The 524,296-nt window shown below is 42.2% G+C and overlaps 8 protein-coding genes and 1 long non-coding RNA gene across 25 annotated transcripts; 6 read left to right on the top strand and 3 right to left on the bottom strand.

The window, feature by feature from the left end:
- Window positions 1-963: 963 nt before the first annotated feature.
- On the bottom strand, window positions 964-56,347 carry GALNT11 (polypeptide N-acetylgalactosaminyltransferase 11). 4 transcript variants are annotated; one of them, XM_032098843.1, is made up of 12 exons: window positions 56,264-56,347; window positions 40,198-40,530; window positions 36,364-36,487; window positions 34,840-35,006; window positions 30,563-30,688; window positions 29,016-29,265; window positions 26,668-26,785; window positions 24,889-25,041; window positions 22,121-22,339; window positions 18,841-18,945; window positions 4,321-4,458; window positions 964-1,758 (listed from the first exon to the last, which is right to left on the bottom strand). In XM_032098843.1, exons 2-12 carry the CDS (start codon window positions 40,490-40,492, stop codon window positions 1,627-1,629), a joined length of 1,827 nt encoding a protein of 608 aa, XP_031954734.1. In that variant the 5' UTR covers window positions 40,493-40,530; window positions 56,264-56,347; the 3' UTR covers window positions 964-1,626. The 4 variants fall into 4 exon arrangements, with proteins under 4 accessions (XP_031954734.1, XP_031954750.1, XP_031954741.1 ...); XM_032098859.1 differs by having other exon boundaries at window positions 56,184-56,264; XM_032098850.1 differs by lacking the exon at window positions 56,264-56,347 and adding an exon at window positions 49,269-49,372.
- Window positions 56,348-79,442: 23,095 nt separating this feature from the next.
- LOC116439344 lies at window positions 79,443-82,709 on the top strand. The gene is made up of 3 exons (XR_004238131.1): window positions 79,443-79,597; window positions 80,666-81,293; window positions 81,544-82,709. It is a non-coding gene; the product is annotated as an uncharacterized LOC116439344 (long non-coding RNA).
- A 4,980-nt stretch (window positions 82,710-87,689) lies between these two features.
- PRKAG2 (protein kinase AMP-activated non-catalytic subunit gamma 2) lies at window positions 87,690-301,056 on the top strand. Of its 7 annotated transcripts, XM_032098710.1 has the most exons (18): window positions 88,329-88,348; window positions 139,578-139,724; window positions 140,661-141,185; window positions 154,323-154,394; window positions 165,349-165,628; window positions 232,961-233,175; window positions 253,642-253,723; window positions 272,250-272,359; window positions 284,935-285,016; window positions 286,549-286,607; window positions 288,021-288,066; window positions 288,756-288,810; window positions 290,685-290,811; window positions 291,493-291,658; window positions 291,988-292,025; window positions 295,220-295,366; window positions 297,415-297,508; window positions 299,939-301,056. In XM_032098710.1, exons 3-18 carry the CDS (start codon window positions 141,105-141,107, stop codon window positions 299,968-299,970), a joined length of 1,686 nt encoding a protein of 561 aa, XP_031954601.1. In that variant the 5' UTR covers window positions 88,329-88,348; window positions 139,578-139,724; window positions 140,661-141,104; the 3' UTR covers window positions 299,971-301,056. The 7 variants fall into 7 exon arrangements, with proteins under 7 accessions (XP_031954592.1, XP_031954601.1, XP_031954609.1 ...); XM_032098692.1 differs by lacking the exons at window positions 88,329-88,348; window positions 139,578-139,724 and adding an exon at window positions 141,295-141,351 and having other exon boundaries at window positions 140,651-141,185; XM_032098701.1 differs by lacking the exons at window positions 139,578-139,724; window positions 140,661-141,185 and having other exon boundaries at window positions 87,690-88,348.
- A 6,442-nt stretch (window positions 301,057-307,498) lies between these two features.
- RHEB (Ras homolog, mTORC1 binding) lies at window positions 307,499-346,640 on the top strand. Of its 2 annotated transcripts, XM_032098670.1 has the most exons (8): window positions 307,499-307,737; window positions 325,753-325,824; window positions 332,181-332,248; window positions 335,355-335,437; window positions 339,612-339,668; window positions 339,769-339,816; window positions 340,341-340,422; window positions 345,633-346,640. In XM_032098670.1, exons 1-8 carry the CDS (start codon window positions 307,686-307,688, stop codon window positions 345,723-345,725), a joined length of 555 nt encoding a protein of 184 aa, XP_031954561.1. In that variant the 5' UTR covers window positions 307,499-307,685; the 3' UTR covers window positions 345,726-346,640. The 2 variants fall into 2 exon arrangements, with proteins under 2 accessions (XP_031954561.1, XP_031954570.1); XM_032098679.1 differs by lacking the exon at window positions 339,612-339,668 and having other exon boundaries at window positions 307,605-307,737.
- Window positions 346,641-353,745: 7,105 nt separating this feature from the next.
- CRYGN (crystallin gamma N) lies at window positions 353,746-362,007 on the top strand. Of its 2 annotated transcripts, XM_032098656.1 has the most exons (4): window positions 353,746-353,832; window positions 354,292-354,540; window positions 356,281-356,426; window positions 361,780-362,007. In XM_032098656.1, the coding sequence occupies exons 1-4, from the start codon at window positions 353,812-353,814 to the stop codon at window positions 361,913-361,915; spliced, it is 552 nt and encodes a 183-aa protein (XP_031954547.1). In that variant the 5' UTR covers window positions 353,746-353,811; the 3' UTR covers window positions 361,916-362,007. The 2 variants fall into 2 exon arrangements, with proteins under 2 accessions (XP_031954547.1, XP_031954537.1); XM_032098646.1 differs by lacking the exon at window positions 353,746-353,832 and having other exon boundaries at window positions 353,883-354,540.
- Window positions 362,008-377,917: 15,910 nt separating this feature from the next.
- WDR86 (WD repeat domain 86) lies at window positions 377,918-402,482 on the top strand. Of its 4 annotated transcripts, XM_032098626.1 has the most exons (8): window positions 378,089-378,229; window positions 378,630-378,914; window positions 381,627-381,768; window positions 383,219-383,458; window positions 383,543-383,651; window positions 393,290-393,425; window positions 399,330-399,433; window positions 401,324-402,482. In XM_032098626.1, exons 2-8 carry the CDS (start codon window positions 378,752-378,754, stop codon window positions 401,540-401,542), a joined length of 1,113 nt encoding a protein of 370 aa, XP_031954517.1. In that variant the 5' UTR covers window positions 378,089-378,229; window positions 378,630-378,751; the 3' UTR covers window positions 401,543-402,482. The 4 variants fall into 4 exon arrangements, with proteins under 4 accessions (XP_031954507.1, XP_031954523.1, XP_031954517.1 ...); XM_032098616.1 differs by lacking the exon at window positions 378,089-378,229 and adding an exon at window positions 377,918-378,006 and having other exon boundaries at window positions 383,219-383,651; XM_032098606.1 differs by having other exon boundaries at window positions 378,090-378,229; window positions 383,219-383,651.
- A 2,089-nt stretch (window positions 402,483-404,571) lies between these two features.
- NUB1 (negative regulator of ubiquitin like proteins 1) lies at window positions 404,572-418,763 on the bottom strand. Its single transcript, XM_032098597.1, has 15 exons — window positions 418,605-418,763; window positions 416,283-416,400; window positions 416,035-416,196; window positions 414,733-414,791; window positions 414,099-414,169; window positions 413,180-413,362; window positions 411,577-411,665; window positions 410,066-410,172; window positions 409,013-409,199; window positions 408,540-408,647; window positions 408,227-408,379; window positions 407,192-407,338; window positions 406,818-406,913; window positions 405,868-406,060; window positions 404,572-405,244 (listed from the first exon to the last, which is right to left on the bottom strand). The coding sequence occupies exons 2-15, from the start codon at window positions 416,397-416,399 to the stop codon at window positions 405,081-405,083; spliced, it is 1,836 nt and encodes a 611-aa protein (XP_031954488.1). The 5' UTR covers window position 416,400; window positions 418,605-418,763; the 3' UTR covers window positions 404,572-405,080.
- Window positions 418,764-422,083: 3,320 nt separating this feature from the next.
- Window positions 422,084-427,913, bottom strand: C1H9orf152 (chromosome 1 C9orf152 homolog). The gene is made up of 2 exons (XM_032116088.1): window positions 427,526-427,913; window positions 422,084-422,892 (listed from the first exon to the last, which is right to left on the bottom strand). The coding sequence occupies exons 1-2, from the start codon at window positions 427,752-427,754 to the stop codon at window positions 422,321-422,323; spliced, it is 801 nt and encodes a 266-aa protein (XP_031971979.1). The 5' UTR covers window positions 427,755-427,913; the 3' UTR covers window positions 422,084-422,320.
- Window positions 427,914-440,960: 13,047 nt separating this feature from the next.
- On the top strand, window positions 440,961-523,500 carry XYLB (xylulokinase). 3 transcript variants are annotated; one of them, XM_032098584.1, is made up of 20 exons: window positions 440,961-441,119; window positions 443,371-443,453; window positions 444,289-444,358; window positions 445,773-445,853; window positions 447,108-447,194; window positions 448,299-448,427; window positions 449,688-449,753; window positions 453,524-453,596; window positions 458,981-459,099; window positions 460,249-460,330; window positions 461,363-461,403; window positions 461,813-461,928; window positions 463,982-464,097; window positions 466,332-466,405; window positions 467,796-467,892; window positions 509,178-509,236; window positions 513,042-513,129; window positions 515,369-515,463; window position 515,976; window positions 522,997-523,141. In XM_032098584.1, exons 1-20 carry the CDS (start codon window positions 441,075-441,077, stop codon window positions 523,065-523,067), a joined length of 1,593 nt encoding a protein of 530 aa, XP_031954475.1. In that variant the 5' UTR covers window positions 440,961-441,074; the 3' UTR covers window positions 523,068-523,141. The 3 variants fall into 3 exon arrangements, with proteins under 3 accessions (XP_031954475.1, XP_031954456.1, XP_031954466.1); XM_032098565.1 differs by lacking the exons at window position 515,976; window positions 522,997-523,141 and adding an exon at window positions 523,207-523,500 and having other exon boundaries at window positions 440,964-441,119; XM_032098575.1 differs by lacking the exons at window positions 440,961-441,119; window position 515,976; window positions 522,997-523,141 and adding exons at window positions 441,398-441,761; window positions 523,207-523,500.
- The last annotated feature ends 796 nt before the right edge of the window (window positions 523,501-524,296 follow it).

The following is a 524,296-nucleotide window of genomic DNA, read 5'->3' as shown; positions in this document are numbered from 1 at the left end:
GTGCCCCTGTTCCCCTGGAAGGGTCCACCTGAGCTGACACTGTGTTCTAGCCCTACCCTGTAAGCCCTGCCTGACTGCAAGAGTCATCTGGGAACTGATGTCAAGACTCCGGGTGGCCCTGAGCAAGGCACAGCACAGGCTCAGTTGATCAAAGGCCTGGGGTTGGTTTTAGAGGGTTTTCATGGTAGGAAGGAGCTTGGCTGGTGTCTTAATTACTCCCATTGTAATGCTTTATCTGGAAGAACTTCCACTTCAGCCAGTTGTTCTGGTTTTCAGTTAAACCTGGTACCTGGTTCTCCCTGCCAGGGGGTCACCCCCTCCAGGACGAGGGGAGAAGGCAAAGCAGCTGCCCTGTGGCCAGGCCACTCTTACCTGCTCCTTTGCATCCTCCTGCTTTTCTCCTCCCAGGTGCTGGCCCTGGCAGGCGGCTGAAGGACCAAACAGAGTCTGGCTCTGGCACAAGTGAATCTCCTCTCTGCAGAAAGATGTGGGTTTGTAATTACTCCAAGATTATCATCATTATTTGCCTCACACTGCCCAAAGTGTCAGTAACTGGATGCTGGAGTATTTGCGCAGTTGGAGAATGTTTCTGCTGCCCAAGTGGAAGGGCAAGGCTGTCCTGGCACGTCCAAGGTCCGAGCTGCACGCTCCCAGGGAAGGCGGTCGTGGTGGAGTGGGAAACAAGTCCAGTGGTGCTAAGAAAAGATACACTGGGTAAGAGCAGCTTTTCTCACACTGAAGAAGCTGAGGCAGGAAGTCAAAGACAGGTGAACAGTAAAATAAATGAAAACAGAGAAGTGGAGGGAAAAAAACAGAAATTACCTGTCAAGCCTTCCAAGATGTGAGGAAGGGAGAAAGGGAGTGAAAACAAGGGAAGGCCCAAATTGTGTGAACAGTAGTTTGCATCAGTGTCTAAGTTGGTGATTTCTGGTCCAACAGCTACAAAGAGTAAGGCCATACAAATTAATAAAAAAATGATACTTTATTTTAAATGCCACTACTGTCATGAGTCATCAAAATAGACTTTGCAATAGTTATTTTGTTTTAAATATGAGGTGATGCATGACAGCAAAGAACTTAAACTACATGAAATGTCCTAAAATTAAAAGAACTAAATTTAAATATTACAAATGACAATTTTCAGAAGATGAAAGGGAATAAAAATATTTTCCAGAAAAAGTAAAATAATTTTGGCCAGTAAACCCATACTAGAAATGTAAATTATTGAGATACTGCAGGTGAAATACTCAAGGAGGACTCCTTTCTCTCATTGTCATTTAGAACATCCACAAAGCTGAAATCTCACCATTTAAATTACATTGCTCTAAAGATTTCTCTTACGTAAAACCAGTCCAATAATCCAGGATCATCCAAGGAACTGATGATAAATTTCACTTCTTCGTGCAGCGGGGCTGCTGCTCTCAGTGTGTGACCAGGGACCAGTGACCACTTGGACCTTCCCACACTCAGCTCCTCAGGGCAGGGCATTTCCAGCAGCTCCTTGCGATGGTTGTGCCGGACATAGCAGCCAAGGGCTCCACACAAAACCCTCCAGAACGACTTCAGATCATGGCTGAAGGGGAACCAGGGCTCAGCTGAACTCTCCTCAGCCACCTCCTCGCTGTCTCAGCTCTCGAAGTTCCACTGCTGAGGAAGGGAGCCATCGCAGATGGCCATGGTCACGTAGCCCTTGTGGCTCAGCGGATCCACCACCTTCAGGCACTGCCCCACGGAGACCTGGTACAGGCGGTTGTTTTTCTAGAGCAGACAAAAAGACAGATGGAATTTATTTACTAAAACTTCTGTTCTCCATTGTCAAACTGGAGCTGAAAGCGATGCCCAAGGGGATGGGATGCTCCTTCCTGACAGATGAGCCTTTCAGCAGCCTCCCTGACACACCAGACCCACAGCAGCAGCAGAGTACAGCACACCCCATAACCACATCCAGACTTTGAAACAAAGGCTCTCACGTCCTCACAGGCCCCTAGTAGGGATTTTGTTTATACCACAGTGTTTTAATGAGGTGTAAGGATGATCAAACCCATTTCCCAGCACTGAGCAAAGAGAGAGCCCACAAGGCTGTAGGGGGGCACATTCTAGGTCATAGAATCCTAGAATGGTTTGGGTTGGGAGGGACCTTAAAGATCATTTAGGTCCAATTCTCCTGCCATGGGCAGGGACACCTTCCACTAGACCAGGTTGCTCAAAGGCCCATACAACTTTGCCACGAACATTTCTAGGGATGGGGCATCCACAGCTTCTCTGAGCAAACCTGCTCCAGCATCACACCACACTCACAGCAAAGAATTTCTTCTAATATCTAATCTAAACTTGTCCTCTGACAGTTTAAAGCCATTCCCCCTTGTCCCTCCATGCTCTTGTAAAAAGTCCCTCTCCAACTCTCCTGTAGCCCCCTTAGGCACTGGAAGGATGCTTTAAGGTCTCCCTGAAGCCTTCTCTTCTCCAGGCTGAACAGAGGTCCCTGCTGTGCATCTGACCACGCCTTAGCAGTGCCACTACCCTCAGCAGCCACATGCTGGGGAGTTGCCACATGTCGTGACAGGATTCATGCATGGTGGGTGTCCATAGCCAGGGCAAGGCCAAACCCCAGCCAAGAGTGAGAAGGAAACAGATCCTATTCTTTCATTACCCTCAGAGGACTATGCCATCTCCTATACCAACAGCCTGTTGCAGCTGTCTGGAAAGGGCTCTCTGCACAGCCCCAGCAGCTCCCATGGGCAGCCACCTCCTGCTCTCCTGCACAGAGGGAGCACATACACGGGAACAGCCGTGCCAGGCTCTGTCACTGCTTATGGCCATAACCAGATGTCCAGTGAAGCAGGAGGACATGGTAAGAAAACACAACACTCCTCCAAAATATCCCCTCAATCCAAGTCTTGTACCACAACTGACAGTGCACTGTTAGTATTTCCCTGTATCGATGACTCACTCAATGGATTTCCCCTTGTTCCAAAAGACTTGATATCTAAAGGGTCCCAGCCAGCTCTCATACACCTGATGGGAAAGGTGCCCCACACCTTCCATTTGCCTTTGCATGCCCCTCTGAGCCTTCTTCAACCCTAATTTAGCCTGAGAGGAGGTGACCAGCACATGCAGTACAAGCAAACTGCAATGGTGTGCTGACATTTTCCTGCTTCAGCTCCTATTCCCTTCCTAATCAATCCTAGCACTTGATTCACTTTCTTTTCTTGTGGATCACTGATGAGCACCAGTGTGACCCTGTTACAGATCCACCTCCCACAGCCACAGTGGCAATGGCCAGCTCAAAGCCCCCATGTCACACATGAAGCCCTGATTCCCCACCACCACCACCACAGGCATCACCAGCAGCCACATGCACCCAGTGTCAGTGGCCATTCTCTCAGTCCTGTGAAATCCCTGCCTGCCAACACAAGCTGCAGAACCCTCAATAACCTCTCATAGCAGAATTGTTCAGCTCACTGCTCTCACTGCCCCTGGCAGCTGTGGCACTGCTGGTGCAAGCGTCAGACACACACAACCCTGGGCTCACACAGTATCTGCCTCTGTATCTCCACGCCATCCTGGACTTACGGGACACCTCTTGGGAACTCAAGCTGCCAATGAGCAGCATGGTATGAACCCGAGACAGACTGTGCAGAGCTGTGCTGGAAGCACAACTGGCAGTGCTGGCAGGGCCCTCCCTCCCCTTTGTTCAACCATGTTTGTGCTACAGACTCTCTGCTAGGCTGAGGGCATGTTAGGGGCAGCCTCTGAGTGAGCACCCAGGAGACAGATTCCATGTGTGAGCAGCACTGGCTCAGTTTTGTGGAATTGGCCACTCCAGGCTTTAACAATTAAACTAACAAGATCAATTACAGGGCAGAAGCAACTGCTCTGCCCTGTGCTTCCTGAAGCACTAAGCATGAATTACCACATAGATGACTCCTGTCTCCCAGGCCTGCAAACACAACACAACAAAGCTATTGGATGGATTTTGTTCTCCCTGGCATATCCCAGATGAGCCACAGTGCTGTGGGTGGCTGTGACTGGCAGAAGAAAGGCTCAGTGGAGCTGCAGAAACCTTTCTATGTTGCAAAGGGCCTGCGTATCCCAGAGCTCAGCAAAAATCTTATTAAGACTGAAATGCAGCCATCAAAGCCTGTGCAACTTCTGTACAGGCTGCTTGAACCACGGGCTGGGCCTGGTACTGTGCAATTACCTTGGTACATCTGAGGTTTAGTCACAATTAAACTCAACCCTGATGTCCTGTTAGGGCTACTGTCACTGACTGAGACATTGACTACAAGTAATGAGCCATATGGCAGCCTCTCCACTTACCCCAAATGTCCACTGCTGTGAGCCACCAGAGCCGTGGCATTTCATGAGACGAGGGGGATCGGATGAGCGAGTTTCCGAAACATCCAAGCAAAGCAGATTATTTAAAATCAGCTCATGATCCTCATTGTAAATCCAGACCTGAAAGAGAAGACAGAAAGACATTTATTGCAATGTTTCAGGGCAGTTTCCTTGAATCTTCTGTTCACCTACAGAGGTGGTGCTTCAGCATCTGGATGTCAGAGATGGGCCTTGCAGTAAGTGGTGAGAACTGAATGCAGCCCCCTTCCCTGGGGCCCACCTGCATGAAGCAGGAATGCACTGAAAGCAAACTCCTCACAGAAGATTTTCTCTGTGATCACACTGAAAACCACTGTCAGCTCCAACAAGCAGCAAGGACACACTCAAGCTGTCAGTCTGTCCTCTCCCACATGCTGCTTGAGCAGAGCAGGTATTTTTACTCTTGGCACAGAAAAGTGTCAGGCACCTTCAGTTGCTGCCATTCATGCCCACACCCTGCTGGTTCTGTGGGCTGCTCTGAGCAAGGCACATCTGGCACAGCAGGACATTCAGGGAAGCAGGAACAGCAGCCTGGTCCAACTGCAGGAGCTGCTGGTCCTCCCTCCCTTGTTCAGCTCCTTCAGGCCAGCAAAGACCTAGGCCAATGTCTCGGTTTTGAAAGACAGGTGTCTGCTAAGGAAGGCAGAGGCCCCCCTTGAAGTGGCAGATATAACCCCTTTTCCCTCCAAGTTATTATATTTTGAAATCAAGAGCCTTTAGGCGAAGATGTGGGAAATAGGAATAACAGTTCTTTACTATATATATATATATGTATATAACCAGTCAAACAAAACAACAACAACTATGGCAGTAACAGCAATCACAAACCCAGTGCCAGCCTTCTCGGCTGTCAGGCTATTTCCCCTCGGGTGCAGTTCCGCTCGCAGCCGGCAGGGGCGCTGGCGGCTCCCGGTGAGCAGGGCAGGTGCGATGGTTCCCCCGCGGCTGCAGGGGGCGCTCCGGAGCGAGCTCGGGACACACGCGGCACCGGTGCCCTGGGATCCCGGGAAGGGATGGAACAAAGGCTTCACAAACCGCTGGGCAGTTGATCCCGGGCTCTCAGGAACAGCAGGCTGGAATGGCAGGGACGAACGCAAATCCCGGGTGGCAGACGAGATGTATCCAGATGGGAAAAACCCACGGAGGCCCAGGCAGGCAGGGCGAGCAGGGCTACAGCGTAGCGAAAGCTCGAAGCAGCAGCGGAGCAGGGCAGCCACAGCTCGGTCTCCAGCAGGGCAGGGAAAGCGGCTTTTGGGGTCCCGGCGTTGTTTCCAGCAGGAAGAAAGAACGGCCAAAAAGAAAGAAGCAGCAGCTCCTTTCTCTGCAGCTTCTCTCTCCGGACGTTCAGAGCGAACTGAACTCACACCCAGGTGTAGACAAAGGAGTAGCCAGGTCCGCCCCACTCCCCTTTTGTCTTTCTTAAGTACAGCTATTTGTCCCCTAGCAACATGCATATGGGAGAAAATTCCTTTAACAGAGAAAAAAACAGACTAAACTAAAACCCCAACATTATCCACCCCGAATTTTTTCCCATACTAACATGTTACATGAAACTTAACTTTTTTAACCATATAAATCTATGCATTACCCAAATTATATACAAATATACATGCTGATACTGATACAAGTACAGAGCCATGGGTAGTTCACCCTAAAACAAGGTCCCCTTGAGGTAAGCATCGGGTCTCTCCATCCTTTTGCATCACCCACCAGGTGCAACCTGGTCCCTGAGCAAAAACAACCCCACGGATGGGTTTGTCTTTGCTCAAGGCAGACTTTACCCAAACAGTTTTTCCAAGCATACCTCTCATGTGCACCACTGGAACCTTATCCCCGTCTGTTGTTTGTAGGGGTTCAGATTGGGCAGGGCCTGCTCGGCTGGTGGAACCTCGAGTGTTAACTAACCAGGTGGCTCTTGCTAAATGCATCTCCCAGTTTTTGAAAGTCCCCCCACCCAGTGCCTTCAAGGTGGTTTTAAGCAGTCCATTACACCGCTCAACCTTCCCAGCTGCTGGTGCATGGTAAGGGATGTGGTACACCCACTCTATGCCATGTTCTCTAGCCCAGGTGTTTATAAGGCTGTTCTTGAAATGAGTCCCATTGTCAGACTCGATTCTCTCAGGGGTGCCATGCCTCCAAAGGACTTGCTTTTCCAGGCCCAGGATGGTGTTCCGGGCAGTAGCGTGAGGCACAGGGTAGGTCTCCAGCCACCCAGTGGTGGCTTCTACCATTGTGAGCACATAGCGCTTGCCTTGGCGGGTTTGAGGCAGTGTGATGTAATCAATCTGCCAGGCCTCCCCATACTTGTATTTGGACCATCGCCCACCATACCACAGAGGCTTCACCCGCTTGGCCTGCTTGATCGCAGCGCATGTCTCACAATCATGGATAACCTGGGAGATACTGTCCATGGTTAGATCCACCCCTCGGTCTCGTGCCCACTTATAGGTGGCATCTCTGCCCTGATGACCTGAGGCATCATGGGCCCATCGAGCTAGGAACAGTTCTCCTTTATGTTGCCAATCCAAGTCTATCTGCGACACCTCTATTTTCGCAGCCTGATCTACCTGTTTGTTGTTACGATGTTCTTCATTAGCCCGGCTCTTGGGGATGTGAGCATCTACATGACGGACCTTCACGGATAGCTTCTCTACCCGAGTGGCAATGTCTTTCCACTCTTCAGCAGCCCAGATTGGTTTTCCTCTGCGCTGCCAGTTTGCCTTATTCCACCTTTCCAGCCAACCCCACAGAGCATTGGCTACCATCCATGAATCAGTGTAGAGGTAGAGCTTTGGCCACTTCTCTCTTTCAGCTATGTCCAGAGCTAATTGGACAGCTTTGAGCTCAGCAAATTGGCTCGATCCACCTTCTCCTTCAGTAGCCTGTGCAACTTGTCGTGTGGGGCTCCATACAGCGGCTTTCCATTTCCGGCTAGCGCCTACAATTCGGCAGGAACCATCAGTGAAGAGGGCGTATTGTCTTTCACTCTCTGGTAGCTCGTTATATGGTGGGGCTTCTTCGGCACGTGTCACCTGCTCCTCTTCTTCTTCAGAAGATAACCCAAAAGTCTCACCTTCCGGCCAGTTCGTAATTATTTCCAAGATCCCAGGGCGACTTGGGTTTCCAATTCGGGCGCGCTGCGTGATGAGGGCAATCCATTTGCTCCAAGTAGCGTCGGTGGCGTGATGCGTGGAGGGAATCTTTCCTTTGAACATCCACCCCAGCACCGGTAGTCGAGGTGCCAGGAGGAGTTGTGCCTCTGTGCCGATTACTTCTGAGGCAGCCTGGACTCCTTCATAAGCTGCCAGGATTTCCTTCTCTGTGGGAGTGTAGTTGGCTTCAGATCCTCTGTAGCTTCGGCTCCAGAATCCCAGTGGTCGGCCCCGAGTCTCACCAGGCACCTTCTGCCAGAGGCTCCAGGACAGACCCTTGTTCCCGGCTGCAGAGTAGAGCACGTTCTTCACCTCTGGTCCTGTCCTGACTGGGCCAAGGGCTACGGCGTGAGCAATTTCCTGTTTGATCTGGGCGAAGGCCTGCTGCTGTTCAGGGCCCCAGTGGAAATCATTCTTCTTGCGGGTAACCAGGTAGAGAGGACTCACGATCTGGCTGTACTCGGGAATGTGCATCCTCCAGAAACCTATAGCACCTAGGAAAGCTTGTGTTTCCTTCTTGTTGGTCGGCGGAGACATTGCTGTGATCTTATTGATGACCTCAATGGGAATCTGACGTCGTCCATCTTGCCACTTTACTCCCAGGAACTGGATCTCTCGGGCAGGTCCCTTGACCTTGCTCTTCTTGATGGCAAAACCAGCTTGCAGGAGAATTTGAATTATTCTCTCTCCTTTCTCAAACACTTCGGTTGCGGTGTTCCCCCACACAATGATGTCATCAATGTACTGCAGATGTTCTGGAGCCTCACCCTTTTCTAGTGCAGTCTGGATCAGTCCATGACAGATGGTGGGACTGTGCTTCCACCCCTGGGGCAGTCGGTTCCAGGTGTACTGCACGCCCCTCCAGGTGAAGGCAAACTGAGGCCTGCACTCTGCTGCCAGAGGAATGGAGAAAAATGCATTGGCAATGTCAATAGTGGCGTACCACTTCGCTGCTTTGGACTCCAGCTCGTACTGGAGCTCCAACATGTCTGGCACGGCAGCGCTCAACGGTGGAGTCACTTCATTCAGGGCACGGTAGTCCACAGTCAATCTCCATTCCCCGTCAGACTTGCGCACAGGCCAGATGGGGCTGTTGAAGGGTGAGTGGGTCTTGCTGACCACCCCTTGACTCTCCAGCTCGCGGATCATCTTGTGGATGGGGATCACAGCATCTCGATTTGTCCGATACTGCCGGCGGTGCACTGTCGAGGTGGCAATTGGCACTCGTTGCTCTTCCACTTTCAGGAGCCCAACTGCAGAAGGATTCTCAGATAGTCCAGGCAGGGTGTTCAATTGCCTAATGCCCTCTGCCTCCACAGCAGCAATCCCAAATGCCCACCTGAGTCCTTTTGGGTCTTTGTAGTAGCCATTCCGGAGGAAGTCTATGCCCAGAATACACGGGGCCTCTGGGCCGGTCACAATCGGATGCTTTTGCCACTCCTTCCCAGTCAGGCTCACCTCAGCTTCCAAAAGGGTCAACTGCTGTGATCCCCCGGTCACCCCAGCGATGGATACAGGTTCTGCCCCCACATGTCCCGATGGCATTAAAGTACACTGTGCTCCAGTATCAACCAATGCATCATATTTTTGTGGCTCTGATGTGCCAGGCCATCGGATCCACACCGTCCAGAAAACTCGGTTCTCCCGTGCCTCTTCCTGGCTAGAGGCAGGGCCCCTCTAGCCCTGGTTATCATTCTTTCCCTGGGCGTACATGCTCGAGGTACCTTCAAGGGGATCCGACATATCATCCTCCCTTCTGTAATGCCTGGCAGCTCGGTCACGGGAGGCTGAGGCTACCTTCACCTTAGCGGAACCCCCTCGGTTAGTGCCTCCCTCCTTGAGTTCACGCACCCGCGCTGCCAGGGCAGAGGTGGGTTTCCCATCCCACCTTCTCATGTCTTCCCCATGCTCACACAGGAAAAACCACAGCTCAGCTCGTGGGGTGTACCCTCTCTCTCTCGCAGGGGGACGACGGGCTCTGACTTGGGGGCCTGTGACTCGCACTGGTGCCACGCTGACCCTCCTCATCTCCTCCCTCATCTCCTCCCTCATCTCCTCCCTCATCTCCTTCATCTCCTCTTTGAGGTCCTGGACCACAGCAGAGACATGAGCTTTTAGCGGGCCATTGATCATGCTGTCATAATGCCTGAGCCTGTTGGCAACAGAGCCCACTGTTTCTCGGGTATTGTCAGCATCAATCGTTGCAATGAAGGTGGTGTATTGTGATGGCCCTAGCCTTGCCAGGTTCCACATCATCTGTCCTGTGCACCTGACCTTATCGGGGTCATTATCATGCTGTCCATCCTTCCCAAAGAGTACCTCTAATATTGCCACCTCTCTTAGCTGTTGGATCCCTTGCTCGAGTGTCTTCCACTGCATTCTATGATGATACTCCTGCATTCTTTCTTTGTGAATGAACCTTTCTCTCACACTCATTAAGAGCCGCTCCCAAAGAGAGAGAGGCCCTGGCTCCCTCACAAATATCTGGTCCACACCTGGGTCCTGGGTCAACGATCCCAGATACCTTGCCTCACCACTATCCAGTTGCACACTTGTGCCCATAAGGTCCCAAACCCGAAGCAGCCAGGTGGTATAAGGCTCACGCCCCCTTCGCACAATGTCGTTTCGCATAGCACGGAGACTGTCGTGCGACAGGGACTCAGTGATGACTTCTGGCTCTGGCTCTCCTGCTGGTTGTGAGGGCCCTGGTTGCCCATCATCATTGACTGGTCGTACTGATTTGGTCTTATACTTCCTCCTTTGCACAGGGGCGACTGCTGCTGGCTGTGGTTGTCCTTGTGGTTCAGCTGAAGCCTGGATGGTTGTAACATCCGTGGGTTCCACTGCTGCACCATCGGACTCACCCTCTTTGGGGCAGGGAGAGGGTTTTTCACTAGCTGAGGAGGTGTATTCCCTTAGCAATTGGCATATCTCCTGGCGCACCTGGCCCATCTCCTGGCACATCTCCTTGCGCACCTGGCCCATCTCCTGGCACATCTCCTTGCGCACCTGGCCCATCTCCTGGCATATCTCCTGGCGCACCTGACCCATCTCCTGGCATATCCCCTGGCGCACCTGACCCATCTCTTGGCACATCTCCTGCATCCCTTTTGCCAGTACCCCCACCCAGTTTGGGTAGTCCATTTCTGAGGTGGACTGTTGGGCAGTATCAGTCTGTGGGGCGGGATCTCTAGTGTCTGGGGCTGTGGCAGGCTCTGGCTCTGGGGTAGGATCTCTAGTGTCTGGGGCCGTGTCAGGCTCTGGGGCAGGATCAGGCTCTGGGGTAGGAACTCTACTCTCTGGGGCCATGTCAGGTTCTGGGGCAGGATCAGGCTCTGGGGTAGGATCTCTAGTCTCTGGGGCTGGTGTCCGGGTAGATATCCAAGCCAATCTCAACTTATCCTTGAATGCTAAATAGAGTAGGCCTATCAGCAGCAGATGGTTAGTATTCAGAGGGAATTTAAACCCTTCGAAAATTGATGGGGTGGGCCCAAAGAACTGGTTGAGGGGTTGGGGGAAAACTTCCCCTGGTGTCATTTCCTCACAGAAGGTACCATTGTTAACATAACCCCAAAAACATGTGCTCAGTGTGTGATAGCTGTTTATCCATGTGCCCACATTCCGGAGGAAGTTAAAAACCCATGAATTCCTCACCTTCTCGACCCATAACGCAAGCTGGATAACAGCAATGGTAGCCTTAGCCAGAGGACCCATATTCAAGTAAGGAGCTGCAAAGGGGAAGAATATAGCCACGGCCACATGCCACCCGAACCAGGGTAAACTAGACCACATAGTGCTGCCTAACAAGGTTCCAATATCCAGCACACAAAATAAAGTTATCCAGGAACTGTTATTCCTTTTTCACCTCTATCTCTTAATGCCCTTATGCCCCACGTTGGGCGCCAAGATCTGTCTCGGTTTTGAAAGACAGGTGTCTGCTAAGGAAGGCAGAGGCCCCCCTTGAAGTGGCAGATATAACCCCTTTTCCCTCCAAGTTATTATATTTTGAAATCAAGAGCCTTTAGGCGAAGATGTGGGAAATAGGAATAACAGTTCTTTACTATATATATATATATGTATATAACCAGTCAAACAAAACAACAACAACTATGGCAGTAACAGCAATCACAAACCCAGTGCCAGCCTTCTCGGCTGTCAGGCTATTTCCCCTCGGGTGCAGTTCCGCTCGCAGCCGGCAGGGGCGCTGGCGGCTCCCGGTGAGCAGGGCAGGTGCGATGGTTCCCCCGCGGCTGCAGGGGGCGCTCCGGAGCGAGCTCGGGACACACGCGGCACCGGTGCCCTGGGATCCCGGGAAGGGATGGAACAAAGGCTTCACAAACCGCTGGGCAGTTGATCCCGGGCTCTCAGGAACAGCAGGCTGGAATGGCAGGGACGAACGCAAATCCCGGGTGGCAGACGAGATGTATCCAGATGGGAAAAACCCACGGAGGCCCAGGCAGGCAGGGCGAGCAGGGCTACAGCGTAGCGAAAGCTCGAAGCAGCAGCGGAGCAGGGCAGCCACAGCTCGGTCTCCAGCAGGGCAGGGAAAGCGGCTTTTGGGGTCCCGGCGTTGTTTCCAGCAGGAAGAAAGAACGGCCAAAAAGAAAGAAGCAGCAGCTCCTTTCTCTGCAGCTTCTCTCTCCGGACGTTCAGAGCGAACTGAACTCACACCCAGGTGTAGACAAAGGAGTAGCCAGGTCCGCCCCACTCCCCTTTTGTCTTTCTTAAGTACAGCTATTTGTCCCCTAGCAACATGCATATGGGAGAAAATTCCTTTAACAGAGAAAAAAACAGACTAAACTAAAACCCCAACAGCCAAGATCAGTGCTGTGGAGGACCCGGAGCTCTCATAACCAACAGGAGACCAAAAAGCAAAGAAATGAAGGAACCTGGGGGAGCGCACCTCAAAATATCGTGGGTTACAGAGGAGTAGAGAAAAGAGAAGAAAGTAAATGGAAACTTGTAGCCCTGCAGTGCAGGGAAGATCCTGGGACCATCTGGCTCAACACCCAATGACAGCTATTCCAAATGCACAGTGGAGCCCTGGCATTCACAGGGCACCTGGACAGCACTTCCCAACCTCTGGGGATGTTGAGCAAGGCAACTCTCTTCCCTTCCCCCTGACTTCTGAGCCTGTGAACAAGAAGAGCTGAGCCCCTCATACCCATCCCTGAAGTACTTACAGACACACTAAGTTCCTCTGGTGTGCTCCTGTTCCAGCCCTGTTCCCATTTCTCAAGCTCAGTGCTGCACTTGCCATGCCCGCTGTGTGAGTAATTTTTTTTCTTTCCATTAAGTCTGCATGAGTTTCACAGTCAGAGTATGGAATATCAAACTCCAGGCAGAATATCACGCACATAAATTTTGATTTGTCTCTTTTTTTGTCTTATGAGACTAAAACCAGCCTTCTGAAGGGCGCTGGGCTTTGGGATTCGCCACGTGTCGAAGAACTGGTGGAGGTTCTTCAAGGCATATGCTGGACCATTATCTGTCTTGATTTCTGCTGGCACTCCCAGGGTGGCAAATGCCAACAGAAAGTGTTTGATGACATCTTTTGCCTTCTCCCCACAATGGGAAGAGGCAAAAACTGCTCCTGAGAAGGTGTCTACGGAGACGTGGACATACTTAGACCTCCCGAATTCGGGGACGTGCGTCACATCAGTCTGCCACAGCTGGCAGCTATTGAGACGGCGTTGGACACACACTGGACCCTAGGGATGGAATTTGATATTTCTGACAGTCAGGGCAAGTGGCCACAATGCCCTCAGCTCGGCTGCGTGAGAGAGGGAACATGAGGACCAAAGCCGGGACATTTCGATGGTAGAATCGATGGCTCAACTTAGCTTGTTGGAACGTTCCCGGTAGCAATGCCAATTGCACCGGGGCTGCCAAGGCGTCGGCACTCCGGTTCCCTGCTGCAATAGGACCTGGGAGGTCGGTGTGCCACCTCACGTGCATTACAGAATAGGGCTGCTCCCAGTGGGACAGCAGAAAGACAAGCTGCGAGAGCAAGTTATGTAATTTAGGATTTGAAACCTCTTTGAGCATTGAGTGCTCTGCTCTCTCTGGCTCTCCTCGTGGGCTCTCACCCTGGAATAAACTCTCTTCTCCCACGAGAAGCCCTCTGCTTTTTCCTACCTCCTTCGCACGCATCAGCCATCGGGGTGCGAGGCGAACCCGAGCTGGGGATTCACCCGCCCGCGATCGGGCTCCGTCTGTCCCGCTCGGAGCAAGTGGCAGTTTGCACGGTACCAGGACAAGCACTAGCCATGGGATGGTACTGCTGCAGGACACAGCCTCAGCTGGACAGCATGACTGGAAAGCACACAGCTCATTATCACAGTGACTATTATAACACAAGGAAGGCCTCCTTGGAAGAAGTGCAGGGATCACATTAAAATTTGCCCTAACCTCAGGCATTCTGTGCCTTCTAAAATACTCTTTTGTGTTTAAACCCTGTCATGGCAAGATTAAAGAGGAAGGAGAGAATGGAGAAATGGCAGGACTTGCCAGAGAGAATCACTATTAAAAGAATAATGATGGAGCCAAATCCAAACAAGAGATGAACTGGTAAGAATGGAGAGAGAAGACTTCAGTGACACACGGACAGACCTTCAATCTAAAGCTGAGTAATGGCAAAGAACACAAGACAGTGGTTAAATCCAGTGTGATACTTCTCCAGAAAGGCTTACACAAGACAGCCAAAATTAATTTCAAACTAATTATGTGCTTAGTGTAGAAAACAAAGGAAAGAGGAAAAATAGCCCCAAATTTGGTTCCAAATCCAGATTAGAGTATCACTATGAACTTGCAGATTATTAACAGATTCGAGCACCAGGAAAGCAAAGCCACCCCATGAGGTTTCTTTGTTACACAATTTCAAGCCTTAGCATACTCCAAAAATTATTAACTAATTTTCTGCTGAAGACTAAAAGGATTATGTTCAGCTCTTGTTAAAGGCCATTAACAGCCCCATATAGGAAAGAAACTTCTGTCAGGCAGCACAGTATCAAAAGACTATAAGCAGAAAGGTGCCTTCCCAGGTTTTATGCCTCGTTTCTGAGAGATCTCTTGTTTTATCCTCCTATGTATTTTCTAAAAAAAAAAAAAAAAAAAACCACCCACAAACCAAACCATTAAAAAATCTAATCTATTAAAAAAAAGGAGGTAACGGAGGTGCAGGATATTTTCAACCTGCATGCACTTCCTAACCAGCAGAATTAGGAGAGCATCACTGTGAAGACTTTGGTTTCTAAAACTGGGATTGTGTCCAGTATCCACACATAGGAAAGCAGCACCCTTAGTTGCTGTCCCCCAGAGACACATGGCAACCATCTGCTTCAAAGGTCTAAGGAAAGTCACTGGTGTCAAACAAAATCAATGAGATGCTATTAGAATCATACAATGAATCATTTCTGTTTTCAAATAAAACCTAAATTGCAGATGTTATGGAAAAATCATCTCTCCATAATGAAATTGATCATGTTTGTGGTTAAATAAAATACTTAATTTGGTGAATGCTGTAGGACTGGCCTCTTTCAAGCAGCTTTTTTCCCCTATCTCTCAATACAGCCAACAGGATAAAATGAAAGGTGCATGGATCTCTTCAGGCAGGTGTATAGCATGTGCTACAGTAGATCTTGTGGACAAAATAAATGGGAAGAGGTCCAAAGTATGAGCTCTGTTAGTCTAAGCTACTTTTACACAGGTGCAGCTTTAGGAAGAACTGGATGTTTAATTCAGACCTCTCAAAATGTATTTTAAGTTCTTCACAGATTTAAGACTGGGCTTCCTAGGACTTCAGTACCTTCAGGACTTTACTTCATCCATGTAACTCAGACAAATCCCACAGCCTTCTCCTGAATTTCAAAATGCTATGAATAAGCCAGGAAGCATCTGCCTACCCTTTGGCTTTCAGAGATCAGTGAAGTGCAGCAAAAGGCATGGCTGGCCAACTGGCAAAGCTTTGTGGATACACATTTTTATCTGATCTGCAAATTGCATTAGCACTAGAGAAATACACTGAAAATTTTCAGTAAATACAAGACAGTAACTACTGCAGAAACAGCCCTTTGTTTGAAAGAAAATCCCTGCCACCACCCATGTAGTACTCCAGTACTTCCAACAGTTACAATCTCTTGCTTAGCTTGGCACTGCTATATTATTCCGTCAGACAGTTTGTAAAAGATAAAAATTCAGCTTAAGAGCACATAAGAGCTGCCTCAGCCCTGAGGAGGAGATGTGCCCAGCAATTTGCACCATCACAGCGGTTTGCAGATACTTCACTCCTGTTATTATGGATACCAATGACATCACAGCACCGAACGGCCTGTGGCAATCACCACAAACAGCCAAGTTTGGTGGTCTGTAATCATTGTTTGAAGCCATTGCTACTCTGAAAATCCAACATCCTCCTGAGGGTCATTCCTAAGCAGGTATGAGCCTTCTGCTCCACAGTTCAGTGTGCCACTGATAATCCACAACAGTCATTAGAGGGACCAAAGAACTGTTCCTTCAATAGTTTGTGGAAAAGCAGCAAGACTGAATTTGCACTTCTTCACACTCGCTCTGACACGTGCTGTGTCAGAAAAGCAAACTAATAACCATGATCTAGAGAGTTAGGGAGATAGATCTTACAGAAGAATTGCACATGGGAGCAAAACCTTGTAGTCTCTGAGTCTTGAACAGCTTGTAAAGGACATATTCTTACATTCAGTAAATGCTACAGGAGTGTTAACAGACCTTTTCTCAAGTCCTGTGCTTGAGTACACTATTTTTTCAAGGTCCAGAGCACAGATGCCTCTTCTGTCACTTCAAACCTCTGTTCTGTAAGATGCCATCACCTCTTCCACTGGTGCTATTTTTAACAAGATTTTCTTACTTATTCCTAAATTTCTGTTCAAGTCCCCAGAATTATCCCAGACTATTTCTGTTACAGTTAATGGAGCATCCTAGTTTTCATAATAGTTTTTAATATATTTTTTAGATAAGAGAACCACTTCCGTTATTATTTCTTTCTATAGCAAAAATATGAACCGAATGTCAGTCAAGCCTGAGAAAACAGGAGAGTGTGATGCACTTTACTGATTTTCAACTCCACCTAATGATGACCATCTAAGTCAACTACAATGAAAAGGAACACCCATAATGTTGATACAATTGAAAGCTACATAATACCTGTTATTTCTTTTAAATCCAAGTTAAGTGAGAATTTGAAATTCCTTAGCAGCCATGAAGGGTAGAGAAAACAAAGCAAGCATAAACTAAAGGCAAAACGAAATTGCTTTTAAGGCCAGTCCCATGACTTTAGCGAGGCTGGTCAGCTCTCGCATGCATTCACCAGACCAAACACAGGCTTTTGTCTTAGGACAAAGGCATAAAACAGATAATTCTAGAGCAAAACCAGCTGAAAATGCCAATGAGTTGAATGAAATAAGTTAAAAGCCTCCAACAGTGAGGATGTTTCTTGCTATTTTTATAAGCAGAAGCTGCTAAATAAGTGTCATGTTTCTCTACATTGTTCTCACATAGCTATAGTAAGATTGTTCAAGAGGTTATGACAGCAAGTTGGCTGAATGCACTCTTGGGATTTATTAGGAGAACAAAATAAGTCTAATAGCAGAAAAACATAGTGTTGGTTGACATACTTGGTTGGAGAACAAAATCATTGTGAAAGAAGGTAGCACAGCCAGTTTTTTTATGAGAACTAATGGCTAAATTTACCACTAGTAAACCAGATTCATGAGAAAAGAAGCCAAAGATCAACACTCAGAGCACGGCTTTGTCTTTCTCAGCACCAAAGGGCTAAATGAAGTTTGCTCTCCTAGATAAAAAGAAGTCAGAAAAAGGTTTTGATATGGAAAACCAACAGACTTTCTCCTTCAGGCATGTGGCACTTCATTATGAGAAATATTGCAGCAAGGAGAAGGGAAGCACAACTGTGTGGACATCATGCCCAGGCAGTCATTTTTGCTTTCTCAGCCAAAGACACAATGGCTCAGAAAGCAGCACTGTAGCTTTGGCACTGCAAATGTACAATCACTTGGTGATGATGGTGCCTGTCAGTTACTATTACACTAACACAGTCTTCATATTTGCAAGACTTGCTGACCATCTTAAAGCTAATGGAATAGATCAAATAGGAAAACCTTCATTCCCACTCCAACTTTAATTAATCCACCTTTCACACAGGGACTCACAATTTGGTCATAGTAATGATTTCTCAGTGTTCCAGAGGTGAAGCACAAAGATGCATTCCTGGTTCTTGTCTGACAACTGGGCCTGGAGGCCATGTGTCAAGAGCCAGCCACACATCCAGTGAACTGCAAACACCCCTCACAATTCCTCCGTCTTCCTCTGTCACACTCAGCTGGTGAGGCCACAAGTAGGAGGCAGAAAGTCCCATCAGGTGACAAAGTACACAGCATTTTGTTGGGACTATCACAAATCACTCTGCTTCCACTGCTGCAGTTTCCATTCCCTGAAAACTGTTGCCTGTGTCATAGAGTATCAAGTTAGACCAGCACAACCCACCTTTACTAAAGCTATGCTGCTTTACGTCCCATGCTCCATTTACTCTGTGTCTTTGATTACTTTTCTCTTTAGATCCAACCTAGCTTTTAGAATCATATCCCATGGGCTCCTAAATCATAATGTTCTCAGTGTAATTCTTAGCTAGGTAAGCCTTTATGGCATTAGCTGAAGATCTCTCTACCCTGGAGACTTTTTATCCAAGTCCTGAATTTCTGTCACCTGAAAGAAGTGAAACAGCAAAGGCTTCATGTAGTAATACAAAAATTCTCATTAGGCTTTCACACCCATCCCTAATTAATCCCCAGATCAGCAATTCACCTGGAGCCAAAGAATCTTCTGAATTCCTTCTATTTAACAACAAATCATTCATTTACCCCAAAATACAGCCACTCCAGCAGCAGAGGACTGACTGTACAGTACACAAACACCAGCAGGGCAGGAAAAGGCTGCTTTAAATTCCAGTATGAGGACCCGACTGAAAGAGCTGCTACAAATTCTGAAGTGCCAATCAGTGGATTATGAACCTGTCAGGAGCCACTTTAGGGCAGCCTTCAGCCAAACACAGAGATTCATGCCATAAAGACAGGAAATTATAATATCCAACACTCAGCATTAGTAGGAGCTCCAGTGTCCTTGGCCAGCCCCGTGGTTTGAATGACCCTTGGTAAGCAGCCTGTCTGCTGATGAGATGTCACACCAGGGCACTTTGCCAGCAGGAAAACATACTGGTCATTTTAAAGACATGAATCACTACTTAATATAGTTGGGAATCTCATACCTGGTTCTGATCATTGTAGTCACATTCCCGAACCACCACCAGGCCTCCTTTCTGACTTGGGTGGCCCTGGGCAACCAGGCATTTGTTGGTTTGGAGGTGATACAGCTATGAAAGGAAAACAGTTTGATAGTCAGAGAAAACAACAGTCTTAGATCTGAAAGTGTGCTCAAAGCCCTAGATCCCTAGTGTGCTCAAAACAACTCAGCCAATACTTCCAGTAATAAAAAAAATCTTCCCTTTTAAAATACCATTCTGTTTCTCAGATAATTTGGAGAAAAAACTGCATTAAACAGTTCCAATTTGCTTTCTAATTACATCAAGATTTCTCCCTCTGGTACAAGTGCAATACACACATCCTGGCTCTGCACACACTCATCATATTCTGTGAAGGTTCTTTGCTCTCTTCACTCTCAATGGAAGTCTGAGGCCCCACAAATTCTGCTCAGGAATATTGACTGTACTGTATAAACTGCATTTTTCTATAGTTTAGCTTAAACGTAAGTCTCCTCCTACAGCCTCTCTTCATGGAACAGGACAGCCTCCCTGAGAAAGGAGAATGAATTACTGAAATAAAAACAACTTCAGATATTTATGTTGTTTGCAAATTGATTTTCAAGAGCATTTACACAACTGAAAAGCCACTGTTATCTGCTATGGTATTTTACTGATGGATCAGGGAAGAAAACATTTTACGAACACGCAAATGCTATCTTTGCTCAAATGCCCTGCCTAGTCAGGATTTAGGGGAATGTTGTATCAGAAGACTGAATTCAGATTAGAAGCCTGTCCTGTCATGCAGAACTGTAAGCATCTACCATCAAAGCAAACAAGGAGGCTCTCAGCAAGTTGGCAATCTCTCCTGATTTGAACAATGATGCCCACCCTAAGAGACATCCAAGACATTTTCTGCTGTACGAAGTTTAGGTTGTTCTATTTCAAGAATCAAAAAATCATGAAGATCTTGAGGTATCCCCACAGAGGTACTCAGAGAAACAAAACATCTCTAATTCTGACATTAAATTACACACATGCCCTGAACTAACTGCTGGCCAGCAGAACTTTTCAGCCTGAATATCCTTCTTCCCCTAATGTGGTAGGGATCAGGCTCTTCAGACAGCAAACACTGCCTGCACACCATAAGCTGAGAGATGGCAGGGCCTCAGATCTGACACCCACATTAAAAATACTTATTTCCAATCTGGAGCTGGATGTAGAGGAAAAAAGAATTTACTGTTCTGAACTCCAGGCCAGGCTGATTAACTAGCCAGCTGAATTTTATTATGAAGACATCCATAGCTGTCTTGGCATTTCTATTGACTCTACAAATTTTTAGAAACCAAAATACACTTCCAGTAATAAAAGGAACAAACTGCTCAGTCGCATGATAGGACCAATTAGTGTAAATACCAAATAACATTTTTCACTAAACACCATTTCTGGAAACAGCTGTCCCAAGGCACATCAACAATCGCCTCGAGTGCACCATGTTTCTTTCTCCTGTTCCCTACACACATCTAAAACAAATTACACAAAACATTCTCACTAATATTTCCTCACACCCCAGATCTAGAAGGGATCTCATTTTCATCATTCCTCACTCAACAGAAGGCTTTTAAAGCATAGAGTACGTGAGTTTTGTATGATTTTTGTCCTTGTTTTTATTGGCCATGATGGCCAGCATTTGGTAACACTGGTAACAACTGCCACCATTTGTGATCATTACATTTCTTCCCAGCTGTCAAACCACCACTTATCTGTGGCCCAATTAGTTTTTGAGAATAAATTGAGATTTGGAGCGATTCCTCCCAAATCCTAAAGAGTCTGGCACGCAGTGGTGACATTGGCTGATCGTTCTGTTCCTTGCAGGCATCTGGAAATAGTTTATACAATCATCAGAGCCAAAGCTGACTCTCTCATACAATGCTGGGTATAATTCTTGAACCCCAGAGAAGCAAGCCAAGAAACTGCATTTTTCTGCTTCTTCTCCCCATTTCTTAAGGGGTGCACAGAGTTTTTCTCAAAATTAAACCATAGTAAATAACTGCTGGGAAGATTAAGTGTTGCTGAGATATTCAGATCCCTCAAGTAGCTCTCTCCAACATCAACAAGTCCTCAGTTAACTTTCTGCCTGAATGAAAGGAGAAAGCTATTAAATATTGAAAAAAGGAGAAAAAAGGAGAAATAAAGGTCTGACTAGGGGAGTAACAGCATCCAACAACTAGGGGAATCAGCCCATTGTATCAGTTTTATTCAGGGAAACCACATAACTAACTTCACAGCTTGGCTGGGATATTGCTATAAAAATACTGCACAAATGATGGATTACTAGACAGCTGCTTCCAAGCAAGAAATCTAATGGTGTCAATAGGTCCTGCATGAACACAGGTCCTCCTGACTCACTTCTTGCAGAACCAGCAATTGTCAGCAGCTACTGCAGCCTGTGTCCCCTGTGGGGACATCACTACTAAATGCTTCCAACTATTGAGCTAGAAAGGAACCTGCTAACCATAATCTGTGCGCACATGAAACAGTTTATTCCAGAGTATTCTCTTTCACAGAGAAGACATTGAGAAAGTTGTCTTGGGTTTGAAATTATCCATTATTTCTGGGAAGCATAAAAAGCACACATCAAGTGAATTCGACACTGGAAAGAGCAGATGCAACTGTCTGGTAGCTTTGACTGCATACAAACCCATAAGCAAAGGTGTCAGAGCTAAGGCATGAATTTAATCATGATTTCCTTCATGAATACACATTAAAAAATTCTCTCTTCACTTCTACTTTGAAGAAAAAAAATAAAAGAGAGGAGAAAAACTAATTTTTTGTTAATTAGGTAATAGTCAAGACTAGAAAAGCCATCATCAGTCTCAGATGCAAACATTTACCTTTGCAGAAAATTACCCAGTAAAAGCAGAGTTTGGAAACTAATCACACTGTACTCTTATCATAAACCAACAGAGCGTGAATATTTGAGGCTAAATTTCTCTCTATCCAAATTCATCTTCAGAATCAACAGCCATGAATGCACATTCTAAAGACAAAAAAATTCCCAACTCAGAGCTTTGAGGTAAGAAACCTCATGGAACAGTATCTAGTCTGAGGATGACCTGAAATAGAGATCAGATTGAAAGTTGTTTGACAAAAATCCTGTTATTTTCAAGACAGCTTCTTGCAAAACTTACGGAAACAGACTATTTTTGTTGTATTTGAGCAAATCTTTCATAAAAAAGTCTCATAATAATTAACACACCAGAATTCTATATATTTAAGTTTTTCTTACCCTTCCACGCTGGATTATTTTTGGTCGTTTCTGCGCTCTGTTAATAAAAACTGGCTGTGGAGCTTTGGCATTGGGCCCAGATATTTGCATCTCAGGATAGATGTTATCTAAATACCACTTAAATGACTTGCAGTTCAATCTCTTCCTCAGCTCTACACGGTCGGTGATATTTCCATAGCTCCTCATCCTCAGCTCAGGTCTCAAAGCAAAATACTGCTCCTGTATTTAAGGGAAACAGGTTGTGGAAAAGGGGAGAAGAATTTCAGATTACTGATTCCCAATTTTTTGCTGTTTCCAGAACTCCCAAAAGTTCATTTCATTTTGCTAGTGTTTTCAACCAGTAACTTTGAAACTGGAGTAGGAAATTGCAATGCTTGGATTACCATAGGAAGTGAGATTTAATCTTGCCTAACTCTGAGCTAATCTTTCAAACTGAGGGGTTTTTTTGATGAAGACACTTCTCGGTACAAATTTGCTGATCTTTTTTAGATGCCAGCTTGAGGAAGAAACGAATCAGCCCCTGACTTTACTGCCATTGGCAATACAGGCATCCTAAAGTCATTAACTAAAAAACAGATGCATGTATCATCAGCCTCATCTAACAAAGGTTTCTTGAAATTATTTTGATTGTTCAATGAATTGTTTTCATTGTCATGGGATTCAAATGTGCTTTGTCTTGTGTTTCCAGCTTTCCAAACAATCAGGATAAAACCATTCCAGAACAGACCTATAAATGGGACAAATATCATGAAGTTCAGTAGGACCACATCTTATTCATGTGAATAATCAGAACCATCACCTGGGCTTTCTGGGAAGCCCAGTTCTTTCCATTCATCTGCATCATCACCAAAAAGGCTCCCACAGTGTTATTTTTTCACATTCTGTTTTATGATAATACTCAGAATCTTACAGGCTAGGCAAAGACAGATGAAGATTCCAACCCAATCTCATATGATGTTTGACTCCAATGAAGAGACAATGGGGACAAACAGGAACTCGTGAATGTACAGCGTGGTACAAATACTATAGCTAAAACTAGAAAAAAAAAAATCCCCTTTCAGCATTTAATTCCAGATAGATTTACAAAGCCCATAGAAAAAACATTGTATTTGCACAATTATTTGTTTACTAGGTACCATTTAGAATTCAGTTTTCAGGGCACTGATCTATGTTATTTTGTTGGCTTAATCTCTAGGAGACATCTGGAATTCACCCACCATGATGTGGTTCTGACAGTTTTCAATTACCTCCTGCTATCTGATACTCAGATGACAGACACCTCTGGATAAGTTACACATCTCTCCTCATCAAGATCTTTGAGCATTTGGATGTGCTCGATGTATCACTGCTATTTTAATAGCAGAGGAAGGGGAAGTGTGTACTTGGTGTACATTGGACTGATGGCCAGCTCTGAGAAGTCTGGAGACAGACTGGACATCACAATCAGAAACTGGTCTGCTTCAAAAAGTAGCTCTGCTATTCCAACTGCCTCTTTCCTGGCTGAAGTTCAAATGTTGGTATCCTACCTTTCACATGTTATTTATTACCACTGTATACATGAACTTATACTTCTGCATTTTGCTTTTGACAGTTATGAAAATTTTGCTGAATCATTTCCCTTATGCCATTTCATTTATTAAATACTGATATTTACTCCTTTAAGTCTTATCTTTGTACTGTGCATCATTAGATTGCTTTGGTAAATTATACTGGCCCTAAATATTTGCATTATTCTTATAAAAACAAATATATTTCCAAGCTTGTCTTCCATACATTCTCTGGCAGCTATCAGAGAATCAGACTAGAAACAGCTGGAAAAGTTCTGGACACAAATCTGTGATAAGAGACTGCTGGAATCAGCAGTTCAAGTGCTTGCTAAACAAAACAGTATCAGCTGGAAATTATAACAAAGAATCAAGTCCAAGCTTCAGAGAAAGCCATAATTAATCACAAAACAACTGTGCCCAGACATCAGTAAAAGTGATAGATCAGAACTACCAAAGCATTACAGAGATGGAGAATGGAGATAAAAATTAATGGCCTCTAATGGATTCCTCGAATTGAACATCAAGCTAAAGGATGGGGTTTGAAACATAAACCTCCAAAGAACATAAAATTAATAAAATATATCTCATATAGAAATTGTAGGCACCACAGAAGCTGAGCACACAGCAAATCCTATGGTCCCAGAGGGAAAAATGTTGTTTAGTATTTCAGAGATGAGGGATTCACAAACACCTGATCTATGCTCAAAAGCATCAGTATCAAGATCTGAAGACAAGGAAGGAATACACTTGCCTTTGAATCCAGAAGTCAATCCTGATCGCTCTTCCAGGGCAAGACAGACTAAGAAGCAGATTGCTAATTAAAACAGAAAGCAAACAAGCAGCCAAAAACAATCCCTGTCTCACCAACATGGAAATTACCTGAAGGTACAGTACATGGCTGCCACGTAATACTGTTTTGGACACAAAGCAATGCAGAGCTTACAAAAGCTCATCCATCATCTTTTGCTTTTCTAAAAAGGCATAGAACTCAATCTCCTGCAGGCAGTAAAGTAACAAGGAGGAGACTTGAGCACTCAAAAGCCAAATGACAATTCTACAGAATTTAGGAATTCCTGTCAAAACTAACATTAGGAGTTCAGACTACAGAAGGAAAACCCCATCAGAGGTGTAACAGATCCCACTGTGACACAATCCTTTGACAAACAAGCCAGTTAATAATCATTTAATAACCTTATTTCATGACCTAGAATTGTCTCTTACCTTGTATTCATCCATCCACACATGTGCCAGCCTCAGTGAGTTATGAGCCATAGTGTCCTGTCCCCCAGGTGAGCCATAGGGACGCCTCTTACGGAAAATGTGTCCCACCCTGGAGCAGGGGATGATCAGGAGTCTGCCACCACACATCCAGATCTGTCCATACAAAAGCAGAACATGGCTCATTGTTCAGATTGTTCACTATCTCATCCCCTTCTTCAAGGTAGGGTTATACATCATGCAGGATGAGGTGTCAGCAATGTTGGCCTACCATGTCAGGTTTTCTGACAAATTAAATTTTGAGATCTCCATGTTACAAAAGACTATTTTTCTCACATGACCACACTTTCCACAAAACACATCATGGCTTTCAAGAGACAAACAGAAAATTTTCTAAAATGTTATGCTCTAATGACCTATCAGAAAAGACTGAAATATATGTGCTAGGACTCATCCTGCAGATTAAGTTCCCTAAATTGATTTACCTGCATGAAGATTGTTCACAGTTCTGTGACATATAACAAAGACCAGTCTTTGGCATCCAGGGAGCCTGGAGAGCTTTTCAACGAAGTAAGTTAAGTTTTCAACTAAACTTACTGGGCAGAGCTATTTGTTTCTGTTAAGATATGGGACCTCAGAAACACTGTTCCCATTCAGATGCTACATTTAGGAGTCTTTGTTTGCGGCACCACAGATCTACATTTTATGTACACTCCACTTCCATTTCTTCTTTTAAAATTTCTTTTTTAACTTTATCTTCCAGAAAAGTACCAATATTAGCCCTTTCCTGGACTACTGTGTTCTCCAGTTCCAGAAAATCTTCTCACATTAGCAGTTTATAATCAAGTCACTTTTAAAACTCCTTCTAGACAAGATAAAGACTCAACTTCTTTCCAACTCTCCCCCAGGAAGCTGGGGACTTCCAGAAACTCTAAGTTCTCTGAATATACTCCAATTTTTCAATGCCCTTTTTATTGAAACTGTGTATTACAAGGTAACAACAATGATCTCCTCACACTCCACACACTTTTACTCAGATATCTAATAATTACATTTATACTGAAAATCGAAAGATTTTATTTATTCACAACACACTCCTTTAAAGTCACTCAAATGTAAGAAAGCCCAGTTCTTATTTTTGAACTCTAATCTTGATTTCTCTAATTGACAGATTTCTCTAAAGTTTTGGGGGTTGTGTGTCTGGTTTTAGGTTTGTTTTTTTTATACTAACTTCACTTTTTAATCCCCTTTTCATATCTGTCATGACAGCATATCATTTACAGGCAGACTCTTGTCCAACCTGTTGATGAATCCATTTTACGAAAGTAAAGAGATAAGCATGACATTGAGCACAAAAAGCTGGTTTTCTTTCAGTGGAGTGACAGGGAAGATGAGATAAAATACAGGAAGCCCCATGCAGCATCGTTTTCAAATCTTACTATGATTTTCTCATTATTTCTCCAACCCAGCTCACTCCTCTACTCCTCTCAATTTAATTCCAGAAACCTTTACATTTCCAGGTCCTCAGAAAGGAGACTGAAGTGTCTAAAAAACTCCATAGGTGTCTAAGGAAACATACTAAGCTTATATATTAGCAATACTGCTGTGAGCCACACATCCCTAATCCACTTGTGAAATTCCTTAGACATTGCTCATAAACTAATTTCAAAAACTTGCATGACTATTCCTTTCCTATGCTTCTTTACAGGTATTATGAAATACTCCACCACCAAACAAAAAGCCACAAACATTTAATTGCAGAGTTGAAAATTCTCTGATTACCCGAAAAGATATTTCCAGGTTTTCTCCTCCCCAGATGTCCATGCCACTGTCGTACTGCCCAAGCTCATTGAAGTACTCACGATCCATGGCAAACAGCCCTCCAGCCATGGTAGGTGACCTAAAAAGGTTCATGGAAAGAAGTTCATTTTGTTTTAGAGAGAGGAAAAAACTCCACAACAGTAATTTTTGTTGAATCTGCTAGTCCCAAAGTCCAAACTTACAAACCTACATAACACAATTTAAATCCTCCAGTCACTAGGCATCAGTTCTAGTCTCAAAACATTTTCAAAAGCAGATCTGTAAGTGATATTTGTGATCTTCCATTGTTCCAGTACCTATAAATCATAATTCTTTACCTGGTAAACTTGAGGAAAAGGGATAGGACAGAGAAAGAGGAACAACAAACGCCAGAGGCAGCTTTGTTTCATCACTGACTCAATTATCAGTTTACTGGCAAGTTATTTACAGTTTGTGTATTTATACAGATGGTCCCTCTGGCATTTCCCAGTTTTTCACCTTGCCTGTGTGTTACTAGAATGTAATAATCTGCAGATGATCCACACTGTTCAGTCTCTAGATTGAATTGCTACTGTATCACAACACTGGCATATGTGGATGACCTACAAGAGTATAAAAGAGTAAAAACACTACATAAAAACATGATATGGTAGTTGGAACATCCAATGGGCTGGAAAAAAACTTTTTACCATCCTTGCAAATTAAACTCTGTGATGAAACCAAACCTAGGTCAAGATTTCATTTCTTGTTTTCACACAAATTTCTACTACAGTTTCTGTCACCTTAATACCTTGGTTGAAAGGTTGCTCTCAATTTTTCCACTCTGACACCAAAATATTTCATTGTGAAGGTCTCTAAAATGCAATACTTTCTGTTGGATGGAAATCCATTTTCAAAGGTTAAATAGCAATCTAGCTCCTTTTACAAAGGAGGCAGAGACCTTTAGGTAGGAAAAATCACTTTCATACTCAGAAAAGGTCATCTTTTCAGATTATTACATTTGCTTTAACTACAAAGTTCTCTGTCTTTTTAGCATAGGACTTTTTCATAAAAGTGAGTTGAAAGAATGCCACAACAGTGTTGAACACAGCAACAGTTAACCTTCAGCCACCAACCAAATTAAATGTGAGAATAGCTCTTAACAGAATAAGGATTTTAACACTTGATGCTGATTCCCCACTCAGATGATTTCAGTCTGTCTTTCCCTGCCAGGCTCAGAAACTGCCACAGTGGCACTCTCCAAACAAGCCAGTCAAACTGTTAAATAACCTAGTAAGTTTCCTGGCTTCTCAGGCAAAATTTTGGGATGGGGAGTCATGGGAAGGCCAACTGCAGAACTGTCAGATGATAGCAGAGAACCTTGAGCTGGAACTGTTTGTGCCAGCCTGAAATGCTCTTCATTTATAGTCGAAGGAAAACACACCCAATTCCTGATTCAGTTGGCAAATTTTATCCACAAGGAGTCAGTTTGTAAAAAAGGTGAAGTTCCTCCACCTGACAAACCTGAATTAGGTATTGAGATTGATACCTGCAACTAGGAAAAGAACAATGAGCTTTCTTGCCTTTGCTGTAGCAGGCCTGGTTCTTTTTATGAAGGGATTCACTTGGAACAGTTCTAGTCTTGTGTCTGTACCATACATGTTTGCTCCTAAAAAAATGGTGCCTGCTGACACCACTTTACCTCAGCCACACATCCACTAGAGCCAGATATTGCCAGTTCTGTACAGGTCACACAGCCATCAGTGGTTAAAAGATAAGGAAGGTAACTTTCAAATCCCAGTTTTGAGCTTTACTGAGACTTTTGTTTTAAAACAACTCTCAGAAGACCGCAAAAACAAATTGCTATTACCACAAACACAGATTTTCCCAATCTAGCAGTTCTTTAGCATTTCATCACAGAAATTATATAGCTCGTATTAATGGGATATGCAGGCTATTCCTGCCACAAAGGCAGCATCCAAATTGTCATTAAGCCAAGCACATCAGCAGACTGGAAACAAACATCAATGCATAGCTCAAAAGTGAAATTATTGGACAGGTTTAATACAGACTATCATAAGCTCCCTCAGAATTTTGTCTTCAGCAAAAGCTGCTATTGTATAAGCATTTTCCAAAAGTATGACCTAATAAAACCGATATATCTAATTTATGATTAAATGCAAGAAATTAAAGTGAAATAGTTGTGGGTGAAATAAACAAGTCAGATGTTTGACAGGTTAGCCATCTGCTCCTAAACCCGCACAGCCAGAGAACACTCCCTACTGCTTAGAAAGTGCTTCTGCTCATGCCTGTATTACACGAAGCTTCTCACCACAGAGGAGGAACCTTACTTGATTGGAGCAGTGGCTCCCTCGGGTCCTTCCAGTTCTGACAAAGGAACAAGATCCCATTTGAAGTGCAGGCCCCAGTTAAAGCCCCCCCGCACAACAGGGGAGGAGCTGTAAGTGAGGGTATCAGCACTGATGATGTCGATCACAGGGCACACCACAGTCCTGCGATCCTCTCTGATGGGAGTCAGCAGAGGCTGCAACCACATCTCGTTCACCTCGCAGTGACTGTCCAGGAACACCAGCACTTTCCCTGCAGAGCACACAAAACAAAAATCCATGGTGCCATGGAACACAAACGTGCAATTAAGTGCAAACACACGTGCATTCAACAAAGCAATACTCGTCAATTTACGTGGAGATTGCCTGCCACAGTCAGTAGGAACAGTTTGATCTATGACACATCCTCCTGCTCAGTTGGTCTAAAAAGGCATCAGCATCTTTATGACACAACATAAAATTTATTTAACACTACAATAACGTGGAAGAGATGGGAAACAGCTTTAAAGAAAACAACTCCAGAACATGCAAATATAACAAGTCACCCCACAGACAGTATTGACTGGGCATGGGGATGGAACTCTAGCAGTTCAAAAGAGCAGTCAAATTATTTTAAATTGCACTGACTGAAATGAATTTTAGCACAGCTTGGAAAATGCAAGCAGAATCTTCTCCCTGGATTATACCATTACAACGCTAATGAGTAAACACCAATTAAGAGACTCATCTGCCACTCAAAATTATTTAAGAAAGTAGCACACACTTTCTCAGATGCCAAAGAATTTAACTGAAAGCACATTCTGGTAAAGGTTGTTTATAAAGCACCAAATACTGGTTTTCCCAACTAACACTCACTGCAACAGAAGAGCTTATGCAAGAAAAATTGCTATTAGATTTGAGAACTGGAAACCAGATTAGCGTACCTTAAAAGGGAGCAGATTTCATTTTAGACCAAAAGTTTGCACAAAAAACATGCAAAAAATATTCTGTAACTGCAATATCTTGACCACATGGAGATGCTCCTGAGACAACATTCTTTGAGGGCAAGAATAGGGAAAATTCTACATTGTCTCACTAACACTTCAGTCATTGTTTGAGATAGTGCAGGGGAAGATCTGGGATGATGATAAGTTGTGTTAGTAACTTTCAATAAAACAAGTTACTTTTTTAGAGCACGATACTGATTTTGTTTCACAATTTCACTTACCCAGTCTAAAAAAGTACCTCATTTTATTGAAAGCAAATGTCTCCAGGGAAAAAAAGAAAATAATGAACAGCTGAGACACTCAAAGTGTCTCAAGGTTTAAAAACCACTCAAATTTGAACCCAAATTTGCAGTTATCATTTGAGATAGTGCAGGGGAAAAAAGACATGGGACAATGCTAAGTTGTGTAGCTTAAAGTGTGGCATGACAAGCAGAGCCCCTGCAGGGGGCTAAAGTAACCACAGGTCAAACATTCAACATCTGAAAAGCTGCACTACAAAAAGAGAAGTCACCCAACGAACTTACTGCCAAAGTATGCAAGGAAAAGAGAAATAAGCAAGGGTACCTGTGGCATGAGAGGCTCCAATCATCCTTCCTCTAATCAAGCCTTCCCTCTTCTCATTTCTTACCAATTTTGTGGTTTTGGGAAGCTGAGTTTTAACATATTCACTCAAGTCTTTTTTCAAGTCAGCTGAGAAAAGGAAAACAGAAGTTCAACAACAGGCCAGAAATTCTGAAAGCTTTGTTTAAAGTCCCAAGACATTTAAATCAAAAATGGCCAAAATCTTGATCAAAAAGTTACCCTGACAAAGCACAGCTTCAAACCAGGAGTATCATAAGGACAGTCAGTCATCCCACATCCTACACTTCCCCTCCAATGCCTTTAGCACATTACTCATGTTAACTGGAACTACTAGACTCAAAAAACAGTGCTGTTCAAAGAAACACATTTCCAAATCCTTCTCCTGTCAACTGGCATTTGCAACAGATGCAACAATAAACGTTTCACACAGGCAAATGACTTCAATTACTGCATTCCATACAGGAAAACAAATGCTGACACCTTTCAGAAGAAGCATGAAGACACCTTATATTATCTGTACCTGCTTAACTGACAGAACAACAGATACAAAGTACAACTCACTCACAGCTGGTGGCTTTACGAAAACCCAAAGGGATCAAAGATTCTGCCGGCAAGCCTGTGCTTTTGAAGGAGTACAGAGTTCACTGAAGTCTATAGGCACTACTGTAGCACTACTGTAACTTAGCTAACATCAATGGCAATTTTAAGAGTAACAATACTTCTTTCACCCAAGGTCAGTGGTTTCTAACATTAGAGCGGGACTACTGAAGAGAAGATAGACACATAAAGACTGAAGTAATGGAAAAGCATAAGTTAATAAGCTTATGAAGATATAAAGAGGAATATAAAATGAGAAAGAAAAACAAAAACCAACTGAGACTTCATAGAGAACCTTGGTATAGAGAGGCAGACAGACTTTCATCAGAGAATATGCCAAAATAAACATCATTCTGATGAATGTCAGCTCAAACATTAAAGTTGTTGTTAACAAGATTAAATGCCAATGGAATATATGTGGAAGTCAGAGCTATAACCTTAAGGAGGAATAAGAACTTTCAGGCAGGAGCAGTCTCCTAGAAAATTGATGAAATAGTCTCTAAGGTGCTACCCAAATGAGATATCCAAGCAAGCATGACAGACACATTTGCAAATGTAAAATAAAATAGTGTTTGAGTCATTCTTCACCTGATTCATTTTAGCAAGAGAAGAACAGCATACACCTGCAGAAACAATGGGCCAGCACAAAGCAGAAAAGCTCAGTTATCAAACTCAGCTCTTACAGCAGACGAGGCAAATAAACAAGGAAAGAGTTTTGCAACTGCAAACTTCTAAAAACAAAACAAAAAATTTTAAATATAAATAAATAAAAAGGGGAAAAGATGTCACATCCATATCAGGAGCTAAACCAGGTCCACAACACGAGCTTGAGCAGCAGAACGTAAGAGCCAGTAGAGTTTTGATCCACACAAAATGGCATTCTGCTAGCAACTGTGCCCGTATCACAGATCATCCTCAACAGGCAGATTTGTCTCACTATGAAGTTTTGGGAATTTTGTTGTTGATGGGTTTTTGCGTGCTGCCCTCATGTCCACTGGGAACACCGATTACTTCTGATATAACCCAAAAAATTGCTTCAATATAGCCTGTCTGAGAAATTTTGCTCCAAGGAGAAAATTGCTCCCCTTTAGCCAGTCTTCAAAAATTACTTTAGGCATTACCTTCCTCCACATCTACGCAACAAAGGCAAAATGGGACCTGGGATGGGAATCTGGAGTGTTATTATTTTAAACTATTTTTAAGTACTGAGTTGCAGACAATTGGCTCCTTTTCTGTTCTTCAATCTCTCCTACAGAGAAGAATGCCTCCAGTAACAGCCTTCAAAACACATCCTCAGGCTTTTCCATAACAGGTTAAGGCTAAATCAGGGAGAAAGAGGCTATATCAGAAAAAGAAATCCTGCCTTTCAGGGAATGGAAAAAAAATACAACAGTGGGCTCAGCTGAGCCACGGCAATTCCTGCTCAGCTAGTAAGACTGTTGATGATTGAGTCTAAGAAGCTTTCTGCGGCAAAATTAGGTGCAATGGTCCAAGGTTTGCACAACAGCACAGATGTGTAGCACAGTTCCCATATTTACAAGTGAAGAATTAGAGAGAATTTGACCCAAAACACCACTTCAGAAAGCAGGCAATGGAAGGAAAATTAATTAAAAAACAAAACAAAGGGGCATAAAGATCAAGCAATCTGCCCAAGCTCATGAGATCTATAGCACAGCCAAAGTTTTTATCCGTTTCCTCAGACCCCAAACCATCTTTGCCGTTCTTCTGCTATAAGAATCCATCCCTTAAAACTAAGCAGCAGTAAAAATATAGGATCCTTAGCATCAAGAGCAATAATTCTGTGTGTAAACAATACCTCCTTCTGCCTTTGGCTTCAGAACAAGTTCATTTGAAGTCAGAAAGACAAAAATAACTACTTGAATGTTTTGAACTTAATTTGGTTCAAATTAGCAACTTTGCTAATTGCTTCAATTTAACAACAGACCAGAAGAGTGATGGTATTACTGCCTCAACACAGGCATCAATCAAATGTATCCTCACATTCAAAAGACTGAGTTTTGAAGTAAGGCAAGTTCTGAATACAAAACAAATTGCACAAGACACTTCATAGAAAGGCATATGTTCCCAAAACACAAAACAAAACAAGCTTTTAAATATTACACATTCTTTTCTTAGCAAGGAAGAGTGTTTGATCTTTGCTATCTCTTGTATCTCGACATTTGATCTGACCTCAGAGAAATCAACTTCCAGCATAACAAGAGAATACCATTCTACAGCAGACATACCTAACCAGTCTCTTAGAGCCAGTGAGACCTTAAACCAGAAGCCAAACAATGAGACCAAGGGAGCTAAAATTACATATATTAAATAAAAATACAATCTAAAAGTCATTTTTAAAATGCAAAAAATTGTGGACTTGTATAGATGTGAGTAGGGAACTTGCAGAGTCCTGCTGGCAAGAACTGCTATACTAACACATTCCTCACCAGGCATTTGAAGGGCCAAAATGAAGAGCTTTTGGAGGGCCACGCTTGAATTGTGTGTCTGTCTTTACCTTGTCTGTCGATCGAGAGAAAAAGCAGCAATCCTTCAACAGGAGCAAAGCAACTCTGCAGGGTCTACCCTTCCAGGGCCCCTGCGTGCCTGCGGGAGCAGAGGCTGCTCCCAGAGGCAGGACAGCCGCTGCCGGGGTGGCCACAAGAGGCTGTTCGAGAGCCACGCAGAGCCCTCCCGGCCACGCTGAGCTCCGGCCCCAGCACGCTGCTGGTCCGAGACGCTGAGCAAGTACAAAACACGGCACTGTTTCCATAGTGGCACAGCAACCCATCCACAAGCCTGCAGCCGGGTGTGTCTGTGTGCCTCCAGCACCTTTCAGATGCATTCACCGCGAGTAGTGGCCTCTCTGTCATCTGCTCTGAGCACCTGAGCAGCCCAAGCAAGGAACTGCTAAGAAAACCCAAACGATAAACAACTGCTTCATGACCTCCACTCATCACTGTGTGCAAGACCGGGCATAAGAGGAGCGGAGCACCTCCCTTGTGAAAGCAGGGGAAAGTTGGGGCTGTTCAGCCTGGAGAAGAGAAGGTTTTGTGGAGACTTCATTGCAACCTTCCTATATCTGAAGGAACCCTACAGGGAAGCTGGGGAGGGACTCATCATCAGCAACTGGAGTGACAGCAAAAGGAGTAATTGGTACAAAGTGAAAGAAAGGAAATTTAGGTTAGATACTCTACAGTTAGAAATTCTATTCTGTGAGGGTTGTGAGACACTAGAACAGGTTGCTCAGGGAGGTTGTGGATGTCCCATCCCTGGAAGCATTCAAGGCCAGGTTGAATAGGGCCTTGAGCAATCTGGTCTAGCAGGAGGTGCCCCTGCCCATGGCAGCAGGGGTTGGAACTGGATGATCTTTAAGGTCCCTTCCAGCCCCCTAACATTCTTTGAGTCTGTGATTAGTAGCTTCAAAACCTGATTTTGAATGTTGAAGCCGGTATGATACAAAGCTCATCAGTAAAATGGCACCAGTGGCAAAGAGGATGCCACCTTGGGCATCTCAGGACACCACACATCCCTACTGGCTGGCACTTTCTGGAGATGGGCTGCAGTACAAATTGGTTTTGCATCACAACTTCCACTATTTATTTTGATCAGTCAATAAAGCACAGGAAGGCCCAGAAGTTAACATTCCTGAAAGGGTCTCTCACCCAATTCACTGTTGTCATCCACCAGAATGATTTCGTGCAGGAGGTGAGCAGGGGTGCGGTCCAGGACGCTGTGCACTGTGCGGAGCAGGGCTGAGAGTGCCTCATTGTAGAAACAGATCACGACACTGGCAGAGGGCAGATCAGCAGGGTAGGACTTCGCTCTGCATCTACAAACAGGAATAAAGTCATCATCACTATTTACAGAGGGGTTTCCACAGAGCTGGGTCATTGCTGAAACTTCATAAATAACAAGCAAACATTAAATGTGTAGGAGGAACCCCTAACGTGAACATAACGAGCCCAGACATGTAACAGCTACAGCGGGCTCAGCATAGTAAGTTACTCTCCACATAATACAGACTCAAAGTTAACACTGCTGCTTGTGTTACAGAGGATATCATGGACTGAGGTGGGAAGAACCAGAGATCCTCAAGACAGAGAACAGAAGATAGTGAGGGCTTGTTTCAGCTGTCACAACACTGTCTAGTACCATGAGGTAGCTCAGACATGTACAAGAAGCACAAATATGACACGAGGCCCACAAAAATACCGTAGCTTTATTGGCCAGCTGCTGGACACAAGTTGGATACCCAGAAAACTTCCACTGGTGCTAAAAACCTATTTACACAACCAAGGTTGGGATTCAGAGGGCAGATTAAGACACTTAAGCCTAGTCACTGCTGTCAGTGCAGTCTAAATGGTGTTCAGCTCACCCTAAGGCTGTCAAGTGTGTTTTGTCAGCTGAAGAGCTCTGCATGCTTCATTAACTGCACTGACTGGATCTCTGCTAATTATAATAAAAGCAGAAACAACTGACTAACAAGCAGTTATCTAAGCATCTTAATCTGCAAGCTGAATCCCACTCAAAGCAAAAGATCATTATTTCTTCTTATTTTCAAAGCCTGTCCTTACTTCTAATAGGGCACAGCATCACCAATTAATGCCATATGAAGGTGCCAGGCTGGGGGATCCAATAAACATAAGAAAATATAAATGAAAACCTGAAAGTATAGAAGAAAAGCTTTCATTTATTCTGAATGAGCTCAGTTCTGGGAGAGACATATCAGCAAGTACAATTCATTACATTTACCCAGACCAGAGAAACCAGTAGAAAAATAGACGCAGGTTTATTTATTTTTCAGTGTTGGGACTTATTGTTGCTACAGAGGTGAGTTGTTCCCCTCACTACATGCACCAGATAGATTATAGAAAAATATCTGCTCTTTAATAGAAAATATTCAGAGCAGTGCACAATCTATCATGTACCTTTAGCAGTTGATAAAAAAAAAAATCAGATCTCCAGAAACAATATTCAGTCAAAAAAGACAGAAAAGACCAAAGAATAAAAACTCTAGCCTCAAGCACTCCTGTTAAATAGTTGAAAAATCTGCCTTCAGCAACACATGAAGATGAAACAGTGTATGACAGAAATGTTATACCAAAAATATTAAATACTACATCAGGTGTAACAAGCCATTGAGCACATGAAACTATACCACATTCTCTCCAAAATTCAGCACCTACTTTGCATCTCTTGTATCAGGCACCTCCCTGTGGTATCCCAGTCGATTGCTGATAAGCATATTGAAAGCATGCTTCTGATAGCCCAAGTCTCTCACTTCCTGATCTTCTTCATTAAAAATCATTCCTGCAAAAGTAACACGCCTAGATCAGCTAACAGTCTCAAAAACACCATTTGAAAGAAATCAAGGATTGAAACTTATACTTTAACCTCTTCTGAAGTCCATTATATTCTTAAAAACCCCTCTGGTTTTGCAAAGTGTGTATTTGTGCAACTATTTCTGCTCCCTCCCACAAACAGGCAGCACTTAGCAGCTGTTAATAAAGTTAAATCCTTCTCCAAAGACTGCTGGCTCCACCGTGTTTATTGCCTCCCTTCACTCACATGGCCTCTAATTCACAGCACCAGCTAAAACCAACATCAAACAAGCAACAGAGGATAGAGTTTGGCATACAATGAATCAGCATCTATCCCTACAGGTGACAGGTCTGTAATGGGATTTTTGAGAGAGGAAATACATTTAGAATGGTAGAAAAACCTCACAATAGCAGCTCAAATTTCATGCAGTTCTGAAGTCTGTGGCAATAAAAATAGCTACGCAAGAACTGTAAACTTTTTTTTATCTCACCTGGGACTTTGACAGCAAGTAAAACACCACCAGAGCTGCTGTTCATTGATTATTTTAACAGAAGTGGCAACTGTTACTACGCATGGCAGAAGAAGTTGGTATCAGGAAATGTACTGCTATAAGCCAAGATGAAATTTTCAATGCCATCCTGCCTGCCTTGACTTGGTGCCACAGGCTTCTCTCACTGAGCCACGTACTTACCAGTGTGAATAGAACCAAACCAGTGTGGTGCTTCACACAACTCTATGAGGGAAAGACAGCTGGTGTCTGCTACCACCTGTGCCTCCAGCCACTTCTACAACAATATAGGCAGGAGAGTGATTATTTTTTATTGTCTCTATTCAGCTGGCTGCACAGAATGAGATGCTTTCTCTTCAGTTATTTTCAGGCTACACAGGCAATTTCACTGAAATCTCAGTACAAGAAATGAGCAAGGGTCATGTCAGTTATCTCTTTCCACCCTACCCATCATCTCCATATCATTCAAAATCTGCAGAAAACAAGAGGGTTCCTCATTAATGCTACCATATATCCAGGAAAATGTTCCATGCCTTCTCAGAATAATTCAGATTGAAACGGACACCTGGTCTAATCTCCTTCCCAAAAGCAGATCCAGCTAGATCAGGTTGCTCAGGACCAGTGCAGTTGAGTTTTGAAAGCCTTCAGTATCTCTAAAGATGGAGATTCTACAAGCTCTTATTTCCCTGTTCAAGCATTTGACCACCATCACACTGAAAATGTTCTTCCTCTTCCATAACTGAAATCCCCTCGCTCCAATTTCTTATCAGAATCCCATGCACTATGGAAGGAGTCTGCCTCCATCTTCCTACAGCCTCCCACTCAGCTGCTGCTGACAGCAATAAAATCTCACCCCTCAGCATTCTCTCTGAGGCAGAATAAACTCAATCCTCTCAGCCTGTCTCCACACCTCGTGTTCTCCAGTTTTCATCAGCTATGCAAAAGCCAGCTGATCTTGAGCCTGGAGAAAATTAGTTGGGTTAAACACAAAAGAGAATTAATTTTTAAAGTTTGAAATGGAAAAAAGCTTCAAAACAAGTAATTCATCTGGGCCTTCAGAGCACAGCTGTGTCTCAATTACAAAGTCTACCTACAGGTATCAGGTGACCTTCTGGAGGGAATTCCATGCATCCACATTCCCACCATTTACATTTACCACCCTGTGGCTCTCAGTCCTGAGCTCAGCAATGGCAATGCAGCTGCACTATCAAACAGCTCAAGAGTAAATGCCCTGACATTTGTGCAGGACCAAGTGGGAAGCGCTGGGCTGTGATACCTGTGAGATACACGGGACACACCCACAGAGTGTCTCGTGACTGGCTGTCCTGCTGATGGGTGAGTGCTCCCGCTGCGGATGAGCTGCATCGTGGGGGTAGGAATGAGGTCTCTTTACAGAGGCAGTGTCACTCCCCCAGCACCAGCAGCCTAAAGGGGTCAGTCAGTCCTCCTATGAACCACATCCATTCCCAAAGGAAGGTCTTCAGCTGGTCAGTTCAGACACCCAGCTCCGTCATTCTGGCATAATCAGTGGCACAGTGTGCTGTGGTCACCTTAAAATGTTTTCTTCATACTAAGCATGCACTTAAAACACACCCCAAATGTTTCATTCTACAATCCATCCATAGTCAACCACTAACTACATTTTTCTGATCTTATTAATATATCTAAGGAGCTCTAATATTTTTAAAACCTTCTCATGAAGAACAGTATCAAATGCATGCAAAAGGCCTGAAAAATTTCAGTTCAAAGAGCAGACAGAAACCCTTGGAAAACAAGGGGTTTGCAATCAAAACCTCAGTTTAGGCTTTACTTCAGCAGTGTTACATGGTTCTCACAGATTAATGAAAAAAAAAAAAAAGATAGACTGACCTACCAGATGACAGTTTGATTTTGACTATCATACACCAACTTTAATTTTTTTTTTTTTTTTTGCTTTGCATGTTTATCACTGTCCTAACCTAGACAGACAGGAAGCCCTTTCCTACAACACCTCATCTTAAGAGCTGCCTCCTGATGATTGACACAGGATTTATCCTGGCACTTGGCTTTCACCAACCAAACCAGTCATTTGATTTGAAGATCAAAGGACTCCTCAGTTAAAAAGCTCCATTTCTTTCCTGGCCCGTACTGAAGAGTTGAAAAGAAATGGCCACCTCTGGACTGGCCTTCACCTCACTTGGTGCTCAGGCTTTTTGCAGTGAACTGATAAACACTTACAATGCCACAGGGCAACATGAACTGCCATTTTTCTAACATATCCACACAAGTCTAATGACCAACTCAGAAAGTGAAGTTTGGTTAAGTTCTATAAACTCACGAAGCTCATGATTCACCATTCATCCACACTCGTGACAGTGGACTTCACTGAGATCTGAGCATTAAACTCTGGCTATGAAGGTTTCTGTGCTGTATTTCCCAAAGCAGCAGCAGAAACCAACAACCCAACACTCTGCCATAACACCCAGCTTCTGCCTCCAGACTCAAATCAAGTTTTAAGCCAGTACACAATATGCCTGTTTGCACATCTAAAAACAGCAGTGAATATGCTGTAAGCACTTGAATACAAAAAGCATTTTAATTTGGAACACAGAACTAAATCACCTCACTGATGAAACATACTCTAGTGAAACATACAGACCTTTTCTGGTACAAAGTAAGTAGGATTTGGCTCTAACCATTGTCATCTCAACCTCGCATTTTAAGTTTGTCCTACATGCATTTCTTATAGATTAAGTCATACTCCAAGCACATTCTCCAAATCAATGGGTCCTCTTTATTGTTTATTGATATCAAACTATTTTTAATTACTGCATGTAAGTAGTTTTTCTGTAGCTAATTAAAGCTTATGTATTTGAGTCCAATTAATACAGGAGTAAGATATGAAACAAGCACACACTGAACCTTCCAAAAGCAAGATTTAGTTCATCAAGGGCAGACTTGTGCTATAACCCAGTCCTCATCAGCACTGACCCAGCATAGATGCAAATGCTAGAAAGAGTGTATTTTGGATTAAGCACTGTAGAATAAATTTTAAGTAATTCCTAATGAAAAGAGCCACGAGTGCCACCTGTATTTTAACTAACAAAATTTCTTCATTATACACTTTCCCTTGTGATTTTTTTTTACAGAACACTATCTCATTTCTTCTGTTGTTTTACTAAGTTTGTCACCAACACTGAAAACTACTTACCCATTTCAGGAGAGAATTCTATCTCCCCCTTAACTGGGTCCTGGATATGATTTCCAAAAGAGTTTCCTATCTTATTCTCTTTCTGTTGCAATTCAGGTATATTAACTGGCCCCCGTGTAAAACGGGGGTAGAATTTTTTTGGAAATGGCCTCTGAGGTTCCAGCCCCTTGATGGGCACATTCTTGAAGGATTGATTCTCTTCACTGAAGTTGAAATAAACAAAGAGCAGAAGTGTCCAGGTCACAGATGTGAAGAGGCACCCGTAGCAGAAATAGCGAAGTGTGACACTTCCCATTGTAGACTCAGCATCGTTGAGGGCCCATTCTCAATTACCTGAAAAAGAGTGAAAACACATTTTGAGAGTGCTGCCTGTTACCTTAGGAAATACATTCTATAGGTTAGTTAAGAGATTTTTAGAACTTAAACTTTAAGCACAGACCTTAAGAAGTAAATCCCTTTTCACTCTCCCATTCAAAAAGTAAACATGACCAGTTTTCACATTTAATGTGGATACCACTGCTTCAAAACATGGAGCAAACAATCACTAAGAGCCCAGTGACAGACCAAAATTAAAGGTAAAAATTATTAATTTTCCTCAGAATAGTTATATACTTATCTCTGTTCAACAACAGTATATTTCTAGTATGCCTGCCTTGAATTAAACCTATAACTATATAATTAAATATACTATACACAGGGAATTGATTCTTCACTGAATTGTTTTGGCTGGAAGGGACATCTGGAGGTCACCTTGTCCAACCCCCTTGCTGACGCAGGGCCACTCGGAGCCAGTTGCCCAAGAGTAGGTCCACATGTATCCATTTTTGTAGTTCAGATCCTATCCTAAAGCATGGAATGAGAGAATACAGATTCAAAAAAGCCACATAGTTCAGTTCTTCTTGCCCCAAATTTAAGAACAGCCATCATGAGTGTCCCAGGAGTTCCAGAAAACATGGGGTACAATTGAACAGCACACAGCACCAAGATAGTCACATTTACAGATAATCTTCTCCACAGAAAGAAAACAGGGGATAGGGAAAGAAGAAAAAGCTCTAAGGTAATTTACTGGGTTCCTCCAGGCCTCTGCAGACTCCAGAAAAGCTTTCATATTCCCTGGAGAAGATGCTCATCTAGAGCTGGAAGGAAACCACCCAGACTAGAGTTTTACTTTAGACATCCACAATTTTCCCAAGCTATATTGGAAATTACTGTCATAAGCAAAACTGTGAAGTAAAGCAAATGAAGCTGGTGAAAATATTTTATTTATGGGCCCGGAGAACTGGGTAGACTTTCTGGAGTTCCCCAAATCTAAAAAAAGCTCAACACCCTCCCCCCACCCTGCAAAAGAAACCCAACAAAACCAACCAAACAAAAACCCCAAACAACACACAAAAAACCCCCACACTAACAAAAAAATCCCCCCAAGCCTTAAAAGCTATACAGATCAGTTCCCCAAACTCAGGGGGAAACAAAAACACTGACTCAAAGAATTTGATTTTCTTTCATCACTGTGTAACCACAACAAGTAACACAGTACTGGTTGAACAGTAACAAAAAGTCAGGAAATAATTTAATCACCTTTAATTAGCAAAAATTTTGTTCTAAGAAAACAAATATTGGGGTGAGAGTCAATCATTTATCCTGATGCATTTTTCAAACTACTCAAAAAGTCAAAAACCACCAGAAGTCTTCAGGTCAGGGTGGCAAAGAACAAACCAGAACTTTTATGAGTACAAACAAATTATTCTTTCTCAATATGGGAAACTACTAAATAAAGGTAGAAGCTGCTAATGATCCCAAAGAACATTATAAAGACACCATGTACTTTGGTAATGTAATTCTGAGTCCTTAGTGACTCGCATCCAAAAAGAATATATGTCAAAATTCAAGCTTACATTTCCCAGACGCCAGCAGGTCATCATCTCCCAAGAATAAAATATCCACAGTGTAAAGCAAAAAACCAAAACGCACCCTCGTCAAAAATAATTTACCCATTGTTCTTACCATGTCAAACTCCCTCACTCCTGCAAGGCAACAATCTATGCAGCAGTTGAGCCCAGGGAGCTTAAAAAGGTCTTACGCAGGGTTTAAATCTCAGGCTGACCCTGTGCATACAGATGAATTGCACTCTCTGTGAAACTGGCTCTCTGTCACACAGAAATCTCACTGCTGAACTGCAAAGCCATGAAATTAGTCAGGCACCGAATGCTCTGGAGCAGAAACGATTTAAGAAAATCCTTGTTTTAGCTAGCAGAATAGGTTTACCAGTTAGAGAAGTATAGATGACCAATCCCCAGCACCTCACGCCCTGTGCTAACACAATCATACCAAGGTGAAGCTTGGCTCAGAAAAAGCACATGAGGCTGCAGAGGAGCAAGAGCAGATAAACAATTATATCCTCTCATTATAATACTTCTTGTTGCTTGGCGGTCTGCAGACAATTAATGCTTCTCCATAAAAGAGGATCTGGGTGCTTGCCAGGTTCTTTTTGCATGGCTACCAGAAGGTCATCTGCTGTAAGATTTGTCCAAGCCTAACATACTGCTCCTCAAAAACTGCTGGAGGTGTTTTTCCATTCACTATGGTAACACAGATGGACAATCCTAACATGCACTGACACTTCGGAACAGAACTGTCCTAGTAAGATAAAGATTACTATAACAGAGAAGGAACCATTTCACGTCAGAGTTGTTTAAGGATGCATCTACACTGCAGCTTGCACAGAGAAACACCAAACATAATTTATTCTATCTCTGGTAACAGTCAGAAGACAGGCACACAGAGCAGAATTCCTCACGGATTAAGTATTTCCCTAGTTCCTTGCATCTCTTTCATAGCTCAGAGCTACACCTGCTGCTGTGGCACTTCCACCCACAGTAAGGTTAAAGTCTGCTGTGACTGACATCAGGCACACTCAGATTAAAGAGGAAGGAATAAATTACTAATCACCAGAGTGAGGACATTGCTGTACATCCCTTCTATCTCCAGAGAGCTCTCTGAACAGGCTAAAAGCTCATGCTTGGCTACTGCTACAAAAGTAATAAATGCAAACCATAGCTAAACAAACCAGATATTTCCACCTGATCCTTGCTAGATCTGCTTCACCTTTTTTTCCTCTCCTTCACTATTTTGGCATTTTGTAAAATGATAAAGATGTTGAAATACTGCATTTAAATCAAATTACAGAACCTCCACAATGAACAGTTCAGCACCTTGCTATTCAACCAAGACACTTGGTAATTTATTTGGCAGGAAAATACAGACTCACTAGTTAGACAATTCTGAAGGAAGAATGGAAAAAAAAATAACTCTGTGTATGAAAAGCACATTGAGGCTTATTAGTTTACCTTATTCACCAACATATACGTATTTAAAGAAACACTGTCCTTTAGATTTCAACAACTTCTACCATTTGAGCAGAGTCATGATCTGTGTCAGAGCTGCACGCTCCAGTTTTAGACAGTTTTCAATTGACTGACTTCTTACAGATGTGGTTTAGGCCAGAGGAGGTTTCCAAGTCTTCAGCCGTGTCAGTCCTGCTTGGGATCTGCCCTGAGGAACCTTTCCAGCCCTACACTTGTATGCATACAAAGCACAGTCACATTAATGTATCTCTGCCTCTCCTCACCATACCAACAAACAAGAATCCCTCCACTCATTTCCGTGTGCAACAAAAGAATAACCACTTTGGTAAGTGCCAGAGGGAGAAGGAGAGGAGACTGCAGCTGGTCACAAGGACACAGGAGGAAACACTCAGTTCATGGAGCCTGACACTCAACCCTTGATTCTTACCTCATCCATCTCCCTATCCATGACCTCCTTCCATGTAGACACAGTGAATAAAAGTCTTACTTTGTCCTGATTCCTTTGCTCTCCAGTGTTGTGAAGTCTTCTAGGAAATACGTTTTGCCAATTTACCCAATGACTACCTCAGCCTACGGAAGGTGATAATACCTTGATGAGTGTCTTAAACATCCATCCTCTCCCAGTTGGTTTCTCCAAGCAGGATTTTGAAACTTAAGTAAAGCCAAATCCTTCTTTAGTTGTTCTCACTGTTTTTTTCTTAAATAGAGAAAACCTGTTCCTGAATACAGGAGATGCAGAGGACATGCCTTTCAAATCCAAAGTATTAAGATCTTTCTCAGCCCTGATACACACTGCATGAGAAAAACAGATTACATGTATTTTTAACTCAACAGCCTAAAGCTCTGCTAATGCAAGCACAGCTGGCAGGTTTGAACAGTTAGATAGAAACAACTGAAATCAAAAAAAGCAGAATTGTATTATTCAGATAACCTTGTCAGTGGGCTCATAAGAATAATTTTCATATATGCAATACTGTAACAATGAATCTAGTCACCAATAAATTGCTATTTGGACAGTACAGTTAAAACCCTTTTCTATTTATTTATTCAAGTGCAAACAAAACCACTAAATGCCACAGAAGAATAATCCATGATTTAAACATAGCAAGAAGACTTGTTTCATAGTACAGTTCATCACAAATTTTACTGGAAAGAGACTAGGTTTGAAGGGTCTATCATGCATCTCCCCTTCGTTTCTGAAAAGTAATACAGCTGCCAAAAGTAAAAAACACCTCAAACAATTCTCCTTTCCAAAAACTCGAGTAGTAGACAACTAAACAGAAGGCATTGCTTTTCCCTTGGCAAGAAAGGAGCTTCCAGAGCAAGTAAAAAATGATAACACCTTTAAGTATTTTACAGGCAGTCATTCCCATGCCCTAGAGATGGATGGAGTTCACGGCTGTTCACTCTGGCGTGCCCAGGAATCCAGGGACACTTCAACATGACAAACATAAATCATCCAAGGTGGCAGTATCTCCTACATCAGGAAATTACAATCCAGTTTGGAAGCAAGAAAGAAAAAAAACATATTTTAGAAGCTGCCTCCATCAGCATCAGCTTAGAAGAGACCGAGACTGAAAGGCACAGTATTCTGAGAATTCCTAACCAAACATTCAGCCTTTCAGTGTCTCTCTTGTTGCTCTGTTTTGACTGTCATATATTTATTGCCTGACAGTTTTCCTTTGGCAAAGCCTTGGAACTGAGTTTGCAGACCTACATGCCAGAAATGCCAGGAGTAAAATACTGCCCTCTGATTTCCATGAATTCCAGTACGTAAGTCTCAGTTCCTTGCACAAGTAGTAAATAATTGATTTTTTTTTAAGAGAACTATAAAGGTTAAATATTAGTAACTCAGTAAATGTCTCTCAAATTCAATCAATCCCAAAGCTGAAAAACTCTCCGGGAGCCCACCTGCCAGACCTGAGCTGCAGAACTCACTGTGCAAGAGGCATTTCATCTCACAGTAGCTTCTTTTAGCAGCCTTACACCACCACCATGACATTCATTTCATACATCAAACCCGGGAACATTTACATTCATTTAATAACTGGCCCAACAAGGATACAACTGTATTCCCCCCAACAGTCCAGCAGGATTTGTTGTTAGCAACCTGTGCAGCTCTCAGTAACACTGGCCCAATGTGTTGGCCTTGGATATTTTTAAAGGAAGCAAAAACGTCAACCACACTCCACAATATTTTGGCTTAATGAGCAATATTTGCTACAGACTCTATGACCTGCCACTGCTTAAGCACTGACATCTGCTTGGATTAACCTCAACAGTTTAGTAAACACACCATATGAGTAGATATTTCATAACTGTGCCAGAACTCATGTTTGTCAGAGGTCAAACAGAGGATCAGACTAACCTCAAGATTTTTGAAATAGGAGTAAAAGTTATTTGAGAAAACCTTAAAGTCTACTTGTAATTTTTCCAAGAACAGCTTTTCCTCTAAAAAAAAAAAAAAAAAAAAAGGAAAAGACAGACACACAACTCATACCACCCAGGTCCCCTGCAAGAATACCTGTGTATTTTGGAACTATACTGAGGCAAGGAACAGATGTGTACAATCTTTATTTTTAAAAAGCATTCCAGTAAAAAAAACCCAAACCATTGAACTACTTTATCTTGCTACAGAGTATTAGGATAATTTGCTGCATGATCTTCTATAGATGCTTCTAATTTTTACTTTCTTATTTTTTGAAGAGAGCAGAACACACAAATATAAAATAACACTACTCACAAATGCAACTTTGGTTTTTTAACAGCCTTAACTCTTTCTACATTTCTTGGCCTCCAACATGTTATAGCTACCCATGAATAGGCTTTCCAATACTGGTTGAATCTCTATCAAACAACAGCATTAACAGTGCAATGAACAGAAGCCAGGTTAGGAAGAAGTAGAACTGCAATAATACACAGACATGTCATTCACACACCTTCTGCTCTTTCACAAGAATTATTTTTTTCCAGGCAATCTTTCCATTACAATCTCTCTCTTCTGGGAAAGTCACAGTTAATAGACCAGCAAGATTAAAAAGGGACACTTCGGGCAGCTTTTGTTTCAGATCCAACACACATCACTAGGAGCGACATCCACACAGCCAGAACAAAAGTAGTAGACACTTCAAAATAAAGTGTTTTGTGTGCTCCAGAATCTAAGCACAAGCCAATTTAACTCCTTCTTAAAAAAAGTCCAACAGGATTGTTTTATTACTAAATTGAATCTACCTGCCAGTTTGTTTTTAATTAAAAACAACCATTAATTTTTGACCTTACAGAGGGATGGGTGATTGCGCTTTATGAATTAAGTGGCTCTTTTTGACAGAATACAGGCAGGTAACTACTCATGCAAAGACAGGTTGGGCCTATAGGAATCTAAATCATGACATTCAGCAAGGACAGATGCCAAGTCCTGCACCTGGGACAGACCACTTCCGTGGCTGCTGGCACAGCCTGAGGAACAGCTCTGCAGAGAAGGACCAGCCAAGGTCTGGCTAAGCACAACCCTGCAGCAAGGAGAGCTGAGCGATGAACCCACAGGAGCACAGCCAGCTGATGCAGGGGTGCAATTCCACTGCTCCCTGAGACCACAGGCAGAGGACAGCACCTAAGGAGGGATTTGCCAGTGCAAGACAGACATCAGAAAACTGGAGTGAGTTCAGTGAAGGGCCACCTAGATTGGTCACAGGCTGGAACACTTGCCCTCTGAGAACTGAGCATGCTGGGCTCCTTCAGCCTGCAGAAGAGATGGCTTTGGGATGAGAATTAAATAGCAGCCTGTTGCTACCTACAGAGATGTTACCAAGAAAACAGACCCAGGCTATTTAGTGAGGTGCAAGGTAGGAGAAAGAAAGAACTAAAAAAGACTAATGTTAAATCATGTTAATGTTAACGTTCAGTCACACCAACTCTCATTCACAGAAATATCCTGTGGACCACAGGTCCTCTTGCATAAGACCACTGTTCCCATTCATTTTAATGAGATGGATGACACATTAAGATCTATTTTTAATTAGCCTCTGCAAGTCCCTTCTAAATTCAACTTTCAAAGCTTTGAGAGCCAACAGTTTAGTCATTTCAGCATAGATACACAAATCCCTGTCATGCCACCTAAAATAAATCCTCCTGGAATGAATACAAAATCTTGAGCAACAGTTTACAGATAATCTTAAAATACCAATAATATTCATTATATTTTAAAGATAAAGAAAGGCACGTAGATTAGTTGCATGAATCGTTCAAGACCTATGAAACTATACTCTGACTATATGAAGTCTGAAAAGCTTTAAGTGTTTTAGGACAAATTTAATAATTCATCTTCTTAGGTCTTTAGGTTCTGAGTCCTTACTATTTTTCCTGTGTCAAATGACTCACTCATATACTGATTTGTATTTCAGTTTTTGGGCTTTAACAAGAGATATCTAAATATTGCACAGTATCATTTTCAAATCTGTGAACTATACATTAAAACGCCTCCTCTAGTAACATAACTTTGCTTACCAAGCTTTTTGGAATTTCTCAACTCCAGTAAAAAAAATCTTTACTTAAGTAGGCTGCCATACCAGAGTGTATGCAAACACTTTGGCTTTTTTATAATAAAAATGTGAAATTCCTCCTTTATCCACTTGCATTTCAAAAGCTCCCTTAAAGAAATGCTCAAGTATCTTCTGCCCTAACACCTTCCACCTTTTTGTCAACAATAAAACATACTGGGTTTTTTCCTTACTGATAAAGGGTACCTTTCTCCCCACGTATTACTCCACTCCATGAAGAGAGAATATTTAATGAGGACTCTAATTTAAGGACACAATTTTAGTGGAAAAAGCAGTTACAAGTTTTGGAAAGAAAAACTTGTTTAAGCCAGGATCTCATGTTAACCAACAGCTGAAAAGAATACCCGGTTTAGTTACAACCAGTGGTACAATGCTGCATCAAGAAAAGTAACATAATAGTCCAGCCTGCTTGGAGAAAACAAGTACTCTTGGATTAGAAATGTGATCTTACCAAAATCCTAGTGCCCAATTCTGGGTAAATAAGTGCAATACAGTAGACAGTTTCATGCTGCTGCAGTATCCTCATTCCCCTCCACAAAAATCCTTCTTATTTCCCAAAGCACAATTATAAGAAAGAAATTCTTACCTATCCCCCTGACAAACGCTCTGTAGGCTGCTCAGCTGCATGTTCCTTTAAGCCATCTGGCACACAAATACATGTCATGCCATTCCCGGAGTCCTAAAAATACCTTCTGCCTTTTTTGTTGCTAATAAATACTTTCTACTAATTCAAACAGCGAGATTTTCTTTTCATCAGTAAAACCAGCTCTGAAAGAAGCCAGAATGTCTCCAAAGAAATGCATTTTGCAATATAGCCCTTCCTTCTTCACAGAGCTTAGCAAACAGCAAGGTTAAACACCCCACAAGTTGTTCTTCAATGCATCCCTCACATTAAAGATTCATGCATCTAAATATTAGTTTAACAACCCTTCAGCACTATATACAAACGCAGAATGTAAGAGAGCTTACAAGGTCAACTACACACAAATAAGCTGCTTAATACCTTTTCTAAATGTTTAAAATCTGCTTAGCTGTTCCTCACATTTTATGCCTGCAAAGCTCACCGAAATAACAACAAAAACGCAGATTCATGCAAAATAATTAGATTAGCGACACTTCTACAGGAACAGCTGAACTGTAGAACCCTCACCTTTCTCCAGAGGAGTCGGCACTAAAGCAGTGCAAGGTTACACAGGAGAGCACATTGACTGCAGATCCAGTCGGTGTCTTCATTCCCAGTGAACAATGAACCGCTGAGCCAGAAACTTAACACTTTGTTGCTTGCAAGTCCTGACTGGGAATAGGGTAACAGGCACAGATTTCGCTAGGAAAACAGCCCAGTTTGGATGGGTCTGAGGACACCAATGCTGCATGCACTCTTTTGCCTGCATATACTGCCCCAAAAGCATCAATATATTTTTGTTTGCAATTATTTTTCACATCTCTTTTATTATGTTTTTTCAGCTGATGCATGATCCATATCAATCCATCGATTTGGCAATATACTCATGGTCATTTTCCTGCCACTCACATAATCAATCAGTGGCATTCTTCATCATGACTGGACAATAATAATGCTAGAGAAAATAATCATTAAGTTGTACAAAAATTCCTTTACTCGCCATTTTCCAAATCACTAGTAACTTCATGATATTTCCATATTTTGACAGAAATTTTCTAGGTACGCATTCTATTCATCTTCAGAAATTTTCAACAGAAGTGCTTTGGGCTTTTTTCCAGTCTTTTACAACAAATGCAAAAGCACATTTTCTAATTCTTAAAAAAATGAGGGGGAAAAAAAAAAAAAATCAGACTTCACTTGTGCAACCCTCCTGACAAAAAAAGCTGGCAGCAGGTCTGTCAACAAAACAGACCTCACTAAAGTACTTTTGAGTAGGACAGTGGTAAAAAGTGAGGTTGACCAGTTTGTTTTAAACCTGTGACTACTAACCATGGAAACTGCACTTGGCACAAGTTCTGCAGTAGCTCCCAGAAGATATCTACCATCCACTTGTGCAGAACTCAGTACTGAAATCAACAGCTGGATACAAAAAAAGACATAAAAGGCATCTGCCGACTCACACTAGAAACTTCCAAAGACTCTACCGGAACATATATAAAATGCAAATCCACTGCAATTATGTTACTATTTGTACTACAGAATTGGAAACTACTTAATGAGAATGGTTACATTGCATCTTATGCTGCAGCATCAGATTACAGAATTCCTAAATCTCCGCGCCTACTCCCCACAAATCATACAAATCTACTTCATTTCTCCTTCTGCAGGGTTTTCCTTTTCAATAGGCAGAAATTTACATAGAAATACTTTTTTCAGTCAGAACAGGATCAAACATCTTTATAGAGCCTGAGTAACTGATATAAGCATAAGGCTTTATTTGTTTAAAAAAAACCCCAAACAACAAAAACCAAACAAACAAAATTATAAACAATAGATGAAATGTAGCCCCAGAATTAGGAGTGAGGTTAAAACAAGTTACAGTTTAAATCCCTAGATTGCCTCTAACAGGAAAATATTTAACTCATTCTAAACTGCTCAGAGTTCTTAACCCTGTTATATTTCTCCATGCTATTAAGAGATGGCACCTTCTTAGAGATTTCCTCAATATACCATGCCCTGTGTTTTTCCATGTGGATGGCCATTTTTAAAAAAAAAGTAGAAGGGAAAAAATACCAAAAGCATGAGTTGAATTCAATGTCCATCTGCATTTCTCATGTCTAGAAACAAACATCACTTGGAGTTTTTCACTCCAAGCTTTAGCACAAAGTCTGCAGTATCCACGCCATTTGGAACTTTCATTTTTTCCCCAGTAAGAAATTCTGAGATAAACCAAAACCCTGCAATCTTCTTGCTTTGGATTCATTTTCTCATCAGAAGTTTAAAGTATTTTCTGCACACAGGTTTTTCTCTATGTCTTTTATCCTCTCACAAATGTCTCCAGACATTAATAAAAGAGAGTAATCCTAAGAATATAAACATACTTTGTGTTCTCTCTCCAACTCCCTGACTGCACCAGGACAAGTACCAGATCGAGCCAAGGGACACACTGGTTGAAGTACTTGTTTTGCTGCAGATTTTGATGAGATTCTCATCAACTCAATGTCTCTGCTCTCTCCTGATGCATTAAGGCAAATAGTTTAATTGTTGGATTAAAAGAAGTCAATAGCAGAAATAGATCGTACACTGCCTGTAAGGAGAGCAAACTTCTACGTTCTAAGTTACGCCAAAAATTAATTTTCTTAGTCTTTCATTCCTTCTCCGTGATCTTACAGACTCAATCTTTCCTTCTCCCAAGAAATCCCTTTGAGGAAAGAGCTGTGTACCACTCCTTTTCCATCCCCTCTTGGTCACTTTTCTTCTACTTATCTATTGCCAGTGTTTCTGATGGGAAACTGGATTTTGATGTTGAAATCACGGATGTTGCAACAAAATGAATAGCAGACCAAAAATACATTTTCCCACTTCAGTAGGAGCCATGCCTCCCAACACTCTGCTTGCACAGAAGGTTAATGTGCAATCCAAAACTTGGCCGCCTCTTGGTTCATGGGTGATGAGTCTCGACATCTGCTGACACCAGAGATAAGAGATACATGCTAACTGACAAAATTAAGGTATTCCAGGAAATGGAAAACTAAAGGAAACACTTCTAGAAAACATACTCAATAACAAATATGAGAAGTATTAGAGACAGTGGCATCCTTTGTTCTTGATGTTATGCTTCAGGAATTCGCAAAATAGTCAAAATACATACAAAGATTGATTCATGAGAGGTTTTGAATCAAAACAGGATAGTTTGTGCTTCCTGGAAAAGTATCTGTGTTTTAATTAAGGCCACCTCCAAGGTTTAAAGCACCCAATTTAATCCTTGTCTGCACAAGAAAATGTGTCATTTAGCCAAGCAACATTTGGATGGTTTTACACAAACTAAGAAGACCTCCACGAACATGCTTCTATTATTCATTAAGTATTTGCTTAAATCAGTTTGGCACATAGCAACCCTTCACTGAGGTACCTTCCTTTCAGCATGCCTCTGCAAGTTTATTAGCTTAGCCTGTCAATTTAAAATCTGACTTCTTAAATGGTGCAGTGTCTCCATAGTTGAAGTCTTAGGAGTGACAAAAAGTTATTGCAGGTGGGCAGTTACCCCCCAAACAGCCACTCTGCAGCATTTCTTCGTGCACATATTCCTTCCCTCTTGAGCAGCAAGAGTTACTTTTGTCCTGTTCCATGGCAAGAGAGGCTGGAGCACGAATGTGAACAGTCTCTGTAGCAGAGCTGATAAGGTAAAACTTGTCAGTCAGAGCAAACTTCAGGCTCAGAAATGCAGAACTTGCAACGGCACTACTGCCATGAGACAGAAAACCACAACAGCTCACCTGCTCCCAACTGAACTTGGAGCCACAAAGACATCAAAGGCCCACGAGCACTATGGGATATTGGATATTGGCTCTGGACTCCTCCCTGGCCTGCACAATTTCTTCTTGCTCACACTCTAAAGCACAGAGCAGGCAGCACCAAATCCTGAGGGTCCTGCATCAGGGGTCTCTAATCAGCGTCAGCAGTGGAAAAGCTGATTCACCCCTGAGCACTGTGTTCCAGTTTCAAACATGCGAAGGATCAGGCTGCCAAGCCAGACTGCACAAGAAAAGGCTGAGATACAAAACATGCAACACACTTTTACAGGCACTTCACTTCGTACTCTACATTTCAGTAACACCATCAATTATTCAATCTACAGACTTAGCATATTTTCACATCTCAGTGAATAAGTTCAGAAGTTCCTACAACAAAATATCAGAAATTTAGTATACTTGAAGTCAATTCTGGAATGAAACAGTACAATCAGCTTCCTATTTTTCCGCCTTTTTTGCTGCAATGTATTTCTAGTTTTTACAGAGTTTTCAAACAGGGAATTTACACTAATTCTTACACAATGCTGACTCACATGAGAAACATGCTAGAACGTGGCTGAAGGATGTGGTGCATACTATTGACTTACACAAAGAGAGCTAAACAAATGCTTTTTACTCATGCTGCAAAACCCTGGTTGAACAGCTGAGGCCTTACCACTGACAGTACTTTATACATTAACACAGTAGCTGCAACAGCAGATGCTTTCATCTCCATAAACCACCATATGTTTTGAAAGGAAACTTTAGATAAGAAGACAGTTCATCTGCCTCCCACACTCTAACAGGGATTGAATCAGAGTTCACCTCTGTAATACTTTTTGAGAAAGAAAAAACAAATTCATTTCTGCACTTGAAATACGAGAACTCACTTTTGCTCTGCAACAGCAAGCAACATCTCTCCAGAACGAATGGTACTAAAGGAAATTGCTTGATTTTGGGGATACCTGTAGCTGTAGTATCACCTAGCCAGGCAGATGGAACTGTTTAGGAAGTTGACAAACAACAGTCACAAAAAAGAATTAATGTAATCTTAGAAGTTTTGCTTTTTCCCTTCAGTGGACATCTCCCTTTACTTCTCTCCTTCAGGTTATCAACACACAGCTGCCACGCTGTCAAACTCAGCTTGCTGGCTGCTCAGACTGCAACTGTTCTACAGGACCTTCAAGGAATGTAACCAAAGAACCATCCTGCCTCTGTTCTTTTCACCCCCACAGTACCCTGTTCTTTCTCACTGGAAGATCCAAAATCCCCACTTTTACTTTCTGCTCAGACAATTCTAACCTCATCCATGTGACCCCACACTACACACATGCCCTATACCCACCATTAAATAACTTGGGGTTTCCATCACTTACTGTGAAGAAGCCTACTTTGTGTAGATAAGTTTTCAAAATACCAATAATTTATCTTTATTTCCCTTGCCCTGCTGCTTCTGGGCTTTCTGCCTCCTAAAATGCTTCAATCACACCTACTGTTATTTTACATCACTATGAAAATGATGATCAGATTCACCCCTTCTCATAAACTACTGTCATACAGAAGCTTTTCAGAAACCCTATCCAACGTTACTCCCATGCATAATGCAGTATTGATTTCCAGCCTCTGAGAATGTGATTAGATAGTAGAAGCCAGGCCACAGGCCCTGAAATCTGCAGTCAGACTCTCTTACAGCAGAACAAATGCCACTTTGCCTGCTGGCATCCTCATCTGAGGCTGGGAGACGAAGGCTCATTAGAGCTGCACTGTTATTTCTTTCCTTCCCTGCTGCAGAAGAGCTCCTAAAACTCTGCAGGAGCTTATCTTACCCAGAGACGAGGAAAAGCTTATGCAGAAGGCATGCAGTTCTTCAGAGGGTTCTACCGGGGGAGGCCAATTGCTTGTTAATCAAAAGCCTCTTATCTGGAACCACCTGGCCATTTATGCTGGTCTAAAATGAGGCCTAGGAATCCCAGCTGGACTATTTCACATATTTAGGGGTCCTCTACAGGGTAGCATGGCAGAAACACACTGTCAGGAAGAGGTTGGTACCATCCTTTCCTGGGCACAGCCTGCACTTGGATCAGCTTAAGCTAATCAGAAATACCTGGGTATAGTTTCCTATTAAGATAACATCCATAGGAAAGAAAAAAAAAAGCTAGCTCATAAAGCATGCAAGAATACTTAATATCACTTACAGACTACCAGAGTACTCTTTCTACAGAGAGAAGGCATTTGATCTTATGTTGAAATGCATTTTCCAGGGAAAAACAAAGCATGTTAGCAGTGTTAACAACCCTGCCCACCTGCACAATCACTGTGCTGGAACTGAGAGATTTCACCCTTCCTTTAAATATAAAGCAATGCTCCAAATACTCTGGACCAAATGGAGAAAACACTGATGGTTTACAGAACAGCGACAAAGTCAGGTCATGAGATTTTATTTTTTTCTTTGGAACAGCAGGGACTGCACTTTAATTATGTAATAAAGTTCGGCAAGGTCTACTGCAGCTGCCCTGCAACTGATATTAAAAACACCTCAGGATACAGCTTGGCAGACATGCTGTAATGGAGAGCTTCAGTGCTCTAGTAACTTTCAACAGCGGTTTTAAGGCTGACACCTGTGAGGAAGTGAACAAAGGTGAAGCAGCTGTCTGGAAAGGTGGATTCTAAACACAATGTTTGCTTCCAGTACCACATCACAGCACAGAATTCTGACCTGCTAAGCTCCCCACTGCCAGTAGCACAGAGCTTTTGGTGGCTTATTCAGATTTGTCTGTTTTCTTGCAAGCAAGGGACCAGAGAAACTTTATTCTGCCTTGCAAGTAACTTTGAGACAGTCCATTTGCTTCAGGATGTTCTGCTACAGCTTTCCTTATAAGCTTTAACACACACATACAAAAAAGAAAAATACCACATGGTAATAATGAACTGACTAGAAGGGCTGGAGACCAGCCACAAAGAATAACACATACTTGCTAAAAGGAAGAGAGAAGCCTCAATGTTGCATACAAGTATAAACTGAAGAACAAGGGGGGAGCAGAGGGGGGAAGAAACGGTTTTAAAATAAATTTCCCTTTCATAAAAATAATAAAGCTTTAATACACCACGGGGTCACACAGCGCTCCAAAAAGCAATGTCTGATCTCGCCCTACAAACGAATCAATGAACGGAGCAGCGCCAGCAACACCAACACGTACCGATCCTCACATTTCGGGTCAGATTTGCAGAGTTTCAGTCTACCTGCAGGCGTGCTGCTGCTGCCCCTTCACGTGCACTTAAAGACTACAAAAAACAGTAATTACGTTATCTCCCATCCTGTGTAGCACAACCCGCTGCAGCTCCTCGGTCTCCCCCCGGGGTCAGGTTAAACCAGGAGCCCCCAGCAGGGGACCGGGTCAGGCGGGGACCCGGCCGGGGCAGCCTCCCGCTGTCATCTCACCCGAGACCCGAACCGGGGCAGTCTTGGAGCGGACCCGCCGCTGGGGCTCAGGAACCGCAGCCTCAGGGCAGGCGGGAAAACAGAATCGCACAATCAATTAGGTTGGAAAAGACCTCTGAGATCATCGAATCCAATCTACGACCAAACGCCACCGTGTACAGAGAGTCCAATACCGCCGCTGGCCCCGTTCCTCACCCCCGGGCTGCCCCTCACCCCGGCGCCGGTTCCCCCGCCGGGGCCGCCTCCCCTCACGCCGCCGCCACGGCCCGTGTCCCGCACAGCCCCGCACTCACCGCGGCGGCGGCATCGCCCCTTCGCCCGCCCCGCGCCCGCTGTGGCGGCGCTCGCGCCATGTGACCGCTGCCTCCTCCTCCTTCTCCTCCCCATTCTCCTCCTCTTCCTCCTCCTCCGCAGCCGCCATGACAGGCGGAGCAGGGGCGGCCGGAGAACATGGCGAGCCCTGAGGGGCAGAGCCGAGGGGCTGTGAGGATGTGTCCTGCGTCCCTTTTGCCGAGCTGTGAGGGCAGTCAGGAGTGCAGGGCTGTGGATGTGCGGGTTTCGCTCCCCTCGTCCCCTCAGATTTGCTGTGTATGTCTGCTCGTCCCTGCGGGCTTACACGGTGTCTGGCAGCTCTCTGTGCCGATTAAAACCTTTTCCAGCCCCTTAAGGTATTTGTTTCGGGCTTTTCGGCCTTAAGTGGCCCCTGGAAGTACAGAGTCACAGAATTGTTTGGATTGGATGTCTGGAGATCCCATCCAGCCCAACCCCCCTGCCAAGGCAGGGTCACCTGGAGCCGGGGACAGAAGAGTGTGTCCAGGTGGGTTTGGAATGTCTCCAGAGAGGGGAGACTCCATGACCTCCCTGGGCAGCTCTTCCAGTGCTCTGCCACCCTCATTGTAAAGAAGGTCGTTCTCACGTTGAAGTGAAACTTCTTGTGTTTCAGTTTATGGCCATAGCTCCTTGTCCTGTTGCTGGGCACCAAAGAGTTGCTGGCAAAAAGAGTCCAGCACCATCCTCTTGGCACCCGTGTCTGAGATATTTTTATGTATTAATGAGATCCCTTCTCAGTCTTTAGACTGAACAGGCCCAGCTCCCACAGTCTCCCCTCATAAATGAGATGCTCCAGACCCTGTACTTGTCCAGGGGCTTTGAAGGGGAAAAAAAGGATTGTAGGTCAGGCTGATGGAGGATGTCTAGGCTGACCAGCCATGGATCCCTGACCCTATAGTCTGAGTTGTTGTGTGGAATGTGAGGGGATGGTTTCTTCAGCTGGAAGAGGGAGATAGCAGAGAGAAATCTACCACAGCTACACTGAAATAACCTGAGATTGGCTGTTAATGTGCTTCCATAGTGACAAGATTTACATCCTCACAGGTGGAGAGTCATGCTGAAACCTCAGATCTTTGATACTCAGAGTAAAGGGTCGAGCCACTGGCTTGCTAAACCCACCACACCACAGATCCATCTTTGTGCAGGACCGACTTGGCAGGTGTCCTTTCTCCAGGAAAAGTGGTGAAACTGGAAGGCATGTTGGATTTATAAACCTTGGTGAGGTTTAGGAACAAACTCATTGTCAGACCAGGAGCTTATTTTGTAAATACCGAGATTACAGAACTTGAGCTCCTGAGTGACACCTGGAAGATGGCAGATTTTATTTTATTGAAGTGGAAATTAAACTGGGCTGACACATCCAAGCCCATTCTGGGGTGGATGTTGCCCCTAATATCCAGAGATTATGGCAAGGTGCTTTATAATAACAAAAGTAGAGCAGAACCCAGAACCCGTCAAAGAGCTGTAGCTGCAGCGTTAGAGTACAGAGGGCAAAAGGCAATCCATAATCAGAAGCTGCAGTGAGAGAAAAAGGAGTTACAGCCTGTTGAGGGGTTAGTAGGTGGATGGCAAGGAGGTAGCAGGGATCAAGATGAAAGTAAGGTACAGTTAAATGGGATAGCCACACAGTCAGCCCCCCATCAGACAGCTTTTCAGAATTCCTGCTTCATAATGGCTAACATCAGCTTTGATCTCTCTCTTACAATAATTTAGCCCAAGGACTGCAAGTTTGTGTTAAACTCTTTTAGGTAAAAGCAACCTCAGCACATATGCTATCTGTTTTCTGCAGAACCATTATCCTGGAAATCCTTCTAATTTGGCCAGTTGTTGCCCACTTTGTAATTCCAGCTATTTAATCTCTTTTAATTCTTATCTATAAGAGTTTCCCTGGTACTTGGATTATCATTTTATTAATGGAATTAATAAACCTCTACTTTTTAGAGTAATTTACTGTAAGGTCTTTGAGACGTGTTTCACTTCTCAAAATTCCTGATAATGATAATCTGTCCAGCCCAATTGCTTAATAAGATCTGTGATAACTCCAAAGTGTTAACTAGTTGACCCACTTCCTATGTGCTCACAGCAAGAGACAAGAACTCATATAAAAGTCCTGGCAAGTAGCCATAACCCAAAATAATCCTGTCAGTGTGGGTTGAGGTCAAAATTTGGGTTCCCTATGTACTCAAGCACTGAAATTTCATGTCTTCTTCATTGTTGACATGTCTTGGACACAGAAATTATACAAGAGAAAAGGACAGTCAGCCACCAAAGATATTCTTTAAATCCTGCCTCATTTCTTAGATTGACCCATCTACCTCGTGAAAAAGGAGGCAAATGTCCTCAAAACCAAACAGAATTAACATGTATTATTTTTCCAAATCCAAATTGTTCAGAATAAATTTGCCCAGCTGATGTGTAGTGCTTGTTGACCAGGTGTGATAGAGAAGACTGGAGGAAACTCCAAGTGTTCTTTCAATAACTGAGAGGACTTGCATTTGTTTCACTGGTTTCCTGTTAGAACTGTGTGCCTATGGGCTGTCTATGACTGAAGTCAGTCTGCACACCCCCTACTAGAGTTTCTAAGTGGTTTTGGTTTTGTGTGGCATAAAAAAGCCCTTGTAAGTGCTGGAGAGTTTATTTGGAGTGTTTGAGGAAACAGGACATTTATCTGGGTGCTCTCAAACCTCTTCCTTCCTATTGTTACTTTTGCTGCAGACCACTTGACATGTTTTTTTGCCTGCTTTCCCAAGGAAATAAGGTTAAATGACAACTCAGAATATGTATATGGGCTTATCTGTTCTGCTGTCTCTTCTCAAGTACTTCTGAAATCTTGGGCCATATATCTCAAATTTGACAGTGGGTGGAGATGTCAAAGGGATTATATGCTAAATAGCTTTGCAAAAACAGATGTCTGAACAGGATAGATTGTTATCCACCACCAAGGAAAAGCCTGTAGGACAAGGTCACCCCACATACCCTTAAATCTATTAGGAGCACTCAGGAAAGAATCTTGTGGTTCATCTATTGAAGGCATCAATTCTGTGCTTTGGAGCAGGTGAAAAAGCAAAAAGGATGTTCAGTACGTTAAGACAGGAATAAAGAACAAGATGGGAAGATTTATAAAATCAAAAATGCTTGCCCATCTTGAATATTGTGTGGAATTCTCCCTAAAGCACCACAAAAGGTACAGAGAAAAGCAATGAACTGATTGGAGATCTGGAATGGCTTCCTTAAAAAAAAAAAAAGTGTTTGAATACACTTGAATGGTTTAATTTGGAAAAAGACTGTGAATGAACATGAATGTGATAATGGTCAAAAAAATCTATTGTAATAGAGAAAGTGAATTCTATGTTTCTTACAGCATTAAGATTTAGTTGTCCTGAGTGAAATTTCCAGGCAATAAATTTAAAAGAAACAAAAGAAAGTATGTTTTCTCTAGAGTTACAGTTGTAAATTGCTGCAAGTGTATTGGAGAGGCCAAAAGTATAAATGTTCTCATGAGTGGATTAGAAATGGAAATGAGAAAAATGTCAGTTGAAGCCTCTTAAGCATAATGCTAATGCAGCTGCCAGCTGAAGAAATCTCCAAGTAAAGGGGTGGATTCAGCCAGCAGATTAAGGCACCTAAATTTGGTTTTCAGTGTGTAGGTGTCTCCATGTGAACCAGATGTCTAAGCTCCCTTTATACTCAGCAGAGAATTGATGTGGGATTTAGTTACATAAATGCAGGCATCGAGTACCAGTTTAAGCACTGTGGAGTTTTCTACCTGGCCTCCTGCTCCAAGAAGCAGCAGGTATCCTAAAAAGCCTGTTCTGTCTGAAATCTCATGTGGAAGTCGTTGGTATCTCAGTCCACCACAGTTGTCTCTGAGCACAGATGGTTGGCAAGCTGAACCCTGCTCATGGTTGCACAGCAAGCTGTTCAGCCCACCTCAAGGCAGATATGTACAATCAGTGGATTCTGAACAGCTGAATAGCTCTTAGCTTCATCACTGTATTGAGTAGTTCTGTATCGACTATAGGAGGAATTTGTATGCAGATGAAGACATCGGCATGGGGACACTTCAGTCTAGGTGTCAGAATCTGTAGGCTTTGCCAGGCTGTACAGAGGGAATATTGCTTAGTTTTTAATGCTGTTTCCTGAAGTTTCCTTAGCTAGTCAGACCAGTGAGTTGATTCAGCAAGTATTGATTTAGGGGAAGAATCCAAGAGATTATGTATGAAAAAGCCATCCTAAAATACTCAGATCTGTTGGTAATGAGGCTTGTGTGAAGGATTAGTGACAGTGTGGTATATCATGGTACACGGCTATGGAGTGACACGTGGAACACGGCTGCATGACGCCCTAAGCCTGGAAGATACCCAATGGCCGAGAGTTCTGGGGCAACCACAGATACTGCTGCTGACACCCAGAATGGCCAGTTCTTAAGCCATTAGATCCTGTAGCTGAAAGGGATTTTTATTTTTTCACAAAGGTAAATCAAAACCAATCTGGATGATGACAGGCTTTGCACCCTGTCATCTGTGAATCTGACCAGTTAGATCTTGTTAGAGTAGCAGAACTTGCCTAAGAAGAATTTAGGCTAAGATTCAGGGCAAAGAAATCAAAAAGAAGGATAACTAGAAAAGCCAGATGATAATTAAATGAGTTTTGGAATGTTGAATAAGTTTTTTCCTCAGTCTCTCATGCTTCAAATTATTTACATTTTCTTGTTGGAACTAAAAAACTTTTAGCACTAATGCTGTCCTCTTGGGCTGATGAAAATTCTAACAAAACAAGTCAGGAAGCTCAAGAGTTTCTTTTTTGGATGTCCTACAACAAGCTATGAAGGAGTGTTTGTGCTTTTCAAACTGCATTGGGCACCAGCTGTGCTCCTGCACATTTGCTGTTTATTGACAGAATGCCTTGATAGTGCAATAAATGATAAAAATAAAGACTCCCTTTTAGTATTGCTGGTGTCAGCAGAGCATCTGCACCTCTCAAATGTTGTGCTCAGAAAGAGACGAGAGTAAACCTAATATGTTACAATAAACAGGTTCTCTCCCTTTTCCCATACACAAGACACAGATAAGATCTACAAACCGTCTAAATATATGAACCCATGCTAATGAAGCAGGAAACAAGTAGTGAGCTGGAATGATGAGTATGTGTGATGTGTCCCTTACATCCACAGGAATATGAGGAAGGAGCCAGTTGCATGAGATGCAGTGCCTGGGAGAATTCATAGATCTGAGGATCTTGCTAAGAGTTGTTTTGCCTTAGCAAGGAATTGCAGCACTGAGCATACAGAGTAGTATTGTCATGCTCTCTTCAATTCCCTTCACATTTTTTTCCTTCATTTTTCAGCCCAGGCTGTGTTATTTTTCTGTACTTCTTAACACTTCTTAACTTCTCCTGTGGAGTCTCTCCAGAACTGTGGAAGAGTTGTGTTTTATCTTCGAGGTGTTGCTGACTAAATTCCATCTGGTTTTCATGTTCAGAAGTTCTCACTCTTAAGATCTGGGAGTGAGATGCTACATTTTCTAGAATTTTTTTTTACTGAAATAAAACTTTCCTTGGAATCTGTGGAGGGAGGTAATTGGCTAAACATTCTGTCCAGTGTTGCTCAACAGTGCTCAGATCACTTCACAGGCTCTGGAGTCTGGGCCAGCCTGGGCTGATTTCTTTTCCACTTTGGACTGTTTTGCAAAGTTTGAGAATGAAAACAATCCCATAAACCTAAGAAATCTCCTAATTCAATTGGCTTTTTACCAACGAACTATATTAGAACTCTACCAAGAGTTTCCTTCCATCGTTGTTTCAACTCCCTGATAAGAGAAGGAAAAAGGTTTATTTGCAGAGGAGCTGAGTCTCATTATCTTCTTTTTACAGATGTGGAAGTTAAAGCACAGCAAGATGAAGTTGTTTGTTCCAGGTCATCCAACAAAGCAGTGACAGACAAAAAAATAGAACTGAGTCCTTCAGTGCTTATTCTGTTGCATCACTCTGTCTTCCTGTTTTGATGAAAACTTCTAAAATGTCATTTTCCTAGGTAAGAATGTGAGAAATATTCAGACTTCCTGAAAAGTCTGACAAAACCTTTAGTTATGTCACATAAACAGAGGTTAGATAGAGTTCAAACTGAGACTAAGGCTCAAACCCTGAATTGTGGCATTTCTGTTATACAGGTATTTTTTTTTCTTTGTAATTTTTTCTTACAGCAGGTGTAATCTTTCATAAAAAGATACCTCAGCCTCTAGCCCTAAAGCTGTTGTACAACAGGATGCTGAGCCCTTTTGGTTTTTTTCACTCTACAGGGTTTTTTTCTGCATTCTCAGGGATGGGCTTTCACTTTTCTAGAACTGAGAAACGCGTAAAAAAAGGATGTATGTGTAACAAGCAAAGGATGACTATCCAGTAATAGTCATAGTTCCACTTGAGATCTATTTTTCCCACTGGTTTTATAAAATTATGCTGCTTTGTACTAACTAGGGGTAGTTCCTGCTTCTCTGTAGCAGTTTTGATCACAGAGTGGTACCCTTCTTCTTTTTCTTCTACCTCCCCCCCCCCCATCCAATTTGTCTTTCTTGTCTGTTTCTATAACACATCCTAAAAAAATTTCACAGCTTGACAATTTTCATGAACAATCAGACAGTGATTTAGAAACTTGTACTTTAAATAGTTCTTCTTTTTCAGGGGCCTGACATATGTTTGCAGTAAACCTCATCTCTGTATTGTTTTTTCAAGGAAGATGTGAAATTCAGTAGTAGTTACGTTTCCTACCTTATGCACATGTGAGAAACTGCAGAGGAAATTATATTCCTATAGCTAAGAGGACAAGAATTAGGAGAAATGACTTTCCCTCAAGGCACTCTTGCCATAAATCTGGATTTACTGCTTGATGTCTTCATTTGTTATGTACAGTATGTTGATAAAATTCTTTCTCCCATACAGTATATTGATAAAATACTTGCCTGTGCCTACTTTATCTGTTTAGATTAGAACCACTTGCAGCCAAACGCAGTTTCTTGTTAGACAATTAAATATCACTACAAGCAGGGATGCCTGACCTCTCTCAGAATTCCCAGGCAAATCAAAAGCAAAACAAGGAAAAAGAATCCCCATCAGCAACGTACTCTTTGTTGCATCACTAACTTGTGGTTTACCAGAGAAATATGTTAAAGTAGGCTGTAAAAAACAGTATTTCTAAAATGCAAGTTTTAGAAGTGTCATAAACTTGATTTCAATAAATGATGAAAATGAAAATAAGTATTCTAATTGGTCCATACAGAACCCAAGAGCTGTGCAGTTACGTATAAATTTACTCCTTATTTTAGCATGAAAAAGATCTGTATGATTAAAATGCTTAAGGTAATTTGGGGGCCTATTAAATTAAATTAATGACTGGAGGGAACCATTATTTCCCTATCTGAAAATTTCAAGCTCTGAAAGAAGTGAACTGCCTAAGGAAAATGGTGAAATTGGAAGATCAATACCACAGAAATCTATCCTGAATAGACATTGTGCTGTTTTAGGGAACAGCATGTTAATAGCAAGCGAATTCTGTGCGAGCTGTGAGATGCCCCCTGGTGTATTTCTGCTGAGACATTGTACATGGTCAGAGCAGGACAAAACACCAGGACAGAACACCTGAAGCACTGACAGAGGATAAGAATGTGTAAAAGGTACAGGAAGCTATGTAAGGACACAAAGCTGCAGAAGAGGGATTGGTAGCAATGTCATTTAGCATCTAACGGCCATTTGCAATAAGCAGAATTAACTGTAAGCTACTCAGGTTTAGGTAACATTTTCAGTAGTATTAGAATTAGCTGAATTAGCTGTAAGCTACTCAGGTTTAGGTAACATTTTCAGTAGTACGGGTTAGAGGATGCTGTATGGTGATGGGGATCCAGCTGGGGAACTGCTCAGCAGCATTTTATAGATGCTATAGATGGAAGGGAGGTTGGAGAGGCTTTGGAGAGCCACAGAGAAAGGAGTTCCATTTTTCACCCTGATGTCTCTGATAGAGAGCATTGTGAGGGTTAAGGGACCCCCAAATCTGCCTGTGCAGCCCTGTTGGAATTCCTGTCACCACAGGTCACATCTGTCTTCTTCCTACTGAAAATTCTACTTGTTTGGGGCTGCTAAGAAGAGGAAGAAGCAGGGAGGGGACAGGAGAAAAGGAACTATTTCAGCAGAGGGGAAGGGAGGAATGGAAGGCACTGAGCCAAAGAGGAAGGCCTTAGAGGGCAAGGATTTCTGTTCCTATTACTGGGGTCAAAAACCACTGCTCCAAAGCACCAGTGCCCTGACAGTAATACCTGCTCCCTTTACCTTCAGGGACAGCAGTGGCTGGGCAGGTAGAAATCAAGTATGGCCTTTGTGCCTTGATGCTTGTGTGTAATCCAGAATCCTGAGCAGAGTCCCTGTGTCCCAAGTAGCAGTGCAGTGACTGCTGGGACATGCTCTTACAGCAGCCCTGGATTTCAGGTAGAACTTTAAGTAAAGTATCATTTGTTAGAGAAATGCTAGCAAGTAGCAATAGTATCTTGAAAAGGATAGAAGAGAGAGAAGTGGAAATATTTCAAGGTCTGAGATTATGCTGGTTGGCACAAGGAGGATTTAGAAAAGTTGAGATTTTCTTGGAATAGTCTTGGCAAGGAAGAGAGAAGAAAACTGTGATTGGGGTAAGATAAATTAGAATCCTGTTGCCTCTAAACTGGTATGGATGGTTCTTCTCCAAACTTAAGTGGCAGTTCTAGATGCTAGAAAGTTGTCCTGTGGTGTTGATTATCCAGGACTTTCCAATGAATAAAGTCACACAAACCATGTATGACCTTAATATGTGTAGACAAGAGCAGAATCAAAAGCAGGTGATTTGAAGAGTTTGGCGGGGAGCTCCTGCACTATAAATTACCTGTTTAAACTGGATATTTAGTATTTGCAACTCTCTTTTAGAGGATGACTGAACAAAATGTGCTTGTTGCTTCATTCAAGCAGAAAAAGAGTATTATAAACTATTTTCATAAGTAAATTAATACCAAAACTCAGTCCTTTTTGTATGCCCTTGTGATGGAAAAAAAAAAAAAAAAGAGTATATAATTTTTTATCATTAAGAGAAAATACCAGTGGTTGAGCCAAGTATCTGATTCTAATGTATACATATTTTGGCGATCTTTTACTAATGAAAGTTTTGGTTCTCTTGTGGATTAAATAAGTGAGAACAGGGAAATGAGGAAATGAGGGCAAAATCCCTTTGAAGAGATCAATATTGGCTGTAACAAAATTTCATTTCAGCACTTCATTGCATAAAAATCTGTTGTAAACCAAACAATCCTGGTGGTGTTCTTACAACCTTTGTTGCCAAAAGAAAGAAGATAAAAATTTCAGCTTTCATTGTAATGAAAACCTCCAGTCCTTGTGATCGCAGGAATAAAGCCTTAAAGATTTGACAAATACATAAAATGATGGCTCATCCTACAGAGTCAAATTAAAAATAAAAATAAATGAAGAGACAAAGGGAAATGTCTTCTAGTATTTTTTAACAAACCCATTATTTTGTTTTTACAAAGACCAACTCCAGGTTTTGTTAGTGCTCAGGCTGGTAATGCTGAGCAGAAGTCCCAAATGTCGTCTGGCAGTGCACCAGTTTGAGTTAAACCAAAATGTATTAATCCATTCTCCTAAATGCAAGCTTCTGCTGTACCAGATTTTGAAACCAAGTTGTCTGAGAGTTACAAAGCAATACCAGATGGTGACTGTAGGTTGGCTGGAATTTGCGGTCTCTCTCGTCTTGCCACGTTTCACCACTTGGAATATTCTAAATTATATTGTTCAGTTATTTGTCTCCTTGGCTCAGTTTTTCCTTTCTTTCATGTCCTGGACTGGTGCAATTCTTCATGGTTTCACTAGGTGGGTCCCCACAACAGTGCACTGGGGAAGCAAATTATTGAGTAGCCTGAACACACCCAGGTAACTTTATCTCCCAGTCAGCTTTATTTCCACTTTCTTTGGCAGAAGTTCAATGCACCACGTGTTTTGATGTACAATCTGGTGATCAGAGTGTTGGGAAGTTGTCATAAAGGGGCTGGTTCTTCCTAGGACTATTGCATTTCTAACTTACCTATTTCAAATGGAATTTAAAACCAATGTGGGGTTTTTTACAGCCAGTTAGGTTCAGTCCTATCAATTTTTACAATTATTTTACCTTTCAAAGGTTGATCAGCAGTGTTACATACACCCTTCCTTTCCAAAATCAAGTAATCTTTAATGTTTTGATACTTTCTATACTAGTCAAAAACAAACAAAAAAATTCCTTTTCTGTGTGTGTGAAGTATTAACTCGATGCCTTAAAGATCTAGGCATAAAAGAACACACTTTCAAGACAATAGTAGTATAGGAGGTAATATAAAGTCTGGTCTTTATTGGAGGCCTCCAAGGGGCAGATATGGAAAATGCCCACCCCTGCATGGGGTGAATACAGTTTTATAAGTTTAGCAAATTAGCATAATTTACATGAATCACCAATTAGAAGCATAAGTGATGAAGCAATTCCCCCTTTTTGGTTCCGCATCTTCTGTAGCCCCCCTTTAGATAGGAGCTGAACTTTGTTTATGAAAATGTGTATTGAAGAGCTGGTTTCTACCTTGGCTCCAGAGAGCCAAGATAGGATAGGGACCTTGGACCCCTGGGGTTTGGAGTCTCTGGAATGTGTTTTGTCTTTCTGCCTATCAGGGTAGGGAAGAGTTAGGGAAAAGTACTGGAGCTAGCTACGAATACACTAATAGCTACAAATATGTGTGTAAAGAATATAGAGAATATATAAAAGAAAAAAGGCAAAAATCAATTCGGCATCAATTGACTACTGTTAAAAAGAAAGACGTTTTAGCTAAAATCTCCAAAAATTTTCTTTCCAAGTGTTTTGTATGTGTGTATTTAACACAGAAAAGTATTTACCCCCTAGACCTGACCAAAACTCAACACAAAGCTTCAGATCTCTGTATCCCATAATGTCACATAAAGAAGAGAAAGGAAAAAGAAATCATATATTACCAATATTTTTAATGTCCATGGTGCTCTGACTGAGGAGGCAAGTGTCTTCTTTACTGTTTCAGGTTGTCTTCATCCGGCAAAGAAAGAGGATCCTTTAACCTGCAGAGAGCTCTGTACTGTCATGTCCAGGCTGTTTCTGTCATTCAGACTTGTACACCAAAACCCCTGTCCCTTTATAGTGTAGTCTGTCTTAACTGACTTAACTTAGAATAGTTAACTCTTACTCTGGGAGACTTATCTAATGATAATTTCAGTGCCCACTTCTCATATCTTGGCACTTACAGAATGAAATCAAAACAGACAATTTACATTATTGTGAGGTTTGGGATTACTTTTTCTTCCTCCTTTGTTGCCTGCTTATCCAGACTCACTAAGTGAATCTATTTCATCTGCTTATTTGACATGATTAGACAATGCATGTGGAAGCCTATCAAGAAGCACAAATTTTGATTGAACTGAAGGTTTTATTCCCTGTGATTTATGTTGAAAGGGCAAAAAAAGGTATAGAAAATTCTTACATTATGTATTACAGAGATAAACTGAAAATTAAAATTGATTGTTTTCTTGGTCAGTAACCAAATCACATTAAATAAAACTCATAATCATTATTGATTATATTTAAAGTCAGAAAATCTTGGTTTGTCAAATGGAAGATGAGAAAGGCTTTCATAGTACAAACAGACATGGTAGTACTTTATGTCAGAGATCTGGCTCAAAATTCATCCTCAGGAGTGACTATAACATCTGATTTCTTGTTTTTAGCAAGTAGGTAGGTAGAAGCTTCTGTGTTTTACCCAAACCAGTTTTAATGGTCTGCTTGTCCTCATTTTGATGGCAAGACCCAACTTGGAAAAAAAATAGCTTCTGTACTGTTTTAGTTGACTTATGTCTCTGAATGGTGGTTGTGAGCTCCAGTAGTTCTCTCTCCATTATCAAGCTTGCATCAGTTACAATCCCCCTTCTTCAACTGCAGTCCAGATCTCCATTTTAGGCTGAGTGCAAAAGCTCTAGGAATCCCAGGCAATGAAGAGTGGTGAGAATTCCAATAAAACCCTGACTGATATTTGGAAAGTGCTTTTGTGTCTGAATCTGAAGGCTCGATGTGGGTAGGGGGATCTCATGCTCTCCTGGAGTAGAGTCACCCTTCTGTGTCCCTGGGCAATGACCGCAGTGTGGTGGGAGTGCTCATCATTTCAGCTTGCAGAGTTACAAACCACACAGCCAGACACACTATATGAGGTTGGTCTGCTCACACTTGTCTGGCACCATCATTTCCTCTGGGAAAATGGCAAAGGCAAATAGCAACTTGTCTCTTTGCATGTAGGCGTGAGCCTCCTGAGAACGCAGAATTTGGCACCGTGTGCAAGCGAAGTTCAAACGTCCTCAAGCTATGAGTTGTTGACAACTTCTCTCAGAATAGACATAAACTACTTAAAGCAGTTTTGATGCTGCCTTATCTCAATATTACCTTCAAAACTTATCATGATTCCCAAGTCACTAAGTCACCCTGACCGGGAAAATGTGCCTGTGGCAAAGGGTGTTAACATTTGCATCGTCCCACTTGTCTGCAGGCAAAGGGAAACAGCACTTACAGCCTCATCGGGATCCTGGGAGAAGCAAGGCACACTCCATTAAATGCTTATGTCTTGCTGCCCCACAGTGGCTGTGTTTACAAAAGGAATAGTCCCCACAACAAAGGCAAATGGTGAACATTTCAAACAGCAGCAGTTTCTCACTGAGATTATCAGCTCTGCAAAACAGGCATTGCATTTGCAGAGTTCCATGTTTGCTACACTGAATTTGAATGCAATTAAGCATGGCTGGTGTTGTCACACCTGAGCTACCAGTGAGGGACCTGTCCCTCCTTTAGAGGAGGTAGTATAGAAGTGCCAAGTATCACTCTTGGAATGAAATCAGGGGAGGGTAAAGACACCATATAAATATTCCAAGGCCTCTTGAGGCTGAGAGTCAGCAAGCAAACCTTGGCTACAACACTGAAATTCTGAGAGTTGTTAACGGAGGATTAAAGTGGCAGGCATCCTCTGGGCTACAGCAGGATTTAACAAATACCTGTGAATGAAACGTTCAAAAAGGACTCCAAGGCAAAGCTCGACTGCAACTTGGAGTGTGCACAGAGGGAAAAGAGAAAGCAGTCCAGGATCATGTTACTCATCTGATTGCAAAGGGCTCTGTTTTCAGCACTGCCCCCAGGGCTTTACCTGATCTATCCAAATAAGTCTGCCCTTCCCACCCTGCAATCATTCATACATAAACAACTCTAAATACTTTTCTGACTGTTCTGCCAGCTTCAGCTCTTCTTGCTTATTCAGTGCCTGCTCTCCTGCCAAAACAACAAACTGAGCTCATGTGGGTTGTGGTTGGGGGCAGAGGCAGGCAACAGTGGTCTGCTCATTTCCTTTGTTTTTCATGTTTCTCTTTGGCCTTTCCTTGGGTAGAATCCAAGGGATGGATCATTGCTGGTTCCATCATGATACAGAAGGAACAGACATCACTTTTCAAACAATGACAGCTTTATGAAGCTTAACAATCTCAGCCAAAGTCTTGATGCTATCATCAGTCATGTCTTTCTTCCCAGTCCCTGCAGGTGACTGCAGCTGGCAGGAGATCTTTTGACAGTCAGATTCTCTATGTTATCTCTTTTGGACCAAGCCTTTTAATAATTTGACAGGAAGATCTGGGAGAGATATGCTGTTTCAAGGCATAAATAACATTGTGCTGAGCACTACAGAAAGCTTTTATTTAATGTAGTTTGATTTGGTTCAAACGTGGTCATCTAGTTTGGGTTGCAACCATGGTTTCTGTAGATTTATGCTCAGTTTCTTCTTAGACTACTGACTGTCATACACAAATCATTTCACTGTGCCTCCTATTCCTCAGCTCTTCAGTGGGAATAAGAAGATGTTCTTGACTTACAGGACATGGAGATAAAGAGTGATGGGACAAGGAGTTTGTGAAATTTTCTGATTTTCTAGTAATAGAGATCCATATACACGGGGCTGAAATGCCAAGAGTCTTTGCTACTAACAACAAAGAAATGTGGAGAGTATTACTGGTACCCTGCCATCAAATCATGTGTTCCACCCCTATGGAGAAAGCCAGACCATGCAAAGTTGAAACTATTTAAGCTCTCAGAGATTGAGTGAACTTAAGTTTTGGGTACTGTGTCTGACAAAGTCACTGTGATGATGACTAGTTATAAGGAAGAAATGTTTTACAATGAGGGTGGTGAGGCACTGACACAGGTTGCCTGGAGAGGTGGTGGATGCCCCATCCCTGAAAACATTCAAGGTCAGTCTGGACAGGGCTCTGAGCAACCTGGCCTGATTGAAGATGTCCCTGCTTTTTTCTGGGGCTAGATAGGCTTTAAAGGTTCCTTCCAACCCAAACCATTCTATGACTCCGTGGTTTAAAGAAATTTAATTTTTCAATTTCCTTTTTGCCAATTGTGATGATTACTCAGACCTTCATTTTAGGTCACAAAGTACTTTTGATAGTGATCAACTTCACCTTTTAATCTGCAGGTATTAGCCCAAGGCTGTTTTTTTGCTTCCAACACACCAAAAGTATTTACCTAAATGAAAAAAAAAAAAAAAAAGATCCTCGAGATCCTCGACCAAGGACACAAACACATTCATGTTTGCCTTTTTTTATTCTGCCACCCTTTTTCACAAAGGGGCAATTGCAATGGCCTTTTCTGGAATGTAATCTGGGAGGTGATTTCATTTTTGCTGTGGTAAGAGGAACAGCACAGTCCTAGCAGCAACAGCATCCTGCCAGCTAGTGCTGCCACCAGAATATCAGCAGGAACCCTCAGCCTGACCATGAACAGTTCCCCAACAGCTACGGATCAGGGGCAGCATTAAAGAAGCATTAGATGGTTTGACCTATGGCATTTTATGATATTTACTTGCTTCCCAGAAGTCTGGGAGGCTCTGGATTCCTTGGCGTCCAGCTGAAGCAGGAAGATAGATTAACTGAAGGACTGTTACTGTTTTGTCTTGGGTGAGGCCTTGTGGGCAGCCAGCTGTTTTATTTTGTGTATTGCACAAAAGGTTCCTTTAAATCTGTGTATTCTAGGGATGAAAGCTTGGAAGTGAGAGGGTAAACTGGGATTTTTTTGTCTTTACACAGCAGGCTTCACTAGCCAACACTGTTGGCAAAAGCATACAGAAGAGAGAAATTCCCTCAGAGCAATGCCCATGCACACTGCCCTGTCATGTAAAGTTTAAACCAGAAGGGTCAGTCCAATATGGTGCTAAGGGCCTGGTTATAAAATTCTCTTGCTGCCTGTCCCTAGCTGTTACAGGTCACTGTTTGAGCCCTGTAACATGCTGAACATATTAAAGTTCTGAAAGTCAGGATCCAAAAGTCTAATGCTGTAGCTGGACTAAAATCACCATCCTTATGTGTACACGGGGGACTCTGCTGACTTCAGTGGGTTTCTCCATAGACAAAAGTGTTCACCTAGAATTAAATGCTTATCTGTTTGCAGATATTAGATGATGGGTGTCCTCCTATCAGGAGACAGCCTGAACAAAACCAGGAGACACTGTGGGGTCAGAGATATTTGTATAAATGACACAGAGTGAGCTTTCCTAGATCATCCTTTTATAGTGCAATGTTCTTGTTACACAGTTCTTACTTTCTTTCACATTTTAGAACAGAAAAATTATTGTGTGCTCTCTGTACTACAGCTCTTTCTGCCAAAGCTGCCTCAGAACAGAAGGAAAAGACAGCTTTGCTTTTCCAGCTATGGCTTTGTAAAACATTTTTGTCTGATTCAGTTAGGCTCCCAGAGAATGTTCCATGGATATGTAGCATATTATGTTATTGCTGCAGTCTATCTGTGCTAAACCCTTTATCATTCCACAGCCCTTTGAAATAGGAAAGGCTTGTAAGTCCTGGTTTACAAATGAGAAAACAGTAGCACAGCACTTAACCCCTGTAAGATTTCTCTTGGGCAAAATTCCCACATGGGAAGAGCCTGTTGCCTTCTTTGTTCTTGCCTCAGACCACTAATGTCAGTGATGTGAATGAACCATGCGGGATTGTGTCCCTGCTGGAGACAGGGAGAAAGAAGATATAACCAGACCAGCTCCCACATATTTCAATAAAAATTCTGAGCACACAGTACTCTGGAAAGGTGGGTCTTAAGTGATTTGGAGTAGGCACCCTCTAACTGCCTGTAAGAAAACAGCCAGGGATTCTGCTATTTGTGTGTAAGTCTCGACCTGTCTTTGTTTTCTTACACAGTAATGAACAAAATTTAAAATTGATAAGCATATTAATAAGTTAATGATTAACTTACTTAACAATGTTGGCCTTCAGATTGCCATTAGGAAGCATTTAAGCTAATAGAGAGGTCTCAGAATTCTTATTCTATCTTCTTGGCACACCTGTCTGTCTGTACTGATCAAATCTTTGAGGTTTTCCTCACAGCTGTTAAGAGATAGAAACTTTAATAGAATGTGTACATATGTTGTATGGGCAGGTTAAAGTCCATACAGCTAAAAGAAACTCAGGTCTCAGGTTTCCAGGTTTATATATAGATATTTTTCTGATGCAACAAAATGAAAAACAAACCCATAGAGCATGTGGACCCATACCAAGCTGTGGGCGAACACACTTTAAACCCCAACACAATGTAAAGAGGAAAGTGCTTGCTGCGTTCAGGCTTCTGTCCTAGATTCACCCAGACAGTTCCAAACTGTTTCGGTTTTCCTGTCAAGTTTCTGGATATATAACTTACATAACTGACATCTCACTAATATATTAAATGAGATATATACATAATATTAGAGGATCTCACCAGTATAAGTTGAGATGTAATTTATATTGTCAGTGTAAAAACTGGCATTGTAGTTGTGACTCTCTGTCTCCAACCCCTCCATTACTTCACTGCTCACCACTGCATGGACTAAAACTTGCTGAACAAGTGTAGCTTTTCACTCCAGGAATTTTTGCTGTCTGCCAATGGCTTGGGCCTTGCAACTCAGTCACAGATTTCCCTTGTGACTTGAGCGAGTCCCACAGTTGGTGTGCAATAAGTATTCCAGGAGTTTCCCATTTATCCCCTCAAGGAACAGATCCGTAATGCTGAAAGGAGCGCTGTATTCATAGGCCACCTATGTAGAATCTGTTTTACCACTAGAGAAGATTTGGGGATAAAACAATACTTAAACCCACAAGATTTTCAATAATGGAAAAATTACAAAAATATACAAGATGGGTCACTAGGATTATGTTTGTCAATAAAGTGCTTTCATAGTTGTTCCAACATCTCATCCAGTAAAAGGCTGACACACTGATTAGTTTCTGCTGTCTACATCAGTTGGCTCCCCTAGAAAACTTGAGAGCTGCCTTTTTCATGTCCTTGTGATAAAGAGGTTACTCAGAGTCTAGAATAGCCGCTCCAACCTGAAGCAGAATATCTCGTCACCAAACCCTGAGAACACTTTCCCTTATCTCTTACAATAGGGCACTCAGATTAATGAAGGAGATAAGGTTATTACTGTACTCTGTAAAATGCCTTTTTTTTCTGTTGTACGATTAGAACACATTCTTGGTTTCAGTTTTGAATTAGTTTTGGTTTTGTTTGGGGTTTTTTTTCTTCTACAGGTCCTTTCAGACAGGGTGATAATTTTTGCAAATCATAGCTTATAAATATGTGCAATTCATAAATAATAAATTACTATTATAATTCCACTTGAAAATGCAGCTGAAATTTGCTCATTTTTAGGAATTTAATGCAATTAAATTTTTAACAATTTAATGAAGATAAATGGATGGCAAAAATGGGAATTGAAGTTTTTGGAAAGATAGTTTCTAGGAACTCTTAATTTCAAAGGCCTTTTTCCTTCTTAGCCCCTCAAAACCCTGCTTAGCAGGGAGATGGGAGAGTTTAGCCACCAGATATATTGAACACAACACTCAAGTGTTCTTTGTTTCAGTGTGCAGGGTTATGTATGGGAGTGTAGAGCCCTCATCCCTCTACACCTCTGGTGCAACCTTTCTCAGGTGTTTTTACTTTGATGTGACTTTGAACTTGGTACAGAATAAATACGGTCTCAGCACGGTGTGAAGAGCAGTAACACAGCCCTCCTTGCATTAATATTGCCTGTACCAGACACAACAGTACAAAGTTCAGGCAGCTTGTTGAAGGCTGAGCTGGACTGTTCCGATACGATTTTCTTTATCTTATCAAAAGTCCCCCAATGAGCTGGTGAGTCCAGGCTGTTTCTCGGTCTCTGGTTCCTTGGCTCACTCTCTGTCTTCAGGCTACATGAGTCAGTTTGCTGTTCTCTGGCTACTGTTTTCTAACTATCTGCCTATTTTTTCTCTGGTAATTTTTATCTGTAACTATATGTTAGGAATATTTTGGTTCACAAAACTCTGACTTGCCTTAATCCATCTCAGAATAAAACATTTCTCTCTCACATTTTCCTAGTTCTGTCTCCAAATGTAGCCACAAAAATTTTGATTGCTATGTGTACTTAGCCAGGGCATTTGGAGTTCCCTGCCACCTCATTTTCTATGCACAAAATCATATTTAACTTGTTTGCTGCTTCCCGACTTACAAATTCTACATCCTCAAAATGATGATTGGATATTAATTAGCAATTTCATTTTCACAGGGACAGTCAGAGCTGTGGTCAGCACCAGTCGCCTGAAGCCGTGGGTTGTAAACTTGGCCCATGACACTTATTACATCTCTCTAATCTGAGAAACGTTGAAATCACAGTTTAAGACCATTACAGACAGTTTGTCCAGACTGAAGTGAGGCTGGTGGGTGCATGTCAAATGCCAGCCTGGGACTACTACAAAATAAAAATCATTTTTCATATGTTTAGTTCCAGTTTTATTTCTCATGATGTGTGGCTAGTGGCTCATTTCTTCTGAAAGGCCTGTCTTTGGCCACTTTTCAACTGACCTTATAAGACTGCACTATGTGTCTGAAAAATCAATTTAAAAAGAACTGAAATACACTTCTATTATATATTAACACGTGTCCTTGTAAATAAAGGCCATGATCTGAGTATGCAAAAGCTAATAATTGACCAACTTGTGGTGCCATACTATTTGTTCTATTTATTTTCTTTGCAGAAAGCATGCAAACTCTTTGCAGGGACACTAAAAAAAATCTGTGGAATACCCACACCAAGTTTAAACAGGCACAATTTAAATGTTGAGCAATGATTATCAGTGTTTGTCACCAAGGCTGCAAAACTCTTCTACAAAAGAGAAAATTTAGATTTTATAGGTTAATAGTAGTGCATGAAAAATAGGTTTACTTTGGCTCATTTTAAGACTTTAAAAGAAACCCAACTGAAGATCTAATGTGACAAAGGCACATGAAACGACAGGTTTGTGGCTTTGTGTTACAAGAAACAAGTTCAGCATTTGACTTCAGGAAGTTTCTGAGGGCACTACGAGGTGTCCAGCATTTACTCAACTGTGTCTGCAAACCACTCGAACACTGAAGCTCAACAGTGACGTTTGACTCAGAGCAGAAAGTCCTTGTGGTCACCTGGGGGGGGCAAAGAGGACAATGCATTCCTGTGTCAATTGTAGTGGCAGAGGGGACATGGTCTGGAACTATCATGTCCAGTGGCAGCTGAGAACTGATTTGGCCTCCACCCTTGTTTGCCTTCTTTGACTTATCTGCAGTCCTTTGTAATCCTTTTCCTCCAATGAGAACTGTCCTGTGCCCTGGAAATATTTCACTTCCACAGATTTCATACCACAGGACTATTTCTTCCCTAAACTACTTTTACCACAATAATCTTTCATAGAATCATCAGCATAGAATAATAAAATAGCCAGGGTTGGAGGGGACCTTAAAAATCACCCAGTTCCAACGTCTCTGCCATATGCAAGACACTTTCCACTAAACCAGGTTGCTCAGAGCTCCATCCAACCTGGCCTTAAACACTTCTAGGGATCCACAGCTTCTCTAGGCAACCTGTTCCAGTGCCTCACCACCCTCACACTAAAGAATTTTTTTCAGTTTGAGGCCATTCCCTCTTGTCCTATCAGTACATGCTCTTGTAAATAGTCTCTCTCCATGTTTCTCGTGGGCTCCCTTCAGGTACTGGAAGGCTGCAATTAGGTCACCTCAAAGTCTTCTATTTTCCAGTCTAATTGGTGTAATTTTGAGAATAATTTTGGGTTTCCACGCTCATAGTGGTACCACACCTTCTTTGGCTTCACGGTACTTCCACGTGATGCCAGAACCTCTGGAAAAGTCTCATAATGTTCAGAACTATCTCACAGTCTGTAGGACTTAGGTTAAAATTAGTCACTCTTGCCTTTTCTCAGTAATTTTTGGGAGAACTCACCTTTCTTTCTGGGCAAGGATGTACATTCTGGGAAAACATCAGAGGACTTGGAACATTTGTATAGTAAAATTCTATCCACATTGTTGTAAGGGAATAAGGGTCTTTCACCCAAATGAGTACATTCTTTAATTCAGTTTATAACTCACAATGACCATGAGAGATGAGCTAATCTGTGGTGCTTCCAATTCCAGCTTTGTAGCTTGAGAGCACCAAGACTGAAGGGTTACATTTTATTTCTCTTACTTAGAGTTAAGCTGGGAGCCGTATTTGAACAATGTAAGGACAGGGCAGACCCAGCCCTGGTATCCAGCTGAGAATTGGACACTAATCTTTTGGCAGTCATACCTTATTTGGCCTAATTCTGAGATTAACATTTACATTCTGGGTGGGAACATATTCCAGTCACCTGTTATTACCCTGTTATCGTGCTGAATATAATTATTTTCATTAATATGTTGCCATTATCTTTTTTGCCCGTTTCTCATTGAAAATCTATTCCTTAACTTACTTGCTCTTATACTTAAGAAATTCTTCCAGTTCTAAATGTTTTCATGCCAGGTTTTTTTACATTTTTTCGTGCAGCAACTTTAGATTTCAGCTTAATTGATTTGACTGAGAACACTCTGAGTCAGGCTGATGCTTTTTGAACAGTTTATAAATCTGTAATTCCAGTGCTCTCCAGTTTTCTTCAAGGAGAAAGTACGTGTTTCCTCCTGCCCAGCAATCCTTTGATACCAAGAGCTACTTACTTGCTTAGAGCAATTCTTCAGTTTTGGGAGTTTGTTTTAATTTTGCTTTTGCAGCTTGAAATATGTGGCCTCTCATAGTAGATATTAAAGAGAAAACCAGCACATACTACCCAGGATCAACTTTGCTACTAATTGCTTACTCAGAGGATAAATAATGAAGCAGCTTTGCTGTGAAGAGAATTAATGAGGGGCATTATTTTTTTATGGATAAGAAAACTGCATCATTCACTCAACTTTACCATTGAAGCTGTAATTTTTTGTGTGATTCAGTGATAAATATTAGTGTGACCTTTGATGCGTTCTTGTTTGGGTATTGGGATTCCCTCAGCTTCTCCTTTAGTGCTAATGAGCAGAATGCACTAAAAATATTTTTCCTGAACTTGCCCATGAACTTTCATGGGACATCAGTGCTCTATTGGGACTAAGCCTTTTGCTAAGGGATTACTGTCAGGTTCTGCAGACATAAATGGCAAAAGTTGTTCTCTCTTCTCCAAAAAGACTAAAATAAATTGAGTTTCCACTTGCAGGAATGGAAGTCTTGCTGATGAGTTGAATGACAACAAACCTCACGGATTTGAATATGAACGGCATAAATGTTTGTCCAAATACTAAAAAGTAAATTCTGAGTATTAACTGACTAAGAGTGGCATTTGACTATTCCATTAAATCAAACACATTGTACCAAGTACTTTGTATTTTATTTTGCCAGTGGGATAATATTTGTTTAATATGGATCCTCAAGTCCTGATAAAAACAAAACTTCCATTACGGTAAGATTGCAGGATTAGCCTCAGCTTTAGTAATTAATGGCCTGCTTCCAGCAAATTTCATATGGAATGCTTCAGACTGGTTTGAGAGAAATGTGCCACAAATGTTTATGTTTGCATATCAGCAATTCTGTATCTTTAAGATAGTATAAAATTAGACCTGTTTATGGTGGGTTTTTACATAGGAGTGGTTCTTCTATATTCTTAATTAGTTATACATTATTTAATTACTCTTGTAGTGTATGCAATCAAAATACAAATGTATTACAGTTCTGATTTGAAGTTGCCAGACATAAAATGCTTGTCATGATAATCTTCTAGATATTAAATATCAGTTCAGATATTCATAATTCTGATAATTCTGAATAACTGATAATTTTATTCATTCACACAGTAGAATAATGTTCAGTAGAGCTTACTACTGTACAGTAAAAATATCTTCCACATGATCAGCCTTGTGCCAACAGGAGTAGTGTGGATGGGCATGAGGAAATTTGACAGGAGGATGACTGCTCTCTCTCTCCTTTCACCCAAAGCAGCTTATCAAGACACACTGGACTGCAGTGTGTACTGCAATACTGCAGCACTGAGACTCTTGGGACCACTCACCTCATGGTCAGCTCCCAGTGGACCTGGGTCTTGTGTAGACCACAGTAATGCTGGGCATAATGAACGTATTTCACTCAGCTTAGAGAGCCTCCCACATTTCCACCCACATTTTTATGTGTACCAGAAAATAAAAGAAAATAATTTTTTATTTCACTAGACAACCATAAGGTCAAGATTATACACTTTCTGTTGTCTCTGAAGCTTGCAGAGATGCTTGCAGAAATCATTTGCATCTCACCTGATCCAAGACTTCACAATTTTTCCAGTCATGCCCCTGCTCTTCACTCTCCTCCAGTATGTAAATCCTGTGCCATCCCTACATGGGATTCCTGACTTTCTTGCCCTGTCATCCAGCAGTAGCACTTTTTCACACTTTGTGGCAGACTTTCTTGGTCTGTAGAAGTGGATATAATCTTGACATCTGCTCTTTCCAAGCAGATGTTTGTATCCCATGTCTCATGATTCCAGCAGGCAATTGCACTGTATTGATGCTCCCTTTCCCAGCACTTTGCGTGAGCTTCTGACTGTGTTCTCATGCACTAAAACAAGAGAGATTCCTGCTGGTTGCTTCTGTTTGTTTGGCTCTCTAAGCTGACTGTTGAAGAAGGAGTAAAGAACACAAATAGGGAAGTCAAATTGTCTTCAAATAACCTAAATTCAAACTGTTGTTCTCTGTGCTCTCCCTGCAGAGTTGAGTACCCAGAGAGCTGAGAGGACTGGCTGCTTTCTGCTGGAAGTTAAGTTGGCCCAAAATGGGGACCTATCAGTTACTATCTACAAAGGTAAGAACTACTTTCATTTTATGGAGGATATTCAGCAGAAAATACTCTGATTGCATGGCCAGCATAACTCTGAGGATTCATGTTAGTTACCTTGTACCCTTCATATGTAAATTCATGCCTATCTAGGAATATTACAACTATAACCTTTTCATCAGTAACAGAACACAATCAATTAATAATTTTGTTTGTTCGTTTTGCCATCTGTCCTCAACATCTGGAAGTTCTCCTTGAGCCATTCCTTTTCTTTAACTCACTTTTTACCTTCAATGTATCTACTGAGCTTGCATGTCTCTCTAATGTTAACTTGCAATTTTTCATTTAAAGACTCTGAAGTCCACGTACTTTGCATAATAAGACAATCAAAATTTTAATCAAGAATAAAATAATAATCTTAATGAAGCTACACTGAATTATATTAACTATTTTTTGGATTCACTGTGGGGACCACTTTTATGTTCTAGGGCCATTTCTAGATAGCTGTTGCTTCTAAAGATCTTCTGATAAGATTTTAGACCCTCTTCTTAAGAAAAACAATAAAAATAAAATGATTTTGAGGTATTTTGTATTTATAAACAAAAATTCTTCCTGACATGAAATTATGTTATTATAAACCTTTCCTTACTGTCATTTTCTCCATTTTCTAACACTGTTAGTCAGATCCAAAGCTATTCTCCTGGCTTTAGAATCTGACTGCATGAAATTTGTTAAATCTGCACTTGCTATGTTATAAATATATACTTATTTTGTAATTACATCAGTGCTATGGTTATGTACAATCTGCAGTCTTTAACTGGACATATCCATCACCATTCATGTGTCAGAATGTTTTGCTAATAATCAAGACCCTTGGTACCTTCATCATTGTACATCTGAGGATTCCTCCTTGTATGGCTCATTTTCTGCCAAAACCAGGAGTAGTATAGTGGGAAGGAACTGTGTTGGTCTCTTCCTATGGAAGTGGTCTCCTGACAGGCATTGAAAAGGCTGAAGAATAACTTCAGTTTAGTTTGCAGAGAGCCCAGGCATGCAGGAAAGCCAGGAGCTAACATTTCCATCCTTTTGGAACAGGTCTGAGCTGCAGATCTCGGATGGTACAGCAAGGCTTTTAGGAAAACTCTTACCTCTCAGACAGAGCAGCCATGACCAAGCTTCCTACTGGCAATGACCCCTGACTGGTGTTAATTCCTGAACCATGCCTTGGCAGTGTCTTGGAGAGCTGCAGCAGGCAGCCTGAGCCAAAGCTCTGCAGGGACTGTGAATAATTTAACAATCAGGACAGTTCCAGGACAGTGCTCAGGCCTGTGCCCTGGTGCTCTGATTTGCTGGTGGAAATGACAGTTCTGAACCACCTTTCCAACCTGTCACCTTTTGTCCTGGGGAGATGGCATCTTGGATCTGCATGGATGCACACTAAACACCTGCTCATCATGATTGCCTGTGCCCATCACATCACACATGGAAAAGCATAAAAACAAATCCTGCAGCACCTCAACTACACGGAATAGGTACCTGGGATTAAAGAAAGTGTTGGCGTTGTTGCAAACAAGCCTACTTTGGAAAGACTGTGCTCTTAATACAAGAGAAATACGATTTATTTATGAAAACAAGGAGGAGTTGCCATTCACCTTTCATGCTTTTTAGATGTTTGGTTTTTGTTGCACACATGTTGTGATACCCATAGGTCCTGGATACCAAGGTGAGTAGCCAAGCAAAGTTTTGGTGCATTCTGATCCTCTGGAAGCCATTGTGCAGAAGAGGTTTCATATCACTCTGCTCTTTCTTCCTGTTTTTATTCAGTCCTCTGTCTCATCCATAAACTATCACCTCCTCATTGATCCTTCACACATAAGATGGTTCCTGGGGCTCTCCTGTTATGAGTTAATACCATGTGAGATAACATGTTTGGATTGTCTTACAGCTGTTGCAATTTTGCTTTCCCTAAACAGAGTCTTGCCACAGGTCACAGGTCTTAGCTGGAGGTCAAGTGGAGGAACACTGTTACAGGTGTGTTCTGGGACACTGTGCAACCAGTACCTTGCAGCATAACAAATTTGAAGTTGAACATGCAAAAATTATTTTCTTCGAGATCTTACAGACCATCCTGGAGTCGACTGCTTATGATTGCTTTGGAAACCTCACCTCTTTTTTCATCTGCACCATCAGGCAGTAACAGCTGATGTTTTGGGACAGTCTCACCCTTTTCACTCCAGAAGGAAAGTGGTGTTCCTGCCCACTGTCCTGTCTGAGGCCCAGCACACTCCATGCCAAGGGATAAATTCTGGTATTATCACACAGAGAAGGCTCACAGAAAGTGTGTTTGTAATTCTTCAGCTCTCTGAATTCTTCCCAGTTCACTGGGAAGAACATGGAAGTACTTTCAGATTCGCGCTGCTGAAAACACTTTTTGTTCTTATGTCCACACATATCTGGTAGAACCACGTCTCTGCCTCCTTTAAATGTTCTTTTAGCTAATGTACTGCATTATGCATATTGTTGGAAAAGAAAATGAAAAGCAGACTCCTCTTGAATTCTATCTGTAATTCTCTGTGTTAATTTGCACAACTGACAAAAATCACTCAATATGGGAAATGAATCTTCTTCCACTGGTTTTGCATATAATCTGTTATATTAAATTTTGATTGAGGTTATCTGTCTAACTTGTAGGCCTATATATGCAAATCAAAAGCTCAAAGTATTGTGTTTGGCTAACAGCCAGAAATTCTGACTCACAATCAGTATAAAATACAAAAGAAATTTTTCTGTATCAGTAAGGAGGAAATTAGATACTTTAAAAAGGCTTTGTCATTTCTTCTATGACTCTTAAGCACTTAGAAAACTTCAGGCTGAACAGCATCATTCCAGTTAATGGAAATTTTTTTATATATAGAAACCAATATAAAAAAATAATGTCTCATAAGGTACTTCAATTATTGGAAGGTTCTCCTGGCTCTCAGAACCAACAGAGGTTGTGTGAACTTTGAAAAATCAGCCTCAAGGTCTTTTATCAAGCTGTTGTGGTTCAAACAAGAAATGTGTTTTTCATATTTGTACCTAGCCAGGTCTCCCAGACACTTTCTAGCAGAGATGACAGAGAGTATTATTCTTATTTTACTCTTACAGTGTAGAGATAAAAATGAGAAACAGAACTTACCTGTCAACATAGTTTACAGAACAGTGCTGGCACTAATGCAACCACACAACGGGGTTCAGGTCACAGCACCATGCACCCATCTCATTTCCTGCACCTGCATCTGTTCCTGTGGGGTCAGTGCTCTTCAGCATGAGGGAAACCTCGTGGGGATTGTGGCTCTGGAGCCATGAAGATGGGACACAGTAAGGCAAGCACTGCAGCTTCCAAACAGGGAGCCTCCTGCTAATCCTTGCACCGGTGCCTGTGCCACAGCCTTCTGTGTACCAAATAAACCCATTCCATGAACCTACTCATTTTCAATGAAACTTTTTGATACCCAGGATCAGTTGTCAAGATAGAGAAGATCTGCAAGTGAAAAAGGAAGTTAACTCAAAAAACTGCCCCTTTCTTTGGCTGTTTGAGAGAAATTAACAGTCAGATTAAACTAGAGAAACAGCCTAGAAAGTTCCTATGAAACTGCTTCTCTCTCACTTCCTCTCCTCTGCGTTGTGGTCCGGATGAGAAGACATCACAGTGACTCAGTGGATGAAGCAGTGCAACAGCTCCGGAGGGAGTGACCAGCACCCAGCAGAAATGGTGTGACAGGAAGGAGGGAGCTGTAGGGGAGACTGTGCTGCTGAGCTTCAGGTGACAAGAGAATTCATTGCAGTAACCACTCACGTACCAGAAGGTGTCTGACAGCCTGGAGAGGAAGCACAGCCATCCCTCCACACAACCTTATCTTTCAGCATAAACATTTGTCACTCTTTGCTGCTGTTATGTTCCTGGGGACCTTCTGGGGACAAGAAGCTCCTCTCATTAACCTCATTATCTCACCTTGCTTCAGCCACTCAGGCTTTCCTGGCAGACTTGCAATTTCTCTTGCAAATTTCCCCATGGAAGGCAATTTTAATTGCAGTTTTGCTGAAAACAATGCAATTTAGCTGTCTACAGGAATTTCCTCACGTTGAATCTATATTCTATTTGGCTTGAAATCTGTGCCCTGCACTGTGCTAAGTGTCAGCAGGTAGCAGGTGAGTGTGGGCAGACAGATGTTGGGGCTGTGTCCTCTCTGGCCTCTACAGAAGGCTTGTGCAGGGACTACTGCATCCCAATACTGCATCAGGTTAATTAGATTTTTCTGGGAATTAAGTTAAGGAGCCCTATGCAGCAGGGTCGAATTCAATCTAATAAATGTGTTGAACAGAAACTGAGCAATTGACTTCAAGTGCGCTCAAGGAACTGAGTGGCAAATTGGAGAACAGAGAAAGATGGAGAACAAAATCAGAAGGATGAGAACAAGAGATGAAATGTGAAAAGAAAGGGACAGGCAGAGGAGGAAGTGCAGAGACCAAGATGACCAAATATTAACATAAGAAGAGAATAAAGAGAAAAACTGCTGCAATGAAGCACAGGTAGGTGCTGGGATATTGGATACCAGTAACAGCCAGACAAGGTCTTGGGCATCCAGATTTCAAAATATCTTGATTTTTACAGATTTGTCTCTAAATCCTGAAAGCATTTTAGAAAGGTTTGAAAGTCCCAAATAAGAATACATATATACATATCATTAAGAAATAATGTGGTTGATCTGAGAAATCATAATATTTATCCTGGTATGGAATATGCACATGGTAGGAAATTTAGTTCCCCAAAATGGGACTTCTGCAGGGTTTTGTGCCTAAAATATACCTACAGATTGCATGTGTGAACAATCTACATTAAATGCTCACAGTAAGATTAATATGTCATCTGCAGAGGAAAAATACTAGTTTTTTTCACAGATAGCTTTTTTTTCTCTAATACAATGATATTACTAACAACAAACTTTAAAGCATTACCAAAAAATGCTTGTTTTAATAAAGATTTAAAACCCACCAGCAACTCACATAGCTCTCTCCATTCACCACTTTTTTTAGACACACTTTTTCATTTAACCATAAAGTCTTTAAAAAATCTCGACATATTGCATGTGAAATCTCAGCACAAAAGTTTGCTGGTGACATATTATTTTCCTTACAGCAACTATAATCGATATAACCAAGGCTCAAAGCAAAGTTTTATGGCTATTTTATAAACTTAGGAATGTACTCAGGGAAATTTATTATGGAAAAATTGACTCAACCTGTATTTAAGGATTAACTATGGCAAGTCCTGTGGCAGGGTGTAGCCCAAAATGTGCTGCTTCTGCTGAGTTACAGGTAGGGCTGAGTTACAGTAATGGGGAGCATTCAGGTGGTGTAGGGGAGAGGCAAAGTGTGGCTGGTGTGTTTGAAATGCTGTTCTGCTTTGCCCCCCTGAGAGGTCATGAAACCTGTAGGTATTTGGGTGGTAAGTGTGGCTGCCCCATCCCTGGAAGTGTTCAAGGCCAGGCTGGGTGGAGCTCTGAGCAACCTGGTCTAGTGGAAGGTGTTCCTGCCCATGGCAGGGGGGCTAGAACCAGATAATCTTTAAAGGTCTCTTCCAATCCAAACCACTCTGTGATTCTATGATATTCTCCAAAGTGTTTTAGTACCCATTTGTCTCTGAAATTAGTAATTCAGATGCTTACATGCATCTGAAAACATGGTTGTTGGTAGTCAAATTGATCAAAATAACTTTAAATCTCATTAAAAGATTACAGTGTTGTTTGTTCATATACTGCCTACATTTATCCATGAAAGACAAAAAGCAAAGAAAGATAAGAACATGGTGCCTTAATCTCTGAAATAATTGGTGATTATTTTATAGCAGGGTCTTATTAACACTTGATTTTACAAGGAGTCAAGGTCCTGAAGTCTAGCAGCTGTAGGAGGATTTTGGCTTTGTTTTGTTGTTTGTTGTATTTTTTGTGGTTTGTTGTTTTTTGGTTGTGTTTTGTTGTTTTTTTTTTTTTTTAATGTGTCTCTAATCCTCAGAGCTGCAATGAAAAGTTTAAAAATATGACTGAAGGATCAAAGGTCATATTTGAGATCTTAGAGGGTCAAAGGAAAAAACATAAGAATAATCCCTTATTGTGGTATTCTGAAAGTTATAAACATGCTTAAGGCAATATGCTGATGGAGAGAGGTTGATTTGTGGGTTTTTTAGGTTTGGGAGTTTGGTAATACTGTCTTTACATCACTTTCTGAAGCTTCTTTTACAATAACCACAATTATTCATATAAACAATCTAAAAGAAGAAAAAAATAATTTAAAAAAATTTTAAAATTTAAAACACTAAATGTAGAAAATAAATTATAATATTGTGGGAAACAATTTTGCATAAACAAGGGAAAGGACTATTTATATGGTGGATTCTATTCCACCTTGAATGTTTGCTAATTTAATGAAGAATGGCCAGGAGATCTGCTTGCTTGCGATAACCAATGCTAAAATCCTTCTAAAGAAATTCTACCCTTTTCTTCCCTAATTTCTTAACTTTCAAGACCACAGTAGCTAGAAAAATATTTTGACAGTTTTTTTCATAGGCACGCTTATTAGTAATTTTTTCATTTGTTTATTCCAGTCATTCCCATATCCCTTGGCAACAGCACTTTGTTGGCAGAGTTCATATAAATGCTGGGAGAAAGCAGGTTTTATAGACCCATTCACATCCCTTCCTGACCTGGTGTCAATGTTGTTAACCCCTCTCTCATTTCCAGGTCTGTTTCCTTCCATGATATCCTGTAGGAACCTATAGGACAGTTGTCTATTACATTAAGAAAAGGGGTCACATTTTTATTTAATTCTGTATGGTTTTAGAGAAGTGGCTACAGACTTTACACCTGACCGAGCTTTGCACCTGTTAAATACAGAGACTTCCATAAGGAGGGAAATAAATCTTAGTTCTTGTATTTCTTGATGATAACCACTGCAACCCTGTATTTTTTCAGAAGATTTTTGAGGAAAACTCTTCCCCCTTCTCTCCTCAATCGTTGTTTTATAGAATCCTCTGTGATTTGTTGGGAGCGATTACAGTGCAGGCTTTGTGAATACATACACGCACGGCTTTGAACCCAGGGAAAATCTCAGTTTAAGTGCTGTGATCAAAGGTCTGTGGCTGTAACGGGCTTGGTCTTATCCTCAAATTCAGTCCGTGTAAAAAGGTGCAGAGATCGTCAAGGAAAGAGCCACTTCTAAAACAAACTCTCATATTTTGATGCAGAATGTATGCTTGTTTCTATGCGTATAGAAACCACCTGCTGTTCTAAAGAAAAGACACCTCTCTCTCTGCTGTCCCAGACTCTCAGCCCTAGTGGCAGCCTGGCACCAAGGGTGGCACTGCCCTGGGTCTGCCCTGAGGCAGCAGAGCAGCCACAGGTGAAGCTTTTCCTTCTCTGAGACTCTGTGACGCCAAATCCATTCGCCCGCGGGGGCCGAGCTGCCTCTTTCGCTCGGCTGAATTTGCAAGCGCGTTGAAGGCTTTTTGGAGGGAGGGAGCGGAAAAATCTACGATCAGGAGTGGACTGCGGCCCTCCTGGGCTTGGCACACGTTTCCTCTCAGCCCGGGGGGGGGAAGGGCAGCGGGGGCTTTGCCCAGCGGGAATGAGCCTGGCGGGGCCCCCCTCCTTGCCAAGCGCCATCCCGGGGCCGCTGCAGCGGGCGGGCTGGGCTGCGGGGAGCGCGGCTGGGAAGCGGCTGCCTCGGGGGAAAGAAATAACCCTCCCTGAGGGCACAGCCGGGAGAAATCCTGCGGGGCGGGAGGCGAGGAGACAGCCTGGGAGGTCGGGAGGGAGAGGAACCGCGCCGCCTTTGGGCGTTTTTGGCAAGGTGAAACCCAGCCTTTTCGCCCACCTCCGTGCTCCGGCAGCCCGGGGAATGCAGGCACAGCTCCAGCTCCTCTCCCCCCGCCAAGGGGCCGCCAGGGCGGCCCGGGGCGAGCGGCAACCGCGGAGAGCGGTCCGACTGCGGGAAAGTTGCGTGGTGCTCGTTTTGCAGCTCCTGGGGACCCTGCCGGGCTCTCGGAGCGCCCGGGCACCTCCTCCCATCCTCCTGCCTTCCTTCCCTCCCTCCCCCGCCCCCCCCGGCTCGGGCTCCCCGCGGGAGTCCCCGCTCTGCCAGAAGCGTCGCCCGCGCGTCTTCCCCTTTTCGGGGTTTTGGGGGTTTTTGGGTTTTTTTCTCTCTCTCTCTTTCGGTGAGAGTGCGACCGGGCTGGACGAGGGGAAGGAAACTTTCTCCCCCCCTCCTCCAGGATGCTCCGGATATTTTTGAAAGGGCGGAAGAGTGAGAAAGGGAGCAGCGTCTGTGAGGGCATCTCATGCTCCTGCGAAGGTCCCCCCTGACACCTCGCTGCTGGGATTAAAGACCGGAGCTGGAGAAACTCCTCCCCCTCCCTGGCTTTTCTCATCTTCCCCCCTCCGCTTGCCTCCCCCCCTTCCCGCTTCCCCAAATTTCCTAAGGCCATTAGGAAGGGGGAAAAAAAAAAAAAAAGAGAGAGAGAGGAAAGAAAAAAGAAAATAAGGAGCCTGGACTAACTGCGGCCCGTGGGACGGTGGGGAGAGGTGGAAGAGGAGCCTCCCTCTCCAGATCCATCGCTCAGCACCGCGCTTGGGTGAAGGCATGGGAAGCACTGCCATGGACAAGAAGAAGGATGCCTCCAGCAGCAGCAGCAGCAGGAAAAGCTCCAGCCACAAGAAACTCATGTTGCGACTGCACATCCCCGTAAGTGGCTCCTTGCTCTTCCTCCCTTTCGGCAGCTGGCGTGGCTTGGGCATGTTTTTCTCTGACATGGTGCGCAGCGAAAGGCAGGGAGAGGTGTTTCCTGCGCCGAGCTCTGGAGTTGGGGCATGCTGGGCTGGGGGTGCACTCCCGCAACAGGCGAGTCCTCCACATCTGGCGTGGGCTGAAGAGTGGGGTCTTGGCCCCCCGTGCAGTGCTGGGAGCTCAGGATGCAGTGTCCGTGGCACGGAGGAGTATCTTCACTATCCTAGTTTCAGAAGTGACTCTTACTCCCTGCTGTACAAGTGCTCATGTGCCTTGGGCTGTGGGTTTGGCTCAGTTGATCTCACCCAGTTCCCTCTCACACTCGCAGCACCGTTTAGCAAAAGGTCTGTTCACCCCCAAACTCTGGTTTTAACATTTCCAGGTTCGGCTCCGGGAACTGTCCCTGCCTGTGGCTGAACCCGGGTTTAATCTGACTCTTCCCTCTCTCTCAAAAGTAATCCACTTCTGAATTTCCCAGGGCTGGGCAACCCAGAGCTCGCTCAGATTTGGATCCAAGCAGTCTGGTCATTGCCGAAAGAGCAGGGCAGTTGTATTCACAGTGGAGCAGACTAGTGAGCCATGCAGTCTGTTCACCAGCTCTGTTTTGTTTTGTATATTCCACTATAAAGTAACACACAAGAAATTAGAGTATATAGATACGGAATAACCACAGATCAAAAGTTTCTATTTCTAGTGAGTACTAAAAGGCTGACTGGCTGCATCTTCAGAATTACATGCCTCTCAAAACTTAGGTTATTAGTTTTTTACTATTAGATTATTTTACTATTAGGTTGTTCTTGTGATCTATGTAGCTATTAGTTTTCTATTCTCAGTCCTGATGTACTTTTGGTTTCAGTGCTTCTGGCAAGAAATGACAAAGTCCTTCTATCTTTCCTGTGCACTCTGTGTTTTATTGATTGTTGGTGTTTATGGTTTTTTTGTTTATTAGTTTGTTTTAAATCTCATTATCTCAAAGTGGGAAACAGTTCTACCCGTGTCTCTGCCAGGCCACCAAGGAGCAAAAAGATATTTCTGGTTGTAAGTTTTTCCTTTGTTTTAGGAAAGAATAAGAAGTCAAAGCAAATTTATTAGGTGTCTTGAGTGTGTGGAATAAAATGGAGGAAAAATACATGACTCTTCTGCAGATTTTATTTTTCTCTGGGGAGGAATGCAAGCCCAAGAGCACAAGCCAAACTTCTGGAGCTCTGAGTGCATTCAGTACTAGAAGAAAAGGGTCTGTTTCTGCTAACATGGGTGTTGCCTATGTATTTGTGACAGAAGATTTTAGGCAATAAACTTTACCATGTTGCCAGTAGTACTTCACAATAGGGATGTAAAATACCAGCAAATAAAATGTACCACACCAAAGCACCACTCACCCTGTGCTCATTATTCCTTCCCACCCTGCCTGCAATATTGTCTCTGCCATCTCTTTCCACTGCCCCCCCCCCCACCTCTGACTCAGTCTAGCCAGAAACTCTTGTGGCAGCTGCATCCCCACTGCTGCTCCCAGGAGCTGCATTTTCTGCCTGCTCAGGAGCCATAGGTAGTTTTGGAGTGTCCTGTGATTGTTGCAGGATTTTACACCATCCAACTGGTGTTTTTGAAATCCCTGCTCACCACCAGATATCTGTGACCACACCAGAACTTAGAACAATTTTCCTCCTTTTATGGTGTGAAGCTAACATGAAAAAAGTACCTAAGGAACTCCTTTGCACTAAATCATTATTGATAGAGGAATGCTAACGTTTTTGCCTAATTTTCTCCCTAATCCGTGGACAACCTTTCTTTATGAGTGTTGCCTTAGTTCTGTCTTGGATAGAGCATTTTTAGTAGTGGGTCATAATTTTTCGTGTTCATCCATCTCTTGGCTTTTTGCTCTGCAGTTTGTCACCTGGGTAATGGCAGTGATTCAGATACAAGCCTGCAAATGCCTGATGTTGCACTGAAGTCAACATAAGTTTTGTTGTTCACCCAGTTGGAAGTGATTCAAGATTTAGTAATGAGATAACACCTTCAATCCTTCCTCTCCATCCCCAAGATATGATCCTTCTCTTCCATTCTACATCGTTCTAACATTCCTTAAATGGACTTTGGGCTGGCCAGGGTCTTTCAGGTTGTACGCACATTTTTAGTGGTTTTCTGTAATCTGGCAGAGTTTGAACATGGCTGTGCTGTAAGAAAGAACATTTTTCTCATTCTCCTTACTTGACAGTGGAATCTGCATTTGAAAAGATCTGTTTAGACTGTTTTTTTTTCTCTTTCATAACGTTGTCTTGGCTGTTGTTTTGAAGCATCATTCCTATTATTTCAGTGGCGCCTGTCAGTGTAGCTGTAGTTGTCAAGGGAGCTTTCACCAGACAGTAATTTTTATTTTGTTCATCCTCTTCTTTGTGTTTCTGAGATCATGTTTATTGCTGAGGCATGTAATTCATGCTCATTTGGATCTTCAAATTAGCTACAAGAGAAGAGCTAACAAGGTCTGAGTAGGAGAGGAGAGAGGAGTCAATTCTGAAAGAGAAAGCGATAGGACAGAGAGGTACTGTTGTGATGCAGGCTGGCCTAAAACATATTTATTGGTCACGTAGAAACGCTGACTGAAAAAGTAATATATATTGTGAAAAGAAAAAAAAAGGTGACGGATGCAAAATACACTATAATTAGGTTAATTAGAGGATTGTGGAATAATAGGGATTTCTGAAAAGAAGGTTGTACACATTACTTCTGTCTCCCACATAGTTTGTTTTGGGTCTGTCTTTGACAGTGGGAAAAAATGGATCCGTTAAAGAAAGCTGGTTTGTGGTTGCAACACTCCAGGTTTTCTCAGGTACATCTTTCTCAAGGAAGAACAAGACATGATACAAAAAACCTGGGAACACTCTATTTTCACCTTCTTTCTGTGCCCAGTCTCCTTCAGCACAGGTGGGTGGTGCCTTGCCTGTCCTTCTGGGGGTGGTGGAGGATCACTAAGTTCCTGCAGGTTGGCTTTCCTCACTGCTCTCATCTTCTGTTCAGTAGCCAAGAATAAAGAAGGGGCCACTGTATTCTGTAGTGTGGCAGGGAAGTGTTTGCTGAATGGCTGGAATGATGGAACATCTTCTTGGTTGGTTGTTGTTTTATTTGTAAATACACAACTGACTTAAACTAGTAATTTAGATGGACAATAATATAATTGCAGGAGCCTTTGTAAAGGTCCTGTCAACCTCTGTCTGTCCCAGCAGCACATTCAGAAGTCTTGAAATTAGAGATGCCTAAATGGAAATTTCTGGTCTGAATATCTTTGAAAGCTGCTACAGTTTTAAATAGAAACCTTTGCTCTCTAAATGCATCATATCTGTAATATGAAGGCATTAGCATTATAAAATTCCTTTTTAAGCCATTACAAGATAATGCTTGCACATTGCTTTGAACATTTTAAAAACTCTATTCTGAGATGGGATGCAATTGTCTGCTGAGTAGGAGCTCACAGCAGTGAGATCAGAATGTTCTTTTGTCATTTTGCAAAATCAATCTGTTCTAATGTTAACATTGCCATTGTAGGCCCTGGTGCTGAAAAAAAAAAAAAAAAAAAAAAAAAAAAAAAAAAAAAAAAGAGATATTCTGCTCTTGTTTACTTTGAATTTCATCTGGGATGGTTCAGTCAGTACCAGCAAAGTTGTTGTATTTACATGAGCGCAACTGACAGCAGAACCTGTCTCAAGAGCTTCACTATGCCAGGTGCCAAGCACCCACTGCTCTTCAGCAGGTGGGAATTGCAGGAGCTTGGCACTTCTTGGATTTTTCTCAAATACATTGCAAGGTGACTTTTTATTCAAAAGAACAAAGAAATTTTGTCACAATAAGCACAAAAGTAACATCTGTGGATGAATATCAAAACATCTTCAGTTCAGTGAGGTCGCTCTTGCCTCTGGTATTTCAGCCCTGACAGCAGAGTTGATGCCCTGGAAGGATGTGGTGGGAGATCAGGATTCTTTGTTTTCAATGCCACACAAAGAAACATCTCTGGATACTTTCTCCCATTTCTTTGTCAGCCTCTGTGATTTTGAAGAGACTCCTCAATGTCAAAATTTATTGCTGTTTCCAGGCTGGGTGTTATGTTGGGATGCCAGGCTGAACATCAGATGGCTTAAATAGTTCTAACCTGATAGATGACAGTGATGTTCTGACAGCTACTGTTGGCTGAGGCTCTGCCCCTCCATCTTGCTTTCCACACTTGCAAAGTCATTAATGGCTGCATGCCTAATAAATCACTGTGAAATGATTTTGTTCTGTCACAGTTTTTGCAGGGTGCTTCTTGTCTCCCGGTAATTGCAGGGTGGGCTGATGAGAACAGCACTTCAGTCTAGGAATCGCTTTAGGAAGCTGCAGATGGGGAATAATCTAGTGAATTCTTTCAAAGGTGAAAAGAAATCAGCTTCCAGTGTGATCTAGGAATGAAAGAAATGTTTGTTTTCTTGGTAAAAGGCGGTGAAGGGAGAGAGACAGGGGAGAGAGAAATGTTTCTCGAAAATTAAATCTGCAACTGTTCTCGCTCTCACAGGGCGGGCTGTGAGTTGTCCTGAGCCTCTGTGGCCTTGAAGTTTAAATTTGGATTCCTTCCTCAAGGGCTGATATATTTAAAGACAGGAAGGGGCGAGAGGTATTTGCTCAGGAGTGTTAAGATGGCACTTTGAATTTATCTCAAGGATAAAAGAAAGGATTCATGTTTACAATCATAACAGCTAGCAATGCAATTAAGGGAGCTCTGAGTCTTTTTTGTTCTAAAGCATAACACAAACAGACCATCAGCTTATAGAAAAGTGTGGTGTCTTATAAAACATCACTTTTTGTAGTAGGAGATTATCCTAAATGGTCTCACCCAACCTCTTAGACCGTATTTGTTTATTTGTGAGCCTGTGAGGACTTTGAGCTCAGAGGAATGCGAATTTCCTTGGAGAAATCAGTCATGAATGTGGAAGGAACCTCACAGAAATGTGGATGGTGAGACTTTTGGCCTCAGGGAAGTTTACACCATGCTTGTATTGGGAATTAGTGGAACAGAAGAAGAGTCATGCTCCAGAGGGATCAGGAGTGAAGTTGAGGGTAGTGATCTCTACCTAGGAGGTTCCAGCACCTGTTCACAGACCCACAGGGTTCAGCTTTTGCTCAGCTTCACCTGGGCACCACATTGCATTCAAGGGAGCTACACAGATATGACTGAAACCAGAATTCAAACCTCATTTTGTTGATGGTATACGGACAGTCATGGAAGTAGGTTGGTGTGCCCAGGTGCTGGCTTGGCAGGGCTAATGGGAGCAGAAAGGAGCCAAAAACTGAGTCAGCATTGGTTGCCCAATCTGTGGACATTCATGTTGAGTGAAGTAACACAGGTGGTTCCCATCCCTTTGAAGAAAAGCTGAATTTCTGTCAAAAGGCATCCCATGCACAGGGAATAATGAAAGAGCAGAGTTGGTTACAAGAGAAATGCAGTATCCAGGAAGACATCAACAGCAGACAAGAGATGTCACAATGTGGGCTGTTTTACCCTAGACCGATCACCAGGCTTTGGGAATTGGCTCCAGGCCTTGATCTGGTTGCAGGGGGCTGCTGTCTCAATTTTCTACTGTTGCTTGCACTGTAGGCACCCTTGAGAAAGTGTTACAGTCTCTCAAACAGGGAGACTTGTGCATGTCTTCAAAGGCTAAAAGTAAAAGATTTCAATCTTGAATGGAGTGTGGGTTTTCTACTGAAAAGGAAAACATATGTACACACATACATAAGGAATATAAGATGCCATCAATAAATATAAACTATTATTGGTTGTTTGGTGACACAGTTCTGTACTGCTACTGAACTATTTCTCATACTAGCAGTGAGCTAAAACACTGATGTATGTGACAATTTCTGCTGCAGAATGATTTTTGTGTTTATTCTTTAGGTAGTTGTAGAAACTGGAGTGTAATGCTTCAGTTTAGTGTTTGCTTCTGTATTACTGTCTCTCTTAAGTTGCTTGCATATAAATACATATGAAATCTTTAAAGCATGAAAGCATTATTTACACAGTAGAGAGCCGAAACTTAACACAGTATTTCAGTTTTTGACACTGAGGATTCATAGAATGCTTTATAACATCCTTCAAATTTTCATAAGATTTAGCTTGACAGTAAATTACATTATGTAAGCGTGACCCAGTGGGATGCAGAGCAAATGCATTGCAGTGTGTGTTTCATGGCTGTCATTTATTTCACACACCGTGACTCTTCGGACCTTATGGTCATTATTGCAAAGGGTGCCTGTGACGTTCTGCTCCAAAAACAGAACCTGTGTCATAAGATGAAGACTTAATCTATTTTTGTGACCAGGGTGAGAGAGCTATATGCCTTTTTTTAAGCTGCTGGAGAACACATTCATACAACTGGCGATTCATTAGGTGGAAGTGAGTGCATTGTCTGCCATGTTCTGAAGCCCTTATCGTCATTTATTTACAACAGGCGTTGTGCGCTTTTCAGTCAACTTTTCATGTCAGTAATGCTGCTGGAACAATGAAAATAAGAAAATACTCTGTTTCTGCAAGCTGAAGAAAGCAAGCCTCTCTGAGTGCTGCCTGACAACTCTACAAAACACAGGACTTCCAGTTACAGACTTACCAAGGGTCATTTATGAATGACTGAAGTTTGGGTCTCGTTTGTAGAAGCTACATGTCTGTTGTTTCCTTTAGAAGAGGTTGGAAACGTGTTTTCCATGGAATTGTAGAAATCAGTACCTGGTGAGCTAGATTGGGGTAAAATCTGAGTCCAAGCATGAAGTAACTTTTCAGTGAAGACAAGTTCTCCATAGAAATGGGATGGCTTTAGGAATGTGGTGGACTAAACAGGTGCCATAAGCAGTGCCTGTTGCCTGGCTAGTGGAAGAAATGGATTGTTACCTGCTTGCTATTTATTTTGAATGGACTGTACAAGGAAATCTGCAAAGAGGAATTATGTAGAGATTGCTCAAGTGTGTCACTCTATTTTTGCTACCTAGCCTTAATCCTTGGCAAATTTCCACTGGTACAGGACTGTTCTATGCCTTTAAATAGGTGTGCATTTAATGTGTTTGCTAAGCCTGTGTTGCCTTGCTTTTGGCCATGTGGATTTTAGCAGGTATAAGTGCAAACAAGTGTTTTTACAGAACCTTGGAATTGTTGAGTTTGGAAGAGAGAGAGATCTGGAGGTTGTCTAGTCCAGATGTTACTGCTGACCCAGTGGTCAGCTAGAGCACGTTGCTCAGGACTGTGCCCCATCAGATTTTGAATTTCCCCAAGGGTGGAAACTCCCTGGTTTCACTGCTCTGACAAAACACACTCAGGCAAGTGAAAGTTCCTGGAGACAGACTATTGTTCAGCCACTACACAGGCACATGGAATTGAACTCCACAGTTGGTTGGATCTTGTTCCAAAGGCATAGAGTCAATCTGAGGAGTGAAATTGGATTTGACTAGTAGGAGTGTAGTGTAGAGACTTCTGGGAAAAGGATTCTCTGAGATGGATGTCGAAACTGGAGGCACAATAGTCCCAACAAGACTTGAGAAAGAAAGGAAGAGTAAGGACGAGGTAAAAAAAGGTGCTTAGTCAGTATTCTTATGCTGTGTATGAGTTTGCCAGCTTCTCAGTAGATCATTGCATGTTCTGGAATGTGGTTTTCATCATGTGTTGTCATTCCTTTTGCATAAATTCATTAGAGGGGGATTTGCTGTTACTATTAATCATGGCTTCCGTGTTGGAAGTGTGATCTAAACCAAGAAGCATGAGGAAAGACAGTTCCGGGCTAAGAGCACTAAATCATCAGCAATCTGAGTCTCTATCTGCTGTATGGCCTGAGGGCAGAGGAGGCGTAAACTGTGCACTGATGAATGGCTGAGGCTTGAGGTCCACAAAGAATGAACTTTTAAAGTGTTAGTGTGCCACACTGAAACACCAAAATGTCTTGTGGGATCTTCTTTCCACCCATGACTGAATGCTGTTAGGTGTCTGTACATATGTTGGTGAAGACAGACTCTCTGAAGAATTTTAAGCCTTGACAAATTGTATTGGCTGGAGGAGGTGCGAAGAAACAACTTCATCCCTGCAGTGCTGATATTCAAGGAAACGACTGGAGTTTAAGCAACTTTTCCCATGTTGTATAGCAATGTGACAGTTGGATTCCTGAAGTCTTCAGACCCAGTTCCCTTACCTTAATCATAAGCGAAACCTTCTTCCTATGGTATTTGTTTCAGAAGGATCCATGTATAAGCTCAACCCAAGTCAAACCCATGTATAACGTTAACCTGAGTCAGCAGTCATGGGAAGTATTTTTCCTTTTGCTTTTTGAAAATATGTGTGAAGTGAAAGCATTCCAGTCTAATGTCTACAGACAGTCCTGCCATGTCTTAAAATAACACTCTTAGGCCTCTTGGCAGCCTGATCAGGAAGCCCAAGGATTGAGGATATTAGATAAATTAGAGGAGACTATTTTAATTTCCAGCATCAAAAGTGGTACCAATGAGTGTGCCTAATTATCACACACTCCATGTGGTTTATGTGGTTGTTGAAAGCTGTGAAATGTTAGTCTTTTTATTTTTTCTGTATGACTGGTGGCACATCAGTTGTAGAATCCTTAAAAAAAGGCATCTACAGCCATTTCACATGTAGTCATCTACATAGTCAAGAAAATGGGGTTTGGGTACACCTGAAATGGCCCTTTACCAGCCATGTTCAATCTACAGCAATCTCCAAAGAGTTTGCAGGCATTCTGTCTCCCTTCCTGCATTCCACTGACTTGTCCTTCCAGTTGCTGGAGCTGGGCATTCTCGAGTGCTGCTGTCAGCTAGAGCAGGAGAGACAATACCAGCATGGTCTCAACACTATTATTAGATGCTCCTTCCACTAATTCTGGATGAACTCTACATTTTTATGGGGAAATGGGGAGATTCTGCCCTTTGAAAAGTTAAGCCAACACTATACATAAACATAAAATTTATAGCCTGAAAAGAACGGGAGGTAGATGTTATTCAGCTGTTCTCTTTGCTCTTTATTTAGTGAGTTGGTGTTAAGGGTAAATACTAATTTAAGAGGCTTCTTTTAGTTGAGTGGTGATTAATTATACATTTTACTTATATTTTTAATGTGGTTTAGAATGACTCTATGTGCTTTAAGCTGCGCAGAGGCAGGAGAGTACATGCCAGCATTTTTCTTTATAAAGTAAATCCAGTAATTCAAAAAGTGCAATTACTTGAATTCCTTTTTTTTCTGTATTGTACTAAGAGTTCTGGCTCTTTTCACTGCTGCAGACCTGTGGACACGTCATCAGTTGGCATCCAAAAGTTGCTGTTAAAGGACCTCTTCTCATTTCCAGCTGTAAAACACGAGTCAGTAAAAGAGGAAATGTCTTACTTAACCATGTACGGGGTGGGCTCATCTCCATTACTTAGTCAGACAAAACTGTTTTTCACCAGTATTCCTCTGCTGTCCTGGTGGACCTCGACCAGTAGTTACCAAGGCAAGGGAAGCTGCTGTTCCCCAGCTGGATTTCCCAACAGACTGTGTGCATCCTCCCGTCCCCCTGCAGTGCTGAACAAAGGATGTTGCCTTACAATGCCTTCCCACTTAGCCAGTATGTTTTATTTTCATTGTCAGAGAAAATGCGTGGTAACTTGGTAAGCCTTGGTAACTCATTCGCTTTTGATGCCCATCTGTCTGTAGTCTCAGATCCAAAAATCTGCAAACAGCAGATGACTCAATTTACTTGAAATGCCATTCACAAGATTAAGCCTGGAGAAAAGAAAATAGGTGCTAAGAAGGCTAGTAGCTCAAAGAGATGAGATTTTCAAAGGAATTTAGGCATCTTAGGTTCCTTTACAGCGTTTGAAGATCCTGCCAGTCCATTTGCATCAGGATATCCTTAATTACATTTGAAAATTAAGCTTTACATCTTTCAAACTTTCAAGATGCTATTCTTCCCTCTTTGCTATTTATACCTGCATTACAAACAGAAGCTGCTTTCCTATTTTTCCACTTCCAGTAACATTCTCTTGTGCCTGATAGCTAAAATGGAAAAAACAAACAAACAAAAAAACTACAAAAAAAAAACCCCAAGTCGTAAATTGTTTTTTTCAATGGAACAGAGATTGAAAGTAATACTAGGAAGCAATTTGGGAAGAGATAAATAGCAGCTGCTCTCTTGATGATAAAGACTGAAACTAATACTGATACTTGGTGCATTGCAATCTGTTGTGACACACAATAAAGTCCGTGTTTGTTTGTCTTACATTTGACTGAAGGGACCAAGTATTACATGTGACAAAGACTTCAGAAAGAAATTTCTTTTCAATGTAACTTGAGAAAAGTCTGCAATCATTTAAAATTGTGAGAGGATTTTTTATTTATATATTTTTTTACCCGGGTAAACTTTAAAACTTTTATGAGCATTTAATGTGTTTGAACTCTCTGTGGGTAATTATTTGAAATTTACTTTCAAATATAAATGTTTTAAAATGAAAAAAATTATATTTCATTGCCATAATCTGCATATACTGTTTTGTCAGCAAGTTTATGAAACAGAAGTATTTGGGTTGAAGTAATCAAGGAAGAGGCACACATGTAAAAGAAAAGGCTGTAAGATCAATGGCATTTTAATGGGTGAGAGTTGTGACACACAAGCTGAAATCTGGAAACTTACATCTGGGGATCAATCATCTTCTCTTGGAGGAATGATAAAATCGAATTTCTTGACTTCAGCAACAAAGTGAGAGAAGATACTAACTACTCACTCTATATATTTCTAAAAGTTTGTTTTCAGAGGGCAATAGGTTCCTTTGTTTGTGTTTTATGGTCTTGAATGTTCTGTGCACCTGACTAGGTTAATTTAAAAAACAGGTAAGGACACAAGACCATATGAAGTTCAACAAGGGGCTGGGGGTCCTGGTCAATGGCAAGCTGAATGTGAATCAGCAGTGCCCTGGAGTCACGAGGGCCAGCAGTCATGGGGGGCATCAGGCACAGCATCGCCAGCTGGGCAAGGGAGGGGATTGTCCCGCTCTGATCTGCACTGGGGCATCCTCATCTCGAGTGCTGGGAGCAGTTTTGGGAGCCACACAACAAGAAAGACTTTAAACTATTAGAGACCATCCAAAGGAGGACAACGAAGAGGATGAAGGGCCTTGATGAGAAGCCGTGTGAGGAGCAGCTGAGGACACTTGGTCTGTTCAGCTGGAGAAGAGGAGACTGAGGGGAGACCTCACTGCAGTTACAACTTCGTGAGGGGCCAAGGAGGGGCAGGCACCGATCTCTTCTCTGTGGTGACCAGTGACAGGATCTGAGGGAACGGCCTGAAGCTGTGTCAGGGGAGGTTTAGGTTGGATGTTAGAAAAAGATTTTTCACCCAGAGGGTGGTTGGGCACTGAACAGGCTCCCCAGGACAGCGGTCACAGCACCAACCCTGACAGAGTTCAAGCGTTTGGACAACGCTCTTGGTAACATGGTGGAATTCTTGGGGATGGTCCTGTACAGGGCCAGGAGCTGGACTTGATGTTCCTTGTGGGTCCCTTCCAACTCATCTTATTCTGTGATTCTGTGAAGTTCAGAGCCTGTGTGTATGGAGGAAAGCTGCCCTGTGTGCAGCTGTTTGCTCTAAACTGAATACATCCCGTGTGTATAGACAAGCTGGCAAATTGCTCATGTTGCAGAGAAATGAGCCGTGATGGAAAATACAATAGATATTTAATTATTTCAGGGGAAAACCCCATGTTATGAATATCCTGTGTTTTCATGTCACAAAACAAACAGAGCAATGAGCCAATGAGCTTGACCTTTAGGCTGTTTTTATTTCTGGTGGTTTTTGGTTTACAAGACTTAAGTAATTTAAAGTTCAGTCACCTGGGCTCTTGTGATAAGGGATTAACACATCTTGACTTGAGTTCTACTGTTCCAGATGTAACCAGGACTAACTTCTTCCTTGCCTCTGTCTGCTTCCCTGCATACAGCCATTGCTGTAGAAGGCCTCCAAGTCATGTCATGTCAAATAATGCATGGTCTTCAGAACTCACTGAGGGAGAGAAAAGTCTGGGAACAATGTGAACAGGCACAGCCAGGCACTTCCACTAATTGTTGATGTGGACGATGGAACACAAAAGCAGAAGAAGGGAGAGGGAAATGGAAATGTGTCTTGGTGTGGAAACGACTGTGTAAAAACAAATATGTCTGGACTTGCTTATTGGGAATGTAAATGTAGCACAGGAGAACTCCCACGACAAGAATCCTCTGCTTTAGTCTGCCCCTGCCAGATAATTTTAGAAGGTTTCTTTTTTTATTTATTTGCCGTAGAGACTTTTTGGGCTATTAGGGGTTGTGGACTTCAGCAACCTTGAATTGTAACAGGTAGTTGTATTTTACTGCTGAGCTAGCTTGAAAATGTCTGTGAATTTTTAGTTCTAGTTATTTCATATTGCCTAAGTATTGGAAATGAGAAACTTCAATGACTTAATAATGTAACATGCTAGTTGCATTTCAAAGTATATCATGCTGGAGTTAAATACATAAGTAACTCTCTTCCATATTGTGTACTCTAACCCAAAGCAGGGTGGAGTGATTTGCAGATCAACTGTATAAAATAAATGAGGTAAAACTGTATATTTGGACGTGTGGGGAGGATTATTCATAATGGAAAACCTCAATTTCCTCTTGAGAACTGTTGTGCTGAAATACCTATACTGTATTTTCTTTAAACTCAGAAACAAATCAGGTAAGGCAGTGATGAAGAGAGTTGATAGGATGAGCCTGAAAATGGAACATTTATCCTATAGAATGGGAGCTATATGGAATTATGAGCAACTGAAAATGAAATCAGTAAATTTAGTGAGATTAATAAAGTAAAATGAGTAGATTTATATTTTGCTACATGGTGGAAATTTTTGTACACAGGTAAGCTACCAGCCCACGCTGAGATTCTTCATTCCCTGGAGATGTAAAGATTTTTTTACATCAAGAAGGCAGAAAACACAGGTGATGGACAGGGCACTTGCATGTTCAGGCACATGCCTGAAGGATGATCCTACCTATGCTGAAAAGTAGATATTTCTGCAGTGAAATGCAACAGCTGCAATCAGCACAATGCAACACAACTGGTAAAAATCCAAATGCTTACTTTGTCCATTTACTAAATGAATTGCAAATGTCTGAGTGAACTGAGAGCTATTATGGAGGCAAGAGGAAAGGGAATAGCCAGCAGAAACACCAATTTGTTGATTATATAATGGATCTGTCATTAGTAACTTGATCATGCCAATGCAATTGCTTTTTCTCCAAGACAGATACTTGTTCTTACCAGGACTGATTGAAAAGCACTCTGATTATGCCAAAGTGTGTTTTAAATGGAAAGAGGGAGATGGAAAACTATTTAACAGTAAAAATATGATTGCTGATAGCATTGCAGAAAAGTGACAATGCAGAAAGATAGCATGATTTTATCCAAGCAGTTAGATTGATTCCTTTTTAGTTAGAAATACGTAAATGCAATGCTGTGAAAATTATCACAAGGACAGCTGTGAAGACCGATCGTGGGTCAGAGTGAAAGTGAGTTCATCCTGTGAAATTCATCACAGCAGTCCATTGTGGCACTTCTATTTCGACAGGCAGGATTGGCCTCCTAGCAATTACCATTGAAAATATTTATCATTGTAGTGTGGAAATCTGACTTCCTGGCATTGGGCTGGGAACTTCATTTCATGGTAATCTCCTGAACATCTTTGCTGACTAAGGCTGATTCTGAACATGTTGCCAAAAGATCTGTTTCTCCACCTTTTTCCCAGACTTCCAGTTTTCACATCAGATGTCTCTTTATTATGTGCTCCTATTTTTGTAATCCTGTGATTTCCAAAGGCCACTGTAACCTCCACACAAGTAATATTCTTTATTTAAACTTCTTTATTGTGTGGGTGACCACACACTGGGACAGATTATCCAAAGAGAGTGTGGAGTCTCCCTCCATGGAGATATTCCAGAACCGTCTGGACATAGTTCTGTGCCATATGCTCTGGGACAACCCTGCTTGAGCAGGGAGGTTGGACCAGATGTCGCTCTGTGGTACCCTCCAACCTGACCTGTTCTGTGATTCTGTGAATATTCCCTTAGCAGTTTTCCCTGAGTCAAAGGCACTAGTGCTCTCTCTAGAGTTTCCAAAACCCACCACAATCACAAAATACAAAGAAAAAAAATCAGGCTCACAGAAATATATAGGATCTTTATGGAAGGGATTTTTAGATTTGTTTACATCCATGAGACATGGGCAAACTTTAGGGGTGAATATCTTGTTTTTCAGAATTTTGGTGACTTTGTCTGCTCACAGGTGGAGTACTTAAACGCTAATGTGTGCCACAAGGTTCCTGCTGTTTCATGGGGGATACCCACAATTATCATTTTAGGGGATTTAAAAATTACTTTGAATGGCTTAGGTAACCTGTTCAGCACAGAGCACGGAGGAAGATCTCCAGCTTCCTGAGCTGCTCACCACTACTATGCTGAGTGCCATTCTGGTGTTATTTGCTTTAGCAGGAATATTTTCCCTGTCATCACTGGAGTTGCTATGGACAGTGGGGTTGGAACTAGAGACACTATTTCTGCATGGGATGGAAGTGTTAGGATTTCATTATGGCTCTGTGCAGGTTAGAGGGAGGGGAGAAATAACCACCTAAAGCTTGTGAGTGTATAAAGTATAAGTGAGCAATATATGGTGTACCAGAAATATCATGGATACCAAAATATCAGTATTTTTGGTTTTGATTTTGCAGTAATTCCATTTGACAAACAACCGATTTTCTTCTAGTTGTTCTGCTGAGAGCTTTCTCTCCTTGCACACAAATTTTACAGCTCTGCTTACCACAAGTTTTACCACATGTGACAGGATTGTGCAAAGTGTTTGATATAAGAGAGCTGTGATGGAGATGGGGGAGTGAAACCAGGGAACAGTGGTAATATTTATGGCTAATGCTATGATGCACCCTCTCTGCTATTCTGATTGCGTTACAGCTGTAATTCTGTAGCTGTGGTCCAAACGGGGAGACAGGTAAGAGGTTGAACCCACTGTGAGCCAGGAAACCTACAATATCTCTTTTACTTTTGGCCAGATGCCCAGACCAGAATAAATACATTCAGTCTTTCTCTTTCACATCCCTGTTGTAGAGACAAAATACAAAAATGGCCAAACAAAAATCTGACAGACCATATTTTGTTTATACAGAGGCTTGGTAACTATAAGAGATGAAGAGACAGTTACAAAGCTAAGCCCTGTACTTTAAATGGATTTATAACAGTCATTTAAATAAAGTATGCCTTTGTGCTCAGGCTGAGAATTTGTAAATTCAAACTGGTTTATGCATGTTTGCATAATATATGAGGAGGTTTTATGTGTAGTACATATACTTGGCTAGATGTTTTTGTTGTTGGAATGATCATGGTGATTTAGTTAATGTTGTTTTCTTTTCTAAGCATCATCTCAGAATTTATCATTATTTCATTAATAGAAAAAACCCTTCTTTTATCTGTCCTGATTTGTACACAAGGCCAGTTTGAGGGAAAGCGTGACTTTTCTGAGAAGCTTTCAGGAGTTCCAAGAAGGGTTTATTTCCATCTGCAAATTAATTAAAAATAGTCCTTAAAAAGTTCATATTTTCTTTTCTAGGATATTCTGTTACTCAGGCCTTCCAGCACTGCTGTCCATGAGTCTGATGGTGCGTCACTTTACAGAACTGCTCAGAAAAAGATCTGTGACACCAGTGGAGGGACAGGACTTTCCTCTGATGGCTGGAGCTCGAGTTCTTGTTCTGGCACTTTGGTTGGGCTTCACAGGAGGTTTATAGCTTTGGGAAGGAAACTTAATTATATGTTTTGGCAGTAGCCTTAACATTTTCTTGCTCTTTTTATTGTTGGGAAATTACATGTAAAGCGACTGCAACGGGTGCAACGTATTTCTGTATTTTATGTATAGCTTCAAAGAAGAGTGAGCACAAATGTTTATCTCAGCTAAGTGTTTTCCAAGTACATGTATTCATTAAGCTGACTGTAGAAATTCAGTCAAACATAAGCTCAGCTCTTGCTGGTAATTCATTAAGGGATTCATCTAAAACTTTGTCCAAAGCTTTAGTTTCTGAATCAGGTCATGAGCATCTCATTTCCTCACCAGTCCAAAAATACACAGTCAATTTGGTGGTTAAAGCCAAGTTTAACCAGACTGAGCAACAGTGTAACCTCCTAACCGCAAGCTTGCTTTATCTTGGATCCATGTGTCAGGGCTGAGGAGGAAGAGGATATCCTTGGAGTGTGAAACATGGCAGTTTTGACCCTGACACCCTGATGGCTTTATTCTCCACCTTGAAGGGAGTGTGTAGCCCAAACCAAGCGCTCGCTCCACTGACCTTTGGGTGGTTCATTACTTGGCTGGGAGCAGAGTGTGTAGAGTAAACTCTGGAGCTGATACAGACTTTTGCATATGAGAAGCCCTGAAGTGCTTTAGGAGTTATGGTTTGTCATACATGACTGACATATAGATAGCTATCATAGATATCTGGGACAGAGATCACGAGGTGCTTTGCTGGTGTTTAGCAGTGCTAGGAACATTTATGCAGGAATTCAAGGAAGTTATTTCATCTGGAATACATGATAGGGAGGACTTTGCCAAAATCTGCCAAGTGTGGAACAGAGTTTGGAGTAAAAATGCATTTTCTGAAGGAAAGTGTTGTGAGATCCTGAATTAACACAAGAAGTTTGCTTCTCTGTGTCTGGAGAAGAACATGTTTTTGTTCATTCGATGTAAACTCAAGTTCCTCTGTAGCACTTTGCCTGTCTGCACTGGCCCTGGTTTGGAGATCTTCCTATGAACCCAGTAACATCAGTGCCCTGATCAGGAATCAGGATCAGGAATGTAAAGTATCACCAATCATTGAACTGTCAGTTCTTGGATACATGCACGATCCTGGTTTTTCCCCAGTCTCATCTTGTTATCCACGTGCTATTCAGTTTATCCTCTGTAGATTGTAGCTCTTGTCAGACAAGTGTGCCTTCTAATATCAACCTCCTGTGCACTCAAGCTTTCACTTACACCTCAAACACTGGGAGACCTGATTTATTTGCTCTTGCCAAAGAAGTGGACCCTTGGATGATATCCAGGTTATTACTGATGGGGTATTTGATCCAAGCATTTCTTTTAAAACTCTCCTCAAAAGAAAGCCTGGGGAAGAGCCAACATAATAACCCTAATGCACTGCCCCCCTCTGTGTCTTTCCTTCTGCAAATTTTTAAATGTTCAGGAGAAATGCTTGAGTTAATGTTGTCCTAGAAATATCATTATTTCTGATGTGAAGCTTGGAAAGCAAAAATTTAAGAAGTAATTTGCCCAAGACCATAGCATGCTGGAAAGTCGAGCTCAATGGCTCCCTAGTCTTGTAACTAAGCTAAAACTCATCATGGTTAAAGCCAGACCATTGTAGGTGATTCAGCACTGCAGATGTCTTGGCCCACTCTACTCCTGATTCTGCACTGGCTGTGTATGGAGCTTTCCCTATATAAGATCATCCATAACATGGCTCCCATTGGCCTCAGGGGTTTACCTGTGATGAGGTCTGTTGCCAGGCTCCTGTGTCAATACATTTACTGCCTTCAGTTGTGGACAAAGTCAATTTGACTCACTTGAAGCAAAATCAAAGAGCACCGTGAGCTTATGGCTCCCCATAAAACATCCCTTCCCTACCATTCACCGTTGTTACGGCTGATGGAAATAAGCCAGTGTTAAATAAGGGGTGGGAAAGCATTGCCCTGCCTGAAACTGAGTACAGCTGCACTTTTGTTACTCAAGTTATATGCAAGGGCAAGCAGTGTTTTGGCATGCTCTGGGCTCCTAAAAGCACTGCTGGGGCAGCAACGGAAGTTACTCCCACTATTTTAAAAGGCAGGTCACCAGTCTCCCAAAGTTTCAGCAGCTGAAGCCTCTGGAGAGCTGCCTGTTCCCTAAGCCCTTGGGAGAGCTGAGGAAGAGCCTGTGCTGTGTAGTTCCACCGTGGGAACTGTGGTTTGAACCTGCAAGGTTCAAAGCAGTTCAGAAATCCCCCAATGAGGGTCTTTTATTGTGGGTTTTTTATTGTGATAAAAGTAGTCTGCCTGTTGGCTGAGACAGGTGAAAGTTGGGATTGTGATGGTGGCTGGTCAAATGCTGGAAATACCAATGCTGTGTATTTCTAGGTGGCCTTTCCCATCCATTTTCAGGAAGTTGGGGTTTTTTTCTTTTCTTTCTCTGTCCTTGTTTACTTGTAATTTCATTTTAAAAGCTCTTCCTTCCTCTTTCTGGGCTTGTCTTTCAAATCTGTTAGAAAGAAATTTCTTTCAGATTCACAGAAACAGTGTTTGCTTGCTTGTATGTTTTCCCAGGCTGTTCAGTAGGTTAGAAAGATAATTTCTTCTTGGTTAGTTTACATAGGTAGGATTCTCTTGATTCCCTTCTGGAGTCATTATACAACCCTTCATCAAAACTTGGGACATTTGAAACTCTTAAATAAGCAGATGATACATTTTTATGAGCAGTATCCCATGTTTGTCATGTATATGTGTTTGTGGTTGTGCCTGCACACACCCATATTTCCATGTGTATTTTTTGTATGTAGTCCTTGGGGCACATCTCATCTGAGGCTTTTGAGAATGACCGGAACTGTGGCATTAGGGAGCCAGGATTTCTTATGACAAGTCTGGTATGTTTTGATACAGGTGTAGCCAAAGAAAATGGGTATCACAGCCTGAATGTGGAAAAGGCCACAGGTTGTGTACCAGGCTCTTTCCAGACTTGGAAAACAGGTCAGAATTAGCCTTTCTGAATCATTGTATATTTTTATGTCAACCTTCACATTATACATAGAATAACTCCTTTCCTTTGTCCGCAGCCCTTCCTCATCTTTCAGTCATTAGACATCAGAGCTGTTTTTCTTCTGGAGATTAGTCAGTTATTGGGTCTCAACAGAAGGATCAGAATTTCTTGAGCCTAGAAAAAAAATCCTAGAAATAATAATTATTTATTTCCTTTCTTGCTCTAGAGGATGCATAAAGCAAGAAGGAGCCTTTAACCTGCCATTTATTTCCTGCTCCTGTAGGAAAACCCTTTAGGCAGTACCATCATATCTTCCCTGCAATAAACTTCATCAGTCTGAAAAGTGTTGATGTTGCTCTCATTAGAGCTTTCCTCCAGAATGTCACTCTTTTTCCTCTTCCTAATTTCCAACCTCAATTTGTGCAAAATAATTTTCCATTTTCTAATTGCACCCACAAAGTGCCCTTTATCTCTTGTCCCTTGTTGATGTTTATGCACCTTATGTAACTGTGGAGAAGGATCACTTACACTATCAGCTGTCAATTGCAGAACCAAGTAAGCCCCTTTAGTCACGTCCCACGAGAGAGACTCTCTGTTCTTCTCATCATCAAAACAGCCTTGTGGTGCACCTGTTGCCAGCTGAATTAATCTGTCCTGAGCAGATGACCAGAACTGTACACGTTATTCCAGATGAGCTTTCACAGTGCTTATATACATCAGTATGGGATTAACGCTTTTTATCTGTTCTGGAGGCCTCATGATGCCTGTTCTGTGCTTTATCCATAGCAACATTACCATGATAGCTCCCAGTTAACCTTTTGAGACAGGTACACTTCAGTTTGTCTCTATCCAGCTGTTGAATGCTCAAGTTTTAGACAAAACTATAGCCCTTGAATACATAATTGAGGGATTAAGGATTAAACTAAAAAAAATAAATTAAATTGATTAAATTAAACTTATTTCTGTTCCTCCACTTGTTCATATTATCCAGTCCTTCCCATGAGAGATCCTCATGTTTTTGTTAGGGAGTGAGCCCAGTACCTTGGTATCATCACCAAGGTGCCTATCTTAGCTTAAACACACTGTTACTCTTGCTGTTTACCCAGGTTTCAGGAAATTGTTTCATGGAAAGATTATTGCTTTTCTTTGCACTTGGGACTTGAAATTCCTTGTTGTCCTCCAAGCTGCCCAGGATGTCAGCAAGAGAGAGCACAAGGGACTTCCCCTTTTCTCAGCAAGGTTAGCTGGCACTTGAGTGGCAAAGAAAAACAGCAAGAGGATGTAAAGTGGGTCACAAGGGTTTTCTGGGTGCAAACTAAATCTTGGCAGAATTATTAAGAAATTGAGGTGTCTCCCACAGCTGTCTGGTTTATTGCTAGGCCAGAGCTGGGCAGAGTCTCACAGAGATGGCACAAGACATCTACCAGATTTCGTGGTCATAGTGACAGTGACAGATCTTTGTGATTCAATATTACATTTTTTATTTGACAAATAATGTATTTTCCTAAATTTTCCTTTTTAATCTTAATTTTAGCTAAAACTTAGCTTAAAAAAATTATAAGGGAACATCTGTCAAAGTTTGTTGAATTAACAGCCCACTAAGACGGGAGATGTTTTCTAAGTTATTTGTGTAGCCATAGGTTGTATAGCCTGTAGACCTCTTGTTGCAGAACTGTGAGTGAAAACAGATCAGTTTTGTGCAGGAAGGCAAAATAATTATCTGACCAAGTTATTAGCACAGTTTACATGTTTACATGTTTAGTTAGGACTACATCTGTCTTCCTTGCAGCAGTAAAGGATGATCTAAAAATCTAAAGCTGTCTAGAGCTTTAGATTTAGAGACAGTGACTAGAGCCAAGTGGATGGACTAGATGTTGGGTGGTTTGACTAAAACAACGTGACCTTTGGAGCTAAACCTGCTTACATTTTGTCTCCCTCTGTTTAGGGTAACCTGCTTTCCACACTTTTGTTATTGATCAGGTGTATATTTCTTGAGAGAAACTGAGCTCATGTAAAGTAGAAGTTGCTGAGATTCTTTTTCAGGGTCTTCTTCAGCTGGCTTGAGAGGTGCTTGGAATAATTTTTGAAGTTTTGTTTCCTTTGTTTTTTATGCTACACTTTATAAACTTTCCTTATTCCCTGTTTCCCTGACCTATCTCCTTATTTATTTTTTAATTTTATTTTTGCTGTTTTCTCTGGTCTCTTTGAAGGGCATGAGCTGTCCTTTTTCAGTGGTGATACTCAAGGGAAATAAAAGGTTAATACAAGATCTGGGCAAATAATGATTCATTTCCAACAGTGCTACCAGCAGAATTGGCTTTCAGCTGTGTTGTGTGCTGAAAACTGATGACTTACAATTGGCTAAAGCTGACGGTGGGGCTGGAACAGCTGTGGTACAGCAGGGCAGCAGAAACTTGCAGAAACAACCAGTTTTGTTAAAGCTGCAAAAGAATGTCGTTTTCGTCCCCTCTTGTGTAAGCAGGTGCTCCAAAGGTTTTCTTGTGCTCTTAAATACCTACTGAGAAACAGCAAGATTTCAAGAACAAAGCTGTTTGCATGTATGTAAACTTACATAGTGAAATGTTTAGGTAATTGATTTGGTAATGCTTAAGCTTTAGTAAAGTGTGGGATTTTTTCTTTTCCTCTGGACTTAGTGCTTGTGGTAAAATTACTGGATGAGCAGCCCTGTAGTAGTCCATTTATCCGGGGAGCAGGTACTGCCCAGCCCCTGGCCTGGCATTTCCTTTGGCTCACCTCTCAAGATTCCCTGGAGAAGGAATCTGTCTGTCCACCCCACCACCATCTTGTGGAGGTCGGAGAAGTTAAGCTTTGCTGAAAGCTGTGATAGTTTTTTGTTGCAGACTTTGGACCATGCAAAATTCAACCAAGTACAAATTCATCTCGTGGCAGTGAAGCTGATTTACGAGGGCACTGTCAGGGAAGGCAAACCAGCTGCTGCTCCTGCCTGTTATTCCTACCAGCTCCTCTTTCTGCTCTGTTTCTATTAGGACCAATGTTCTAGCAGAGAGATAGAACTCTTCTTCTGGGAAAAAAATATTTTCTTCTGGGAAAATGCATTGGTTTGGTTTGGTTTTGTTTTTAGCACTACCTAGAGTCTTTTCATCTGTGCTGGTGATGTTACTGCTGCTTCCTCTGCGGCTGCAGCGTGCACCCTGAAATGCGTCAGTGTGTTGCCATAAATGCTGAGCGCTTCGTTGTTTCCTTAATCCGTGCTGACTCCATCGTTTCTGGGTATTATCGGGAAAGTGCTCACCTCGGTAGCAATTACACATGGTCCACTGGACTTCATGTTCTTGCCTGCGTCACCACATGAAGTGGTGTTAGAACTGGTGAGATCTTCCCTCCAAAGAGAGAAGAAAACAGAGGGGAAGGAAGAGCGTAAGTGGCTCTTATCAGCAAAAAAAGAGGATTTGTTTTCGAAGGCTAAGCTGCTAATGCTGAATGACATAAAGAAAGAGATAAGAGAGCTGCTAAGTCTTTGAGGAGGGTGGTGGAGACAACGTGCTCCTTCTAAGGAGGATACAAAAGACAAAACAAAGCAAAACTGATACAGTTATGGAAAGAAAAAGTAAGCCCCTCCAAGAGGAAGCTTAGCAGAGAAGATGGGCAGCAATCAGGAAAGTTGTGATGTCCACATCAAGGAAGCCAGGGCCAATAGAGGCTGGTGAAGATCGTCCTCCATGTAACAGAGGTAAGATCCATAAGCAGCAGGAGAAAAATTTAAAAGGTAAGGGCCCTAATTTTCCTCACCTTCCTCCAAGCTATTTTACTATAGCTGCACTGTCTGGAAGAATTACTGCATCAGGATGGGTTGTTTCCATATAAACTCCCCTGGCTTCCAGTGGTTGATAACAAATAAGCTTTCATGACCAAAGGTAAAAAATGTCTTCTACTGATGTAATTTTTTCCAGAAACAGAAAGAAGTATATGAAATAGCAGAGAATGATATCCAAGACTGCATGTCTTTCTCAAGGAAAGGTACTGAAGAACCAATAAATGGATTTGAGTATTTAGCTGGGATGCCTAAATTACCTTCAGAAAACATTAGAAGTAAGAAAAAAATTTTGCAGTGTGATGAGATCAGATGAACAGCCTGAAGCAGAGGTGGCAGAGTATCTGACCTTTGTTCTTGGATAAGTAGCTGCCAGATTACCTGTGGAATGAGAAGCTTCCAGTAAACGCTGTGGTGAGATACCTTTTCGTTCCTGACAAACCTGAGAACTTTTTTTAAGAGTCAACCAGGATGTCTTGAGTAATGTCCTGATCTTTGATGTAGTTATGAGTGGGACTTGGTGAAAAGAACTGGTGGAAAAAGCAAGACCAGCTGGCTTTAGGAATTCACCAGGCTCTTTGGAGTTGGTGATGTCTGTTACTGAGCCATTTTACCTCATTTCCTAACAATCCTAGTAATAGTGGAAATGGAGATCTGACACAACACAGCCATACACAGCCTTGTGTATTTTGGTGTTTCCCCCAGATTAAGTTTATTTTAGCAGTCTGAAATTTTGACACGGGCATGGTCTATCCTTACTTTTTGCCATGGATTTTGCTGTATTTGCCATCTGAGCTTCTAGTGTGCTGGACAACACAAAGCATGGCTGCTTCAAAACATAATAGTCGACTTGTTATTAGTAGATTGTTTGTTTGTCCTCAGGCCTATTTATAAAAACAGCCCCAGGCAGGGAATTCTGCCAGCAGCCCAACCACTAAACAATTACAGATCTTTTCTCAGAGCTGTGTTTTCCAACCTATGCAATAATTCAGCAGCAAACCATAGTCACTGCTCACAAGTGTATGAAAGTAGCCATTTTTCTGTGTGGCACTGTTTTTGTTGGTTTTGAAAAAATAAAAATAGAGTCTCAAAAGGTATCCCTGATCATGCTAAAAAAATACAGAATTTAGCTTACAGGTATTGCTGCCAGTTTAGTAAAACCAGGCCCAGCATGAGATGCAGAACTCAAAAATAAGTCAAAGTGGTCAAATAGATATTAATCTAAATAGATATTAATCTAAAACTACACATAGGCTGCAAACTCAGACAAGGCATTCAAGGGACTGGTACTCATAAAGAACCAGGCTTTCCAGCTCCCTCCTATTAGGTTTGAGAAAAACAAAACAAAAAACCTAACAAAAAAACCCCACCACTACCACCAAAGCCCAAAAACAACTCTGAGGAAGAAGATCCAGGTAATTTTGAAAGGACAGTGTAATATCTGGTTTTACTGGTGCTATGCTATTTCATAGATTTCAATTCACAAGTGTGACAGGTGGTTGATTGGGTTTGCATGGTTAGTGGTGTAATGCGGATGAGATGCACCCTTTAATTAGTGGATATGAAACTATAGGGAGCAAATTATAGTCCCTTGGTGGCCAAAATGGGATAGAAGGAGGCCTAAACATTTGGTGTTGTTCAGACTGCTGTAACAGCATAGCAAGAGTATTTTGTGAAAATAGCCTGATAAACAAGTCAGTAGATGAGTCTGGTAAGTCTTTTGAAGGGTGGGAATGGTCAAATGAGGCTTTGGGGGGAAGTCCTCTCCAATGGAGATAACTTTGCATGAGGCTGGATCACTTCTCTGTACAAAGTTCAGAAGTCATGAACCAGAACATCTCTGCTCAGAGAATGTGGGTTTGTTAACCAGATTGGTTGTGTTTCAAGGGTTTGAAATGTTCTTTCTGCACTTGAAATACGTGTCTGTGTTTGCTAGATATGACGCAAGGTTTTGGCAGTTTTGTACTTGATTTGTAATTTAAGCCTTAAGGAAGACCTCGAATTTGGGATTTAACCCCAAATCACCATGAATCTTGTTAGGTTTTTAGATATTGGGTTTTTAAAAACTGTTATTTTATTATTATTTTACTTTATTCTTCCTTGGAGGGAAAAAGAAAGCTAATCTGCCTGGCCGCTGCCATGGAGAGGTGTGGCAGGGACAATTTGTCCTGTAGATAACTTAGGCCTGGCTTATATGAATACACCCTTGAAACGTTCAGTCTCTCTGCTGATGTCTCAAGATTGAGGCAAATCCTGAAGTAGCTTAAGATTCAACTCCTCTGCAGAGGACAAGGGTTGGAAATGCAGAAACCCTGTGTTTTCCTGTGTGCCTGTGAAAACATGATCTGTTAAAGCTATGACAGAAGCAGAGCCACTGCATCTCCAGCACATACAGCAAACTGTAGGGATATGGAGCATGGATGGTGGAAGCTCAGCGTTGTCTGCTGCTTGTCCCACACACCAGCCTGGGAATGTGGTTGAGAAAGGTTGTATTTTAGGAGGCAAACTCTGTCCACTCCTCAGGTTAACGAAAAAGACCAAATATGTCATGTTTTGGATGTCATGGCTCAAAATCTAGTCAACCAGTACTGAAAAGTGTCTATGAAGTGTCTTGAACTAGGAGATGGGGGAGAGGGAGAAATCCTGTAGCATTTGTAGAGGCTTTTCTCCTATGACTGGTTTACTTTCTCAAATGAAAACTAGTATATAGTATTGTATTAAGGAGCAGAGGCAGACCTTTAACAATAAAGTTTTAAATTATGCAAAGTTAGCAGCCTTTTTTTTTTTTTTTTTCTCCTTCCCATCCCATTCCCCCTGCCTTTTGCCTTGTCTTCTTTAGAGTTTAAAAACGGGGAGCAGCAGAATTGTAGCTTTCGGTCTCAGTTCCTCCTTTTTGCACAAAGCCCTTGTTGGATTGCCCTGATCTCCCTCCCTACAGAGTATTCAGCCACTCTTCTTATAAAAGGTTAAGATCTGATGGTGTTGAAACCTCTTGTTTACAATCATTGCAGAACTGTAGTATGGAAATTTCCATCCGCAGCAAGATTTAAAAAAAAAAAAAAAAAAATCTCCGCTGCTTTTGTGAACATTTGGATCCAAATAAAGAAATAGTGCCTGAATCAAGCATGTTAATTCTGATTAGCACATACGGTCTGTTCAGCCAAAGAGGTCTAAGGTAATATTCCCCATCCTCTGAAGAAATTACCTTGCTCTGCTCCTCCAGGAACCACTTGCAGAGGTACCTAAACTGCTCTGATAATCATTGTATGAGGTCCTCTAAAGTGCAGTGCTGCCTTCCTTAGGGAGATAAGATCAAGGTAAAAAATTACTGATTTTGTTGCCAGCAGTGGGTTAATTTTTCTTGTTATTTAGCTCTTTCACCTGTTTGGGCAATGACATGTGCAAGGATATCAGTGCTTTTGGAGAGTAGTGTTCATAGTGCAAGATGCCTGTGACAGATTTAAGTCTATGATTTGATTGTTTTGGGAAGGAAAAAAAATGTGGATCCTACAGGCCTTTTGGAGAAATCAGACAGTTAACTTCTCTAAAAACAACACCAGTGCTGCTTGTGTTTCACAGACTGTGTTCTATACATTTCCAGTATTACAAGGGGTGTAATTTCACGTAGGACTTGGATTTTCCGTATCAGTTCTGAGCACACACAAATAAAGCACCCATTGCCCTTGCAGCCACAGCTGCCTCTCCTGCTTCCTCCACAGCCCAGCAGGGCAGCAGTTGTGTAGTGTTTACATTGGGCACAGAAGGGTACACTGTTTGCATTTAACACTTGCTTTGAAGACTTTGATATTTTCTCTTAACGCAGCAACAGTTATTTAAATTCTGGGGTTAAGTTCCTGACAGAAGCAGATGACGAAAAGCAGACTTTATGACAAAATGCAGGGTTGTGGTTTTGGGAAGAGGTTCTTTCCTAAGCTGATGCTTTTCAGTTGTGTGCATGTTAAGGTTTGTCACTGGGCCAGTCTGAGAAGGAGCATTGGATACGTTTGTGAAACTCTTCTGCTGGTGCATGTGCTGCTGAGAGGCAGGAACTGACTGATCTCTTTCTTGTGGGCTGAGTGCTCAGTGCTCACTTGAGCACCCTTGGCCACTGCCTAATGAGCTCAGTGATCTCAGCATCTTCAGGCTGCTCTAAGTGACCGTGTTTTTTGCGTGAGAGCAAAATTGAGGGTGTTCCACTTCCTCCTATTTTGCTTTTGGGACAAGTTATAATTAATCTTCCCTTGCCTTTGTGAGCCCTAACCCAAAGCACTGCACAAGCAATAATAATCAAGGTTAATAATTCAACACTATAGTGATTTATATTTTCAGAGGCCTCTACCAGCATTACTCAGTTAACTGTCGCAATACTTTTATGTGTTTATTTTTTATGTGGGGAAACATTTTGCTGAAGTGCAGGGCTGTGTTGAAAGCATGAGGGAAACAAATGGTGGTATAGGGATGGATTCCAATAAGGCCTTTTGCCAGAATAAGGCAGGATGCCTTGGGTTTACCTGGCAAGGGAGAATATATGATAATGCATAACCTCTATACCTGCTGGGAAGAGCAGGCATCTCCCGACAGCATCCAAGGGGGCTGTGCTGTGCATGTTTTCAGCTGTGCACTGACAGCTGCAGGTGATTTCCTGTCAGATAACGTGGAAGGTGCCTGGCTGGCTCTCTGCTGCTGTGTTGATCACTTGCAGAGGTGTTCCCCTTGTGCTCATTAACTTGCTGGTGCAGGGCACGCTGGAACAGTCAGGCGGAATTTGTCTGGGGGAAAGAGGAAACGCTGTAAAAATCAGGATCAGAATTTACTTTTAATCTGACTGCCTTTGGGCTGCCAATCTCCATGTGAAACAGTATCTGTGGCACAAGGAACACTTCAGTGACTGCTTTTAGGCTGGTTGGTTTTGTTTATTTTCAGTCATAGAGTCGTTCCCCTGGCAGCATCCCTGTGGTAAAGGCAGGTGGACATTAAAAAGGAGAATGTGGATATACAGATGAAATGCCAGTGTGAACAGTATTCCCACCTTATAGCTTGGGTTCTGGATCTCTGGATCAGGTCTGTCCTGTCTCAGGGTGCTTTTCTAAAGGATGCTCTGCAAGCTCCTGTGTGTCAGGATACCACCCTTGTGCCACTATTGAGGTTGGACCAGGGTCACGCCAGCTTCACCAGTAGTGGGAAAGGCAGTGAAGTGGGAGGAAGGTTTCTGTATTCCTTGCTATTCCTAAAGCCATGGCTTCAAAAACAACAGAAAAATCCATTTCACAGGGTTTTTTTCCCAGGCTGTTCCATTGTTTTTGTTTGCATTCACAATCTTCCTAGTTTGTACAGAAAGAAAAATCTACAGTGGAAGAGAGAATATCTTAAAAATGAGAAAAACCCACACACAGCTCTGCGGGAGATCACAAAAAGTTTTCCAAGTTTAATTGTTGCAGAGAGATGCACTTGTAAGGTCCACCTGCATCTGCATGGGTGGCTTTGCCTGGTAAAACAGGGGCACGTTAGAGGCGGAATCCTGGCAGTGGTCAAGCCAGTGGGATTTTTGCCAGTGATTTTAATCAGAGCCAGAATTTCACCCTAGGTCTATAATCTTATGTAATCTCCCTTTGAAGTCACATGGATTTTTAACCAATGTCTTATATAACACCAAAGCAATTCACTGTCCACTCAACAATGTCTGTTTTCCTGCATAACCAAAACGAAATGTTCCAAATGTGTCTTCCAAAACCTGAGATGAGATTGAATTTAAAACCGTTTGTTTCCCCCTTGTTTTTTTAAATATTTGGTGTTTGTAGAGTCACTTTAGTGTTGTGGGCGGAGTCTTCTTTTAAACCCTTGGTCTGACCTCACAGCTAAATTTTAAACTTGAGGTTTGTGATAAAGATGTATGTAGTTCCCTTCCAACCTGAAGTATTCTCTGTTCTCACAATCCTGCTTTGGATTTTAGAGAACTGCCTTTCAGGCTCATTTGCTGGTTAAGAAACTGATAGGCCGCTGAAAACACAGTTTGTCCCATTAAAATGAATATAATTATTAACCCTAATAAGTCCATGTAAGAATTTGAGTTTGGGGGTTTTTCTCTGCATATTTGGGGTCCTGTAGCCACTGTCTGGCTCTGCTGAAACCTGAGGAAATTCCATTTCCAGTTTACATGGTCCCAGAATTTCACTCTATCATCAATGAAACATCTGAGACTTTTAAGACTGCAGATTTGTCTTGAGCCTGCTGGAGTAAAAAAGAGAAGGTGAGATGAAAATACGTTCAGTACAGTAGTAAAATGCTTCCATGCCAAAGACAATTAGAGGAGTATCACATAAACCACTATTTTGAGGCAAGAACTCCTGTGTTATTTTGAAATGAGTAGTTTCTTTCAGATCTTAAAGATTATGAATATCTGGAGTTTTTCAAGACAAGGCTGGCTAAAGCGCTGTGCACCCTGGTTGAAATTCCCTGTTGACCCTACTTTCAGTAGGAGCTGGGTCTAAAGACTTAGAAATTCCTTCCCCTTTGAATTGTTTTATGATCTTGAATCATGCACAGATCTCCTTAAATAAGCACTAGTAAATCCTTGTCAAACACAGACTATAAAGCATCAGGTGATAGTACACAGTTTGTCTTTCCAGTGCAGATTGTTTTTAAATTCTGTATTTACGCAGGACTGAAAGCTGGATTTTTGCTTTGCTTTAATAAAAGTCAGAAGGTATATCAGTGACAGAGACAACTCTTTAATTCCTGACCTGATGGCCTGATAATAGTCTTCAAGGACTGAGGAGTTGTAACCTACATCTGGGAAGATTTTATACTCCCCAACAACAGCATCTTAATTCACAAGTAAAATTGCTGTTGACCTGGTTTATATACACATATTTTAATTTAAAAACAGTTAAGGAAATCTTTCCAGCTGTATTAATCTATTTTTATTGTCAGTTTAATGAGTTACCTTTTTTACCTTACAGCAATACCTTGGTGGTTTGGGTTTGTTAAAAATAACCGGCTGACAGTTCCTGTACTTTGTGGCTTCTTAATTTATGTGATTTTTACCTTAGTAATTTTTTTAACTGTTCATTTCCTTTCAGTTCTTTTCTTAAAAGAAAAACCTCTGCAGATCAGTCAGGTTTGAATGAACTTGCAAGTATCTGACTCAACCTAAATTTGCTGTAAAGCACATCTTTGTAAAGCCATTAGTTTTCTTTGTTGAGGGTTAACTTTATATTACTTTGATTTAAATGCTTCAACCTGGGAATTGTTTCAAGTGGCGGATTAAGAGGTTTGTCTAAAGTACTTAGGAATGCAGGATTTACAGTAGCAGGTGAAATAATTTGTCAGTTAAGTCTGGTAACCTGCCTCCAGCAGTTGTCAGTCTCTGTAGCCTTGGTGAAAATTGGTTCTCTTTTTCTCAGCATCCCTTGTATAATTGGGCTGGTTACTTGTGTAATGCAGTATAGGATAACTGTGGGGAAACACATCGTGTTTTTAAAGAATAATTAAGCTATTTACACTGCAAATTTGACCCATATTTTAAAATTTTGAATTTGGTACAGAAAGTTTAAGACTGTAAACCTGGTTTTTGTTCCCCTTCCCCCAAAAATGGACAGAAGGCTTTAGTCAGTTTTCTAACTTTTCTGAAGTAATGTATTTTTTCTATAGAAGTCAATATAGTTCAGAACAAAAGAGTGCATTAGGCTTAGTGATGTACCCAAGAACTACTTTAAGACAATAATTGGTAATCAATAGATGACCAGAATTAGAAATCAGTGAATCAAAATTTGTTTGGTTGAAATAAGGCTGCATTTCTAAATGAGAAGATGACCATGGACTCAGTACCACTTTTTGGGATCCATCATTAGTAACCTGAGAGTTAAAATCTGCATCTGATATTTGGGATTTGGAGGCCAAAGGAAGCATGTCCTGCTCGCGTGACTGCCAGCCCTGACCTGTCACCACAGTGGCCTTTCCTTTTTGTCATCCTGAGGCATGTTTTCATCAGCCTGCGACAGAAAAATGGACATGTAACATTATAATCTCTCTGTCTAGCTCCCAAATGACAGCCAAACAGGAAGGTTTGGGGATTTTTTTCCCCATTTCTCTTTTGTCTGTTCAGAGAGTGCAGGCTGTAATCAGTTACGTGGCTTTTCTTTTGCATCATGAATGTCAGCACCTGAAGGAAAATCTTAAATTGGCAAGCTCTGCTATAAGTTGGACAGGTTGTACCATGCCTGTGTTTCTCCAGCTAAAACAAAAGGAGTAAAGAATTGTGTTGAAATGAAAGCTTTACATTTTTGGCTGCTCACTTCTACGTTTGTAATAAAACACTTTTGAAGACAGTATTTACTGCTTTGATACTAATCAGGGCAATGTTTCTGTATCTTGAAACTCCAAAACTTGCTTAATTATTAAATGTCATACTATGCCAGGGTCATATTTCACCCTTGCACTCTCAGCAACTCTTTATTATATATATGTTTTCACAGCAAGCCCACTGTGGTGGAACAGGGCTTTCCTCAGTGTTACCCAGACAGCGTGTGAAGGAAAATCCGTAAGCAGCAGAGCAGACAAGAACAGTGCTGGGATTTGGTGTTACAGTACAGTGACAGCCAGTTCACATCTTCCAGCTCCAGTCTTCAGCCAGTTCCATAACCCATGAGAAGATGAAGAAGGGTGTGTTGGCTGAGGAACATCAATGAGTCAGGCAGCTTTTTACTCTTGAGCCTGTGATTGACTTTATGGGCACTCTGTGCTGTGTTCTTACTAAATGAAATGGAAAGTGTTTTTGCGTTTTGCAAGAAATGCTTATAGGTAGCTGAAGTGTTTGATGAGCAGCCTGGGTGGGATCTTAGCCTGCTTGGAGCATTTTGCAGTGTAAACATAGCATAAAAAATAGATCTGATCAGAAAGTCTACTTGACCTGTTTGTGAGTTGAACTTCGCACTTTTTCTGGAGCTCTCTTTCCTTCAGGTTATCCCCGAGTCTTGCTGAAGGGAAGGTACAGTTTCTGATTAAATTATGCCATGTTTCTGGTGCCAAACAAGAGGACTTGAGATGCAAAGGTTGGCACCTGCAGGACCTTACCCATTCACTGTGGGAGCAGAGGATGGCCTAACCCTAACTTCTGTCCAGCAGTCTCGCCTGAAGTTCTGAGTGCATAGGGAAGGTGGATTCGATGTGGTTGAAGGAACATGAATGGCTCTCAGTATGTTTGTGTCTGCTCGTGTGTTTCAGGGATTGTTTTCTTTGTTAATTATGTTATTTATTGGAAACTATAGACTTTGCATGGAGTCCTGTTTGTGGAACGTATGTATTCTATACCAGGAATAATTCAAATAGCTAAACATTGAATAAAAGGCAAGAAAAATTATTACAAGTTTTGTGTTTGTATTAATATATTGAAGACTGTAGCATGTGAGAGAGCTATTGGGACACTTAAAACCAGGACTATTCAAATATATATTTTTCTTTGCATTTGTTATATGGGGTGAAGGGAACCAGATCTGATGTTACAAAAATTATATTTCATTCCTGCTGTGAATCATCAGTTCATGATTGTCTGTTGTGAGAGAAAGCAGTTGAAACTAGAGTGGATTCAGCCTCAATGAAATCAAAGCCAAGGTCTTAAGCCCCATTGGTGTGACACACCCTCTGGAAGCATTGGCTTCCCATTCTGGACCTTAGGAGGTCACTCAGTCCAGACTCCTGCATTAAAGCAGGGTAGGTGGAGCGGGACTGGACTGAGGCCATGGATGGCAGATAGGTCACAAAAATCCAACAGGATCAATGAAAAGAGGGAATGCCTGCTAAAGCAGCACATGGTACTTCGACAACCAAGCCTCCCATCCTGGCCCTGCACACACATAGATGTTCAGGTTGAAGCTCTGCCTCTGCTGAATCCAGATGGGAGGAGGAGATAATGCTGCAAATTCCCTTATCCAAGACCACCTTTTCTGTGAAAGTGGGGTGTGTGGGATGCCACAAAACTCAGATGCAGCCTCCAAAGCTACCAGACCATCTCTAGATAAGCTCTTTTTGATAGAAGCTCTTTCTAGTAAGATCTACCACCTTCCAAAGCAGCAGGTTCTTCAGCATCCCTTGACTGTCTCTTAAACTTTGTGACGGGTTTGTGACAGAAAATTATCCCTGCTGTCCAACCTAAATCTTCCTTCCTGTTAATTAAGTTGATTTACCTTTGTTCTTGGGTTAGTGACCATGGAGAGTATTTGACCACTGGCGTGTTTATTTCTTGTCTTCTCTTTCCTAGTCTGGAAACCCCAGTTCTATCAGCACATAGACCATATGTGATTGTCCTCCTCTGGTTCTCTGGACTGTTCCATTTTGGAGCACTGTGTTTTGAAGAAGCTGTGGACAAACAAGATCTAAAGTTAGACTCACAAAAGTCTTATGAAGTGGGAAAATTGCCTGTAATGCTGTCTGACAGCTCTCCTAGTAGTGTACCTATTTGGATACATTTGGGGTTTTTTTGCAGTTTCATGTCACTGACTCATTCTCAAGTAGTTTTCCCTTTTAGCAGCCTGGCTAATAGCCAGCTGTTCCCTGCTTCATATTTAGGTGTTGCCTCCCTTTTTTCTCTAACCTGTTGTAGTTTATAGTATTTCATTTCATGGATGAGGGTCTTTTCTTGGTTTGCAAGATCACACTGGTTACTCTTGCTGTCCTTAAAAAAGCTCAGAAACCTCATGCAGTCTAAATAAAATTATTTAATAATTATTGTGAACTGTCTTCTCAAAGCAGTCATCCAGGTGATAAATAAAGCACTGCCTACAACCAGGCCAACAGTGATGCTATGCAGGAGACTTCCAGCCTTAGTGGCAAGTTACTAATCCCCCTGTTGAGGGCTTTTTGAGGGGACACTTTCACAGTGATTTCTATCTGTAGCTTATTTCTCTAATTTGGTTATGAGAGTTTCCTGTGTGGGAACGTAAGAAGTTTTACAGCATTCAAGGCATATCACATCTATTCTTCCTTCTGGATTCACAGACTGCTGCTTCAGATTACATTAGATGAGTCTGTGATTTACTCATAACCTACCTAGGTAAGATATTTCTCTTACTGTCATATGGCAACAATTCACTGGTCCCTCCAAATAATCCTAAATTACAGAATAGTTTTGTGCCTCCTACTCTGTAATTCCATCATTTGGATAATCAAAAGTACCAGTCTGAGAGAAGAAAACTTCAGAGCAGCCATTTATTTTATTTTTTTTAATACATATTTTTGGAAGTTTTTGTTTACTGCCTGTATATAAATTGAGAAAAAAGAGTTAAAGATTTTCTCTGCAGACCTCAGTGGTCACACAGGTGACAGTATGGCTGTTACCTGAGTGGGCAGAAAGTGCTTCTCATACGGGTGGAGAGCAGAGCATTATTTTCTTTGGAGACAGGAGTGTTTGAGAAGCTTCTGTACACTTTGTTTTTTCTCTTTATGTGCTTAAGAATGACCAAGTTTCGTATTATTTATTATTATTTTGTATTATTGTTGCCAATCTAAGACTGTTCTGTCATGTAACACGTCTCTAGAAATATTCTCTGCTCTGACACCTTACAGCATTTGTGTATAGATAATGTTTTCTTGAGTAGCTTTATTTTTTAAGGGTTGAGTACAAATGTGTGTTGAGTACAAATACAAATGTGCCATTTTTAAGTTTTCACTGGGTCCAGGTAAACACAGTAAGGGTCTTGAAAAGACCCTGTTGATTTGTGGCCTGGGGGATCTGGAATGTGCGAAAAAATCTAGAAAGGGGCTCTGGTGAGCAAAGGAGAGGAGAGCAGTCCTGTGCTAAGCAGGTAGGAAAAGTGGGGTTTGCGGAGCCAAAAGGTAGCTGTGGAGTCCTTCCTTGGATTGATTTGAGCATTTTTGGTTACAAAAAACCCGAAATAAGCACAATGCTTGGCTGTTACTGTGAACAATAGTTTGAAAACTGCTTCTGTGTGTGACATATGAACTGCAGAGCTATTCTGGCTGTGAAAGAAGTGTATTGCTAATCAAGAATATTCCCAAAAAGCCATTTCCCACAATCTGCTGGTGCATTTTTGTTGTGTTGAACAAAGAAATAAGGAGCATGTGTACATATTCATCCCTCTGGACAGTTTCTCAGCCTTCACAGAAGTATGAGCTTTTAGTTTGGTTTTTTTTTTTTTTGAAGTCCATAATTCTGTAACAGTCCCTAATCCTCACCTTCCCAGTTATCCAGGTGTGACCATTTTTACTGATAGAGACAGCCCTGTTAGCAGCAACGCTGAACACATAATATTTAAATTTCTCAAAAAAAAAACATTGCCACAGAAAGAAAAATGTAAGTACAATTAAACTTCCTTGGGAAAGCAGCATCAGTGTGGGCAGTAAAGGAGTTGTTGAAGTAGTACAATGTGGCAAACGCGACGTTGATTTGATTTAAGGCTCTAATCACTTTCCCTTGCACATGAGTCTCATATCTGTTGTTAACTTTAATGAGACTTACGTGCCAAGCCTGCAAGGAGAATTGGTCCTTAATTCTCCTCACTGCCGCACTGTTTCATTAGGGAGCGTTTCCATGTCTTCCTGCTGAAGTTTCAGTCAGCGGCACTGACACAGACACAGTCCTGGCGATGAGGAATTCTCCTCAGATCTGGGAGCTGTGGTGAGAGAAGGGCTTGGGTAGATCCAAGGCTTGTGCCAACAAGTGCATGACTAAACATCCAAAGCTCTTTACCTCCTGCTCTCTCCTGCAGTGACTCTGGGTGAATGACTTTCTTTGCCTTTTCTTTCCTTAGTTTCCAAAAAGGAGCAGGATTTGTCCTTATCTCCTTGATGAAGCTATTGGGAGGATGAATCAGGACGTGTTTGCAGAATTCTGGGCATGAAAACTTTTATTTCAATGGTACTTCTTATTAACCCCACCAGCATTTCTCTGAACTTTGATGTTAAGCTTTGGCCTACAAATATTGTCTGTGATTGCATAAAAACGAATACCAGGTGAGCAGCTTCACCACATTTTGCAGTGGCTTAATGAGTATGTTTATAGTAATGATTTTATTAATCCAGAGTAATTGAACAACAAGCCACAAATCAGTCGCAGCCTGGAAAATCCTAATTTGGGACCATTTTCTGCCTCCATCTGCATAACATTTTTAATATGTTGCTCTTCATTTTCATGCTAATTTGCCCTGTGTGTTTCAAAGACTACTTCAGCCTGTTGGCAGCTCAGGAATGGAAGCAGGCCTGCTGCTCCTTGGCAGCAGGTGAATACCTTGGCCCTTGAAGAGCCTTCCATAGTCACATTTCCCCAGCAGCTGGCAGTTCAGCCAGGCCTCTTTGCTGCAGAGCTTTTCTGGGGGAAATTCCTGACTTATTTACAAACTTCTGAATAGCGTTTTGGCTTCAGAATTTCCTTCTTCTCCCAGCACCCTGAGGTTTTGTCTGCTGGGCTGCCTTGGCTCCAGAATTCAGATCTTTTTGGCTTGAAGGTAGCATTATTTAGGAATTACTCAAAAACCTTTCAACCATGTAGGACAAACAAAGAGAACCAAATTACCATTTTAAGGTGTTGAGGTACTGCAGGAAGGTAGGTTGTTTTTCCTGGAGTTGTTCTTTGTTGCTATAGTTGATGCAAATATTCCTTTAGTTTTATGTAATACTATTTGTGGTCAAAAATATTCATGGATATCAGTAGGGAAACATGACCTGTGTGGGGCTTGCTGTTGTTGGCAATGTAATGCAGCCTCTGGGTTGCTATTGATATTAATAAATGATATTGTTAGCAAACAGTATTTGAGGGTTGTCAGTCACTGGGAGGTCTGCTGTGGGTCATTTTGGGCTTTCTTGGCTCTTTCACTGGCAAAGCTCAATGTCATTTGGGATAACATTAAACTGAATTCTCTAAACTAACCCTGCACTTTTTCAAACTGAAACTGCAATTCCTGTGAGTTGAGCTGGTGACAAGTCTTCAGCAAAAACATGTATTCTGTTTTTCACTAATTACAAAGCTCTAAGATCTCCTAAGTGAAACATATTGAGTTATATATGGGCTGTCAATCATGTTTTCCTTTGCTCATGCTGCATTCCTACATAGAAAAATAAGCTAAATTATAGATTGTCACTTCCTTTAGTAGCTCTTACAAGAAATGTGCACACCTCAGTTGCTCAGCCTCTGGTCAGTAATGATGCCTCTAAAGCTTTACATGGCTGTCCGGCATGTTTTTCTCACCTTGTTTTTGTGGATATGGATGGTAACTTTGGGATTTTGCCTTGTTTTTCTCATACACAACTTTACTGGGGTGTTTGGCTTACAAAGCCATCAAGAGGCAGGGAAATTCTGAGAGCATTTCTGTAACAGCTACTGGCGAGTACATATTGCAAATAATAAATGTGGGCATTTCAGAATGGTTTTGCTCTGTTGGTTTAGATCAGCGTAAACAGGGGATGGGGATGTGTCTTTGTGAGGACCAGTTCATGCGGTTGTGCTTGTTTTTCATCAGGATACAGAAGGAACCCCTAGAGTCACTGAGAGATACCTCTGTAGCATTCACTGGAATCCCCAATAAGACTCCAAAGGCAGGAGAACCTGGGATGCCGCTGGCAAGGCCTGCAGGAGTAATTCATGGGGTTCTGTTGTGCTGCTGTCAGGCTCAAACAGGAGTCAAGCTTAAGTAGCTCATGACTCCCTGACGTTTTTTGATCCAGTTGGGTGTGCAGACCTCCCGTGGTTGATGGGGTTCTCCCCACACAGCCCTCTGGAAGAAGGTGTGTGAGCTTGAGGTTTTAGGTGGTGATAAGAAGGACTGAGATTTAACAGGATAATCCTGCCTTTCAGCCCCTGAAGGACACAATTTACTTCATAGGCTTGACCTACATGGCAACAACGCTCACGCTGAGAAGAGATGTAATCATGCTGGAATATGTGCATTTTAGGATGTGTTTGGGGTAAATTGTATCGTATATGTGAAACTAGAGTGTGAGCCCAAGAGACAGGGAACAGATACCTAATGAGGATGAAGGTTAAAGACTGAGTTTTATATGTGTGTTAGTTGGCCAAGCAAAATTATGAAAGGGCAGAAATAAGAGGAAGCAAAAGAAGTGGCAATTAGAAATGCAGGTAAATGTGTTATTGCCAAAAATCAGCCAGCTGAATTGATTGCAGTGTATCAATAGTTTAGCTAAATAAAATGAAGTACTCCCTAAAGTTACACAGTTTAGTAAACTGCAGTGCATTGTAACCAGATGAAGCCAGTTTTTACATACCCGCTACTGGTTAAGGCAAGAATGGTATTGCTGAGATAACTTTCTTTCATATCTGAAAAAATTCCTGTATGATGCTGCTTGGAGACATCTGCTTTTGCACTGGGGGAAAAAATAGGTGTTTGCGAATGGAGTAATATAGAAGAGAAGACATGTTCCCAAAGTAACAATACAATTTCTTAAATAATTGAGAAATACTAAAAGAAAAAAAAAAAAAAATTGAAAAATTAAAAATTCTTTTACAAGTTTGTAAGAACTGTGGTAGATTCATAAGACAATTGAAATATGGGAGGAAAAAAAAAGGAGAGAAAAGAAAATGAAAGCAAATTTATTCCTGTTTTATCTTGGGATCCCATACTTCTCTCTTCTGTTGCCTGTTTTTTTATCTCAGCTTGTTCCTTCAGTGAAAGCAACAAATCAAAAAGTTTTGATTAGAAGAAATAGCAACAGAATATCAAAATCAGTTGAAATACATTAGATGTTAGTACAGTTTTGGGATGACACGCTGGCATTATCCTAGGGATATTGTGGATTTTTTCCCTCAAGGGCATCTGCTCATTCCCACTTAGGGGATCTGGTGTGGAGCTGTGAACTTCTTACTGAAATGTTGTACAGCTACAAAACTGGGCCTAAAAAGCTGAGTTTGCTGAGATGGCTTTGATTTAACCTTTCTGTGTGTCTGGTAGAAATCATGATCCCCTGAGTGTGGAGAAGGTCATTCAGTGCTCACTGTGAGAGCGTGGGATGTGTCTGACACGTGAGCACCCAGGCAGTGCTGCTCAGTGTGATGGGCTGAGGCAGAGGGACTGGGGCAGGCTGCCCTTTAGTGCCTCTGTGAAGATCCATACAGCCCATCCCTGCTGAAAAAAATACTGTGTCCCCTTGAAGGGGGAAATTTCAGCTTCCATTCCCTTTCACAGTTAGTCTCCTAGGCTCATGGTGGCTGGGATTTTTTCTGAGGTAAAATGGTAAGCGAGAAATCATCTGCATATTTTTTTCTTTTTTTTTCTTTTCTTTTTTTTTTTAAGCTAGCTGACAGCTGATTTCCTTCCTCTTTCTCTTTGAAGATCTGAACTCTTCTTTTGTAGTTGTTTGTTGAACTGCTGGCTGAAGGTCTGGTACAGTTCTCAAACCTTTGCAGCTCTGTGGTTACAGAACTTATTCTAAGATCTCAGGAACTGCGAACTCACGCCAGAAAGTAAACAGCTCTAACAGCAGTACAAAGAGCAGGGTTTTCTTTATTCTTTTGCACACAGATTGGTGATTGCCAAATATCCGCATCAGGTTTGGGGCCTGAATTGCTTGAGCTTGTGTTTGAGATTTCAAACAGAAACTGCTCATGATTAACATAGTGCAAAGCATGTATCTGTTTCCAGTTGTTGTCTTCACTAACCTTTTCACAGTGCTTTGAGCTTCCTCTTTGGTCTTCATGAGTTACACAAGGACTTCTCCGTTTGAATTCCTCATGGAGAGATAAACAGGAGGCAGAGAAATCAAACTAGACTGGCCTTGCTCTCAGTGCCTTGCTATTGGATTTCATAAACCATTTGTTTAAGCATGTTTGTCTTTAGTGGTTACCATCTCTGGGGTTGCTTTAGTTGGCAGAGGTACCTATCTGTAGAGAACATGCTGTGCATTACGTATGCCTAGTGCTGTTTTATGGACTATCACAAATCAAAGAGGATTTGTTTGAATTTCATTAGATGCTTCTGGCTACCCCAGTCCAAATTCATGTATAAGGCCTTTATTTAAAAATATTCAGGAAGTGTTGAAAGAATATTGGTAAGGTTACAAAGTCAGTGCCTCAAAAGCTGGGAAATGTTTGGACACAAGTAGCTTGTCCAACTTAATTCCTTTCTTTTCTGCAGATCCATTAGGGTGCCCATTTCTAAGCCTGTAAGCTACCACTGGAGCTGTGCTAAGGTACCCTGCCAGACCTTCAGCTTTCCTCATTGACACTGGGATACTGCTGGTATCTTCTCTCAGGGCAGAGGAGAGGATATGTCAGTCACAAACAGTAACATCTTTTCTGCCAAAGGACTCCAGGCAAATGGGTGAAGTGTTCTCCCGTAGAGTGCAGGCCACATGTGGATGCTGTGGCAGATGTCAGTCTTGTGCCCTCACCTGTGCCATCTCAGATGGCAATAAGGACCTCTGTTTCAGCCACTGAATGCCACCCTTTGTATCTGTTTACTATCCTGGGAATTTAAACACGTGGTCATATGTAGGCACTTGCGGTGAGACACCTGAGCTTAGGTGTCTCAGTCTTAGTTGACTCCTGCCCATGATGTCAGTTTACCCAGTCCTGTTGCTTTCTTCAGGAGGAATTGATTCTGTTTAATCTGTTGGAGGTGGGCAGGAAGTGAAGTCTCTTTTGCCCATTCCCCATAAAGCTGTCTCACTCACATCCTATCCACTGTCTCTACCTCATGTCTGCTTCTTAATCCCACTTTCCATTCTGTGGGTGTCTGAACTCAATTTCAGTCTCCTTGTCCAGCAAGTATTAGATTCTATCCTCTTCTTCAGTCCCTTTCTCCTTTTGAGATATTCCCAGGCACCATGGCTGCTTACTAGTTAGACTGGCCACATTATCTCCCACATTTCCTCTTGTCTTATTTCAAGGAGGCCAGTTTTTCAGTCCCACTGCTGCCAGTGCTTGTCCAGTGTAAGCATGAAAGTCCCTGTGCAAAGTAGTTGAATTTAGGTCCATTTTTCTATAGAGAACAGAAACATTTGCTTTATGCAGTCTGTTCTGCCAAGTCATAACTCTTAGACCCAAACCAAGGAGGAGCTAGAAATCTCCCTCTAAAATTCACCTGAAAATTGTTTCTTATACAGAAATATTCTCTGCAACATTTTTTTGAATGCTTAAATATTTTGGCTGAAGTTTTCTCAGATAGTTCCTCTTTGGGCAGACGCAGCTTTGGAAAATTTCTGCTCTTTCTCATTATAGTTTGGCAAGGCTTGAAGGCAACTTAAACCAGGTTGTTAAAATTGCAATTGCAAAACACTAGATTCAGATGCAATCCTTGTTTCGAGCATGTGTCCATAGCTGTAGCCATACATCAAACTTATGACTTTACAACTAGTTTTGTAACATGTTAGAGGCACTGACTTGCTCTGCAGCTTTCTGAGTAGCTGGCACAGAAACTGCCTCTTAGTGATTTTCATAAACTGAAGAAATTTAGTAGTGGAGTAAGATCAATATGGACTGCTCTGCATTGTCCTGTTACCTCATTTCCTCAATGAAAAAAAAATAAAAGCCATGAAATTGGCCAGAGAGCTTAGCTTAAACTGCTGAATGTTTGTGGTTACATCTGGAGGAACAAGCTGATCTGCTGGTTGCTTAGGACAAGTTGAATGTCTCAGAAAATCTGTGTGCAGTGGCACTGGTTGCCATGAGCTGCAGGTGTGTGCGGGGATGTTTGTGAGAGACAGAAACTTGGAGCTGCATCCCTGAAGTGCTGTGTTTGCTTTTTGTTCCATGTGGATGACGCCAGTTCTTTCCAGGAGGTTCTTCTCTGTCAGCATTGGTAGTTGCCATCTCCAAAGGTTTCGTGCTACAAGGATCTACAGAACATTTATTACACCCTATATGCAGGGACCCACTACAGTCCAGAGCACATCACAGCCTCCAGCAGAGTGTCACTGAAACCAAAAGCCACCACCATAATGTACTGCAGGAAAGGGGCTGGAGTAATCAAGACTGCCAGCAGCTTTTTATTCTGAAATTTACTTTCCCAGCAGAAAGACTTTGTTAGATAATTTTCCGAGGTGGCCCTGGAAACAGGACCACACAGAAAAAGATGAAAAACTACCAAACAAAGCACTTTCACATCGGGGCAGGAAGGAAGGAAGAAGAGGAAATCCTTTCTGTCCCAAACAGCTCCATTTGTTTTAACCTTGAGCATGTGAATCACCTTTTCTTCTCCCAGTGATCCAATAATCAGTTCATGCAAGAACATTATGCTTGTCCCTTCAGTACATGAAGCTCAAACTCTAGCACTAAGTTAGACTAACCTCTTTGTTTTTGTAAACTTGAAGTGAGGAATGGATTCAGAAAGGTTAGCCATGTCAGAAACTAGTGGATGTTGTTGTTGCTCAGTTTTCTCTGGATGGTCCTGAAGCACTTGTCTGGGCAAGCTCTGGCTTGGAAGACCACAGCTAAAAATATCACAGGCAGGTTAAGGCTAAGACATTTTGAGGGATACTGGCTGCACTGGCTTTCAGCTGGGATGTAATCTAGAGTCTGACATGACATCTGGATCATTTCTGACTGGAGTAAATGTTGGACTTGGACCCGGGGAAGGAAACTCCATCCTGGAAATGCACTGCTAATATCTCTTTGGTGGTAGGAAAAAATCAGCGTTCCTGTAGGCAGCCATATAGCCCCCTGCTGTGCTCCTGACAATGTTAGGATTTGCCCAGGCTCACTCTTTGGACAGGATGCCTGTTAGGAATACGTTTGTACAGAAGAAAGGGGAATAGTTATTATTCTTGCCTAAAAATAAGCACAGTATTGAGCTTCATAGTGCATTTAAATATAGTCCAGTCAGTGGTCACTTCCTTCTGTGCCCTTGAAATCTAGCATTTGAAATGGTGTTTTCCAGGCAGTTGTGGGGGTTTAAGTTTCTTCTTCCAGATGCTTTCTGCTTCCCTTCTTCCTGCCCTGGAGGAAATAAAACAAATTAGCTCCGTATCTACTGATGCTCGAGATGTTGTCAGTGTATTACACAAAAATCTGACTTCACAGAGTAGATTCCAAAGGCAATGCAAGGCTGCACTGCAAAGTTCAAGTTAGATATATTTCTTTTATTCCTTTCCCAAAAACAGTGCTTGCTGATAAACTTTCAGTGAAAATCTGTACTGATGCTCTGAAGAGAGGTAATCAGACTCTTAAAACTAAGGAATGAGTTCTGTATGGAAAAACCTTTAGTAAAAAAGCTTTAGCTGAGGTGGAAGCCAGTTTATTACACGTCTGTGTGCTGTCAGAGTTTCAGCAGGAGGTCCCTGAGGCCCTCCTGCAACTTGTTAAACGGGCATATTTCAGAAGCATTAGAGTGGAAAGGTGAGGGACTGAGAAATCTGCTTTCAAAAGCTGCTTTGCAATCAAGAGAGGCAGTGGTCCTGGAGAAACAAATATCTTGAGCTGTACATGGATGGAAATGTTTATTCTATTTTGGGACAGTATAACTGGTATTTTATGCCACCCTCATAATCATTCATTTCAAGTGCTAGGAGGGGGTAAACCCAGGGGTATTTTTTAGCTGCAATTCCTCCCTTTTTTTCTTCCAAAATAGCTGACAACTTATGCATTCTTAAGAAATTGCTGCTAATAGCACACAGAAATAGTAATTAACATATCCTAAAATAAATCAAAATTTTTTTTCAGAATATATTACTGGACTGTAGGGGAAAATTATCTTTGGCAAGAGCACTACAGAGGTATCCGACAACAAGGGCAAGGTTGAAAGCCTTTCTGGAGTTGTTTGCAGAGCCCTCAACCACTGGTTGTCTGTTGATCAAGATCCAAAGCTGCTGTTTGTCATACTTACTGGTGGTGGTGTGGCCAAATGATCTCTCAGGTTTCTTGGTGCTTCCTTATTTAATGCCATATCATTATCTTTATATCATAATTTCAGTAAACAATAATTGTTACTGTATGATGTTCTGTTAAAAGGTGGTACCTCTGAAGAGAGTGTAGTCTAAAAAAACAACAAAGAATAGCCAGGAGGGGAGAAATGAAAACAGAAGAGATTTTCGGACAACCATTAATGATTTTTCCTTTTCATGATAAATAAAGAAGAGTTGTGGTTGTACCTGCTTGCTCTAAACTGATAATCCTGCATTTTGCAAATATGGCTGCACAGCCTGGTGTGGAAGAGTGATTCTTGCTTATAAATCAATGGAAGTATTATTAGATCTTGTATTAAGTCTATGAGATCTCATTAGACCTGCCACAGCAAAGCACATTTTTGCCCAGGACCATGTGGGGAGTCAGCTCAGAGATTGGGACTGGGACCCATGTCCACCACGCTGGTTCCCACTGGAAAATGTGTATAGGTTCAAAAGTACTAGGAAAAGAAGAAAAAGACATTTCATGGAACATGTAAAAATGTGCTTTGAATTACTGAATGTTGCCAAGAAACAAGATTTCAGTCTTCATCCTTCAAAACAGATGATCCTGCTGTTTATGGGACATGTTCCTGTTCAGAAGCTGCTCTGGTGCTGACAGCTGGAGGGAAGTGGTTGGGCACTCGCAGGGGGATTTCTGTCAGCTCAAAAGCTTTTGGGCTTATGTTACCCAATGCAGCACTGTAACATAGTGATTAAAACAAACACTGTATAAATGTGGTATTTTGAGGTATGGAACTGGTCTTTCCAGGAGATTTTCAAGATGTGACTGGACAGGGTGCTAGATAATCTCATCCAGGCTCCTTTTCCATGAAAGGTTGGTAGGGATGATCTTTTGAGGTCCTTTCGAACTTGGGCTATTCTATGACTTGGGGAAGGTTGGGTCAAATTGGTTGATCTTTTAAACTGATATGACATAATTACTGTTCTGATTGCAATCTGCAGTATTTTTGCAGCATAATTCGTAGAATCTCCCCAAAGCAGGTTTGGGATTTGTGGTGCTGCCCCCAGTGGAGTCTGGGGCGTTTGGGGCAGGTTTGGAAGCCCAAGTGTCTGTGGAGGACAACTTCAGTGTGAGGAGTCACACAAGTGATGCTTTGTGTGTAGGTTGTAGTTGTTGCTGCTATTTTATTTGTGGGTTTAGGTCAATATTGTGTCAAATGTACAAAGTTTAAAAAAAACACCATCGCTTTTTCTTCCAGTTCTACAAAATGCTGAAAGTATGTTAAAAAAAAAACCAACTCTTCCTAGGTAAACCTAGTCAAGGTTTGATTGAGAGAAATGACCCATCAGCCTTCAGGGCTTGCTGGAATTTATCTACTGGGAATAGAATGTGGATACTCTGCCAACCTCAACCTCAAAGTCATCCTTCATCATTTAAAATATAGACTAACAGGGAGGCCACAGAAGGTGGGAAGAACTAAAAATATTCACCTGCAACCGTAGTTTTTATGTGTGTTTATATATATGTGTGTGTGTAATTTTTCAGATAGATGTACATATATTCACACACATTATCCTCCTATTAATCAGGATCAGGGTATGAGTAAAATTAATTGACTGACAGTTTACACCCTTTTTTTGTAAGGTGTAAAGGTTACAGCCTTTAAAAGAATTCCCCTTTAAAATTATTTCATTAACCTCTTAAGTGAAAAAAGCCTGTTTTATATACATGCCTGTTTGGGGTTAGTGATTGTTTTGTGTGCAATGTTGTCTTACCTTTAAAAAACCCAACGCAGACAAACAAAAAAACAAATGAAAACCAGAGTGCTGAAGAAATGGACATAAGTGTTTCTTCTGACATGATCATTTGTACTTGTATTTGATTTCTTAAAAGTTTTTTGGTTCTTTATTAGCTGGTTTCTTTACAATCAAATTGCATTCACTTTTCTTTAGGCAAATTTTGTGTCCAGGATGTATTTAAAGTGCTGTTGTCTGTGGTGAGAGACTTTGAGAGCACACTTCTGTTTCCGGTGTGGGTAGATTATTTTAAATTATTATTTACATGACCAAATTGGGAAGTAAAACCTAAACTTGTGTATTGTGTATGCTCTTACTTGGGGTTTGGTGGTTTTGGTTTTTTTTTTTTTTTTTTGGTTGGTTGGTTTTTTGGAGTTATTTTGCAAGTAAGTCCCTGTGGTGGTAATCAAATATTTGATCTTAAAATAACTGCACTCTCACTGGGTGCATCCTATATGCAGAGTTGCCTCTGGGGGTTACATAAACACTGAACTTTTCTCATAGATGGCATCTATTTCAGAGCTCATCACCACAGGGCTTCCACTGTGCTTGTGGATGCCACAATGGAACAGTGGGGCTTTGCCTCCGAGCACTTTGCATCTTTTTGGGGAGGGGGCGTGGCTCTGCTGGGAGGGTCCCTGAGCTGCACCGCAGCAGAGGGGAGCCGGTGCCACCAGCCCCGTGTGACACATCTGCTCTGACACCAGCCTTGTGGAGCATCTTCCTGAGAGCTGGGCAACCACCAGTGCTGTGGGAGCAAATGAAACAGCTCTCAGGGCAATGGTCCATCTGTATTCCAGAAATCCCTGTGATCATCTCTAGCTACAGTCTGAAAGTCTGACTGCTCACTCTGATAGGAACCAGTGTAATTCTGTGGATGTAACTATTCCTAGGGCGTTCATGCCAGTCTGCAAATGTTCATGTGGCTCATACCCATTAGATTCAGCCCCAACTGCTGCATGTGTCTAAATTAAATTGAGTGGATAAACTCATTTACATCTTTTTTTGATTAAGCTCACAAATTCTTTCTGGTGAATTTGTAACTCCGAGTCAGGTTTCTGCATCACAATGTATTTAAAAGTATTTCTTTCCTGGCAGTGCTGACCTACTTTAAATGCTGCAAGGTGCTCTTACCTCCTTTTTTTTTTTTTTAACAGCCAGCTGATACCAGCAGAGATCTTTGTACTTGAGCTGCTAAACCTTTGATGACATTTTAACTGTTCATTCCTATATGTAGGCAGCCACTTCATCCTTTTCTAGGTGGGCCTTTGCTTCAATTCAGAGTTAATGGTTACTATTTATTGCACACCTACAAAAGGTAAAACCTACATACAGCAAAGTTGCTACGTGCACAGAGTGCCTTAGAAAGCCCAGAATGCCTGACCTGAAGAACATACCATCCCTAGCCAGGCTGTGCAGAGATGTGAGGACGTGGGTAATTCGCCTGGGCCCTGCAGGCAGGGGGACAACTTCAATGAAATAACTCAACATCCAGCACAACAGTCGAACCTAAGTCATGAGGTTCAAAGAAAATAAAACATGCTGTGAGCGTGCAAGAGCATCTTAATTCCAGGATGGGTGTGCTGTGATGTTATTGTAGCGGGATGTTTTCTTTTGGGTAAATAATTAGTGCTCTCCTGAGAGCTGCAGATGTGCTGTAGCATTGTATGTTCTCCACCACAATCTCAGAGCCAGTCTTAAAATGTTACAGGCTGCTCAGGTGTGGCTGGGTTTATGTGCAACTAATTATCATCTCCTTTTTCTCCTTCCTGCCTAAATTTTCCACCCTATTCCCCTGGCTTTTTTGGTACTGACTCCCCCATCCCTGTTGCTGGCACAGCCCTCAGGAGCAGTGTGTGTTGCCAAGGGAGGGAGCACAGAGCAGCCCAAAGGCAGAGAGACGGAGGAGGCAGCAGAGCTGAGGCATCTCCATTCAGCCATGTTGGCACTGCTGTGTCTTCATGGAAGTGCTGGTCCTTAGAGATCCCACTCTGGGACCAGTGAAGCTGAAAGTCATATTGGAGAATTCACATTTTCATAGATCCCAATACCCTTTGCATGCAGATATAAAAGGATTTTATGCTGAAGCCTGTGGTCAGAGTTCTTACCCATAACCCACCAGATCCTACTTTCCTGTGGTTTTCTCCCACTTCTAGATGCTGCAGTATCATTCTTCTGTTGTCTTGTGGGACTGTTTCTGGCCCACAAAGGGTGTTTCTCATCCAAGCTCTTAAGGGATACACTAGAAGCAAGGTAAGACCCATCCTGTGTCTTTCAAAACTTCTAAAAATCAGTGTCTTTGTAGAGAAGGTAAGCAATGGGGGCTCTGAGCTGGTCCACAGTGCTTAAATCTGGTCATCCTGAATCACCAATTGCTACTGATTCAAAACCTCCCAGAGCATCACTGATACCAGTGTGGCAGCCCCTCTGAATGCCTCAAGCAAAGCTGAATGAGGCACCACCGAGTCACCACCAAGTCCCTGACATAAATTTTGCTCTCTGGTTTATTCATCCTCAGAGACCAGGACATCTCTGAGGAGTTTCACCCACACCACAGAGGATTATAGTCCGAAGTGTTGGTCCTTCACTCCCTAAATTATCGAACATCATGTCCTAGCTCAGACTTAGTAATTTTCCCCAGGCACCCAGAGACCTCCACTGACCCCAGACACAACAGAGCTCTGCACTGGCACCTCTCCAGAAGTGTCTTCATCCACCTCCTCCCCACCATGATACAGGAAAGAGGCTCCATCCCTCCATCTGTGAGCTCTAGACTGGTGGGAAGGGCAGTGGGGTCCATGTGGAGCAGGGCACAAGGCTGCTGTTGTGCAGCCTCCAGTACTGCCTTTGTATGAACAGCTCATCATTTCAATGTCATTTGCATTTGGGTATATTTGCAAATGCAGAGGAAAAACCCCTCTGTGTGAGTCCTGCTGAAGAACTAGATTTGAAAATGCAGTTCTCCTGCTTTTGGTAACCAAACTGGCTGAGGCATCCCTGGTGCAGTGTGATCCATCTTCATTGCAGAGGCTGGCAGGGTACTCCCTCCCCCGAGAGAGATGGGTGATTGCTCACTGGGGTTTGATGTTTCTCACATGGATGTTCTCCTTCTGGCTTGTCAGCAGTGAGTCAGGAATCCCAGCTACTTGGTTCATTGCTTGATAGATCATGCCGAAAAATTGCACGGAAAAAACTGTGGCTGTTTTGAGATTAAAAAAGGAGTAAACTGGATTTTGTTTGTCATGGGGTATTTTTCTCTGCTCCTCTCTTTCCATTTTGTACCATCTCGATCACTCTTCTTTGCAGTTTTGCCTGATTTGGGGGAGTGGACTCCACAGTTCATCCCTACCTCTTACTCTTGGGGCTAAATGTTTTGGTTTTTTTCTTGTACTCCCTTTTGCAACTCTTGCAGGTCACAGCTGTCCTTTGCCAGACATCAACTCTTGAGGGACTACTTTGGGTGTTCTACTAAGAGCTGATGTAGTTTATAGTGCAGTTTAGGACTTTTTTTCTCCCTGTTTCGTCTTCCCCTTGGGCTCTGCTGGTCTCCCAGCTGCTGCTGTGGCTTTCCCTGCCCTTCAAGGAGTTGCTGCTCTCATCTGAGCATTCCCCAGGTGCTTTGGCTTCTTTGCTGAAGGCTGCACATCTGTATTGCGTGTTGCTTTTGGTTGCTGCTCCTCATGCGCAGTAGGAGTGGGGATAGGGCAACCATGAATGTGATGGGAGTGTTGGCTGTAAAAATGTAAAACATATTTCTTAATTACACACTGGACAAAAGCCCTGCCCTGCCATGCAGAGCTCTGGCTCACCATGCACTTCAATAATTGCTGTATCTGCTGTGTTCTGAAGTGATATCTTCACAGACAGAAGCTCCATTGATTTCAAGGGACTGTTTGCCTTGTAAGAAAAAGAAAACTATAATGGAAGCTGGCTCCATGAACTCGTTTAATTTATGTAGTACTTACAAAACCACCAGATCTTTGTGGAAAATTATGGAATATAAATAACAACAACCAATAGCCAGACATTTTCAGTCTCTTCTGGGAAATTGTGGAAGGTTGCTGTACTGCCAGTTAGAAATTTATGATACTTTAGGCTTGTACTTGGACCAAAAAGACGAAATAGAGTTGGTGTTTTGGAACAGTTCAAGGAAATTGTGCAGGAATTATGTGCAGTCAAATCTGAAGTTGATTGAGAGGTCTGGCTCTGAATTTTTGAAAACCAGAATCATTAAACTCTTCAAATGGAAAAATAAACCAGTACAACAATGCCTGTTTCAGTTGGGCAAGCAATTCTGTAGCTTTATGCTGGTGAAAATGTGACAGTCATAAATCTGCTTTCCTCAGAGTTTGGTCTTTGGGCCATAAGTGAGTGTGTGATTCACAGACCAAGGCACAAGCAGGTTTTGGTGATTTGTTTACCCTCCAGCATTACTGCCTGGTAAAGTGTGAGAATCCTACAATCAGTCCAAATATATGAGGGATCTAGAGGTGCTCTAAAAGGAACTTTTTTAGAAAGACATAGATTTATATGAGTAATGACTGCTGAGCTTGAGACACAAGGACTTAAGAATTGGGGGGGGGAATGGAAAGCATCTGAAAAATCTATTGTCATGGAAAGTTGAATATATAAAGCATTTTCTGGAACATCCTGAATTGCCCTTAATATATAAGGAAATGAAATCATGGAATTTTCGATCCCTGTTCATAGAGACTCATAGTACTTGTGGATAAAGTATGGTTGAAACTTTGTGTGATTTCCCATATTGCACCATCTTGTGCTAGATGATGGGCACTAACTCACTGCTGCTTTTAGTCACAGAGCCTTAGCATCTCTCAGAGAGCACAGGCACGTGAAATCCCAATGTGAAACAAGGTATTTATTCAGAAATTAGTTGGTTTATCTCAGATCTTCACCACTTGCTTACACAGCCACATATGAGCCCAGGTATTCAGGATGGAAATATTTAATAAAGAATATATAAATATTTACATAAATGTGATTTGGACACCTCAGGGCTGTAGATTCAAAAATGACTTGGACTGCTTCGGCAGGACGCATCAACATAAATGCAAGTAGTCATTAAATAATGGTAAGAAATTATAGCAATAAAACCTTCTTGCCTATTTTTCATCCCAGAAGGATGAGAGAAAATGGCAAATTATTCAATGTTTTTAATGGTTGTCAGAAACTGGACAGAATCCAAAACCTAGTTCAGCAAATATTTATGAAATGGTATCTAAACCATTAACTGTTCTGCTTATCTGAGATGTAGTTGTGCAATCTGTTTCATATTCCTTATCCAGAGGTGGGGAGGAAAAGGCATGTTTTTGAGGTAGAATTTGTGCCAATCAGACTTTGAGACCAGAAGCAGTTTTAAGATTAATTTTTTTAAAAAACACTTTAATAGGTCTGGATGATTCTTGAAATTGGCTACATCAAACTGAACCCTGTGAGTGATTTGAAAGGGATGATTTAGAAATATGAGACATTTCCCTGGCTGTTAATGCCCCTTTTTATTTGATCTGATCACTAATCAGAATAATCCTTAGAAGTTAACTGTACGGAGAAGCATTTGACCTGAACTGTGCTTTGCAGGAGAACCTTTTTTATTCCAATATGAATCCAGTCCTCCCTTTTACCCTCTCTAGGTCAGCCACAGTTTCCTTCCTTTCTACTACAGCTCAAGGAGGAAAGACAAAATGGTTTTGCTTGCTCCAGCTGGTTGACTGGTTTCTTTTGTACCCCTTAGACAGAATTTAAGAGGAAGCTTGTTTATTTTCCTGAACTATTTGTACATGCTGCATGCGTAAAATATTCATTTAGCTGGGGAAAAACCTTCTAAACACTAAGTATTTGTTCATTTTGATGTTAAAAAGGGCTGCCAGTGATCTTGTCTTAAAATGATTCAAGTAATAGCTGCCATTTGTGAGTGAACACTATGTACCATTTTCAGCTTTTTTGCTCCCAAGGGCCTTGTGTTATCAGAGGCACTTAGCACACCAAAGGAAAGGAAAGCAGTGGATGGTTCCTAGGATGTGCTGTCTGCCTGGTGCACAAGGGATGTCAGCTGGACCTCATCTCTTTTGCTGCTCAAGAAAAGGTACTGCCTAGCCTCAGTGATATTTATTATTTGATGTAGACAGAATTAAGGGCAGTGTTGGCTGCACCCAGTTGCAAAAGGGTGAAGCATCATCCAATAAATGGGATTAATAGACTGAGTGATGTGTAAGCCAAGTCCACTTCACTGATTTAGTGACCTGGAGTCATCAATTAAAGCAAGCCCTCCATCTTAGAGAGTATTTCGGTAGATCATCACAAATGGTATTTTGAGATGACCAAGAAAGGATTGGCAATGCTCTGTGGCTCAGGATCTGGCCACCTGTTTCTCCAGAGAGGTGCCAGTTCATTGCATGGTATTTTGATACCTCTGTTCAAGTATTGGAAGCTGCAGGGATGACCTTTCCGCCTTTTGCTTTCTTTTGCTTTGTTCTAGCAGAGGTGTCTTCATCTGAGCCAGCCTTTGATAGCATCTTGGCCAAAGATATGTCCCCATGGTCTGGGGAGTGTTTGCATTGCCAGTAAAGGACACTGTGAGACTGGTTGGTGAAGTAATCAAAGCTGAATGTGGTTATAAAAGAGGGATTTATCTTGATGAAGAAAAAAACTCAGATCCCCACCATCCCTCAGCTCCTACAGGGAGAGTTTGCATTGCTCTGCTAAGCACTTGCTCATGTGGTGTCCTTTCAGAATAGCTATTATCTTTTTTTTTTTTTTTTTTTTTTTTTTTGGATGGTGATACTTTTGATGATTATACTTTGTGCTCAGGCACTTTATTTTCCCAATGAGGTCTTTATAATAAATTAAAAAGTCAACCCTGTTTGTGCTGCAGATGGGAAAACTTAAGCCCAGAGAAATAATGTGACTTTTCTGCAGCTACAAAGTGGAGCTGTGGTTAAGTGGGGAATAGGGCTGTTACGGAGCAGCAGAGACTCCAGCCTTGAAAATGCATTTGCTGCTCTGTGCTTCCTTCCCCCAGGTATTCGATACTGATGCAGACGCAGCCTCAGTCATCTGAAACTTCTGCTATTGAAAACGGGATCTTTTTCTTCCCCCTTCAGATCGCATTAAAAACGCCTGCGGTTATTTGAACCCTCCGACTTGCCCTGTGCCCCCTGAACATTTCGCTAATGCACCCAAAGCGGTGCTTAATGACCTGCCCGCGCTGTCCGAGCGCTCCTGCCCCCGCCCGAGTTCGTGTGGCAGGTTCTGCAGCCGGGGGGGAATCGAGCCCTGCGGCGATGCCCGAAGCGCTCCTGGCAGGGAGCCCGCAGCCGGGAGAATCCCGCCCGCCTGCCTTCTCCTGCGGTACCCACGGCTCTGCCATCCCCGCGCCGTGCCGCGATGGGAGGCAGGAACACACCCAGCCCTGGTCCCCATCTGTTGCAGCATCGGCTCCAGTAGCAGAGCTCGAGATGTTTAAATGCGCTTGCCTTTAGGGAAAAGCTTTCAATGCAGTTCTTCGATGGACGTTTCCAGCCAGACTGCAGGATTTTTCAGAGCTGTAAGTCAGAGCGGGGGCTCGATTGTCGCTGGGTTTCTCTGGATTTGATTATCTTTATTGTTAAATTTATTTATCTTAGCACGGGAAAATAGGTTTTGCATTCATTTAGGTGGATGCCCGAGTGCACTGCAGGAGTCTGCCGAGAGGCAGGAATTCTTCAGGCTGTGTAAGAAATGCATGGTTCTTGGGTATTTTGGTTTTTTCATCGTGTTTTGTCTCTTTTTTATGCATGACTGGCACGGAGCTGTTGTACTGTTTTTAGAGCATTTAATTACAATAGATACTCCAAGGCTGAACAAAATGTTCTTTTATCTAGTTAAAGAATGTAGCTTGGGTTTGGGGTTGTTATTTTTTTTTCCCTTGCATAACTTTTCGTTAATGTTTTGGAAAGAGAGATTATCATTTGGGGGGTGTTCATTTATTTTCAGCCTAAAACCATCTGGTCTCTGCATCCTGCAATGCTTGGTTTCTCCTACTGCTCATCTCAGAGCCTCCTGAACTGCTGAGCAACTAACTGCCATGGCTAGCCACTGCAACCCCAAATCACAGGTTTTCAGGAACTGCTGTTTTGCTTAATGATTTTAATTTGGTATTTAATGAGGTTTGTTGGGATAAAGAGATATATTACAGGCTTCATGTGTTCCTCCTTGCATTTTTTCCTTTTGATTACCAGAATTAATGCTGAACACATGCAATTTGCACTGCAATTAATGGATCTGTGAGATAATGAATGTCCAAAAGGGATGAGGTGGCTCTGTCCTGGGATCAGAGCCTGGAAGGTTTAAAGATCCTCCTTTAGTGGGGTGATGGAGAATAGCAAATGAAATTTAATTCAGTATAAGATGCAGGGTATTTTGCCAGCATCTTGTGTGTTTTGCTTGTTCTTCCCTGTGTTATGGGCCACAGGAGAGATGAGGGTGTCAGCCTTTGGGGAAGAGATTTCACCCTCAGCTCTGTCCCCTGTCATGAGTCCAGGAGGGGCTGGAGAGCAGAGGTGGTGCTGACTTGGAGCAGCCCTGGGAGGTGTGAGGAAACTGGAGTTGCTGCAGTTGGGAGCCTGGGGGGCAGGATTATCTGATGGAAGAGGGAATGATGGGCAGCAGGATGAAATGGATCCTGCTGACAAGGGGCCAGCCCTCAACTCAAAGGGAAGAAACCCAGCAAAAGAAGACTTGGTTGTACTTCAATTTAGTACATTTTTATTACTGGGAGTGCAATACAAATGTATTTATTTTTTAAAAATTCCCCGGTTTGAAATAAACAAAAAAACTCACCTACCCTCCCAAATCCACCCCATCAGTCTGTACAAGCATGTCTGACATTCATCAAGAAGAAACTAAGAGAATTAAATGCAATATTGTTGCAAATCTTTAAAGGCAAAACACAGTGTAGATGGAAATCACCTGTAACCAGAGTTTGCTTCAGGCAGCCAAGAGCCCTCGGGTTTCCATCAGGAGAAACAAATGCTCCTGTCATTTCAGCCTGTTTTGCCACCCAAGTAGGGGCAGTGACAAGCTGATTTGAAGACAAGAAATATTTAATCATCTTACATTTAAAATAAATGGCAGTTAAAAAACTGTAAGAGCTTGTTACCGTGTCTGTATGCACATATGATTATATATGTTTCCCATATGCATTGCCCTATATGAGAGCATGTTTTAGATATGTGTAAAAATACTGATGCCTTACAAGTTGAACTCTGTCACATCTACATCTGGGAGGACACAGTCACCAGAGGAGTTTGTTTCTGCATCTCAGTTTAGGTGTCAGTGCCTTTGCTTTTAGAACTGATGTGTATTTTGATGAAGTTACCCTTTTTGTGCTGATGCAAGAGACACTTTCCTAATAGGCATTTAATGATTTCTAGTGCCTGATTGTGGTTCTAAGTCCAATTTCCATTTCTAATAGATCTCAAAATAAGTGTTAATAAAACTTGGATGTAAATATATACTAATAGTTCTACAGCTGTTCAGTACATATAGATAGAAATTAATGTTCCTGATGAGAAAAAAATACCCAGTATTTTAGGGCCATATTACTGGCATGAACTTAATTTTTGGTAGTAATGAAAAATAAAATTGTTATTCTGAATCAAAATTTCCTGCTTGTGGATTTAATTTGTCTTGAGGGGAAAATAAAAGCTTGGCTGTGTTTTGCTTAGTTTTGTTTCCTTCTTGGGTGCTCATTAATTTCATGGGAGGTTTTCAGTGATGCTCCTTGGCAGGGTGGGTGTCTGTGCCAGGCTGAGCTGCAGGCAGGGGCTCTCCCTGAGCCTTGGTTTGGTAATTCCACTGTGAGCTTTATTTTTTTGTGACAAACGGGTTTGGTCTGTCTGCCACATGGCTTGGAGCAACAGCCAGTTCTAAAATGGCCTCTCCCATGCCAGGCTCGTACTCTGCCCATCTGTCACCGTGTCCGGGGTGTCCTGCTAAGTTGGAAATGTTTCCCACACTCTCCAAGCAGGATCAAATGCTTCTCGACACATTTTGATGCACAAACTGTCAGCCAAATCAAATGCAGATTTGCCTGTTTCAGCTCACCAGTGCCCGCTGGGTTTCCAAGCCATTGCAGAGGGCAGAAATTACTTTTGGCATATGTGGATAACAAGCTTAAGTTTTCAGTTGGGTTTCTCTGAGCGTGTGTTTGCTTGTCCTTTCTCCACAGCATGTTCAGATTGGTCCATTGTAACTGTGGTGCTTAAATAACCTCATGAAGAATAGTAAGATGGCTAAAATCAGAAGACCCCTGCTAAAGGAGTCAGAATATGATATGGCTCATTTCTAAGGTTTTCTTCCCCACACTGAATCTAACCTAGGAATAATTTCTTGAAAAAAAAAAATTTAATGAAGTCATAGTCTTTGAAAGAAGCCTGAAGTTTACTTGGGGAAATATCTTTCTCAAAATTTTAGTACTGCATATACAATGCTTAGAAAAAAACCCTGGGTATGTGTCATTTCTTCCCTTTCCATCTGAGGATTATTTCCAAACCAGACCCACTGCAAAAATTTATTTTCAGTGGTGGCTATTTCTAGTGTGAGTGAGTAATCCTTTGTTGTGTTCTTCTGTTTGTCTCATTGTTCACAAGATTTTCCAGATGGGCAAGTATTTTATCCATATTTCTTCCAGAGATGGTCACTGGTGTCTTCTAATACCTTCTTCCAAGCAGAACTGCGGTGCTTTTTGAAGCACATCCCTTGAGACAGACTTTAACAAGTGACCAGGGCTTGGTGTGGGTAGGCCTGGAAGTGTGGTATTTACTATCCCTTGGACATTGCCAATTCTCTTAACAAACATGCTTTTTCTCAGAAGTTGTATAGCTGGCCTGTTTTCTTAAAATTTAAATTTTGTGGTTTTTTAGTTGGACATGGTGGTTCCTTCATCCCACTCCACTGGACACTCACACCATCAGAGAGTTAACCCTGTTTTCTGCACAGCAGCCAAAGCTGTGCAAAGAGAATGTCATCTTAGTAACACTTGGAAGTGCCCACAGAGCTCGGGGCCTCATTATGCTCCCACTGCAGGGATGCCTGGAGCATGTCTCGACAGCGAGCAAATCCGTGACTGAAACTGGGCTGAAATGATCCCAGCCAGCCCAACACCGGAGCTCGGAGCGAGCTCTGCTGCCGGAGTGTTTGCTCAGCCTCCTGCGGGGATGGAGCAGCCTCCCCAGCCCGAGTGTTGTCATGGCTACGCTGGTACCGGTGTGTGGAGCCGGGGAAGGAGCCGGAGTAAAGCACGCTCGGCACTGCCGCGTACACCCTAGTAAGAGGCAGCCCCTTGTTTGGACAGCTTGCTTTCTAAATAAAGGGGGGGAAAAAACCCGAACAAAAACAATAAAAACCAACCAACCAGCCAACCAAAAAACCAAAACAACAACAAAAAACAAACAAGCCCCCCCCCACCAAAAAACAATTAAAAACCAAACAAACCCACAGCTTGATTCCCACTTTATAGGCAGTAAAGATGGAGAGGTGAGATGCACAGTTCACTTATCCTATGTTGAATCCTTCAGAGTATAAGCAAGTTGTCTGGCTTCTCCCATACCAGGGAAACAGGAGCAAATTGCCCATTGGAGATGCTGGCTTTCACCTTCTCTCTAGGCTGGACAGAAAGTGTGGAGTAGATGACAAGTGACAGATACCCTTAATGCCTTCCCAGATGTAATCCAGAAAGCCAGAGCAGGCAATGAAAGCCTCATCACTGAAGTGCACTGATGAAGCTGTTCTGGATTGGATATGCAGTTTGTAAAGTGCTCTGGATTCCCACAGCATGAGTGATGTATTGTAATTTATCAGTGTGCATGGCACTGTTAACTGAAAACTTAGGAATGGCACAAAATCTCAGTATCTCTTAGCTCAGTCAGGGGTGGGACCGAAAGGACATGAAGGCTGGGTTTGGGCAGAATGCTGTACTATGAATGTGATAAAGTTTTCTGGGTTGTCCCTGAGAATTTGAGCTTTCTTCTGTCCTTGGGGGCATTTTATGTTGCCAGCTTCAGCAAAGTGCACCTTTAAATAAAGAGTTCAGAGGGTAATGAATGAAGACATCCATTCTTTTGGGAAAAGAAAAACTAGTTCAGCTTACAAAATAAAGCATATTGTATTTATTGGTTTCTTTTTACATGTGGTGCTAAATCTGTAAAAAAAGCTGTAGCAAAGTGACTGTAAACTTTATAGATGTGAAGTTGTTCTCTGTAGCTGCAGAATGATATAGGAAAATGTGTCAGGAAAGCACCAAGAGGGGAATCTTTCCTCACCATGGACTCCATGTGCTGTCTCCCTTTGACCTCCCCCTCAGGTCTTCAGCACACAAAGCACAGAATCATCTTGTTCTTCCTTTCCTTCCCTAATTTCCTCTTTGCTTCTGCTTTTTTTCCCTTTCTTTTTTTTTTTTAGTTGAGGGACTACTAGATCAGAGCAGGTCCCTCACTTGCCTGGCTTTCCAGCTGTAAGCTTTCTTCTAATTGTCAAGATTATTCACGGTTATTGACTGACAAGAATGGAAAGAGGAGACAACAGGCAGCTGTCTTCCTAAATGCAGTGAACTGGAAAAAATATTTTCAGTTTGAGTATTTATGGCAGAGATATTTTGCCTGGTGTGAATGTCACCTTTTTTAGTCATGTATATGCAAGGGAGAACCCTGCAAGTCCTTCTCAGATAAGGCCATCAGTTGGAGGTTTTCAGTTTTGATTCTGTTCTGTTTTACTCTTCCTTGAGGAAATGGTTTTTGAAGAGATTTGGCCAATAGAGAGTGGGGAAAAACATAAAAAATGCAAAGCACAGTGACTTTTAAAGTAGCTGAAGTGTGGAGATGACTTAGTAAGCCTCAGGATGATCCTTGTATTGAATCCCCTTCAGATTGTTTGCTCCTGTGCTGCAGTGGCTCAAGTGTTTTCATTACATTATGGCAAAATCGTCTTTTGTTTCCTGCAGTTCTGCTATTTCACTGTGGCTGAAGTTGTGTTTTGTAACAAATGCTGGCTTTTCTCTGCAAATACATTGGGATCGTGTGTCTCATTTATGTAAGACAAACTCATAAGTATTGGAAAGCAAGTACGAGTATGTGCCATCCGAAGGGCAACATTTCCAGTCTCCTGCAGTCCTTCCTTAGAGTCTTAATTCCCTCATCACTCACCTAACCACATTTTCCAGGACTGAGGTGTGTCATCTTTTGCTTTTACCTTCTGTTTCTAAACTTTGGGTGCTTCTTGAATGAAATGTCTCGCCAGAGAAAGGTTGTCTTTGGCTGAGCACCCAGAAATAGCACTTAATAATGGGTTTGTATGTGCATCCTGCTGATGTCACAGGGACTATTGAGAATTTTGGTTTCCTCCCTGGCATGCTTTCTCTGCTGTTCTCTCACTTTCTCTCTCCCTCTCCTTTTTTTTAAGTGGCATTTCATTATTTGCCCGTTCGCTAGGTTGTCCATCTGCTGTTGTAATAAACACGCTGCCAGTCACTGCTGTGTGGTTCGTGGTGTGAAGGAGCTGACAAACCAGGCTGTTGTGTGCTTGGGGATCATAGTCAGGCTTTGTCAGAGTGCCTCTATGCTGCTCTGTCACTTACTGATGAGATGGAGAGCAGCACCCTCCACCACAGCATTGCCATACAGCCCTGAGCTCTCTGCACATTATAAACATGGTGGGGCTCCAGGCAGGAGGGATTCCATCCCATCCCAGGCTGTCTGTGCTCAGCTCATCTGCAAAGGCTGAATCACCAATGAGATATGGTGGGGTTTCCTGGCAGGAGAGCACAAGGCTTGAAAGAAAACTTCATTTTTTTCTGTAAACAGCATAGGAATGTGTTCTAGTGATTTAAGTCTGAGATTGGGAACAACACAAAAAAAAAGTCCATGCTCTCTTGAAAGTTTTTCTGATGTATCTTGTCTACAGCCTCAGAAACAAAAACAGTGAATTTGCTGTAGATTGCTGGAGATTAATGCCTGTCAGGATCAGTGAAGAGTTTCAGAAATTAAGAAGGTTGTGCTGGATGCTGCCAGTATCCCATGATCAGGATAACTCAGGAAGAACAGCTTGGAAGACAGCTGTTTTCAGGGAAATATCAAAGAATTACTGGTTTCATGACTCTCTTTAACCCCTTCCCTTTGAGATTCTTAGTTTTAGCAGCTTTTTCTGCCCAAGTGGGGGCAATCCAAGCTGAAGGACCTGTAGTGAGAACAGGGGAGAAGTGGCTTCAGTAGCTCTTTAGGACCATGTCCATTTCTTTTTGCAGCTGAAAGAAATGCCTTTAAATTGCACATAGGCTGGTTTTCTTATGCCAAGTTTTCATATGCGAGATTTTTTACACAGAACATTGAATAATCACCTGATGGATGGGGATTTTCACATATTGAAATCTGGATTAGATTTCAGTCAGCCATTACTCCATAACCTTTTAGATAACACCTCTTTGAGACTGAATAGTTCCCATTTGTTCCAGGCATATCATTTAGGGTGGCTTACCCTCTGTTATTTTAAATCTGATGCTGTATCCACCTTGAAGTGCACACAGCTGGTCCTGCACAGTCACCCAGTAACCCCTGGACTGTGCTGCCTCTGGAATCTTCATGCTCTGGACAAAATCATAGGATCATTAAGGTTGGAAAAGGCCTCTAATATCATTGAGTTCACTGCTGACCTGCCATCTCCACCATTTCTTCTTGTCCTCTCACTTGTTTTGGGAGAAGAGACCTACCCTCACCTGGCTACAACCTCCTTTTAAGGAGTTGTGGAGAGTGATAAGGTCTCCCCTGAGCCTTTTTTCCTCCAGGCTAAACTTCCCGAGCTGCCTCAGCTTCTCCTCATAGGACTTGTGCTCCAGACCCTTCCCCATGTCCCTTGCCCTTTTCTAGACACTCTCCAGCACCTCAGTGTCTTTCTTGTAGTGAGGGGCCCAAAACTCAGCACAGGATTCAAGGTACAGCCTCACCAATCAAGTCTATATATCTTATTTCTACCATCTCAAACTCTCCAGACCTACACTTTTGGGTTTTGGGTTTTTTTTTTCAATACAAATAGCCTTAAAAGTAATAGCAAACACATAAATTGGAATAGCTTTGTGCAGTACAAAGCTGGCTTGCACAAATCCAACCAGCTTTGTACATCTGTTCCTGCCCACTCCCATTGAGTCATACCGAGACTTAGTCACCGTCATCCTCAGTCTCACAGTACAACTTATATATTTCTCTCCAAAACACATGCTACAGTCTAGATGGCATGGGGGAGTGAGAAAAGCAAAGCAATGAGCAACCTACTCCTAAGGGAATAAAGGAATGTAACAAGTCTTATTATACTTTACTAGAACTGGTATATCAAAACAACAATAACAAAAGGACAGAAGTTTCTGTGTATGTCAGTTTTGAATCTTTCCTTGTGCAATAATGGAGTGATTTGTTATAAATCCCCAAAGGCTTCTAGATAGGATTGTTCTCAGAAAAAGACAATTTTCTATTCAAGCACAGCTACCAAGCTATGCCCTCTATTCCATGGAGATCAGACTGTGGATTCTGCTCACAGGCTATTAGCATATGTAGCATAGGCTTGTAATAGGTACGAATTCAAAGTTGATCTAAAAAAAATCTGCTGGTGTGCAGAGTGCAATGAAACAAACTGTTCACAGCTGATGTTAATAAAAATCCCGACCTTCTTTGTCCTTGGTAGGATACTTGAAGTGCTCATAGCTCAGTAATATCAGCAGAGGAGAAGACTTCGTTAAGGTGTGATGCTGAAGAGTGCAGCTTTTAGCAATTTTTTGTGAGATCAGAGCTCTTGTCAGCACTCAGCTTAATTCTTCTGTATGTTGTTTTCTTTGTTTATTTTATTAAAGGAGCTGTCTCCCCATATTGAAAAGCTGCCTTAGTAAAGTGTCACCTTCTGCTTGAGTTATGTTGTAAAAAGAAACTGTAATGTCTGGCAGGCATTTCACATCCTTAAATTTGGTGCAATCCTAGCACATATATAGAACTTAGTGAGGCAGAAAAATAATGCCTCAAAGGTGACACCATCCTAGTCAGGACTGTGTGATGCTACCCACACTAGGACTCTGAAGTTGTTTATAGCTGAGGAACCCAGACTTTCAGCTGAGGTTGGTTATGGGACTACCACAAAGCTCTTCTGACCTGAGTCACCTCTGAAACGTGGCCAAAGAGTTGACCATGTTCGTGGGGACCCACCACCGTGGGCACAGATTTCACATCCCCATGTTCACAGTCATTCCTCATGGTTGAATAGACAGTTGCAAAAGATGCCAGCAGGGAGCTGTTTGTGAAATATTCTTTTGATACCCAGCCCTGAAGTTTTGGACCACTGTCGAGTGGGGCCATAAAAAGGTTCTTCTTCCACCCAAAACATGTTGGAAATTGGTCTCTGGCCTGTCAGTCACAGCATGCCCCAGCCCTCGCTGGCTCTTTGGCTTCAGCCCTTGCAGAGAGGCTTTATCGGCCTGGCTGCCAAAGTAGCCTTGAAGTGAAGCAATAACACAACAAGAATCCTGTTTATTCTGTGTTGCTTACTGGATTCAAGGCTTTAGTGGTCTGTTATTTAAGTGGGCAGCCTCTGCAACAGAATTGCTGGAAACCCTCTTCTGACACCAAGGTCTCCAACTGCAGCAACCTCCAGACCAGCGTGTCTGGGCAAGCCTTTTTGGCAGGAATTCTCCCCAGTAAGGAAAGAAACAGTGAAACTGTCTGGAAAAGGTGAAAAATGGTTTGTCTAACCAGATCTTGCTCTTGCTATTGACTGTGCTATATATATGCTTTCTGCATCCTCAAATGTGGTTTTCCTTCCTATTCTCCAAAATAGTTCTGAGAAAAGCTTCTTTGTTTTCCCAGGATATCAAAGAACAAAAATTTTATTCTTACTTCTTTTCACATAATCCCAAATATTCTGATATAATAGATGCCAAAGGAAAAGGAGCTGGAATTAAGAAGAGTCATCCTCTAGACGTAGGGGTAACCCAGACCAGAATCATGCTAGAGTTAGTCTCACCTTTTGAGGAGAAATTTGTGTGAAGAATCTGTAACCTTCCAGATATCTGTTGTTTCCCCAGAGGAAATAGAGAAAGAAGTGGTAGAGAGGATAAGTGCAAATACAGACAGAATAATCCTGACTTGCACTGGAAAATCACCTGTTGAGTACGTGTTGTGGGAGATTTCCCTCCCCAAGAGGGAGCCTGACTGGTGACAGGAGCACTGAGCCGTGGTTCTGCTGTGTCACAGCTCTGCTGTCCTCCAGGAAAAGCTTTGCTGTCCCTAGGGCTTTGTTCTTCAGTGAATATAACAGGAGCTGCCATGACAACCTCTTGTAAATAAGAGTGGATTGAAAACAAAATAAATCTGAGGTGGCTTTGTGGCTGTAAAGTAAATCTAAAGTGCTTGAGAGGTCATTTTTTCTAACGGGATGGCAGGAGTGATGTCTGGCTGTCAGATGGTGCAGAACGTTGGAAGGACTGACTAAGGAGCACAAGCATGACAGGAAAGCCAATGAAACTACCAAAACAGCCTTTTCATACTCTTAATTCCAGGTTAGCAGCACTTTACAGGGGTGATCACAGACTGTGGTCTCCGCAGAAGTTGTCTGTCCAAGGTTACAATGCAGGACTGATGGATACAGGGCATGATGCTGTTAGTTTCTCAGCCAGGGCTCTGCAGACTGAAGAACTCTTCCTCCTACCAGGATGTCACTGTGTGCCTTTGATGGAAGTTTTAAATGTCTCTGCAGAACCATGTGGTTGTCCAGGGCAGTTATTCCAAGTGGAGTAAAGCAGAGCTGGAGAGCTGGAAAGCTGTCTAAGAACAGCTTCAGTCCCTGGTTACTGGCAGAGAAGCCTTCAGTGTGTATCTGTTGGCATCAGATCAGAGCAGTCAAATCTGTGACAAGGGCAAGGGTTGCACCATTGGTCTGTCAAGAGTTCTGTGGTGTTTTGCAACACTTTTGGAGCAGGTTTTGTTTGTTTGTTTGTTTGTTTGTTTTTTTAAGAGTTAATGTATCATCAACTGCATCATCACGTGTTTCTGGATGAAGAGGAACACAAGAAAGAAATTGATATATCTATCTTTATTTTGCAGAAATACTCATAAAGGGAAAAAAGACACCTAGTATTTCCTTGCTTAACCAACAGATTGGAACTGAGAGAGCAGTATTTGTAGCCTGGTATTTGATATATGTATTTTGTTCCTTCTGTGAATGGATGCCTTCATGTATAGAATCCCATGAGAGATGAAGAAATTGTTAGGTAGCAGTTACAATTATAGACTTTTTCACAGGACTAGAAGTACAATTATTACCCACTTTGAAATGTTCAGCAGTGCTGTATTAACAAAGAAAGGTCTCATGCTGCCCAGAAAGCTCCAGCTCCAGTTATTTTGGCTTCCAAGTGGAGACTTGTTCTGGATGTAAAGGCAGATGAAGTCAATACCTCCATGATAGCTGAGAGTTACAAATCAAAATAGAGTTGTCATCTGGGTTTCCTGATACTTTTAGACTTCAGACTTTAATATATATATGGCTTTAAACTTAGAATTGTAACTGAGAAGTGAAATTTAGCTCCTAGAAAAATAGTTGTATCTACCTACCCCTCCTGGTTTTGAAGGTTTCTGCTCAAATAAGACATTTTGGTTTCATTCGTGGCAGTTCTAGATTTTCTGAACAGCTTTTTCAACCCTGTTTAGTAGATACATGTCCCCTTCAACCCAGTTTCTTCTATCCAGTCCCCAGCGTTCCTAAACGTGTGGTTTTCTCCCTGGAAGTTACACCAGGGAGTAATACAGGGGTGCTAATATGTAGAGCTCAAAAGAGGTTATTTTCTTGATTTATTCCATGAAAAATGACTTAGCTCACATCAGATTCCAGGTTCTGCACTACTGAAGATGGGTAGAGGAAAATGTTGGTAAATCCTTTGGCTAAATTAAAGTAAACCCAAGGGGATATGCTGTTGTGTAACTTTCCATTAGGGTCTTAAACATCTTCACAGAGATTCTTCTCTTCAGTCCTGCAGTAGCATATGAAGTCATAATAATAATAATGATGATAATCTGTTTATTGATGCCATTTATGGCTGAGTAATTTTTATATGGAGTAATTTTAATCTTAACTGCAGTGCCTGGTCCAGCATCAGTCAAATCTTGGTAAGAGTGAAAACCTAAACCGAACAAGTTGCCTCTTCCTTTGGTTTTGAGATGTTTCCTTATGTTTTTATTTGCAAACAAAGGTGATGTGAAACACAGATGCCTGGGCAAGAGGGAGCTGCATAGTTGAGCCTTTGTAGATAGTTCCCATTGAATGTGTATAGACAGGGCTGGGAGCAGACAAATTTGTCAGGAATACATTTGTTTGGGGCCTAATGATTTGGGGCCAGCTTGGCCAAGCCTGGCTGCTGCTTTTTTTTTTTCCTTTTCAACTTGGCATGAATTACTCCCATGTGTTTCAGTTCCAGTAATTCAATATTTTGTTCCTTATTTTTGTTGTTCATTATGTAACCAGAATATTTTCAAACACTTGTAAGAATTATGCCCGAGTTATACACAATTTTTGAGCATATTTTGAATTTAGTATGATTACACAAAGCAATGTGATTAGACCTGTGGCTGTTCTGAATTCTGAAGACAATCAAGCCCTGCAGACTTCATGGATGGTGCTAATTTGTAATTAAGCTCTGTTTGATCACAAATTAGGTTTACGTGAAATTGCTATTTATTTATATTTTGAACTCTTTTAAATGGGTGCAGATGTGGTGGTTGAGAAGCACTGAATCATTGCATGGAAAGGGTGATGCCTCGCATCTGGGAGGTTTTGTGTTGGGGAGGTATTCCTGACATTTAGGACCCAAGACAGTTCTTCAGCACACAGCATTAGGCAACCTCATGCTTCTGGTCACAGAATTGCTCATTATGTACTTTTCTGATCAAACAGATGCTAAACTTGACACTAACATAATTTCCTTATGCATGTGGAAAGGAGTTCTAAAAACCCTGTGGCTGGAACATGAAGTATCATAAACAGAACAGACGGCAGGAGGTGGAATATAATTGCAGTTTGTTTTTGTTAGTTAAAAATGAACGTGTGCTTTTCTTATGGTTTTACTGTCTTTCATCCTGCAGAATTGGGTGCTCCTCTCTCATTTGTGCAAGTGAATTGATTATTTCCTCCCTGAGCACCATGTCAGTTTTCTCTGTCTTTTTTTCAGAAGTTACATATTTCTCAGAATGTTGACATACTTTCATTCTGGCTGTGTTTATTGCCATAAATACTCTTTAAGATCATACATCCCACTAAAGGCAAGATAAGCATTTGCTGAGCAAGTGGATGTGTTTATAATTTCCTACCAATTTTTCTGTGGGCTTTCGGTACCTCCCCTTGAAAGTTTTAACACAGGACTTTTGACTTTGGCTGTGCAGGTTGTTTTTGATGGTGATGTGGTGCAAGTGCTGCTGAGGGCTCCCTGTTCACTTGTAACTTACATCTGACATTGTTTCATAGCCAAGGAGAATGATCAGAGTCCGTGTTAATGCTTCCAGCAATTGCCATGGGTAAAGCAATGGGCACTCTGGAAATAGATCTGTGGGCTTCAGTCATGGGATGCTCTGAGGGAAGGAAAAAGGCATTAATAAAAGACATCAATTTTTCTTCTCTGTCCTTGCAGGATCTCAGCTCTTTTGCCATGCCATTCTTGGACGGTGATGTGGAGAGCACGGACAAAAATGCTTCTCGCAAGGTAGGATATATCCAAAGCTTCCCCTTCTTTGCAGTGCTTGAATCCCTTGGTGGTAAACGCAGTTTGTTAGGCTTAAAAAAGCCTGGGTTTTCATCTTCCCTACCATACCATTAACCTGTTGAGAGTGGTGCACTAAGGTGAATCCAGTGGCTTTTGCAGACCTTACCGTGACGGTGCTTGTGCACTATAACCTGCAAAGGATGCAAGCTGCTGCTGGTACTGTTGTAAATGCAGATGTTGTGTGTAACACAGCTGTAAAAGAATGAGCTGATGTTGCATAGCAGTATTCTCAAGAATATTGTTAGCTTACAAGATCTGTGGTGGTGCTGCAGAAATAGTCACTGCCCAAAGGAGTACCTGTGGCTGTTGGTAGGTTTTCCTGGAATTGCCTCCTGATGGTTGCTCTCTGTCTGTGGAGGCTTTAACTGTTCACTGTCCTTGATCTCTCTGTCCTTGGCACTGGAAAAACGAACTGCCTTCATTTGCTGAAGCCATAGTGATAGAGTCTTCCCGTGAACAAAGTAGAAAGTTTCCTCCTTGATGTGAGATTAACTCAAGGTTATCCTTGGAGGCATTGATTTGTTCTTCTGATGCTATTAAATTAAGCCAATGTAGTCACAGAGTTGGCTTGCTTTAAAAAGGATTAGGGGAGCACATTCAATGGAAAACATTAGAGATGGTTATACCAATCTTCAAAGCAATAAAAATGGTGGGTGGGATCTGTCATCTTCAGGTCCTGGCCTCCTCATTTTCACAAAGCATTGAAGTGCAAGCTGGTCTGCTAAATGTAAGCCTCCTACCAGCCACGTTCTGAGCTTGGCAAAGAGGGATTCTCCTCCAACCCATAGACAACCCCGAAAGCTACCAGTTTGACTTGTCACAGTATTTACAAAGCTGTGGACCTCCATGATCATTAAACCTGCTGCAATCCATTTGGCAGAGAGTCTGCAGATTTAGTTAAAGGCAGGAAAAGCAATAAATATCTCTTCACTGAAGCTGATCTGCATCTACAACAATAATACCTTAGCTCTGTTGACAGCATGAGTTTCTATTCCTTTGCACCTCACAACTAAGGACAGATGTTTTAAGAATTTCTGCAATCCATCAGCAATTGAATATGTTTATAGCATTGGCCTTGTTCTTTTCTGTATTGGATGTTTTAGACTGAGGTAGGAGTTGCTGATGCTGGAGAACCTTTGTAGATGCCAGGGAAGCTCAAACATACAGTGCTACCAAAAGGTGCTTGTTTGGAGGGTTTGAATAAAGTGAACAATGTGATGGTTTTGGAAAGGATAGTCATGCTGGAAGAAGGCAGGGGTTTCTGGCTAAAACTTGATTTTTTTATTTACCTGCTTGCCACAAAGAAAGGTGAGAAGAATGCATGAATCTCAGTCACAAGGAAATAATGTGCCAAGGCTAATTGCACTGATGTGCAGAATTACGTGGTATCATTTAATGACTTCCACTCTACCATTCCTGAATCCTGCTGTTTTCTTCTAACTGGTCTCAGGACTCTCTTTTCACAAAAGCACAGAACCATTTAGGTTGGAAAAGACCTCTGAGATTATTGAGTCCAACCTTTGACTCATCACCACCTGGCTTTTGAGGAGTTCATGTCTGAAGAGGAACTGGAAGAGCGTTTCAATAGTTGCTTCTTTTTTCGTAGCACTGGTAAATTCTGGGGCAAGTTCCGCTTATGGAAGTGCAACTGACTTTGGAATAACCATGGAACTGGGGCTTAAAATCTGCATTTTTAACTGACCTTCTTGACTGTGTAAGAGCCTGAGGTTTTTTCTACCATTATCCTTGGAGCTCTGTTCAACACATGCAACAAAATAGTAAGAAGGGAGCTGGCAGTGCCCCACTTCTGATAAAAAACCAGATCATCTTCTAAAACTCATTGCCACACATACCATCCTATATATTGTTTTCCTCAGTGTGAAGTATGGGATTTTTGCTGGTAGTGAATGATGGGTAGCAGCAGACTGCAGCAATTATTTAATTCTAACTAAAAGTTTGCCAGTCCCCCCTGCTGATACATAAAAAAGTCCCCAAGCTACCCTTCCTTTTCAAGGAGGAGGGCTTTTCTTAGTTCCAGTTTGAAATCACCATATGATGTGTAAATTTTGTCTATTAAAAGTCAGTATTTCTCAGTAGTTTGGCTTTTTCCATTCACTTGTCATGTTGGAGACAGGCAATTTCATCAGGGATGTCTCTCTTCCTGCACTTAACTCTTCTGTCGCCTGGGCTATAGATCAAGAGTAGTTCACAACCCATCTTTCCTATCTGCCTTTAATTTAATTCTCCTGTTCTTTTTGAAAGGCTTTTAGAAACTGTATTAACATTTTTCACAGAAACTCTCAGCAGTTTACCATGCAAGTGTCTCTCAATCATTATCCTGTGACAACAATCCTCATTACACAGCTAGGAAATTCAAGTCTCGAATTATTTGTTCAGGTTCACGTAGGAATTTTTTGGCAGCGGTGGTAAAGTGACACACATTTCCTGAATTTCAGCCTTAATCACTTCTCATTAATATGTCTACTATTATAAATGATGTATTCTTCTCTCCTTAATGACTCATGGCAGGAAGAGGATAGGGATAGTTTTCACCCTCCTCCTTTGAAGATAGAGAATATAATACTGTGAAGGGTCTTGTGTAGAAGTGTTTGGCATGGTGTGATGGAGAAAGGTGCCTGTGACAGATATTTTTGCCCTTCTTATTGCCAGACAAATTGTCTTAACACTCACGTGGGCGGCTTTGTCTAAAGCAACTGATATTGCTGACTGCCCCATGCTCAAAGGTGGAACTCTCCAGAAATGGCTTAAATTCTTCCTGCAGAGAGAACTTACAGGGTCATTAAAGAGAGAAATAAAAACAAGGACAACTGGGAGCTGAAAAGCAATCAGATTTACTGCATTTCCTCAGCCTGGGAAAAGACAGTGGAAGAGGGGCAGTTTGGAGACCTGGAAAATCACAAGTGATTTGGAGCATCATTCAGAAAATAATTCTGGTACAACAGGGCAGCAGTCAGGGATGAGTGGCCCTCTGCACCCAAATGCCTCTATCAATTTTAGAGGTCTTAACACCTTGAATGTTTATAGATCTTTCATCTAAAATGTAGGTTAAAGGATAAGGTGCGGAAATTACAGGAAACAGATAGCCATTGGTTTCAAATGAAAGCCCAGGGTTGTGAATGATCAAAAAGAAAAAAAAAAATGACACAGGAAACTTGTCCATGGGGAACCAGCTAGCAAATTATAGATGGAGGAGGGAGGAGGTGGGAGAAAAGACCTTTGAAGAATAATATTGATTAATTTATTTATGGAAGTAACGGAATTGTCATAAAAATGTAGACAAAAGCTTGAAAAAGAAGTATGCATTAAAAATTCTTTTCTCTCTGTGGGAAAAAGCTGGTGAGATGTTTATATTAGATGACAAAAGTGGATCTGTCCTATTAATAGCCTAAGTGTCTTTAAAGCACAAGCTGTTAAAGTAAAATATTTTAAAATTAAATCCAAACAACTCTGATAAAACACTCTTGAATGAAGTGGCAGAGCTTTCTCTGCCAAGTGTTGATTGGGAATAAATCATGGAGCAGAGATGAAGATTCACAAGACTGCTAAAAAGGCAATTAGTGTGTTAATACATGATGTTTGCAATTAGGATAATGTACAGGTTTGTCAAACATTAGTCCTGCGCAAAACAATGAAATAGCTGATGTTGGCTAGTTAATGATGCTGTTACAATAGACTCATTTGGATTGAAATTAATTGTAAATGGTTCTTTTTGAATAAATGTGGGGGTTTAAATGAGTTATAAATTTGGTTGAGAAATGTCATAGTGTGGGTGTCATATATATAGAGAAGTAGCACAAGTCATTTTGATTTAAGAAATTGGAATGAGACTGAACAAACATGGAGCCTAGTAAATGAATAAAAACCTGGCTGCTAAAATAAATGGAGACTACCAGTGGAAAACTTTGTTTATAGGCAGACAAAACATTCTGTTGCTATACTATATCATACCTTATCAGTGGTTTGAAAGATAGACAGACTCATTACTGGTACAGTTTTTGGTTCATACAAAAATGAGAGGGGAGAGAGTAGTAAATTCTGAGCAAGAGACTGATGAAGAATGACATGACTCACTTAAAACACGTTTTGCAAACAAACAGCCCATCTCAATTTTGCCAACTGGTGATCAGTTGCCCCTAGGACCATCTAATGCAGACTTCTTGGGAAGTTTTTCACGAAGCCTGGGTTAGATTTTGAGAATAGGTATAGGTAATCAGCTGTTTGTGGATTCTGGATGTGACTCAGGTGAAAGGATTAGTTTGGGTTCTGGAGGTATAAATGAAGGAATAGAGTGAAAGTAGAGGTTTTGTTATGACTGCATTTGGCACTAACTCACTGTTCTGCTATCAGCAATGCAGGGAACTGTTGGTAAACTAGAATCAGACTGTTGGAGAAGTAACTTCAATATTGAAGGATTCCAAGGAGTGCTTTGTCCTGCTTCTGGCCCCAAAATAGTTTTCGTTTTGTCCAGTGACTCATGGGAATGGCACGAGCAACCCCAGAACAGGGAGGAGAAGAAAAAAACCACCACATTTTCAGCCCCTCCTTCACTGGAAAATAAATCTCCTTTGGATTTATTTTTTTCAGAGTCTTTCAGTTGTCCATTTTTTATGAGCAGTGAAGATGGGGAGCAAGTCCTGGGTAGTGCCACATAGGGCACATATTGGCATAGGGCACCTGCAGTGGATGCAGGGAGCCTCAGGGCAAGGGCGTGTCGGACAACCACTGCACTGTGATGTGCACGGCTTCTCCTCATCCACTGCTTAAAAATAGATGTAGTTAGGGATTAGGAATTGGACAGGGAGCCAGCCCTGCTCTCCCCTTTCCTAATGCCTGCTTCTGTCGTTGAGCAGCCCTGCTCACTGCTGGAAACCTTCCCCTGACCACGTGTGCAGCAGTGCCGAGTTCTCAGAGCCTGCCAGAGCAGCCAGCATCATCCTGTTGTATTTTAATCTGGGAAAGTGTCATTGTACTTTAGTTTTGGGAAGTGACATCTCTGACCCTGTAAAATACGATGTCATCTCAATTGGTACAGCTCATGCAGAACAAAAGGGACCTGTGGTTGTGAATGTGAACACTGGAAGAGCAAGTCCTTCATTACCTTTCAGTCTAATGAAGTCAGCTCTTGTGTCTCTGTGAGCTCTTTTATTCCAGCAGAATGAGAGAATCATCCAATTAACTTTATCAAAGGACTTTTTTGTTGGGATTCAGTGGAAGGGCAGGAAACAAGTGCAGACATCTATCTGGTGTATTGTCTCTAATTGTGTTTACTGTCCCTGTCGAGGATGGTGGGAGGTAATTCCTTTTCTGTTACTTGCCTTTCAAAAAATTTTTAAGTGAAGAGGCAAAATAAAGGTCAAATAACTCACTGTTGTTAAAGCAAACAGAACTCCATAGTGCTCCATAAATGTTCTCACTATTCAGAGTTGGAGAAAAAGGGAACAGAGCTCAGGAGCATTTTATAACTTTCACTTAAATTCAGAAGTATTTTGAAAGGCTATTTAGATTCAGCCCATTTGTATTTGACAGATTATTTTTTCAGCCTGTTCTGAGAAATGAAACTGAATTTACCACAAACTGAACCTAAGCCAGAGATTTTTCAGAGAGAGCATCCTCTGGGGAAGGCTGTGTGCTCAATCAAGGATCTGTTGCTGGAGCACCCTTGGCAGGAGAGCAGAGGGGATGGCTGTGAAGAGGTGCTGCAGCAGGGGCACAGGCAGTGCCTGGATTTCCAAAACAGTCTCTACCTGTCCGTGGTCAGGGTCTTCTCAGCAGAGCTTGTTCATTTTTCTGGGCATGTAGCTTTGGCAGGACACTTCTCTTCCCTGCAGTTCAGTGCTCCTTAAGTTCTAGGTTGAGACCAGAAATTTCTTCTTAGAGAGGACTTTATCTGGCAAAAAAAGAGGGATCAGATTTCCAGTATAAAACAAAGGAACAAAAATAACAATGTTGGGAAAATTTCTGCCTGTGGCAGGGCTGAAATGGTGGTGTGAGGATGATGAGAGACCAGTTTGTGGGGAAATATGAATAGTTTGGTATCTTAGCCCATTGCACTGGGGATTATCATATGGTAGTGATTAAGTGTTGTGCACTTCAATATTTCTTGTGAAATAATGAAGAATTGCAAGCCAGGTAAGAAAACAGATAAAGGAAAAGATTGGTATTGAAAGGATGAGTGCTGGATGGAGGGACAGAACTGGTGGGGTTTCCCCAACAGTCCTGGGTCTTTGCCAGTAAAGCTGAGACAAAAAATAGAAGCACAGTAACCAAAGTTGTTGAAGGTGCAAAGAAAGGTGTTTTTTTAATCATAGGGAAGGATCTTATACAGGAAGACCCGGATGACCTTCAGGATGGATAATTCTTACCAGCACGAGATAAAAGGTTGTTCACTTGATGTATGTTAACCAGAGCAACAAATAAAAGAGGTCAGGGAGTGTTCTCTTCACCTGAAGATGAAGGGTTTGGGCACAATCCTGTTGAAGAGCCAAACTCTAGGCTAGGAGAAAGGAAGAAGAGATTAGGAAGAGAGAAAGATTCCATCATCCAGGTGAAATGACAGGGGCAGCTTTCATAATCTTATTCCTTTTAGTAAAATCTTCCAGAGCTGCTTGACTTGGGGCAAGTGCCCCACTATCACTTTATATTTCACTCAAAAAATTGAATGCTAAGTTTACTAAATGCCAAGCACTGTGAGACGTGTCTCATTCTGTTGCTTTGTTTTCAGCAGTGGATCGTTCTGGATGTATTTTAGAAACATGCCTATGATTACTTAGTGTGTACAACAGGGCAAAGTCTCTCCATGGTCCCCAGCCAGGGATCCTTTTTTGTGCTCCAAAGCACGAAAGCTGATAGCAACTTAGAGCATTTTAGGAGATACTTACTCAGTGCTGTGCAAGGTGGCCAGTTCAGCCTTGAACAAGTGCAGTCAGTCACTACAACCAGTGCATCTGATGTAGCACAGGCTCTGCTCTGTTGCTTCACCTCCCTGGGGAGCAGATTGCTCTAGGCTGAGAGTAGGGTCACCAAGCTGCTAATTTAGCCCAAAGCCAGCTCCACTGTTCGCTGCAGGCATAAGGTCAGGGGCTGACATTTCTCTCCAACATAAGCAGTTTTAAGGTCTAAGGAGTCCAGGGTTGGGCAGAGAGCTCAAAGATCCCATATATGCTCTGCACAAAGCCAACACAGGAAGTGTTTTGTTGTTGGTTGGTTGGATTTTTTTAATTAGGTGAACAATCCTAGAGGAAGTTTTCAATTTGCTTGATTAGATTTTATTTGTGCATTTATTAGTATTGTACTTGTATTGTGAGTTTGGATTCCTTATCTCCAAGAGGCCAATTATCTGTTTGGGATAAAATGAGCCATATCACTGTGAGCGTTTTTGGTTTTTTTAGGTGTGTTTTATATTTCTGCCCGTTCTCACTTTACAGCTTCTCCTGGACGAAAACAAACTGATTAACAGTGGTTACTAATGTGAGAAACCAGGGTGTAATACTTTTATTTTGCTACTACAGCTCAGCTGGGGGAATAGTTATTTTTCCAAGGCACATGTGGGAGTTTTCAGCCCACCTGCCTATCATAGCTTCAGGAAATGAGTCCAAAAAGCATGAAGAACAAGCTGATGAATGATCTAGCTGTGTAACCTGCCTCTAGCATCACTGCCAGAGTTGTCACACCGAGTCTGCATGGGATGATGGGGTTTATTCCACAGCAAAGATTCTTCTTCATTCCCAGCTGAAGCATGAAAATGAACATTGTCTTACGACTTTTGGATATGCTGTGATAACTTGCTGCTGATTTTACTTGCAGAAGCACCTAATAGTCTCTTTAAACTTGCAATACATTAGCCACAAATGATATTCTAAGCAAGCAATGCTGTTGTAATTCCCCAAGCAAAATCACAAGTGTTTACCCACCGTGATGGTGGGTGTAACCTGTGTGTAATTAACAGGCTGAGGAAGAATTCAATGTAGTAATTTCCTTTAATTTGGTAGTGTGCACATGTGTATTTAGCAGTGTGCCCCTGGTGCTCTGACAATTAATTAATTCATCTGCCTGGCACAATGGAGTGAAGGCAACTGGTTGTGATTGCAATAAATAAAAACACCCCACTGCTTCTGCTCAGAATTTGAGAACGATTTGCTTTTGTGCCTGACTTGCATGTACAAGGGAATGCTGACCTTTTTGACAAATTGTTGTTTGACACTTCACATCTCTAAAATTGCTTTAGTGTGTAAGGACACCATAGTCCTTTTGAAGTTACTCCTATCAGTGTGTCATTTTAACCAAACAAGCATGCAAAAAAGATAACGTGAAGCATTAAGGACAGTGCCAGAATGAGCTCCTTGGCTTTACAAATGTCATGGCTTGTCATTTTAGGAAAAATTATAATGAACTTATCATCCTGGAAACACACCTAAACTACAGTAGCAGCAGCAGATTTGTACTATTATTAAAATAAACTAGAAAATGTTCTTATTCCTCACTTTCAGGCAGTAGATTTGGCAGCAGACCTGTTAAAATTGCAATGCAGAAGGAGGTGCCATTGTGCTACTTGGTTGTTTCTTAAACTGTGTAGTTGTGAAGAGAACAAGGCATAAGTAGTCTCAGGTGATTTACAGATGATATTTTAGTAAAGTTAATGAGCTTTTATGAGAAAGCTATCACTTTGGAACTGTTTTACCCATGACAAAAGTGCCATTTGTTTATTAGTTTCCTGTAGTGTAGTTATTATTCCAGCTCTCCATTGAGGCACTGTGCCCTATTATTCTTGATAAATACTCACTTGGAGACAGTCTGAGTGCTGGAGGACTTAGAGTGGGAATAAAGGAGGTACAGTCCTCATGGCAGAATAGATGTGTAATTCGGATTTTCAAGACTGCACACAGCATCCATGACAGAGCTGGGAGGCAAACCTGAGCCTCAGGCAACTGCATTAAGCATGAAACACTGCTTTTTTCTCCTCTTGTGGAGACTGTCCAGAGTCTGTTGTTGCTTCTGGTAGTTGCTGTTGCTTCAGTTAGAACTCACTTATCTTTTTCAAAAACTTCCCCTTGAGGGCAACTGCTCCCCTAACTTATCTGTAAAAGGACACGTGTATGTTTGAGACATTTTTGCCCACACTGTCAAAAACAGGAATTCAGGTATAAAAAGTTGTTCTGTCTCTTGTCAGACATCTCTGTGCTGTGCAGAGGAACACAGAGCAGAATTCATCATCTATCTAACCAGGGCTGTGCTGGCACAGGTCTGTGCCCCTCCTAGTGACCCACGCTATTTGTGTCCATCTCCCAGACCAGGTGCCACTTGCCCTTTAGGTTAGAAACCTTCCCAAAAGGGAGACTGTAATCTCTGCAGGCCTTTCTGCAATTCCACACATCAGGACATGCTCCAGGTCTGTCCCACCCCAAGTGGAAAGAGGAGCTGGTCCAAAGTGCATTGCAGAAGACAGAAAGAACTACAAGAAGTGGGACCCTGGGTTATGGAGGGAGCAGCTGTTTGGCCATTATGCTGCTTGTACATATTTCTACAAGTGTTTTGGAGCTGTGAATAAACATTATTTTGAAAAGAGAGTTATTTGCATGGATTTTAAACTCAGCTGACCATTTTTAGCTGGGTTCATACACACAAGCCCTTCACCAACCCAAAGGAGAGCATGTGTGCCCATGAGGTTTCCTTTCATCTAAATAATCCTAATGCAAGATGCTGTTTCTCCCTAAAATGACTCCCGTGGCAGCAATGCCCTTACCTAACTGGACTGACACACATCAGGAGGCATCTTCACAGGCAAGAGCTGCTGCCTGCTCTATCCCTCCTGGTTTGTGTTGAGTAATTGGGCAGAGAGGAGCAGGCATGCAGAGGGCTGTGGGCACATCCACCTTGGCCTTGGCTCAAGCATTCCCCAGTGACCTGAACCCCACTGCTGCCTTCTGCCAGGAACAGAGCCCTTCATTCATGAGAAATGCCCCCAGCTAAAACAGCAGCCTTATACCCACAGAAGTACTTTGTGCATCCAGAAGGAAATAAACTTAATGTATAGCCCAGGCACGTGCAAATCCCACAGACATTTTGGGTCAGCTTCTGTTAATTGTATGGGGGAAGAATTTGATCTCTGCTCCTTTTTTTTGTTTGTTTTTCTGTGTTCTTTTCTCTCCCTCACTGGGTGAGCCCGCACAGTGCAGAGCTGTGCTGTGCTGTGCACAGATATTTACACTGCTGGAAAGCCAGCAGAGGTCCCAAAAGGGATACAACTGTTAGAAAGGTCATATCCCAGCTCAGGTAATTAGCAGGAGCGTCGCCACACTAAAATGGTTCCTCTATTTTTGGGATAGGAGGTGCAATCCCACAGTTGTGGCTGTGGCTGGCATCATGGAGACCTGTCAGGCACTTGGGGACTTGTGTGCTGTGCTGAGTCACATCATGGGATGGAGGTTTAAGTACTGTGGGTGGGTGCTTAAATTCACGAGGAAGACTTTGGGGCAGCGTGTTTCCTTAACCACGCCCATTCACCGCCTTAAATAAACTCATTGCCAGTCATCTTTCATTTGTCCAAGGAAGGAAGAGGTATGTGTAACAAATAAGAGCAGTAGAAAAATTCCTGCATTATATGTGTGATAATAAAATGTGTGCACACATGGAAATGGTTTTGTGCAATTCAGGGTGTCTTTAAGAGCAAGGGGGAGCATGAGGCCAGAGAGGTGACACACACACACACCTGCATGTCAGTGGAGGCAGGTGCTGGGGAAGGTGAGCTCTGGCTAATCCACCAACCCAACAAACAGGAGTTGCGTCTGTTGGGACAAGTTCAGAGATCCTCAGAGGCCTGAATTGAACTGAATTAATGGTGATTTTTCTTTTTTCTTCCTTCTTCTCTCCTCCTCAGGTGGATGAAAGCTACTCAGCTGGCAGTCCTTCAAAAGGCATTTTCTCAAAAGGTCTCCAGAACCGACCTTCCAGCCCCGTTTCTGCCCCTGTGAGATCCAAACACAGTCCTGGCTCACCCAAAACAGTGTTCCCCTTCCCCTACCAGGAGTCTCCCCCACGCTCCCCACGCCGAATGAGCTTCAGTGGGATCTTCAGGTCCTCCTCCAAAGAGTCTTCCCCCAATTCTAACCCGTCTACCTCTCCTGGGGGCATCAAGTTTTTCTCCAGATCAAGAAAAAGTAAGAAATTGCTCATGTTATTTCAGGAAGATACACGGTACCCCTGGGCTTGGCCCATTCTTTACCTGCGGTAGTGAAGTAAGTGCAGATGAGGCATGTGCTAACTGTTCGTTATCTCTTTCACTGACCATGTGTTGTGGGTTTCTGACTTGCTGGCTATTAGGTGTGACTTCTGCAGGGCTATGGACACCTCAGGGGCACCTACCAGGGCTGAGGATGGAAATCACACTCCTAAGCTTTGCTTAGAAATCCTTTGTCCATGTTAGTGGGAGTTTTCTGGGTGGTTTCTCCAAGGTTGGTTGGACATCAGTGCCAGGACATGAGAACAGCTGGAGACATTCTCGGGATGTGTGGTGGAGGTGGGCACTGACATGAGGTCACTCAGGAGTTACAGGTTCTGTAGACCCCAAAGGGAATTTCAGCTGTGTTTTTAAATTGGTATTTCTTTGTCCTGTTGTAGGAAGGGAAAGCATCCTTTACTGGACAGAAGTAAATTATATATGTTTCCAGTCAAATGAGCATTAAGGGGATATTTGAGCTCCTCTGCAAGAATATGAAAGGCATAGCAAACCTTCATGTTTCAGAGCAGTTACTTTGTACAGCTTTATACTGGGCACAGATTTTAGCTTTTCAGCAGCCTGTGCGCTATTAACCACTGCTAGAACTCAGAAATGATCAGGATTGAGAACGTGCTTCAATTTTAAAGCTTTCTTACTGAACAGAGGTTCCCAGTGCTGGTCAACAAACCAGACCTGCTCTTCACAAGGGGTTAGTGACTGTGGGAAGGAAGCAGAGTTACAGGGGAAAGAAAGGAATAATATCTTACCACAGAGGGTGCTGGATTGTCAGACCAGAGTGAGTTTTCAGTCTGTGAACAGAAGAGATAATGTTAAATTGTTGGCAAATCTTCTGTGACGATGTAGGTACAGAATTGGTCATGCATATACTTGTGTTGGGCTGTGTGTTTCCTGCAATGTATTGATAGTTTTCAGTGATTTTAAATAGTAGAGAGGGACCTTCTTATTTTTCTTCATGAGAATTTCTCTTAAAAACCTTGGCTTTGATCAGAACAAGTCATTTCATAGTGACTTGTGCACAAGAACACACCAATACAAACCAATATAGGATTTTTCTTTACCAGAAGTGCTGCTGAAGGTTAATTGAAATGGTATCTTTTCCACTCCTTGCTTCTCTCTAAAGCACCATCAGGAGATTGAAAGTAGGAGTCTGTGCTTCTGAAGGACTTAGAGAAGGCTCTAAACATCTGTTCAAGGACATTTGTTCATCCCTGCTTGAAGTTCAAGTGTGCTTTTTACGCTCCCCTCTTGTTCAAACTTGACAATAATTAAAATCCATTTAAGCTCTTCTTGCTAGTCCACATAGATTTAAATATTGCCCCTAAATATTGGCAGTGTTCTGCTGATGGAGTACACAGAGAGGGGCTCTCTGCTGCATGAATAGCAGCAATTTAGACTGCAGAGCAAAGCCATCCTGGGACTTTGTAATCAACTTATCTAACCAGCCAGCACTATTTAAGTCCTAGCTAGGTACAACAGAATATTAAATAAAGGAATCTTCCAGGAGTCAGCAAAATCCTTTTGATAAGGTCACATCACTGCCTCAGGACCAGGCTTGGAATGGAGCCATGCTATATTTGAGCTAACAGAAAATACCCATGACCCTGCTGCTCCGAGAGCCTTGCAGGAATTGCCCTGGGCTTGGGTGCTTGTGGTCTTTTGTTCCTAAGGCAGGCAAGACAGCCTCTTGGAAAGAATGTGCTGATTTTAATTGGTGTTTAAATTGATAACTCTTCTCTTTCCACAGCTTTTGGCAAAATAGAACATTTCTTACCATGCTTTCACAGCATTTAGCTCTCTTACAGAGGGTCTAATCTGTAAGGTATCCTAATCTGAAGGTATCCTTCACTACCATGTTAAAGTAGGTTTTATTCAGAACATGCTAAACGGGGCAGTAATGAACTGCACTCTTAGAGTCTACTATATTTTATTAACTTTTATAGGATTTTATTTAGCAAAACCCTTTCAAGACTTCTGGAAAAGTATGGGTTAGCATTTCTGCTGTATTGTTATTTTTTTACAAGCAATACTTCTGCATTCTGCTACTTTGCAAATAGAGTAACCCTATGTACTACAGAACAGTAAGTTAATTGGTTGTGTGCCACTGAAAGCAAAGTCTCTGTGGCTTGAACAGCATTTCCTGAGAGACAAGACTTCTTAGATGCTCCTTAGACCAGATACCTCAGACTTTTGCAGAGATGCTGTGCTGAAGAGCTCTGAGAAGAGCTAAGCCAGCACATGGCTCCACATTTCTAAAGGTGCTTAAATGCTTCACTGCTCAAAATTGTCACAATTTATGTGATTAAAATTCCATTTTCTCAAACAGCTTGGGATACCTGTGTAAAAGTGAATGGAACTCAGGTTGCTTTACCAGTTCTGAAACTGTGAGTGCATTGAGATCAGCTGGACTTGCTGCGTTTGCCTGCCTTTACATCCCTGCTGGTGCTGGGTTAATTGCATTAAAATGAAAATTAACTCTGTGCTGGACTGCACTAGGAGGATCACCAGCAGGTCAAGGGAAGTCATCCTCCCCCTCTGCTTGGTACCAATGAGACACATCAGCAGTGCTGGGTCCAGTTGTGGGCTCCCCAGTACGAGAGAGGTGGGGACATACTGGTCCAGCAAAGGGCTATTGCACTGCGGTTGCTGCACGTGGTGTAGAGGGAGGAAGAAAAAGGAAGAGAAGCCTTTGTGGTGTCTTCCTAATGGGGTTATGACAAGACAGTGCCAGGCCCTTCAGGGATGGCCAGGGAAAGTGCAAGGGTCAGTGAGCGAAACGCCAGGAATGTGTAGGAAAAATGTCCTTGGAGGGGCTGGTATGGCAGCAGGGGTCCAGAGGGGCTGTGAAATTGCTGCCCTTGCAGATTTTAATAAATTGACTGGACTAGGCTCTGAGCACCACAGTTTAAAGTTGCTCTGAGCAGGGATCAGACCAGAGATCTGCAGATGTCCCTCCCAGCTGTGGCTCTTCTGGGAAACTCTGCACTTGAGTCTTCCCTTTGGGTTTATAACAAATCTGTATTTTATCCAGGCAATCAGCAATTAAAAAATAAAAAGCATCAAATAAAAGTTCACAGGGACCTGGAGTTTGTTTTTGTCCCCACTTTATCTGAAAGGAGTCTGTGCTGCACTCCTTTCCTGTCATCATGAGCAGTATGTGGGGGAAAGTAGATGCAGTCTTTGTTTTAAATAACATACCCCGTCTTCCCTCCACTTCCTACTCCCACACATTGTTCAAAACATAGACTAACCTGTTACTCTGCATATTCCCTGTTTTTCTTGGAAGCAACTTCTTCCTTGCTTGTTTTCATTTTAAAGACTATGTGTGGTATTCGCAGCTCTTGCTTTCCCATGTAGTTGCTCTTTTCCCAGCTATGTTATTTTGCCTTTTGAATATACACAGTTTAGGAAGGGCTGGGGTAGGACAGTGTTAAACCAGAAAGTGATTTGCAGATGTGAAACTTAAAATATTTTCCACTGCAGGCTGGGAGTTTAAAGGTTTTGCTCATCTTCAGTATTTTATCACTGGTTTCGACAATATCCAAGAGCTCATCTTTGTACCTTTTCTCTTTGGTTACCCCAGTTCAGTATCTGGTCATAACCCCACAGGTGTGATCTGACAAAAGATTTGCCTTGGAAGGCAAAAATACCTTCCCACAATATGTACTTGGCTGCCAGCCACTTCAGGTAGTTCTTAAGTACAGCTTTGAAGCAGTAAATGGCTGGTTGGGGCTTCACATTCAGCATCCCACCTTTGTAGCAAATCCACCTCAGCCCCCTCTGGAAGAGGCTCTGGAGTGACCTTTTTGGGCGAGGTGTGTGCTTGGCCACTGGTGCAGCCCCTTCAGTCTGAGAAGTTCCCTGCAGAAAAATCCAAGACAGCTCTTTGCATGCTGGGTTTCTGCACAAATGCTCTGAAATTTAATTATCAGATTTATTTAATTTTTCATTTATTTTTTGTCTGAGAATTTCTTTGCAACAGCACTGTTAGACTGACAGCTGAAAACTGAATATGGGTTGAGGGTGAATTAAGCCTGGCTTTGAGGTAGTGCAGAGGGCTTCTTAGTGCTGTTCCCCTGCACTGTGATGCTTGGTAGATGCATCCCCCCAGTGCTGCCCACCTTCAACCTCCCAGAGCCAGGTGCCTTCTGCAGGTGGAGATTGGCTCCAGCACCTGGAACCAGAGCTGGCTTCAGCCTGCAACAGTCCAACACTGTGTGTGTATATCAAAGGACAGGAAAGGTGATTGTGATTAATTGGGATGAACTGGAAAATATTGGACCTGAGCATGACATCACAGCATAGAATAAGAGATGGATACTGTCCTGGTTTTGGCTGGGATAGAGTTAATTTTCCTCTAGTGGCTGCTACAGTGCTGTGTTTTGGATTCAGTATGAGAATAACGTTGGTAACTGCACTGGATTTGTGTGGCCAGGTTTTGGTGGGGGGGGGGGACTACAGGAGTGGCTTCTGGGAGAAGCTGCTGGAAGCTTCCCCCATGTCCAACAGAGCCAAAGCCAGATGGCTCCGAGAAGGACCCACTGCTGGGCAAAGCTGAGCCCATCAGCAACAGTGGTAGCACCTCTGGAATAACATCTTTAAGAAGGGGAAAGAAATCCTGCACAATTGAGGATGTACAGTTCAGTGCCACCACCAGCAGCATGGGCATGCGAGCAGCCATGGAACATTAAAATAATTACATTTTAATTGGATATGAAAAAATAAGTGAATTAATATGACCTGTAGCTTGCAGTAGGCTTCCACAAAGCTGACACTGATTCCACAGGTTTTCTTCAGGGACAACAGGAGGAAAGGGTGAGTGAAGAGGTGCAAGTTGAAGTTTGAGGTGCTGTGAAAAGTGATTTCAAAATTGGCATTGTGGAACTGCTTCCCAGTTTGCTTTAGGTTGGCTCAAAACTGCATGAGCTGCTCTCATGAGGCACAGCTTGGGACCTGCTGCTCCAAGACACTGTTGAGTCCTGGCTGCAGTGGGAGGGCATTTCCCATGTGTATCACTTTTGTGAGAGGTGTAATGCTGGGAGAAAGCAGTGACACATCTCAGTAAAGCAAATGGAGGTGATCCAAAGTAAACACTGGAGGATGACCTGCACTGGGAAGAAACACAATGCAGATGACACTTTTCTTGTGTGAGCTCTCCCTTCACAGCCAATACAGGTACTAATAAATGAGAACAGCTTTATTTCACCAAGTGGAAATTAGGGAGCTACCCCTGCAGATAGGCTAAAACCAAGTACCCTGAACACTTTATTAAAAATAGATGGTAGTATGAAATTTCAGTCATTAAAATGTAGCTTTTCTGATGGGTCTGGGTGACCCATTTGAAGGACATCAGTGCTGCTTCCCCTTCTGAAACAATCAGTTCAAGTAACAGCAGTACTCATGACACATTAATGATGCTGTCAGTTTTACCAGCAACAGGAAATCAGTTAAAAGGTTTCCATTGACCTGAAGCCTTGGGTTGTGGTGCATGGGAGCAAAAGATAAATTTAGCTCAGAATTAAAGGTTGCTTATGGAACTTTGAATTGAAGATTACACAGCTTTCAAACACCTTGATGCTGGTGGTCAGATTTGAATCATGGTGAATTTGCACTGTACTTGAGGAAGGAAATGTTTTTCAATATAAGGTTTTAATGTTCTGCTTCCTCTTAATAATTTTTCTCCTCCTGAAATTCAACCCTATTAACTGTGGTGCCTAAAGTAATCAATAAGGAAGACTCCTGGTGCCCCCATAAAAAGGTCCAGATGGTATTTTTTTCCAAAAGACTGTGAGAAGAAAGGCAGAATGGTTGTCATATACCTTATTCATTCGAATAATTTATTTTCTTGGAGAACATCTTGTGGTTAGACAATGCCCTCTGAGAAAAGCCTGTGACTACTAATTTTTACCCATAGATGGAGCAAGTAGCTCTCATTTGCAGTAACCCAGGAAAGAAATTGGGAAAACCCTGCCACACTGTTGCCAGTTTGTGCTATGATGCCTTGAAGACCTTTGGATTGTGGCTGATCTCTGCTAAAATTTTTCTTCAAGCATTAGACTGAAGTTCATCCTTTCCCAAGATTTTACTCCATATTTGTGGTATTTAGGTAACATCTTGGAGTGAAGTGACTTTAGTCCAGGACAGGCTGCTGTGGATGGATGGCTGCTGGGCACAGACATTTCATGTTCCCTTTGGTCGAGCTATTTCCCACCATCACTCTTCAGGAATGCTTCCCTGCAGAATGGCACCATGCAATGGGGTGTCCTTCCTCGTGCCGGCTGCTGCAATCTACATTTGGATTTTTCTTTGCTAAACCAACACATTCCTCCCATAGTCTGGGAGCCGCCCAGCCTTCGGAGCACAGCTGCAGAGACCCGTCAATTCCAGCCCGCACCAGGACTCTGAACAGCTGAGGCCACTCCATTTCCAGTTCTTTTCTCTTGTTCACAGTCTCCCAGCTTTCTGAATGGGCAGGCGGGGGGGATGCCAGGGGGAAAGGGCAGCTGTGATTTCTGGCTGTGACTACTATGCAGGACAAGGGTACCAAGCTGGGGAAGGACAGGTCCACCTTGGGAGGGGGATGTAGACTCTTCCACAGTCATCCCATAAAACCTGGGAAAGGAGAAAAGCTGTTTGTCTTGCTTTATTTTTCAGTACTGGTATGCAAGGACATCTAATCATCCTTTCTGAAGCTTGCTTTGCCCTCAGAGGCAGACAAGAGGACCAACACTGTTCATTTTGGTCTCATCTACACTAGAAAAATGACTTTTTGTGGACAAAATGTGTCAGCACTGCTGCAGCTGAGCTGGTGCTGCACACATGGCCAAAGACCAGCCACGTTCAGCACCATTTCTCCTGCCAGTTACTGACATCTGCTGTCAGCAGCAGATGATTTGTCTGCTTAGAATGCACCTATGGTGATTGTTCTTAGTTTATTTGGAGATATCTTTCAATGTGCTTCCCTTTTCACCTTAGTTTTCCATGGTCAGTGTTGTCTGCATGGGGGGAGTACATCCAGTATGCTTTTATATTCCTGCCCTCTCTGTCTAGGCAAGAAGGATTTTTCAGATTGTCTTCAAATTCCTAATGATTTATATGCAATCATTAAAAAAAAAAAAAGGAATTTTTTCAGTCTCTAACTTTCATTTGGGGGGTATGGGACAGACCTGCGACCAGATTCATTTCCATTTTCTATATCTTTCCTGGGGTTTCAGCTGTGGAACATACTACAAATAATCAAACTTTTAAATAACAACCAAAGTAGTATTTCTTGTGATGTATGGACAAGACCTTAGTTTAGTATTTGATCTTTTAGAGACTGCTGCTGGCATGAAGGGGAAATAGAAACTGCAGTTTGAGCATCTCCAAAGGCTGAGGAACTGCTGCTCTTCTTTGTGTCTTTTGATAAAAGATGCCTGGAGGGCATTGCTGATTGCAGGTGACTTTTCCCCACAGGCAAGAATGTAAGCAATACTAAAGCTAAAGAGAGTTTTTTGCCGTCTTAAGCTGTCTAATCACAGGAAATCATTTGGAAATAAATTATTGGGGAAGTTTTTGAGGTTGTGGGCTGTTTATATTTAACTATCTGTATTTTACAAATCCAAGAATACATGTAGGAGCAGACTTTCAATTGTATGTCCATTTTCCATTTTGATCAATCATTTCAGAATTTGGTCCCTAAGCAAGTATTTGTTTATAAGTGCTGGAGAAATCCTATTTATTTTAGTAGGTTTGTTCACACATTTAAAAGTACACTTCTTTTTCTTATTCTAAGTGAATGTTTGTCATAACTCCACTGAAAAATCATTGTGCATCCAAGCTTTTTTGCTATGTGGTTGGAGTCTGGAGGAGTAATAATGACCTAAGATATGAGATCCAAGCTTTACAGATATCATGGGTTTTCAGCTTCTTAGATAAAGTGCCTGGAGAATGCCTCAAAAATGGGCTGAATAAAAATGATAAATGTTGACTCAATCGGTTTTCTGATCTGGAAAAATATGTAATGAAAGAACCTGATCACAAGGCAGGAAAATGCATGGATTGAGGAATAGTGTGTGTAGTAGAGTGGGTAAAATACTGTTAAATCCCAGGCTGAGGCCAGCTCTTAAGTAGCCCTTCTTGGGTCAGTGTGAGTGATGACTGAGCTTGGTCTGATTTTAAGAATAAAATAAGCCCCATAAAAATGATGGTAAATTGCTGTGCACTGTGAGAGTCAATAGGGCAAGGAGCTGATCACTATCATGTCTCAATTAATGGGCTTTGTGGAAATGAGCCTTTGCTTTTTGCAGCCTTTGGGGCTGTGAAAACATCTTGGAGGAGAGCCCTCCTGGTAACCAGTGGTTTGACTGAGAGGGTTTTATAGACTTCACGCAGACTCTGCTACCTGCCCACGTGGTTTTCTGGATTTGTTCCCTGCTTTCACATGTACATTTTCCCATGGACCATAAAGCCAACTGAAGGTAACATTCCCTTTTGTATGGCAAGTAACCACGGGCAGGCACTGCAGTGTCACAGCTGAGCTGATGAACCTTCACATGAGCTTCCAGCAGCTGCTTTAGCAACTCCTCACTTCCAGCAGTCACTGGCAGAATCCTGAACTGGGCAAGGAGAACCTGGATCATCTATTTGGATTCACTCAGGGGCTGGAACACTTTCTATTTGTATAGTGATCATCTGACAGTGGAGTTGTCATTAGCCCATTTGATCTGTACAGCAAATTTAGAAGCAGGTTGGTTGGTACTGGGAGGAAGAAATGTGGAAAAGCAAAGAGTAAAAAGTATAAAGCTCTGCATGGTGCCAGGTTTAGGATTTTTTCCCCCATGGCCATACCAAGTCAAATAAATGTCAGTCTGAATTAGGAGATCTAGGAGGAAGCCTTTTGTAATTGCAGTTTGACAGAGGTAAAACTTTTGTGTAATTCCAGCCTGTGTCACTGATCTAATTCCTGTTCTCTCGAATCTGTGTACTGCAGCTGAATCTTTCCATGCTGCTTTCTCTTTGACCAAAGTGAGCTCATGTTTCCTTTGTCAAAGCCAAAGAGAACAGAGATGCCACTTTTTAAAATTCATTAGTTTAGGATTTTCTAGCCCAGTGAGTTAATTGATTTGAGGTTTATTGTGAGTAGAATAATAAACACATCAGCTGGAGGAGGCTAGAAGTTCTTAGTTTAAAATGACAGGCAAGGTCTTTTACTCATGTCAGAAAACAGGTCTTGGGTCTAATTTTTGGACACTGATCTATGAACAGTTCCCATCCATCAGAACCTTTCAATAAATTTGTTTGATAATCCATCAAAACTTCTGACAAGCTTACCTGGCACAGTGTGGGATTTACTGAATGAAGGACTGTGCAAAGGACCCAATTCAGGTTTATAAAAGCCTTTTATTACTCACAGGCACTCACATGCATGTTAGCCAGAGGTCCAGGCTCCCCAAATTTTGCACCATTTTGTGATTTGCCCTCTCTCTGCTGCATCAGTGTTGTATGAAATGGTTTGTGCTGCTAAGTGGGGGTGTGTGGATGCTCCACAAAAAAGGTGCAAAGGATGGGGCAGGGAGATGAGAATTTGTGGGGGTACAGTGTGAAGCTGGAGTAAGCAAAAATGTTGTCGTGAATGTGATTTTGAGAGTAAAGCCCTGAATAGAAAACTTTCTGAAGGGAAGATTTTGGTCTGTGGAGTCATCTCTGATTATACATCTCTGGCAATAATCTGTAACTGGTCTTCTCACACAGTGCTTCCCCTTTGGTCTGCTTGGGTATTAGAATTTGTTATCCAGCTGAACAACTAAACCAGTGTATCTACAGAGCATTGCTGAAAGATCCAAATGTCAGAAATTAACTATTTATGACAATCCTAAACCATTTACCAGTGGTGACTGCTAAATGACAAACCTAAAGCCAGCAGAGACCTTACAAAGGTCCCTATGCCTGGGATCTCTAAGATGGATCAATAGACTCAACCATCCTCCCACCAGGGAAAGCTGGTTCTAGAAAGGGCACCAAGTGTTAAATGAAATCTAAATTTTCCTATTTTAGTTTTAAAACAAAACAAACAAACAAAAAAAGGGTTGTGGATTTTTTGGTTTTGATTCGTTGTTGTTTTGGATTTTTTCTATACAAACTTTCTGCTATGCCCTTTCCTTCTGCAGTTCACACAGTATTTGAAGATTCTTCTCTATCTTAAAATAATTCTTGCCTTAGATGATGAAAATATTAATGTGTGTAGTTGATATGTGAAACAAGTACTCAGAGCCTTTGATCATCAACCATCAAAACACCTCAGTTCTTTAGTTAGATTATTTGGAAGCTTGCCTTGGGTTTCCTGTAAGCACACCTTATTGGTTGGCAGCTGTGGTGGGTTCCTTTGTAGTTTGTTTCTTGCAGCATCTGCTGCTGCTTACGTCTCTCTGAGCCCCAGATGGGAGCGAGTGCAGGGCTGGGAGCCCTGTGTGGGCGTGTGACACGGCGCTGCGGTGACAAGGGCGTGGGAGCAGCTGCTCCAGACAGTGCCACACTGTGCCAGCCCAGACTGCACCTCCCTGGCAGCTCCTACAGGATTGTGAAACATAGGTGCCCTCCTGTGGGCATCCCACTGCTTCTCCTTCTTGGGTGGAGAGGCTGGGATTGCCTTGTCTGCCTGGAGGTGCTTTGGCTTAGGTTTTGAGCAGAATGCTAAGAATCTTTGACTATGCTTGCTGTTGTTTTGTTTTGTTTTGCTTTTTTTTTTCACTTCTAAACCAATTAAAACATCAGGGTCTAAAAGCATCCTGCCCTCCAAACTGTAATTTCAGCATTTGTTCAGGAAATCAACTTCTCCTCCCCTCATCCCAGGAGAGTTTGACGTTGCCCTCAGGTCAGGATATGGCCCTCCATATCAAGGTAGACATTTAATTGTGTTGGTAAATGCATGGGCCATAATACAATTAATTTTTGGCTGGGGAGCACATGTGAAGGTAAGCCATTAATCAAATATTCTTCAACAAACACTGTTTGTTGTTTGGGAGTACAGAGCATTTCATTTCAGGGTCACTGTGAATGTAGCTGCTTCATTGCCTGCCTGAGCTGGGCAGAAGGTCTCATGTCAGATTTGTTTGCTTAACCTCAGTATAAGGTTTCCATAGCTCTTCAGGTTTACAATCTTTCCATGAAGCTGTTCAATGGCAGAGAACTGCACTTGGCAACCTGAGCTGTAGCTCCAGCAGGATGATGCTGTTTGCAGTAAAGCCTTTGCTCCAGTTCCTCTCTCACACTGATGTGGCCTGCAACACTGAGCATCCAGAGGCCAAAACTGGCTTTAATCCATGTGAAATAGAGGTGCACATCCAAACTCTGCAAAGGTCAAGACTTTCTGGAGAGAAGGTGAAAGAATTTCACATGAGCTAATGCTTAATACAGGAGCAAGAGTGGCAAACAGTGCCCATGTGATTTATTCTGTCTTTAGCATCTGTATTAGTGCTGCCTCCTTTGTGTGTGGTAGAGAAGGGGTGAGTTTGGCCATGTTCAGTGCACCTTGAAGGATTTCTGAAAGACAAGCACCAATGGCAGCTGAAACATGTATCCAGGTGATAGAAATGGGCTTTTGGCAAAGGAGTCCTTGGCGAGGCAGCACCAGCCTAAACTCGTTCAGGAGAGTGAACCTCAAAAATAAATGAGTGGTTAGCTGAGTTTTTTCATCTTTTAGAAGGAAGTATTGCCTCTTTCAGCAAAGCTAGTTAAAATGTGCTTCTACCCCTGTGAAGATCAAATTCTGCTCTGTTACGTGTGTTTAAATACATTGGATTTACTATGTCTGACTTTTTCAGAGTGGCACAGGGGAAGATTTGATCATTGGGCGCTGAACACAGTGAAACAATTTCCAGACTTGGGTGCCTGAAATTAATAGTATATATCCTTGCTGAGCCATTTAAGCCAGTTGATCTGAAGAAAAAAGCAAAGACCTTAAAAAAAAAAAGAGAGAAGAAAACCAGAAATATTTTGGCTAATTTCAGCAATATTTGCTCATCACCCCAATAAAGGTGGTGAACAATAAGCAGTAGTTTCCTACATAGGGAGTCTAAGCTTTGCAGTATTGGGTTTTGTCCTTAAAAGCCAGAGGAAAACTCTTACCTCTAAAGCAATCAAAGGGATAAATAGTAAGTAGTGAGGAGTATTGCTGATCTGACATCTTGTATATTTGCTGGTGTTCACAGAAATCTTTCAAACAAATGATGGGGATTAGTGCAAACCCATTTGCACAGCTGTCTAGATTTTGTTGGATCAGAAGCCCAGTCTGCAGAAAAATAGGTGGATTATCAGCAAATTCTTCCTAATGGCAAGGGAAGACAGGTAGGGAGAGATGTTCTAAATTTAGAGAAATGGTCAAATCCATGGCTGTGGAGTGACAGATTTGGGCTTTGTTGCAGATGTTAAGAACATTTTTCTTTTTCCCTTTTTGTTGTTGTAGAAACAAAGACTAAAAAAGAAGCCAAGATTTAGCATTTGTCTTAATTTCAGTAATGTATTTAATGAATAGCCATGCCTTTGGGATTCCTTTGTGATAGGCCAACTTTAACTTGATATTTGTTTAAACAAAGTGGACTTACACTCTGGTATTATCCAGGCCACTGGAGTGAAGAATGTGTAAAAAATACTAGATTATGAAAATACAGAGAAGAAGATTATCATGTCTTATTTCTGCGTGTTATATGGAACAGCTGCATGTAGCAATAGTCACACATATCCATGCTGTCAGATAAATCCTGAAAGATAAGGCTCTCCTGATTTTTGGGTGGTGTGGGGGGTGTGTGGAGCTTCTGTTCAAGGGAGATATCATCAGGGGGTTTCTGCCCCATGCTGATGTGTCGCTTTTTCATTTGACCACAGAGTTTAGGCATGATGGAGAGAGTTGAAATCTCAGACTTTTCTTTAAGGGAGAAAGCCCCACTGGACACCCAAGGATGGTGGCTACCTTGGAGTTGTCCCCAGCCTCAGAGAATGGTGCTGGAGGAGCACGTGGCTATTCCAGAGGTGAAATTTGGGGTAAGGCTCCTCATTCTCTATGGCTGTGCTGAGGGGCTGGAGAAGCTGTGGGTGGCTGCAGTCCCCTCAGTGACCCCAGAGAGGTTGTGCAGCACCCAGGAGGCCACAAGTTAGAGAAGAGAGGATTGAAAACCCTTTGGAAACTGGCCTTAGGTCAGCTCTTGTTCCAACTGCAGTTTCTTGGCATGGGTTTTGTTATTAAAGACATGTCACTGCAATTAAGTGGCATTAAAGTCAACCGAGCTGCTGCTGAGGGCTGAACAGAAGTCATGCTGCTGTTAAAGTCACCCATCATTTTGGGAGGAGCTTTGAGGCAGAGTGTTTGGAGCTTTGTTTGGAGAAGCTGGAAGCCACAGTGGCTATCACAGGAAGCTCCTATAGCCCCTCGGTTTGGAAAACCAGGATATGGGGACAATGAACATTGTCAGTGGAGGAGCTTACAAAGCAGAACATGTGAAAGATCTGTGCTGCAGAATGGGAAACTTACATCCAGTGCATGCAGCTGCTTCCCTGGAGAGCCCAGGCAAACTCAGGAAGGGGGAATGCCAATGGAGCATGGACCTACAGCAATGATGCTGGGGCTTTAGCCATATTTGTCTCTAGGCAAGAGAGCCTAGAGGGGATCCAGCTGCCCTGGGCTGGGCGAGGGCTCTCACCTGTGCTTGGAAAGGAGAATTGGAGAGTATGATTCCCAGTATTCACACCATCATTTTCACCCCTTTATTACATTTTGTATTTAAGAAGATGTGTGCAGCTGGGCACTTGTGCACAAGTGTGTTTTCAGCAGGAGCATCCTGGCACTGCCTCCATGCACTGACTTTTGCATCTTCAAACACATCCAAGTGCTCTGATGGTTCCAGCAACATCAGACTTGGGGAAGGCAACAGCAAAAGGCATCACCACAAAATTAGCCTGTTGAGTCATCTCCAGCCTTTCTTTCCTCTGCCTATCACTTTGTCCATTCCAGTTTTAATGGTGAAAAGGAGAGACATTTTTAAGAGCTGGTTTCTGCTTCAAGGTTTCCATCTATTTTTTGTCAGGGTGAAGTTTTTCCATGTAAAATTTTTTGACAGTGCTTAAATTTTAGGATTTGGAGTGCTACAACAGGAAAGTGTCTTCTGCTCCCCACAGAGCTGTTGAAGCCAAGAGTGTCCAAAATCTCACATCTGCTACCACAGTAATGAGAGGGAAAACAGGATTATGTTGAATAGATGAACCTCACATGTTCACACTTCGTTGTGCTTGGGATCAGTTGGGAAGAGTTATGAGATTGTGGTTCATGTTCTTGTTGCATTCAAGCTTTATTTATCCTTCTGAGATGATACAGTCATGATGTTTAGTGTTAGAATATATGGATTTGTTAGGTTTTTTTTTAATGAAGAACTGGAAGAGGAAGGAGAGTATGCCCTTTGCTTCAGCATGGCTAAACCGAGTCATTCCCTGCTGCAGAGGGGCTCTGCAGGAATGGGGCACTGATGTTTGGGATGGCATTGTTGAAAGACCTGCTTGCATATTCAAATCCTGTGACATTATTAAATAAATAAATCAAGTGACATTAAAGGAAGTATCTGAACAGCACATCCTTTCCTTTGGAAAATAACCCTGCAGGGTGCTGAAATCTGCTGCTGTGGGGCACCAGGATAACTGTGCATCATTCCTCACTTGGGAACCATGTCAGGGACCAGACTGGAAAAATTGTCTGCAGTGGATGTTTTTTACTTCTCTGTCATCTAGCTGCCAGGAAGAGGAGTTTAGTGCTGTATTTTGTATATGCACTGTTTCTGTTTCTGCATGAAGCTCTCTTAAGTCTTTCCAAATTCTTTACCATAAAAGATAATAAAACACTACAGTACTTCATTAAATGGCATCCAGAACTCTTCCAACACTAAGGCACAAATCAGATTGGGAGCAGGACAGCAATAACAGGAAAGACTGTGGAAAATTCACTTCCCTTTGGAGTATCTGGATTTTTGCCATCAGAGAAAACCTGGAATCCATCCACTGTAACAAAAAATTAGCAGGTACTTAATAATGTACTTTTTTCCCAAGACTCCATGGATACCCACCAGTAATGATTTACTGTAAGCACTCCATGAAAAGCAATGTTAAATCCTGCTGCCTTCTGCTTTGGAGGTCACAGAGAGACAGCTGAGCAAATCTCAGCAGTGGCAAATACAAGGCATGAAATACTGTCACTGGGAAAGAAGGAGCCAAGTCTTAATCACATAAGCAGATTCTCATATACTTTTGCCATGATATTTTATAAAGTGTTTATATAACTGAAAAGATTAACCTGGAGGAAAAAAAAAAAGCTAGAAAAAATATTTTTACGGCTTCTTATTTATGGCTTTACTATGGTTGAGGAATTAGTTTGCGTTTTACAAAGCCAAAAAGTGGGGGAGGAGAGAGAAGGAGGGATCTGAGTAAGGAGAGATATTTGCACGGCTCTCAAAATATTAAAGAAAACCTAAAATCCCAAGGAGTTACTTCTGTCAAATGCAGACACGCCGGCAAATCCGAGGCTGGAGCAGGACTCAGTATCCAGGCAACGTCAACATTTTTTGTTAAGCTACTGCCAGTGCCACTGACAGCTTTTGCCATTTTATGGTCACATTAAAAAAAGAAAATGCCTGACATCACTGAAATTCTTAGAAATTACTTTCTTATCCATCCAGCAGATGTGAGGCTCGGCGACACACGGCACATGCACAACTTGCAAAAATTCCGAGGGAGAAATCCTGTGATGAGTTCATGGCTGGGAGCTTGTGTTTCTCTCTAGACCTGGCACTTCGTTTCCCCAAAATTTCTTATCCTCTCCCTTGGACACAGATACTTGCTGTGGATTAGGGAAGGAATCGTGTTCAATTAAGCCCTTTATAAACAACTTCTGCCACTTCACTGAAGGCTGCAGGATTAGAGGAGCCCTTTGCTGTGCTAAAGAAGCCTCCATCTCTTCTTTCCTTGTTCGTTTTGCGTGGTGCAAAAGCCAAGGAGGTAAATGAGGTCAGGAACTTAATGAATATGCTAATAATGTCAATATATGAGGAGAAGAAGCCCTTGCTTTTGCAGCCTTAAAGGGGTAAGGTGGGACTGGTGGGCACAGAGCAGTGCAGCCTGGTGGGCTCAGTGCTGTAAAGAAAGGACACTGGTTTGCCGTGTCCTCGGAGAACTACAAGTGGTTTTGTACTGAAGTTGTTAACACAGTGAAGCCAAAACTTTTCTTGGAGCTGAGCAGTTAAAACTGTTGAAGAGCCAGCTTCATTCTTCACTGTGGACCAACTCAGGGAGCACTGAGTGCTCTCCAGGCATGGCTGCGTGTTTTGTGCCCTTGGAGCAGAAAGTAAAACCATCTGTTACTTTGGGAAGTGCCTGGTGACAGCAACCAAGGCAAGGTTGTGAAGACACATGGAGCTTTGCAATCATGGAGGGGCGTAACACAAAAACCCAGTAAAAACTTGCTGCTGACGTGAAGATGTTGAGCTCGCTGCTGGCTAAGTAGCTAAGCACATTAGGAGGAGATGCACAGGGAGCTGCTGAGCTGCAGAAAGTCCTTTGGGCTCTGCTGGTGCCCCACACGTTCCCTCCCACGCCGGATTTGTGCAGGCTCGATGTGGCAGGTTTGTGCAGGCAGGGGGGGTAAAGACTGGGACAGGAGCATCCCCTTCTGCTCCCACTTTCCCCAGAGCTCCGTCCATGACCCTGAGTGGATCTTCTCCATGTTTTGGTGAAGTTTCATTAATTCATGTAGTTCAAGAGTGTGAATTTTGTAGTAGGTGACTGTGAATAGGGAGGACTGAAGGGTGGAGGGGGAATTTGAAGGACTGACTTAGGCTGCTGGTGTTGAGGGCTCTGATTCAAAGATCAGCAGGACCTTCCTAGTCAGTGCTGTGCTTGGCACAGGAGCTAGTGTCATATCTTTTAACATGTGCAGGAAAAAACCCACTTGGAAATTAATTTAAAGACATCTTGACAAGCTCAGTTTTGCTGGCAATGAGCCTGGGTTTTGCTACTGAGACCAGTGGAAGTTTGGTCTCTTGGGTTGAGGGTTGGTGCTTTCCACCCTGCACTTATCCCACTCTGAGCAATTCCTGAAGACACAGGAATTTTGCTGTTTGCCTTTGAACACATAGGCTTGTAATGGAAATAGGCAGAAAATAAACATGAAGGAATGCCAGAAACCTGTGATCACTGTAAAAAACTACTTCATCTGCTGTGGGTCTTTATTTTCTTTAAGATTTTTTATTAACTTTCTGGTTAATAGGAGTAGAGAAGGGATTAGTCTAAGCATGAGACTCTTGCAGTGCAGTAACATCTGAAAGCAGATTTTCATCTGAAGCTCTCACAGAGGTGATGTGAGTTTTCCCTGGTTGTGCAGTTGCCTGATAGCAGAGTTTAGAATAAAACCAAAGTCTATTAATGCACTCAGTCACATTTCAGTGCTTCTTCCTTCCCTCCTCTGCCCTGTCAGTATTTTATTATGACTAGAAACAACCTACTTGATTTAAAGGAATATGTGGCTTGGAGAAGTAATTTCTGTTTGTGTCTGTTAGCACAGAGGTTTTAATATTTTTTTGCTCCAGTGACGTGCTTGCAAATGAGCTGAGGGTCAGATTTGCCAGGCTTTATTGCCAGCTGCCAGGTGATGATGGAGTGGGGTTTTTCCACAAATATGTAATAATAACAAAAGTGTTCACTCTGAAACATGGGTAGGTTTTTACAGGCTGTTTTAGGCAACTTTGACTCTGAGAGCCGGAATTGCACCAGGTGGGATTATGGAAAGCTCATAAGCCTGGGTTAGAAATGCGCCCATGAGAACAGAGGCACCTGAGTGAGGGACTAAGGATGCAGGAGGCTTTTGGGGCAGACCAAGAAATTCAAGAGTCTCTGCTGCTGGATATATGCAGAGCTCTGTGACCATAACACCGAGTTTCTGCTTTGTTTCTTGATGTGGAATTTAAGGATTAGTAACATGAGAGCTACTTGGTAGAGTGCTTTCTACTTTAAGCACTGAAGCCACTGCATGACCCTTGACAAGATTTGGAGACCTGATGGCTCTCTATAACGAATTCAGGTCATCTGTGGTACTATTTTAGATCATTTTAAAACTACTTGACAAGGTACAAATAGTATTGTGATTAACCCAATGTATTGCTAAGCTAAGTCACCACTGAAAGAGATGCCATGATTCCAGAAGCCTCTCCATTTGAGGCTCAATGTGTTTTGATGAAGTGAACAGGGAAAGATGCTGGCTGCAAATTACGTGTCAGCTGGGATATGCCTGAGCACTGGTCATGATTCATAAGGGGATCCTAAAACATAAATGACCAAGGAAGCATTGTGCAAGGAGTGACAGTGGTGTTGCCTCTTCCCCGCTGTGTCTCTGGCTTTCAAGCAGATCTCCAAGGACGTGGCTGACAGCCTTTTCAGTCTCTATTATTAGCTGTTGTGAAAAGTTTCAAACTATTTTTTCTCCTGTCAGGTATTTTGTGTTGCAGACTGGCAGAGTTGGCTTTTCCAGGAATATTCTCTTGCTGCCTTGTAGCTCCCAGGTTTCCAGTCCTTCTGTCATCTTGAGGCATAAAGACTCAAAGCTTTCTCTAGTTCATGTCTGTGTTGGTCCCAGCCAACCCACTGAGATTTTTCACACAATCCTAAAAATAGCAACTCTGAACTTTACAGCACTTGGTATTTTCACTCATACAATGAATGAACAGAGAACTTTTCACCACCCAAGCTGTTCCACACTATCCTTTGATTCACTGTTATAATAGGATTGTGGCTCCCACAGTCACAGCAGCTTTTTAGCTGGATGCTGTGGATCCTTCTTTCCAAGTTATCTGTCTGCCTGTTACACGAATTGGTAGAATCACCAAGAAATGGGAAATACTTGGGTGGTTTCTACATCACTGTAGAGAGCAAAACAATCCAGTTTTCCCTTCCATGTCCACTGTCTCTTTCTTTATCCCTTCTGTACCTTTGGAGATTGTTAAGGTGCTTCTGTACCACCTCAAAAAGCTTCAGGGTCTGTCTTTCTCACTGTGCTTTCACCTCTTCTAAAAAAGTCAGTGAAGTTCCTTTTGCTATCAAAATTGCTCAGTTTGATCTGGGTGCAAAGAATCTAAAAAAAGCCCCATTAAAACAAACAATAACAAAAAAACCTGGAAAAAGAAAGCAGAAATATTTTCTCTTCCAGACCTCATGTGTGAGATAATATCTGTTTTTTTTTCCTCTGTATTCCTCTCTCTCCTGGCATATTTGGAAAACTAATTCTGGTAAACTCTTAATGAAATGACCACCTCATAAACAGAGTGGTTTAACACAGCATGAAAAATATGTCCTTGCATAGAAGGACCAGAGCCATTGAGTCCAACAGACCCCTGTCTTGTTCTGTTCCTGGCCAGCCTCATGCCAGAGGAGGTCTGCTCCCTGCTGCTCAGGGACTTCTGGAAAGTCACTTCTCCCTGTGCAAAGAAGCTTCAATCCATGGCACTTAGCTCCCTTCTGCTGAAGGTGAAGAGGTGCTGTATGAGATGGAGCTGGTGGTGGTTCCTGAGATGTTTATCTTGAGAAGTTAACAGAGCTGGTTTGCCAGTTGTTCAGTTATTATGGCATTAAAGCATGCAAAGCACTTGGCTTTATTCCTTTGCTTACAACTAATGATGCTTCTGAATCATTAATTTGTAGCAAAAGGAAAGGTAGAAAATAAGGACAGATTTTGCGGGTTTTTTGTGGACTTTTTTTTTTTCCATTTAGGTTTTTTTGGTGCAAATTTGGGGGTTTTTAAATCTTTTATTTTTTTTAAAGGCCTGATGAAGGTCTACTGTATTTTGCTAAGGATGGCTTGAACAAACAGACGAAGGGAGCTGCTGCAATGCAAAAAGACTGTCCAGGGGGGTGGATTTCAGTGCAGCCCCTGTCTGCATACAGAGGATTCCTCTCTTTCTATTATATTCCCCTTGCTGGAGCAATCCCACTTGTATTAAGAATGTGGTGTTGGGTGATCTTGTAGGAATTTTCCCTCTTGGCATTATTCCTGTCTTTAGCCCACCAGGACGGAGTCCTGTGTGATGTCCTTGGCCATTGATGTAACCAGATTGGCAGTGGCTGTATAATTAGTTGATGTCCTTCCCATGGATACCCAGGCTAGTCCTTGGGATTTCGTGAGCTTTGAGCTTGAGTTCAATGAGGAGTTCAGCTCACTGCTACAAGACCCTGCTTTCACTGCCAAAAAAAAAATTGTGGCAAGACCTATAGGTGACTTCATCATAGGTTTCAGGTTCTTCTGCACCATCACAGCATCAAAGAGCAGGAGAGCCACACGTATACTCCTTGGCCCTGGAGATTCATAGGGAATGTTTCATTCCTCTAGAAGTTGCTGATCTCTTGCAGCTGAACTATGAGGTCCATTTTTAATCAGTGAAGAACAGGAGAGTCATCAGTGAAACTGCTGGAGCCAGGAATGGGAAAGGCTTTTCAAGCCTTATTGAAGCATTTAGCTTTTCAAGGTGTGGTTCAATTTTCTCTTCAGTCAGCATTTCTGTGTTGTCTCACATCCCTAACAGGATGCTGCTGACCACTGTGTCTGACTTTATGTTAGTAGTACATATATAACATACATGTCTTTATTTCACCCACTGTGGCATAGGAATGGGTCACTTTGGGGTGACTGCCACCCCAATGTTGCAGTAATCATAATTTTGTATTGTAAGAGAACACTTAAGATTATTTTCAACCAAAAATAGCAGATAATACTATTACCAAGCCAGGACAAGAGTCTTTTATTGTCTTATTTTGTATGTCAGCAGATTTCTGGCTTTTGCTGTCAGATTAGTCTGCTTCTTGCAGGGAGCAGAGGGATACAGGACTTGAAATAGCTGAGAAATCTCATAATCCCATCTAGATTTTAGGATGAGGGTGTCGTTTCCAGTGTGCACTCTTGTCACTAAAGTTGCATTTTGGGATAACTGTGCCAGTCTGAACGTTAAAGCTGCAGTAAATGGGTGTGAAGCTGTGTCACTCCTAATGCTCCTGCCACCTTGGGAATTGCAAAGGCATGGCTGTGCCATGAGGAATGCTCACTGGGTTTGTGTAGGGATGACATCCAAGGACAGCTGAGCACTGGCGCAAACTGTTGCTAATTCAGTGAGTTTTTCTCTTCTCTCCAAATAAATCTCCAAAAGCAGAATCAGTGGAGGTCCATATTTCTGTAGAGTTATGATGCTCTGATTTTTTAGTCTCTTATGTTTCATGGCAGCTCAGTATGGGATAGTTGCAGGAATTTCACTTTTCGGGTCATTTCACTGGCCATCCCAAACATATCACTTTTTTGGAGCAATTTCTGTCTTTATTCATTAGCTGACATTCCCTTTACAATCCGTTCAGTGCTGGTTGTAAGATTTTAATTTAAACTGAAGGGGTTATTTTGTTCAGCCCTACAATGCCCATTTTAACTTTAACATCATTTAATCTGTTCCAATTCTGCATGGGAAGTGAAGAAGCAGGAAAGAAAGAAGGACAAGAAGAGAACAAAAAGGAGATTTGTGATGTTCCAGTGAATCCTATCTCCTTCTCAAGGTTTTGTGGATCAATATAGTTGAAAGGCTTGACAGAAGCAAGAAGAAAGAGAAGCAAGAAGAGATGAGAAAAACACAAGTGGAAAATGCTTCTAAGGAACTTACTATCTCTGCTGGGTTTTTTTTCATAAAAGTTACTGCTGAGATGTTTTTCTTTAGCTGAGAACTTACTAAATTTTAGAAGTGGTGTTGTCACCAGACATCTTGTACTTCTTGGATCAAATACTGTTTTGGTGTTTTGAGCACAGCCAGATTGTGATGCATTTAAAAACAGCTCAGCTTTTCACAATAAGATCTGAAATTGCCGAAGAAGTGAGTGCTGGAAACATATGCACCAAGTTTATTAGAAGGATGCGGAGAAATGATAAAATTGTCATTTGGATGGTATCATAGTCATCAGTCCCAGCTTATTGCTCTTCTGGGATAGATGCTCTGAGTCTGAAATAATGTTTTTCTTACTAGATATCACCAATATGCCAACGCTACCATCACTGTTCCTCCTATTCCTGCTGGTTTGTGTTACAAGCTCTGGAAAGGTAGGATAGGAAAACATCACAAAGACGCCAGGATGTAATTTAAAAGTAATTTACCAGGAATTCTGGGGAATATAGTGTGCACCTTAGGGGACTGCTAAAAAGAAGTGAAATTAGCTTTTAGATTTTTCTGACAGATTTTTCAGAGATTTAAATCTTTCTTAATGTACAGTGAAAGCAGCATGAAGTAGTATTAGAAAAGGAGGACGAAAACTTGTTACAGGGAAACACTTGGTTATGATTATGGGAAGTAATTGAGCCCAGCTTGGAGTCATAAACTTGCAATTCTTTTATGGGGTGTGAGCTGGGCTTGGACCAGATGGAGAAAGTGGTAGTTTGTGTTTCTCTTTGAAAACATGGGCTGCATGCTCTGTTCAACCAGCCTGCAAATGGTGTTTGGACTAAACAGGCTTTTTGTTATGGTGCATTGCATCACCTGGACTCTTTTTTTTAGAGCAAAAATCTCCTTTACATATTTATTTGAATGGTTTTTTGAAATATTTTCCACATTTTCTATTTATATGAAATATGGTTGCAGTTAAAATCAGTCTGGTGTTGTAAGACATGTAAGCATATGCCAGCACCACTGACAGCATTCGAAAATGTTCAGTTTTGCCAACATCATTATGTAGAGCTTAAAAATAGAAAATTAGAAAAAAATCCAATTTAGGGAAAACTTTAAGGACAACATGGCAGAGAAACATGATTCATGTAGAAGTGCAAGCATGATTCATGCTTTACCTTTCTGAGCGTGGATCTGAACTTTATTTCTCTTAGCAATGACAAAAACAGAGGGCATTTTGAACGAGGAAATTCTCAGCAACAGGGAAAGGGAAATACTTGGTTTTGCTGATTTGCAGTCAGCAGCCCGTTCAAACAGTAATTGTCACCAAGGGGATACATTTTCCTCTTAGCCTTCCTGTTTTGAGCTAAATGAGCTCTTAAATTTCGAGGAAGAAAACATTGTTTTTTCCATTTTCACATCAGAATAAATTAAATAGGACTAACTGGTCCCCATTGCCTGCCCTGTGTTCTGCTGCTGCATTTTTATGTCAGGCTCAAGCTCCTGTTAAAAAGGCAGCTGAGGAAATGGTTTGAAATATCAGTATTAAAGTATTTTCACCATGGCACAGAATTTACACCTCCATGAGATGGATGAATCAGTTTGTGTTTCAAAGCTCTGATGGCTGCACTTGTTTGGTACGATGGCATCTTCCATATTGTCTATCTGGTGACCAAATCTGAACACTCACCCTCAATTCTACCTTCTAGAACAAATCTTCGTGTCACATCCAGAGGATAAAAGATTTTTGTTATGTTTGTGCCTGAAGAGTCCTGGTGAATTACTGGGGGCAGGTTCTTTTATCCTAAGAGATGGAGAACTTAAAAGCAAGGAGCATCAAAAAGGGGGAGCCCAGCCACTGATGGGGCTTTTTTTGGCTCAGGTCTGGTGAGCTCTGCAGATACAGTGGGACTAGAGAACTGCTTCACACACATACACCAGTGTTTGTTTGCTCCCTCCCTGAAAATAATTTTGTTAAGCTGCCCACTGCTTGGTACCTCTCAGAGTGAGTTTGTGTAGGATTTTTGGAAGGGCCCAGTGTTATCCTTACGCAGCTAAAGAACCATAATACAGGATAACTAATTGGGGAGACTTCAATGTAGCTTGACAAGAGTCCATTTCATGGTTGTTTGGAAGGGATGGAACGGATTTGTGTTTTCAACCTCCAGAACATAGATGGCCCCAAAGGAACTCTTTGAAGCATAGCTTTTTATTATTAGTTTTACAAGATCCTTGCATTGGAATAATTAAGATGTAGTACCTGGTGTAAATGTGCAAGTATCTGCTAGACCATTAGCTGTGGGAGACAGACTGATTATACTCAAAACACTTAGTGCTTTTTTAACAAATTACTGTGAAAGTCAGTTGTTAAACAGTGTTGTTTCATTTTCTAGTAGCTCTGTGTAGAAACATTAGAGTCTTGCTGCTTCCCTTAATAAGGGGAAATGAGCTCTCCTGGTGCAATGGCCCTGCTTGAAAAGGTCATCAGCGACTATTTATCCTTGGTTGCTATCAGAAAGGGGGCTGTTTCCATGCTGAAGCAATAGCAATTTGTTTCATTCTCATTAAAAAGGGATTTAAATTTTTTGCTTTCTGATGACATTAAGTCATTCTTAGCAATCCTTTGGCCACCGAAGAATGAGGAATGCTTTTATAAAAGAGAGGCAGCTTGAGGTTCAGACTGCATTGGTGGTGTAGGCAGCACTTCTTGTGTCTTTGGCCAAGTGAAAACTGGAAAGGGAACTAAATAACTGTTGTCAAATATGCCAGGGGTGACTCCGGATCAGAAAGGAACACTTTGTTCTCAGTGTGCATGTCCCTCTGTGTGCATGGTGAGTAAGAGAAGAATGACTAGGCTTAGTAGGCAGCAAGGAGAATCCAGGTTTGGTTTTGGGGTGCTGGTTTTCAAATGGGAAGTACTTATGGAAGTAGGTTGAGAATCAGCACATGAAATGTGCTTGTGGGGAGAACCAGAGCTTGTCCCACTGCAGCTGCTGTCTCAGTTGCGGTGCCATGATCGTGGCAGAATGCAGGGAGGGGACAATGCAGATGAAGTTGCAGAGGTAAATGTGGTGGTCACACAAAGCCAGACGGGGTGTGCAGAGCTTAAGAGTTCTTACAGCTACATTAAACCAAATACTGAAGCTAACACAGACACTTTCCCATGCTAATTCCTCAACTCGTTGCTCCATTTGCTTCTCCTCTGTGCTGGGTGAACAGTGAGCCTCAAGGGAGAAGCTGGGGAAGGAGCTTTGTAAACACACTCTGCTGACAGGAGATTTTATGCCAAGGATTGTTATTTGGTGGAAAGCATCAGGATTTTCACTTGCAGAACTGAAACAGGGGCACAAAGATGAGGGTAAAAGAAAGTAGGAGGACTAGTCAGGAGGGATGAGTCTGGGAACAGCTCCATGTTAATTATCATTGTGCCTCACTTGGAGATCAGTTCAGAGCCTTGTCTGGAAGGTAATGAAGTGTCTTGGTAATAATTTGATTGTTTCGGTTGCTAGGTGGAAGAACAGTGGTGTCCTCTGTACTGTCCTCTTCCACGTTCTCCATAGGGTAGACTTGGGGAAGCATCTGGTAGCTGAAGATGGCAGAGGAACCTCCTGTCACCTCTGCACATACTCTTGGAGTCCCCTAAGTCCCAAGACATCCTTGCATTAATGCATCTTTTGGAAAAAACAGAGCTTGCAGGGAATCTGTGTTGATAGAGGCCTTTTCTGCAGTAGTCATGGCTGGGTTTTGTTTTCCTTCCTAATGATACTAAGTCCCAGAAGCAATCATGGGCACAAGGAAAAAGGCGTGTTTCTTTGTAGAGGAAAAAGGTGATATAACCTTTAATTCCACCTAAGAATTAAAAAGATAAGACTCTCATTACTCATACAGGGTTCGATTTTTGAAAGAGCTGAGCCTCACAGTCTAGTGGTGTCCGGAGGAAAGGCTGATGCTCTGTGATTTTAAAAAAAGCTTTTGATTTAACAGAGCATTTACTATAATCTTAGGAAGGTTGGCTGTGATGCTTTGACCATGCCTTGGATCATGCTTGCACCCCTTTCCAGATGCTCAAGATCCAGCCCACGATAATCAAGCCTTTCCTAAAATAAACAGCTCTTATGTACAGACTCAGAGCCGAACATCATCATACAGCCTGACTGATTGGGATGAGCAACAGCCTCGTGCATGTTTGTCTCATTGAAAAGACCACGAGGTGGATTTAGCCGTGTTACAAACAGCTGTGCTGGTGCCTTTTGCTTTGCAGACAGCAAATTTGAACAGAGCAATCTACACTGAGCACGGGGCTGGATATGTGCAGCACGGGGAGGGCATGTCACAGAGAAACTCCAGTCCATCACTCCAGCTATGGTTTCCAGAAAGTATCAGCCTTCTTTTTATGAATTGGCAGGAGCTCGATCCCATGAATCCATTAGTCATTAGCTGTGGAGGGCCGGGCATTCCAGAGCTCATGGACAGTCAGCTGGGCTCTCCTGTCACTCCCAAGACCCAGCACACATGAATCAAAATAGTTGGGTGATGTCACGTCACGGTGCCAGCGTGCCCGGGACGCTGCTGCCAGGAATTGTCTGTCCAGGGGTGGTTTCCTTTTACAGCCTGTTGAAAGAGTCATCATGCCGAGCTGCACATGACAGTTCCCTTCAAGAGGGCTGGTGGCTCCTTCGCACAGTCAGTATTTTTTAAACAAGGGAGCTTATCAGGTGGCTCCTGACCTTTTCCACATGAGCTGATCCACTGGGAAATGTTGTTTTGGTTTCCGAGGCTTCTGACAGCTGATGTATAAGACCTCTGTGGCTGCAAGCTGGGCAGACTTTGAACTTCTCCCTGTGTCCACACAGACGTGCAGGACAGTTACTGTATGCCAGAACTAAGGCTGGAAGTGCCTGGCAAGCAAGGGTCGGCAGCCTGCTGCAGGACAGCTCTCCACAAAGACACAGCCAGGCACCTCAGAGCTGAGCTGCTGGCCAGCTGGACTTCTTTTGCAGCCACACTGTCTTTCTGGAGCTTTATTTTCTCACAACTGGGCTTTTGGTGTAAGCCACACCTCTCCTTGCCCCTTGCGCTGCTCTTTTTTCTCCAACCCCGGGCATGAGCGACAGCTGCTGCCACGCAAGTGCATGTTGCAGCTCATGAAACGTTTTGGCAGCTTCAGAGGGAGCAAGAAGAGAAAGGAGCGATGCAAAGTCTTGGAGAGGCGCCACTCCGACCCCCATGGCCTGTCCGGTAAGGACCCTCTGCATCCAGAAAGGAGGGACTTTGCTCTTCGGGAGAGGGTGGTAGTGAATAATTGAGCAACAATGTTGTGCTCCCAATTTCACTGACTGAACCGTGCAGTTGTTGTGTGGAGGTTATTTTGGTGTTGGTTCGCACCAGAGATGAAAATCTGAGCTGACACCTGTAACACACATCAGCCATAACCTTTAGGAAAAGAGTGATGGTACAGGAAGCTTTACAGTGAATCCTATGGCAGTCAGAAGGGGCTGTTGCCTGATGTCACTTTAATTGAACAATAATAACTAAGTTCTGTTTTATCTATTGAAATATGAATTTTAAATAGAAAACTTTTCTTATCAGTCCCATAACAAATGCATTTAAAAACAGCTTTCTGATACTGCAGTTGTCGATATAATTGCGTTTGAGTTGCAATTAGGGACCATTCTCTCTTAATCAAAAGCTTTTCCTGGTCACGGAGTATTAGCTCCAGTGCAGGTGCTGAGTTGTGTGTGTCAGAGAGTATCTGTGTGTCACACAGGGATCAGCTGGTCAGGAGAGAAGGGATTTTTCAACAGGATCTGGCTGTTTTCTTAGTAATGGAGAAATACCAGTTTTAATGCATTTCCTATATAGACTAATGGTAGCTGGTTCTCTGAAGACCACGAGTGTTACTGAGCAATTCTGTTCTGTGACTAAGAGGGTTAAAACTGATGTTACACTGAATCAGCTGAATAAGGCTCAGTTTAGAGAGGCTGATGTGTACAAAGGGTAGGCAAGGCTCTTTTGCTCTCTATTGATCAGGAGTCACTGTGTCAAATCCAGCAGAATGATGAAGGTAGGAGTAGTGTTGGACCAAATGGATGGTGTGCAGACATATGCGTACATTTAGTGATGAGGAGTTACAACTGTTGGATGGGTGGCTGCCCAGGGAGCTTATTTTTCTACTATTTAATGTTTTGCAGTTTATTTAGTGATGGGTTGTGTCATTTTTAAGTTGTAATCCTTGCAAACACTTCTCCTTTTGTTCCTGTTGTGTACAGTTAAGTGGTTTTAAATCTAAACCTGTGTACTGTGTCTTGTTTTGCATTTCCCAAAACCTACCTGAGGGTTTCTGTGAGAGTGGTAGGAAGGTCAAGGCAATGTGAATGAGAAATGACCCAGGTCTTTGTAGTTTCACAGTGTCAGCAACATGCACAAAGACAGATCACAGAGTTTATGCAACAAGAACAGGAATATTTAGCTTAAAGATTGCCCAGACATAAAATGCCTTCCCAAATTTCTAATTAAACACCCTAAATTCTCATGTAGATAGAAACATACATGCAATTTGTTGATTGAATGTTGAATGGCACTTTGGACCACTGTCTTATTGTGGTTTCATCAACAGAGGGAATAGCCAATATCTGCAAAAAGATTCACTGCCGGAAGCACTAAACATGGTGTTGCATGTCTGCTTCCCCTGAGTCTAACTCTAAGCCCTGTCCTCAACTCCCTTCATGGAGAAAATAATTTGTTCTGCACCAAAAAACCTGACTATACGAACTGTACCATTTGTGGCAGAGTTATATAAAAAAAATTGGAAGTGTAATACCAGCAGTGCCAAAACATGTGCTCCTTATTTTCCTCATTCCCATTATTCCAGATTTGTAGCCCACTCCAGTGGTACACAGCGAGCACCAGGCAGAGTTTTCTGTACAGTTTTTACTCTACAGGCTTTGCAGATGCCATTCTTGTAAGAGTGTGACCAGGTCAGCTCCCTGTGCTGCCATCATCAACAGAGAACTACTGAGTCACAAGAGTGGGAAAAAGCAAAGGGGATGTGTCCAGGTTACTTCCTTCCTTGGATGCTCTGCTGCGGGGATCGCCTTTGCCATCCCAGCAGAGTCTGAGTTCCTTTCAAGAAATGGATTAACACACTTAGAAATGCCTTCCCCTCATGCCCCCCACCCCAGTGGCCTTAATTAATTGCAGGGAAATGTCAGAACAAAAGCTTTGCATTATTTGCTACATTTAATCTGTATCCTGTAGCTATTAGGCCTCAATAAACACTTTCTGAGCAGATTTCAAGGGAACTGCTGGCATTCAGCAGGTGTTATGATCAGTATTAGTGTGTGCAGGAGCACTGGTAGCAGCCAGGCTTGGTGGCTCCTCGGGGTTGGTCACAGATCAGCACATCCCATTTGGTTGTCATCTACCACCAGGGGTGAGAAATGAATGACAGCAGCCTCCCTGTTGCTCAATGAGCTTGGATTGTATTCAGAAAAGGGGTGGAAAAGAAAACAAGAGGAAAATATCCCCTGATGCCCCAAAAGGGGTAATCTGACACCTGGACTGGTTGAATTTGAAATTTTTGATTTTTCTTGTCCCCTTCTGTAAAGTGTTTTAAGGAAGAATCCTCCAGTCCTTGTAAATAGGATTGGGCCAGTGCAGCTTCTTGGCTTCCCAGGGGTAGATGCCATCAGGCATCTAAGATCTCAGCTAAGATTATCAGCTAGTACCATTCTTCTGTGTATCCATTGAGCTAAACCCCATCCCTCCGCTGCACCAGTGCAGAGGTTGCATCCTGGTGGAGAAATGAAGAGTGGCATTGCCAAGGATGGTCATCTCTGTATTTCCCTGGGTTTGGAGCCTTACAGTCCTTTCATTCCAAGTGAACAGTGAGGGGAGACCTGAGTATGGCCAAACAGAAGCAGAGAACACACAGAGAGGGAAAGGAGGAAAACATGAATGAGCACCAGGAGCAAACGAGAGCAGAAGTGAAGGCAGAGATCCCACAGTTTGCTCCAGGAGAGGAGCAGCCAACAGGGAGACCTCGAAGCTTGAGCTGTCCACCAAACAGCAGGGAAGCTGATTTATGCAATAGGATTTTGGCAGGGCTGAGGATGGGGATTACCCAAAATTTCTCCAGTGTCTAGATCACCACTGCATAGTTTCCTCCTTCCTCTTGCAGTTGCGGTGCAGGGTTCTGGCGGTTTCTCCTCCTGGCAGCTCTCACCACAGCTTGATGTGTTGTACATAGATAGGCTCTGTGGCATTTCTGAAGGGGAAAAATTTTTGACCCCAGAGAGGTTAATTGCTCTACCCTTTAAAGGACACCATGTATTCCACAAAGGACTGTGTGACATATGCAAAAGGAGTAATGTTTAAAGTATTTTTTCCCTACCCAAGCCATGAGTGCCCAGCAAAGGAACCCTTCTGCAGCACATGTGGCTGCTGTGAGCCTGCACCTGGGCTGCCTTGTGCTGGGCATTTAGCCTCAAAAAACTCCTTTAGGAGTCGTTTAGCTGCATGGAAATGCCCAGGAACTTCTCCTTGCCCATGCTGCTCCTCTTGGGGTTTGTTACTTTTCTCAGGTGGCTTTTAATCATCAGGTGCCAAAGCTGAGCCCCAACAAGCCAGGTCCAAGGAGCTCTAAGCGACCCTCAGTGCTGCCTGTCAGCACCTGTTGTGTCCCACCTCAACAGCACTCTTGAGGATAATTTCCCTGCCAGTTGTTATAATTAGGTGCATATTAGGACTAAATTAGGAGTGAGCCTGCTGGATGTCTCAGACCCCAATAAACACATGTGCAAAGATGCTTCAGCCCCGCCATGTGCATGAATCAGGCGGTCCTGGAGTCGCTCCATAACTTGCTTGATGCACGTTTTATCTCATGTCTCTGAGAACCACCGTGGAATGGAATCACAGAATGACAGAATCACCAGGCTGGAAGAGATCTTCAAGATCACTGAGTCCAACCCATGCCCTAACACCACCTCAACTAAACCATGGCACTGAATGCCACATGCAATCTTTCTTTAAACACATCCAGGGATGGTGACTCCCCCACCTCCCAGGGCAGACGATTCCAGTACTTTACCACTCTTCCAGTAAAAAACTTTTTCCTAACATCCAGCCTAAATTTCCCTTGGTGCAGCTTAGGACTGTGTCCTCTCGTTCTGTCAGTTGCTGCCTGGAGAAAGAGACCAACCCCAACCTGACACCTTTTAGGATGTTGTAGAGAGTGATAAGGTCACCTCTGAGTCTTCTTTTCTCCAGCCTAAACAACCCCAGCTTCCTCAATCATTCCTCAGAGGGCTTGTGTTCCAAGCCCTTCATCAGCCTTGTCACCCTCCTTTGGACACTCTCAAGCGCCTCAACGTCCTTCCTGAACTGAGGGGCCCAGAACTGGACACAGCACTCGAGGTGCAGCCTCACCACTGCCAAGTACAGGAGAAGAATGACTTTCCTGGTCCTGCTGGCCACACTATTCCTGATACAAGGGGAGGGGCTGCTCAGGCTCTAGAGTGCATCTGGGAGGTGCTGTGGGGTATCTTTAAATACTCAACCTAAAGGGAAATGTCTTCCCCTTTCAGTCAAAAACTCAAGGGGTTTCTTCCATCTCTTGTCATGGTCCTTCCCAGACCCCTGGGGTTGGGTGTGAATGTGGATTGTGTGTTGAGCAGAGAAATTATGCTCTTCCTTCTCAACAATGGAGATGTGGTGACTGCCTCCATGACATCCACATGCAGGTAATGTGCCGTGGTATGTGACCAGCTTGCACAGCTGTCCATGGGCGGGACTGACACCAAACCAAAGAGCTGGTGCTTCACAGCCTCTCCAAGTGGAATGAATACCCAGGGGATAATTCAGCTTGGCTCTCATCACAAGCCTGAGAACAGGGAGTGAAAACATGGGAGAAGTGCCGGGTGAAAACGTGAAGCACAGAAAACATGATGGAGAAGCAATTGCAAAAATGAAATGGGGCTTGATCTCCTTCTCTTCCAGTCTGGAGAGCTGCAGCTCACCCAGTGCTTCACCCCAAAGTGGGTGGTGCTGCACGTGGGAGGATCAGAGATATTTATTTTTCTCATTCTAGTGGGATGTTTTTGTTATGAGGCAGTGGGGGAGAAATCATAGTGAAAAAAATTCTGAAGAAATAAATGAGAGTGAAGGAATTGCTGCATGTTCCAGCACTGCCATAAATGACCTGAAAGAGCAAAATCCTGTTGCTCCAGTAAAGTAGCTTAAAACCACCATCATCAGAGACTGGGCATGAGAAACTGAGACAGCTTTGGTTTGTTAATGATTTTCTCTACTGGTTTTCATGCTCTGTTGAGCTGACAGTGATTTTAGAAGATATGCAGCCCCAGCTGATCAGTAGTCATTAATCTTGTACTACAGAGAGCACCGAGACCTGGAAGCTGTGAAATTTCTATAGTTGGTTGTCGGGAAGGAGAAAAGCAGTGACAAGTCTGATTAAATATCTGAGACTTTTTAATTTGCCACTTTCTGCTTCCTTATAGTCACTGTCCTGGTGCTTTCTGGCACCTCCTGGCTTTGTGCACAGCTTTGAGGCATTCTGAATGGGGGGAAAAGGACTGTGGCCGTGAAGCAGTAGAAACAGCAAGGTATTTTCAAGCAGGTACCTGTACATTCAGATAGTAATAAACCTTATAAGAATACACTGATTTGGTGGAAACTGAAATGGAGGTAGATTGAGCAGAGTGCAGCATCCTGCCTCTGCAACCCTTTGCAGGCTTGAAGAAGATGTAGACTCTGCCCTCACGATGAGTTGTCCAAGAATGCAAATTCTCTGAGTAATTTATTTTCAAAGAAGTTATTTTTGCCTGAAGGGCAGGTTAGACATGTAAAAATACAGTATGTTCTCAAGGCACAAATTTCCAGATCAGTGCTGCAAATGAATCTGCCCACGGACTCTTCTTCCCAGTCCTGCTCCAGGCAGCTCTGTGTGTCTCATCACAAAGTTTGGTCAAAAATATCTGTATTACTATAAATGACTGAATTACTCAGCACTGACGTGCTGTTGTCAACAACGTGGTGGGTGAGAGCAGCCGTGCCAAGCCTCCCTTTTGATGGGCTGCTTTACAAACCGTGCAGGTTTTTGGGCAGGGAGATCTCCAGTCTGGGAGTAGTCCATGTGGTTCTGGTCCTTGTTGCTGCTTGTGGGTGCAGTTGTTTGTCCCCCAGACACAGCAACAGCAGAAAGACTAAATTTTTTACTGTCTGAAGGACACTTTCCTGTAATTCTGCAACTATTCAAATAGTGTTATTTGAAAAGCAGGATAAATGTTATTCCTGAAAGAAAGAAATTAAATACAAATCTTGGGATTGAATCTGAGCAAAGATGTGAAATGCAAGTATGGGGAGGAGTTCATTGAAGTGGAAAAGGACAAACTGAGATAGAAGGAAGCTGGATACTGACTGTGAGTGAAAGAGGGTGCAGATCCTGCCTGTTTCTGACATCATATGATATTTATGTATTTATCAGAATTTCCTTTTTCCACCCTCTCCTTCTGTTATTTTCAGGTAACAAGTCATTTCTGATATGTATGTAATGCTGGAATACTATCTCTGTTACTTCTGATATAAATAAATATCTGATTCATTTTTGAGGCTGAAATAATGTAGATAAGACTTTTATATGTGACACCTCAGTTTAACGAACACAGCCTGGAGTGCCTTCATGATGGATGCTGGAGGGTCACAGCCTACATGCTAAAAATCACTGGAATTACTCATTTCCATGCATCCTCTCTCATCCTTATTACACCAGCTGGGGGTAGCATAGAGATAATTTTTTCTCTGTTTTCGCTGTACTTTCCAAGGGTTCTCACTTCAAAAGAATATCTGCATGAGAAGCTGTTATCCTAGACTGACTTTCTACTTATTTGAATGTGCTAAGCTAGACCACAATTTATTTATACTCCCATGCATCCATATTACAAATCCTGTTGCCAGATTTTAAAAGCAAATTTCAAGCCCAGGTCTGTTTTCACGGCCTAAAATTGCACTTGACAGTAGCATTTAGGTAGGTGGGTACTTTTGTTTAATTAGAAATCAATGTTTTGGACTATTGACTCCTTGCTCAAAGTTTCAGTGAATTGCCCAAGAGTGCAATTTCAAAGATGTTGTTAAGGCAGTTTGTTTGTCAGGTTTAGTGGATCAGCAAATCCCAGGAATTACCAAGATTCAGCTGTTTTCAACTTTCACCTCTATTCTTGTCCAACCTAAAAGCAGTTCAAGGACTTAAAAGTGCTCTTAATGCTGAGATTGAATGCCTTGAAATTGTTTCAGCCATTTGATTGTCATTCCAGAGTCACACTGACACGTGAAGGCTTCGCTCTTGGGAGATGAAGGGCTCCTCTGTGAGATATCGTGGTGCAGCTGGCAGGCTTGGCTCAGGGGCCTGAACTCTCCCTGCTGGAAAGGTCACACAGCCTTACTTGGTTTAAGGACAGACCCCAGTGCTTGCACCAGAGAGTTCCCATCCTGTCCTTTTTCTGCTCCTCCTTTGATAAAGTTGGGGTCATTTAGCTGGAGGAGGAGTGATGGGATTAGCTGACATTAATTAACAGCATCCTGTTGTTTCTTCGGAGTTTTTTCCAGGCATTGGAAAACAGCTGCTTCCCAGTGCTCTGTTCCCTGTGGGGCAACAAGGACCCTTTTGACACACTCGGGGCTACAGTCACCGGATGTTTAACAGATCCTGCCCATCTGGCCCCATGGTTTTATTTCAGTCAGAGCAAGAATGATGAGAGTGAAACCAGGATCCCTGTGACAATCCTGCCTCCCCTGGAGGGCGATGCTCCTGGAGAGGAACAGATGATTTGTGACATTCTCACTGCTTGCACAGAGTACAGTTAGAGATGATAAACAAGAGCAGGGCAATAAATCAATTTAAGAAATAAAGATGAGGCAGAAATGAGATAGCGAGTCAAACTGAGACATGAAGGAGATGGAAAGCTTGCAATGGCAGGGTTCTTGCTGCAGCAGTCACAACAAAAGTTGGGTGGGTGTTCAGAGGTGAGGGTTGCATCAGTCTCAGTGAGAGAAGGACTGAGTTGAAAGGATGAGAAGCTGGAATAAGGCATATAATTGCATTACTGAATTTAGGGATAGTTAACACCCAGGGATCAGTATGGGGACTGCTAATGTTCGTCAGGGACCTGGGTGGTGAGGTGAGCCTGCAGCAGGACATGCTGGGTCCTGACTCCCAGTGAGTCAGTCACCCTAGGACTTGGGGTTGTGGTGGATATAATCTGGAAAATGATCCAGAAATGTGCTGGAGCTATCAGTAGGTGAAGCACATACTGGGCTACATCAGGAGGAGTGAAGCAATCCAGTCTAGGAAGTTTTTATCCCACTCCACCTTGGCCTTGTGGGGCTGCACCTGGAACAAGGTGTCCAATTTCTGGTTCCCCCCCACCTGAAGGACAGCAGAATGCAGGGAAACTGGAGAGGGTTTTCCTGGAGGACTGTCAAAATGTCTTTTGTGACCCACAGCAGATGTTTTGGGTTCTGTGAGGATAGACTGAGAAAACTGGGGGGGATTTTTTGTCCAGCAGAGAGAAGACTAAGGTGCAATTTAATAGCAGCTTGAAACTGAAGGGCAGTTTCAAAGGTGATAGAGCCAACTTAGTAGTTGCAGATGGTAAAAGAAGGTGGAAAAGGCAAGAGTTTATGGCTGAAGAGGATCAGATTCAGGCAGCAAAAACTCCCTCAAGAAGCTGGTGTGGTACTGGCACAGGTACCTAGAGAGGCTGTGGCCTCTGTCCTAAGAGATTTTCAAGACTCTTCTAATCAAAGCCATGGTTGACCTGGTCTTGGTTGATCCAGACCTGTTTTGAGTGGGACATAGAAGAAGAAGCCTCCAGACATCCTTTCCAATAACATTTCTATGATGCTCAATTGTTCCGTTACAAGGAAAGCTGAAGTTGCAAATATTGTGGCTGTACATTCTTTCCCACCCAATTCTCAATGCAGGCACAAAATTGTTCTTGTTTTGATGAATATTCATGGCCAGGATGACTTCTTGGTAAATACCAAGCTGGTACAAGCTGGGCGTGCTTGTACAGCTGATTTGGAGAATGGGACCACTGTGAAGCCCAAGACCAACACCAATACATTTATTGGGCCAACAAAGGCAGCAAGATGTGTGTGTTTCCTATGACAGGCACCCAGGCTGCCTTCTGGCTGTTTCATATGCATTAAGCATCACCCTGAGAGTCCAGGGCAGTTTTTAATGTCCCCTGAGCTGAGCAGTGTCTGGGCACCCCCAGCTACTGCCCCACTTCAGGGAATGTTAATTTGTGCCTGAGGAGTTGCAGTGGGACTCAGTTTGTATCAGCTATGTGTCACTATAGCAACTCCTCACTTAACCAGTCCCTGCACTAAAAATAGATCACCTTGATCTCAAGGAAAGAAAACCAAAGGAAATCAAAAGGAGCAATGATAGCAAGAGCTGTAGAGTCAGGTATTGACTGAAGTCTGGAGCATTTGAAACCTCTTAGGAATAATCTGTCACATAAAACAAATATTTCAGGGGAATCTGTTTTTCCAGAAACTCCTCTGTGCCACTGGGTTTGAAGCTTTCGCAAAGGACATGCATGACTTTTTATCAGAGGGATGTGTTTGCAGCTATCACCCAGCACATGGGATGTGAAACCCTGTGGGATGTTGTTTAGCTGGTTAAACCACATAAGGGGACTTATCTTCCCAATAAGCAGATCTGCAGCTCTGTTACTAGAGCTGATAGCCTCCTGTGCTCCTGTATATGAGTTATCAAAATCCCTACTTGTTTATGAAATTGTTGCTGGTGTCTGCAGAAATCTGTGAGGGACCCAAACCTGAAAAAAGATGAATGCTGTTGGCGAAGTCACCACTATCTCACATTGCAGTTAAGGGGAGTTGAGTGTTTTGGCACCTGATAGCGACAGGGCCCTCTGTAAGGGACGTGCAAATGATACTTGATCTTATTTTTCCTCCAAACCCAGCTAGTGCTTGCATCTTATCCTGGTGAAGATAGGGCAGTAGGTGTGAAGGTAAAATAGCAACAAGATTAAAAGCTTGTCAAAGAACTACAGAATTAACTGAAAATGCTTTTGATGGGAGGAGAACAGAATTTGCATAAAGACAGCTCATAAATCACAGGCAGTACATATGATGCTCAGGAAAGGGTTAATTTAGCTTCTAGAGATGACTGGAATTAGTATCATGTATTCAGCATTGTCAGTCAGCAAGAGTTTTCTTTGATAAAGGGTCAGATTATTTTAATGACCTTTTAGGGCTGAGAATTTGCAGACATAGCTGATACTGAAATGTGTAGGTGCTTAACTGCCCCTGCCCTGTATATACTGATTCTTGTTTCATTTAGTACTATAAATTGTATCTTTTACATTTAGTTAATCTTCCAAGAACTAAGATAAGCAGCTTTCAATGCTGGCATGCACCTCTGCAGCAGGGGAGGGTGAGAGGTGGCACCAATCCCCATTCCCTCCATCCTTGTCAAGTTTACAGCATATTATTGGAAAGCAAAAATGTAGCTTTAGTTCTTACTACATTTTTTGACCTCACTTGAGATCCACTGCTTTTACACAATCTGGGGATCAGACCCATATTCCTCACCTCTCTCTTCACCAGATGATCTTTTTAATCAGCTTTGGAGCTGTGAAGGAATTGCATTGCAAAGTTATTGGATATCCTAAGTGTATTCCCAAACAGCAGACATGGAGGTGTGAAAATAGAAATGTAGGTTTTGCAAACAGAAGAAAATCATTCATTGAAAAGGTCCTGCGATGCTAAGGCCATAAGCCCACCCCAAGAATGACTCCAGCCCTCTGTCACTGCATTTTGGGGAGCAAAAGCTTCATCAACGTTTGGATGAGTATCTCTAACACACAGATGTTAATGAGGAAGAGATGAGAACAAATGAACTGTACATATCATTCAAAGACTTGCACAGGCATAGTCAACAAGTCTTCTGGAGATGCTGGTTGCCATCACTCGAGGTGACAGTGCTGTATTTGCCAAAAGGCAGTAGTTCCCCCAAACTGCAGAGTTAGTGCCATTAAATGCCCTGTCTAGTGCTTTTAGTCCCAGCTCCAGCCTGGCAGCAGATTTGGCACAGTTACAAAATTTGCTATAGGAAAGAGCAGGGTACCCACTACCAGTATTCTCCTTCATGACAGTAAACTAGTTTTTACCTCTCTTAGCTGGCAAGATGATTCTGCCTCTAAAGAGGCTGCTGCTTCCACTGAGATGCAGAAAAGCTCCCCTTCATACCCCAGAGCAGGTGACAACTTTCTCCTGCTGTCAAGATTTGGGTTTATTTTCTTCCTTTCTAATAGGATACAAGAGTTTTCCTTTCTATCAGCCAGGTCCTTGTTTAAAACTTTATGGAGATCCTTCCTGGCAGCGGTAATAGGAAAACTAGAGACTATGTGAAGTCTGTTTGAAATTAAAACTAAGGGCTGTAAAACAAAGGTCTTATTGTAAATCATTATAATTTTTTCTCAAAATAAACACCAGTCTAATACAGAGCACAAAGCGAAGCAGCAAGATACCCATACAAGAAATCCCAGCAGCATAAACTAACCTTGAGATGTAGGACACTAATACAGAAAAACCGTAAAATACTCTGATTGACAAAACTAATCCTCACTGAGGAGACTTGTAGAGAAATTATGATATTATGGAAGTGAAGTGCCAGCTGAAATGAAAGCCTGAAAAACAATGAATGAGCAGCACTCTTCAATATTTAATTACAAAACTCTCTGGGAGATCAAGAGATGCTGCTTCTCTGTTGTGGGGAGCTGGTGAGTGGTCAGGACCTGAAATGATACACCTGGTGCTTGCTCTCAACCAAAAATTAGATCTGTGAGGCTCATACATGAAGGGAAAAGTCAGCCTAAACTAGAAAATAATTAGACTGAAGAAATCATACTAGTGGAGGTTTCTTCCTCCGTGTGGCGATGTGGCCTCAGTCTCACTGCAGCTGCCAAGGTGGGTTTGTGTCCCTGCCTCATCCCTGGATGACCACAAAGACCTGATTGTGCCTCTGCTGCAGTCCTGCTATGCAAAATGACTCCACAGAAGCCAACTTTAAGTTATCTAATTGCCAATTTAAAGGAGAGTAGCAGCTTCCTAACTGCCCAGTAATGGAGTTCATAATTCACCTCGCTTCCCAGGCAAGCCCTGCAGCTGTGCTGACACGGCGTGTCCGAGTGCTGTGTTTAAAGGTGACTTGGATCCATCCTCTCTGCATTGCAGGCAGGACAATTCCAGCTTGCTTTTTCCTCCCCAACTTCTTTCCTAATAGGATTCAGGAATCCACCAGGTCTGATCCTCTCACTGCTGTTGCAATATCTTGTAACCATAAACAGGCCACGTAAGCTTGGACTTGACTCCTCACACTTCTGAAAACAGCAGCCTGAGCCCCTCATCCTAGATTCCAAAATAAGCACAAAAAGGAGGATTTGACCTCAAAAGGCACTAAATACTCTGCAACAGTTGCTGTTTCTGAAAATCAGATTTAATGCCTAATGTCTTTTTACGCCTTCTTTTAAGACCTTGTCACAGACTCTTGACTAATTGGAGCAGCACATATCGACACACTTAGGTGGCTGAAAGGTTTTGGCTAATAACATGAGCAACTCCTTGTCATTGTGTTATTTGTTCAGCTGTAGATCATGGAGTATCTCTAAAAGATGGGCACCCTTAGTATCATTTCACAAAAGGTAGAGTTTAGGCTGTAGAAAATAAGGTGTTTTATCATAACCATCGTGTGGATGGCACTAGGATAAAGGCATGTCCTGCTTGGGTGTGAGGTTACATTACTATTTTTACTGCTTTGAAACTTACTTTCAGTTAGAGCACAAGAACAAGTGTACCAGGTCAGGCCAGTTATCCATCCAGTTCAGTCTCTTTTTTGCCAATTGCCACTGACATAGGTAGTGTAAGAACAGGACAGGAACATAAAGGACATGTTTCCTATTGTACTCTCCCAGCCTCCAGCACTTTGTGGCTCACATCCTAAGCTAAAGCTGATGTTTAGAAGGCTTTAAATAGTTTCTTTCTAGGATCTTGTCCAATTTCATTTCAAAATCTTAACTTCTGTCACCAACAGTGACACCTGTTCTGCTGTTTAAGAAGTATTTATTTGTATTTGCTTAGAGCTTCCCACCAGATAATTTCATCTGATGCTCCTTCCCTGTTTGCTGTCTCAAACCCATGCCAAATTTTACAGGCTTCTGTCATATTCTTTCCTTGCAGTCATATTTTCCTAAACTGAAGAGTCACTCTGTACCTTTGATCAGCCTTATCAGCCTTTTCTACATCTTCTCTGGTTTTACTGAGTCCTCTTTGAGGTTTCTCAGTAGAAACCCAAAGTTATCTCTTGCAGCATATAACTGCAGCTCACTCTGCACCTCTGTATCATGAAGCTGCCTTTGAGCACAGCCCAGAAGTGACCAGATAGACAGGAGAAGGTCACCACTGATGGCACCCTGGGGCCTGACCTGTAGAGCTTGACACAAAAGAAGGTTATTTTTTATTCTGCAGCCCATCCATTTACCTCTGTAGATTGTCCACTCTGGTATGCAACCCTTGGCCACCCGAGTCACTGCTTACCTGAAAAGAAGTGGGCTTGACCTTCGTGGTACATTTTTCTCCTATATTGATGAACAAGGAATGGGTACATTTGAGAGGTGGGACACATAAGGGGAAAGCATTTCTTGGTTCACTGATAGGATTAGGAAAGTAGCTTGGTAAGACCTGTAATAAGGATAGTCAAAAATAGTTCCCTGTCTAGCTAGCAGATGGGAAAATGATAAACCTGAAAAGTGTTATTATGTGATTTATCTATCTGGAAGATTTAACTCAAATAGCTGGAAAGCTTTTTGCAAAGAAAAGGCAGAGATCAGACTGCCTTGAAGACAAATTCAACTGTGCACACAACTGTGCCTATAGTAAAATAATTCTCTGAAAAGTGGAGTTGTATATTTATTATTTCCTTGGCTTGTGTCTGACTATCTAATCAGTCTTTGTACATGTCAGCAGCACATCCATAATAAGAAAGGGCTGTGTGGATTGTGTGAACTGGAATTAGAAATGTGATAATCAGCCAAACCGTTGGAGGCAATGTAAAGGCTGCCTGGCATTTGCATTCCTCTAGCTGAGGAGAAAAACCTTATATGTGCAAATGAGTTCTTGGGGTTTTTTTCCTTCCTGGTATGTTATAACCAAATTTCTCCTGGAGCAGCACTTCCCTGACAGCGGGCCAGCTCACACTGGAGTGCCTCCATGCCTGGTTAGACCTGTTCCAGCCTGGTGGTGACAGCTGTGCTATTACTCATATGGGAGGTGATGTGGCAGATAGAGGCACAGAGATGTATATATGCCATGGAAAAATTGCTGATATATAGGTGGGCCCACGGTTTCATCATAGGGAGACCACAATTAGGATCAGAAAATCTATTTTCCCATCTGTAAAATTCTGATAATATTAATCCATCCCATCAAGATGTTCAAAAATAACTAAGAATTACAAAAGAAGCCTCACTTTGTGATCCTCATGGTGCCTCAATATCCTAAATTGTTATCGATCCTGAAGCAAGCAATATGCCAGTTACCTGGTTATTCTTCAGCCTCAGGATTTTCTGTCTAAATTCTCCTTGGCTCCTCTCTTCCCATATTTGGATTCACATCACTGCTACAAGGTTATCAAGGTATAAGGAGACTGTAAGCAAAAGTCTGATGTTGCAGAGGGAAGGTGTGAAGTGCTGAGCTGGTAAAAGCAAGGTTAGAAGTGATGAGTAGGACAAGTTCAGCAAAGTCTGATCCAAAATTCAATAGCAGCTCTGTATGGCTACCACACCTTTCCTGGGTACAGGAGGGGAAGTGTGGGTGGGCCACTGGTGTGTTGCTGCTCAGTCCCTGTGTTCAGCCCTGCCCATACCCAGTGTCCCTGCTTGTCATGGTGAGAAAATGAGACAGAAATAGGTGAGACTTGAAATGTAGAGCTTTTTCACTTTAAAGGTTTTTGTGACAAGAGCTGTCCTGACATACACCCCAGGGCAGACATCACTTATCAAACTATTCTTTAATGTATATACTTTTAAGCCATTCCTGGAAAGTATTTATCTATATTTATAAAATGTCAAATTTGACATTGCTCTATACATAAAGAACATCCTGCTCCCAAAAGCTGCTAATCAGCTAAATGGAAATGAGAGAGGTTTTGCATGTTTTAATGGTTTGGATAACTAAAAGATAGATGAGGTGTTAGCTCACCCTGCAGCAGGGCAGACTTCTGTCCCTTGTTGGGTTACATGACCCAACACAATCACCCTCATGCCACGAAGAGCTGGATATTTAAGTTCTCAAGGGTACAGCTTGAGAGAGGGAGGCAGAACAAACCCCCTTTATGCAGTTCTAAAGGCATAATAGGACAGGGCTGTATCCGTTTTCTGGTTTCTGAAATTCAGGCTCATTATCCCAGCCCAAACCTACTCCCTGCTCACATTGATGTTGTGTTTAGCGGCAGGTGCCAGAGCTCATCCCGGCTCCACTGGCATCTGGAAGAACAGGAAATACAAAGGGAACTTTAAGCCTGCAATCTAGGAGACAGTCTGAAGAGCTCATAGCTAAGACACTGTTCACTGATGATGGGAAACAGGAACTCACATGGGGTTCTTGGATTTATTCCATTGTTTAGTGGCAAAAGGAACATTTCAGGACAGAGGAAGCTGATTATGTTCTTTGCAATAATATTCTTCATCGAAGACAATGAGGTGTCCTTCTGGTTAAACAGAAATATGAGCTGACAAATGTAGTTATACACTTGAAAAGTAGCAAATCTGAGCTCTGTGTTGCTTACTCAGGCATTGTGAAGGATGTGAGAACAAAATAGCTGAGTTGTATTCAAATGCCATATTTTGCAGGAAAGCGATACGATGATGCAGATCGATTCCCCCCTTGCACCCAGTCTCCTACAGCTCTTTTCAGCCTTGAGAAAAGGCTTGACAGAAGAAATCTGACCCATTCAATTTTCAAGTCCCTTAGGTGAGGTTGTTCAGGAAAATGTGTTGTCATAAGAAGAGGAATTAATGTACCAGATGAAAATTAGAGTTGTGTTCACTGCACTGGTAGCTTGAGTTTCACCCCAGCTGACTCCTACTCACATGCAGGAGGTTCTAACTTCGATTAAAGCTGAGCTGCTTTGCTCAGGGGGGACTGTGCTGCTGACACTCAAACTGGAGCAGGGAGCGGGCAGCTGAATTGCAGAGGGGCTGCTCTTGCTGCTGACACTGCTCAAGTCAGTAGGACTTTTTTTTTTTTCTCTCTCATTCACAGGGAAGAAATCAAATATAGTAAATCCTGGCTAACAGTGGCAGACAGCTCCTACAGGAGAGGGCAAGGAGCACAAACAGGATAAGAGGGTAACAAGGGGATGTGAGGGACAGTAGCAGAATGGTGTCAATAACTGGAGGATTTGATAAAGACTAATTGTGTATACATGCAACGTTTTTAGCGTTACTTACCCAAAACACATTTTGCCTAAATATCTCTTTTCAGGAGTGTTATTGTAGCAGTTCCAAAGAGTCTTTATGATCTATTTTCTCTCTGCCATAATGTATCATGGTCTGGGGTAGTAATAGAGGTTTCAGTCTTGATTCCCTGGTTTTTACAGAAGATGATAAGCCTCAGCCACAAAAAGATGAAGGAAGTCCACCAGGATAGATTCAGTATCAAAACCAGAACTGAAATTTAAAGTTTTTTTATTTCAAATTGCACTTCTCTACTCACACGAAGGGGACCTTTCTGCTGGCTAGCTCACCTAGTTTGTGTGTAACAGGTGCTTCTATTTAAATTAGCATTCCTGAATTCCCATTTTTCTTGGGCTTGTATAAATCACATCACTCATTTAGTCCTGCTTGTTGCTTGTGAAGAATTTGGAGAGTAGACTAGACAAACTACATCTCCTCCTTGGGTTACAAAGCAGGTAACTCAGGGCCTGGTTTGCTCAGGATGCCTTCAGCTGTATCAGTGCCTGTTTTCCACTTGCATATCCAAAGACAGTGTTTTGTGCTCAGTTATCTCATCCATGTAACTATCCTCAGGTCTCTCATAAGTGTTTCCCATGGGCAGGTGCATTTGCAGAGATCTTTGTTAATTTTTCCAACAGAAATAGTTTTATGAATGGTAGGAGGACAAACACTGACTTTCTGCTGAACGGTGATTTAGTTATTAGCGAGTAAGAGCAAGCAGACAAATTCAGGTAGAATGGGATTTTTGTTGGTACTATGTCCCTTTAAATGTGGGATTATATTTCGAGATTTGGGAAAGCCAAATGGACACAGAGAATAATCCTTAATTTTGCAATTATGACAGACACTGCTGAGCACACAGAGAGGAAACCAGCATATTTTAATGCACTTTGTTGGCTCACTTGGAGGAAATCTGAAGGCCCATATGAGTGTGTCTGCCTCTGACACGCTGTGATGACACACAGCCACCTTACAGGTGTACTGAGTAGGCTTTAATTTAGTTAAATCAGGTAACCCTGTGGCAGGGAACTCTCTGCATAAATAGCCCAAGGTGTTGGCAGGCCTCGTGAGTGCATTTTCACATCTCTTGGTTGTGGTGCAGACACGCTCTTTGTTGCAGTCAGTACATTGTTTGCCCAGATTTTTTTGTATTGTGAAGCTTAAAAGGATGCTCAAGAAAATATTCTGCTGAGTTTCAGATGACTGGGATTGCCATTTCAGATTGGGGTGTTGATTGGGCATAGACTGCTTAGACCAAAGAGAGGGGAAATGAAAGGTTTCGATTTTGCTGATCAGAGCTTGCTGAGTGATTTTGGTAAAATCAGATAAAAATTTTCCCATTCAGGTGCTGGCAGTTCATTTCCTAAAGCCCTGTGGAAAAATGCCAGAACGGTTTTCAGTAGTACAGTGGAATCTCTGAATCCAGTGAGTGCCCTTTGCCTTAGCTAAGGCACTTGGGCAATTATTTGAATAATTTCGATGGATTTGGGTGTCAGATCAAGTTTGCAATTCTTGCCTTAAGCTCTCTGTTTACCCAGCTGGCAAAAAACGTGGAAGAGTGAGCTCCCTCCTGTGAGGCTACATTTCGTAATAGTGCTGAATGTGGAGGGAGAGCCTCATTTGGCAACAAGCTCACTATATTCACCATTATCACCAATCTCCCCTAATTTAATTTAGCTGAATGATCACCATCTGATGCACATTAATATAGGATGGAGAGTTGAAGATTCATTGATCTGAGACAAATATGAAATGATGGTTGATGCATTGTAAGGCTTTTGGAAAAGGAGATGGTATTTGCTGTCCCTTTGTTGCATCCCCCGTAAGTTTTGAATCATCCTGCAGTTCTGGGAAGGAGTCTGCAATTGCAGTATCCTCTGCTGTGGGTATTTCTGTAGGGAGAGGCAGCTGTGCTAGAGCTCATGGTCTTTATTTTACCAGTGCAGTCAGTGAGGGAGAAGTAGGACACGCAGCCAAGAGTCTAAAAGTCAAAGGCGTGCTGATGCTTCCAGAAAGGAGGTGTTGGTAGCACAAGTAGTAATGCAGTGTGTCACCAAACAGCAAAAAAAAACAGGAACAGGTTTTCTTCCCCAGAAAACAAGTTTCTGAGAGCTTTCTGAAAAGGAGGTGGAAGTGTCAAACTCCCAGAACAGGAAAGAAAGGAGCAGAAACTGCGAAAGTTGTTTGGCTTTTTGCTTTCTAACTCCCTGTGTTTCATTCTAATGATTTAATGGGCTGTTGAAGGTACGTGGGTGAGTTCTTGGAATCTAATCCACCTATAAAAATCTCAACTGGTCCTGTCGGTGCTCATTAGCTGACATAGAACTTCCTTCATTTCAGCCTTTCATCTCATGATAGAAGAGGTTTGCAGGTGGGGCCTCTGGGTAGGTTTGCTGTCCTGCCTTCTTGGGCACATGCTGAGCATGACTCTTCCAAAAGCAGACTCAGTGTGAATCAAGCTCATGTGATGCTTGAACCTGAAATACATGAGCTATGGATCACAAACTTCTAGGGTTTTGAACTCCTGTGATTTTATTTTAAATATAAAATATATGTGACTAGGCGTTCCTGTTGTCATATGGTTTCAACACAAATATTACCCACGTTAGGCACAGAATTTTAGTTGTGTACAGGGAATGGTAATGCACAAGAGTCTAAAGCAGTGTGGCTGTACACAGTAACTGGTGACAGACCAGGGACATACCATCTAATGATACGACCCATTGTACTTTTCAGTGAGTTATTCTGTGTCCATATGGTTTTTAATGCCATAAGTAAATGCAGGTTTTTATGGCATTAAAAATCACAGCAGAATTTCTGAGCTTAGCTTTTCAACACTGTAAAAGCTTCCTTATGTGAATAACTCACGGAGGGACTATTCATAGCAATAACTGCTTCTTCCAGCCCTAAGGATTTCTATTTTATTTTGCATAAACCTTGCCATACAGACAGGACAGGGAGCATCTGTCCTGATAACATTATGGAATTCAACTTTTTATAGAAGATAATATTGAAACATAGGCATGGGGGCGGATGAGTCAGAGCTGGCAATCAGCAGAGGGGCTTCGGGGCAGAAATGTATGGCTATTTCTTACTCCAGGATCATATTTGCCTGGGATTGGTGTTACAATTATTTTCTTCTCAGAAGATGGATTAGGCGCTGAATTTAACTTCCTGTTTAAAAAGCATCAAACTGTAGTGTTCCTTCTACATAACCAGCAGAGTTACTTTAGACTGTTTTTCAACCCTTGTTAAAAACACAGGGTTTAGCAGTCAGGCAGGCTGGGTTTCAGGATTTTCTATGACTAAATTCCTGGTACTGTTTGGAGTATTGGAGCCTGACAGTTATCTGTAGCTGTCTGACAAACACTTGCTTGTCTTCAACTGTTCTCACAGGCAGCTTTGCTTGATTTCCATGAGGGTTTTTTTGGCAGCCACTTAGATCTAAGAATACATTATCAGTCTCCATCCAGATCCCCATAACTTGTAAACCAGGCTGCACCCAGGCTATCTGGAAGGAGCAAAGGGGAGAATCTCCTCTATAGGCTGTGGAGCAGCAGAGATGATCCGGGGCTGTGGCAAGTCTTTTGATGGCTGTGGTTGTCTCTGGCCCTTTGTGAGTGCATCCTTAGCCCTTCATCAGCTGGGACCCAGCACCGCCATAAAGTTGGTAGAAGGCAAAAAATGACTTGCCAAGACAAAGCTGCTCTCTGTGCTAAGAAGATGAACACAAAGACCTTGCTGGGGAAGGTTTGAACTCATCCCTCTGCCCTCAGCCATGCTTTGGCTGGTTTGGCCCATCTCTGCCCCATCCTTGCTGCTGCAGAGGCCAGCGATGTCTCTCGCAGAGCCTCTCCATTTCCTGCCCTTCCCAAACTGCATTTGCCCGGTTTTATGGACACCTTCCACCTCTGCATCCAACAGGTTTTGCCATGACAAGAAACTATGTGCTAAGTTCTCAGCACAGAGCAAGAAGTGTAAAAACGGGAGGTTTAACCTCGGGGTGTTTCACCCAGGCATGTCCCAAGCCCAGGTGTCTCTCTGTAGTGAGTGGTATAATATTTATCCCACTGCAGCGAGGCTGCCAAGCCACGTGGCTTGGCAATCGGACATGGAGGCGGATTATTCTTTGACATGTTTAGAGAGGCACACCTACCAGGCAGCATGTCTGCCCACATTTGAAAGAATCTTGGTTTAAACAAGAGGGATTACAACATTCAGTGTTCAGTCTCAGGCTGCAGCAGTGATTTCAATTAATTAAATGGCATTGGGACAAGTTTGGGAGTTGTGTAAGAACGTAAAATCGAATATAAAGGAGTCATGGAAAGGCATCTCAGCACAGCTGTGAAATGAGTGAGGCACCTTCACTGCCCCGTTCTGTTGTGCATTTGGGGCTAAGGATTTAGAGAATCACCATTTTATGTAGTGGCAATCAATTAGACAAATATTGCATTGATTTAAAAGTATTTCCACTGGTTTTGAGATTCCTCTTGCTGACTTCTGATGGAGCTGAATTCATAGTCCTTCCACTGACACAGAAAATACCCTTCATACTGGCTGGTAGGATTGTAATTGTTTTCTCATTCTCCGCATTACTGGTGTATAAATGCTTCTATTTTGACTAGTGAGGGAGTCAATTTTTTTTTAATATCATAGATATTTCCATTTCAGTTTCGTTACCACACCCTATGGGACATCAGAAAGAACAGCTTGTTATTCTTCTTTTTTCTTAGACATGCTTTATACTAAAGTCCCCAAAATTTGCTTCTCTAGTATAGTTTTATGCATAGAAAATCTGAGATATGTCCAGTCTGCGTTTTTACATGGAATGGTTGCTCTAAAAACCCAAGTTATGATTTTTTTCAATTTCCTTATTTACATGTGTACACATGTACAGATACAAGTACAGGCAGCTGGAAGTTGGTAACCTGTAAATCTGGTAACAAATCAAATGTCACAGCCAAATCAAAACACAGTCCCTGACCATGACTGAAGTTGTCACACAGATTTCTGTAGGAACTAACGCATGCATGGAAAAGACCAATTATACGTAAAGTGGGGCAAACCCCACCCCCCATCCTGAATACAGTAGTTCAAGTTCTTTTGAATTTTAAATTCAATTGGAGAATAAAAGTGGCAGAGACTGTGCAATTCAGATATGAGCAACCTGCTCTAGAAGTTACTCTGAGGCAGGAAGTGCATGAGTAGATATGCAGAGTGAGTTGTTAACTCTCTTGGAGTCCAGGTAATGTTTACTGGAAGTCTCTCTATTGATTTTTATTGGGATTTAGATCAAGACTTTGTCTTGAGAGTGAAATGAGAGAAGGAATCAATCACAAACCATTTCCCCTTTTCCAAAATACAGCTTCAATAAATAACAACAACAATTAAACAAGTCAGCTTATTGTGGCTTGTTCCATCAGTTTTGAAGATGTGGAGCACACATTTCAGTGTTGCTAAGACGGTGTCATATTCTATTTTACATTTTCCCAATATTGTTTGTATAAAATTCAAAAGGCTTCTTAGATATTATAGCATGATATAGCAAGTCATAAATCATCACTGTGTGGTAGGTAAGAAATGTCCCCAGGATTCACAGAAAGGGAAGCAGAATCAGAGGAAAATAAGATTGTGGAGCTGGAATGCTGTTTAATTTCTCTTGTTTTTATATCGTATGCCATTATTTCAGTTGAACATTTACAATTTTTTGTGATCATAACTCATAAATTGTTGGGTTTATGATCATATTATGTACAATGAAAGTCTGATTCTTGCTTCATAAATAGGTACAAATCAGGAGTAAGTTGAGATATTTCTTTTTCATATGTGTATATAAATGAGAAAAGAAATCAAAAGTAATTTATGAAGCAGAATTACCAGTCTAAATTTATTGCAGCTTATTGAATCCGTAGTCTCTAATGTCCCTGGCTTCTGGAATCATGTTACTTTATAAAAGCTTTAATTTTCTTTCCTTAAAAAAAAGGAAACAAAAATAAAATCTTATTTTTTTATTTTTCTTCTTGGAATTTATAGCCCCTCAGAGTGGAGAGAAATATTGGAAAGACTTAATGTCTCAAAAGAAGAAAATGCACATAGGAATCCTGGCATTTATAGGTTTAAATACCATGACACTTTGAGGGTTGAGCTGGTGATTTTTTGTGGCATTTGAAACCAGTCTTAGTGATGAACACAGTATGTGCACACAAATGTTGTGTTCATCACGGTAGGACCACATGCATTAAAATGTCTGCATAGTCCCAGTGGACTTTTGTTTGTTGAATCCTGGGACATGGCAGTGGAAAACCAGGCAGCTAAACCAGAGGTTGGTTTCATCATCAGAGCTGCATTACACAGGCTCCACATGCACAGCTTTTGGTACAGTTCTTTGAAAATTTTGGCTCTTGGTCTGGGTTGTGCAATGCTCAAGCAAAGGTGGCTGAGCTGCCTGTGATGCCAGTCAATGAATGAGTTAAAATTGGATCAGCTTGTGAAACATCTGTGTCTAATCCGGTGTTTTGGTAGCTCTGCTGTGGCCATATCAAGTCCACTTATAACAACATGGCTATTGAAATGCTGGGTTATATTTACATTTGAGAGGGGAATGGTTTGTTGGTGTTGCTGTACCTAACTTAGAGTGTGAGATCCGGCGTTTGTGCCAGGGGATCTGAAACACCCTGAGCAAAACAAGGTGTTTGGGAGCATGTTCAGCCTGGCCACGCTCTGGGGTTATGGCCAGCAGAAGCCACAGCTCTCAGAAGTGACAGTCTTCCCTTATGCATGGAGTAGATAGATAAACACAGCCTAAGAATCCAACCCTATATTAGTTACATTGAGTTATTAATGTATAAATAGCCCCCTGTGAATCCCAGAGGGAATTTTTTTTAAGAACTGTTCAACAAAGGCAGCAGCTCAGTTTGGAAATCGCAGAAAAACCCACCCTCAACTTCAGCAGAATGGCTGGGGAGGGTTTTAGGCCTGTTCACAGGGATGGGGGTGGAGCCAGCATCCTCAGCCAGAAAGCATAAGGGCCACATTAGAGGCAAAGCATAAAGATCCCCTGGGAGTAGGACTGGAGCAGGGGGAAATTAAAATAGCATATGTACTCTATTATTGAAATGTGTATGTATTACAGATGCTCATGTAAGAAAGGTTTCATGGCATTTCAGTGAAGTTCACTTGTTTCTGTCTGCAGCACAGACCTGTGCATTGCAGGCTTGTTCTCACAGGGAGATCTGGGAAGCCCCGGCGCCACTTGAAGTAAGGAGTGGTCAAATGAGAATCAGTTTAATTATCCAAGTGGAATGAAATGTATAGAAGATGGAAAGCAGATCAGATCTGAAAGCTGCCTAAAGCAAGACAGCTTGTCTTTAGGAAAAACAAATAAATTCATGATTAGCCTTGATTAGCCACATTTCAGACTGGAGTCACCCCGTGTGTTACCATGATGATAAGCATGTGCTTTTCCCATGAATTTCTGTGGCACGTTCCGTTTTACACGTTATCTGCAAGCTGGCCTCTCACGAAGCCAAATATTTGAGCAGGAGTCATCTCCATGGCATTGGAGGGATCCGATTAGCAACCCAAGTGCAAGCGGGGGCAGCTGAGTCAATGGCAGAGGCTGACCCCAGCAGCCTGCCAGGAACGGGCAGCTCCGCATTCCAGCTCGGCGCGGTGGGAACGCGGCCAGCCCCAGCTGCCCAGGAAAAGTCATAATTAATGCATGTCTCTGCCGAGGAACAGGGATGTGCCGGGGCCTCTCGGGAAGGAAGGGAATGCACTGGTTTGTGCTTCTGCCCTCCATTCAAAGAGCAACTTTTAACCATGGGGAGCATGGGTTTGTAAACCGAGATGTGTAGGTTGTTATTTTGGTCTACATCTCGTTGTGGATAATGCTCTACATATTTGACGTAAATGATACAATGGGTCTGACTCCAAAAGAAGTGTGTAGCTCAAGGGATAAATTGCATCTCTGTTCTCAGGGGAGTAAGAGATGCTGCTCTGGTTAAGTCTAATGCAAGCTAATTTCTGCAGAGCCCAGTATATTCTACTGCTGCTGTCTTGCCTTTGTTGGGTTTTGTTTCACATGATTAATTAACCATACTGCTGCTTCCAAGCACCTGAGACTCCTTTGAAGTTGCAGTTTGATCAATTGATATGTGTTGTGCTACAGGTATAAACAACCTTAGTGCATTAAACTGACACTTTAAGTAGTTCTGCAGCGATAAACTTTCCTAGGAAGAAGTTCTTCCTGCTGAATCATGACTCTATCTTCTCGCAAAATCTCCACCACCAAATGTTGGCTTTGGTCTTTAAAAATGCCAGTTGTTCTAAGCAAATGTATTATCACTTTTAAGAGACAAAATATGCATTGCCACATGTTTAAGGCAGTTGTATTGGCAAATACAGCTCTCCAGAGAGAAGAGAACAGAAGCCTGGAAGGGATCTATACAGTGAATAATCTGCTGTAGAAGAGCTTACTGTGAGGACTATTTGGTTACTTCTTCTCTGCAAAGTGCTCGGTATTTGGGGTGGTGTAGCTCTTCCGTGACAACATTGCAGAGCTGAGTGAACATGTTTGTATTTGATGCCATTTCTCCTAGGATTTGCAGAAATCTGGCTCTGTGCTTGGAGCCATCTGACCTTCCCCTCCTTTGGGAAGGCCTGCTCGCACTTGGGTGATGCCACCAGGGAGAGTGATGGTGTGAGCACATTGTGCTCCTGGTTGCTCTTCCTCAGCAAACCATGGGGGCAGGAACACCATGACTGCCAGGATGCAGGAGGGAAGGAAGAGATTTGTTAATAGAGTCTGGTAATCCCCACAGGAATATAGAAGGACATAACAACGTCGCATTTTCAGCAGGAATCGTCCCTGTAACCTTCATGAGGGAATGAAATCCTGCAAGGACAGCACCTGGCTCCAGCAAGGTCCCCATCTCCGCTAGTGATGTCATCAAAGACACACATCTTCCACCTGTGCAATTGCATGATTATTTCCGGCCTTAGTCCTGAATCTGAATCCTGTTCACCAGGTGCTTTAGACCTTGGCTAAAGGTTTTAGGCCTGCCTGAAAGGGAGAGCCCAGAGCTAAGTGAAGGAAGGATGAAGTGGCTGTGGATGACTGTGAATATCAAGGCATTTCCTGCACCCTTCACTTCGTATATACTGGTGGCAGACAGCTTCCCTGTGTTCAGCACACATTTCTCCTTTCTTGCTTAATTTAATTGAGATAAATCCCCTGTGCCAGACAAACCAAAGGGCTCCAAGTGTGACAGAGGAAAACCAGCTCCACAGGGAAGGGGAGGAGGAGAGGAAGGCAGTTGAGGGAAAGGACTGAGCCAGTTTTCCTTGATCACATTGTGGCACGTGGCCGGGAATCACAGGGTCCCTAGCTGCGTGTCCTCCCATCTACAGCAGCCGTCCACATGTCTGTCACACTCTGACACTGGATCTGCAGCAACTGTTGCTTCAGCAGCTGCTGGCACGTACTTATCATCAGGGGTGTTGAAAACAGAGCCTGAGCAAAATGTCATTAAAACTCCAGCTCTGGGCACCAACAAGAGAAAAATGGAGAACTATCAATACGGGATATATTTTTAAGTGCAGGGTTTGGGATATTTTCTTTTGGATTTTGATTGGTTTCAGGTAACAACCAAAGGAATAAACCAAAATATAGTTAGTAATGCATTCTGTTGTTCCTGTATGGATTTATTTCTACCTATTTCTTGCACTCTGCTGTAGTACAAAGCAGTGACTGGGAGCTCTGTAACTGCTGGTGGGACACAGGGCATGGGGAGCAAGGTCACCGATTGGTGCCGTTGTGTCTCAGCAATGACAGAGTTACATAATTATGTCTGTTGAGAATCCTTTTTTCCTTTTGCATATTGCTCAGGGACTCTCACAGATTGGGCCTTGTTTACCTTGGCCATTTCAGTGGTGGGGCCCGCTCTGGTTGATACCCGTTTGTTTCTGCAGCTCTCGCCTCCTCCCGTGGCCAGCTGTGCCCCCTGCCCAGCTCTGATTATTTTCCTTCACACAAAATAGTTTTGATTCACTGTCAGAGCCCTTTATTTTCACTGTGCCTTTGTTTACTGAGATGAAGCAATGCACTCAGAGCCCAGAGTAACACAAATAATTGCAATTTTGGGGAAACTGGTCCCCCAGTTCCTGAGGTCTCAACCTTCCTGCTCCGCCTGCTTGGTACCAGTGGTACCAGCACACCCAGCTCCCACCTCATCTTGGTTTTAACCTACAGCCGGTTTTGCTGCTACTGCACTTGAATGGAAGTCAGTGCTTTCTCCAAAAACTGTTTGCTGGTTGCAAAGTTTCAGGTTTGTGGTACGAAGTTGTTTACCTCCAAACTCCAGGACTTTGTGGGGTGGCAGAACCTGGCACAATCTGTGCTTGGAATAGGGCTGAGCACTCTTTTGGCATCACTGACGTGGACAGGGCTGAGGCAAATGCTATCACAAATCCCACACTTGGCTCCACATAGTGTGAATACCTTGGACATAAACTCTGCAAGACCAGTGGCCAGCCACGTGATGGTCCAGAGATCTCAGCTGGCCTGGGCTGGTGTTCAGCTTGTACCAACCACTGATACAGCTGAGTTGTTCCAAGCTGGATCCCATTCAAGTTCTACAGAACTTCACTGAGATGCTTCATATTCAATCTCATTTCAAGAAAAAACATCAGTGCCAGCTGCCTTCCCCAAAACAGTGACTGAATTGCTTTTACAGTGGTGAAACTTCAGCAGACTACATCTGTTTAATCAATGCAATAGCGGGGATTTTTTTAAAAAAAGAGAAAAAAAGGCTTCTTTTGGCCATAGCTTTACAGTGTAATGGAACAAGTGGTGCAAATGAACTGCTGAAGCCCCTTGGTGTTCCAAGAGCCCATAAGGATAAATATTAGGGTAACTTATGGAGAGCCACGAGCATTATTCTGTACCATCCTGTCCTCTTTTGAGAAGAGAACATTGCAGAACTTCGTGGCGTTCTTTGCAGTCAATCTGGAAGCTCATGGTTGATAGGAGTTAAGGAGCTCATACTGCCTCTGCAGTATCATCTATTTTTCTGGAGGTATTGGGAACATAATCAACTGTCAGAAAAAAACAGAGGCTCGGGAAAGCAAAGAATGTGGTTTTCTTGGCAAGTGCAGTCTCCTAATCTTATGTCCTCGGAATCTGGACTGGAAAGACTAGACACCAGTCCCCTTTTCTGACTAGTTTTTGCAAGACCTGGCTCAGCTCATGTGCTGTCAGCCATGAACCCTTGTCTGGGTGGCTCTTTAAAGCCAGCTGGTCTTTTACCACCTGACTGATTCATTTGTGTTGAGAAGCAGCAGCAAACTCCCAGCATCAAATACATTTTTGCCAGTGTTCCGTAAACTGGGGTAATATATAGAGGTTTACTACTTGCAGAAGTGCCTGAATACTTGTCACAATGTTTGTGGAGGCAGATTCAATCTGAATGGCTTCCTGAGCAGGAGCCCTGGGTATCTTGGGGATATGCAGACATTGAGATAGCGATGCACTTGTCCCAGAGCTGCCAGTGCTTCGAGGAGCAGGTTGCAGCCTTTACTTGCTTTAACACCTGAAAACAACCAGTTTCCCACTGTAATAGTTACTTGTTACAAAGACAAAACAGCTCATAATTTATTTTCATGAATGAGGTCAAAACAGTGCAGCTTGGGAGGGGAATGACTGGTGCAGTGGGTTGGTGATGAGATAAAAAGCTAAAAAGCCTTTCCCTGCTAGGCTAAATCCAGCTTTGGTCAGCAGTGACTGAAATCTTTTATCATTTGGCAGTTGTTCCCCGTGGCCTTTGCGGTGCTGGCTTTGCTCCCTGACATCTGAGTCAGTCCTTGCATAACCAGCCCCCTCCTCGGGCCTGCACAGGGGCTGGGGAGGTTGGCAGGGAAGCATCCGCTGCCCTTGCTGGGATCACACGTGTCCTGTGAAGAGACCTTCTGCTCTTCAGAAGGGTTCAGGTTGAATGTACTTTCTTCCAGGTTTGAAGCCCTGACCCCTGCCTGTTTCCAGCTGTCCCACTGGGCAGGGTGGTGAGGTGGAGCTTGTAGTAATCATCTGCTCCAAGCTGAAGAGCAGCATTTCAGTGGCTCTGCCGGGGCTGTCGCAGCAGCCTCACCAATTGCTCCATCTGGAGTCATCCCTTCCCCAGGAGATCTGGCCCTGCCCTCAGGTCCCTTCCTCACAGCTTCCTCCGAAGCCCCTCTCCTGTATACACAGATTCTCACGGGATTAAAGCCTTAACTAGAAGAGTTTACAAGTCTTCTGTGCATTTCCTTTCCTTGACCATTGCAGAGTTAACAGAAGACAACAGGGCAGGCAGTCAGACCTCTGCCCACAGGCTGCCCCCTATTGCAGAGCTTCTTGAGTAATCGATGTGGCTTTCTTACTGACCCTTCTTGGGTGGGAAATACTGGGAGCAGATGTTTAAGAGCTGTCCATGCTTCTTTTCTCTGGCACGTTAGCAGGTCAGAATTGCTCCTGCAACTGCTCCCCTTTCAGTATATAAACACTTACGTTGTAGACTTTGTCTGCATCTCTCATGCCCATGATTTTGGATACTGTGTTGTCCTAGTCAAAGAGGCAGCAAGCTTCAAGGAAGAGCCTCTGCAAATGTACGTGCTTGGAGATGCACCGAGTTTTATGCAAAGGAAACACCAGTCTGTTCACCTTTTGATTTTTATGGCTGCTGGCTTTGCCTGGCTTCTGCAGCTTCCAGCATGCCACTCCTCTGGGTTTGCACCTGGCTGTCTGTGAGCAGGAATCGCTCAGCCTTCCCGAGTCCAAGGACTGAAGTGATGCTGTAAAATCCTACCCCACTTTGGAATATTAACATGAGTGGGAAGTGAGGCTGGGTTGGCGTGTCAGTGTGAACTGCCTGTCCACAGCTGATGCTGGTGTGCAGGAATGGGACCAAAGTCTCTGGGGACATAGGGAGACACCTGCAAAAGATGAGAACAGGGGTGATGGAGAGGAGCAGAATGAAAGGGCAGAAGTAGATCTGCTTAAATAGATCACATTTCCCACTGAGCTGGGGGAATCTCTGGCATGGAGATGTCCTCTGTTCCAACAAGCCTGCTGTTGAGGTACTCACTCTCAACATGCCGAATCCTTTTGGCTCCTATGTTTTCATTTGCTTTATAGTAGGATGAAAGCTCTGGGGAGTAGAACAAGCCAGGAATGACTGTGTCATGCGCTGGAGGCACGCTGTAATAGTGACCTGGGATGGGCCGTGGGGTGAAGCTGGGGTTGGATGACAGGGGAGGGGAAGGATTTCCTAGAGATGCAAACTGCCTGGCCAGCCCTTGGAAAAATGTGCTCTGCTAAAGGACCCGCATGCTCTTTGCTGCCAGAGACTTGCAGCACCACAGGGCTGCGTGTTGAGAGATGTATCAACTGTGACCTGTTGGGCAGCCAAGCAAAGAAAGCCACCCTGTGCGTGCTTTTGGGGGCTGGTCTTGCAGGTACTCTGGTGACTTGGCAAGTGGAGGAGATAGGTCTAAATCAGCCTGCAAGTGGAAGATGAAATTGCAAGAAAAAAGAAAATGTGTGAGGAATTCCTCTAACTTATTCTCGTAGCATCAGTCTGTACTGGTCCTGAAATGGAGAGTTAGATATAACATTTTAGCAGGAAGCATGGAGGGGAGAGGAGGTGGTTGGTCTGAAGAAGAGGGAGGCAGATCAGAAGTGAAGAAAGCCTATGTGGCTGGGAAGGCACAGGCCAACCTTGTGCCATGTAGTTGGTGCAGAAGTGTCAGAAATGTTGTGGTCAGTAGAAACACTTGGCAACAGAAACATGAAATCGCACCAGGTGTTGGTTGATCCAATGCAATGGACATCACTGAAATGTTGTCCCCTCCCATGAGTTTGAATTTCACTCATGGGCAGGTAAGAGGAATAAGATGATGCAGTTTAACTAGATAGAATCATCAAACATCCCAAGGGGAGTTTTTGTTCATTCCATGTAACTGATATTTATCCAGGCAGGAGTTTGAAGTTCCCTTTAGACTTATATTAGCAAAGTAGGGATTCATTTCTGGCTGAACTCCTTAAGTAGGATGGGCCCAAGTGTTCATGGCTTTCTTGGGCAGGTAGCATGCTTGCTAAGCCTGTTTGACTTCACAGCTGTGGCAACACCAGCATCTAAAACTCTGTAGCTGTATCTTGTGGTAACCCTTGGATAGCCTCTTGGGGTACTTCCTGACTCCATCCTGAAGTTTTAATGTACAGATGTCATATTGCTGCTCTTCAACCTCATTTCATTACTGAGTATCGTAACAGTACTTTATGGGTAAGAGTGTGGAGAGTCACAGCAAGAGGACAGGGCTTAATTTGATTTTAATCTTACCCATTTTCTGTGCTGGGAGAAGAAAATAAGATGGTAACTGATTCCTCATGTGTGGACAGCGTGGACTTGCCAGTGGTTGATGAGTACATCACAGTTCAGGGCGTTGATACAGTTGTGGGTGCATGGCTGTGCAGCTGTCTTCTCTCCTTTTTCCTCCCTTGTGCCCTCAGCCAGATCCTAGATGGACAACTCTGTCCCACAGGAGAACTTGGGTTGTAGTTTCCTGTACACTTCCAGGGGTATAAACCAGCAATGCCACTGTACAAAGTGATTCTGCTTTGCTCCTGGCCCCTTTCCCACTGCTGCCTGCCTGTGCCAAGAGGAGTGTTTGTACTGCACTGGAAAACCAGTCCAGTTTAGAACTAACCAGAAGGACGGAGGTCTGAGGTTCTTTGTCATCCACATCACCTTGAGATCTAATTGTGAAAGGCAGAAGAAAGCTGGTGCTGCATGGATCATTTCAAGGGAAGAGGAGGGGAAGTTCTGTGCTGGCTAGTGTCTAGAGAAAGCAGCCATTTACTGCACTAACGTTCTGCTAAAAGCACCATCCAGTACCATCTAAGGCAATGGAAATTATGCTACCAAGTGGCATAAGGAGCAGGAGCAGTCCCACAGCAATTTATTTTCAATCAAACAAGAGCCATGAAGTCATTAGTTATTTCTTGAGAAGGCTTTGGTAGGTGTGCTAGAGAGCACTGTGTTGTCTCTGCCATGCCATATGTGCACAAAAAGATTAATTCCCGGGTTAGCAAGACAGGAATGATGATGAGGCACCAATCTGACTCAGACACAGTAGGAAGAGGCAAATGCCACAGGCTGAAGCAGTGCTTGGACTCTTGCTGAATTTTGAAAAGAGCTAGAATGAGAGATTTTTTTTTTCTTTTGATGAAAGAAGACTAGAAGGTTTTAAAAAATTAGTATCAGAAGCAAAGAAATGTCAAATTGTGGCTTCTTTCTTCAGCTACAGCTTTCCGGAGGATGTGGAGTACTTTGCAAATATTTAATTACTCACACCTCAGTGCCCTTGCAAACATTGCAGAGAATAAACAAAATTAAACTGTGCTGTGAGACTGGTAATCCAGCTGTAACTCTGGTGCTATTACTGGCACCTCTGGAGCTATCCTACTCATTGCAAAGTAGGAACCCGAGGCTAACATAAACCGATAAACTAAACAGAGAACAGGTCCCAGGGCCTGAGTCCTGAAGTCTCTCTGATAGCCTTATATCCTGCTATTCCCAACCTCGGGAAGTGTCACAGTGTACACACAGCCTTTAGCTGTATGCACAGTACAGTGCACATTCTCCTGGCACCAGCCCTGGAGCTGTCATGCCTACCCTGCAAATAGATACCCTACTGGTCTTTATGTGCATTAATATTCTGTCTCTCGGTTACACAGCGAGTGGATGTCCTGTGCAGATGAAATCACCCACAGGGATTTCAGTGGGGTTCTTATTTAGACTGTTCATTTTGTTGACTTGCACCTCTAATGACATATTTGTAAAATGTTTGGAGCTTTTTTTTTTTCAGTTTCCACGGGGTATTCCTCTGCTTTAGTGTGTTACAGAAATAAGGTTCATGGTTAAGGCACTGTTTTATTGCAAGCAAATCTTTGCCTCAATTACCTAATTTTTTAAAAATTTACACTGGATGAACGTATTGTAAATCATAGGTGAAGCAACAACCTACCCTGTTCTGGAACCCCTCAAGCAGCTGCTTTCGAAAAGCTGACATTTAGTGCAGTAATTAAATATGAAATCCCTAAATGTGAAACTAAGCATCAGAGCAAGTAGGTAATTACCTCCAAACTTGTCTTTATATATTGTGCATGCAGCATTCCTCCTCCCACCTTACCCCCCTAATTTTCCTCCTCTTTGCCTGCCAAAATGCAAACCCTTCAGGCCGGGGCCTCTGTTTCCCTGTCTGTCTGTGAAGAACTTTGGACGCAGAGGATGGCACCAGAAGCAGAACGTGAGCCGTGATGATTGTGGCTGTGCTTTGGGAGCTCTGCTGTGCAAAGGCAGGGAGAGTGGCAGAAAGCAGTTCTAGCAGCCTCTGGCAGAGGGCAGGGTGATGGAGGGACAGAGAGTGTTGGCCACCAAAGTGTCTCCAAAGACGGGCAACTTGCAACTTTCTGTAATGGCAGGGGAGCATTTAGCTCAGCTTGGCTCAAAACAGAAGAAAGCCTGGGTAGGACAATGGAGGTTAATGTGGAAAGCGCTGTTAAATGCCCGCCTGAGCAGCCAGCCTCTTTGCTAAAATAGAAAACAAAAGTTATTTCATTAAGGGCTCTGAACACAAAGTACTCAGTGAAAGTTTAAATGCCAGGTGGTGTATTAAGTAAATAAAGGCGTCCTGCTGTAGGCATTGTTTCTCCCAGCAGCCGGCTATAACCAGCAGCGGTACCAGCGACCATGTGAATCCCTGCCGTGTGATGCGGGGCTGTGCCCGGCCGAGGCGCTGACACGGCGCTGGGAAGGCAGCGGGGACTTTCTTTCAGCAGCTCCCAGCACATTGATTGATAAGGGCCAACTGCGGCACGTGGCTCGTTTGCCTGGATTGGCTTTCGCTCATTACTCATCTGGTGTGGATCAGAAACGCGGGGCTTGCACAGATGCCATGCGTCTCTCCAGCGCAGTTTGAATGAAGAGGAGTGATTGATTTTCGTTTTAGTGACGTTTTAGATGGGTATCACAGCACTGCACGGTCAGGTTTTGTTCTAGCCCAGCGGTCGTCCCCCGGCAGCGGCTGCAGGATGTCACATCCCGTTAGCGGCAGCCCCGGGTCTGTGTGCAGCAGGAGCCCTTTGAGAGGTGGCCCTCCTAAACTGCTCCTGCTCTGCGGTCAGTGGCAGGACAGGGGAGTTGCCTGGTGAAAGTGAAAAGCTGGTATTTGCAAACTTCCTGACCCCGTGCTCTGTGGGTGATGGATGCACAGGAGGGTGAAGCATTCTTTGTTCATGTGTGCCCGACCCTCCTTCTCCTGCTTCTCCTCGTTCTACAGGATGTTTGTTCTCCCACCAGGCTGTTACCTGCTGAGGATCTCTGTTCATACTTTTCTCCTCTCAGTGGCACTTTTGCTGGCAAGGTACATGTTGTTGGCTGTGTTTCTGACACTGTCTTGGCCATAGCCATCTGGTGTCTGATGAAGTCTTGGTACTGAGTCTCTCAGTATAATTACCATGCCGAGTTAATTGTTCGTGCCAGCCCAGGCACTTATTCAGTGACTACCTCAACCATTACCAGGACCTCTTCATTCATCACCTGTCAGGCTGTCGAACAGCAATGGAATGTGCATTTGGCTGTCTCAAAAAAAAGCCATTCTTTGCCATCAAGCTTGTGAGTGATCCCCCTTTCTTTGCTCTGAATTATTTGGCCGTGGTCTTTTCTCCAGTATTTGCAAGACAAAGGAGAAGCATTGGCAGAAAATTAGTAGTTAGAAGCCAGGCTGGAACCTTGCTGCCAATGAGAACTAGAAAAAGCCCATTGGGAAGGATGCTCTCCACCAGGATTTCTGGTCTCTGCTTGCTGTGTTTGGATCTCATGTGTTTATTGCTTTTTGAGCTGATATAATGTGTCAAGTCTCTTCAGATTTGGCGAGTACATTTAAAAAATGCGAGATAATCAATGTGAGGTTCTCGGCAAGGTGGAAGATCCTCTGTCTAATCATCATTGCAGGAGAGATCTGCAGTAAACCCCTTAAAGGATACAGCATCATCTCTTTTAAGGGATACAGGCAAGAGTTTCTGCTGATCAGCCTTTCCTCATAAACGGGCCTTGAGATCTTCACAAAGCAGCACAATTCTCAAAACCTGCTAATTAAGCTCTTCAGCTCCTGATTTTCTCAGTTTTACGAGGAAAAGGTGTTACATTGCAGATTCCACAGATACAAGTGTGGTTTCAGCACATAAATAGACCACAAGTAACAGGCTAAATTCTGGTAACCAGTGGGGCTTTGTCTTTGGTTTTACAAAATGAAATAACGTCTGAAGCAAAAGCTGGAGCTTTCAGGGTCAGGTATTTCTGTGGCTTAGACCATTTAAGAAGTGGTTTCCTTTACTGTGTTAGAACTACTATAAATAAATTTGATTTTTTAAGATTTTTTTCTAAGTGGCAGAAATCTACATTTTCCTGTGAAATTTTCAGGCAGCATATGATATTTTAATTATTTAAAAGGTGTATTTTTCTCTCCCTCTGATTATTGAAAAAATCAGAGTTGTGTTTTTGGAAAGAAGTAAGCTTCCCATTGCATGGTGTACCCACTACATGGAAAAAAGCCATGGAGTTGTTCCAGTAAGACTGAAACAAATGTGTTTGCTAATGCAGCTGGGATAGATGCTGCTCAGCTGGAACCGGGGAGCTTGGAAGGACTGGAAGGCCTGACCATTACATGGGTGATTCACTGTCAATCACAGATAAAAGCTATAGGGTTCAAGAGTAGGAGCTGTAATTCTTACATGGTGGGAAGCACCTGAATTGGTGTGTAAGTGACAATGTTAGATAAAACAGGAAATTTCCTGGGCAGTATCCATGCTCGGTTTTGGTACAATAACTCTTCAGATTTACTCTTCAGGCTTATTTTATTATTTTTTAAACTAACGGGTATTCTACAACATTTAGTGCCAATGTCACCAGGACTGTTTGGATGGAAACAGGCAGTAGCCATTTACCTGCTGATGGGTTCAGAGCTTTACTGCCATTAAGTGGCATTAAACCTCATTTCATATAATTTGCATTGATTTGCTTATGTGTCAGAATTAACATAGTATTGTGTCTGAAGAGTGAATCAACTTAATGAACCAGCAGCTCAACTCAGATTCACTTGTGCTGCAGGGTACTTAAAATTCAGCAGCCACAGCCTGCCACCTTCTCTGTTTCACTGCCAGCTGAGAATGCAAATGAAAGGACAGTGTTGTCCTGGGAAGGAGTCAAGACAAAAAGTTTCACATGGAGACACTGCAAATGAAAATTCCTTTTGGTTTTTTGTTTTGGGTTTGTTGTTTGGTTTTTTCCCTGAGAAGTTTGACTCTAAATGGTAAATGAATATATCCCTTTATATAAACTTGGAAAACTCTTTTAGCCACAGTTTTATGTATTAGCAGTGTTGCTATTTGCTTGATTAGGTACAGGGTGAGAGAATATTGACGTGTGATTCCTAGGGAAAGTGCAAAAGGTGATTTCATTTTCATGGCCAGTAACTCTCACCAGTTGCAGCAATTTCATCTTATGCACACAAATGCAAAAGTAAAAGTTTGAGAGCAAGCTGCTGGCTCCATCCTTTGGGCCCTCAATGGGGAGTGTGACCCTATTACTGTCCCCCTGAAGCCAACCTCTGTACAGCAGTGTTAGCACATCCCTGAAATGCCTACCAGCATCCTTTGGGGGCAGGTGGCTCCAAAGGTTCATGGGGGCAGCAGCTGTTTTTCTTTCTGGAAAAGGATTGATGAAAAGGGAGGCGTTGGCAGGAATCACTGGGCTGTGAGAGTCCTTCCTCCCAGAAACCACCAGATGCATCCTGCCAGGTCAGGCATGAAATGTAGGTGACAGAACTCATTGTGGGTGTCACCCTGGGAATGTAGGAAATGTAGGAGGCATCCACCCTTCTTCCCTTGGGAGTACACGGATGACAACGCAACACTTCATCCTTTCCTGTTAAGGATCAGTGGAGGGCTGGTTTGGATCAGAATGCCCAAGTATGTCAGTGAAAAACTTAATCTGTGCAAAATAGGGGCTTTATTTAAAAGAAATTGTTGTAAATACCCAGAGAAACAAGTGAAGGAAGCAACACTGATTTTATATGTCTGTGCCCAGCTCCATACCAGCCAGTGCTGGGTGTGACTTGAGCCAAAGGTGTGGGCACTGCCATTCCAGCAGCGCTTCCTCGGGCTTTTGCATCCAGCCCATGATGTGTGGCTCAATCCCAGCTGAAGTTGCTCAAATAGAAGCACAGAACTGTGTTGGGCCATCCCTGTGTGCTATCACAGTCACGGGGAAAGCAGCTGGAGGCAGCCCCATTCTGCTCAAAGTCTAGGCTATCCAGTTCTGTTAGGATCTCACATACACATTCAGTGTAAAGTTGTGATATGAAAGTTGTTTTGCACCATGTATTCATGTGAATTTTATGAATGTTCTTATTCATATACATATTCAGTTATGCAAATATTAGTACTTACGATTCATCAATATGGAGACTACAAAGTTATCCTCTTTATTTGCTCTTGTTTTGTCCTGAGAAAGGTAATGTGAGAATGAGTCAGAACAAAGCAAAACTCTCAGATTGTTTCAAAACTGGATAGGGTTAATCAATAGGAAATATAGAATCATTGAATCATTTAATGTTTTGGGTTGGAAGAGACCTTAAAGATCATCCCGTTCCAACCCCAAAGGACAACCTTAAAGATCATCCAGTTCCAACCCCTTTTGTTAGCCAGACACACAGCAACCAATCTGCTAGACCTTTTTCTCTCTTTTTGATTTTTTTTCTAAAATTCTTTTGTGCTCTGAAGAAAAGAAACAGCTATTCAGTTTCATAACATGAAAACACCACATTTTGTTCATATTGTTACCAGAACTAGTAGGGTTTGTAGCCAATGTCAAAGTTTGTTTCTTCCTCAAAATCCTACAGACATACTGAATTGTTTCAGCTTCATTATAGAAGAATCCAGAATTGTTGCCTGGTTTTCACTGCTTAATTGTTTTAAGTACATTCTCCCAAATAAACTGGTTTTAGCCATGGGATAGAGTTGTATCTTGTTTCTTCACTGGATTCCTTCTGCTGTAGTAGAGCAGGGCACCTACTGCATGTACAGATAATGATATATTTACACCAATGCTGCTGTTCAGTTGGCAGTCCAATAGGACTAAAGTTAATACAAAGTCCTGTTACTCCTGACCTGATTATGGTCTGGAGATATATTACAGATTTTCATTCTTTGATGTGGAAGGCTTTTACAAAAAACTTCATAGGGTTTAGGGTGTTAAGCTGTATCACAGCAGTCAAAAGTATTTCGTTTTAATAATCACAAAATATTTAATATTTCCTATGTGATTATGACTTTAATCTCAGTATTGTGCAAATGTAAATAACATAGATAACACAATAATGCTATGAGGTAGGCTTCTAAAAGACTGAAAAGCTTAATTACATTATTTTATCAAGTACCCTGCAAAATAATTATATTTTTTCCTCCAACTCTGTGCAGAAACTGAGTCACAGACAAATTGAACCTCAGATGTATTAAGGTGTGCCTCACAGCGGTACTTTATGTTTGAAGTGCCTCGTTGAAACAAACAGTTCTAAGGCTCAGTGTTCTGGAGTCACAGATGCTCTTAATCCATAAAATACTCATGCCAAGTATCCAAGGCTGACATGCAAAAGGAGATTCACCACCAGTGAATGTTCTTGTAAGATGGAAACCACGCTGTCTGTCCTGCCTGGGCTGTTACACGTCTGTGATGAGGTGACAACAATTTTCACAGGATGTAAGAGATGTTACTTCCATGGTCCCCTTTGATCCCCCTGTGTCCTGCGGATGTCCTCTACACTTGGCAGGCCAGACTTGCTCAGCTGCTGAGTGTGTGGTTTCTGTATGTCTGGTAAAAGCTTTTCTGGCAGAGCCTCTCAGCACTGGAAATGGTTCTTGTGGACTTTCTGAATACATTAGCACACGATGAACACATCCCAGCAGCAAGACTTTAAGATCTAATGGTGTTTTTCTCCCTTTTAGTGGTTTTCCATTTGCATCGATTACAGCTACCTCAGTCTCCAATCGCAGCACTCAGGGAACATTTGTACATCCATAAAAACACAGAGGAGCATCTTCCCCAGAACAGCTTATTTAAATTTGTCTGTAAGCAAAAACTGAACAAGCAAGTTAGGTGTCCTTTCAGTCCTTGAGGAAGTGGAACACACTCTCCAGTCCCCCTGAAATGAGCAGGGGTTGAAGTCATTCAAAATGCCAGGGTGGTTACTCTCGCCTCACTCCACGGCATGGCACATCAGCCAACATCTGTACCTGCATTCAACCCCAGTCTCCTCTGGGCCTGTGGCTGCTTGTCTGGCAGAGCTGCAGGGCTCCTTAGGAAATTAAATGGAAGTCCAGCTGCAATTTTGGAACAGGACCAAAGATAGGAACTGAGTAGGGGGACCTTTTTGATTCCAGAAAAGCTAAATTTATCAGTGAGAATTAGGATTTTCTTTGAAGGAAATAAATACAGTACTCTATACCACTAAACCCATAAACTAGTAAAACATATTAGAGCCTAATTATTTTGCAGGTTTCATGTTGAGTGACTATTATTAGAAAGTTGTCTCTTATTATGTAAAAGCCATCAAGAAAGTTTGTTTTCAGAGAAGAATAATAGCTAAAGAACAGTTACCCATATTACATGTTAATTCCTTTAAACACAGAAGATGCTAACTCTTCCCCAGATATGTCAGGAGTAATAGTTTCTTCAAGTAATAGATCCCACCCTGAGTTGTTGATGTCCAGTGTTCCAAGTCTGCCATCTTAGGAAAAAACCTCTGGTGCAGTAATCTCTGGTGGAGCCCTGAAAGCTCACACTGAGGACCCAGACTGACCATGAAGATGCATCCTTGTGTTCTCAAACTCTCCTTTGAGTGGCTTGGGATTTTATGCTCATTAATCTGCTCCCTTTTGATGGGCTTGAGTCCCCTCTGGACTAACCGATCATCTACACAAATCTATGGAAGCACAAGAAGTGAACCAAATTCAGAGGTCTTACAGCCCACTTAAAAATACATATCCCAGTTCAGCCTCATAGTTTTTATGCGTCTAAGTCTGTCCTGATTTATGCTGGCATCAGAGAACCACCCTTGGTTTGCTGATGTACGTATAACCAGAAACACAGATGTTGGAACCTGAATTTTCTAACTGGTGGTGGATGTCTGCTGGTTCTTAAATGGGTAATAAACACAGTTTAAATCTGTCTGTTCACAATTCAGACCTGCCCTAGGAACATGACCAAAAATACAGCTGGGGTAGATACACATGTCAAATAAAAACCAGGGTGCTTACAAGAGAAATTATCTGCTGCTGACACTGATTTTTGGCAGAAGATAAGATCAATCTTTCTCCTCAAAGGCTGCTGAAAACAATTCTAGTTTGTACAAAGGCTGTACAAGAGCTTTACAGAAAGCAAACTGAGGCTCAGAAGAAATATGCCCTGTTCCTTTTTGTCTCTGCTCCTGATTGTATTTTAACTGCTGGCTGAGATACTGTTAAAATAACGAAAAAGAAGAAAAAGCAACCATTAAAGCTTTTAAGCCATGTGCCATGAGATAAAGGTAATCCTGAGACTCACAGGAGTATTAAAATGACAACAATAAAGTAATACCCATGCTGAGTGTCATTTTAGAAATAAGCAGTCAGACAGGAGGTTAATACAACACAAACCTCCAGCCCTCCCATCCTGCCACTGTGCCCCCCTATAGTGGATCAGACAGTTCAACCAGCTTAAGAGTTTTAGTGGCAAGGCAGAGATTCCCTTTCATAAACAAGGAGGTGAAATCCATACTTTTAGTTTGGGGAAGTGTGATGAAAAAGTACAGGATTTCTGTAAAGCTGAGATCTCCATCTGCTTTTCACCTGAACTGATCTTCGGTCATTATTGTTCACAGCCTCTGGCCTCTCCTCTTCTCCATCTACCCCAACACAAGTGACCAAGCAGCCCACGTTTCCTCTTGAATCCTATAAGCATGAGCCTGAGAGACTAGAAACACGGATTCATTGTTCCTCGCCTCCGGACACAGGGCAGAGATTTTCTCTGCCTCCATCTCAAAGCGCAGCCAAGCCTCCCATCATGACACCAGCTCCCAGTGCTACCTCAAAACCAGTAAGTAAAGCTTGTGTCCGGTTTTCCACTGGGAAATGTACAGGGTTGTGTGTGGACTGTGTCTTGTGGTACAACTGATGGGCTGCAGTGTGTGTCCATACTGTGGGACAGAATGAGAACAAAGCCTTTTACTTCAATTTCCTTCAGAATTTGGCTGGGAGGGTATTGGGAATCCAGAGGTGGTGGCTCTCTTCTGATTTACCTAACTAGTAACTAATCTTTGCACTACCTTCAAAGTGAGTTTTGCAATGGCTACAGATCTCGGCATACACTGCTGAGATGCCACCCCAGAGATGGATAAAATTTTATTTAGGATCGTCTTTTATCTCCTTTTAAGAAGAGCTGATGAGAGAGTTAGCAGCCAAAGAGAGCACATAAAAAAGAAATTCAAAGTCTAAGCTGCCGGGGTTCTGAGTTCCTGCTGCCTCTGGAGTCTGAGATGACTGGAACAGCTGGTGACTAATAGCACAAGTCGCTATCACACCTCCTGCCCCAGCTCAGAGAGTAGAAAAAGAAGGGCAGCTCTACCAGGGCATTTATCCAGCCTCCCACATAGCACAGGTGTCTTCATAAGAGTGGTTTCTTCAGTTCCTGGTAATGCATGAACTCAGCAGTTCCTGGGAATACATGAATTCCAGCCTCTGATATTCTGCAGTACTGCATGGCTCTGTGCCTCCTCCCCTCTCCCTTGGCCAGCCTGAGCTGCAGAGGCATCACTCTCCTTTTCTTTCTCCTCTGCCATTTTGCCCATTTTCCCTTTTGTGTTAATTCCTTCACATTGACTGTATCTTTCCATTCCTCTGACTCATGGAACCAGCAGACCATGACATGTCACCAGAGTAAACTACCCTGCATCTGCCTTGCCCAGCTTTTTCTCTTTTTTTCCCTCTGAAATACAAAATCTTCAACATTTTCTGTATCTAGACATCTAGAACTGCAAAGGGCATACAGGTTCACAAGGTCAGTTGCTACAAATTCTGTTTTGTTCCAGTTCTCAGTAATTTATTTAAAAGCAGGAAGTTTCCTCCCACTCACCCATGGGAAAGTTGTTCCAGGATCTGAACACGGTAACACAGCAATCCCAAAGCCTTTTTGCTTTTGTGTGAGGTACCTCCAGTAGCAGCAGCTGATGTGATGCTGAAAGCATTTGGGTCCTGGATCAGAGTTCATGTGCCATGTCAAAGTAGTTCACACACATCCCATAAAACACCTGCCCTGTTTTAGGAAGTCTCTGGTTTTCAATCTCATTTTTTCATGGACAGGTTATAACTATCTGCTCTTATAATTAATGGCCGTTTTCATTCATTGTTTGCTACATCCTGTTTTACCAGTAGCCAACCTTTGTTTTTTTAGATCAAGCAAGCCAAACTCTCCCTACAAATTACAGACTTTCTGTTCTTCTGCTGTGCAAAAGTCAATCATTTAAGTATTAAAATAAGTCCTACATTTGTAGTTAGGGAACCCCAGCAGTAGTTTTTCTCCAGCCAGCTCACTGCCTTTCCATGTCAATATATTCTTGGGAATATACTGACCAAACCCAAAGGTTTGTAGGATAGAAAAATGTTTTGGGTAGGTTTTAGTCAATCAGTTATATTATTTGCATATGAATGTGTTTATCTGTGTTATGCAGCTACAGAAGAGTCTTTTGTACCTGTTAGAATAGAAGTGAGGAAACAGCATAATCTTAGCACATTCCGCTGACTGAAAGACTGCAAAGTTTGTTTTGGTTTTGATTATCTGCTGATTCAGAAAACATGAAGCTGAGTACAAGATGCCAGAATAAAGAAACAAAATTCTCAGCAGGTTTTTATGAACAGTTGTGGTTGTATATGTGTACAAGAGAGAGTCTGGGGGGGTAACTCAGAATGCTGGACTCAATTCTCTCCTCTTCAGAAGATACAGAAATACATGGGATGTGTAGCACCTGATTGTCTGGTACCCTCTGTACTCATTTATGTCTGAGAGCAGTGAGTGTGCAGAGCTGCCAGTGAATCATTAGGGTTTTGGTTTACTTGGCAATAAATGTCAGCAGCCACAGATCAGTGAGGAACAAAGCTCTGGATATTTAATTTTCAACAGAGACGGGAGAGAGAGATTAGATTTGCCATTCTCTTCTAGAAGGAGACACTGTTAGAGAGAAAGGCTGAGTTCCCGCAGGAGGACATGAATCTGAAGCTGATGAGTGTTCCCTCAGGACTGCTGTCTTTCAATCCCTGCAAATTATTGACCCAACATTCCTTTGCAAATACAATAGCAGTAGACAAACATTCTTGACTTGAGTACTGTATTTCAAGCATTTCATTTATTCTGAGCTGTGTGTTCGTAAATACATCATTTCACAATCATGTGCCATAAACAAATCTGTAAGAGGCAAACTCAATTTCTTCTTTACTTACATCACCATTTGCTGGCAGAACAATTTCAGTTATTTTAAAAATACGTTATAAATTACATGATAAACGGTTTCATAGTGGCCATGCTGTTAGGTGATCAGTTTAATGATATGAAAGCTTCTGTGTTGACATCTGAAATGAGAAGTTGACTCTTGTCTACAGGGCTCTGTCAACTTAAATCTCATTTACTTATTACATTGCTTAACTGGTAATGATAATGTGTGAGACCCCAGAACTATTACAAATGATTCATGATTGCCATATATATTGCAGTAGGAAAGAGGAACCCTTGGACCCAGACACGGAAATATATTATTTTAAAAAAACCCAAACAAATCAGAAGAACAGATGACTATAGGAAGATGCAGTATCAGGACTTGGAATTGGTCTTAGACCATTTTTATAATTGATGGCATTTAAAGCTGGTTCTGAAATTGTTTTTTACCTGTCTGAGACTCAGGTGCAGAATGGTTAAATCTGTTCAGTAAGAGAGAAGACATGGAGGGAAGAATAAAAATACTTATTTCCCAGCAGATATAACCAAAACCTTTCATGTTGTAGTAGCACTTCCAACAGTGGGTATTTTGATGTGATTTTTAAGCCTTTGATTCGGGGGGGGGGGGAGGGGCGGGGATAAATAGCAGGAGGCAGTTCCTCAGAGAGGGAGATCCTCCTTCAGTGAGTATGATCTCAACACAGTACACAAAGCTAAGCAATTAACCTCATGCTAAATGGGTGTCTGTGGTAATCACCAAGGTCTGGATTTATCCCGCCTAAGTTTAGAAACCTATCTGAGCTGCTTAAGCTGGGAGTTCGGTAGCTCCACTTGTCTCTGTATCCCCCAGAGAGGCACTTGCAGAGGATGAATCAGATCCCCAGGGGGCTGAGGAGCCTCCGGTGCTGACTGTGAAGGGATTGACTGACCGAGGCACGCTTTAGATGCCCAAAGCTGGAAGTGCTGGGGCTGTCACACACCACTGCAGCAGCTCTGTCAGGCTCTCCCCTGCTTGTGTGGGTGTTCCTAGTGGCTGAGTTAGAAGGTTATAAAGAGAAATTCAGCTGATAAGAGATCAAAGCTGTACCTAGAGATTACTATGCGCTGCATTAAACGGTAAAGGAGCAACTTGATTTTTCATAATGCAGTTCAGGACTCTGTACTTTGGCCTTGTGTTGTTTGGATGGTGTAACCTTCAGGCAGTAAGTGGTAAATGATAACTCTTCTCTAGTGTGACATTACGAACCATGAAAGGAATGCAGAGAGGTTGCAAATTCAGTAACGAACGTGTTTGCGCCGTTTCCACCTTGTCCATATTTTGAAGTGGAGTGTGGTACATTGGGCATTATGTGGCTGGATCCTTTTCTTTCATCCTTTCTTCTTCCCCTGATGCATAAGACACTGTGAAAATACCACTATTCCCTGCAAACACAAGCATTTCTGTGGTACCTCATTTCCTGGCCCTTACAGGTTTCCCCTTTCCCAACATGAGAGGAGCCCAGGCCAGAAGGTGCTGGCTCCAGATTGGAGTGTTGTCCTTGAGGTCTCTTTTGGTGGAAGACAAGGCTGGGGCTTCCTCTGCTTGCAAGAAGTGACAACGGCAGAACATGCCTACAAGGGGTCCTTTCCATATGATTGTGTAGTGAGCCACTGTCCTCCAAATAACTTTCAAGCCAAGTAATGTCCCAGAGTGTTCTTAACAAGAGGAAAAGTCAGCCAGAAGGTAGTCAGAGACTTATCTTGTGTGACTGAGTCCTGTTAAAACTGCAGACAGAGCACACAGAAGGGAGTCTGGTCTGTATTCATTTTGCACAGTCCTTGCTGGTCCAGCATATGGGAGAGGAGAGATGTAATGTACAGCTGGGACTCTCTTCCAGTCCTGGATAAAAGGGAGAAACCAGATTGTTCCTGCAGCTACTCGCTTGTTAAACAGTAGCGCTTCCCTGCAAAGCTATTCATGCTGTTTCTTAGCCAAAATGTAGTAAACTCCTAAACAGGGCTGTTAACTTGTTCAGCGTGAGAGGCTGTTACATCACACCCTGTGCTGGCAAGGAGCCTGGGAGCCAGGATGTGTGCAGCAGGTCCTTTGGTTTGGCTCTCTCCAAAAAGCCACCTATCAGAGCTCCATAATCTGCTGGGTGAGTAAAGAGATTGAAATTTGATGAAGAGAACAGAAAAGTGTTCTTTGATTCTGAGGTTGTCTTAAAAAAAACCCAAAACAGTACAGGCAGGGGATAAAGGAATCCAGTTTTCCAGCGTACCAAAACTCCTTATTTCAGCATTTGTGTGGTTTAAGGCAGTGTATGAGAGTGCCAAGACATTACTGAGATTCAGCTGTGATTCACACCACAGTGAACTGATCACCAAAATTAGAGCCCAAAAGGCTCTCATTTAGCAGTGACAAAGCTCTGGCAGTGCTGGTGTGTCCAGGCTTCTTTTAAGTGCCTTAATAGCAGCACTCGGGTAGGTGCTTGTGTTCCCTAAGAGATCCCAGGGGCTCTAACAAGCTATCCTTGCTTAATCCTTTCTCCCTATGGGAACTGTTGCTATCCATGTGAAAATGTGTTTAAATTTAAAATATTTCTCCAATAGTGAGCACATTACTAATTAGTTGCAAACCCAGTAAAGGAATCACTCTGCGATGAGCTCTACAACAATTATGAAAATACTCCTGGGAAAATGTTTGGACCCACCTGATTTTGATTTCAGTCTCCTTTGACAGAGCATCATGCTGGCTCCACTGAATCGAATATAAATTCATAGGAGAATTATTTAATATGGTTGGAAAGTCCGTAGTGAGATTTAGTGCAACATAAAGAATAAGTGAACCAGCTCATTTGAATCTGAACTTTACAAAAATAGAAAGCTTCAGCTGTATCACACTTTTTAATTACAGCTCCCATTTTTTTAATGTTCTGTTTCCCCACTTCACTTTCTCCCTATTAGCCATATCTTTTGTATCCCATTTGGTGGTTTTCTCCCATTTTAGTATTTAGAATATGCAAAAAGCATCTTGTTTTCCCTTTTATACTGATTTGTTGGGGTTTTTTTTTAAAGCTACTTACTTGTTTTAAAAGAAAAAATGTTCAACCACAACCTCCTGAAACACTGGTGTCCTCATATATTTGTATTCTGGTTGCAGTGTCCAGATTCATGCAATCAGTCTTACAATGCAGAGAAATTTTATTGCATAAAGATGATTTTTTCTGCCCTAAGGAAATGTGCATCTGTGTCAACTTTAGGCTTTTTCTGCAGCTACAGAAATAATTTAATTTACTATCTATGGGTTCACTCAGTGGAGAATTTATTTTAATGACATGAAGTCCTACCATTCCTGTTCCTCCTAGTCCTAGATCAAAAGGAGGAAGGTGAGGTGGAAAGGATGAATATCCAGCATGCTGAGTCCAATCAATTCCCAGCTGCTTCGACAGCTCTCATGAGGCTATAAGTAGCTAAGGCAATTAAAAGTAGAGCATCTCTGGGGCTTTTTAAAGCTCCTCATTGGTACTGCAAAATCATGACCCCAGCACCCTGAAGACAGAGTCAGTAGCTTAAACCTAAATTACTTTTATCACCGTAAATCCTGCACTATGCATGGTATAAAAAGGCTAAACCTAAGGATCTGGCCTCGTGTGTCTATATAAATAGATACCTTTTGGTTAAGTACCATGATGTAAGAGGGTGCTGGAGGGACAGCCTCATGTTACCCATTGAACTGATTTCTCATGGCACTTTTTTTTTCTGAATTTTAGACTTGTTAATTTAATAAGCATCCTGTTATTCTGCTTAGAAGATCAGAACTTCTGGTAAGAGTGACCTCCATCAGTGATTAGAAGCCGGGTGTCTACTCTGTGATTTAATATAAAGCTGCAGTTTCATGCAGGGTCAGTGACAGTTTCTTACCAGCTGTATCTGGGCAATTTTGGAACACTGAAATTATCCACCATCAGGGTTGTTAATTCATAAAGCAGTAGGGATTATAGACCAAAGTTTTTCCATGAGAATGGAAGAGAGATACACAGCTTTGAACCTGTTTGGTTGTACCTTTCCTGCTTCTGGATCAGACTAGAGGGAAAGTGACCTAAGAATAAGGAAAAAATTCTTATGGAAGGGAACTCCTAGAATTCCTAATCGTCTTCATCTCCCTTAACTCAGTTTTGTCTGTATTTTATTTTTAGATGCACTGTCTTTAATGGCCAACAGATCTTTAAAGAATGTAAAAGGCTGGTTGATACCAGAAGGAAATTTTCTGTGTAAAGCAGTCGTATTCCTTTCTCACTTCCTCACAACATTCCCCAATGCCTTCCTCTGACTGGATGAAATAAACTGGTGAAGTTAGGAGAAATAAAGGAGACAACCCAAAAAGGGCTCACTCCTGTTTGCCTTCTTTCTCTCAGCTTTCACATTTTATAGTGTCACTACCTGCTTGTGCAAGAGGAGAGCAAAACAGCTCTTTAAAAATGCAGCTGGTTTGTTTTTTGGTTTGTTTTTTTTCTTTTAAGATTACAATCAAGCAAGTTTGGCCATTTGAAAGTCAGCTGCATGGGCTGCTGACTCAGAGAAGGACTAGATACCATCTTGGCAGCAGCTTGGAAAAATGTTTCCATTGTGCTGGTGAAATGAATGCAAAATATTTATTCTTTGAGCTTGTTCACAACAGCAGCTCAGTTCTCAGCTGGAACTGAGGGTGGGGCCATGTGGAAAGCATTTGTAGGAAGACAATAATGATTTGTACAGGGCCCAAGGTGTGCATAATCTTATTTTATGATTAACAAAGGAGAAGTCTCCTACCGTATGGGGTTTATAAGGTGAAGCGTAAACCAGTGAAGTAATCAACAGAGAATAAAAGAGATAAAGTAATGGAGGGAGAAGGTCAGCAAAACAAAGGAAGGGAGCAGAATTCAAGAGGGGAGGGATTACTTTAGTCTTTTTGCATGTTTAGGGTTACAGTAAACTGCCAGTGCTAAGGTTAGTACCTTAGACTTTTGAAATTTTGATTTATCATACTTTGTCACTTGCAACTGCACAAGCCAGGGCATCTGTGGTATGTAGAGAATCTTCTTCCTTGTACCTCTGAACAGAAAGTTATTAACTGCTATTTTGTGGTATATGAGCACATATGATTCAAGCAGAAAAATAAACATGCTTTTTGCCCTGGGGACCTCGTTGTCCAAGAGCCTGATCTAGCAAAACAGGCCAGGCAAATTCTAAAACTGTAAGAAAGCATTGGCTTAAGCAGGGTTGTTCCTAAACACTACCTCCAGTGCATGCCTGCAGAAGAGATTTTAAGTGTAGCCATAACAGAGTTAGCAATGACAGAAGGCACTGAGGAAAGGTAACCTGAAGGTTACAGCACTGGGTTTGGTTGGGGTTGCTATGTATTTATGTTGCTGAATCTCAGGTGCTGTTTTGTTCTGGCTGATGTCAATGTGGTGATGGCCTTGATCCAGGAAAACACTTAAATATGTGGTTGGATTTAAGCACAGTGGTAGCTCTGTTGGAGTCAACAGAGTACTGGAGCACTTAAAGCTAAGTGTGTGTCAAGTCACTTTGCTGGATCAGGGTCTTTGTGCAATTTTTATGGTCTATTAAAACATTTAAAAATGACAACAGCAGGTACTGAAGATGAGAAAGGAAGCTGAAGGACAGAGGATGAGAAAAGAGGAAAATATTAAAGGTTCAGAAAAGAGAGGAGAGGAAGGAGAGGAGAGGAGAGGAGAGGAGAGGAGAGAGGAGAGGAGAGGAGAGGAGAGGAGAGGAGAGGAGAGGAGAGGAGAGGATGAGGAGAGGAGAGAGGAGAGGAGAGGAGAGGAGAGGAGAGAGAGGAGAGGAGAGGAGAGGAGAGGAGAGGAGAGGAGAGGAGAGGAGAGGAGAGGAGAGGAGAGGAGAGGAGAGGAGAGGAGAGGAGAGGAGAGGAGAGGAGAGGAGAGGAGAGGAGAGGAGGAGAGGAGAGAGAGAGGGAGGAGAGGGAGGAGGGGAGAGGAGAGGAGAGGAGAGGAGAGGAGAGGAGAGAGGAGAGGAGAGGAGAGGAGAGGAGAGGAGAGGAGAGGAGAGGAGAGGAGAGGAGAGGAGAGGAGAGGAGAGGAGAGGAGAGGAGAGGAGAGGAGAGGAGAGGAGAGGAGAGGAGAGGAGAGGAGAGGAGAGGAGAGGAGAGGAGAGGAGAGGAGAGGAGAGGAGAGGAGAGGAGAGGAGAGGAGAGGAGAGGAGAGGAGAGGAGAGGAGAGGAGAGGAGAGCTCTTGGTGACAAATGCTGCTGACTGAGTGGCAGGGAGGGTGGCAGCTGGAAGATGGCTATCTGCCTGCTGTTGTGTGTCTGGCATTTCTTTGGGTGTCAGGATTGTATTTACTTGGAAACATTCATGGTGTGTCCTACCTCAGGACCGAGCTCCTTGTGTAAATGGGAACAGCTACAGATGGAGACACAACTTATGAGAGAAGACACCTGACCCCTTTCCTATCCCTTTCCCTTGAGGCTGCCAGAAACAACTGCACAAAAGTACATCCCAACAGACATCCTGCACACAGGAACAGGACACTGCCAAAGCTGATCTCTTAGGAAGCACTGTGAGGAATACAGAATCACAGAATCATTCAGGCTGGAAAAGACCTCTAAGATTATTGAGTCCAACCTTTGACTGGTCACTGAGTGCCACATCCAGTCATTTCTTGAACACCTCCAGGGATGGTGACTCCGGCACCTCCTCGGGCCTCTTTTCCAATGTTTAACAACCCTTTCCATGAAGAAATTCCTCCTGATGTCCAAACTGAACCTCCCCTCATGCACCTTGAGGCTATGGCCTCTTGTCTTGTCACTGGTTGCCTGGGAGCAGAGCCCAACCCCACCTGGCTGCGCCCCCCTGTCAGGGAGCTGTAGAGAGTGATAAGGTCTCCCCTGGAGCCTCCTTGTCTCCAGGCAAAACCCCCCAGCTCCCTCAGCTGCTGCTAACAGAACTCACTCTCTAGACCTTTCTCCAGCTCCACTGCCCTTCTCTGGACACACTCCATCCCCTCAATGTTTTTCTTGTGAGGAGCTCAGAACTGGACACAGCACTTGAGGTGTGACCTCACCTGTGCTGACTACAGAGGGACAATCATTTCCCCAGTCCTGCTGGCCGCACGAGTCTTGATACAAAATAGTTGCCACAGAAAGTGCACAACTGTCTTTCCTGGAGTATGCCATGAGGGCATGGCTATGGTACAATATAAACAGGTTACTAAGTAGTTTCTTCCATCATCAAAGATTTTATAGGTACAGAGGTTACACTCTGAAGATATGGATGTGTTCTTCAACCTTCTTTTTCTCATGACCTCGAGCATTTGGTTGTTGCTGTTTCAGGGAAGAAATCTTGGAATTCACTGAGTGTTTCAGTTGCAGAGTCATTCAGGAAAGCAAGAGTTTAAAGAGGAGAAAAATAATGCCAACAGCTGATCAAGGAGACCTGGCTGCAACCATCTGCACCATCAGAGATTACTTGTGCAGCCCCAAGTCACTTGGTCTCTCAGTGCCTCAGTTTCCCATTTATTAAAAAATGGGGCTACAGTGCTCTAAGTCAGAAATGTTCTAGTGATTAATACATTAAAACATTATACTTAACTCAGATATTTTTTTGAACAGGAGCTGCAAGTGGCTTAAGATAAGCTAAGCATAGAATCTGTTGTGTTGAAAGTTTGTAGCAACAAGCTTTTACACTCCAGGTTGTAACTGTGGCCAGGAAGCCCTCATGTTTTCAGAGCACATCAAGATTTACACAAAAGATCACTGTGAAGTCAGCTGCTCTTCTGAGCCCCAGGGAGGCATGTCAAGAAATAATTTCAGCTCTTCGCCGACATTTAACTACAGACTCAATCTGCATCTAAGGTTACATGCTGTGAACCCAGCATTTGACATATCCACACTGAAAGCATCCACTGCCCATGACTAAACTTTTGTATCTGCATCTCTACCAGCTCTGCAGGAACATGAGCATGGTGGCTGGCTTGCTGGAGGTGTATCCCTGCTCCTTAGTGTGGAACTCATTTCACTTTTTTCAGTTCTACTTCCTGGAATACAGGGAAAAGCCTTACCACTATTTGCATGTCCCTTTATGATCTTGTTTGTAGTCATGAAACATTGAGCTCAGGTGCTTGATACGCTTCTTGCTCAGCACAACCCTTGTTTCAGCCCTTCCAGAGCGTGTCAAAACCACAGAACCAGCACTGAACACAATCTGGTTTCACTGGCAGTGTACCTGGAATGATGGAAGGATGTAGTTAAGAGGCTGTTAAAAGGGAAAGCATGTGTGGCAGAAGGAAGATATCCATTGCATGTTGCTGTCATGGCAGATTATTTTGTGCATAACAATTAAAAAAAAGAGGCAGCACACAAAAATGAGGCCTGGAGTGATCAGCAGTAATCTGGAATGAATTCAGGAAGGTTAGGTTCCTCCAGCTATGCACATTCAGTGCCATCTGAAAAACAGCTTTTAGTGAAAAATTAATTTACTTGGAGATTACAGGTCAACCATAGTCTGTATGTTGAAGGAAGTTTATTAATATGTTGGGGGTTTTGTGCATAATAGCAGCTACTGTGACATAACAGGCCTCACAAGCTGTAGTGGGGCCCCTGATAGCATTCATGCCTCAGAGTTTGTCAGCTGCAGGGTGGGCTTGAAATCTAATGCAGACACACAAGCCCTGAGTGCTACAAGGAAGTTCTCCTCGGTGTTCAAAGTCTTCCTAGAACTTCACTGAAAAAATACATCATTATATTTGCCTGCCTCTTTGAGAGAGCTTCCAAAAGCTCCTTCTGTAGCTCTCCTGGGATTCTCAGTTGTGGTGAGCCCTGCAGAAAGTGCAGAAAGTTTTCCTATTTAGCTGGAGTTACCTGCACCTTGAGGCACAGCAGCTCGTGCCACAGAGGGGGTTATTTGTTCAGTCCAGGTCCATGCAAATTTCTTGAAGTTTTATTGAGGTTCTGGGTGACTCAGCTCTGAGCTGAAGGTTGTCTGTATTTCTCAGAAAGCCACCCTTGTAACTCTGCCCTACATCTGATGTCCAGGTTCAGTAGATTCTGATTCCAGCCTTTCAGAACTGCTGATGGTCATAAAAATGACAGGCTGGGAGAGCTGGGGCTGCTTGGAATGGAAAGAACTTCAGGGAGACCTTAGAGCACCTTCCAGTGCTGTAGGGGGCTACAAGAGAGCTGGAGAGAGACTCTTCACAAGGGCATGTAGTGACTGGACAGGGGGAAATGGTCTTAAGCTGAAGGAGGGAAGGTTTAGAATAGATTTTAAGAAGAAATTATTTACTGTAAGGCTGGTGAAGCACTGGCCTTGAGGTTGTGGCTGCCCCATCTCTGAAAATGTTCAAGGCCAGGTTGGATGGGGCGCTGAGCCAACCTGGTCTAGTGGAAGGTGTCCCTGACCAGAGCAGGGGGTTGGAACAAGATGATCTTTAGGATCCCTTCCAACCCAAACCATTTTGTGATTCTAAAATTACATTTTGATGATGTACTACAAGTAGTTTACTAGAATTTTGCGTAGTTTACTCAAGCCTCAAGTGTGGTATCAATTAACTTCAGGCTTTTATGGGGGAAAGTGTTTCATTTTAAGTTTAAAAAATATCACTGAAAGCTGGTGTAATAAGTGTTCACACAGTGAAGTCACTACTCATGAGTGAGCTTTGAAATATAACCCTAAGATGAAGAAAGCAAAATGGTAGATAGTAAATGTGTTTATTTGAATCAGATTTGGCTCTGAGTATTTTTTTTTTCATTTGTTATTCTCAGTGGCCTCGGTTCTGCAGATTACTCATCAGTACTCTGGCCTCAATCCAGCTAAAGTACTTAAGTAAGTGCATAACCTTTAACTAACCACGAATAATCCTGTACTCAATGCCAGCAAATGAAGACACACATCAATATGGGCTCACTTTCTTCTTTTCCATTCACTTCAACTTAGTAGATGCTTACCTGTTTTTACCATTAGTAGCATCTTAATCTGTTCTGTTTGTTTAAATGTACATTTCTCACAAGAAAATATCTACTATATTCAGGCTTAGCACCTGATTGCTGCAGCTCTCTCCCGCAATAATTTCCCCTTGCTCTTAACTGAGCCCCTGAGTGTGATGAGAGGTTGGTCCTATTTCAAAGAGCCTAAGGAGCACTCAAGCATATGTGTAAAAGCAGCTGAAGTCTTTTTGAGCATATACAGTAACAAATATTTACTACAAGAACACTTAAAAACTCTGGAAGAGATAAAAACCAAGTGGCATCCCTGTGTTTGCAGTCAGGTAGAACACTTGTGACATCTGTATTCGTAACAAACTCAGGTTGGTTCCTCACAAGTGCTTGACTTCTTTGACAGTTGTGTTCAAAAGGACAGGATTTAAATTGTTGGGCTGTTTGATTAATAACATGTCACATTGATAATTTTGATTTGGACTCCACCTATACTCAACATGAGTAATCTGAGGAAGGAATGCTGGCCACAAGGGCTTGTCTAGAGAATGCCTCTGATATTCTTGACTCAAAACTCCACCTTAGCTGAGTCGCAGAGTGATACAGGATCAGACACACAGCTACAGATTAGAGGTTATGTAAACAAATCCTGACTCTTCTCCACTCCTGCCTTGACTTCTCTCTAAGAATTTCGCTTGGGATCTAGTCTATTCCTTCATATTTTCCTTTCTTTGAAGTTTATTTTTCAGAAGTGCTTAACTCTTCTCTCACTGGGACCATTTTTTTTGCCTTAAACTGAGGTGCTGGAGGACACTGTTTGTGTGTAAAATAGGTTGTTTCTGGTGTTAGATCAAAGGAAGTTTTGTAAATCTTTTCTGTTCTCAATTAAGTCAGGAACAAAACTCACTGGGATTAAAATGCAAGTTCATTTCCATACAGAAATATTTAGGCAGGGCTCACCACTAAAAATGTGAAATCTCTCTGCACGTTCATTTCACGTATCTCCAGGGTAAGGAGATTTCAATACTCAGTATTGCAGTGGGGAATCAGTAGAAAAGAATATTGTCCATTTCATCATCTTTCCTTGTGCAGAATGCACTCCAAATTTCCTTTTTTTTTTTTTTATTATTAATGATTTGGCTAAAATTTATTGTTGTTCCATTTATGTTACCCATTTGACCTGCTAAAGATCCTTAACTGCTTATCACTAACAATTAACTCTGTAAAGTAATTAATATCATAGCTACTGTTATGTGGGAGGATACCTGTAGCAGGAGGCTCATTATAAAATGTAAAAGCAATATACAGTTCTTCTGTATTCCATGCCAAAAGGCTCCTGCTTTGGATCACTGTGTGAGTCATATTCTGATGATATTGGGATGAAGTAAAAAAATCCTTTCAGGGTAGAGTTCTTATCCAATGGTAGACTCTGTCTGAGCTGTTTCGAAATGAAATCATTAGAGCTTTTTCAGCCCCACTGTAAATACTAGAAATACATTTAGACTAGATACTCTTGCTCCCTCACTTTCATATCTGCTGCAGGACAGGTGTGCCCCTAATTCGTCGAGGGCCTCTCAGATTAGGGACAGAGCACCCAGCTGAATCCAGTAAGGATCCAGTGGGGAACATTGTCAGTGACAGGCTTTTTAATGGGGCTTGGTTACCCTGTTCTAAACAAATTGTAAAATCTGAGCCACCTTCATTACACACAGTATGCACTGACGTGAGTAGAGCATTTAATATTTCAAAAGCCTTTTAAGACCAAAGCAATTTTTATTGCATTCCTTCTGGATATGGGAAATAAAAACCCGAATCCAGTATTTTGTATGAAGCATCCCCTTCCTTACTGGTTTGTTTGGTGCTGGAGCAGACTTTCTTTAGAATAAAAGGTAGAAACTACAGTTCCTGCTCAGCTGCTTTGTTCACTCTGAGCTTTTTGAGATGAAGAGGACTCCGTGTCAGACCAGACCCGGAGCTCTGTGCTGGGACCGTATCCTCAAACACCCCACAGACTCAGGGACTGCCACTCCAGTCAGCATTTGTACCACACAGGTGGCATTTTCAAATACAGAAGGGATCCAAGCTGGGATCCTGACCTCAGCCTCACTGATTAAAGTGTTCTCAGCTGTCATAAACCCACCGGTATCAGTTACCACACTATAGCAAAAAACAAGTAGGAGTTTAATTTACAGTTTAACCAGCAGATGAAAACTTTTTCTCTCCAATAACTTGTCCTTTTCCACTTCACAAACCAGGCTAAAGTAAACCAAAAATAAGCAGGAAGTGTTCTAAATTAATTTTGCACAGATTGCAAGAGAATAAACATATTTATGACATACATTTGGGAAAAATGGTAAGTTGTTCTTTGACAGTTCATCAGGAGAGGAGTTGTTAACTACTTCAGTTGTGTAGAACTGTAATTGTAGTACGGAGCAGTAGCAAATGGTGGGAAAATTACCATTCGTAGTTTACTCTTGCATTCAAAATGGCTTTGCCTTGATTTGCATTTAGATGGGAATTCCTTCTGTTGCTCTTCAATCCATTAGGTTTTATAAGGTAAGTAGCTTTTTTTTTTCTGAAGTGCTGGGAAGGGCATTCAGTTTTACTGCTGAGCTGTGCAGGTGGCACCCCAGCATATCCATATTCAGCCATCAGGAAAGAGAAAGGCAGCCTTGAATTTACCTGGAAATGCCTATTTCTAAATAAAGCACAGGTAACACTTTTGTTGCAATGCCTGAGTAAGTCTGTTCCACACAGAGTTGTGACTTGCAGCAGCATTTCTTTTTTTAGGTTATTCATTCTATTCCTACCTAGTCACCAAAGACCAATATGTAATCTTTATTAGTACTCAGACAACATTTGCTTTAGAATTTTTCTCTTTCAGGATTAAGGCTACTTTTTTGAAGGGAGGGAGAAAAAGAAAATTTACATTTGTATTAGATGCTTAGTAAACTGGTTTTTGTACATAACGTACATATAAAGAATTCTCATTGAATTATCATACTAAGACTATAAATATTTTTCTAAAGATTGGACAAATATAGAAAATAAAAAAAAAAAACCAAGTCTGGAAGGGACATTAAAAATTCATTTTCCCCCATCAACACAATCAACTATATGGAAATAATAATGAAAAAATGAGATTTTTTTTAGCCTATTAATCCTCCTGTGATGAAGATTTTAGAGTTTTTTTCAGCAAAACATGCTGGTGCTTCACTTCTGTTGCATTCAGAAAGTTCTCCCAAAGTCCAACCTAAGAATTCTTTGCTAAAGGCTAAGTAGATAACTTCTCATCCCATAACCAGTGGACGCAGAAGATAATTAATCATTTTTCTTCTTGCAAAAACACATCATGTTTGGAGACTGTTGAGGTATTTTCCTTCCGTCTTCTTTTTTTTCTTTTTTTTTTTTTTTTTTTTTTTTTTGCCTTTGTAGATGAAGAAACTGGGATGTTTTCAAGTTCTTCTTTACAGGTCATGTTTTCTGAACACCTAGGTCATTGCTGTTCCTTTTTTTAGACTTAGTTCATTCTTCAGTTTAATCCCTAAAACTGAATGCAGTATCCCAGCTGGCATCTAACCAGGGAATGTGTAGAACAGATGCTCCATGTCTTACCTTTAACACATTTGTAAATAGTGTGATTTTTTTTTTTTAATTTCCAAGAAACTGACATTGTAGTCTCACATTTAGTTTCACTCCCAGGTCTTTTCCTTGCATGACTTCTGAAAGTCAGTCCTTTCCCATTTTATTTTTATTCCCACACACAACTTACCCATATTAAAGTGCATCCTGTTTTTCAAAGCACTGCAGCAATTTTCAAGATTATTTCAAGTTCTAGGGCTGTCCCTAAAAGAGCAGCTTCTTTTACCACTGAGTCACTGTGAGTCATTTGAAAATGTGGTCAGATTATTCATTATTTCTTCATCGAGCCATCGGTGGAAACACTGAATGATATTAGACAGAACACAGACCTCTGTGGAACCCTCTCTTAAACCCTTCCAGTTAGATAAAGAAATCTTAGTACCTTCCTTGAGAATATTGTTGTGACCTTTAGCAGTTGTTTCACCCAGACAATCTGGTTTGCTTGTGTGTGTGTCAGGCAAGTGTCAAAAGTCCAGTGAACTCACACTGCATCTGCTCCCCTCAGCACTTCCAGCCTGTCATTAGAGAGACTGAGAGTGCCTTGGCTTTGGGTGCACACCTTGGCTGTTAATGATGATCCTTCTTCCCTTTATCTGCTTGAAATGGGGGTAGTTGTTCTCTTACACATCCTGGAATCAAAGTTACACCAAAGAGTGTAGGGCAAGATGACAGGAAACTATATAAAAAATGATGATCTGCTGATGTTAATCAGGGTTCACGTCCCTGAACCATGGCTTAAATACTTAGCATGTTCTTATGATAAAGAATGATGTTCCTTCAGTAGGACACAGGACTGAAAGGACTCCTAGATTATCAGAAAAAAGAAACAGAGATTATCAGATAAGCTTTAATGTATTCATTATAAGTGCATCTATAATTTACAGGACTGATTTTACTTCCACAGAGTATTAGTCACTCCTCACTCCCTTTACCCTAGGAAGCTAAAGAAAACAGCCAAAGTAAGCAGTTACCAATTAAAATTTACATTCCAGCCTTCCCAGAAATCTTAAAATCTCTTTTGTTTACATCTACCTTTTATGACTTTTGCTGTTGTATCAACCATGAATTGTTTTACTTTGTCTCTACAAAGATTGATGCCACTGCTGTATTAAGGTTGTGTTGTAGGTCTGTGGGGGTTTTTTGGCATAAATAGCATTCCTGTAAAAATGTGGCAAACAAAAAATGTATTCAGGCAGTTTTGGGTTTGCACATATTTCTCTTCTTAACTTTTCTCTCTAGCATTTATGTTGCCTGGCAGTATTTAGGATACAAGTGTGTACCGTCCTGTTGCAGTGGGTATCTCAAACAGTTAAAATGGGTTACCTGATACACTCTGATATCAAATTTTTGAAGTATAATTTGGATAAATCCCTTGGTTATAGTTAAGGGAAACCTTCTGTGGCAGTAGAACAAATAGGCACAGAAAACCCAGGTAGGAAATGTTGCAATATATAATATCACCCTACTGGAAATTACAGGTCCTTTTAAGGAAACATTTTTTCTTTATCTTTACCCAGTAATCCTTGTGTAAAATTACAGAAGGAGTTTGTATAGAGACAATACTGTTGAAAAGATCTTCTAATTTGTCTAATCCTGTCCACAACGAACAGGACAGTGTGTTGACCATGATTTAGGCTGACTTAAGAGTGGGTTGTTCCCAGAAGGTGTGGTCCCACTGTCACTCCTGCCCTAGACAATTTGTGTGCCAGTGCTGATACAACTAAACAGTGAGTTGGATCAGGAGCTGATCTGGATAAAACCCAATCTTTTCTTTTAGTCCCTTTGGTTTTCAGCTGCATCAGTTTCCTGTTCTGAGTCACTGTGTTGCCTACAAGCCAAAAGGAGCCAGAAAGCAAAGCGAGGAGCAAGAGGAACGCCATGATCAGCAGCTTGTGCCAAAATTGGTTTAAACAAATCGTGAGACTGCAGGCACATTGAAGGATGGGGTTTCAGCCTTTAGTTCTCCATTTCCTTTGGGTTTCTTTTTTGAGCAGTGTGGATGGTACAACATGTTTCCATTACAAATCTCTGTTGTATATTAAATTACTGTATTTTTATTATGCTGAGTTTCTCATAGTACTCTTGGTCTGGATGTAGATTCTGCCACTGTAAAACCCCAATCTTGCAGTGAGCTCTGAGGTTCACAGCACAGTGTAGGCTTAACTGACTTCTTATGAACATATCATGTTCTGTAGCAGGTGAAATTCAATGCACACCTTTCAAGTCTCAGTGTCACTTCCAGCTACATTTCCTCATGGCTAGTGCTTACTAGATAATTATGGGGAGTAAATAAAAAAAAAATAAATAAACAAAATCAAGGCAGTTATTTCCAATCAGATAGGTCATCTTCTTCTCTTCCTTTGGTTAGGAAATGATGTTAAAAATTCTTATCACTATCAAGGTACACGATAAGGAAGATAATTAATTTAGAGCTGTTACAGCTAGCTCACAGAGATAATTAAAAGCTTCCAAAGCATTTTGATTAGTAGGCTGAAAATATTATAAATTAATATGAACTGCTCTGGTATCTTGTGTGAGTGGTCAGTTAGAACATTTACTGAAATCCTATAAGTGTCTTAAAAATACACCTATGAATGAAATACTCCAGAATTTTATTTTCAAAGGATCTTTACAGTAAAGAAGAACTGGCTGTTGTTAACTTCCTCATATATCCTTAGAAGTGTCCTTAGAAAGAGGCAGCTTGGGAAAAGAAAAAAGCTGTCACCAACAGTTAGTTTTCTTGCTTGAAGCTTCACTGGACTTGAGAAATTACAAGACGGCTTTCTGTTTTCCCATAAATTTTGGCACTCGCTCCCCATCATAGTTTTATTTTCATTATCTTTCATATTTCCCTGCGTTTTATGCACATTACTGTGCTGTCCTAGGTCTAATCAACCTTCCCTCCTTGAAGGGCTTGCTGAACTTTTGAAATGTGAGCTTCCCCTTGGGACGAGTAGGTTTAAAATGTTCCCTGATGGCTCCTGTGACTCCTTTGGAGTACCATCCATGTGTGTCTGCCCACAAGATCTGCTGCTATTGCCAAAGAAATAATCTGTTTATCCCCTTCTACAGCATCTGTGCCTGAACTGGTCGTGCTGAGCTTCCTAAGAAGCCAGTGGGGACCTGCTCATTACAGTTAAGGAAGCCCAGCTAAAGCTTACCACACCTCACCGTCAAAATAAATGTAAATGACGAATCTATTTCGAATATTTTCTTATTTCCCTTGCTTCTGCCGTAGCCTGGCTTAGGGGCTCTGATGCAGATTTGGGGGCAGTAAATCCCATCCCTCGTAAACGGAAGCGTCCCGTGGTGTGAACCTCGTCCTTCAGTCTCTGCTGCCAGGGCGGCTTTGGGAGGGCAGAGCCGCGCCGCCTACCCGGGAGACGCCGACATTCGGGCTAATCTTGAATTGTAACTTAATCTGGAATTGTTTTAAATGGGAACGAGCGCGCCCGTGCCCAGAGCGGGTACCCCGGGATAGAGCGGGTACCCTGGGACAGAGGGCACCTCGGGACAGAGCGCGTATCCCGAGATAGGGAACACCCCGGGATAGAGGGTACCCCGGGATGGCGGGTATCCCGGGATAGAGGGGTATCCCGACATAGAGCGGGTGTCCCGACAAAGAGGACACCCCGGGATAGAGGGGGTATCCCGGGATAGAGCGGGGACCCCGGGATGGCGGTACCCCGGGACAGACCGGGTATCCCGGGATAAAGGGCACCCCAGGAGCGGGATAGCGGCTCGGCGCACTTGCGGGAGCTCCCGTCACACACAGGGGAAACCCGCTCAACACCCCTACACCCCCCGGGGGGCAGTGGAACCGTCCGCTTCCCCGCCGCTGCCTCGCAGGTGAACGCGCGGGAGCGTACCAATCCCCACTAGCGGGGGGAGAGAAGGGTTTCCCCCGCTTCACCTTCTCTCGCACTCCTCTAGTCCAGAGCAGCCCGGAGAACAACCGAGCCTGAGGAACGGGATGTGAGAGACAGCGGCCTCGGCAGAGCTCTCAGGGCACTAAACCTCCCCCTCCTCGCCCTCCTTTTTCCACGCGGAAGTGGTAGCTCCTTCCCCCTCCCGCCGCTGACCAACGGGCTTGACTGCAGCAAAACGGAACGTACCAACCGCTCCGCCGGGGGGAGGGGGGAGCAGCGAGGCGTGGCGGGAAGCGCCGTCCTGCGAACGGGCGCCTGGGGAGCCGCTCCCGCCGAGCGGGGAAGAGGCGGCGCCCGCAGGAGGCACGGCCGGGGAGCCCGGGGGGAGCCCGGGGCTTCACCCGGGGGTTCATGGGCTGGGGGAGGGCGAGCCTCGGTTCCTCCCCCCGGTTCCTCCCCCCGCGGTGTGTGCGAGCGGCAGCGTGTGCGGAGGCCGAGGGGCAGCAGCCGCCGTCCCGCCTTCCCTCCCCTCCGCCCGCTCCGCGCTACCACTCCCCGCCCGATGCCGCCGCGGGGCCGGTGAGTCCGCGCCTGGATGCTCATCTCCTTCTCCTCTCTTCCCTCCCGCAGGCGGCGGCAGCGGCTCCGGCTCCCTCGCAGCTCCCGGCCGCCTCCGAAGGGATGCTGGAGAAACTAGAGCTCGAAGATGAAGGTAAAAATCCACGGCAGCAGCGGGGGGCCGGGGGCGGGCTGGGGACACCCACGCGCCCGGCAGGGTCCGGGCGGGGACACGGGAGCGGGGGATCCCCGGCGAGGAGCGGGGGATGCGCCGTGCCCAGGCCGTGTCCTTGCGGGGCGGGTCGCAGCCTCGCCGGCCGCGGAGACAGCCCGATGCCGCTGCGGTGCTTTTGTGCCCGTGTCGTTCCCGTTGCGGCGCTTTTGTGCCAGTGCCGCCGCCGGGCCGTGCCCGATCCGCGGCTGCCGCCGGCTGGGTCCCGCTCCGGGGGAACGCAGCCTTCATGGCACCCACACCTCCTCCTCCCCGTAAAACACCCGTTCTCCTCGAATACGTCTGCGATACCAAATATAGACTTTGAGAGCAGTGATGGAAAGCTCTTTCAACTAAAGCTTCCACTCCGTATGGCAGCACATACATCTGTTCAAAGCGGCAGCTGTACACTGAATTTTCCTTATGTGGCTGCGCTCTGTGGCTGTTCTTTGCTGTGCTCTGAAGAGCTGCAGTTCTGACAGAGTGTGCTGTGCTTCACAGGGCAACTCCTGGCAAGTTTTTCCTTCTTGCAAGCACCAAACCGTGCTGTGGGAAAGCGTGGATGTTTTTTTTCCTCCAACTTGCACCAAGCAGCCACTTTACCTCTGAAAGATCTGTGTTGAATATCTCGAGCTTTCATTTTCAGAAAGGATTAGCTTAGTGGATGCAAATGTGGATGCATGGCTTAATCTCTATGCTCAGCATTGTGAGGTGGCTAAGACTTCATGGGATGTGTTTTTCTGTAGTTGGTAACTCCTATTGTAAAATGTAGGACAAATATTTAAGGAAAACTTTGGAAATAGCAGGCTGAGTCATTCTGTGAGAAGATATATCTAAGCTTGTATGCTAATAAGGCAGCTTCTTGGTTACTAGCATGCTGCCTGCAGTTGTGGGACTGGTCTGGAAAAGTAACACCTTTTATTTTAATCTTTCTGTGTGAGAGAAAAGGAAGCTCTTAACAATTGCATTCTTTGAGCTGCCTTTTTTTTTTTTTTTTTTTTTTTTGGAGTCCAGGCAGAGTTTGAATTGCAATGAAATGCTTGTGCCTTTGTGCATCTTGAACATGCTTAAGTATGAGTATTTGGTGGGGGGGATCTGGTACTAACTTGTAGGGGTTTTTTTCCTCACACTGTTTAACTATTTTTGGTTAGGCATTCATGTTATGCTTATGGAGAGGTACAAAGTTACCGATTTATCTATTTATTTTTACATAAAGCCTGCTACTGTGAGATACAAGTTCCTAAAACCTGCTGAATCATTAATAGTTAAGCCATTTTAAAATCTATTTTAAACATCTTACAAATGTAAGTATCTGGAAAGGATCTCTAGGTTAAAAAAAAATCTGAAACTACAAACCTTCAGTTTTGAAACACTTTTGCACTTTTAAAAGTATAACATAGGGTTATGTGGAGACACTTGATAAGAGTAAAGATCTACATGTCTTCTAAAACCCTGCAATAAAATAATCTGAATTCTTTAGAAAGTTTAGTAGTTTCAGATTTTTTTTTTCTGACTTTCAAGCTTCTGTTTTGCTTTGTCTCCTAATTCGTTTAGCTCTAAAGTGCAGGCTTTGCGGATGCTCATGCTGGGTGGGTGAGAGCAGTTCAGGGGCCTGTCAAAAGATCATGTCTAATAGCAAACCTCTGGCCAGTTTAAAGTAGGGTGTGAGTTTTGAAAGGAAGCAGTCACCTTATTAGCCTTTCACACTAAATGAGAACCTGGCTTTAGGCCTGATTTTAAAGCCAAGTGTAAAGGATGTAGAGTGCTGTATTCAGAACCTAGGATGTGACTAAAAGTGAGAGTGTGAATGTCAGACCAAACCCTGCTGCCCAGAGTGCTTCTGTGTGAGAGGGCCCAGAGAAAGAGACTCATAGAAAATCGAGATGCAGCTGGAAATGCGGCAGCTTAGTTGCAGTACCTGTTTTATGACCTAAATTTTTGCACTGGTTGCTGTCGTTGTATTTGTGCTAATATTGGGGGTGGGAGAGTAAAATGACATCTGAGATGTTCACTTTGTTGTTGGATGGCAAGTGGTAAGTGCTCAGAAGTTGAGAAACACCTTAGAAATCTTGATAAGGTTTCATTAAGTGGCTGTAGCCAAACTGTAACTGATGGATCTTTTGTCAAACTGAAAGTTTCTCTTCTGACACTTAAAATTGTGAGTTGAATGAGAAATTTGAGACTTGTTTTGGAGCTGCTTTCCTGGCTTTGGAGTACTTGCTCTTGTGAGCTTTCCAGTTCTGTATCCATCAACAGTTGCTAACTATTTTGTGTATCAAATTATGCTGCAGTTTTGTTGAAACAGGGAGCTTAATAAAAAGAGCTGAAAAATGAGGCTCAGTGTGTGCACTGAATGCCATCCGGTATGTGAAATGGATTTGTTTGTCCCTGTCCTGAAAGGTTACACAAATGAGAATGTGAAAGGACAGAAGGCATTCATTTAATTTGGATTCTAATTAAGAGAGTGAAATTGAAAAAAATGGTGCTAGAAAGATTTATGATCTATGTAGTACTGTAATGAAATATGCTGAGTCTGGCCTGATGATGTGACTTCTAAATAAAACAGTGCTGTCAATTGAAGAGCTGTTTTAATTTTGTTTATATAAAAAGAATGCATATAAACTGGTTGGTACCTAATTAGCATGGACAGTATTAGATAGGATGTTATTGTTGCAGAGAGAAGTGCTGGTCATGTGTTTTGCTTAAAACATATTCATATATTTGGCTGAACTCTCTAAGATCAGCATAACTTCCTACTGGGCGGGTCACTGGTTCTGTCTAGGGCTGGCTTCATAATGTTGCTTGGGTGATGTGTGAGTCTGTATCTGAGTGAGATGATGTTAAACAGCTCCAATGCACCACGGCTGAAACAGGCTGCACGCTCAGTATGTGCACAGAGGAGAAGGACTGGATAGGCCAGGGATATTTATTTTATTTAGGGCTCCCTAAAGAACCTTTCTGCAAGCAGCAGTCAGAGCAGGAAAGGAAAAACTCCCATGTAAGAAGTCCAGAGTCTCTTTTTAACTGAAGGGTGCTCAGCTTAAACAGAAAACTTTGAGTAAAATAGTCTGAACTCATCCTGCTCATCGTTCCTTGGATGGGAATGACCTACCTACATTTCTTCAAAAAGTGTGAGAGCTACCTGTTGATGGGTGTGGAGTTTTTCATTGTAGCCTGAAATACAGTGCTGAGACCTCTCATGAAGGTAATAAATTATCAAAAACTGGTTATCTTCATACATATAATGGGTTTTCTTCTTAAGCTCCAGTGTTTGTGCAGTAATGTTTCTATAGTAAGATTATTTCTGCTTCTGATAAGTGTCAGGAGTGGTTCTGGGTTTTCTTTTATGGATGATATGATGAGCTTGGAAAAGGACAACGAGAAATTATTCCAAAGATCTCATATGAAAAAGGACTTTAGTTAATGATTTACACTTACAAGCTTTAATTTGTTAAGCTGGAATTCCATAAATGGTTGTGTTCCAACATCTACCTGTGCTGTGAGAGGAGAAACTAGGGTAGAGTAGCAAATGGATGCCTGTCAGGTGTATTGATTCAGTGGGTATAGTTTTAGCATGTTATTTTGGAAACCAGTTTTGTTGCAATGTTGTCTCTTACCCATTTTAAGCTCTTCCTTCTGCTCACGTTGAGTAATTAAGTAGTAGCTGCTGAAAGCAGAGTTAACTACTTTTCTGTAGCATCTGCAAACCCTTTTTGGAGGTGTTTTCTGCAGACTGAGTTAATTTAATTGCAGGGTTACGCTGTGTCTGTGCTCAGTTCCTAGTCTGGAAAAAGGGAATTCTGCAGAGTGTGTGCAGCAGTTGTAGCATCAGCGTCATGGGACCGATGTGCTCCTTCTTGAACGCTCTACTTGTTTGGATTGTTGCACAAGCAGCATTTAGACATTGGATAAACAGTTGGCATTAGAGTGGAATCTCTCCTAGGAATGCTCTGGCCTTCATCTCACTCTCCCTGAATCATGCATCTCTCCTGTTACCTGCTCCTTTCTGGCTGTCCTTTGAAATAGACTTTCACCAGTAATTGCATCTTCTCTTCACTGCTGTTGTGTCTGGGGTCATTCCTTCCCTGCTCTGTGGGTTTTCTTACTGTGTCTTATTAAAAGTAGTTTCTTGAGCTCTTCCTGCCTGCCGGCCTCCCGCTGTCGAGTGAATATCTGAATCAAGGTATGAAAATAGATGTCACTCTGGGGCCAAAAATAATTAAAAGAAGCTTGTAATAAAATGCATGTTAATAGGCAGGTTGGGTTTTGTTTCCTTCTTAAGACTGAAGGATCAAGTGCTTGGGTTAGGAGGTGGTAAAGTTAAGCCATTGTTTTGCAACTGTAATTAATTTCCAATAAACATTCATTATGTGATTGTTACAGCTGATGCTCTCTGGCACATAGAAACAGCATTTTACCCACAAGATGTGCTTTGAGATACCAGGGGACACGGTGATAGTGATAAGGGGATGTTTTGTATTAAGTTTTCCGTAGTTTAGAATCCTGAGTGAATAGTAAGAAATTGTTAAGCAGAGATGATAATTGGTATTAGTAGATTCATAAAATCTTTCCTATGATCTACTTTCCAAAGTAGTTAAAGAACAACATATGTGGAGTATTCAGATGTTCAGCTTTATTCGTTTATGCAAGAAATCATGGTCAAGTGCTCCACCGTCCTAGGCAACCTTGTCCTTTGCCTTCCAGTTGGCTATATAGTAACATCATACTTTTTTTTTTTTTCCCTCCAGGAGATTTCCATCCTCAAAGTTTAAAGGTGAAAATTATGTATAAAGTGATACATAATTAAAAGTATAAAACTTTATTGAGCAGTGCAAGAGAAGCTATTGAAAGTTTGTTGTCTTCAGTGAAGGCTGTTCTGTGATCCACACAAGAGTCTTTATCTTGTGCAAGTATTGCAGGGGGTTCATGTGAGCCCAGTGCACACTGTCTCCAAACAGTCCTGTTTTCCTACTCCTACAGAAGATACAACTGTCTTATTCTTAACATGGTATTTAGCCTTACAGTGAGGAAAGCCCTACTCTGTCTTGACTAGGAAATCCATTTAGCAGCTAAAGTTTGCAGTCTTCCTCAGGAAGCAAAAATTTTTAAGCCTTACCCATCTAGGAAGTGATGTTTTAGTTCAGCAAAAGATACATAGGACATGCTTCAAATCTCTGCTTTGGGTCTTGAGGGTTGCAGGAGCTTCTTGATGAGAAAGCTTTCATAAAATTTTAATGTGGTCAAAACATGTATTTTCCCTAACTTTTTTGTGGAAACAGTGAAGCCATTCTGGCTGAGACTTCCTAGAAAATGCTTACCATGGCAGAGATTCCATGTAATTGCTTTGGCAAAGCTGCAGGGAACTGAGAACAGTTTTACAGGAAGTCTTGGGGCTGATTGTGTCTAGCCAGTGTTGCACCTGCATGATTTGCAAACATTATCTTCTGAGTGAAAGCCATTGTTGGCCAGCAGCTATCCCTGAGAAATATTGGGACAACAAGGTGTTCTCTTCTACTTGGATGATATTGCTGCTTCAGGCTATGCATATGTGTTAGTGTCTGATGGACAAGTACTGATTTACAGTCACCTTTACCAGCCACTCCTGCTGGTGTTGTCACTTCTGTGTGCACCAGATGAGGGCCAGCATCAACTCTGGCAAGAGCTTTGCTGGTCCAGAAGCTGCTAGGTTTGATAGTGGGGCTGTCACAGCTGGTAAGCAACTGCTTGATAGGAGGTTGAAGTCTTTGGCCAATATCATCTCAATTTCCTGGTTGGGAGGTATTGAGTTCACAGTGTCTTGGGCTTGAGCAAGGATAGACCTGGAAGATGTGATGTGACAGTGTCAGTGTGGCCTTGTAGGTGACTCCAGAATGCTGTTTGTTACTTGTCTCTGACTGCTTTGCTGAGCACTACCAGGATGGAGAACGGTGACTACAGAGCCCTTCCCTTAAGAAACTTCCTAGGGGGTGGTTTCCAATGTTGTATCCAGTAGACTTCTTTAATGCCCTGCATGTATGTGGGCAGGGCAGTACAGATGAAACAGGTAACTGTCTTGGTGGTTTGATACCCTGTGCTGTTAAATTTGGCTAACCTGATCAAGTCAGTGCTCTTGGAAAACCTACTGCCTTGGGGCATGGCTGAGTTCTGAATGGAGGTGACTTGGTTCAAACTGTAATAATGCCAGTGTGACAGGAATGACAGCAGAATATTTGCATCAGTTGGCTCAATCTAACTGTTGCTAAACAAGCATAAGAAATGTTTCTGCTTATTAATCATCTGCAGCAGATGTGGGTGTTCTGTAAGATAGGACTTTTTTTGTAATGTGCACTGTGGTTTTGATAACTGAAGGGTGCATGATCACAGCATTTGGAGCCTGAAGTCATGACACTGATGCCATTTCTGCTTTTTGTTAGGAGCTTGATCTTTGGGTAGCAACAATCTGTCTGCAGGTACTTCGTTGATTTGAGTATTTTTAGCTTCCAGAATGTACAACTGTATTAGCATTGGATGGGTTTGGGGAAGTAGATAAGTTTGAAATGCAGCATTTCCAGAGTAAGTACAGGAGCTGATGGCACTGTTTTTCTGAACAGTTCTTTTATCTTGAAGCAAAATGTTCCTCTCCATACTGGGACTGTTTGCCTTGGATGCCTGTTGTGGTAGGCTTTACTCTGGCTCTTCTATGAGTAAAGAAGACTGACAAATGGAAAACCTGGCAATTCAGGGGGAAATCCTTCTGTGGAAGGGTTGCACTAATGGCTGGGATTAACATAAAGCCCAAGCAGTTTAATACAAGCCCAGCTATGTTAGAGCAAAGTCAAATTTGTCTTTTAGGCATCCAGCTTGGCATCTGGATGGAGCTTTGGAAAGCTTAAATAACCTTGTCTTAAGAGTGGACCACACCTAAAAGGTTTTTGAGTATGATGTGGATATCTTCAAGGTAGCTTCTGAATACTATTTGAGTAAAACTAACTTGGTTTTAGGTTCTTTCCTCCTCTGCTGAATTTTTTATGGATTTTACAGTTTCAGTGAACCAATTGGGTGATTTTACCAATTTTGACTGTGGCAGAAGTTAATGGCGCTCCTACATTTTGTCTAAAAAGCAATTTGCCTGTGCTATAGACCAGTGGTTTTACTTGTGATGTGATTTTTCTTTTGCCTTTTTTTAGGGTGTTTCTTAAGTTGTATTGGGGTTTGTTTTGTTGGGTTTTTTTAGTATATTTTATTTTTACGATATTATTTTTATTTTCTCTTTTTATTGTGATGGAATGTTTCATTCTGACACTGGGCATTTTAAGAAACAGAATCAGAAAGGATTTCTTTTGTACCGTTCCCTCACACTGTGGTATCCTTTTTTGCTGCTTATTTTGAATATCTGATCATTTAAAGACAGAGAGAAAAAAGATGTCTGAGATGCTGGACAAGGGAGCAAACAGAAAAAGGCCATTTATGAGGAAAACATGAGGCTTTGCTCACTTAGCTCAGTAGAAGGAAAGCCAAGAAGGGATGTGGTAACACTGTGTGTATGAAAACATCTTGTAAGGGATGGGAAGGGGGTGAACACCAGGGAGGGAAATTAGATGAAGAACAGCATCGGCACAAGAATAAATGGATATAAACTCTTCCTATAAGAGCTTTGAAACAGTATTCTGACTTCCAGCATAGTTACTGTAGGATGGGTTGTAGGACAGACTTTAATGCTTCGACCCGGTTCAGGATGGAGCGGGATCACTCGGGGAAAGGGATTGTGTGGCTGCCTTTGACAGAAGTCTGTGAATGCCGGAGTGCAGAAGGTGAATGCTCTGCTCTACACAAGCAGTTGCATGGATCTCTCCTGCCATAGTCTTGCTTGAATTTCTCTAGTATAATTTTGAGTCAGTTCCTGAAAAAAAAATAAAGCAAAAAGAACCCCTCAAAAACTCCAGTGCTGTTCTGTATGGATGTCGTGTCAGCTCAGAGGAAGGTCAACTTTGGGGAGAGCTGCAGTTTAGCTATGGTATTTAGGAGGGATCAATAAAAGCTGTAAAATGGGTTCCAGAAAACTGTTTCCAAATCTGTTGTGTTGAATGTCTGTTGGAAGTCACCTGCTTGAGTTAGGGAGCTGTTGGTTCTTTCTCTGTGTAGCTTCAAGCTACACTTGCTGTAGGTAAATCTCCTAAGGGGTGTATTGGAACAGAACACTTGATAGTCTATTAAAGCGTGCATACAGAGTCAAATTTTTATAAGAAATGCCAACAATAGCTATTTAGAGGGTGTTGGCATGCATGGGGGGGGAAGAAGAAGAAGTGTGCACGGGCAGACTAGAGAGAAATGAAAATGTAAATATGGAATTATTAAAGGCTTCAAGTTAAGATATTGTAAGGATCATTCAGGGTTTGAGATCAACATTTTATTAGACCTCGCAAAACTGTTTCTTCAGCAAACATAGTCCAAAGCCCTTATGGCTGAAGTCTTAAAAAGTATTTCTTCCTTAAAGTGTTGATACTTTGAGTTCAGTCTTCAGTGGAAGATTGCTTCTAGATTAAGTATTTGCCCTGTTCTGTAGGGATATGGCTGCAGCTTGTGAAGATGCTGTGTGCTCATTTTGAAAATGCTTGTCGTGTGATTAATGCTTTGGTTAAGCTGTGTGTTTAGGTTTGACTAATTCCTAGAAGACTTAAATGACTATTTCTTTTCTAAAAGTGTGTGCAAATTGTGTATCTAGTAGGGCTTGGGCTTGTTTTCAAGATACAGCAAAAGTTCAAATTGTTTACTAATCTTCCAGCAGAGATACAGGCTGGTTTATTCTCTCATTAATCACATACCTTAAACTTTCCTTGAATCCAACTCTGCACAAAGTGGTTGCTGATATTAATATTCAGAAGTTTAATACCATTTTTAGTTTCTTGCGTTTCGTGTCTCGCAATCTTGAAGAGCAGGCCCACATTCCAGACAGGCGACATCTTAATTTAGATCTTTGCTTGGGATGCTTAGGGAAAAATTGTAGTGCCTGTTGTCAAGGGAAGATCTTGAACATGTTTTAGAAAATTCTTCAGGTCATCTTATTCTTTGTTGTGGTGAAAATCTTAGAAGCGTTAAGGTTGCAGGCTGAAGTTGCTGCCTTTATTCACAAAACCACAGGGATGCTTTTCTCAAAGTACAAACCTTTGACCAAAAGTTGATTTAAGAGATACAGCACTGTTTCAAAAGTATTCAGTTGGACTTTTGATACTGTTTACCAGTTAGTTCCTAAACAAGGCAGCTCTTGCTTGTACACAAATAAGTTTCTCTGCCTGCCTGGACAAGGAACTTCAGAGTTACTATGATTAGCTCTGGAATGTGGAGTTTCTTAAGCTGCCCATCACTTTTTTTGTCTGTCTCAAATCTCAGTCATCATTTGCTTATCCACACTTCCAGTGGAGAGCTGGAGTAAAACAGAAGCGTTAACTTCTCAGCCCAGTTACCAGGACTTACTAACGCCAATAATGAGGAACAAAATTCAGTGCAGGATTTTGAAGCGTGCTGCAACTGTAAGACTGCAACACAGTCCGAATCTTTCATTGTTTCAAAAAAGCTATTTGTATCAGTTTTCTCTTACAAGTCTTAGGTACTGCAGGAATTTGAAGACATGTGGGTATCTAAACCTCAAAACCAGAAAAGTGGATCTTTTGAAGTATTGTCAAGAGCTAGTAACTCCTTTGTTCTAAGCAGGATGTGCTTCTGTAGACACTTGTCTCATTCCACATTTAGGACCTTTCAGGAAGGATGTTGTACAGTGTCCTAAGGTTGCTTTGTTCTGTTTAACCAGCTTTTGGAATGCAGTAATAGCTCTCTGACACCTGTGCTGGTTTTTTTGTTCGCCTATTTGTTTAAGCAAACTGCCTTTTCTTCCCTACTTCTGCCATAGCAAATTAAGTTAATAACGAGGTACATCTCTCTCAATAGTTGTGATATTTAGTCACTCCATAATTTGCACTCTTCCAGTTGAGTGTTTCTTTCAGATTTTGATGTTTTCTGAATATTTGTATTATCTCCAAGTCACTTATAAATTCAATTTGAAGACATTGTGAGGTTTTAAGTCTTGAAACCATTTCTAACTCTTACTGCAAGCTCTTCGAAGCATGGTCTGTTCCTGTTTTGAAGATCACTAAAGAGAATAAAATGAATAAAATGAAGTCCTGATCCTCTGATACTCTTTTGGACTGGGAAGTATCAAACTACTGGTAAAAGCACTTCCAGATTGACTGGTAGAAATGTAAAGTCCTGCAGTATGACCTTGTGTGCCTTTCTGCCTGATTTGCATAAGGTGGGCCTTGCAAATATTCCAGCTTGGGGAAGAGTTTGAACTGGAGTCCATCCATGTCTTGTTAAAAACACACCGTTGTCATCCAGTCTTGCAAACCCACTGAAAAAAAAGAAATATTACTAGTTTTGCTGCAGCTGGGATTGCTTGTTAGGCAGCTACCATGGGGTGATTCTATCTGTCTTTTCCTCGTGCAGTAATATCCGTGCTTGCTTTGAAATCAGGGTCTCAACCATACTGTGATTTTTTATTATTATTTTTATTTTGTATCTACTTTCTTTTTCATCCAGTTGATCGTTTTATTCTGGGTAAAAACTGATTAGTCTGAACTGTTCCTGACACAGCCATGTTGACTTTCTTCATGGCTTTTGATGAGCTGCCTTTGTAGGTGCTTACAAATACACTGTTTTTAATAATGTGCTTCAATACACTCCTAGGAATTCTGACTGCATTTGAATTTGTTTGGCTTTCCTTTAGACTGGTACTATATCTTCTCCTTCATGAACGTTCAGAGTTGAGGAATGGTTGCTTTTAGCTAGGGTGACCCCTGCTCATATACGTAATAACCTGTGGTCTGTGTATGAAGCAACTCCTTGTGACAAGGGGAGAAAACATCTCAATTACCTTGGTGACCTAAAGTGGCTGAGCAGTTGCACCGACTCTAGAATTCAGAGAACACACTAAAATGTGTGCAAAAAGAAAAAAAGTAGGTGCACACAGGACTGAAGGTTGTGTTTGAAAGTGTCTTAAGCAAATCTGAATGTAGTTCTTAAACATGTGTTCTGGTTTCTTTTAGCTTTTACTGTTATTAGAAGGATTAACCTTCTTCTGAAGACCTGAGCAACAAGACAGTGCATTTGCTTCTCTATTCACTGTTATTTATCTGTTCATGTACCTGTTCTCCCCTCTTACTTTGTGTGCCTCTGGACCCTCTTCCTATTTGCAGGATGAGGTGCAGTTAGCAAGAGAGAGCTCACTTACTCTGTTGTTGTTCCTGTGTTCACACGTCTTTTTTAAGTCCTTTTCCTTTGTCACATCATATATCCATGCTGTAATATGCAATTGAATTAATCTTGGAACACTGAAGAAGCTCCTGATACTGATCTCTAGCTACATTTCCTATCACTTCTTTGTATCAGAGTTTTTTATGTCTGTTAACTTGTTGTAATCTTTATCTGCCAGCTCATGCATTCCTTTAGATTGGAGTGGGAAATGTTCAATCTGCAACATCCATATTGAATAGCCCGTGGCTGCATGAATAATGCTACTGTGTAACTTCAATGTGTGGTCTTCCAGGATATTTTAAAGCGCTTTGCAGTTCTCAGAAAGAAAAATAAAGTCTTGTTTCTGTCTCTACATTCTCTCTTCCTGTTCTTTGCATTCGAAAGCCTTTCAGCTTGTGATGGAGTTATCAACTCCTATCGCTGTCATCCTATTATTTCCTATATATTGGACTGTATACCTGGTTTTTTGTTTCCTCTGTGTAATTGGAAGTAGTCCATTGCTAGTCTTGGCTGCCATCTCTGCAACAGTTGTGTCAAGCCTGTTCTAAAACTTCTGGGGTTGTCCTGTGTAGAGTCAGGAGCTGGACTCTGATCCTTGTGAGTCCCTTCCAACTCAGGATATTCTGTGGTTCTGTAATTTATCTCCTGCCATATAGAGTGGGTATCCTGGTGACCATCCTGCTTTTTCTGTCTTTTTTTACAACTTAGTCTTACCCTGTGGCTGATTACATGGGAGGTTGTTTTGGTGGTGGTTTTTTTCTTTTTCTGAGATAAGTTTCCTCATGAATAAACAGAAATCAAATGATACAGTACAACACTGCTTCTTTTCTCTTGTGCTTGTTCTTCTTAAACTATGTTAGTATTCCCTTCCTTCCAAGTCTGATGTTGATTCAGCTTCTGGTGTCTGGTTTCTCATCCACTGTTTGCAGTGTTCCTGGCTCTTTAGCAGACAGCTCAGCAAACTCAGCAGCCATGCTGCCTTACTGCATTGCTCTGTGACAAATTGCATTTTCTTGTTCTCTGACAGCCCTTTGGTTCCCAGGTTTTTTACTGGGTATACCATGTACATTTTAATTTGTATATCATTCAAACCTAGCTAAAAATCTGCCAAATGAGCCGTATTTGTCTTCTAGAAGGTAGGTTGAAGTAAAGCTCTTGTTCATGATCACAGCAACATCCTGTACACAGTGAGTACTGCATCCCTCTGCAGAATCTCTGTCCCTTTGCTGAGGAATGCTGATAAAATCCTGCCTGGACATTCCCAGAACATTATTCTTGAAACCCTGCTTCATCCAGATGCCTCCACTTCCCTTAAAAGCTGTGTTTCAGGGCCTGTTGGTGACGAATAGTTTATGGTTCCTTCTGAGTAGTGTCACTGTTGCTCTTGGAGTGGATGAACTGTATCCACTGTGGATGTTTTTTCCAGATCTGTATTATGTTAGTGACTTATACTAGAACTCCTACAATCTCCAGTACTGTGAAAGCTGTGTAGGAGGTTTTCAAGGATATTAAGGAACTCCTTCAGTAAATTCAGAGCAGGAATTATCAGAAACTTTAAAGCCATTTTTGGTGACAGCTTTCAAATAAAACCGCAGTCAGAAGAACAATTTACAGGGTTGATGATGTCTTTTACCTGTTGTATTCTCTGCCAAGGGTTATCTCTAAAAGGAGGGAGAGAGGGTAACTTGTCCTGGCTTATTGAAGTGATTGCTCACCCTGGTGTCTTCTGGCAGCATTTGGCACACCTAAGCTGATCTTAGATGTGGATGCTGTCCTTGTCCTGTGTAGCTTCTAGTGTAAGAAAAGGGCAGGAGATAAATAAATAGATATATAAAAAAAAATATATATAAGTCTGTATATATATATATATATATGTATACATGAGAGAATACTATAGAATACTTTGGTATAACACCTTTCAATAAAGTTTATCAGTATAATTACACCAATAAATTTGACTTAATGTACTGCAGTTGGATCAGTTCCATAGTAAACGTTGTGGTCTCTAATATTTTAATTCTCTGGCATCTGAAATGTGATATTCAGCATATCACATGACTTCTAAAGTAGAAGTATGGCTTGGAGTACCCTGAAGTGCAGATATGTATGTGTGCAGTAAGAGAAAATGAAGTGTGTTTTCCACTAACTAGGTTATTTAGTACAAGTGAGAACATTGCAAAACTACATTTCTACTTCCCCATTTCCTTTTGTCCATTGGATCTGGCTGAGGGGAGATGATTATGCCAATAGTAGTCAAGGTGAAAAGTAGTGCTAGGAGCTGGGAGTGCTTAGCTCAGCTCCTGCTGCTGTAAGAAAATCCTAAGCTTTTTAAGTTGCACAGTTTCTATGCTGATTGTTCTTAAAAAATCAGAGGGAGTGGTGTAATTACTGCGTACATTTGTGGTTTCTGTCTTCCTCCAAGCTGTTTACCAGGCCGGGCAGTTATCTGAGTGTATTTTTTTACATACTGCTATCTGCTGGTTTTTCCCTACTTTTTAAAAGGCCTTTAAAAGTTGGCAGTTGATTTCATATGAAGCTTGGAGAAGTCAATTATACAAACAGTTGTTTAGGTTAATAAGAAGGTTTAGGTTCAGAAGTTTGAGTTCTTCCAGTGACTGAGGGTTGCCAGAGGTCCCAGCACTCAATCTAGCCATGAGGACACGGATGCTGTGGGGAGCTGCTGTGGCATGGTTGTGGTGGAATTAATGCTTTAAAGAAGGTGAGAGAACCCACCCAGCCTCTGTGAAACCTCTGTCTTCCTTTCAAATGCTCCTGAAACCAATGACTGAACTTGAAATATGACTGGATACCAGGAGCATAATATAGCTGTAACATAAAATATAATAGAAAAGGTAATGATGTTGTATTGTTGAAATCAGGAAGCACATGTGGTCCAGGATCTTGTTGTTGGGCCAGCCCAGTAAGAACACAGCCCAGAAATGCAGGCTGTGGCTTGCAGTAGACGCTTCTGAGGAAGTTTCTATAGTTCTTTTATGTTGCAGTATTTGGAAGCTTTTCCATAAGTGTTGACATTATATTCCTATTCTCGATCTGCAGGCACTTCTTCCTTTGTTTGTTTTTCCCTCTCCTCTTTTCTTCTTTTGAAGGCCTTGAGATTCTGAGGGGAAAGCTACAGTAGGAAAGTGCCGTGCGTGGTGGCAAAGGTATGAGTGGAACTGAAGGCATCTGTTCAGTAGATCTCTGAGGAGATGGCTTCAGCAATGCTGCAGAAGTTTCTGTGTCATTCATGAGTATTCAGATGGTAGTTCTACCTTGGAGCTCTCTGAACAGACAATTATTCTTAGTATGGAGTCCCACTGCAATCTCTGAGTCAGTATTGTTGAATAATTAATCTGTCAAAAAAAAAGCTATGATGCTCTTGTAAATAATATTTACTGGCTGAAATAAAAAACAATAAAAACCAAAAGCATCTGTCATGTTATAGGGAAGGCTGGGAGAAAGGAAGGAAGTAAAAATCATTTTATTGAATAAGATTTGGGACAGAAATACAAATAGATTGATCTTCTACTCTTCAAAGGATCTCTAACAGTAGGAACAAATAAAATGACAGTGCAGAGAATTTACTCTGTAAAAGCCTCTGTGACAAGGTGCTCAACTTCAGGTGTCAAACAGGGTTTATTTGTAACCTTCGGATGGCGGTCTCTTTCTGCTCTATTAAAAATCACAAGAACAGCAGTGGGAATTTGAATATTTTTCCCTTCACCTATGGCTTGGGGAAAGGGGGTGCACATGGGCAATGTCCACTTGCAAAATAACTTTCAGATGAATCTTCAAAAGGGAAGCTTTCCTGAACAAGCATCCCCATGGAAATAAATACACATTCAACTACTTACTAGTGGATTCTTCTCCTGCCCGATCCTGCTCTAGATTCAGATGCCTCCTGCTGGGAATCTGCTCTGTGAGCCAGCTGATTTCCAGAGCATGAGCTGTAGCGAGCTGAGGTTTGGCTGGAGGCAGTTCTGTGTTCATACCTCCTGCATGTTGGGCAGATGATCTCAGGTGCAGATCAGAGATGACGTGCGGAGACCGAGGGAGGTTGTAAGTCAAGCCAGAAGGGATCTGTCCATGTCTGTCTGAAGGAAGTGCTGCTTTGCAGGTGCTGGGTAAAACTGCAGAAGCTTCAGAAAGAATGGGCATTTATTGGGAAAACAAATAAGACTGGAACAAGAAACTAAGCAGGTAATAAAGTAGAAATATCCTCATGGAGACGAGGGTGTTCTTACTTGATTATTTATGTTTGCAGCACAGTGGTGGTTGGATACAACCCAAAGCAGCAAGTTTTTCCTCAGGAAGGGGAGAGAAACTGTAAAGAAGATTATGCCCTGTGCAATTGTGCTATGCAGGACAGATGGGTGTGAGTGCATTCCTGAGATGTGCTGAGCCTTTGGTTCGGGAGACCCTTTTTCTCCATTGAACAGCTGTGTATATAACATAATACACAATACCTGTACAAAGATTTGGGCTGTGGCAGCTGTTTGGTATCCCCAAGGTAGCTGAAGGTGTTAGAAGGTCTTAAATATCCTTTCCAGCAGGCACTTGATGGAGTGGGTGTAGGACATGAGAGTTAAGTCAGTGGTTGCTGATGTTTTGCATGTTTAGTTAATAACTAATAAGAGGTGCATTGTACTTATTTATAGTATAAGGATGTTCTGTAGCAATAAAACCTCAGTTCCAGCTGGACAATTGGATCCTTGTCCAGATCCTGCTAGAGTTTCCTAGCTGTTTACGGGGGTGTTAACAGGGCTCACAGATGGTTGTCTCATGCTTCTTTTAATTGTAACTTTCCAGTTAAAATTAAAGGGAAGCAGTTGCTTTGTGGTGTCTCCCCTGAACTGGAAGACAGCAGAGGGTGAGATAACACTTCACCAGTCCTGTGCATCTGGGTGGGGATTGTTGAGGTCCAGTTGAAGTTGTGTTTGGAGGGTGGGAATGTTTGGTAAGTGAGAGGAGGGTTTATGGGCACACCTTCACTGTGCTGATCAGCATTCCTGGCTGTGGCTGCTGTGAACAGCCTCCCCTGATTGAATTGTTTGGGCTCACAGTTACTGTGCTTGTTATCCTGATGCATTTGAAATTTGTTGGTGAGTTGGCAAGACTCCGTGGAGCCATGACGTGCTCTGAGTGTTCATTTTTTTCAGCTGGTTGTTCTGTGGTTTATAGAGTCGTTGAATCACGTAGGTTGGAAAAAACCCCTTGAGACCATCAAGTGCAACTATTAACACCAGTCTCATGTCCCTAAGTGCCACATCCACACCTTTTTTGAACATGTCCAGGGATGGTGATTCCGCTATTCTGGTGGACTTTGAGGTGTTCTATGTGTGTTTCTACCTATAATATCTTAGTTGTTTATGACTTGAGATTGAAGTAAGTAAGGACTCTGATACTGCACAGAGGGACCTGCACTTAGGGTTGTAGAAGCAAACATAACTTTCTAAAGACCCAGACTTACTGGTCTGTCATTTCAATATTCATGTAATATTGTTTCTATTTCTTAGTATCTCGTCCCCTCTCTGCTTCTAATTTGTGTGTCTAAAAAAATAACTAAACAAAAACTTGACACAACAAAAATCTCTGACAGCCCATTGCAGACAGTAATTAATTTCCTGCAGACAGTAGCCATTTATGGTACTGCAGAAGTTAGAGGGATGATAAGTGGTAGTATATTATAGACTTTACAAACTTACAAACTACTTTTTTTAGCTCTCCTATACATGCCCTTGATGAGTCAGTACCCATTCCTCTTTGGGATCACCCCAAGAAGGTGGCTTCCTACCAACATTGTCCAAGTCTGTCTGCCTAATCCTTTCCCTCTCAGTTACCTCACATGGTTTCCTAATTTCTTACCAATTTTTCCGAGTTCCTTCTATTTCCACTTCTGGTCCTGACTTCTGTAGGAACATAAATCCAACAAATATTTTTTTCTTCTTCCACTTCCTCCATTTTGGACACTGTCTTCTCTATTCCTATGGATACTTCTATTCCATGTTGTTTGTGTTTCAGTGGGGAAATAGGCTTTGTTTGTTTGTTTGTTTGTTTGTTTGTTTTAAGAGTAATGGGAGTAGGAGATGAAGGACTTGCTTAGTACATAGAAGAGGCTGGATCCTGGAGCAGCCACTTGTAGGGGAGATCCAGCTTTGCTTCTCTAAATTTGGACTGAAAGCCTGTGCTGAGCCATTGGTGGAAATGACAAATAGTTTATCCAGAGCAAGATAACTGATTTTGAGCAAATCTAGCAAATGAGAATTCTGAGTTTTTAATGCCCTAATATGAAGTTCTTTAATGATCAGTAGGTATTTCAAGGGGTTTTTTACTTATTGTCTTTTTTATTCTGTTCTTCCAAAGTTTAATATATGATCAAGTTTCTGTGGATTATTACAGGGTCTAAAGGGTACTTCTCTGATGGAGGGATTATCCTTGACCAAGTTCTAGGTACCTGCTGGAAAGAATGGAGGGCCAAAGTGCTTAAAAAAGAAAAAAGTTAATGTACCTGAGCATATCTGGGGGTTGTATGCATATGCATCTGAACTCTGGCAAATGCAAAGGAGATTTAAAGTAATATGGACTGGATTGCATGTCTGTGCTATAGACATGCCATGCTACAGCTATTCCAGCCACGTGTCCTGTTTTTGTAAATAAAGTGTTGGATTTGTGATGCTCTGTTTAGCCTGAAGAAAATGAAGCTGATTACAGAACCTGCCTGCTGCTTCTTTAGAAAATAGAAAATTACTATGTGGCAGTGGAACAGGCAGAGGTAAGATTCAAGAAATACTAATTTAAGGAGCTTGAGTTAGTCAAGCCCGACACTACTTAAGTTTCCAGCTATCTTCTCTGTACTTAACTAGAGTTCAGCTGCATATTCCAGTAGGTTGCTGTTGGGAAAAAAAAAAAAAGGATATTTTAAAAAATGTAACTCCTCAGTACAGAAGTCCTTTCTCGTCAAAGAAGAACAATGCATTTTGTCTTTGTTCTGTTTAATCTGAAAGGAAAGATGAGTCTGAAATGCGAAGTGCAAACCTGTGACTGTCTGTCCAGATCTGAAAGTGTGAATTTGACTTTTGCCTTAGGGTTGTCCTTCTGCGGTGGTGTTCAGTTGATTTGCCATGCTTTTTATTGCTCTTTTTTTAAAGGTTACTTAAATAAAACAACATAATGTTTTTACTTGCAGCACTTGAAGAATCGGAAAGTGACATTTATGTGCGATTCATGAGGTCACACAAGTGTTATGACATTGTTCCAACAAGCTCTAAGCTTGTTGTTTTCGACACTACGCTACAAGTGAGTATACTCCTTTCAGTCTGCCTTTGCTTGCAGTTCATTTTTTTTTAATGTTTCCTGACTGTTAAATGAAAGCTGATCTCTTGAAGAGAAGCACTGCCATAGTGCTGTGCTTTGACTGTACAAAACTGTATTGTTTCAACTGTATCTTTCATGTTATGCTAGAGGAGGAGTTGGGGGAAAGACTTCCTAGCAGAACAGAAAGAGAGGAATTGTAATTTGTTCTGCAGTTGGAATCTCTATCAAAATAAAAATTTCAAATGAGCCCAACTTATATTGGCCTCTTCATGGCTACCTGAATCTACATAAAGACATTTGATGTAAGATCCTTGTGCAACAGCTAAAGAGTACCCAGGTGCTATGAGTCTGTTCCTGCTATACTGATAAGACAATTTAGGACTCAAATGGATGGCTTAATTATGCAAATTATTACATTCTCTAGAAAATTTTTGTTTTCAGCTTCTCATTTTGCATTTAATCAGTAAATCATCTGCTAGACTCTTGGCTCTGTCTGAAGAGTTTGTTTGCCAAAAGAAGGCATTAGCTGCCTGCTATAGAAGCAGATTAATCTGTTCTGCAGTGTGGTGGAAAGCTGTGGCTTTCTTTGTTTCCTGTATTTTGCAATTGGTATTTTTTTTGCTTGCTTTGGTTTTTGCTGTTTCAGTGTGTTTTTCCTTGTAAAGATGCTCCAATTCTGACTTAACTAAGCCCATTAAGTAATTTTGGTCTGGAATGTACTACTCAGACCTCAGCTTTCCACAGTCAGAGGCAGCCATGTAACAGATACTCGTTCCCAAAACATTCACAGAACTGTCTTGTGTATCAGATAATTGTATATAATGTTGGATTGAGTGCTGTGATCTGAAAGGTGGAAAATCTGCATTGACTTTTTCACCATCTTAGAGGGGGGAAAAGTTCTTCAATGTTTCCTTTCTTCTGCCTGAAAGAGAGGATGACTGTCAGCTCTTGAGTAAAAAATTCAGACCTCTTTGATCTGAAAAATCAGATTTAGGATGGTGGGGTTCGCTGTACTCTTTCAGCTCTTCTCAAAGACTGTTGGCCTCCTTTTCATTCCAGGGGGTATTTTTTCCTCACACCATGATGATGGCGTGCTGGGAGTTGGTGCCTACAATGGCATCACCCATGGCCTGCTTTGTCAGTGCTCACCTGGGTCAAAGGCTTGAGGCCTCGTCACTGTTTGCAGGTGGAGAGATGATGTTCTTTATTCCATTAACCAGTTAATCTTGAGGCCCTTGGGGCAGGCCACTGATTCCCTTTTGGAGTCTCCAGATTTCTTGATGAATTAGATCATGCCAGATACCGGTTTTCATTGCTAGAGCTGTGTTGAGATAATGCTATTAAAGAAGTGAGAGTTCCTCCCCAGCTCGTGAGCCAGTGGGAGGTAACACCTGGGGAGACAGAGTGTGAGTGAGTGAGTGAGCCTCGTGAGTTTTCACCATAAAGGAGAGCAGGTGACTTAATGGTGATGGAAAAACTTCCACCAGCACTTCACCAAAGTCCCTGTCTTAATTGGCATCTCCAGTGATGGTCATGGATTACAGCTAGAGGAGAACAAGGTATGCCTTGGTCTGTGATCATGGAGTCGTATTCTCAGTCTGCTTCTCCAGGTGTTTGAAAGCAGGGAAGGGAAGTCTGGAGTTGCTCATTCAGATGCTAGTATACAATAAATACAGACCAAATCTTGAGTTTGTATTGCTGGTGAGGAGCTTTTTTCCCCCCTCTAAACTGCTTTTTTTTTTTTACTTTGCACTATTACATTTAATCCATTTTGCATTACTTTTAATTTTATAAGTCATAATACTGTAAAGCAGGAGTCCTCTTCCAGCATGGGCACTGTCCTCCAACTTAGCAGATTTTGTGAAACTGTTTAAGAAAACACTAAAAAGGTAGATCTGAATGATTACCTGGCCTACACTGCTAGGAGGTCTTTTAAGTATTTCCCTTTGGTTCTTTACCTGGCCCCCTGTGTTCATGTGCCACCATCAGTGTCTTCAAACCACATTATGGTCATTCAGTGTGATTGGTGTGGCTGGTGCAGGAACGTGTATGGAATGCAAAAATAGAATAGCTTCTTTTGTTTGTCTAAAACAGCAAGAATAAAGTACATGGTGGAGAATTAACCCAATAAGGGTGGGCAAAATAAAACTTCTAAACTGTTCTTTGCATTTTAATTTTTAATGTAGAAAGTATTTATTGTACAGTACTTCAGGACTGTGTATCAGTTCATATTTTGAAAACACAGCTCTGAAAACATTCAGTGTCCATGAATCCTCTCATATGGATATTTGTCTTTGCTGGGTCTGTTTCATTCCTACCCACATCGTGTTTCTCCTAATTTAAAAAAAAACCAACCAAACAAAAAACATCCACCAAAAAAAAAAAAGATACCGGTGCCTTGAAATAGTCTCCAGAGATTTGAATTCTGGTTTTGAATAATGTTAGAGCTAAAACACACAACATAAGGGCTCACTTTCTGCCTCCTTTAATAAAAGCTGGTAATAATCAATGGAGGAAGAATTAAAAATGGAGCTGGGTTGAGTTCTCATGGCATCCTTTGAAAGATTCTGGATTTTGGATTTTTGTTTGGCTGCAGTATCCCGTCTCCCTCTGCTGGTCAGCGATCACAGCACACATGACGTGTTTCTACCCTGGAAAATTATTCATGAGATACTGTGGAAAGTATTCTAAACCTATTGTTAGCTGTGGGAAAAGTGGAGATATTATCCTTATATAATATCCTTATATCCTTATATATCCCTATATAATTATATATCCTTATATAATGTGGCACCAGGTCATACCACTGAAGCAACATTGATTCATAAAAGTAAATGTTTAGTCTCAGTATCTGTGAGGGAATTAGTGTAAAGTTTCATAAGGAACCTTGTTTTAGCCCTAAGAGAGGGGATGGTGAGATGCCCTTACACTGGAAATAAAAAGAAGGCTTTAAATAGCAGAAATAGCAGCTAATAAAGAGCAGGATGGGCTGAGTCTCTTCAGCCCTGCTTATGTGTCAGTCAGAAGGCATGGGGGGCTTGATTCCAGCAGCTGCCAACAGCTCCCAGTGCTGGCACAGCACGCTGGGCTGGAGTGTCCAGAGCACACGTGTGTGTTTTACCTGGCACCTGCACGTGGCTGGGACAGCTGTGCTGTGGCTCTTGCACCTCTGCTGGGCATCAGCTCCTGTGGTGCAGGAGAGCTGTGCTTCAGCAAGACAGTGTGCCCCTTGGCACACAGCTTCCACACTAAATGAATACAGTGTGCTGAGCCCTGCTCTGTTGGCCTGCCTGAGGCCAACTAGCACAGCCCAGTTTGCCTCAGTGAGGTTTCATTTAGGGCTGCCCCAAAGCAGGATCTGCATCCAGTCTACCTGCCTGGAGTGGTGCCTATTCCGTGTTGAACCCTGGAAGTGGCAGATGTTGCCTGGGAAAGTGCTGGCTGGCACAGTTTCTTTGATTTAGACTGACAGTGGACTGTTCTTTCACCCTTTCAGTTTATTAATACTTATTTGCTCCTCATAATATTTATAGAATCATATTGAACTTCATGACTGTGGCTTTCCCCTGCCTGTGACCCACAACTGCTCCTTGTTTGTGACAGGCTGCAGCCTTTGGCTTTTCCCAGGGAAGATGCTATCTTTGCTTGGCACACATTAAAGAAACTTCATAAAGTCTGATCTGACCAGGAAGGGAGTCAGGAGACAATTAGATGTTATGAGCTTTCCTGTGAAGTATGGAAATTTGACTGTGGATGGTGGGGAAATGGAGCAAGTTGCAACAGTGTGCAGCTCACAGTGGATAAACTTTCTCGTCTTTTGCACACATCTCCTGAGATGCAACCAGGAGAATAAACCCTTCACAGCCCCTAGCAGGGATGAGGAGGTTGTCCTTTGAAGGGCTACTCTAAGCATTCACTTACTGCTCTTCTTCATTCTAATTATGCTAAATATAAATATGGATCTGGATTGTCTTTATAATAGACCTCAGGAAGTCAGTGAGCTGAATGAAAATTTACTGCTCACCAGCTTGTGTCTTCACACAGCATTTGAGTGTTGTGCAAGTGTTCATGCATTTAGTGTGCAGATGATCTGGAGGAAGGAGGAGACACCCAGGTCTGCCTTTTCTTTCTTTTTGTTGGTTTTAACCTGTATCAAGTACATACAGTGACACAGCCATTGGATCTTTTCCTTTGATGGAAAACAATTCCTGTATTAAATTCAAAGATGAATGAAATACAACACTTAGTTCACATTCTATCTGTCAGGTTACTTTGTCTAACGTAATTTAATGTGATTTCAATTTTTCCTTGTTGCTGCATGCATCTGGTTGTTTTAGAGACCAATGCATTTCCCCCCCACCCTGAACTGTATTAGAATTTTTTAAGGAAATGCCTCTTACCTAGCTTATAGCAATCTCTGAAGCTTAACTCCAGAAGCTTTCTTAAGGCCAGATTTTTGTCTGACCTTGAAAGAAATGTATTAATTTGTTGTGGCTTTGCCCAGACTACATAAAGATGAGAAGGATTAGCTTGTTTTCTAGTGCAGAGCAATTAACCCTTGAAGAGGAGCGTAGAAGGTGAATGTAAGACAGGGACTTCCCTGCTTTGTATCAAGCAGCAATCTGCAGTCCAAGAGTGATCTGTTAGCAAATGTAGTGGCTGTGTCATGTGGAGTTTGCATAAGCTCTCTTTGGGTCAAAAGCTCTATCTAATCTTTGACTAAATGATATTCGTGCCTGTTACGAGTCAATTTGGGTTTTAATAATAAAGCATATGTGGCTTTTGCTTACCGTGACCTTGAAAGTGTTTTCAAAGCATTTGTCCAGCACTTCTTCATAAACTAATAAAAATCATGTTTATGTGTAAACAGTCATCAGAATAAGCTTTCAGAATCCTGAAGACTCTTTCCTTTTATTTCCTTCTATATGCTGAAGAAATCTTTGTGTGGCTTGGTTAAATTATTTAACCTGTTTGTTTAATGAAATTACGTAAGTTGTTAATGGACCAGGTGCTGTTGTCACCAATGCAGGATTTTGTCAGAACCTGTCACGCTAGTAAGAGCTTAAATAATTTTCTACCACATAACTAAAAAAAAAAAAATTTAAACAATGTTCTGGAAACTTCTTTAGTGATTTGACAAGCTGGCAGTAAATATACCTGGTAACTTCTGCAGCACATACAATGGATTCAGCATTAGAATGGAAGAGGATTTGTATTTCTCTCCCTTGTGCTGACTCTATTCAGTAAATGGATTTATTATTCTGGTTCCCTCCAGGTCATTCTTGACTGGGGTGTTGCCTCTCGCCACGGTAATGAGATAAATCAGGCTTCCAGGAATAATGCTCCAGAATGATTTGCTCCCAGAACCGCACAGCAGACTCTGGGTCTGCTGTCACACAGCTTTACAAAAGGATTGACTGTCTGTTCCTTAGTTGGCTTTGAGGTTTTTCCCTGATGAAGCTGCTGCTGTCTGCATTTCTGAGGAGTGTGAATAGCCCTCCTTGCTTACACTGCCCACAGAACTGTAGGAGAATCATCTAATTTAGCTTTTAATCAGCATGTGGGCTGAGGCAGTTGAGCAGCCACATAAAAGCTCCCTTCATTGAGATCAGGCTGGAATCAGTAGCATAATATGGCAAGACTGTTGGGTTTTTTCAGAGCTTCTCCTGTTGCTGGTATACAAGCATAGGAGTTTAATTCCTGCAGCTCTCAAAACCAATAGGAAGTGTTCATTTGTGGATCTCGGAGGAATGATAAGTGCCACTTAAGCAGAAATTTCTACACAGGGTGTGGGTAAGGTGTTTGTGCTTGCCTGAGTGAAAGTCGTGTACCATTCTTCTTGCCTTCTCTGCCCCATCACCACTTTTTGGATAAGATCTTAATCTGGGACAGAATTTCTGTGCCCTTCCCCATGCACTTGTTGCCACTGGCTCTTCCCATCAGATTCACCTGATGTTCCCTCTTAGCCCATTGTGGTGTGCAATCTGACAGCAGAAATCTACAGTTTGGACACATTGACACAGAGTATCAGTGCTGGTCTTGGTTAGGTGTCTTTGCTGGACTGGAACCTTTTCATGGGAATGTGGTGTGGGGAAGAATTCTGCATGTGGACATGGCACCTGCTCCTTGGGGAAAAATCTGGAACAAGTACATAGTTTTAACTTGAGAATAAGACTCCAGCTGTGACTTCTGGGGTTTGGCTTGAGCCTGAAGGGTGGTATTAAACCATCACATCTTAAATTTTACTAAGCTATGGCCAGTAGAAGTGCATTTTCTACCAGGAGTGTTCCCTTTGCACCACCTGTGAAAGAGAAATGAATTTTATCTGGTTTCATATAAGCTTTCCAAAATTCAGCTGGAGCTAGAGGACGAATGTTTTTGGGTGAGGTTTTTCAGATGTTGAAGCAAATGTAGCCACCCTGTTAATAAGAGATCTGTCCAATGTTTCTCCAATCTACTTGGTAAGGTAAAGGAGGAAATTCTACTTGATATGGTCCAAGACCTGGTTGTCCCTCGCCCTGGGCAAAAGTCTTTATTGTCTTTAAGTAGTCTCTTCATTTAGTCCTTTCAGAAGGAAATGCTTCTAACAAATTCATAGACCAAACAAGAGAATAATTGGAAAATGAATTTGAATGCAGCAGTCATCATGCTGAGATGGTTGGTTGTGTTTAGTCTCCCCAGACAAATCAGTTTGTAAAAACACTGAATTACGTAAATGCACTACAAGAGAGATTTTTAACTTTTCAAAATAGCTCCTTTACAGGAGTGTAGTTCTCTGTAACTTAAAAAGAAGTCTGGATTGGGCATCACAACTTTATTTGAAGGAAAAAAAAAAGGAATTGCAAGTTAAATACAGTTCCCAATGTGAATTGCTTCAAAGTGAAAGTGCGTGGTGGGTTTGGAGAATATTTAGTTCATATTGCTTTTGTATTATCAGGATGATAATTGTGGGATCTGGTGATGAATGCAGGAGTCCTCAATTCCAACTTAGCTCATAGGAATAAGTCCTTTGAAGGTGATATCAACAGCGAGGAAGAGAAGCACTGTCCAAAGAGCTTTCTGTGGCAAAGCTGTGTTTTCAGCTTACTAACGTGTGTACAGTATGTTCCCAAATAATGTTTCATGGGCTCTGTTCAGGTGGCAGTCTCATACAGAGGAAGCACTGCCTGAAATCCTGGTGATGTGAGGGAGTAGCAGGGGAGATCTGTTGTACACCTGTCTTATGCAGCAAGACAATCAGCTTTACCTGCAGGAGTTTCTTCTTTTTCCTCGCTTGGAGACCTGCCAAGGTTTGGGCAGCCAGAGAACTTGTCATGCTGCTTAAAGAAATACAGTCTTGTTTGTGTTGGGCTAGAAACTGTTGCCTCATTCCTCATGTTTTCACATCAAAAGCATTTGGGAGTCAGTTGGCTCATAAACACACTTGAACCAAGGGAATAAAGTGTGGGTTGCCCAGGTTTTATGCAGTACAAAGGTTGCAGCAGAGCCCTGATGGTTTTCCTGTTAAGACAAAGACCAGTTGTTCTACACTGTGTCTTCCTACTTGGTAAGAACTATTGAAATGAGAGTGTTTTGCCTCTTAAGAAGGAATTCTCAGAGTAACTTTTTCTTGCACCTTCATGCTCTTAACAGTGAGAACAAAGTCTGTGTCTGGAATGACTTTGCCACATTTGCTCATGCTGTGAAGATAGAGATGAAGCTGTTCTCCTTTGAAAGTATAGAACTTTTTCCCCTTTACAAGGGGAAGCCATTGAGAATCCTCCTCATGCCATGGTGTTTGGTATTTAGAGCATGTGAGTATATGAGTATAGGAGTTCAACCTCCTGCTTTAGTTCTTCAGCTGTTCTTACCCAATCCGCTAAGACTGGATGCCTTCCTCTTGTAAATTCCTTTCAACTACATGTCAAACTTAGTACTTTGTTATGCTAGGAAAGGTGGTTGTTTCTCAGGGACTGCCTGAATGATTTGGGTTTGATACTGTGGTCCACATGTGTATTTTTGGAGGCATGTGTTCCCTCTAGTTTTGTAGTCCTTAAAAGTAATTGTAAAACAAAACTGGGAATTTGTCAACTTAATCAGTGAAAATGATGATGAATGTTGTAGATCACCTTAGAGCATCCATCCATCAGGAGTCGGAGATGATAAAAATGTCAAGGTTCAGCTGGGTCTGATACTGCTTTTATGGGAGCTCTGTGCCAAAAATTAGAAGAAGGAGCTGCTTCCTTTCAATTCTGATCTGATAAAACACACATTTCCTGGGGTTACATTAGGGGCTTTGCAGGCAAATGCCTGGTGCTGGCTTACACAGTGAAAGATGAGGCAGGAGAGGTCCATGTTTATCATCCTGCCCTTGGATGGCAGCTGCACCACAGAAGCTCTGGCAGGTTTTTTAGCACTGTCCTTGCTACTGGACAATCATTTGCATCATCCTCTTGCTTCATATTGGCATGTCTGAAGGTGCTCTGTAGCTTTGTTGGTTATTTCTGCTACCTTTGAGCCTTTTCATGAGGCACTGGTGCTGAGTTGTGTCTGTCAGCTCAGTAGGATTCTCTGCTCAGCTCTGACCCTTTAGCACCAGGAACTGTGACAGCTCTTTTCTCCCAACAATTTGTCAAGGACATCAATCTTTTTGCAAGGCAAATGAAGCGAATTATTGCAACGGCAGCAGTCACCCTCCTTGCCTTATGGAACAGTCCTGGAAGACAAGTCTGAAACCACTGGTTACTTCTGGACATAGTTACAGTTTTCATAACACAGTGTTGGGTAAAACAAACGTGTGTGTGTGCTGTACACACACTGAATTTTTGGAAAAGACAAAAAAGTTTTCCTTTCAGGTGTTTTCCCTCATTCACAGATGTTCACTGAAGAGAGCATTTCTGCAAGGGCCTGTAAAATCACTGGTATCTCATAACAAAGGGTGTCCCTTTCAGTGTTTCCCGTCAGTGAGGAAAAACTTATTCTCCAGTCTGGTGAAATCTTCTACTGCTGTTTCTGGTTTCACTGCCCAATAATCAAGTTATTTTAAGAGCTCACTAACCGTAAGGGACAAGGTTTTCCAAATATTCTACCCAAAATAGGGCTTTTATGTCTGGATCTCTTGCTTTCTTGGTAATGACTGTTGTATTGGAAGAGGCTTTGTCCTCCTTCAGACTTGCAGTGGAAGTGTTTGAATGGTGTGCAGAACAGTGACCTCCAGAGGTTCTGTCTAACCTAAATTAGTCTGTTTTTTTATTCATCATATTCACAGTGTAATAAGTTCCTGTTGTGCTCAGTGTAGTGTAATAGCAGCTATTGTTGAGGCGATCTATGGTATATCTAGGATTTAATTGCTGTGTTCTTTTGCTATAATGTGACTCTTCTACTTAGGGGCAAAATCTTGGAGTAGACAGTCACACAAAGGGGGATTCCTCATCTAACTGTGAATGTCTAGACGTCTTAGTGAGGGGGGAAATGGCATCTGTGTTAATCAAGTTAATCCCTGGGGAAGGCTGCTGAGTCATGCCCCAGCTGACAGTGAAAAGTCCGGTGAATATGCGAGGTCAGGGTAAATGTCAGAGTGACCTCTACATTTGGGCAGATAAATCCTGTTTTTAGTGGTTCATTGTGTGTGTTAGGACATGGTTAATAAAACAAAAGTGCTTTGTTTAAAGAGTGTTTGTACATGGTGTTGAGCAGCAACAAGCTATGGGCTCTGGCTGCTGAACAATGGGTTTGTGAAGGTCAGGCCAGTCCAACACTGTGGAGTCAAGAATAAACGGCGCTGTTGGAGGTCCAAAGATGGGACATGGTGGAGATGTTCAAAGGCTACTAACCATATATCATCAGAAAGCAAGGTCCTTGTGGGTATTCTCTGCATGAACTTCACTGAAACATCTAAAAGTGCTGGGCAGAAGCCCAGCTCCACACCCCGGTGCTTTGGCTGACCACCAAGCAGTACTTGGGGCAACTGAAATTGGTCAACCACAGAAACTGCAGGAAAGTGTGAGTGGATGAGTATATGTTTGTGCTTGCAAGCAGTTTTAGCAAATAAGAATTAAGTTGAGTTTTTGTTTTGTAATTATCTTACTTAAATAAGGGACAAGTATTAAGAACTGATGGCATTGTTACTTTATTTAAAAGATGGCCGTGTAACACTTTCTACAACTGAAGACAACAACAGCAGTGTCACTTGAGCTGTGGTCTAGGAGGACAGCCCAGGGGGTTGCGTTTAAGTATTTCTTTACTAAATGTGGGTGATTTATTCCATCAAGTGTTTAGTATCCTAGTGGTTAAGCTAAGATCTTGGTCTTTTATGAAGGATTTAATTCTGAGCTATCTTAGTAGCTGTATCTGTTCAGCAGCCCTCAGTTTTTCCAAAATGTGTCTTTTAAAGCGAGACAAGATGGAGCCTAACTGAAGATTCTTGTGATTCTTGGAGACAAATGATTTGCAAATAAACAGGATCAGGGCAAGAACTTACCCTTTGAAGAATTCTTTCTTTTCCTTCTGGATTGTCTACAAGCTCAGCATCTTGAGTAGTATCTTTGCAACTGTCTCTCTTGAGAATCTCTCTTGATTCTTTTCTGAATCTGAAATAATACCTCAAATTTGCTGTCTCACCCATCTGAGCATGGTGCTAGGTGCTGTTCTTTGCTGCTACTGTGTCTGGGAAAGAAGTAGTAGCAGAAATTTAGAGACTGCCTGAAGTGCTGTAGTTGGCTTTCCACACCTTTTCTGCCACAGGCATTCCTCTATTCCAGGTTATCAATTACAGGGTTTGTAAACTTGCTGGAGGAGTTGCGTTGCATGATGGCTATCTCAGAGAAGGCTATTTCCCCCTAGCCTTAATAGATTAGCTGTTCCCTTCTTGCTCTGATCCAGCCTGAACATCTTTCTCTTGTGAAGAACTGGGGACATGAACTGACAGTGACTGTGACCTCACGTGATGGCTCTTGCTGGGGAAAGATACCAAAGCTGCAGGCTCAGGGTTTTGGGCAGTGTGAGTGTCCTTCCCCCCTTTTTTGGGGAAGAATGGTTAGAACTTACTTTACTCCGAGGTGGAGTTGGTCTGTGCGAACTCACATCTGTCTCGTATCTGCTCCCCAAATGGCTCACTGCTTCTGCTGCCTTAACTCAAAGTGTGATGCTCTTATGTGGGAACACTTCATGTATCTTGCCTGCAGGGTTTCTTTGTGGTTTCAGTCTTCCTCATGAGTTAGGATGCTGCTGTGGTGGATTTGGTAATGTTTGTTAGCCTGACTCCTCCTTGTGTCAGCGGGTTGGCTGAACACCTCTGGCACCTTTCTGTTTAACCATTTTCTAGATAAATGCTATGTATTTAGTCTTGTGGCCCTGGTTTTTCCCCATGTGGCTTCTTCAGTTTCAGTGCAGTTAAGGGATGATGGCTGATGGTTATTCCTGTTCATTGGTGATATGGCATCTCTGAAGTCAGGAGGCAGCTTTGAGGACTGTCATCTGCTGATGTTTGGAGGGTGGATGTGCTTCTCATGGTCAGGGAGAAAGCAGTCAGGCTGTGTAGACGTAGCAAGAAATACAGGTCACTGCCTACATTTTTCTTTGCCACTACTTTATTGAATGCTGATTCCATTGACTGTGAAGCCCTTTTATTCCTAAATCTGTTGTGGAGAGGATCCCCTTGGCACATAATTTAAAGTAGACCTTTAAGATACTGCTGTGAAATCACGATCTGTTCAGATTTTAGTCATCAAGCAATTGCAGTTCTCTGTTATTTGGACTAAGGACCAATTTAATGGATATAGAAATACAGATTGGTTGTGTCCTAGTTTTGTGCCGGGTCAAGACCTGGACAAGAGCCATCACTACTGTATTGTGTTTTCCATAGGAAAACTATTTAAGGGGGTGGGCAGGACAGGAAGGATGTCATGCTCAAGCACATCACCAGGAGATCAGGATTTTGAGGTGCACCAGTGCCTGAGTCCTTCAGAGAACCAGAGTTTACAAGGAAGTGTTTCTTTTCAGAATGACACCATGGCCTTGTAACCTCTGATTCTGGGGAGGATTAATTCATTAAAAAATTGAAATACTTGGTTGATTTCTTTAGCAGCAAAACAGGCTAGGTAATTCTTTTAACTTTCAGTTATATTTAAAACAATCAAACAATTTTTTAAAATTTGTATAAATCAGGTGTCTAAAAGCTGTAGGGGACATGAAACTGCTATTGTTTCAATCTCATTTTTTTAACAACTTGCTATAATAAACATTGACTAGGACGTAGCACAGTCTTCAGGTGTTAAACTAAAGGCTCCCTCTAGTTTATGGATATATCAGAGGCTTTCATTTAGAATACTGAAAAAATAAAAGAAAAACAGATTTGGTTTTGCTAAGCTTTTTTCTAGCTTTTTAATCATTTTAAAAGTAAAAGGCTTAAGGGCTTTTTGTTTGGCATTTGTGGTTTCTGTTCTGTTTCGAATGCCAGCTACCTGTTTATACTGCTTCTGATTTTTTTCTGGGGAGAGGGGAAATCCTTCTGTTGGTGTCTGGTATGCTAAATCAAGGCAAAGATTTATTTAGTTTTCCTTTTCTTTGTTTGTTTGCAGGTAAAGAAAGCCTTCTTTGCCTTGGTGGCAAATGGTGTGAGAGCAGCTCCACTGTGGGAGAGTAAAAAACAGAGTTTTGTAGGTAAGTAGTTCAGACATATTTCAGGATTACTTGGATTTCCAAGGTGCTTTATTGTTTCAGAAGGTGGTCTGAGCCTGGATATCATGTAACATCCTAGAGAAATACTGGCAAAGAGAGTTTCTTTTTCCTCCTTGTGAGGAGTGGAACGGTGCCAGCTTTCACAGCGTTTCTGTGCCTTGAGAATCATGATCCATCTTCTAGGTCCCAACCTTCTGAAATTCAGTCTCTAGTATTTGCATGTCACTGTGTATTTAAAAATGAAGGCAATGGTCACAGAAAGGAAATTTGAAAACAGGAACTATAAAGAGAGTAATTTCATATTCCAGTATCCTAGTATGAGTGCAATACAAGCCTGTCTCTGTCTGTGCTCAATAAGGTGCACTAAGGATCTCTAAAACCAGAACTAAAGCTACAGAGGTGTCCCATGTTGGGAGGAAAACATTAGACCTATGTATTGCTGTTTTTAAAAATCCTGTCATTAATTGCCACAACAATAATCTTACAAAACTAGATCTCTGTTGCATTTAGAAAATGGGGTCACAGTGGCAGTGACAAGTAGAATTATATGTACTTCTTGTGACCTGGAACATAGGCTGAGGATTCCTGGAAATGAATGGTAGATGCTTAATAAAGCATTTGTTAAAATACTTTAAATCCAAGAGGGGAGGAGCAGTAGTTTCTTGCAGTACACCATAGGAGTGCTGTGGTTTTTATTTTCATTTCTTTTCATTTCATTTTCTGTCTGTAACTAAGCTCTACTGGTTTAAAGCTGACCTCCAGATTAATTTTTCCCTTCCCCATTTCTTAGTTTCTTTAGTTTAGATGTAAGTGTAGTAAACAGTGGAGCAATTGCATCTTCTCAAATCTAGAACTAGAAAGCTCAAAAAAGATAATTATTTTCAGGCAACTAGACTAATCATCAATATTATATTACATAGCTTGGTGTTGGTGCTTAAAATATATATAAATGATGGATGTGCTGTTTTTTTCTTTTGAAAAGTCACATTTCAATACAGACCTTGAGGATTACCATGGAAATGATTGAATGAAGTTCTGTAATAAGTAATAGTCAAGAAAAATGTATTATACTGTTCCTTCATTTGAGTCTAGGAGTCTGCCTGACTTGGCAAGTACATAATGAAAATGTGTCTTATTCAAAAAGAAAATGAAAGGCAAGAGTAGTTCTCCAGCCTTGAAAGATGTTCTAAACCCGCTCTTTTCTTTACATGCTTTTGGGGGTGGATGTGGCCTGAATTCCAGGGGTTTTTTGAGTCAGATTGAAAGTGAGGAGAAACACATAGGTTATAATTTTGAATATTACTTCAGATGTGTTTTTAAACACTGTGTCAGTGTGAAAGTGAATAGACGTGGTTTTGAAATCCTGCTGTTAAGTAGTCCAATACCAGTATATTTTACATGGATTTAACATTTATTATATTATATGTTGTGAATATAAATTGAGAAAATAACTGAAAGTTCTGTATGTTAAGCATATATCTAAAGACCTTTTTTTTATATATTGCTTGTTACAGGAATGTTAACAATTACAGATTTCATTAACATACTGCATAGATACTATAAGTCTCCAATGGTAAGTATGATGTTAAACTATAATTTGATCATTTGCCATACAGTACAGAGACTGAAATACCTGAAGGGTTTAGGATGACTGTCATTATTATTTAAGGCTTTGGATGGTAACTTACAGAGGCTTGGATGCTGTAAAAAATTACTGTTCTTGGAGTGATGGTGTAGAATAAACAAGTCAAACTAGTTAAATATATGCAAATATTTAGTTACGTGGCTGAATTGCACCATCAGTTGGAGATCTGTTGACTTCAATTAACTGTAATTTGATATTCCCATTGGCAGTCAGTTGATGAAATTCTCTAGCTTGCATGTTCATACAAACATTTACATCCCTTTCTTGTTCCTGTCAAATCACAATTCCCCCTCTACCAATTAAAACATATGTACTATGTTGTACTAGCTAAAAAATTCAAGAACAGTTGGATGGAGCAGACATCTCATGTATTTGCCTTCTCAAAGCTCATGTTACTTTTTAATAGTGAAATTCTCATCAGATGCTAGGAGCGTGGTGCACTGTCCTTTCTTCATGTTAAAGAATTATTTTTCTCTCCTTGGGGATTTACAAGGAGTAGGGGGAGGAACAAATGAAAAGTGCTTGCACACTGGTAACGTCTTTAAAATTGTTTCCATGTTGTAATGACCCTCTACATCAATATTACTGATTTTTCCATGAGACTTTACCTAATGAGTTGTCACTCATTTACACTGTGTAAGGTCCTATTCATGGGTTCTGCTTAAACTGGCAGCAGTAAGGAGAAATAGCTGAGGAGTGACAATATTGGACTTAAGTGACTGATGCAGTCTTCTCTAAGAAAAATAAATGACTGTTCCATCTGGGAATGCTCTCATCTTGATAGATGAAATTATGCTGAAAATATAATTCTTACAGTATTTTAGTCATTCTTTCTGAATGCATCAGGACATACAGTGTGAAGCACATTGCTATTCATGTCCTAGATAATATCCACCGTTGAATGATGAGAAATACCCAGGTACTTTCTCCCTAAAGAAGTGTTCTTGCTTGTTCGTGATCAGGTAACATTAATCTGTTAGCATGAGGAAGTCAGGTGATCAGGGTAAGCTTGACTGGTGTGGGTGTGTGAGGAATCACCCAAGGGATGCTTGTTTTAAGGTGATGCAAATTACTGAGGAGATGCCTTTGAGTCCAGAAAAGAACTGGACTGCAAACCTAGGCCAGTAAAAGGCTTTCCTGTCCCCTGCAATGATAAATCCAGGATTTTAGTTCTGCATTGGGCAAGATTGCACCCTTTCTTCTTGTTACAAAAAATGTTGTGTTGGACTGTTCTTATTCTTGTTAGATTTCTGGCAATGAAAATTTTTCAGGTGTTTACAATGTTAATGATGGATTTAAAATTACATTACTTCAAGTTGAACTTCCATCTACCCATTGTAGGTTCAGATTTATGAATTGGAGGAGCACAAGATAGAAACCTGGAGGGGTAAGAATATTTACTACTTGGTTGATAATTTACTAGGTTCTGATGTTTTTCAGTATAGTGTATTTGTAATTCATTGTAGACTTCACATATTTTTTAATGAAAGCAGAAATAGTAAAAGCTTCTCTTTGGGCTTCTGTTCCTTATTTTTCTATCTGAAACAGCAATGGACTGGTGATCTGGGCTGTATAACATTTTGCCCCTCATTCGTGGTTCATACCAGCTGGCTCTTTAAGAAAGGGAAAAAGCAAGTGGAGTGAGACAGATGTGGAGTGGGAATGAACAGAGCTGTGCCCGAGTGAGCTGCACGATGCATCCAGAAATCCATACAACGTTCTGGGTGTGAACACAAGTTCTGAATGCAGGGAGGCAGCTCCGTGTAAAAATAGACTGTATCCCATGGAATGATACAGGGAGGTAGTCTGTGCTGCAGGCACTTACAGAACCAGAATGAGTAAAGAATTATTTGCTGTGTTTACAGTGACCTCTGCTGGTATCAAGCTTAGTCCTGCTTTTAAATTTTATGTCTTTTTAATGTCAATATAGAGCACTGTGCATAAATGGTAGAATAACTAACTGTAAATTGCTATCTGCCACTTAATTTTGTACGAATGAATTAATGAAATGCTTTCATAAAAAAACGTAATGTTTTTGTGTGAAGTGGTAACAGTTTATTAATTTTCTATCCACAGAGCTTTATTTACAAGAGACTTTTAAACCTTTAGTGAACATCTCCCCAGATGCAAGGTAGGATTTCGCTGTTCACTCTGCTTAACTTGAAATACACTAACGCCATCTCAACACTGAATTTAAGGCTTCTTTATGTAAGAAGGAACAATTTATACTGTAAACTACAGTACAGTCATGAAGGACTGTCTTTTAATAAAATTGAGAAGGGGTGAGAGCTTTTTATTTATTGTGAGTAATGACTTTTTGGATTATCCAGAGAAGGGAATTTTTAATTGAACTTTTGCCTTTTATCAGCATAACTGTTCTGGTAAATAAACTAGACATGGATCAAAATTAATTACTCCAAAATATGCAAAACAGGCAATAGGATGATGCTTCAAGCTAGCCTGCAGGTCATCTTTGTTTCATGAAAATAAAAACTTTAGAGCACTTCAGCTGTCTTGTTCTCAGCAGTCACAGTAATTGGAAACTTAAAGTGTTTTTCAAGGCAAGTAACTTTCCTTAACTAAAGGAAAGACAGTATCTCTCTGGTTTGTTCGGGTCTGCCACAGGGCTGTGTTTCTTAAAATATAAATGACTGTCCTTCTTGATGGAAGTTGAAAGAAGTAGTTTTTAAACAGTCATTATGCCTTATTTACTAAATAATTTAAGAGACTTAGTTGATCACTTAAATCTTGAGTACTACTTAATTGCTGAACTGGAGGGTGAAGTTCTGGTTCTTGCTTTCAGTTTGTGGACTGGGATTGTGCCCTGGCAAAGGCAGCTGGTGAAGGGAGCTGTAGTGATTACACTGAAGTAATGATATGCTGTATCCTCAGTGGAATTGCCATTTAGTCTTGAAAAATTCATTCCATCCAGTCATGAGGAATGTATTTTGAATGGTGACAGGTTGCAAAGAATATCCTTCAGACAACAGAAGAACTTTAATTGTTTTCAGTCAGAGGTGCAGCACGAGGAACCTTGCCACAAAGAAGATGCAGTAAAACTTTTATAAAAGGTTACAGCAAGTCAGCTTCAGACCTGATCCAGAGGTGGGCTTGGGTTCTGTGACAATCAGATTGCAGCACTTAAATGCTTAGTCCAGGAGTGGAATCTGCAGCAGTGGGGGAATCTTGGCTCTGTGTACATTCAGTGGGGCTATTTCATCCCTGTGATGGGCTCAGAACACACAGCTTGTGTATGGGAAGAAGCCTGCTTCAGCAAGTAGGTGTTTATCAGAGTTTTACCAAATTTATTACTTGCTAATTTATTGCAGTTGCTGGTCAGCTGCTTTTTCATGGTCTTACTACAACCAAGGGAAAAAACAAAGTGTCACTTGCAAGATGAGTGGACTTGCACAGGTTGGAGTGTTGCTAAATCCCAGTCTGCAGTGCATGGGAATGTTTTAGATCTCCTAAGGATAACTTTTTTTGCCAATCCCCAGTGATAATTCAGTGAACTGATTAGATAATTGTTTTGGGTTAATTGCATATATGCACGTAGTCATAAAAATGCTCTTTGTGGAACATGTTACAGAAGTTTGGGATTGAGATTCATTAAGTGCAAGAACTCTGTTTTTCATTTTTTGTTTCTGAACAGAAAGACCCATTCTGAGTGCAGGGATACTGCAAGCAGAGTACTTGCTGGAAAACCAATTTGCACTTGTGAAGAAATATTTCTGCTATACTTTATACCACAAAATGAACTTTCCATCTCATTTTCTTAATGGATTTAGATTTCCATGAGCATATAGTTGTTGATGTGTTGCAAAACAAAAAGCTGCAAAAGTTAATTTGAAATCCCTCAACTTCTGTTTTTTATAACATTAAAGATAATGCAAATAATTACCACATCTACTTCATGTGGGTTTGTAAATATGTGCATATATATCACATGGCATTACTTGTTGTTAGCTAGAATTCATTAAGAAAATAAAATGTTTTTCTCCTCAGCCTTTTTGATGCTGTATATTCGTTGATCAAAAACAAAATCCACAGATTGCCAGTTATAGATCCAGTCAGTGGAAATGCACTTTATATACTTACCCATAAAAGAATCCTCAAGTTCCTCCAGCTTTTTGTAAGTATTTAAAGCTATGCTGTGCTTAACTGATTTTTCCCCACAGTAGAATGTAATTAAGTAATTAAAGTCTTAGTGCAGAAATTTCTTTATGGACTTCCATATTCATTGTGTCTGTGTGTATCTTTAATTGGTAACAGGGAAATTAGAGCTTCGTGTAAGGCCCATATTTTACCTTTACTTTGTTTTAGTCCTTTAAAGAAGCCTAAACACTGAGGACTTGTCTGTTGGATTAATCTGCTGTCCATTCTGGAACATCTCCTTGGCTTCAGAAGCTTGTTTCCATGAAAAGAAAAATGAATTGTCTTCCAGAGATGAGATTGTCATTACTTTCTGTAGTAATGTTAGTCACAGCAATGAACAGGAGGCCAAACCAAGCAACAAGAGTTCAGAATAAATATTCAGATTAATGCTTTTCTATCTTCTCTCTCCAGTTTTAGTGGGAATGACATAGCTTAGGATCTACAGCTTTCACTGATGTGTTACTGCAAAAAAACCCAAGCGAAAATCTTAGTTACATTGTCTTAATTTAGAGCTGCTTTGAACAGAAACTCCTTAGGTCTGAGCTTGTTTGGGTTTTGTATTAATCTGGTAGCAGGAAACTGCAGTGACCTGTAACCATCAGTTGGAGTCTGCAGATGGATAAATGTAAATGTAAATAATTCCTTCTGACTCCCCTAGATGTCAGAGATGCCAAAGCCTGCCTTTATGAAGAAGAATCTGGATGAACTTGGAATAGGAACATATCACAACATTGCCTTCATACATCCAGACACTCCTATCATTAAAGCCTTGAATATATTTGTAGAGCGAAGGATATCGGCATTACCTGTTGTGGATGAGTCAGGTGGGTACAAAAGTGTGGGAACAGAAGTGGTGCTGAGCCCTGGATTGATGCTGGGGTGGGGGAAAAACACAAGAAAGAGTCAAAAAAAAAAAATCAATAAAAGGCATGGGGGAAGAAAGGGAGTATAAAGAAATACTTAGGCAAAGTGTAGGTTGATGGGCTTGGAAGAATTTTATTATTTGATAGGTTGTTTGGGGTGTTTTGTTCAGTCTTTCCTGCTTGACCTATCATGTCTTTCTGAGTAATTATAACAGATGAAAGCAGGAAGCAAGAAAACGGATTTCATGTTTTAAGCGCTTTGTTAAGTTTTGTTTTTCTTTTCTTTTTAGGAAAAGTTGTAGATATTTATTCCAAATTTGATGTAATAGTAAGTATATCTCTTAAATTCTACTAAATACTTTATATGTAGTAAACGTTTGCAAATTAATTTGGTAGTATGACAATTTTATTTTATTCCTTAGGGCTGTAGTTAACAAACTGAATGAAAGAGATCCAAGTCACCCTGCACGTCATTTTTTTTTCTTACTACTTTTATTTTAAGTTATCCTTAGTAGTACTAGTTGCACACAGGCTCCTACTGCTCTGGATGTTACCCAAAATTAGATCTGGCTGGGCATAATCCAGAGGAGGGGATCAAAGCTGGTGAAAGGGCTGGAAGGAATATCCTATGAGGAATATCTGAGGACTCTGGGTTTGTCTGGTGTGGAGAAAAGGAGGCTGAGAGGTGATGGGCTCATTGCTCTTGAGGCTTCCTGGGGAGGGGAGGTGCAGAGGGACGTGCTGAGCTCTTCTCCCTGGAATCCGGTGGCAGGACACGTGGGAATGGTTCAAAGCCACACTGCAGGGGCTTTACATGGGACATTAGGGAGCATTTCTTTGCCAAGAGGTAGTTGAACACTGACCAGGTTTCCCAGGGAGGTGGTCGATGCCCCAAGCCCGTCGGTGCTCAAGAGGCCCTTGGACTGTGCCCTTAATAAGTGCCTTAGCTTTTGCTCCTGCCTGGAGTGTCAGGCACTTGGACCAGGTGATCGCTGTAGGTTCCTTACAGCTGAACTGTTCTGTTCTTTTTGTCTGTTTCTGTTTTTGAGTGAGGACTTCCTTTTTCCAGCTGCTGCCACGCCACACTCTGTTCTCAAAGAGAATGCAGGTTTCTCGGTGCAGTCTGAGTACTTTGTACAGCTTGACCTTCTCAGGGATCTAGAAACCACTTGGCCCATTCTTCTGTGTCTCTGACTGCAGTCTTGCATCTGTATTCCTTCTGCTTTAGATCTAATCCAGGATGCTGTTTCTGTATTACCCTCAGGATTCCAGCAGCACAGTCAGATTCATGCCATGATTTACCAGCCTCCAAGGGCAAGGGCTCTTCTATTCTCATGGCTTTCAGAAACTTGAAAAATATTTATATATATTTATCCCTGTCCCCTCCTAGCTGTGTGCACCTGCTTTCTAATTGCAGCATCTGACAACTACATTATTTTCTAGAGACTTCACTGCCCAGCTTGCCACCAACCAGCTGCACTAATGAGGAATCCAGATGTCTGAAACCCTGCCTAGAAGGCCTTCAGTAAAATGGAGAATAGTCTCAAGTGGAAATACTTTAAGCTTATAAATATCTCTGGCTGCAAACATTGTTCTTATTACCAAAAATTCTGTGCTATCACTGCTCTTGCCTGTCATTTCTAGGCATTTGTCTTTGTTATTTGGGATTCTCTACTGTGTAAGATCCTGTTCTGCCATAAAAACTTGTCAGGGAATAGGCAGTAGCTATAGAGAGAAGGACCTGATCTGTCAGAGACAATCAAATTTCATGGTTGGTGCATTCAGTGTTTCAATTTATTTTGTAACTGTATTAGATTTTGAGGCAGGACATGTTTCCTTCATTTTCCATTCTTCTTCAGAAAGACACCAAAAGGAAGAGGGTTCCTTGTGTTTTTCACATCTTTCCTCACTTTAAGTGATGAGGCAACAAAAATTAATAGGATTTTTAGAGATGTTGGATCATTTATTTGGAAAAATATGTATTGGGAACTGGAAAAAAGCCCCACACCACGAAGATACAATTTTTAGAATATAATTGTTTGCTCCCAGCTAGTAACATGGGAAAGAGTTACAGCATCTATTGATTACTTGGGATTTTCCTCATATGTCCTAGTTTGCTTATTAAGTTGGGGGGAAAAGATTCTATTCTTAGAAGAGAATCACCTCTGAGCTTCCAGGTTTTCATCAGTCTGCTTCAACCTGATCTTCAGCTTTAAAAGAAGGAAACAAAATGTAATCTGAAGTGTCTGATCTGGTCTTCCAATAAACATAGAATTTCCAAGATGGTGATTTTTAACTTTAACCATGTGGCTAACATGCTTACTTGGTGGTTGAAGCTATGCCTGTATATACAGCTGGCTAAGTTGATAGATTTCTGATAGATTTCTTTCATTTTGAGAGTTCTGAATTCATTTTCAGGTTCTTGATGGGAGAAGCCTGGGAATGGAGTGATGTATAGAAATAGCTTTATATTGCACTAGTTATTGTGTGTAGGGTAACTTCAGTTTGCAGAGGCTTTTTATGTCTTCTCAATGTCCTTCATTAGGACCTGGTTAAATGAATTAACTAAAATTGCTTTTATCTTCATGATCATCTCAAACCTGTCTTGTCATGCTCGGTGTAATTCAATCAAAAAACTTGACCCAAGTATCTTTTAGCCAAAAATTAATTTAATTTTATTGCTTGGTCCAGTGCTTTCATTTAAAAGCTCTGTCTTTGTTCTTCCTTCAGTGTCTCAGCAGCAAAATCAGTAGGCCAGGGTGTGCCAACACTGCTGAAATACCACTATGGTCTCACATACAGAAAGCTTTTGCAGGTCTAGACAGAGTCCCCTCACTGCAGGCACGGTTCTGTTCTTAAAATGAAAGTTTAAAATGTCAGCTTTCAAATTCTTTTAATCTCTTCCTTTTAGTGGTGGGGATGGAATTTCATTTGTATTATTCTTATAGTAGTTACTAAAATACATCCAGACACACAAATTGTCATCAAATGACAGCACCAGCTGAGTCCAGGAGAGGGAGTTTGAGCCCGCAAATTAGAAAGGTGAAGAATGTGAATTTGCTCTCCACTTAGATCTCAGCCACTGACATCTACTCAGTGGGTGGTGTTCAGAGCAGTTGGTGTCCTCCCCTGTCCTGTTAAAAACAAACAACAGAAAAATTTTATATTCTGTGTGGTGTGAAATCTGAAGAGCTTCACCTTTACATTTGCTGCTCATGACAAAAGCAGGATGAGTGACACCAAGCCAAAGATCAGATACAAAGTAAGATTTTCACTGGCCTAATGCATATCACCAGTTTCAGCAATTAACCCAGCATGTCAGGTGGTGTTCAGCATCATTGTGTTTGACAGTTCCCAGAATCTGAAGCTGAAGAGCATCTGCTTTGTTTAATATGTTATTTGGAATGGACTCAGCTTAGACCAGAAATGCCTATCTACTTGATGCCAAAATATTTAGTTTATTGAGTACTTTGTTGCTAAGTACTGAGCTGTCTGATGTGGCCTGGGTTTGTTTTTTTGCAGAATCTTGCTGCTGAAAAAACGTATAATAACTTAGATATCACGGTGACACAAGCCCTACAGCACCGCTCTCAGTATTTTGAAGGTGTTGTAAAGTGTAGTATGCTGGAAACACTGGAGACCATTGTGGATAGAATAGTGAAGGCTGAGGTGAGTCCCTGCACAATAAGTTACAATTTGTGTTATGAAACTGATAAACAGTACAAATTTATCCTCTTTAAGTTGTTTTGATTACTTGGTGAAAGTATTTTTTAATAATTATGTCTGTTAGGTCTCAGTCTGCTCTCTAGATTCAGATTTTAGATGCTTACCAGGGATGTGCAAAAATATTATACAGTGTATCTGTAATAATATTCAGTTATTTACATTTCTGTTTACTGGCATTAACTAAACTGAATGCAAAGCTTTCCCAAGTGTTTTCCAAGCCTGCTATAAGTTTTGGAGACAAATCATTTGTTAACCTCCAGTTTATAGCTTGGCTCAGGAAATGTACTGGGTGCAATTCATTGATACATATGGAATACTGCACTGCTCTCATAGAAATGCTGTGAAAGGGCCATAAAGCAAATTCTTGTGAGGAAGCCTTCACTAACTGCTCTTGTAAATTTTGTATCTGTGTGCTGTCCATTCTTTTGGTGCTGTTTATCTTGTTTGTTAGTTCTGGGAACTTCCTTACACACAGAGGTGAATGAGTTTGTAGGTTTTCCTCCCCTGTAAGGCTTCTCTGCAGCAGAAAATCAATACTCCCAGTTTCAGTCATCTCTGTGGTGTGATCAGCTCCATTTAGATGCCTTAACTTTATCACTTACAAGATTTATTTATTTTTTAGTGCTGTAACCAGGCATATAATTGATAAAAGGAAAACTTCCACTTTGTTAACAAGCCCTTAGAACCTCCATTAGGCAATTTTTTCTTGTAACTTTCTGCATTTGCTTGAGCTTCCTCCTGAAACAGAGTAATTTTAGCACTGCGGATACACAGATTTCAAACTTGGATTATTTTATTACTATCTTAAGATGCTTTAGACATTTGGGTTTTAAGAACAACTCCTACCCTCTCATTCAGTCTAAACACAGATTACATGTAAAAATGAGTCCGTCAAAACTACTACAAAGCTATTTTTAGCTGCCAGCCAACTGCTTGATCTTACAGGCAATTAAACAAATGAAACAATTACATTGTCCATTTTTCTTGAATTCATTACACAGAGAGAGGAATAAAATGATTAAACATGTGCATATGCAGAAACTAATAAACCTGTCTAAAATATCACCAGCAGAGTTTCCTCAAAAATAAAACATTTTTTCTCAACTTAATAGCAAAGAGAGATAATTCACATGGGTAAAATAAACATGTAATAGGCTCTAAACTTTGGACAGACACTTTCTGGTTCTGCAGTGGCTTTTCACAGCTTTGCACAGGCCAGTGAGCCTCAGGATACAGGAGTATCCACCTAATTTCCTACAGTTAGGACAAAAGTTTTGTAGTGTCAAATGTTCCATAGAAGAGGTTTGTAAGGATAAGATCATTATTTGAAAATACAGTCTTACTGTTGATAATCTTTCTTCCAAGTTGTGTCCTTGTGTTTATTTGCATGGACAAATTGAATCCTTTTTCTGTCTTAAATTGTTTAAAACAAATTGTTTTAAAACCAATCTGGCACTCGCTTTTCATTGTGTAGTCCTGTGAGAAACATAAAGTTAAAACCAACTCAGAGATGTCAAAATACAACAAGTTTTAGTGCTGTGCCTCTCTGCTGAGAAAATTAGGAAGTATTTTTCAGAAGGAATTCTCACTTCATTACTGTATCTAATTTTTTGGAGATCACAGGCTGAGTTGGGCAGAGGCTGTAACTTGAAGAAAAGTGTTTGATGTGAGTGCCACATTTTGAGAGCAGAAGTATTTTCAAGACCTAGATCTCGACTTACCTGTCACTTCATATCAGATTCTGTTGCCATGTCAGCTGGCTGTGTGCTTTTTAAACATGCACTATTTTCATTTATGTAGGGCAAGCATGTTTGTGTTGCTGTGAGAAAATTGCTGTTACTGACATTTTGAACCATTTTGGGTTGGTTTTTTCCTACTTGTCTTCATAGTGCTTTACTTTAGGGGTTTTGTTTGTTTCTTTATTTGGTTTTCTTTGCTTTGTCTACTTTAAATCAAGAAAATATATCTCAGACTCTTCTCCCTGCTGGCAGGTTCATCGTTTGGTGGTAGTGAATGAAGCTGATAGCATTGTGGGTATCATCTCCCTCTCTGACATCCTACAAGCTCTGGTACTCACACCTGCAGGTATGGATCTGCCCTCGGGGCTTTGCCATGAGGCACTGGTGGTGTGCACACCCTGCTGGCTTTCATTTATTTCACTGTGATAAATGTCTGATTTTCAGCTTCTGTTAACTGATTATAGTTCTTAAATGCACAAGTCATTTCAGGAGAAAGCTGGCAGAATATTAATTATCAGTCTCCTGTTCACTGAGGAGGGCATGCAAAAGCTTCGTGAATGTCCCTGCTGTTCACGTGTCTTTTTTTCTAGAGAAAAAAAAAAAGGGTTTGATTAATGTTTTAACAGGGTGAAGCTGAATGTATAGACAACATCTACAACAGGGCACCTTCCCCACCTTCTGAGTTTCTGTACTCTGGCCAAGTGTGGGTACAGCTGTGTTTTCCACTAAAAAATCTCTTATTGGAGCCTTGCTGTTGTCCAGCTATGCTGGGGGTTTTTGTTGGCACAACTTAAGTCAGAGATGGCACCTCAGCTCACCAGAACTCTTCCAGTAAAAAACTCTGCTGTGATCCAGTTAAATCTCTAGTGATCAATCTAAACATGATCAGGTTCCTTTTAACAAGAGTATCCAGCAATAGGTTTATTTCTGCTACTTTTATCTAGGTTGTTGGGGGTTGGTTTGATTGGGTTTTGTTTGGTTTTGGTTTTAAGTTTTGCCCAAGTTCTTAACCTGCTTTATGTTCTTAATTGTAACTTCACTTTGACCACATCAGTTACTTCAGTGTCAAAGCCTTCAAAGCAAAGCCCTGTTTTGGCTCTGTGAGGAAGGCAAAATGTCGTGAGGATTATCACCATTTTGCCTCAAAAAAAAAAATCAGACAAATAGAGCCAGATACATCCTTAAAAAAAAAAAAGTCTAAGTGTACCTTGTTTAAATAGTAATATTTCTGTTCTGAAGAGAAGTAATCGGTGATACTGCTGGAGGTATTAAACATCTGGTTCCTTTTAATGACCTGGAAGAGCAAGGAACTCAGCTCTGTGTGAAAGTATGGATGAGAAATCAGCCCAGAGGTCTGGGTCAAATGGAATCCTTGCCTGGAGAAAGAAGATGGAGGTGTAAAGACAGGCAGCTGGTGCTTCTCCAGGCAGAGAAAGGAGTTTCATCCATTACTGGAGGGTAGAAGGATCCCAGGAGAGCAGAATTTAGTGCTAATGGGGCAAAGTTCAGACAGAAAAGATGCATTTGGATACTGACAGCCAAGAGCTTTGTTGTACTTGGAATTACGTGGACACCTACGTTGGAACTCTGAGCTGATCTAAAAGTGCTCCTGAATTACTGCAAAGGGCAGTTCCTGCTCCCACTCTGGGGCAGCCCCACGCTCTGAGATCCCTGAGCTGCTGTAATTCACTGAGCTAACAGGAAACTGAGCCAGCAAAAAAAGCTGCAGTTTTGTCAGCCTGGCACACTGAACCTGCCCACAGAACAGTCTGGTATTGAGGACAGGGGTTAGAGCAACAGAGAGGGCAGGATTATGTCACTGGAAGGGATGAGGGAAGGTGTTTTTGGGGAGCAGTTGAGCATTAGACTGCATTTCCTTCCACAGGCAACTGCCCAGTTTTAGACTAGAATTTGTCTCATGCAGGGAGGATGTCTGTGATGTAAATCTGATTTGTAGAGTATGAAGTGGGACTTAGCTCCTAAGAACACCAGATAAATCATGTGTACAGTTCTCTTCACAGATTGGAAAGGAAAATTTATTGACTGGCAGGAATTAAGACCAGCCTGTGTTTGGGAAAAAATTAGCAGTTGTGGTGTGAAAACTGGATGTATTTAATGCATCTTTCAGTGTTTGATTATACATTACAAGTAGCAGCTCCAGGTTTCTGGCAAGAGATTCTTGCTCTGTAGAGTTGGATGCTGAAACCAAGCTCACCATAGGGTTCAGTCATTGCCCAGCATGTTTAAGTACCTGGAGAAGAGATGAGATGCTGCACAGTCCTGCTGGACAGGTCTCTCAGATCCCTGCTGTAAGCAAAATCTGCCTCTGAGCCAGGAAAAATGGGTCCATCAACACAGTGTAGTTAAACTGAATTCTTATATAGTTTGTGCTCAAGCAGGACTTATTTTTTTGGGGCTATTGTGATGATTAAGCTTGGCTCTAGGCTGAGGGACAGGTTTGGGCTGTGGGTTTTTAGTTGGGAGTTTTTAAACTAATTTTTTTTTGTGCTGAGGAGAATCTTCAAAGGCACTTGGAGTAACTTCCCAGAAGGGTTACTTAGATTTAGCAATGAAGTTAGAGCAACGCTGGTCTCGAGGCCTCCCTCGCTCTGTCTCACATTGGCATTTAGCAGTCCTGCAGTTTATTCTTTATAAATGTTGCATCCAGTACTCAGATTCTGGTAATGCCACCAGGGAAAGTTGCAGCAGTTGGAATGAGCTTTTCCAGTTCTGTGTGCCCAAGGAAATCACAGCTGCTTTCCTCTTCTGTTCCCAGGTGCCAAACAAAAGGAGAACGAGAGCGAATGACTGCTGTGAATGTACGCGTGTGTAGGAGAACTTGAACAAAGTTTCTGGGTCGTTTGTCTCAAGAGCAGTGACTGCAATCGAACAGAGCAGGATGGTTGAGAATGTGTTTTGGGACTTAGTGATGGATGACGAGTCTCTTCCCCCCAGTGATGTCGCAAAAAAAAAGCAGCATGACAAAAGCTTATGTTAAAATGTAGGCTCGTATTTCAAAATGTCTTCAAAACATTTGCTGGAAGACTTCACATGATGTCCTTCATTAAAATGCACTGTATTCTGAAACTTTTTCATTTTGTATTTGACAGAAGTCACTGGTCAGCAATGGATATATGTGACATAAGGCAAGTGTATGGCATATTCATATCATAGTGCCTTATGTCAAAATACAGCAATATGTCATCACTGTTGCCCATCACTGTCAAAGGAAGTGTTGTGCTAAACGAGACACTGTATTTGAATGTGAAAGTCTTTAAACCTAAAACCAAATCAGTTTCAGTTCTCATTAGATTTGTCATAAAAGCTGTAATTTGGGTATCGCTAGACTTCTTTAAAACTTCAATGACAGTTTTGTGTTCAATGTTGCATTCTGAACTGAAATGTAAAATGAGACTGATTTAAAAACAGCTTTATTTATTTTTACTTTCATGACAATTTTTTACACATCTTTGGTGGATAGCTAAAATTTCACCATATCCATTAATAAACTGTTGATTGTTATACAAACAAGTGGGAGATTTTTCTCATTATTTAAAACTGTGCAGTTGCAGAAGCTGCGGCCTGTTCACCAGTCTGTGTTACTTGAGCTGAAGATTTCGGAAGCATGGATTGAAAGTGCTCTGTACTGTCATGCACAGGCACCATGGAGGAAACGAGGTGCCAGAGGACAATATTTTCACCTGTATTAAAGTGTAAAATGATGTTTGTACAATGAAAACCCGAAACTTTTTATTGTATATGATTTGTACAGAAGCGGAGGAGTGAGGAAAGCCATGGGGTATTTGCTAATGTAAATGTACTGTAAAGTTTGAAGATGAGACTTTTATAATTGTAGATTCTTGTAGATGGAAGAAATTAAACCCTACAACATCAGTTTGGTTTTAGCAGTTCGTGCCAAGTTCTTTCGCATGTATGGATGTACGTGCATTGGGATTAGTGCAAACCAGGAATAGGAGCATTCTTATTTTTATTTGACTTTAAAGGTGGCTTATGCTAATGAAATACTGCAGGCAGGACTTCTGTACTATGTTTCCAGCCTGAATACTGCAGTGGAATAATGCAGGAAAGGGCCACATTATTTTTTCATTTATAAACATGGAGGTAAAAGGTGAACAGTTTTCAGTTTGCTTATAAAATGTAAATGTATTAGTAATAATAGTAATGAAAAACTTTCTTCAGAACTTTTCCCCTTTCTACAAGAATTTAAATTTTTAACTAAATGTGTGAAAACTTTTTTCTTACAGGTATCTTTCATGACCAAAAATATTCCTGTAGTACATGATGGAAACTGTTCACTTAGACATTCTCCCACTTTCTTATGTTGTGAAAAATACTGTCAGGTCTTCTCCAGCACCTTTTCTGACTGGGTAAATACTGACTCTGTTCCCCGCAGTTCCTGATGGTGTTGAATTGGAGCAGCTGCTTTGTCCTAACAGCAACAACCTCGGGGTCTGGTGCTCGTTGCTGCCATCAGAGCTGACACCAGCCCAGCTCTGGTTATCTCTGTGTGGGAGATGGAATGATTGAAACTAAAAATAGTGGCTCTCGTTCTTTGCAGGGTGTGTGGAGGGGAGAATTTGTGGTAGGTAACTCTGATTAAGGGTAAGTGGGCAGCAGTGCTACCTGTAAATGCCACACAAACCACGTAGGTGCAGCTTTGTGAAAGCCAGGGTTCTGTTCCAGCACAGGGCACTGCAGCTTCCTCTGGGACATGGGATGGCAGGGAGTTGCCCAAAAGCATTGTGAGATCTCTCTATCACTTGCCTGCATGAGCACATTCTTCGGCCCTCTGGTCAAGGTATTTTTAAAGATAAGGGTTGAACCACTGATAACTTTTTAATATGTATTCTATAGCACAAATTCTTCTGTCCCTGTTCCATGCAGATGCTGTGTGCCTGCCTGCATGCAGCAGTGTGCAGAAAGCCAGAATGAATTTGCAGTTTTCAGATAACCACGTACAGAGTTCTCATTTTCACATTATTACAACTGCCGTTAAAATGTTGTGGACACAGGACTAACAAAATTATGGAGCACAGCCTCCTCAGTGGTACAAAACTGTGTTTAGAGAATTTTCACCCTTTCTTTCTGGAATTCAGCTCTGAACTCCGCATCTGTGAGTGGCAGAACCGTGGTGTGACCCCACCAGCACGAATAAACAGCAGTGCCATCAAAATGCACTCTGCTTGTGCTGGCACGAGTGCCAATGCTGATGCAGTAAACAAAGCTAAAGAAATCGTGTCATTTTTAATACAGATCAGTTTTCTACAGAGCTAGAAAAATGCGTGTTCCAGCATAAGGGAGGGACAGGAGCAAGTAAATGAGGGTGGAGAGAGGAGGGGTGACTCAGCAGCGCTGCCGCATGTTACAGATTAAAGGGACAGTGTAACTAAAGCTTCAGTCTAGGGCTCTTCATGTAGCTCATTAGAGGCCTCAGCCATGAAAAAGAATTAATAAAATGTCATTAGACTCCAGTTCTTGTGTATTCTCCCATCTGGACAGGCAGCAAGCAGTACCTATAGATCTGAGACCACAGCAACAGCTCCAGAAGCTCCTTTTCTTGCCACAGACGGGACCATGCTGCAGATGGAGGTGTCAGTAAATGTCCCCTGTGACTCCTGAAAGCCTCTTCGGTAGTGCAGGTGAAGAAATGGGTTCTATTTTAACCAGCAGGACTGTAATAACATGTGATTGATGCCTTTGCTTTCCTGTGCATTTCCTTGCCCAGCAATAGATGTCTGTGAAAGATAATTATTCTGAAGGGCTTCTTTGTCTTGGAAGGGCTTTTACCTACTCTGGATATTTTTAGCTGCTTAGGTATAAGAAAATGTTTCTTTGTAGACTTCAGCCCTCAGTATTTTTCAGTACCTAGAGATGCTCTGAACTAAGGCAAAATCACCCTTTGCTGACATTGATGAAAAACATTTTCCTGTTTTACTTCTGGAATCCTTTAGGTAAAAGCTCCAAGATCAGACAGTATTTGCTGTTTGCTAGGAACTGAAGTCTAACTGTTGTGTATCCAAGGCCTATTCATCTTTTACTAAGGGATACTGTTGTGCTGGGAATGTTGGAGTAAACAGAAAGAACAAGCCTTTGATTTCCAGGGTCTGAGCTCTTGTCCTCATGGCAGACAGGAGGAATCTGACTGAAGCAGTTCCAAGACTCCACATGGAGAACACTCCTTGCCATTTCTAGAGGGAGCATAGCATAAGTTGGAGTTTTTCAGTTTTGGTCCAACTAGAAGTGAAACTACACATGCTTAATCCTGTCTCACAGCAGGCCCTGTAACTGCTCCCACTGAGCTCTCCAGGCAGCTTCAGAAGGAACCAGTTCACTTCTAAAGTTTCTGGGAACTTTCACCCATATTGAACACTTATTAAGGGTAATTTCCAGAGGAAAATGCCATTCAGAGTAATTTAATGCTATCCTTGTACTCACATAATGCATTTATGCAAAAAGAATGTTCTGCAGACACTGCTCTTTACTCTTCACTTTAGGTCTTAATTTAAATGTGGTTTTGAAAGTCACTTTCTTGGTACTCATTTGTTTTCTGGTGGTTGCAGTCAGACCTGTTCCCACTGAAGTGAATTGGCAGGAGGTGACCTGTACTCACACATCAAACTCAGTCCTTCAGAAAAAACCCTATGGAACGTGTGTCCCTGCCAGCTGTACACCAGGACCTGTAGGGCACCAACCTGTGGTGTCAGCAGCCCCTCTGAACTGAATTAGTCTCTTAATTTGCTTCTGCTAACATTTTGCCAGCATTTCTATCTGAATATTGCAAAATACAATCACTGTGAAAAGGCAGGAGGGAGCAGAAACAAGTGCACGGCTGAACTGAATGTACTTTGTAACCTCTGTGGGCAGCTAAGGCTGTGCTGTGCCTGTGGAAGCATGCCCGGTGCAAACACTGGACACACTTCAAAACACTCCTCGGGAAGGTCCCGCTTTGCTGAAGGACAGAGCAGGTAATTGTGCTGGTAATTGCTGCTGCAGGAATTGAAGGTACAAGTCAGAGCTGTTCTGTGTTTGGGATGTGAGAAGCTGGCTGCCTGTGGGTTTGCACGTACTGGATTAACATAAAATACTTGGCTGTTGAGTTACCTTTACTACATGAAATCTATTACGGTTTTTCAATCATCAGGGAAAAGTAGATACTGGCAACAAAAGAAAAGTCATGCTCCATTTGTCCAGCCTCCCTCAACATCCTCATCTCCCCACAGACACTCACTCCACCGCTGCTTGCAGTTTTCCCCTTTGGTATCCCCTTTCAGAACCACATCCGATGCGTTGCATTCTTTGACCATGCTGTTATCTCATTTACAATAACATTAATGTCATTGATCATCTGAACTGATCCCAAGGCTGCGTGTGATTTGAGGGAGTATCTGGCAGAGGGAGACAGGGAAAAGGCCTGGGGCACAGCCAGGGCAGAGGCACACAGGGTATGGCGCTTGTCCCAGAGTTCTCTGAACTCCTTTGTAGCTCAAAATTTGCAGTGTAGACATAAGGAGGCTGCAGCAGGAGCAGGGAATGTACAGGCAGAGCCCTAATTCCTCATGCTACTGATGCTATGGAATGCTGCCCTGGGAAAACACAACCTGAGCATCACACCTGGATTCTTCTAAGGGAGAGAATTTCAGCAAAGGGGTACTTGGTGTGGGAGGCTGTTCAGCCCTAAACACACAAAGAGTAAGAGTTCAGACAATGCCTGGATTAGACACCCACAGCCACAGGTGTGCTGTCCCTCTGCTCAAAGCACTCTAGGAAGTGTTTAGATTTCACCTGGGCAGGATAAATGCAATGACAGCCTTACCACAGTCCAGGTCCTCTCATCTCTGCTTAAGCTACTGCCGCTTGAGTACCAGTGTCCCAGAGTGCTGCCAAAGGCCATCAGTAGTGTCAGCCAGCCCTAGAGCATGGAAAAACAACAAACTTCCCTGAAAGCTCCATATTTGCCTGTATTCCGAGTGTCCCAGCCAAGATAAAATGAAGCACTGATGTGATCCTGCTGGAGTAAGTATTAGCCAATTCTTTCCAAAGAAACCATGGAAAAAGAGGAAGTTTAAGGTTTTTCTTCAAAACAAACCCATGCCCAGAAAGGATGAGTTCTGTGTTCCTGCTGACAAACATCCTAAGGTGAGACAACTCCATTACAATTTGAGGCAATAAAAGGGGGCGGGGGATGGAAACCCTGCAGCACTGAAACCCCCTAGACAAGCACAGAGCCAGGGGCAAATTAACAGAAACCAGATAAATAAATAGACATGGGTCCAAAAGGTGAGTGGGATAAGAAAAAGTAAGGGAAAAGACCTAATCAAAAGAAGTGGAGGGAACAAAACCAGAAACTCCCACAAGTGGAAAAAGTGCTGATGCTCACCACTCTGAGCATGTGGAGGGGTACAGATATATTTTCTGAAAATACAGATTAGGTTTCACCAGAGTAAAAAGCCTAGCACCAAAATACAACAGGCAAGTAATTAGAGCTATAAGGAGATGGAAGTTGAAGGCATAACTACCACAAACATCAGGTATTTTTCCAAATCTATGTATATCATTGGAAGGTAATTCTTCTCTCAGTCCTCTCAGTCTTCTGGCTCAGTAAAAAGCCCAAATTTTGGACCATGGCATGGTTCCAGAGGGAGCAAATGTAAAGATGATGGCACAGCTCCAAGGGTTGCTTCTGCAGGTTTACAGCTACTGCAATCCTCATGTCCTTCATAAACAATTGTCTTTTTTTAAAAGACACAAGACAAAGAGGAATATGGTGCTGTACATCAGGCAGGGCTGTCCCTCTGCACCTCTTGGAGAGCTTTGAACAGGATCCCTGTTTACAAAGGCTGGATTTCCACAGGCTGCTGCTTTTCTGCAGGCCCCCCAAGTCCCTGCGGGGCGATGCTCGAGGGCTGTGATGAGGTGAGAATCTGCGCTGTAGTGAGGGGAAAAGAGAAGCTGGACACAGAAAATAAGCACGCAGAGTTATATCACCACAGCCATCACTGAGAAAGTACAAAACCCCATGTTTCCTCATGAAATGACTATCCTTCCATCATGTACCTATGCACTGAAGGCTGTTATTCCTGCTGTTATATATATATACCAGCACTTGTCCTGTAAAACCCCATAATCCAGAAGATGAAGGGTATAATTAGACTATCCCAAAAAATGCAGCTATCTCCTAAAAACCTGTCTGCTCCTCCAGAAGCGAATCACTTTTGTGTACAAATGGCTTTCTTTAGCTTTAGTTCCCCGCCCTCTCACCAGGTTAGATGAATATGTGGGAATTGATGGGTGAGATCAGGGAGAAGCCAGTCCATGTCACTTAACATCACCCAGCTGTTAGGTTGGTTTATTTGTACCCTGCCATAGTTGCGTGTTAGGTATCAGTGTTCCCCAAAAAGACAAGATGCACATTGAAAAAAATTACTTCTAACAAACATTCATTTTTCAAAAAATTGTGGAAAGGGTAGACTATTAACCCAAGGTGTTCAAAATCAGTAGCAGAGGGGGAAAGTACAACTTTCCTGTTCTTCATGTCTTTCTCCCTTAAATTCTGCATCCGTTAGGTGTTAACAGTCACCAGCAGTACATGCAGCTCTCTTTTCAAAGCGGAGAAGTCTCCACGGCTTGAATCTCATTTCGATGCCCCCAGACGCCTCCCCGCCTTCCCTTCCATGCAATTCCCAGCACTTTATCGACGCTGGGACCCGACGTTTCTCCATAAATCATCGGCGCGCACGGGGAACGCTATGAAGAGGCACCGAGATCAATTCAAACAAGCGCCACAGCCCGGCCGAGCGGCCCTTCCCGGGACGGGCCGCGACCCTGCAGCCTGAGGGCCCCAGGGAGGCGAGAGGGGCAGCGCCAGATCCCACTGCCCGCGGAGAACCCTGGGACGGGGACAGAGATGAGGATGGGGATGGGGACCGGGATGAACAAGGTGACGGGGACTGGGGATGGGACTGGGACGGGACTGGGACGGGACAGGGACAGGGACAGGGGAAGGGCCGGGGCCGGCCGCGGGCAGCGCGCGCGGGACGCACCAACCGCCGCACGCCGCGCGCGCACGCGCGCGAGCCCTTGGCGCGCGCCTCCTCCCCTCCTCCCGCGTCCCCGCTCGCCCTTGCCCGCCCGGCCCCGCCCCCTCCCCTTCGAACGCGGCCGTTGCCGCGCCCCGGCCAATCCCCGCCCGCCGCCGCCGCCGCGCCGGCCAATCGGCGGGCGGGAGGGGGGCGCGCGCCGGGCGGGGGTGACGCAGAGAGTTTTTTTCCTGTGACGCGCAGGTGCGTGCGCGGGGCCGGCGCGCGGCGGCGGCGGTCACGTGGTGCGGCCCCGCCGCTGCCAGCGCCGCGCGTCCCGAGCGCGCTCCGGCCGCCGCCGCTTCCCCCGCGCCCCCCGCATGTCGCTGGCGCCGCGCCCCGCGCCCGCACAGCCTCCCGCCGCCGCCTTCCGCAGCCGCAGCCGCCGCCGCCCTTGATGTGGTTCGGGGCCGGGCGGGGGAGAAGATGCCGCCGTCCAAGTCCCGCAAGATCGCGATCCTGGGCTACCGGAGCGTGGGTGAGCGCGGCGCGGGTGTCGCGGCGGGGGTGCGGGCGGGGTGCCCCGGGTGCCGCCGCATCACCCTCCCCCGCGGCGGCGGCAGGTGCAGCGGAGGCAGCGGCGCTTCCCGCCGCCCCGAGCGCGCAGCCGCGGCCCGAGGGAGGGAGCGAGGGAGGGCCCCGCCATGGCGGCGCCGCAGAGCTGCGGGCCCGCGGCTGCCGTGCCCTTAATAGGAAGTTTCACCCCCCCCCCCCCCCCCCGCCCGCCCTGAACGCAGCCTGGAAAAGCGGGATCGGAAGAGTTGGGGAGAGGGTTCCTGCCCCGTCGGCTCAGGGATGCTGGGGTCCAGCTTCATCCAGCGCTCCCTGTGGAGCGAGCCCGGAGAAGGGCAGCGGAGCTGAGGAAGGGTCTGGAGCGCGTGTCCTGTGAGGAGCGGCTCAGCCCGGAGAAAAGGATGCTCAGGGGAGGCCTCGTCGCTCTCCACAAGTCCCTGACAGGAGGGTGCAGCCAGGTGCGGGTCGGGCTCTGCTCCCAGGCAGCCAGCGTTAGGACACGAGGACATGGTCTTAAGCTGCACCAGGGGAGGTTTAGGTTGGCCGTCAGGAGGAATTTCTTCCCAGAAAGGGTGATCAGACACTGGAATGGGCAGCTGAGGGAGGTGGTGGAGTCACCGTCCCTGGAGGAGTGTAAGGAAAGACTGGACGTGGCACTCGGTGCCGTCGGTGACACGGTGGTGTTGGGTCCTGGCTCGACCTCGGTGGCCTCAGAGCTCTTTTCCAGCCTCGGTGATTCTGATTTAGAGGCAGTTTGAAATGCTGGGGAAGCCAGGTGGATCTGTTGCCCGATCTGCCTGGCCTGTTTTTGCCCCCTTGGAGGTGTTGGTGCGGCGGCAGCAGCGCAGCCGCTGTTCCCGAGGGGTCGCGTCGGCTCCGGGCTGTCCCCAGCACGGCGCTGCTGGGACAATCCAGCACGGGCTCATCCACTGGGACGAACTTCCTGGAAGCGTCCAGCACGAGTCTATAGCAGCTGATAGAGGGTTTTGTTCCATACAAAAGGTGTGATCCTTTCTCCCGCATTCACTGTCTTTGATGGAAAACGGTTTCAGATGTTTCAGCATTTGGGTTCTTGAAGCAGAGGGTACCAGGCTGTAGTACAGCCGGTGCTAATCGATCAAACTTAAAAGCATAGATCAATGTGGAAGATAATGTGTGGTTGGGGGAAAAAAAAGATGCTACGGAGAGATACTATTCTGATATAAAAGGGGTTTATACATTAAAGTAATGGCTGTATCAGTAATTTGTCTTACATGGCACACAGCGTAAAGAACCCTTTAAAAAAGCTTTTTTAAATATTAAAAAAACTAAGGGGAGCTGTTTCTTGGATTTTGTGCATAACTGCAGCCAGATTGGTGTAAAAAGGATGATGAATTTGTCCAGTCCTTAAACAGAACTGTGAGTAGTAGACTGATCAGTTTGTACAGTCTGTATGGCATCACTTGTTGCAGTCTGTTCATTGTCTTGTGTGTTATGTTTTCTTTCTTCTTTGAGCACTGGTGGGAGCAAGCAATGGGGAGTGTGAGTGGGAGGGGAGAATGCTTGAAATTCTGTCCTTTGGAAGTCTGTGATGGGAACTGGGTTTACTGTTGAGCTTTGGTCCTTCATCTGTTGACATTGACAAGAAGCAGTCAAAAAATCAGACGTTAGAAGGGTGTAGGACCAGTTGAGGAAAAACAGAGAAATAGTATAATGTTAGTTTGGTTGGTGATGTGAGGAATAGCACTCATGGAAGGGATGGGCAAAAAGTTACCTAACTGTTAAAGCTTGCTGCTGAACTTCCTCAACTTAAGTTTTCTGAGACTAGTGTGGAATTGGGCTTGATGGGACAACGCCAGTTTTATTAGGAGAGCAAAAGTTGTATGAACACAGAATTAAGAGGGGAGGAAAAATCTGGTTTACTGGAATTTGCCTTTCATTGTCATTAAATTTCTAGGTAAATAATTAGGTTGAAGTTCAAGCAGTAGAAATGGGCCACTGAGGTCTTACTTCCATCTTGTAAAGCTGTCAGAAAAGCAGGAAGGTTAAACTGTGAGATTTAGGCTGAGTACTTCCCCAAATACGCCTCCTAAAATGTAGTAGGATGGGGATTTAGTTTGGCTTCAGGGAAACTTTTGATTAAGTCTTGCTTTGTATTATGATGGCAAGAATATCACTTGAGCCCTGGGTAAGAAAGAATATAATCTTGTTTTAGGACAAGTGTTTGGGTGGTAGAAAAGGAAGTACATTTCTTTTGGAGGAAATGCTGCATTGTATAGAAGTAATGCTCATTAAAGTGGGAAATAATTCCAGAATCTGAAGGACTGGAAGGAAATGCTTTCTACATTTCCTTTTGTAATTAGGGAACAGCATTGTTTTGCTATTAACATTAATCTTGACCCTGGAATGAGGCAGGCTAAGTCTGGTGAGTTGTAAAATGCTTGCAGTTTTTTTTATAGGTTGGCCTGAATTCTTAGGTGACCTGCTGTGAGAAGTTGGGTGCTCCCCCTGTAACTACAGTGTTTGAGATGAAGCTGTCAGAAAATGGGGAGCTCTTATTCCTGTGTATCTCTCAGGTGCTGAAATAGCCAGGTTTTGATGATGTATTTCAGGCACTGATCTGTTCCCTACTGCTGATGATTCAGTGATGCTGTGGGTCTCTCAGGTTACAAGCGTGTATAGGGAAGGGTGGGCACGTCCTCCACGGGGATTTGTGAAACAGGGTCTGAAAATTGTACTGGCTTCATGCTAAGCCCTTGTTTATTTTACTTACATTAAATTTTAATCTTATCCCAGTGCTGTTGTCAGGTAAACTAGAGGTTGGGAGTGGTATTCTGGTATAATAGTTCTCGGAATAGAAAATTCAGGAGTCTGCTTGTTTGAATACACTCCCTCTATCTTTCAACACCACCGTCAAGCCGTTCATACGTGAAACTCTTATTCTTTGCTGATGGGAAAGATCACAGTGGAAGCCTCGTGAGTTCCCAGGCAGGCATACTTTCTGAGATGCAGACAGAGTATTTGCCAGGAGCTTCAGGAGTCGTTTTTTGGTGATGAAGACCGATTATCTGTGGATATAGCATGCAGGTCGTGGCATGACGTGAGACAAAATCGCGCAAGAATGTCTCTGTTGCGTTTTGCTCAGGCTTAAATTGGTCTAAGAAAGTTAAATTCCATTATGTAAGTGTGCTTGTCTCAGCAAGGTTCTGAGTAGAAATCAGATGGATTTCATCCCAAGATCTGAATAGCTTCACAGCAGAGGAACTTGACTTCCATTACTGTTAGTTGGGAAGTGACCAGAGTGAACCAGCTACTTGACATTTGGTTCTGGAAGAAGTCTGTTTTATGCATGATGAAGCATAAAATCTTCTAAAGTTACTGCCTTCACTAAAAAGAATCTTCATACTTGTATTGTGGTTATAATTTAATATATCCCAAATATAATTGGAAATAATGGATTTGCTTAGAAATAAATCAAGCAGGACTAAGATTTTCTGAATCTTTTCAGAGTAACCGCCACTCTAAAAAGCAGCGTAGTAGTCATCAAAAATGCTTTGTGCTCAGTTTCATTCTTTCTCTGTTTATAGAGCAAATATGCAAATTCAGACCACAAGTGCCTGTATGAAAGAAGAGGTTTCTTAGATCATCTTGTAAAGTACCTTATTACTGGGATTCTCTGTATTATATTGAACTGATAGATTTAAGATAAGCAGGGAGGTGGTGTTTGGATCAGCCACTTCAGTCTTAGGTCATTATCTCAGCCTGGTTTCTGCTGTTCGTATGAGTTGTGCTACTGGTTTTACAGACGTACTTGCAGAAACTGGAATTCTCTTTCTGAATTCTACACGTTTGGACTGGTCATCTGAAAATGCTCTCCTGGGAAGTTTATAGCTCTTGAGGGGGAAATCCAGTTAAGAATAGGGGTCTTAACCTGTTTTCTTCCCCAGATAAATAAATCAACTTGTTTTGTGTGGGTAGGTGTAGAGCAGACCATGCTGCAGGCAGAAGTAGTCATGGACTGACTGCAACATGCAGGTATCAGAAAAAAATCCTGTGATGGAACAAAATGATCTGTCAGGGTTCGTTTTGTGTGGAAAGGCTTCCAGGTGGTTGTATTAAGCTTAAAAACATCTCTCCCCCCTCCACCTTGCCTGAAAAGCAAGAAGGGCAGAAAAAGCAGTACCTTCAATATGGACCTGTAAATAATAAAAAGAATTGTTACGGCAAAACGTAGTTACGGGGTTTGAAAACATGAGTTGTTTGAATATTAGGAGGTTTGCACTGTAAAATGGAGCTGAAGCATTGCTGTTCGTGTCGGAAAGATGGCATCTGCTCGCACAGCAGCGTTCCGCCCCGAGCAGGGATCCCTCTGGGATTGGACGGGGAAGTGGTAATTTTAGCAGGCGATAAATTGCCCGTGTAAATGTCAACAGAGGAGGAATGGAGAAATTACCACTGTCGTGTGCTGTAATTTGGTTTACACAATCAGCTGTGTCCGCAACATGGGAAAGCCTGAGATTTAACAGGAAAATTGAGCGGTTCGGGAGCCAGCTGATACGTAAGGTTAACATTTTCCCGAGTCCCTTGTAAGTGCCAAGATGACTTCCACAGCTCTTCCCTCGCCAGGGCCGCAGTTGGCTCTGCCAGGGTGCGGCAATGCTGCGAGGAGGAAAGGTTGCAGCTCCCAGGGGACTGGGATGAGGCTGGAAATGCCAGCTTTAATTGCATTTCGGTGTTAGTGACTGCAATAGTGGCTACAGCAGGGAAAGTTGCTACAGAGCATTTGATAGCAGTAGCTGGAAGCACTAGAGGCAGCATGTTCAGCTGTAATATCAAGCCACCGTAGGGTTATTTGAGGACACTGCTCCAGGATTAACTCTTAAATTGCCTACTCTGATTTGTCAGTGGTAACAGTTGCACGTTTTGCTTGTATATATGGGGGTGTTTTGGTGTTTGATTACACAACTTAGAGTTAACACTGACAGGAAAAGCCAGATGAAATGTGGATCCTGTAATTTATAAGCTATATAAAGTTGGAGCTCTTCATTTAGATATACTACAGTGCCTTAAGTATAGGTTCTGGCTCAGGCAGCCACCTCTGCGGTACAGGCTGCTGCGGAAACTCGGCATGACCACGCACCCAGGATTACAAGACCAGGCTAAAAAGTGATAAATGCCGATTTTGATTAACTTCCTGTTAATCTTGTAGCTCTCCTGAAGGTGATGTCCAAGGGCGTACTTTAAAAACTGCTCAACTTAATTGTGTATTCCATCCAAAATCGAAGCAGCTTCTCTGTGGGATGTTCATAATGCACTCAGGCTCTGCGAATCCTGCATGAGTCAATTGGCTGGTGTCATCTCAAATTATCCTAAATCAGAAGCTGCAGACATGAAGCACGGTGCGTAAAAACACGAAGCAGCCCTTGTCAGTCGTGAGTTTGTCTCCTTAAGGATTTGAGAGGTTCCCTTTTGTTTTCTAAGGTCTGTATTTGAAGTGAGTGGCAGATTTGTTGTGAACTTGATAATGTGAGAAAGGAAAATGTGCTTCCTGAGTTTGGGGAATGGTTGTTCCTTAAAATTTCTGTCTTCCAATCCTGGTCTGGACATTTGCATTCCAGTATGGTTCCTGCAACTTGGTGGCACCTCTCCTGTAAATGAGGCTATATGGGATGGGGGGAAAAGGGGAGAATGTGGACAAAGTCCATGTTATATGCTGCCTAGCAGGCCTTTTAACAAGATTTCAGATTATTAAGTTTACTAAAAGCATATTAATATGGACCATTACACGTTGAATTTCATTTTTGAGAAATACAAAGTACAGAGGATTCTGAATTGGGTTTTTTGTGGGGAGAAGTCGCTTGTATCAAACTTTTCACAAGGAAGTAAACTGAGGCAGTTTTTGAACAAAGCACCGAAACAGGCTTTCAGGTGCAGCTTTTCTCAAGAACATCCAAGCCACTTCCTTTTTTAATTGCCATGTAATGAAGGCAGCTGCAAATGAACTCTGTAGGGTGGGGCATCTCTTGGCCCAAGTTGAGCTAATCCTGCGCTGTGGCCGGAAGTTGGACCTTGCTACCCCCACCCAGGTGCTGGCACTGGTGTGATGGGAGGCTGTCCACCAGCTCAGGGAATTGATTGCTTTGAAAAGTAAAGCAACCAGAAGGGAAAGCTTTTGTATCCTTTCAGCTGGTTGGCTCTGTGAGTGCAGCCCTGACAGGGGGAATGGGGTCAGGAGCACAGGCTTTTGGGGGAGGATGGTGGAGGCTCTTTGTGGCTGTGCAGACTTTCTTTCACTCAGGCTTGTTATGGAACCACACGTGTGTTTTCCTCCACCACCTGAGATAGGTGTGGATGCTTTTTGGTCAGCTTTCAGCAGTGGAACTTCTGAGCTGGATTCGTGCTCTTGATGGAAAAAGATGGCCTTGTGCAGGTGGTGAGGTGTGTGCTAGGGAACCATGGAGAAATCAAGTTTTCAAGGTTCTTGTTTAAATAACCTTCTGTAGTCAAATCTAATTGATTCATGCGGAATTGAGGAAAAGTTAAATATTTGACCTGGGGTAAACTTAAGCCTTGTTCTGAGAGTCTTCAAGTTCAGATGATGCCTCAAGTGATACAATCTGGAATATTCTGGAAACACGTGCTATTAAAGATGTTGCAATGGATCAAAGCCAAAGCTTCAGGAAAAGACCTCTAAGAACATGGAATCCCTTAACCCAGTGCTGCCTGGTCCACCACTGAACCATGTCCCTGAGTGCCATATCCACACATCTTTTAAATACCTCCAGGGGTGGTGACTCAACTGCTTCCCTGGACTGCCTGTTCCAATGTTTGATAACACTTTCTGTGAAGAAATTTTTCCTACCATCTATCTAAATCTAAACTTCTCTTGATGCAACTGTTTTCTCTTGTTCTATTGCTTGTTATTTGGGAGAAATGACTGACCCCCACTTTGCTACAATCTGTCCAACGACGTGAAAGGCATTCAGGGTCACTGATTGTCTTCCTACTTGGAAAGCCAGTGGAAACAATCTAAACTGTGTTGCCTTTCACCGTGGTCTTCTGTCTTTGGTAGGATACCCTACAAAGTATCTGTTTCTTGCAAATACTGGTTGACTCCTCAACTTGGTTGACTCCTTTGGTTGTGTTTAGCGACACTTGGAGCGCAGAGATGAATCGCAGCTACTGAATTGTTGAGAGGCTCTGGTTCTTCCTCAGTTTACCATACACACTTTGGTTGCTGGGCATGTACATTTTAAGAATAGCTGAATGAAGGATGCTGGATGAGACAGTGGTGAATGAGGCAGTTGTGCTAACGGATGACACGGGTTCTGAAAATGCAGATTTTGGATTATCAAGCACAGTGTTCCACAAGATGAAGTTAGGACAAGCAAAAGAGCAGCTTGAGCCTTGGGGGCTCCTGCAAAAGGGAAGCCCACTGGAATTTCTCATGGGATTCTTATGTGAATTAGAGAACTTGAGGCTAGAACACAAGAAGGAAATGTACAGCAGTTTGTTTTGGATGGAATCATCAGGAGTTTGTGGGTAATGGCCAAAGGTTATGAGGCATAAGACTAAGTGCATGATTTCTGAAGGGCCTTTAAGGAATGAAAGACCCTGTGTGACACTTGGAAGATTAGTTCAGAAAAGTTGTGGTCTTTCTGTGTTACGTAGATATCAGCTGCTGAAATCACAGTTCCCTGATAGATTATGCTTTAAACAGTGAATTTTTCTTTCAACTTTTTTTTTAGTATAACACTAAAATCTCAAAGATTGAGGAGTCTGTATTTCTGGGATGGTTGTCAGTGTTCTTGGGTATTTTAGATTACAGGAACCAGAACATCATGTGTGCCAAACCTAGTTATTTGTGTTCTGTGGGGTATGGAGTTAAATTAATTTTAATTTGGAAAAAGAGGGAATATATAAGTGGTCCTCAGTGTGTGGATGTAAACATGTGCAAGTGTAATACAAAATTAGGATATGAACGTGTCTCTTGACAACATTGTCTCCAGAGTTAGTGGGATACATCTGTCTAGCTTCAACAACTTGTCAGATTGTATTGCCAAAACTTCATTCAATATGTATGACCTCCTTTAAAGGTACTCTTGGTATATGCAAAAGAGCTGAGATGCAATATGTAGGAAAACTCCATTAAATCTGTCCCACAAACTGTCAAAACAATCAAGCACTTGACATTAATGCAGTAAAGTGTATTTTGCTTCAAGGCTTGTTATTCCATCAATAACAAATTTTGGTCTTCTGAAATCTGTTTCAAAATTAGCATTTTTTAATTAGAACTGGAAGTTTCTGCTTTGAAATGTGCATATAAACAAGCACCATGTTTCTTAGTGTGCTGAAGTACCTTGTTCTCCATTGCTTTCTTGGAAATGCTGTTTGCTTCTTTTGTACGGTTTGACCCTGGTGAAAAATTCTAAAAGAAGGTGTTGGTTGTGCTGTTTTGACCTTTGTATGTTGAGAAAAAACATCAAAACTCTTCATAAACCTTTTGAGGTTGCTAAACTTAAGTGTAAAAAAAATGGTTCAGTTGGAAGGTAATTCAACTTTTTCTGAATAGTGAAGGTAGGAAGAATAAGTTGTCTGAATGTTTCAAAGTCTTGTTCCTTATGCAGAGTGTATAGGAGTCTTAGGCACCTAAACCTTTTTTCTGCTTCTCTGTCCTCAACTGCACATTTTTATCACACTTTTATCCCCAAGTGTGGTGATAGGACAGAGGAGGAGCTAACGTGAAACTTGCAGAACTGATGGGTTGATGTGCAGTATGCAACAGACAAATACAATGTTCTACTGTGTCTGCTGAAGCCTGATCTGACTTTAGGTTGTCTTAGAATGTAGTTCAATACTCAGCTGCTTGTCCAGGCTGTGTGCTTGTGCTAGTGGAGCACTGGGAAGTGAAGAATCCAGCTTCTATTTGCAAGGGCTTCCTCAGGTGCTGGACCTGGACTGGCTGGAAGATGCTTGATTGAGAAAAAATGGAAAAATAATTTCATGTCAAGTTGCAGGTGTCATCCTCATTTATCCCCCTGGGATACTGTCAGGTGGTTGGGGGAAGGCGGGAGTGAGATGCAGTAGTGGGCTTTTTTTTTGATTTAATCTGTGTTTTTCTTCTTCCCTGCAAAGGTCAGAGTTTTGTATTGTGACCTTTTTTGCTATATAAGATGAAAGCTGAAGATAGGAAAGTATGATTCTTATCCAAAACCTGTTCATTTGAAGTACCTTGTGAGCCAGCAGATGGATACATGCTGGTTAGGAAGGTAAGAAAGCCAGCTGGCTGTCATGGCAGGCAAGAACTTGATAGTATGATGTAGCAAACAAGGGTTACCTGTTCTATCTTCTCTGCCCTGTGGCAAAATCAACTATGTCATGTCATATCTGGCAGATCTTTGGCTTAAATTCCCTTAATGTTTCCCAAGGTTGGGGGCTCTAATGATTCTCCTGGTATTCTGCATGGTGTTATTCTTACCCCGCAGTCTTGTTTTTGCCCTGCTGTTTTACCCATGTGTGTCATGCAGAGATTTTGGTATATTATTACTTTAAACCTTCCTTACTGTTGACAGATTGTCCTCTGTATTCAGCAGCTACTCCTGGGTAGATGGGTAAGTGTGTAAATGCAGGAGGCTTGCAGCCAGCATTGGCAGGGAGGGGTTGATGACTAACTCCAGCTGGGTAAAGTGCAAGGCTGTGAGGATGGCATTTAACAGATTGTGGCTTTCTTCGACCCTGATAAATAGAGGGAAGGAGCTTCACATGGTAAGCAGAAGTAACATGGAAGGTGGTGCCTATGCAGTTAATTCAGAGAAGATCTAGAGTTGAAATGGAGAAGAGACAACGGTAACAACAAAAGCTGATTGGAACCTGGTGATGAGGAGAGAGTTGTGTAGAGGAAGGAGCAGTTCAGGCACACCCTGGTTTTTATGTTGGCATGGTTGTGTATAGATCCACTGGGCTTATGCAGGAGAAGTGGTCAAGGCTCAACAATGTGAATATTAATCAAAACTGTCTTAGTGTTTACTAGTGGATTTGTGGACAGAGATGTGATGGAGCTGACCATGTCCTGCTCTGCCGGAGGAAGGAGTCAACACAAATCTTTGTCAGTATCCCTGAAATCAGCTTCCCTCTTCTGTGTTAAGAGCTTTTGGTGTTGTCAGGGTTGGTACTGCAGTGCATGATGCTTCGTGCAGCCGTGGGGACTTCCCCAGTGTAGGAATAGCAGGTGAATAGTGCTGTGTGCTGATGTTGTGTGCTGGTAGCAGCTGTCCCATGAGTGTCAGGGTTTGCTGGCCACATGCGTTGCTGGCATTGGGTTCATCGGACCTGGGACCATCAGTGGTGACACAAAGAGCCTGAAACATTGGCTGACCACCTCACAGATAGATACTGCTGCAGGGTGGAGCTGTCTGTTGTTGCCAAGATCTTCTAGTGGTTATTATGCAGTTTGATTTGTGTATTTTTATAATATGTTGTAAAAGTAGCCTGTCCTTGTTGGCACAAATAAGTTGTGTCTTCCAGCTTTTGCCCACAGTTGGTGGAGAGCTCTGTGGACCTCCCTTCAGAGTAAGGCTGAAACTTCTTAGCAGTAGTTACAGAATGTACATCACATTATTTGCTTGGATGATGTTACAAAGAGAGGGAGTATTATCATTATTGTCTTGTCGGGATTTTGTCAGGTACTTGCCTTCTGTCATCCTACAGCAAGGAAAAGAGAAATACATCTCTTACTATTGTTCCTGCAATTCCAAGAAGATCCTGGGGTCCTCTGGTCATATGCATTTCAATAGTACTGCCAAGATGGTCTATTCCTCACCCATTTCAGGTGCTTTTGGTATTACTTGGTGTTACAATATGCTGAGGGTCATGTTCCTAGACTTATGTTCTTAAATGATGCCAGGAAAGGTTTGCTGACATTTTCAGAGCCTTTGCCCTCTGCTTGGTGGTTGCTGTAAGCAGTGATTGATGTATGGTGGCCACAGTGTTGGCAACCATGAATCCTATGGCTCCAGTCCTAAAGGTCCTTTTTAGGGAAGACCTGCATGTCAGTGGAACTGAGGTCTTTCATCTTGGTAAGGGTTCTCTTTTACTGGTGAGACTTGCAGAGGGAAGAGTTCATCCTGTTTTCTAATGGAACTGGGAAGTTTATCAGGCAGTATCTGTGCAGAGGGTGGAGAATGGTGCTGGTGACTGCAGCTGGAATGATCCACTTCAAGAAAGAAAGGCAATTTAAGTTGTACATCCCAGCAACCTTTAGCCCCAAGAAACTGACCGGCAGTGGGGAGTTTGATCCCTTGTGTGGAAACTAAAACCTTGAAGACGGGAAAGGGGAATGCATGGAATGCATTAAAGCAAGAGAGATGTGTTATTTCTGATGACATAGCATTTAAAACGGATTTAATGATGAAACAATGGCAGTTCCTAAAAGGATGTTTCAAAGACATTTCATTTCATGTTGTACCTACCTGATGTTTCAAGAAAAGGTCAAGTTTATTCAAACACCTAAGTGTGTGTATAGGGAGAAAGGACTTGGATTCTACCCAGCAGCAGAAGCTGAATTTTGCCCCATTGGGGAGAGGAAGTCAGTACAAATTTCAGGCTCTTTGCCTCTAAGTGTGTCATAAACTGAAATGTTAGGATCTGATCTTTAAGCTTAATAAGCTTCCTTTTAGAAGTTGTTAAGGTTTAACCCAGTGGTCAGCTGAACACCATGCAGCCATTCACTCACTGATGGGGGACAGAATTGGGGAAAAAAGGTAAAATGGAATTGGGATAAAGACACTTTAATAGTACAGAAAAGGAAAGGTAAATTATAGTAATGGTAAAAGAATATACAAGTGATGCACAACTCAGTTGCTCACCACCCACCTACCGATGCCATTGAATATCTGCTGCTACCTGAAATATTTTAGGCCTTATGCTGTGGGAAGGTGGTGTAGGGATGCACAGTTTCTGCAGGAAGTCTGAAGGGAATACAGAGGATGGTATTTATCTGAGAAAGTACAGGTTGACTGTCTGGGGTATGAATGTCTGAATTTCCTTTGCAGTTAGGGAACACCAGGATGCAGTTCCCCTGACCTATTTAGAGGATCCTGGATGCAGCCAGATATGCATGCATTCCATGGTCAGGTGAGGTGTATGCCACAGAGGTTTTCTGGTTTTTTTTTTTTTAAGCTTTTTAACAGCTTTTCCCGTATTTGACAACTGACAGTAAACACATGGAATTAAAATTCATGTAACTTATTAAAAGGGAAATAGCAGGAAACCTGCAGCCCTCTGCTTTTCTGCCATCAAGGGTAACAAGCAGAGGTAACTGGACTGTGTGCTAAAATAGCTGAAAGATTTCTTTTGACAGTCCTTTGCTGTGGTTACTGACTTTATTGGAGACAAAATGGACTGCTTGGTAGTATAAGCTGTTGCAGGAAAGCAATGGAATTTTTGCTTGGACTTGTAATACATTGCAACAAAGTGTAGGGGACCGTTGAGGAATGAGCACTGCTGTAGGAGGGAGCAAGCCTGCTGCTAAATATCAGGGAATAAGGCACACGCTCTCTTCTTGCTTTCCTTACAGAAAATATGATTGAAAATATGATCTAGATAGCATTAAGACTCTTGGCTTGTGTTCAGAAGGCTCACTGCTGCTGACCTAGCAAGGGCCTGCAAGTACTCTTGTGAGTTTGACTGATTGCTTTGAAATCTGAAAAAAATAAAGGAAGCCATGTGGCTTTCTTTCTAAATGACTGCTCTCAGATTTCTTCTGGCTTGCAGAGGAATACCTTTGATAAACCTCAAGAAGATTGGGCAATGCAGAAAGAAGGGAAACAAGCATCTCCCAGCTGGCTTGTGCTCTTGGGTGTTACAGACCATCATGTGAAGCTCCTCTTTTACAGCAGAAATAGTTCTTGCTACAAAACCTTGCCTTAGGCTGTCAAACATATTTCCTTGTATGCTAATAAAAAAATAGATCAGGAGAAGCTGTAGCAATGAGACAGAGTGCCAAAGATGTTAAAAAAGAGTTTGTGTTGTCCTGAAAAGCTGATTACTCTTTGGTTTGTCATAAAGGGTTCTGCAATGTTTGAGGCTCCTTATCACATTACCAAAAAAAGTGTCATTGAGGTCCTCTGACTTTCACTCTTACAGGATTGTAACCTTTAGCCTGTCCTCCAGAAAGCTCAGAGAGCATGTTGAGAGAGGAGTGCCACCACTCTGTGTTGCAAATCAAGCACGAATGTCATGAGCAAGTGCAGGAATTGAGCTCTTTGCAGGGATTGAGGAAGAGTTTTTTCTCTAAGCAACAGAAAATAATTTTTTAGTCCTCTTACTGTAATGCTGACATCACGAGGAAATCACTACAAAAACATATAAAACTACAGCTCAAAGTAGATGTTTATATAATTCCTCACAATTAAAAGTCTAATAGTAGAATTATGTTGCATCTGAGTGAAACAAAACTACTCATTGTATTGCTGTCTCCAGAGATTTAGAAACAGAATTCTTTATTGACCCAGATGTATCATTTTTATAGTCATTAAACTAATTCACCAAACTACAAAGCAATGATCAGCAAAACAGCAACTACACAGCCATAATTAGTACCTGGGGGGGGGTATCTTAATTAACCATAGAAAGTTGCTAATGATGTGGCCTGAGATGAATGATGAGCTAGTGATGGGTTCTGAGATAGTGTTCGATCTTGTGAGAAGATCTTTGTCGAAGAGGGATGCTGTAATCCTCTTTGCTGCCCAATTAACCCCCATCGGCTCCAGGAAGTTGTTCAGTCCCGCTCTGTGCTCTGAGGATGAATAGATTATCTGCACTATGGAAATGCCACTGTCTCTATTTTTTGCGTCTTGGTATTGTGAATCAAAGAAGATCAGGGTCCCAACATGCAGGTTAAGTCAAGTGCATCTTTTGGTATGAAAACTTAATCTCTGTGCAATGTAGTAAGTTGAGTGTGCAGCCAGACTTACCTAAATTGACATGACTGACAACATTTCATTATGAAATTTGTTGAATGCTTTTTGTGACAAAGCCTAAAGTAGTTTGTTCTGTGGGCAAGACTGGTAGACCTAAGGAGAGTCTGAGACTAGGTAAGTCTAGTTACTAAGTTAGTCTAGAGACTAGCTTAGGTAAGGTCCTAGGCTTATGGTAGAAGTAGATGAGATGCTGCCAGCTGTTAAATGTTTGATTATGCGAACTACATAATCAGGCATTTTAATAGCAAAAGATAGGTTAGAGGAGCTCTGCATCTACGCTGCCAACAGAATTGCAGCTCTTCAGTAGTTGTTGTTCTTAAGCAGGACAAACTGTTTACTGATGGCTTGTGTGGGCAGTTTCAAGGATTGAGAAACCCTTCCTGTTGAGATAAGCTGTGCTGTGCTGCCCGTGGCTGTCAGCGTGGCCGTGCCACTTCCGAGGGCAGCTGTGCAGCCCCGCTTGCACAATGCCCTGCTTGTGGAGCTGTTGTTTGACTTGCTTGCTGCCCGGTTGCATCATTTTTGTCTCCTGGGTTTGGGCGGAAGTGGGCTGCCGATGAGAGTTTAATCTGGGCTTTCCCCCTGCCTGTTGCCAGGAGAACGGGGTGGGGTGGGGACAGCAGGCAGGTGGTGGTGCTCAGAAGAGGGGCATGACCTCTTTGGGGAGGTCAGCTGTCCCCGAGCCCACCCAGGCTCAGTTACTCATCTGCTTGGTAAACTGCCTGGTGTTGTAAAGCTTGAATTTTAAGGCTAGATTATAAATACCACAGCTCTTGTCCAAGTAGTAAAAGGACAAGTAAAACACAATTTGGCAATTGTTTTGCCTTGACAATTGCAATGGCATTTGAAACTGATGTGCTATGATTGCGCTAGTCAGTGTTTATGGGATGTTCTGCTTTATGGTGTAAGTGGTCTAGTGTACGAACAGAAACATGACAGCTTTAGTTTTTGAACTGGCTTTCTGTCTGAAAATCTGCTCCTTTTCTGTTTTGACAGCGGAAAACTCTTTTCTTTGCCACTCTCACATAATACCATAAATAATGAATTGTGTATGCAAATACACTTTGGTTACTTGTGGACAACTTGAATTGAGTTTTCAGCCACCTGGGACTTGTATTCTAAACACCCATGAAACCCATTTCTCACAGCCTATCCCTTCTGCCCCATTCCTTCAGGGAGAGGGAGAGTCAATAAACTTGGAGGATTTTGCTTACAACTCTGCCATGGAGTATCTGGTGCTTTGAGTTACTGTAGCAAGGCTCTGCACCCAGCTTCCAGCCTTGCTTCTGCTGGTGTCACTTCTCCTTTTGGTCTCAGTGGATGTTTGTTTTCCTGACACTCGAATACAGTGGATATGTCAAATGTACCAGCATGGAGGATGCTACAAAGGAGAAGCTTAGCAAACTGCAAAAACGTGTGGCTGTGTTCCAAACGAGGGCACATTAGAGCTGAGCCTCTTTGAGGTGTGCACCCTTGAGTAATCAGCTAATCAAGCCTTTGCTGCTGGTGTCAGACTCTCATGCTGTTGAGGCTGCAGTGTGCCCGTGGTGCCTGCGCATCCAGACAGCTGTGTCTTCCCTGCTGTGCTCTGAGATGGAGTTGGCACACCGGCAGGGCAGGTGCGGTTGTGTGTGCTCCCTTGGCCTCACGGACATCGTGTTTGTGTTGCAATCCTTGCTGAAAGCCTTGTCTGATCATTCTGGGGCAAGAGCAGATAGGAGCTAAATTGTCAACTTGATTTTCCGCTCTGTCCATGAGCATAGGTCAAAGGCCTGGAATAAAACCTGTGGGGCAAAGTTCAAGCCAAGCTGTTGTTTACGTGGTTCTGCCTGCTGCTTGCTCATGGGCTGCGACACTGTGGCAGGGTGTTAATGACTCAGGGTTTCCATTTCTCATGACTGTGGAAGCCTTGGTTTAGTGGGATACAGTTGCCTGCAGTTACCCCGAGGGGATAGGTGCTGAATCCCGGGCTGGAGAGCTTCCCTGTGGCTCATGGAAGAGAGCAAGCTTCCTCTTGTGATCATGAACACATCATTGCTGGAAGGCTTGTTATAAAGCTTGGAGGAATTTAGGAGGAGAGTGTTGGAACACTGGTTTTGTCTGTTTCCTCCTCTTTCACTGTTAGGAGGAAAGCAGTAATTAATACAGCTGGGTGTGAAATGCAGCATTTTCTGTTGGCTCCGACTTCTTTCTGCTATTCCGTTTCTAGGCTTCGCACAGACAGACGGCAGCAGTCAAGTCTTTCAGTTAGTTCAAGATCCTTCTTAGGAGGAAAAGAGTTCAGTGATGAACTTATCTCTCTTATCCTGAAGATCTATCAGCCTAATATAGGAGTAGTTAGCCTTTTTTTTTAAATGGAGTGCTTAATGTGGTGGTATTGGCAAAGAATCTGGGAGCATGAACTCTGGGTAGCAACTTCATAAGTTTATAGCTAAAGAAGAAATAACTTAAAAGTTCACTCACTTTTGAAAGGGTGTCCAAAATACACAGTTTCAGAAAGTTGCTGAGATGCACAGTTTCGATCCTTAATCTGACCTTATTAGGATGATTTGGGTGATGTGTATGTGTGTGCCTTGCTGGAGCAATGGTGTAAAGTGAAATGTCCTCTGTCAAGTCATGCACATGAGCATGACACCCTCAGTTGTGGTGTTAGATAAGACTGGAAAATTGTATCTTAAGAATTTGATTTTAGAAAAAGCAACTCAATAAAATCTTGGTGATGGTTGATTTTTGTGGTGTTTGTCTGGAATTTTTTTTAGCATTGTTCCTTGAATAAACTGCCATGATTGATGGGAGACAGCAAAGGGCTAAGCATGGCAGAGAATGAAATGGAAGACTGTTTTTTTAACATCTCCTGAAGGAATGCTTAGGAAAAAACTTTTCCTGTGTACTGGAAGTGGGCAATTTTTACCCAAAGCATTTTATTCTTGAAAACAATGATAGTGTTATTTCTACCACAACGTTGGTTACTTAAGAGGTCATTGAGAGGTTTCAACTGAGTTGGATGGTCTTGAGTCAAAATTTTGACTTGGGGTTGTATTTTGTTTGTGCTTCTTGATGATGAAAAGGGTATAAAGGAGCATGAAGAATATGCTTGTTTCCAAAAGCAGCTAATGCACTTGGCAATCTTTGTAAGAGTGTATTTGTCCAGTAAACGTAATGTAATAGGATCTAGGAGATTCCCAAATGTAGAAGATGTGCTGTAATGGAAATTGTGTTAATGCTTCAGTAATGCTTTGAGAAGTCTTCAGTTGCAGAGCTTTACAGGTGCTTTTTATGGTCAATGTATGTGATTCACCATCTTGTAAAATCTTTCAAGACTAAATGAGTTTTCATTTTTTCAATCTGCTACTAAGTTCAGTGCTTTGCATTACTCTTTAACTGAAATGGGGAACATTGTCTGGTAAAGTAGCAGTTAAATTGCTTTAAAAAAAAAAACCAATTATGCCCCCTCAGTCACTGCTTAAAATACAGCATCCACTGGCCTGTTGTGGTGTGGCAGTAGGAGGATTAATAGGAGAGTATATTGGTCTCAGGAATTTTGAGATCATCCTTTTGTCATGGGAAATATGTCCAGTCTCCAAGTAAAACCAAATTTGGCTAATGCTATCCAAGTTTTCGCTGTGATTACTGAAAATTATTTTGAATTTTACTTGCTTCTTGACAGAAAAACGTTCCAAGTATAGCAGTTTGTTAAATTTAGTTCTATGAGGATTGTGTGCTGCTGCTTTTAGATTTGTTTTAAACTGGAGGAGTCATTTAAATTATGCCCTGTTAAAACAAAAGCAGAACACATGCCGAGTAGCTTTTGCACTGCTTTTTATATGTTCAGGAGACCCAGTTACTAGAAATAGGCGCTTAAATTAAAAATAGGTCAGTTGTCATGTATAGATAGTTTAAATGAACCACACAGAGCTCATATTGGCTAGATAGAAAATTGGTGTATCCGCTAGTAAGCACTGAAGTGATAATAACCTGAAGACTTTGTTTCATTCCAGATTTTTCTTTCATTTGCTTTACAGGAAAATCTTCACTGACGATTCAGTTTGTGGAAGGACAGTTTGTTGATTCATATGATCCAACCATAGAGAACAGTAAGTAAATAACTGCCAAGCTGCTCTTCTGTATCAAACTATCTTGTATCAGAAGCCATTGGGGTTATACATATTTCTTATGTGGGTATTTACATATTAACATTAAAGCCCATTAATTACCACAGAAGTTTTATTATTCTTTTAAACCAGTGCTTACATTGTTGTAGCATGGAAATCACTGCATATTTCTCCAACGGCTGGGCTTTTAGCACTAAATGAAGGGACACCTAATGAATGTGGCTAAAATGCCTCTCCGTGTATTTTATGTATGTTGTTGAACATCTGCTTTCCCTAATATACTTGGGGCACTTCAAATTCCTTACATCACACTGTATGAAAATGTGCCACTAAATACAGGTATTCCAAAGTCTCACATAGGATCAGTGTATCCAGATGAACAGAAAGCCAGCAGTACCCATCAGGATTAAACGACTACCTTAGAAGGTAGATGTGCTGTAGCGATGATAACACGATAATCTTTTAAAAAACTCCTTTCCAGCAGCTTGATAACAAGGCTGGTACACAATCAGCCTGCTGCAAATACTGGGTATTTGACTTCTCAAGTGGTTTTTTTTCTCTTAGCAGTTTTTTTTAATAATTTTAGCACCTTTGTGAGTAGCTGGCATAGCAGGTGAGTAAAGACGCTAATGCTAAAAATGCTGCCAAGAGCAAAAAGTCACTTCAGAGGTTACCTGGCATTCATTACAATCCAGTCACCTCTTTCTGAGCTAGCAATGGCCATAAAGTACTTGAACAACTGCAGTGGTGGGCTGAGTAACTTGATCATATTGGCTTACTTTAGTCACGTGGCAAATAAAACTGGTTTCATTATCGTAGCCCTGGGGTTCTTGTATTTTAATGACTTCTGAAATGCAGTGGTGTAGCAGACATTTTTTAGTATTTTGAACTTCTGCAGTAGGATGTTAAACCTGTGTGATACTCTGGAAGTCTGAATGAAGCAATCAGCAGAACAAGGTTTCTTTTGAATATATATGTGGTATAGAATTACAAATCAGTAGCTATTGGGATATTTTACTTGGGATTATTTTATTGCTTAGAACTAAAATTCAAATGCTACTTTTTGAGAAACTCTAAATTTGCTTTAGCAAGTCAGAGTGGATAATTTGGCCCTTGGCCTGAATGTTAGCTCTTATACAGATGTCATTAATACTAACACTTTCCATTGTCCCTTTTTACTTTGTTTGAATTATAAGTCAGGTATGTCTTGAATTAGAGCTGCTAGCAAAACACTGGGGATTAAGTTTCTATATTTTAAATTTTAATGCCAGTTGGGACAGGTTATTTTTTACTATCTGTGCCATATAAATGCAAATTATTTAAAGTACTCTTAGTTTTATGCAGCTACATGGGGATGAATAAAAATCGAGAGACATGGAGTCAAAGTCTCTCCAAAATACTGAGTCTGTGTCTTCTTGTAGGATTTTGACACATTGGTACAATATTGTCTTGTTTCATCCTTTACCTGTTGTCTGTAGCTGCTGTCTGTAATTGTAGTTGTGTGTCTCACAACTTCAGCATTTCTGAACTATACAAAAATACACTATAGATGAATTTTGCTCTAATTTGACTCTCGTAGTCTGCACTGTTTGCTTGATCTGAGTTCTAAGCATTGAGCGTGTCCTGGCCATGAAGACTTGTTGGGAGGGGGTATCTTGAAAAGCCTTAACTTTTCCCTTGATTTCTTACTTGTTTGGAAAACAAACAACATTATTCATTTGGTGTAAGTCTTGTGATCTGTGATGTGGCTGGAGGAATTTGCTTCCTGAAAGGTAGAGAATTGAAGGGTCCTTCTGACATCAAAAAATGTTGCTGGGAAGTAAAGGTTGAAAAGATAGAAGTTAAGCCCTGAGGTTCAAAACAGTGGGAAATCTGTTCCATCTTTAAGCCCCAGAAAGCCTGATAGAGGTAATGTTTTAAAAAATGCTTCTGTGAGGAACAGACAAGAGAACACATTCTAATTTAACACTAAAATTTAAAATTTATTGAAAAATTTTTTAAGACAGATATGAAACTAGTTTTGTTGGGTTAGGTGTAAAATAATTCTTTTGACTTCAGAACGTCATATTTCAATTTTTTTTTCCTTAATATAAATCTTTGTTCAGTGAAGTCTTTGGACACTCCCAGCTGTGTTTCTGATTCTATGCAGGGTCATAAGACACAAAGTAAGTGATCAACTCTTATACTTTTCCTAGCTCGTGATTTCATATTTGGTGGACAATGTTGGCAAAAAGGGTTGAAAAGTCCAGGCTCTAATACTAGGGACAGTGTTGGAGAATGTTGCATTTTTCCAGGGCATTATAGCAGGTTGTAAAACCTGTTCCGTTTCTTCTGGTGGTTGGGTCTACACATGTAACAAAACTTGGAAATTAAAAGAATACATGGGAAAGGATAGTCTGGCCTAATTGTTGGTGGTAATTTATTACAGTATTCTACCAGCAGTGAAGAAAGGGTAGAAATCTGCAGTACTGCTGCTAATGCAATCTTTCTAATTTTTGTCTTTAAATAATAAAACTTGCACAAAATGTTGACTGCAAGGCTAAATTGTATAGAAGGCAGTCTGTAGTCAAGCTCTTCCAGGAACAAGTAGTGTAGCTTATAAGCCTTGAGCAATAGGAGTAAGACCTAATATTGAAGAAATTTCAGGTTTTAAGTGTGAAAATCTCTGCCTTTGGAAGTGGTAAAAGGAAAATAAGGTGCATCAGATTTTGCTTGGTGTTTGTGAAGGTTAGCACAGTTTCACTGCTACATTTTCCTTTGATTATATTACAGTAGCACCAAAAAAGTTAATTTATTTCAGTAAGGAGCATGTTGGATTCCGTTGCTTCTACTAAACTTGTACGTCAGGAAGAGTAACTTGTATCCTTTTGTGGCAGCAGTGGAGATGAGAAATAATTGCTTTGGAAAAGAGATTTTCCCTGTCTGAATGTCCCAACAGGAGTGACATCTCAATGGGTGGCTAGTCTTGAGACAGCCGGCTTGAGAAACTAGTGGAACTACTACTTGCAGGAATGTTGGAAAGAGAAGAAAGAGCCTTGGAGAGCAGGAGTGTGTGCAGGGAGTCTCTGTGGACACTGGGCTGGATGGGGCTCTGCAGGCAGATCAGCTCATGTGAAGTAAGACCAGCGCAATTTAAAACTCAACAATTTTACAGGAATGAAAACTAGAATCTGAATTTGTAACTCAAATAGGTCAGAAGGAACAGGTAGTGAAGATGTGCATATAGCTCCACCCACCTCATCTTTGCAGGGATGTTTTGTGTTGCAGGTAAGATGACTTGGCTGCCCAAGTCACAAATGTGTCCCTCCAAGGCCTGCCCGGCTGCTTTTTCATTTTTGTTGCAGTTTTAGAGGGCCTTCTAGCACTGTTCCCCAACTCTGTGGTCTTCCTTTCTCCTGTAAACAGCCTCACTCGCTCCCTAAGGAAAGGAACATCTTTCCCCATGGGCTTCCTACCTCCATCCCGTGTTTTTTAATACAAATGTGAGTAGAAGCATATTAGAAAGGGGCAGGGGGCTGAAGGACCCTTACTAGTTGTGGAGGGGGCACCTACAGGTTTAGATGAGTCTGACAGAAAATTTTCAAGGCTAAATTTCTACACATGCCTTGGCAACGGCACTGGAAAGGTGAACTGTGCTTCTCCTCAGGAGCTGCTGGTGAGCAGCTTTCTAAGGGGTGCAAGTGAGGCTTCTGAGGAAAACTAAAAATAGCTCTGTTGCATCACACATCTCAGTGTTGTGAAAGATGTCCTTGTAGATTAGTGGCAGGCATTGACTTAGGAATGCAGATGAGTAGAAAAGGATGCAGGAGGTGGTAACCAAGGAACCCTCGCCAGGTAGTTGTATTTAGCTACCAGCCAGCGATGATGTTATGGCAATGATGTTACAGTACTCTTACACTTTTCCTCACTATCACTGTTTTATCTAAAGGCCTGCATTTCTTTGCCTGTTACTGTTTGGGTTTTTTAATCATAATGGCTTGTTTCCACAGCAGCTGTCATTTGAGTTGCATATGCAAATCATTTCATTCATGCTGGTCTAATTGCAATGTACTTGATCTTCATGTACCAATGATCACTGGAGTTGTGTTGCAAGGTGTGAGAATGTCCTGTTCCAAAATCTATGTTCCAGTTGATGAGCAGTGTTTTGCAGATGCTCACATTACAATTTAGAGGTGCAGAGATTGGTCAGGTCTGCTGAAATGTGTTCTTGGCCCACCAGGAAGAGCCAAGTTGTGCAGGGATCGTATTGTTGTTTGTCTTATGCACAGGCACAGCAGAAGTCCCAGGATGATAGGTGATGGAATTGGAAGTGAACATTTCCCTGGATCAAGGGGACCAGTTTCTTCACAAAATTAAATTCTTAACCAGGAATGTTTTTAAAAAGCTTCAGCAAAGAAATGGGAGTCATTAGTTGTGACTTCATCGAAGCAGATTTGTCTTCACCCAGTGGGCTGCGCTTAGTGCTGCAAGATACTGCACTAACAGCTCTCCTCACCAGGCTGTGGTGACTCCTCCACTGTTTCCCTTCTCCTGTCTCTATCACATTCTGCTTCCAGTAATGATGATGATGTCGTTGTTGCTGTGTCTCTTTTAGGCTTCTAGAATAGTCTGAAAAAGCTTCTGTCTGTCCCTTTTTAAATATTAACTTCATGATGTTCTTGAAGCTACTTTGACTGCAGAGTGCTTTGATGTGTATGTGAAGTGTCAAGAGACTGGAGAGGCTGTTACTTCCATGCACCTGTTAATGCAGGGTGTCTCCAGAGGAGTCTGTTTTCCCTCTAACTCCAAGCAGTGAGATTGTATATAGCAACGCTGCCTGCAAACATCTGTTCAAACAAACAGTTTGTCCCCATCATAGCATTCATCCAAGGCAAAAAGCCATTGTGGATCCATGTTTCATAACCTAAAACTTTTGTGCAGCAATAACAACAGCGTCCAGACTGATTTGAGGGGAGCACATGTGCTAAAGCAGCTTTCTTAGGGGACAGCCAGGGTAAGGCAGTTAGTTGCTGTCTTTGAGGCTCCATTTCAAATGTCATTTGCTGATTTTGTAATGGAAACTGTAGGTATACTTTTCACTGTTGATTTAGACCCTGTTAGCTTGGCTTTGCTGTTTGAATTGCTCCCTTTTTTTGAGGATTGGATTTATGAGGTGGGTTGAAACCTCCAGTTTGAGCTATTTCAGCCCACTTACTCAAGATAATGCTCGCATTGTGGGGACTTGCCAGGGCAACGAGCTTTGGCTGAGAGGAGGAGAGTTAGCCAACTCCAGCTACTTCAGGCATGGGCAGGAACTGCACGGCAGGGTCAGGAACGTTCAGCTGTGCAGCTTTGGGAAGCTGTTGGACAACTTAGCTCACCTAAGTGACCTGTTCATCTGACTCTGTTTCCCTGCTCATCACTGCAGTGACAGATGAGGTTTCTGGGGACTGTTGGTACTTGGGGAAACCACCCCAACCAGAGGATAACACAGACTTTGCTCGGTGTATCAGTACTGTCCAGCAATGGTGTCTGGAGTGTGTCTTGAAGGCCAGATCAGACCTCCAGATCCAGGTTTGTGTGCTCTAGTTGGGACATTATTCCTGCAAGAGCTGTGACACTGTTTGCTTTTGCAGTTGCATAACACAAACACTGAGTAAGATTCCTCGGCTCACAGCGCGTTGGCATTTCATGAATCTGAGGAAGAGCAGCAATTCTCATCACTTTTAGGGACTGAATGTACTTCGTGACTGGGGACTGCCTAGGCTGGTAGCTACAGCAAGTGTGAAAGCAGCACGGTGAACTTTTAGCTAATTGTCATTATTTAGGCTTAATATAATCATAAGTTCTGTGTGTTTTAGCCCCCAAAGATTTTTCCTTTTTTCAATCCAGATCACTTACTTCATAGTATTTACATTTAGGAAATTGATCTTGCTAAACTGCTTGGAAACCAAGGAAAATATCCTGTAATAAGTTCAAACTTAGCTTTGATGCCAGTTGAATTTAAGTGGCTTGTGTTACCACAAATTACAGTTGTCTGTAAGTCTCATAGAAATGCATGCAAACCCCCTTTTTATTCCTTTTATTCCCTCTTTCCTTTTAAGAGAGCAAAGAAGCTGCTGCATCCAAATGTGAGAATCATCTGAAATTTGAAGTCTTAAATTAAATTTCTGAGTTTTGCTATCTGCAATAGACTAGTTAAAAGTACAGCACCTGATCAGCCTTTATTGCTACTTAAAAACATGTAACTGGAATTCTTTTTCTCTCATGCCTTGGCTGATGATAGCACAGATGAGTGACTTTTGATCCCTTCCTTGTGTGTAATTCTGACCTGTTTATGTATTTCGTTTTTGTTCTAGCTTTTACAAAACTGATCACAGTAAATGGCCAAGAATATCATCTTCAGCTGGTTGACACTGCTGGCCAGGTAAGTTATCTTTCTTTGAGTCTTTCTTCCAAGTGAAGACAACAGATACTCGTACTCTGTTGAGCTTAGTTGGTAGTGACTGTGCATTCAAAGGTGCAAGTTAACTTAAAAATGATCCTGACTTGTTGTTTAGTCACTAAAGAACTTTTTCTGTAGTATTTATTTAAAGGTTTTGGTTTGTGTTTTGTTACTGGTTTTTTTCCCCCCCCCATCTATTGAATTAGTGCCTAAAAAAGGGAAGAGGGAACTGCCTTAATACTGATGTCCCAAAAGTTCATCAGTGGCTTGTGTGATATTTACAGAGTAAATCAGCAGTCTTGCTTTAGATAAAAAATGGCACTTCGATAAACCCTGGGGAAATTTTTCATGGCTTTTTCCTATTCGTGTGCTCCAGCTACACCAGCATGACTTGTATCCATGAAGCAGTCATGGGCAGCAGACAGATTCATGTAGGTGGTACTTACTGAGTTACCAATAAACTGCTGCAGTTTGTCTGCATTTTAATATGATGGTTCACATGTGTGTCTGAGCTCCACGTCATGACAGGGAGCAAGGAGGAGACAGGGAGCACGTGTCCTGCAGCATGCTGGGGAGCTTTGGGAAGTTCAGGTGTTCATTATTTACAGGTACAGGTGTTCATTACATGGTGCTGCTTGGCTGAACCTATGTACAGGAGTGCTGCATCTTTTGAGAGACTCTATATTAGGGAAAATGACCATCAGGGACCACTAAATCTCCGTATTTTTATCCTAAAGTTTTTTTTGTGCTTACATGCCCTTGCCTTCGTGATCTCATACTATGCCTCTGGATTTTTCCAAACTATGAGTAGTGCTAAACAATGTTAGTGTTGTAAAATATTCTGCTAGTACTTGAGGCTTTAAAGCTGCAGGACGCCTGCTCATAGCTGGGAGACTATTCAGAAGGGTTGTAACCTTCTAGGTATGTTTGATTGCTTTCTTGGAAGAGAGCTGTGTGACTGGGGAATTGCCATGCTGTGTTTATATGGTGTCAGCCCGTGGTGCTCATCAGCAACACATGTAATCACTCAGAGGTGTCTGAGCACAACACTGGCCGCACGTTCCGGGGCAGGATTGCTGGATGGGGAATGCTCTGCAGAGGAGAGGGAGGGTGAGAGAGGGCCAGGCTGAGGAGTGTGAGCAGCAGAACGAGCTCCATAGGTGTCACTCTGTGCCATTGAGTGCACTTGCATTACAGCTCCTATTGTGTAGCATAGTGATAAAAGAAGAATTCCTCTCTGGGGAGGAAATTGCCTTCTGGGAAGGCAGCATGACTCACCACTAACATACCTCTATTGCTGAGGATTAATTTAATGTTACACAGTATTGTGGAACCTAAATAGCTTATTTACCAGCCTGTGGTTATTTTCAGATTTAATTCTTCACGGAACGATTTTAACTTTGATTTCTGGCTCACAGGGTTAGAGGGGAGAGATGATGTTGGGTTATGGAAGGTGTGGCTTGGACAGATTTCTTTCTCAAGTCTGTCTTGCTTAATGGCCCATAGGGAGTCCCCACGTGTATACAGCGCAGCAAGAATTGTACTGTAGACACTTTTGAAAACCTGGCTTTGGCTTGAAAAGTTGTAGCAACGTTATTTTATCACTTGAAAAATTTCTTTATTTGACCCGTAAGTTCCAGGGAGCATAGCAGCTTTTCTTCTTCTTGTAACAAGCTAAAAATAAAGTCATGAATTGGGAACAGTTGAGATTATGGCACTTATTTTTCTTGGTATTCCTCTTCTGTCCTGTGCCTCTGTACTTTCCTGGTTATTTACTGAGCTTTGTGCAGTTTAGTTCAACAGGGGTCTTGATACAGGGTCACAGAAGACGAGTGTAAAAGGAAATCTTACCTAACACCAAATTCAGCTGGGGCAGTCCTGGGAAATTCTGGGTAAAGTCAAGCCACTACAGAGTTGCACTTTCACCTGTTTTACACAGACTTAGCTCAGATCCCTTCTGTATTGACTTTGGGATTTCACATCCAGCTGGAGTGGCACTTTGGCATTTCAGAGAAGATGGGGAGGGGGGCTGCCCTCACTGTGTAGCAATAAAGGCAAATGAGCGCAGCTTTTGCCAAGTGTTATTCTTTCAAACTTTTTTTGGCTGGATCTGTGAATTTGATTTTATGAAGAGTTTTTCCTCTTCTGCCAGTGAGGGAAGTTTGATTCCTTTTGGCTGTCTAGATTTAAGCTGTGTGATTGCACTGCTCTACCTGTTCAGCCATGACAATAAACAGAGAGGTTATTTGATCTTCAGCTAAAATTACCATCCTCAAAAGCATTGGTTTAGCAATTTGAGAACTCATACATTAGGAAGTATGGCTCTTGTCAAAATGGAAATGTTTCCTGGGAATATCTGTTGGAAGAGGCTTTTAACATTGGATTCATAATATTTGTGTTGCATTACCTGCAATATGTCAATTTTGTTTGCCTATTTGGTCAGTCCCTTTTCTAGAGGGTTAATAAATTCAGTAATTAAGTTTCTGGTGGTTTTGTCTGGGTTTTTTTATTTATGCAAACTCTTGTCATATAATGTAAACTTATAGTTGTCATAAAGCAACTAATAACTGTATTTTTTGCATCTCTAGCTGGTAAGCATTAGCTGGTAAGCCATAATTATTCGCTTCCTACCAGATTCCTTAGGTAATTTAGATGTGATCAGTGTCACTTGAAATTACAAACTGCTAGATCCTGTTGTCAGCTGTTGAAATTAAGATTTTGAAATGTACCACCAGCAAGATAAGAGGTGTAATTGCTAATTAGTGGTGGGACAGAGTGGATGTTTTGTACTAATACAAACAGATAATTAAGCAGGATAAGAGGATTGGGAAGAGCTTCAGCTCATCCGTAGTCTTAGAGGGAAGAAAACATAAAAGCTGTAGATTAAATTGTTGCATATCCAGACTGACTTCTAGCTTTCTCTTGGTTTGGTAAAGATGCCACATGTGACATTATGATGAAAAAATTCTGGAAGTGCTACCTATACAAAATGTCTTAGAGATATGACCAACTTACCTGATGGTGATCTGATGGCAGCAAGTTCTGAACTGTGGCACCCTTAATTTTAAATGCAGTATTCCTTCCACAGGATGAATACTCCATATTTCCTCAGACGTACTCCATAGACATCAATGGCTACATTCTTGTTTATTCAGTCACGTCAATAAAAAGGTAATAAAATCTGTTTGTGTTCTTTTCTTTAAATATTTCCTGGGTTTAGCTCCTGCCTCTGGTATATTTTATGTGTGATTATTCAATTAATCTCTCTTTCCCTTAGAAGTATAATAGGAGTGAGTATTAATGTTTTTTCAGAAACGTCCCCTCAGACCCATATGTCACAGATGCTTCTCAGAATAATGTGCAAAGTACCATTAAGAAATGAGATAGTGTTAAACTACACTGTTTTGAGGTGTAAGTAAAAGTACAAAGGATTATTTCAGAAATAAGTAGAGTTTATTGGTCTTGCATCAGATACAATGGCAGACTTAAATACAAAGCTAAAGGGCACTGTACATTTATGTGAAGTACCCAATTTGTTGCTAGGTCATTCCTTCAGCCTTGTAGCTTTTTACAGTACTGAGATTCCTTTGACTTCTTGTCTTGAATTGTCCTGATTAACCATAGAAATATTCATACAAACAGCAACATATGACTTTTGGACTGTAAATGCACTCTTGGCATGCTGCAGCAATTAATCTTCCCTGAAGGTTGTCCCAGAGAATCTCTCTTGTCCTTGCTGTTCCCTGTCCATTCTGACAAAAGGACAGAATCCATCTTACCTGGAGACAGGCAAGACACATCGGCCTTTGTGCGACTTTGTCATCTTCTGTTATTTCCTCCCTTCCTCTGGTCATCTTGCTTTGTTTAAATACTGGTTATCCTTGAATAGGTGTTGATTTTCTAATATTGTACAGCATCTTTATTAGGACAGCTGAATATTTTCTGAAATTTTTGTTTGAATAAAGTGATTAAGACCTTAGACTTTCCAGCCTCATCAAGTACGAGAGAAGTTGATGCTTCCCTTCTATTTTCAAAGCAGCTGGTGAGCTTTTTACAAGTGCTGAAGTGTTTCATATATTTTGCTCTGAATCAAACAAAACTGGATATTTCAAGCTCTTTGATAGAATGTCATGAAATACAGGTAAAGCAACTTGCCTGTTGGCTCTTTTTCTTCTCAAAGGAAGGATACAGTCTGGTTATAAACTTGTGCTTCTTGCAAGGTCTTTAATGTCGAACAGATTTCACAGTTCTTCATTCTTGGTTTTCATCTTCAGTTCTGAAGTAGAGAAGGGCAAGCATGTGTTAGGCTTTTATGTGTGTCTAGAGATACTAAACTACCAAACTGTTGGGTCTGAGTTTTTTAGTGAGAAGTTCAGTGGTGGTGCTGATTAACTTGTATGAAATAGGAGTCAGTATTCTCTGCCCTAAGTAGACAGTGGTCCACTCCTAAAGCAAATACAAAGGTGTTCACTGATATATGGTACTTGGAGGACAGAAATGCCTCTGACTGAAACCAGTGTGCATCACTCAGAGGATTCTGCAACCTGTGCTGTTCCCTGTTTGGCAGCTGAAGGACATGTTCTTTCTCAGCCACTGCAGTTGTTGCCTCATGGTGTCTTGAGCTCAACAGGTGAAGAAATGAACATCTGATGATGTGGTAGCATTCAGTCAGTTAAACCAGGTTTTTATGGTAAAAATACAAACAGGACAAAACAGAGTGAGGCTGTAGGTCAAAAGTCTTTTCATCACTATTTAATCTTGATCAGTTTATTATGAGTTTTTATTGTTGTTGTTGTTACTTCTTCCTTAAAATTTCGAAGTGTCAGTGATCCTGTCTTATTCAATTCCTTGTGTTCTGTATCAAGACAGTGTTAAGGTGATAGGAAAGATCTTCCACAATACTCTGGTAGCTTCGATGACTTGCCCAGACAATGAGATCACAGTCACCATCTGTCCTGACTTCTGTCAAAGTGTGTCTATTGATCCAGCTGGGCGAGAGCTTTGACAGCAGACTTAATAGAAATGCTCTTTTTAAAGTTACCATCTTCCCTGCTAACCTCCAGTGGGAAGTTTAAATAGGACTTGAATAAAAGCTACTGGCCTACATTTTTCATATTCCCAGGCTCTCAGCAGCAAGGTTACTGGAAGGCTTTTGCTCTAGTTCAGCTTAATTAAATTCCAATTTTGTATCTTGCTAGGTTCCATGATTTTGTGTAACACGTTTATCTGACAGCTAGTAATGGTTTTTTTTGTATTTCACACATTGAACTGTTTGCTGTAACCCATTTGCTTGACAGAATTGGATGGGACCTCTTATGGTCTCCAAATCTCAGAGTTTCACAGCTTGATGTGATGGTGCAATTTTTGGATTGGTCAGTCCTTGCTCCTTTTTTGTCCTTTCTCCTTTCAACATAATTAATTTGGAAAGCTTTCTAGAACATTAGTTGGTCAAGCCAGTTTCATTCCTGGCAGTTCTTAGCAACTTGTTTCTGTGTCAGAATTGTGTTTGAGTTTAAACAGCACTTCTCCTGTGGTTTCCACCTTGATCTGTTAACGTGGATCAGTTTTTTATTTGTAGTATTTTCACTAAAAAAGGAAGCTTGTGCACGATCTCAGACAAGCAGATAAGTACCCAAAGTGGGGAAATGGATGACCTAGGTTGGACAAGAGCACTTGGCAGCATTGTGCATGGGAGCCTCAGGTGAGGAGTCGCCAGGGTGCTGTGGTGTTTTTCTGGCTAAGCTGAAAACAACACACCTAACAGGAAAGGGAAGCAGGGATTGTACTGTCCTAGGGATTCAGTTAGCCTGTGGATAGTGTGCTAAGATCTTTCCTCTTGCTTCAGACTGAGAAACAGTTTTGTGGTCTGTAGCAGATGTCTTTTTGGTAGCATTTTTATTCTTTCAGTTTGCAGGGTCACTGAGTTTGTGCGTAGCAATGCCTCTCGACTCTGTCACAGCCAAGCTCCATTCAGCTCATGTTTCCTAAGTAATTATGAGTGTCTAAGGCAAGTTCTCAAGACTAGAATTTCACTAATACCTTCTCAGCATAAGCTCCTTGGGTCCCTGAAGTCCTTTCATTGATTCCACATTTTCGTGTAATCTGTAGTATCCTCCTTGAGTTACCAGTAGCAATTTGTGCCAGACCAAGTCACGCTTATGTTTACAAAGAACTCATTTTCTTGATAGGATACACTGAAACTATTAGCTGAGCATGGAGAAGCATTGTGTTCCACACAGTCTCAAATATTATTGCTGGAGTCTGACAAATTGACCTACTTGACAGAAAATCCATCTTAAATGTGGTACAGTTTATTGTTCTGGAAGTGAGAGGTTTTAATGCTTTGAATGGTGTTTTTAGGCACCAGGTCTTTGATTGCTCTGAGCTGGAAGCGTGTTTGAGTGCTGCTCTATTTTTAAGAGTTTCAATTCTAATTGAAATGCAGTGCAAGTCAAGGCACTGCCTGTAGCTAACAACCTTGGAAACTGGAAAAGTTCAGGTCCCTTTTCTGTTGTCTAGTTGCGTGTCTCATCCCTGAGCCTGTGCCTCTCTTAAATCCGAGCTGTGCACTTCATGTACCAGCATTTTTTCTGTAATGTAACCAGAGGAGCACAACATCTGCTCTTCAACCCCGTTTGTAGCTTGTTCTCCAAAGTACTGAATGTCAAATGCAGTGGATTTTGTTAGTGAGGTTTTTGACTTGATATTTTATAGTACTGCTTCTTACCTCCTGTCATCCAAACTTCACCTATGTGGTAGGGGAACAGACAAAGAGTATTTGAATAATCATTGTTTCAGTGCCATCTTGCTAATCAGTTTACTCACTTCCCATAGAAAATTAAAATTCTGGGCTCCTTTTGGCTTTTACAGAAATAAAACGTAATTATTATATATGAACTAAATGTGCTTTAAAAAGAATGTGTTCTTTTAAGATGGAGCTTGCCTAACTAATTACTTTTTCTTCCAATTTGCTTTAATTTGACATACTCATCCAGGATTGTTGGACTGCAGCAGTTAAATTTCTCACTGCTGATAAAAACCAGATGAGAGGTGGGAGGGACTTGGGGTGATTCTGTGTTAGATGCATCAGTCCTGGGTAATGTTATTTATTTCTGCAAATACCATAACTGGGGAGGCTGTAAGAGTAGGCTCAGGCTGGTCTCTGCTGCTGCTGGGACCAGTTTGCTGTTATTACAGAAACGGGTAAGACTTCCAGCATCTTTGTAGTTGTGCATACATAGAGTAAGTTTTAAACACAACCTACATATGCATTTAATTGCTTGTGTATTGGGTATTGAGGATAAACATCAGAGTGCATGTGTGACTTCATCCCTTTATTTTGCAGTTTTGAAGTGATAAAAGTTATCCATGGCAAGTTATTGGATATGGTGGGAAAAGTCCAGTAAGTAGTGACACTTTCATCTCATTTCATTGCAGGCATGTTGCTAGTGCTTTGTTCAGTATACTGTAACTGTTCTGAAGTTCTGAACTTTCTTTCACAGAATACCCATTATGCTGGTTGGAAATAAAAAAGACCTGCATATGGAACGGTATGTGAACTCCAGAATGTGGGAAATGCAAGGCAGCAGCCCACATTCCTGTGGCTGCAATGCGCTGGGTTTGTTCTTGGCTTTCCAGAGCCAAAATCAAATTGTAGGTTAAAATAAGTTACTGGCAAAGGAATTGTGTCCAGAATGTGAACTCCAAGCCATGAACTTCTGTTGTAATGTTGACTTTTTGCTGTGAGGTTCTAGAGACAGTCATTAACACACCGGGTTTTTTTCAAAGTAAGTAACAGAAGTGGATTTGTCACAAGAGCAATACAAGATGATATTACAGATTATGAAAACAAAGCAATACTTTGGGACAACTGCACTTCTGGGTCACAGAGCAGTTTTACCTGGCCCAGAAGTGCATTTAGCAGCAGCCAAAAGCAAATGCTTTGGATCAGACTTCACAAGACGTTCCTATTACAATGCACTTAAGTGTTTTGGTACTCTGAGGTATTTCTTGACATAGCAGATTCCAGTTCTTCTGCAAGTTATGAGAAACATATTTTTCTTTCTTTGGTCAGGGTGATCAGCTATGAAGAAGGGAAAGCTTTGGCAGAATCCTGGAATGCAGCTTTCTTGGAATCCTCTGCTAAAGAAAATCAGGTAATGGATTCAAGAATCACTTTAGTCAAATAGCAGTGTAATGGATGACTCAGAGTTTCACTAAATAAAGGAACCTAAAATATTTGCATGTACTGTACAGATATTTTGTGTAGATGGAAGCAGAATGGCTGTGTGCATTCAGGTTTATGTACACAAGTTTTTCCCTGCAACTGTCAATGGGAGGAGGAAGTGAAGAACTGTAAGTTCAGCTTCACTGGACATATCAGAACATATAGTGACAAACTAAAGCTCAGATCCACAGGGTGGGTGGAACAGGGTCTGTTACCTTAAATAGGAGTCTCTGCTGGCAGAGCAGTGATTTGATGTAAAGTGATGAACCTCATGTTTTAAGGTCCTGGGCAGGCTCAGTCTCTCTAATGGGGGAATAATCATTTTGTCTCATGTTTATGGTCAACAATGCTACAAGTTATTTGAGTAAAGTTGGATTTTCCCTGAAAGAAAGACTTGGATTATTTTTTGGCAACAGATATGGAACACTTGGAGTTAGTTTATCAGTATTTCTCTTTCTGGCTAAGGCTTGCATTAACCTTGTCAAAACTGGGCATGATGGAGGCATGAAATTTCTCAATATCTTCTCTGTATGCAGGAGAGCTTCAAATGCATACCAAGGGAAATCAAATTGACAGTGTAAAGAATAAACCTGTTTAAAATGTCTGATCCTTTTTTTTCCCACCCTTTTTTTTTAAATAACTTAATCTGGATTAGGCAAAGCTGTTGCCTGTGCTTTTGAAAGGCATCTTCAATATGCTCTCCTGCATACAGAGAAAATAAAAAGAGCACAAGATGCTCCTTGATTTGCATTCTCTGTCCCAAGCATCAAGTTTTGGCATATGTTCACAATGTGTAACAGTGCAGCAATTGATATCCAGCAGAAGAATATCTTACTGATAACATTTCTGGAGTTTTTATTGTTCTTGAACCAAGAAGAAAAAAGTCATGTTTATTTATGTAAAGAAGCTACAAGCTTTGCAGGATGCTTGGTATGTCCTGTGTGTTAACTTGCTGCACTGACACAGTCTCCTGGACTGCCATGTATTTGTGCTCCTGTATTAAGTTAAGCTGCCAGCTGTAGTTTATGTATCAAACTTGGTACCCTTCAGGGAAATCAAAATGGGAATTGTATCTCAGATATTCAAAATCCTGAACAGTCCTGTACAAATCCCACCCAAAAAATCCAGAAGTCCTGTGCATTCTGGCTGTCAAAGGTCTTCCTTTCTGCAGGATCCTTCAGAATAGTGATTGCAGGTCGCTGTAAATTCTGTTCCTCTGGATTTAGCAGGAGGTTGTTAGAGGCAGGTGCCTGAACACAATTCCTGCTTCATGCCTGCTACATAATACACTTGGTAAATTTGTCCAGCTTCAGAAGTTTGGCAGATCAGATGTCACTTCTGAGATGGGCGCCCGCAGCATGTGACCATCCTTCAGGCTCTCTGGCACGTTTCCTTCAGAGGCTTGGGATGCGTGGAATAAAGTGTGAAGGAACCCAACACTGGCACTGCTGCCTCAGTCTTCTCACACGTTTCCAGCTCCAAAGAGGTGGAAGATTGAGTTTTCAAAGCCAAGTGTGGAGTCTGGAGCTGTGAGGTGCTGGGGGAAGAGGAGACACCAGGCATTGTAACATCCCTCCCTGTGAGTTGGACCAGGAGTACTTCTGAACTCATTTGGGTTTTCTCCTCCAAATCCTAATCTGACAGGATCAAAAATGCTGATACATAGACTTCTGTCAGGACAGGGCATCTTTTCTTACTCTGAAACTGTCTGGTCTGGGGGGAAAGAGGGTTTGTTTTGAACTTGATAACAAGCTGTGTTGTCATTTTCCTGGTACTGAGTGTTCATCTTACGTAAGTCAACATTACTGGGAAAAGAAGTCTATTGGCACTTCTTGCGTGGAGGTTCATCCAAATAATCACCTGTACTGGCGTGGTACAGCAAATGTAACTTGACTATGAAGATTAATTCCAAACTTCTTCCAGAAGTGCTTCAGCTTTTGTTTGTTTAACAGAAAGCTGGTTTATGCTTAAGGCATGAGTTGGACTGGATCAGGGATTTGGAACTTGAGCAGAGTTCAAAGCTTCTTGACTGGGAGGATGTGTTAATTCTCTTTAAAACCAAGCCCATCTGTGTTTAATGGATTTGGAACAGAAATGTGACAATTTCTGATGTGCTGGTCTGAGACTGGTTGTGTACATGATGTTCTTCACAGTGGTGAGGAGAGGGGATCTCCCTAATAGCGAAGGCTCTTTTCCCTCTCTTCTACCTTCCTGCTTTGCCCCTCCCACCCCCAAAAAATCCTTTTTGAAGCATCTGTGAGAGTCCAAGGAGCATAACCCAATTATATTGGGCAATTAAAATAGTTCTATAGATTAACTTAAACTATGCCTATTCTGCCAAGAGTTATCAAAAGATAACATGTCCTAGAAATGGCATGACTTGAAGTAGATGGAAAGTGAGAGAGGCAAAGATTAAAGCTGCAGTGATGATAAATGATAGTGGCTGGCAAGAGTTCTCAAGGTCAGATAGATTTGAGTATGTTCCAGCTCCTCCAGACATGGGTGACCTGGTAGGACTTTGGGAGGAGCCTGCATATCACCAGCACATCAGTCATCAAGGGAAATCCCCGGGCTTTGGGAAGGCAGTCCTGACACTTAATGGAAAAGACCTCCCTGAGAGGGCTGCTGGGCTGTTACTGTCATATCTTCTCAAGCTGCTTAATTATTACCAGACATGTTGAACTGCTTTGGCTAACTTCAGTGACTTCAGGCCTTTCTTGTGGAATTCCCTGCACAGTGTCACCCAGGCAGTAGTAGAGTGCCTTGTCTTAATCCCAGTGCAATAAAGTCACTCTTGGAAATACAGTCAGAATCCAAATTGGTCTTAAACCCAGGTGAAGCTGCGAGCCAACTTCTACTGGAAGAATTTAGGAAGTAACAAGCAACTAAGTTGTGTTCATCCAGTTATGCAAAATTCATTAGATAAATTGCAAGAGGAGCAAAGAAATAGCAGAATAATTGCTTCTTACCAAAATGGAGCTCTCTTAAAAAGCAATTGCTTGGTTGTGCTTCTTTTTTCAAAGGCAGCTTCATCTTGGAGCTCAGAAGTTGCACTGCTTAGTAAATGCTTCAGAGTAGCTTGGAATCCAGAGATCTGATGTGTTTGGACTGGCAAAGGATGGGGGGCAAAACCCTCTTTTACCTGGCTATTGTTGAAATTCCTGTGACCAGTTCTGTGCTAGGATAAACCAGTAATGTGAGCAGCTGAGAGTTTCCTCTTTGAAATAATAAAATAGTTGCCAAAGGATGACTGCAGCACTGTGGGCTGGGTTTGGGTGGTTGTACCTCCCTGCTGGCTCCTGGCAGCACATTCCCGACTCCCTGCTCGTGCAGGGAATCTGCCTCCCCAGCTGCCTGTCCTGCTCACACCAAGGGCACATCTGCAGCAGCAGCTGAGCCTCTGGTGTCCCCTGCTGGGGGATGGGCTCTCCAGGCAGCAGGTGTTGCCCAGCCTGGCATCTCTTCTGTTTCCTCAGGGAGAAAGGTAGAAGGAAAAGCCAGATGGCTTCCTGTGGGCTAGGTGTGACCCACATTCCATAATTGGACCATATGGAGGCAGATGCATATAAAGTCTGGCTGTGTCCTTTATTCCTTGTCACAAAAGATCTTCCTGCATTGTTTAAAGGCTCGGTCTGAAACTCTTCAGCATGTTTGAGCTGAATTACAAATTCCAAAGTGTTCACTGTAGGACAGTGATTAAACCTTCCCAGTGTATATGTATTTTCTGTGAAATGAATTAACAAACCTTGTGAACTCCTACATCTCAGTGCTTCAAACAGCATGTCTTTGACAGGGAATGTGCAGCTTTTTGGTTGACAGAGTAAGTTGTGGAGGTTTTTTAATGGGCGCTGTGAAACGTGGGCAAAAAGAACTTGTGCAATAAAATGAAACCATTGAAAATTTCAACTCTAAGGAAACAGTGGTGCAGTATATTTGTAAATCAGTGCATCACCAGGTTTTGATTAAAGCAGTTTGATAGCAACTGCGGTCCTGGCCATGTTTCTCCTAAAGTCTTAATTTGCCCGGGAAGGGTGTTGTATCATTACTGAACTAACAAGCCACTTCTGTCAAGTTCTGTTGGGATTGCAGGAAACTCCATTATAAGGAGGAATACCCTATTTCCAGCTGGTGAAGTACTTTAAATAGTTCCAGAGATCATACTGTGCACAAACAGTATAAATATGGGAAACTTTAACATTAAGTCTAATCTTGTTAAGATTGCTGTGGGGCTTCAGTCAATGGGATTAATTTGGAAGTGATCCAGTTAAGAATTATATCTTGTGGAGGTGGAAAAACATCTGTTAGATCAGAATATGTAGCCATAAATCACAGGGTGCTCTTCAGCCTGCTGATTAAAACCAACAAAACCCCCTTTTTATCCTCTTTCTAGCATGGCTGCTTTTATATAATTTATATACTTTCCTATGCTTGAAATTCTGAAGTGGCTGGCCAGAGCTTGGATCAAATGGCAGTCTGAGACAGTCAGGAGACCATTTCCAAGCTGAAGATTCACACACTGAAGCTCTAGTCATGCAGTTGAGGCTATTTAAAGTGTAACCCCTTTACTCTCAGAAGGACTTCATCAAAAGATATTGCTCAATATTAGTGATAGTTCAGCTTGTGCTTTCCCCTCGTGTCCTTGCACTGTGTCTAACACTGATCTTACTGATAGGGACAATGAGAAAATCAAGAGTAGTAAAGTCATCCCTCATACTGAGCTGTGCAAAGTCACTGTTGAGAGCTGAAAAATCTGCTGCCTTCTGTAATTACTCATTATCTTAGTGATTACTGAGAGCAAGTGGATTGGTTTATTCTCCGGAGCAGCGCAGCATCCAAACCTTCCGTGCTGTCAGTCACTCGGGGCAGGCTCACCATGCAAAGTACAGTGATTACAGTTGTGAACAAGCTCTGTTGTGAACCTGGCTCAGTTTGTGCCTGCCCTCCCTGCCAAGGGTTGCTGTGGATGAGGGTTTGCACTTCCCTTTGAAACTAAAATTATTGCGTATTCCCTCTTCACTTTCAGAATAAGCATTGGATGTGCGTTTATCTGCTGATGTAGCTGGTAAAACTGCTAACATTTTTTAGTTTTTCTTTCAGTAAGTGGGAGGTCCCTCCTAATGGTGTGCTCTCTCTTTGCAGACTGCCGTTGATGTTTTTAAGAGGATAATTTTGGAGGCAGAAAAAATCGATGGGGCAGCTTCACAAGGGAAGTCTTCATGCTCAGTAATGTAATTCCACTGCAGAACCTGAAAACACTGGGAATACATTCTACCTGAAGAAGCAAAACTGCCCATTATCTTTAAGGATAAACTATGCTTCTTTTTTTTTTTTTTTTTCCTTTTTTTTAATTTTTTTTTTCTTCTGTTAACCTGAAAGATAAAGAGTTGATTTGGAGCCTTTCCCTTCAGATTATGTTAAACTCTGACTCCTGTGCAAATGGCTTCACTTCCATTTTCAAATTCTAAGCAATCATATTTTCAATTTATATATTGTATTTCTTAATATTATGACCAAGAATTTTACTGGCATTAATTTTTCAGTGTAGTTTGTTGGTTAGAATAATCATCAAAATGATGCATATTGTTACACTACTATTAACTAGGCTTGGATATCAGTGTTTCTTTGTGTTAAATGTATACTTGTAAATAAAATAGCTGCAAACCTTAAATGTTCTGTTTATAATTTTTCGTTGATTCCTCCATATCAACTTTTTTTTTTTTTTTTGTGAAAAATGTTCACCTGCTGACCTTAAGAGGAGGCGTGAGATCCTTGGAGCCAATGGATTGTTTGACTATTGCTCGGGAAGTTGTTTGCGAGTGATCCCAAACGTTTTTGCTACTGGAACTCCAGGCTGGCCAGGCAGCTCTGCTTTGCTTTGTGCCCAGTCACGGGAAGGAGAGACAAGTGCCAGCGTTATTTGGAAGGGAAGGCCTGGGTTTCAGTCAGAACCTGCTCTGTGTTTTCCTCTGTAACCGTTGAGTAAAGGGTGCGCAGACCCGCCCCGAGTTCCTGCGCTACGGACTGTTCACGCAGACTTGTGACTGGGAGCGCTGTCAGGATGGAGTGGATTTATCCAGGTCACAAGCGTAGACTTGTTAAGAGAACAAAAATGTCATTTAAAATAAACTGCACGTCCTGAACAAATCAGTGTGGGCTGTTTGTTGTGAATTCCTGTGCTCCTGGGTAGCGCTGGTAGAGGTGAGCGGCCTCCGGATGCCTGGCCATGGATAGTTCAGGGTCCCTGCACAGCTTTCTGTGACCAGTTCCAAGCTTTTCCGTGGCTTTTGGACTAGAGGCTTAGCAAGCTGTAATCTCTCAAGTCTGGAAACAAACTACTTACAACTACAATATATTTTAAAATTTACAATATATTTTAAAAATTTGCAGTTGACCTACTTTGTACTGAAAAGCAGAACAAAACCCAAAACAGTGAAAACAAACAAGGCTGACTTGGGGAACAGTTAATGAAATGAAGTGTTTCTCCTGCATTTTTGTGTTCATTTGAAAACTTAATTTTTGGCAGAAGTACATAGGAAGGGAAAGTTGGAGTGGTTTTGCAACCAGAATTAGCTTTTACCTTCCAGTCTGTCCTAAATGATACAAATGAAGCATTTTGTTCCTTTATTTTCTTTGTGCAGTTGTTCCCTCATAAGATACAGAAACTGGTCTATACCTCTCAAAAGTGTATGTAGGAAAACTTGGTATTGTCTTTGCTCATCATGAGAGTAACTGGTAAAAAAAAAGTTGCCCTTTTTCTGCACTTAGGATATTTCCCAGTGTTTCTGAAAACCCGTGTTCCATGGATTCTCGGACCTTGTGCCAAGCACAGGTTGCGTAGCTGGATGATTGTCATGCATGAGGGATTGCTGGAGTTCAGCAGAGAGCTTGTTCAGGGAAACAAGTCCACACTTTGATTTTGGAACCAGACTGAGCCGGGGCTGTTTCCTGCCCAAGAACCTGCAGCACTGGAGCAAGGGTTGCTGGGCTGGCAGTGGAAGGCTGAGGATGCAGAGCATGGCCCGAGGAGCACAGCACAGGGTGTGTCAGTTCAGTGTGATCCTTCAGTGCCCGATCCCTGGGATGGATGAGCTGTTGCATGACCTGAGGCTGTGGTGTTGTATCACTGACACAATGTCGTGTTCTGCGTCACAGGGTGGAAATTGTGGAGTAACACAAACTTCAGTGACCACATCTGCTCCAGTTTTTTGTCAAACTGGCTGCAGGTGTACTGGCATCAGTCTAACCCCCGAAACAGCTGGTGCATTGCTTCTTGAGGTGTGCCAGCTGCTGAAGGTTTTAAAGGAGATGGATGAGGACATGTGCAATTTAATACTCTGGGATAACAGGTCCTGCCTTCCAGTGGTGAGGCTTTCCAGAAGGGCTTAAAGGCAGACCCTGGCTCTCTGGATGGCTTGTGGTGGGAGTTTCTGAGACTTGAAAGGGACATTTCATGAGGACATTTAGTGATAGGACAAGGGACAGCGGCTTCAAACTGCAAGAGAGTAGCTTTAGAATAATTAATAGGAAGAAACTCTTAAGGGCAGTGATGCACTGGAACAGGCTGCCCAGTTTATGGATGCTCCACAAAGCCAGGCTGGATGGGGCTCTGAGCAACCTGCTCTAGTGGAAGGTGTCCCTGCCCATGGCAGGGGGATGTGAACTGCATGGGCTTTTGGGTCCCTTCCAGCCCAAACAATGCACTGAGCCCTGGGAGACATGTACTGCTCTTGCATTTGCTGTAATAGCTGGAGAATTGAACTCATTCACATACGTTCTTCCCTTCCTGTTTCTGCTTCATCCAGTAAAAAATGGAAATTATTCCACTTGTCCTAGCCTTTCTCTGCTAATAAGATCTAAAGGCCAGCCATGTGCAACAGTCTTGCAGTTCTGCTGAAACGTGTAGTCAAGCGTGATCAGTGAACGCCTTGTCCTTGGCTGTACGATCTGAAAGAGATTGCCCTTGGCTTCTCAGGGTGGCACCTTCAGCAGCTGGAGTCTTAACAGAGGCTGGGGCAGCCTCGTGCTTCCTTGTACTGAGCTGGCACAGGTTGGTTCTTCACCCTGAGAGCCCTGAAGTGGGCGGTGGGCAATCGCGAAGTCCTGTTATGTACAGAAGCAAAATACTGCTGCCTAGCAAACTGCTGCTTGCCTGGAGTTAATGAATTTATACAGCTTTGTCTGCCAGCTGCCCTGATCCTTTGGAGGCTTCTGGAGGATTGTGATAAATGGTGCATGGATGAGCAGGTAAGTCATGGAGGAAATAAGTTCTCTGGTCCAGGCTAGGAGAAGAATTATGTAAACTTAATAACCTTGTTCTTAAGGGATGATCATTTGCAAAAGTGGAAGTGCAAAGATCCTTTTCCTGTTGAGGAAATGAGCGGAATTTTTTCACTGTGAGGTTGAGTGCATTCCACCAGCTTCCCACTTTGGACATACTCAAAAGCTACTTGGACGTGGTCCCAAGCAACCAGCTCTGGGTGACCCTGCTTGCGCAGGGACTGGGCCAGGTGTCCTCCAGAGGTCCCTGCCAACCCCAGCTATTCTGTGATTGTGTGAAGATTAACTACTCTAAGTCATGTTCAGTTCTCATTGACTTGTGTGGATTTACAATGCCATGGTTTGGAAGTGACTCTTGCCTTGCTTGTGCCCCTGTCCAGCTCCTCGCTTTGCTGTGTGAATAATCCTGAGTCCCAGAGCAAGAACTGCCTGTCTTCCAGCCTGCTATGCCTGGAAATGCCAAGGACGAGGAAGGCAGTGGGGCAGGTGAGCTCAGCAGGGGAAGGATGGACTGCAGGTGCTAAGTGGATACATGAGCCTTCTTCTTCCTCTTGTTTCCATGCATAGTAAAGTTTGTTCCTGCCTGATTAACTCCATGACGGGGAAAGTTTGGGGAGTCAGCTGTGGGTCTCTGTGTAATGCTTCTTCCCAGCTTCTGGAAAGGGTTGGTGAGTCCATGCCAGAGAAGAAAAAAGCTGGGAAGTGTTCTCATTGTTCCTGTGTGTCTGCAGTAGCTGTGCTGTAGCATCTGGACAAGGTGCAGATGTCCCAGGTGCTGTGCAAGCGCGGTGCAGGTGGTGACCATGTGCCCAGGCTTGCTGGGCTTAGCCTGCTAATTACCACTGCTGAGCTTGAGCCTCTCCAGAAGGAGAAATCAACAGCTTCTAATTAGCCCTTATGTAATCAGGACTGCTCATCTTCAGAGCATTTTGCTAATACTGACTCATCTTCACAACTTCATCTAATAAGGTCAAAATCGCTCCCCTTTGTCAACTGGAGAGGGGGACTGAAAACCTTTGCACAAAAAAACCTTTGCCTTCAACTCCTGCAAGCATGCAGAAATGTAGCTAAACTGGTCTGGGTGATGGGTGTCCTCAGCATGTAGCTTTTCCTTGGATATCCTGTTTCCCTACTGGAAGTTTTACTTTTTTGAAATACAATGAAAACTGAAAGGATTTCTCCCCCCAGGCTTTCTGATGCTTTCCAAAATGAAGTCCAGGTCCCACCTCAGATGCTGAGATGTGCAATGATCCCTGGACAGAATACTGATGAAAACAGGACTGTAATGGGCTAAACCTGACCAGCAGGTCCCATTTCCAAGGTGAAGAGCTGTTTTTCCTAGCAGGAAACCACCCAGATCCATCATTCTGTGGCAGGGTTTGCTCAGTCTGAGAAGGTTTTTTGGAGTCCTTACCCCACATGGGTGACATGAGGTGTTGCTGGCATGGGATGTGTGGTGGGTCAGGGTGTAGGATGGCCACCCTTGATAGAGATATTCTAGAGATTTTTATGTTGTAGTGCATCCATGCTGAAGGCAACACATTGAACCCCAAACCAGTGCCTGGCAGCTGATTCCCTTTTCCAGCAACAGGGGATGTATTCTGCCAGTGAGGGTGTGGGTTGGATGTTTTCCAGAGATGTTCTGCAGTCAGTGTACCCAGCCCTGCAGGCAGCTCTGGGAGGCAGCACATGGTGTACTCAGGTTCAGGGAGTGGGTTAATCACCAGCAGAAATTGGTACTTTTGGCAGCTGGTCTGAGATGGGCCAGGTCTTCAACAAGCAGCATTTATTTCACACAGAAACTCTCCCTTGAGTCAAGAAGATGGTTTCTCCCTCAGGTCTTGCTGCTCTGAAGAGGCCCACAGGATGTGCTCATCATTCCCAGCAGCAAGCCAAAAATTTGTCTGTGGGAAGGAGCAAAACCCATGGTTGTTTCATATTTAATGAGCTCAAAGTATCTCCTACTGAGTTATGTGAAAAATCTATGAGCTTTTCAAAGCAAGGTGGTGTTTTGAAAGCCCTGAGCTAGGGATTTTCTGTGCCAGGTCTTACACTGTTTAGCAAACACTACAGGCTCCTCCAGAAGCTGTGGCCTTGTCAGAGGATGTGGAGCAACTCTTTGGCTGCTGCTCCATTAAGGGTTGTGTGGGGCTGCATTGGCTGTAGGAGGTACCTCTGAGCAGAATGCTAATCCAGCTAAGCCTCTGACACAGAATATTCCTGTTCACATTAGCGAGGTCACTCCCAAAGATTGACCTCCAGGAGTCACACCCTACTCAGCTCCCCTGGCTCTGGCCTGGACAATTTGGAGAGCAAATTGTCTCTCACCACCTCACTCCTCAGTCTCGTGGCAGCAAAGGCAGGCAGGGATAGCACAGCCTGGAGCAGCCCCTGCAGACATCAAACCCAATTCCTCCCTCTAAACCAAACCCACAAAAGAATGTCAGATTTTTGGGTTTTCACTGTTAAAGCCAAATACTCAAACTTGTAAGTTCATTTCTGATGTTTTGTCCTTAAAGCAGCCACAGTGGAGGAAGGCTGCCCACGAACCTTTTGCTGTGGGACTCATGGTCAGATGTGATCCTGCACCTGGGCATGAGCAGGAGGCAAGGTCAGCCCCATCATGACATGCCTGAAATGCTGCTAGTGGCCACAGGCTCCTCAGGCTCTCTTTTCTCCCTTCCATTGATAGCCTTTCTGTCTTCGGCAAGGAGTTAAGGGGGTTTGTCTAGGAATTACCATTTATATTTATCCATATTCTTTTTTCCCATCATTTTCCTTTCTTATTTCATATCTTTAACATGGTTTCTCAAAGAAATGAGGATAAAGTTGCCACACTTTTTCTCCATCTCTCCCGAAATAGCTTTTGAACCTGTTGGACAATTTCTAAGAAATCTGACAGCCAGGCACAAGTCTCAGGTTCATCAAGCTCTGGCACATTGAATTAAATGTCACACCTTAAGAGAAACAGGAAAATCCCCTCATGAGACAGAGCTGGAGGAAACCAGGCTTTTATCGTTCCATAAAAATCTCCTTCTGAGGCAATATTTGCTTTCCTGGGTGCTTTGGGGCAGTTTGCCGTGGGTGCCGCGGGTCTTCCTCTCCAGGCACCCAACAGCTCATGGTCAATGCAAAGAGTGCATGAGCTACAACCTCAATGGATGGAGAATTGGGTCCCAATGCCACCAACAGTGTCACCCCATTGTCCTTGTGCTCCCAGCCATGACTCGGAAGAGGGACACTTCTCCTTCCCTCCCAGGGCACTGAGTGCCACAGGGAACTCTGCTGATGCCCCCATCTTGGCTGCTGCTCTTCCAAGTGGGACTTCCCGTGCACTGTTGCTTTTCCCTCCACCATCTGGTGATTAATTTAACACCTTAAAATTGGCACCGGCATTTCAAAGAGGGTTTGGGCAGGGTTTTTTTTTCAATCAGATGAGGCTTTTTTCATTGTTTCCTGCCTCACAGCACAACATGTACGTGTGAGCCGTGTTCCTGCGATGCCGGGGCAGGTTTGCCTGCATCAGCTGGAGGATGTGTTTCCTGTCCCAGCACAAAGTGCCACCTCCCTCCTTCCTCCTCCAGCGCATCCCAGTCAGCGACATCCTCCAGCTCAGCCCACATGTGTCTGCACACGCGCTTATTAACTTTTACATCTTAATTGAAAGGGTGGCACACATTTGAGCCCTAATAATGACATCCTTTCTCCCGAAGCAGTCTTTAATCTCGAGATGAAGCCGTGAGCCGAGGCAGCAGTGCGGGGCTGCCAAGCCAGGCTGCTGGCACCTGTGGGGATGGGAGTTACCTGCCAAGAAAGGAGGTTTTAGGGTTCAGATAGGGTTTGGAAGCGTATGCCTGATGGTCCAGGGAGAGAGGCGGCAGCAAGGGGAGAGGTGATGGGGGACCAGTGAGTGAGGAGGAGGAGGATTCAGTGAGCAGGAGCTGTGTGTGAAGTCTCTTACAGAGCTATAAAAAACATAAAAGACAAATCTCCTTTTAACGTGGCCCCCTGGTACATCTCTGCATGCTGGTCCATGGGCCACCCCCATACATCTGCCTTTACCTCTTCCTAGCCTGGCTCATTAATATAAACTGATGGGGTTTATGGGCTGGGAGTTTCCTTTGCTATTTGTCCTGGGAATAACACAGTTAAAATTTCTGGATATTCTTATAACACAGATGAGGACTTTATGGTCTCAAATAGCTGCCATGTAAGTTACTTTAATATGGTAACTTTATGGTCCAAAAGTCCCTCTAATCCTGACTTACAGCTGTGAGTCAGGGCTTCAGTGCTGGAAGATCAAAACCTTCCTGAGAACGATGCTCATGAGTAACATTGGTGGGTTTGTGAGCCCAGCCTTTGCATTTTGGAGGGGATCAGGTCCTCGGCTTTTGGAGGTGCCATTTAGAGATGTTCAAGGGTTGAATGAGAAACCATTGGTTTGATGGATGGAGCGCAATGTACGTTGGTGAGGAGCCTTCCAAGGACACCCTCTCTTGGCTGCCACACTGCAATAGGTGGGAAGAAGCTGGGAAAAAGCAAACCTAACACAGAGAAATTATGTGCCATGCTTAGAGATGATGCTGTTTCCTCATTTACTTGTAATCTGTTCTGAAGAATAAGACAAAGGACGGAAAAAAAAGAAAAGTAGGGGAAAACAGAGGGAGGAAGGAAACAAGAAATAGAAATAAAGAGGAAAAAAGGTCAAAAAAGTAAAAAAAAAAAAAAAAAGAAGTCCTCCAAAAAGGAGCAGTAAATGTGCACTGCTAATCAACCAAAGCCCTGCCAAGCAAATCTTTTGTCAGATCATCTGCCCAAAATCAAAAGCCCGGACTCAGCAGGCCCCGTTACCGGCGGTTCTGCCTACGAAGCAGGAAAGCGCAAAGCCCCCGGTTCCCGCGGCTTTGTTAAAAAGCCCTCGCGACACCAGCCCCGGCCCGGCCCCCCCCCGCCCGCCCCTATATAGTGGGGTGTCCAATGATCTGTCCATCGCGGTTTTGGTTTGGCTCCCGCTTTTGGTCTTGGATAACAGCCAGCAGAAATGTCTCAATACTCAGGAAAAGTAAGTAACGACCCAACCGCTTCCCTTTCAGCCTGGGGCTGGAGAGCCCGAGCATCCTCCGGGTGGAAGGAGTTGATGAGGATAATAGAGCCAGCAGATGCAGCATGAGTGGTGATCCTGGGAGCAAATTTGGTAGCAGGGATGGGGAGGGTGCGGCAGAAGGAGCTGTGTTTCGGGAGCCGAATTTCCTGTTTAAACATTCCTGCTGGAAATATGTGTGAGTGAGCACAAGGCGGCGAGAAGTGTCATAAATGCGGGATGCACTGCGTTCCCAGAAAAACAAATATGCTTCTTAGGAAAAAATGCCAGTGATGCCGTGCTCCTTTTGCTGGAAAGCAGCTAAAATACCCCAAGCCACCCTGAAATGATGCATCTGCAAGAGATTCCTATCTCCTTGGAATGGGAGTCTGGCTGTATCCCCGCTCCTCACCGCGGGCCCGTTCTCCTCCCTCCCCCCAGATCACTTTCTACGAAGGCAAATGCTTCACAGGCAGGAAGCTGGACCTCTGCGGCAGCTGCAGCAGCTTCCAGGACCAAGGTTTCCTCAACCGGGTCAACTCCATCTGCGTCCAGAGTGGAGCCTGGGTCTGCTTTGACCACCCCGACTTCCGAGGGCAGCAGTACATCCTGGAGCACGGCGAGTATCCCGATTTCTACCGCTGGAATGGACGCAGTGACCACCTGGGCTCCTGCCGGCCCGTCGGGATGGTGAGTGGATGCTGCTGGCATTGGCTCTCCCAGCCGGAGCACCGTTGGGTTTTGTTTCTCCTGGTCGCAGGAGCCCCGCAAATAAGTGTCACAAAAATTTGTGTTCTTTAGAAATAGCGTGTCCCATTGAGGATGAAAGAGTTTCCTGGGTAGGTTTGCCCCTGTTTGGAGTGGTCTGTGCAGGCCCCAAAGCCGAGACAGTCTCCTGTGTCCCCAGACAGGAGGAAGATACATCTTCTTCCTCCCACAATGAAACGCAGTGCCTTTAGCAGGATGAGATATTCCTGTGGTTTTCCAGATGAGATGGCAAGGTCCTGCTGGTACCATGTGCTTTTCCTTTTAATGTAAGCTGCTATGAGATATTCACAGGGGAATTTGGAAGGAGATTCGTTGCCCAAGGCAAGTTTGAGCTGTGGCAGCTCCATCTCCCCATGGACCCGGAGGGGAAGAGGGCAGCCCGAGGGCTTTCCAATGAGAACATGGGGCTTCTCCTAGCAAATTTTAGCTGAATTCTCTGCTGTTGCAAACCACCCTCTGACCCCAGTAATCCTAGACTAAACTCACTATTTTCCCTTCCCCTTATCAAGCTTTTAAAAGCATTGTCCATAGGAAGATCTAAATGGAAAGATTAAAAATTAGCAAAGAACAATGAGTATGGGTTGGGTCTTTCCATTGATTCTCCTATCACTGAGGGCCTCTGGGGCAATGATGAGCCCACTTGGAGCAGGTATTTCTCACTGGCCCTGAAACGGCTTTTGGCACAGCAGTGGGGCTGTTTCGGGTCTGTAACATCATTCCCAAAGCACCTCCATGATCCATACATGGAGGGATGCTCTGCCCCAGGCTCTGGACCCTGGCCAGCACAAGGATGTGCTCCTCCTTTCCTGGCCCAAGATTTTCCCTGTGAGATGCCAGCAAGGGCTTTGAGGCATTTGTGCAGCGCAGATTCCCGGAGGAATGTTTGCTCAGGCACGGTATCCACTTGGCTGCTGCCGGCGGCTGCCTGCTGCGGGGTTTGGCACTGCAGCCCGGCCTCCTTGTGTGCTGACGTTGTTTATTTGAAAAATGCATTTAGGTATTCTTTGAATTTGACTTAAAAATACCCTTTGAGCTCGCTCTGTCCCACATTGCTCTGCTGCAGGCTGCAGAGATCTTCCCGGAGTAATTTATGTTGTGTGACCGTCAAGGGCTCACACAGCAATGATGATGCTGGGAAAGTTTCCTTTGCTTCCCCTGCTTTTATTTTCCTAAAAGAAAGGCACAACATCTCCCACCAGGAACAGCAGCTATGCATGAAACTGGAGGCAATACAAATTAGTTTAGGGGAGTAGTCCCACTTCTTTGTACACTCAGGGTATGTTTCTTTTTTCCTGTTTGGGTGCACAGAGAGTCTGATGCTGCATTTGGGATGGAGGGTTTGTGGGCTTGGGGTGTGAGGGAGATGGACAAGGGGCTGCGTGTGCCTGGGCACTGGCACCCCATGATGTGTTTGCATGTGAACATCAGCTGCAGGAAGGTGCAGCTGGGCACAGGGACGAGGAATTTTTGGCTGCTTTTCTGGTTGATGTGCTGGGAGGAGTTTGTGCATGCTCTGTGCATGCTGGCACCAGTGGTCTTGGATTGCTCTTCCCATTCCCCTTCCAAAGCACCCTTCTGTCTCCCTCTGTCTTATAAAAGCCAGAGAAAGAGTCTGTTGCACTTTTTTGGTGTTGCTGTTGACTCCAATCCCTTTGTCCCCAGCACGGCGAGCATTACAGGATCGAAATATTCGAGGGGAGCCATTTTAGGGGTCCCAGCCTGGAGCTGACAGAAGACTGCTCCTTCCTGCAGGGACAAGGCTGGGACAAGACCTGCATCAATGCCCTCAAAGTGTACGGTGACGGCGCGTAAGTAACAGCACGTGTCCTGGCCACTGCCGTGCTCCCTGCCCTGGGCACTGCAGGGGAGAGTGGGCTACAGACACTCTTCCTTCATGGAAAATCCTGTCAGTGCTGGGGGCACTTGGAGAAAGCCTAAAAATGTTTGTTAAGCCTATGGTTAAAGGTGAATGTTGGCACCTGCCCACGGAGAGCTGCTTCAAAGGGGTGTGATTTTTGGAGGGTGGCAGCTAAGCACAAGCTACCAGAACTCTGAGACGCCTCTTTTAAGGTGTATGAAACAAGAAGCCTAAAACCATCTTCCTTCCTTCCTTCCTTCCTTCCTTCCTTCCTTCCTTCCTTCCTGCCTGCCTGCCTGCCTGCTTTCCACACCTCTTTAAAATCCATGCTGAAGCTCTCAGGGAGGGTGGATGGATGGCTCCAGGTGATGCAGGTCAGGGCTTTTGCTTTGCAAGTGGCTTCACCGCACCTTTTCCTATGATGGCAAAAGTGAGGCAGCAGCACGTCCCCTTCACACTAAATCCTGCCTCTGAAAGACAGGGCCAACAGCGGTGGTGATGCCCAGGCTGAGGCTCAGCCCCAGCCTCCTGCCCTTGCAGATGCTCCTGAAAGCCTTGGCAGGATGTCAGCTTTGCCTTTTCCTTGATGTTTGGTGGCATTTTCTCAATAGTGTTGGTCAGTTTTGTGGGTTTTTTCTCTTATTGTCAAATTTCTTTTGTCTGACAATTGCATTTTCACTGCAAGCATGCTGGGAGCTGGGAAATGCCATAACACCCTCCCACGGCCAGGCACAGTGTGGGTGGAGGGAGGCACTGGGGCAGAGAGAAGCCCCTGCAGAGGAGGGAACACAGATACCTTGTTCTTCTTCACCTGTCCTGGACTGGATATTGTGCAGCTCACAGGCACGCAGTGTGGGATGCTGGACCCTTTCTGCCTATTTTTTTCTCAGAACAGGGAAAGGTTGTTGCCATCCAAGCTCAAGATGTCCTGATTGCAGTGAGTGTCCTGCAGGACCCTTTCTGATCCAACCAAGGCCTCTCCTCTTCCAAAAATCCAGGCTTATGATTAGGCAGCGGCAGTTCATTAAGGAGCAGAGCTACCCACTCCTGATGGGAAGAAATGGCTGGAGCCCACCAGGGACCCTGTTAGTGCTGAGTATATGAGTACCAGCACTACAAAGCCAAGGGGGAGCCTGTGAGTACTCTGGCAAGAGCTTTAGGGCCAATTTACTGCTCGGGTCCCTGTAGCAGAGCCTGGAGCTTGAGAAATTGGGAAGCTGCCCAGAAACTTTCAAGCACTTGAATTTTTCAGATTGATTTTCCCCCTCCCCTACAAAATACATAAAGGGCACAAAGCTTGTTCTCCCTCGCATGGGAGCCTGGACTGTTTGTGTTAACATTATAGGACTTCTCAAGGTCTGTGAACAGTGATAAAAATATAGAAAAAAATAAAGTACTGAAAGGAGCATGGTGAGGAAACTCTCTGAGGTTTGTAGCATTACATTCAGATCCGGGGTAGATCAGTGTTGGACATGCTTGGAAAGGTCTGTAAAGGCAATTGAAAGGCAGGGCAATGCAGAGGGACGTGCTGTCCCAGGCTGCAGGAGGAGAGAGGGAAGGATGAGATACCACAGCAGAGACATGAGAGCAGGGAGGAGAAAGGGACCCTGTGGCACTACTTTTCTCCTTTGGATGGACCATCTAAACCCAGGTGGCTCCAGAGGTGCTGCAGGTGTAGGTGGTGCTGGGCATAACCTGGCAAAGCTCTCCCAGGATCCTTGGCTGTTTGGGGAGCAGAGGAGACGGGGTCAATGGAGACAAAGGGAGTTTCAGCCACAGTCTCACTCTGTGATTTTCACCCTCAATTCCCACAATGTGACATCTGTTGAATACAGAAATATTTGTTTCCATTTCAAAATCCATGGATGGTGTCATGTGCTGATAAAAAATTGCTGCCTGCGCTTGTGGAGGTGGCCGTGCCCGCGGGAAGTGATGATGGATCATCTGGAAACATGGGAATGGAGACAAACGTCTGCCTTTGGCATGGCTCCTGGTGAGGTTGAGGAGGTCCAGCACCTTCCCTGCTGCCCTTCTGGGGCGGGCAATTGCTACCCTACCTGAGGGCCCACCAGACAGGGCGATGGTAAAGCAGTTTAAACCATTCTGGCAATGAATTGCTATTTTGGAGCAGTTCTGAGGTGTCACCGCCTCCTCGGAAGCTGTTGCAGGTTTGTGGCGAGTGGCTTCGCCCGTCCCACGGGCAGAGCCAGCTCCAGTATCACATATGGTATCATCTGATTTTAGATGAAGATGTGTGGTTCTTGTCCTCCTTTGTGCCTCAGCCACTCCACAGGGAACTGCCTAGAAATAACAATTTTAAAAAGCTGAATTCGTTTTGTGGTCCAGGAGAGAATACCCCAAAAAGAGCTTTTCTACACTACAGTGGAATAACTTGAAGGAACCAGAACAACCATTATTCTGCTGAAGCATTCATGAGTGTTTGGTAGCTGTTCTGCAGTCGGGTTGTGAAATACAAACCAGAACAGGTACCCAAATGCTGCTGCCCAATGAACATTACATAATTCTCAGCAGAGGTGATACCTGCCCATGACACTGCTCAAGTCCTACGTGGAGAATGAGTGACTTCAAGCTCCACTGAAAGCCTCCTGCTTGGTCCAGGCTGACACTGCAGCATTCCCCTCCTCGTTTGTCAGTTTGAGCAGTCAGTTTTGGCTTACAGAGTTTGAGTTGGTTCCATGAGCATTTTATTCCCATGTCCTCTGGGATTATGTGCTAATGAAACACAGCACCGAGATGTTTGAGGGCTGTGTGCTATGTGCCTGGATCAACTCTCCCATGCTGGGCTTGAGGACAGGATCATCTCCTTTTTTTTGTTTTCTGGGCTCCTGACTGACTTGATTTCCCCTCTCGCTGATGGTCTCAGAGAACGTAAATTTTAGGCAATAAAGGAACAGCTAAGTAAGCCATACAGTCCTTCACTCATCACCTTGCACTGCCAATACACTTCACTCCCACCCTTCTGCTATTCCTTTCATTCCTTTAGTTTTTGGGTTTTTTCAGCCTTCCCCTAAGCAGAGGCACAAGTCAGTGGGGGTTCTTATGACCATACCAGGTCACTAAGTCTGCTTCCATCTACACCAAAGCCTGTCCCATTCCCTCCGTGTAACGGTGCAGACACATCGACCATGTGTCTGGAGAGAAACACAGAAATCTTGGGAAAGACAGTGACTATGAGGGGCTGCTCTTCCCCCTGCTCTTTTCCCCAGGGTCCAACTGTTGTTGAAAGATGTCCTAGAGCAGAGAAGAGCTGAAAGAACATGTCCTGTGGGCAGTGCCCTGTGGACATCCCTGTCCTACCACCCTGCAGTACTTCCAGTAGCATTAGCAGGAGGGAGCGACTGAAAGGTGCAGAAAACTGGAATGGGAACCCTTTCTCAAGTGCGAGGGAGGGATAGTGAGCTGATGGTGAAAGAGGTCCACAATCATCTAATAATATGGAGAAATGCATGTAAGATGAAGGGAAGGAGTAGAAAAGGAATAAAGCTGGTGTGCCTTAGGAACTAGGCTGGGATGTACCTAACGGAGGAGGAAGATTTTATAAATTTTTTTAATTAAGCTGAAGAGCTGAGGACACCCTCTGTTACCGCACACCAGGATACGTGGTGGGGATACACTACCCTTGTGAGCAGTGGGCAGCCTTCTCCATGTACTGCAAAGTGACCATCAAAGGAAAAGGCTGAGGATGACTTCATAATTCCAGTTTGGATATCAACTGGCTGCAACAAGTGCCAGAGAATGAGGTGTTTGTAGGAACCATGTGTCAGCGATGCCACGCACAGGGCTCTGATACTACAGGATACTCTTTCACAAAACCAAGGCACAGTATTCCATGCTGGTATCCACCTGCTGGTCCTGATCCTGTACAGGGATCTGGGAGAAGGAACCACCACAGTCCCACCTTGTGTCATCTCAGAAACACAAAACAAATCTGTCAAGGAACCTGTAAGGTGCCTTGGATAAATACCCTAAACTTTTCTTGTTTTGTTTTTTAAATAATGCCCGTGGGTGGCTGGTTTTATAAACAACTTTTTTCCTAAGCCTCCAGCTTTTTGCTCTGGATCAGACTGATCTGAGAGGTCAGCTGCCTTCAGGCCCAGCAGTCTTTGACCCCTCCAGTACTTGAAGAAGTTTCTCCCTGGAAATCTCACATACAGTAGGTCCCAACCCCAGTGTCCCAGCTGACTTCTGCAAAGACAGACCACAGAAACCAAATTATTTGGAGGATTGCATTTCTGCTTTGCTGTCATTGCTGAGCAACTAGATGGGAAAAGCAGCAGAGATCCTCATAAAATCCTAGAAAATATGGGCATGAGAGGAAAGAGGCAGAGATGAGCAGCTCAGCAATGGCAGAGTGGAAACCTGACTGTAAAACTGTCAGAGCAATGGCAAAACTTGGTTAAAAAGCATGGGAGATTCAAACAGAGGACAGAGGTGACACTTGTGGCCACATTAAGATCATGACACAGTGTGACTAAGGGGGGTGAAGGGAGAGAAAAGCAGCAGAATTGTCCCTCTTGACCATCAGAATTGCTCCTGACTTGCAGACCTTCAAATGGAGAAAGACATGCCACAAGCTGGGGTGATGGAAAATGATGTAGCCAAGCCAGGTGAAGCAGTCAGGCATGCCAAAGTCACCAAGGTTATTGAATGTTGTATCCATTTGACTGTATTCCAAGGGAAAGTTGTCATTAACTCTGGATGTAGAGATAAAGTAAAGATAACCCAGTCAAGCCCTGCTCTCTGTTGGAAAGCATCAAAGAGGCCATTAAGAATTACTAACAAAGAGAGGAATTACTAAATATGGTTCCCATTATAGCTAGTGAATCAGTTCAAAGAGGCAGAATATCCATCAAGCATTGCATGTTTCTCCTTACAGTCCAAAAGGGGTTTATCCAGGGGCTGAGGGGACTCATGTCCTTCTTTAGCACTATCAAATGCTATTAAATTGTTTCTGTTGCACATGGTGAAGCTCAGAGAGAACCATTCCTACAGTAATGTGAAGCAGGGAGCCCTTGGGCCCAGGCTTTACTGCTGGTGTGACCCAGAGCAATGTTTTCTAAAGGCAAGGTCCAATCTGGCCGTGGGTAATTGCCAGGCCATGCTGGGGGAGCAGGGAGAAGTGCCCACAGTGAACTCCACTGGGAGATTCCTGTGCGTGGGATGGGGCTGGCAATGAGGCTCTGGTGGTTTGCAGTACAGTGGTCCCTAAATGCAGCCACTCAGAGTGGCCACTTTGCATGAGCACAGTGCTGGGACCCAGGGAACCCTCCCTTTGTGCCCAGGTGGGTGCTGTACGAGGAGCCCAACTACCGAGGCCGCATGTACGTGGTGGAGCGTGGCGAGTTCAGCAGCTTCAACGCGTGGCAGGCACGCAGCGCCAGCGTCCAGTCCATCAGGAGAGTTGTCAACTACTTCTAGCTGAGCTTTCACCCTGCCAGCCATGGCCCGCTGAGACTGAGCATCACCCTCCTCCCCACTCACTGACCCCTGGAATAAATTGTTAAACACCAGCTTTTGGCTCTAAGCACTTTTTTTTCCATAACTAACATGAGTTTGAGAGAGAAAAGGCTTGTAATCTTTCTAAGCTTGATTTACATGCTGCGAATTTGCTTTCTTATTCTGCAGTGGTTTATAAGGAGGACATGGGAGGATGGGCCAGAACTGGTGGTGACAAGAAGATCTAGGAACAAACATGCCTGCCGTTGTGGTCGTGGTCTGACACATGCTCCCTCTGCCCTGACCACGGCCACCATGTGATGGCCCCAGCTGACTCCTGATGCCTGGAGGGGGTCACGTTGATGCACACACGGGTGGGGAGTGCAGGTGAAGAGCCCTCAGAGGCCATGTGAGGACACACGTGAGGATCGTAGCAGGAGCTGAGCAACTCGTGAGGTCTGTCTGAGCATGACATGCTGGTCTTGATGCAAAGGTGAAAGAAACCATTCATCCTGAGTTGCTTTTAACTTTAGATCAGTACACATTAAAAATACATATTAAAAAAACCCCAAGGCTGAAGGCACAAAACCTGAGCAACCTTCTCGTTGTTCCCTCAACCCTTCAGATGACATTTTGAGGGATCAGCAGCAAAGGAAAACAGCCACTGCACTGCCATTTATTTCACAACCCTCTTCCCATCTTTCTGCCCCTTCAGTGCTCCCATCCCAGTCGTTTTGGTGCCCCTGAACCCCGTTCCATGGTTGGCAATTGGGATGGGAATCACTCTGCCCCTTCAGCTATGGACTGTCCCCTGCAGCCTGGGCACTTCCCCTGGCATGCAGCCCCCAAAAGTGCAGTAGCCTCCCTTCATAAGCTGTGTTTAGCATTAGCTGGGGGTTTCAGAAAGGGGTAATTCTATTCTCTTCACTCTGTTACTCTATTAGCTATTAAACCTTGGCTGTCTGATAGATCCTGACAGGCATGGGCATGGTGCCGGCAGAGCTGCAAAGCTCTGTGTTAATCCAGTGGGAAGGCTGCTGATCTAACTCCAGCCCCAGCCCTTCAAAGGGACATGAGTGAGGCTGACGGGTCCTCAGCACACTGGAGCACGAGGTGTGTGTGTCTTCAGGGCTGCTCTGCTTTGCAGGTCTGCAATGGGAATCTGCCCTTCCCTGAGCGATGGGGAGGAGCAGGACTGTGCTCTGTGCCAGGATCTGGTTGGTCCCGTGCTGCGTCCCAGTCTGACACTGGATCCACTTGCCATTCCACCAGCTCACACTCATCCACCTTGTCATTCATCTTCCACTTGGATCTTGGCTCCCTGTGGCTCTCTACCAGTAACAGGACTGGGGTGACTGGTAACAACTGGGCCTATATGAGTTTATGTGCTGCTCCTGTGATGAAGTGACACTGTTGGTAGAGTTGCATTCATTGAGATTTGCCCCAGCTGCACATATGCTGTATATGTGTTATGAGGGGATATGGAAATGCAAAAAAGTTCTACCTTGTGAATTTAACAGCAGTTTGGCTGATGTCTGCCTTAGCAGGGATACAGAAAATCATGTTCTCTTGCAGATAGCCTGTTGTCTGTCTGTATCCTCCATGCAGATCATCACAGAAGCACTTATAGTTACACTGGCTCAGGTCTGGGCTTCAGTGGCCATGTCCTGGGTGGCTTGTGGTGACGTGGTCCATTAGAGCTGTAAAAATATTTAAGATCTATAATGGGTTGCAAGGTATTTCTATGTCAGAGAAGGCAGGGAAATGATTCATTCATTGAGTGGGATGCACAAATGTACAACTCGTGCATCAACTCTTGCGTATTTCATTTTCTTTTAATTAGATGCAGCTTATGAAAGATTTTAGGAGTCCTTCCAGGATTAGCGTTGCTCTTGCCTCATGAAGGCTGTAATCGGCTCCTGAGCAAAATGCACTCTATTAAAAGTTAATATTCAGTCATATGCAGTGCTCTCTATTGTGACCTCCTGGCAATTAATCTGTTAAAAAAACCCCAAAAAGTGGTCCCAGAGAAAGACAGGCATCGAATTGTGATGAGCTTTAAAGGAGGCTTTTCATTCATTTGAAGCACATTCAATGTCACGGTGCAGCATGAAGGATAAAGAAACAAAGACTTAAAAATATACAATGACTAGAGTCCCAGATGCTCCAAGTATTTGGAGGACAAAAGAAAATAGAGAACAACCATCCACCCACATTCCCCTGGGAACAACAGCAGACACTCCTACACCTGGGTTTCTTAACACGCGGTGCACACAGCCAGGGGAGGTGACCATCCCACTGATGTTGGGGTCAGAGCTGTGACATCACACATATTCTGCTGTATGGCTTCCAGTGGCCACTGGTTCAACTCCCCTCCGTGCAGAGCAGCGTTAGAGGAACCCACTGACATCCCTGCTCGTCCTCAGTGGAAGCGTGGGACTGTGCACGTACACACAGCTGCACAGGCTGACTCCAGCATCCAGCTACTGTGTGCAAGCCCACTTCATTTACACACTTCAAACTAATTATTTGTTTGTATGCTGTAGTAGATTAATATTTGCTAGTTAAATTGTGGAAGTATACTTAGGATCCCCGTCTTGGACTGAGCCTTGTGCTAGGAGTTAAAAGCACAAGAAAGGGCAGTCTGGTTAATCTGTGCTGTTGTGTGGAGCCCTGTTTGTAGCCAGCGAGTGTTTAGCTACCTATAGCACATTTTACACAAGTCTGTAATATGCCTACAGAGTAAACACTCATCATTTATTGACATCTGATATCCCATTTATGAGCACACTCTCAATGCAAAGAGCTGGTCCCATGTGAAGGCTATTTAAAAAAATCCTCTGTGTGCACAAGTCTAATCTCGCTAAAAACTGGCAGTGGGGAATTGAATTCCATCTATTTTTTGCTTATTTGAAACCTAAGTAGGGTGGCCATGGGCCTAATCCAAACACTGATGCTGCAGGAACATGCATTGCGTTGGCAGCGGGGGGACGTGGCTCTCGTTCTCTTCCTTTTCCCTCCCCCTCCTTGCTAAATCTGCACTTGTTTAAAGGACAGAATGTACAGATCCCATATGTTTGCTAGTGGCTTGTTGGTGGGGTTTTTTCCTTAAAAAAAAAAAAAGATTATTGACATTGCTCTAGTATGAAATGGTATGATTTGTGAGTTTATAGCATATAAAATATAAATGACAAAAATGCCAGCTCGATGTGAAGTGAATGTGAGATTGTGCAGCAGAGCTTTGAGCTGCACATCATTAAACTGTATGGCTGAATGGACTCTGCTACGTGAACCGAGGAGGCAAGCAGTGGATTAAGGAAATTGGAAACTACTCCACAAAATGCCAAAGATGAAAAAAAGATTCAAAATGAACAAAAGGGACAAGTTATTAATTACAAGAAAGAGAACTAAAAGAAATCAGCTTCATTTGGAAAACCAGGAAAACCCTAATAATCAGTATTACTGTGCTTGGCCAGGCTGCTGCAGTGTAATATTCGGAATAACTTTGAATTACATCTGGCCCCAAAGCAAATAGCTCTTGCCAGAATGCCTGCACACAACAATGTCCTTTCTTTGTAGCTGGATAACGTGCAAATTTGATGGAATATCTCTTTCAAATGAATCCTTGGAAGATATCTGAGCAACTGCAGTGCTTTTGCCTCGCTATTACTACTTGGTACATGTATATATATGAAGGCAAGGAGGAAACGGCCTACTGAGGGCATGTGTTATGTTGTCATGTTCAAAGGAATCTCTCCTCAATGCTTGCACAGGTGAAAGGGCTGCACAACCACCTCCTTTCCCAGGGGAATCAAAGAGGTGTTATCCTGCTGTTGAGGCAGCCCCACGCTCACACCTTCCTGTGCTTTTTTCTCTCCTCCTCCAGAGACACCTCTCTGGATGTGGTAGAAATTAATTCACTCCTTGGTGTCTGCTGGAGCTGTTTTATTATTTCTTTAAGTGGAAAGTCTGGCTCAACAGTGACCTCTTTGACTGAGTGCAGAAAGGAAATCAAGATCTTCAAAAGGTTTCTCTGCAGTCTGGCACCAGGAGGAGAGCCCTGGTCATTGTTAAAGCCTAAGCAATGGCAGGGTAAAAATGTAGAGAGAGCAGAGTGACTGGGCTCTGGAAGAGGCTGCCCAGAGAGGTTGTGGAGCCTCCTTCTCTGGAGATATTCAAAAGCTCTTTGGACACAGTCCTGAATAATGCGCTCCAGGGGACCCTGCTTGAGCAGGGAGGTTGGACCAGATGATCTCCAGTGATTCCTTCCAACCTTATCCATTCTGTGATTCTATGATACTTGGGAGCATTGACAGATATCTTGGCTCCCATGCTTCGTCTAGTTTGGTTTTCACTTTCTTTTCCATGTTGTATTGAAGTCAAAAGAAAATTAACTTGGGTGAAAACACATTTGGCCTTGAAACTTTTACTATCCATGGGCTCAAACTCTTGTCCAGGAGTAAATCTGATATAGCTAACAAGTCCTGAACCAAATATCTGCATAATGTGGTCAGCATCATCAACATTGCAAATGGGGATTTATTGCAGGTTTTAATTTTAAATAATCTGATTTATTGGAGAGGTTAAATTCAGTTAAATCAACCTTCAGTGGCTGAGGCTCATGTAGTTTGGTGTCCCCTTGTTCCAAGAGTCACCCTTCAGTCAGCAGAGGAGGTGCAATAACATCCCACACAATCTGAGCTGTTCCCATATTTACTGGAGGCTGTGACAGAAACCAAACACACATGGAAAAGAGCGGCAAAGGACAGAAATAAAACAAATATGAATTTTCCATAGAGCAACAGGAGCACTGAAGAAAGAGCAAGTGGGTGTACCAGGTTTTCCACGGATAGCTGACCATTCCTACATGATTCAGAATGAGACAGTTTGTAATCAAGTCAAGCTGTCCTGGTTTAAGCATGTGAACATATGGAGGAATGTACCAGTGTATTCAGTCAAATTGTGCATGAAGTAAACATGAAATCATACAGAAATTTTTAATTTAAATTCCTTCTTTGAATATCATGATCTCTAGTGGATTGCAGTAACATCCACATGTCCTGTAGGCATTCACACCTGCACTCACACAGTCCAAAAAGCACTGAAAGCTCCCTCTCAGTCAGAATGGTTTCATGAGCTCCTGCTTGGGAGTTTGGGATGGTGAAGGATCAGTCCCTGCTCTTCCATGGAAAAAAATGCAATTTTAAAAATATTTGTTTAACTCATTGCAGCAGTTCTGGTATGCTGCCACTCAGTTTGTTTAGCCTGATATAAACTAAGTTCTTTTCTCATGTAAGTATTTCTTGATGGCCACCAGTGTTGCTCATCATCTGTGATGGGCTAAGCAAGCAGTGCAACTCCTTCCCTGCAAGACACTGCACCAGGCAAGGCTCCTGGTCAGCACAGGTTTGTTCATGTTTTGGGAGAGGAACCTTTAAGCTTTGATGTTGCTGCCCCGCGATCATGGTGGTGAGGATGTGGGTGAATGATCCTGACTCACAGATGGGCAAAACTCTGTGGTTTCAGCTGACATTCCTTTTTTTTTTCTTTTTTTTTTTTTGTGCTGTTGGAAACCAACAGCTTAGAAATAGCGAAAGAGTGTTCATGGGACAGACCTCTTCCTTGCGTACTTTGCTGAAGGTGGCCACCACTAAAACCAGTCCCTTACACGTACATGAACCAGTGCTACAGAAGCCATAAGGTACCAGCACACAACTGAGCCCTCTCTGCCATGGAAACACGCCTAACATTATGAGATTCCTTTAGTTCTGCAGGGCAGGCTGTATATAAATCCTGCTCTTAAATCAAGTTTTCAAGAAGACAAAGCACCGTGTGGGCCACTCCACATGCAGAGCTGACCTGCTAAACTCTGCGAGTGCAACAGCTGCTCCAGCAATGTAAGTGGGAATCAAAACTGCTGAGATTTGCAAAACTTTATGCGGTTGTCTTTGGTTTTCTTGGCTGGCAATGCAAGAAAAAAACAATAACATTTGAGTCATCTGAACCAATAATAATAGTAGTAGTAATAATAATAATAATAATAATAATAGGATTTCAAAGGTTTTATTTTGTGTGAGTCCTGCTATTATTGACTTGCCCTTCGAAATGATTCTTCGGAAAACAATAGAGCCTCTTATTTTTTCACTGGGGGTTGGGACCAGATTCATTTGTCATCTCCCTTCTAAAAAGAGAGGAAAAAAGCCAGACAAACACCATTTTGACTTCTGGAATTTATCATTTGTGTTCAGGTCTCTCTGTAGAGTTGACAATCAGCATTTCAAAGGTTTCAGACTTCTCTTCTTAAAACTTATTAATAAATTATACTTAATAGTCAGCTCCCTTGACAATTAAACATCGCACATCCCATCAGAACCAGGGGCTTCCACGCCACTGGAAATACTTCTGCTTATATTGAATGATTCTTCTTTTCAGCTGCATTCAGACAATACATGTTTGGAAACACACAAAAATAATACTGGTAAGAATCCAAAATCTCTGTAACAACCCCCCATGCCTGGGATTTGTCTAATAGTTTGCTATTAAAGAGTTCTTTGGCTGGAAAGAAGTACCAGACAGAGTCTCCCTTGTTCTATGTTTATTTTTTTTTCTTTTTCTTTTTCTTTTAATTTGGTATTTGACTCCTCAGCATGAACTTGCCATCAAGATGATGGAAGCTTCAGGGGAGGACATAGGTTACCAGCTTCTCAAAGCTTGCACTGATTTATTGCAGAAGTTGTTCCTTTCCCAACACCTCCCAAGCAAGACAGAATAACAATAGTATGAATAATAGTAACAGCAACAATAATAAAAACATTCAAATCAGTGATTTTTCCATTTAGGTCCAAATCACCTCTTGAAAGATGCAGCAGAGCATTTTAGTTTGTATGGAAAAGACCCAAAACTGTGTCAGCAATTGTCAGTCTCAGTCCTTTGCTGTTCTTGCCTTCTGCTGGGTGCAGCAGTGACGGGGACGCTCTGATTTCCCGGCAGCACGGGGTGATTACCCAGCACTGAAGGCAGTCAGTGCAATTAGTGTGAATTAGGGCAGGCCCAGAGCTGTGCCTTGGCTCCTGCAGCCTGTCCCAGAGGGACACCGGCTGCTTTAGGAACCTGGTGCAGAACCGGCTCATCAAGCAAGCCAGATAGTTCAATCACATTTATTTAGCATGACTGCACCAATTTACCGCAGCTGAATAGCTGGCCCACAGCGTGCGCATGTTCCTAGACGGTTAAAAGTCACTCTTCACATTTCCCTTCCTGTTCAAGGGCTCCAAGCCTGCATATTTCAGTAGTGCCTCTGGAAAGTAGCTATTGTTTTTATCTTTTCAGTGGTTTAGTTGTGAAATTCATGCTTGGAAGAGGGGTGGGGGCAAGTCCCAGAAGAGCCGACAGAGGTAAATAGCATTTCCTCTGTCCTAATTCTTTTCTTCTCTCACTTCTGTGCCATTGTAACTCCCTGAGAATCCATCTCCATGCCTTAAACAGCAGATATTCACTGACATCACTGACACCCTTGTAGAGTACTGGTTAGATGAAAACAGTATGTCAGATTTAAGGCTGGAAGTCAATCAAGGCCATTTGTCTAATCAGTTTCTCTTTTCCTTCACCAACACAGAAATCAGAGTAGAAAGCACCTTCCTCATTAACCAAGGGTAATGGAGACCAAAGCCGAATTTAGAGAGGAGAGAGGAAAAGTATATTCCCTAAGTTAATAACTTTAGCTAGCGCAACTGATTTGACTTAATTGAAGTCAGTTGTAGAACTGGGCTCTGAATCTTTTCCTCATTGCGTGGCTCGGCCTAACAGGGAACCCGAGGGTTAACAGCACAACTGCTGGTTCCCTTTGTATATATCTGTATGACCGTAAGTAATGCATATTTTGAGCAATTGCATCCAAAATGAACAGATCTGTGAGAGGAGATGGATCACTCACAGAGCAGAACAGGAAGAGCCTTCAGCTGTCTTCCAAAAGCATGGGGTATTTCTTTCCTAGGTCCTAGTGCCTTTCCCAGCATATCCCGAGGCTCGAACACTTAATCAGCATGATTATCATCACACAAATGCTGCCAGAGAGTTTGATTTGCACAGTTACTTCTTCACTAAATGAATAACCTTTCCAAAACCCCATGATGCTGGAGCCTCTGTCATAATTCTTCTGCATTTTGGATGGCTTTTCTGCCTGCTTGGGGTTTGGCGCTTGTGTAAAGAGGTGTAATAAGAAAAGTTACTCACAGGAGAGTGTAAGATGAAGCAGGCAGCTCAGCCTGATTTAACGAAAGCCTCATCCTCCTGGGGCTGAAGCCTGGCCATGGTATGAGCAGATGCAGCAGCTCCTATTGCTATTTCAGGGGGAACTGATCTGCTTAGAACAGGGGAGGGATTTTATTCTGGGTGAGCAGATGTTTTGCTGAAGTGGTGTAAGCAGCAGAGAACTGTGCTGGGTCCCTGTATTTCCTTTGTCCTTGGATCTCAGTGGGTGCATTGCTGCTGCCTTGCAGCATGATCAAGGCCATGATCAAGGCCAAATTCTGTGTGAGTCCACCCTGCCTCAGACCCCCAGAAGGTCCCTCCTCGTGTAATAACAGTCCAGGCTGAGATTTATGGGGGTATCTCAGAAGCAGCTTCCCAAAGCATCCCTCTGGGCGTAGTGAACAACTAACAACCTGTGAGTGACTCGGCTGAGCCTCCTGGTCTTAGTTTCCTAGCACAGGCTCTCATTGCCCCCTCTTTGGGGGTGGGATGGGGGAGCCCAGCTGCCCTACACCTCCAGAACCAGGGCTGAGCCCAAGGGCACTCCGGTGCTTTTTGCTCACCCTTTCCTAGAGCTCCACCTCTGCTGCAGGGGCTTCACAAGTGTCTGTGTAAGTATCTGTGCCTTCTCTCTGTGCCAATTTATTCTTGAATACCACCAGAATATAGCAGCAAGCCTTCTAAGGAGCCCAGGGCCCTCTCTCTCTCCCTTTACAGCCTTAGTTATTGGCTTCTTCTCTGAATCACAAAATGTCCCTTTCCCTGCAGCCAACTCACTGCTTTTTCTCCCGTTTCTTCTCCATTTCTCTCTCTCTTTCTCTTAAATAGTTGGCAGGAGGCCCTTTCTTTCCTAACTTCCAGTCATTTTTGCCAGGTGACCCTGTGAGTAATCTCCCCCAACAAATAAGTGAAGGCCTAGTTAAATGACCACTTCTGGCAGGAAGGATATTCCTCTTCTGAACCCCCTCATTATTCTCTCCAGTGGGTCTCTCAGGCAAACAACACGAAATTCTGATCACCCGAGTCCCCAGACCAGACACAGCTCAGTGGCACACGCACGTGGTTTTTATTTCCCCCCCAGTGAATGGCTCTGGGAAGAAGTTAACCTCTTGAGGCCAGGAAAAAGGCAGCAGAAGACTTAATAGCTTCAGTGATTCACACATAATACTCCATGAAGTGGCACGGCAATTGCCTTTATTTTTCAGAGTCACGCACACCAAGTATTATTTTTTTTTGGTCAAGTTTAACCCAACAGGCATTTTAAATGTCACGGTTTATATCCTAGATGAATTTCACTTGGGAGTGTTGTTGCTAAGACAGACCATATTGTGGCATCAATGTTTAATCAGGCCATTCCCTCAAACTCAACAGGGAGTTCTGCCTGAGATCTGGAGGTATAAATCATGAAGTTTTGCTGTTAGCAATTTTTATTACTCACTTTATGCCTCTTTGTGAAAAGGAAGGGAAGATAAAAGGAGAGGGAGAGAGTTTAACTGAAAAATTAAATATTGCAACCTTTCTGATGAAATCTGTCTACTCTACATCAGTGAAAGTGCAGCATCAGCCCCCTTTGGAATTCAGTTTGTTTTTCCTCCCAGTGCTTAGATGCCAGAGCCTGACACTTGCTCAGTGAGGAGCTGGATGCTTGAGCCCAAAGTCTGGTGCATGGACCATGTGGGGTTATCAGTAGACTGCTCCTTCACCATCATCTTTCTGACCATGTAATGCCAGTATCCGCTCAATTTTCCAGCACAAAGAACACTCCCTGAATCTCCCAGCCCCACCTAACCCTTTGTTCTGGACGTGGTTCAAGTCTGCACAGAGTGCATCAGTGCATTGTTTTCATGGGCAGCTGGAAAACCTCAGGAATGAATGGAAACAGACGGTTACAGACCAGCTAAATTGCAATCTCTCCTCTCAGCAGGGAAGGACTCCAGTTAGGGTGCCTTCCCAAAACAAGAGTGGGATGAACACTACTGGGAACTCAGGGGGGAGGTAAAAAGGAGAACAGAGACAAGGAAAGATTTATTCACCAGACAAACTGTGGGGTATGGTTGGGGAGTGAGGTGGCATCTTGACGTCTGATTTGTAATGCTGGTGTCAGTGCATGGCATCAGGCTTCCTTTTTGTCCCTCCTCAACAGGACATCAGACTCTTTTGCACATGGATTTTGCCATTGATTTCAGTAGGATTTTGCCAGGCACTGGCACTGTGGGCCCAATGACGCTGCTGCTGTCCCAGTTTTATTCAGCCCAACAGGAACACAAGAGACAGACTGTGCCCACTGGTGAGGCCCAAACTCATACAAACAGAGGTGGAGGTTGTTACAGCACAATTTCCCTGAGCAAACCTATGTCAGATCAATAGTAGTAAAATCCATTCCTAAGGGTGAGAGTATTTCAGAAGGCAAAGCCATGTATATTGTGAGGTGCACCTTTTAAGGTGAGAAGAGCACCTTATAAAGAACATGAAGTGCCAGAAAATAATAGGTGTGTCATGAGAATATTTTCTCTACAAATCCAACCTGAGATGTTGCAGCTGAGCAGTTCAAGCTTTGGAGGTGCTTGTAAACCTCATGGCAGGCTGAATGTTCACCCTGGCATCCTTCTCTTTACCAAGGACCACTGTGATGTTTGGTAGAGAAAATGAAGAACAGCATTGGCTCTAAATGTGCTCTGGCAGAGACACAGAGCAGGGCAGAAGCTTTGACATCTCTTGGAATGGTACTATTTACTCCCACCATGAACTACACCCATCTAAGGGCTTCCCTGCCTTTTTCAGACTCCTGCAAGGTGTGCACTTCTTGTGGCAGCCGTGTCAGGAGCAGGGGCAGTCTGGCCCTGAAAGCCTCATATAAAGTTCAGTCGAGGCTGCAGAAGATTATTCTGTGGTCAATGGGTTTGGTATCAGCTGTTCCTGTAACTTTCTTAGCAAAAATGAGGTGTAAGAGACCGTGACTGCTCCCCCTTTACCCAAGGTTTGGCTCTGCTAACAACGAGGCAGACAAACAACTGAGAATTCTTCCAGAGGCCAGATGTGAATGCAATTGTTAAAATACTGCTTGGGTCACTGGCTGCAACTTCAGCATTTTTGGAAATTTGTTTTTGTACCAGTGTCAAAGGCACTGGGGATCTCTGCTTGCATCAGTACAAATCTGGATTAATGCAGTTAAAGCCAGAAGAGTTGTATCTGTGCAAAAGCAGTTAAAATGGGCTCAGAATCAGGCTCAGAAAGTTACCCTTGTGTCACTTAGTAAGATATATTTCTTTTGGCTTCCATTTAGATTTGGTCCTTAAGGAGCCTGTCATAAGAGATATATGGTCTGGGCAAGAGGCCAACTTACCGTCTGGAAGAAACAGCAGGGCTCCCATCGAAGTAGGAAACAGGGTAAAATGAGCTTTTGACTATTATTTTGTAATTTTGTAAATATTTGTGACTTTGAATTATTCAGTAAAGTTCCCACTATGCCGTGACATGATGGAAGGGCCCTGTCATTTATAGACTGTGGGGAGAAACCTATTTACAGTGATCTTTCAAACAGCTGCCATGAGATCTTCCACTTCCTGGCATGTCACAGATTAAAAATTTCTAGGAAATTGCATCTGCTTTCTTAGTCAGGGAGATAAGATGCCTTTGCAGCAGTGCTTTTAAGCCATTGCTTCATGCCAGCAGAAAGTTAATGCAATCCTCTCTCCGCCTACTCCAAGTTCACAGCTAAATTCCCATTGCTACCACGGCCTGACCTTGGGGTCAGCTACTAAGAGCCCATTTGTGCAACATTACCCTCACCTAACCATTCATTAAGTCACAAAATCCAGTTGATTTTTCAGATCCCAGGCTTTCAGCCTCCTGGCATTGATTAGGGGCAGTCCACTCACCCAGGTGAAGCAGCAGTGGGCAGCAGAGACGCACGTGGGTTTTGCAGATGGGTGTTCTTGTTACAGCGGTGTAGGAAATTCATAAAACCAAGTATTTTCAGGAATAAATGTTTTGGAAATACTGCTTCAGATCTGGTTAAAAACAAAAAGAATGGTTTTTACAGATAAATACAGGGAAATCTAGTGTAAGTGACAGTTTCCAAGCACCTTTTGCCCTGGAGGGGAATTTGCTAAATGTTTATACCCAAACTAGGCTTCTGAGCACCCTGGGGCATTTTAAGCTGCAAAGAATTCACACTCAAACGAGGAAAGGAAAAAACTGTGTTGCCTCTGTTAAAGAGGCCAAGTTGCAGAGGGGTCAGAAGGAGCTGCGATGCTGAGCTCCGTCGTGCATTCAGGTCTCCGGTCTGAAAGGATAACTTCTGCTCCTCCATCCTCACTTCAGAGTAAGGCTATATCTGCTCCATGGTGATAATTAAACCCATGTAAACTTAATTTGCCTTCACCAATGTCAACTTTTACAGCAAAGTGAAGCCACTTAGGTGTTGATAATGTTTTGAATTAAATCAAACCACTGGAAGCTACATTTAAATCTATTTAAGGTTAAATTTTATTTACATTGTACCAGTGTAACCGGATTGATTTTTAAATCAAATTTAACCTTACCAGGGAAATTTTTAGCGTAGAGTAGTTTGCTCAGTGAGGGACCTTGCCTCTGGAGACACCATGTAACATGCTTTTGTTTATAGTTCTCATTGACTATAAGGATGTGGTTGAATCAAAAAAAACAGCCAAGGCTGGATGTTCATGCAGGATGTGCCACTTTCAATCTTTCAGGACCCTTACAGTAGTTTTAAGAGACTTAGTTGGTTTTTGCAATTTTCTGAGGTGAAAAAAGAGGTAATACTTAATTATCAGCAATTTTGAAAGTGATTGAGGTTGACAGCCTGAAGCAAAGCAATAGATAAAAGAGAAAATAAGCTGGCAGCTGGAAAGGCCCTTCTTGAAAGAATGAGGAGGGGCGGGATGATGGAAGGGGTTAATTCTCTAAGAAAGATAATTTGCATTGCTGCACACTTTATTCTTTTGTTTTTGGTCGAGCTCTCTGTGCTGACTTCTTTGGGGCGTTATTGGCTCTGCTTCTTTGACAGAACAAAGAGCCTTTGTTGTCCATCAAAGACCATTACAACCCATCCAGATACCCAAGGCCCCAGGAGGGGGTGGTGGACATGGAGGAGCTGCCTGTGTTCCTTCCTCCACAAACAACATCAATAAAATTATTGGAAGCATTTGCAGCATTACTGAAATATTTTCAAGGGAAATGTTCTTCAGCATTTATATCAGAGCAGATAGTGACGTAAATACTGACTTAGTAATTTCTAAGGCCTGGGAGCCTACCTTGTGTTTCTGAAAGTCTGGCAACTGAGTCTAAGCACAGATAATTTGGGATGAAGTTGTTCACAGAGATTTTGCACCTGATCATTACTGTCTTGTGTGTGTGGGAATTAAAGAGTTTCCCTGTACTATGTTGTCTCTGGATCAGAGACGTGAGCAGGTCGAACCTTTGGTGGAATGAAGGTATGTTTTAAGGATAAAGGTCTCAATTTGTTGTACTTAATTGCAGAGAATTGGGAACCTCCTGATGTTGGACCCCTGTCACAATCCATGGTGAAGGGCCGAAGCATCCCTCTTCCCTTCCAAAAGACATTGTATATGATCTAAACTCTACATTCTTCCTTTACTTCTGATGACTGCCTAAAGAATCTAAACTTGGCTCCAAACTTAGCAATAGCCACTGGATCCTGCAAATTGTGTATTATAAATCCAGCCATAAACATCTAGAAGCCTTCTTAAGGTTTTATAACTACCTGGATGTTATAGGAGCAGCTCATGCCTCTGTGTATGTACACATCTGTCTGGATGAAGGAGGATTCACTGCAGGATTTGGGCCCTGAGGAGAAAAATCAAGCAGCAGGTAACTTTCTTTTACTTTCTTCATTATCCTACAATTAAAAACCCACCACAAGAACACAAATGCAATAAAGAAAACTTATCTAAAATTCAGGCAGATAAAACCAATTGAAAAAAGATTTTAAAAAACCCTCAAGAAAATGAATAAATATTCATGAAAATATTCAAAAGCTCAGATGTTTTCACTAGTCACCACAGGAGGGAAATATTAATTTGAAATAATAATAAAAAACCTTGACAAGGCTTTAAAAAGAGCAAGGGGAGGAACAGCACACCCTCTGCTCCTACAGCTGATGCATGGCTGAGCTGCGGCCAAGGGTTTCCCCTCTAGCTCAGCCTCCCCTTGAGATTTAAATTGTGTGGGTTTAAAATGTGCAGACCTGCCTCAAACCTAACAAAAGGTCCGTTCCATCTGAATTTTTCCTTTCATTCACACCACAGCAGCACAGGAAAATAAAAAGGAGTGCTAATCTATCCTACAGTTTCCCGAGCAAGGACTCTGGGCAGGGGTTTGTGAGTAGATTTGACAGATGTACGAGCAGATGGTGAGGGACACTCCCTGAGAGCAGCCGATTCCCAGGCCTCCATGTCCAAAAAAATATCTTTTCACAGATAATGTGATTTTCAGAGGGAAGAAATACAGTTCTCATGTCTCAAACCAGAACTTCTCGGTCATTTCTTGAATGCACAGCGGTTGTGTGGAAACGCTTGTCTTCAGAAAAGAGCTGGCTGGGGACCACAAGCCACAGGGCTCGACCTGACGCTCACAAAACCCAAATTTGCAGGCCGACAGCTCCGTCTGGCAAGTTTCTCCATGGCTGCATGGCTACAACTGGCAGCTGATTGGGGATCACCTCGTGTTTGCACTGGGTGTGACATATTAGTCCTGTTTGACCTCTGCCAGAATGCAATGTGCAAAATAACACATCCTGGGAATTATCCATTTAACGCATACATTTCAGTCCAGCCCACATGCTGGGGCACCTCATGCCAGAGCAGGGCTGGTGCCCTGTTAAATGTCAGCAAGCACCTGCTGAACCCCAATACTGCACCAATGCTGTGAAACAGAGCCAGGGCTGGGGCTTTGACACAAAAAGGTGCTTTTCGGATCATATGGGGCAGAAGCTTGGAGAAGAGGTTTTGGGATTTATCCTACCCCTCGCAGCATGTTTTTAGCTGCAAATTAGCTGCAGCTCCCCTTTTCTTGTGGGGGGAATTCACGTCGGACCCTCCTGCTGCCTTGCTGGGAGCTCTTGGACTCTCCACATCACTTTGCCCGGGGGATTTATCTTTCATACATTTAATTACACCATGGTGGGACAGAACCCTTCAGCCCATGTTGTCAGAGCACTCGGCCAGGTGGTTTCAGGCACCCCAAAGCTGGGGCCCGCTGCAGCAGCCGTGCCCATGGGGTGCAGGGGCTGGATGGGCAAGGGGTTGCATTAATAAGCTCCTGAGGCGAAACGTGGCAGGAGCTCGCCCAGGGAGAGGGGCGAGAGGAGGAACAAAAGGCGATGGCTTCCCTCAACGCAGCTCCCAGCACAAGCCTCAGCGTCCCCACGGGAGTCACAGGAGAAGCCAGGCAGGAAAGGCCGCTGCCGGCCGGGACACCGCGGCGAGGCCGGTGCCCCCGGGCGTCCTGAGGGGCGAACGTGCCGCAGGAAGCGCTGCCTCCCCCGGGACAAGCCCAGGGGCTCCGCCGGGGATGCGGGGGTGCTGTCGGGCTGCTCCGGCTGCAGCGCGATTGTTAACGGGACCTCAGCCGGGAGAGACCCTCCCGCCCCTGCGCTGCCCCCGCCCCGCCGGGAGACTGAGCTGCAGCAGGGGCGGCTGCAGCCCCGGGAAGGGGAGTCGCTGCGGGGCGAGGCCGTCCCGGAGGGGCAGCGCTGCCGGGCACCTCCGGAGCGGAGGACGAGGCGCGGGCGGGGCGAGGCGGCCGCCGCGGGGGGAAGCAGCTCGAACGTGGAGCGGGGGGTAATGGAGGCAGGGCCGGGGCGGGGGGTGAAGGCACGCCCCGGGGTGGGCTGAGGGGGCACGGCGGGAGCCCTTCCCGTCTCCCCGCGGGGCGGAGGCGGCGGCGGTAGGGGGGGGGTCTCTGTGGTCGGCCCGGCGGTGGCTCCGGTGCCCCGGCTGGAGCAGGTTCCCCCAGCCCGGGGGACGAGTGCGGGATCGCTCCGCCGGAGCCGTGCCGGGGACGGTAAGTGCCGAGATGCCGGCGGCCGTGTGGAAGGGATGGCGGTAGCCCGGGGCGTTGGGGGCCGCCTGAGCCCGGGCTCCCATCTCGGAGGCGTTGCCTCCTCGGCGTGCCCCAAGTCAGCCCTAAGATTGCTTTAAGAAGCAGAAGCTTCGGCGAGGGCACCAGGTAGCGGTACCGCCGCCCGGGCTGAGTCCCCGCAAGGGGCTGAACGTGCCCCGGTGCCCATGGAAAGGGCACCCCGCGCAGCGCGTGCGCCCGTCTGCCGCCGTGGGGCTTCGGATCCTGCGGGGAAACAGGCGCTCCGTAGCTTCGGCTCATCCTGGCTGAGGAAACGATGCATCCAGGGAGAGATGAAATGATTTAACGCGCCCTCCCGTTCCCCCTTTGTGTCCCTGTGCAGGAGCCTGGACTGCTGCGCTGATGTTCCGGAGTTGAGGTAATGGCAGAAGTCTGTCTGTGGGGCACGGCCGGAGGTCCCGACCACGGTCTGGGGGCTGCAGAGCGCCCGTGATCTGCGCCGGGATGGGGAACAGCGGCTCGGCCGTGAAGGTCTGCACGGATCACCAAGGGGGCATCAACTGGCTGAGCCTGAGCCCCGACGGGCAGCGGCTGCTCACGGGCAGCGAGGACGGCACCGCGCGGCTCTGGAGCACCGCCGACAGCCAGTGCCGCGGACACTTCCAAGGTACGGCAGCGGCTTTTTGCCTGGGGTTTGGGTCTGAAGCATGGCACAGGCCACACAGCATGTTCTGGTCTCTTTCAGTCCCTGCCGGGCAGCCAAAATCCTGCTTGTTTTGGTGTTTATTATAGCAACGTGAAGCAGGAGCTGTTTCAACCCAAAACAGGTTACCAGCACTACTGAATGCACGGATCCTTTTATCTCAGGGTGTGCGAAGTTGTTTAACTTATGTCAATTTCTAGAAGCCCTGTTTTACACTGGGAAACAATACTGACTTACTTTTTGTTATTCTCTTTCCCCCCCCCCCCCTTTTTTTTTTTCCGGTGCTTTTAATCATCTCATTTCCAGGTGGTCTTTATTTAGAACCCCTTGACCCAGAGGTCTGGAAAGGAACCTTGCTAAAATAGGTTACTTTTGTTTTCCCTCCTCATTTGACACACAGCAATGTTAATTGCTGGGCTTTTTCAGTTTCAATTCATTTTGCATCTTAAACAAAATTTATTATCCTTAGACTAGCATATTAGTAATTGAAAAGAAAAAAAACCTCTGTAGACAGGGTGGTCATGCAAACATCTAGATATAGGATAAAGATGTTTGTATTCCCACTCATGTTCTTTTCATACAGAAAAAATAAAGCTGTTAAATTTGGAATTTCTAATGTTTTTTTCTTCCAAAGAAGAGATCACATTGCTGTGATTTCCTTGTTGTTTGCTTGCTTGCTTGTTTTTCACTATGGAGTATTGTCTTTTTTCCCCACATCCTGCCATGGTTCTAGCTTCTGGAAAACTCGCTGCATTTGCTTTAGGCTTAGAAATCTTTTTAAACCACTAATTAACTTTTAACTAGAAAGAGAAATGTATTGGATAGCATTCATTATTATGGAATCTGCCAGTAGTGCCAGTGTTTAGGGTAAACTCTGAAGAAGGTTGGCTGGGTGGTTTGTTAACTGTCAGTCGAATCAGATAATTGTATGTATTTTATACTTTTGCACACACAGAGTTGTCGTGTCAATTTTAATTTTACAAGCTATAATTACTGATAAACCTGTATCTCTAGTGCAGTTTCAAGCTCTACCACAGCACAACCAGTAGACTTGTGTGGTGGCTGCTTTTGGCCAGACCAGCACCAAACCTTGTCTGCCCCAGGGGGTTTTGGCATCCTGTGTGTGGGTCGGGTATGACTGATGGTTAAAATCTGACTGGCAGACTTTGGTGCAGTAACCAAGGCGCTATTTTCATCTCAGAGCTGGATTACAAGATGCTGTAAGAAAAATCCCAGTGATTTCAACCTGATCCATTCAGGCTGCTTTGCAGAAAGTTTCACAAATATGGGAGAATGAGTGTAGTTTTGCTTATAGCCCTGATGATCTGTTTAATTTTTGGCATCTGATGAATTTTCTTTAGAGGAAACAAGCCATATGTTTGTAGTGTGGATACTTGTTTGCTTTTGAACTACAATAAGGCTTTTGAACTATAGGAGTTGTAGTGAAATCTGTTTCTTGCAGTCAGTGAAACTGTTTTACTGGGCAGTCTTCTTTCCCTCTGTTTTTTTACCATCTCTTTATTTTACAACATTCTGTTTTTCTAATACCTTTGTCCATCTGTCTCTGTTTAATCACATTTGCCCTTCTTAGTTTTTTTTTTTTCTCAAAGGATCGTATTTAAGTCACAGTAGGGCCCACCAACTTCAACCATAACTGTCACTCTTGTAATAGTGACTTAAGAGGAAACTGTTCTGCTCCTGAAAGCTTACAGTCTAAATGTTAAAACACAAGGGTTCAAGGTAATAGTAGTCCAATGATTAGATAGGTGACAGCAATTTCACACAAGAGGTCTTGGATGAAGCTGGGACTTGAATCCTAAGGTGATTTTTAAATGTGGTGCATTTATTGTTACAATAGAAAAATGACATATCTTGCTAAGCAGCGCCAAAAGCTTGAGGTGGTAATATTGCGTCCTCTTCTCTGGCATTGCCTTGTTTGTCAATGGGATGTTTTTAGACCAGTGGTTGTGTCTGTTTTTATTGTAACTGTAGAATCTCCGTATACTCTGAATACTGTATAGACAATTGTGCTCTTGTTTATTCTTTCTGTGTAATTTTCTTGAAGGTATAGTGATATTTAGAAAATTCTGGTGTTTATTCATGTTATTAGGCATGGTGGGAGAAAGAATTGGCTAACTATTTACCTGATATGTTTTTTTGTTTGCTTTTCATTCTGCCTGGACAATGAAATTAAACTTGCTGGTAAGTCTCAGGTCATTTTTTCAGAGTTTCATGCTTTGATTTATGACTGTTTGTGTCCTGACAATAAATGGGCTGGGATGAAATGCAGCCTTTTTCTCCCTGATTTCAGAAGAAAGAAGAAAAAGCATTTTTTAATTTAAAAAAATAAGCTAGTTTTCTACTGGTTTCACACTTAATTGGTCTGAGTTTTATTATATTGATATTAGTTTAGTTCATTGAATTTTTATAATACTGTTTGATTTACCTGATTGGTGGGACAGTACTGTTTTACTCTTTCACTTAATCCTGATACTAGTGAATTTTTCTGCTGTGACTTGAAATGGTTGTGCTTTACACAAATCCTTAAATGTGAAGAGCACAGTGGTGCATTTAAAACTGGAGTTTTGGTACATTAGTTTGTATTTTTCTTTTGGTTAAGGTGAAGAGCTGGACTAGTCTACATGCACAGTGACTGATTTCCTTTGTTATTCCTAGGACATGAAAGTTACATCACCTTTTGCCATTTGGAGAACGAGGCTGCCTTCACATGCAGTGCTGACCACACCATTCGGAAGTGGGACGTAGTGACCGGGCAGTGCTTGGCCATTTACCGAGGCCACACATCAATTGTCAACAGGTGGGGTTCTCCCCTCATGTTTCTGTCATCTGTTATCACACATTTTATCATTTCACTGCAGTTCCCCATTACTACACTCATAAAAGGGGCTGTGGAAACCCCAGAGTTCATGTTCTGTGCTGCAGTGATTAGTTTTTCTAGCAACACTGCTGACACAGATAGGAGAGAAATGAAAGGCACACAGCAGGGGAATGGAATCCAGGTCTAGGAAAGAAATTCCAGAAGAAATTATCCAATTGATAACAGATGCTTCTGATAAATAGGTTTAAAAACATTGTGGCAAGCTTTTGTGTCAGCAAGAGGGATAAAGTCAGGATTTTTCTGTAATTATTATTTCTGTTTGGGCAAATGAAGTAATAATAAACTTACTGTGTGTGGCTTACTGGCCTGTCCATCTGAAGTGCGTATTAATAGTTGGACTGGATTTAATTAATGACAAATAGAGCAGTCAAAGATTGGTATTTTTTTAACATTTCTTTTCTTGTGGGCATGTGGGCTTTTTAGTTCCTTTCTAAACTCAAAACACATATGATATGTAGCGAGATTCTGTAAATAGTTAGGAAGGCTGGCTCTGTGTTTTGGCACTGGCCTGATTTTTGCTTGAATCAGCAAATGGGAAATGTGTTCCCCATTCATATGATTTTGTTGCCTGTTTGAAAGGTTCCAGAGGACCAAGCTCAGCTGACAAAGAAGGCAAGTTATGGATGTTCTCTATCTCTGGTTTGGAAAGATGAACTGTAGAGATTTTTCTGTTATTGTATGTTTGTGCAGCTACAACTCATTATTTTGAAGGCCCAGGAAGCTGAATTCCTGAGCTGTAAACTCTGGTTTGCTCTTCAGTTATATAATAAGTGGGGTGCTCTTGCTTTACCTTTTTTGAGATCCCGAAATAAGTGAAATTAGGTGTATTTTTTTTTCTTGCAGTCTCCTTACTTGATGATGGAAAGATGGCTATTTTCACACTGTCAGTTATAGTTCAGATTCCTGGAATGTTGTTTTGCTGCTGTGTTGTTGTTATTGTTCTAATTCTAAGTTATTGTCATAGGTCTGTTTTTAAATAATTTTTTATAAAGAAGTATAAATTAATAATTACCAAAAATTAATTAATTAAATAAAAACCCAACAAACCCAAACCAAACAACACAACAAACTTCTAGGTATTATATATAACTTAAGAAAGTTCATAATCCCAGATGGAAGGGATTTTAGCAAAACAAAATGCTCAAATTTACAGTGCTATAGTGTGAAAATATCTGCATCAGTGTACCTGAATGAGGGATCTCAATTTTAAAAGTAGAAACAGGGAAGTGTTTGGTTTTTAAAAATGCCAAAGATGTTATGTTCATGCTGCTGTTTCATACTTTGGGGTACTTGGCACTGAAATTGGGACAAAAGATGGTTATGTAAAAAGATCAATACTGTTCATACACACAAACTTTATTTTTTGCAGAATCCTGGTTGCCAAGGACTATCTCTTCAGTGGCTCCTATGACAGGACAGCTCGCTGCTGGAGTGTGGACAAAGAGAAACAAATCCAGGAGTTCCGGGGCCATCGGAACTGTGTCCTGACTCTAGCTCACTATTCCTCCAGGGATGTGCTGGAAGAAGAGGAGGAGGAAGAGGAGGAGGAGGAGAAAGTGAGCAGGGACCTGCTGGTGACAGGGAGCACGGACTGCACTGTGAAGGTCTGGTGGGTGTCCAGCGGGCGCTGCTACCAGACCCTGCTGGGACACACTGGGGCCGTCTTATGCCTTATACTTGATGCACCAAACAGGGAGCTGTTCTCTGGCAGCACGGATTACACCATCAGGACCTGGAATATTGTCACTGGAGAGCAGCTGAAAGTCTTCAAAGAGCACCAAGGATCAGTAATTTGCCTAGAGGTAAGGGCAGAGGTTTCCTTGAGAGCCTTTGGGTGTCTATGTCTTAACTCATGTGGGTCTCAGGTGTCTTTTCATTCATAAAGAAGCTCTTCTGAGACAGGTTATAAATGGTGAGCTTAAATATTCATGTAGTAACAAAAGAATAGTGCTCTCTGGTCTTGAGGCAAACCCTCTTTCTCTAAAACACTTTCTGATCTCCTCTTAGCTTCTAGTGGTTGCCCTGGTCTAACTTCTAGCTCAATATCTATATAAATCCCACTAGGTTGTGGAACTCATGAGTAGGTATGCTGAGAGCACTGTTCATCTGAGTGGGATTGTGTAATCAGGCTCACCATCACCAGACTTTGAAGATAATAACCTGAGCAAGTAAACAGGGACAGGGTCAGGTAACTTAAAAAGGGGAGGGGAAAAACACTCAGAGTAAACCAGATGACTTCAAAAAACCCAATCCAAAGCCCAACCCAAAACTGTGGGCAAAAGGTAATAGGAAAGCATAAAGCTGAACGAAATCTTACATTAAAGACCACACAGACATGATTTGAGAGAAGAAAGGGAGAAACAGATGGCCAAGACAAGAAAACGGGCAAGGAAAATGGAAAAGAAAAGCAGAGCATGGGGGAGAGAAATCAGGAAATGATGGAGGAGAGAGGGGAAAAAATGTAATGTGATCTGAAAAACTATACTCTGTTTTTCTGTTTGCAGTATTTTTCTGTTGAATGCTGCCAGGTTTGTTAATGTTGCAGGGAAGAGGAGGAGTTCAGGCAGATGAAGCGAGAGGGAAACTATCGCACAAGCACTTATCCTGTACACTCATTATCCACGAGAAAATGCTAATAGTGTATTTAAAGAGAGTACCTGATGGTCTGTAACTCAGTTTCAGGTCAGCATAAATGTTTATACATGTATGTGTCTGACTGAAGTTAATGACAGTAGTTTTTCTCGCTGCTCTCCCTGTTTGTGTTTGCTGTCCATAAATGTTTTTCCCTTACAGAGGCTGCAGGATGTATCTTTAACAGCTCTTTAGTAAAAGTTGCCTTTGTTTCTAAATAAGGTAGTTACAGCTGACACTAGTGGACTAAAAACATAGCAGTACTGAAGGAATTCTGTTTTCCTTCAGTTTTAGAAAGGAAAAAAAAACAAACCCCCACAAAATCGTATTGCCCTGGAGTAATGTTTGTCTTGCTTGGATAAATTCTCAGTGTTAAACCTTATTTTTATGATACTGTAGTAATGTACTCTGAGGATGCTGAAGTAAATCTGTTGTTGTCCTTAGTGTCACGCTATGTTTTGTTGTTTAATTGTAACCCTTCTCCAAGGCACAGATTGTCAACAACAGAGGTTGCTTTAATTTAATTGGGTTCTTGCTAAAATTGTTACACAAAACTGGCTTGACCTCTCCCAGAAGCCTGGGAAATTCAATTACGCCCTTTGAATGCTCAGGAATGAGCAATGCTTGTGAGCACAGTTAAACAATGGCTTTAAACAAACAGAACTTCTTGTATGGGAGAAGAAAAGCAAAACCAGTACATCTATTTGGAAAACCTGAACAATTCAGAGTACACAAGACTGCTGCTGCTGCCAAGACTGTGTCGGCAACAGCCCTGGCCAAATCTTCTTGATATGGTAGCCCCTCACTTCTCTCATCACCAGTTAGTGTGTGGGGCTGGGAGGGTCCAGCTGAGGTACAAACAGCCCCCACAGAGAGCATTTAGTGTTCAGGCCTCTCAAACTTATCCCAGCTTAAGCAGTCACTGCTGTTGAATAGCTTTGGGCTGTCGATCTTTCCTAATTCCTCTCTCTGCTTTTCTGGGTTCAACACTATCCCTTCTGTTCCACTTGGCTGCCACTCAGCACAGCCCACATGGTATTTTCATTCTTTTAGAAAGGGGTCAATCACCAGAATCCATACAAAGATGTTTCAACAGAAAGGAAACTTCCTGAATAGAGGTGGTTTTTTTATTACTATTTTTGTTGTGTTCTCAATATGTGCTGGGGGCCTTTTTTGCCTCAGGCTTCCTGGTGACAGTGTTGCAATCTGTGGCAGTGAGTTGGAATGGTATTTTTTAGACCCTGGGTCAGGAGGACTCGGAGGTAGTTGTGATTTGCTTACAGTAGCCAGCAGTTTTATTTGATGACAGTAATTTGTTTTCTTCAGTGCAACAGTGAGCTGCTAATTACATCCAATTTTCACTCTCCTGTCCTGGAGGAGCTGGGTTGGTACCAGGAATTGAAGGCAGTTACCTGTTCTCTGGGTGGTACAATGCTTGTGTGGGGAGGAAAAAAAGGAAAAGAAAAATAGAGACTTCTTTTCATTTTATTTATTCAAATAAAGATCCCTAAGGGAGGGTGACCTTTCAAAAAGTTTGAGAAATACTCAATGTGATTCCTCATCCTGGACGCAGATCAGGAAAAATTTGGATATTGAGACCATATTTTCCCCAACTTTAAAAAGCTGTTATTAACAGGAATGCCCCGGGATGTTCTGAACTTCTGCAAATTACGTCCGGCCTGTTCCAGTCATCTCCCATTACTTTCCAGTAAACACCAATAGTGTTGCTGTAGCAGTGAATGGAAATTCCTGGAGCTTCTTGAAGGAGTTTTCTGGGTAGATAGCCATAAAGCACACCCATGTTTTCCACGCTGCTTCCTGCAGTGCTGGTGTGTGGAAAGCCGGGGAGTGATGCTCCAGACACGTTCAGATTTTCAATGTTCCCCAGTTGCTTGAAGATCCTTTAAGGTGTTGTTGCCAGGTAGTGTAAGTAGGGGAGCCTGGAAACAACTCTTACCTAGCATGGCAGAACAGAAAGTGTTGGTGAGCTTTGGTCTTTCCCTTGTCCCCTGTCCTTGGTGGTTCTGGACAAGGGAGAGATGAGGGTGAGCTGTTCATATTCCCCAGGCTTGTCCTGCTGTCCAGGAGTCAGTCTGGTGAAGGTGACCAGCTGAACCCACTGTGTGTGCTCTGCTGCCAAAGGAGTTCTGCAGCTTGTGATAATACCACTTTTCTCTTCCTTCCACCATTTAAATTGCACAGAGAGAGGTTCTGCTGGGAGGCTTTCTATCTGCAGTGGGAACTGGGTCCATGTTAGGTGCTTTGGCAGCATTGATTACATGACTTTCCCAGTCAGGCAAGGTAACTCGCAGTGGAGCAGCCAGAACTCTTCACTCTCCTTCTCCTGTGGTGTGTTGATAGCTTGGCAGACAAAGTACAGCAGCTGTTTTGGGAGCTCCCTCTTCGTATAAGAGCCAATAATGAGATTTTATAGGAAGTGATGGGAAAAAGCAAGGGTGGGCTGAGTGTAATCACATAGCTCATGCTCATTCTTCCACTTAAAAATTTCAGGCCTGGCTAAAGACCAATATTTGCAATTAAAATCAAACATGCATTTTCTTTAATGTGACTGCCTGCAATAGGCTGAATAACCCTGATTTAAATATTTACTTGTGTATGTTTTTCTAAATGTCTCTCCTAAGAAGCTTTGCAAACTGTTCACAAGGATTGCTTTGTCCTTGCTGATTGTTCTGCCTCCAAGTATTTATCAAAATTGTGCTGCCCAAAGCTGGCAGAGAGAAATGATCCAGCTTGGAATTTAGCTTGGATCCTACAGCAAACATTCTTGCAAGAAAACTCCCTTTTGAAGAACATGAACATGAGTGGGCAAAGACTTGCTTCTGGTTTTCCTGCAAAAGATCCTTTGTTTGGACCATTCCCTTCAGTTGCCTTTTAAAGCTGACTAGAAGAAAAGAATGCTTTGAACAAAGCCACTGCCTGAACTCTGTTTATGTGCTTAACTGTTGTGATCATGTAGGGTAAAGAAATGTTTTCTTGCCACACCAGTTAAATTAAGTGCACGGATTTTTTCATAATTTGTGTTTGTATTTGTTGCATCAGAGGATGAAGATGTGAATGAGAGGAATGTGAAGGTGTGCAACACCTCTAAGAATGAAACATGTTTCTGGGCCATCACTTTGCACTGTGGTAAAAAAGTTGAAAAACATTCTCTTAACAGCCAGCCCAGAGAGCTCATTCTAGATGGATTCTCAGGAAAAAAAGTGCCAACAATTTCTTGACCACAGGGAGTTTGTTAGCTCGTTAAAATGGATGTGGTTTGAATGGGATCCTGAAACTCTTAACTCGGCCCAAGGCTTACATAGTTGTAACTTGAGATTGGTCCAGCTTGGTGATTTTGGACTTAGAAGTGGCTGTGAACAGAAGACCAAAATTCCAGATTGTAGGAACACTGACCCCCACGAGAAGAATAAGGTGGTGATGGGATACGTGGCTGCTGATGTGAACTCATCTTGGAGTTCATGGGAGCCAGTTTGAGTGCAGTGACCCTCAGCAAAAGGATGTGTCCAAATCTCTTTGGAGAACCAATTGCCTCTCCTTGGCTGTTTAAAAATTGTTTCTTATAGCAAAGGTTAATTGGGAGGGCAAAGTCCATTCCTGTAAGGTTGAAATACCTGCTAAACAGCTCTTTTGCAGATATTTTTGGCATTCTTACGGGTAGAAATTGTCTTAAGCTGCTGCATTTATCCATTCAGCCAAGCTTGTGAAGCAACAGGGTTGTGATTGTCTTGAGAGACCAACCCTGGATGTGATAATTAGTTTTTTTATTAAAATTCTGGTGTGTTTGGGGGCTACAACCAAGCTTTTTCTTATTAATGAGACCTGTAACTACTGAAGTGTTTACAACTTGTCTTTTGCTACTGCTATTACTCTGCAACTCACAGGCAGTTTGACTGAACCTTTTCATGGAATGACATGGAGTTACATCTCCAGTGCTTTGGCCCGAGGGTTAAGACAAATTTGCTCCATTCACGTCTCAGTGTTTCATCTGGTTCAAAGCAAAATCTCTCATAGCAATGAGAAAAATTAACAATCAAGAATTGCAAATATCAATGCAATGGTTTTTCTTCTGCTGTCTAGCTGAGGCTTTAGAACTGGGCATCAAACTGTTGTCAGGTTTTTAATGTTTTTGAAGCTGTGTGGGTTTGAAATGTCCACTCAGCCCATTGGTATCTGAGCTGCAAATCTGTTCTGTGTTGTCCACTCTGCCACAGGTGTCCTTGCCTGGCCATGGTTTTCTGTGTCAAGAGCTTTGTTGGGCAGTTGGCCAAAGTGAACCAAGTGCTCAAAAGCCAGCCAAGGAAAATACAGGTTTGGAAATACCACCTCTTCTCTGGGCAGTCACAGACTGGAATATGTAACTGTGTCTACTAAATGTTTTTAAACCACAGAGTGTGAGGCCAGCTTGTAAGGTGCTTTGGCTGGGGGAACAGAAAGTGATGATGATTATTATTTTAAATACAGATTAAATGCAGATATCTGAAGTGTTGTAACTTAGGCTGGAGTTGTAAGCTAGACCTATCTTAAGTCAAGTGAAGGAGGAGTGATCTTGCCTTAATTGATCTGGCTACACCTGAGAAGGTTGTCCTTGTTGGGAAGGAGAAATAGCAAGTTTTAAGGCATGATCTGTTTCAGATGTGCCTCAGGATGAGAGAGAGGAATTGTCCTAGACCACAGTGACTGTATGGGGACTATCTTAGCTGTGGAAATCTGTACCAACTTGGATGAGATCATGCCTATCATGTCACTAAAGGCATATCTGATTTGCAACTTCAGCCTGAGCTGAGAGCTCTTGATGGCTTTCTCCACTGATAGCCATTTCATGCTGTTTTATAAAAATGCCATGGGAATGAGGGGCTGTGTGACAGTCAGAGCCTGCCCTGGATTTTGCTGTTGGGTCTGCTGCAAGCTCAGTCTGTGGCATCTGGTAGATAGTTTAACCTGTTAATATTTCCTTTTCCATGCAGGGCTGAGAATCCTTTGCTACTGTGCTCACCTGCTTAAATTGGTGAGGGGGAGGAAGGTGCACAGAAGTGTTTCATGGGGCAGCAGAAAGGCTTTGAATGTAATGGAAATGGTTGATGTGCTGACCATCTCACCAGCTCTCAGACATTGAAAAGCCAACTATATCCAGGGCTGCAGCAAAACCAGTGTGGGCAGCAGGTCAAGGGAGGTGATTCTTCTTCTCTGTTCTGCTCTTGTGAGATCCCACCTGAAGTGTTGCATGCAGCTCTGGAGTCTTCAGCACAGGAGAGACATGGATTTGTTGGAGCGTGTCCAGAGGATGTTGTGAAGATGCTGAAGAGAGATGGAGAACCTCTGCTATGGAGACAAGCACAGAGTTGGGGTTGTTCAGCCTGGAGAAGAGAAGAGAGAAGAGAAGAGAAGAGAGAAGAGAAGAGAAGAGAGAAGAGAAGAGAGAAGAGAAGAGAAGAGAGAAGAGAAGAGAGAAGAGAAGAGAGAAGAGAAGAGAAGAGAGAAGAGAAGAGAGAAGAGAAGAGAGAAGAGAAGAGAGAAGAGAAGAGAAGAGAGAAGAGAAGAGAGAAGAGAAGAGAAGAGAGAAGAGAAGAGAAGAGAGAAGAGAAGAGAAGAGAGAAGAGAAGAGAAGAGAGAAGAGAAGAGAAGAGAGAAGAGAAGAGAGAAGAGAAGAGAGAAGAGAAGAGAGAAGAGAAGAGAGAAGAGAAGAGAGAAGAGAAGAGAGAAGAGAAGAGAGAAGAGAAGAGAGAAGAGAAAAGAGAAGAGAGAAGAGAAGAGAAGAGAGAAGAGAAAAGAGAGAAGAGAAGAGAAGAGAAGGCTTGGAGAAGACCTTAGAGCCCCTTCCAGTGGCTCCAAGAGAGCTGGAGAGGGACTTTGGGCAAGGGCATGGAGTTATGGGACAAGGGGGAAAGGTTTTAAACTAAAAGAGGGTAGATTTAGATTAGATATTAGGAAGAAATTCTTTGCTGTGAGGGTGGGGAGGCCCTGGCACAGGTTGCCCAGAGAAGCTGTGGCTGCCCTGTCCCTGGAAGTGTTCAAGACCAGCTTGGATGGGGCTTGAAGCAACCTGGTCTAGTGGGAGGTGTTCCTGCCCATAGCAGGGGTTTGGAATGAGATGATCTTTAAGGTCCTTTCCAACCCAAACCATTTTGTGATTCTAAGGCTCTTAAAATCCTGGTGCTATAAATTACCTGAGTAAGTCCACATAATTTAATACATTTTTATATCTAACAAATTAGCAAATCCAGGCAAGCTGCAGCTCTCTTGTTTCACTTTGGCATTGATACACCCGCTTAAATGTAGAAATGAAGCGGCCTAACCTAATGTACCATTAATGCAGAGTGGCATTTACCTGCAGGAGGTTATAATTTAGTGTTTTTCCTTGCTCAGTGGGCGGGTTGATGCTGCTAGCAAGATGTCTGAAAAAGAAATGCAACACTTGGCCACGAACCACACAGCAGGATCTTGCCTTAGAGCATCCTCTTCCATTTAGCAGGTGCACATGACAATGCTCTTCATGCCCATTCAGGGAGAGACTGAATTTAAAAGTCCTTCCTCAGGCTAACTTGTGGCTCTCGGTTTTGTTAGTGCTGCTGAGCATTCGCTCTCTCTCCTCATGGAGATGCCGTATTAATGCTGTTCCTAAAACAGCTTAAAAGTAATAGGAAGTGACATTTCAAAGTATTGCTGGCTTTTTACAGTGGTTTGTGCTTTACAAAATCCTGGCATTCAGCTATGAAATCTCTCCCACAGGCCAGGTTCTGCTGGGAGGATGTGTGGCATGTCCTGCTCCAGCTGGGCTGGTGGGAGCTGTGGCCAGGGAGCCTCTTGGTCTGCCTGCACACATTTCTTGTGTGGGTTATCACCATCCCATCACTGTAATGCTTCGTATCTCAACCTTTTTTTTCATGTTGTAACACAGGGCAATGTTGTTTTGTACAAAGCTCACTTCTGATGCCTTTTGGGAATGGGGTCTTTCCCTTTTGGATTGGGAGTGGAGATGGAAGAGCATGAACAACATTCCAACCTTACAGATACAGCGTATGCAAAGAGTGGGGACCAAATCTAAGGTGGCAGAAGAACCAGCTCTTGAAAGTGCCCTACAAGCAAGACCATGACAAGTTGGTTTGTTGCTGCCTGTTCTGAGCTTCCCCTCCCCCCTCCCAAAGACATGTGCTCATAGCTCCTTTGTTCCAAGCGCGGGCAAAGCCAAATGTAACTCAGACTCTTCAGCAGTGTCTGATTGGCCGCTCACCCCGGGTCCGCCCCCAGTCCTCCCCTTTCCCCTTCTCCTAATAAAAGATGGTCGAGGGGAGGCAAACGCCCTCTCTCAGCTCAGCTACTTTCCTGTGAACATCTCTGGTCGTCTGTCTCATTTGAAGGCTTCTAACTGCAGGGAATTGAGCGAGCAGGGAGCTATATTTCTCCCTCTTTGCTTCTGCTGATGGTATTTGCTCTGCAGCTGATTCAGGTACCGATTTTAGAGCTACTAAAGTGCTAGATTGCCCGTGCTACCTCTCAAGGCTGCTCGAGGCTTTCTAAGGCATTGAAATACAAGCGCTAGCCGGTATAAAGCTGAAAAGATACCTTCCGCAGTTTGTCATTTGTTGGTTTCCTGGAGATACCAGAGAAGCATCAGGGGTTTGTGCACTGCTGGTCATTTGGACCTTCTGATGTGTGTGTTTGGGGGCAGACAAGGTACCATTCATTGCTCCATAGGCAGATTCCACTCCTTGGTGGGGGGGTCAGGATTCTCCCTCCTGTGTCTCCATCCCTGTGATGCAGAGGTTGCTGCAAGTCTGTAAAACTTACCTTGAGCTACAGCCAGGTGTTGCAGTGACTGGCTGCCTTCAGCAGGAGTTGGGCTCTACAGAGCAATGGCTGTGAAAACCTTCAGTTTGATTTCTTTACACAGACAGAGAATGCCAGATTTTTCTATGCACTGTGGAGCTTCCAGGCTCGGTGTAGTTTGCTTACTGTGCACTGGCTGGTTTTTTAGTCTTGCACAGGTCAGTTATTTTCTCTCTGTCTCTGTTCCCCAACTGCAATCCTTCCTTTTGTCATTCCCTGTCCTGTCTGTATGGAACAAACCCCATCCTCCCCACCAGTGAGTTCTCACAATGGGCAGGGTGACTGGTGCAATGGGGCACTGTTCTTCTTTGGGAAACACAGAGCAGAAGACAACCTGCTTGAAGATATTTTAAAAACCTGTGGCAGGATGGTTAATTATTTAATCATTCAATAACAGTCTGAAAAGACTTGTGGAAATGTAGATACAGAACAGTTTCAAGGAAGAGCTAGTCATTCCAAATACTGACTTGTGCAGAGTGATAATAAACATAAGCCCTGGTTTATGGTGTGTAGGATTTTAATTTACCTTTTTTTTTGTTTTTTGTTACTCAGAATTGTTTTGAATTTTTTATTGTAACTAAAACTTACAGTCTGGTAAGAATTCTTGTCAAATATGCTTTGCAGAAACTGCAGTGCTGGGGGTTTTTTGAGGCTTTAGTAATGAAACTGATTATGGAAGTAGGGTTAGCATTGTTAAGCTCCCTGGAATCCTGCTTGCTGGCATCAGCAGATGGGCTAAATTTTTATGTTCTCAAAGCTGGGAGCTGTTTTTAAGACCCAGAAGTCAGTGGGAGATGCGACTGTGAGGAACTCAAGGTTGGTTTGCTCACCACCCCTCTGTTTCAAGGTGCAGCTTGTTGCTCATTGTTGAGTTGGAAACTGACTTGGGATGAGTCCCTTCAGTGCAGCTCTGTCATGGAGGTGCCTGAGAGGCCATTGCTGATGTGTTTTTCTCTCCCCTCAGCTGGTGAATCGTCACCTGTACTCGGGGAGCGCAGACAGGACAGTGAAGTGCTGGTTTGTAGACACTGGGGAGCGGATCCAGACATACAAGGCTCACAAACACAGCGTTAGCACTTTGAAATACCATGCTGGGATCTGTAAGTTGCCTTTCCTATGTTGTCCAGCCCCCTCCAGTCTCTTTTTGGTGTTTGTCTTTGATTGAAGGTTGTTAATGGAGAATAATTTTGAATGCTTGTGAAGCTGTCACTTTTTTTCAACTCCAGCATGTTTACATTCAGTACCAAACTGCTGCACCACTCCATGTGGGAAGCTTAGACCTTCCCTCCATTTTCCACCTCCCTCTTCTCACAAATGAAGAGGCAGTTCTGTTGTTTTTGTTGCCAAGGGAAGTGGCTTAAATCCTGAGCTGTCTGGGGGTTGTTTGTGTAGCTGTGGTTTAACCTCACTAGTCTGGTGTCTGTCACCTGCTTCTGCTGTGTGCTAGGGACAGAAAGTGCTGCTGCTGCTGGACACACAGCCCTGTGCCAGCCTCTGCTGCCTTGTAGACTCTGTGTAACACCCTGTCCTAAACCAGAATCACACCTCAGATGCTCACTGCTCCTTTCTAACTGTTAGGCTTCCTGTTCAGGCTCTGACATTCTCCTAGACTCATTTTCCACAAGTTTTTTCCCATTACCTGTCCCCATTCATGGATTTGTTCCCCAAACCAACTTTCTCCAGTAGCCAAGCAGTGCTTGCCTTAGTAATGTTCAGGACTCAGCTCTCCCACTTTCACTCTTTACAGTGGTTTCTGTACATCAGTGTCTGTTGCTGACACAACAGTATGTTCTGACCATCAAAGCTCCCTCTTTAAATCCCTCTCTGTGCTGGCTTTCCTTCTACATGTCTGGGTTTGGGTTGCAAGACAGCACTTCTGTTTTTATCAGTGAACCTCTCTCTGTGTCATCCTGGTCTTATCCTGCCTCTGGTGTTGGACCTGACGTGCCTTCACTTGCTTCCCAAGAAAGATCTTCTTCTCTCCTTCTTCTCTCCTTCTTCTCTCCTTCTTCTCTCCTTCTTCTCTCCTTCTTCTCTCCTTCTTCTCTCCTTCTTCTCTCCTTCTTCTCTCCTTCTTCTCTCCTTCTTCTCTCCTTCTTCTCTCTCCTTCTTCTCTCCTTCTTCTCTCCTTCTTCTCTCCTTCTTCTCTCCTTCTTCTCTCCTTCTTCTCTCCTTCTTCTCTCCTTCTTCTCTCCTTCTTCTCTCCTTCTTCTCTCCTTCTTCTCTCCTTCTTCTCTCCTTCTTCTCTCCTTCTTCTCTCCTTCTTCTCTCCTTCTTCTCTCCTTCTTCTCTCCTTCTTCTCTCCTTCTTCTCTCCTTCTCTCCTTCTTCTCTCCTTCTTCTCTCCTTCTTCTCTCCTTCTTCTCTCCTTCTTCTCTCCTTCTTCTCTCCTTCTTCTCTCCTTCTTCTCTCCTTCTTCTCTCCTTCTTCTCTCCTTCTTCTCTCCTTCTTCTCTCCTTCTTCTCTCCTTCTTCTCTCCTTCTTCTCTCCTTCTTCTCTCCTTCTTCTCTCCTTCTTCTCTCCTTCTTCTCTCCTTCTTCTCTCCTTCTTCTCTCCTTCTTCTCTCCTTCTTCTCTCCTTCTTCTCTCCTTCTTCTCTCCTTCTTCTCTCCTTCTTCTCTCCTTCTTCTCTCCTTCTTCTCTCCTTCTTCTCTCCTTCTTCTCTCCTTCTTCTCTCCTTCTTCTCTCCTTCTTCTCTCCTTCTTCTCTCCTTCTTCTCTCCTTCTTCTCTCCTTCTTCTCTCCTTCTTCTCTCCTTCTTCTCTCCTTCTTCTCTCCTTCTTCTCTCCTTCTTCTCTCCTTCTTCTCTCCTTCTTCTCTCCTTCTTCTCTCCTTCTTCTCTCCTTCTTCTCTCCTTCTTCTCTCCTTCTTCTCTCCTTCTTCTCTCCTTCTTCTCTCCTTCTTCTCTCCTTCTTCTCTCCTTCTTCTCTCCTTCTTCTCTCCTTCTTCTCTCCTTCTTCTCTCCTTCTTCTCTCCTTCTTCTCTCCTTCTTCTCTCCTTCTTCTCTCCTTCTTCTCTCCTTCTTCTCTCCTTCTTCTCTCCTTCTTCTCTCCTTCTTCTCTCCTTCTTCTCTCCTTCTTCTCTCCTTCTTCTCTCCTTCTTCTCTCCTTCTTCTCTCCTTCTTCTCTCCTTCTTCTCTCCTTCTTCTCTCCTTCTTCTCTCCTTCTTCTCTCCTTCTTCTCTCCTCTTCTCTCTTCTTCTCTCCTTCTTCTCTCCTTCTTCTCTCCTTCTTCTCTCCTTCTTCTCTCCTTCTCTCTCCTTCTTCTCTCCTTCTTCTCTCCTTCTTCTCTCCTTCTTCTCTCCTTCTTCTCTCCTTCTTCTCTCCTTCTTCTCTCCTTCTTCTCTCCTTCTTCTCTCCTTCTTCTCTCCTTCTTCTCTCCTTCTTCTCTCCTTTCTTCTCTCTCCTTCTTCTCTCCTTCTTCTCTCCTTCTTCTCTCCTTCTTCTCTCCTTCTTCTCTCCTTCTTCTCTCCTTCTTCTCTCCTTCTTCTCTCCTTCTTCTCTCCTTCTTCTCTCCTTCTTCTCTCCTTTTCTTCTTTCCTACCCTGAAGGAGATGGCCATGGATGTCTTAAACTAACCTAGGCATTCACAGTGCTTTCCTGATTTTGGTTTCTGCACTTCAGCTATGAAGTGAACACATCACACTAAATGAATGGTTGCTATCTGGGCTTTGATCTCTCTTTTGGCAGCTCCTCAGTGTGATGGTGATAAATGGCTGACAGATGCAAGATGGTGCATGTTAGCAGAGAGTTGTACCTGCACAGTTAGTGGCAGTTGTCTGGCACCATGCTTTCCTCACTACATTTATAAACCAGTAACTGAATTGATTTCTTAATTATGTTTGGAAACTTAGCATGTAACCAAGCCCAGAGGTAGAATTTTAGTCTGGAAACCTTTTTTGGTCTTCCTTTCAGCATGAGTCCCACATCACCGCTTTTATTTGTAATTTATTTATTTGTAATTTATGGTTATTTCAGCTCTCCTCACCTACATGGACGAACTACCACATTCTCCCCTACCTGCAAGTAGTAATTTCTGCTGATTTCAGCTTCTGCAGTTGGCTAGAAGGCTGAAATGGAAGGGGAAAGGGTCTGAACCTACACTGGCACCTTGAAGTTATTATTGCTCCAAGATGCAGGCAGGTAGAGCAAGGGAAATGAAACCAGAAATTGTAATCCAGGATGATCATTGGTAGACAAAATACCAATGATTTTGTGTGTTTGTGTGTTTGCCCCCTTTTCATTATAAAGACACAAACCCAAATATTGAATTTGTCAAGACTAGCCAAAGGTGAGCTAACTGTGCTAAGTTGGTATTTGCCTGATCCTGTGAGGAACGTTTGTGTCGGGGTGGGAGATGGAGACTGTCTCCTTCAGTAATGAAACCTCCAGAGCTGCATTTCTTCAGTGTTGATCCTACTCTTCATGCAAGCAGTGGAGACTAGACCAGACTGTAAAGAAAAGAAAGTTTTAGCTCAAACAAAAGTTTCATTATCTGATGCCACCACCATCAGCTCTGCAGCTTTCTCTCTCTTCCCCCTCATTCTACCCCCCTGTCCCTGCCATACACATACATTATTTTTCCACAACAATCTTTTTTTAAATTAAAATAAAGACAATATTGCTGCATTTAGTCAGATCTGTGAAGAACATCCTGGTAGTGTGATAGAAGAGTTCACAGAGTTATTTAAGATCTCAATTTAAATCAAATGCAAAAATACTAAAAGTGTGAAACAGGGAGTATCGAATTGTTCCACTTGAAGGGTAGAAAAAGTGCTCTAGAAAAATATTAGGGATTTGTTTGAATGCACTATATGCATTTAAATTAATGAAAGAGGAAATTTCTCCTTAAAATTAATTTATATAGTATGATTGCTTGCATTATTGTGGTGCATCCATTACTTATTTCCACACTATCTAATAATTTTGTTAGAATTGGAATTATAAAGAGATGTTTACTGGATACCAGTGTTGGAACTAGTGTAGCTTAAAATTCTGTCACTTCACCTGGGATGGATCAGAACTGTCTTTTAAAAATGTGGAGAAAACGCTTCAGTATAAATTATATTTGTTATGGTTTATGTCACATTTGCACCAGCGCATGAAAAAACATCTCAGCCAAGAAGTGGTAATTTTCTGTTAGAAGATCTTAATTCTTGTGCTTTCTCTCTGATCAGTGCCCAAAGGCTCATTGCCCCAAAGAGTTTGTGGTCTAAATAAGAAAATAGAGTTGAAGAAAGATGAAAAATACATGTCGGTTTCCAAAATCACTTTATAGAGTACAGGGAGTCCAGACAGATGTGAAAACTAAGCATTAAATCCTCAAAATGTGTTTCCAGTGGCTTTTCTGCTTGTGTAATTAATAGCATGGGGAATATTACAGCTGGTTCTCAATCTAATTTATTTAATGATATGTTGATTATTTCTCTCTTGAAGTATGTGCACAGCTGTTAAAAATTTAATGTGGTTTATATTTTTTTCATGTTGCAAAAGTTCCAGGGGAATGTTTCAAAACTGTTCTCCCAAGGATCTATGAAAATTAAGTAAAAAATGAAAACTAATTTTATTTTGTTGTTGTTGTTTATTTCACAGGTGGTACATATAAGTATATATTTAAATGCTAAATCTGGGTTAGATCAACAGCTCTTCTTTGAAACTCAGAGGTGCAGAGAGACTTCCTAAATCTAGAGTGACAGTTCAAAAGACATAAAGGATGTCTGTCAAAAGCAAAGTCCTGATAGCTGAAGTAAACTGGCAGCTGCATAGTGAAAACAGCTCTTACTTGGTTCCTACTCTCGGCATGTCTGTAACAGAATTAAGTGATTTCCATTCACTGGGAAAAAAATCAGTACCTGTTCCCTGCTTTACTTTGTTGTTACTCATTTGCAGAGTGGGACATGATGCTTTTTCAGGACTCTGCTGGAGATTGAATTATAGTGGCCCATATAAAGTGACATTGATTTTCCACATCCAGATGTTTCTTGGAGGTGCACCCATGAGGTGCCCAGCTCCCTGCTGTTTCATTTGAATTTAAAAAGCTCGTGGCAGTATAGTCTGTTCTCTCATCTGTTATTGTAGTCCTGAATTTACTACCATGATAATTTTTTCACCCCTCTTTAGAGATTCAGTCCCTGACTTCTCCCAAAAGATAAGAAATCTGTTGCCTTCAGGCACTCCAGTTTTGTAAAACTCTTTCCATGCTAGTGGCTTTTACAAAGACATGAAATGCAGGGACCAGAGAATATATTGCTTTTTGCAGCTCTGAAATATTTTTCTCTAGATAAACTTGAGGAGTTTGGGTTAACTGAAGGAAAGTGAGTGTTTATAAAGAGAGTTTGTAACCTTTAAAGCAGAAAAATGGGCTCCTTTTTGGGCATATTGCTAAGTACAAAATCTAAATATTAACATGGCCTTACAGTTTCTGGATGCACCAGTTGTGGCGACCTGATCTGAAGATCCTGAAGTGCTGAGAAATTTTTCTTTCAACATGTAAGGTACTCTAAGGAAACCTGATGAATAGCCAACATTCCTGGTCATGCTCAATTTAGTTACCCCAGCCCTGCCCCACTTGTAGCAGCAGAAGTGATGGAGACACTGGAGTACTGAATGGAAAGCTGTAAATAACTCTGGCAAAACAAATGAAAGGTTGAGTGGAAATCCTTAAAACCAGACTTGAGATAAATTGCCTACTTAGAATTATTGAGGCACGTTTAGGCAGGGAGACATCTGTGGAAGTGAAGAGCAGAAATAGATACTTGAAGCATGTGTGGAGTGAAATGCTGGTGTGTGTAGGAACTTCAGTCTGAAGACAGTTCAGTGTTTTGAAAAATACAGCTGAAAGTAAGCATGCTGGGGTCAGCAGAATAAAAATGATCTGGTTTGACTGAGGAGAGAATGAAAATGATATGTCATGTCCCTTGGGAGCTGGTTTTAGGTACATTTATGAACTTGTATGAACTGACCTCACGTGGCTGCTCACATCTGGCTGTGCTGTGTGGTTGTGTGTCAGTGTTCACAGGAAGTGGTGATGCCTGTGCAAGAGCTTTCAATTCCAGGAGTGGAGTCCTGCAGAAGATCTTCCGAGGACACAAGTTCATCATCAACTGTATCCAGGTCAGGAAGGGGCTTCATGGTGGGGTTTCTTCCTTTTGGTTGCTCCCTCATTTGTTTTGTGGGAACTGGTGTGGCTGACTGTTCTGTGTGTCTTGGATTGGATGTTGTTCTAGGATAAGACTTGAATATTCTGTATGTAGTTTTACAAAAGCTTGTTAATAATAGTAAGTGAAACCACAGAATAAGTCCCCAGGGACAACCCCATGTCTGGGATCGGGGATTTTTCAGGTCAGGTTGGATAAGCAGCCACGAGAACTGAGACATGCCTCATGAGACCCTTTCCATTACAAGACACTAATGATAAGTGTTTGCAGTGCTCTAAGGGGAAAAGAAATTCCTGCCTTATGCAGGCAGAATAATTATAGCATCATCCCCCGAACCGCCCTGGGGCATGGCATCCCTAAACAGTCTGAAGCAGCAGTGATATCTGACCCACATGCTGCCAGGCAAATGGAGGAGTCTCTGCTTCTGGCTAAAAACTGAAAGTTAATGTTTGCATATTGTCTAGGCTCAAGTGAGACTGGCATTTAATAGTTAAAACAGGAAGAATTAATAATCCTTGGTGGCCATGCAAAACCCATGGAATCTTAGAGGGGTTTGCATTGGAAGGGACCTCATTTCAACCCCCCTGCCACGGGCAGGGACACCTGCCACGAGACCATGTTGCTCAGTGCCCCTTCCAACCTGGCCTTGAACACTTCCAGAGATGAAGCAGCCACTCTAAGAACCTGCAGCTCTCTGCCTTGGGAACTCAGTATAAGCTGTGTGCAGAATGAAGATTTTCATTAACAGTGTGAGACGTTGGTAATTCTGGCAGGCTGACAGTCCAAAGAAAAAGAGAGGAGATAAAATTTCTTTTGGAGTTGATCCCAAGCACATAAAGTTGTAAATATGGTTTTCTCATGTATATTCTTCTGACTTAGCAAGGGGCTGTATGATCTTAAACTTCAAACTCCCAGTACCGGGCAGTTGCTGTGTAGCAGGTGGGCACCTGGATGTGTTTGGGGAGTACCTGATAGAATCACCCTGGGCAGCCCCAAGAATAGACAAGACCAAAGCTTGGCTTTGTGTTCTTCTTTGTAACTTAACTTCCAGCTGTACAGGGGCAATAAAACCTGGGAAGAGAGAGCACTGAGAAGTGGCAATCTTAAGGTGATCTTAAGTATATTAAGGAGAGCTGGATGAGGGGTGTGATGCTTGTGGGGTGCTTCATGTAAGCCAGGGGGATGCTCACTGTCACAGCATGGGCAGGCTGGCACAGAGTACCCACGGCGGGGACAAGACTGATGCAGGAACAGGAAGATCATCAAGACTGATTTCTGGCTTCCAGGGCAGGATGAGGACAATTGGGAACATTACCAACAGCAGCAAATGGTTCATAAAGGAAATGAAACCACAGCAGTGAATCCAGGTTAAATTACTGCAGGCTTTGAAGAACAGTGGAGTTTGAAGGAGGAATTGTACTTATAACTTACTGCAAAGGAGAAAGGGAAGCGAGAAGGGAAGCATTGCAGAACCCCCTGCTGTCCACTGATGATGATTTTGGTGCCTACTTAAGCTCCACATCAAAACCAGCAGTCTGAAAACAGTGCAGAAATTCCCAGCCACAGCCTGCTCTGACACTGGGTTTAGTTCTCCATTGCTTTTCTAGAGGGTCTGGGTTATAAATAACTTGTTGTTTATGGCTCTGTGAAGTGGCTGAGAAATGAGTCCTGACTTGGTAATGTCTCATCCCACTTCAGCAGCTTTTGTGATAATTTATACTGACTCTTGCAATGAGCTCAGGCCTAAGTGTTGGGATCAAGCTGTGTTTGCTCTGACTTTTGACAGTTTGATTGTGCCGATTCCAAGCCGTATGGCTCGGTATTAAGTGTGACCCTGTTGTTCCAGATCCACAACGAGCTGCTCTACACAGCTTCCCATGATGGCACACTACGGATTTGGGACATCCGGGGAATATGCAAGAGAAATAAGCGACGCTTGAAGAAGGAGAGGTCTGTGCAGGGCAGGAGCTCCCAGAAGGGGAGTCTGTCTCGTCTCTTCAACAATAAAGTTGGCTGTATGGTACAGCAGGAGAATGGGGAGCACGAGGCTGTTGAACTGATGTGACTGCCCAGAGCAGGCTTTATGTCAGTGAGCAAAGCTGAACCTTTTGTTTTCTGCACCACTGTGTCCATGTAAACCAGAACTTGGAAAGAGATGGGAAGTGGCTTTGCCTGAACCTCTGTGTGAGGAGCCAGGATTCTCTGTGGTTGCCAGATGGACTCAGGTCAGATCCTGTGGCTGCAGATGACTCAGCTGAGCAGCTCTGGGCTTGGGAGGGGAGGCAGCGTGGTTCAGGTGAGGTACCACTCTGTGTGTGCAATTAGGAACTTTCCTGATGGCTGCTGATGTCAATTCCCTCAGGCACAGAGGTGTTTCATCTCTGGCTGCCCAATGCCTAATGAGATGTTTTGCCATTGCTGTTGCCCGCTCCCATGACCCCTGTTCAGCCCAGTGTGGCAGTGAAACGTGTCCTGCAGTGAAAGATGGCCTTGAATTCTATCTTCAAGCTGGCCTTTGGGTCAGGCATTGGCTGACAAGGCCAGCACAGGAGGGTTTGGCTCTGCAGCAGGAGTTTAAAGCAGACTAGACACCTCTCTGGGAAGCTGGGAGTAGTAGGACAGAAATTAATTTGTTTTTTTTTTTAACAAAACATAAGCCACAGAACAAGCTAAACCTCAGCCCTATTTGCTGACCTTGTGTTGTCTTTCCTCCTCCCAAAGCTGTGTCTTGCTAGGTTGCCAGTAGCATTGGATAAACAGTCAAACTCAAGAGTTTTCCCAGTCTTTTTCCAGGTTCATCCTTCTCTGATAACCACTGAGCCATGAATTAACAAGGGTTCTTATATTTTTCTATTTGCAGATATCGCTCTTTGTAGAACCAGTACAAAAATATCTAACCACATGTTTTTATTTTTATGGCTTTATTTATTCTGTACTACAGCAAGATAAAACTGCTGTAATCCTTTTTTAGAATGGATTAATAAACATGTGGTATCTACAGACAACTGACTGTCTAGTTTTTATTTTTGTCTCATATATGGGGGGGAGAGGGGGTGTGGCCTGGCTGCAGAAGCACAGCAGTTAAGAATGGATGGAATATGGGGAAAAAAACTCACATAGATTTTTGGAAACATTTCTTGCCTTCCCCTCTCTGCTGGGGTTGGAGTTGGATATGTGTGGAACTGTCCTGCCTCCCAGGAGGCACCAGAGTGCCAAAGCTCAGTTCCCCTATCAGGGGAAGGAGTCACCAGACACAAAAGCACAGACTTAAGGGAAAGCAGGGATGAGAGAGTGCTGAGCCCTTACTCAGTGCTGCCCTGGTGTCACCTGGCACACAAAGATGCCACTGTGTGTCAGTGGGCCAGGCCCATCACAGACCCTGCTCTCCTCTCCTCCTAAGCAGCTTGGGTAGTTCTTACCTGACAGGTTTCCACATCTAGTAGGAAACAGCATTTAAATTATGTGAAATGCCTACCAAGAGCCTGATTTGGGAGGTCATCTGCATTGTGCAGACTTAATTCCACTGTAACCCTCTCAGGCTGGTCATTGTATCTCAGTGACACGTTTCTGAGCTGGTGGTGGCTTGCCATGCAGCTGACTGTATTTTGCTTCTGAGGACAACACTAAATAGGAAGCCTTTAGGAGATGGACAGAGTTGCTCAGACCCCCTGGGCTGTATTTTCTGTTTAAAACTTCACATGCACTACCTGAGACACAAGAGCCAATCTGGGCATACAGCAGCTGCACATGCAATCAGCAGAGAGAGATCTCAAAGAGTGGAATTAATGAGTCATTACCACTTCTGCCTGTTGCTAAACATATCAGTGCCTCCAAATACATGGTCAAAATTAACTTACAGCTTTCAGCCAATGCCTCCGGCCCTGCTGATCACTTACAACTTCGATGGCAGTTACATCATTGATGAATGGCTGCTCTGACAAGCACTGCATGTTATGATGCTAATTTTAAATTCCCCAAGGACAAACCTTCCCTTCTGAAGTTGTCGCTGCCAGTTTGCTGTGCAAGCCACTTCAGAGGAGAACTGCTGCCTCTGCAGCCCAATGCTGCCTTCAGTGCATGCCCAGAGGCTGGCAGGCAATGCCAGCATGCCAGGAGGCTGGGGAAGGAAGGAGTAAATTTTTATGTTTCCACCTCCTTCTTGTTAAAACTACATCCATGACTTGCATGTTTTCAATTTGAAATTCTTTTCTCTATTCTGTTTTTGCTCTGCATTTTGTCCAGAGGTTCCTCAGTGCTGGCCTGTAAAGAAACACTGTATAATGGGTGCTGGAGCTGGCTTTCCCTCTGAAGCTCATAGTGCTGGCTTTGGCAATCCTTCAGCCTTCAGGGTAGAGATACAAAGCCACTCAATTTTTATAGCACTTGCCTTGATACAGAAGAATGAAATACAAATAATTCCTTAACAGTGTAATCACTGCCTGCTTTTTGCTGTGCTTGGCTGAGGGAATCCGTATGAAAACCACTCCCCGCTGCTGCAGCCGAGCAGTCATTGTGCAGGCCACAGCCCTGCTCCCTGCAGTGCCACAGCAGTTCAAGCCCTCATTTCCTGGTCGGTAAGTGCCGGGTAAGGAGACACTGTCACCACACGGTTGCTGTTCTGGCTGTAAGTGGAGAGCGCGGCCGCTTCCCTGCTCCCACCGGCTCCGCACGGGGCCTGGGCTCCCTCTACCGAGAGCGTGGAGCCATGGAAAGCGAATAAACCACGTCCAAGCAAAGCTGCCAGGCAGAGCAATGTCTGTTCCCGGCGCAGAGGAGCGCTTACACAGCAGGAAATGGGATGTTATAAAACCACAAAAACCCCCAAACGCTTCTTCAGAGCGCTGGAGCTGGACACAACTACTGAGACAGCGCCTGAACCAAGCTCTGTTCAACAGCTGACTGCAGAATATCCCGTAATCCCCTGGAAATCCATCAACCTTAAGCCACACACCTGCAGAGGTTAAACGGAGCTGCTTGGGGAAAGTGGTTATTTAGTTATAAAAGGAAATTCCAGTACATCACTCCCCCAGCCCCAGGACAGGGCCCTGCCAGGTAGTTCCCACTTTTTTAACAAAGCACAGAGGTCTCTCACCGAAGGCAGAAGCAGCACAGTTACCTTTATTGCCTGTGTAACACCTGCAGCAAGGGACAAGCAGAACACGGTATAAACCCACGCACAACAGATACATTAACGTCTCTTAGAAATCTTTCAGAAGAAAAGTTGGAAAGCTGATATACCTCTACAGCCTCATGAGCTAAGGTTTCTCATTTACAAACCCATGTTTTTCTTTTAAAGCTGGTATTTTAAAATGGTATAGAAATGCTTCTTTACTAAGCGAGTTAACTTATTTCACAATAAAAATATAGTTTAGTTCTATTAAATTTTCTTCTGAAAATAAGTGTTTCTATTTTCTATGACAATAAATTACAATGTATCACAAATGTAGGCTTTAGCAGAGTTACAAATAAGCAGGAATTAAGTATTCCAACTATAGTTCAACTGAATTCAAGGCCCTTAGTAAGAGATAAGCTGAAGGTGCATTCATGATCCAAACTCAATTTGACAAGGTAAATACATATAACTGAAGTAGATTTAATGGGATTTAGTGCTGTGGTACTTGTATATAGGATAAGTATTCATGAATTATCTGTTCTTCTTCCTCGAGTGTTAAATCCAGATAATCCTCTTCATGCTCAGGAATATCCTCTAGGATTTCATTGACTGCATCAGTCTCCATGTCTTCATCTGTTGGTGAACTAGAGGAACCTTCCAATAAAAAGCAGCAGCAGTGAATTCACCTCTGAAAGAAGTTGGTGCTCTCTCTGTTTCACCAGCGTGGCTGCTCTGCCAGCCCCTTCTTGCACAACCACCCCTTACAACTATTCTGCAAAGGATAGGGCAGGATGGACATTTTTCCTTGTTATTTAAACATGGTGTAGGAAAGCCTTTAATTATACAACAGGGATCACTACAGCTCTGACAAATAATGAGAGAAAAAATACGTGCAAGCTTCTTCGTTAAATGGAAAGTATCAATTATGGTTCTATCCTGCAAGGGACATGAAGGAGTATGGAGGCAGGTCAGCCACCTGCAGAGCACAGATCTGGAATAAACTCCTCAGCCCTGCCCAGGACACCCTGAGTGTCACCTTTTCTTCTGAGCTGCACCTGCCTGCAGCTGATGCCTGTCCCCTCTGGTCCCTGCGTGGCGTCACTGCAGGGGTTGCAGCTCACCTGGGACAACAGCTGCTTTCCTGTAACTGTGTTCCCAGTAAAAGCAGCCTGGGGCATTACTGGAGCCCCTGTGCCACTACTTCAGCAGAAATTACTTAACTATTTCCTACAAAAGCCTTGCCTTCCTTTCCCCCCTGCTGGATGCAACATTCTCACCTGCAGACTCTGTGAGCAGGTCTTTGGAAGAAGTGGATTCCTCTGATGGACTGGACCCTTCTGAGGACAGCAGCAGTGAAGGGGGAAGAACTCCCCCATAATGAGCAAGGGTTTGGGAAGCCACGTGGATGTTCCCTTTAAAGACCTTTAAAGCTTGCTCTGCCGACTCACGGCTGAAACCCATGTACATCAGCTGCAGGAGGGGGAAAAAGAATAATAAAGAAAATCTGGGGAAATCCAAGCTCATCTGACACCAGGGTCTGACAGGAATCTGCTTCTGCATCTGACAGTCATTCTCTCACACAGAGAAAAGTGCTGCATGCCAGGAATTCCAGGACACTGACTCTGGTTTACTGGAACAGTTAACAACAGGGCAGTGACCTATTAAAGGCATGGGGATGTTGAGCACGATCAAGAGCCTCTTGTCTAGTACCAGACCAATTCTTTTTCTGTTTTCAAAATGAAACTTCATAGCACTCCAGTGTATCAGGGGGGTACATGTGCTGTTTACTTTTCCTAGGCAATACAGTTTTCTTGCCTGTTACACAGGCAATTACACAGCCACACTAATTACTGACGAGCTTGTCAGACAGCCTGTCATGAGAAATACACATTCCAATTCTTTCCCTTGTGCACTGCAGAGTTTAGAGACTTGAATAAATTTCTCATTTGCTGTCTTTTTTGGGGATAAAGCATTATTATGGACATACTTCCCCTCCACATCCATGCATGGCAGGCTGGTGCAATGGGCAGGAAGTACACACAAATTACACGTTAGCTCGAGTGACTTCACCATTAGGAGTGGATGCCAGACCCTGGAGTGTGACAGCCTGAGTGACATGGGTCAAAGAATATTTGTGAAGCTTTGCTTAAGGAAAATCTGCTCTCTTTGCAAGCGTAATTCAGAGACAAGACAAGCAGCTCACAAGAAAGCAAGTGGTCTAGCTTACTTGCTCAATACTTTCTTGGGAAACCTGAAACTGGTCCATGGCCACAGAATCATCACCATCATCTTCCAACAGTAACTCGGGATTGTCAAGAATAAACTGCAATAAAACAGAGAGATTAGAATAGAGCAACAGAGCTACAACAGTCTTCAACTCAGTGGTGTATGCAGCCCAATGGTTGATAAAAGCAAACCTCAGCCAACTTAAGTGGTATCTGATTTATTGGGTCAGGAAGTGCAAGTGCAGTCATTAAAGTTCAGAAAAGGTAGCTATGAACTAAAAAACATACTACAGAAAATAAGAATCTGCTAAACAAGAAAAAAATCCCCAACCAAATTCCTTTTGTACAACACTACTACTACTGAAAAATCATTTACCTTAAAGGCTTGGTCCAGGTTTCCCTGTGTATTTTGAAGAGCTACCTGAGCAGCTCTCTGTGAGTAGCCCATACTTTTCAGGGTATTGATGTCTTCCAGTCGCTGCCGCCTTTTAGCTCTTTCCTCCCTCCTGATCTGCGCCTTTTCCTGCAAGAGCACAGATACTGCAAAGCTCACTGTGCATGGGAATGCTTTAACACACAGCCTGTGCATGTAGGGTTTCTTGGATTTTTTTGCTTTAACTTTGAATCTCTTGAGGAAAAGGCTTTTTTTTTTTTTTTCTTTTTGTAAATACAGACTGTGCTGCCAGACACTCGTTCCTAAATAAAGCTGCATTTCCATGAGCCAGCCCTGTCGCCACACTTCCGCTCCGCAGATCGGATCTGGTGCCATCGCAGCTATTCCCGGCCCTGTGTGGTAAGTGACAAACCCGTTTGGCAGATGGGCCCACAGACAAGACTTGCCAAGGACAGACAGTCAGAACCAGGCAGGGAGCCAAGGAGTTCTGTTCAGCCTTCCCTCAGCCAGTTGGCTTTTCAGTCCACACTTCACTGTTTTACGTCTAGAACTGCCTCCTCAGCATACGAAACATCACTTCAGATCTGGACAGCACTATCTTCACTCACTCTAGCACAAAAAAATCCTTTTTCCCTCCTGGATCTTCCAAGTACAAAGCCACAATAGGGGGCAGCCAAGCCTGGGAGTGACAGCTTGGTCCTGGTGGTTTATTCCCATACGGAGCACTGCTGAGTAGCAAACACTGGTGCAAAGCCTTCGCCATGTGCCTCTGTGGTACAACCACAGGTCTTTGGTGCTCTCATTCCATCTGTTTTGAGACAGAGCTACCCTTGTTAATACATTAAGTTTTGGTTTCAAACTTGTGCCAACACGTCAAACTGTCAGCTACACCAACAGTGCCAAAGCGAGATAATCCAAGTCCTTAATTTAGCACCACGCTGCTCTGGCCACACACACACACATCTCATGACACCCCAACTCAGATGATCTGTGATTTAATGCTTTCACTGGCCCTACCTCTCTCCTGTTGGTGATCAGATTGGCAGCATGCTCCACATTCCCGTGGCATGCTCGCAGGGCAAGGCGAGCTTCCTGTTCCGAGAATCCCAGGAGAGAAAGGCGATCCACTTTATCAGGATCTATGGACAGCTCTCCGTATAAAGAAGATGCCTGGATATGGAAAGAGCAAAATGTCACCACTTATACTGTTAACATACAAACAAAAAATGCCTCCCTGCTTCTCTGAGTAAGCAAAGAACAGATGCAAGATGGAACCCAAACTGAGGGGCTGGAGTGAAGGACTCCAGAGTTTTAGCTAAAGCTGCCTTACCTTCTGAATGTATTCTGCAGCCTCCTTTTCTCTGCCACTGTGGTAGTGCCCGATCCCTTGAAGGAGGTAAAGCCGTAGAAATAAAACCTTTTCACGACCGTAGCTTCCCTAAGGAATTGTTTAAAGAAGGAGGGTGGACCATGTAGATAGAAGAATGTGGTAGAATACCAGTTCATTATCAACAGAACACTCTACACATTCAGAGAAGACACAGTCAGGGCTTTGTGACAGTCAGTGTGCAGATAAAGCATCACACCTAAACCCCTGATGATGTCTGTGCATATAAACACACACTTACCATGACCTTTTTGCCAGGCCCAGTGTTCTCCATGTGCTGACAATTACAGAACCAGATGACAGGCTAATGATACACAGGAAAACTAAACTTCTAAAAGCCAGTCTCGCAATACTTGAACAGTAACTGAATACATGTAGAAAAAAATCCCACCCTAATTAAATCAAACCCAGCATACTTTTATGTCAATAAGCCTTTCGTGGTTCTCCCCATAGCACCTCTGGAAGCATTTCTGTGCTGTGGATAGCTTTTTCTCTGCATCATCCAGGCAGTCCAGCTGCTCCAGACGGAAGTAGCACCACACTATATCCAGCTGCAGCACTGCGTAATTATCAACCGTGTTCAGCAGCTCCATGCTACACTCACTGGAAAATAAAACAGTTTTTTTTTTCTTTTCTGGGAGAGGGTTGTTTATTTCTTCCTCACACACACACTTTTTAACACTCATAAGACAACATCTTAGAAGTGTGCACACTCATGTTGTGGAAAGCACACTCTTCATATCTGAGGCAACAAACTGATGCCAGGGGAACGGGAATCAAGTCCTGATCACCCATCCTGTACACTGACACGCGGGACAGATACCAACCCTACATCTTAAAGCATTACAGTAACAAAATGAGCTGTGGCTACTGTTTTAAGATGGCAGCTCTAAAAGCATAATGGAGTTAAATCCTGTGTAATCTTTGGGAGGACTGAGAAACTGCCTCGGTGCACATGAACACGCTGAGTACTGTGCCAGTCCCCTTGCACACCCACACAGATGAGAAACAGACAGGGACAGTATGACTTTCGGGATCTCAAAGGAGCAATTTATGGCTCTGACAGCTGATAGGAAACTAATTTACTTGCAGAAGCCCTGGTATGGTTACTGATCTCAGCTATCTGTTCCACCTTTTACAAGAAATTATTACTTCACAGGAGCAACTGCAAATGAATATCTGTGACTGTCTCTCCTGCAATTTATAACCCGGTACATGAATATTGACAGTTTCTGTTTATGTTGTTATGAAAGATTAACTTGCCCAGTGGCAGTATCTGTTTCAGCTGTTGTACATGAAGCCACCTGTCACTGCAAGTCAGAGCTTTATCTGCTGTTTCCCATCTGCAAGACGGGGTGTGAAGCAACCCCAAGCAAAACTGGCCCTGATTTATAAGCATAGGTAGAGTTTGTGCTGTTCCTTTATGGGCTGACAGTAAAGAGAGATGCAAGGACTCAAAATGTTCTTACCAGAAGTGTTTATCAGCATCCAACAAATATGGCAGTGCTATTTCATATTCTTTCTTCTTCATTAATGCTCTGCCCTTCTCATGGTAACCCATAGCCAGCACAAGCGCCTAGAAAAACAGATTGAGACTTTTGACTGCACCTCCCTAGCTCAAAGAGCTAAAAGGAAATATCCAGGTAATCCATCGGAGTCCTTGTTCTTTCTAGAAAAATACCACTGTATCAGTTCTGTAAGACCAGTGCCATTTCACACTGCTTCACACTTTTCTCCCATCTGATAATGTCAGATATTGCCTAGTTAAAAGCAATGGATGTTACTGGCACATGAAATGCTGCACCATGCTTACTTTAAGAATGCAACCCCAGAGAGATTTTTAATGGTGAGTAGTACAAAGCTCAGCATTAGAGCTCAGTGGTACAAAGCTCAACTACACCTCCTAACAACATCAAATTTGTTTCGCTTTGCTATCACAGTTATCTTGCAAAACCTAGAAATTCACCTCCTGAGAAACATTATAACTGAAAATTAAATTTTGAATGTGTCAAGAAAACACTCCTGCAATGCAACAAATGGAAATGTAATAATAATTCTGGATAGAAACAACCTGCAATACTTCCTCTTATTTTTGATCAATACTGATGAAATGTCATTCACTTGAACACCGGATGCTTTAACTCTTCAGGTGAATTATTATGTTCACCACTTCATTAGAACAGCATGCACTGTTAGAGTGGACAGTGTCATCCCCATCACCCAGAGACTCCAGGTGATGCAGAAATCACAGCAGGCCTCAGGAGAGGCTGGAACAGCAGTTGGCACACACTGGCTCAGTTCTTCACAATTTTTTTTCTGGGGTGTAATTCCAAGTATTTGTAAAAAATTTGTTTATCTTCAGAAAATCCAGTAATCTTGAAAGGCAGCACCTATTGCTAGTCTTCTCCTTCAGTGGCCAACATCAGGTGTGTCACTCCTTCTGTAACTCAATACTTGCACTCAACCAAAGCTATTTTCAGTTGAGAATGTGGAACACTCTTGAATGATGAACAAATTTAAGTTTGAAAGGGGATACACTGAAAAAGATCTAAAAACTATATTAACAGAGTCCAATTTAGAGAGACTCATCAAGTTCCAAATGGAAATAAGGCCTAAGAAACAAGTTACTTTCATGCCTTTCTAGGACACCTAAAATTTATAATAGGCACTAGGATACAACAAAATTAAAGCCCATCTTAAACTGCAAAAGTAAGATATGGATGATACAGAGGTCAGTGCAAGACTAGACCTGTAATGAGATCAGCATTCAGAGGTTGTCTCCAGGTGACTGAAATATAGAGTTTACTATAGAGTTCACCTTAAATTTTATTTCTAAATTATTTGAATTAAACAAACATATAGTGGACCCAGGGTTACATCCCCAGAAAGTCTGACTGTATTTCAAACCCCTATTTTAAATGTTTCACAGACCAAGCTTTAAAGAGCCATCTTAACAGCACTGTATGATGCTTTCACCTACTTTTTTAGCTTGAGGAGGAATCGGAATTGACCTTCCAGTTTGATTAGCTATATCTAGGTATGGAACAGAGTCTGGATCCAAGTACTCTTCTGAAAGATATAAAAAAGTTTAAAATTTAAACACCACCTTCAACAGAGCAACTCTGCTGCCATAAGATTATGTTAGTAAATATGTTGTTAAACAAAACAGCAAACAACAACAACAACAAAATCAGAATTACATATAAAGGCTGCATGTGTGTTTTTCTGGACATAGCAACCAACAGAGGCTCTGGCCAGGTAAACATGAGGAAATTCTAGAAAGGTCACTATGGAAAAGGCCTTGTGCATGCATAAATTTAGATACAGTATTAAAAGTTACATGAATTATAAAGAAGGGTTTTTTTTTTTGCAGAAGACAAAACACCTATATTTTACACAACATAGCATTTGAAATGATGTATCAACTAAAGCATACAATATTTAAAAAATATAGCTGAGCACAGTTGATAATGCTGAAAAAAAATACAGCTCAGTATTTTTCTTCCCACATCTTTAATGCTTATAACCAAACTATCAATTTTGTTTTAACTTCCATTCTATTTACAATGAAAAGATGATTTTCTTGTAAGCAAAAGACAGTTAAGGAAGAGTTTGTTGAGATTAAAAGCTTCTGCCCTGAGGTTTCTCTCAGGTGAAACAAAAGGGTTGTTAAACCCTTACTACACTTCTCACAGAACCTCCAGCCTGGGAGCCCATTACAGACTCTGATCTGTACTCTGGGATTGGCTGTAATTGACAGTGGCAAAAACCATAAAGAGACCCCATTCAGGATTCAAAATTTGGGGTCTAAATCACTCCTTAAGTCCAAAAAATGCAAACACCTCTGTCGTGTTCAAAATCTGATATTATGGTAAGAAACTGGCTGTCACCAGCTTTGAAGCTTTGTTCAGGTGTTCCTGCATTTGGCAGGAATTCATTACCTGCTCAGCTCCACAGTTCCTTGCTTGTGGATTTGTGAAACAATGGAATAGAGAAGTGATTTAAACTCACCATCAAGCACTGCAGTTCACAAACACAACCTCATTTTGAAAAATTATTACTGTTAAGTGAAGTAAATCCCTTTAACTTAATCCACAGTTGCCAGGAATTAACATCCAAGGGAATAAGAACACAACAGCCATGTTGCAGATGACAGTGACAAATGAGTTGCTCTGCACAATGAGACCATGGTTACACACAGCCATAGCTGAACTACAAAAAGTGTTTCATGACCTATAACACATCATGCCACTGTGCTTATGTCTACAATAAACCTAAAGCTTCTCACAAGTCTTCAGACCTGTAACTGCCAAGGGCCAATTAAATAATTGATTCGTATTATATCCTTCTCAAAGTGCCAAAGTTTTTTTGTAGCATTCTAGTTATGTAAAAAGGGTAGAAAATACAGTTTTAGCCAACTTAAAATCCAGTTTTCAAGTAGGTAGAAACCTACAAAAGTATGAACTGAAATTCAGCCATGGTATAGGCACTCTTCCACATTGAAAGGCCTCTGAGAATATAATTTTTGATGCACAAAAATTAATGAACACCCACCTCCCCCTGAACCCAACCAGCCTACTTACCTCTCTCTGCTAGAATTTCCAAACCCTTCTTAGTTCTTTGCATCTTGTCATTTATTTCTTTTTCTTTCTTACACTGAAGTTCTTCTTCCTGAATTTTTCTTTTGGTTTCCTCATCACTCTGTTCCAGTTGAAGCACCATAACTTTTGCGTTGTGTGTGACACCCTGGTCTTCAAGAGTTTTACCTGCAAAACAGAGTGTGAATTACACAATTCAAGTACTGGAAGTACTGAAATTTCAAGACTTGAGAACTCAGTCAAAAACCATGAAAATTACCGACATAGTCAGCAAAATTTAGAATCAGACTTGCATCTTTAAAGTGCTTTTGAAGCGACTGATATGTTTCTTTCCTTGTTATTTTCAAGACATACCAAAGATACCATTATTTCTGTTTCAGTTAATTGATCTTCAGGCAAAAATTGGAATAAGAACATGTCCAGGATCATACACAAGAGGACAGGACAGAGGAACTGGGAACTGAATCCAAGTTCCTTTTATCAGTTCCATGGTTCTAATTCTGATATATTCCAGGGCCATCAGCAAAGCAAAAGCTGTATCCTCACTTCCCACATGTCTGACAGGTTGAACATGGGCAAAGCAATACAAAAAGTCTTTGCAAGTGCTATTACACAGTAAAATTTTGGAAGAAATTTAGTTTCTTTTAAATGTGCATTTTCAGTGTTTCAACGCTAGAAAAGGGGATTTTCAACATTTATTACAGTATTCCTTTAACTGATCTAATTCTATTTAAGAATTTTGATCATCATAATTTATTACATTTCCTGTAAAGCAGAACCTGACAAATATAACTGCTTTTTTTTGGAAATTTCTGAAATTAATATAGTTACAAGGCCATTTTTCTTCTGAGAATTAGAAAACTAGAAAATTAGCATAAAGGTATCCTTAACTAGAGATACATACCCAGATCAAGCTGCTTCTTATTTATGATTATTTTGACAGCATTTTCTTGTAATGCATATTCCTGTGCTATCCTGTGAAATAAATAATTTCATCCATAAGCATAAATTTGTAGGCTACACAATATTGTTGTTACAATAGCAATAAAGCCTAAAAATTAGTGCTTATAAAAGGCTTAAAATTTCTGCTACAAAAGGCTGCTAGAATTAAAATAACATCATCAGAGAGCTTTGTGTACCATATAGGGAAAATCTGGGATACAAAAAGGGAAAAAGCAAAACAGACAGAAAAGAATCTGATTATTTTAGGCTTAAAAACACAAAAGAAAGAGAAGGTAATGTTCACTGTTCAGAAGATCTGCCTGGTTACAGATTTGGAACACCGATCACTGGTGCCTTCTCAGGTACTTGCTGGGGATTTACACAGCACTATCTATTTCCTGTTTTCCATCTGTTAAACCACAGCTGTTCCCATGAAGAACTGCCCTACAAGGACACTGGACATCCTGTTCAGAGAATACATGCTAAAAAAAAGCTTAAATCAAACAAAAAGTGTGTTTGTTTTAAATTGTTTTTTTTTAAATGCTGTATGAAGGATGGTATCTCATGAGAGAAGCATGAAGGGTGATTGCACTTACTGGGATCTGAGCTCCTTGCCTGTGATGAACAGACTGGTTTCCAGTGGGATTTTCCTGCTCTGTAGTAATTAGGGGAAAAGAAAGAGGGAAGGAAAAGCACGGTATCAAGATACTTCGGACATTTTCTTAATTACAGTAACATTTCTTTTTCAAATAACAATTATGTTTAGAGGCTTATGGCTGGACATACATAATAGTAATTTCCAGTCCTGTACCTGCTATATAGTGCTAAAAATAAGCATTATAACAGCAGACTATTCAGAATTAAATAAATATAAATTCAGAGCCAAACAATTTAAATTAATTTAATTATGCACCTCCAATCTTAACTGTGCTTTGCAATTATGCTACTCACCTGTGACTGGCTAGGTTATGATTAATTCCTGTTAGTGTCTCTAGTCCCAGATTAGATAAACTGGAATTTTAAATTAATTCATTCCCCTCTTTGCCCAGCAGCATTATAAAGTAGAATTATGAAACTATTTGGTTGTTGTATCTGCATGGCAATCACTTAAAACTCTCCACCCTTTAGCCCAGGTAATTATTTTTCACTACAGGAGTACTTTATGCCTGAAATTAGAAGTTGAAACCTGACTTTAAAAGGGCAAAACTTAGTTCAGTTCTCTGTTGGAGAAGCTTTTAGGAGTCTGCTCTAGAAGGCTGAGCTTTGGAATGGGCTGCCCAGGGAGGTGGTGGAGTCTCCATCCCTGGAAGTGCTCAAGAAACAACTGGAAGAAGCACTATGTGCTATGGTTTAGTTGACAAAGTGGTGGTAGGTAAAGGTTGGAATGATGATCTTGGAGGTCTTTTCCAACCTTAATGATTCTGTGACTCTGCAATTCTATGAATCTATGAAGGGAACAGGTGAGTGCCATCACAACAGAAAATCCTGCTTTTCATTTCCAAGTTCAAGCAACATTAATAGGCTGACTGCACTTGAGGTATTCTTCAGCTGAAAAAATACACCTGTTCTTTACTGCTAATACAAGCAGTCACATCAGAAGGAATCAAATTGAAACAGACACTTAAATAGAACTTATTTTTCTTAATTAAAATATTATTTGTCATGAAATCCTAAAGGGAAAAACTACTCATCTCCTCAATATCATATTCCTTTGCCACGATATTCCTGTATACCTGGGAAACTGAAATATGTAATTCCCCCTCTCCCCATGTTTTATATACCTGACACAGATCACTCATTCAAAAAGCTGAAGTAAAAATATCTGCATAGACACAGATCTAGAACTCAAAAGCTCAAAGTAAAGCTACTTATGCAGATTTTTTTGCAGTGTTACTCACTTTTCTACGAGGCAGATATATATCAAGTCTTGCAATCCCAGTCACTTTAAAATTCTCATTTCCTGTCCCACGCTCAATTGCTTTACACCGTATTTCTTCAAGCATATTCTCTGTATCATTCTCATTGATATTCAGCTTGGATGAATATTTTTGTACAAGCTCCTGAGAAAACGAGAAGAAAAACTGGGTAAGTGCACCAGCAGTATGACACGGAAGATGTATGACATCAACTCAGAGAAAATATTTACCTTCATCTCTTTACCAGCTTCTTTTTTTTCATCTGTATATGGTGGTTTCCATAGCTGAATTTTGTCCTCTCTTAAGCAGCTTGTCAGTTTTGCTATCAAATACTTCTTTTGTGCCATTCTTTAAAAAAAAAAAAAAAGGACAGTTGGAAGGGAAAAGAAAGAAAAATAAACAATCCTTTAATATAGCTTTCCTGTAGTAAGATATTTTGGTTTTCAGGAAGTCTAAATGACATTTTGGAATTCTGCAATAAAAGATGAGTATTAAATGTATTTCATGCATTTTGGTGAGGAGAAGAAACTGAGGCCAAACTATGAGAAAAAATGGTGAAAAAATTATTGAAAAGAGGGTGAAATTTGGATTGGAGTAGAGATAACTTAGAAGGGCCCTGCCATTTTGAGACAAATTAAACCTCTTCCTATCCCCTCATGTGAACTGTGATTGCAGAAAGTGTCAATACATCAAAATTGACAATTCAGTTGTTCTGCCCTGCTCTGGATGGAGCTGCTCAATCCACCAGTTCTGATTTAGCCCAGAGAAAGCAGGAAACTCTGAGTCAATCAGCATGTCCCTGGGAAAAGAAACAAAAACCAAACACCCCAAGAAGCAGGGAAGGCACACAGAGGGCAAGGAAAGGTGCATGCAGAGATCTCAATGGAAGAAAAAAAATAACTAGGTGCATGATAAAGCATGGGAGACTTGTGGCTCTTGGACACTGGGAATCATATGGAAAATGTCCTTTAATTTATACAGAAAAGCATTTAAAATGTTGGCATACATGCACTAAGGTTGGCATGAATTTGATTAATCAGCTTCACTTTTCTTTCAGAGTGGCTTCCATCTTTCATTCTTGTTTATTGGCACACAGCTCTCAGGAGAAAAGGGAAGAGTTCTCTGTTTCAAAAACTGCTCCTGGCTCGGAAAAACACTATTTGAGGCGAAAAAAATATAGGCAAATATCCAATATGTGATAAGTTGACTGGTCAGCCTTACCTCAAGCCCAGCTTTAGCTGAGCTACAAAGAATTCCCTGGAAGCTGCACTGACAACAGTCTCCCCTAAACAGGAGTCAGAGGGATGAACTGGGCAAGTGGATGGTTTAACAATCTTTCCAGTTGGATTGCTGTAATTTGCACAGTGTCTGTCAATACTAGCAGAGACAACCACACATTCTTTTTCCTGCTGGGATGCAACTGCTATTATTTTAGAGCCAAGGCAAACAGTGGCATTTACAAAGCAAAAGTGACAAAACCACTCAATTTTCAAAACATTGCACTGTAGTTATTAAAGCAGCTTTCCCAAAATACACCAGGGAATTCTCATGAACAGCTTGTAACCATCATTTTCCCACTTTTAAGTTTTACTGAAGACCCATTTTATACCCATAATTCTACTTAACATTAACAAAAAAAGTTGCTCATGGTTTTGGGTCACCCAGATAAAATTTAAAATTGCAGCCTATGCTTAAGATTAAGAACTGTAAATACAGGTGATATTTATAAACTGGTCATTCATCTGTTTAACAATATTATAGCTTAGTAAGTTTGTGATTTTTAATTAAGCTATCAAAACAGAAAACACCCTTGCAGTCTCCAGTCAAACTCATTCTTACAAACCCTTTATATAAAAAACAAAATTTTGCTTTCGCAAACACAAAACTTATGATTTTATATGTAACATTTCTAACACTTAAAATAAATTCCATCACACCATCACTAAATTGCATGAGAATCCATAGCAAAAACATCTGTGACTCACTCTTCCATCAGCCACGAAAAGCCACAAGAACTCCTGACACAATTTCACTTTCGGTATGAATTTAAAGGGACTTTCTCAAAACTCCTTTGAGTAAACAACCGGGGGTGTTTCCCAAGAAGCACTCTGAATGCAAAACTGAGCTTTTGCAAATAAAATTTCGTCCTCTAAGCCCAGTTTGCCTTATACGTGAAATAAAACAAGTGGAGAAATAAGATGCATGACATAAGATGCAGCAACCAAGTTCAAAAGGCAAATTGTTGGTGGAAAGAACAGGGGATTGTCAGAACGGCTGGATAATAAAGGAGGACACATCAATTTTCCCTAAAAAGGAGGAAAGCACAGCTCTGTCACATTTCTCCGTGCCTGAAGGAGGGGAAGCACTGAAGCAGCGTCACGAGCAAACACACAGGGACGGCAGCCCCATCCCTGCGGGCCCGGGGTGCCGGGGCATCCTCATCCCTCCCCAGGAGCACATCCAGTGCCTCCCGTGCCAGGACAGCTCCGGCACCCCCAGCTCCCCGCTGTCAGCGCGGCCGTGCCAGCACGGCCCCGGCCCCGGGCACCCACCTGCGCCCTGCGGGCTCGGCACAGCCTCCGCCGAGGGAAGCTCGGGGGCCGACGCAGCTGCTCCCTGAGCTGCTTCCCGGGAGGGAGGGAGGCGACGGCCGCTGTCCCTGAGGGAGAGGATGGGGAGCGGCTCCTACGGCAGCCCGGAAGGCCCGGGGAGACGGGCGTGACGTGCGTGAAGCCGCGCCCCGCCCGCCATGTCCGCGCCCTGCCCTCACTCTGAGGGGCCGGGGCGTGTCCGCTGCCCGACGCGCGCTGTGGCAGAACTGCCTTCGGTCGGGGTGCTTTAGTGCTTGGTTCTTTGCATGCTTTCAAGCGTAGTGAAAAAGAAAGGAATCACAGAATCGTAGCGTCAGTTAGGCTGGAAAAGAGCTCTGAGGTCATCGAGTCTGACGTGTGACGGAACACTGCATCAGCCAGACCTGAGTGCCACGTCCAGTCTTTCCTTAAACATTTCCAGGGATGGTGTCTCCACCACCTCCCCAGGCCGCCCATTCCAGTATCTAATCTTCCTTTCCTTTCCAAATGTCCAACCGAAAGCTCCCCTGCCACAGCTTAAGGCCGTGTCTTCTCATCCTGTCCCTGAGATCAATGTGTGTAAGGGCCTGAAGAGGGGGTGCCGAGAGCATGGACTGGGCTCTCCTTGGTGGGGCCCAGAAACAGGACAAGAGCCAACGGGCAGAAACTGATGCACAGGAAATTCCATCTGAACATGAGGAAAAACGTCTTCCCTGAACAGTGACCGAGCACTGGAACAGATTGCCGAGAGACAGTGTGGAGTCCTCCCTCACTATTCCAGTACCACCTGGATACAATCTCCTGTGCCATGAGACCAGATGACCACTGTGGCCCCTTCCAACTCAACCCATTCTGTGGTTCTGTGAGACATAACTTATGAAAGAGCAGCTTACAAGTTCAAAATGATGGCCAGGTGTTATAAAAATAAATTACTTGTTGGTAGAATTACCAACCTTGTTAAGGTTTAGGGCTTGACATGTTTCAGTAATCTCAGACCTTGGGGAAGGTTAACAAAGCTTGGGAAGAAGGAGCTGCTACTGATAGTGACACAAAGAATGCAGAATTTACAGGCCACAAGGACATTTGGCGGAACTCGAAGATAAGGAAGAAGCAAATAAAACCAACTCAGCTCCAACTGGGTTAAAGGTAATTCCAGCAGGGACACATCACAACTACTGACCCAAGAAACCCACAGACTCAAAAGAAGAGAAAGACTGAGCATGCAGAATAATTAGCATAAGAAGCGAAAGAATCATTAAACAGTAGAAGATAGAATACTAATTAACAAGAGAACTATCTAACTCGGAGCAAATGAACAATAATGCCTTTGTTTGCTAAAATGTATAAATAGTAGGCATACTTGATTCGTGGAGTACCACGAAGCACCCAGGCTTGCACGACTCTGAAATAAATCATGTCTCTCTCAAGTGTGTAATTATTGGCTTGTTGCACACTGGGTAATGAACCTGATTTTGTGGACAATAGCAGGAGCTTCTGGCTCCAGAGTATCTGATTGCTCATCCCTAGGATGTGGTGGGGGTCCCCAAGGCTGCCTGAGGGACTGTCCCTCCAGAAAAGGCTAGGGTTGGGTCTGAGTGTTCTGTAGCCACCCCTCATCTACTACCTCTCTGTGTGCGAGGCACAAATGTGCAGGTTGGGTTTTTTCCTGTATTTTTTGAAGGCATCAGTGTTGTAGGTGAGATTTAACATGGGAGTTTATATTTCCCCATCAACAGAGTGGGCAGGGTCTTGCCTGGTTGTGAGGCTGTCAACAGTTAACCTGGGTTCAGAGACTGGGTTGGAAGAATACATGAGTGGTGTGGAAAACCTGGTGCTAAACACCACCTCAGGCTGAGGCAGTGCTCCAGTGTCACTTCTAGTCCCTGAAATGTCCTGGAATGGGAGCAAGGTGCAAGGCTTCAGGGATCTGGCTGTACAATATGGGCTGCTCAATACTGTGTTTTGTATTTGAGGCTCTCAGAAGGCCTGGAATGGTTTTGAGACCTGTAAAAGACATAAGATTTTCTTTTAATGGGTAGCACCAGTTACAAGTAACTCATGTGGGCTGATTCTTTCATGTGACCAGCAGCATGCTGTCCCAGCAGCAAAGGGATTTTATTCTATTTTATTCTATTTTATTCTATTTTATTTATGTGTGAGTGAAATCATTGCTCAGCAGTGTGAAATATTCTAGAATGGAGGGACCTGCAGGACTGTCCTAACGTTTTCCTTAGGAAGTCATGCGGACTACATGAGGGTCCCGTTTCCAGCTTTGGAAATGGGAACCTCACAGGAATCATGGGCTTGTGAACAAGACATTGAACTAGAATTTCAGGATTCCAGGTTCCCCCATGTGCATAAATCAGTCAGGCTTGCCTACTGATAAACTCAGAGTAAACTTGCTTTATGGCAGTCTTAAGTTCAGTGCTTGAAACTTAGCCTGTGGTAACAGTGATGAAAGCTCCTGCCCATGATGGCCAAACATGAAGAAGTTAACAGGAAAGGTATTGCCCACTTGAGAAGTGGGACTTTCTAGTATTTGAAGTTTTAGTTTTTTCCTGATTTTCCTATTTCATTTTCACCACTGCTGCTTTAGGAAAAAACCCGTCATTTTCTCATTAGACAATTGTGTGTGTGTAGTATTCCAGTCTCTTGAAATGTTAGTATAGCCACTTTTCTCATAACTGAAACTACTCCACTAACAAATGAAAACTTACTGAAAATGTTCTTTCATAATGTCCTTGGAAATTAAATTGAAAGATTCTCCAAAGGCAAAATGCCTTTTCTAAATTAGTTCCAGTCAGTACAAAGCACAGTAGTATGCTAGAGAAGCCTGAGGAAAGGATAAAGTGTTTGTATGAAGGAGTTTACAAAGGAGTTAGTTACTTAGTCCATGCATAAACCTGCACTGACTTTAAAACCAAGGTTTTCAAGGTCCATGTTTAATTAAGATAACTAATTCAATCAAAGGACAATGAAATACTTGAAGTATTTTCTTCCAGGTAATTTGTTTCATGTGGACTAATTGTTATCTAGTACTTTTTACCTGTTATACCTATTAGGTATATCTATGCTTTATCTGTTTTTTTCTTCCTAATCACTCTTTAAATACTGAACTACTGTGAAGAAAAAAACCCAGTTACTATGATATCCTACCCATTATTAAATGGGGAGACATTTCCCATTTCCAATTTTTGTGAAGCCTACATTTGAAAAAGAGACCTGTCTGAACACTTGCAGCCGGAAGTGGGCGATGCATAGCTCCTGTTTGTGTCATTGAAAAGCACCTGCAAGAGAGGGTCTCCTCCCTCTAAAGATCTTGCAGAAGGGGAGACCTCATTATTTCTCTAATGAAACACTAGGGATAGATGGGAACCAGCAATATATTATGATAAATTTATGTATCAGAAAGAAATTATATTTACTAAGTCTCTTTACAACAATAGAAATGAGCAGAGGTTTTATTAATTGATTTAAAAAATACATCAGAAATTATCTTGAATATCTTGAAAGTGAATGATGAAATAATATATTAAAAATTATAAAGATATTAAAGATTATCTAGTCAGAATCTTCCGTGGCTAATAAAAGTAGTAGACCCTCAGCAGGTTGATCTGTGTAATGAACTGGGAAGACTACTTGGCTATTTTAAGTTTTAGTTAAGTTTTTGACTAAGTTTTAGGTATTACTGAATGTCCTCACTGTGAGACATATAATCCAAGCCTCCTTGCTGCTTCAGAAATTCTGGGCCCTTTCCTATTTGGGAAAGGGTAAAAGTTCATTTTGTTGCAGGCTGGCATGCATTTTGTAGCAGAAATCTGCTGATGTGCCCAAAGTGCTGCAGTGGCTGATTTCAGAGGAGGCTTTTGGCAGGAGCTTGAAATGTTGCAGCCGTTCTCTTCCCTGGGACTGTTCAACACGCTTGAGCTTCCCAGTTGCCTGAGCTCAGACAGTTCACTTGCTCCTTCATATTCCTTGGTCTGCAGTGTGTCATTTCCCTTTGAAATCAGTCTCTGGTTGTCAAAACTCCATGGTGCCTTGTTGCAGTGGGAAAGATCCCAGGAATCTCCTTGTCCAGGGCCCTGCCCCAGGCGGTGAGTTCCCAGGTGGACACGCCATAACAAGTTGTCTTCTGAGTTGCCACTGTTGGTTGCCTCCAGTGTGACCTTTCTGACAGGGACATCTCCTCTATATGACTTTGATCTTTTAACTTTCTTATTAATTAGAACAGGGTTGACCATTGATTCTGGGAGAATAGATTCATGTCCACCTGCAAGAGAAATGCATTTGTGCACGTTACTATGGTGACAAAAGTCAAAGGTATGATTTCTGCAGCATAAACTAATCTGAAAAGCTTTAACATGAGTTTATCTGTGCTCTTTCTTTCAGTGGCTGAGAGTAGTGCAAGTTCTTCTGATGCCAGGTTAAGGAGTAGAACTACTTCATGCTTGCTTTTGCAGTTCTGAGGGCATAAATGGTATCCTAGTTTTTCAAATGAAAATGGAAATTTATCAAGACAATATTGATCTAACTGGTACTCTAAGATGCATTAACAGCACAGATTGAGAATCGACTTTCAGTAATTAATTGGTTGTAAGCAAAACCTCTTAAGGCGAGTAGGGACTTGCTCAGTGTGTTGGCAAGTGCTGTAATTTGAAAGACAAAAATGTTCTGTTTGATACAGTTTGAAGTTTGTATTCACAACTTAATAATATTTTGACTATTTCTAGATGAAACAAGTTGTGAATGTCTTTTTTTTATTAATGAGGGATCATTAACATTATAGGCTTGTATTTTATTATTTTACTGCAATTTTACTATTCCAGTCCGTATAAATTGTGTAAATACCTTATCACACTAATGTTGCCTGAATGATCACTTAGAGGAATCTGCTTCCTCTGTGAAAGGTATAGAGTAGCTGTAACAGTGGGAGAGAAACTGGTTTCCTTTTTTTTTTTATTCTTCTACCCCTACAGCTTGATTTCTAAAGCACTATTAAAGCTACTGTTAAAAATGTTTAAGATATTAGGGATAGAAATGCTAATACTTCTTTAATTAAATTGCTGGACATGACTGGTTGTCTGTGTCTTGAAAATGAACAGAAACCGATCTATTACACTAAAGATAATCCATTGACACAAATGAAATATACTTCAGTTAGTATAAATACAGTTTAAAGTAGGGGCTGTGCAGAATACTGGCCTTATTTACAGGGTTGAGTTATAGCGACTGTGTCTGTTGCAGTATAAGTTTTGAAACACATTACAGGGAGAAAAGTAGACATAGAAGAGTGCCAGTTATATTCTGAGTGTCTCTGAACAGCTGTTTTAAAAGGATTGTAACCCTGAATTTGAAATGAAGCTAGTTCGAGTAGGATGCTGCCTGCACAAATACCCAACAGCAAACCTCTGCTTTATAGCTGCCTTTTGTGTCATCTTTATGAATAAGTATTTGCAGATGTCAGACCCAGCTGATTTACTGGCAGTAAATGAACCTGTACAACAGGGATTTTGCTAAGCAAGGGCTTTTACTGCTGCCTTTGGCTCCCACTGCCAAAACAACAACCCCAGCATAATATCACAGAACTTTTTCTGCTCCTTGGCCATGCAGGGTTGATCTGATAAGAGCTGTTTTGCAGCATGGCTGGGAGGGAGAACCATGTTAGCCCACATTGGCTCTCGTGCTGCGTTACTGGGAGAAAGGAGACTGAAGCACGTGCAGAGCTTTGAGATACAGGTGTGTTTGTGCATCCATCTGTACAGTGAAGTGTGTTAACAGAATTTCTTAGGGTGACACCACTTGGAGAGATAAGAACACACAGTTCTCTACCATGCAGCAGTGAGAATCAAAGTTATGACTGGACCTTATCCAAGAAGTAGAGCTGAGCTTGGCTGGCTACAAAAAGGTCCACGTGCAAAACAGAGCCCTGTGTGTTCTGTAGAACAGCACAGTATTGCACCAAGCTGTGAAAACCACAGCTCTCTGTGTGTTGGAGACAAATCAAGAGAGAATGGAACTGAGAGACTGAGGGGAAGCAGCTTTGCACGTTCTTGTGGATGTTAACTCTGCTCTTGGTTGAACTGACATTAATAGGCAACTTCAGGTGTTATCTAGAACCTTATGAACTGGTCATCAGAAGAATTATGATCTGTCTTGAGCTGATCAGAAAGTTCAGAGTGACAAATATAGTCCAGTTTTAATAGTGTGCACTGGTTTTGAGTTTAAGGTTGATTTGATTCCTTGCTTGGCTACAGATGCAGCACACAAAATTGAGCAATGACCTTGGATAGAAATGCGATAGTCCTGAACCACTGGGTGTTGAATTAACACACCTTCAGCACTGTCCAAACTTCTCAAGAAAGCTTTCTTTCTGTCTTTCTGTCTTTTTTTTTCCCTGTAAATTGTGTATTACAGCCTTGTTGCAGAGTTGTTTACCATCTGGTCATACACTGTCATCATCAATAGAAACTTTTAAGGTTCTGGAGTGGCAAAAGTTAATCTTATCTCAAGTTATCTTGGGAAATACTTGGAAGAGATTTCTGCAATCAGAGCCCCAGTATTTATTCTGTTGTGACTGCATGTGCTGAATACTCCCATTTAATTCCTAAAGTAAATACTGTTTTTCAGCTTCTTAGCCAGTAAATAGTGAATACACTGCTGTATTATCCCATAGATGGTGCCTTTCAAATATTGTCATGGTCTTTGTTCTCAAATAATCAGGAATGGGCAGAAGCACGGATGTGGCTGTGTGTATTGGGGAAGAAACAGAAAAAAGTTGTTTTCAGGTGACTTCTTGGTTACTAACCCCTCTGTCAAAAAAACAGAGAAGTTAAAGGTCTTAAGTTATGTTTAAAGGTCCATGATTTCATGACTCTTGAAGACAGGTAGTGACATACAAAGTCCTCCAGAAAACTTGGAGTTACTGTTCCAACTGTGGTGCAACAAACATACAGTGCTCAAAATCCCTGTGGTTACATGGAAGGACAGCTGGTCTGCCAGGCAGGAGCAAAGCAGGGTTTTACTAGGTAGAAGAAAGACCTTTGTCAGGGACTTTTAAGACCCCAAGGGCCTGAAGGTGCTTTCGTTCCATGAGAGTTTTTGTGTCTGGCCTTTGAAGTTTGTGTGTATGTGTGGGGTTTGTGGTGGTGCTGTTGTTGTCACCCCTTTCCCAGTACAGCCATAATTTCCCCCTCTAGGTAGGGAAAAAATTTTCTGCTAGTAGGAATCACTGATACATACATGGACTTCCTTTTGGAACTACCTGAATTTCGGGATAGTGTAGGGCAGTCCTATATGGCAGTGTTCATTTCTGCTCCACATATGCTTGAAAGCTGATGCATGTAACAGGTGCAAAGTGCTGAGCCATGTAATAGGTTTTCCCAGCTTCCACAGGAATGTAAAAGATAAACTTCTAGGACCTTGAGAACTCAGCATAACTAAAAATGCCCAAACTCCGACTGCTTCTAACAGTGACATGAATTCTTTCCACACAGGCTGCTTGAAGATAGAAGTTCAGTGCAGCAGGTTATGTGGTTTTGTGAATGTTTTGGGGCATGTGCATATGTATAAAAATATTTGTATGTGGATTTTTAGCCCTACTACGTTTTAAACTCCCCAGAAACTGTGCAGTCCTATTTTCTAACATATTTTAATCTTCAAATTACCTTGCAAAAAATCTGTTCTGATTACATTCATTATATCTGAAACTTCATTTCAATTAATCTGAATAAAGGTTTCTGCTCCCTTTTTTTAAACTAACGTATTTTTGCTATAGCTGATTAGATGGGCTGGTTTTTCTTCAAGTTAGCTGCTTTTTGATACCTGATAATATAAGCTTGTAGATATATTTTTTTCTTCCTCATAGAGATCTTAATTCTTTTAACATGAGAATTTCAAAACATTTGGATGAAAGAATATTGAAGAAGCAAATCTGTTGTACAGTTCATAATTACATGTTTTTTTCTGATTGTTTTGATCATGTGTGACACAGCCAAATGCTAGAACTGCTGAAAAACTTAGAAGAAAATGTAAAGAATGAAATAACCTAAGTTCTGCACTTACTGAGCTAAATACTGAGAGGTGAATGAAGCATGTTTTGAATGCTACAATTAAATTCAGAAGACAACTTCATTAGTTGTCTTAGTATTCTCAATATCGCTTTAACTTGGAAATCTGATGTATCATTGTAGTATTGTAAGCAGTAGTCTAACTAAAAGCTTTAAAATAATGGCAAGTTTCTTACATAAACTCTGTTTGACATAGCAGGTAGATGAGTGATACATATTACTTGTTTTTCTAGCTATGCACTTTCCAAGCAATATGCACTGAAATACTTTCAAAACAGGACCTTTTGTTCAAAGCTTGTATCTTAGTTACCCACTGTGACTTTTAATTAAAGTTATTTTTTAACAAAACCCCAACTTGTACTTGTTACTTGCTATTTGCCATTGTTTCCTGTAGTCTTTCTTTATCCAGATAGAGAAGGGAAAAAGAGAAAGATGACCCAGAATTGCTAGTTCTGATGGAAGCATTCAAGAGAGCAGAAATTTTACAGAATACGTTGCACAAATACACTTACCATAGACATGAAGAACATGGTTCCTGTAAGAGTTACTATTTATGTTTAGAACTTTATTTTACTGGTAAAAAACCTGTAAAACCTTACCTCAAATATGTTCATCTGTTGCAAATACATATTAATATTTCACTGACATGAAGCTTATTGATATAAATATAAAACCATCTTTCAGCAAAAGGAATAAGACCCCAAAATGACAGAAAAGGAATTTACTTTTACCTCTCTTGAAGCTGAACACAAAAAGAATGAAACTAGGAATTATTAAAGATTTAAAGAAATAATTTTTACATTACAAACGCATTTTTTTCTACGAATACAAGCGTACCTGTTTTATATACAATAATGTGTGGTTGCAGTTTTTGCTTCTGTTTTATATGGTCATACTGCTCCTCAAGTACGCTTACATCCATCTTGGTGAGCTTCTTATCACCGTCTGAAACCTGTGGCTCTGAGCTATGAGTCACTGAAAAAATACCAGTCACGTATTTGTAAGCCTTCACCATCTGTTCCAACAAGGAAGAAAAAGTCATGCAGAAGCAGGACATTTCCTTCATTGTGCTGGCGAAAAAAGCAAATCAAGTATGAAACATCTGAAATCTTCTTAAATGAAGGGATAACTTTCTTCCAAGCACAGTGACTTGTGTCAGGGGTTGCCTGGTCTGCACTGAAGCTGTGGATGTCAGTCGGGTTGTTTTCATGCCGTGTGCCCGGAGCTCCTGCATACAGAATTCACGATCAGGACTGGATAGCTGGATTTTATGTTTACTTAAGGTTGTGAGCATATGAACCTTTGCCAAAAAAAACAGTGAAGTACAAACCCTCGTTCAACACAGTCAAGTGCAGAAAAGGCTGGGTAATACTGGTTTATGTAGCAATGCTAATTCTTAAAGGCATGCTGTTGTGGAGGCATCCCCAGGCCAGGAATTCCACCTGGGAAATATTTTTCTATGTTTTTTCCTGTGTATTTTGTGTCTTTCCCCCCCACCACTCTCCCTTCCTTAACTTTCACCCAGTTACATTCTTGCTGACGCTCCTTGGGGCAGTGGGGTGGGAGGGGAGGATTTATTATGCCTTCATACTTTTGTGCTTATTGCTCCCTTTTAAATAATATGTTAAAAAGTATTCAGGCCTGGGTGCAGAATCAAAAAAATATGGGCCAACAACACGTGGAATTGGGAGGCTGGAGACAGGAACACTTTACTCTGATTCATTTAGGACTTCTGTCTTTCTGTAGAATGAAATAAACTACAGGAATAATAATTTTGTTACTGAGAGCTGAGCAAACTCTTCAAATGCATGGTAAGCTAAATTTTAAAACTTAATGAACTTTTAACAGTATTATCTCATAATGAGGCACGAATTTGAAAAAACATGTGGCTTTTGATCGTATCAGGTGAAGTATAAAGCTATGCCTGGGCTGTGTACTCCAAGTTTTTGTCCCTGAAATAGGTCCATCAAGGGCCCAAGACAGTAGTATGTGAAAAAAAAAAATGCAGTTAAACTGTAGTTTTAATACAACTGTGTGTTTGCTCGTTTTCATGCAGTGACACAGTTTTGGTAAGGGTTTAAAAGGTCTTTCTCAAAACTAATTTGAGTAAACAGTATTTCCTAAGAGCCACTTTGAATGCAAGACTGAGTTTCTGTAACTCAAATGTCATCCTCTACAGACAATTTACCTTTTGTGTGACATAAACCACATAGAGAAATAAGGCTTGAAAGCCAAACTGTTGATGGAAGGGACAGAGGATTGTCAGAACGGCTGGCTAATAAAGCAGGGTGCATTAATTTTTCCTAAAGACAAGGAGGAAAGGCACTTGGCACAGCTCTGACATGTTCCTCATGGCTGGGGGAGTGGAGGCACCAAAGCAGCGTCCTGTGCATCCCTCTGAGCTGGGAGCACCCTGTGGCAGCCCCAGGCACCCACCTGTACCCTGCGGGATCAGCACAGCCTCTAGGGGATGCTTGGGGATCCACCCAGTTGCTCGCTGAGCTCCTTCCCAGGAGCAAGACAAGAGTTGCTGTCCCTGAGGCGAAGGCGCTGGAGCGGCCGGGGTGGGGGCTGTGGGCACAGCAGCAGCAGTGGGCTCTGATGGAACCCAGGGCGCAGGGACACAGGAGCCAGGAGGGCGCTTGTCACAATGGACAATGTGATGTATGGCCAGAGGAAATAGCAGTGGATTCCACGATGGTTTTTTTTCCATTTTTGTGGACTTGAAGTCCTGTGATACACTTAGAACTGTGAATCTCCTGCACTGGAAGTGTAGGCTTGGGTTGCTCTGTGCAAACATCCTCCATCGAGCACAATAGAAGTCACAGAATCATGGAATATCCTGAGTTGGAAGTGGCCTACATGGATATCAAGTCCAGCTCTTAAGTGACTGACCTATACGGGGATCAAACCCACAACCTTGGTGTTATTAGCGCCATGCTCTAACCCACTGAGTTAAAGTCAGTGGAATTGTAGGGAAGATTAATAGTTTGAAGTTGCCCTGAGTGCAAAGAAAATAGTAGTTTCTCTTAGAAATGGATAACACTCCTATTGCTTTGACAACAGGTTTTTACTTATCCATTGGTCTATTTCCAAGATACCTTGTGAGGGGGTGTTTTATTTTTCTGGCTGAGAAGAGTTTGTGTCTAGAAGGACATAAACCACAGCTGTTAGACTGGAAATAACCACTCACTTGTGAAAGCTTGCACAGGTTTGTGGTGTCGTTGTGGCACAAGAGAAGTTCATAGAATCATGGAATGTTAAGGGTTGAAAGGGACCTTAAAGACCATCTTGTCCTATCTCCCCTGCCATGGGCTGGGACACTTCCCACTAGACCAGGTTGCTCAAGGCATTGTCCAACCTGGCCTTTAACACTGCCAGGGTTGGGGCATCCACAATCTCCCTGGGCAGCCTGTTCCAGTGTCTCACCACCCTCACAGTAAAGAATTTCTTCCTAATACCCAGCCTAAACTTCTCCTCTTTCCATTTGTACCCATTACTCCTTGTCCTGTCACTACAAATCCTGATGAAGAGTTCCTCTCCAGCTTCCCTGTAGGCTCCCTTCAGATACTGGAAGGTTGTTATGGGATCTGCACAACCTTCCATTCACCAGGCAAGATGTTAAACCCTCTCTATAATAACCAGCTGTGCTAATACAGTTACATCTGTGTAGCTGAAATGGTTACATTCCTTTTGTGCACACACGGTAAGAGCAGAAAGATGTGTTACACTCTGGTAAGAAAGGTGTGTTGTTAGATGGTATCAGGGAACTGAGTAATTAAATCCAAGTTTTGTTTTCTAACAAAATACTGGGGATAGTCGGGAAGCAACAATATGTTATTATAAAATTTATATAGAAGAAAAAGATGCCATTTCTTAAGATCCATTAAAAATAAAAATGAGCAGAGGTTTTATTAATTGATTTAAAAAATACATCAGAAATTATCTTGAATATCTTGAAAGTGAATGATGAAATAATATATTAAAAATTATAAAGATATTAAAGATTATCTAGTCAGAATCTTCCGTGGCTAATAAAAGTAGTAGACCCTCAGCAGGTTGATCTGTGTAATGAACTGGGAAGACTACTTGGCTATTTTAAGTTTTAGTTAAGTTTTTGACTAAGTTTTAGGTATTACTGAATGTCCTCACTGTGAGACATATAATCCAAGCCTCCTTGCTGCTTCAGAAATTCTGGGCCCTTTCCTATTTGGGAAAGGGTAAAAGTTCATTTTGTTGCAGGCTGGCATGCATTTTGTAGCAGAAATCTGCTGATGTGCCCAAAGTGCTGCAGTGGCTGATTTCAGAGGAGGCTTTTGGCAGGAGCTTGAAATGTTGCAGCCGTTCTCTTCCCTGGGACTGTTCAACACGCTTGAGCTTCCCAGTTGCCTGAGCTCAGACAGTTCACTTGCTCCTTCATATTCCTCAGGTTGCATCATAAATGATTGACTGAATCAGGCTCATATCCTGCAGATCTTGGGAATGCCCTTGGAAGTTCTGTGCCTGCAGGTGACAAGACTCTAGTTATGCAGTGCAGAGCTCTGGGAAGGCTCAGCAGGCTCACGTGTAAGTCTGCTGCAGCTGACTTGTTAATAATTACTCCCACCTTCCCAATATGTTTGTGTCTTACAGTTGTGTTACCTACCTCAGCTGCAGTCCTTTCCTGCCTTAACCAGGGAGAGAACAGTAAACACAATTCTCTGTCAGACACTGGATACTCTTGAAGTTGGCTTCTCTCTACCCCAGAAAAAGCATGTGTCATGTTAGAATTGTTCTGATGTATCATGGCTTTGTTATATATACTTTGATACTCTGCCTTCAGCAGTGACAAACACCTGGTGCTCTCTAGCAAGCAGTGCCTCAATTGCCTTGTTTGTCCGGTGTTCTGAGTTGTTGTCACATGGAGTCTGCCTCTGGACCTTCAGGTAGTTGGTTTATACATTGGGACAGGAGATTTAATTAACCTCATTACAGTTTGAGCTGGCATTCAATACAAACATTATTAATGGTCATAAAAGTTACCCAACCTTTTTAAAATTCCAGTCACACTATTTGACTCTCTGACCTCCTGTGAAAGTGACTTGTGCAGCAGCCTGCCTCTGTGTGGCAGGAGGAATTACTGGGATAGCATCCTTAAACCTGAAACATAGGCTCTGTCTTCAGAAATGCGTGCTTCACTTCTTGTTAGAAGAGCATTTAACGTGTAGCGAGTTTGTATCTTATCAGAAATTATTATTAATTGTACTGTAGCATTCCCGTGGGATCATGGAAATGTGAATAGTTTCTACAAGGCAGTCCCTTCCCAAGCAGTTGCACAGGTAAGCAACAAAACCACAAACTGGATAAAGGACCCAGATGCCTGGTGAAATGAAGGGAATTAATCCAAGTGGTACAGCAGAGTGGTGGAACTGGGAACAGGATTAGCTCAGCCAATCCCATATACATCGCAATTTGTTTCCTTTTCAGGAAAAATCTTGTGAATAGAGTGTCTTCACGGAATTTTTAAAGCTGGAAAAGATCTTTAATGTTAGCAACTTAACCCAGTGCCACCATGTTCACCATTAAACCATGTTCTGAGGTGGCATTCCCCAAGTGTTTTTTGAACAGTTCCAGGGATGGTGATTCCACCACTTCCCTGGGCAGCCTGTTCCGAGGCTTTATAACCCTTTCCATGAAAAAAATATTCCTAATATCCAATCTGAACTTCTCCCAGTGCAATGTGAGACCATTTCCTCTTGTCCTGTCACTTGTTACCCAGGAGAAGAGACCAACCCCCACCTCACTACAACCTCCTTTCACAGATTTGTGGAGAGTGAGAAGGTCCCCCCTGAGACTCTTTTTTTCCAGAGTGAGCCCCCACAGCTCCCTCAGCTGCTCCTCATCGGACTTGTGCCCATTCCCAGCTCTGTTGCTCTTCTCTGGACACACTCCAGCAATGTCTTTCTTGTCATGAGAGGCCCAAAACTGCACATAGGATTTGAGATGTGCTTGATTCAGTCTCAGGAGGTGTGTGTGGGTTTGTGTGTATGTACGTTTGTGCAGGTACACTTTGCCATCAAGGCATGTCTGTATGTCTGTATATATATAGACATGCACACACATATATATGTGTGTGTGTGTGTGTTTTCTGTGAATAATTTGCAACCAGGATATGATTAATGAAATGAATTGCAGTTCTAATCTGCACGACATCAGAAAGTACATGAGGTTAATTGTGACTTTGATGTGTAGTGAGCTGATGTAGCTAATCCTTATTATGCCACTGGGATAAACTTGAAAATGGATTACCCGTGGGTTCTGTTCTTATATCACAGTGGAATTCCTTTTAGGTATTGCCTGTTTAGGTATTATTAATAAATAAAAATAAATTTCTATTGTCATACATGCACACCAATGTTTGATTTCTTTTTAATCAGTCAATCAATCTTTAAATTGAGTTACCTGGAGCTCCAGAGCCCTGTACGCTTTCCCAGTACGCAGCAGGTGGCACTATTGGAGTGGCATGACTGTGTTTGCCTGAATCTGAAACGTTAGAGGTCTCCATTTGGGCTGTAGGTTGCTGAGGAATATAAGCAGCCAAACCATTTTCTAGCACTGGCACACGTATCTCCGAACAGCACTATATGTCCTGAGAATTTATTGCCATGATTAGGTTTGTGTCAAAACTTGTTCTTTTTTAATTGAACAAACTCCTGATCAAAACATCATCTGAGTGGTTTTCACTTGATTATCCACTGAAGTCTGAAGTGCCCTATTTCCCTTAAGTCTTTTCTTCTATCACAATGGAACCAATTCTTCATTTCCTTGAGGCAAAAAAAAATTGAGAATACTTCATAGTCCAAAAGCAGTGGCTTTTAGAACTTGAAGTAGATGTTTACTGCCCTTGACCTGGGTTGCAAAATCTCATTTAAAAAGATGCAACTAATTTTATCTCATACTAATTAATTTGCATGTAGTAAATTAGATTTTTATTAAAAATTGTTTGGAGGACCTTTTAGGAATAATTGTTGATTTAAAGATAATTAAAAATGCTCATAATGGTTAACTGACTGAATGCACTTCCTGTAATGCTGGGTTTTACTGCACACCTGAGACCAGAGGTATATTATTCATGATATTCGTGTGCTGAATTATAGACATGTTCAGCACTGTTCATGGAGGTTAAAAAGACAGAATACAAATGTCTGTAGATTTTAACTGGCACTGAAAAGGAAAATGAAAGTTACTGGGATAATCCCTTTTCTCTAGCTTTTTATAGTGCTTTTTAAATTTTAATTTAAGTACAAACTTGGAGTGTAAGAAAGTGACTGTTTTATTGTTAGAAAATGTAATAACACAAAGAGAGAAGCAAGGTGGCTGCTATTATTTGGGTTCTAGACAGTAACAGTAGAATCAATAGTAATTGTTTACTTTTTAGTGAGATTTTTGATAAGAGCACACACATTTCTATTGTTTGAAAGCACAACCTTAAAGCATGCCCCAGTTACGGGGTGTTGTGAGTAGAGCACAGGACTTTCTGATGGTGCAAGATTATTTTTGGTGCTCTCTGCATGTCCTTGCTAATGGGGTGAAGGATCCTACGATGGAAGTTTTCAAGATGATCTCGAGATGTTTCCTCTGACTTGATCTTTCATGTGCTTTCAGACCTAAAGGGTTCAAGTATGTCAAAGGGAGGGACCAGCTGTCCTTCAGGTCACTCTGAAGGTTTGGTGAGCTTGGGTTGTATGTAGCCCATCTTCACATTTCCTTGATAGGATTCTAATTATCCCTTTTATTCCTTGTGTCTTTATATAATTAGGTGGTGTGTGTAGGTAGGCATATACCAAATATCTCTGATCCTGCACTCCTTCTGGGTGTCTCTAAAGGCTTAAATCAAGAACACCAAGTTAGCGCTGGGGTATCATACCAAATATCTTGTGCTTTACATGCTTTTGCAAGAAAGATGCAAGGTTGGCTTGCATCAGACCCAGCTTACTATGTTTAATGTTTCTGAGGCTAATTAAAGAGCCACAAGATTTCTTATTGGGAAAAGAATAATTGTGTCAACAGGCTTAACAATGCTTGTTACTAACATGGGCTGCTGTGGTTTATTGCATCTTCATAACTTCAGTCTCTATGTTGGACCAGCTGATCCTTGAGGTTCCTTCCAACCTGGTATGCTGTGATTCTATGATTTAGTACTCACATATCTGGCTTTGCAGGTGTTGGGAGCTTGGTGCTATCCAGTTTCCTTTGCAGAACCACATTCTTTGCTTTTTTTCTTAATTTTTGTGGATGGTAAATGTGGTCAGAAAGAAGTTGCTGGATTCCTGTAGGTCAAATTCAGTTGTGCTGCTTGTGAGGAGTTAAATGCAGCAGATGTTCTGTGTGTGTTTTTGTGCCTGGCATAAGCAGCATTTAAAAACCTCTGTTCTTTTGTATTGACTTGCTGAGGATTAAATAATATTTCTTTGGAGTGTTAGTTGCTACAAAAAGTAAAGTAAAATGCTGAAATTTGCTTTGTTGGAAGGCTGCTCCCTCTGTTGGTTGTCTCATTGATAGGACTGGAATCTCTCCTGTGCGAAACTATCAGCCTCCAAAACCGAGGGTCAGGAGTTGTTCATTTTACAGCTCTGCTATCCTTGCCCACCAAGAACTTCTGAAATTCCCTTTAGAAGTGACAATGTGCAGAGGCAAGTCTAAGAAGAAACCGAACGTATTTACCAGTTAGAGATTTTAAACAAATGAACTTTTGACATCTTCCCTCACTGTTTCCCTGGCCTCCTTCTATTCTATACCAGCTACTTCTCTGGCTGTTTCCTATCCATGGAGTTATGAAGGCTACAGTTCTAGGAGGTGACAACAGCCTGTGGTTTTTTGTTCTCCCAATAGACATAATAGGCATATAGGAATTGTGTGGGAATTTCAAGCAGGGTCTAAAACAAATTGTATAAACTATCTAACTTTTCTGCCTTGATTTTTCCACCTGAAAACTACAAGATTGTGATTCACTCTTGATAGCAAGATTTTTGTTCCTTGCAGGATGGTGCTGAAAAGTGAAAGGTTTGTCCCTTATTAGTTTCCAATTCAGGCATTGTTTTAGTAGGAATGAGTTTATCTTTAATTGCTTTTAATCAATAAGATGTACTTATCTGTAAGTGGAGTTTGATAAGAATCAAGTACAACGTGAAAGAACTGGTTAATCTGTTGTTAATGAAAAGTTTTATCTGTATGACACCATCTAGCTTCTGAGATGTTTGCTTTTGAGCATTAGAGCACAAACCACTTTGGTATTCATCTTCAAGAAAATCTGCTGGGTGCATAAGTTAACTTTATTAAGCCTTGCAAATGGTGGTAGTTAGGATAGTCCTCCAAAGAGGATGGTTAAGTACTATTACCATTGTGAGAATGAACATGGTCTTGAAGTCTGTGCAGAGGAGGAAAGTATCCTAAAAATAATTTGTTATTCAGAAGCATCCTTTACTTTGCTTCCTTGCAGAAATCTCATGAGGAATTTGTACTGCACTTCATAATCACTGGTAGCCTAATTGAGTCAAGGAAATTACATCTGTGAAACTAGAGTATATAAAACCACATACAATTCCACAGTGCCTGATTCAGTACCCACTGAAGTCAAAACATCTTCTGCTGAATTCAATAAAAGTGAAATTGGAGGATTTTATGTACATGATTAGATAAAAGCTGCAAATTGACCAATACCTACGAAACTGACGATATAGTTGAGATTATGTAGTTGAGCCATCATTTAAATTCTTTTCTTGTATCCATTATTTGTGTGCTTGTGTGTGCTTTTATATGGAATCCTGCCCAATTCTTCATGAGTTCTCTGTAAAGGGCCTTAACTGGTTAATGCAGTACCACACCTGGCATTTTGAATATGCACATGTCAAAAAATTAAATCAGCCAGTAGGTTTGTGGAATAATTACTATACTTAAATAATCTACATTTTCAGTCTCCATGTAACAACTGTGCTCCGGGCTTCCTCTTGTGGAACTCATTCACAGGGATTTTGCTGGATCTTTGTATGTGCCTTCCTAGAATCATAGAGTGGGTCAGGTTGGAAGGGATCACAGCAGGTCATCTGGTCCAACATCCCTGCTCAAGGGTTGTCGTAGGGCACATTGCACAGAATTGTGTACAGATGGTTCTGGAATGTTTCCAGTGAGGGAGACTACACAACTCCACAACGTCTCTGTTCCAGTGTGTGCTCACTGCACAGTAAAAGACTTCCTCATATCCAGGTGTTCAGTAAAAAATCAGCCACCTCAATCCATTGCTTCTAAACATCAAGTTCTTATTCTTACAGAGTGAATAATGAGACTTTCCACTGCATTTGGAGGTATGGACAAACATAATGGCTATGACAAGATCGTGTGCAAAAGTAATTTAAACAGATAAGCATGTATTTAGGGAAAGAAAAACACTTTTGGTGTTATAATGCCATCTCAATAAAAAGAACAGAAACTTAATCTTTTAATTTATGGTACTGTGGTATTTTATATTCTCAGTTCTTGGTTAAACATTGCTGGAGATTTTGTGATAAGAGTATTTGCAATGCTAAGTAGAAAGGGAATGACCTTTAGAGCATTGCCATTGTTCAGATATTGTTCCAGCAGGTAGGTCTAATGCTCAGGCTGAGAGTTGTTGTTTTGGTTTGGTTTTTTTTAAGTGTGATGTGTTAATGTGTTATTGTTGTGTTACTTGGAGCTTAACATTGTAAACATCTCCCACCTCATTAGCAGCAGTGCACGTGAGTCAGGTCACTTGGCAAAAAGGTTGGTTTGCATAGGACCCAGCTCACTATGTTTAATGTTTCTGAGGCTAATTAAAGAGCCACAAGATTTCTTACTGGGAAAATAATAATTGTGTCAACAGGCTCAACAATGCTTGTTACTAACATGGGCTGCTGTGGTTTATTGCATGTTCATAACTTCAGTCTCTATGTGCAGTGACTCTTACCTGTCCCATTGCTCCTACTGTGCCTACCTATGCTGATGCACCAACGTGAAATACCTGCTTGGGGCTTAGAAACACTTCTCTGCCCTGCTACTTAGAATAACTGGTTAGGTGCCCAAAATCTACTGCTGGAAGCAGAAGGATTGTTAGCTTTGTAGTTGACCATGCACTTCCTGTGCGAGTGAGTGAGTGTGAGTCCTTCCACATCCCATTAAATTATGTAGCCAGTATAAATCAGGTTAGCTGGACTGCTGTCAATACAGTCATCCTAATTTATATCAAAGGTGTGGTCTATCTGCTCTCTAGCTTGGCATGTCTCAGAAGATGTGACGATAATGAAGCCTAGAATTTAGGCTATCACTGTTTTCGAAGGAGTTCCCCTGTGCAAAGCTGAAGAGTGCAGTTAAATCTAAGTTCATATCAGGGTGCAGCTGAGATCGGAAGCAGGTTTTGATACTGGAAGTGAGACTAAAAAGTGAAAAATCTCAGTGTGTAAGAATGTGGAATACAGTTAATTCATGTTTTGCAATGAATTGAAATAAATGTGCAGTTGCCGTTAACTTGACAGTAGGGAAAGAAAAAATAGCTTTAATTGGTGTCCTAGTTGTAACTTATCTAAACAGCCAAGGGCCTAGGAAAGCATGGAAGTATTGCTTCTCCATCAGGTCAGAAACTAGTTAATAGGAAAAGGGGAATAAACTTGCTTTTCCCTTTACTCTGCTCCATGTGTCTTGAGTGATTAATCTGTGCTTTGCCTCAAGCTGTTAATCTGCAGTGGTGACATTTCAATTATAAATGGCATTTTGTCCATCCCCTCTGGAAATTCTGGATCTGTCAGTGCTAAAACATCACTAGTACATGAATGCAACTTCACTGATAAATGCACAGCTAAACCTTCTTTGCTTCAAGAAACATTTTTGGAGGCTATGGCAGTATCTTCAAGCATGAATTTGAGTCCAGAAAGAACAGCAGCAATGCACATTTTCCATACACAAACAATAAATTGGAGACAACGCTGCCTTGATGAAAAGATGGGCAACAGAGTGACTGGGTAAGGCATTGATTCTCCAAACTTCCTTACTTTCTTTGGAGAAACATGAAGAGTGAAAGCAGCAACAATAACATTCTCACTTTGTCCTTCAGTGGATTTTCCTCCTGACTTGTCTTGCCCCTTTGTTCCTAACTTAAGGAGATTTGATAATACAAGGGTGGTTATCCCAGCCCCAGCTTTTCTGTGCTGTTTAAGTCAAATGATTTCTTGTTATTTGAGACTATTCTGACCTGATTGCTGAAGAATATAACTGATTCTTATATCCTCACAAGATTGCTTTATTTATTTACAAACTCTTGTTGCCTTTCTACTAGCCAATACCTATTTTTAAAAAATAAAAATCCACTAATTTCTCTTTTTCTGAAGTCATTAATCATTCTTACATTTCTTTTCAGAACAGGCTTCAGTTTAGTTTTTTCAAATCTTTTGAAAATTGCAGCACTTCAAGCCTCAGCCTTTGAATCTGTTATTGTTTACAGGGACTATGCAGCCAGTGAAAGGGCCAAGCAAGCCTCTCCTGTCTGGCTCACCAGTCACATTCTGCATTATTAAAAAACCCAGCCTCTATGTGTTATTTGATCCTTTGTTTTCTGGTATAAATTACACAGAGGAAACAGTTCTTGGTAACATTTCAAAAACATTATTTCCTTCACAGCCTCTGGTTAAGTGAGACCTTTGTTCAGGACAGGTTCATCCAGCATGAGCTCTTCAGGGGCAGGCAAATTCCACCACTACTTGGTGGCCATTGTTTTAAAGGTTGTTCTTTGCAATAGTAACTAGAAATATTGAAGGTATAAACCTGTGGGTGTTAGGGCTTTGAGAAATCACTGGATATATTTTTAAATGCTCAGTCTATGACAAAATTTCATAATATTTTATAATTAGAATCACAGAATGTTCTGAGTTGAAAGAGACCCACAGGGATCATCATGTCCAACTTTTAAGTGAATGGCCTATATGGGGATCAAAGCCACAACCTTGGCATTATTAGCACCATGCTCTGACCAACTGAACTATCTCAAATTAAGTGTTTGTACTGTAAAAACAGTTTAAGATCCTGGGCATGGAAAACCTATTTGACTTCATTAAGGCTCTGCTGAGATACTTCTTTGATTGCAGAGTAGAAGCATATTTTAGATGAGTCTTCTTTTGATTAAGGAGTACCACTTTGCTTGTCACATTCTATGGCAGATAATGGAAAAACCTAAAATCTCCCCAACCTCCCAAGTGAAAAAAGGCAAGCTAGAAAATAATATTTCAGCCAAAGTAACAATACTGTGTTTTTAATGGAATACTGTGTGTGTTTGTGCTGATTAGAGTGCGATACTGCAACAAGGCTGTGGGATATTAATCCCAGTAATGGGATATTAAAATTTAATTAATTCATTGGGACTGTGGTTTGAGGTTGCTTGTTTTGATTTGATTCTGGTTCCTGGGTGGTTCCTTCACAGAACCTCTGGTGTTCTCTCACCGTCCTGGGTGCTGCTGCTGGGGATCCCGTGTATGGGTGCTGGTTATTGGTGCTCAGCCCCATGCACAGCCCTGGCATGGTGTCACCCACTATCACATTACCCCACCACCCCATCATCCTGATGCTGACCCCCTCAAGATTTGAACAAGGCTTTGTGTTAAACTTCGCAGGTTTTTTTTTTTTTTTTTTTACTTGCTAACCAGTAGATGTAGCTGTTATGATTAAGCAACTGCATTGTGAATTCTGTATGCTTGGCTAATCTGTTGTTTTAAGGAAAAGGGAAGACAGTCCCAAGATGAATGGGCTGTCTGGACAAGAGCCACCAAGAGTGAATTCAGCAGAACCGAGCAGTAACTGGGGGAAAGGTGATTGTGGCAGTGGATGATCACGACCACCAACCTATGGACCACCTACTGAAAACGGACCCCAGACTCCAATGCGGGGAAAAGTCATGTATATTGCAACCAATGAAAGCTGACGCCTTTGTTTGTTAAAATGTATAAGCAGTGTAAACTTTTGAAGTCCTGCGCGCCAGCCTTTTGTGGGTTACCACGCAGCGCCCTACCCTGAGCAAACTGGAAAGAAGTACAGCATCACCTCGCCCCGGTGTGTGAACTGGGGCTGCGCACCGGGGAACGGGCCCGCGTTCGGGACAATCCCACCACAGCAGCACCCCACCACGGCCCCAATCCACCATCGCTTCACCCCCCGAACTCTTCCCGGCCCCTCTGTGCGAGGGATGGGGCGCTCGTCCCGCTGCCTGCTTCCGGAACACTCATTAACCGCGGTGCTGCCGCTCCGCAGGGCCGGGCCGGCGGCTCCTGCCCGGGGAGGCCGGGCCAGCAGAGCCGCCCCCTTCGCGGTCCCTGCCCCGGCTCCCGGCTGAGGGCGAGGGCCGTGCCGTGCCATGGCCGCTCCCTGCTACCTGGGCTGGGATTTCAGCACGCAGCAGGTACCGCGCCGCCTCCCCCGCCCCTCCTCTCCCCGTCTCGGCCGGGCGCCGGGGCCGGGGGCTGCCCTGGCTGCTCCGGGCCCTGCCCGCTGCGGGGCTGTGCTGCCCGCGACGGCTCCGAACGCAGGCCCGGAACGCGGCGGGTGCGGGGGATGCGCTCGGCGCTGCTCCGGCCGCCGTGCAAGATCGGGGCCAGGCCTTCCTCCTCTCCGCCGCTTCCGTCCCCTCCCCGCGCCTTCCGTCCCCGCTTTCCTCCTCCCCGCGGCGGGTTTGCCGTGCCGGGCCCGGCCGGGTCTCCGGGCAGCGGGGCGGTACTCCCTGCCCGGGGCTCGCACCCGCTGCAGCCTGACACGGCTGATGCCAAATTATTCACAGAATGACGGAATCACACAGTTCTTAGGGTTGGATTGCCCACAGATGTTGTGGAGTCTCCCTCCCTGGAGGTAGTCAGTAGATGTCAGGACACAATCCTGTGCCATGTGCTTTGGGACAAACCTACTAAAGCAGGGAGGTTGGACCGGATGATCCACCGTGGTCCTTCCAACCTGACCGATTCTGTGACTCTGTGGAAGGGAGCTCTGGAGATCATCCAGTTCAAACCCCCTGCCGAGGCAGGGTCAGGTGACACAGGACCACATCCAGGTGGGTTTGAAATGTCTCCAAAGAGGGAGACTCCGCGTCCTCCCTGGGCATCCTCTTCCAGCGCTCTGCCGCTGTCCATGTAACAAAGTTCTTCCTCTATTTGAAGTGGAACTTCCTGTGTTTTAGTTTATGGCCATAATAATTCCCAGCACTTCGTGTGTTTTAAGATGTCTGTGGCCTGCCGAGAGTGCATGTACCTGGTTATTCTCATGTCCCCTTCAGCTGCATAAATGCACCCTTCATCCCTTTCTGCTTGCCCCATCTGAAGCAGTGGGTTGTGTGTCCGAATGTGTCCTGCTTCCCCATCCTGCCAGGGATGAGTTAAATCCTGGAAATGAGTGCTGTGGCCCTTCTCTCTATGCAGGCTGCTTGAAGACCCCTCTGCCCGCTGCTATAGGAGCTGGGATTTGCACCCAAACCCAGATTCCCAGTGTCCTTGTGTGAATCAAGACTGTGAACCTGGATCTTTGGGTTGCTGCTTGAAATTCTGCTTTGTCGGCACAGCCGGGTATTGCTGCACTGTGAATAGAAACTGTGCCCAAGTTGTGCAGAGGCCTGAATATGTTAAAAATAGGTGTTTGGACATAAATTGCCATTATGGTTGTGCTGAAGTTTGGGAGCTTGAAAAGACACATCCAGGTTAGGTCGATCAAGTGTTTTTACAGGGACATGCTGCAAGAGGAGAGCCAATTAGGCTACAGTGGGTCAGAGCCATTTTTAAGCTAGTGCAGGTTGGTAATGAGTTGTGCCAGGGCATAGATAATGGCCCTACACTGCTATGGTAAAAATGGGGAAGGCCTTGTTATTTGAATGCAGCTCCTTGAGATGACAGTCTTTGTAGGGTTTTTTTTTCATCAGTTCCTTTAGCAGCAGTTTGCACTCTCTCCCTGGTCGAAAGAGGCACAGAATGTGACCTACCTTCTTGCTTTTCTTCTTGGCTCTTACTGTCTTTCTTCAGAACTATGTGAACTTAAGATAGATGAGGAAAGGTTGTGGTACCCTTCTAATTAATGCATACAAGAAGGCTCAGCTTTATGGAGTTGGGGATGTTGATTTCCATATGTTGCAGAAGCTGACAATACACTTATGTAATGCCCTTTGAGCTTTGCCAAATGGGTAGAGTTTGATTTACTCACCTTCTGGGGAGCAGAGAAGGTGTTCAAGGTACCCTAAGGGGTCTGTAAGCTTCCTCGGTAAGATGGGACAAAAAAAAGGAGGTGAAAAAAAAAGAAGGCATCTTTAATCTAAGATACTGTATTCTTTGGAGAAATTGGGAAAACTGGCTACTGTGATGCAAGCAATGAACCTGGTGATATGTTTGCTGCTCTTTAGCACGTGCCTGTAGCTCGATCTTGTGAATTACAGGAGAAAGAGAATGGGGAGAGGAAATACAAACAAAACTACATGTTGCTGAATTGGTGACATGCTAGAAATTCACGTAATAACTTGTTTAATGTAAAATTACACCCATACTTTCAGTCAGTTGTATGCCTTGGGGTGATCTTTTTTTTTTCCATTTTGTCTGTGGGAATTAAATTATTATAAATGACTTATGAGTGCTATTCAATTATTGCAAGATTTTGTTAACTTCCTGTTTTATATCTCCTAGTTGAAAGTCATTGCTATTGATGAACAGCTGAGGGTCATTTATGAGGATAATGTTCATTTTGATAAGGACCTTCCGGAATTTAAGTAAGGCTTTTTATATTTTATATTTTACTTGAATAATGTAATTTAAAGCTTTGGAGATTGGGGTGAGGGGACTGTTGCCCTATTGGTCTCATTGATATGTATGGAGGCATGGAAAAAGGTCATGCCATGTTCATGTTTCCCACTCTGCAAAGGTAGTATATGCTCTTGCCTTCCTTGCATGTAAATATGACAAGAGCTCCCAACAGGAAATAAATTAAGAAAATAGACCCCAAAATGTTATATATAAACAAACCTTTTTTTTTTTTTCTTTTGTGACTTCAGGCTTGTGGACATGACTGGGTGGGATGCTCTCAGAACAGCAAGTAAATTACTTGAGGGGAACATCTAAAAGGCATTTGGAGGCAAATTCAGTTGTTCAAATCTCACAATAAGATGTAGAATGGCAGTATTTGTTTACTTAAACAATAGACTAGCATTGATAAATGTCATCCTTCAGTCACAAGCTTCAATAAAATACACTTACTTGATGATTTAACAGCGAAATTGAACTTCATTTTTGGGGTTCAAGTCACTAATTGTGACAGAAAGAACTATGAATTACATGGAGCCAATGAGCAGTATCAGCAATGGATTCTGTCACAGATCTTGCTTCAGGATCAGGGCCTTTTCTTGAAAATTACTTACTTTGCAACTGGGTCAAACATGTCACCTCCTAAGAGCTGGCTTTTACTTTTTCATGTTTCAAATACCAATCCTTGCTCTTAACATAAAAGCATTGCAAATTCTCCTTGGTCATTAATAAACTTGAAGAACTCTGCTTGGCAGGGAAAAAAAGTTGCTGAATTTACCAAGATAAAATCCTGTTTTTCTTTAGGACTCAAGGTGGAGTCTATATTCACAGTGACAGACTGACAGTCACTTCACCAGTGCTTATGTGGGTCAAGGTATGAACAAACTTTATATGGTTGAACGTTTCCCTTGCTGTTACAGAAATGAAAGTTTATTCTGAGCAATAGTGGAAGTCATCACTCAAATCAACATAGTCCTTTTGCTTACATTCTGTTTCTTTGAAGTGTTGTTCTGTGTCTTTGGTATGCAAATAGTAATGCTATCAACAAACATAGTAGAAGTTGCTAACATTTTGATGGTTTTTTTTGTTTGTTTCTTCACTCTCTACTATTAGAGCATTCTGTGTGTGAAAAATTCCTTCCTGACTTTCCCTCATTTGAAAAAAAGACTATTGGTGTTTTTTTTCCCTCATACACAAATGGGGCAGCTGTCACTTTGCCTTGCTTAAATCTGTGTTTTTGTAGCACCCAGGTTACTTAAACTATTTTTTTTAGAATAAGCTTTGTTTACCAATTGATGTTGCAACTTATAAGTGGTGAAAGGGCAATTTATTCACTAATTCCCAGTAACTTTGGCTGATGTTTATTTTGAAGTACAGCATTTTTTTTTTTTTTAATTTTAAAATAAGGCCTTCCTTACTTCTGTGAAGATTCTATAACACTTAATCTCACATGGTACTATGTAAATTTGTCTTACTTGAGGAATTTGAATACTTAAAATATATGAAATGTCACAGAACTCCCAGCTGGTAATCCACAGTAGCTGACAAAGGTTTGGTAAATTTGCTTGCAGTTGGTTTTTTGAACCATAATGAAGAAGAACGGTTGTAATTATTAAATTAATAATATGATGATACAGGTATATATGATGTTTCTTTGGAAGTCTTGCAGTGGTCCATTTGTCAAGAGAGTCTGGGAATTGCTGATCTAAATTAAACTATTTAAAGCTAGATTAATTTTTAAACTTCAGAAAAATGTGTCAAGAACAAAATTTACCTGTGTGCTTGAAGTGCTAAAATCACTTGAATTAGCCTTCTGTTAAAGACTCTGTGAATTTGCTGACACTGGGGGCACTGGTATTGAGGTTACCTAATGTCTTGTAGGATGGGGTGCAGGGTGTACCCCATTAAGATTTCATAGATTTTCAAAAATAAGAACAGAAAAAGATAATCTTGCTTTGTGTCTAGCACTCTTAAAAGTGCTTTTAAATGAATTGGAATTCTTTAATTTTTGCCTCTTATTTAGGATTCAAAGAATGGATCTTTGTGATTCAGCTTCTTTAAAGATCTTATTTTTCCCCTGTGTGACTCAACTTTTCTTTTATGGACTCTCACTTAATAAATTAATTTATGCAGATTTTTGAGAAGTCCATAGTCATTAGCTAATTTTTCATTATCTGCCAATGAACTCTTATCAGTGATGACATGAATTTACTGTTTAATTCCAGATTGTGAGTATGCATAATTTGAGAGCTCGTTACTGTCATTCTTGATTCTGTTTGTTGTTGTAGGCTCTGGATATGATCTTGGAAAAGATGAGGTCTTCAGGCTTTAACTTCTCTCAAGTCAAAGCTTTGTCTGGTGCTGGCCAGGTTAGTTTATAAAGAAAAGTTCTGTTTTAATGTATTTCTTTGATGGAGTGTAAGGTAGAGTGATAAATTTGACCAGTTGTATTGCAGAAGACTGTAATGGAATAAAATAAGATCTAAATTTTTTTGTAAGCATCCATAGACACTCCTCAGGGGAGCTTGACACCTGAAGCACACAAAGCAATCACTAGAAGATAGTGGGAGTGGAGGATGAGGTTTGCAGTGTAGTTTAGATCAGTGTAGTGCAGAACTGCTTGGCTTCCCATTGTTTTAATTTTTTGTTCATTTTGAATTTCAGCAGATCCAGGTGCTTGTGGAAAATGGGGTGGAAAAAACAGAAAGGAGCACAGTTTGCTAAAAGCACAGTAACATCCCACTGAGCAGTTTTTTTTGGCTAGGGCAGGGATCTGCCCAAAAACAACAAAACCCAAATGATGGGAGTCTTTGATGCAGAAATGACAAAAATGCTGCCGTGATTTAGCCTGTAGTGCATAATGCCTTTTTTTTGAGATTTATAAAACCCACCCTGACATTTAGTCAGTTAGCCAGTCTCCTCCTAGTACTCCAATGAATCAACAAAGGCTTTTATAACTTTCACAGATGTTATTCAGGGTGAGGACAGCACCAAAGCAACAGCTAATTCTGACATGCGAGGTTTAGGTTATTCATCTTGATGTATCTGGGGCTAATTAATCAAAACCCTTGCTTTTATCTCCATGTTTCATTGATTGCAGTTGAAAGTCTGAGCAAAGTGTCTGAAAATCAGAGCTGGTATCAAGGCTCTGTTATGAATTTTTCAGTGGAGCAGAAGTTGGGGACTGCCAAGTAACCCTACCTCAAGTTAAAAAAGGGAGCGTATTTCCGGACTGCCCATATTCCCTTTATTTTGCCCACCCTCCAGCAAGGTGGGCAGGCTTGTAACTGATGGATCAGGGGACTGTGCTGAAATAGCCCAGAACTAAATCTTGACTGTGGAGCCCTGGCTACAGCTCAAAGAACCCTCAAATAAGTATCTAATGCCATTAGCAGTATAATAATAGTTCCCATGAGAAGATTCTGTAGTTCAAAATAATATTCTGGTTTAGTGTCTGCTTTGCTCAGTCTTAAAGATTTTTTTATGAGACCCTTGATTTCAAAAGGAGCATTTTTGGGTACTAGTTTGGAGAAAGTTCTTTTGTTCCTTAGAGTGTAGGATCAGAATATGAACTCTGAAGCTTGGGAGGGCATCTCCAACTCCTGCTTCTGTATTTCCTACAGCAACATGGGAGTGTGTACTGGAAAAAAGGAAGCATCCAGATTTTAAAGAATGCATCATCTGAACTGCCTTTACATCAGTCACTAAAGGTAAGGTGCACAACAGCTCTGAAGAAAGAGCTACACTGTCCTTTTCCTGATCCTTACACATTGCTTTTCTCCTTCCTCTAGTTTGGCTGGGTTGCATAAATGAAATGTAGTAGTTATTCCTTTAGTTGCAAGGCTATTGACATTTCATTTTCTCCTGAATGACAGTATGTGTTGCTTTAAAAGCTTACAGGTGCCAGTAGGTGTCCCAGAATCTTTCAGTGTCAGAGTAACAGCCTGTTGTTCTAGAAAATGTAATATTTTTGTGAACAATCTGTAAATATTTTAAATTCTTTAATATATTTATATTAACAAAAAATTGTGGTAAAAAAGACAGTTGTACCTGAGATTCCTTGAATGATGTGCAAGTGATTTCATAAGAAAATATATCTATTAAAAAAAGCAGTTTACACTTACCTCTGAAGGGATGGATGTGTAATGCTGTGTGGACTTAAAATCCTAACCAAGTACCTTGTTGAACCTCAACATTTTGTATGTGTGTGATTCGCAAGCTTTGAACACAGACTTGACAAAGCTTTTATTTAAAAAGAAAAATAGGGAGGAATCAGCTTTCCTCTGGAAGACCCTTATGTACTTCAGGGTCAGAAAGGACAGATGTATGTTGAAAGGGAGACTGATGTGTTAAATCACTAGTTTTGGAACCGTCTCATCTGTGCAAAACTCATGGAAATGGCATTAAAATGCTGGAATAAATGGTGTATTAAGCCTCAGTTGTATTTCAAAAGGGTTATGCCAAGCATTAAAGAGAAATGTGTTAGTAGAGCTGTGGGAAGTTAATCTGATGGTTTGCAGAGAAGTTCTAAAAGGGGATGAGGCTTTGGCTACCAGAGGATGTACTGAGACATTGTGCTGTAGGGGCTGTGAAGTGACAGGAGAAAAAGAATGTTGCTTCCCTCTGATGCAAAATTTGGGTTGAACTTACCATCACTGGCCAACATTCTGCTTTCTGTAATTGTTGAGAGGAGGGCAGAAGGCATGTCAGAGAACTGAGCTGTGAGCTGATACATATGGCTGCTGTATTTTTATTACTCTAGCAGGGACTTCTCAGAGATCAGACTTCCTAACAAAGGGTGTTGTTCATTTCAGGGCTGTTTTTCAGTCAGTAACAGTCCCATCTGGATGGATTCCAGCACAGCCTCCCAGTGCAGGGCGCTGGAGAAAGCCGTGGGGGGAGCCCAGCAGCTGGCAAGTGTCACTGGCTCCCGGGCCTATGAGGTAAGGAATGGATGGGGAGAAAGCTCCCAGCAGAATCCTGTGATAGAACCAATTCTGTCATCACAGGGATCTGCAGCAGGTAACCATCAGCCACTAACTATGAAAGGCAGAGCTTTTGAAGAAACTCCAACCATACTGTGCTTTGCCTTAGTCTCACAAAGGAAGATACGGAAATTTGTGAAATGAACTGGAAATTTTGCTTCAGGAGGCAGTTGGAGTGAGCATTTGGCCAGTGGTTCCCAAATACAGTGTTTGGTGGCCATGCTTAAAGTCTCAGGGCCTGGTTGTCCCCTGGGGGCATCTTGTGTAGCCACATTTCTATGGGGATGGAAACCCAGTTTGTGTTCCAGGTTTATTTAGGGGAAATCCATCCACCTATTTGTGGATAACCTGTTCTAGGATACTTCTGCAATTAAAATACTGGCCTTTTAATTTTTCCTGGAGGCTAACAAGCAGCTGTTGACCTAAGAGAAGTGTTTCAGAGGTTTGGGACACTGTCACAGACACAATGTCACTCGTCTCCTCTTCCTGACTCTTCCCTCCTTGTAACTGTGACAATGAGTTATGGAGTGGGAGCAGGCCTGCCCTCCAGGCATCTCAGCACCTGGCTGCTCATACTCTTGGTTCAACAGAATCAGTCTTTAACCTCCCAAACTGATGTTTCTGTTTTTGAATCATCATGCAAGGTTTATGGCTAATGTTAAAATCAGTTAAATTCACTAACAGTTTATTTTTCACTTGCTAAATGTTAAGGTTTCAGTGCTAGAAGGTTTTTTGGCTATTTGACATAATATGTCAATGAAGAATAAATATTCTTGTATCTGGTTTTAGCCTCTGCTGGAGTTTCTGCTTTGAGTACAAAACTTCCTGCTTTAATTTCAATTCACCTGCCTCACAGGCAGGTACATAGATTGTGTAGCTTAAACCTTTTCAAGGATTTGAAGGCAGCATTTGAATTGTGCTGGTTCCTGTGCATAGAATAAGTGTGATTCATTCCATTGAACTGTCATTTCTGAAATGTAAATTATGGATAGTAATGCTTTTCCACATGCCTTTTTTTCAAAAGGTGAACAAAATTCTCATAATGAGACTATGTGTTATACCCTGTTTAGTGCAGATTGCCTGCTGTGCACTGACTTTCATCATGCATCAGGCAAATTAAATATCCAAAGTGCAATGTTCTGAACTCATTACACAGAGTTAATGATTATTGACTCCATTTAGGGTTTGTGTTTCTAAGCATTTGCATTTCTTTCTCAGCGTTTTACAGGAAACCAGATAGCAAAGATTTACAGCCAGAATCCTGAGGTCTACAAGCAAACTGAGGTTGGCTTACCTTCAATTCTCTTATTGGAAAACAGATTTGAAAATCTTTTAAAATTAATTTTGTGCAGATGTTTTTACCAACCTTTTTGCTAAAGATTATTTTGATTCTTGTGTTTGAATTTAGGATGAAAATAGAAAATTTCATTATTTTATTTTTTATTTTGTTACATTATTAATAGTTAGGCAGATAAAATCAGTTCTGAGTGTTATACTTCTCAAGCTGCTGAATAGAATTTTAAACTGAATTTGCTGGGGGAGGTGAACCTCAATCCCACTCCTACCAATTTGGTGCCACTATCAGAAAGAGATACCCAGAGCCTGGAGAGGGATGGCAGGTCAGCAGGAGAGCACCTGAAGGACAGCAGCAGCCAGTAAAGTCACCTTCATTGGGGGTCCAGCTTAAATGCCTCTGTTCAAACGTACGTGGCACAGGGAATAAACAGGAGTTAGAGAGTTATGACCCTATTGGCACTGTGAAGCCATGGTGGGATGCCTCCTGAAGTGTTGGAATGGAGGGATACAGGCTTTCCTAAGCTGGTTAATATTCAAGGATCACCTCCTTCAAGCGCTGAAGTGATGCATACCAGCAAAGATTAAGTCAGGCAAAAACACCAGGAGGCCTGTGTGGATGAACAAGGAGCTCCTGGACAAACTCAAACACAAAAAGGAAGCCTACAGAAGGTGGAAATAAAGGCAGTAGCCTGGCAGGAATACAGAGAGGTTGTCTGAGCAGTCAGGGATCAGGTTAGGGAAGCTAAAGCCCTGACAAAGTTAAATCTGTCTAGGGACATCAAGGGCAACAAGAAAAGCGTTTATAGGTACATTGGTGGTAAAAGGAAGACTTTGAAAAATGCAGGCCCTCTCCAAAAGGAAGTGGGAGACCTGGTTACCCAGGCTATGAAGAATGCCGGCTACTCAATGACTTTTTTGCCTTGGCCTTCACTGGTAAGAGCTCCAGCCACATCACCTGAGTCACAGCAGGCAAAGGCAGGGACAGTGTAGGAGAAGATCACATTCAAGACCATCTAAGGAACCTGGAGGTGCACAAGTCCATGGGACCTGGTGAGATACATCCATGGGTTCAGAGGGAAGTGGTGGATGAAGTGGCTAAGCCACTATCCATCGTATTTGAGAAGTTGTGGCAGTCTGGTGAAGTTCCCACTGACTGGAAAAGGAGAAACATAAACCCCATTTTTACAAAGGGAAATAAAGAAGACCTGGGGAACCACAGGCCAGTCAGTCTCACCTCTGTGCCTGGCAAGATCATGGAGCAGATCCTCCTGGAAACTGTGCTGAGACACACGGGACATAAGGAGGTGATGGTGACAGACACCATGACTTCACTGAGGGAAAACAGTGCCTGAAGAATCTGGTGCCTGCTATGATGGGGTTACAGAGTTTGTGGAGGAAGAACAACTGATGTCAGCTACCTGGGCTCGTGCAAAGTGTTCAGCACTGTCCAACACAGGATCCTTGTCTCTAAACCGGAGAGAAATGGATTTGACAGATGGAGCGCTCTGGGGATTAGGAATTGGCTTGGTGGCCACACTCAAAGAGTTGGGGTCAGTGGCTCAATGTCCGAGTGGAGACCAGTGATGAGTGTTGTTCTTCAGGGGCTGGAATTGGGACTGGTGCTGTTAAACAGCTTTGTCACAACGTGGACAACGGGGTTGAGGGCACCCTCAGCAAGTTTGCCAGCGACACCAAGCTGCGTGGGGCAGTTGGTGCTGAGGAGAAGGGACACCATCCAGAGGGACCTGGGCAGGCTGAAGAGGTGGGGCTGTGTGAACCTCCTGTACTTCAACAAGGACAAGTGGCTTTCATTTTCCACTGAGGAGTTAACTTTGATTCTATTATTACATTTTAATTGCATTGTGTTGTTGGTTTCCTCCTGATTTTTAATTTTCAGAAATCAGCTTGCAATTCCGTTACTATTTCAGTTTGTTGACTCTGCATCTAGCTGTGACTGAAATGCCATGGTTTGAAGCAAGGTGAAAACTCCATGAAAAAAACTATGTGAATGAGAGAAGGACTCCTGTCCTGTGATTAGAATATGCCAAACATCCAGACCCATGAAGCCAGGATGTTCCTGGTTTTCCATTACTTCAGTTTTTGATAGCATTATAATCTTTTTTTTTTTTTTTTAAATCTCACCCCTGTATGAAGCAGTTCATTTCATGAGAAAGTGAGTTGCAAAGTTGACTCTCTATTTTATGGGAGAATGCTTAATTTTTAGTTTTATTTCCTTCTTTTCTTTTACATTCTCATTGTAACTAGTACGGTATGAGATGAAACAGAACACTAATAGGGTCTGATCATAAGTTTAAGACTAAATTTAGAGAAAGATATGTTAATGGGGGGAAGTGGGTCCGTGGAACTGAGAACTGGTCAGACCAACTTCAGACTCTGAGGGCTGTTTGAACTGATGGCAACTTTTAGCAGTAAAGCTTATGCAAGATGTGTTCAAGCACATACAGCTCTCTGCCAGAGCTGCTCTTGGGGACCCTCAAGGAGCACTTAACAGCGTGGCAGTCTCAATGACATGTGGGGGGTGGATATTTTTGCTTCTGTAGGTCAGCTTGTTAAACTGGCTGGCTGATTCACAGTTTAACTTCATCCTTTTTTTCCTTCCATTTCAGGCAGCTAGTGCCCACTGGGGCACCACAGAAGGTAGGCCTTTGTTATCTGAGCACAATGTGATGTATTCCTGGGGAGAGATGCACGAAGAGCAAGTGCATCATTAAATTTCCTGGTCATTACAGCCATCTCTTAGAGCTCTGGCTATAGGCTGTCCTTGAATGCTGTGTGAAGCAGTGGTTTTGTGATCATTAATAAAAAACCTGTCATTGCTGGCTCGCTCCACCAGCAGAGGTTTGATTCTGTTTAGTTATTGAGTGACAGCTGTATTTCTTCTGCGCAAGTCACACCACAGAATGAGGAATTTGTCTGCTTTTGTGCCAGATTCTGGGAATAGATAATACTTGATCGTGCAGGAAGCCCGGTGGTGGCTGGTTAACTCGGTAGTTCACACAGCAGATGTGAAGAGGAAGCAGGTTCATGGTGGATCAGTGTCTTGTGTCATGTGGGGCATTTTTTGGCCAGCCCTACAGATTTCTGGATTTCATGCAGGTGGAGCATGCCCTGAGGCAGAGCTGCAGGCAATGGTTCAGTTCAAAGCTGGTTATTAGCAGCTCCTGGGAGTAACTTCTAGGAGGTCTGGGGTCTCAGCTGGAAGGAAGGCAAGGGGTCACACAGAGGTGTTAAAGGTGCTCGAAGAGCCTTGGCAGAGCTTCTAAAAGCTTACAGACCTGTGCTCTGGGTGGGGCAGAGCATTGTTCTGGGCATTTCCCCTGTCATCAACACACAGGTGGTTTTGTATGGTTGTTTTTTTTTTTGTGCGTGTGTGGTTTTTTGTTTGGCTTATTTTTTTTTCCTTAGAAAGTTTTTTTGTTTGAAATGAATTTCTGTGATAGACAGAAGTGGATTCATGCTAACACAGAGTATGCTAACATACATGTGCTTTGCATGTTTCAGAAGGCAGAGCTATTAACAGCTTTTATCATGGGGTTACTTTTAGATTGATATGTGCTGGATTACTGCGATGGTCAGAACTGAATAATCCTCCTAGGTGTATTTTTGTGTGCTTTCTGGGCCTAACTTTAAGCATCTATTAACATTTGCTGTTTCCAATTAATCTCTTTGATTTCCAGTTACTTTCTTGGAAGTGAATACTGATGGGACTCACTATTTCTCACTTTTTTTTTTTGCAGAGAATCTCTTTGGTCAGTAGCTTTGCAGCTTCCCTTTTCCTAGGAACTTATGCACCCATTGATTACAGTGATGGTAAGTGTGGGCTTTTTTCATAGTAACAATTTAACAAGGAAATTTTCCTTTCCATCCCCTCCTTACATAGGTGGGGGACAAGGTCTATGGTATATGTTTTCAGTCTTTAAATTGCAATTACAAGTATATTAGATTTTAAACTAAATTGCTCCTTTCAGTTTGTTGTTTGCTGTGCTTATCTATCCCCATCCTACTGATTCCCACTTCTATCAAATGGATCCACAGAAAAGATTCTTAAATGCAATTACAGCTTTTTTCATTATTTTGTGATGTATAAAGGAGTGGTGAAAGATCTTTTAGAGGCATCAGAAAGTTGTGGAATCTTAAACTAAACTTCAGAATTCTGATATTTGTTCTTTGGTTTTGCTGGTTTCTCGGAGGTGCACAGGATGTGAACATGATGTATACTGTGATAATTTTTTCCCCACCTAACTGGAGTATGAATCTACAACAGAAGTATATTTTCAAAATGAACCAGGAAAAAAAGCATAAATAAAGCAAAAAAGTACTAAACCCAGTAAAAAAAAAATCTTCTATCTCTCTTTTCATCATAACAAAGACAAAAAAAGTGACAAGACTACTGTCTCTCTTTTCTATTGTGTGTTATCTCAGTTATCCAGCTTTTAAATGGCAATTTAAAATGGCAGTTACAAAGGAGAGCATTTTCCTGGGAGCTGTGCTGTTATTTCTAAATAGCATTTCTGATTTCTGCTCTGAAACTAAGAGAAGATACATTTCAGAGCTGAAAGGTTAGATAACAAGGCTCTCTATGGAATTTTTGCATTATAGAGACATGGTTGACACCCGTGTGTTAAGACCAATTTGCTTTTTCTCCTTTGTTATTCCATCAAATCTTACAGGAAAAGACAAGGCACCTCAATTTAAGCTAATGGACAACTTACTTGCTATCAGTTATACTCGAGACCTCAGAAATGGCAAGGCAATCCACGCTTATTTTGTAACACTTCTGAGATTATTATATCTGTTTTCTGGTCCTGTCCTTTTAGCCAAGTATTTCACAGCTGAATTTTATATTTTTGTGTATTATTGGCAACAAGAACTCTTTGGAGGTTTGCACTTTGCTCCTCAGCAGGTCCAAATACTGAGCACTTGAGTTGCTCAGCCACCCACTGTATTTCAAAGAGAGATAGTGAGATCTTTAGGTGCTTTTTCTGATAAAGAAACATATTGATTTTTTATTTTTCAATGAGAGTGAAGTGTTAATTTTGACTGGAATGTTTAAAATTATAAGCATTAAAAATATCTTTGGTTTGAGTTTGTTTTTTTATTTTTTGATAATGTTACTTTTCCTTTTCTTCTTGGAAGCAAGTGAAGGAAAGCCATGCTTCTCCAATTTCAGAACATGAAAATTTGTTGGAAAACAAAATATTTTAAAGTAAAGAAAATTAAAATTTCCATAATTGGAAAATTTTCTTAGAAAATGAGTCACATTTTTCAAACAGCTCCAGGAGAGCCTGTTCTGTTAGACCTATGGATATTTACAGAGCTTGAATAAATGTTATGTGCTGTTCAGAGCATGTACGATTATTAAATCTTTCTGTGAAAAAAGATAAGAGAACTAAGCAGGGTGTTACTGTTCTCTTTACAAGACAAAAGATTTTTTGGCATTGTAAGCTATATTTTGCCTCATTCATTCCTTTCTTCTGTTAATATAATGAGAGAGAATTCTAATTCCAGTAATAAAATATAAGTACAGTAGATGCAGTAGTTATTTGGATGCAGCTGAAAAACTTGTTTACTTGTCACTTATAATTTCTTGCAATTCACTTGATCTTTTACTTTGCACCTGTGTATTGTAGTTTAAAATGCATCTCTCAAAATAATATTCAGATAATAGACCTATTCTTCATTTCTGTAGGTTTAACTTCAGGTCATATCATCTTTAAAAGACCATGTCAAATTGTTTAGCTCTACACAATAACTTATCTCTCTAAATTTGTAGGTTATTGTGGGAAATGTGCTATTCAGTTTCAGGATTTTTTCCTTTTCTTCTTAAAGGTCCAATCTTGTAAGGTTCAAATCACTTGTGAATGGCTGAGCACCCTGAGTGATTGATTTAAAAAAATGAAATTACCTTCTAGTGGAATGAAGAATGATTTTCATTTTTATTGTGCAGATGTTAAAAGGAAGGTACATCTGGGACCTAAACAACTTGAACACTTGGGGCATTGTTTCTTTTAGAAGACACCTTAAAGAACAGCAATTCAGCTCTTGACCTGGAGAAGCTTTATCTTTTGAAATGCTTTTCTAAGAGCCTTAGGCAAATCGTAGCTTAGCATACTTGGTTTTGTTGTTCTATCAAAAAAGGATGTGTTGGACTGAAGCCTTTTCAAAAGGAGTGTAGTGGGCTGAATTTACTCCTTCTGTAGCTTGTGTGGTGTCAGCAGTTACGCTGCTCATGGCCTTATCTCACTGAAAAGGCAATCCAGAGGGCTGTAATGCAGAAACAGATGCACTTAACTGCTTATAAACGTATGCAAATATTGATCTTTACTTTGTTGATCAGTTAAACCAGTTAGTCTGCATCGTTGGGTCATTGTAATGAAAGTGTTTGTATTCTCCTTTTCCCCCCAAGTGTTCAAGCACTTAAACTTTTGTATATGTAGTAAATATTAGCAAGTCCTGATTGTGCTCCTGGTCATTCTGTGCTTAAAGTCAGTGATGTTTGCAGTGAAATACAGAATTCTATTCATCCACAAATTGACCGTTTTCCTCAGTTCTTGCTGTGCCATGGCCTTGGCTGTTGACCTTCACTGCTGATGGGGTGACAAGTCAAAGGGCTGCCTTTGAATTTTGTTTTTCTCCCCTGACTTCTCAGATTATTGCTGGTTTTAAGTGTTGCACTTTGTGGTGTAGGTCCTGAGCAGAGGTGCTAGAGTTAGAAACGCAGTGTGCATCACTCCCCATATAATCAGAGGAGCATTCAGCTCTGTTTTTTGTTTTCCACTGGCTAGAGGTTCCCATGCCAATAGCTGGATAGGATGAATCCAGCCCAACAGATTAATAGTTCTTCCAGAACAGTTGTTTCACATTTTTTAAATGAGTTTCTGAGGTTGAGGCAAATTACCTCATCTCTCTTTTCTCAGGGCATATGAAAGTCTTTGTGCCGCTGCATCTACCAGTCAATAAACTGAAGCGTTGTTTCTGTATAATGTAAACATTCAGTTATAAAGGTTAGAGGCTTTTCTGCTTTATGCAGGAAAGATTGGAGGCTGCCCTAATATCTTGCAAAATTGCATTGGAAGATACTGCTGAAATGTTTGTTTAGGTTTGTAGGGTGTGGAGCAAGAAGGATTTAAAAAAAATCTGCAGAAAACAACAGCTAACTTTTCTGTAGAAAATTCCAATTTATTTAAAGATTCTATTCCTCACTGATTAATTTAGTTTGGTGAGGGTGTTCTTGGCCTTTTAAATCATGGAGTTTTCCAGGAAAATGCATAGATTTGTGTATTTCCTTGTAGAAAGCCCTGTTAGGCCTGAGAGCATGGAACACGTGGCTGTTCACACCCTCTACCTGTGAAAAGTGCAGATGGTGACTCTGGGTGAGTTTACCTTGTCAGGACACAGTTTACCCTGGGAAGGAAGGGATTGCAGGATTCAAGAGTGATCTCCCATAGAGAACTGAGAGAAGCTGGAATAATTCTTGCCATTTTTCCTTTTCTGGGTGTGTAGTAGTGATTTTGATGGCAGAAAAGTTATTTGCATCCTTTGCCTGTGGGAGAGTTGTTGCACTTTTTGCTCTATCAAATTCCTGCTGTTGCATCATAGGACAAGTATGTTAAATCTGTTTAATTTGCCTGAAATAGGATTGATTGATTTGGAGAAAATGAATTCTATTTTTATGTTATTAAATATAATCAAATATCCTGCTGTTTGGCTTGGGTTATTCTGGTGTCTCAGCTCGAGTATGCAACACTTTTCTGTTTACAACACTGTGTGGAGCACTAGGTCCAGACCACGCTGGTGGTGCTTAGGTTTGGACTGACAAATATAAAGTTTGTTTACAAATGCTATTAAATCCATTTTTAAGCCTGTATGAAAAACTCTGCTGGGAGTTGATGGGGTGGGCTCATTTGTGCTCAAGTAACCAGCAGCAGAGTGTATGTGGAGTTTGTTGCAGGATCTTTCTCAGAGCAGAAGCTCTGCTGGAGCCTTGTGATGTGCTGTCTGAGATGGGGGTTGAATCCTTTTCTTCCTCTGCATCCCAGCACTGCAAGCAAAGTCTTGTTCCACAGACACTGCATGTGGCATCAACTTCACCATCTTTATGATTTAAAAAGCTTGAAGATGTACTGAATGGAAGGAAATACCAGGTTTTCCACTGTGCTCAACTGAGGATGTGGCTGTGTTTCTGAGATAAATAAGTGGTGGGCTAAGCAGTCTTTGAAATGAAAATGGTATTAATCTAGAATAAGACTACTATGTCTCTGAACAGCACGAACCAGAAATAAATACAGATTTTCAAGTCAAATGAAATGTGCAATTAAAGGCATCTTAGAATCATAAGCCAGGGGTGTGGAGTACCCGGTATGTTATATAGATTTGGCCACTAACCAACTTCAATTAACTTCTAAACCAGAAAAAAAACCAAAAACGAACAACTGAGGAAAGAGCAATGAGAAACCAAACCAAAACTGCACAGGCCTTCTCAGATCAAGTGATAGTTCTGGTGGGGAAATAGGTGACCAAATCAGTTATTTAGGTTTTTTGCATCCTGTAAATCAGTTCACAGAACCTGGCCTTTAAAGGTTTGCACACTTGCAGGTTTTGCAGATTTCAGTTGGGCTGCTCAGCATTCCTGAAAATCGAAGCTATGGTATTCAAAACTGGATACCGAATTATCCTCAAAATTAGAGACTTTATTTGAAAAATTGAAAAGGGAAATGTTGATATGGGGGAAGATTAGTCAGCATGGATTTAGATGCTTGTAGGATACTCTACTCAAAGGTAAGAGAAGTGTAAAACCATCCCACCCAGGGGGGAATTTCTTCACTTTTAGATCTCTGCTGAGCACAGCACATCTTCAAGGGACATTGCTCCATCACCTTTGCTTAATTGTTGTGAAGTCCTTGTCTAAGGTGGAAGATTTGGGGGGTAGTTGATGGGGAGGCATTGATATTCTTGTTTTTACTCATAATTTGTGAATGACTGAATTGCCTAGTGCACTGTACATCAGAGAGGCATTTTCTGCTACTTTTGCAGGTGAAAACTCTCCAGAGGCTGAATTATCAGTATCCTTTATTCTTAGAAGAGCTGAAACTGTTCTTTTTAAATGTAAAACATACACCTGTAAATTTTCTGTTGTTGGAATTTTCTGGTCTTTGCTTAATCCTATGCACTTCCTGTTTTGATCTGTCCTGTAGGTTCTGGCATGAACTTGCTGCAGATTTGGGAAAAGGCATGGTCAAAGTCCTGCCTTGATGCTTGTGCTCCTGGATTAGAGGAGAGACTAGGATGCCCTGTACCATCCCACTCAGTCCTGGTATGTATCTGCCCCGAAGAGTTGTAAGCAACAACTGGGGCTTTGTTGGGAGTTCTGCTAATGGCACTTGGAGTGTATTTGTGTGTGCAAGACTGCTGATTTAATATTTCCAGCTGTGTTGTGAAGGTGTTTTTCAGAGCAAATGCAGACATTTTTGGAAGCTGTTAGCTGGCACCCATCACAGCTTTGATCTCCTTGGATTCTTGCATGCCCTGGGCTCTATGAGAGACTCTTTGGTAGATGCTCCAATGATAAGAATCTTTGGGGTCCTCTCCCGTGCCCCAAAGCCCTTGGTCACTGCAGAGTTGTGCATGGGCATTTATTGCTGCAGAAACAGAACCCAACATTTATATTTCCTGACAGAGATCTTGTTTTAAGCTGTTTGTAGAGTTAATGAGGTAATCTTTGTGAATAATTTGGGATATTTAAAGCTCCTCAGTTCACATAGCATAATGGTGAAATCAAATCAAGCCTCAGATCTCCTGACTAAATGAGTTTAGTCTTACTACCCAGCACAAAACCAGCTATTCTTTAGCTGGTGAACGTGAGACACTGGAGATACCCATTAACTGAGCCCTCTGAATTCATTGCTGATCTGTAATGGAGAGGAACATATTAAAAAATCCTTATAGATGTCCTCGTATTTTTTATGGATAGTTTTCTTCTGTTTTTTCTCTATGGCTATCAAATGTGGCTTATAAAAATATGGTTCTTGACCTCTAAAATAATAGGGGTCATATTCGAGCATTTGATTCTGTGATGTATATTAATGTTGTGTTTCCTCTTATGTTTGCATTGAATTTCTAATTTCTATCTATTAATATTCATGTATATGTGCAAAACAGATAGATGTGTTTACGTTACTTGATGTGAATGACTGAAGAAAGACCCAAAGCTAAAATGCTGCTATTTGCTAGCCTATTTCAAAATCTAATCTGAGGGTATTTCTGTGAGCTTCTCAACAGCAACAATGAAAAGAGTGCGTTAAAAATTTTTAAAATATTCATTTATACTTTAAATGCTCAGAAATTATTCTTGTAGCTGCTCTAGGGTTTTTCAGTTCTATGTTACAATACATTATGTCATATATTGCAAGATTACATTCCATTTTTTTTTTGAGCTTTTTTTCCTTTTTCTTTCTTTCCTTAGGGGCCTATTTCTCCATATTACAGTCAGCGTTATGGGTTTAGCCCAGACTGTAAAATAGTAGCATTTACAGGAGACAATCCAGGTGAGATGATTAACTGTGCAAGATTCAGTGGATATGATTATGTATGTACTGAAATTCTAAATCAATCTTACTGGTTCTCAGATGCTGCCTATAAAATGAAAGAATATTGTTTTTATCAGCATTAATTCCTCTTTCCAGCACCCTTCCATCACTGATTCTTCTGAGATAGAAATGTCTTGGATAAGCTGTGTATGACGAATTAATTCTCTTTTGCCAAGCAATCAGAGGTAAATTCATTTGCCTCTTGATAACTTTCTGTTTTTGTTTGCCTGCCCATAAGAAACTATCCCTGCTATGAACTGCTAACATTTTAGCTTAGAAAATATGAATTTAAAAAATGCTCTTCTATCTTTTCAAGCAAAAAGGTGGAGATGGACCTTGTTGGCTTTCTTTAAAAATTAGAGCTATCCTTTAGTCAGACTGATAGATCTCATATTTTCTAAGGGAAGGTGTTAATTTGGGGTCAGTTTTTTTGAATCCTGGAGACTGTTTTAGTGTAAAGCAAATTTTTCTGTTTTTCAAGATTGTGAAAATAAATACTTACCTGTATTACAGTAGCTTGTGCAGGTCTGAATCATGATAGACACTTCATCATGATATATTTTACATTCATATTCTGGGAGTTGGGTAAACTCTGCATTACCCAAAGGTCCAATTTTTTCTTCTAGAAAATCACATTCTACTTCGTCCAATAAATATGCGATTAATCTGATGGGAGTGGGAATGTTCCTCCTTTAAAGTGTGTTGTTAATCAAGGGTCCACTGTATTTAAAACCTGAATACATAAACCATTAGATAATCATGCTGTTCTGTAGTCTTTTGTCTTGAGCTTTTTGATTTTATTAAAAATCACTCCCTCACCCAAAAGCTTTGCTCCTCTTTTATGGTGGATAGCCCAAGGCCATCAGGAGCATATTTGCCATTTATATTGTACTTTGAGATGATGTTTGTCATGTCCTATGGTGTCTCAGATAACAGGCTGTAATTGAGTCAAAGAACTACCATTGTACCTGGTATTCTTTTTGCTTTCAGCATCCTTGGCAGGGATGAGACTTCAAGAAGGAGACATTGCAGTAAGTCAGAACTCACTCCTGAACACTGTCCGTGTCCTTGGATACTTGAAATACATGAATTGTAAATAGCTGCAGTTGTCAATTAAACATACCTGCTAGTGTTGATTTGCTGTTTATTGGATTTATGCTTGTTCTATTTCTATCAATCTGTAAGCTGCCTGAAAGATTTTAAGTAAACTCTCGTGACTATTTTTAACTAATGCTCCAGACATTAAAACCTAAGTCTCCATCTAGTATGTATTTCACTGGCATGACAGCCTAAGTCAGAGCAAGCTTCAACACGAATCCAATTGACTTAATGTGTAATTTAAAAACAATTAGTGGTAATAACAAATGGTTTTAATTTAATTTCTGTATTGCTTTCCATGCACATTGTGATAAGGCTTCAATTATTTTTTTCCCCCTCCAGATTAGCCTTGGCACAAGTGACACATTGTTTCTGTGGATCCAAGAGCCAACTCCTGCCTTAGAAGGTCATATCCTCTGCAATCCTGTTGATTCTCAAACATATATGGCACTTTTATGGTAATATCATTTATTTTTCGTACATCTGGGATCAATAACATATATTTCTTTCTCTGCGTTAGTGCTTTTTATTTCTTTTGTGAAATGATAATGAATAGAACATTCAGCATTCTCTACGGTATATGGCAATCTGCTGCTGAAACATTTCCATCAACGTTATAGCATTCCTATTGTTTAATTTGAGGAACTGAAGCTGCAGAGTTGTGGAGGATAAATTCTCATGGCAATAAAAAGCTGAAATTATTTTGGCATACAGATAGAGCCAGTTCACTGTGTACCTCAGGTAATACATTTAGTGTACAGGAATAACAAATCTGCTGAGACAGAATGTGAAATGTATGAAGCCTGACCAGGCTGTGGAACTTCAGTGCTCCTGTAGTGGTCCAGTGAGGTCATAATGGAGTGGGTGAAGATTCCCTTTCCAGAGAGAAGCATAATCAATGCTGTTCAGGGATGTTTTAGGGCTGTGCTTGAGGAAAATATTGAGATCTCAAGAAACCCAGCTGAGAATATGATCCTCATGGTAGCTTTTGGCTGCTGTGATTTGGGAGTAGTTTGACCCCTTGCCAGCCAAGTAGGTGGAAAGGTGGTCTGGAACTGTGTTTGCCCTCACTGAACCACTGTATTCTGGATTAAAACTTCCAATCCAGGTCATAGTGTTTTGGCAAATATTTGCAAGTAATAAATAGATAAATTTTGTGTCTAAATCCCCTAGATTGTAGATGCTTGAAACTCAAAACTTCAGCAAAGCTCAAGTCTGCCCTGGAGCTGTACTGTTGAGTCCCACCTGTACAGTAGTAGATGACAGTGGGAACAGTGTTCATGAAGTTGAGTTCAGAAACATGATGTCAGTTGCAAGTTACTGAGTTTTATTGTGTGATTTCCCAGCAGGTTTTGTTGTTTGTTTGTTTTGTTTTGTTTTGTTTTGTTGTGTGTGGTTGGTTGGTTGTTCGTTTGCTTGCTTTGTTTTTAATTTACATTTTTCTTCTACCCAGTGTTTTCTTTACTTTTGCTGTGTAAAAGAGCTATATAAACAACCTGTTCATAACAGGAAAGCAGATACTGAGGCATTTTTCAGAATAAATGTTACACTGCTGTTCTTTCACTGCAGCTTAACATGTGGTTTGGTGGTGGCCTTGGCAGTGCTGAGTTAATCCTTCCTGTTCCTCCTCTGTAGTAATTTCTGACCTGACACTGCCCCTTTGGCACCAATGCCTCTTTATTTCTAGAATATTAGAGTTAATAGAGGACCCTCAGTAGAAAAAGAATGCCTGGGCTACCAGGCAGAGTATTTGTATAGAAAACTCAAATAACTTCAGCTGGTGCTGCTGAGCACGTTCAGTGATTTCCTTGCCCTCATTTTTGATATTTCTGTGCCTCTCCTGCTGAATTGCTGTGGTAACTCTGTGCTGGAGAGTGTTCAAGCTGCTTTCCCCTGGATACGAGTCCAACACTGCAGTATTTTGCAGGAGTGTGATATTCACAAAGAAGGTGACAGTGTAAAGTGTGCAAAGACCATAAAATGTGAAGAGATGAATATTTTACTGCATGGTTTGTTTACTGGCTGTGGTGCTTTCCTTTGCCAGATCCTGGCACAGAGAGAATCTTAAGTCTTGTTGGACCCAAGCTGGTTCCTCACAGGTACCATGCTCCTGAAATGATAAATGCAGTGTGGAGACATTCCTGCTGCTCCTTGCAGAGTTATCTCAGAGAGAGTGGTGTCAGGGCAGTTCTCTGAGGAGATGTCTCAGCTGTTCAGAGCTAGCCTGGCTTTAGCATGGCCTGCCAGCCTGGATCTAACCTCACTCACTGGAGAAATGTGTATCACCATCTCTGCACTGTGTACCTCAGCACCTCCTGTAAAAGTTGTTTTCTCTTATCTCACTCTTCCTTCTCTTATCTCTTTCCATAATGAAGTGATTGTATCTTTTAACTTTCCCAGCTTTATTCAGCTGATAAACTAAACAATAATATCAAGTAAAGGAACAAAATGCTTTAAAAATTTAGAGCTAAACATTTTGGAAAATGCATATGGTGTGTTTGTGTGTTTCAGTTTTAAGAATGGTTCTCTGATGAGAGAGAGGATCAGAGATGACTGTGCTTCAGGCTCCTGGGATGAATTCTCCAAAGCCTTATCATCAACTGTTGCTGGAAACAATGGAAACTTGGGTATGAACCTTAGCAGGGCTGGGACTTTGAGGATTTGCTTAGACACATCCTGCTGTAGGTGTTGTACCTGCTTTTTACTTGGGTCGTGATAAAGGCCAAGAATTAAGTTGACTAGAGCAGTGAAATTGTCTAATGTGTTCTTGGAAATGCTCTGTTGACAGCCTAAGTGTCATTACAGTGTTTTCCTTCAATATTCACTGACCAAGGAAATTATATTTATGGATCTCCTTTGGTCACTGGAAGGGTGTTAGTAACATATTAGCTGTAGAATGTTTGAAACTAGTAATTTCTGAAGGAGGCTTTCATTAAAGTTTATTTCTTTTTCTGAAGACTCAAACCAAGTGAATTAAGTAGCCCCATATTATTTCTTTCTCAGTCATTACTCTAGAATCTTGTTCATGAATGAGTACAAAGCAATGATGTCAAGGAAAGCCCAGATTTCCTGCATTTTCCCCAATGTGTGTCACAGAATCATTTCATCCCTGTTTTTTCCCCCATGTTATGGTTAGTGAATGAAATGTAACAAAATTATGATGATGGAAATAATTTAAAAATACAATTAAACCCATGGATTTGAAGTTTTACATTATTTTCTTTCCCACAGTTTAACAAGTCTAATATATAGCTCTGAAATAAGCTGTTGAAAAGTGAGCACATGTCTAATCAAGATTAAAATGGACCCATTGCAGAGCAGGGTTTGAAATCATCACCATCATCTCAGGTGTGAATTAATATGAGTAAAATTTATGTAAAAATTATAGGCAGCAAAGTTTTTAAATGTAGATATTTAAGCTACAGAAGACTTCACTCCTTAGCAAAGTGAATTTAAGATAGAGCCTCTTGACACTATGAGATTAGATTTTTCATTTTTAGAAGCTCTGTTATGTTGTCTGTCAAATCCAGTCTCTGTGGGGTATTAAAATGACCAGGAATCTCTTTTCATTAGAAGACAAATCAATTCAGGTGTTTTAGAAAATGGGAAGAAATTATTCTAAAACCCCAAAGTCGGCCAGTTTAGACAATATTAAAGAAATTGGAAGTTGATGAAAATATTGTTACTGAACCAGGACAGTGCCTTAAAGATTTAAGATTTGTGTTATAGTATATTCACTTGAATATCTCACTCCTCTATAAAATGGGTGTTTCATGGAAGTCATCCTTAATAACCTATATACTAGAATAACCTCTGAGTATACCTGTAAAAATGCAGTAATCTCCATAATTTCAGTGCCTGGGGGAAGCAAAGCAAAGGCATAGCTGGTTAAATACCCCCTTTTATTCCTTGTTCCCTGCACTCCCTGTTGTGTGAGAAGGTGCCTCTGCAGAGGTTTGGAGGTCAGAATTGGAAAGTTGGGATGTGCTTCCCCTGACAGGGCCTGCAGATCTGTGACACACAGAGTTGCTTACTGGCAAGTTTGCAGAATGTTTAACCAAAAAGGTTATGTGTGCTAAAGCACAGTATTATTTTGGGTTTTATTTTGCCAATAATCACAGGTCTCATAGGACAGTGCAGTTTTGTTGCAAGGTCTGAACCTTAGAAACTCTCCTTAGTTTCTTAGCTATTCTATTCAGTTTTTCTGTCCTCATTTTTTTTGGTCTCCTTCCTTGAATATCTTTTCTGACCAACCCATCAACATGAAAGAAATATTTTTCACAGTTTTTGTCTAGCTGTCTACAAAGCATTACAGCATTTCCTCAGATGTCATCAAAACTATTCAGAGCCCGGCTCTGCTTCGTGGCTTAAAATATCTGATGTTCTCTAATAAGCTCATGAAATCTAATCCAGGGTATGAAATGTTCCAATATTCCTGTACTTTTCTTACCAACTTGCCATTTTTTCTGTGTGTGTGTTTTTTTCTTCTTTCACCCTTGCATATGACCTACTCATACTATTTCTAGTATGATGTTGTTTGGCATGTTTAAGATCCACATTTTGTAAACTGAAAGAATCATAGAATTATAGAATATCCTGAGGTGGAAGGGACCCATTGGGATCATTGAAGTCCAGCTCCTGGCTCTGCACAGGAAAGCCCCAGAAATCCCACCATGTGGCTCAGAGCATTGTTAAGAAGTTGATGTGTGTACTGAAATTAGTAAAGAAACAGGCTGTGTGGTGACTCAAATGTCCAAATACATGATTAAACATCTATTATCATTTTAGCTGTGTGCAGAAATAAGGTTCCAACTCTGGGCCTGGGAGCAAGCATGACACTCTTTAATGTTCCTTGAGGCAGGTTTCTACTTTGATGTGATGGAAATTACTCCTGAAGCAGTTGGGATTCACAGATTCAACAGAGACAACGAAAAGGTAATAATAATCTAGTTAATGTCTCATACTTTGAAGGAGTGCTGTCAAGGCTTCAAATCTTAGCCATTGTGTTTTTGGTGGTTTTTTTTTTTCTTTTTTTTTTTTTTCTTTTTTTTTTTTCTGTTCTGTCTGAAATATTTACTTTCCAGTTTCATTTATTGATGCAAATCCCTGGGATGATTTTCATGAGGAAGTATTTGGTCTGTAGCTTGAGAGCATCTATGGAGAAATGTTTGAACTAGAACTTATATGGTAGTTTTTTATGATATACTTTCTTTACTGGAAAATGTGGATTTACTGAAACCAACACTGTCTTTGAGACAGGATTAACTTTAAGCTTACTGAGAACTTTGTACACGTACATGACTTAGTCCTTGTTTTTTAAGTTTCAGACACATAGATTAGGGTATGTTGAAACTTTGGGCTGTAATATTTTGTTTATGTGTGTGCAAACTAAAGACCTCATTTTGTTCTGGATGTCTTGGAGTAACCTACAAGCCACACAGTGAGTGGTATGTAAGTAACCACAGGCTCAAGTCCAAGAGCAATGAAATAGAAATTAAGTTATGGGAAGTTCTTTGAATCTTTTTCCTTTTTTTTTTTTTTTTTTTGAGGAATGGATGTTGTTCAAATGCCTGGCTTTCTGGGTGGTACTGAAACTCAAGGGATGTCTTTGATCAATCATGACTCCCAGTCGATTAGACCTCACGTAGGTGAACAGAGATTGATGCTATCTGGTGTTTGCAGTGCAGCTCTACTCTCTTAAGTGTTGGCCGTTAAATGAATGCTTAATCACCTCGGGCTGTTACACAAATGGAGGCACTTACTGCAGTGCATGGAGAAACTCAACTTCATGTTGATTCCCTGTATTTGTTTGCAGTTCAATATTCTCCTGCTTCTGTTGCCTGCCTCGTTGATGAAAGGACAGAAAAATGTTATAGATAGAAAATAAATAAATTAATGAAAAGATTACCCGGTTTCACTTTGTGCAGACAGAAATAGATTTAAACTTCCGTGACATTGCTTAATTCATCTGAATTTTATCTAATTGGTTTAATTTTATATTTTTGAGGTATTGATTCTTAAGCAGTTCGTGGTGATGGGAAATGCATAGGGAAAAGTTTACAACTTGCCCTAAACTTCTTCCCCTTGTGCATCAACTTCAAGTTCGATGTATTTGCCAACAGCACTGAGGTTATGGGTTGTGTTCTCTGTCATGAGTCTTTAGGTCCATCTTGTGTGTATGAGTAAAGAACTGGGCCTAGATGAGAGCAGACTTCAGGGTGAAGACAAGGATAATCAACTATAAACCTGTCTTGTGTTTTTAACCACTCTGCAGCGTGGCATTGTACGCTGGGTAAGGTGTTAATTCATTCCCTCTTTCGTACAGGTCTCCAACTTTCCAAAGGAAGTAGAAATACGAGCACTGATTGAAGGGCAGTTCATGGCCAAGAGGATTCATGCTGAAAAGCTGGGATACAAAGTCTGTAAGTATGATGAGAAGCTGCAGGACCAATGGTACTAGAGACCAAAGGCAGTCTGCAGTGATTCTTGTTGTGCCTGATGGATACAGAGACTGGTATGAATTCTGAATTTGGTCTCTTGGAAAAATTATTGATGGCATGTTGGGGGCAAGTTTTTGCAGATGTTAACATTAGAAGGACCAATGATTTAACTTTAAGAAGACTTATTTTTCAAGTGTTCTTGCTGTTTCATTGTTTCTGAGCTGCACTGTCCATTTTTAAATAAGAGTTTGGGCTTTGGTAGCTTGTTAAGTGAAAAGAAGACCAGCCTTCTGCCTTGAGCACAAGACTGTAACTCAGAAAATCTGAAATCTATGTTCAGTTCCTGGATCTGCCATAAGCTGGTCACGTACCTCTTTACCTCTGTTTTCTGTTAATAAGGCAGAAGCCTTTTCCTGTCTTGTGATTTAGAAAGTGAGGGATCCTGCTTCCTAGAATTTATGATATGTTTTTAGCACATTGGAACAACAAAGTCAGCCAGTATTTTACCTAGAGAAGTGGGATCAGATCATTACTGGGTATACAATTCTACAAAAATAATACAGGCAAGTCTGTAGGATTTTTATTGGCATTTTCTGTCAGTGTATCAGCCAGTGGCATCTTAAAAACACTGAATTAACTCTTCTGGAGGGTTTTTAATAAATATTTTATTTTTTAAAATCATATTATTTTTATTTACATCCTGACCTCCTTCTTCACAAGTCATTGCTTGACTCCTGCCGCCAGGCTTTTATATATAATCATGAAGGACAGAATATTTTTATTGTTTATTTTTAAGAGAGAACTCCAGGAGCTGAAAGTTGAGAAAATGCAGAGATACTGGAACAAATCACAAGGCTTGACAACACCACCTCATAAATTTACGCTGTAAAGGTTTTTGTGTTATATATTTTCTTATATAGTTGAAACTGTATTTATTTGTGGAGGTTATTCATGGAGACAGGCAGAGTTTCAAATAGACTGTTTAAAATACCTGTTTATCCTTCATTCTTAGATTCTGCTGCACCAAAATCTTGGCTTAGCCTAGAAAGCTCATGGCTGAAGACACTTTTGCACTCTGTAAATGTCAGGGGTTAGACAAGCAGCAGAATGTGAGAAGGACTATTTGAAGTACCAGACAACCCTGACACAGGAACAAATGGGGACAAATTATCTGTAAATACATTTAGGCTGAGTAGGGCAGCCAAAAATCTAAATAGTTTTAGGGTGTGGCTTAATAAGCTTTAAGAATTCTTCTTTAGTATTTTTTTAAATGCTGTACCTGCCTGTAATGAAAAGGAGACAGGTGTGATTGGATTGTATTCCTGTAGATTCCTTGGAATATCACATACTTTTGTTTTGTTGCATCCCTAGGGCCTTTTAGCTATTTGGTAACTTAACAGATGAGTTGCTTTAAAAAAGAACTGCAGTACATAGTGTAGGCTGTGTGCATCTCCCACTTCTCCTTAGTGGTATTATTTAAATGTCATACTCTGTTGTTTGTGTAGTGATGGCAGGCTCACATCTGCATTTGTTGTGTGACAGCTCTGAAAACAGGGTGTGTTCTGAATGTGTTTCAGGGTACGGATGAGCATTGTGGGAGTTACTCCAGCATTGCCAGACTTTCTCTTGTTTAATAGCTGCTATTTTTCAGGCTGCCTTTTTTTTTTTCCTTCCTTTTAATGTGATTTAAAAGCTTATTTATTTTTTGGATGAAATATGCAGTCAGGACCCTTGTGTTTATTCAATTCCTTTTAGACCTTGCCTACATGGGGGATTTACTTTGATATTTCCAGGAATCAAGCTGATTTACATTCAGAAATATAATCACAGCAGGGTAAATCTTGGCTTTTTTTTTTTTTTTTTTTTTTTTTTTTTTTTTTTTTTTTTTTGCTGTTGTTTGCAGCAATGGGAGAATACAGTAAGAAGTGCTCACAAGATCTGGAAGGTTCTGTGATGACACCTATTAAATCAATGTGTAAAAGAAATGTATGTGACATGGTCAGTCACAACAAACGCCTTGCTGTGGTGCCCTGAGGTTTGTGTGGTGCTGTCACAGTGGTGCACGAGTCAGAAACCTGGCTAAGAATTTCCCTAGCTCTGGCACCAAGGTGCTGGAAAATGATTTTGGCAGCTATGAACTTGCCTCTCAGTTCTTGGGCCAAATGCAGTTTGGATGGCTGTAATCAGAAAAGCAACAGTGTACGTGAGAGAGAATTTTGTAAAAATAAACAAATAAAAATCTGCCATATAGAGTTTGTCATTATGCACTGTGAACATGACAAACATTAGATAATCCCTTAGAATTTGCTTCCAGTTAATGAATATATTATCTTGCTAGGAGCAGTGTTTTGTATCCTCAGTGTAGCTGGTGCTGCGGGAAGGAGTGCAATGATGCTGAAAGAGCTTTTTTATATGTGAGGTTTTGTTCCCAGTTGGATGTGTCCGGCACATTATAGATCTAATATAAATTACAAATAATAGTTTAAAATACCCCTTAAAACAACTCCTCAGGTGCTGTTTGTGCTGCCTGTGACATGAGCTCAGATTTCAGTGCGGGTTTGGTACCAGTAGAGGGCAGGGGATTCTGTCTCATGAATTTTGTCTCGGAGGCTGGGACGTGTCAGTCTTGTTCTGAAAATGGCAGAGTCACCAGATGATCCTTAGGAGAAAGGTTAAACCTTATATTAATTGTGATTTAAGGGCCTTCAAAGTGTGTGTCACTCTGTTCTAATTGCTCTAATCTTTCTCAATCAGGTTTCAGAGGAAATCATTCAGTAACACCCTGTATCCTGTTTTGCTTATGTGCTCAAGGGGTGGACTGAGTGTTGAATCTAGAAACAAACAAGTGAAGTTTGGTCTGTCCCTGTTGTTTACATCCTCCCATTGAGAGATTCATGAAGATAAGGTGAAGGTTTGCTGTTCTGCCTTTATTTTCCGGAATTTTGATTGTATCATAAACACCTTCTGTTTTGTCACTTCCTTTTAGTGCTTGCAGCCATCCCCCTTGGAAAGCCAAGCTCACAACTGTAGTTCAGAGGCTGGACTTACAGCCATTCTTGCTGCATGGTTTGGGGACTCTCTGAAGTCAAAACCATGGTAACTGTGTGGAGAAATGACAGTGTCTGCGGCTCAGTGACACAGGTGATCACAGCAGCTATAAAGCTGTCAGTGGTACAGACTGATCTGCCAGTATATACTTCAATAATCTTGATGATCACTTCAGAGTTGCTTCTATTCCTGACCAAGCAGTCCTAAAGTTCATCCTAAAATTGACACTGACCGGAGAATGTTGCCATGATCCTTGCTTGGACCTAGTGAAGCTCTCCTGGTGAAGACCCACAAAACTGATTAATTTTGGAAGCAAAATCCATCCTCCTCCTTTCTGATAGGTGAAGTAAATATTGCCATGATGTATGTTACATATACTGAAGGAAAACAGCACACAGGTAGGGGTTCTGTGTTGATCACACATGTAGTCAATAGATATTTAAATTACATTCTCCTCTACGGTGTAGAAACCTTCATGTCAATTGTAATCTGAGCCCTGAGTCAATACATACTGGATCAGGTGTGTGCTAGAGTTGTGTTAAGTAAGCTTTTGTGGGACTACAGCAGCAATTAATAAATCCTGCCTGTAGGAAGGCAGGTCATCTGGGGTGGGGTCTGTGTTGAAGCTGTTGACTTGGGACAGGGCTTTCTGTCTTCATGTTTTTGTGCCCATCAGTGAGTTCATAATACTCCAGGTGCCCAGTGTGCTGTTCTGTCACCTTCATACCTTTAAGAATCTGATACTGCTGCCTAACTGTCCTCAGCAGGGGCTGATGGATAGAAGGTGCCACATTTTACAAGTGCAGGCTTTGTCCGTAAAGCCCTGTGTCTGTGATTATCGTGTAATTTATAGTTTCTTACATACATAAATCCATCACTCACAAATAATGCTGGTGCCCTGAATTCTAGTGACTGTATTGGTGCTTAAGTGCAGGCTAGGGTGACACTGACATGCCTGGGGCTTGGCACTGCTGTAAGAATGAGCTGATTTTTTTCCATGGGGTGCATTCTTGAAAAAAAATAGCAGTCCTGGAGTGCTAAGAAGAAAAAAGGGAATCTCAGAGCATGCTAGGCTTGATTTCTCAGTGATTAGAGGGGGGACTTATATTTCTGAAAAACTCAACTTATAATTACATGAGGGCAAACTCCAAGGTGACAAATTTCCATTTTCTTCAGGTGGTGTTTTCTTCTGATGCTCTTCTCAGCAGGCTGGAGGTAGCAGTAACGTGTGGCATTTTCCCTGCAGGGAAGGCAGTCTGACAGAGCCAGGGATGCTCAGATAACAGAATCAAAGAATCATTAAGGTTGGAAAAGACCTCCAAGACCATCACATCCAACATTTGACCTAACACCACCATGCCCACTAAGACATGTTGTGAAGTGCCACGCCCACTCGTTTTTTGAACACTTCCAGGGATAGTGACTGCACCACTTCCCTGGGGAGCCTGTTCCTAACTATCAGTACAGCATGGAGGAGTTGTGTTTCATTGTTCCTGTTGTCACGTGGAGCCACAGAAACCCATAAGTGAGACCTGAGGCTGTTATTCCACAACAAAGTGTTGGGTTCGTTGGAGGATGAAGTGGCTCTCCTGCTTGGCAAGGCTGGGTGCCACTGCTCCTTGGGATGCTCCAGGGATGCCTTTGTGTCTGGCTATGAGACAGATTTTCCTGCTGGTGGTTGTCCTTGACTGTCTGGTATTTGTGATTGTGCTCTCCAAAACTCTTGCGAATTATTGGGAACGTGGGAATACTTGTTCTGTCAGCCTTTGCTTGCACTGCTAAGTGTGTGTTTACTCCAGTTGTAGCAGTGTTTTGGCTGAAATAAGGAACACTGGGAGTGAGGCCATTTTGTAGCTGCATACAGATTAAATTGATGTTTATGCCCTGCGGGATTTAAATTTCTTAGAGAAATCAATACTAAAATGTTGTGTTGGCTTCGTGCTTGTCTCTTGCTGTTTGCTGCTGAGAGTGCTGATGGTGTTTCAGCAGCATGAGGGTGCTGGCTCTGTTAGGGGCCTTTTGCTTCAGCAAGCTTGTGAAAACAGTTTAAAAATTATTAGAGGACAGTGACAGGTTAAAGCTTTCTTTTTGAAACAAGCTAGTGAATAGTGGTAACAGCCAGATTGGAACATGTAGAACAGAGATGGGGCACAGTGTACTGCTTGGCATGCAGTACAAACAGACCTCATAAATGCCTTTGCATTACATCTTAAACCTATATTTTTGAGGGAGGAGTGTTGGCTCAAGAAGTACTTTGAAATTCATCAGAGGCAGGATCTTCCTCCCAGATAAGCCATTCTGCTGCAGAGGATATTTGTATTTTCTGATGAAACTTCTGGCTGATAAGAGTGCCAGTGTGAGATGGGCAATAGCTTGCCAAGAACCTGACTCTATCCCCTTCTATTTTTCACAGAGCATCAGCCTTTTATCACGTAGCTGAGCCTTCAAGGCACAATCAAGCAAGGCTTGGTTTTAAGCCAGTGATCTGGAAAGGTTGGTTAGCTCATTACCAATTCCCTGACCAAGTATTTTACAAAAAATGGCTTTTTATTATTACTTGGCTCAGGAGAGTAAAGTATTAGTTTAACTAATTTTTTAAAGGTTTAGATAAAATGTCTCTGAAGGAAATGACCTCATGTGCTATAAGGAAGCTGCTTACGTGCTCTAGAATTTTTCATGCAGTGACTATTGTCTTGCTTTTATTTTGTTTTATTGTTGTCATACATATACAGGAAACACAATGAAGACAGAAAATCTGAAGAGTTAATAAAAAGATTGGAAAGGGTGCTATCTGTCTTTCTTTTCTGACACAATGATAAAATGTTGTCATTGTTTGAACAATTGCTTTTAATGTTTGGTCAGCAAAAGACCAAGTATGTAAATGGTTCAATTCCTGTGCCCTGATGTTAGGAGAGATTGTTTATGGCTCTGTCAGTGGGTGTACTGTTCAAGCAGTATTCAGAAAAATAGTCAAGCTGTCAGTTTGCTGAGTTTGTTAGAGCTTTGTGGATCTCTGGAAGCTGGGGACCTGGAGATCAGTTGGGTTATCTACTAAATCTCCTTTTATTGCTTGTTTTTTGAGACTGATCTACAGTTTTAAATCCAATTAGATTAGCAAGGGAATGACATGACTGCACTCTATAAGTACCTTCTTGGGGAAAGGAAACTTGATAGTATAGGACTCTTGAGCTTTACAGGCAGAAACATTATGGTTCAATAACTGGAAGCTGAAAGCAGGCAAACCTCAAATGACAAGCAAGGTGCAGATTTTTAACAGAAACTGAAATCAAACTGCAGCAATTGACAGTGGTGTAGTGAATTCTTTAGCACTGGCAGTTTAAAGAACAAGATTTTTTTTTTTTTTTCCCTTAAACCAGGTGCTCTGGTCTAAAGAGATCATTTATGTTATAGAAGAGTGAGTTTAAAAGATGAGAGTTGTCCATTCCATCTTGGACACATGAGAATCTGTAAGAAATGCCATTTCTAGGAAGTTCATCTGATTCACAGCTATATAACATTGCTGTGTATTAATCATTTATACCCAGAGCAGCTTCTGGTATCACTGTAAATGATGCCCTGTTTTCACAATCATTCTGCTTGTAAAATACTACATTTACCTTAGTTGACACTTACTGAAATGCTGCATATTTATTACTTTAAAATCTTTCTTCCTGTGTGCTCCTGTATTTTCATTTTTATTGCTCAAATGTGACAGTCCTGTTAGTGAACTCTAATCATCTCTCCCAAGACTCCTTAGTCCTTCCAGCCATTTTTCCTTTTTTTCTGGTTTAAGGTTATTCAGCTTCTTTTACATGTCTCAGGTTATGCATCACTCCTGAGCATTGAGTATCTCAATGCTTTCAGCTGCATCAACCCACACTTGGGGTTTTCAGTATTAACAGCAGTTCCTACTTGACAAGTCATTCTTTCCCTGCTTCCTCTATTTGCCTGCACATACAGTGATTTTTAGCTGTGATTGTTTGCTGCACGAAATTAGGCAAGGCAATTTGCCCTCACTTAAAAAGAGATTACTGCCTAAATTTTAAAACCAACTTTGAATATCTAAAGCTTTGTTTCCAACCAGATTTGATTTCCAGAGGTCAGCTACTCAGCCCTTACCCAAATTATCTCAAGAAAAAAATAGCCAACCACCTCCCACATTTCTTGTTTAAGTGAGACCCAAGTAAAGTTCACACAACTGTGGACAACAGTTATTTTGCTTTCTACTTGTATAACTTCAGTTCTCTTCAGACATGAGGAATTAATTTGGGCAACTTTTTTTTTTTTTCTTATTTCTGGCCTGTGGTTTTCAAGAACACACATGAACGGTATTCCTTAAACTATAATGTTATTTAACCTGTATGTCTAACTTAGGCACTAGCACAGGTGTGTGTGGGGCATGTAAAGTGACAGGTCTCAGCCCCAAGGCTTTCACAACATCACTTTAGTCCAAGTGTAAAAGGTGGCAAAGGATGGGAAGTTAATGAAAAACAACCTTCAAGTGCAGTGTGTACTTCTCCAGTTCTCTCTCTGAGGTAAGAACAGAAATGTGTTACCTTTTCCCTTGGAGGCTGGAATTCGGGATCAGTGACAGGACCAACCCAAAGAAGAAAGTCGGGTGTGTGGAAGAGCGAGTTTAGAGCATCCACAGAATTAAGTCCCTTGATGACATGGTGGGTGACATGAAATTCCTGATCCCGGCTTCTGGACAGTGATATAATTTTTCTCTTTGATGTTCAAAAGGCTGGACTTGACAGTGTCTTGCAGTGACCTCCGGCTCGTCAATGCTGTAACTTTCCTTGCTGGAAAATCCAAAGAATGGATAAAAGAACACAAAGAAAGTTTGCTTGAATCTGAAATTGTCTTTTTCTGACTGCAGTTAGAGTGATTGTACAGCGTCAGACAAAGTAAAACTAAACTCAGGAGTACCTGCTGAGCATTGTACATCAGTACTACTCAAGTAGAAAGTGAATTTAAAAACGGCCACTTCTCTACCACTTCTGTTGGTTTTAAAGTATTTGTGTTCCATTTGACAATATCTGAAGCTTAATAAGAAATGTCAAGAAATCTCTGAAAGCTGGAAATTTGAAATTAAAAATAGATGCATATACAATACAAGCAAAAGGTGGGTTTGTGATGGTTTTATTTTTCATAGTGTCTCAAAGTGAATTAGTTATTTGGAGGATACCTCTACTACAGATAACTGCACTTGCCAGTATTTATCTGAAATGTTCCTAAAGATTGCCTTAGCACTTAATGTTTCACCTCTGGTTGTGCCTATCTTGGTGGATTCTTCTGAAATGCATATTTATTAGACATTTTCAGAAGTTATGGTGGATGAAAGTTCAATTAGCTCCTGGTTGTAGAAATCAGCTGCATCTTTTTCAAATACCAATCTCTTTGATTTCCACTTTTGCAGTAACAATAACAAGTGAACTGGCTTGTAAACATGTTCAATTTCTAAAGTTGGTAGCCAAATTTCAGCATGCTTGTCTATCTTGTAAATGTACTCCATCGCTTAGCAGCTTCCTTCAGGGTGTTCTTATGTCTTGTTTTCAACAGCTTAATATCACTTCTGTTGCATTTCAAATATGGGCTTTGTTGGCAGAGGGCTTTGTATCCTGGAGGTATCTATGTGCTGAAGGAAGGCTCCTGGGAACTCCATTCCAGGGCATCCCTGGCTGCCTTCTCTGTGTTTCCAGGAGTGGTCATTCAGTTCCTTCCCTCTCCATTGCCAATATCTGTAGATGGCAATGCAGAGCAGAATAGATGTCAGAATTTATCTGCACGTAGCCATTTCCTTGGTGGCCAGCTTAAAACATACAGAAATGTCATATATTTTATCCTGTACCTATATTTTATCTATCACAGGCAGCAGCCCTGTGAGTAGCGTTGGAATGGAGGTGGTCACTGGTCACAGAGCTGGAGGGATTTTGAAGGATATTTTCAAAAGTATCCATTCTCTTCACTTAAGATGCTCTTGATCTTTTTTTTTTTCTGTGTTTATTCTGGTCAAAAGCGAACTTTTTGTTATTTTGAAGTAGTTCTAATTATAATGGTAATACAAATGTACAAGTGAAGAGCTGCTTGACTAATCTCTTCAAATTAAGTGCACTTCTATTTAAATGACTTAAGGTTACCTGCAAATGAACTGTTTTGCTGCAAAGAAAGTGATACAAAGCTCATATTGGGTACTTAATGTTGTGAATGCAAAGGTCTGGCACCCACTGAAATGGATGTGAACATCTGAAACCATTGTTTTTGAGTATGACACATTAGAATAAGAAGTTGCTGGCATATCTATTTGAAAATGCAGAATTGTGTTTATAAGTTAATTGCAAGTAGTTCTTTAATAATCATGTGTATCTGATGCTTAGGAGCAATGCCACAAAAGTATGGAAAAAGTGATCTAATGGATGGTGTGTACCTAAGAGCTCCACATAAAAAGCTCAAAGAACAATTAACTAAGTTGAATGCAGTGTTTTAAAAACAGCTTCATCCATTTTCCTGCCATTTTTTGTGCTTTTCCTCTAAATAACTCTAATGTATATTAATTAATTGCTTGAAATAATACCAATAAATCTAACAAGGTTTGTCTAAAGCTTCACTGCACAGAGGAAACTTCATGTTTGTTTCAGTGGTGAGAGAAAAAAATCATTTACGGAAAATATTAAGAAAGCTAATATTAATTTAGATGGATCTTAATGAAATCTTTAATGGCTTTTTAAAATTATTTTCCTTAGATTGTAATTTGAATTAAATCATTACTATTGTTAAATTAGTTAAACACTAAATTAAGAAATGCAAATGAAGTGAGCCCAAAATCCAATGTGGTTATTGTTTTTATTGATATACGTAGGCTAGTGGTGCAGAGCAAATTTCAATTATATCTGATCTGTTATTTGCAGTACAAGTTCCTGACTCTTTATTAAGTGTAATACATTACATTAAATGCTTTGTTCGATAAAAGCTTGGAAAATACCAGTATTACAATAAACCTCTTGCTGCTCTTGCCTCTTGTTTGGGCTGTGTTAACACTGTGTATAATGCAGGCTTCAAGGCTTTCTGGTTTAAAGTTTGAAAATCCTGCCCAGCTGTGATCATCAGAGGAAGATAAATGTAGGTAGCACAGTCACAGGAGGCCCAGGAGCGAGGGAGAGTTGCTGAAGGCAACTCCATTACATACATGAGTTCACCTGAATAAATGTTCAGTGGCTTCTGTTTTGCTAACTTTAAATACTGGTAGCTAGCGAGGAAAATGCTCATTTCACATGATATATCTCTCTCTATGATTAAAACATCCAAAATAAATGAAGCATGCCTCCACATATCAGAGCTAGATTGATCCAAGTTGTTCTTTGTCCTTTGGTTTATATCTTTTTATAATTTTTGTATTTATAAATCACTGACTGGAATCAGTAGAAATCCAAGGAGGAAAGAGGAAAAAGTGTGTGTGCCATTTTGGGCTTGCCTGCTTTGTGCACAGCCAAGCTACTTGCCTGTGTAAAAGCTGATTTTTCATTCTTAAGCTGTGTTTTCCTCGGAAGCTGTTCGGGAAGGTGAAATGGAGCATACCAGCTGCCAAACCTCCCCCTGGCTACCCTGTGACAGTCCGATATTGAGAGAGGACACCATAACCAGGGGTAGGTCTGGCTGCATGACTGGGCACGTGGTGGGACCAATGTTCCTGAGCTGTGCCAGGCTTGTGCCTGTGCCTCTGCATCCATCCTGGTGCTGCATGGCTCTGGATCAGGTGATGAGGCTTCTCAGGTGTTCTCCAGAGCTCCTGTTTAGCAGCTCCTGAGCTGCTACAGGAATCATTATTATACACTCTGGAAGAACTTGCTTGTCCTGTTGAGCCCCCCTGCAGAAGTGTTCTTAGCTTGTCAGTATAGTGATAAAAAGTACTTTCAGCTCAGTGTGCTCATCAATTCAGTTTGTTCTGGTGGTGTCAAGGCATGTGTCCAGCCCCAGTGGAGGAGCTGCCTCTGCTCTGGCTGCTCTACATTTACAGCAGGGTGTAGAGACAAAAAACATGAGACCTCCATCACTGTTATTCAGCCTTCTGGAAAGCACTATTGCACTTGGGAATCCATGCAAGTGGGATGTTGCCAGAGCAGTGGTGACAGCTGATGTTTGCAGCAGTTGCTCTGGTTTCACTATACATAGATCCCTTTTTTCTCCCAGTGTATGAGATAAGCAGTGCAAGTAGCTTCATAATCATGCATGTGAGTACAACTGATTCAGCTTCAGTCCATGGTTAACCTTTTCCTGGCAGAATAACTATTGGAATTGATGTGATGGAGGCTTGGGAGGTGGTTGCTGCTCTATTTTAGCCTAATGGGGTGAGCATAGCTACTGTATACAAAGTGCTACTTGGCTTTGGGAGATGGGGTTCCAATGCTGGAATTAAGTTGTTTGCAATGTCCATGTCTACACTGGGAGCATGTGGCAGAGTAGGGCAAGACATTGAGCACTGAGCATGTTTTGTGAGCCTTCTTCCCAGTTACCAGAGAAATTTTTGCCCATTGTACTCCAAATATTGAAACCCAATCCTTTTCTCATACTGTCTCTGTCTTCCTCCTCTTGTTTCAGTTTCTTGGAATTCTGAATCATCCTGCATCCAGAGCCATTCTAAATGGTTCTGTGAAGGCACTGAAAGGCACCATAATGTTTTATTACTGGAAAGAATTAAAAATCCCCTGTTTTCTGCATCATGATGAGGACCCTAAGGATATTTGCCATGTTGCTTTGTTTCATGCATTTGAATGCTCAATAACTGCTACCATATAATTAGCAAAATGCTTCCCTTTCTTGATTTCCTCCAATGCTCTTCATTGCACAAATCCTTGGAGTGTGGCTGCAGACTGACTCCTTGAAATGCTTTTGTCTGCCAGTGTAGTCTATTCATCCCAGTCCATTCCCATGGTCATCCCTGATCTGTGCTAGGAATAGAAATGACACCATTCTGGCTGAAAAACCTCCTGGAAGATATGCTGGCTTTGTTGATGAGGGTGGTGGCAACTAGTGAGTGTCTCCTCACAGTGGTGGTGTGTAGAGAGGAGTTTCTGGGTTGGAGACAGAGATCTTTACCTTGCAGGAAATGTCTTGTGGTTTTGAGGCTGACATTGCTTGGCCTTCTCCTCTTGAAGATTTTTGAAAATGCTCTTACATAGATGTTTTCAGGTACTTCTTTCAGCATTAGGGGCCTTTTTGCCACACTGCTGTCAGATAATAACTAGACTTCCAGAATGATTCTCTGGCCTTCTAGGACCATATTGCAATGGCATCATTTCGTACTTGAGCTGAATTGAATGGTGTGGCACCAGCAACTTGCAAAGAATGAGGATCTCTGCATCCAGGCAGAGCAAACAGCAGTTGTTTTAAATGAATACTGTTAAATGGGAATCAGTTATGGAGAAGCCCTGGAAGCACTGGCATAAAGGAAGCGTGGTTGGTGTTGACCTTTAAGGTTTGACCATGCTTCACAACAGGAGCTTGTGCTGCTTCCTCCTGCAAAACAGCATCAATGAAAGCACTGGGTTATGAATAGTGCATCTGCTGTGAGTAGTGAGGATAAATACTGCTGGATTAGAATATAAATCTTAATCAGGATTAAGCCCCAGCAAATATGTATCTATGAAGCAGAACGTGCTGTATGAATAGGGAACAAGCTAGATAAACAGATTCTGTAAGTTCAGAGACAGCTCTGCTTCACTCTGTAAGTGGTCGTGGCCTTTTTCACTCAAGGAGCATTCTTATTGCACTGAATACGAGGCTTTTCTTTGACATCAAATTTGTTTGCAGAATCACTGAACTGTTTGGGTTGGAAGGGACCCCTGGTGATCATCCAGCCCAATCCCCCTGCCAGGGTAGGGTCACCTGGAGCAGGTGACACAGGAATGTGTCCAGGTGGGTTTGGAATGTCTCCAGGGAAAGAGACTCCATGACCTCCCTGGGCATCTTGTTCCAGTTCTCTGCTCTGTTTGTTGGCCCACAGCTGAGAAAAACTTGCTGCAGCATTTGTGCAGGATTCACTCACCCCATCTGAAATTCTATCAGGGCTGAAATGAAATGTGAGCAAGAGGAAGAACCATGTAGCAGTACAGGTTCATTTGTTTTCACATGAATACATTAGAGCAAAATCTCACTTTCATGAATCAGCATTTCCTTTGTCAATAACTTTCAATATTAAACAGTAAGGTGACACCAGATTACATTGGAGGAAAAGTAAATTAAACTGCAACAAAAGATTCCAGAGGGTAAATTGACACTTCAGGTCTTGATTTAGGTTCAGCTAGAGAACAGAATGGGAATAACTGTTTCCTCCCCACCATGTTTCAAATTGTTTTGTAACTGAGAGATAAAAAGGACATTTCCAGATTATTAGTGGATATCAGCTCATCCAAATCCCACACTGTATTGAGAAATGATTCTCTTATTCCCTTCCATGTTCTCTGAAAATTCTAACACTCACTCAGTTTGACAAGATGTGGAGCACATAGTAGTGCACATCCCTTGTTGCCTAGAAAGAAAATAGCTGATGTTTTAACATCCTCATGTGCTGAAATGTCATATTCTTCTGCTGAAGTGCACTGTTCCCTCCTCTTCCTTCTTGCCAAATCCATTTTGTGTTTCCACACATTAACCTCTTCCTGACCTAATGCTGCTCATGCATGAAATGCCCAAGTGCTTCTAGGTTGCAAGCACAGCAGTTGTCTGATGTGTTAGTCTTGACAGTGATGCAAAGGAAATGCCCAGGTGTATGAATGTTATTAATAATTTTAGTAAATAGTCCCTGGAAGTTATTTAGGAATGTGTATTTTGGTGAAAAGGCAGTCTTTAAATCTTCTGAAACTTTTTTTAAAATTACACAGGTATCCTGCTATTCTGATCTTAGTGGCAGGAATTATTTTACCTTGAGACACACTTGGTTGATATCCATGAGTATGCATGAGTTTACATAAATACAAATACATAAATGCATGCACTTCTTGACTTGTCAGTGTAGTGGCAGCTCCTCCCTCACACTTAATTGTGTGAGTCTCCTGTATTCTTTCCCTTGCCATTACAAGTTCAGACAGCCAGTCCTGAGATGTTTTCAAAGTTCACAGAAAATTTAGAAGGCAGACAAAACCAAGAGGGAACACACTTTCTGCAGGATCATTGGTGGAAATTCAGCTGCTTCTTTAGTTGCAGAGTAGGTTCTGTAGAGCCAACAGCAGTGAAAGCTCCCCTACCCTTCAATCACAGCTGTGACTTAAGAAAGCACCTTTAGAAGAAAATGTACATATTTTTATAAAAATGGACTTTACCTTTAGTCTGGCCAATTTTTTTTTTGTTTTTATTGTGGGCCTATATTTAAATACAGACGTTGTCATCTCATTGACTTGTTGATAGTAATGATGCTGCTTGTGTTTAAGCATGTTCTGAAGCAGTTTCCCAAGTTCCAGACTTGAATTTTTCACCTCCTCCTGAAAGCCAGCGAGAAAACTGAGTTGTGTCATTTGTTACCCAGTGTGTACTTAGCAATTCCTGGCAGAAATCCCTCAACCAGGGCCATGAGTCTCTCAGAACAGAGAAGTATCAGCAGTGAGACCCCGAGTGTGTCAGTCACAGTGAGTATAAACATTGAGAGGTCTTGTGATATAATGAGAAAAGGCCAAAGAGGTGAGCTGTGCAACACACTTCTCCACCCAGCGTACACCTAATCCTGTCTTACACATTCAGCTCTATCTCCAGGCTTATCCTCTACTATGGTGATGAGGAGCTCATGCTTGTGACTTGAATAAATCATGTAAGTTGCATGTTAAACAGAAGAATGGTCTGTTGAGAGCCTCATCAAATTCAACAAGGAAAAATGTCAAGTCTTGCACCTGGGGCACATAGACTCCCTGCATTGGTAAGAATCTGGGGGAAAGCTCAGCTGAAGACGATGTGGGAGGTCTAGCTAAAATGAGCCAGCAGTGTGTCCTTGAAGCAAGGAAGGCTGACAATGTGCTGGCTGTACCAACAGAAGCACAGCCAGGCAGTTGAGGGAGAAGAATTATTGTCCTTTATTCAGCAGCCCAGCAGTTGACATCTGGAGTGCTGTGCCTGGTTTGGGGCCCCTTAATGTAAGAAATTTATTGACAAACTGGACCAAGTGCAGTGGGGAGCCACCAAAATGCCTTGGGGCTGGAGGACCTGCCCTGGGCAGAGAGTCTGGAGGAGCTGGACTTGCTCAGCCTGAAGAACAGGAGGCTTCAGAGGGGCCTAATGGCAGCTTGTTGAGGTGCTCTTGTCTGAGGTACACAGCAGAAGAAGGTGAGGCAATGTTCATAAATTGATAGAGGAGAGTTTCTAATGGGTTATATAAAAAAAAAAGATCACAGGGAGGAGTATAAATATAAAATATTTTATTAGTGAGCTCTTGCTAATAACTGAAGGTCTTGAAACCTTGTCTGGGAAATGTAACACGACAAGGCTAATTTTATGTTGTCCTCCTTCTGAATAAAGTTGGTATATTGACCTAGTTCTGTCACTTTGCAGCCACAAGCCAGTTGGATCCCTCAGCTGCCACCCCATCTCATTTTGCCTCCTTTGGACAGATAGAGCTAATTACAGTAGGTACTCCATCCAAATTTTTATGGATTAATTTACAGCATGATGAACAGAGTCAGTGATGGAGATGCAACCAAGGAAGTGAGGGGTGCTCTGACCTTGCTATTCAAACGGATGTGGAGACATACTGCTCTTTTCCCAGATGGCTCTTGAGTTTTACAGAAAGTCAGTGACAAGTTTAATTACTTCTGACAAATAGAGAATGCTTTCTCTTCTATCTGCATTGTGTTTTACCCTTCAGGACAGTGGAAGAAGGCAAAGCAGCATCTTGACCAGCCACTCTTTGGGTGGGATATTATAGACTGAAGTTTCGGGGTTGAAGTCCAGGGTTTTGGCTCCCATTGGCTCCTGGTGCTGTCAGGTTTAGATGTGTCTGATGCAAGAAGGTGCTTAGGTACCTCTCAAGTCAATGAAACTTCAGTGCCTGCCTAAATAATGTTCTGCAAAGAGATGTTTTCTCGGCAATCAAGATGTAGTTTACATGCTGTATGGCATTTGATAACTCCTGCTAAGCAGAGAAGATTGATGTGACGTTGCATTAACACATGGGTAAAAAGGTCAAGATTGTTACAATTTCCAGAATTATGATAGATATAATTAAGGTTGAAAGACTTTTGTCTTTTTTTAACTTTTGAAACAAACACACTGAGGGGGAAAATGGCTGCACTTGGACATTTGGGGCTGGTAGAATCAAATATTTCTTTGCAAGATTTGAAGGTGCCTTATTTGTTGGCTTGACAGTGAATTTTTTAAACACCCAATGTGAAATACTTTCATGTATTTAGTGAATAGTGAAAGGGAAATTGTTCAAGGTGTGTCTTCCCAGCTGAAAAGTCTTTTGGATCACCTCTGGTTTTACCTGATTTGCAGGCCTTTGTTCAAAAGAGAATTAAGGGGAGGCTCTTTCAAGAGTGCTCAAAGCTGAAATAGTTTTGGTGCTGTTTGTGAAGGTAAGAATGGTAATCCTGAGTCAGGCTGAAGGCCCAGCTAGTCCAAACTCTTCCTCTGACAGTGGCCAGTCTCTAATATACAAGCAAGGCTTGAACATCCTCCCAGTCTGCAGCTTAGCAACTCCCCGAGCCTAAGGGTTTTTTTATGTAACATTTGTTGACAGATATTTTGCCATGATTTCTTTAATCACTTTTTAAAAGCATGTAGTTTTTTGGCACCCATGGTATCCTGCAGCACTGAGAGCTTCACCTGAGCTGTGCATCTCATTGTGTGAGATGTCCCTATTTTTTGTTTGTGTTGAGCATGTCACCTGATAACTTCATTTGCACTTTGGTAGGATTTGTACTATGAGAAATAGAGAATAGTTATTCTGTATTTATCATCTCTGACTTCCTGTGCTCTGCTGGCCTCCTCCTGGTATCCCCTTAGCCATTTCTTTTCTTGGCTGAAGAATTGTAATCAGGACTTACTCATGTCTTGTTGGAAGCTGTCCCACACCTTCGATCAGCCTTGTTGAGTCTCTCTATATTGTTTCCATTTCTGCTATGTTCTTTTTGAAATGCAGGAGTGGTACTGCACTGAGTATTCAGAGACTCAACTTTTATTTAAAATGTGGCATATTGCTGTTTCTGGCTTTATTCCTTTTATAAAAGTTTTTAATACACTTGCTTTTTTCCATTTTTTAAGTATTCATCTGTTATTTTCATGAAATTTTAAAAATATACCATGTTTTACTCAAAGATAATACTTCAGAGCCTGTTGGGTGTGCAAATTTAGGTCTCTTCAGAGTTAGATTTGTTTTCTAATTCTCTGCTTTTTCCCAGATTACCTTTCACTAGCAGCTGAGAAAACCGATCACTTACTTGTACTCTTTGTGTCATGTCTTTTTCAAAAATGATCATCAATTTTTGAGACCACGTCCATTCTTATCCTGTGGCAGCCTTCTTTCTACCAGAAACTTTGGTGAAGAACGTTCTCAAAATACCTGTTGGAAATCTGTGTTTATGCTTGTGTAAAGCATTTCTGTTTTCCTCAGGTAACATTGTAACAACTGGGCACTCCATTTATACACAATTTTTGCATGGGTAACATATGATTTGTTCTAAAACATCCCTTGTTGACATCCTGAACCCGTGGATTTTCTGCTTAGGAGAAGTCAAGTGTTGCCTGGGTTTTTTTCCTAGGGTTCTTGAGAAGCTGTAGCATAAAGCATATGTGAGCATGATGTTTAGCCTAACATTTATTAGTTTATTAGTTGATCCTAATATAGGGATAACTGTAGTGTGTCATGGTTCCTGGATTGCCTGTCCAGGCAGTCTGTGTGATCTCTTTGTGTGTGTTTTAATCATTTCCATCATCCTGGGCAAGTGGGTTGTTGTATGGTCCTGGTATTGATGTGATATTCAGACCATATGGATTATGTTACAAATTGGTACAATTAACTGTTTTGTCTGCTCTGGCTTCAGGTTTTCATTAGTGTATAGCAACACTCACCACTGTGGTTTTCCTGTATCTTTGCAATATAATTTGTTCTTTTATTATACAGCATGTAATGATTGCCTGCCTTTCACCAGTGTGTTCCTTCTATCAATATCCTCAGTGAAAACCAGGCATTTTAAGCCTTTCTGTCTTATTTTTTAACATTTCTAGTGTCAATATAACAGCACTTCCACACTTGGCTCAGTATCTTATTTTTGTGCTATGATTAAAATGGAATTGTGTCTTCTTTGTGGTTAGTTGTTAAGATTTATTAATGTCTGCCCTTTTAGTTATAGATACAAAGTTTTAATGATTTCAGCCCTAGAAAATGTGTCATGTCCATTTGTGGCAACCTTACTGTACTTCTAAGTTTAAAGATTCTCTTGTAAGATTATAATTGTAAATGCTGGTAGTTTGGTACCAGCTTGACTTAGATGAACACCATCCTTTATGTATAAGCAGCATTTTTTCCAAAAGTTTCTGCAGTTCCTACTGAAACAAAAATTCATAGAAAAAATGAGGAGTTACACCAGTGTGGAGGTTTTTTTTTTTTTAAATGCCAACTGAAATATTTAACAGACTTTATTAACAGAAAGAGATTTGTTAGAACAGGTGAATATGCTCGATATACAGTAATCTGTGGATACTGGAAATGCAGAGTGGTAGTTGCCAAAGCAATGGGCATTCAGGTGTTGGCTATGACTTTGGAAGAACTAAGCTATAGAAGAACATTTTGTTCTACTGGTGACTCGGCAAAAGACATTCAGAATCCTCAGCAGAGTGGAGAATCAGGCTAATGAAGGCAGATTCATGGTGTATGGGTAGGATTTGGTTGTAGGAATTTGAAAGTTGAAGACAGTAAGCTAAGCAGCTTAACATCTTCAGAATAAGAGGGAGTGAAGCCTGTAAGTGTGTCAAGCTGTTTGCTTAGATCTGGACTAAGGAGCTTAAGTAGCTTATAACGCCACAAGCTCCCGAGCTCCAGAGAAAGGGACTTACAAGCTGTGCAACAGCCACACTTCAAAGGCCTTACAAATACAGCTGATGAAGCCTGCAGGGCTTCAAGGGAGCATGTCAAGTAAATGTGTCTGTCTGTCTGTTTCCCTGTAGCATCCTAGTGCTTCCTTTTGTTTCCTCCTTACAAAGTTATGGGCCACTCTCCTCCCTGGAGTTATCACAGTGTTAAATACTGAAGTCAGGAGGTTCTGAAAATGAATTTAGTCATGTCCTTTATACATACTCTATCCTTTATACTCACTTAAAAACCATAGTATTATGCATGCTGGGATGTACCACTTGTTTTTCTGATAAAATGTTGTACGAGGAACTTGAAAATGATGAAGAGTCCCCTGCTTATAATGGGGGATAGAAAATTATCTCAATTGTACTATCTCAAAATGTAAATTAGCTGTCTTCAAGGTCTTCAGCTTTAAACGTGTTTGGTTCTTGTTGAAGTCTTTAGGACTAGATCATCACAGCTTGCAAAGTTACACTGTGTTGCTGTGGTCCTACCCAATTCCCACTGAAATCAGTTGGCTTAGTTGGAGCAAAAGGCTCCTGCAAAGCAGAGATGGTGACTTTCACAAACTTTTGCTCTGCAAAATAGCTGTGATGTCCTCAAGAGTGTCATTACTTACTAGTCAAAAAAATTACCTTCATAATGGTGCTGTCTTAAGTAATTTTGTCGTCTTGAGCTTGTTCTGTCCTGATTTCATTAAGTCTACTGAAGATGCACTTTCAATTAGGGGCATATGACTACATTTCTGTTTTGCTCTAACTCCTTGCTCCCCAGGTATTTAGTTTCTATGTATTTCAAAGTAGATCCTTACATGCAGCTTAGTATTTTTGTCTGTACAGACCGAAACATATGATGATGAAAAATGGATGTTTGTACATTAGTATCTCACATGGGCTGATTTTGAAAAGTAATCTTTCAGGATATTTTGCACTGTTTGCAGTTAGATGTAGTGTTAGAGTAATTCAAATCACAGTATGGAAGAGGGTGGAAATGACCTCTGGAACTCACCTAGTCAGAGCAGGGCCAGTTGGAGAAGATGGCCCAGGACTGTGTCCACTTTGGTTTTGAATCACAGAATCACAGAATGGTTTGGGGTGGAAGGGATCTTGAAGATCATCTCATTCCACACCCCTACCATGGGCAGGTACACCTTCCATTAGACCAGGTTTCTCAAAACCCCAACCAACCTGGCCTTGAACACTTCCAGGGATGGGGCATTCAAAAGTTTTCTGGGCAACCCAGAGGGTGTCTTACCACCCTCGCAGTAAAGCATTTTCCCCTCATAGCTAATCTAAACCTTCCCTTTGTCTCAAAGGGTGGAGGTTCCAGAGCCTCTCTGGGAAACCTGCTGCAGTGTTTGATCACCTGTACAGTTAAATTAAAAGTTTATATTTAAAAGGATTTTTTTTCTATTTCAATTTGTTCCCTTTGCATCTTGTTCTATCACCAAACAGTACAGAGAAGAATCTGTTGTCTTACTCTCCCTCATGAAGTATTTATGCACACTGGTAAGATTCCCTGTGAGTCTTCTCTTCCTCTATCTGAGCAGTTTCAGCTCTCTCAGCCTTTCCTTGGATGCCAGATGTTCGAGTCCCTTAATCATCTGCACGGCTCTTCACTGTGCTCACTCCATTACGTCCATGTCCTTGCACTCTCTTGCCCAGCCCAGGCCCAGCACTGCTGTTGTTGTGTGTCCCATGTGCTGGGCAGCTCCTCATCCTGCGAGTGCTGTTCCTTCTAGAGCCACCCAGGATGCTGTTGGCTGCCTTTGCTGCAAGGACACATGGCTGGATCTTGTTTGCCTCGCTGTACTCCAGGATCCTCAGATCTTTTTCTGCTAAGCTGCTTCCCAGACGATGGCCTCCAGCCAGTTGGTGCATGGGATGTTTCCTCCCCAGTTGCAGGACTTTTCACTTCCATTTATTGAACTGGTTGAGGTTCCTGTTGGTCCATTCCTCCAGCCTGCTGAGGTCCTGCTGATGGCAGCACAACTCTCTTGTGTATCAGCACTCCTCTCAGTTTTGTGTCACTGGCAAACTTGCTGAGGGTACACTTTGTCCCATCATCCAGGGCGTTAATATTGAACGGTATCAGACCAGTGCTGACCCTTGGGATACACCACCAGGGAGTTGTCTCCAGCTGGACTTTGTATCACTGTTCAGAACCTTTAAGTCCAGCAGTTGAGCCAATTTTCAGTCCCCCTCACTGTCCATGTATCTAGCCTGTACTTCATCAGCTTGTCAGTGAAGATCTTGTGGGAGGCAGTGTCAAAAGGCTTGCTAAAACAGAGATAAACAACATCCCCTGCTTTCTCCTCTTCCATCAAACCAGTCTCTCACCTTAGAAGGCTGTGCTGACGAATTCCAGTCACCCTTCTATCCTTCATATGTTTGGAAATGGTTTCCAGGAGGTTTTGCTCTATCTTCCCAAGGATCAAGGTGAGCCTGACTGAGCGGTAATTCCTGATATCCTCCTCTTTGCCATTATTGAAGATAGAAGTGACATTTGCTTTCCTCCAGTCCTGAGGAGCCTCCCTGAATTGCCATGACCTTTCAAAGATAAAAGAGTGGTCTCACAATTATATCAGCCAACTGCCTCAGCATTCAGGGGTGCATCCCATGAGGTCCCATGGACTTCCGTGCATTCAGTTTATATAAATGTTCCCTAACCTGGTCTATTTCACTGAGAGTAAGCGTGCTCTGATCTGGATTTCCCTCCTGGCCTCATGGACCTGCCATTCCTGAAAGCAAATCAGACTGAGGCAAAGTCAGTGTGAAGAATTTTGGTCCTTTATCACGCAGTCCTGTTCCCTTGCTGTCTGTGCTGCAGACCTTGGTCTGTGTCTGTGTGTGTGTTTACTTGTGGGCTCCTTTCCAAACAAACAAGCCTGAGTTTTGTGCTGATTTCCCAGACAAGCTTTTCCTGTTCATGGCTCAGGATGTCAGCCAGTTTCCCCAGTGAGCCAGCAATTCAATTCCAGGGGAAGTTCAGCTTGGGTGAAAACAAAGAGAGCAGTACACATTTTTCTTTGGGTTTTTAATTACTTCCGTCTCTGTATCTGAAGCATTTTTCTTAAAAATACTTCACTTTGCAGGTGTTGCCTCACAGACTTTCTCTCATCATAACTTTTCTTATCGTCTGTAGCCATTAAAGAGTTCAAAATACTTTTGGCAGGGGCCTTAACACAGGTGCCCTGGAGCAACTCCCATTGGGATAATTGCATTCTTTTAACTTAAAGTCCCCTTTTTGTCAGGTGTTATCTTAGGGTCCATTTCATGTCAGGAGTTGCTGTGTTGTGCTGTGCTGTCTGCCAGAAAGGGATGTATTTCACTGTGGACTTTTCTAGGGCTGAAAGTTTTGTATGCAAAATAATTTTTTTATATATATATACTGGGAGGACAATCCAATAAACCATTTTCTTTCTTATTGGAAATTGAAATAATATTGCTTTTGGGTGGAAAGAAGTGTACGGGGTGGATTTTGATGTCTCATTGATTGTAAAGCAGAGCTATGGCTGCAGTTCACAGTGAAAATGTGGGGTGATTTCAGTGTTGCTTTGACCCTCAGGAGACTTGGCCTGCAGTCCTCGTTCACCTAGAAGAGTATGTTCTCTTGTTCTCACATTTGAAATCAGGATGCTGGTAATTCCTGTCTGTCAAGGGTGTTCTGAGCACAAATTGACTATTTTTGGACTGGGGATTGACAACTGCCTCAGTTGTTAAATGGGAAATGAGATTCAGACCTGGCGATTTCTTTTTTTGGTGCTTAATTCTCACATGAAAGCTCTGATAAGGACCCTGAACTCCAACATGTACAGGGATCTAGACCTGGATCACTGAAGTTTTCAGATTCACAGGGGGTTATTTGCAGCTTGGATGAGATGTTTGTGTACCAGCAGAGGAGAATAAACCAGGTTGGCACTCAGTTCTGGAGAGCAGTAGTTGTTGCTTCAGCAAACTTTGAAGCATATGGACTGGATTTCTGTGTGGAAGGAAAATGGAAGGTGTTTGGTAGGGCTCCCATGGTTTCTTCTGGGAATTTGTGGAAAGAAATAGGAGCTGATAGGCCATGTAGCCTTTGCATGGTGAGCATGATGTCTTTGATATGTCAGATCTCTGACACATGTAGTGCACAGGAGACCAGGGCCCATATGGTAAACCTTGATGCATTTTGTATTCCTCTCTTTCCAGCCAGTCAAAATTTGAGTTTAAGAAAGGAAACATGAAAGCAGAAATCTGACCATATGGCAACCCTAATTAAGGGGGTGATATTAGTTTTTTCCACCTTCAAACTCAATGCAGTTATAGTGACCTCAGTGCTCTTTGCTTTCCTATGGTGCATTTCAGCATGGAAAGTTTGCTTTCCTGAGCAGGGAGACTGTGAGAGCATGTGCAATCAAACACTTGTAGTTTTGTTTCATAAGAAATGATGTGCTTTCAAAATTTCTGTTCAAACTGTCTCGTAGTTAAAGTCACGTTTTAGGGGGCTTTTATGAGGAAACATGAAGGATGCATCTCCTTTAGGAGGCTGAGATCCCTTTTTTGAGTGATAACAGAAGTGAGTCTTGAGCCTAAATTTAACATAAATCAAGCCAGTGTCTTCTTTGCTGTTGGGTTTTGAGTCTGTCTGTCTTCTGCTTGGGGCTATTCTGCCTCTTATGAAATATTCACCAGTCCAGAGAGACAGTGTGACTTTGTATAACTTGATGGTGAAGGAAAATCTGTGGGATAAAGCAGATCCCAATTCTGGTTCTGTCCCTGCTCTAAATCAGGGGATTTATGTCCTAATTGAGTCCACAGGCAGCAAGGTGATAGTGTTTATTCACTTTCTGATCTTTCTTCTGTTGCACTTTTCCAGTGTGGCCTTGAAAAACTCTTCAATTAGCTGTTGAAGTTCAACAAAGCTTATCTGGCAGAAAAATTCTTGACCAGCTCCTTCAGGATTACTTAATGAATTATGAATTACAGAACAAAGGTGCTAATGTGTTCCAGGTAATAGTACGTAGGGTTTCCCGTTTTATTCAGTCAGTCTTTGCTAAAGTCAGTGCCTCTCTTTAGATTTTTGGCTTGATTACTACTGCTGCATTCCTACTTTTCATGAGACAATATAAGGAGAGGGTCTAACACTGTCTTTCTCATGACTAGACCTTTGTTTTTCCCTTTTTGTGTGATTTTCCATAATTTAGATAGCTTGACAGTGTGTCTTAGTGGATTTTTAATTTTGCAGAACTTGAGTCGATTTCCTGTTGAAAAATTAACCAGTCCATGCCCTTGAAAAGTCATTGCATCTGTTATTACCTCCACATGTGATAAGTTTAAGAAAATGATTAGCAAAGGTGTCACTCATTTCTGCATGCTGTATATCAGATCGGACTGGCTGTGAAGTAGTGAACCATATTAAAGCTGTGAAATCAGCCCTGCTCTACAGGGACTACAACCAGCTGCACCAATTTTACTACTTTTTTTCCCTTGCAGATTCAGGAATGATTGGAATGGAGTTTGACAGTTTATTTACAGATTTGCTGTGACTGACAGGATGCCAGAGGGGAAATGTTTGTACTCCCTGAAGATAGTTTTTAGTAACTAAGGCTAAATATCTGACAGGACTTCTGTTACAAAACAGAATGTGATCAACAGTTGTGTTACTGCAGAATTCAGTGCAATTTTTCATTTAAAATACAGCTAAAAATACAGAACTAAAGCCAGCATTTGCTTTGATGTAAAATGTCCCCACAGAGAAGTGTGGCACTGGTGAATTCAAACCTTTCAGTCCAATTCTGATCCCTCATCCCTGTAAGAAACTGGGGAAAGGAGGATGAAAACCACTCACATTCCACTTTTCTTTCCTCTTGATCATTGATTTTCAAACTTAAAATTTCTAGGGGCCCTAAATTTTCCAGTATGTGACTGGGCTTCGTGCATGGTAAGTTCAAGTCTCCTTGGCAACCTATGTATTTCTCTTACGTTATGGGCTGCCAAGAGTTCATGGACCATGCATTGAAAACTTACATCCATGTGTGAGATATTAAGGTTCCTTGAGGTTTAACCTTGAAATGAAGAAAACAAAATTAATCTTGTTTTCCTCTTATATTCATCCCTTGGCTTTTAAACTAGTGCAAGTGGGCTTTTTCTTTTTCATGATCATTCTTTTTCTGATTCTCAGTGTAAATCTGCAGCAACCTAAAGTATCCTTGTGGTGTATAAAAGTCTTATACAATGGTAATTTGAAAACAGAAGCCTTTTAAAAGAAGATGCATGAGCTATGTACTGTATTATGTACAGTATATGGGTAGTAAAATTATAGTTTGTATTCCCAGAATTAATATTAAACTTTTAGTCATGAAAGTATTTTTTGTTCATTAGGAGCTCTTTGCTCATTTAAGAGGCACAGAAGCTTTTGTACATTGAAAAGGTTAACTGTGCTCAGAGTAAAGGTACTTGAATAAATTGTTTTATGGGTGGCAGAGGTTGAAGGTGGGCAGATTTGTCTAGCACAGAGAAAAAGTATTTTTATTAGATTGTTAGGTGTTAAGAAGTGCTGCCAAGTTGCCAAATGTAATCTGAGTATTCATGAGCAAGGAATGCTGAAATACTGCAGGGGACAGAAAACAGGCACCTGAGTGCCTGTGTCCTTACTTGCATTTAAGGATTTCTGTGTGGTAGGAAAATGGAAGATGTTTGGTGTTTAAGACAGTCCTGCTGGTTATGTCAAGTGTCACATATTTTAGTAGGGTTATTTTTTTCTTAATTTTGTTGTTTTTCTGGCTATATTGATGACCTACTGCAGACTGTATTATTTGCTGTGTGTTTTTGTTATAATAAGTCTGTGCATCAAGGAAGAGATGTAGAGCACAATGAGCAAAGAATAAATGAGAAAAGGCAAAATGAGCCTTTCTCAGTCATGATCTTCTAGTGACTAAGTCCCTTTTTAATACTGATATGTGAAGAATGGCTTGCAGAAAGACCTGAATACACTGTGCTGTAGCACAGCTCTAGGGAAGATTTCTCTGGCTCTCTGGTTATCACCAGGCTGAGCCCATCTCCCCAGTGATGAGCTTCTTCCAATGTAGTCTTTACTCTGGATGCTACAGGTTTGACAGATGAATTCTTTTCTGCCTTTTTTAATTGTTGGTAGTAAAAAACATCACTCTGGGAACAGAGACTGGCATCCAGCTCAGCCCTTTCCTGGTGAATTCTGTTTTCATTAGGCTGTATGGCTGTGACTATTCTGGCCCTGTGGCTCTGGCAGTCCTGGCTGCAGAGTGACTTTTCTGTAGTGGCAGAGTGATGGTTTTCTCTGTTGGCACCATTGTTATCCACGCAGTCAAGGAGTTCCTCGTGGAATGGGAATGGTGGTTCACCTATTCCTGTGCCTTGTTATCCTGACTGTTAAAACCTTTTCTTGCAACAAGTCCAACTTTGGTGTGTCAAGGCTTAATACTGCCAGGCTTCCTTCTATTTGTGCTGGCTGTGGAGTGGCAGAGTGATGGTTTTCTGTGTCTGCACCACTGTTATCCATGCAGTCAAGCAGTTCCTCGGGGAATGGGAATGGTGGTTGTGGCTCTGTGGCTCTCTGGTGCCTTTTAGGACTTGAGAAAAGTGACCAGAAGACTTAACGGTCAGTGACCAGTGTGCCTGATATTATAGTTGAAGTTCTTCAGCAGCTGTGTTATGTTATTTAAAAAGGATTAGATGATGTAGCAGGAATGGAGTGCTTTGAGATCAGCAGCAGAGCTGTGAACTGGAATCATGAGCATTACTAAGACTGTCATCCAGTGCCTAAAGACAAAAGTATAATTACCATGAGAAGGTCGTTTTTCTAAGCAAAGGACAGTTGTAAACTGCCTTTACCAGGAGAAAAAATCAGTATTTGTTGCATTGCATCATTGAATTATTCATCAAGATCAGACACTTTCTTGTTCAATTTACTTTGTCATTTTCTTCTAGCTTATTCTCAGCAGTTTGGATGAAAATATAACACAGTAGCACCTGCTTACAAGAGACATTCAATTCACTGGATGTCTTGATTGGAAAGACATTTGCTTTGGTCCAAGGTAAAAACAAATGCTCTTTGTTTTAGTGGGATATTCATGTTTTATGGACAAATAGCTAGAATTGGTGTTATGATATCTTTCTGTTAACCTGGTCTAATTATTTTAGTGAGTTATTTCAGACCCTTAATTTAGAATAAATGAGATTTACTCATGGATCAGGTCCTGCATCTTTTCTTGTGTTCTATACAGCCTGTGTCGAAACAAGTGTTTTCCCACCAGTAAGATTTGATTGTCTAGAAAGGTGTAAACATTCCTTTTTCTGAAATTGCTTCATGTATATAGGTGAAAATAACACTCTCTTAGGAAATTCCAGGCATGGTTAGATTGTTTCAAGACCCTGGTCAGAGTACTGAAATGAGTAAATAATAATTTCTCTGTCACTTCACAAGCTTTCCTTCTTATACACACATATATAGAGAAACTCAGAAACAACAAGATGATCAGAATCTGCCCCCATATGTTCCTCTCACCATGATCCCTTTTCTTCTCTTTTGTTGCTTTCTCCCATAATTTACTTCGTTTGCATATTTTAGTGTTTCATACCATGGTGCCTGAGTCAATTTTCTTTTGAATAATTAAACAGGTACATGCCCTTGGAAAGTCATTGCACCCTTTATTGCCACTTAATGTGTTAACTGTGAGGAATTGGGAAAAGATGTTGTACGTTTTTGTTGACTGCTGTTTTATGTGAGGATTGGATGTGTTGTAGTGAAAGGGACTCAGAGATTATGCTGGATTTTGGTGAACCACATCTCAGGTACCCAGAGGATGTACCCAGAGTGGAAAACCTTATCCTTTTGCATTTGAAAGGAAAATGTGAGCAGCCTCTTACTGTAACATAACAACAGCAAAAATGATAATAGAAATAATAATTAAAAAATTAAAACTGATTGATAGAGTCAGTGGCTATTCAGTGATGTCCCATACTTATCTGGGGCTGGGTTTTAGGTAATGGAAGATTTTGGCCTTTGCAGAAGAAAATTCGAAGAAAAGAATTGGTCCTGAGTCCTCTGCTGTGTTTTTGGGAGAAGGGGAAGACAGAGGGAAAGGACGGGAGAAGCTTTTCAGCTTTTTAATGAAGGTAGCTGAGACTTCTCGGGAGGGATGACAGAGGCAGGTGGGGATTGGGGCGGGTAACACACTCTGAGGTGCTGTTAACCCAGGAAGGCTGGGTTAACAGGGAAGTTTCTGTAAGCAGTGGAGAGCTCCAGGTTCTCATTAAAATCCGGAGCCAGGTGAGCTTGAGCGTAGCTGTGCTGCAGATGCAGCTCTAGCAGTGGTATTACAGGGATTTGTTAAAATTGTGCTGGCCTGGATAAATGAGTCACAGTTTCCATTGTAGGAACAAGGAGTGTGTGCCAGGGTAGGCCAATGACAAAATGTGCTTTGCTAAATTGCATTTTATTTTACTATTGCCTGGTAGTCATGCTTTACTTTACCCCCTCCTTTATCTAGAGAATACTCTTAATTGTAAACATATTTCAGTGTCTTTGGTCACTCTAAATGACATTAAAATGTTGGTTTGCCTTCGTTGCTCATTCAAGCCCTACTTTTTGCAATTAGGGTGCTACTAGAAATTTATATTGATTTCTATGTGGGTTTTTTTTCCTTAGGGTAGCACATATCTCTGCTTAAATGCTACAAAATAAACCAAGGCAGTTTTTGCTTTTTAATGCCAGCAGATAGGGGTTTTTGGGATTGTGTGGCTCGTTACTCAGCATGCAGTGAGAGCCAGGGAGAGATCCCAGCTGATCCCTGTGGCCAAGGCAGCTGCTGGACTCCAGCTCTGTGGCAGGCAGGTGAAATCTCTTCTCCAGCTGTCAAAGGCAGAGAATTCCTTTAAAACATAAAACTTCTGCTTGGTCAAGCTTGAGAAAAAAGTGCAGACTTCAGCTTATGCTTTTGATGTGTGAGTTGACTAATAAACGTAGAAATATGAGGAAAAGGTTATGGCAGGGTGGGTTTGGGTTCAGTGCAATTCATAGTGATTTATCCAGAGGAAAGGGATTCCATCCATTGATACAGTTATCTTCTCTTGGCCTTTGGAAGAACTTTCCATGGAATTGCTTAGCTGTGGCTAAAATATCCCCTTGTCAGCATGACTGGTGTGTTCAGCCAAATGCTAAACGAAATATGCCTGGTTTTGGGGTTCATCAGTGGGAGAAAATGTGGGGAGTATGGCAGCAGTTTATAAAAGAGCAGCCTCTTGAATTATGGAGATTAACATCTCAGGGAAAGCTGCAGGCACAAAGCATACCTAAATAATGATCATTGGTTAAAAGGCATCAGTGCCTTGGAGATAAAGAACTGCTATAGATTGTCAAAGAGATTATCAAAATCCCTCAAACCAGACAGTGTTAATGGTGCAGATCATGAAATGTGTGGTGACTGAGATTTAAATGTGTGTTTTGATATGGATTGTATGATCACTCATCAAAGGATTCAGACCTGTTGTTTTTTAAAAAGTGTTTTCTTTACTATCTGAATCAAATATTCAGCTCAGCAATCTGTGGCAGGTTAATTGAAATGCAGTGAGAGTGCAAAATCTGAATCAAGCATGAGGTTGGCAAACTTTGTTTATCCTTTTATTTATGCAGATCTCTAAAAGTAACCGCTTAACTTGAGAACTGTTGGTGAAATTAGTGTGATTTTCCATCCTTCCTCAGATAGGAGGTATTTGGGCCATAAAAGAATAATTTCAAAGATGTCTTGTTTGGCTGGATTGAGTGAAGGTATTTCAGGAGTTTGAGGAACATCTTATTATTAGTAGTGTTTTAGTTAAGTTTCAGTGGCCAGTGATGGACTTCATCTGACTAGAGTGAAATTCTGTAAGTGGCATGCCAGAAATATACCAAGGTAATTTTTGTTGTCTCCTTTTTCCTCAGAAATTATTATTTAATTATACTTGGTGACACTGAGTGCACATTAGAGGGAGGCATTTATGATGATCACTAAAGCAAAGGGTATTTCAGGTTTATCCTTTGTGAGCTGTTCTTGTTGTTCTGCTGAATCCATGTGCACCCCTGCCTGTCAGAAACCTGTGCCACACCATGCCAGAGCTTCTAACTGGGCTCCTGCCTTTAGATCAAGTGATATCCTCAGACACCATCAGCAGGAGAAAAACAAACCCACCAGACATGAATTTGTAAAAGTCTTTGAATTACGGTGTGAGGGGCTGAAAGTGTTCTTTCCTTCTCCTTAGCTGGACCTTTGGTTCCCCTTGCAATGGACTCTGAATCTTTAACTTTTATGGGTTGTATGGGAACATGAGGGCATCAAAGGATGGTTCAGGTATTAGGATGATACACCAGGTCCGTGTATGCGCAACTCAGCTGCAGGGGATTGTAATAACAATAGGAATTAAAGAGCCCTTTGGTATCAGAAAGTTCCCACTTTTCAGTGGCATGAAGCTATTCATGTGTGGGAGCCTGTGTTTGTACTGAGGGGTTGTATTGTTCAGTACCCAACAGTGTACCCTTCTTAGATCTAATATTTCATTTAAAAGCAATTTGCCTGAATAAAATAAAATATGCATGATGGGTGAACACAGATGAGCTCTGTTAATGTATTCTAATTAACTTGCTAAAAATATTTTAAAATCTTAATAAGCTTAAAGAGAATTTCTGATGATCAGATGCAATGTTAATGAGCATGGTATAAAAACATAAGAAGGTAAAGTGTAAAGCTGATTGGCAGTTCCAGTGCTGTCTGTATACCTAACACTTTTCTTGGGCAAAAGAAAGATCTTTGGGTTAAATTTGACCTTTTGTCTTGGTATTTAATTTCTCAACATCTATTTCTAGAGAGCTTAATGAGCAAAACATTAAAAAAAAAAAAAGAATTTACCTGTTTGATTTGGGGTGTAGTGGGAATTTTATTGCTTAATTATGCCTTAGAAAAACATGCTAAGGACATTTATAATAAAGTATCTGTGTTCTTTGTGTGTGGGAGAATGACTCTTTTCTTTTTATATATGCCATAAATCTCAGATTGTAGTCCTTTTTCTCTCCAGGCTATTAGGTTTCTGCAGACTGTATTTCATTCCTTAGCACCTTTAGTTGCTTGGCAACAACATCTGATTTACATGAACCCAGCCCCGTGAATGAATAGTTACCTGGAACCTTTCTGTGCAGAAACCCTGAGAAACGTAGCAGTTCTCCCATTCACCATGACAATTATTAGGAAATATTAATTGCTTCTCTCTATTCATCTTTCCATAGCCTTTGTTTTTCAGTTTAACGGAAACAAACTGTATTCTCTGTTTGGTTCTAGCCTGCCAGAGGTCATATAATTCATTTATAAATAATCCACTTGGACAGGAGAAGGTTTATTAATAACAGAAGGCTTTAGTGGTGCTCAGAGACCCAACTGGTACAAGTGGTCCCCAGTGCTGTGTTCTTTAGGTACAGAAAGAATGAGTTCAGAGGAGTGAAATAACTCAGCACAGTCACACAGAGCAGGTCAGCGTGATTTTTTCCTGTGAGTAGGTCTGGTATAGTTTTTAGGGAGAAAAATGTTGCCTCCTCAATTTATTTTCTTCTCTTCTTGATATAGGGAACTTAATTGAACAAACAAGGTAAACAGATTTTCTGCTACCTCAGCTAGTGTTTGGTGAGCAGTTACACCCTTCTATCAATTAATTTTATTCTTGTGAAGTACCTATCAACCTGTAGGTTATTTCTTTTGAGAGGAGTAGGAGGTATGAAAGAGAAAAATCAAGAAGAAAAATTCTTCAACAGCACGGAATGAACACAAACCAGTCTTCCTAGACTAGGAGATGAAAAGCTACAGGCAATATTTGTGGATGCCAAAACAGTTGTAATAATTCTTTTGAAAAAATGTTTGAAGAAAACACCCAAATTGCCTCGTTTTGGAAGTTCTTTTCTGTTTTTTATCCAGCTTATCCTTTGCTAAAATAAAATATTGCTTGGGCTTGACTGTTTTCTGTTGCATTTCCAGAGGCTTTTATTGCTGCTGCTGCTAAGACACAAAGGCTGGTGTGGAGGGAAGCAGAGCAGACCTGAGATCTGGTAGAGATCTGCTTTGCAAATCTAGATTCCAAACTGATTTCCCCCCCATGTTTGTTGTGCTTTGGATTTCTCTAGAATCAAAATACTTGATAACATGTTCTCTCCTCTTGTCACTTGAGTGGCATTCAAGGTCAGGTCATTTTCATCCTGTGCCTTTTAATTATATCCCATGGCTTTAGGTAATGCTGAACTTGCAGCTCATTATTATTATTATATTTTCTCCTGTGGACATGTCTTGCTACTGATGCTCATACTCTGCAGATTAACTAATGCAGAATTGAATGCATTTGTGATCTAAGTAATGAAGAGGCCTTTGTTCTATTCTTGGTTGTTCTTCTGATTTTGTGTGACCTTGGGTGGCTCATTTATCCCCTTCCTTGCTTTTCTCGTTTTAACCTTCGATGGATGGTGTCATGTGTTGATTTGCCAGTGTCATTTTCTATTTCCCTTAGAAGATTTGCAAGGCTGAATATTGTTGTATGAGGACAAATCTTTGTTAAAAAATGAAACAGTGTTTTTTGTGTTCCTAAATAACTCAGTAACAAGCATTATTTACTGATGTGTGATCTGTAAAGCCACATGTGGTACTTAGGAACATCAGAGTTGTGATAGGCATGGGAGGGTGTGTATTTTGCTGAGTTTCAAGCACAAGTCTTTCCTGTGTCAGAATATTTTGGGATACTAGGCTGTGCTGCAATGCTGCCTACAGAACACATTGTAAAAAAATTGGTTTTAGTCCATGGAGAATGCCTAAGGTAGCAGTGACCTTTTGATTAAAACTATTTTTTGGGAATATCTTGCATGTTCCCGTCTCTGGGTGAATTTGTCACCTTCATCTGGGAACTGAGCAGCAGGAATTGTCAGGGTTGCTAGAGGCACTGGAATGTAGCTCAGTGCAGAGCTCTCCAAAACCTTGGGCTCCCTGTGATGGGAACCACAGGACACCTGACCTCCTCTTACATGGCACTGCAGAGTGTGTGCCTGTTGGAGCTACAGACATTCAGAGCTGGAGCATTCTCTCCAAAATTCTCCCAGGCAGTTTTCCAGTGCAGGATTCTCTGTGATTTATCAGGAGTTTTTATAAACTGGTAAATAGCTGGATAGGCAAACTGACAACATGCAGTGTCAGACACTTCTGGGACAGACATTTTTAGTGCTCTTACCAACTCTGCTCTTTATTTTGATAGTGGTTTCAGAGGTGAAGACATTTCTGCAAGGCAATGATATTAGACCAGGAGCACTAAGCATCAGTGGTTTGTGGTCTTGAAATTATGCCCTTTAATGAGTGGCAGAACTTAATATCCTTAGCTTACCAAGAAGAAATACAAGACGTAATTTAATTGTGGTCTGTAAAGTGCCAACATGTGAAGGAGAAACCTAATTTTAATAATAATGTTTTAACTGGAAGGCTAAAGCCACAAAGATCAAGTGACTAGAAGTTTAAAGAATAAAAATATAAATTATGGGAAGAGTGCAACTATTTAAAGGTATTAAAAATGAAAACAGCCAGTAGACACAGTAAATTCTCAGTCACTTTAGCTGAGGTTCTGTGTCTTTCTGAGGTCACTGTAGTTCAGCGATTACAGATCTGGGCTCTGGGATCGTTGTGTGGAAGTTGTGTGATCTCATTTTGGCAAATGGTCCACTCTGATCTTTTGCTGTTTTGGAGCTGTCTGTAGGTAGGTTATTAAAACACGGGATGAGATGGCCAGATTTCAAATGCCTGGTTTGGATCTCCTCTAGGTTTTGTTTGCAGACTGGTACCACCTGCTTCAGAACATTTTTTGAGAATCAGTGAATTTGTCTACATTGGTTCCAGATTTCTTGTTTATTTGCTGAACGACAGGAATTCTGAAGTGGAAGGTAAAGATAGAGGTGTTGCCAAGAGTCTGTGAATTAATTGTGGCAGCATAGGGTAAATCAAAGCAGGTTGTTCTTTGTTAGGTTAAGCCTTTAATTGGAGTTTTGGCTACTTTGTAGATGTTTGAACAACTGCAGAAAAGTTTTCGTGGTTATTAGTATTTTTCCCCAACACACAGTTTTTATAATATCCAAATTTGGGTAACAGAAGAGGAAAACTGAGTTTCCAAAAAATAAAAAATATAAACCTGATGTAAGCAGTTACATTGGTGCATGAGTCCTTTTTATCTTACTACTTCATGCAATATATTACTTATTTTTTCTTTAATGAATTGATTCAGAACGTAGAAATTAGACAAGCAAGAGACAGAAAGGTTCATTAAATTGCTTCTAGTAATATTGTCTTCAGGAGAGGGCTTCTCCCCAGTACATTTGCAGTGTTGACCAAAGATTTGAAGTGTTTATAGAATCACAGAAAGGCTTGGGTTGGAAGTGACCTTAAAGATCATCTAGTTCCAACTCCTCCATCTTTCTTCTATCTCTTTCCTTAAAAGCTTCAGAAAAATATTCAACCTTTATCTGCAAAAATTATTGGTCTGAATCTGCTGCTTTTTTCCCCCCCTTGCTGTAAGCTCTAGTGCCGAGTTGTGGATTTTTTTTTTTAATACCTTACCTTTGGAATTTGTCCCAGGTTTCATTATAATATTCTGTCAAATAGAGATCTGGGTCTAAAAAAAATAAATTAAAAAATCACTGTGACTTGATAAGCAATTGCAGCTCTGCAGTATTTCTACAAGAATTGCAAATATTTCAGAGGCCTTGTTGCGAGCGTGTCAATGTATATGTTATAACAGTGTTATGACTATTGATCTGCTTGTTCCCAAAGAACTCTTTACCACTCATGAACCAAAGTTTTCCCTGCAGTATAATTCTCCTGAAGTCAATTAAGTTGAATTGTATCTTGAGTAGATTTTGTTTCTTCTGTGGAACCTCTTGGGCTGTGTGTATTTTTTAGGGGTGATCTGCAGTAATTTAAACTGCTGTTAGGAGATAATTTATGTGCATGTTTTTCTATGTTTATTTCTTCCTGAAATCCATCAAGAAGGAGAATGCTTTGAGTCAACATTAAATTTTAAGTTAATCTCTGAACTGACCAAGACTGAGAGGATTTTCAGTTAGGTAATTTGGTGTCTTCAAGCTTCAGGTTCTGAAATACTAAGTTTTGTCTTGATTGAAACAAGGTCTTAGGAAAGCCAAATTTGGCATCTTCATGAAGATCAATTTCTTGAGAACATAAGGTGGCCTGTGACTATCAGTGCCACATGAGCCTTGGTTGCTATACTGTTCCTACTCTGTTTCAACTTAGTTGTTGCTCCTCTGCTCATTTTAGTGGTGTTATTCTTGCCTTCCAGCAGTGTGAGCAAGAAGAATCATGCCTGGTCTCTCCCACATCATTGTAGAGACTTTATTTATGTAAGTAGCATAAATGTTGAGAATATTAGGCATATTTGTCATTGCTGCTGAGAAAATCAAAGCTTTTTTTCCCCCTCTGTTGAATTACAGCTGATTTAATGGTAGCTCTACTACCGTGGCCTCAGAGGGTGATGATCAATTCTATCTGTAAAAGTTGTTTTTCTTCCCCAGGCACTGAATTTAAAAAATAAGACTAAATTTTGTGTCTGGAAAATTTCTGAGAAACATTTGAGCAACCCTCAGTGAAATTAAAGCATGTTACAAAATATATGAAAACTTCTTCACTTGCCAGTTAGAAAGCAACCATCCTCTATGGCAAACCTGGCTTGCTTTTGTCAGTAATTAGCTGATGTTTCAAAGTGAAAGTCAGAAACACTTCTAAAAAATAGTTTCTGAATGGCTTTTACTTGGGCAGTTGTATTTGTCTAAATAAAAAAAAACAAAATAGAAAAAGGAGAAAATAGGTGTATTCCAGTTTCCATTACTTTTGCCTCATTCACGTAGATATTGTTTAGGACCCAATCCTAGAACTCTCAGGGACATAAAAGGCCATATTTTAAAGGGTTTAGAGAAGAGAAATCTTTTACCATAGCAGGAGTTAAATTTCAGTGTCTTTATATGAATAAAGAAAATTAGTATGAATTTTGGAAGAGTTAATAAGCAAGGAGGATGATTTTGGAACACTTGTTTGATAAATGGGACAAAATAACCATATATTTTTGTTTTGGTTCGGTTTGGTTTCTTTTTCTTGAATGGAAAGCTAGCAAATACTTTTTTTTTTTGAAATTATAGTGTTTGAAGTTAATCAGAGAAATAAAGGAGGGGCTGATACTTTCCTTGTTGCTTGCAAATTGTAAATTGCAGTTATTTGCAATCATGCTTGTAACTGGCGTGGGTTCATGTGCATAATCAGCTGCTTTTTGAATACATGCTCTATTGTTCTGTATTATTTATGGATTCAGTTGTGATGAGAAAGACGTTATGAAGCTGTTTGGATGAATTTTTGGAACTGTCTTTTAAGAGGTTTGAAAGTCAGAGAGTGCCTGGAGTTTGGCATACAAACCAGGGCTGTGGGTAGCACACAAAGTTTAGATTAAGAAGTTGAAGAAATTTCAGCTTCAAAATGGAAGGTCAAATTCTGGTTTTGGACTTTGAGGTTCACGAACCAGCAAAATTTTTTACTGACACAGACTTTCTGTTTGGTTGAAATACAGCCAGATCCAAAAGCCCTTAGGTCAGGAGTCATCCCACCTATTTCAGCATCTGGATCTGTTACCGGTCTGATCTGACCCACTCCTGGTAGAACAGAAGGCTGAATTTCTACCTCCAGTCTCCTTGCATGAACGATGTGGCAGAAGACTTTTGGTGATAATTATCAGTGTTAACCTTCTGCTTGGTGCTACGTTTATCATCATAGAATCATAGAATGCTCTCAGTTGGAAGGGACCCATAAGGATCATCGAGTCCAGCTCCTGGCCCTGTAAAGGACCATCCCCAAGAATTCCACCATGTGTCTGAGAGCATTGTTCAAATGCTTCTTGAGCTCTGTCAGGCTTGGTGCTGTGACCACTGTCCTGGGGAGCCTGTTCAGTGCCCAGCCACCCTCTGGGTGAAAAATCTTTTTCTAACATCCAACCTAAACGTCCCCTGCCACAGCTTCAGGCCGTTCCCTCAGATCCTGTCACTGGTCACCACAGAGAAGAGATCGGTGCCTGCCCCTCCTCGGCCCCTCACGAAGTTGTAACTGCAGTGAGGTCTCCCCTCAGTCTCCTCTTCTCCAGCTGAACAGACCAAGTGTCCTCAGCTGCTCCTCACATGGCTTCTCATCAAGGCCCTTCATCCTCTTCATTGCCTTTTCTTTGGACACTCTCTAATAGCTTTATACCCTTCTTATATTGTACCATCCAAACCTGCTCACAGGCCTTGAGGTGAGGCCACCCCGGTGCAGTTATGTGCCAATGCCGTCAGAAGGGATGTCAGACTGCTCAGGAAAGACTCATCCTGTGTGACTGGTTCCGGTGTCCCACTTGCTGAATCCACTTGAGCAATGCTCTTTGAGCCTGCTCTTTATAAAATCTTTGGTTTTCCCTCCACTTTTGATCTGAATCTTCTTAAATTGCTTCATTTTCTGGGAAGGCATTAGTTATGTGTTTGTAAATATACCATGATGCAGGAGTCCAGTCTTTTTGGGACCACTGACAATGCTGAACATACATAATTGTCATTTCCCTCTTTTCTCAGTGACAGATTTTTTTTATTTTTCCTATGTACCTTTTAATGAAAGCAATATTTTGGCTGAAAGCAAGAGACAGGAGATGAACTTTAACATCACTCAGTTCTTGCTGGATCTCTGTGGAAAGCACAATGAGTATTTTTGTGTGCATAGTAATGTGCACAGAGTGTGCTGCCTTCTAAGCCTTGTGTGGGAAAGTGCCTTTTGCTCAGACTTCCCACATAAACAAACTTCTTTACTTGGGTCTTCCTCCCTCCTCCTGTCCAGTGAGAATCATTATTTTAACTCTATTTTGTCAGGTCAATCACCGTGTTCCACAGAAGGGAATAGATCTCCAGAAGATGTGCATCTGGCAGAACAACACTGCCATATGCAGCTGCAAACCCTTTCTAGATAGGGTTAAAATTCAGCATCAGCTCTCTAAAAAATAATTAGTTTTTCAATAAGAAGCAAATAAACTGGTTGGTTAGGTACTATGCAGGGAGCTTTTGATTAAAAGATGTTTAAATCTGATTCTCTTAACTGTCAAGGAATTGAATTCATGAATTATGTTTGCTACAGTTGTTGGTTTTTTTTAAGTATCACTGTGAAGTTCTCTTTGTGCAGTGCTGTAGGGGATGGATGGTAGCTTCTGACAGATTCAAACACAGCTGGCTGAGACCACTGCTGGTGATGGATGAACAATGTCTCTGTTAATGCCTTTTATGCATAAATGATGGGCTTGCTTTATTTATTTATAAGATGTATCCAATTACACATCTCAGAGCAAATGTCCACTGTTCAGTAAAGCACACAATATTGGCATTAAAAAGACAATCCCTGGAATCAGTGATCAATGCATTTTCCTCATTCTCTGGAGAGAGACTGAAATAAGAAGTAAACCTAAAATTCATCAAATTCGAGTAGTTCTTTTGGGACCTAATCCTTGTCTGGAAGAAGTGATGGAAACTCAACGAGGGATGCTGTTGTCTCTGCTCTGGCCACTAGCAGAGCACCACATTCACCTGAGATTTTGCTTCCATTTGGCCTGGATGGATCAGTCCCACCTGTACAGCAGCTCAGAGTTGGTCATCCCACAGTGATGGTTAAAGTTCACTTGGCTGTAACCTGCTGGGATGTGTTTTGGTGAAGTGAGCCATCCTAATTACTCAGAGTGAAAGGGAATTAATGGTTTTGCCCTTCATGTAGCTTCAGCATAGGGTTTTGGGTGCTTTTACAGTGTGTCTGTGTGTGTTTGTACTCATGAGTGGATCCAATTTAGAACTTGAGCTTTCTAACCAACAGCAGAAACTTCACCGTGTAAATTAGGTTAGTTTCTTTTATCAAGTAGGTTAGGTATATTCTGAAATACTTCTTAGTATTTTGTTGCAAAAGAATTAGTCTGGATTAAGGTGGGTGTGCAGATAATCAGCATTTATCAAACACTTAATAGTCAGCATAAATCAAACACTTTTAGACCTGAGATATGGTTTGGCCTCTTGGAAGACGCCTGACTCAAGTAATGGTGGGGTAAATGCATACTTGTGTGTGGTTTGTATAGAATAGCAAATGCACTGTAAATTCACACCTACTTTTCTGATAACTTACTGGTATAGAAGTGGCTTGAATTACAGTTATGGCATGAATTGATAATGCAGCCGAAACCTGAATGTTCTGACTTAGCAAGAACTCTCCCATCCATTCCTGGATTCCAAATGAAAACATTTGGGAAGTTGTGGAGCAGAAGCCCTGAGACAGAGAGCTGGCATGCAGATGGAAGTACAGGAAGCAGCTGAGCTAAGATGTGTTTGCTGTTCTCACAGGGGTGGTTGCTGTTTGGCTTTGGCACTTTTATGTTGTCCACTGTTCTTTCCTGGTGGTGGAAGCCCAGCAGTGGGTTTGGCCCCTTTCCAGAGGCACTGGAGAGCAGGCCTGCCTTATTCTTTGGTTTGAACTGCTGGAAAGTGTACCCAGTGTGTTTGTTTCTCATTTTGTCTTGCTGGCTGTCTCTGAAATGTGGTGTTTTCACATCGGATGTGGTAGTTCCGCAAGAATTTATATTCACAACAAGGTTTAGCAAGACAGAATTGTGACTACCAGGCAAATCATTTAGAGTTTGGTTTGGTTTCTAGGAACAGAGGCTTACTAGTTATTTTTCACTGGTTTCTGTGCTATTATGTTGTTCTGATAATCTTGGCAGGAATCTGTCACTCTGTGTTGGTATAATTGAAACTTGTTTTCCCTGAGGAATCACTCTGCTGTTTGTTTTATTTGTTTGCTGACATTGACAGAGATCCTAATGGCTTTTAAAACCCAATTTGTGCATCACTGAATATCCTCCAAAGAGGAAAATAAAATTGAATTTATCAGTAAAATAGGGTCCCCCATGCAATGCTTTGTCTGGGTCTTGGGCTCCACCTGAGTACCCAGATGGGGTTCTGGAAATGGTTTGGGGAGCTGCATCTTCTGATTATTTATAATTCTGTCTTCAGGGCTTTCGTCATTAAGATACTTGAAAGGATAAATGACAATAAGTTGTTTAGGGCATCAGTGTAAGTTGCCCAACTTTGCCTTGTGAGAAATAAATTATCTTTAGCTTTTATTGAAAAGGAAGTTAAGATAACAAAACAATAACTACAGTGGAATTTCCCTTTTGGGAGGGTATACATGATGGTATCATTTATTATTGTCATAAATCAGGGTAATTAAATGTTTAGATTTTTTTAAAATGTATGATATCAAAGTGTTTATGCATTTATTTTGTTTTAAGCCTTTGAAGAACTTCAGCGAGACTGTTTGGACTATTTATGTTCATAATGCCTTGCTGAATTGTGATTATGGATTCATGTGTGGCTTGTTGCATGCCATGCTCCAGAGGAACATGCACACAAATAGATGATGAGGCACACGGCAGACATTCAGGAATGTAGAAGAAAGGATGGGTTTCTTTAAGCCTAAAGAACACAGGGTATTTTTTTTAACTCCCCCAAAGATGTGGGTTTGCAGTGGATGAAGATTCAGATATTTTTTGTTTTAGTGAAGTGATTTAGACCATCTCTAATTGCCTTTTGACACACTTTGTTGTCATTCAAGCGCATAGGGATTGCCCAGGTTTCAGAGAACTCTGACTGTGAACGTCATGAGGAGATAAGTTTGGAAAATACTGCTGATTTTAAAGGTTATCTGTCAGTTTGTATATATACAGCTATGAGCCAAACTAATCTGACCTCAAGCCAGAGCTGTAATATAATAACACTGCCTTTCTTACTGTGTATCTCCTTTGCAAATCTCCCTGACATTGATAGCACTATAATAATAATAATAGATCTGCAATATTTATGTTACCTCTCCTAAGGAAGTGTTCTAATGTGCCTTGGAAAATTGGGTAATTAGTGTTATCTCCTTTTTTACAGAAGGTAAATTAGAGGTGCAGAGAGAGAACCCTGACTCCCACCTCCTTGTTCTCACTGCTTGGTTCAGTAGTACAAATCTTGACCATATGTACTTTCACTCTGATTTGTACTTTCTATTGCATTGCAGTGCCTAGAACAAGGATTTTGGCTACTGGTGGTGCATCCCACAATAAAAAGATCTTACAGGTAAGTAGAAAATTAAATCCTGAACTGAACTTACATCTCCATTTTTACTTTGCTGTACCAAATCCAAATCACTGCAGCTGCAGAGGAAGGTGTGGATATGGAATTGTGACTCTGCTGCAGGTCTTTGGGGTTTTTCTTCAGGTTTAGTGTGAAAACCTTTAGCCCAGTGCTAATTTTATATTGAACTTAGAGGTTTTTTTAGTTTCATGAATGTGTATCTTAAGCACTGGTGATTTCCAGGTCTCATCACTTACATCAAATCAATCAGCAAAGAAATCAAGAAGAAACTTCTTATATAGTACCTGAGATTTTTTTTTATCATTCAGGTCAAAGTTGAGCCATTGGCTGCTTTAAACTGGAGGGGAGTTACACTGTTGTTAAACCCTGCAAAAACCCAACCACAAAGAAACAAACAAACGAACACCCTCATAGAAACCTCAACCCCCTGTCCTTGTGTTACTTATTAGCATCATATCATATACTGGGAGGAAGCTACACTTTTGTATGGTCGTTCCTCTCTCTTCCCAACCTCCTCTTTTGCTGCTGTTGCTGCACATCCAGCCTGGGTAAGATCCTTCATCCATCTTCTGGAGAATAGAGAACCGTTTGCTCTCTGTTTCTGCCCACTGAGACTTGGCAAAGCCTCGCTCACAAATGGAGAGAGGCCTCTCACCTGGCTTTCAACAACACAGAGCGAGACATCTGGATTGGGATTCATCCTGCCCAAATCCAGTCACCTGTGATGTGATGTCTGTTTACGATCTGTCAACCCTGTAATAGTCGGGGGAGATCCCGTCTGTTGCAATGCAGAGGAAAACGGATGGTGTTTTAACTTAACAAATGTAATTGTCTCCCTCTGGGTGATCTGAGGAGCTTTCTGGGCTCTGAAGGCTGCCTTGACAAGCTCCCCTTTAATCACAGGCTCCAACACTGACCTGGAGGTAGACATGTACACCAGGAGTCCTAATCTTGGGCCAGATCTTATCACTGGTGATAGTGAACACAGGGTGAAATGTTTTCTGGGGATTCCAATCCCTTCCCGTCAGCTCCAGAGAGTCGAGGCCAGCCTCAGCTGCACACCATTCTCTTTGACAATTGCAGTCAATTCTCTGCTCCACAAAGCCTGAGCTGGATTAAATGGAGATCGAAGAGCGAAAAAGCAAAAGGCTGTTTTCTCCTAAGGCATCTAAACCACATGTGTGTGTAACTGCTGGTTGTACAGCTGATTGAGGAGCAGCAAATTTGGCATGTTTTGCCTGCAGATGTCACTTCTCTTCACCTGCTTTGGTTACTTTGCCTAAGAATGTGACATTGGAAAATTAACTGATTGGTTAATTGCTTAAAACATTGGTCCTTACAGGAGTAATTCTGCTGAGGGTACATCAGGAAAGATTGGATTCACAGATGATTTTGTTTTTAAAGCTGTATTTCCAGTTTGGGTGCCAGGAGGATCTCCTTGCTGTGGAATGGAGGCAGAGAAATGAATGTTCTTAAAATACGTAATTTGGTAACATCCACAGCTGAAAAATCATGGGGTTGGGAGAGTGGTGGCTGGGGTGCCTGCTCTTCACGTATAACAATTCAGCTGGTTTTAAAACTCATTAGAAGTGCCTTAAAATAATATGATCAATACAGTGTCATTCATTTAATTCAATCACTGGTTAATTGGATCTTTCTTTTTAATTTAATCAAAACCTCAGAAACCATATCAGTTGCATAAAGAATAACAGCTTCCACCCTTATCATGGTCAATTTTGGATAATTTGTTCCAGGGCTACAAAAGACTATCATTTAATTAATCAACGTTCAGTAACTCCTATATTTTACACCACAAAGGAAACAACTTAGGAAAATCTGTTAAAAAAATTTAGTAGAGCAGCTTTCTTCACAGTTCCAGGAAGCTTTTTATAACATATGTGGTGCTTGATTAATGACCACATGGAATACAGTGAAATATCTTAAGCAGTAGAACCTCTAACAGTGTCCTTTAAAATTATTTGTGAGAGATACCACAGTTCCAAATGACTTATTAAATATATGGACTTAGAATAATTTTTATTTTAGAATTGTGGTAAAAAAAAAGTTATTTGTTAAATTGTTAAAATGTTATTTGTAGTATTACAGCACTTTTTAGCAATCAGTATAGAGCTGCATTGTATGAGGCTCTGCAGAGATGAAAAAACAAAAAATTGTTGTCCAAAAGGACAATTTAAACTTAAGACAAGAAATGCCTACTAGAGATGAGGTAAAGATGCAGGTGGGAAATGTGTTGAAACAAGGTGGTAGCGTTGGCTGGCAGGATGGGCAGTGAGACTAGAGCTCTGTGACCGTATAATTTCCAGAGGACTTTTTAATAGACAACCATGATTAATTTTTCATTTGTCCTCTAGCATTGAAGCTCATGTGTTGCTCAATGCTTGCTTGCAAATGAAATCAGCCAATCCTGACTTGTCTGTCTTACTAGAAGAGAGTGATTTAAGTGTATAAGCTCAGGCTTTCATTGGGTTCTAGTTAGCAAACAGCTACTTTCATTTAAATTGTGAAAATCAGTGATTTTCAAAGGTTTTGATTTGAAGATTCTCCACAAAACTTCAGAGAAAGAAAAATCCTTTAGAAATTTCACATACTATATATTTCTATAGGTGATATGGATTGTACTTTTTAGTCATCTTTTATGAAGCCCTGGGGTACATCAGCAGCAGGGTTATAAATTCCAGGGTCAGGGTTACCTTGCACTAATCCAAATAGTTTGGAATGCTGGACATTCTGGTCTTATTTTAGACTCAATTGCATGGATTTAAGTCAGGTGTGACACTTTTTCCTTTGGCAAAAGTAATAAAACCAGCACAAGTTTTATCTGAATTGTTGCCTGCTTCTTGCGTTGCTCAGCCTGAGGGGCACCTGCAGTCCTAGAAGTGATGAAACCAAAATGGAAAGCATTTGTTGACAAAGTTCTTGGAAAGGAGTTATTGAACCTCCTATGTCCCTATCCAAATATGTCTTAATTTCCCCCCTTCTGTATTGTTTTTCTAAACCTAAACTGTGGGGAAGAGCACATGTACTCAGCGGATGTGAGGTGCTGATGGTGTTGATTTCAGTGCAGAACAATGTGTGGTCGAATAACTTTAGTATCTGTTGGATACCATAATAAATTCTTTGCCTGTAAAATTTTATTTCTATTACTCAAGCCAAGTGTCTCAATATATCTTCATAGCTAAGGTTCCCTTAAAAATAGGAAAACTGATAAATTTAGACACTATGTAATCAGCTCCTGTGTCATTCTCCCTGCTGATCCTAATAGGATGGGAATGGTGGAGATGAAGAAGAAAGGTTTAGCAGGCCTTCGTATTGCTGGAGGTTTATTTTTATCTAAGCTGAGAACTGAGGAGTTATGACTGGTTCTTCTCTCCTTCCTTCCCACTTGAATCAGCCATAACACGATGGAAGAAAACAGGCTCCAGTTGTGGGTTCCTGAGCAGGTCTCCTTGCCGTGATGTAAGCCTTTAGCATGGGCTGATTGTGTGAGCTTTTGAGGGATGACGCTTGAACCCAGTCTCCTCTGAGCTTGTAACCAAGAGATCTGGAGAGAAATGGGACTTCATTTTCTGGCTGCAGTCACCTCTCTAGCTCAGAATTACCAATACCCTGTTGTGTGACAAGTTCAGGCCTCATTGTTGTCTGCAGTGCTTCTTTCCACGGGTTCCTGAGTGCTTGACTGGGCCTTGGGACAGCTGCTTGTTTTCCTGAGCAGTGATGGAGGATTTCTTTTCCCTTTGTGTTTCATGGATGCTTTGATGCTCCTCAGGTCCTGTCTGATGTGTTCAGCGCGCCCGTGTTCACCATCGACACCGCCAACTCTGCTTGTCTGGGAAGTGCTTACAGAGCAATCCATGGTAAGGCTGCCAGGAGACGCTTGTGAGCAGTCAGGGAATTTAATTTCACTTGGTTAATACTTGGGATTAACGTTGCTGAACATGAGGGGGGAGTAAAGCTGTGCGCGTCTGACTGGAAGGTCCCACAGGTCAAAGAGGGATTTTGCTCTTAGTACACTTGGATTAGGCCAGAGAATATCATTGACATCATAATTCCAAGCCTGGTGGCTGCTTCTCAGCCAAGGGATGGGGTGTGGGAAGTGTTGGTACTGTCCAGGGAAGGTCTAGGACCTTCACATATTGAGTTGCTACATCCATGGAGGAATACAGCAAACTGAAGGTCCTGGTGTAGCCTGCTGCCCTGGTTTGTGGACTGGGCTGTAAACTGGGTTGCTGAAATCGCCAAACCAAACAAAAGGTTGATCCCACAAAGAAGATCTATGAGGGCAGGGACAACAGGACCAGTAATACTGCTGGCCAGTATTAAACTTACATTTATATCTTCCAGCTTTTAAACATCAAGTTGAGGGACATGCATGGCGTCCTGGGTTCCATGCATTTTCTCTTGTAAAAGCATAAATCTTGGGATACTTTTAGGTTCACCAGTCATTTTGCTTCACCTACTGTAAAACAACAGTCCAAGCACCAGGTTTTATATGTTAATTAACTTATTAACATAATTAATGCATGCAGGTGTGTGTTGAGAGTGGGCTGTCAGCTATTTAAGACTTGAATCCCAACCATGAAATTTTATTCATGTATTTTTAAATGGTTTCTAATATCTTACAGCTAAACAATTCAAGGAGTGTGGAAATCCTTGTTTAGGTCATCTTTAGTTGGCCTCAGGTTTTTTTGATTAGAAGCTTTAGGATTTGGGCTTTAAGACCAGGGTATCTTCTCTACAGGTTCATGTAAGACATGGGTAACTTCTCTACAAGTTCATGGCTAACTTCTCTACAAGTTCGTGGGATTGCAACAAGCATGGAAAGGATAGCATCAGCCATCAGAAGAAATCAGTCAAGTTTTAATTTTAGAAGCAAATTCTGCTGTCACATTATAGCATCTAAAGACTATATGCTGTCTTGCATTTGAAAACAGCACAGAAGATTGCACAACCAAAACTTGGGTTGGTGTGTTTAATGCACACAGCATGCTCTCCTCTTTATTTGCAGAAAAGGCACAAGGGTTCTGTCAGGCCAGGTAGGCTTTTGCAGGACAGTGGAAACACTTGGATTATCTGTATATTTGAAGCTACAATGAAACCATTTTTGCACCTTATGGGTCGAGTTTCCAAACTGTTTTTCTTTATACTCAAACTTTGCCTACTGCTTCAGAAGCCTCCCGGCACCTAATGCTGCAGGCAAATTTTTTGTCCTTGAATGCATGTGAAATGTGGAGCCATCATTAAAGTTTGTGTGGATATTTTGTGTGTGTGGGAGATGTGTATTCCCTCTGCCAGTTTGGCATATGAGATGTGGAGGCTTGGCTGACAGAGCGTTTGAGCGAGGATTTCAGATGCCATGCTGATGGAGGGACTCCTCGGCTCATGTCCTCTGCCAGCCAAGCCCCAGGGGGTTTGCTGTGTGTGTTCCTAAATGGCATTTTTGATTGATGCCTTCAGCTACCTCCCTCTTGGCCAGGCAAAGGAATTGAGGAAAAGTGAGGACTTACTATTATAAATGAAATACTGATGGCAAGGGCTCTTTAATAATATTACAATGTGCATCTGGGGTGTTTCACAGTTAGCCTGGGGTTCTTAGCAGGTGTACAGGGAGCTCCTGAAATGCTGTGATTTGCTCACAAAGCAAAATGCTGTGGTAGCAGAACTCCCCTATTATTCTGCTTCCTTACATATAAATATATTTAAAAATTTGTACTATATTTTCTTGAAAGTGTTTTCACTTCTCTTCATTTTTATGTTTAGTCACATTTTGTCCTTGAATCCCTTGCTTCCACATATTTTCACTGCTGTTTACTGTATTGTTGTAACTATAAATAATTACTGATATTGTTGAGTAGCATTTCTGCTGCTTACCTATTCCCCAGGGTACGAATTGAGTGATTGGCAAAAACTCAATCACAGAGTCCCCACTTCCCAGGCTAGCTCATAGGAATGTAAGATATTCTGCTATTTATCCTTCAATCCTGAATGCTGACCTGACCAGGGAAGATCAATATAATGTATTAATTTTCTAGGGAGTCAAAGCACATCCCTCATCGTGTTTTTTTGCATTGATCAAGATTGTGATTCTCATTGCAGGACTCGTAGATGAGAGGAATGTGTCCTTGGCTGATGTCGTGAAATTAGCACCGGAGCCCAGACTGGCTGTTACACCCGCCCCAGGGGCTCAGGAGGTGAGCAAGCTTGGGAATACCATTTTTGTTTTCATTTCTTGTCTGCTTCAAAATGTAGTGGTTTGCTAATTATTCTAGTAAAATGGATGAGTTTAGGAAAAATTTGGTTACACAACTCTTATTCCTTGTTGTGAAGACAGATTTGATTTTGGGAGATCTTTGGTGTTGTAATGATGATAATCACTGCAATAATCTGATCCCACCATCCAGGTCTGTGAGAGTGAATTTTCCTAACAGGGCATGACCAGAGAGCAAAATCTCTTCCTTAAGGGATAGAAAAAGTTATAAAATAGGTTGAATTTGGATACAGGTCAGTCAGGTTGTAACTGATAGTCTTGACAAAATAGTCTGGACTTGTTTGCAGCAAGCAGCATGGAAAGAGGGGTGGTGACTGTGCTTTCGGGCTTATTGGAAAACATCTCCAAAAATCCTTCCTGTCTGATTGTAAACAGTGGTCAGCAATTGTATATAATCACTGGTAGCTCCCACTTGGAAAACATGCCAGCTGGGAGGGTTCAGTAGGCACAGGTCTTTGGTGCTGTGCCCATCCTGTGAATTTCAGCACGTCTGAAGGTGAGGCTTGTGCCTTATGGCCCACGTAGACAAAGCAGAAGAGATACTCATTGTTGGTAACTATGGGATTCCAGCCCTTGTAAAACCCAGGAAGGAATCATTGTCTCAGGCTCTCCAGTGCAGCCCTGCACGTCTCACTCGCAGCCAAAGGCTTTAGTTTACAACGGCTTTTGAAATATAACACGCAGTAATAAATAAACAATACAATATAGCAAGATTCCTAGAGAACATGTTTAAATAACAAAGGTGAATCTCACCAAGGTCTTCAGCTGTGCAAAAACTTCTTTTACATCAGCACAGCCTTACACACTCCACCATTTATGAGATTTGGATGTGCCCTAACTACAGGCAACAAGGTTTTAAAGCTTTTATTTAAACTGGGAAATTAATGATCTGCCAAAACTACTAACTCCCAGCTACATGTGTAGAGGAGCACCAGATATCATCATGAGTAATAATAGAAATGATCATGCTGTATTGTGCCTGCCAGCGTATTATTTAATTATTAACTGAGATGGAGGAGCTCAGTAATCGAATAGAAGTCCCCTTCAGAAATATTAAGACATTGAATAATTTAAACTTGATTGATCTGATCTCATTTACTCAACCTTCCCCCCTCATTTTAAAAGATAAAATAATTAACAGCAGTGGCCTATGCCACGTGTGTTGCAGCTGAAGCTCTCTGCAGGGAACACACCACAGGAGCAGCTCCCTTGTGTCTGATTCAACCTCACGTTGCTGCCCTGTTCCCCCCCAAAATGCTGTGTGCTCAAAAGCTGCCAGCCTGGCTGGGGTGGAGGTGGGGAGAGCTCAGAGACCTGCTTTTGACCCCCTGGTGCTGCTTCAGCTGTAAAAATCAAGGGCAGAGAATACAGCTGTCACTCACAGGGGCCTTGCAAGCGCCTTGTACCCCTGCAGGGGCCAAGCAAACCTGACTGGAGAGATTGCCAGGGAATTCATCTACCTCTTTCTATTTTGCTGTCTGCATAAAATGGCCTGGAAGCTGAAAGAGTTAATTATCTCCTTCTCAATACTTTCCTTTTCCACATGGTTAGTCCTGGCTCTCCTTGCACATCTTTTCATTGGTTTTAAATGATGTACAGTAGTGAATTGTTGCCCCAGTAGATAGGAGTGAATGACAGGGAAGTAGTGGCCAAACAGCATGGGAAGGAATAACCATTCCTACTCTTTAGCTTAGCTTTCCAGCTTCATTCCATTAAAAGCAGCTTCTTGCAATTACATATTCCACGCCATTTCTTTTTCTTCCTGCCTTATAATTTTGCAGTTGATGGTGGATTCCCTGGCTAGTTTCATGGCTGTGAAACTGCAGAAAGCCAGAGGGCCTGTCAGTAATACACTGTGTTAGCATGAACAGTGCAATAAAAATTCATAATGCAATGAGTCAGTTTGATTCTGTTTTATACAGAGCTGCATCTCCCTGTCCATCCAATTTCATTCTGTTGAGGTTAGAGCCTTTCACTTAAATGATAGTTCTTTTTATAAACTTCAAAGTCATCCCGAGGTTAAGTCCTGTCTTGCTGAGGAGCTCTTCTGAAAGAGTCTGGCTCACCAATGTGAAATTCCCCCAACCACTTCTTTACGTTTTTTGGACGGCTACAGCTAGATCTTGGCAGGGTGGATAAAAAACAGGTCATAACACAGCAATCTGCTCTGGTTTCATCCTTTCTTCCTGGTATAGGTTGGAGACAACATGTGTTAGATCATTGGAGAGAGGAAAACCTCCTATAGACAGAGGTCAAATGCGACAGTTTGATGTAGCTTCTCCTTCATTGCCAAGGCCTATGCCCGCAGTAGGGGTTTCCAGGAACCAAAAATGCAAAAAGCGTTTCTTTGATTTCTGAGGGATCATTTGTGATAATGAATGTGATTTTAAAAAGCAAGGGCAGGGCGCACAAAGCAGCTCTTCTGGTTCAATTAAACTGATGGGCTGGTAAAATAGAATAAAGTCACAAGATGGGGAACATAGAGCTTGTGGTGGGCAATGAATCAGTAGTTAGTGGAAACTGAAGTCTCAAAAGTTCCAACTTGCCTGGCAACAATGTGACTTTGTCCTGTGGCAGACCATCCTGCCTTGAAGAGACTGTTTCAAAGAGGATGAATCCCTCTCTGTGGGTATGACCCCAGTCTCTTAGCTGGACCTGATTTCCCAGTATTTTTTGTAGTATATGGGTATTAATCTGAGCTTTTTTCTAATTCTGTCAGTACCCAAACAGGTCATGAGGTGTTCTGGTGGAAATCACTGTGGTGATAGTCCATGGTCATTCACTCAACCAGCTCAAGTCAGTCATCTGTGGGTTAATTTGATGAATCCTTCTGCCTTTTTTTTCAGAATAGCAAAAATTAAAGAGTCATCTCACCTCTCTGGGGCCTCCTCTCTCCCCCAAGGAAAAAGATTAATCAGAACCACTAAGCATGACAAAAATAACCAAGAGATTCTAGAGCAATAAATATATGTTAACAGACAGAAATAATCTGTTATTCCAGCATTAGAATTCAGATCTATTTTAGTAATCTATTAAAACAGGGATGGTTGGCTAGTTGGTTAATTAAGCAAAAATAAAACATGAGAGAGAACATGATTGTCTGGGAGTTGGTCACTTGTGTTTATAGAAGCCGTGTGCCTGTGACATAGCGCCAGATTGGTTGTGATATTGTCCTGTGGGATTTTGTAGGGAGAAGGCATAGAGCAGCTCACTACCTCTGGATGTGTGATTTTTGATTGCATTATTGACTCTGCTGAGGTGTATTAATCTTGCAAAAATTCAGGAAGGGAAAATGTAAACCTAACAGGTTTCCTTGACTTTGGCGAATTGCCTTGTAAGTGGGTGGATTTATAGAAGTGACCCTATTACCCAGGAAGGTTATAATGACCTATTTATTGATTTAAAATAATTATATTTTGTTGAGTTAGATTTTGGAGGGGGGAGGTTGCTTTCTAGAATTGGTTTGGGTTGGTAATTTAGTGCCGAGTAAGTAATAATAATGCAACCACAAAAAATATAATAGGTATTGATAGAAGTTTGATTAAGGTGATTTGTGTAGCCAATAGTTTTTTTAACCTATTAAACTGATTAAGATAGGCTTGCAGAATGGATATCTGAAGTAGAGAATGTAATTGTTTCAGGTGTGGTTCCTTGGACAAGTCTTCAGAGTATTTCAAAACACTGTTTCATTGTCTCTGCTGTATGACTATTCTTTCTCTGTTAAGAAAGGTGAACAACTGCTATGATTTGAAAAATAAAACAACTCTTGATTTCTTAAGCGAATCTCTATGAGTATTTTGACTTTGGTTTAAAAAAAAGGAACCTTTCAAAAGTAGCAAGTGTTTGTGAGAGACTGATTAATTTTAATCTATTCAGGGTAGATTAAATGTACTCAGGTAGATTAAAATTAGATAATCATCAGCATCATCTTTGTAATTTGTAAATTTTGAATTGCTCCAGTGATTGGCTAATGGAGCGTTGCAGGAGATAGGAGGATCCCTGTGGATGGTCACTTGTAGTAATAATTTGTAGCTGGTTTTGCTCTTAGAAGGTTGTAGGCACAATGTAAACTGTAAAAGCCCTGTTGGGTACATAGGCTGGTACTGTGGTGAGATGTAGTATCAGGATGGCACATTTTATTTGTGCTAGAGAACAAGGTAGCATTGTATGAATGCATTTTTCAGAGAGGGCAGGTTAAATTAATCTCTGTTATAATGTATTATTTATCATTAGTATTTTCTTTGGATAGTTGTGGGACTGTCAGAATGTGACCAAATTGTCCCAGGAGAGAAGTTGAGGGTTTGTAAATGAAGCAGTCAGCATACTCTTGATGTTGTGGAGTAGGGTGTAAAGATAAACTGGAGAAAGGGCCATAATTAAGCAAGGACAATTAAATTATGGACAATAATAAGGTTTGTGTTGTGATACATGTAATTACTTTTGTTAAATATCATGGTTTGATAGATTAGGTTTGAGGCTATGACAGAGAGGGAATTTATGTCCTTGGTTTTTATGCATTATTGAGAGTCCTTTATTCCCTTTGGACCCCAATTATAAAAATACATCTATATAATTGCCTCAGGAAAGAGACTCCTGGAACTGCACAGGGGGAGTTGCCCAACGTTCTGTGCAGGCACCTCAGTCGTGACAGACGTGGAGCATCATCTTCCACAGACACACCTGAGTGCACACTCAGGCCATGCTCTGGGCTCGTGCTGTTTGGCTTTTCTTCTCTGTGTTTCGTGGGAGCTGCACTGCTTCGGCCCCAAACCTCAGCTGTCATGAAAAATACTGCTTGTGAAAAGCTTGAGGTACTGCTGCACTTAGCAGCTATGATGTACTGGTGGTATTACAGCCAAATTCCCTGAGGAGGAGGAATTAAAGGCTTTGCTTATCCCTCTGAGCTGTGCAGCTTTTTACCCCAAAGAACAGGAATAGAGTACAGGAAATATTCTTAATTATTTGTTTGCAATTTTTTTTCATATGGTCCATAATGCAGGATTCATTTACACTAATGGCTGAGAAGCTTATTGCAAATGCCTGAATTTGCTCAATTAGCAAGCTAAGTGCTTAAGTCCAATAAACAGGAAAAGAAACTGTGTCAGTAAATGTGGTTGTTCATTTATTTTGACACATTTTAATTTAGAGTGACATATTAACAATAATACTTCCCAGCCTTCTGGTAAATGTGTTGTGTGTATTTTGTAAAAATACTGATGGGCAAGTAATAGGGAGCCTGCTTTCTCAGTGCCTGAGCTCACTTACCAGTGCAGCTTTGCTGTGCTGAATCTTTGCTGAGAAGCACTTAGGGTTTATCAAATTTACAGAATAGTGAAGTAAGAAATAGCCAGTCTTCATTACAGATGCTTCAGTGAATAGAGGAGCTGGTTTTGTTTGAAATACTGATGTTCCCAGTATAGCCATAGTTGCCTGCTCAATGTTTTGTTTACTCTGAAGTGCATATTTACCAGAAATGGGAGCAATAATATTCTTTGGGAACATGAAAAGGATATATATATATAATCTGTACTTCTCTGAGCCCTCCAGGCCCTCATGTAGTTAGTTAAAAATACCATGCTGAGTAATGTGACATTTCATAATAGTGGTGCATTTTATTTTCTAACCCTGTAAATCTGCATAAACCTCCAGGATCTCAGCATCACTGTCCTGTGGAGAAGAGGATGTGGGGCACATGCATGTTAGATGCCTGGCCTGGGGTCACTGAATGAGTCTGTTGCAGAGGCAGGAGTGAGTAGGATTCTCTGCTTTAATCAGTGGAAAACACTGTAGGACTCAGCCAGTGTGAGATGGCTTTAAAAACCATTTTATGATGCCTTAGCTAACAAACAGTGTCTCTTTCCAGTTGCTGTGCATGCTCCTTCTCTTCTACCCCTTCATATATTTAATCTGTTGTAGAAATGTACTTTATCTTCTATAACATCTGGTTTGTAAAAAGATAGGAGTTGGTAAAAACCACTTCCTTCTGCAGAATGTGTCCATTAGGTCACTTCCACCTGCTGTTGTGGAAGGTGGAAATGGGAATGAAGACAAAAATCCAGTTTTCACTGGTCAGGCTTAAACTATGATTCAGGAGGAGGGAAACATAGAAACTGGGTGTTTTGCCATCAGTTGAAAGACAGAACAAAACCCCACTATTTTGTGTTTCCTAGATGAGAAAACTTTGTGATTTCTTTTTTTATCTGTTAAGGTGTGGCTGTTACAGACACTGAGGCTACCACAAGACCTGCAGTACAGAGACCTGCACAGAAACAACCCGGTCTCCTACTACATCCCCATAGTTTACACCTTAAAAATTCTCCTCCTGAATTTTCATGCATGTACACACACAGTTGTTGGCTGTCCTGAAAAGGATAAAATGCATTGAAATGCTAGATCTGGCTTACTGATGAGAGCAGTAATTCAGTTTGCTGGGTATGATTCATTACGGCTCTATAACCTCTCTGAACCTGGAGCCAGGAGCGAGGCTGCCTTGATTATGAGTCACTGCAGAGGGCTTGTAGACCAGACTGGCAGCCTCTAGGATTCCCTGTGGCAGGGATATGACCTTATGGCATCCTCCTAAGGACTGCTCGAGCCTGTACCGGACCCTACACTGGCTCCTGGCAGTCTCTTCTTTGTGCTCGAGCCAGCAAACATGCGAAGCTGTCCTGGTGTGGCTTGTCAAAGTACTGATTTTATTAGAGGGACAGTTAACATCAGAGAGAGGAGATAAGAAGAAAGGTGCATCTCCAAGATCTAGGTGAAGTACAGTTTTTGGTTGGAGCCAGAGTAGAGATTTATTCAGGATTTCTGCTATGTAATAGATCTCACCCATATCCAAAAGCACAGGACATGTTTGAGTGCGGGGTTTTGAATACATTTGAGTCTTGATTCTTCTTTTTATGGTTGTATCAACATTGGATCTAAACCTCCTGGAAAATTCTAGCTAGGGAAATACGAAAAAGCTACTCAGATACTCTGTGTAGTTGTGGATAGCAGCTGGGCCTGCATTTGGCCCCCTGGGCTTGGAATCGGGGAGTGAGGAACATGGCCACGGAGCAAATTATGGATGGGAAAGGTTGTGGCTGTGAAAGATGTGAAGGAGAGAAGCAGCTCAAACAGGTAGAGGAGTCCAAGAGGGAGTATGAAGTGCATTTTAGAAGGCCCTGGTCAGCACATTGGCTAAGGAGGACCTGTCTGACTGTGCTGGAGGGCGGCAGTGGGGTGATTAGTGAGGCAGAGGAGGAGGGGACAGATGCACTGATCCATCCTGGGGCAGTGGAGGGAGGCAAGGACAGGAGTTCTGCCTGGGTGATTAGCACAGCTATTACTGAGGGGGCATGTCACACTGGGAGAGGTGACTTTAGCTGAGCTGCTTCTGCTGGAAGTAATGACTTCTGCTTATAGCAAGAACGCAGTCACAATAAGAACAACCTGTGCGTGTCATAAAATTAAGCTGTAAAGGTGATGGTTAAAAGGACTGTGACATTTAAAGAGGGAAAACTCTGCAGCATTTTCATGAGCTAACTGGGGAAAAACCAGCCCAAACCTTCAGGTACCTGTGAACATGCAGCATTTTTCATGTCTGACGATGGTTTTTAACTGCAGTGTAATTTAAAAATCTAATTTTTCAATGAGACATATTTATTTCTTTTTTCCTTTTTAGCTCTATTGTCCACTTCTGAAAAGATATGCTGAGCTTGAACAGAAGGTTATCTACAACCCAGTCCCTTCTTGTCTTGTGAAATAGAAGCAAACAAAATTTATATGTGGGCTGAGTGGACTCCCAAGGAGAAGATCAGAAGAGATTTGCTCAGAATTTACTGGAGCTGTTTAAATAATTTCATTCCTCTTTGTAGACAAATAATTTTTAAATGTCTGTGTTTGAGTGTGTTGGTGGGAAAAAATTACATTGTGATTGAAAACCTGATTAAAAAAGCATCATATTGCTCTGTGTGTTTGTGGCCTCAGTTTTTCTTAGGTACTTTTCAGACTGTGCTTGCTGTTTTGGAAGAGCTGGGTGACAAAGTCAAGTGCCTTGTTTATGTGAGTCACTCTACCCTTCTCTGTCAGCTTTGATTCCATGTGTTTGGCATGCCAGCCTCTGCATACCTGTCGAGCAAAGTATCTTAATTCCTCAGCTTCTCCTGCTTAATGTTTTGAGACTATCTTTCTGTTCATCTGTAACTTGGAGATGTTTATGTCTTTGCCTACACAAAAAGCATAAGCACACCGACTTAATCCTATCTTTCTTTAATATGTGGAGAAGGCTGCTTAAAGTCTTTAAAGACTCCCTGGGATCCTCTGAAGAAGGGGAATTCTTGTCGCATGACACTGTGGAAAGCCTGTTGTGTGATAAAACATGATATGGCAGGGGTTTATAGATTGTGGAAAGCACAGAGATCTTAAGTGATGCAAACACCACTGTGCAATGTTTTACTTGACATCAATTTTGTAAAAAAGAAAATAATAGACCAAACATTGGAAGTTTCACACATCTCTTTTCTGCTTCAAAAAGCAGTCAGTTCACCTGCACACCAGCTTAGGGTTATTCTTTTTCTTCCTCCTCCTTGTCATGGCAGCTAAATTCTCTGTGTCCTGCTCTGCTCTGAACAGGGCAGGAAGGTAATTTTTTTCTTCCACCCCCAGTATCCCATTTCTTTCTTGGAGATCTTGAGCAGAATAGCTGATTGTCTTGCTCTGTTGCTACTGTTTCACTTCAAATGTTTTAGTCCACATTAAGTAGCTTCTAGCTG

This window comes from Corvus moneduloides, chromosome 1 (assembly GCF_009650955.1).
Source record: "Corvus moneduloides isolate bCorMon1 chromosome 1, bCorMon1.pri, whole genome shotgun sequence".
In the NCBI taxonomy this organism is placed as follows: domain Eukaryota; kingdom Metazoa; phylum Chordata; class Aves; order Passeriformes; family Corvidae; genus Corvus; species Corvus moneduloides.
The sequence above is the reverse complement of the archived record's forward strand: the minus strand, read 5'-3'. Positions and strand labels throughout refer to the sequence as shown.

Excerpts from the sequence above, each read along its gene's own strand:
- PRKAG2 (XM_032098692.1), top strand. The coding sequence starts at position 141,105 with ATGCGCTTGCCTTTAGGGAAAAGCTTTCAATGCAGTTCTTCGATGGAC. Across the intron at positions 288,811-290,684 it reads AACATCTCCCCAGATGCAAG|CCTTTTTGATGCTGTATATT; the intron begins GTAGGATTTCGC and ends TTTTCTCCTCAG. Across the intron at positions 297,509-299,938 it reads TCTGGTACTCACACCTGCAG|GTGCCAAACAAAAGGAGAAC; the intron begins GTATGGATCTGC and ends TTCTGTTCCCAG.
- C1H9orf152 (XM_032116088.1), bottom strand. The coding sequence starts at position 427,754 with ATGAAGGAAATGTCCTGCTTCTGCATGACTTTTTCTTCCTTGTTGGAA. Across the intron at positions 422,893-427,525 it reads CATTATTGTATATAAAACAG|GTGGACATGAATCTATTCTC; the intron begins GTACGCTTGTAT and ends TTTCTCTTGCAG.
- XYLB (XM_032098565.1), top strand. The coding sequence starts at position 441,075 with ATGGCCGCTCCCTGCTACCTGGGCTGGGATTTCAGCACGCAGCAG. Across the intron at positions 444,359-445,772 it reads CAGTGCTTATGTGGGTCAAG|GCTCTGGATATGATCTTGGA; the intron begins GTATGAACAAAC and ends TTGTTGTTGTAG. Across the intron at positions 513,130-515,368 it reads TGCTTACAGAGCAATCCATG|GACTCGTAGATGAGAGGAAT; the intron begins GTAAGGCTGCCA and ends TTCTCATTGCAG.
- RHEB (XM_032098670.1), top strand. The coding sequence starts at position 307,686 with ATGCCGCCGTCCAAGTCCCGCAAGATCGCGATCCTGGGCTACCGGAGC. Across the intron at positions 332,249-335,354 it reads TGGTTGACACTGCTGGCCAG|GATGAATACTCCATATTTCC; the intron begins GTAAGTTATCTT and ends TTCCTTCCACAG. Across the intron at positions 335,438-339,611 it reads TCAGTCACGTCAATAAAAAG|TTTTGAAGTGATAAAAGTTA; the intron begins GTAATAAAATCT and ends TTTATTTTGCAG.
- CRYGN (XM_032098646.1), top strand. The coding sequence starts at position 354,232 with ATGGGAGTCTGGCTGTATCCCCGCTCCTCACCGCGGGCCCGTTCTCCT. Across the intron at positions 354,541-356,280 it reads CCTGCCGGCCCGTCGGGATG|CACGGCGAGCATTACAGGAT; the intron begins GTGAGTGGATGC and ends CTTTGTCCCCAG. Across the intron at positions 356,427-361,779 it reads AAAGTGTACGGTGACGGCGC|GTGGGTGCTGTACGAGGAGC; the intron begins GTAAGTAACAGC and ends CTTTGTGCCCAG.
- GALNT11 (XM_032098843.1), bottom strand. The coding sequence starts at position 40,492 with ATGGGAAGTGTCACACTTCGCTATTTCTGCTACGGGTGCCTCTTCACA. Across the intron at positions 35,007-36,363 it reads CCTGATACAAGAGATGCAAA|ATGCAGAGCGAAGTCCTACC; the intron begins GTAGGTGCTGAA and ends TCCTGTTTGTAG. Across the intron at positions 30,689-34,839 it reads GGATGACAACAGTGAATTGG|CTGACTTGAAAAAAGACTTG; the intron begins GTGAGAGACCCT and ends TCCTTTTCTCAG.
- WDR86 (XM_032098616.1), top strand. The coding sequence starts at position 378,752 with ATGGGGAACAGCGGCTCGGCCGTGAAGGTCTGCACGGATCACCAAGGG. Across the intron at positions 383,652-393,289 it reads GATCAGTAATTTGCCTAGAG|CTGGTGAATCGTCACCTGTA; the intron begins GTAAGGGCAGAG and ends CTCTCCCCTCAG. Across the intron at positions 399,434-401,323 it reads TCATCATCAACTGTATCCAG|ATCCACAACGAGCTGCTCTA; the intron begins GTCAGGAAGGGG and ends CTGTTGTTCCAG.
- NUB1 (XM_032098597.1), bottom strand. The coding sequence starts at position 416,399 with ATGGCACAAAAGAAGTATTTGATAGCAAAACTGACAAGCTGCTTAAGA. Across the intron at positions 414,170-414,732 it reads GGCAAGGAGCTCAGATCCCA|GATAGCACAGGAATATGCAT; the intron begins GTAAGTGCAATC and ends TTTATTTCACAG. Across the intron at positions 409,200-410,065 it reads GATGCTGATAAACACTTCTG|TGAGTGTAGCATGGAGCTGC; the intron begins GTAAGAACATTT and ends TTTATTTTCCAG.